This window comes from Elgaria multicarinata, chromosome 2 (genome assembly GCF_023053635.1).
Source record: "Elgaria multicarinata webbii isolate HBS135686 ecotype San Diego chromosome 2, rElgMul1.1.pri, whole genome shotgun sequence".
Taxonomy (NCBI): domain Eukaryota; kingdom Metazoa; phylum Chordata; class Lepidosauria; order Squamata; family Anguidae; genus Elgaria; species Elgaria multicarinata.
The window spans coordinates 9,027,596-9,529,372 of NC_086172.1; the positions used below are offsets into that span (position 1 = coordinate 9,027,596).

The 501,777-nt window shown below is 44.0% G+C and overlaps 6 protein-coding genes and 1 pseudogene across 6 annotated transcripts; 4 read left to right on the top strand and 3 right to left on the bottom strand.

Moving 5' to 3' along the window:
- Positions 1–7,182: 7,182 nt before the first annotated feature.
- SERTAD2 (SERTA domain containing 2) lies at positions 7,183–56,109 on the bottom strand. Its single transcript, XM_063115994.1, has 3 exons — positions 56,005–56,109; positions 9,275–14,999; positions 7,183–9,036 (listed from the first exon to the last, which is right to left on the bottom strand). The coding sequence occupies exons 1-2, from the start codon at positions 56,007–56,009 to the stop codon at positions 14,036–14,038; spliced, it is 969 nt and encodes a 322-aa protein (XP_062972064.1). The 5' UTR covers positions 56,010–56,109; the 3' UTR covers positions 7,183–9,036; positions 9,275–14,035.
- On the top strand, positions 40,486–40,605 carry LOC134393843 (5S ribosomal RNA; annotated as a pseudogene).
- Positions 56,110–109,610: 53,501 nt separating the features above from the next.
- Positions 109,611–461,054, top strand: ACTR2 (actin related protein 2). The gene is made up of 10 exons (XM_063115993.1): positions 109,611–109,614; positions 428,864–428,913; positions 436,166–436,276; positions 446,985–447,200; positions 450,494–450,566; positions 452,357–452,493; positions 454,065–454,214; positions 456,456–456,601; positions 456,957–457,089; positions 459,887–461,054. Exons 2-10 carry the CDS (start codon positions 428,866–428,868, stop codon positions 460,055–460,057), a joined length of 1,185 nt encoding a protein of 394 aa, XP_062972063.1. The 5' UTR covers positions 109,611–109,614; positions 428,864–428,865; the 3' UTR covers positions 460,058–461,054.
- SLC1A4 (solute carrier family 1 member 4) lies at positions 257,966–296,316 on the top strand. Its single transcript, XM_063115992.1, has 9 exons — positions 257,966–258,501; positions 270,439–270,481; positions 273,852–273,914; positions 274,690–274,749; positions 283,376–283,542; positions 289,843–290,076; positions 290,972–291,166; positions 292,044–292,178; positions 294,982–296,316. Exons 1-9 carry the CDS (start codon positions 257,966–257,968, stop codon positions 295,220–295,222), a joined length of 1,674 nt encoding a protein of 557 aa, XP_062972062.1. The 3' UTR covers positions 295,223–296,316.
- On the top strand, positions 316,270–340,013 carry CEP68 (centrosomal protein 68). The gene is made up of 8 exons (XM_063115990.1): positions 316,270–316,344; positions 318,547–318,677; positions 328,304–328,739; positions 329,375–330,829; positions 333,114–333,236; positions 335,859–335,955; positions 337,386–337,556; positions 339,611–340,013. Exons 4-7 carry the CDS (start codon positions 329,375–329,377, stop codon positions 337,547–337,549), a joined length of 1,839 nt encoding a protein of 612 aa, XP_062972060.1. The 5' UTR covers positions 316,270–316,344; positions 318,547–318,677; positions 328,304–328,739; the 3' UTR covers positions 337,550–337,556; positions 339,611–340,013.
- RAB1A (RAB1A, member RAS oncogene family) lies at positions 343,164–359,915 on the bottom strand. The gene is made up of 6 exons (XM_063115991.1): positions 359,712–359,915; positions 348,884–348,956; positions 347,292–347,387; positions 345,686–345,781; positions 344,798–344,929; positions 343,164–344,649 (listed from the first exon to the last, which is right to left on the bottom strand). The coding sequence occupies exons 1-6, from the start codon at positions 359,732–359,734 to the stop codon at positions 344,452–344,454; spliced, it is 618 nt and encodes a 205-aa protein (XP_062972061.1). The 5' UTR covers positions 359,735–359,915; the 3' UTR covers positions 343,164–344,451.
- Positions 384,999–428,574, bottom strand: LOC134392038 (N(4)-(Beta-N-acetylglucosaminyl)-L-asparaginase-like). The gene is made up of 12 exons (XM_063115996.1): positions 428,460–428,574; positions 423,304–423,442; positions 422,246–422,402; positions 416,773–416,818; positions 411,577–411,615; positions 410,500–410,588; positions 402,571–402,586; positions 396,741–396,808; positions 394,965–395,069; positions 393,731–393,808; positions 386,532–386,751; positions 384,999–385,060 (listed from the first exon to the last, which is right to left on the bottom strand). The coding sequence occupies exons 1-11, from the start codon at positions 428,569–428,571 to the stop codon at positions 386,746–386,748; spliced, it is 855 nt and encodes a 284-aa protein (XP_062972066.1). The 5' UTR covers positions 428,572–428,574; the 3' UTR covers positions 384,999–385,060; positions 386,532–386,745.
- Positions 461,055–501,777: the final 40,723 nt, after the last annotated feature.

The window sequence follows — 501,777 nt, forward strand, 5'->3', positions numbered from 1 at the left end:
CTTCACCTGCACATGGCAGGAAATGCTGACAAATCCCAACATATTTTAGAAGAGTCGGGTTATTTGAGGCTTATTTTTTAATGTAAAGACTGGGAAAAGGAGACTTACAGGTGGCTCATGGCAGCGTCAACATGAGCCACGAACATCCGTGAGCAGCCAGTCATGAGGGTGCTATAAATCACTCAAATACAGGAGCCCAGTGACTTGATGTCAAATTACTTTGATTGACTTGTACCCTACCCTGAGATGTTTTACATAGGGAGGAGGGTGGTCAGAAACATTCAAAGAATAATTTGCTGATCTTCCCCATCCCTTCTCAATGATATGAGCGGGGTAGGGGGGAGGTATGTAAGTTTTTCTCTGAATATCTGGATCTTTTATAGAAAATCCCACCAGAAGAAGGAACCCACTAGGGAGCATGGTGAACAATGATCAGACAAGAATGCAGAAGCTGCTAAGAAATTCCACTTACATGTCTCACACTCTCTCTCTCTCTGTTAAGATATCGGAAACCGATGATCTAACCAACTGTGGTCTGAAAGCATTCAGCCTCTTCCCACACTGAGCAACTCTGCCCTCCTGGCTCATGAAGAAGTGGAGGACATGTCACAATTACCTTAGCAACGTCGTAACCATGGACATTATTGCTGTTCAGTGGCACTAGTCTTGGCTTGGCCTTTCATCCATGTTGAGCCTTTCACTCTTACACATGTGTTTGCTTCCCATTCAAGCTAGATTTGCACATGTGCTTCCTTGGAATAGTCTACTTCAGAAATCAACATTCTAATTTAACCCAAAGACCCCCATCATTTAATTTTCATAACGCTAATGTATAACGTGAATATGGGTGTTGGAATTTTTCTTAAGGCCAACACAAGGGCTACAGCTGTGTGTGTTTCGTGATATAGAATTGGAAAGTGTACTTTTGGACCTATGGGGTGCAGGCCAGGCAGAGTTGTTTTGACAGTGGAACTGCAGCGCAACCCAAGGCATGCTGGTTTTTACTGGTCAAAAGAAAAAAGAGTTGTTTTTGGTTGTTTTAGACGCCTCAGAAAAGAACAATTGTGTGAAGGTGAAGGTGTAAACCTTTTGATAAAAGACTATTTGAATAATTTTATGTGAAGCTGTGCCCTCCCAGCCCCCTTCAAAACTATTATTTTTAAGGAAAATCTTGAAAAATGTTAGGACCGTCTTCTTTATCTGCCTTTCTGGCCTCTAGCCTTGCTCTTCCGCCTCCCTCTTTAGCTCTCTTTTGACTAGCTGGGCCTCCATGGCAGCCATTTTGTGACTAGCCACATCTAGTTTTGTGGTGGTGCCCAGAGCAGTTTCTCACATTCCCAAATGTGCCCACAGGTCCAAAACATTTTGGGTCCATGTTCTAATGTTCTAATCAGTGTGATGTTGTTGTGGCTGTAGTTTTCTGTGAGTTTGGGGGATGATTTGGAGGTGATGTTCCTATTAAATAATGCATTTTAGACTCATAGACCTTTCTTTCCAATTTGTTTGCTATAATTGGCATGACGTATATTTTGTAACAGTGGCTGACAATTGTTCATCCTTCTTAAAGAAACTTTAAAAAAATTAACAGGGTTTGCTATTATCATCATCATCATCATCATCATCATCATCTCTCTCTCTTGCTTGTGGTGGTTTTTCTAGATGAACATGATGGGCTTTGCCAAGTCATGCTGACTTTTACTGATTCAGAAATGTCCTGACTATTGAACATTTAAGTATGACTGCTTTCTAGATGTTGGCGTGCATGTATTTTGGTAGGCCTAACTTCTGGAGGTTTTCTGTAAAAAAAACAATGTCATGCTGGTGACTGATGTGACTAACAAATAATTGTAAGTTTTTCCTGTTGCCATAGTTCTTTAACTTCCATAGCCAGTGGTCTATATTTCTCTCTCTTTTCCTCTTCCTTTTCTGCAATATTTTTGTCATTAGGTATTGCAATTTCAATGAAGTAGGTGTGTTTTTCTCAGTTGTTTTTGACTGTTATGTCTGGTTGAAGTTGAAACAAGCTAAGAGGTGGTAGCCTTTAGTCCATTTTGTTCCATGGCTAACATTTGCAGGCTAATAGTTTATACTGTTTCTGAATGCTTGTTTGTTTGTTTGTTGTATACTTGTCAACTGCTTCATTTGTTCAGTGATAGCAGTATGCAGTAAGGTGATGGGGAAACAGTGTTAAATGTTAGGAAAGGTTAGACTATGGTAGAGAAAAGCCAGGAGCCACACTACTGCTTTATAGGAGTATTGAAGTGCACTGGCAACTGTTGGGGCCCATGACACATACCATATACTGCTTTCATACCACTTTCATAGTGTTATATCCTGCTTGGTGTAGATGTGTCACAGTCCCCAACAGTTGTCAGTGCACTTCAGTACCACTATAAAGCAGTAGTGTAGATCCTGCAGTGCAGTTCAATCAATCTATAAAGTAATAGTGTGGCTCCTGTCTTTTATATACCGCTTTCATAGTGGAATACCCTGCTTGGTGTAGCTGAGCACACAGTATAGCAAAAGCTTCAACGTACAGCAAAAGCTACAAAAGTAGGAATGAGTGAAGTTAATTTCAGATACATTGAATGTCTCACTTATACTTTATTCCAGTGATTTTAAAATTAAGATGTTACGTAGAACAGGTTTGTCTTAATTGTGTACTGTGAAATCAGACCTGTGACCAAGGCCATGTTTGGGTGGGCATGCCCCTTTGGGGGCTGGACATGTTGGTGAGCATGCCCCCTTGGGGGTTGGACATGTTGGTGGGCACCCCCTCATAGGGTGGCCATGTTGTCCTCCTTTTTGGTTTCCAAAATATGGTCACCCTAATTGCATATGAACCTTCTCATGTTTGTGGCTCAGCCCTTGTCACTGGGCTCTGACGTGTTTGCTTGCGGCGTTTTGTTAACCTCGCTTCTATTTTATTTATTTAAATGGACGTTTCCACCCCACCCCCTTTCTTTTCTTCTGTACCAGCCTTCTACAGCCTGGTGCCCTCCAGATGATCAAGGCCACAGCTAGACCTAAGGTTTATCCTGGGATCATCCAGGGTTCGCCCCTGCCTGAGCGCTGGATCCCCTGTGTGTCACCTAGGCCACAGCTAGACCTAAGTTTTATCCTGGGATCATCCAGGGTTCGCCCCTGCCTGAGCGCTGGATCCCTTGTGTGTCACCTAGGCCACAGCTAGACCTAAGGTTTATCCTGGGATCATCCAGGGTTCGCCCCTGCCTGAGCGCTGGATCCCCTGTGTGTCACCTAGATGAACAGGTTTGACCCCTGGACGATCCAAGGATAAACCTTGGGTCTAGCTATGGCCTTTGACGTCAGTTCTCATCAGCTCCAGTCAGCATGGCCAATGGTCACCAATGCTGGGCCTTGTAGTCCAAAACATCTGCAGGGCAACAGGTTGGACAAGGCTGCTCTATATTGTGGCAAAGAAGGAAAGTGATAGGTATGGATGCTGGTGAATCCAGGGGCTCAGGACCAGGAAGTAGTGATAGGGAAGTGTAGCTCTCAGGTCTCCCTCAACCTGGTGCACGCCCGATGTTTTGGACTTCAATTCCATCAGCCTTAGCTAGCATGGCCAGTGGTCAGGAATGCTGGGAGTTGTAGTCCGGATGGCCCAAGGTTGAAGAGAGCTGACTTGGATCATTCCTGCCTCTGATGCAATCACTGGATGTGAGGGGTAGACTCCAAGGGAAAAGAGGACAAAGTGCTATGCTCCGTGCCTACATCCCAAGGTAAGCCACTCCAGCTGGGGTTGATTGGAGTAGTAGTCCAACACATCAGGAGGGCAGCAGGCTTGGGAAGGTAAGATAATCAATTTAATACATAAGAAATGTATGCACAGACAGGAGCTGACAAGTTGCAGCCAACGTTACTACTTGGCAGTCAACTGTTTGAAGATGTGCAGCCAGTCACTCCGTAAGGACGTCTGTGGCTTCTAAAAACAATTTATTTATTTTATTTATTACATTTTTTTATACTGCTCAATAGTCGAAGCTCTCTGGGCGGTTCACAAAAATTAAAACCGTAATAAAACAACCAACAGGTTAAAAACACAAATACAAAATACAGTATAAAAAGCACAACCAGGATAAAACCACGCAGCAGAAATCAATGTAAGATTAAAATACAGAGTTAGAACAGTAAAATTTAAATTTAAGTTAAAATTAAGTGTTAAAATACTGAGAGAATAAAAGGTCTTCAGCTGGCGACGAAAAGAGTACAGTGTAGGCGCCAGGCGGACTTCTCTGGGGAGCTCGTTCCACAGCCGGGGTGCCACAGCGGAGAAAGCCCTCCTTCTAGTAGCCATCTGCCTCACTTCCTTCGGCAGGGGCTCACGGAGAAGGGCCCCTGTAGATGATCTTAAGGTCCGGGTAGGTATATATGGGAGGAGGCGTTCCTTCAAATAACCTGGCCCCAAACCATTTAGGGCTTTAAATGTCAATACCAGCACTTTGAATCGGGCCCAGACCTGGACAAGCCCCACTCTTCAACAAATCGACTTATATCTCAGTAAGACATGGTCAAAAACTTACATCAGTGAGTCCAATTCAGTCATGGAGTGAACTGCACATTTAGCTTGTCATAACTTGTACATTGTTCTGTTGGCTTGTTCTGTTCAAAAATCTTGCTCCTGAAATTCTGTGTGCCTCAGGCAGACACATTCTACATGTGTGTGTGTGTAGAGGGAAGGAAGGGGATGTGAACTGATATTTTTCTACTGCTTGTGAATGTAAGGCTGCAAACCTTTGATCACAACAGCTGCAAACCAGAGATTTGGCGTGTAAAGGGGGGGGGGGGAAGGACCACTCCTCGTGTTGCACGTGGATATATATTATGCACCGTGAGCTAAGCACCCTTCTGCATCAAGATCGAATTATCTGGATGCAGATGAAGTATCATGGCTCAAGGACTTGTGGGGAAAGTATTTCACTTTGCATGAGGACATCAATGCCCGTGCCAGAAAACCATGGCTGTTACACATGTGGTCTGGGTTTTCTTACATTCAGGGGCTTTGATCATTAAGGAAGTTCATGGAAGGAAAGTTTCTTGTCTCCTCCCCCTCCCACGCACCCCAGAAGTGTCTGTCTCAGAAGTTAGGGGTTCTCCTGAACAGTGTGGGAAAGAACACAGAGGAATGCTGAGGAGGGGGACATCATTCCAAATGTGATAGTTCTCTGCCTGCTTTTGGATGATTCCTCCTCCCCCCAAAAAACCCTGTGCCACATCCCAGATTGCTCCTCCAGCTGGCAGCCCAGTCCCACACACTTTACTGTCACAAAGGCTGCTCTGATGGGGAAGGGGCCACGGGAGCGAGTCCCTTGGCCGACCGCTTCTCCTGGTGTTACCTTTGATCTGTGACTGGAGAGAACAGAGATTCCCCTGAGCAGGGCTCTCTTGCAGGGAATCCCCTCTGTTACCTCCAATTGGATATAGATTCCTCCAGGGGTGGGGCTTGGAGACAAAGTCCCGCCCATTGGATGTATCCAGGAAGGCTGTGGGCCGGATAGGCAACCTCTGCGGGCCTGATTAGGCCAGTGGATCGAAGGTTGCCCTTCCCTGCTCTCTGGAATGTGTCCGTTGCAAGGGTGCCTGGAGACCTGAAATGTGTCTTACTAGTCATGGGGCATCAATGACTCCGGTGTAGTATGGTGGGTATGAGTGTGGGCTACCCCCAATCGGATTAATCCCAAGTTCAGGGTTTTCCCACAATCATGAACTCATGAGGTGCAGGCCACCAAATATGTTGGCTAATACTCACCCCACCTTTGTTACTAATTTTCTTCTTCTTAAAATCCCTCTTTGCTTCAGTCTCCACCTGCAATCTAGGGTCGATCACGTTGCCTGATCTTGCAGGGGTAATTCCAAGGATTACTCAGATAATGCAGGTAAAGTGCTTTGAAAACTTTAAAGTGCCTCCCTAAAGGCTTCTTAAGCTTGTGAGCAAAAGAATTGCAAGTTCACATCTGAACAAGTCCGAGAACAAACTTTGAGCCACCAGACCAACCTCCTCTAAACCAATAGACATGCTGGTGGGAATAACGGGCACTGCAGTCCCAACACATCTGGGGCAGCACCAGGCCAGGGAAGGCTGCTGAGATCCTTCGCTAGTAAATTGTTGATAATTCACAGGGATTAGGATCAGCCTTGGAGCATGTCTTCTTCTGAGCAAGCTTCTTGCACAAAGAAGGTTATCAAGTCAGCCAGCCTGGAAGGTTAGAAATTTATGAGCAAAGAGGGCGCAAATATAGAGATTTTTGCATCTTTTGCAGAAATCCTCTCTTCCAGATGTAACAGAATGATACAGAAATTCAACTTTTAAAAGGTATTTTCACCTCTAACAGTGCAATCCTATGCATGTGTGAAGGCTTGAGGCTCCTGAGACAAGCTATTAAAGTCAGGCCTTAGAGGCCTGGGGTTTTCCTTTTGGGAGGTGGCATCCCTGAGAGTAGTATCATTTCTCCACTTAAGATGATGCAGCGAGACAAACCCTTTCTGGAGGAGGGCTGGGGGCTGGTTTGTACTGCTTTATACAGACAGACACTCATACACACAACTACTTCATACATAACTAGACATGTTAGCTTTATAGTTAGGTTCAGAAATGACTTAATCCGGAAAGCTGTGGTCCTAGTCCTCATGGTAGCATGGGAGAGAGAGGCTTGAACATGCGGAAGTCCTGTCTACGCAAAGTATCAGCGGCCACCGATTTTGTGGTGGGAAGGGAAAGGATATGCACATTCTGATGCTGAGCCTAGCCACCACGCGCCTACACATGTACAAATAACGTGTTTACGTTTTTCTCTATTAGCTAAAACCTGCAAAATTGGGCAGGTGGCAGACTTTACAGGTTGTGCACGTAGGCTCTTACGAGAGGTGGCAGTTGGGGTTGGCCTAGCAAGCACAATCCTGCTCCCACCCTCTGCGTCTTCAGCCACCATGGCAATGTGGCATGAATATGTGCTATCTTTGGATACTGGAGCAGCTGTAACGACTCACTTCTCTGTCCCAGTTTGCAGAGAAAACGCCTTGGCTGATTCTTCCCCACACTGACACAATCCGCAAAGCTCAGCCTCCACTTCCACCCACCCCTTTCTCTTATCCTCACTTGTGACTCTTTGACTCCTACTTTGTGAAAATACTAGTTAAAAACTGAACACAGGACAGCTGTGCTTCTTTTTAAATTGTTTATTGTATAATATAAAACTACAAAAGTAAGACTGCTCATTTCCATGTAATTTGCCCAACTGTTTTTTTTTTATTATTATTATTACAGCCCATACCTACAAGTGAATACAGTAATCTGGTTTCAGATGTATATGTCTGTAATATTGCATAGAAAAGGCACAGCTCTAAGGTCTGTGGTTTGGGGGAGGAACACAGTAGGGGTGGAGGGGAGAGAAAATACAGCCTTTTTGACAGAAAAACACACCGTGTTTTAAAACCATGCACCCAACGTGTCCAGCCTATTTACACCTCCCACCCAACCCCAACTCCAGGATCTCTGCCTTTAGAGAGTCTAGTATGGATTACATTGTTAAGCATTTACAAGGGTTTCTTTAAAAAAAAATTTTTTTTTTAAATTTAAAACAAAATCCAAAATTTGCATTAGGATTATTTTTAGCATAACATTGAAAACAAAAGGCTATAAAATGAGTGAAAAATTCCAAATAAATGTTCAGCCATAATATTTAAAGCACTGAAACATTAATAAAAGCAAGTTCCTGCTTTGTGTGTGTGGTTGTTGTTTTTAAGAAAGAGACACAATTCATTCTAGAGCCAATTAACCATTTCTCCGGGGAATACATTTACATTTGCTCATTTTTGTTTGTTTTTCAACTGTAAACTTCAGATTCACAAAACAGGTTCTAGAAGATAGCAGGAAAAATCACATGGTACAATTTATTCTCAGACTGATCACTTTGAAAAGGTAGATCGTATTCTGTATCTCGCTGCAAATATGAGCCATTAAGGGCGATGTTTGTGGCAACAGATTTCTGTGCAAAGGTTCGTGCAATCGGCAGCGATGGCAAAAAATTCCACCACATTGAGTCCCTGGGATACAGAAGACTTATGTTGTGGAGAAGCATTCTGGGCAGGCACTTGCCTCTCCCTCCAGCACAGATTTTGACAGGGTTCACATGATCACCCAGGGCCGCTAAGCCACCGTGGCTTATGTTCTCTCTGTGATTGTGCAAACCCACCCAATTTGTTCTGTGGAAGGAAGAAACGTGGAATAAGTCTAAGAGCACTAATGCATTTCTGTTTCTCTGGATCAGGACACATCTATTCTACAAACTAATTAACTGTCAGGGCTTCCCCACAAAGAACCCTGAAAACCATAGCATAGCGAGTGTCCTGGTAACTGTTTTATCCCTAACAGAACTCCTTTCTTAAGAAGACCCTGATAGGGGCAGATCTCTGTTAACCCAGTCTACAGTATAGATGAAGTTGTTGTCTTTTGTCTTCTTGCTGATCAAGTGCTTTTAAAGAAGGTGGAAGTGGTGCTTTTTTTAGCTTCAAAACAGTACAACCACACTCCTAAAGCAGTTATGTGATTCAGCACTGTTTTATCCTGCCCTGAAGCATCTGTAAACTTTTGTCATTTTTGTCTGCATCTATAGATTTGCGTCAACAACCCCAAAATTTGGTCTACTGCTCCCCCACCCACCTTAGCAAATTCCTTTGAAAAGCAACAAAAAAGTGGAAGTAGATGCTCATTACTTGTAAATGTATAGTATATTTACACACTTAAATAGGTTTTGTTCAACATGAACTGCCATTTTGCCCACATGGGTTTCTTCCCTCCATTACTTATACAGAAGTCAACATAGTTGATTTCTGTAAGCCATGGAGCACCCAACAGTGCATTAGTGTCGTTGCGCATTATGTTATCCATACATGGGATAGACGAAGAATCCATCCTGTCATGGGTATCACCCTCTGCCCATCCCTGCTTATTGGCTCCTACATTGCTTAGTTTTGTTCTGAAACCTCCTGTGTAGACATCCTAGTAGAAGAGTGTGCCTGTGTGCATACAAGGGGGACTTTACATTTGCCAGGTCTGATCAGCGATAGGCTTCTTTCAATAGCATTCCACAAACAGCTGCTCCTTTGCTAGTTTTTAAAATGGTTCAAAGACTTTTAAAGGTCGTTTCGCAATGCTTCTAAACAAGTCTTTTTGAAGCAGGTTGTTACACTGCCTAAGCCATGAAAATAATAAAAAGCACACTTACTTGATTATGGTTCCTACACACACACACACACACACACTAACCCCCTAGCCATAAATAGTGGCGTTTCCAAGTTAAAACTTTAATCAGAAAAGGGAAATAAAGCTTAGCATTTGATGTGTGTCGTTTGTGCTGATGTGTACATCAGATTGTTTTATTGTAAAGCTTAAATGTGTGGTTTGAAAGCTGGCATGGAACCCACTTCCTCACCCTACAGCACCCTGCCCTGTAATAAACCAGGTTGCTAAGCACGGGCCCCGTCAGGTCTCCCTCTTGGGAAACAGGTGTCCAGCACTGCTTGCATGAATCCCTGGAGGGTGGGAGAAATATTAAAACACGTTTACCCTGTGAATATCCAGTTACATTGGCAACCCTATTCAGGTGCCTCTGGCTATACTGTCCTAGCACACCCATCCAGTTCAAGCTACCAGTGTGAAAATAGATTGGTTTAGGTCCCTGAGCCTGCAATTCTAGATACACTTACCTGGGAGGAAGTCTCTTTGAACTCAGTGGGACCTGAATAGACATGTACAGTGGCAAAGATGATATGACAAAAGCCTCATTGGAACAAAGGATGTGTTGATCAGAATAGGATCTACCCTTTTAAAAGTAACCAACAATACAAAACAGTTTAATTTTTATAACTAAGTTTATAAACTTTTTTTTTTTTTGCATAATTCTATCCAACCAGATCTACTCATAGTAGAGAAAAGCAGGAAGAGGGCTGGCGGGGGTGGGGAGGTGATCTTGTGAATGACATGTCTCCTGAATTCAACCCAGTTAAGGATCTCCAAACCTAACTTTCATCCCCCTCTTGTACGGATCAACACTCCTACAAGAGAATACATTCCTACCATACATTCTGTACATGTTACAATCCAGATGTTGTTAGCTTCACAATAAAATAAATATATTTACAAAAGGAAAATAAAAAGGAATAAATAACTTATGAAAAACAAAATGGAAAAAAAATCACTTCAAATTCAAAAAGCTCTTTTTAATTCTGCTCCCTTCTTGCAAAAAAATTCCCCCAGCATTTATGGATGTTGAGGGTCAGGGAGGGGAAAGGAGAAATCTTAACCCATTAAATTCTTCAAAAGTTGGGGTCATGCTAGAGAGAACAGAGAAGCTACCCTAGAGCAGAAGAATTTCATTTGATACTTTCAAGGTCTACAATCCAAAATATGAAGTCCTAGACATTTGGGTATAGAATTCTATAGGGCAGTTGCATTGCCTGCCACAGTTACCATCTAGTCCTAAGAAGATTGACTTCAGTTGCAAAGTTTCAGATGGATTTACTCTGCTTGGTAAGACTGGTGTTTGAAAAACAAACATACTGCTTTGCTCTAAAAATGACGTTCATTTGAACTCTTGCCCAACATATGGTTTTTGTTTAAATATTCATTTAACTAGTCCAAAGAAGAGGGCAGTTGTTTTTAAGTTAAGTGTAAAATCAGATTTTCATAATGGTAAAGCATGTTTTGCTTACATTATCCCCCCCCCCGCCCTTAACAATCCTTGTAAATTTATGGATTTTAGCCTGAACCTAAGATTGCACCAGCTAAGACATGTTTGCTGTGCTTGCATAATAGTGTGATGTAAACTCACACTGCAGGTAACTACACTCTACTTCAGAATCTGTACTCAAGGTTATATCTAGCCACTGGGCTGGTAGCACATCAGCATCTCCAGCTGATTTAGCAGAGGAGGATCTGTAAACTGGAACTGAGTTGTTTCTTTTGATTTCCCCCTTTCAAACCACTGGTTATGAGTACACCAAATTATGAGTACAGCTATGTGTGAGTCAGTAGACTAGTAACAATTTCTGTGGACCGGTAACTTTCATGCAGCTATTGACCAACCTAGACTGCACCACTACAAGATTTTTATATGATGGGCTATTTTATCATTATGATTTCTACGCTTCTAGTCAGGCACATGGTGCTTGCCAGAGTAATAAAGAACAGGCCCATGCCCAGAGAAGTTTACAATCTAAATTAGTTACAACTTGTTGTTAAGAGTTCAAAATGTTCCAGCATTTCTCCTTCCCTACAAGACTACCAATAAGGGCAAAAATGTGCTCACATAAGGACATGCAACTTCAATTATTTCACGACCACACTGTTATTTGAGTGACTTAGGGCATGTTTAGACAGAAAAGAAGTTCTATAACTCTCACTATTCCCCAGCTAGCCAAGCCAGCTGAGGAATTCTGGGAATTGTAGGACTTTTTTCCTGTCTAATCATGTATAGGATTGCACCCTTAGACTTTTCAAGATATTAAAAACTGACTGACAAATTAGGATTCAAATGGTAATTATGCAGGATCTGTTTTGCTTAGAGAAGCAAGTCTTTAATTGCAAAGTTGGTTTGTAGAGGAATGAGGAGCTGTTGTGTGCATTACACATAATACATTAAATGTATTTTAAATAAATAGATACGGCCTGTTCTAAAGTGCCAGTTTTATAAAACTGCCTTCTTAAAGGCAGACAAGACCCAATTTTTTTTTATCCATGACAAGAAGTGAGCAGAATTGACTGAATATTGCCAAATTACATAAAACATAATTTAAAATTTCTTAAATAAATATAAAAGTTATTCCTAAAGAAGCCATATGCTTATCAACAATATAGTTTGTAACCTGCACTCAATTAAGTACCATTTAAAATTAATATGCCATAGCGATTTGAGCAACAGGCATGATAACATTGCAAGTTTTCTTTAAAATAAATGTACATCACAATGAATACAGAGGGGAAAAATTGCAACAGGTGCAGTAATGAGAAGCCTTCAGTGGGAAGGAACATGCATAGAGAGAGTTGCAGTTGTCTATACATTGTAAAACAGGCCTTATAAAGTGTAAAGCAGGTAACACAGTTGATTCAAGAAACCAACCCTAGCGAAGATACCAAATGTTCATACTATCATCGGCTCCAGTTTCGACAGCAATGGATGTTTGAGTGAGTCCCATCCAGTGCCGATAAGAGATGATTTCACTGCAGTAATACTGAAGTTGCTTTTTTTCCAGCACTTGTCAATACAGTGAATAATAATAATAATAATAATTATAATAATAATAACAACAACAATAATGTTCCAAGAAAAGGGCAAGGGTAATCATAAGACTAATTCAAAGGAATATGGTAAATTAGCATTATACCATACGAGAGACAAGAGGGACATTTCCCCCCATTTTTCCTGAACGCATTTCCTTGAAAGGAAGCTCCATTTACTTCCAACTTTCATTGACATGCAACTTTCTTTCAAGTAAGCGTAGCTAATATGCAGCCAAGAAGAAAAGTCTTCTTTAGAACAAAACGAAACAAAACAAACAAAAATGAATGGCTACAGCCAAATTGTCGGTACATTTCCATTCAAACCCATTAACAACTTCATAAGTCATAGACGAGATGCAACTACAACAGGCACACAAGCCCAACACAGAGTTAAGTGCAACCCTGCAATGGTCTATTCAAAAGTAAGTCCTAATGCGTTCAATGGAACTTACTCTCAAATAAGTGGGTATAGGATTGCAGCCTTCAGGCCTCTTATTTCTATGGCTTGGTTTCTAAGTTTTCGCTCTGCAAACAGAAGGAGAGTTGCACTCACATGAAAGGTCTTTCCAAGGGCGCAACACTCCTGCAGTGAAAGAAGCAAAACGTGAAAGAAGCAAATATGCACAAGAGTGCTCAACTTTGTGTTGGATTGTGGCTGAAGTCTGTTTTTCAATTTAAAAAAATGGTTTCAGGATATTCCTTTAAGTATTGATCATTTTGGAGGTGGTGGTGAGAAGAAGGAAGGAGTTGAATCAGAAAAGAAGTTTCACAGCTATTTCCTGCCCACTGTTTGACATCAGTGTTGGAATATACATGGCTCTAAGGTTTTTGTTAATCACAGTAGTACACAGCAGGGAGTAAATATTTGTGAAACTTTTAAGGGAAGAGCCCTTGGCCTTTTCCTTCAAGCATGTGTGTCTGGATTTAGGGAGGCCAACTGCAGACTGGTTTGATCCAAATTTCTCTTTGCACCATTATACACATAAAAAACACACTACAAGTCTGTATAAAACTACAAGCAGTTCTTGTACATCAGAAGGTGTATGCAGGAACTGGGTGAGCAAATCCTACCAAAATAGCTATTTCCTTTTTGTGTGAGTATAAACAGCATTTTGTTTTTGTTTTTTTCCTTTTTCTTTTTTTAAGAAAAGACCCCCAATATCATAAATTGCAGAATCTGTACAAAAATATAAAATAAATTTGGATAGCAGTTTCTAAATGCAACATTTAAAGAGGAATAGTTAATACCTCTAAAAAGGCTGAATTGCTAAGTCAACCTAGACAGGGCTAAAATGCCAAAAGGTACTGCGATTATCTAAATAATATTTTAAACCTCTTGCAATAAAACTTATAGAAAAAATAGACAAATATGCACATGCAATTTACAGCTTTCCCCCAACATAATCCTTGTGCTTAGCTTTTACAATTCATTTTTGTCAAACATATTAATATTGTTTACAATATGCAATTTTTTTTTCCTATATCAGGATTTCAGGTCTCCCTTGATGAACCACTTTCAAAAATATATTAAAAGTGGTCATACATGGATGAAGGCACTCCAACTCTGCTTGAAGTAAAAACTAGTGTGACCCTTTAAAAAAAAACAAAAAAAACAGAGACAAGCAAAGACGCATGCAGAGTGTGTGTGTGTGTCTGGGTAGGTTTGTAAGGAGGGAGGTGGTTGTGAAAATACTACCAAGTGTTTATACTGGTACATTTAAAAAGTTGCTATATTTTTTAAGACCCAACGAGCACCTCCATTATATGATCCAGTTCTGTAAGGTCCATTTTGAAAGGCTGATTTGGGGTTACTGGCTGGGTGCTGTAGGGAGCCAGAGTTTTTAGGAGGTCATCTGCGGAGACAGGAGCCATTTTTGAGGCAGCTCCAGTAGAAGATGTGCAAGGGTCAAAATCATACATAGACGTATCAATGTCAGCAAAGAGAATATCATCCAAGGTCAAGTCTGTAAGAAAACCTGTAGATGTTGTGATCTCAAAATTACCAGGTAAAGAGTCCATTAATTTAGGTTCGTTTATTCTGCTCTCTGGTACTCCCTCAGGCTTCTGAATGCTGGATTCACTGGAGTTCTCCTTAGAGTTATCTGACGCCGTTGTTTCTGCTGTTGCTGCAGCTACTACTGCCTCAGTGGAGGTAGGTGTTGGACAGAGCTCCTCAATTTCGTCCAAGGCCGAGGAGAAACTGTCCTTTACTGGTTGGATAGTTGGAGGTGGTAGTTTTGTAGGACCATCTGGTGGGATAGTCTGGGAAGTGCAAAAAGTGTCCTCCTCAAGCAGAGAGGCAGGGGTGAGGCAAGACTCCAGGGGCGTAGTGCTCACGGAGTCTGTGGGGTGGGCTGGCGGAGAGGCCAGATGGCTAAAGGCAGGTTGAACCTCCCGAAAGTTGTCCCCAAAAGGATCCGTAGGCTGTGAAGTGGTGATGAACACAGGCCTCAAGCTACCTTCCTGTTTGAGTTCCTCCTGGATTCGCCTCAACATGTTGTTGATTAAAACTGTCTTTTGCAGGCTGGGCTCGGTTAATGGCCTGTGGTTATAAAGTTTCATAAGGGAAATGTTGAAGATAGTCTGGCGCTGTAAGGTGTAAGACACCTTAGATGGACCATCGGTAGGAGACACCACTTTGCCTTCCAGCCCATCTTCATTCTCATCAAACTTCCGCTTTCCTCCTTTCCCCAACATATATCTGAAAACAGAAGAAAAAGGGAAATTACCACTAATTAAACGCACACGTATGCACACACATCTCTCCTCCTAGTACAGAAAATGCACATGTGTATCTTATAGAAGTCAGTCCTCAGGAATGCCCAGAAACTATGCCTCAGCTTTTGCATTATAGCTGTGACCAAGTGTGAGGCATTTGACATTTCATGTAGTGCACGTTGAATGCTTTTCCTTCTTTTGAATTTGCACAAAACAGGCTCACTGACATATAAAAATAGCATATAATGAAGATCATGCTAGTTTCAAAGCCTGACATGTTGAGCATCAGATGCTGTCTTCACCTAAGGGCTTTGCAGGTGTTCACCTGCAGCACAGGTACAGTTAAAATAGGGACAGGATGTGTGAGAGAGCCAGTGTGGTGTAATGGTTAGAGTGCTGGACTGGGTTCTAGCTCCCACTCTCAGCCTAGCCTACTCCACATGGCTGTTGTGAGGGTAAAATGGACAGGAGGAAGGTCACCTAAGGTGCCTTGCCTTCTTTGGAAGAAAAATGGTAATATATAAATGTAATAATGTGGAATGGCCTGCCGGAGGAGACACGTCAACTTAACAGTCTATTAGCATTTAAGAAAGCTATTAAGACTGATCTCTTCCAGCAGGCCTGTCCAGTAGAATTTTAGGATGTTTTTAGAATGTTTTTAGGATGTTTAAACAATGTATATTATGTTTCAATTCAGTTTTATGTATTTTATATTTGCTGCTGTTCCAGGCCTCAATCAGAATGGAGAGGTGGGTAAGAAATAAATTTATTATTATTATTATTATTATTATTATTATTATTATTATTATTAATAATAATAATAATAATAAAATATGGAGAGAGAATCTAGCCTGCAGTCTGGTATCTCTAATCCTCGGGCTCTTATGCAAAATAAAGCTTAATGTACTGCTTCATAAACATTCCGCCCCCCCCCCCCCCGCCACCGGGACCTTAGTATAGAAAATGTGAACCCCGAGAGGGAACTAACTCTGATCAGACATCACTAAATATGCCATTAAGCAAATGCCTTGAAATATTAACAGCCAATCATGCCACCATCACTTTCTTTATTAAAGAGCAGCTATTGATAAAGGTGATGTAGTCGCTGGTTAATAACGGAAGAGTAGGCTCCTGTAACCTTAGGAAGTAGGAGGCAAATGTTTACTGGACAAATGAAGTGAGGTTAAGATCTCATTTTCAAAGGTGTATACGTATGTATATTTGAATCTGTGATTTTGTTTAATGCCACATGAGAGGAAGTAAGAGAGAAGGAAGTACCTGATCCAGACACACTGCAAAGGTTAAAAAGCCTTTAAGATTCACCGGTTAGCCTGTTTCCCTGTTCCTACCACCAAACATTAATGGGTGTTCATTTAAAGAGAACGAATTTTCTAGCTCTCACGGTTACAGAAAGAATGCTGGAACTGGTTTCTGCTAATCCAGTCTGGGATGACTGATATAATCTGTAATAATGGGGTGGGACTTCTCCATCTAGCACAGGCGCCTTCCTTATTTTGTGAAATCTACCTAGCGTTGACCCATGGTATTCTACGAGCCTATTTACTCTTCCGAAATTATGAGAAAACTGGCATAAATAGCCCCTAAAACAAATAGTGTAATAAAAATAAACCATGCTAATGTGCATAACTGAATCCTAGGGTAAAATGTGCATGTGCTGGTTGCAAATCCAGGGGTTTAATTACTTCCAAGAGTCTACAGATTCCCTGTATCCTTCGTATACATGGCTCAGAGCACAGATTAGCAAACCCCAGCCTACAAACATTGGCTGCTCTCTTTGTGGAATGCCAGGCCAAGGGTGCCTTGCCCACATTTCCTGTCACCCAGCTAATCAACCACAGCTTATTAGGAGTGGGGAAACAGCAAACTAGTTTAGGATTGCAGGAGGGGTGGAATTCAAGGTTGAAGCCTCCTCCACTGGCCCCTCCCAAGACATTTTGCTGCCTGAGAACAAGGGGGTGCCCCCTCCCATTCCATGAACAAAAGCCAACAAGACTGGTCAATAAATCTGTCTTCAACACTGATAACGGGACAGCATCCTCCACTGCCCGTGAAGGCAGCAGGCTAAGTTACACGCGGTAGGGCAGGCCAAGTGGCACACAGGTCTCTTCAACACCTCGCTGCCACCATCTCCCAGCAACCGCCTCCTGAGGTGACTGCTTCACTCTGCCTAATCTTAAGGCTGGCGCTGCTCCCAGGCAGTGACCAAGATCACTCTTTCCTACAGCAGCGAGGAAACAGCAATTTTGATTGGGATTGCTGGGGGGGGGGGACACAGGGAGGAAGGAGCTTTAAACCCCACCCCTCACCAATCTTAATCAAGACCTTTGTTCCTTCACTACTAATGATAATCAAGATCGCTGATGGGAGTGAGGTTAACGCCTTCTCCCACCCAGATGGTGGGGGCATTTCTCTGCTGTTATTAACAGCAAGGAAAGACCTACGTTGTTCAGAATCACGACAAAGGGGAGGGTTTACCCTTGCTTGCTTCCCAGCGTTCCCAAAGTAGAGATCGCTGTTTCCCAACTGCTAATAGCGGGGAAACAGCGATCTTGATCAGGAGGATCGCTGGGGGTGTAGGAAGAACAAGGTGCTGGAACCTCTTAATCCCTTATAGCAGCCTTCCTCAACCTGGGGTGCTCCAGATGTGTTGGACTGCACCTCCCAGAATGCCCCAGCCAGCCGAGCTGGCTGGGGCATTCTGGGAGTTGTAGTCCAACACATCTGGAGCGCCCCAGGTTGAGGAAGGCTGCCTGATAGAATCATTACCCATGGAATGGAATGGACATTTGTGATCTGTAGTGTATTCCCAGTCATTTCTCTGAAGCGGCTTGGAAATGAGGGAAAGCTGAGAATTGTTCAAGCAGAACCTCACTGCATTGTTAGAGTTTACAGATCATTGTTTATACAGATTCGGGCACTGGGCATGAAGTAGCCCTGGTCTTCTGAATCTATCTCCTGCTCCCACCCACCCCCATGCCCTGAGGGGAAAAAACAACCCAGCAAAGAAAGCTGGCTCTGAACATGTTGGGAGAGGTGTTTCTCCCTCCTGGTCTTCTGAATCTATTCAGGCAGAGACACCCTAACCTGCCAGTCCTGGAGAATCTCGGCTGCAGTCTGAAACAAGAACTTACTCATCTGTGTTTTTACCAGCACCAGGTTTCTAATACAGGAATGCTAACGCTTAACAACTTAATTGGCATACAATGGACATCATATAGGGTCACTTGCTCGACCACGGAACGGAACACTGAGCTGCTTCTTGCTCTAGAATACAGCTGCATACTTTATACGTGCAGGAATTTTTCTTAGGCTCCGACTATTGAAACAACTGCAGTGGCAAGAGCCCCCAGGCTGTAAGGTTTTTTAAAAGCTATCCAAGACCGCAGCGAATATGGTACAGCGTCCTTGGAACTGCAGCTGCAAAAGTTCTATTTGGAATTATTCCAAAGCAGAAAATACTTCTCTTTTCTGCTTTGGAATAACTCCAAAAGCATTCTCTCCGCTGTACACACACTTGTGTCAATTAGAATGGGAAGAACCATTTCAAAGCAAAACAAAAATCTAACCTGGTAAGGAATATAAGCTGAGCGGTAGGGGGAAAAGGTGTGAAAATGACACTTGAGCTCCAAAAAGTTGTTAGCATTGAATATGGTTCTTAACAGTTCCTTTAACATTTCTGGAAGTGGATGACACTGCTGGTTTTGCTCGCCTCACCTCCGCCTGCTCATCCGCCTGCCCACTCAACAGAGCATAAAACCAGGAGTGTAACAGCAAATTATTTAGGAAGAAGAAGGCAATGAGTAAAAGAGCTAAACGTCGACTTTGTAAACATAAGAAGCATAAGGACAAAATGAGCAGATGAAAAGCTGTGGAACTTTTAGACAAAGAACAACTCTGGATGCAAGTTGGACCTGCACAGATTAAGGAGCATACTTTGTGGTTTCATTCTGATGTTTCAGTTGTGCCCTAAAAGGTTCAAGATGGGGATCCCCCTCTCTCCCCTGCATATGGACTTGTTTCCTCTCCACTTTCTTTGACAAATCAAAGGGCATGTCTACACTATGCCTTATCCCAGGGATCGCCACATGACGCACAGGGGATCCCAGGGGCAGGGAGGGATGATCTCTCCATTTCCCCGGGATAACCGGCACCACTTGCATCCCGATTTTTCCTGCATTCTTAGGATTGTCCCAAGACCACGGGAAGTGTGGCCAGCTGTCCCAGTTTCATCCCGGCTCCTCGCGAGTAAATGTGAAGAACTGAGAACCGGGCCCAGAGCTCTTCAGGTGCTCCGAGCCCGTGGCAGGTGGGGAGGGGATCAGGATCGGGATCAAGTTTTTTGTTTTGTTTTTTACTTTGACATTTTTGCTGGAGCACTCGTGCGTTCCAGTTCTTCATGTTTTTGTTTTTTTTAAAAAAATGGCCGCCCTGACGGGCCTGATGCCCAGGACATCACACAGCCCATGTGGACTGAGGGGGAGGAACTCGTGAGCAGAATACTACAAGATCCTCCCCCCTCCCTCCCGGAACGCTGGGAGGTCTAGACATGCCCAGAGTGTAATACAAACGGACAGGATGTTGGCTGGCATAGAAACACCTCATTTATAGTTCTTGGGGTGTCGGTCATTTAACCTCCTGATTTTTTTTAGACATTTCCTTCTAACTTGGCTTGCTTGCATGACTCATCTGCTTTCACCCCCAACCCTACAACTACAGTGCAGCACCACAGATTTACAAGTGGGGGTCGTCTATGATTTTTCTAAAAAGCGAGCTGAAAACTCATTAAGATGTAGGCCTAAGGTTCAAAATGTTGCACTTTTGGGGGGATGCTTGAAAAACCTCATAGCCCCACTACAGGCAGACAACTTTGAATGAAGGTGTATGTGGACTGTGAATAACAGTGTGCATTTAACATGATTGTGCAAAAAGGCTCCTGGGCACTGCAACGGCAGGCTGGCCACACTCTATTGTTTTCAAGTAACCAAATTTTGATTTATATCGTGGAGCAGATCACAATGCCAACAAGATTTTTGTTGTTGTTGCTATGCCACAATGAAGTCTCTTGACCTCCAGCTGACGTTTCCTCCTCATCCATAGGACCCCACTTTTAGCCTGAAGCTGTTCTGCCACTGGCTTGCTCCAAAGTTTGCTTTTGTTTAGGGCTGGAAGTGGGGAGGAGGAAGGAAAATGTGTGAAGCTATCTTCCCTCTCACTTGATATTCTATGTTTTTTACGGGGAGGAAAGGGAGTGAGCACTGATAAGAGGATGGAAGTTTTCTATTAACCTCAAATTTAATATAACTGTTGTGGGGAGCTGAGGGGTCGCAGACCTGGACATTTGTAAAATATGGATGCTAGACTTTTTTTAAGTGGCTTAGTTAAATTATAAAAAATCATGTAAAAATTGCACAATTTTCTCTTTGTCTCCTCAATATATAAACATAACATGAATAACATGAATGCAAGAAATTTGTATTGCTTATTTATATAGGAATTTATATCGCACCCTTCTAATGCTTACACAACACACAGGGTGGCTTATAGCAAGTAAGGCCTATTAGGAAAATATAACAACGTTCAATAAAATCAACAATAAGGAAAACAAGCACGATTAGCAGATAACAAAGGAATAAGAAATTATCCACCTGGTAAAACAAACATCTGCCAAAATAAGGAAGTTTTTATCATCTGGTGGAATATGGTACAAGAGGGAGCAATTGCGTTTGACATGGCAAAGAATTCCATCATTTGGGTGTAACCACTGAGAAGGCCCTGTCTATTGTCCCCCTTAACTGAACCTTCAGCATAGTTGGGACATGAATAAAGTTCTCTCCACCAGATTAGTGCACGGGCAGGCTGGTACATGGGGAAGGCAGCCTAGCCCCAAGCTGTTAGTGACCACCAACACTTTGAATTGACCCTTGGAACAGATTGGTACCCAGCACAGTGGTTGCAGGGCAGATATGATACGATTCCATGAGCAAATGCCCACCAGCACTCTCCTGTAACATTCTGGACCAACTGAAGTTTCTGAAGACTCTTCAAAGGTAGCCCCACATAGAGTGTACTGTAATAGTTCAATCCTAAGGCAAGTGATCAGGCCTAACCTCATTAGAAAAGCATGCAATTTGCTGCACCAGCCTCAACTGGGAAAGACATCCCTAGCTACAACCTTCAGAGGTACAAAGCAGAGTGAAGGGTCAGCCCCAAACTGCAAAACAGATACTACAAGAGGTGCACTACACCAAAACAGGTTAAATTCCTGCTCCAGTGTCCATCTATTGCCCAACCAGGAGCACGCCTGGATTAAGTCTCAATTTATTGGGTCTCATCCATCTCATTACTGCCTCTATGCCTAGAGAGATGCCTCAACAGAACCTCAACAGCTCCGTTAGTGTTAGAAGGAAAGAAAAAGCCCTGCTCACATGTTTAACTGACTACGAGGGCTTAAACTGATCAGGGGTCTGGGGCTGCACGCTCTGGTCCTGCCCCCTACATTCCTGCGTATGCCAGTCCCCACACCGTAATTCCCTGACCTCCACATATTGAGCAGGGAGGTCTGAAGGGACATTCTACTCGTGTTTGAACATGAGTAGAACTTTCAGTGCAGTCACAGACTCTGCTTTAACCAGGTCCGTGATCGTGTGAAGAGTTCTACTTGCATTCAAGCAAACATTAATAGAATGCTCTTTCAGACCTTAACCCTTTCAGACCTTAACCCTCAACACAGCAAGGTTATCTTCATGGTGGGGGACTGCACATATGAAGACAAAGGGAACCAAGCCAGCGTGCCCAGTTTAATGCCAGAACAGAGCTCTAGAGTTGTGTGTCATCCTCAAATGGGTGATAATGCAATCCTCGAATGACCACTTCCAGTGTTTCCACTAGTGTTGGGGACAGAAATGACCCTGACGGGATGCCATGAACCAGTCACCAAGAGTATGAGCAAGAGTCCCAGAACACCCCCTTCAGAAAACCAACTCTAAGTGAAGGATTGTCTGCCACCATCATGAAACACTTCCTCTTAAACCTATCTAGACTGTCCTGAAGGATACAGTTGTTAATAGTATCAAATGCCACTGAAAGGTGCAGCTGGACCAACGATGGTGTCCTTGCCCTGCCTAGTTCCGATGCAGATAGTCAACTAAGGGAGCAGTCCTAAGAGGGCCCATAGAATACTGGGGATTTCCCCCCTTCGGGGTCAGAGACCTGCCCTCCTCCCTCGCCCCTCTCAGTTTGTGTGGAAAGAACCACTCTGGCTGGCCTCCAAAGTAGAAAAAGCAATCTTGGAGCAGGGGGATGCTTTGTGGACGGGGAGGGGAGAGGACGGGAGACGCCAGGATACGCACTATCCCGGGCCTCTTCCAGCTGCCCCAGCCCTAAATGGGCAAAAAAGATCACCTCCACCACACCTCCCGCCCTGTATTGAATGACTGGAAGCCTCCGAGTTCGACGGCACAAATAATGGGATTGTGTCTTAAGGCAACTAAAGTTATTTCAGTTTTAAAACAAGCCTGAAGCCAGATCAAAATGGGTCCAGAGATAAATCTGCTTCAACCAAGAACTCCTGGAGGCAAGGCGACGGCGCAATAAAACTCTTGTCTGGAAGCACCCTTAGGTTGTTGCAACAAAAAGCAACGAAGAGTCTCGTCATGGCTCATAAGACTCACAAATTTTTCATAGTATAAGCTCCATACACACACACACACACCCCGTAAGCAGTGGGGTCAGAGGTAAATGAAATGCAAAAAGTAGACTAAAACAATTACATCACAATTAAAGCTTAAATGTACAAAAAAAGAGAGCATTTACAGTGACCTTTGAGTCCTGGAAAATGACACATCCTTAAGTATTCTCTAATTAGGAGAAACAAAGAGCCTTGTGGTACCTTAAGACTAACAAATTTATTATGGCATACACTTCCGTGCGCTAGAATCCATTTCATCAGATGCAATTAGGAGACTACAGTTCAAACTATACTCCATTTGTTGTATTCTTCACACTGCTGTAATTAATGCACTGAATGGCAATAACTTTAAACTGTCAAATGAATTCTCTACGGTGAGGGAGAGGTGGGCACAGCCGATATCAAACACAGGAAGAGAAGTCACAGAGAAAACTAAGCCCGCAATCCTAACTATACGTATCAGGAAGTTAGTCTTATTGAATTCAGGAGGCTTACTGCAGGGTTAACATGGTTAGGTTGCAGCTACAAATCTTTCAGATCAGAGAAAATAGAAAAAGTCCAAATGGTGTCTGGAGTAATATTCTTTAGAGAAAAACTGGAAAATGCCATAGTTAACATTGTTAGGGAGCCTGTAGTTTTTTTTAAAAAAATCCAAGCTTCTTGGTTAGCTTCCAAGGTGGATGAAAATGTGGTGATTTAGTGCTGGCCCCTGGAAGTACCGTTCACCTCTTCCTTCCTAGTACCAAGAGCAAGGAAGGCTCTCTGCTCCCCTCCTTTCTCCCAGAAGCACACGGCTTCCTTTGGCTTTGTGTGTGTGTAGAGAAGAAAACACCAGGCAGGCAGACATCGAGGAAAACCAACAATTTTATAGGCTTTGAGGGCAGCTTTACAGGGAGATAAGAAAAAGATCTATCTGATGAAGATTTGCTTAATCATAGAATAGCAGAGTTGGAAGGGGCCTACAAGGCCATCAAGTCCAACCCCCTGCTCAATGCAGGAATCTACCCTAAAGCATCCCTGACAGATGCTTGTCCAGCTGCCTCTTGAAGGCCTCTAGTGTGGGAGAGCCCACAACCTCACCTGGTAACTGATTCCATTGTCGTACTGCTCTAACAGTCAGGAAGTTTTTCCTGATGTCCAGCTGGAATCTGGCTTCCTTTAACTTGTGCCCGTTATTGCGTTTCCTGCACTCTGGAAGGATCAAGAAGAGATCCTGACATTCAAGAGTGCATGGGTGGAAGGGAATTTGCAAATGCCTCTGATTTTTTAGGGTCTACTCAGCACCCCACCCACCCACCCACCCACCCTACACACACACATTCAGAAAGACCCTTTGATGCTCTATGTAGTATGCTTGGGGAGTTCTGGGGGAAGAAAAGAATGGGGAAATTGGCTTCGGCAAACTCCTTTCCACCAGTATGACACTGGATGTCACCCCCCTGATCTTTACATTTTGCCAGGCAGTATAGATTAATTCTTGGTCATTCCAAAAAAAAAAAAAAAAAGGTCTGCTCTATAAAGCAAAAGCAAAGTTCTATTAGTTATTAAAGCACACTGTCTGGACAGCAAATGCATAATACTTCCAACTCACACAACATGGTTGCTTTGCCTTCGTTTTTGAATGAACTAGTTTCTAAACGGAACAAGAAAAGTGCGTTACTCAGAAGTTGGTAGCGCAGTTCTTTTAGGAGTGAGCAAAAATATGGGGAATTCTGTTGTTGTGCTCGAAGTTCTGGTGAGTCAAGCCTTTCCCGTACACCAGGCTGTTTACTTTCAAATGTCAGTCACCCATCACTGATTGGAAAAAAAATTCATGCTCAGAATTGTCCCTTCCCTGCCCAAGCCACTATGGCCATTTCTACACCAGCCCGACGTAGTGGGAGGGAGGGGGCAGGATCTCACAAGATCCTGATCACAAGATCCTCCTTTTAGTCCACTTGTGGGCGCGACATCCCGGGAGGAAGGAGGGTGTTGTGCTCGCCATTTTTTTTAAAGGATCTGCGCACATGTGCACTCCAACAAAACGTGAGGGTTTTTTTTAAAAAAAAAAAAGCCCCGACTTCGCTCACCCCAATTCCACCCAGCCTGCTTCCTTCCTTCTACTGCTCCCCGCTACTCGCAGGGAGGAGGGAAAAAGCTGGGATGGGCGGCCACGCCTACCATGGTCTCGGGAAGACTTGGATTTTCCCAGGGATTATTTATCCCTGGGAAAACCCGCGCTCGTCCCCCCTGGGAGTCCGTGTGTGTCATTTGGATGCACAAGGACTTGGCCGTGACCAGCCCGTATTTTTGGGCTGGTGTAGAAACGGCCTGTGTCACTGTGAAGAAAGAACATAGCCGGATGTACACACACTCAAAAAGTGCTATGACATAAGTGTAACTACCATCAATTGTAATTCTGCATTTAGCTTACACAATTGGGTAGTGTTAAGATTCACCAGCCTGGACATACCCAGAAACACACGGAATTCTGGGGAGATCTTAATCAACACTCCTCTGTACCTTCCCCCCCGCAGAGGGCCATTTTGGGAAATGAATCAAAACATGCCCCAATGACACTTTAGCTGAAATATGCCTTCAAATCTTTTTTCAATGGCTGGAATCCAAGGCGTTACTTTAGGCATTCCCAAGCATTTGGGCCTGCTCAGTGGGATTTGGGGGATTTTCCCCACCCCTCTTTGAATTGCAGACACCCTCTTCCTCCCCACGCCATATTACAAACTTCTATTTGAGAAAAGCTCTCTTACCAAAGTCTGTTTTTGTTATTCCTTTTGTCATGTTGAAATATATGGGCAACATACATAAGCTGAGCAGACTTCTGCTCACACCATGGGACTTCCCCTTCCTTTCCTTCCCCTGAACAGGTGGAACAGAGTTAGATTTCACCCTATGGGTAGTATCCAAATGTGCCGTAGCACCAATGACATGGCGCTACCATAAATCAATGCAACTAGCGCTTGGTAGGAAAATGGGATAAAGTAGTGATTTACTGCCAAATTTCAGTGCTTTTTCCCCTTGTCCTAGCAAATGCTAGTTAAATGTTGTGCAAAAAAGGGATGAAAATTCAAAAGCGCAAAAGAGATGGAGAGGAAATAAGTATGTATAAATCTGGGGCTGGATCAAAAGGTAACCTTCTGCAAGTGGAAGGCATTTTCGATTCACGGAAGGTCTGTTTTGCATCTTGTGCTACCTGCAGTGGCAGGGTTGATGTGATTTGATTTGAATCGCTTCTATGAAGAACTTAATTTTAATTACTTAAATCACAGTTTAAATCACTAGTGAAGATTCCATTTAATCATCATTTTTATTAGAAGTACGTTATTGTTTAATTTAATCTTAATGCATATTCAGAGGTAGATTTCATTAGAAGGTAGGTACACACTGAGCAATTATTCTGAATTGTTTTCAGATTAATTTTCATCAAAAATGCAATGTTAATTTGGTCATTTTAGTACGAAAGCAGAAAGAAGTTGTGAATTCATTCAGAAGATGAACCAGCTCCAACTGTTCAATTAATCGTGATATTTTTGTCTTGATGTGCCAGAATCACCACCACCAAAGAGGCTTTTAAATTGCACTAATAAGATAGTTTATTCTTCTGGTTAGTTTTCTTCTTCAACAAACAATAGCATTAATAAAACACATACATGGATTTTTGAATGGTTAACTATTTCAGTTTTCAAATAAATATAAAGTTCTTTTTTTAAAATGTGGGCAATTTCAACCACAGCAGGTACAGAAAAAATTATTCCCCAGTGGGGTCTCTTTTATGGCCCTCTGCTGCCATGCTAGGTATTTTCCTTCTTCAGTGGAGGGTAGCTGCAGAAGTTAGGACTGCATGAATTTGTTCTGTTCACTTTTGGTTTCACTTTCTCTTCCCCGCCCCATCCCTTGCATTTATATCCAGGCTCCTTCTCCTTGTTCTAATCTACTCCATCATCCAAAATTCTCTGCTCATTGACCTTTTTCTATCTTTGCACTTAGGCCGTTTCTACACCTGCTTTTTTTCCAGGGATCGTCCCGGGATCATCCCTGTGCATCTAGGGCCTCATCTACACCAAGCAGGATATTCCACTATGAAAGTGGTAGAAAAGCGGTATATAAAAGGCAGGAGCCACCCTACTGCTTTATAGCGGTATTGAAGTGCCCTGTAGGATCTACACTACTGCTTTATAGTGGTACTGAAGTGCACTGACAACTGTTGGGGACTGTGACACATCTACACCAAGCAGGATATAACACTATGAAAGCAGTATATGGTCTGTGTCAATGGACCCCAACAGTTCTCAGTGCACTTCAGTGCTGCTATAAAGCAGTAGTGTGGCTCCTGCCTTTTATATACCACTTTCACACCACTTTTGTAGTGGAATATCCTGCTTGGTGTAGATGAGCCCCAAATGGGAATCCCGGGAGCAGGCAGGAACAATCCCTCCATTTTCCTGGGATAATCCTTAGGTGGTATAGAAAGGGCCTTAGAGAGAGGCAAGGCCGTGTGTGTGTGTGTGTGTGAGAGAGAGAGAGAGAAAGAGAGAGAACATTCACTTCTGCGCCCCACCTGTAGTGCATAATAGGACTGATCAGGTTATCTCCCATCTCCATAAACTGCTGTTAACATATTCATAGAATATAATTAGAAGACGTATAATTAGTATTCATGACCTACACTCTTTTTTTTACTAATTGTTTTAAGAAAATTTCAAATTGATTCTGCCCTAAGGCTGGTGATTTCTTCCCTTTTTCTTTTAATACCAAATAAAAGGAAGAACAGAGTTGCTGCAAGGAAAACAACAAAAATACCTGGAGTGGACCTTCTACAGAAGGAAAATGTGCGTTTTCTGGCCTTTTATGCCTTGGCATTGAAAAGAGACTTCTACGGCACTGAGTCCGAGTGCAATTGAAGCCCCATGTAGGTGTGGGCTCAAAGGACCAAGTGTATGCCTAAGGATAAAGAGTTGAAGAGTTGTGGGGCAGCCAAGAATTAGTTTTTGTGAAAAACTACTGGACAGGAGTTAAGAGGAGGGAGGAACTAAGGCTGGATTTAAAAAAAAATTGTAGAGGGAGGCTGTGTACAGTCAGGGCCAATGGTTGACATACCAGCTGGGGGGGGGGGGGCATTGACAAGTGTCGATGCCACTGGTGAGGAGGCAGAGTCACTGAGGACTCTGAGGGGGTCTATTGGAGATGTTTTGCCCATGAGACCTCAACAAATTTGGAGTCGGCACTGCGTATAGTATAGAGAAGAGAAATGTAGGTATGCAAGCCTGTAAGAAAGCTATCCCATCTGTTCTGTCAGCCCTACTCTTTGGGGAAGGGGGGGACCAGGTTACACTTACAAAAAGGAAAGCTGCTTTGCATATGCTCAGAGGTGCTGCTAGTGTAGTTCTTCTGGCCTGCAGAATAATTACTGCCTCCCAAGTCCAGTGTAACTGTGAAACTCTGAGAGTAAGCATGCCAGGGTAGCAGCTGCCCGGGCAACAGATCGTTGGCGTATAAAACAGAGCACATGCAGGCAAAGCAATCCGGTTTCAAGGGAACCCCATGTACATTGATTCCTGCACTGAGCAGGGGGTTGGACTTGATGGCCTTGCAGGCCCCTTCCAACTCTATGATTCTATGATCTAAGATGTCAGGCAATGTACATTCTTCTTGTTCAACCAACCACTGTTCCATTAAAAGTTGGGCCACAATGTACGATAGAACAACCAGGTTTGACTTTCCTGCACAATTACTTTCTAATGTACCAGTTTCTAGTCTCTACATTCTAAAAACAAAAACAAATACTCTGCGATGTACTTCCCATGTTACATGGGTGTGTCTCTAGAAAGCATTAAGTTGAGGAATCCTTGCCACTCGTGTTCCATATAGTTTATTTATTACATTTCTATACCGCCCAATAGCCGGAGTTCTCTGGGCGGTTCACAAAAATTAAAAACATTCAAAGTATAAAACAACAGTATAAAACCATACTATAAAATACAATATAAAAACTCAACCAGATAAAAACAGCAGCAATGCAAAATTACAAATTTAAAACACCAAGTTAAAATTTATTTATAGACTGTTAAAATGCTGGGAGAATAAAAAGGTCTTCACCTGGCGTCTAAAAGCATATAATGTTGGTGCCAAGTGAACCTCCTTAGGGAGCTCATTCCACAGCCGGGGTGCCACAGCAGAGAAGGCCCTCCCCCTGGTAGCCACCTGCCTCACTTCCTTTGGCAGGGGCTCGTAGAGAAGGACCCCTGAGGATGCCCTTAGGGTCCAGGCAGGTACATACGGGAGGAGGCGTTCCTTCAGATAGCCTGGCCCCAAGCCGTTTAGGACTTTAAATGTTAATACCAGCACTTTGAATCGGGCCCGGACCTGGACTGGCAGCCAGTGAAGCTGGAAAAGGACTGGCGTGATGTGGTCTCGTTGGCCAGTCCCTGTTAGTAAGTGTGCTGCCCTGTTTTGTACCAGTTGAAGTTTCTGGACCGTTTTCAAAGGCAGCCGCACGTATAACGCATTGCAGCAATCCAAACGAGAGGTTATCAGAGCCTGGATAACTGTAGCTAGGCTATCTCTGTCCAGATAACGGCGCAGCTGGTATATCAGCCTAAGCTGATAAAAGGTGCTCTTTGCCACTGAGTTCACCTGTGCCTGAAGTGACAGTTCTGGATCCAAGAGCACCCCCAAAGTTTAGAGCACCCCATACAGTTTACAGTATGTGACAATCCTACAGAGTCGACCGGAAGTCATTTACACAATACAGAATTATTTTTACACAATCTCTAGACTATTTTTTTTAAAAAAACACACACAAATACTTCATGATCCATTTCTTAGATGTAGATCTGCACATCTAAAAAAAGAATCTGTAGATTCTTTTTTTAAAAAGATTTTAGCAGCTCTAACCATTCCTGAGTATCAATTCGCCCTTACAAGTTGACTTAGGAGGAAGTTGGAGGTGGGTGGGGGGATCTTTAGGAGAGCTTGTGTTCCGCACATGGTTTGGAAGCAGCAACTGGCCCTGGCTATCGCCTGACATCCGGTACAGCACGAATTACAACACTTAAATAAAAATGACAGGAAAAACAATTATTTCACAAAACCCACAATCGAAATTCTATGCAGAAAATATAGCGTTTTCACATACCTAACTCAAAAACAACCGCCACGCAAAACACGCCGGACCGCAATCAAAATACAAAGCAGGTCTAGACAATGTGCAACCCACCAAGACTTACAGATGCCTTCCCCAACATGGTACATAGCAGGATGAGGGGATGCTGGAAATTGTAGTCCAAGGTATCTGGAGGGCACCAGGTTGGAAAAGGCTGGCCTATAGGAAGTCAATCCGTGCCCACGGACTTTTTATTATTTTCCTGGAACTGTAAAAAAAAATAGTAAGGCCTTGGCCTGTGTGAGAAGCACTTGGCAGGCCACAGTTCACAGCTGTTGTGTGGCAATTCTTGGTAGTGGTGGAACACATGTTATAACATGCTATATTATATGAGGCCCAGATAACTCACAAATAACCAAATCCTTCAAAAACTTTAAAGCCAGGACTCCAATCTCCCTAAACATTGAGGACACTTCTTCAGAACCTTCCTAGTGTGAGATGGGAAATATTTCCCCTCATCTCTCTTGGCCACCGTATGCCACCATCAAAAGTCAATTACATCACAAAGCTAGATGGGTCTCCTCAAAAGTAAGCCCCATTGAACTCAGTTGATCTTACTCCCAGGTGAGTATAGGATTGCAGCCTAACAATGTCGCCTCAAACGCCACTTGCCTCTGAATGTGCCAGGAAGTATTTCATACCACACAGGAATCTTCATAAACTGGATCTCACAACTGAGACCTAGGGCGTTACTAGACGAGGCTCTAGCGCGCGTTACCTTCCGCAGTCACGTTGAGGCTTCCAGATGACGTTCACGAGGATCCGCCGTTATCCCGCGGTGAAGCCTCTTTCTCCCGACTTTAAAAAAGTGAGTTTTAGGGCGCCTTTTCCTGCTGTCCCGCGGTAATTCGGAGTACGTGTGGGAGGATGTGAGGTCACTGCGGTCGGCACTGGTCAGGAAAAGGCGTGCTAAGGGGGAGTGGTCAGCGGCTTCGGTCAAGCCGCCTCCGCCATTTGCGCGCAGTCCGCCAGCTGGGGCAGCGCGGCGGAGCGGCTTTTTTTTTTTATTTCCCCAGTGACAGTTTGCGCAGGAACGGAGGAACGGAAAAGTGGCTGGTGACTCCTTGCGGTGGGCAGCTACCGTGGCCGCATAATGGCGGTGCTGTACGCTGCCTGTTAGTGTGGGTACCAGGCTGGCAGAGGGCAGAGCTGTTTGTGGGCTGCTGCCATGGCTACGGCCAGATGTGGGTTGGCTCCTTGGGATGGGGCACAGGGCACAGAGGCGGTCATCGCCGCCGACACCTCAGAGGCATGATGGGAGATGTAGGCACAGAGTGGCCATGCAGACGATTGACCTCGGGTCATATGACACCCGCCACGACCCCCATCAGGAAGTGAGCGCATCAATGTTGACCCTCAACAGCACCAGCAGCACTTCGGCTGGCACTGGCACTGCCGCCGCTGCCGCCGCCAGGGCCGGCGGCGGCATCGCTGACGGCTGCGCAAGTTTGCGGTCTTTCGGACGTGCGCAAACCGTGCAGCGAGCGAAAAAAAAAAGCCGCGGCAATCAGGCCGGTGTGGCTGCGCAACCGTTCTCGCGGCGGCAGCAGCACAACCGGCGCAAACTTCCGCCACAAATCGAAGGCAGGTGTGGAGCATGAGGCGTCACGGCTGAACGGGAAAAGCCGCTTTCACCGCTCCTCAACGACGGAACACCCGGTAGGTCTAGCAACGCCCCAAGTGATTCAAGCAGAATTCTTTGATCACTTTTTTTTTTTTTTTTTTTTGCTCTTGACCAAAAGCCATCTGAGGCTAGATTATGGCTTTAGGGATTATCCTGACAGCTAGAAGGCAGAGTACTTCCCCTTCTCCCTTTTTGACCGCCCCACAGCACCTCTGATTTGAAGGGTGCAAACCTGCATGCCAGCAAGTCTGATTGAAGGGGAATTCTTCGGGAGGTACGGGGGCTTGACAGATTTATGGGGCACAGAGAATGCCTAGCAATGCTACTCTATGACAGCCAGCTGGCTAGAGGACACTGGGAGGGTGGGTGAGTTGGAGATTAAATCCATCTGAATAAGTGGCAGCACAACATCCCATTTACACATCACTTTTAAAAGTTTGCAAACAAAAGGGCAGTAAGTAAACACTACTGTTCAATCAGAGAAAGGTAGAATAAACGTTGCCTGTTTCACGCACTATTAAAATTAATTTGCTGAAGCTTCTTTAAGCTAACAAACTATGTTGATTACACTAACGAAATAACAACAAACATATCTATATGTTTGATCACCAACGCTGCTAGTGCAAAGGCGCCTATAAATGTTGGAGTGATAATGCCCTACTAGTACATGGTCATGTGCTAAAAATATTTGATGTGTTGCAGCTTTGGGGGGATTTCTGCATTAGGTGTTCTGTGCAAAGTTTCATTCACAAGTCAGTTCTTAAGTAATAGGCAAATTTCCCTCCTAATGAAGATTTGTTCAGTTATATGCTTTCTTGCTGACTATCCCTGGGTGGGCAATTACTAATCCAGAAATGACTGAAAGGTGAGTCATGAGCCCATTATTTTGCCAGGGACTGTTGCCCTCAGAGGGCAAAGTAAGTAGAGAAAGAGCCACCTCCAGACTTTCATGCAGCAAACACAGTTGCTGAGTGTAATTTGTTGCCCACAGCAAATATATAAACGTACATGTACGTGTGTCTTAAAACAGTGTCTTAATCAAGATTCTTTGATGATGTACATAACTTCGTAAGACTGAGATTCAGGCCTGATTTTGGCTCTGAAACAGATGACCTTTATTGGGAGAAAAACGGGGGAACGCAACCCTGTTGAAACACTCAGGGCCTTGCTAGACCTGCCGGGATAAGCCGGCAGGGAGGCGGGGCGACGGCGTGCAAACTTTAACGCGCGCCGCCCAGCCTCCTAGACGGCCGACCCGCAGGGACGACGGAAGCCCTGCAGCGTCGGCCATGTTTTTTTTTTTTTAAAGGGGCCATGTGGGGCCCGAAGCCGCCGGAGAAGGTAAGGGTTTTTTTTTAATTTAATCCCCCCCATCCGCCCCCCCTCGCCGTCTCCTTCGTCGCCCTCCGCCCCCCCACCATCTCCTTTGTCGCCCTCCGCCCCCCCACCATCTCCTTCGTCGCCCTCCGCCCCCCCCACCATCTCCTTCGTCGCCCTCTGCCATCACCTCATCGTCTCCTTCGTCGCCCTCCGCCCCCCCCCAACATCTCCTTCGTCGCCCTCTGCCATCACCTCGCTGTCTCCTTCGTCGCCCTCTGCCATCTTCCCCCCCCCCCCCGGATCACCCACCTCCTGGCACGATGGGCACAGCGCATCGTGCCAGGTCCGTGGCTTTTCGCGGCTCCTCGCGAGTAAGCGAGGAGCCGCGAAAAGCCGCGGAACTCTCCACACTTTCCCCAGCTCCGGCCTGAGGCCGGAGCTGGGGAAAAGGCGCGCCATAAGCGACTTCGCTTATGGCGCGTTGGAGAAGGCCTCAGCGCGGCCTGTCTCCGGATTCCCCTGTGCGTCATCTGGACGCACAGCAGGGAAGCCGGGACAGAAGGCGCGCTAAGGCCTCGTCTAGTAACGCCCTCAGTGACTTTCAATAATCATGGTATTGTTCTGAGTAGGCTCTTTGAGGATCAGACTACACTCTACAATAATTGTGTAGTGTGTCACTGAGCCTATTTTTTTTTATAACTTTCAAGTTAGCGTGTGCAGCCCTGATTCAGGTTAAGACCAACGCGCACTAGGAGAAAAGGATTAAACATCCCTCGGTTTGCTTTCTATGTGCACTTACCCTAAAGTAAAAAAAGAAAAAAGAATAGTCTCAGCTATGCAATTAATCTAATGTGTAGTTTGACCCTGACTTGGGAATTGGAACAACTAAATTTCAGTGGTTCCATTACCACCTTTTACTGCTGATTTGAGGTGCTGCTGGTGCTGGGGGATTACAGCTTGACTCACTGGCATTTATCCTAATGAGTCCACAGGGTTTCATTCTGTCTTCCACACTATTCAGGATCTACAGAAACTGCTGGGTAAGGTCATCCGGAAGTATGAGGTGAGATGTCATCAGTCAGGGAATGACACCCAACTCTACTTCTCTTTTCCACATAATTCAAGTGCAGCACTGGACAAGCTAAACCAATACTTAGTAACAATAATGGAATGGATGAGGACCGAAACCCCAAAGCTCAGTCCAGGTAAGATGGAGATGCTATTGGTAGGTGGCCTCGGTTAGTGACCTTTCTCCTGTTTTAGACAAGGTTATATTCCCCTTGATGGAACAGGTTTATATTTGTAGTTTAAAGGCACATGTTGATTTATCTTTGTCATTGAAGGCATAGGCTGCTTCTATGGCACAGAACATCTTCTACCGGATCAGGTTGGTGCGTCAGCTGCATCCCTAACCTCAACAAAGATAGCTTTCCTCAGTTATCCATGCTCTTGTTAGGTCAAAGTTAGATTACTGTAATGCACTCAACGTGGGGCTGCCTTTGAAGTTTGAAGATAGTTCAGAGCTGCAGTTAGCAATCTAGCAGCCATGTTTTGCAATAACTGAGGCTTACATCACAACCCAATTATGTCAGTAACAACTGTGCTAGCTCCCAGTCCAATTTTGAGGTCAATTCAAATTGCTTTTTTTCACCTTGAAAGCCCTTCATGGCTTCGGACCCACAGTATTTGAAGTAGCACCTGTCCACACACATGCCTGCCTGTATGGTAAGAACTTTAGCAGAAGCCATTCTTTATGTTCCCCCATCATCAAGGAGATAGCAGGTGGCTACTGGGGAGAGGACCTTTTCTGATGGGGGTGCCCCAGTTTTGGAATCTTTTCAAGAGGTAGGCTTGCTTATCAGCAACAAGGATATCCTTTTAGCAGACATGTTGTTTCTTATATTTTAAAAATTTCTGTGGATTGTTTCATACTGCTGTCCTAGACTTGGTAATTTCTTTAATACTAATTTCTTTAATATAACAAGTATGTTATAATTGTATTATATTCTTGGATTGTGTAAACTGCTCACAGACTTTGATTGAAGAGTTGAGCAAAGCAATCTACAATAAACTAATAAATAAAATACATTTATCTTAATTACACTTGTATATGTTGTGGGATTGCATTGATATTAAAACCAGCGTATAAGCAGAAAACACAAACTTTTGACCCAAAAAGTGGTCACTTTTTGCAATTGTAAAGGATCAGAGGCTTAAGACCCACATCTCCCAGCATGTCCCACCAGTAAGGTTGGCTGGGACATGCTGAGAGTTTCTGTCTAAATATGCGGAGGATTGCACCATTAAAGGTGTTCAGGGGTTATTATCCTAAGGTAACTGATTATGTGAAACAGACCCTGAATTTGAACTGTGGGCAACATCTGTGTTTACAGTATTGTGTTTTCCTGTAGTATATGCATAAAATATAGACCTGTATATACAGTATGACTAGGAATATCAGTGCTGGTATTACATGCATTAGTTGTGATTGACATTTATTTATTTATTTATTTATTTATTTATCATACTTATACCCCGCTCCTCAGCCAAAAAAGGCTCTCAGAGCGGCTTACACTTAGGAAAAAAGACAGTCCCTGCCCTCAGGCTTACAATCTAATAAAGACATGACACACAAGGAAAAGGAGTCAAGGAGGGAGGGAGGGAGGGAGGAGAGAGAAAGAAAGAGAGAGAGAGAGAGAGAGTCCAGCAGGAGCAGGCCCCGATGTTACTTCTGCCTGCTCCTGTCCCCTCGGTCCTTCTTCCCCACAGGGCCAAGATGGCAGTTTGCCCTGTGGGGGGGGGGGGAAAGAGTCCAGCAGGAGCAGGCCCCGATGTTACTTCTGCCTGCTCCTGTCCCCTCGGTCCTTCTTCTTCCCCACAGGGCCAAGATGGCAGTTTGCCCTGTGGGGGGGGGGAAAGAGTCCAGCAGGAGCAGGCCCCGATGTTACTTCTGCCTGCTCCTGTCCCCTTGGTCCTTCTTCTTCCCCACAGGGCCGAGATGGCAGTTTGCCCTGTGGGGGGGGGGGGAAGAGTCCAGCAGGAGCAGGCCCCGATGTTACTTCTGCCTGCTCCTGTCCCCTCGGTCCTTCTTCTTCCCCACAGGGCCAAGATGGCAGTTTGCCCTGTGGGGGGGGGGGGGAGGAAGAGTCCAGCAGGAGCAGGCCCCGATGTTACTTCTGCCTGCTCCTGTCCCCTCGGTCCTTCTTCTTCCCCACAGGGCCAAGATGGCAGTTTGCCCTGTGGGGGGGGGGGAAGAGTCCAGCAGGAGCAGGCCCCGATGTTACTTCTGCCTGCTCCTGTCCCCTCGGTTCTTCTTCTTCCCCACAGGGCCAAGATGGCAGTTTGCCCTGTGGGGGGGGGGGGAAGAGTCCAGCAGGAGCAGGCCCCGATGTTACTTCTGCCTGCTCCTGTCCCCTCGGTCCTTCTTCCCCACAGGGCCAAGATGGCAGTTTGCCCTGTGGGGCGGGGGAAGAGTCCAGCAGGAGCAGGCCCCGATGTTACTTCTGCCTGCTCCTGTCCCCTTGGTCCTTCTTCTTCCCCACAGGGCCGAGATGGCAGTTTGCCCTGTGAGGGGGGGGGGGAAGAGTCCAGCAGGAGCAGGCCCTGATGTTACTTCTGCCTGCTCCTGTCCCCTCGGTCCTTCTTCTTCCCCACAGGGCCAAGATGGCAGTTTGCCCTGTGGGGGGGGGGGAAGAGTCCAGCAGGAGCAGGCCCCGATGTTACTTCTGCCTGCTCCTGTCCCCTCGGTTCTTCTTCTTCCCCACAGGGCCAAGATGGCAGTTTGCCCTGTGGGGGGGGGGGGGAGGAAGAGTCCAGCAGGAGCAGGCCCCGATGTTACTTCTGCCTGCTCCTGTCCCCTCGGTCCTTCTTCTTCCCCACAGGGCCAAGATGGCAGTTTGCCCTGTGGGGGGGGGGGGGAGGAAGAGTCCAGCAGGAGCAGGCCCCGATGTTACTTCTGCCTGCTCCTGTCCCCTCGGTCCTTCTTCTTCCCCACAGGGCCAAGATGGCAGTTTGCCCTGTGGGGGGGGGGAAGAGTCCAGCAGGAGCAGGCCCCGATGTTACTTCTGCCTGCTCCTGTCCCCTCGGTTCTTCTTCTTCCCCACAGGGCCAAGATGGCAGTTTGCCCTGTGGGGGGGGGGAAGAGTCCAGCAGGAGCAGGCCCCGATGTTACTTCTGCCTGCTCCTGTCCCCTCGGTCCTTCTTCCCCACAGGGCCAAGATGGCAGTTTGCCCTGTGGGGCGGGGGAAGAGTCCAGCAGGAGCAGGCCCCGATGTTACTTCTGCCTGCTCCTGTCCCCTTGGTCCTTCTTCTTCCCCACAGGGCCGAGATGGCAGTTTGCCCTGTGAGGGGGGGGGGAAGAGTCCAGCAGGAGCAGGCTCCGATGTTAATGATAATCCGACATCACTGGGATTACAAAAAAATCACATGTGTAAGCCTGGTATTGGAAAAGATGCAATGAAGTGGAAGGCGGGATTAAGGCTAGCCTCCAACCAAACATGACAGGGAGAGTGTGGTCCCTGCTGGTACTTTTAGACCTCTCAGCAGCTTTTGATACCATTGATAATGGTATCCTCCTGTAACACCTGAAGGGTTTGGGAATTGGGGCACTGTGCTTCAGTGGTTCCGGTCCTACCTCTCAGGCAGGTTCCAGATGGTGATGCTTGGGAACAGCTGTGCCTCAAAAAAGGAGCTGTTGTATGGCATACCACAAGGCGCCATCCTATCCTCAATGCTGTTTAACATCCACATGAAACCGCTGGGAGAGATCATCCGGAGGCATGGAGCGGGGTGCTATCAGTATGTTGATGACACCCAAATATATTTCTCTATGCCTTCAATAACCGCATCAGCTAAGGATAGTGTGTTTCCTCTGAATGAATGCTTGGAGGCAGTAATGAGCAGTAAAGCAAACTGAAGCTGAACCCAAAAAGACGGAGGTGCTTACTGTCAAGGGTTCTAATCTGGGTTTGGAGGTGTGTCGACCAGTTCTGGATGGGGTTACACTCCTGCTGAAAGACTGTGTTCGCAGCTTGGGGGGTGCTCCTGGATCCGTTGCCCCAAATGACAGCCCAGATAGATGTGACAACCAAGAGTGCCTACTATCAGCTTTGGCCGTTACGCCAGCTGCACCCTTTCCTAGAGTTGGAAGACTTAAAGATGGTAGTGCACACACTGGTAACCACGAGGCTCGACTTCTGTAATGTGCTGTACATAGGGCTACCATTGCATCTAGTTCAGAAACTTCAACTAGTTCAAAATATGGCAGCCAGGTTGGTCACCGGTACATCTATGGATGACCATATTACACCAATATTAAAATCACTCCACTGGCTGCCAATTAGTTTCCGGGTGAAGTACAAAGTGTTGGTCATTACCTTTAAAGCCCTACATGGTTTGGGTCCAGGCTACCTATAGGATCACCTTCCCCTGTACAATCTGCCCTGTACACTCAAGTCCTCTGGGGAGAATTTACTTCAGTTAGCCAAAACTAGGCTGACAACTGTTTTCTTCTGTCATTCCCAGACTGTGGAATAGTCTGCCAGAGGAAATGTGTTAACTTAACACTCTTTCCGAGTTTAAGACAGCTATAAAAACTGGTCTCTTCTAGCAGGCCTACCCAGATGAATTTTAAACCTAAGAACTTTAAGATGCCCTGATTGTTATTTTAATATTGTATTGATTTTATATGCTCTTTTAATTAGTTGTATGCATTTGATTTATATTGTATTGTTGTATGAATGTCGTTCCCCGCCTCGATCAAAAGGGAGAAGCAGGTGAGTAATAAATATATTATTATTATTATCATCATCATCATCAATAATAATAATAATAAATAATAATAATAATACAAATTAGGATTTCCCACTTTCAGGTATTTCCCACCCACTCAAATTCTATAAATAAATTCTATTTTAACTGTGCTTTTCCTTTTCTCAGCAAAGAAACTATATTATTTATTAAGAATTTGTTTTTGTTTTTTTGAATGACATCAAAATTGGCTCGTTTTCAGTTCTGGGAAATAACTAGGCAGCCAGAGAACAAAGGCTCGTTTAGTGTTCACTGGTCCTCACTGCAAAGATTTCAGTGCTGCCAAAAATTACACATTGGATAGATCTGCTGTTTTACATTTTAAGACAAACCCATTCCCACCCACCCCCCATTTACTTCAACGTGGATGATAAGTTGAGTCAGAGGTTAATCAAATTGAAGCTAGAATGTGCACAAATACATAGAGCAAGTTTCAATGGCTGAACTCCTGACTTCACTTACAGGATGCTCCTGACAGGGCTGCAGAGGAACTTCTGAAATATGTGTGTGCGCGCATGCATGCATGCATGCATGCAGGGTGAGAGGGAACTGGCGAAAATTGCATTCCCCCCTTCTGCTGGCAGGATTCTCCACTAGAACTCAGTCCCATGCATGAATGGACGGAGCCCTGCTTAGGATCCAAGCCAAAGCTCCTACGTTAAAAAGAAATAAATCGGTCCCTTAAATTTATGTGCCAAAATAAGTCTTGTTTGCTTGAAATTGCATCCCTAATTTAAAGAGATGGGAAACTGACACGCAGTAAATAAATTAATGATTTATGATAGTTCATCTAAAAATACTCTAGTGGGGCCTCAATACCCACATGACATATGTTTTGGGGCACCAGTAGAACTGCAAGTATGAGACTGCTACAGTGTCCAGGATCTAGAACTTAGCCTTCCCTCCCATGAATTGGTTCATGCCAAAGTATTTCAGAATATTCCTTCTGCTCCAATGCATTTCACATCACATGGTTTGCATCCTGATTCCAAGTTCAATGATGGGAGAAAGCCGGGGTATGAATGTACATAAATAAAAATAAATATAATAAAAATAAGAGACATAAATATACACAGTAAGCTTTTACTCTGAAATCTTTTTTTTTAAAAAAAACAACAACCCCTGTTAATCTTAAATTAGGTCAAGAGAAGTTTGACAGTTTTACTTGACCACGTAACAAAGTTTTGAGTTGTCTGGTGATAAAAGAACTTACTGCTAAAAGCCCACACTTCACAGCAGTTTCTAAAAAAAGCCAACTAAACCAGGAGTTCCAAGGTCTTAGTGGTAACATCCATGTTAATTGGGAAGAAAAGGGGAAGCCTTTCCTAACAAATAAGCCGCACAATTATATGGCAAGTCAATAGCGTAAGCCAGCTAACGTGCTCCGGTGATATTTTGAAACTGTAACCCGATACTACTGTTTCCATCCTCGTGCCTTGCCTGCACTCCCTTGTTGCACACTGTACTATTTGAGGCCCAGAGGGCAAAGCGAGCGCTAGCTGTTTATTAATGATCAGACGTTACACTGCAAGGCTGCAGAGGGTGGAGGAGGAGGAGGAGGAGGAGGAGGAGGAGGAGGAGGAAAAGGAAGAGGTGCACCAACACTCCCCACATAACTTTCTCCAGAGTTGAAAACCACAGACTATTGAAGCCCTAGCACAAGCAGTGCCACTGCTCCCAACTCTCTCCACCAACAAGATTTTACCATGCAACACACACATACACACACACACACACACACAGGAATAGTCCAAGCAGGCCTGTAACTCATGCAGCTGGCTGAGGTTTTGAAGAGACCATAAGCTTCTGTTAATTTGCAAGCCGTTTCTCACACTGTCCGTTTGCTAGTGGCCTACGGCCATACTACCCTGAACGCACCCCGATCTCGTCTGATCTCAGAAGCTAAGCAGGGTAAGGCCTGCTTAGTACTTGGATGGGAGACTGCCTGGGAATATTGGGTGCTCTAGGTATTTCCTCCCCCTGCACTGAGCAGGGGTTTGAACTTAATGGCCTTATAGGCCCCTTCCAACTCTGCTACTCTGCGATTCCATGGATCTTCTCTGGCCCCAAAGAAGAGGAGCTTGCTTAATGGTTTTGACAAATTGCGCTCCCCTGGCAGGGCTATGTCAAATAAAGCTGAGAGGCCCTTCACTAAATATATCCTTTAGAATACATTACAGCCTCATTAACTAATCCTCTGAAAGAGGACCAGGTCTCATACACTAAAGGACCCAACTGTTACTAAGAGTGTTTATAATATTAACAGAGTAGTGCAAAGCTCTCTTACACAAAGTGTGATCAGACCCCCCTCCCTTCGCTTCTTAAACTATTAGAAATTACGCTGAAGGAATTAAGACTAGTGGTCCCATAGGCTGATGGGGAAAATAAATGTTGAATACTTAGGCTGAAACCAAGAGCAAGCCATGCTATTAAACAGCGAATGCATTAAACGTTTCATCACTGAAAGCAGCAGAAGATTGTGTAGAAATGGAACACTGGCACAAGAAGCGATTATTTTGCATGAAAAACATGAACTGGGGCAGGGAATTGATTTCATATCATATCCATTGTTAGAGCTTCTCTTTATATGCGTTCTACCTTGCACACAAGCATAACCCCAACATCTTGAAACTGTGGCCTGAATACGAAAGTGACAGAAATGACCCTGCAATGGAAAAATAAAAGTAGAATTTCCCACCTTGCTGTTGCTCTTAAAGTGTACAGCATTCGGACTGCTGACCAACTGCCCTCCCAGTGTCTGAGCTGTAACCTTACACCTTGATCACTTTTTTTGGTCTAAAGTTTTGTTTACAGTGTCAATGAATAAATGTGTGTGTGCGTGTGTGTGCGTGTGGCTGCCCACAGAGAATCTACAAAGCCATTCTTCTAGGAAAAAAAGGAGGAAAGGAGAAGAGTTAGAGCTGTAATTGCAGCAGAGAAAGATATTTCCTCTCACCACCCCCTACCACCTCCACCCCTTTCGAAGGAAGTTGTTGGCTATACAAACCCAGCTGAATAGCAAGATTCTGTATGTCAGGTCAGGCTCTCCATGTGGTAGCGCAAAGGAAGAGGCCTGCCAAGCTCAAATCAAATCAGACCACACTGTTTACACAGAATTCAGACTTCTATGAAATCATGCAGTACATTTAATGGCAATGCCAGTATTTCTGAAGTGAAGGACTAGAATAAAATATTTATCTAAGTATCCCTTGACCAGATAGGCACACAAAATTATGTAAAACATATATACGATGAATAATTTCATGCTCTGGTAAACAAGTTTCTAAGATGCTCCACCACTTTCTGTCTTCCTGTTGCTAGAAATGCTGCCGCTTCGGCAATTTGGTCCTTCTAAGGCAAGGCTGGGTAGGGTGACCGTATGAAAAGGAGGACAGGGCTCCTGTATCTTTAACAGTTGTATTGAAAAGGAAATTTCAGCAGGTGTCATTTGCATATATGAGGAACCTGGTGAAATTTCCTCTTCATCATAACAGTTAAAGCTGCAGGTGCCCTGCCCTCTTTTAAATCTGGTCACTCTAGTATAGCTCCTGCACCTTTAACTGTGGTGATGAAGAGGGAATTTCACCAGGTTCTCCATATATACAAATGACCCCTGCTGAAATTCCCTTTTCTATGCAACTGTTAAAGATAGAGGAGCCCTGTCCTCTTTTTCATATGGTCACCCGAAGGCTGGGCAGCTTGTGTTCCTCCAACTGCCATTAGTCCTAGCTAGCAGAGCCAATGGTGAGGAATGATGGGAGTTGTTGGCCAAAATATCTGGAGGGCCAGAAATTGCCCACCTGTGCCTAAGGGATAAAGAATCCAAATGAAGCAATTCCTCTTTAAAGGGTCAATAGATAAAAGTATTTACTAAAATACTTCTTGTCCAATAGCTGGACAGATGACCATTACTGACCCTGCAGGTAGGGAAAAAAAGTAGCTATATACAATCAAGATCGCTTAATGGTGCAGGAAAAAAGTTAAAAGGGCACGAAGCACTCTTTTTAATTAAGAAAGAAATTAAACAGAATGAAGTAGTTCGACCACAAATTAAATGTAAAGTAGCTTGGAAAACTTGTGAGGTAGGCAGCACACTAACCAATCTACGTTGTTCTTCCGCTTTTAAAATTATATGCCTGCAAAACACAAGATGCTGGAAAGCGTCTTGGTCCTCCTCTGCAATGGGCTATTGTCCGAATAGAATCATTTTCGTTATTGACATGTGCATGTCATGGTTTGTTGATGTAGTTTGTGCATTTTCAAATATCTGAATTTTCAGGCTCCTCTGCAGATATCCATTTTACAGAAAAGTTAATAACAGTTTTGACTGCACAGTAGGGAGACTAGAACCCCCACCCACATCCCTCTGCGTTATAATGGATGGTCCCACTTACCCTATATTTATAATTACTTGGCTAGCGTCTTTATTTTCAACATGCTGTAAAGTTGTTTCCCTAAAGAGACCTTGTTTTTCCCCTCACATTGTAGACCTTCAATAAAATACACTTGGGGGTGGGGGGAAGCCACATTTGGACTGAAAGCTCAAAGCTCTGCTCAATCAACATATTAAAGCTTCAGGGGATGGGGTGGGAAAAGTTTGACCAAGATTGCAACGCAAACCAATTACTTACCCCAAAAAGTTCCACTAACAGATTTATGGGATTTACTTCTACGTAAATGCATTAGGGATCGGAGCACCAATTAACTATAATACCCAAAAGGTAACAGGATCCCCCTCCCCTAGGAACCAAGCTCAATTGTAGCAATCACAAGCTTTCGGTACATTTTATTGCTTAGACTAGCTTCTTGCTTCTGAATCCCATGAACAGATTTTAACATGGTCAAGGCTTTTTCTTATTGTTGTTGGGTTGGTCCTTGTCACTTTAGAAGCAGTTTTCAAGATTCCTTACCTTCAGCAACTAGCATTATTAAACAAATGCACTATTAAAAAAGAAAACCTGCCCTCTGAACCACCAACTTCGTAATAATCATTTATGTAGCATTTGGGGGGGGGGGGGGGAGGGTGTTCATGTGTATTATCTTCTTTCAGTCCTTACCACCACCTTGCACTGTTATGATCCCCCTGCTGCAGATGAGTGGCTTAGGAAAGGAGCGTGAAACCTAAGGCCATTTGACTGAGACCATGGCTAAGGCGAGAGGAACTTACTGTTTAATTTCTTAGGGCCCAACTAATGAGACTTTAAGGATCAATGAATGGATCTCCCACCTCTTTTAGTCCTTTTTTAAAGCAGCTGCAGGCCCTAAATGGACTGGAAACACACTGTTGGAGGAAGGAAATCCCCCATAGCTATTTGCTCCATTAAAGAAACATATGGGTACGTATAGGCAGAAAGTACTATACTTTAGGGAGTTTAGAAAAGGTTAAAAAGGGAAAGCACGTTCCATATCACCATAGTCCTGATCCATTTCAGCCTGTGGCTGTTTTTAAGAAGAAATTTTGAAGAGAGATGGGAGATCCACTCACAATCTCCAGTGCCTTGGCGGCTATGCTTCACCATCTATGCACAACCTTCATTTGATAAGCGATCATTCTGATTATTTAAAATGGGATGCTCGTTTGCGCCAGCAGGCTGGAATGAATTGTGGACTATCCATTGCAGAAACAAGGTTCAGTGTGCTTAAAACAAAGTTTGTTTTTAAACAAAAAAGTGGTAAAATTGCAAATTTATTTTGGTTTCAAAATGGAAAGAGAAAGTTCTATTAGCCTGGAAGTACCAGATCTGAATGTGCACATAGAACCTGATACAGAAAATCTGCCATGAACATTTGCTGAAAGAGGCAGACAAATGGACAACTGTGAGATTTTTCAACAAAGTATGTACTAGAGCGCTTTGAATTGTTTGAACTATTGTGCATCTGTAAACTTGCTTGAGCAGAATTCTGAAGTCTCCTATAGAGAAGTCTAGCTAGAGTCGAACTGTGACCGTTAGCCAATCCAATTCTAGAAAATACAAATAACTGGATGTTAAGGCATATTAGTTTCCATGATCAGTAGAATAGGCCTTTAAAGAATGGTTACTTGGTTGTATCAGTTTTAAGCCAGCAATTCCACCAATTGTCTTGCCTAGGTTGTCTCATCCTTAAATCTAACATCACAAGAATAATAGCGAATGGAAACAAATCAAGAGAGATTTCACACTACCTGCATCATACGGAATAACTACTGTGGTGTTAAACTTTTATAGTGCATCTTATGTTGTATTTTACAGTTTTAATGATTGTGAACCGCCCAGAGAGCTTTGGCTATTGGGCAGTATAAAAATGTAATAAATAAGTAAAATAAAAACAAAGTAAGCTGATATTTAAATGACGATTGCTCTCCATTTGACTAAGCTCATGTCCCCATGAAGAGGATTGCTGACGGCACTTGCAGGGGAGAATGGGCAAGTGGAAGAAGGGCGCTTTCCCCCTGATCCTTCCCCCGCAAATGCCCCTCAGCCCTTTTACCCCCATTTCCCCCCATCCAGGTTCTGAGGTGAGGGGAAAATGGGGTTGGGGGCGTTTGCAGGAAAGAACTGGTGGGCTCAGCATAGATTAAACACTCCTTCCTGGTTTCCCCTCTACAAACATTCCCCCCACACTGCTCCCACATTCAGATCATCTTGGCATGCATGATTTTGGGAGCAGGCATTGGCTGAATTAGTAGGTAGTTCCTCCCCAGTTTGCTCTCTCTCATCACAACTAAAGAAACACCTAATAAAATTTCAATTAACATTGGCTACCACTCTAGTTCTATACAGTTGAGGCCTAAAGCCGCTAGGTGTGGACTGTAGTCCATAAAAAGGGAGGGAGGGGAGGTTAGATCCTGCCTAGGCCAAAGTTGCTCTTTCTGTGGACCTGATCCCAGAGAACTAGGGAGGAAAGCAAGACAAAATTTGTTGCTCCCAGGCCCAATCTAAGGCCATAGCTAGACCTAAGGTTTATCGCTAGATCGTCCAGGGGTCAAACCTGTTCACCTAGGTGACACACAGGGGATCCAGTGCTCAGGCAGGGGTGAACCCTGGATGATCCCAGGATAAACCTTAGGTCTAGCTGTGGCCTAAGTCACCATTTGCCTTGTCTTCCCCACTCCATAGAAGAATTGGCTAGTTAGTTCAAATCATTTGGCTTCCAAAGCTCCCTTGCCCATAGGGTTCCCACTTTTCTCTCAGACCCTGTTTCTTCAGCAAGAGCACAGGACAAAGAAATTAAGCAGGTGACGCTTTTCCAGTCAGGAAAATAACACGATGAGTAAAATTCTGCCTTGCCCAATTGCAGGGCCAGAACAAAAGCGGTAGTTCCATTTGCTTGTCCACAGTTCACGTACCTTATGTTTTTGAGCCGTGTATAAGGTTGCCACTTTTTTGTGGCAGATCACCAATACATTTAAATGCTGAATACGAAGAAATAATGTACAAGTCATAATGGCAATCCTAGCCTTGCATGAAGCTTGTCCCCTAGGTTTCTTCAACTTCATGCCTCCATCAACCACGAAGTGGACTCTTAGGCCTTAGCTAGACCTAAGGTTTATCCCGGGATTGTCCCAGGGTCATCCCTGTTCATGTAAATGACACACAGGGGATCCCGGGAGCAGGCAGGGATCAACCCAGGACGATCCCGGGATAAACCTTAGGTCTAGCTAAGGCCTTAGTCTCTGAAAGCTTATACCATAATAAGCCTGTTAATCTTGTGGCACCCTGAAGACTCTTTGCTGTTTTGCTGCAGCAGACTAACATGGCTACCCCTCTGGAAGCTGTTTCCTCAGGCCTCTCATTTTCTTGCTACAACCTAATTGGTTCTGCTTCCTTCAGCCCACTGGCACCCAGCCAACATACTTCACTGCTCAGTCCTCTTATTTATCTCTCCACCCCTCCTCCTGCCAATAATATACAGCTTCTGCAGAAGCTTTTTCTACATCCACACTCCTTGCTGGCCCCGTCATTCATCTTCTCAGCCTATTGTTTCCTCAGGCCCTTGTCTCCTCCATCTACTCTTTGATCTGGCTTCTGTATCAGTCCAATGCTTCTGTATCTCAGCCCAAAGCTAACACTGCCTTTCCTTTATCCAACTTGTCTCAGAGTTCCCTTTCCCTTGGCTGTCCTGTTTCCTGGGCTTCTTCTTAGTCAGACTGTTTATTTAAATGTATGAAATTCTAGTTCTTTCCGAAGTGCCCTCTCACTTCACTCAGAGGACGCCACCTATGAATATTCCATGCTACCTGCTTCCATTCTGCATCATCATACTAGCCTGGCTAATAGAACTGGGGGCTCAGCTGCCACCACCACAATAATAATAATAAAAAACCCTTCACTAAACAGTGGCTCAGGAACCAAGTGAGAAGAGTGTCCAGCAGGTACAGAGCAAGCAGTGGATTGACAAGCAGAGACCTGATGCAAGGTAAAGTGGAATAAGCCAAGAACTAAACTGCATAGAGATGAAGGGGTTAAGGAGAAGATGGTGGAGGAAGGCCTGACACAATGAATCTGTTCAGATGAAAAGGCAGTTAATTAACTCATGAATTGCAGGGACACAAGCTGCTTCTGGTTTCCAGCAACAACCTGCATTCGAAGGTTGTTTTTGTGATGCTTAAACCCAGGCATTTGGGGTTGTTTGTGGGCTAAACAACCCCAGGTTAACTCCAAAACAAATCATAGGTTAACCTGGGGTTGTTTAGCCCACAAACGACCACAAATGCTGGAAACTGGAAGCGGCTCACATGTGGAGCACAGCCCCGCAATTTGTGCGTTGATTGCTGCTGAATGCTGCCATTACATCGGAACAGGGTCAGCGTCTAGGGAAAGCAGGGATAAGTCCTATGAGAAAACAATAAAGTTTTGAAGACTTGGGGAGTGGTGACTTAAAGAACCAAGGCTGGTAAAGGTGACAGGGCTGTTTGACATATTGTTTTCAATTAAGCAGTCAACCCTTTTACTGCCAGCTTCTGTTCTTGTTAGCCAAACAGCATGTTGAATTTGGACATGAAAAATCCATGTTAAGTCCCCAAACCGGTCACGGAATCAATGGAGATCTGTGGGCAAGCAGTGCTCTTGCAAGACTCAATTTCCTCTATGCAAAAACTGTTGCAATGTTGCCGCAAAGTTGAAAGGAGAATAAGAATAACATCATATTTTGTTTCATCCAACTATCTCATTGTGCAACGTATTTAAAATACTCTTCACATTGAATTTAACACAGAAGGATTACATACTGATTATCTGTTGAGTAAAACGTGGCTGAGAAGACATCACTGTACTGTTTAGGGAGGCGGTAATTATAAGAATAAAAGTCAGAACAGAAACTTTTCTAAACGGTCACCAGGAGAACAACAGGTTCTAAAGTACATGTCTCAGTCAAGACACAGGCAAATACTACCATCAAATTCTATGTTAGAGAGCAGCAACATGAGTGACTCACTTTCTTCTCTTCTTTTCTCTACCTGGTTTTTTTTTGCATATGAATCAACGTTTACTTTTACTGCATAGTTAAGGGGAGGAGGAGGAGGAAGAAACTAGAAGACAGTATCGTAAGGGTTCATCACACATATCATATTACATTCACACTTGGAGCAAGAGGGAACTACTTATGTTAAAAAATGTAAAATAAAAGCAAAAACTATTTTCTGGCTGAAGGATTTTGTGCAACAAATACTTTGGGTTTGGAGAAGGAAATCTACCACAAGTATCTTCTTCCGAAGCAGATGGAGAGGAGAGCACGATGCAGGCCTTGCTTTCACGTCACAGAAGAAGAAAAATGATTGCCCTTTTGGGAGAGTGAGTTATTAACGAAACTTTCTGATCCCTACACAAAGTGGTAGGTCGCTTTTCTGGGATAGGAGGTGACAGAAGTTCAAAATAACAACGACCTGCTAATAAGAACTTCAATACTGTAGATTGTTAACAAGCACAAAGACAGACAGCAGAGATTGTCCTGCACCATGAACACTGTCTATCTAATAAACAACGCAAGACTGTATATTCTGCTATAAGATATTCAACTGTCAAAGTTCCTTTGAGGTTGAGAATGCCGCCGCCATTCAAATCAATCAGTCAAATACTATAATAGTAAAATGTATCATGACAAGTTCTATTTTGTGTGGCTTTTTTAGAATCTGAGAGAGAAAATGAACTGCAAGAACAAAAACCCTAATCTTTTTTATAGGAGAAAACCTTAAGGTGGCACTGTACTGAGACATTTGGATTTAAGAACTTTGTTTCCCAGCTACCTGCACTTTATTAAGACAAAACTGCCCCAAGGCTTTTCAAAACTAGTCAGACCTGCTGACTGACTAGCTGTACAGTCTACTTAAAGTAGGCCTTCTTTCCACGCACGCGCACACGCCTCCAAACACATCCGCATAGTTTACCTGCCATCATGGGCGTTTCTTTTTATACTGCTGCTGACTTTATACTAGTTTTGAACAAGAGGCAAAAAAAAAAAAAAGATTTTAAATTTAATGGAACAGCCACCACCATTACTAGCTGGTGCAGAAGTCTACCTAAGAAAAGTAACAAAATATTTTATTTATAGCATTTCCCACCTCCATCTTCAGCCAAAAAGGCTACCAGAATAGCTTACAAAGGTTAATAATGAAATTAATTGTCCTGTTGCTTTCCAAAGCTTATTGGAACTTTTCAGCACAACTACCTTGCACTTCACATAAAGGCACAACTAACAGATTTTGTTGAATTCAGATAAAGCCTTGCTTACAGCAATTAATGAAAAGCTTAATCATAGCAACAGCAGCAGCAGCAACGTCATGCAATATAGTGTAATGGTATTCTATAACAGTTAGATGGAAAACAATTGTTTTAAAAAACTAAAGCACTGGATTTTGGTTGTATGGTTTAAAAGGGCATTTTATTTTGTTTCGAACAAGAATATCTAGTAAAATGCTCCTCACATAAATACCTCCTGCTATCAGAAACATTAGTTATTTCATATCACTTCATGTTCTCAAATGTATAACTTTTGGAACTGGAACACATTTTTCTCCAAACTTTGTTAGTTTGCATGTCCTGCAACACCACTCTAAGGCTGGAAGACCATCTGCACTTGCCTGGGAGTGGATCTTAGTTCTAAATAAACGTACATAGTATTGCACTGTAAATTAATGAGGCTGCATGACATTTACGGGAGTGTGTACCAGTTAGTCTACAGTAGCTGTCTTCTTTTTCTATTTCCCATATAACGAACCTTACTTAAAATGAAATTGAGGATATGGGATTCCTTCCTCATTTCATACAAACACAGAACCATAAATAGGTTTCCACAGACTGCACAGCAATTAACTTGCCAGGCAGAGTAATCTATAAGCTAAACTCTGCTGCTGCTGCTGCTGCTGCTGCTAACACCCTGCTCTTTCAACCACCCAGAAACATGAACACAAATAACCTCTCTCTTAGCTCTTTCCATATTTCAGCATTAACAACCTGGGCCCTCATTTAACAATCACGAGACATACAGAAACATAAGACCATGGAACCAGCATTCTCTGTACATCTGTACATCTACATTTATCAGCCCAGCTTTAAAGATGGCTTTGCATCATCTATTTGCTATCCTAGCTTCTGTGCTCAGTAGGATCACAGTGGACCACCCCACTGCCCCATGCAAAAGCAACTCCCCACGCCATCACAAGCATTCAAAGGTTGCTAATATACATCTCTTCCCAACAAGGCCTTTTCTGGCATCTGTGGACACTTCAATAAAATTCCCCAGCACTTGATTAACACTGCATTTCTTTTGTACCATCAATGTGACACAATAAAGGCAGAACCATATGATCAAAAATCAGCCCTGGTCATGTGTTCCTATACAATAAAACCGTCATTCAGGGTGTCAGATACATATATTTTTTTAATACATGGAAATATGTGTGGCAAAAAGAAAATGTTACATCACTATGTACTGAAAATGGATCTGGCTGTGTAACGGATGACTACTTTGTCACATGGTCAGCTATAAGAACTGAACACAACAAATAGCCATCTTGATTTTCAGTCATGTGACTTCAGTCAAGAGTTTTCTAAAAGAGTGAAGTCACAGGCTCCATAACCTTTAGTGAAGATATCCCAGTTTGACACTAGCCCTATTAGGAACCTGTGTAGATTAAACATGTGAGAAGGGAGAGTACATCAGTTTCACACACACCCTCCATTGCCACTTTCAGTGCTCTCTACATGAGGAGGGCGACTTTTTGAAGGGGCGCACCTCCTCTATCCATGGATTTTTAACATAGATTTTCCACTGTTCAAAACTGTGTGGAGGGCCTCTACAGATACAGTTACCCTCCACGTGTAGAGGGTGACCAAAATGGTGACAGAGGGAAGACAGGACTAGCAGACTCACCCTCCTCACATGTTTAGTCTACACAAAATCAATGCCTGAATAAATGCCATCATACAAACAAGAAACACACCCTGTAATATTCTTTGCTGCCCCCTTCTCCACAGTATCTCAATGCCAGTTGTAACTTTCACCGTGCTTAAACAAGGTTAATTCCCCATCCATGTTTGTTTCATGTGTTTGCCCTTAATCTTAGCTATTTCCAAATGGTGTGTCAGGGTAGGGTCTCTACAATTAGATATAAACAGGTTCTGGGTTCCTTTAAGAGTTCCAGGTGGGACAAAAATGTGATTCACTTCCAACTGCTGTGGAGCTGATGTCGCAGTCAATCTGCTCCAATAACCAGCCAAATTTCTCTATTCCACAGTTCTTAAAAGAGCTCCTAATTTGGATTGGGGTGGCAATCCTAGTGAAGTGAGAGCCTTTAAGGGTGGAGACAAATGATCCAACAGGGTAAAAAAGTTTGAAATCAGGGTTTGTGTGAACTTGCCCCACTGTCATCTCTAGTAAACGTATTGTTTCAGAAATGCCCATGGCCTGTTTGATCAGAGGCAGCAGTGGGACAAAAGAAATGCATACACATCTCACACGAAGTGAAACCTCTGCCAACCTGCTTTCAAATTTCTTTAAAAATACCATTGTCTGCCTGTAGCCAGAGGAGCAACAAGCTACTGGAAACACATATTGTGGGACAATTAAGTACAAACAACCTATGCTATTTAGGCTTCAAAATCATCCCTACTTCCCTAAGAGTGAGGCCCACTGTACGCTATTGGACTCACTTCTGAGTAGAGATGGGTAGGGTCACACTGTCAATATGCAAATCAAGGCTTGGAATCTATGTATGTATCAAAGAGGCCACATTTTATTAAGTTCCTTTGGGGACAAGTTTGCATGAAACAGATTTGGTCAAACAGTTGTCTGGGCAGAGCACCACAAAGATCCACAGTACCCACCAGAGTATATGCTAATCCCTTGCCACCTGCACTGCAAAAGTGGGGGGGGGGAACGGTAGATCAGGGCGAGCACTGTCCACACAAGGAAAGGAATGCCAGAATCTCACACCATATGTGGCTCGCACTCTGCACTTCCACCAAAGTGTCAAACTAAAAAACCAAATTCTGGGTGATTAGCCAGACAATCAGCTTTAAAATATATATATATATATATATATATATATATATATATTAGAAAAATCTGATTTTAGGAGGAGGATCCCTGTGTTTGTGCCTTGGACCTAGTGCCAACCTGTAGCCATTTAAACTGGACCTTGCTCTCTCTCACTCTCTCACTCTCTCTTTTTCCTTTAGTGCATTAAATGATCTTTGGACTCTGTAATCAGAGTCTGCTGTTTCTGGCACGGTTTCTTTTCTTTTCTCTCTCTCTCTCTCTCTCTCTTTCCCCCTCCCCTTCTTTTTGGCCAAGAAGCTGTTGCAACTGGAGCTGTCTCCATTTGTGTTATCTTTTTAGACAGAAACTGTATTTCCAAAGGAGACACTGAAGAGCCCTTATAAATGGGTCATAGGAAGAATGCCTACGTTTTAAAAATAATATAACCTTACTTCTGATATTCTGCACTCTCATATATAAATTATGTAGATGCAAAAAAAGAATTCTGAACAGCAAAATATTACTTTCCCAACTACTTTTTGAAATATGTGAATATAAAATTAAGTTTGGTACTGTTTTTCACACCAGTGATTCAAAACAATGGTGAAGAAAGCATACTAGTTGTCCAAAAAGTAATTCAACTGGCTACTATATGAGATAGCCTTCCCGGCCTGGTGCCCTGAAGATTGGCCATAACTCAGCATGGTTGGCTGGCTTATGCTGGGGGTTGTAGTCCAACACATCTAGAGGGTGAGAAGGCTGACCTAAGATGTACTGGAGGTGAAGCCAAACTTTTTGGTATGTTAGTCTTGGGTTTGGGGACATACTTCTTTGGGTATGTACGCCAACTTCAACAGTTATCCTTTAAAAAGATGGTTTAGAAAATCTGGCATCTGATGGTTTACATTATGTAGCTTTCAACACTACATGTTGTTAGTCCATATTTTGGGGGATCTAGGTTAAGCAAAACAGAAGCAAATTTACTTATAGAGCCCAGTCCTATTCATGCTTACTCTGCAGGAAGTTCTACCACTTTCAATGGGACTGGTTCTCAAGTAAGTGTCCATCAGACTGCAGCTTAAGGACATCAGCTTCTTATTTATTTATTTATTTATTTATTTATTTCATTTATATCCTGCTTTTTTTCCTTCAAGGAACCCAAGGTGGCGTACATAATCCTCCTCCTCTCCATGTTATCCTCACAACAACAACCCTGTGAGGTAGGTTGGGCTGAGAGTCTGTGACTGGCCCAAAGTCACCCAGTGGGTTTCCATGGCCAAGTGGGGACTAGAACCCAGACCTCCTGGCTCCCAGTCCAACACCTTAGCCACTACACCACACTAGCCTTAAGATAAGGTTTGCCTTTAAAAAAAAGTATTTGAACACATATCTACACTAGAACATGTTTTTGTGTCCATTTCAGCAGTTTCAAAGATATGCAGCATTAAACATAAGTGCATAAAGTACATTAATTTTCTTTTCACATGCAGTGCAAATTTTAACAAGCATGATTGTATTTTTTAAATGTTCAGTTTTGCTCTGAGATTTTTGTTATTGAGCTATATTAAGTAAGATAAGGCACCAAAAGGGAAAAAAAACCTCCTTGCAGCTGTTATGTTAGATCAGCCTTCCTCAACCTGGGGCGCTCCAGATGTGTTGGACTGCATCTCCCAGAACGCCCCAGCCTGGCTGGGGCATTCTGGGAGTTGTAGTTCAACACATCTGGAGCGCCCCAGGTTGAGGAAGGCCGTGTTAGATGCTACAATACTTGTCTGGACAATGGAAGTGTTCCCTAGGATACAAATTCGTGTACCTGCCTAGCACCACAAGCTGCTTATTTCTCTTCCATCTCCAATACACACTGCCACAAGGAATACTACCTCTTAAACTTAAAGAGAGAAGAAAATAGGACCACCATCTCCAGGTATTTTCATTGGAGTTACTTGAAAACAACAACAGCAACGCTGTATCAAGTCCTTAGTTTCAAATATATAACTATGTAGATAGTTATCATAGTTATCATATGCAATAAATAAATATCATGGTGGGGAGTAAAATATTTGTATTAATGATAGTCTGTATCTAATGGTGTCTGTCCACCAGTGGAACAATATCCTCACCCTACAGCAGCCTTCTATGCACCCTCCAAAATTTGTTTGGGGGCAAGGGGGGACTGAGGGACCTTCTGGAGCAATTTTTGGGAGGATATGATTTGCAGGGTGGGGGAGGAGAGAAAAAGTAAAGTCCCACAAAAGTAAGCCAAAGTCTGCTCATGTGACATTGGATGTACAAAGTTGCATGTGAATGCTGGTGAACGTTGAAAATTCATTCCTTGTCACCTCAACGAAAGGAAACCAGAAGCAATTAAAGAGACAGAACCATGCTACTGCCTCTAAGCACTGGAATGAGGCCTTCACTCCAAGCATTTATGAAAACTTCCCAGAAGCCTAAAGGGTCTCTTAATGGGCAGCATTCAGCTGGATTTTTGGGGAGTAAGTGGATAGATGATCCTGATTCAGAATTCGCAATACTGATCCATTAGTGAAAGGAAATATATGTGAAAGACGTGACCAATGAGAAACGTTGGAAACGAGAAAAACACATTTCATTTTGCTACTAACTTTCAAGTGGAGTTTCTGTCAAAGTCAGCTGTAAACCTCTTCTATCAAGAAAAGCAACCATGCATTCCAAAAGAATACCAAATGAAAAGAATTACAACATGTGTTTGAAACTAACTAACTAACTCCTCCCCAACCAGACATGGTAGAATCCAATTTGTCAATGACTGCAAGAAAAGTCAAGATCCATTTGAAGGTGTAGAATAAATCTTATACTCTGCAGTTTTCATTAAATATTATGTTTACAGCTCCTAATTTAAAAGGTTATTTTGCAGCTAGGGTAACTTTTAGGAAGACATTTTTTTTAAAAAAAAATGCAGAATGTCTCCAAGAAAAGACAAAATAACCACCCTTGCCAATCCATACTGAAACACGAAAGCATGGAATAATTTAGTTTGGAACATAGCCGCTTACAACCTGGCTGAAGGATTTTATATGCAGCACCTATAAAGTCTTCTACATATGATCCCCTCCTTGCTAGACCAATTCAGTGTGTCCTAGCCCACTGGACTATTATGCAGAGACACCCCCTTAATTGGGGTTTGCATGTTTGTTTTGAAAAAAAGACCCTCAAGAGTCATAGTTTAAGGTTCTGAAACACCCACGCTTTTGCTTTTTTCTCCCCGATCAGAAAGCAAAATTACAGGGTATAGTTTCCACGGCATCTTGGTCTCCAGCTCATACTGAAACTTATCAGAGCAAAAGCAAGTTGCACTGTAAACATGGCTCTGAGAAACTCCTAATGCGCCACACTAATACAGAGGAGCAAGAAAATGTGCATATAGGTACATTATGCCATAAGCAACAGGGAGACGAGCACACACACACACACCTGCTTAACGCCGCACTGGAGCCTCCGATCCGTCTGCACATTTGGACTCAACCGATTTGTAGGAAGAAAAGTAACTCAGCCCACCTCTTTTTACAGCACATCTCTCTTTGGAGGCGGGGGGGGGGGGGAGGTAGTTCTCCAGTGCGTTACAAGGGGAGCAAATCACGCCAGAGAAAATCGGCGCTTCCTCAGCCCCTGCCTCACCACGCCGTGGGGTCTTTCTGCTTTTAGCTCCTAACCAACAGATGGGGGGGTGTTATTAAACGACAGCCCCCGCGTTGTCTTGAGCGCACCTCTCCCATCGCCTCCCCTTACCCACGACGTACCCTGTGCTGACAGAGCCTTTCGCATTTCCCCAACCTTCTGGATCCTGATGCTGGACAGCAAAGACCCCCCCACCCCACACCCCCTGCGCGCGCACTCCTGTCCAAATCCTTCCTTTTTAGCAGCGAGTTCCAACTTACCCCATGCAGTTCCTCCTGAGAACTAAAGCATCAGGGTCTGCGGCGGCGGCGGCGGCGGCGGCTTCTGCACGCTCTTAATCTTCCACCACCCGCTCCATATGTCGCTCTTCTCGCCCAAGAGGGGGGCTGACGGTGGGATGGAGGAGGTGGAATGGGGTGGGGGGCGGGGAGGTGAATGCAGCTCGGGGAGGATTTAAGCCTCCGCTTGCCTCTGGCTGCGGCGATCACGAAGCATTATACAATGGAGGAGGAGGAGGAGGAAGGAGGGGGGAGGAGGAGGGAGGGAGGGAGGCAGGCAGGCACTGGAAGAGCAGCAGCCTGTGCTTCCAGCACTTGCCAGGCAAAGAGAGTGACGCGAGGAGAGGCTCCTGCAAGCTCCTTGCCCTTTGGCTCACGTTGGAAGCCCCGCCTATGTCCCTAGTCAGGCAGGCCGCCGCTCAGCCTCCCTCTCTTCCTCCTGCCGCCGCCGCCGCCACTCGCTCTGCACTCTCTCTCCCCCCCGCCCCATTCCAGCTCCCGCAGAAGGCCTGGGAGGCGAGCGACACATGCCCCCTTGCTGGGCCAGCCAATGGAAGGCGGAGCTGAGCTCTCCGCTATCACTTACATGTGCCTTTGTCCCAGGAGATCAGCTATGCTAATACAAATCTGCTGCTTGCTGCTGGAGAAGACAACACACACACACACACACACACACACACGGGGCGGAGGGGGGGGAGGGAGAGAAAAGGTGACAGCAGGCGCAGGCCACGGCGCGGTCACACACACACCTCGTCTCTAGTCCGAGGTGGGCTGCGGAATAAGGAGTATTTATTGTCATTAAAAGCCTAAAAATGATGGATGGACGCACTGGAGCCCGGATCCATAGTTGGGCAATAGCCGATTCCTACCCGCAGTTCGCCCCCCTCCCTCAAGCCCACCTGCGCGTGGGTGAGCTGTGAGGACCCACGGGGCGGGTGCACTCTGCACACGCCCATTGGCACCATTGTTACTTACACCCCCCCAAGGGGGGCCAGACCTAGCAGGCGCTCAAAATAGTCCCGGAGGCCGAGCCTGCTCCCGCTCGAGTCCGAACAAGTTGGGCAGGCTGCGGCCCGTTCTGGAGAGGCGGCTGGTGCCCTGCATGGAGCGGAGCCTATTGTTTGCCATGGGACCGGGGTGTTCCGAGCGAAGGGGGCCGCTTCACGCGGAGGCTAATTAGCCTGACCCGCATATAGGTCTATGAGTTCGAGCCTGCCTCGATCCTACCGGAGATGTGCAGGGAGGAACCTGGAACTGGAACCTTCTGCACGCGAAACGGGGGCCGCCTACATGCCCAAGCAGCGGCGACTCTCCGAACTGGAGGAGGCCACCGAGCCCGGCGACCCTCTCCAGTTCCGAGTTGAAAGGCAGGCGAGGAAACACGCAGAGCCACTCACCAGTGTACGTGCGTGTCCTTGGCATGCTACAGTTTCATGTGCACGCCTATGTTGTATACTTGCGGGTGTGTGTATGTGTTTGTGTGTGTGTGAGGGTGACCAAAAAATTAAAAAGAAGCAGTTGCTCTTTGGGCGCACGCACGCACGCACGCCCCCGCCCCACAACCACCAGCAGCCAGCCTGCAGAGCGGAGTAAACCACAACTATCAGAAGCATGCCAGCTATTCAACAACTTGAAACTGGTCAACAAGTCAAAGTGGAGCAGGACTGCGAGTTCTTGCAAACAGCAGCAGCAGGCGAGCTTCGCAGAAGGAACAACAGCTGGGGTCCTCCTGCAAGCGAGAGCAGTGATCAAGGGAAGTGGGAGGGGGGGGAGGAGGAGGAGGAGGAGGGGGAGCGTTGACTGGGCTGCTGGTGAAGGGGACTCGGGGAGCGCCTCCCTCTCTCCCTCCTCCCTGGCATCTGTGGGGGGAGGGAGGGCAGGCTTGTTTTCGCCGCTCAACTTCTGCCGGACTTTTCCCTCGCAGCCCCCCAGGACATGTACGTTCCTCATCCCCCCCGGGCCCCACCCCGCAGCCCAAATGTAGGTGAGCGAGCTGGAAGCTGCGTCCTAATCATTGCGTAACTCTCTCGGATATGGACCGGGAGGCGTTTGCGACGGGAGAGCAACGCTGCTCGCTCGCTCGCGCCAGTTCTGGACGTCCGGACTCAGCGTGGATCGGGCTTGTTCCGTGGGGGAGGGGGGCGCCAGACCCACGGCGCCCGCCGGCCCTCCCCACGCCTGCGATCGAGAAGTGCGCTCAAGCGTATTTCCTTCTCATCCAGCCGTCGACACCATCCTCAGCCAGGCAAAAGCTTCATGCACACACACACACACACGCAACTCCCCACCCCCCACGCCAACCCTGCTGCCTTTTCTGGTCTAGTTTTGAACTTTTCCGTCAGGCGGATTCCAGGGCTTCACTGCCAACCCAGACGCCACGAATCCACACAAAACCCATTATCTCTCTCCCCCCCCCCCCCCGCTCTCGTTATCAACCAACTCTGCCTACAATCAGAGCTAGTAATGAGCATAAATTCAAGTTATGTAGATGGTCGATGGACGCCCGGGCGGGGAGGAGGAGGTCCGTTTCTGCAAGATTTCATAGCTTTTTCCTCCTGTCCAAAAGGGATAATGGAACTGTTTGGGCAAGGGGGTGTTCTAATTCCGCCTTGCTGCAGCACTCCTGGCCAGGGCACTGTTCTAACTACGCACCCCAGACCTGTTCATTGCTGCTGTGGTTTCTTTCAACTCACCACCACCATCCATAATTTTAAAAATACTAGTAGTCGTGTTGGTTAATGGCCACTTGCCTTCTTTCTTCTCCTTGGACATTATCTGGGAAAGTAACACACGGTTTCCTCACCTCCATCACAAGTCACAAATATTTACTCAATACATACAAGAAAGAGTGAAGGAAGACTTATTATAAAATTACCTAAAAGTTAGGAAGTAGAACTTATTTTTAAATAGTATCATAAAAAAAAAAATCATTCATGCACCTTATAATATTGGCTGCAACCCCCAAATCATCTCAAATAATTTTGGCCTTCAGTTGTTAGCCAAACCAGCAGTACTTTGGGACAATAAAGCTTTAAGACCTACCATAAAGTTGATTATTAGTCATTAGTATCAAGACAGACTTGAGCATTACATTCCAAATCATCTGTAACGATTTGTAATCAATCAATCTTGTTGCAATTAAACTTGATTTTCAGAGAAAGCACAAAAGACATATCTGAAAAGTCAAAGTCAACTGAAAGCACTTCTTCCAACACCTCATGAACTGAATCCAGTTACAGCTTATTTGTAACTGTTTTAGGAGATCTACGTGGTCCGGAGTATGGTTACTTGAAAGAATATTTATTTTATTTAAAATATTTATATCCCGCCCTATATCACGAAGATCTCAGGGTGGCGTACAGATAAAAACATACAGTATAAAACAATAAATATACACAGTTAAAAACAAATTAAACCATGATCCAAGTTAAAACAATATATAATTTAAAAGCAATAGATACAGTTAATGTGCCAGTGAGTTTAACCATCAAAGGCTTTGTTAAAAAGCCATGTTTTTACTTGGCGTCGAAATGAAATCAATGTTGGTGCCAATCAGGCCTCCAAGGGGAGGGCACTCCACAGTCAGGGTGCAACCACAGAGAAAGACCTCTCCCTTGTCCCATCATAAGGTATATGATGCATTGATGGGATGCAGAGAAGGGCCCCTCCAACAGATCTAAGGTCTCGGGCAGGCATATATAATTCCAGGATGTTCTTAGTAAGAGAGCATAGAAGAACTTCATGCCTGCTGTAAATTTCTTTCAACTTCCTCATGGAAGCCTTTACAATCTATTGTTTACTTAGAAATAAGCCCCATTGAATTTCACAGGGCTGATTCCCAAGTATGTGTACATAGGAGTGTAGCTTGAAGTTGCAATCCTAAACCTACTTACTAGGGAATAAGTCCCATTGAGCTCAGTGGGATTTCTATGCTCAGGACTGAACTGTAAGGGACAAGGCTATTTCAATAGTGTATCACTTATTGTAATTAAAAAGTACACCAAGAAGCTCCTCCCGTTAATTATTCAACAATAACCTTGGATTTTTGAGTCTTCAGCAAATCCAAATACTTATACACTACCCATATTAGAGGGAAGACAAAATAATAGCCTAAGATTTTCTCTTGCTGCAAAATTTCGCAGACCAATTTTTGATAAATGGTTCATGAATCGAGTAGGTTAAATTTTAGACAAAAATTAATGCCAAGGTTACATAAGAGCTGGATCCTTTCTGTACAACAGGATACAGGAGTTTGGTTTATCTATCCGCTTGGAAAAAAGACAGGCCTCCTCTTGATTTTTTAAAAGTTAATTTTCTTTGCTGCAGTTAAAACTGAACATTCATAAAAGTGTATGCATTTCCAGGAATTTATTCTCTGTGTTGAGTATCAAGGCTTTTCTTTATATGGAATTTGGAGCAGAATTTAGATATTTTGGAGGGAGGTAGCAGATAGAATGAGCAGCCCTGGCTGAATTTAAGCAGACATCTAATGAGCTATAAGTTCCTTTAAAACACACACGCACACACACGTTAAGTCTGCATCACCAAATTTAGAAGTAAAGTGGCTGCCAGAAACCAGCATGAGAATGTCAGATGTAGCCTAAACTCCCACTCCCATTCTGTTCCATTACAAGTACAAGGCCAGTTTCAATGAGCTGATGAACACAACATACTTTTTTTTTTACAACTGAATGCATCTCTCTCTCTCTCTCTCTCTCTCTCTCTCTCTCTCTCTCTCTCTCTCTCTCTCTCTCTCAAAAAGTGTTATCTTAAATATATATATATATGAATGAACTATATAAACTTCTTTTAAGATTTATGGGCTCATCAAAACAGTTCACCAAGATTCATTCAACTACATCTTCATGGTTAAAAGCGTAATTTAAAAATAATAATCATGAGCCAGTGTGGTGTAGTGGCTAAAGTGTTGGACTGGGAGTCAGGAGATCCGGGTTCTAGTCCCCACCCGGCCATGGAAGCCCACTGGGTGACTTTGGGCCAGTCACAACCTCTCAGCCCAACCTCTACCTCACAGGGTTGTTGTTGTGAAGCTAAATTGGAGGAGGTATATGTACACTGCCTTGGGTTCCTTGGAGGAAAAAAGGCGGGATATAAATGCAATAATAAATAAATAAATAAATAAATTAAAAGAATCAAAGCAAGGTCCACAACCCTGTTCCACTGATGCAAACTTGTACTGTTGGCTCCACCTGCACCCCAGTTCACCCTTGCGGTGGTTGCTATTGGTCCATATGAATCTGTGAAAGGAGATGGTGGTGGTGGTGGTGGTGTGGCAGGGGAAAGCTTTTGCAACCACTTTAACTAGTTGCAGCAACCAGTAGGAGATGGCTTGCTATGCTGGAGCAGTGTTTCTGTGAGGTAGGTAATCAGGGGCTGCTCTTTCGCCTCTGGTATACCATGTGAAGCAATTTCACAATCAATAGGTGGAATTAACCAATCACATGCGTGTGTAACCTAAGAGTATCCATAGACAGTTTTGTACCCAGACCAGCAGTTTCACGGCACGGTGGTGAATAAGCACCTTCCTCGAAAACAACTGTGTTACTTCTAACTATGGGTGCTTCCAGATGCTTTTATCATGCAATTGCCCTCCCTAATTCACAGAATTTTATGGGGGAATCCAGTGTTGTTCTCACAGCTTCTGCCATCATTTTTTCTCCCCCCCCCCACAAAAAAATCTGTTGAGGAAAAGACAGAATAACTGTACAGTGTCGTTTGATCTGTAACACTACGAGCCTTCTATCAGGAAACTCAAAGCAAGCTCAAAGTTCAGAAGCATTAAAGCTACAAGCCTAACTTGTTGCCTGAAACTCCTAGTTTGCTGGGGAAATAATAGTAAACAAAATTATAATAATCCTTTAATTAATAATCCATTCTGTTAAAACATGCATCTATTTACTTGCTAATTTAGGCAAAATATTCAAACACTGAAATTCTATAGTAGAAAGTTGTAAAGTTATCAGAGAGGTTTAGACTCATCACAAAAGACCAAACCACAGCTAGATGATCTGGAATCCATGATGGGGATGAGCTTACCTTGTTCCATTGCTAAGAGTTTGTCCTAAAAATGTGATTGGAGGTTCACAGGAAGGAAAGAAGGTATGTTAGAGCAAGAAGTGTTAACCAACCCAAACTTTTTTCTCTTCCTAAAACATAAAATACTGTACATGTGTGGAAATACCATCTATTGGGGGAGAGAAGGCAAAAAAACAGCCTTGTAGAAAACAAAATCAGCACAATTAAGCTAAAAGTTGAATACATTGAAATCAAAGAGACTTCAATGTGCTTAACTTTGGCAGGCACATGCCCTTCAATAGAGGTCCATTTTGTTTTCTGACTACTTGAGGAGGTGTGTGTAAACTCCTTCTGAAATTCTCCATGGATTCTCCATCTCAAATGTCTCCATGGATTTCGGTGTTACCTTGCCCTCCATTGTTCTAATCAGGGCCGGGCAAAGCTGGTAGTAGGCCCGGGCCAGATGGGAAATGTAGGCCCCATTTCAAACTGCTCATTAAGTATTTTTAATCAGTTCTAAATACATATGAACTAGAACGATTTATTTTAAAAAAACAGGTAATGGCAAGCACTTTTATTCAAGTTGTACATAAGACATCACTTCTTCACATTTAGAAATGCTTTATGTACTTTTCGCAAATTCATCATCAACAACAGAAAAATCAAGGAACTTTGCCCAGAGGGACTCAGAGGAGCCTCCTCAAAATCGAAGGCCCATGCCAACTGGCCCCTCTGCCCAGCCCTGGTTCTAATTTTTATTTCTGAATTTTGTACAGTATACTGCACAGGCCCTGCTTGCTGAGCTTTCAGATCCTTTATTTCACTTAGAATCATAGAATCATAGAATAGCAGAGTTGGAAGGGGCCTACAAGGCCATCGAGTCCAACCCCCTGCTCAATGCAGGAATCCACCCTAAAGCATCCCTGACAGATGGTTGTCCAGCTGCCTCTTGAATGCCTCTAGTTTGGGAGAGCCCACAACCTCCCTAGGTAGCTGATTCCACTGTCGCACTGCTCTAACAGTCAGGAAGTTTTTCCTGATGTCCAGCCGGAATCTGGCTTCCTTTAACTTGAGCCCGTTATTCCGTGTCCTGCACTCTGGGAGAATCGAGAAGAGATCCTGGCCCTCCTCTGTGTGACAACCTTTTAAGTATTTGAAGAGTGCTATCATGTATCCCCTCAATCTTCTCTTCTCCAGGCTAAACATGCCCAGTTCTTTCAGTCTCTTGCATCTTTCCACCTCTCTACTGAGGAAAAGCTGCTTTGATGAGACTATGTAAGATTATACATTGATGCTTTCAGTGTGCAATAAAGAACTGCACAAAAAGAATCTTGATGCAATCATATATGACATTTTCTTAGTATGCCTTTGCGATGATGATGATGATATCAGTTAATAAATGCACTATTAAGGATACAGGGTCATCCTGCCTCCCCCCCCCACATCATTTCTGTGCAGTGAGTGCATATTTGTAACTCACAAAGTCCTGACTCATACATAACAGAAAATTATGGTCTTCCATTTGGAGGAGAAGCCTGCACAAGTCTCGGGCTCACATTCTCCCCATCCCTTCTCCTTTGCATATGCTCAGATATTTAAAAGGTTTCACTTTTGAACTAACCAAAGTTCCCTGTTACATGGGAACCATAGATTGTTCTAACTAGGGTTAGAAAAACCAGAACAGGATTGAACTGTAGTATGACGTCCTACTCGGTTTAGTCACCATAGTTAGAACTAACCACAGTTGCCTGAACTAAGATGTAATTGAGTACTGTGGTTAGTTCAAAAGTGAATACTTTTTAAAAATATATCCTCTCCTTGGCATCTGCAAAGGAGGACTGTGTGTGTGTTCACAATTCACTCTCTTAATGTGTGAGCTGGACCAATCTGTACAACTTTAGTTAAGATTCTGCTTTTGGTGTGGGGACAGTACATTTTCACAGCACTCAGCACTTTTCCCAGAAAGCATATACATTGCTATTCTGGTTGATATATTAAGTATTTGTTCCAGGTAAAACTTGACATTTTTGATACTGCTAATTGGTCCTGAGCCACACAATTTCCCCCTTCCCAATGCTGGCATCATTATTATTTTTTGCAGGGTGTGAATATTTCATTAAAAAAAAATGTAGATGCAGTGGACAGCTGTGCAGTTCCAGACCTGAGAACTGCACAGAAATGTTAAACACTGTTTATGTCGGAAAGGGATTTGCAGGAGAAAGTGTTTGTGGCATGATCATGCAAAAAAGACCCTATGGATATGATCCACTGAACTTTTCTGGCATAGGCACCACTTCACTGTACCACTTATAGTGGGGCTGCTTTTAAAGAGTGTTCGGAAACTTCAGCTGGTTCAAAGAGCTGCAGCCAGAATGTTGACCAGGGCTGGTTACAGGAGCACACAACTCCCCTGTTAGAACAGCTCCATTGGCTTCCAGTTTGTTTCCGGGCACAATTCGAAGCGCTGGTTGTCACCTATAAAGCCCTCTATGACTTGGGTCCAGGTTATCTGAAAGGCCGTATTCTCCCTTACAAGCCTGCCCATGCTTTAAGATCTTTAGCAGAAGCCCTTCTCTTAGTCCCACCACCATCACAGGCACGTCTAGTCCCAAAGCCTTCTTGGTGGCTGCTCCAGTGCTCTGCAACTCTCTTCCCAGGGAAGCTAGACTGGCTCCCTCCCTGATGTGTTTTAGGAGGCAGGCAAAAACCTTTTTGTTCCAGCAGACCTTTGGTGAATAATCTGGACCTCCATCTGTGCCAAGGACTTTTAATAATTGTCATGTTACATGTTTAAATGTTTTAATATTGGAACTTATTTAATATACTTTTAATTTTTGTATATTTGTATTTATAGGTTTAAATGTATACGTTTTAAATCTTGTAATGCCACCTTGAGGTCCGGCATTGGGCAAAAGGCGGAAAATAATAATAATAATAATAATAATAATAATAATAATAATAATGTCATATCATAATGTGGAACTATATCCTGCTGATGTCTCTAAGAAATGCTCTGTGCAATGTTGATTGAAATCCAGATGAAGTTGGCTGAATTGACATCTCATCCTTAAACGCAGTTAAGCATCACTTCTTCCCAACTGCACTTCAACACCTAGTTCATACATGCTTGTTTATCACTCTATGCATGAAAGAGCCATCACAACAGCTATCACTACAGATAGAACTTTATTATCACCCTGTGTCTTCTCAAAAAACACCCCCTCCATGCACAAGCCTTTTCAATATGTTTGTGAAATTCATCCATGAGGCATCAAGTCATATATAGGCCAGCCCAAAGTGTTTAAAGTTGGGAGCTTAAAGGCCCTATCAACATGCGGGTTGGTTGGCACGCCATGGGAGAGGCAAATGGACTAAATTTCACTGCTTTGATAAGTGTGTGTTCACTCATTCGGACACCCTGGTCAACAGTTGGAAGGCACTTTCTTTGCTGGCAGTCACTGCAGAAGGAAACCCTCTGCTGCCATTCAGCGACTGCTGTAGTATTTGTAGTCCAAGAAACCATGGCGTCAGCTGAAAAGGACAGCCTCCACAATAACGCAATATACAAGTTGACAGCCCTTTCATTTTTACAGACAGCTTATTTATAACTGCAAGGAAAGCCCAAGCGTTTGCTTTTATAGGGTGTTTAGGGTGTTGTTGTTTTTGAAGTATAAAAGAAACCCACCATTTGCTGGTGAAAAATATCATTTCCCTTGTATTTGGTGCAGGTACCCCCCAGAATGTAACACATCTTATTTGACTTTTTTTTTTTTTTTTTTGGCTAGTTCTTCCGCAGTAAGGGTGGCATTATCAGCAGGAAATGCATTTGTCTCAAATGTAAAAAGAAAAGAAAAAATCCTCTCCCATTATACCAAGCAAAGCTTCTCCTTTTCAATGAAGCAAAAGCAGCAGGGATATCTGTTTAAAACAAGCCTTCTGAAGTTGTAATCATGCTGTTCCACCCTCCACTGTGCCCCCCCTTCCAACTAGCAGTTGCTGAGTAGCTAAGGTGGTTCTAAATAAAGAACTGGAGTCAACAACAGGAAATAACTCCCACAGAAAAAGAGAGAGAGAGAGAGAGAGCGGAATACAAACTCTCACCAACTCTTGTACGCAGCTGACAACAGTCTTTTTGTTCCATGCACATGGCATTAAAAACCTTTGGTTTTCAGAGCATGCACTTGCCTGTTCATCAAAGCAATCAAACTTGTCTTTTGCACAGAGGCAACTAGTCCCGTCCCCCCCCCCCCGCACCCTGCCAAAGTGCTAGGGTTCAAGGTCCCACCTCTCAAGCTCCACCCACCCAGCCCCTCCCACAATTTTGCCCTTCTCAGCCCCCTCCCGAACTCCACTTCTACAGTCTAGTGTGGTTAAATACGTTTTCTTAAAATAGAGAAGCACTTCTTGTGGGTGGGGGTGAGTCTTATTTATTTATTTATTTAGTTATTTATTATTACATTTTTATACCGCCCAATAGCCGAAGCTCTCCGGGCGGTTCACAAAAATTAAAACCATAATAAAACAACCAACGGTCTAAAAACACAAATACAAAATATAGTATAAAAAGCACAACCAGGATAAAACCACGCAGCAGAAATTGATATAAGATTAAAATACAGAGTTAGAACAGTAAAATTTAAATTTAAGTTAAAATTAAGTGTTAAAATACTGAGAGAATAAAACGGTCTTCAGCTGGCGACGAAAGGAGTACAGTGTAGGCGCCAGGCGGACCTCTCTGGGGACCTCGTTCCACAGCGGGGGGGCCACAGTCTTATGCTTTTCTGTCCTAAGCATCGTTGAGAAGAGAATGGCCGGTGAAGAGGGAGGGCTTGGAGATGGGGCAGGTTGGATGGGCTTTGGGGTGTATAAGTTTTGCACAGCATCAAACTTTTTGAAAGAGACAGCTGCCACTGAAATGCAGGGTGGGGAAAGGGCGATCAAATTCCCCACCCAAGGCCAGTCTCACCCTCAGCTTCACAAATCCAACATGCAACAGCCATTAGGTCGTTCACAATTAGAAAACGTATTTTAAACAACAACAACACCCCACATCCATCCAGAAGTAATAACACTGGAAATACCCACTGATTAAATACAATGAATTTTTGTTTATTTTCTAAGTTTATTTTCTAAGTTTATTTGGTGGAACGGCCCCCTCCACAACTCAGCATAACTATGACAGAAGCGTTTACAGCTGTACAAAATTACCCAAAGGCCTCCCCCGCTCCACCAGGCCAAAAAGCCTGAGTTTAGTTAGAAAGAGGAAGTGATGAGCAGAACGTGGACGTTAACATGTAATGAAGAGACTATTCAACTACAGCAGCTCCCCCAAGCTGGTGTCGTCCCCCCCCAAGCTGATGTGTTGGACTGCAATACTGGCTGGGAATTATGGGAGTTGCAGTCCAACACATCTGGAGGGCACCAGGTTGGGGAAGGCAGACCTACAGGATGTCAGCCATCAGGACTCTCAAAAGGCAAATCCAGCAGTTAATTTGAGAGTCTGTCCAGGTGTCCAATTTCTCAGGAACTTTTGAGATCTGTTGTTAAAAGGAAGTGTCCTTTCACACAACTGGTTTTAAAGGGCACTTTTAAGTGCTTTGAGCTCTTTAATTCCTGGGCAAGTTCACAATGAGGGAGGGAGGAGAAAGTCTTGTTCCTTTTGTTTGAGCAAAATGGTTGCCATTACCCTTGTAGATCCACGATGCTCAGGCATTCCAACTCCTGTTTAACTGATTTGTAGATTATAACCTTAACACCTATTCAGGCAGACCCAAATGAGGCCAAGACGTTCAAGAATAATGAGCAGTGGAGATGGATGGCTCCAATGTCAGAGGAGCAGTAAATCCATTCCAAGTTTCAGTCAGAACAAGTCAGAATTCTGAAGGAGTTGTCCAAGGTGCTTGCAGAGTTCTGACTGAACCCCGGAGCAGATGTATTGCCCCACTGACATCGGAGCCACCAGCCTCCACTGTTCTCTGGTACACTATGTGGATGACCCGCCTGGAGATCTGTTTCCAGACCTAACTGCACCCTAGACATGCTGTGCAGCCAGTAATCAGCCTCCTGGCACACCCTACTGAATTGCCCAAAGTTACAAGCTGCTCTGAAGGAAAACCTGTTTAATCATCTCCTGCCAGGAGGATCCTCTTGATGCAAAAAGGTGCTGAGCTATTTCACCTTCCTGGGAAACTTAAGCAAAAGAAAGCAAGTTCACTCTACAGGTAGGAGAGATTCCTGTCTATCTCAGCTGACAGATGAGTTGTCCAGCAATGCCCCTGTGCAATGGGATGGAAAAAGCTTACAAAAATGAAGTCATGATCTCTTAGAACTCCAGACATCAATAGTGTCTTCACTAGCAGTGTGTTTTCAGAGCTCTGCTGATGTTCAGCAGAACAACTATCAGGGACAACTGTTTGGGCACAGGATATTTCAGTTTTAATTGTACTCTTTACATACTCCTAATGTACAAGAGCAGAACATTCTCAGAAACACAAACACTAGATTCTGTATCTTGAAAGTCACAGAAGTTCCTATTTGATATAAGAGTGTGTCCACTGATGTATGTAGGGCCCAACTGATCAGGTGACAAAAAATACATCGCCCAAGATTTAAGTTTAGAAGTAATTAGCTTCTAGATCTTACAGCTGTGAAGGAAAAATAATAAAATAATGGTCCTATGTATCCTTCATAACATTTTAACACACACACACACCCCTTCCATAATTTATGTTTTTGTAGGCTTGGATGCATTATGCCCCATCCATGAACATGATGAGGAAGCTGAAATGCAGAAAAGATGGTCCTAAAGCAACCCAAATTGCAGATAGGAAAGGACATTGGTGGACATTGTTTACTTGGACTTCCAAAAGGCTTTTGATAAAGTCCCCCACCAAAGACTCCTGAATTAAAGTAGTTAAAACACATAGAGATTGTGAAGAGCTCCAAAGGGATCTCTCCAAGCTGTGAGAATGAGCAACCAAATGGCAGATGCAGTTCAATGTAAGCAAGTGTAAGGTGATGCACGTTGGGACAAAAAACCCAACTTCAAGTATAACCTAATGGGATCTGAGCTGGAGGTGACTGAACAAGAAATAGATCTTGGGATTGTGGTGGACGGCTCAATGAAAATGTCAACACAGGGTGCAGCCGCTGTCAAGAAGGCAAACTCCATGTTAGGCATTATAAGAAAAGGAATTGAGAATAAAACTGCCAGTATCATACTGCCCTTATAGAAATCTATGGTGTGACCACACTTATTATTATTTATTTATTTTATTATTATTTATTATAGAGCTGGAAAAAGTGAGAAAAGGACAACTAAAATGATTAAGGGATCTCCCCTATGAGGGAAGGTTTCATCAACTGGGATTGTTCAGCTTGTAAAAAAGGAAGCGAAGGGGAGACGTGATAGAGGTGTACAAAATTATGCATGGTGTTGAGAATGTGGATAGGGAGACATTTTTCTCCCTCTCACAAAAAATTAGAACCTGATTGGTGGGAGATCCAGGACAAATAAAAGGAAGGACTTACTCACACAGCACATATTAAATTATGGAACTCACTACCACAGGATGTAGTGATGGCCACCCATTTGGATGGCTTTAAAAGGGGGTTGGATGAATTCCTGGAGGTGAAGGCTATCAATGGCTACTAGCCCTGATGGTTGTGTGCTGTCTCCAGTATTCGAGGCAGTAAGCCTGTGTGCACCAGTTGCTGGGGAACGTGGGTGGGAGGGTGCTGTTGCACCACATCCTGCTTGTTCAGGACTTCGCATAAGGCTTTTGATGCAACCTGCTTTTTCTGCACCAAGTCGTTCTGGCATCTGTACTCATAGAAAACTACAAAAATGATTCTTCCCTTCCCTTTCGAAAAAACCATCCTTAACATTGATAGAACGAAAGCTGATTTTAAGCCATCCTGAGAGAAGCCCGTCGGAGTGACTAAACTTGCACTTATGCACTTGGAAAATTTACAAAGGGGATCAAGTCAGTTTTATTTGGTAAACAGGAATTGGCTGCCAGGATAAGAGTAAAAAACAATGAAAACAAAACACAAACTTGGGAGTAAAAGTGGGTAGCTGTTCTAGCAAATCTCTCTGGAAAACTTTGGTTTACAAGCCAAATTCCTGATTCAGTCTTGGTCACAGTTGCAAAACACGGATACCTACCGCTATCAGTTGCTGTTAGGAGCTATATTGTTATAATGTAAAGCAGATTGTTAAAGCTATTGAGCAGCTCGCTCGCTCTCTTTAGCAAGTAAAAACTCTAGGAAGAGATGCAACAGCAATCCTTGCTTGCTAGTTACAGGCCTTGGCTGTGACATTTTCAAAAGGTAGCATGTACACACACACACACATACACACACAGAGAGAGAGAGAGAGAGAGAGAGAGAGAGAGAGAGAGAGAGAGAGAGAGAGAGAGAGAATACAAGTACCAGTGAATCCCCAGCGTTTACAAGCTCGCAGCTCATTAGCTGCAACTCTTACATTCGAAAAAGCACGGTGTTCCTGCCCACTTGCGCTGACACACACACACAAAGCCTTAACAACAGCCATGATTCACGATTGGCTCCAGTCATGCTCACAAGTGATGTGGCACATTCTCGGTGCCTCCGGTACTTGCGTAATTGAGCTTCATTTGCTCGGCCCCCAGCCTGCGTGGAGTGCCAAAAAGCAGCAGTGTCATCCGCCCACAGCTCCTCCTCCTACCTGCCTGGTGGATGATGCGCGCAGCACGACTCAGGATGAATAAGGGAGGAAATTAAGGATGACAAAAAGGTGCATTTGGTGATCAGAAAAAAAAAGAAGCTTTCTGACCTATCCTCTGAATCGAAAGGCGAAAAAAAGGAAAGAACGAGAGGCTTTTAAGCAAGGAAAAGGCTCTCTAATACGCACTGATGGTATCATAGAAAAGGGCTACTCGTTCCGAATGAATTATTTCTGTATATGTGATACAGCACAATCCTATGCATATTTACCCAGAATTAAGTCCCACTGAATGCAATGGAACTTACTACTAAGTACAATTGCAACCTTGGTCTTACAACCTTGGGATTTTGGGAGGGGAAATTAATCCAGAGATTTTTTGGATGGAACCTCTTACAGTAATCAAGTCCTGGAAGAAGGACCACTTATGGAACTAAGAGCGTCATCAGACGGGGGGAAATCACGTTTCCCTACCGTCGCTTTGCCTTCTGCTGCTGTCCCACAATAGGGATGAGCAGCTTATTTATTTATTTATTTATTTATTTATTTATTTATTACATTTTTATACCGCCCAATAGCCGAAGCTCTCTGGGCGGTTCACAAAAATTAAAACCATCATAAAACAACCAACAAGTTAAAAATACAAATACAAAATACAATATAAAAAGCACAACCAGGATAAAACCACGCAGCAAAATTGATATAAGGTTAAAATACAGAGTTAAAACAGTATAATTTAAATTTAAGTTAAAATTAAGTGTTAAAATACTGAGTGAATAAAAAGGTCTTCAGCTGGCGACGAAAGGAGTACAGAGTAGGCGCCAGGCGGACCTCTCTGGGGAAGAAAGAAGGAAGCAAGCAGTGACCACGTGGTCCATTCAGTGGGTGTATTATTATTATTATTATCATCATCATCATCATCATCATCATCATCATCATTTTTATACTGCCCAATAGCCAAAGCTCTCTGGGCGGTTCACAAAAAATTAAACCATGAAAAGCATAATAAAACAACCAACAGTCTAAAAACACAATTACAAAATACAATATAAAAAGCACATGCTGCTTCCCCTGCACACAGCAGGAAAGGACAGCAAGTTTCACTAGAGACCCCAAAACCAGATTTTCTCGGTCTTATTTTATGACGGAAAAAACCCCAGAAGGAGCGGGAGAGGCGGAAGGCGTCGTGAAAAGAAACCATAATGGCCAGTAATGAGCATGCTATAAAGCACTCGTCTGATGATGCTTTAAGTCACCCCTGACTGATACCGCCTCTTTCTAAAGCCTCCCAAGATGTCACTTGCAATGTCTCTTTCAACAAAGCTTGTGAAGACCTTAGGCCTGTTAATCTGTGCCTTTAAACAGCAAGGGATGGAGGAAGACTTTGTGCTCCCACCCACAAACATTCTCCTGTGCCTATAATCCAGTCCTCCGGAATCCTCTGCAGATAACTCTGGGGCAGTAACCCCTCACTTCCAACCAAGTGGGACATGGCAAGCAGCACGAATGGGCTTCTCAGGAAGAGCACCCAGAATGCGCAAGGGATTCTTAGGAAGACTGGAGACAGACTAACAAGGGCTTGTCTATACGGCTTGTTTATCCCGACCTAAATGCCAGACAAAAGAGCCGTGTTCTGCTGCCTCGTTCCTTTCCCTCTGCTGCCTTGTTCCCCCCCGCTCCCGTTTTGCTTGTTATATGAATCTGCGGAGCTCCGCATATAAAAGTTATAGCTCCTCTCCTCTCTCCTCTGTAGCATCATAACATTGTATATGCGATAATGTGCATGTGCGCATTTATATCTCACTATAAAAATAAATAAATTCAGGACATAAATTGGTGTTGCTGCTCTTTACCTACATTCAAATCAATGAAAATTCGGGTTTATATTTAATGAGGAGCAATCCCGTTGTCGTATAGACGGGGGCCAAGACAGACTAACAAGACCTCTCTCCTCTCCATATGTCCCACAAACACCCTGAATGACAGAACACTCTGCAAGATGTCAGTACAAACTTCTGGCCCTGGGCATTTGCCCAACCCTACCACCCTTGGCGCTGACCATATTCCCCTAAAACTGCTGCTGTTTAATAAGCTTTTGTCTGATAATCAGCCGAGGGTGTTAACTCCACAGGTATAAGTATGCAAGTTGGATATGTGCTAGCACAACATCAGCAAGCCAACAACCCCTGAGAACTGCACTTTTAGCGTGGGATAGTTATGCATGGACAATGCACACATCAGCTACGGGATCCACGCAGCAGACTGATGTGATCCCGGTATCGATCACCTGGACTGGGTTTTGAGCAGGGTCAGAATTTTAGCATCCAGCTCCATGTTTTAGATCCAAAGTACTTCACAGCCCTTCATCCTGACAGGTAGATATAATAGGAACCAAGGAGTGTGCAAGCAAACACATCCTCATGGCACACAGCTGTTCATGCTACTAGTCGGACGCTATTAGATGAGCATGACAAGCATGATATAATGCGTGGAAAAGCACTAGCTGAAGCATCCTAAGTATGCACTGTGGGCAAGTTTCTATCTGTATTCTGCCACTGCACCACGCAAGTACAGAAAATGACACTGCGTACAGAACCAGCATCCCGAGAATTTCAGCATTCATTATTAGTAACATACACGTTTCTAGCCTTCAAGGAAACGAAGGTAGGCTTGAAAATATTTGCGTGGTGCCTGCTGAAATCTGAGCAAGGTTTTCAGGGGACAAGAGGTCAGAAGGACCACAGTGGCCAGGCCCAGTAGAAGCCTTTGCTCCGTCCCAGGCTAGCAGAAGCAGAAATAAGAAAAAAATATATGCAAGTTTGCACATTTTATACAGGAAAGCCTTGGTGCAGAATTATTATTTTTGCCGTACAACATGTACATAGCCCGGGGTGTGAGGACTGGAAGCATTGAAAGGGTATATCCTGTTACTGAATAGAAGTGATTTAGGTATGTCCCAGGTTTATCCAGATTCAATAATGTATCACTTCTTCTACTCTTGCTGGATGTGAAATGGTGCTCACTTTTAATATTTGAAGTTTGTTGTCATTCCTACCCTTCCCTTTAAGACAAACTTGGCCGACTTCTTCAGTCTTACCTCATATGACATGCTTTCCAAACATGTTGTTACAATAAATGTGGTGCATTTGTCAATTTTGTCATGTCAAAGGGCCCAAGCCGGTAATTTGTGCTTGATGGCTTAAGCCTTGCACCTCACAAATGCAATTCTTTAGAATGGCGGTGGCATCTGTAAGCCAAGCAACCTTTTCTGGCCTTTGCACTTGGCAAAAAACTGAAAACAAGACGGATATTGGCATTAACTTTCTTCATGATGAAGACACATGGTTCTTCAAACCTATAAACTGCTGCAAAAAAGCCCAAACCACTGAAAACTTAGCTTTTATCCTCTTCTTGATACTTCCTGCAGTGGAAAAGGATAGTGCAAATGATGCCAACCAGGTGCCCTGCAGATATATTGAACTGCAAGTCCCATCATCCCCAGCTGGCTTGGGCACCCAGTTGGAGAAGCCTGAGATCTTCCAGGCCAAGAGGTGAGTCACGAACCATGGAGGAGCCTCTGATAAATTACAGAAGTGACAAAAGGGGGATGTTCATGTATTTATAACACCTATTCTCAGCCCGGGGACAAACGCCTCCCATTCCCAGCATTGCAAGTCAATGTCCTTCGTTTCTCTTTACCCTGCAAGTGCTTGCCCTGTGTTGGATTTTGAAATGAGATGTTGGTAAACTGAATATAGCAGTTTCTTAAGAGTATTTATTCTCACAGTGCATCTGACTGGACACGTCAGGTGTGACATGAGCCGCTATATCTATTAGCTAGAAAGGTACTTGAGGAAGGAATGGAAGGAAAGTGTGGTGTAGTGGCTAGAGTGTTGGACTGAGAGTTGGGAGATTCGAGTTCTAGTCCCCACCCAGCCATGGAAACCCACTGGGTGACTTTGGGCCAGTCACAGACTCTCAGCACAATCCACCTCACAGGGTTGTTGTTGTGAAGATAAAGTGGAGAGGAGGAGGAGAATTATGTACGCCACCTTGGGTTTCTTGCAGGGAAAAAAGGTGGGATATAAATGCAATAATAAATAAATAAAGGAAAGGGCTGTGCATTTTGTAGTCATGGGAGCACAAATTTACAATTTTACATATATTTGCACTATAAAATGCATCCGTCCAACCCTTACCTCATTTTTTTTTAAAAAAATCTGAGTAATGCAAGGGAGGCAGATGAGACCTGAAGAACTTTTGCACGTGTGTGTGTGTGTGTGTGTGTGTGTGTATGTGCACGCGCGCATGCACACCTAAATATAACAACATTTTAAAAAGGCACCACCAACATTTCTCAAAAAACATAAAACACAGGAATGTGTTTTACTAGGGACAGACTAAAAACAACAACAGATACTCTCCCGCAGTAAACAGGGACAACTGGAGGATATGAAACAGAAGTAAACATGGTGGAACCCCACAGTAGAAAACCAGGAACCACCAGCTAATGTAGGACATTAAATCGTACAATTATGAGGCAAGCAAAGCAGGAGTTCCAGCAGAGACCCCAATGCAAGAACCTCCTGGCACTTTTGTCCCAGCCAATAATATGGATCTCAACTCAAAAGATTCTTTTTGGAACTGGCAGGGGGCAAAAGAGGAGCAGAGGGGGGAGCAGAGGGTGTACAGACAGCCCCCTGCCCGGCCTGCCGTCCAGTGAGCTGTCTATTCTCGAGGTTTACTTTTCTGGAACAAGGGCGGGGGGAAATGAAAGCTTTTTCAACGGCAGGTAGGATGGAGCTGAGCAGCTCTGCCCTGCTTGGCCAGCCTGGGTTGCTGCTTCTCCAACAACTCAGGCACGAGCCCCTCCTTGTACAGCAACAGTTGAGGTGGCAGCTTTGGATCACTTCTTCTTTGGCCCTAGCTAGACCTAAGGTTTATCCCTGGATCGTCCAGGGGTCAAACCTGTTCACCTAGGTGACACACAAGGGATCCAGTGCTCAGGCAGGGGCGAACCCTGGATGATCCCAGGATAAACCTTAGGTCTAGCTGTGGCCTTTGTGAAACAAGCAAAGGGCTCACATCTAAAGCGACGGCAGGGGAGCTGGTGTGCAGAACACCTCAAGCCCCAGAACGTATTTCTACCTAATTTCAAGGGGAAATGGTTCCAAGTCATTGCATAGGATCACGGGGCTTCGCCAGGCACTGCCTTCATTCTCAAGAGAAAGAAAAGTACGGAGACCCCGTCAATCTCAAGACACCAAAAGGAAAAAAAAAAACACCAATCAATCCAATCCAATGGTTTTGTAACGTTCTTCTGGGATGGAGTAACCTTGACAACAAACATAAACTCTGCTGATTTAGTGTACTCTGAATACAAGTACTAAATGGACAGCTATAAGGAACCATGGGAGTATCAAAAAATTGGATCGCGCCGCACCTTGGACAATTCCTTTAAAGTTCTGACTGAAACCTAGAGAGGACTCACCACCTCACTGACATCAGAGAGACTGCCTCAAAAAGTGGTGGCCTCTCCTTCGTTAGAGGTGGTTAAGGAGAGGCTGAGCGGCCGCCTTTCAGACGTGCTGTGCAGGGAGTTTTTAAGGTAAGTAAGGGTTTGTTCCTCCGATACCCCATTTCTACCCTGAAGGGGTCTAGTCCCACAGTAGCTACAACACCTGCTTTTTCTGAACACGTAAATCAGTCCTGTGCTTGCACATATCATATTGTTCGTCTGTCACTCCATTAAAAAACAATGGACGGACGTTCTCTGTTTCAGAAGATATACTGAGGCATGGCAATTCAGCTTTTACAAAAAAAACAACCTAATGTCAATTTTCCTGCCTGACAACTGTTCCTAGTTACATGATTCAATGCACAGGTCAGGCGGTTTTGTCAAAGTGCAAAGAAACAGTACAGTTTCAATGCTAGTCGGGTGCCAGACCTCTTCCAACTAGCCATTAAGAGAGATTACACGTAGTGGCAACTTTGTGATGCACATTATAATACAACAAAGACTGAGTCAAACTCCATTTTAAAGTAACAGACCAAGCTCAACCAGAGGTTGAAAGGCAAGATTATTGTTTGATGTCTAGTTAACTATCCGACATTGAAATAAACAACACTGCAGTTCAAGAAACATGCTATGGCATAGTGAAAGGGATTAGAGCGAGGCCAGCCCAGATATTTTGCTTCCTGAATTGGAGCAGCAAATAGCACATAGTATCCAAGGCAGGCAGGGCTGGTGCTGCCATAGAGGCAGCTCAGGCAGCGGCCTAGAGCACAAAGGTAAGGGGGCGCTGAACGGTCACCCAGAAGCCGCTCTCCCACAGCGACTCTGAGAGGGCGGCTTCTGGGTGCGCCGTTCCAAAGCCGCCCACCCGCCCCACCACCCCAGTGTCCTGGCTTCGAAGCCAGGAGCGGCTTCCAGCTGGGCGCTGCCTTCGAAGCCAGGACGCTGGGGTGGGGGAGTGGGTGGGTGGCTTTGGAACGGCGCGCCCGGCCGGAAGCCACTTTGGGAGAGCAGCTTCCGGGTGCACCTTTTTGAAGCCGGCTGGCCGGACGCCTCCCCCACCCCAGCATCCTGGCTTCGCTTCGGCTGGGCAGGCGAGATGGCGCCCCGCGCCCAGGTAAGCTGGGGTGGGGGTGGGGACGCTGGGTGGGGTGGTCGCTGGGGGTGGGTGGGTGAAAGCAGCTCACCTGCCTAAGGCGCAAAATAGTCTGGCACCGGCCCTGAGGGCAGGTCAAACTATTTTGGCCCCTGAGGCAGAAAATCCCACAGCCACCTATTCATGCAAATGAGCTATGTAAGATTTGGAAACGAAAGTAAAAAACCATTCTGTATCTTAACCCTATTTTATCCAAGTAGTTAATGACATGAATAAGGCCACCAAAAAGAATCTCAGATGCTTGAGGTGGCAAACTAAGGAACATTTCAAACAGTCCAACCCATTTATCACCAAAAGAAATTCCATATCAAGGATGCAACATCAAAGCCAATCTGCTCAAAGCGGAGCACCACAAAATTATGAGAAGCTCAAATTGAACATAAAACGTTCAGAGAAAGCACAGCGGTGGCAGAGAACGTTTTGGCCTTGGACCAGGAAGATGTGGGTTCAGATTTATTCTCATTCATGTAGCTTACGGGTTGGCCTTCTGCCATGCTGCCTCTCAGCCCCACATATCTCACAGAGTTGTTGTGGCAGACAACAGCAATGGCACAAATACCCTGAACTCCTAGAAGGCAGGGTGGGACAAAAGTGTGATAGGCTTAAAAGAAAAAAGCATGGTATGTCCGGTTTCTCTTCCACAATGATAATGGTTACAAATAGCATGGGGAAAGCCTCAATGTACATTTTGCTTGTCAACTCTGGAAACAATGTCCATTTTTCTCTCCATGCAAGTGCTTTGTGCATTAGCATGAAGAACTTATGTATATGTACAGGGGGGAACAGAAGACCCGTAGCAGCCCAGGCTGTTGCTGTATGTCTGCCCCCCCTCCACCCCCTCAGAATCCAGCTGTGAAATCCAAACACTTGAACACCGATCCACACTTTTGAAAATTAGTTCTAATTAGCCAGCTCATTCATGAAAAATTTGCAAGTTGATTCTTCCCCCACCTCCCCAAAATTTACTGTTTACGAAATGGCTTACATGTCTAGATGATTAGATCACAATCCATTTGTGAGCAAACGGATGTAAAAGAGATTTTAACCTGCTAAATAAAGCCATCCTTTTCTTAATATAGAATGCAACTTCACTGAAATCTTGAATGAGGACTAGAAGGAACTTACTGAAATTTACAGACACAGAAGTGCAATCAAATGCTGCCACTTTTAAAACAGACAATATTTATCCAGCATCCATACTTACTATATTTTGTATGCATCATAGGTGACACAGGATGATAGGTGAACAGTAGCCATCATTATATTTATTGCTAGGGGACTTGAGTCAACGGAGTTCAATGGAGGGCAGGCAGAGAGAGGGAGCAGGACAACAAAGGCATTAGTACCCAGGAAAGTTTGTTAGTATTAAAATTAGGATAAACTAACTATTTTTGAGATACATGATTTCACTAAGTGCCTTCTCTCACAGACTACAGCAGTCTTCCTCAACCTAAAGCCCTCCAGATGTTTTGGAATACATTTGTGGCCGTGCTGGCTGGGGTTGATAGTAATTGAAGGCCAAAACATCTAGAAAGTTGGGGAAGGCTAGGCTAGAGCTGGCTTAGCTTTTTAGCTTACAGCAAGGGTGCAAAACCTCAGGTTTGGTGGCCAAATCTGCCTCCCAGGGTTCCCCAGACAGCCAAGTATCCATGTATAAGCTCCATCAGACAAGAGGTTTATTACACACCCGTTACTGGGCACGCACAGATTTTTGTGGGTCCCTCTCACGACGTTGTCTGCCTCCCACCCCTTCTAGCCTTCTTTGTGCCACAAGAAACACCCCAAGCCACAGCTAGACCTCAGGTTTATCCTGGGATCATCCAGGGTTCGCCCCTGCCTGAGCATTGGATCCCCTGTGTGTCACCTAGATGAACAGGTTTGACCCCTGGACGATCCAGGGATAAACCTTGGGTCTAGCTATGGCCCCAGTAAGTCCGACATACTTTTAAAGATGGAAGTTGCCGCTATCTCCTGCCGCAGGCCAGAGAAGCAGCACAATCAAAATGACTCACTGAATGGACCACGAGCACGTTGTTTACTTCCGCTTTCAAACGAGGAAGTAAGAAGGGACAAACGTGTGGGCGGAGAAGCGACGGTAAGCAAACCCAATTTCACACACCCCACCCCATGTGATGACGCTGTATATTTCTACAAGAATGACGAAGTTTCTAGGTGACAGCTGGTGTAGTAAGGTGGTGTAGACGTTGTGGTTTGTTGTTAGAGAAACCATCTTAGGCAAGCCTCAGGCTTCTAGGCTTCCTTCTACTCCTCTGATGCAGCTGCAAGGAGACTGGAAGAATTTCCTTCTGTTTTTGAATAACCAGAGTTTAGTGTTGCAGCCCTAAGCTGTGGTTGATCTTAAGAATGGTTGATCTTAAGAAGTCAACAAACTGGCTTCATAAACCAAGGTTTGATGTGGTCTTGTTTCAGGAAACCAGCCTTCCCCAAGCTGGTGCCCTCCAGATGGGTTAGACTGCAACCTCCATCTTCCTCAGCCAAAGGCTATGCTGCCTGGGTGTGATGGGAGTTGTAATTAGACCCATCTGGCAGGGAAGGCTGCCATAAGCCATAGTTAAGACTAATCACAGTTTGTCCAGGTTCAGACATGATCCATGATCAGTCAAAAACGTTCTGATCTCCTCCTCACAGGTGTGCCAGAGTAGAGGTGAAGAGCAGCATGTGATGCTAAGGGTCACCTAGGTTCTTCCTTATAATAATATGCCACAGTTACTTTATTGTTACATCCAAACACAGCCTGAGTGATGACACAGGAACTCCCAGGTTTGAATCTCGCCTCTGCCGTGATCTCATTGGATAACCTTAGGCAAGCCCCTGCCTTAGTCTCAGCATCCCACCTGCCTTCCCCAAGATATGCAGCATGAGAATAATAGTGGCCTGCATTACAAGGCTGTTGTAAGGATTACAGTCTTAGTATTTGTGCCGCCATATGCCTGGGCAAAGAGGAAAGTCTTAACCTGGTGCCGAAAGGATAGCGCCAACGCTGCTATCCTTTCGGCGCCAGGTTAAGACTTTCCTCTTTGCCCAGGCATATGGCGGCACATCATAATTACCCACATGTTTAGTTTTTAATCGGTTTTTAATGCTTTATGTGTGTATGTTCTGTGTTTTAGAGTTTTAAATTTTGTATACTTGTTTTTACCTCAATTTTAGAATTTCTGTAAACCGCCCAGAGAGCCCTGGCTATGGGAGCGGTATATAAGTGTAATAAATAAATAATAAATAAATATTTGTGAAACACTTTGAACACTCTAAAGCATTATGCATTCTATATAATATTATTAGAAGACAAATCAAATGAAGACAGACTGAAGGAACTGGGTATGTAAGGGGGAAACTAAAATGAGAAACACATAAAACATGTTTAATGATTCACCATTTATGGAACATAGTACAAAAGGCAACTAGTTGCAATTATAGTAGGAAGAGAGACTTTGGTCAAGTCATAGGAAGTAATTCCCAGCAAAGCCATTAAGCAATCAGCTTCTCTGGAAATTTTCAAGGCTGGTCCAGGAAGTATCAGAAACATTTTACATATGCGATATCAGCTTCAGGAAAGGTGAAAGGATTAGATCTCCAAGATGCTCTGAAATCTGCCTTTTGGTTAAGACTGTAGGAAAACATCAAAAAGTAACTTTTGAATAGATGTCTTAGAACAACTGCTGATTTACAGAATCAAAACCAAAACACTATAGCCCACTACAGCATATGGCAGGGCAGAGAGAAGCAAGCGAAAATGTAATCCCCAAATCCTCCAAAACTATGAAAATAAAGTCAAGAACATAAAGTCATGAATTACCTCTCTAGCTTGTATTCAATTCTAGCTCCGCTCGTGCACACACGTATCTCTTTACACACTGCAGGCACATTTTAATAGGATCCAGGCTAGAGTTTCTTGCCGCTAATAAGATGGCATAATTATGGGCATGCTTTTACACTAGTAAAACAAAGAAAAGGACCAACTGGGAGCCAAAATGTATTCACCCTCCTTACCTGATGGAAATGCATGTGTTATTTCTCTAAACAAAATCAAATGCCCAAAGAGCTTTGTTGAATGTACCACCATTAACAACTTTATGTATCCTGACTTTTAAAGTCGAGAAAGTCTGACTGTGGCCACAGCTAGACCTAAGGTTTATCCTGGGATCATCCAGGGTTCGCCCCTGCCTGAGCACTGGATCCCCTGTGTGTCACCTAGATGAACAGGTTTGACCCCTGGACGATCCAGGGATAAACCTTAGGTCTAGCTATGGCCTGGGTGTCATTTAAGCTGCCTGCTAGATTAAAATCACATAGCTAATGCTGTATTCCTCTACCGTCCCTCCTGCATCCATTTCTGCATCTGAGTTCTGTTCGCCAGCTTGCGATCTGATGAAACACCAAGGCCAGGAACAGCTGCCTGAATCTATGTCAAACTGCATCTGGCACCCATCTATCTTCCAACCGGCAATATTCACTTCTGAAATCATACCAAAGCAGCCACATAGATCCGCCCTTGAGCCACTGCAACACACCAGCCTTTGTCTCGTCATTAGACCTTCTTGAAGCAATTTATCTGTTGATTTGCCTTGTATTTTAGCAGAATAGCTTTACAAAGGAGAGGATGAATATAATTTTGGCAACCTATTTGGGGTGGGGAATAAAGTCTCCCTCCCACAAATGAAGTCCTGTCAAGTTCTCATAGGCTCTCATTAAATCCAGTTTTGGCTGAAGCAGAATGTTTAGGGGTTTTCCAATGGAGACATTCTGGTGCCTGCAACATTCAGACAGGGAGGAGAATTCTGCTGGACAATTCTCAAATTGTTGTCACGGCCATTAACTATGCTGTAGTAGAAATACCCAACAGGCCTGAAGGTTTGCTGTATACTGGCTCCAGAGGGATATAAAAAACTACTCCCGTTAATGAAACAAATAAATTACTAAATGCAAAATTCAGACGGTTAAGTCCAACATTTTAAAATCTACTCTCTATGCACACACTTCATTTAAAATTAAATACATTTGACATATATCATTCACATTCAGTAGACTGGATCTTCCCAAGGCACTTTCCATCTCCCCCAAGGGCACGCGAACAGCACAGTTAGACTCTGCATCTTGTTACTGTTTGCACACAAGGGCAGCGGTACATGAGTCAGTAGCATAACAAAGCATTTTGGGGAAGGAACACCAGTGCCCAGATGATGTCCTCGGTATTTGTGCAACTGGTCTAGTGTTCCTAGATTCACAAGGAATTGTGGTTTCTCTGTGTTAAGGTGTGCATTGTCTACCTGATCCGGATAGGAAATTTCACCAAATCAGTGTTTCTCAAATTTCTGATCACTGAGGCACTCTATTGTCTGAATTAAAATAGGTGGCACAGTTTATTCTTGCAGTGCAGAGGTTGTACTTTAAGAAAGTTAATGGTTAGAAGGAGCTCATCTTCCTGTGTTTTGGGTGCATGTCCCTGTTTGCATAGTGCACATTGAAAGGAGACAAGTCCAGAGCAGTGACTCAAGCAAAGACACGACAGGAAACTTTCCTTGGGGGAGCTGAATACGGCTGCCCCCCTGTACTGAGTAGAGATGTGAAAGCATGGGGAAAAAACCTGGAAAAATCCAGGGGGGGGGGGGGAGCTTAGTGGAAGCCTATGCATGTTCTACTCAGAAGTAAATCATATTGCGTTCAGTGAGGTTTATTTCCTGGGTTGCAGCCTGCACTGCCCAATGTAATGGGGTCCTGAGTGCCTGTTTACTCGAGAGCAAGCATCTCCCACCTCCACTGAGCCTGGTACATCAGGATCACTCCCTTTACCAGAACTAATCCCATTGAACTGCAGGGTTAATGCTTCCAAGTAAACTGGCTGGGATGTTTCCCCCCAACCCCTGCACAAGGAAGGATCATTCTGGAAAGATGTTGCTCAGATTCCAGAGAGAGAGAGAGAGAGAGAGAGAGAGAGAGGAGAGAGAGAGAGAGAGAGAGAGAGAGAGATGGGCAGGTTGGGAAAGGGGTGTCATTCACTCCCCCCTCCAAACACACACACACACACACACACACACACACACACACACCATAGTTCCCACCGCAAGAAGAAGGTAAAAATTGCACCTCCGGTAGTGTGGGCTAGTGGCGGGTGAATCAGCCACACTTGGGAGCTGCACTGGCTAATGCTTCCACCCTCCTCGAAAGGAGAACATTTCTCTTTCACTCTCTCTGGCTCGTTCTAAGCAGCTTGTCCATGAGGGTTTCTTGGCAAGCAGGTGGAGCGACAACAGTTGAAACTACAAGTGCCACAATTTCAACTGCAAATGGCAGAGGAGGAGGAAGTGCCGAAGGGGAAGGCAACCGAACACCCCTTTATTCTCACAGCCTGATAACCACTCCCCTCATAAAGCTCAGCACAAGGCTGTTGGTTTGACCGACAGACTCAGCAAGCTTTCATCAGCAGGACCGCCAGCAACAAAAGCAACATAGCGTGAGGGTAGCAATACATGGGGAGGGATGAACGATTTTATTGCACATGGAGAAAATAAACTGGACTTTCCCTGCTCCAAACTAAGATGGAAAAGGGAAGGGAAGAGGCGAGATGAGTGCAGGACAGTGACGATGTCATGTGATTTCTGTGTTGCAAAACCACAAACCAGGCATGACAACAGTGCGATAAAATGCTGGTGTGATGGAGCTCTACATCTACCTTTGGGTACATCACTGAATTCCTTAAGCATCTTTTACTCCAAGTAACCATTAAATAGAGAAATCCTCAATCAACATGACTGTTGTAAATCATCTCATATACTCACTATCTGTTTAAAGCTGCAATCCAATACATAGTTACTTAAAAGTAAAGCCCACTGAGTCAATGGATTAACTTCTAAGTAGGATCAGGCTGGAAACCTAGTCCTTGTTCCCCAAGGAATTGCCTGCATATTCAGGTTAATGTATTTGAATGATAAACCATCATAATTGCTGCTATTTCCAACGTTCACACAGCTCAGTCAGGACTGATAATACCCGATGGAGTGAGCACAGACTGCTGACTGACTGCTGAGGAGGGGGTGGATGGAAAACCGGGGGGGGGGGGGGAAAGGGGAATGGAATGAGGAGGCTGGAAACCGGAACAGGATTCCTCCACTCTACATTTTTTAAAAAGAAAAAATAATCCTCTCACGCAAGCACTTGCCCATAATGCATATCCTGCAAGTGGTTTCCTCACCCTTGTTTTGGACTACAACTCCCATAGAGCTTCAGTCCAACACATAGAATCACAAAATAGCAGAGTTGGAAGGGACCTACAAGGCCATCGAGTCCAACCCCCTGCTCAATGCAGGAATCCACCCTAAAGCATCCCTGACAGATGGTTGTCCAGCTGCATCTTGAATGCCCCTAGTGTGGGAGAGCCTACAACCTCCCTAGGTAACTGATTCCATTGTCGTACTGCTCTAACAGTCAGGAAGATTTTCCTGATGTCTAGCTGGAATCTGGCTTCCTTTAACTTGAGACCTTTATTCTGTGTCCTGCACTCTGGGAGGATCGAGAAGAGATACTGGCCCTCCTCTGTGTGACAATCTTTTAAGTATTTGAAGAGTGCTATCATGTCTCCCCTCAATCTTCTCTTCTCCAGGCTAAACATGCCCAGTTCTTTCATCTCGAGGACTCCAGGACTGGGGGCACTGCTATAGGCAAATTTGACGTTTGTGACACAATAAGCCAATGGAATATACATGGTTTTGGGCTGGTGCAAACACAGCATTCGGAAGACTTAACCATGGTTAAGATATTTGGACGTAGCACCAGGAATGCACATTCCCTTCTCCCACCCTCCCCTCTCTGAAGCAAATGCCCCCTTTCCCATGATTCTAACCATGGTTACAGAAATCATCATCATCCTGAAATTGCAGGCTGGCTCCTAATATCCTAACTGCAGTTAAGAGGCAGCCAGTGTTACATCTGTACTGGCCATGGATATGAACCATAGCCTAAGAACGGCCCTATATATTCTGATTGCTGAGGGAATGGAGCGTGATCCCTGGAGCAAACATATAAAGCGTGGTTGTAAAATGTGTGTGTGCAACATGTCTGGTGTTTTTATTAGTGTTGTACCCCGCCTCGATCCAGAGGGAGAGGCGGGTAACAAATAAATAAATAGATGATGATGATGATGATGATGATGATGATGATGATGATGTCTGGGAAATCTGAATGGCCCAGATTTCCCAACTGTGTGTACAATGGTGTTCATTTTACTTCCAGACTTTATATATTTGCTACAGAAAACACTTAATGTTTCAACACGAATGTTTCTTGAAACAGCTGTAATGGGTTTCACTGCCTTCCCTGACCCTGATTATAAGGGATCAGAAGGTACATGTGTACCTTTTGATGTAAAGTGAGAGGTGTTAAAATATTTTGATGTAAAATGGACACAACATTTTCATTCAATAGGTCTGTTCTTTCATTTGGGTATTTGTTCAGATGAGCAATACCTGAGCAGGGCTTGCAGGAAGTCGGTTAGCTATAAATCAGGACAGGAATGTGGTCTTTCCCTTTAGATGCAGCAACTAAAATTTGCCCAGTTCTCAGGTTAACAGGGCCCAAACATCAGAAGCAGCTCTCATACAGCAGTATGTTTAAAAACACAAACTCTTTCTCCAAGAAAGGAAACAGCTATTGGAAAAGGGGAGGTACATACCGTATTTCTTCGATTGTAAGATGCCATCAATTGGAAGACGCACACTAATTTCAGTACCAACAACAGAAAAAAAAACCCAAAGACACACCTGCGATTCTAAGATGCACTCCAGTTTTAGAGATGTTTATATGGGAGGAAAAAGTGTGTCTTAGAATCGAAGAAATAGGGTATTACCAGGAGAGGGTCTTCGTGCATTAAGGGCAGGCTAAGGTTCCTTTGCTTTGCTACCTGCAAAGCACAAATGCGAGTATGCAATGCAGAGAGGGTTTGGGATGGTAATTCACTATGCCAGTTGCATAGTTACAATATGGGCTGGCATAGTTACCCCTGTTTGGGGATTATGCTGGGGGAACAAGGGGGACTTACGATCCTTCCACTTCTTTTTCTCCCTACCGCGATGAGAGCCTTGACTGGGGAGACGTGATGGTGGTGGAGGTTTCTCCTGCTGCAACAGGGAGGCAGCCATCTGACAGCAGACTTCCCTCTTCAACCACAGAGGGAAGGCAGCCATGTGAGATGGTGGCTGGGTTTGGATGAGCGCGGGGCGAAAGAAGCCATAATTACCCATGATGCAGCAGGGTTTCCATGTCGTCCAAACTCAGGGCGTGGCAGGGATGGCTTTGTACCAACCCTACAACCCATGAAAGAGGTACAGACCAACCCATGAAAGAGGTACAGACCAGACCAGACCAGGAGTGCACAAGAATTGCACTGTAAGGGTTTAAAAACAAAACAAAAAACTATTCTAGTTCCATATATTACGACTTTCCTACAGTACCTACATTCCCTGAAACCTCTCCGACCTTCCAGTTCTTCTGATGTTGACCAACAATCTGACATATTTTATATGCAAGTGTGATGTCTGCCTCCTCATTTTGAAGGGGCTTCATCTGTCTCTCTCCTTGGAGAAAAATGCCGAGGGAATGGCTGGTCTGAGCCTTACTGCTCCATGGCACTATCCCAAGAGTGACAGGAATATGACCAGTCAGCCCAAAGGGAACAGTTCACCTAGAGAGCTAATGGGGGCCTTTCCTTGATGCCCAAATATATGAAATGCCCTTGGCGTGACTCTCCAATCTGAGCAATTAGTCACTAAAGTAGCCACACTGACTGCTGTGTCTCACCTCCAGGGCCTTGGACCACATTGCCTGCCCATGGCAAACTCTGATCCTTTGCCGACTGGCCCTGAAACTCCCCCAACAGCTTCTTTGGGGCCATGTTGCCTGCTTCTAGTCCTCTGGATTCTCCATTGCTGCTTCTTTATTTGACCTGCATCTATCATGCACCACAGTGTTGGACCACGAACCTGTTGGTCCACATTACACTTTCGCCATCCTTGCCCAAGGTCCCTGTTACTCAGCTCATAGACTAGTCTGCTTCCTTTCCTTCAGCTCAGGGCTTAGACCAGGATGAAATTTGTCCCTGAGGCGATATGCAAGGCGCTTTTTCCTCACCACAAACAACTGTAGTGAGTTCCCACATACTTTAGATGAAGAAGCAAGAGTTCCTGTCAAGGCTCATGCCAAGCTTGCATGAGCTTTGACAGGGCTTCCAGCATCCTAACTCTTGAGCTCCTGTCACATATCTCCTCTCGCTCCCAGGATCTCCGTGGAAATTCTGCCTTTGTCTTTGGTTTCTGCTAACGGCACATAAGCTGCCCACCCCTGCCCAGGCTCAGCTCAAAGGGGGGCGCGCCATTTGAGCCAATTTGGCTTTCTACCCACCCTAACAGAATCTGAACTGCTGGACCAAGCCTCTATCAAAGGAGGAAGAAGTCATCTAAAGGGGAAGGACTTAAGACCAAAAGAAAAAGAAAAAAGAAAAAATGCTTTTAAAAGCATTGTTCCAGGAAGCACGGAGAACAAGCAAAGGCTGAGTAGGAGATATGCAAAAGGGTAGGACAAACTGAACTGGTAAGAATCTGAAATACCACACACACACACACACACACACACACACACACACACCATGGAGTGTGTTGCTATGCACAATATGCAGACAAAAGTTAAAGCACCGTCTGTCACTTGACATGATATCTTTGGGCTCAACAGATGTTTCCTTTCTGTGTCTGATCGAATTACTTCAGCGCCTAGAAAAGGGGTGTGCTTCAATCTCTCTCTCTCTCTCTCTCTCTCCATTTGCAACACACTATTTTCAACCATGAAGCGTCACTTATGAAAGGTGGTTTGCACAGAAGAAAACCTGACCTGCACAATCCTTATGGCTGTTGCTGTCTAGAGTCAGCCATGCACGCTGTGGCCTGGGTTCCAGACCTCCAATGAAACAGAAAGGCTGGTGTGCAGAAGAAAAGGGCGCAACAAGCCGAAAACTCTTGCTATTGAAAACAAAAGCAGAAGAAGACAAGAAAGCTCCACATGGCAACACTAGTTCACATGTGTGTCTTAATTCAGTATAAAAACAACAGTGTAGCCAGATTTCAGCGATCCTGTAGAATAATAATAATCTGTAGAATTGGGATCTTATACATATGTCTGGAAGGTACATTCTGACTCTCTGTGTCTTTGAAATGCATAAATTCCTGCAAAGAGACACATTAACACATGCTGTTACGGAGTTTCTGCTTGTATACAGTTTAATACATTCCTTAAAAATCCAGGTATGTTTGATAACTTCCAAATGTTTCCCCTTTTATTTTGTTTAGATTTCCTGATGGATAAGACAAGCAGCTAGCCCTGTCAAGGTTAGAGATGTGAAGGCCCAACCCCCCTGACCCCAAATATTAAGGTAAAAATGGTTGTTGTTTTCCAGGCACACAGGGTGGTGGGGGAGGGAAACTCTTTCCTCTGTTTTTTACAATTCCCCCCTCCCCGTTTCTTCTTCTTCTTCCTCTTCCTCTTCCTCTTCCTCTTCCTCTTCCTCTTCCTCTTCTTCTTCTTCTTCTTCTTCTTCTTCTTCTTCTTCTTCTTCTTCGACTTTACATCTCTTATTCAGAGAGCTTCGGCTGATGGGCAGTATAAAAATGTGATAAATAAAATAAATAAAGACCGTAACCTAGCAGTGGCAAAATATTTGTTGTCCAGATTACAGAGAGCCATCCTCTCCCCCCAATGCAATGTCCACTATCCAATTAAGAGCATAATCAGAAAGTTACCTACAACAACCTACTATTTTGCTTTACACTCACTGGGCCTGTTTGAACGACACACTAACCCATGATAGGGGACTAGGCATGCACTGGTGTCATGTTGTGAACAACCTGTAGTGTGTGACTGATGCGCCTGACAGATGATCGGGTGAACAACCCCCAGTGCTTGGCTAATTTCTCCCCTCTTGCTCTATCTCCTAATCCTCCTGCATGCTCAGGCATGTATCCCAGCAGCCTGCACAGCAGAATATGCACCTCGCAATCTGCTATATCACTGGCCTCTCTACGTTTGGTCTGTATATTGGGGAAGGGGTGGTCTGCTGTCGCCCAAATGGAAGTGTCTCCTCCCCTTTGCCTCCCAAAAGACTGCTCATTAGCAGAAACTCCTGCAGTTAATTTAGTAAGAAGGAATCTATAGCATATTATTGTTTATAACATTAGGAGGAACGTTCATAGTAGAGTTTATATCCAGGGATGACCATAACCCACTGGTTTTCTCTGTTCCACCAGGTTTCTGTAAAGCCCCCAATGTCCAGGTTCTCCTTTGAAATTGTTCCCCATCCCTGAACTAAATTCTCTCTGTTTTAGATTGTGGCTAATTCACACAACACACTAACCCGCACTCAGTTTGTGAGTGTGGGTTGTTGTTGAACTGTGGGTTGCTTGTTCAATCGTGGGTTAGCGTATTGTCCAAACCCAGGACATTTTTCGCAGGGGGGCTTGATAACCATGCAGGGTGGCTTATTTTTTTTTCTAACAAGCCACCTTGAGAACCCACGGTTTGTACTTGTGATATTCAGGGTGAGAGTGCAAGCTGTGCCTTTGTTTTTAATTTAGGTAAAGCCACTTAATTTTTGGACACTCTGTACAGATAATAGGGCTGTGCATGGACCCCCCGATCCACTCCGCTCCTGATCCGCAATTTGCGGGTCCGCTCCGCTCCGCTCCGCTCCGAATCGGAGCTCCACAGTGGCGAGGGGCGGCGCCAGGTAAGGCCCCCCTCCCTCCTCCCCCTTACCTGCTTCCATCCCAGCCCACCACCGGCTTCACTAGAGGCCTACACTTCCAGGTTGAGCCACGGGATCTAGTGAAGCTGGCGACGGGCCGCGACGGACCCAGGTAAGTCCCCCCTCCCCCTTACCCCCTTACCTGGCTCTGTTGCCATCGCCGCACAGGCGGCAGCAGCAGGGCCAGGTAAACCCCCCTCCCTCCTCCCCCTTACCTGCGTTCGTCCGCGGTCCCGTGGCTGCTTCAACTGAGCCCGAGGACTCAAACAGGAAGACCCTGGTCTTCCTGTTTGAGTCCTCGGGCTCAGTTGAAGCAGCCGCGGGGCCGCCGCCGGATTCAGGTAAGACCCCCCCCTCCCTCTTGCCCCCTTACCTGGCTCTGCTGCTGTCACCGCATGGGCGGCGGCGGCAGCGGCAGGGCCAAGTAAACCCCCCTTACCTTTTTTGCAGAGCTCCGGATCAAGGCGAAGGATCCGCCTTCACCTCGATCCACTCTGCAACACTCCGCTGCTCCCCCCGATCCTCTTTGCCTCCGCCTTAGGGGGAGGCGAAGCACCCCGATCCGCTTCTGCTTCTCCGGTCTGAGGAGAAGTGGAGCACAGCCCTAATAGATAACTGTTGCTAATAAAAGCACGTGTTTGAATGTAATTAATGTGGGGGGGGGGAAGAAGGGACTCATATTTAAGTGGAACGTATTCACAGTGTAACTAATTGTAAGTATTACGTTTGAATTACAAATGCCAAACATAAAAAAGAAAGAAGAGTAAAGCAACACATGTGCTTATATTTACAGTAGCAGGATCAGATGGAAAGAAAGAGGTGCTGTTGAAACAGGAAGCTCTAGTCTTGTGCCACTTCCTACAGAGAAAGGCAGAGGGTAGGTAACCTGGTACCCTCAAGATGTTTTGGACTACAACTTCCATAACCCCTGACCATTAGCCATTTAGGCTGGGATTTATTGGAATTGTAGTTCAAAACATGTAGAGGGCACCAGGATACCTATCCCTGGAATAAAGGATGCATAACATGCTCTTATAGATCAATCCTTCACTTTGGGCATGGGCAACTTGTGGCCGGCCAAAAAAACTCTCATTAGTCTTAGCTTGCATACTCAATGATGAGGAATGATGCGAGTTGTAGGCCAAAACATTTATTACTTATTTATTAAAACATTTGTATCCTGCCCTATAACACTAGGATCTCAGGGTGGTGTACAGATAAAATTATACAACAATATAAAAACAAATTAAACCATTAATCAAGCTAAAACCAGTATAGAATATAAAAGCAGTAAAACCAATTAAAACAGTTAAAACGATGTGCAAGCTTGGTGACTTTAGCCATCAAATGCTTTGTGAAAAAGCCATTAATAAACTTGGCGCCGGAATAAAGGCAGTGTCGGCACCAGTCGGGTCTCCAAGGGGAAGGCATTCCACAGTTGGGGTGCCACAACTTCTCCCATGTCCCACCATAGCGTATGTCTTGTGTTGGTGGAACGCGAAGGAGGGCTCCTCCAACAGAGATCAAGTCTCTGGCAGGCATATATAGGGAGAGGCGCTCTCTCAAGTATCGAGATCCCAAGCCATTTAGGGCTGACTCCGACGACAAGGAGAAGTAGAGCTGAGTATCATCAACCTATTGATGACACCCAGCCCCAAAACCCCTACTGACCTCACCCAGCAGCTTCATATAGATGTTGAACAGCATGGGGGGTAGAATAGAACCCTCTGGCACCTCACAGCTTAATAGCCATGGGGTGGAACAAGAATCCCCAATATCACTCTCTGGAATCAGCCCTGCAAGTAGGAGCAGAACCACTGTAACACAGTGCCTCCTACTTCCATCTTGCAGAGCCGATCCAGTAAGATACCATGATCAATGGTATCAAAAGCAGTTGAGAGATCCAGGAAGATCAACAGGGTAGCACTCCCCCTGTCTTTCAACATCTGGAGATTCACAAGTTGCTTACCCCTCCTTTACTTACACACAAATGATATACAACATTTTTGCGTTTAAACAGAAGTTCTGTGTAACCTGAAAGTTTGCATGCTAAACATAAATGCCGCATGTATTGATTCAACAGAAATTAGTGGTGTTGATCATTTTTGATGATTCTCTGGGGTTGGCATAGAAATATTCAACTCAAGTTATACTTACCAACAAATCAGTTTTGTGCATTATCACTTTGGAGACTCAGTTTAAATGTTATTGGGCACCTTCCCCAACATGTTGTCCTCCATATGTTTGTTTGTTTGTTTGTTTATTTATTTATTACATTTTTATACCACCCAATAGCCAAAGCTCTCTGGGCAGTTCACAAATATGTTTTGGACTACAATTCCCAGAATTCCTGACCATAGGCTATACTGGCCAGGGAGGATGGGAGTTGAAGTCCCAAACATCTGGAGGGCACCAGGTAAGGAAAGGCTGGCATAGTGGTTAGAGTGTTGGACTAGAATCAGGAATTGCAAGCTGAAGTCCTTGCTCAGCCACCTTGGAGGAAGGACAGGATATAAATGAATATAAATATATATATATATATATATATATATATATATATATATATATTGACCAGTATAACCCCAGAGGGAATTTCCATGGTGTTCCTGGTACCTCTTCTCCCTCACCCTCTAACCATGGAAAGGGAGCTACCATCTCCCCTCATCCACCCTTACTTTGAATACATGAGTAGACCATAGATGTGAGCATTTATTTGCATGGGTATGCCAACTCTAATATGATATGAGCCAACACTGAGGGTTTGTCTGCATGAGTTGTTCTTCATGGGATCTGTCCACCCCTGATCATGCCATAAACAGCTGCCTCTCCTCTCCGAGAGTGTGTTCCTGTTTTTACTTCTAGCTCTTGTCGTCATGAAATAGTAACGGGTAGTAGCAGTCCTACAGGATCCCTCATGATGTCTCAACGTTTAACATCCCTGTGACTGACGCGCACACCTCCCTCAGGCTAAGCACCACCTCTTAAATACCTGAGGAGGAGGTAAAAAGAAAAATATAACCTTTCCCTTATAGCAGAGGGGAAAGGTAAGGAGATTTGGAAAAAGGCTTTTCTGTGAATATAGCAGGCTGAAGGTTTAATGTAATGTGTTTATTTATGAACTAATAGAGCAGGAGACACAGCCAAACTGACAAGTGGTTTTATGGTAGCAAAATAAAGAAAATGTTTATTGTCGTTTACAGGTCTTAGTTCCTTTGAATTATATTCCAGTCCTGCCTATTCTTAATAATTCTGGTAGTAACCAATCGAATAATAACAATCCTTAGTCCCCTATGATCTTATTTTCACTCAGTCCTCACACAACTCCTGACAAGAAACCACACCGCTAAACCCATCTACCCTCTAAACCCAATCACCAACCAAGCCCCTCAGACCACTCAGCTCCCCCATATATATAGACTCCTCCCGCGTTTCCACAGCATCACCAGCCACACCCACTCAGTCCAACATACCACACTCTCTAGACATACTCAACCAGACATACCTAAGGGAATAGAAATGTGGGTAACCCCACAATCCCCTTCCATAATGTCCCATTATGTTGCAAACCTCTCTCCACCACCACCTTCCTTCTTCTCCATTTTTAAAAAATGCATTATGTGGGGCATTAATGGGATACTGGTACTAAATCAGAACTAGCGCTACTTTACAGCCAAAAACAAAATATAGTGTGCGTGCGTGTGTTGTGAAAAGCTTGAAAAGTTCTTGCAAACATCTTGAAAAGCTCTTGCAAACATCATTAGAAGTTGCTGAACAAGAATGACTGGAAGGAACCACAAAAGGTAAGTGGGAGTGTCAGCAGACTCTCTCCTACCCCACCCCGGGTCTTTCACAATGCAATTGCCATTGGAATCCATGCCTTAAAAACCAAGCCCCAGATGTAATAAAATTCAAATGAACAACTTTTGTCTTCAGTGATGCTAAGATCTTTTACCAACCCTCCAGCACATCTAAGAATACACATGTTGTGTCTGTGAAGAATGTTGGAAACTTCTAGCGATTTCCCAAACACTTAGAAAAAACACGGTTAACAGCATTAAGTATAGATCAACTCAAGTTTGTCCACTTTCTGCTGAACAAAATAGCTGCAATGATTTCAGGTATTAACAAGTATTATACTTATGTTTGCACCTCCTCTTTTCCTACCACCTCAAGGCTACAAATGGTATTGAAAAACCTCTACAGGCATCCAAATTCAGTTATGAATATATTACATTGCGCTTCCAAACACCAGGCAGATTTTTGTATGAATTCCAATTTCCAGTATTACACTTCCCTAAAACAAAACAAAACAAAACACATGCTATTTCCTAAATACATTTGTAAATGGGTTCTGGAACTGGTTGAAAAAGCTGCATGGGCATGCAGTATGCAAATGAAAGAGCAAAACATCTTTATTCACTCCCTTATTATGTTTTCGTGATCTTGCTAGTGCTTGAATTAGGAAGAGAAAATGCAAAAGGCATCTCAAGAGTAGGGATATATTGGAGGAGGACAGCCCCTGGTCTCATCTCCTGTGCATGTCCTAGGCTCCTGCTTCTGCCACAATGCTTACCAGAGTACCATACATTCACAAGTCCTGGTAGGGGGCAATGGCAGGGGCCCCTGCATCACAACTTCCCCAAGCCCTATAAATCCTCTGAATAGCCACCAAAACATCTCCCTAAAATGAAACCAGGATCCTTCTCACACCATTTATTCACTTGATGCAAATTACAAAGAGTATCAGAAGCAAAGAACAGGAAATCACAGAAAGTGCAGCTGCCCTCAACTCATGACTAAGACCTGGGTTCTAGTCCCCACTGGGCCCTGAAGTTCATTGATTCTCAGCCTAACCTACCTCACAGGGCGGTTGTGAGAATAAAATGTAGAGGAAGATCATGCATGCTGCCTTGGGCTTTTTGTTTATATGTTATTTATTATATATAATAAATAACATATAAACACACCAATGTTCTTACTCGAAAGACTCATTTAAACCATATTGATACTCACCTCACCTCATCTACAAAGGAGAATAAGAAACTGCATCCAATAAATCCAGCACCTCTGGGAAAAATCAAGGATCTTCAAGATAAAGTTCTGTTTAATCTTTATATAATGAGGAGACAGGTGGGGTTGAAAGTACCATAGGGACATTCAGCAACATGTGAATGGCCCAAGATAGAAAGGATGTGACAAGCTGGAGTTTGTGTAAACAGAGGCTGGTGCTATATAAATAAATAAATAAATAAATAAATAAATAATAATAATAATAATAATAATCAGGACGGCAAGACTGAGGCCACTGCTAGAGCTAAGGTTTATCCTGGGTTCATCCAGGGTTCGCCCCTGCCTGAGCACTGGATCCCCTGTGTGTCACCTAGGCCACAGCTAGAGCTAAGGTTTATCCTGGGATCATCCAGGGTTCGCCCCTGCCTGAGCACTGGATCCCCTGTGTGTCACCTAGATGAACAGGTTTGACCCCTGGACGATCCAGGGATAAACCTTAGGTCTAGCTATGGCCTGAGACAACTTTCTGAAAGTTTGATTATGCAAAGCAGCCAAAGAGAATGAGCAGACAACAGATCCTGACCTTGACTATATCTATCTATCTATCTGATGGACTTAGGGTATTTCCAGGCTAAGCTTTTATCATGCAACCCCCCAACCTGCCTTGTTCACGCAATGTTATGTGGGGTCCAAACTTCTAACCCTTCTATGTTTTCTTGTGGCTTTTGGGGGGCTTTTTCTTTTGCCATAAAACAGCCACAAAGGAGGAAAAGGCAGAGGAGTTCTACAATGTGTTTTGATTGTTCGCACCAGGAGCAGAAGTACCAGAATCTCTGTAGAGATGGGTCCTTGCGGTAGGCCAAACTGAGCACCATTTACCCGAAAGCAAAAGGGCCACGATGCATACGAATACCTCCCTTCATTACGTACCTTCCACTGGTAGTTCATTTGCCCTGATGAAATTTGTAGCTCATTTGCATGCTTGCAAAGAGAAACTTGCTTGCAGAGTGTTGTGGCTGGCTGGCTTGAATGAAGCAATTATAGTGTTTAAATTATTTGCCGACAGCTGCTTTGCATCACGCAGACAGCCTACCGCCGCAAAGCTATGAGGGGCAATGCAATCTGCGGGCTCCCAAACCGGGGTGCATCTTAACCATGGTGATTTTTGTTTTCCATAATAATAATAATAATAATAATAATAATAATAATAATAATAATAATAATAATAATGATGTCCTGCCTGTACAAGGCATTGCACTGAGGTTCAGGTGGGAACAGAAAGGAAGAACGACCCTAACAATCACAAAGACGTACAGTTATCCCCTACGCAGTCAGACAAATAAGTTCCCGCCTAAGCAATGGTGATGTTTCACCCATTGACAACATCGCAGAAGCCTGTTTTAATCTTCCACAATATCCCAATGAGAGGGGAGAAGTGTGGGATAAAGTCCAGGGGCTTAATTCAGCGCTTAGACCGCCACCCTGACAAGGGGACATGGGAGGGGGGGCTCTAATGTGCTGGACGTTGGCAGGATTGGGACAAAACTTCACACATGGCCTCTCCCATCAAAACCTGTATGATACTAACAAAGGAACGAAAACACCATATGCACCAAAAAGAGGGTGGAGCAAATAAACCCTTGGAAGTTTGCAGAAATGCCCATAATCTCACACGCAGATGCTTCTCAGATAGAGGCACCCAACACACCCTCAAAACCCTCAATTGCACATCCCACCCACCCCCATAGACACTGCTGAAACAGACAATTTAAGGTGTTCCCAATTGCTCACACACACACCCCACCTGGTAGAACACTGCTGAAATAGCTGGTGTAAGCTGTTTCCATTACACAGAGAATGCCTGTGAAGAGCAGGGCAGCAGCAATCTGAACCGCTCTTGCCACACAGATCTGTTGGTGACCAAAATAACCCATGGTGCCTGACAAATGACACAATGACTCACAACGGGTTAAATAACCCATACTGCAGATCGCTGGTTATCAGAGCAGGTTATTTCCAGCAAATAAGCCACCATGGATTAAAAAAATTCCCAACGGATGGCACAATAACCCACGATGGGTTAATAACCCATTGTGGCTTATTTAACCTAGCGTAGGTTATCATGTCATCAGAACCCAGTCAAAGATTTAGGATTTATGTAATTTATTATACATTTTTATCCTGCTCAGAGCAGGATTCATGATCCTTCTCCACCCACCCACACTGTTTTATTCTCACAACAAGCCTATAGTTTAGATTAAGAAAGAGTTATGGCTCAGTGGGGCTTTGAAGCCGATCTCCGTGTGCCAGCCAACCCCATGGGAGGCTTCTGGGAGCACAATTTTTGCTTGAAAACAAGGTGGTTGCTTGCTGCATCCCATATTTTAAAGCAAAATCATCACCTTTTTTTGCTGCTGCTGCTGCTGCTGTGACACCAAATTTTTGCAGCAAATTCAGTGGTGCAGTTTGGATGAGAAGGGGCACATCACCATCATCATTATCATCATCATCATCATCATCATCATCATCATCATCGTCATTATTTACATTTATATACCGCCCCATGGCCGAAGCTCTCTGGGTGATTAAAACATTGAACATTAAAAACCGATATACAAAATTTAAAAAGCATAAAAACAGACAATATCCATTTAAAATCCATTTAAAACATAAAAAGCCAGGGGCCCCACATGCAGCCTTCATATTGCCCATCCCTGCTGTGAGAACTGCAACCAACAGTGGCTCAGGATAAATTATAAATTACCCCGATTTCTGCCCCATGGATAGAGATTTACTTCCATCTAAGATGGATAGAAAAAGACAATGGGGCACAGGGGACTCCAAGGATGGATTCTCACCAAGGTGGGATGAAGCCAGGATTGAAGTGGTATGATGATGGTGTAGGGCTTTTCACCAGCATAAAGTGAAAGCACACCCAACTCCACGCAGCCTGCTGCTGCTCTTCTTGACCCAGGAAATCCTGCCCATAGCCCTGCCACCAAGACTGGGGCACAGGATGCTGACTAGATGGAAGTTGGGGAAACCCTTAATTGATGGCATCGTTCTGCCCTATGCAGAATGCCCAAAATGGTAAATTTTAGGGCTGTGCATGGACCCCCAGATCTGCTTCGTGGCCTGATCCGAAAAATCCGGATCGGGCCCGATCCTCTTTGTGCTGCTCCGCCGGTCCCCTGCTCCGCTCCGTGGAGCGAGATCCAGCTTTGCTGCCGTCACCGCATGGGTGGCGGTGGCAGCAGTGCCAGGTAAGCCACTCCCCCACCCCCTTACCTGCGTCCGTCATCGTGGTTTCATTTGAGGCCCAGCTTGAAGTGGAGGAGAAGGCCGTGGCCTCTTCCGCTTGAAGCCGGGGCCTCAATTGAAGCCCGTGACGGATGCAAGTGAGGCTCCCTCCTCACTGCCCCCTTACCTGGCTCCGTCGCCACAGGGACTGCGCCGGCGGCGCCAGTTGAGTCCCACCACCCCCCTTACCTGCGTCCGGAGCTCCGGATTGAGGCGAGTCTCTTTGCTTCGATCCGCAGCCCCCCCGACTCTATTCGCCTCCACCTTTTCCGGAGGCGAATCAGGCTGCCTCGCTCCTGCTTCTCTGAACCGAAGAGAAGCAGAGCACAGCCCTAGTAAATTTGCTCTATCTAATACAGCCTTCCCCAACATGTGCCCTCCAGATATGTTGGACTGCAACTTACATTGTTCCCAACCAGGATCATTCCCAATGCACCTGGACATTTCCCAACACATTGGGGAAGGCTCGTCTACAGCAAACCAATATTAGGGGAGAGATCATAACTGCGTTTTTTTAAAAATGTCTACATCAGTTTCACAGAGCATATATTTTGTCCAGTGGACAGAGCATATAACCTGAAAAGAGCAGAAATGTCCTTTTATTTTTATTTTTTTATGTTTGTCAAAAGAAGTGGGAAACAAGACGTTCATATACGAAAGAAATAGAAGACTACCCATTGAGATGAGGTTAGCGTAGTCCACTAGTTTCCTATGGAGACCTGATTTGTCACACAGTGTTGGCTCCCCGTCACCTCCAGCTGCTTCTACAGATGTCAAAGCTCTTCCCTGAAAGCAGCTTTAGGCCAAGAAAGTGAGAATGGAGGAAACAAAGGTTCCAAAAACTGCTGTCCCTGATAATAATATAGGAAGGAGAAGTGATACAAGGAGAGTTGATACAAGGAGAGTTGATACAACTTGGACTTTCCAACAAGCACCAACAAGCATGTCTCCAACATGGTGACCATCGACACCTCTCTTGCTGTCTGATAAGCTCCCCACCATCACCGATTTGTATTTTATTTATGGAAGCAAGTTTTTTTCTGACTAGTCAATGCCACCATGGCAGCCGTTGTATGAATGGGCAAGACACCCACCCACGCATGGCAGCCATTTTGTGAGAGCATCTATAGCCCTCTCCCAAAATTCCAAATGTGTCCACTGGCCTAAAAAAGTTGGCGACTCCTGTATCACATCCCACTCCCTATGACTGCTGCGGATGGAGAGTGCTACTCCTCCACCCATATCCCCATCTCAACATGCTCAGGACCAGAACTGGCCTTAGAAGCACCACTGTAGTATGTAAGAAGGGCAATTTCTTATTCTCTAGCTTTGTTTTAACATACATTTTAGTTTTCCTGGCACCGAGCGTGCAAATTTGGGGAATCTGTTACTTTAGTCAGTCCAAAATTTTACAGATGTTAATCATGCAAATGCCAAGCACCTTGAATTTCATCCAGAATGAAACTGGTAGGTAGCCAAGGTCATATGTAGAAGCATAGTGTTACAAAGTAGGGATGGATGGGTCTCTTTTCCCCATTCTATCAATGTTGCGCAGTTTTTAAGTTAAATTCCATTCTGTTTCTGTAAAGCAGATAGTCATGAACTCTCCATGTATCAGGTTACTCAATAGTTTTTAATAATTTATAGTTATAGGAAGATAAGAAGAGCCCTTCTGAATTAGACCAACAGCCTATCTAGTCCATCAATCTAGTCGCACAGAGACCAACCAGATGCCTACGGGCAATCTCAAATTGGATATGAGTGCAATAGCACCCTCACACTCATGATCCCAGCAACTGGCATACAGAGGTATACCTCTGGCATACAGAAGCATCATTTCCGTGACTTTTGTCTAATCCCCTTTCAGTCCCAAAGCTGCTCATATTGGTGACCATCACTACATCTTGTGGCAGTGAGTTCCATAGTTTAACTATGCACTGTGTGAAGAAATGCTTCCTTTTGTCTGTCCTAAATCGCCCAGCATTCAGCTTCATGGGACGAACCCCATATTCTAGTATTATGAAAGAAAAAGAAAAAACTTCCATAGCATTCGCATATTTTATACACCTCTTATCATATCCTTCCCTTACTCATATGGTATTTCATACAAACTTTGTGCCACAACAAATGCATCTTTATATGCATATCTTTTCATCTTTTTTTCCATCCTGATCTCCTCACTCAACCTATTTTGACTTCCCCTTTGCTTATCTAGTTTGCTTCCCCCCATATCTCTCTCTCTCTCTCTCTTTTGCATCAGCTTTAACTTACTTGAATCATTTACGGTCCCCTTCCTCTTCCTTTCTGCTTGGCCAGCCAGGGCACCAGTTTTCTCTATGATTTTAACCCAATTGTTGCCAGTCTAACCTATGCACTGGAAATAGCTTTCCTTTACGTCAGTGACAACATTCGTACGTGCAAAAAATTAGTCTAACAACAATAAATTGTTATATACATATATAGTTTGACTGTAGAGATCAGAAAATTGCATCTTGGAATTCAAGGAAGGAAAGGAACCTCTCATGCAAGCACTGAGTCATTACTGACTCATTACTGACTCGCTGACGTTTTCTTGGCAGGCCTTATAGCGGGGTGGTTTGCCATTGCCTTCCCCGGCTGTTATTACCTTTCCCCCAGCTAACTGGGTCCTCATTTTACTGACCTCGGGAGGATGGAAGGCTGAGTTGACCCGAGCTGGCTGCCTGAAACCAGCTTCCGCTGGGATCGAACTCAGGCCGTGGGGAGAGTTTCAGGTGCAGAAACTGCTGCTTTACCACCCTACGCCACATGAGGCTCCCTTGGAATTCAAAGTGGTGCATAAACTTGCAGGATAGAACAGTCCAATCCATATAGTGCAAATTCATGAAGTTTGAAAAACATCCCTCATGCAACCCACAGCCCTTCAGCTAACCTGTCCACCCGATGGACAGCTAGATCAAGCCCTCAGGCAGCCTTGAGGACAATGGTCTCAGAATGCAGTCTTGCATTATGCTTAAAATAAGTGGCCATCCTATGCTGCCTTTGTAGGAAGGCATCAGGTCCATCTTATTTGGGCTGAGACATAGTCCTGGTTCATACGTTCTCTTTTTAATAAGGCATCATATGGCAAGACTCATCCCAATGGCTGGGGTGGTCCCTCAAAGTAGGGACAAGCCCTTGAGCCTTGAGGTCCTCTTTATAGCTCTCTCCCGTCACTTTCGGCAAGGAGACAACCGTCATTACTCACCTGACCCTCATGGCAGTACACGTGCCTTGATGCCTCTTGATGGACAGAACACAGAACCCGAACCTTGTTCTCTGTAGCAAAACCCAGCAAGGCAATGCACTGCTGTGACGAGTGAATGGCACTGGCAACAGCTCTTTCCCTGCCCAAGGTATGGGCAACAAAAAGGCTGGAAAGAGGATCTCGGCTGCCTGTAGCAGCTTTGGAGAGTGATGGCCACTACAGCTGCCAGAAAGCATCTTTCCACACCATGCTTTGTGAGGCCTAACGGGGAATGACGATCATCACATTCATGCCCAATTTGTGACTTGACACAGACATCAAGTTGGCCAGTGTTGGAAGTAGAATGCTAGATTGGATGGGTCTTGGTCTGATCTAGCAAGGTAATTCAGGTAGGTAGTCTTGAAACTGATGGGATTTTTGTTAATCCATTCTATTCATTCACTCTATCTGGAATGGCTTGTCACTTATGGAACGCGGCTAACCTATCAAATGGCTTACTTTTGCATTAAAGCACTAACTTGTTTAGATTGAGACTGTAGTGCAAACTCAAACATAAGGTTCCAATAACAAGTAAGTAAGAAAAAGTAGATTCTCTTTACAGTTGGAGTCCTGTGCTTGGAGAGTTTTCCAACTACATATGGACTACAACCATCAACAGCATCCGGAAGAATAATTGCAGGGCGGAGTGCACCAGCAGACATTTACGGCTGCTATGAGTGATTTAATTTTTTTTTCTTTTATGTGATGCTGCTGCTGCCGCCAGGAAATGGGTTGGGGTGAGGATGGGGAGACTGGTGAATGACAAGGCTATAGCCAGGAAACCCATTTGGCGAGAGCTGTGGAAAACAGGAGTAGAGTATGAAATAAGCATCAGGGCAGCACACATCACTAAAAGCTTTCCACTATCAGCGCTCACAACACTGGACAAACACCATGAATGATGCTACTAGAAAGCACGTTACAGATACAGAACACAAATTGGTTTAAGGCTTGAAATTGTAGAACTTGCGTATAAAGGAGACGCATTGTGGGCTTCTCCCAAGTGTCCTAGAGATCTTCTGACACTTGGGAGGGGTGCAGGAGGGGACCACTCCACTAAAGAACTTTTTCTAGGAAAAAACCAAGAAACTGAAGCCTCACCTCCAGAGTCCATGAAGTATAGTATTAAAAACTAAAAGCCTATCTTGTCCCCATATTTTCCTGTTAATCCAAATGTGACAATCAGTTCTCTCTTTTGTTCTGGAAGACTCCTGGGATAGAGATGGATGAATCTACTTCTAGGTAGTATCATTTTCACATGTTCTTTTAGCCATAATTCAGCTCCATTCTGTTCCTACCTTAATCTGTGATTTAAAAGGGGGGGGGAACCCATCAAAATAGTCTTGAAATACTAATTTCCCCTCAAAATGTTATTTAAATGTATATTTTTATATATCTGAACTGCTGGGAACTGTGTCCCGATATTGCAAAATCTGTTGGATAGCTATGTTCTGATCCTCACATCAGTCAGAGGGGTGCAGATCACTACATTTTGTACAAGAATTTGCAAAGATCAAATCCCTCAAACGTGCCTAGTCTGGGCAGCAGAGATCAAACACTTTTTGAGCTGGATGGGAAGGTGATTGAATAACTCAGAAATATGCACTCTAAGAAAGGCACCAAAAGCGCATTCTGTAGGCTACAGGGAAACTCAGCACTTCACCTCCAAAGGTTTGCACAGCCCTTAGACAACATTATACAAAAACATTTAAATGATTGTGTGAAGTGTTATGTTAGAGTAAAGGTCTTAGTCTGAAGGGCTACTTCAGGAAACATAGAACATGAAAAAAAGTCTCTAGATCACATTGATCATTTCAATTTGGACAGTGGTGGGACCAAGTAGCACATCAGCCTGTTCAGACATTAGCTTGCAGGCCAAGAAAAGGCAAGCTTGCGGCTGGCTGCTGTTTACACAGCAATCTGGTTTTTGTCTTAGATTATTTTTTGTGATCGGGAGTAGCAACTGACCTCTTCAAATTATAATAGCGACTCTCACAACACAAATCCAGGAAATGCACACGTTTCAATAAAGAAATGCACATAAAGGCCGCACATTTGGAATACTGTTACAAGACTTAATTGTTTCTCATTTGACTCCTTTTTGGAATTGTGGCTGTGGGCAGCATTCCAATAAAAGTAGCTGCTTGCAGTCTACAGATAAGAGTGTATTGCGTTCACTGCGTTCGGTCTGACTGAACAGGCATGCATGCTTTAACATGTCTGTACAACAACCCAACTACAAGGAAGGTGAAAATGTTTTCACAAGAATATAACATACCTTTTGACTGGTATCTAAACAAACTAAACTGAATTTGTTGCAAAGCAGTTTAGTAGGGAACTCACTCCAAATGTTTCCAGAGTGCAAAGTACTAGTTAAGGAAAGGGTTTTAAAACAAAGAAATACGTTTTATTTTACCAAGCTCTTTTACCAAAATTTGCCTAATACATAAAAGACATAGTTTTGAACCCTGGAAACTAGGATTAGTGTGACAGTTAATCTTTATTTCTCTGAGCAGTAGGAAGTTGTAGGGGCAGCTGCTGTTTCGTGAGGAAGAGTACTGAAGACTTATGGTATTTTCTGTGATCTATTTGCTTACAAATATATACATTAAGCATGGGGGGGTGAGGGCAAGCAGGGCTAGTTTGTAAAACAGCATAAATTCTCAACACACACGCAGATACACACACACAGCTCCTCCTTCAAGGCAGCTGCAAAACTCAGATTTGCTTCTCTTGCTAACTCCTACATGCTTATCCAGCCCCCTAGCTCGTAGGCTGTTATAGCCATAGCCAACATAGAAGAAACATATCTTCATCAAAAGCTATTGAGCAAGCTTCTTCATCTTGCTCTAGAATCATTCAACTGACCATCAACAAGTCAGCAAGCTAAACAAAACATGCTTATCTTCTCACTTAATACGCCACAAATAGCAGTTCCACGGCAATTCTCGATGTCATTATAATTATTTTTATGAGATTAACTTCTCTCTGATTTTTAATGCTGCTATTTCCTGAGCCATACCCATCGGCAGCGGTATCATATGCAGGAATACACCCAAATTCACAGTCAGGAAACGGAAACTGAGCTAGGAATGGAGTGCTCCGCAGCAAAATAAAAAACAAAACCCTTTTCATATTAGCACAGTGCACACCAGAGGTTTTCAAAAGCTTTGTCATAATAGGCCTTCTGAAAAGGGGAACACAGTTTGTATTTCTCTGACTAAGGTTGTCGTTAGAGAATGTGGATTAGCTACAACTTTACACCTTGCGGTATTATCAAGGTGGTCAGTGCATACTGAAGTGGGGACCTTATCTGTGCTACTTGTCATAAATATGGAAAGGAACAGCATGATTTTGCACAAACAGTAGTCTCAATTTTCTGAATGCAGGTACTTTTGTAGCCAAAAAGGTACCACCCATGAACAAGAGGAAGGTGTCAGCAGACTCAGAGGAATACCAAGATTGGTAGAAAGACAATTTGGGGGGGGGGGGTCCTTGGTGGGTGTGTTGGGAAATCCAAAACTAGGGTGACCATATGAAAAGGAGAACAGGGTTCGATGTTTCAAAATGCTTCAGGGGCCTTTGGTTTGAAAAGTATTATACAAATCAACTGAGACCTTGCAGTGTGGCAGGCTCCCTGTTCACACTGCAAGGTCTCACTTGCTTAGTTGATCTGTATAATACAGACCAAAGCCTCCTGAAGAAGTTTACATGGCATTTTGAAACAAGGCCTACAAATGCATTTTTAAAAAAGAAAGAATAAAAGTAGGTGGAGTCAGAAAGACAGATAGCTGAGCACTCTGGACAGGTCAGGTTGGAACCAATGCAAGGAACTAGGCCACAATGGCCCATGGCCTGACGCAAAGTTCCTAAAGAAAGGCCCCAGAGAAGCAGAACGTTTGTGAGAAAGTTTGGAGGTGGGCACATAGAAGCATTGGTGACTAGGATTGTCAAATGCAAGAAGGCGATAGAGCTCAGAAGCAGTCCCCAGTGTATTGAAAGGAAGCAGACAATGAGCTCTCACAGCTTCTCTCAATGCAATCAAAGCAAAAAAGATATGGGCAGTTAAAGGTCAGGATAGAGTTTGCATTGTTGCTCCTTGTTATTGCTATGGCTCCTTATAACGGTCCACTTCTTATTTTGATCTGATGACATTTTTTTACAGCTATATCTATATAAAGCCATTAAAAATAGTGCTGCAAAAACAGAGTTAAAACTGCAGTCCTAAGCAGGGTTGCTAGAAAGCAAGCCTTCAATTTTAAATTGATTGATTTTTCTTTTGGAGTTGTAAATCTGCAATGAACCCAAGCCGGTGGAGAGGGGGGACCTTCAGAGACTAGCCTGGATTTGGTTTGAAAATACCAAGTGGTACAAGTCTTGGGCTTCTCAGATCTTTAAAGTGAATACAAACAAAATATCTAGTTAGTACACAAACCCCAAAAAGGGCATGCTTTATCCATGTTGAGGCTGTGCTACAGGAGATCCCCCATCCACTAGGCTACTTGTTGATAATATTAGAAGTTTCATCTTTCTAAACAAAACCCTGGCCCGAAACCCCCCCCCCCCACAAAAACACACACAACCCCCCCCAAAACAAACAAACAAAACTTCCAGTTGCAATGTTCATAACCTATATTGAGAGGCCTTTCCCTCTGAAAAGGAGAACACTTGGTGACCCTAACTGGCACCAATTGTGGGGGGGCGACAGTGACCTTGTGTGGATCCACACTTCTGCTTATTTCGATTTTTTGAGCCTTTGTAACATTGTAACTTGTATCGCTACCTTGTATACTGTTGCTCAGTAGCGTTACTTACCTTTTCTTGTAACGTTGTTGCAGAGCACACTGTTCGTTGCCCCGTTGTCTGTGTTGTTTCTTCTTCTCGTTTCTGTGATCCTTGCAATTCCCAGACTGTCCTTTCTCTGCGCCTCCCACTTCCTTGTTTTTGTATTTTCCGTGCCTCTCTAGCTAACATTCCTTTATGCGCATGCTCTTAACTTCAAATCTTTGTGGCGGGAGTTCTTCAGAGAGAGTGGTTTGTGGATTGTCGGAGTTGTCTGTCTCGTGAGGAAAGTGTAGGGATGCCTGGTGAACGGAATGTGTTAAATCTTTCTCATTTTTTAAACATTATTTCCTTGGCATTACATGCAACCTACCTTGGGTAAAACCCTTTTTTAAAAAAAATTATTAAAGGATGCGCATATGCATGTAGCCAATTTCTAATTTAATTTATTTTAAAAAAAATTAAGGATGCGCATAGGCGCATAGTATAGTTCTAACAAAGAAACGGTTACTGAAGGCGCGTAGAGGAAGTTACATCAGACAGGAAGCCCGGTGAGGGATCATGCGACATTAGTTTCACAATGCGACACAGAAGTCATCGTAACAATGGAGCACATTGAAAGAAGCGTTACAACGAAAGGTAAAACGGTACAAAACCTTTCTGTATAACGTTATAAGGAACACATCATGTGATCACTGACGTCATCCAGAGCTATCTATAACGTTACAGCTACAGTAATGTAGATTCGGCCATTGTTCAAAACCAGGCTGTACCTGTTACGGTGCTTCAGTCAAAGAGGTGGATGTGGGAATGGTAGGAACTAAGGCAAAGGGGCAACATGTCCCGGAGAGGGAGGGAGAGATGTGCAGGTTACACCTCGCTGTGAGCATGCAATGTTGCATTCCCTAGGGATGTAGCACATAAGTATCTGCACTGGTATTGGTACTTCGAGTGGCTCTTGCTTTTTTATAGTTAAGTCATCAAGGCAGAAAATCCAAGATTTCCTGGGTTTAGTGTACTTGACTCTCTGTATCCACTGCTCCAGACCACTAGTTATTCCAAACTTATCAATGGGGCCTGGAACTGGAGCCAAGCTTCGGATATTATTCCCCCAAGCCTTAAAAATGAGGAGGAGGAGGAGGAGGAAGAGGAGGAGGAGAGATGGCTTCAAACTTGGATGAAACGAACTAACTGCATGTTATGATCACGACCTGAGTTTATCCTCATCTCTGGGATGTGGCCATTCCAGGGGCCCCCAGGGAAGGCCGTGTGCCTCCTATTCATGTCTCACACTATTCTTCAAAGAAACAGAGATCTTCAGTTTCTACAGCAGCCAGTCAATTTGGCTCCTCTCTTAGTCACTTAAAAACCACCCATTGCCAAAATAAATGCTTTACTATTAATAGATGAAAAGGCACTGCAGAATTTATTGGGAGAGCATACCCCATCTTGTCTGTTTGAAAAGGTTCAGACACCAAGCCGCATGCTTTCATGGCCATCAGCCACGCCACATTATGCTGAGACCTTGCTAGCTAAGGTGGGTCATACTAGACCAGCCCCTGGCAGAGGAACCTCCCAAGAGAAAGCCCAGGTGTCCTGCTGTGTTCTCTCTAAGCAAAGGGGACGGAATCAATGCTCCAGCACTATGAAAGGTGAGGTATGAATATTGATTTCTGAATATTAAAAGGTGTGCTAGTAACCTTTTAATAGAATGAGCAACTTATCCAGCTTTCATTTCAGACGATTTACATTTTTATTAGCTACAGAGGTCATTTTCATATTCTTGGCCAAACCAGTGGTATTAACATGGGCCACAACTTACATACGTAAACACAAGTCCCATTGCAGTCAATGATAGCTTCTTTTTGCTTTCTTACTTTATTCTGAGCACAGCGAGTAGAGCACTGTTGGCAGAAAGTATGTGTGGTGGTATTTCTGAAGTGCAGGTATTCAACATGATGCCCCCATAGTCACACTTGCAAGGAGAGTCCTATATTGCGGGTAGCTGCATTGATCCGTAACAACGAACAAGTTCCACGAGTCTTTTTCTGCACTATGAGTAGGGGAAAATCTACGCCTAGGTCTTTTGTAAAACTAATGGGTCTTAATTGCCCATTCAAGGCAAGGCCACCCCAAAATATCTTACACTGCATCAGGGAACAATATAATGTTACTGGGAAAATCCATCCTGCCCTCCCCTCCCCCAATGATTGTGAGGACTGCAGCTAAGCTCAGAGGGAACAGAGGATTCATGAGGGGTGTGGAGTGGCTGATGATATCAGTACCCCCTGCTAATAAAAAAGTGCCAGTGCTGCACCCCACTAGACCATTGGTGTGGGGTGATTTGACTATGGCCCTTTCTACACCTACCTTTTTCCACAGGGTCATCCTGGGGTCGTCACAGGGGATCCCAGGAGCAGTCAAGGATGATCCCTCCATTTTTGGTTATCCCGGTTTTACCCACGGTCCCAGGACAAACCAGGAGATTCATAGAAGAGGAAAACCGAGGGCTTAAAGGAACAAGGCAGCAGACAAGGATGTGAGTGGGGGACTGAACATGTCTCCTCCCTCTTTCTGCCAGTTCCCCCCTCTTCGTTTTAATTTTAAAAGCTCCATCTGCGGACCTCCGCAGATTCATATAGTTCAACATGAAAACGGTGGGAAGGAATGAGACAGCCAGAGCACGCGCTAGGTGGAAAGGCAGGAAATCAGCCGATCACTTTGTCCTGACCTCAAAGTTACGTCCACATGTCAAAATGCGATTTAACTCCCCCAAGGACACATAACTGTATTGCGGTGCAAACTCGGACACTGATCCAAAAGTCGTAGTAAATCACAACTACGAATATGTGCATTATCGCATTAAAAAACCAGCACTACAGCGAATGGACAGCTATATCATGTGTCCTAAAACGCGAATCTGTGCATTTATGGCGGGGTAAAGAAGACTTATAGACAACCCCTAGGTGTGGCCTCATGTCAATACATAGTTAGATAAGCTTTTACAACTGAACTAGAAGGGGACATCAGCCAACTTGGAATATAGTCAGCTTTGCAGAGTCCCAACCAACATGGGATGTGTATTTACAACTGAGAGATCCTGGCCCTTTCTACACCTAAGGATTATCCCAGGAAAATGGAGAAATTGGCCCTGCCTGCTTACGGGATTCCAGTGTGTGATTTGGGCCTTAGCTAGACCAGCCTTTATCCCGGGGCGAACCCCAGGATCATCCCTGTGTGTCCAGATGACGCACAGGGGATCCTGGGATCAGGGAGGGGTCATCCCTCCCTGGCCCCAGGATACAGCCCTACACTTTGGGCCCACTTTTTCCGGCTGAGCCTGGGACCACGGAAGGTGTGGCCTGTTGCTGCGGCTTGAGCCGGCTCCACGCAATTACTCGCACGGAGCCAGGAGCACTGTGCCAATCGGGGGTAGGGTGGGGGGAGCAGGGAAATGACATTTTTTTTAAAAAAAAACCTATCTCTGTGCACAAGTGTTCGTGTGCTCCTCTTCGTTTTAAAAAAGGTGAGTGCGACGCCTCTCTTCCTGAGGTCGTTGCGCGTTACGTGTAAACAGGGGTGACATCTCGTGTTAATTCCAACGCGAGGTCTCCCCTCCTCTGCCCTGGACTTTCAGGTAGGTCTAGCTAGACACTTGGATGCACAGTAGGGATGTGCTCCGCTCCGCTTAGAATTGGAGAATCAGAAGCGAATTGGCCTGCTCCGCCTTGCCCAGAGGTGGAGTAGAAGCAAACCGGGGACCCTTAGAAGCATGGCAAAGAGAAGCGGCAATAGGCGAAGCGCTTCTCTTTTCGCAGAGCGCTCCGCCCGCCATTTTGGATAATTTTGCCCATAGGATTGCATTGCGGAAAAGATATGGGGATAACTGTGTGTTTTTTAAAGCTATCTTTCTGAAATTTTGTGTGCTTAGGGAGTCATGGCTGGGGGTCATTTTGAGCCTACTCTCAGCACTCTGCGTGGTGTGGTTCGCTTGCTATAATTTCCTAAAAAATAGGGTAAAAAAGCGGGAGAGGTACCTTTTTGAAGTGCTGAGAGGCAGATTCAACTTCCAGTCATGATCACCTGAAGAAGCATCCTCCAATCCCAACGTTGGAGGAGGGGATAGGCAAAACGGGATACTTAGTAACTTGGGATACTGGGAAACCTCTCTTTCTTAGTCTGAACGGACTTTTCCCAGTGTTTTTTAAAACAGTAGCCCCACCAAATGCACAAACACAATCTGAAATCATATACTAAACAAATAAATAACAGTTAGGATACACAGCACTGCTACCCACCCTAACCTTGGTGAACAACTGAATAGATGTGGTGCAAGGGGATGAGCTCCCCTAGGGCATGTGGACGTGCCCAGTGCACACACACTCTCCTGCCCTTGGAGGGTCATCAGAGCCCTCCAAAGAGTAACCAGTGGAGACTAATGCCTATCATGAGTTGAAGTGACAGGTAGCTTCTTAAACACTGGTACTTACTTAGGGCCAGTCAAAAATTGGCATATTCCCCCTCCTCCTGGGCACATCCACTTTCCTCTTACTGGTAAAAGACAGACATAGGCTTTTTAAAAAAAATTCTTCTTGTTGTTTATTCAGCAACACTGCTGCTTTTAATTCCAGTGCCTAATTGCTGTTGATTGTTGTTGGCCTTTCAGTGACCTCATTCTGGTTGCTGACTTGGAGCTGAGCAGAAGCAGGGAAAAGCAGCTGGCCCAGCTCAAGGAGGAGCTAGAAAAGTAAGCCAGATTCCCAGGGAGCGAGCGAACAGGAGTTTGGCAGGGGGAGTTCGGCAGGGGAGGCCAAGGGGGAGGCCTCTAAAAAATAATAATAATAATAAAATAAATAAATAAATAAAATAAAAATAAAAAAGAGGTGGGGGAAAAAAGAAAAGCATAAAGAGAAAAAAAAACCCCACAAAACCACCACCAAACAAAAGCAAAAAAAACCCCAAAAGATTACTTTCCCTTAAGACATCCTCATATAGTTGTGTACCTTCAGAGAGGACACAACAAAGCAAAGGCAATTCTACTATAATCAAAAAGGAAAAAAACAAAAGCAGAAATCGACATTATGGATGGAAAGGAGTCCCTAGAGGTAGTGACCTGCAAAGGGTGTGCAATGTTCGTGTTTCTGCCTGAGCTCAACATGGCGTACACCTGCAACAAGTGCAAGCTGGTGGCACTTTTGGAAGAAAAAGTGAGAGGACTTGAGCAGCGAGTGTCCACCCTCCAAGGAATAAGAGAAGTCGAGGAGTTCTTAGACCGAACGGTGGAACTGCAACAGCAACAAGAAGCACATGAGATTGAAGAACAACAGCCAGCTGAAGCAGAAGTGGAGTATGCTGAGGGGAGGAAAGCCAATGAAGAGGAAACTCCCTGGAAAAGAGTGACAGTTAGAAGAGGAATTAGAGGGCGTTCTGCACTGGTGGAGCCATTGCAGTTAAGCAACCGCTTTCAGCTTCTGGAGAATGAGACTGAAGGACAGTTTGCAGAGGAAGAAGTACAGGAGGCACCATGCAACAGTGACCAAGAGACAGAAGGTAGGTCAACCAAGAAGAAGCGAAGAGTAGTCATTGTGGGAGACTCCCTGCTGCGTGGGATTGAAACCCAAGTATGTCGTGAAGACCCATGGACTCGCCAGGTGTGCTGTCTCCCTGGAGCACAGATTAGAGATGTGACTGAAGGGTTACCGAAGCTCATAAAGCCCACGGACACATACCCCTTTCTTCTCATCCATGTGGGAACAAATGATGTCGCCAAGCAGAGCTACAAAGAAATCATTTCAGACTTTGAAGTTCTGGGAAGGAAACTGAAGAACTTTGGGGCCCAGGTAGTTTTCTCATCCATCCTCCCGGTTCTTGGAAGAGGATTAGAAAGGGAAAGAAAAATACTCCGGATGAACGACTGGCTTCGAAAGTGGTGCCGTCGTGAGAGTTTTGGATTCTGGGACCACGGGCTACGCTACTTGGAACATGGACTGCTGGCAAGGGATGGGTTGCACCTCACAAGGGCTGGAAAGAATGAGTTTGGCCACAGCATGAAGAACTTCATCAGGAGGGCTTTAAACTGAATCTTGCGGGGGTGGGAGACGTAAATTTTGAGGCAACAATGGATGAAGGCCAATGCACCACAGTACAGAGAACAGCTCCAACAGAGTCCCAAAATAGTGTCTGCAACAAGGTAGGAACAAAGCCAGACTATAAAACACATGGTCTTCGATGTCTATATACTAATGCCCAGAGCATGGGAAACAAACAGAATGAACTTGAACTCTTATTACATGAAGGCAAATACGACTTGATAGGTATAACTGAAACTTGGTGGGATGACTCCCATGACTGGAATATAGCAATTGAAGGATATAACTTGTTCAAAAAGAACAGAAGAAATAGAAAGGGAGGTGGAGTTGCACTATATGTTAAAAATACCTATCCCTGCACAGAAATACAGGCGGATGAGATTGGGAGCCCCGTCGAGAGCGTCTGGATTAAAATAAATGGGGCTAGGAATAAAAAGAATATGATAATCGGAGTCTACTACCGACCACCCAATCAAGGAGAAGACGAGGACGAAACTTTTGAGAAACAAATTGCCAGTGTTTCAAGGAAGTGTGATGTAGTAGTGATGGGGGACTTCAATTACCCTGATATCTGTTGGGAGACCATTACTGCCAAAAGCGGCCCTTCCAAGAAATTCCTGACATGTATGGGTGATAACTTTCTCCTACAGAAAGTGGTGGAAGGAACTAGAGGGTCAGCAATCCTTGACTTGTTATTGACCAATAGGGATGACTTAGTGGATAAAGTGGCAGTTACGGGAACTCTGGGGGAAAGTGACCACGTCATACTTGAATTCTTGATTATGAAGGAGACAAAAGTCGAGCGTAGCCATACACGTACTCTGGATTTTAGGAAAGCTGATTTTAATAAACTCAGAACTATAATAAGTAAGGTCCCGTGGCAAGGGAGCCTAAAAAGAAAAGGAGTGCAGGATGGGTGGGAGTATCTAAAAAATGAAATTTTAAAGGCACAGTTACAAACAATTCCAACAAGGAGAAAAGATAGAAGACAACAGAGGAAACCAATGTGGCTCCACAAAAAGCTTATTGATGAACTGAAAACAAAAAGGGATACATATAGGAAGTGGAAGGAAGGCCAGGCTACAAAAGAAGAGTACAGACAAGTGGCGCAGAAGTGCCGAAATGGCGTCAGGAAGGCTAAAGCTGTGAATGAGCTGAGATTAGCGAGGGATGCTAAAAGCAATAAAAAGGCTTTCTTCAGATATGTGAGTAGTAAAAGACAGAGGAAAGAAATGGTGGTTCAACTGCTTAATGAGGATGGCAAATTGATAACAGACGACAAACAAAAGGCTGAAGTGCTCAATTCCTACTTTGCCTCGGTCTTCTCCCAAAAGCGGATCTATGACCCCCCTGGAAAAAGTGAAGCAGAAGTTGAGGGGGCAGGATTGCAGTTTGAGATTGATAAACAAATGGTCAAAGAACACCTAATTTCCTTGAATGAGTTCAAATCCCCAGGGCCCGATGAACTGCATCCAAGAGTAATGAAGGAGCTAGCGGAAGAACTCTCAGAACCTTTGTCTATTATCTTTGCAAAATCATGGAAGACGGGTGAGGTGCCAGACGACTGGAGGAGGGCTAACGTTGTCCCTATCTTCAAAAAGGGCAAAAAGGAGGAACCTGGGAACTACAGACCAGTCAGCCTGACATCCATCCCTGGGAAAATTCTGGAGCAGATTATAAAGAAGTCAATCTGTAAACACCTTGAAATCAATGCAGTGATTACTAGAAGCCAACATGGATTTGTCAGGAACAAATCCTGTCAGACTAATTTGATCTCATTTTTTGATAGGATAACCTCCCTTGTGGACTGTGGGAATGCTGTGGATGTCATATATCTTGACTTCAGCAAAGCTTTTGACAAAGTACCACATGGCATTCTGATTAACAAACTAGCTAAAAGTGGGCTAGATGGAACAACTATTAGGTGGATCCACAGTTGGCTACAGAATCGGACTCAAAGAGTACTTATCAATGGAACCTTCTCAAACTGGGGAGAGGCAACGAGTGGGGTGCCACAGGGCTCAGTCCTGGGCCCAGTGCTCTTCAACATTTTTATTAATGATTTGGACGAGGAGGTGCAGGGAACGCTGATCAAATTTGCAGATGACACCAAATTGGGTAGGATAGCTAATACCCTGGAAGACAGAAACAAACTTCAAAGTGATCTTGATAGGCTGGAGTGCTGGGCTGAAAACAACAGAATGAAATTTAATAGGGATAAATGCCAAGTTCCACATTTAGGGAATAGAAACCAAATGCACAGTTACAAGATGGGGGACACTTGGCTCAGCAATACTACAAATGAGAAAGATCTTGGAATTGTTGTAGATCACAAGCTGAATATGAGCCAACAGTGCGATATGGCTGCAAGAAAGGCAAATGCTATTTTGGGCTGCATTAATAGAAGTATAGCTTCCAAATCACGTGAGGTACTGGTTCCTCTCTATTCGGCCCTGGTTAGGCCTCATCTAGAGTATTGCGTCCAGTTCTGGGCTCCACAATTCAAGAAGGACGCAGACAAGCTGGAGCGTGTTCAGAAGAGGGCAACGAGGATGATCAGAGGTCTAGAAACAAAGCCCTATGAAGAGAGACTGAAAGAACTGGGCATGTTTAGCCTGGAGAAGAGAAGATTGAGGGGAGACATGATAGCACTCTTCAAATACTTAAAAGGTTGTCACACAGAGGAGGGCCAGGATCTCTTCTCGATTCTCCCAGAGTGCAGGACACGGAATAACGGGCTCAAGTTAAAGGAAGCCAGATTCCGGCTGGACATCAGGAAAGACTTCCTGACTGTTAGAGCAGTGCGACAGTGGAATCAGCTACCTAGGGAGGTTGTGGGCTCTCCCACACTAGAGGCATTCAAGAGGAAGCTGGACAACCATCTGTCAGGGATGCTTTAGGGTGGATTCCTGCATTGAGCAGGGGGTTGGACTCGATGGCCTTGTAGGCCCCTTCCAACTCTGCTATTCTATGATTCTATGATTCTATGATTCTATGATTCCACCCCTCCTTTGTTTTTTTATTTATTTATTCCATTTTATATTTACACCCCATAGCCCAAGCTCTCCTGGCTTTTCCTCTTCAGTGAAGTCAGGCAGGCTTTCATTGTGGTTCAACTCCTTATTGTTGTTGTTGTTGTTGTTGTTATTGCTATTAATATTAATTAGTACTGCTATTATTAATGTTACTATTATTGTTGTTGTTGTTGTTGTTTAATAATGGCTGTGATCACAGTGCAGTCAATCAACTCTGAAGCAAGGATCACAAAGCTTTACTCTTATCCTCCTAGACTCCTAGTTATGGGATGCAAAAGAAAAGGCATCTCTCTGTGCTGCTCCCACCTCACAGGGATGGTTTGCATTACTGGCTTTGAAACAATCCTTTGCTCACTTCCTTGTGCCCCCAGAAATGTCTGCTGCCTGCCTGCCTGCCTGCCTTCCCCCCGGGGTGCTGCAGTGGTGGGGCATCTGCTGGGACTGACTCCCCCATACTAGATCTATGGCATATCTCTGCCCGGCTCTCTGCCCGCCTGTCCTCCTCCTCTGTGACCGCCTCGCAGGGATGGTTTGTGTGTGTCTTGCTTTGTCTCAGGGGACAAGTCCTTCCTGCACTCACTTAGACTTTTTGAAGTTCCAAATCAATTTTTCAAGTGTGGAAGAAGATTCATATTTAGGGTTATCTACTCCCCAATTCATGGCATGTTGGGATTTCCTTTGAAATGGCCCCATTGAGCTGTCTGCAGCTTTAAATCCCTGAGATACTGGGGTGTCCGATTTTCAAAAATTCCCCAAAAATCAGGGGAGGCTTGGATTGGCTTGAGTCTTGGCATGCATGTGTATACTTAATTGAGGTGTCATGGTGCCTAACCTGAGGTTTCTAATGTGAAAATTGACGGAGATATCAAAAGGGGTGTGAATTGGGGTTAGGGGTGCTGCGTTAGAGGTTAAAGCCCCCCCCCAAATCAGGGGATGATGGAACCTGATCACACCAATAACAGGAAGGACGGAACAGGCAGCACGAGCCACATGCGGAAGTAAACAAATCGTTTTTAAAAGAAAAGAAAAAACTTCCTCTTTTGTCTTCTCCCTCATTTGTAGAGAACAGCATCAGTAACATAGTTGTAGTGCATTGACATTCCTCCACTTCCCCCTCTCACAAACAAGAACATAAAAAAGAGCCACTATTGTCATGTGTTGCTGTTATTGGGGGCGTTAAATGCGCTGAAGGCCTGCAGTCAGTCGCCAAAGCCACACCCTCCCCTCAGCAAACTGCAAGGGCTGCTTCTGTCTCCCTCAGCAGGGCCCTGCCCCTACAACTCCTACTGCAGAAAGGAAGTTTAAAAAAGCAAAACCAAAAACTGGCTTTCGCCAGCAGCTGTTGCTGCAGCTTAGCCCCTGTCACTCATAGAAAAAGGGAAAGGAGGGGAAATGTTGAAGAGACAGTAACTTCTTTTCTTTGGTGAGGTGAGATTCCCCCCTCCCCAGCCTTTGGCCTCAGATCTTTTATTCCAAATCGCCATGGAAATTACACAGGCTCACACTAAAGGCGGCTTCTCCTCCTCCTCCTCCTCCTCCTCCTCCTCCTCCTCCTCCCTTTATGCATTTATTATGACACACAATTTTGCCAGTTGTTGAGTTGAAGTAATTACAACAAATGTTTTATGATTTTTCAAGATGAGCTACAAGACTAAAAATATTTTTAAAAAACACATAAAGATGCATGTTGTTGTTCTTTTTAGTTGGTCAGAAAATAAGCTGGGCCCCATGTATATGACAACGGGATTGCTCCTCATGAAATATAAAGCTGAATTTTCGTTGATTCGAATGTAGGTAAAGAGCATCACACTGCCGCAGCAACACCGATTTATTTCCTGAATTTATTTATTTTTATACTGAGTTAACAATGCGCACATGCACATTATTGCATATATGAAGCTACGGAGGAGAGAGGAGTGAAGGCATACATTTTATATGCAGAGCTCCACAGATTCATACAACAGACAAACTGGGAGTGGGGGAGGAACGAGGCTACAGAGAGAAAGGAATGAGGATACAGAGAGAAAGGAACGAGGTTACAGAGATAAAGAAAATGAGGTTACAGAGAGAAAGGAACGAAGCAGCAGAACACGTCTCCTTCCTGTGGCTGCCCGTTTCCTCCTCTTTGTTTTTGTGAACCGCCCAGAGAGCTTCTGCTATTGGGCGGTATAGAAATTCAATAAATAAATAAAGTTTAAAAATGAATTTGTTTTAAGTAGCTTTCTCTGCGGAGCTCCACAGAATCAGAGAATTCAAACTAAAACTGGCACGAAGGAACGAGGCAGCTGATTGTTGGGAAATCGGAAATCGGCCAATCACGTTGTCCTACCCTAAAAGCTCCGCCCACATGTCAACATGCGATTTAACTCCCCCAAAGACACTTAACCATGCTGCGGTGCAGACTCGGATGTGATCTAAAAGTTGCCGTAAATCACAAATGCAAAGATACAAATTATCGCGTTAAAAAACCTGGCGCTATGGTAAATGGACGGCTGCGTCGTGTGTCCTAAAACGCAAATATGCGCATTTAAGTCGGGGTAAACAAGCTGTATAGATAAGCCCCTGCTTGACAGAGCTTTTGTGGGTAAGCAGCTATAGAAATTTACCTGGTTGTCAAATATCTTTTGAGTTACAAAAAGGCACCACAAGTCATATGCTACTGCTCTCAAAGTTTATCTACCTTTTATTCCGATTTCCTTGCCTCCTGGCCTTTCCCCAAGTGGCCTGTCCCTCACACACAGATAAATGTTAATATTTCCTGTGTCTGGATACTATACTCTGGACAAGCTGATGATATGCAATTGAAAACCTGCAAGTCTAGGATAGCAAACTTGAAAACTGACCACACTATCTTTCTTAAGAGCTGGACTAAGATCCTCGATTGTCCACTTCCTGGATAACACAGAGACTTCTGGTACAAAGAGACTTCTGCAGTTTGGAACTATAAAGCAAAATTTGATAAAGCAGCCCCCCCCCCCCACACACACACCAAACACCGGAAGAGAAGCAGTAGAGAAGGCTAATACTGAGGATACTTACACTTCCTCTGTCAAGGCAACCTTATGTTCTCTGCCTAGCATCTGTATCGGCCTCCCCCAATCTAGTGCCCTCCAGATGAGGTGGACTACAACTCCCGTAATAGCCAATAAAACAACATAATGATCACACAAAATTTATTTATTTATTTGTTTATTGCGTTTCTATACCGCCCAATAGCCACAGCTCTCTGGGCGGTTCACCAAAATTAATCTGGGCGGTTCACAACATTAAACACTTAAAACATAACAATGTCACACAGAAAACTGTAATGATGACAGCCCATAAGTCAACAGGTCAGATAAAGCAATCAGGTCAAAATAACAACAGCAAATAAAAGCAATAAAATTGTGGCAGCAGATAAAACAATTACAACACCACAGATCATTCAAAAGCAGACAAGCATAAAAAGGTCTCCAGAGGCCACTGAAAGGTCAGCAAGGAGGAGCTCAAACCTATTCCCCTGGGGACCTACACAGAAAGGACCCAAACTTTGTCCAATCTATAAGTTAAAGGAAGCCAGATTCCAGCTGGACATCAGGAAAAACTTCCTGATTGTTAGAGCAGTATGACAATGGAATCAGTTACCTAGGGAGGTTGTGGGCTCTCCCACACTAGAGGCCTTCAAGAGGCAGCTGGACAACCATCCGTCAGGGATGCTTTAGGGTGGATTCCTGCATTGAGCAGGGGGTTGGACTCGATGGCCTTGTAGACCTTCCAACTCTGCTATCCTATGATTCTATGATTCTATGAAATCCCAGCAATGACGATTAGGTCTCTCTGCAATGGGGTGCTGAGGTCCTGCTGATTCTATTGCTCCAATTCCATTCCACAGGCAAGACCCACTGCTTGCACAATGAAGATTTAGTGCGTCCAGGCGCAACTGAAGGAATGACAGGTCAGCGGACCTTCCATAAGGGAGCTCTGCCAACCTGCCCCAATCCAGAAATGAACATTTCTGCTTGTTTGGGTGTTTCCTCTAGGAAGTGTTAAATCTCCATTACACAAGCAATGGGTCCATTATTATGGAGGTTTATTTCTGGTATCCTTGAGCCACATCATATATTGCAAGCATACTTTTGAGAGGAAGCATGATTACTGTGGGGAACCATTCTCCCCCATGCCCCAATCCACACATTCGGTTTACTTGGCCTGGAAGTTGGGCATCAAAATATGAATATGCCACAGCTGGAGCCAGTCTTCTCATGGATGTCCTGTATTATGGGAAACAATATTTCCCTACTCATGTGAGTACTGTTGCTTCAGGGGAAACTAAGCAGCCGATTGAGTTGCAACATTTGGCAAGGTTTTTGCTGAGAGTTGCAGGTGATATGTGTGGAACCTAATGCTATTTACATTTGGAAACTAATAGGAACTGTTCCTTAAAAAGACTTTGTAACCAAGGTGTGGCTGTTGTTTGCAGTTACTTTGGAACACCTTGCTGAGATGTTGTATTTAGGAGTGGCCTTGATCCTCCTGTTCAGGAATGCTTTGACAACCTATTTTTCTGTAGCTGATCATGTATATGCTCCATAGTATCATTTTCTCTCATTGTGGATGTATTGTTCCATTTGATTATTTTGTATACTTCTTATCCTGCTTTCTTGTAAGCTATGTTGGGTTTTTGGGGGGGAGCTGCAAACGTGAATATGCAAGTAAGAAAGAGAGCATTTTACAGAGCACAAAGTGAACAGGTGTAGTTGTTCCACCCCAAGAATTTAAGCCATAAGAAAGACAGCCTGCATAGATACCCCCCAAAAAGTAAGGGCTTCGCAAGCGTGTCTCCAAATATATGTTTGTGAACATAAGCAAGAGTAGTTCATTCAACCCGTCAAGCATTTGTGAGCCTGCAATTTTAGGCAGGCGAGTAGATTACGTCTATACACAATTTTCTAGCTTGTTATCTTAACACCATATGTATGCTACAACTCAAAAGGTTATCTGAAGGCTGTAGATTGTTCAGCCTATCTAAATGAAAAGTGGAGACAACAAGGCTTAGTTGTAAGACAACAAGGGCCAGATTCTGCCACTTCTCCATGACCCACTTGAATGACCTCAATCCTGAACTTTGTTCTGCGCTACGGCAGTGTAAGTTACAGGATCATCGTGCTCCAAGAGAGAGAAAAGACACACATACTGGGGCAAACACTTTTTGTCTTGCATAAGAATAGCTAATACAAGTGTTAGGGTTATATTAATTGACATAATTATTTTCCTTTCCAATCAAAGGTTTTTTGTTTTTTTGGTGAACAGCAAACATGAGATGAATTTTCTCATTCTGAACCAGTTTGTGAAGTAATTGACATGAGCATGGATCACCAACAAACCCTTTGAAAAAGGCACCAGAAGATATAACATTATGGCCAGCAAACCAGGCGTCGGGTCTCAAGCCATACATGAGACCATTTTTTAAAAAATGAAATTGAGTGGCTAGATTGAAAAGGGAAATATTGGTCTTTACAAAAGTTTTAAAATAACAAACGTGCAGCAATCTATGTGTTTTGAATGACTTGTGGTATAAGAAATTCTGTCTGCAGCGAATAGTGCAGTATAGAAGATAATCCACTCAGGAATTCCTATTTCACTTCCCCCCCCCCCAACAGAAGTCAGTTCTGACGTAACCCTTCATTGCTAAATTCCAGGAGCGGTAGAAACATGCAACTAGTGTCAGCCTTACCATCCGGCAACTGTATGAACCCTCCAAGTCAGTGCTTTCAAAAGAACAGCATTTTCCCAGCAGCAAAATCTGGAAGGATTCTTAATTAATTTATTATATTATTTTTGTAACACAAGTACACCTTTCTTTTTTCAAGGAAATTAAAAGTTGTATCACATTAACATAATTAAAAATTACACTTGAAGGATCAGCGTAACCCATAAACACAGACAAAAGCATAAATCAGCATTTTCTCCCGTCACCCCCTCAGGAGGTAAGGAAGCACCGCCCACCAGCAAGGGATCCTAGTGATAGGGAATAGATGGCTGGCAAGCGTCTGCATGCGTCTGCATGCATATTTTCACAATAAGATGCAGTATTTTAATATCCTGCCTAGGGCGCCACAATATCTATGGCTAGCCATAACAGCTTTAATTCACAAATATCTCCACTACTGAGGGATCAAGAAGTTATTCTCTCATCCAAACAAAAGCACATAAACAACAAGGCATCCAAGGTTAAAGATCTGGTCATCCCATTTTCTGTTGGGTGACTGGGCGGTGGCAGTGAGAGGAGGAGAACCAGCTACAGACATATGTGTTCCTTAAGTGAAGAGTCATTCTTCTAAATGATTGGAGGTCAGATTCCCCCCCCCCCAAAAAATACATTAATTTGCCACTGAACTATGAGGCCTGAACTAACTCATGTCCATCCTTGAGAAAGCACGGATGCCAGAGTTATATTGGAACTTAATGCCTGAAAGTGAAAGTGTAACAAATTTTGTTGTTTACATTATTTAAAACGTGGTTGAGCTGAGGGGTGGTGGTGGTGGTTAAATAATCAGATTTTTAAAAATGGATCGTGTACGAATGTCTTGGTTTCACAGTAACACTCACTTCACTGTTAGCTATCATGAAGTTAACAAGCGACCTACAGCACTGATACCCAAAAACCCGTCACAGCGATTTCTCTCTTCATGGCATGGTTATAATTGCAGGTCAAATTGTGAACTTTAGGACTGCAAATATTGCTGGTGAGCGCTACAAAGGAACTATGAGGATCACTTAGCAGGTAAATCTTTTTCTTTTATAAATATATGGATCTGAACAAGCCCTACCTTTTATCCTCATTTTCAGTACCAGCAGTGTGCTAGGAACTGTACAGAAAACTAACATGATTCCAAAAGCGTATTTTAATAAATTGCAACTGTACTTAAGTCTGTGATTGTAAGCCCTCTTTCTTGGGAGAAGCTCCCTTTCAAATCAATGAGATTTACTTCCATATAAACATGTACAGTATAGGGATGGGCTATTTAAATCACTGCTGCTTTCTGGTTTCACAGTCCTACAAAAACTACAGTATTCCACTGTACAGAAGTATCCCCATCATCACACACAATAGAATGAACGCAGATATATATAGTCCAAGGGCACATATTATATAACCCTAAGAACTGTTTAAGAAGCCATTGACATTAAAAAGGCAATAACGGTATTAGCAGCTTTGACAACTTTTTATTTTATAATTAGTCCTTATTTTTCATTCTTTAAAGTTTGTTTTGACTCTCCCATGGTTACCAACACAACAGATTTCCAAACCATTTATTTTCAAATGTTGTTTGTTGACATTGGAATAGTGTTAGGGTCCTAAAGTAAGTGTACATTCGGTATACAAGCCCAACAACTGAAAAAAAAATCTCTATGACTGTCTCGTTAAAATGACTGGCTCACTATAAACTAGATGCTTATAAGTCTGAATAAAAATAATGGGGACATGATACATTTTCTCATTTTGTGTACCAGTTGCTAGCGTGGAATAAATGTGTACTCGGTAACATGTCAACATCAAGCCCACACAACTCTGCTTGTTTTACTAAGGAATTGAACTTCACTAGTAATGCACTGAAATTCTGCAAGGATAATAAAGATGTACTTATCCAATATCTTAATTTATACATTGCCTTTCTAGTCTACTGGGACAATATATTTGCAAAATTAATATTTCTAAACTTCTTCAGCAAGATAATTGCACTAGGACCCAGACTTATCTGCCCAACCCTTTTTGTTGTGTGCTTATCATACTACGAACCACATGTTCAATTAACATTAAATAAGCTGATATTGTCAAATACTGGAGGGCATTGTTGATCACTCATAATTAGACTATAATCAGTGCTGTGTATACTCTGTGCTTAAAAGAAAAGCCCATTTCTGCACCATGTTTAAAATTACACTGATTAAACAGAACTGCATATTTTTCTTCATTTTGCATTATTTATTCAGCAGCCAATGCTCATATGCCTCCTATCTTAACTTTACAGCCATTAGAGCAGAGGAACTTTTTTCTTTCTTTTTTTTAAATTAAAACTGAGTTTCCAAAGAAGCTGAATTAGGTTCCCAGTACTATATTGTATATGTTTTCCTGTGCTTGCGTGGAAATAATGGAATGCACACACTTCTGAGTGTAAAGCAATGTACAATGAAAAGCCTCTGGACAAACCCAGGAAGCTTTCTAACACATAATGACATAAGGACATTTTTAAAGCGTTATATCCTGCTTGGTGTAGATCGGCCCCAGGATTAGCAGCCATTGATAACCGTCTCTTCCATGAATTTGCCTAACCCCCTTTTAAAATCATCCAAATTGGTGGTCATCACTACATCTTGTGGTAGTGAGTTTAACTACGTGCTGTGTGAAGAAGTTCTCCCTTTTCTCTGTCCTGAATCTTCCACCATTCAGCTTCATGAGATGACCCCAGGTTGTAATATTATGAGAAAGGGAGAAAAAAGTGTCCCTATCCACGTTCTCCACACCACGTTCTCCACACCACCTTTCCCCCCACCCCCCAAGCTAAACAATCCTAGCTGTTGTAACTTTCCCTCATAGGGGAGTTGCTCCAGCCCCTTAAACAATTTAGTTTCCCTTTTCTGCACTTTTCCCACTCTAAATTTTTTATTTTGTTTTAGGTGTGGAGACCAGCACTGTATGCAGTATTCTAAGGGCCTTGCTAGACCTACTGCTGAATCTGGCGGTGAGGAGGGGCCCGTCAGCCCTGTCTACACCTGAGGCGTGATGGGGCTGAGGGAAGCCCTGTCACGTCCGCCATTTCCCCCCGTTAAAGCGGCTGCATGCGCAGGAGCGCACCAATGGCCAGGTAAATTTTTTTTTTTAAAAGGATCCCCCCTCCCCCCATGTCCCCACCTGCTGTTTGCCGCCACCGCCACCACCGATGTCCCAAGTCATTCTGTGCCACTGCCGCCACTGATGATGACGATGTCCCCAGCCGGCATTTCCTGCTGTCTGTCCCCCGGCCTGTGATGCCTGCAGGCCGGGAGACATGACAAAAGTAAGAAATGCCGGCTGGGGACATCGTCGTCATCGGCGGTGGCACAGAGCGACTTGGGACATCGGCGGCGGCCCAGAGCAGCTTGGGACATCGGCGGAGGTTGCAAACAGCAGGTGGGGACATGGGGGGGAGGGCGGATCAGAGGCCAGGGGAGGGGGGGAATCGGGGGAGGGGGGGAGGAAGCGCTGTGGCCCATCCGCCGCTTTTCCCAGCTACTCGCACGTAAGTGCGGTAGCCAGGAAAAGCGGCGGAACGGTCCACACACCCGCGGTTCTGGCCTCAGCCCGACCTAAGGCCGGGACCGCGAGAAAAACCGGGCTAAAAGGGGTTTCAATTACCCTGGGCCCAGGGAGGTTTCACCCCTGCCTGACCCCAGGATCTCCTGTGCATCATCTGTACGCACAGGGGAGAGCCCGGAGCGAGCACCGGGCTAAACCTCCGTCTAGCAAGGCCCTAAGTGCGGTTGCATCACAGATTTTTATAAGGACAGTATGATATTAGCATTCCAGTCTCAATTCCCTTCCTAATTATGCCTAACTTGGGAGTTTGCCTTCTTTACAGTAGCTGCACACGGGGCTGTCATTTTCATTGAGCTATCCACCACAACCCCAAAATTTCTTTCTTGCTCAGTCATGACTAGCTCAGATCCCATGAGGTTGGGATCTTTAGTCCCAAATTGCATCACTTTACAGTTGCCTACATTGAACTGCATTTGCCATTTAGATGCCCATTTTTCCACTTTGGAGCGAACCTTTTGGAGCTCCTCACAATGTCTTTTTGTTGTAACCATCTGAAATCATTAGACGTCATCAGCAAAGCCGGCCACTTCATTGGTCACTTCTAATTGCAGGGCATTTATGAACAAGTTGAAAAGCACGGGCCAAATACAGATCCACGTGGAACCCACTATTTACATCTCTCCATTGGGAGAATTTACATTTTATTCCTACTCTCTGTTTTCTGTTCTTTATCTAGTTACTGATCCATAAGAGGACCTTTCCCCTTATTCCATGACTGCTAAATGTGCTCAGGAGTCTTTGGTGGTCAAAAGCCTTTTGGAAGTCTAAATAAACAATGTCTACTTGTTTACTGACACTCTCAAAGAGCTCTAAAAGGTTAGTGAGACAGGACCCACCTCTGTGGAAGCATGTTGATTGCTAATTTTAGCAGGGCTTGTCCTTCTATATGCTTATTATTTTTTTCTTTAATAATGCTTTCAATCAATTTACCCAGACAAGGCAGTAAGCTAACCAGCCTGTAATTTCCCAGATCCCCCTGGATCCTTTTTTTAAAAATTGGTGTTACATTGGCCATCTTCCAGTCCTCTGGTTCAGAGGCTCATCTTAGAGACATATTGCATATTTTTGTTAGAAGATCAGCAATTTCATATTTGAGTTCTTTTAAGAACTCTAGGAAGGATAACATCTGGGGCTGATGATTTCTTTACTTTCAATTTGTCAATAATGTTGAGAGCTTAAAGTTGAGAAATTTATCACCAATATTTACCTCAGTTGCTCAGAATCCCTTCCTGAAAAACTCAGTTCAGGTACAGGTATCTGGCCAATATCTTTTGCAGTGAAGACCTAGAAGAATTCATTTAGGTTTCCTGTTTCTAATATATTTTTTAAAAAACTGTTTTTGCTGGCTTTGGTGTTGTTAGCAAAATGCTCCTCAAAATGTTTGTTGTTGTTGTTGCATCTCTTATTATCTGCTTGTATCATCTTTGTTAGGGTGACCATATGAAAAGGAGGACAGGGCTCCTGTATCTTTAACAGTTGAATTGAGAAGGGAATTTCGTCAGGTATCATTTGTATATATGGGGAACCTGGTGAAATTCCCTCTTTATCACAACAGTTAAAGTGCAGGAGCTATACTACAGTGACCAGATTTAAAAGAGGGCAGGGCACCTGCAGCTTTAAGTGTTGTGATGAAGAGGGAATTTCACCAGGTTCCCCATATATACAAATGACACCTGCTGAAATTCCCTTTTCAATACAACTGTTAAAGATACAGGAGCCCTGTCCTCCTTTTCATATGGTCACCCTATCTTTGTGCAAACTTGTGCTCCCTTTTATTTTACTCATTTGGGCAAGACTTCCATTTTCTTAACAAAGCCCTCTTTTCTCTAATAGTTTCCTTCACTCCGCTCGGTAGCCATGCTGGTGACCTCTTGGAATTGGTGCTACCTTTCTTACTCTGTGGTGTAAATTTTAGCTGAGCTTCTATTATTGTGGGGTGTTTTTTTGCGGGGGGGGGGGGGTTAGTAACCTCCAAGCATTAACCCTCTTGACTTCACAGTTCAGCTACCCTTTCACCAGTTCTCTCATTTTACAGAAGTTTCCTCTTTTGAAGTCAAATGTGACTATGTTGTCTACCACTTGTATCAGACAAAGAAAGTTCGCATTGACATGTTTGATAACAGTGCACTATACAATACAACATTTTCAAGTGTGGGGTGGTTGGCCTATTGTGCAACATAAAGGAGTGTTTTGGGAAGGGGGTCTGCAGTTGCTTGACCTTTCTAAATTAGTGGTACTACAGGCTTAAAAAAGTTATGTCTTGTTGTAGGGGCTGCAACAAGACATAACTAACCATGCCACCAAAACTCTAAACTAGTGGATTCATAAGCATTTTCATAATTTCATAAGCATTTTCATAATTTCGTAAGTATTTTTAATTACATAAGGAATGTAATTAACGGTAATTTATATTTCAGCAATTTCCCTGTGTGATGGGGGGGGAGTGTTCTTAGTAAACTATGACATGGTCCATTTTCTTATTTATTTATTTAAAGGTAAAATTTATTTATTTATTTATTTATTTATTACATTTATATACCGCCCCACAGCCGAAGCTCTCTGGGCGGTTCACAAAAGTTAAAAACAGTAAACATTAAAAAACTATACAAAATTTAAAAACCATCAGAAACATAAAAACAACAGTATCCATTTAAAAACAACAGTTCTGGGGTCCGTTAGAAAACAAACTTAGCATTGTTAAATGCTGTTAAAATGCCTGGGAGAAGAGAAAAGTCTTGACCTGGCGCCTGAAAGATAACAGTGTTGGCGCAAGGCGAGCCTCATCAGGGAGATCATTCCACAGTCGGGGGGCCACCACCAAAAAGGCCCACTCCCTTGTTGTCATCCTCCAAGCTTCCCTCGGAGTAGGCACTCTCCAAGATGTAGGAAGTTCGTGCTTAAATTACACTTCAGTTTTAATAGTTTCTATTGCTTTTAAAGTTGTAATTGTTTTGTGAGCACCCCCACCCCAGAAAACATGTGGCTATTTAAATATAATAATTTTATAAATAAAGCAACACAACTGGAATTCTCCCCAGAAATAGACCTACATGACCATATCACAGAGTTTTCCAGGGGCTGCACAGAAAGAAAGAAAGAAAGATGGCTGCCGTTTGGGAGCAGCCATTTTCTTTTTGTTCATTCAATACGGCTCCTGGAAACAATGTGATGTGGTCATGTAGGTCCACTTCCCCATTTCCTCAAAATGGGGAAAACATTGGCCCCATTTTGAAAGCACACACAGCGGGAGTCACACACTCAGAAAGGCAATTATTACCTTTTTCAAAACCTCTTTATGGTTTAATCTGGGTTTTTTAGCTGTGCATATTTACTGTTTTATACTATATGCTTTTATCTGTACGCCACCCAGAGATCTTATTGATATAGGGCAGGATATAAATGTTTTAAATAAATAAATAAAAGTTAAAGAAAATAAAGAAGAAAATGGTTTAAAAGCTGGCTGAGAATGCTGGGAGTTGTAGGACATTTTTTTCTGTCTAAATAGGTACAGGATTGTGTTCTTAATGTCTTTGTTATAACATGCAGTTATTTTTTAAATGCAAATTACATAAGTGTGTGTGTGTGTGTGTGTGTGTGTGTTGGGGGGGTGATAATTAGTATGATAAAAACAAGTATGGAAGAGAAATTTAACCCTTTCCCCCCTGCTGCTGTCCTGAGGAAAATCCCTCTTCTGGAGCTGGTATTTGCTTTGTGGGGGATTTCCACCGAATGCAAATAGCATTTTCCTCAGGACCAAAAAGTTGTGGAGGAAAGGTTAAATTTCTACTCCGGGCCTGGTCTGATCCTGTTAATTCCCCCACCCCACCCCCAGCTAGTGAAATGTGCATTTTTTAACATCATGTCTAGTTTGGCCCTTACTTCCAAGAAAACAAGCACAGGACTGCTGCGAAGAAGGCTATCAAAGACTATTTTTTAACCTAAGGCTGCAATCCTATGCACATTTACTTTGGAATAAGTCCCATTGACCTCAGTGGAGCATATTTCCAAACAAACATGCATAGGATTGTTCTGTAAGAGTGTCAGCATTCCAGTTATTAAAATTATTTAGCCATTCAGCAGAGCACAACAAGGATTACAGCTACCACCACCGCCACAGTAGGCCATCAACATTCAGTTTTGGTTATGAAATGTGAAAAGTAAAAAGGATAAAATCAATTTGTAATACATGTAAAGTTAATTGCTTGAACTTAGTAAGATATTAGGTTTATATACTTTACTGCCACTATCATTTTTGAAGCGCTACATATGAGGACAATTTGAAAGTAACAAAATTAAAACCTGAAAAGTACAATGAAACTGATTAGTTCATTAGTACCAAAAATTCAAAGTGCAGGATTTTAAACGCTATTCCTGCCTCTAGCAAAGCAAATCAAATAATACAGAATAGCAGAGATAGACTTCGAAAGAATTATTACATAGCTGAAACCGCTTTTTTTTAAAAAAAGCCAACATAACCCACATGCACTAAATACACACACACATCGTTATGATATACAATATTATCAGGAATTGGCCTATTATTTCTGTCATTAGCCAATCCATTTTTTAACCCCAGGTCCTCTAAAGCAAAGCCAAACATTATCAAAACCAATGATAGGCTTTCAACAGCTTGTCCAGCTGAAAATCTCTCAAGTTGTGCTGCTATCAGCCTTGCATGAACTGACGTCACACTGTTGTTTACAAAAGATGGGGCACTGCCAATTTCCACTGAACTGAAGACAGCAGTGTCCTGCCTCTCTTGGTTGCACAGAAGCAAAGAACAAGTTCCTTTTGTATGTGGTGTGCAAACGAAGTTCTTCGAGTGTCCATAGCAAAACTAGAGAATGGGCAGTTTTACACACATGCACACACACACACACACACACACACACAGAGAGAGAGAGAGAGAGAGAGAGAGAGAGAGAGGCAACATTCACAAAAAAACTATAATTTGAGATACATAACATGCAGATGTTAAATGTTTCAGACTTCTCTTTTTAAAAGCCTTAGAAACTCTTCCCCCCCCCCATCTAACCAACAGCAAAAAAAGTAGTAAGGTGAAAATATAAAATGCCAGTATTCTGGCCTCACAAATGTTTACAGGAATCCCTTTAAAATGTTTCGAATAGCTAAAGTTCCTTCCTCTTCTGAAGACCAGGAAATCCCCAAATTAGCAGTAGCAGGGCAGGCAGAATCTACAGAGAGAAGCTACTTGGTCGAATATATTGTTGGTCAAAGGGAAAAAGTCACAGTAAGAATTCCTACCTAGTTCTAAGTTTTAATAATCAATATAAAATTTAACAAATGTAATCAACCTCATTTCTCACATACCATACAGTGTTCTCTGAAGTAAGATAATTCTTCAGTTAAGCTTAGTAAAAATAAAATAAAAATGGGGTTTTATTTTCCCTAGTTTTAAAGGCTGGTTTTTCTACCATGTTGTCCTGATGGGAGATATTATGCATGTATGTTGAGTTGCATTGAAAGGCTGGTCTGGGCTCAGAGCAGATGATGCCTTCTCACAGACTTGAGGGAGGTAACATAGACGGTAACATTTTTTTAAAAATCCACTAAAGTCTCTGTTGAAACATTGGCAGAGTGGACTCTACCACTTCAGACTGTGGTGGTGTATTTGTGTGACTTCTTCATGTGGGAAACAAACTCCCTATAATTAAAAAATTACCACTTCAAAATAAAAGTTAGAGCCCATCCTGCCCCCTGCTCTGCTAGTTTTCTGAATGCAGAACATTTTTTAAAAAAGCAGGAATGCATACGCAACTGGAAGTTCTGAACTCCATTCTACCACCTCAAGCCTCTGTGCAATAGTATGGCGTACTAACATAGACCAAGTCTGAGTGATGTGGAATTGGAGAAGTGGCTGCAATTAGAAGAGGCTATTCTCACTGTAGGGAAATTCCATCGTGCACTTCATTTTTGTACAGTTATTAGACTATCAATACTGGATTAGGGTAGTGCTATGGTACAGATAAAAAGTGACACCTTTTTATACTCTATAGAAACGACCATCTGTAAACAGCCTAAATTATAACCTCTATCATTCATTTCAAATCCAAGGTATTCTATATCTGAAACAAGCAGGGCTTTTCTATACAAGGCATTTATTGTGAAGTCACCATTCCCTATTCATGCTTGTTTATGGGTTCATTAGACAATGTTGTGACCCTGCAATTTTGCTTCTGTGTCTAACCAACACTTCCTGCAAGGTTTTTTAGAGCGGGGAAAATGCAGTGAAAGCAAAAGAAAGCACAGTTTCTATTTGTGCTGTTTCACTATGCCACACTGCCACCTAGAGGTTATATAGTGGAAAAGCAGGAAAGAAAACATTTTTGTGTAGTGAAGTAGATACAGTGCATTAACACAAAGAAAAGCTCACAATTACAATGAAGAATATTTGGTTTATCTTCAACTTGAACAACTGATAGCCAGTTCAAAGAAGATGTTATCATGCACAAAAACACATTACCCTTCATTTCTCACTGCTGTGACGTCTCTCCTGAATAAAAATATATAACTGAATTCATAGGGGCCACTTAGTTCAGCTCTGCCACAAAATAAGTCTTCCTATTCACTGTCTCACCCAATGTCTTACCCAATGTCTTTCTCGTGCATGTATGCAGGCAAACAAGTACACACACACACACACACACACAAACATAAGAAGCTTTAAACTGAATCAGACTGTTGGTCCATGTAGCCAGTATTATTGACTCTGGACCAGTTCACTGACACAACAACCCACTGTGGGTTAAGGCTGCAATGCGTGTGGGGTGCATGCTGCCACCATTTTGCATATCAACCCCACTCGATTGTCATGCCGTGCAAACCTGCAAGGATTAAACAGACTTTACATAACTCTATCATAAACCTTTGTCTAATCCTCGCATAACCCACACTCGCTGAATTTGCACAACACGACAAGCCCTGAGTGGGGTTTAATATGCAAGATAGTACCCCCAGGCACTGCAGCTCATCATGGGTTAAATAACCCATGAGAAGCTGTGTTGTATGAACCAGGCCACTAATGGGCAGTGGCCCTCCATGCTTTCAGACAGGAGTTTTTCCAGACCTACCTGGAGTTGATGGGGATTTAACCTAGGGCCTTCTGCGTGCAAAGCATCAGCTCTACCACTGAGCTTCATCCTCCTCCCCTAAACATCATTCTAACCAATCCAAACTGGTCTATGGCAGACAAATATAATAAGTAGCTTCAGAACAGTGTCTTTGCTTTCTAATATTTTTCCAAATACTTCAAAGAATAGAACATTGAAAGATTTGCACACTACAGGTAGCCTTTAGAATTCATCTCAATAAACACCTGTTTCAAGCTCCATCACACCTACTTTTTTTCTGGTATGCACCAGCGATTTTGACCTCCATTTCTTTAGCGCAGCAAGTGCTGGCCCCTTTCATGATCATAGCTATACTGGGGGACTCTCCATTCACTTGTTTGCTCTCCTGTTATTGTGCCTACCCCATCCTGCCCCTTTTCCTTCCCCCTCCACTTCATTGGTTCTTGTCAGGTGATAGACGTGGAAGCCTCCCACCCACCCACCCCGCCACCTCACTCTGGTTTTGTCTAGCATTTTACCCGTTCAACGTTTAATTGGCTGGTCGCCATTTCTGCAGACAAGGAGACAAGAAGGGTGGGGTTGGAGTAGCAAAAGCCCATTCGACCAGCTCAGTTTGTTTGACACAGTGTGCTGGAGGAGTAGAACTGCCCCACCCTCCTCTTTTGTCAGCAAGCACACATTCAAAGCACACACGCGCCCCCAACAAAAGAAAAAACATGAGGACAGCAATATATGGGGATGGAGGGTGGTTTAATCCTGCATGGAGGAAATAAACCAGACTTTCCCCGCTCCAAAATAAGACAGAAAAGGGAGGGGAAGAGGCGAGATGAGTGCAGGACAGTGACAAAGTCATGTGAGTACCGCGTTGCAAAACCACAAATCAGGCATGAAGAGAGTGCGATAAAATGCTGGTATGATGGCGCTCATAAAGTTTTTAAACTTTATACCTTCCAGAAATTCTTTCCCATTTGAATCTTCTGCCAAGGATCCCATATAAACGATGGAACGTTCAGAGACCTGGTGTTCTTGGTTCATTTGGGCCATTGCTAGACCAGGGTTTAGCCTGGTGCGAGCCCCGGGCTCGCCCCTGTGCATCCAGATCATGCACAGGGGATCCCAGGCTCAGGCAGGTGTCAACCTTCCCTTGGCTTGGGGTAACCGGCACCGCTCAGCCCGAGACCGTGGGCGTGTAAACCAGTCTGCCACTTTTCCAGGCTACCGCAATTACTCGCGAGTAGCCAGGAAAAGTGGTGGACGGGGTGCAGTGCTCCGTGGGAGCGCTGGGCAAATCGGGGCAGGGGGAGAGATCGGGTGTGGGGAGATCGGGGGGGGGGAATTGGAGATTGCAGGGGGAAGCGGAGATCGGGGGAAGCGGAGATTGGGGAGGAATTGCGGCCAGGGAGGGGAAATCGGGGGGGGGGGGAGCTGGGAGGGAGCAGGAATTTGACGGTTTTCATACATCAGTAAATTTTGACAGCCCAGAATATAAACTTCGATCTTTGAAAGTCCTGCAAAGTTTCAGGTTGGCTCCAGTGAATAAGTGGGCTATATCTTTCTGAGTTTGCAGCATACATCTCTCTCTCTCTCTCTTACACACACACACACACACACACACACACACACACACACACAGAGTCTCTAATTTGGGCACAAAAATTCAGGCAGCTGGGTTACTCACCCTCTCCCCTAACCCATTTCTACCGCTTATCAAACATCCCAAACACATTTCCTCCTGTATCTGCGTGATTATCTGGTTAAAAACAAAGGTTGTGTACATTTTATGAACCTTATTGTGATTTGTCATGGATTTATTGTTTGTGAAATTGCGACAAAAATTGATGACGTAAAACCATTTAATCAAATTTCAACATCTGTTTGTTATATTATCTGTCCCTCTCTTCGTTGGTAATCGGACTAGAACTACTTTCTCAAGCTTCTGAAGGGTTGGTGATGGGATGGCTTCCTAAAACCGAGTTGGAAGATGCTTTTAATGAATACATGTGTACTACGGGTACAAACCTACATTAGCACCTTCTCCCATCCTGCCCCTGGCCTCAAGGTAGTCTCTCTTTTTAGCTTCATAACAACCCTGTGTAGTAATTTACAAGGCCACATAGTGTAATAGTACCCATGTCTCTCTTCCCCGCCCACCAAAACACCCTTTCTCTGAGTTCGAGTTCCCAACCTCAGAGAGGTGGCACTGTGGTTCCATGCTGGCTGTGAGGGATCGGGGAGGGGTCAGAGCTCCAATTCCCTGCTCTGAGGTTGGCGTGCTGTCTCCAACCTCAGATGAGGAAATCCGAAATATCCTATCACCCCTCAGATGCTGTATAGGGACCATAGGACTGGTTTCGGGTAGTAAGAGTTGTGTTCTTCCTCAGTTGCATTTTTGCAATAGAAGCCTGGGCCTGCATAATCTCCTCAGGAGCCAGAATTATCCTAGGTGTAGAAGAGTCTAGGACTGGTAACTGGGGACAATTCTCAGCCAACTTGGATTTATTTATTTCCCTCTAATCCAGGTTTTCTGCATTGGGTGAGCTTTAACAATCAATAGTTGAGTTTTTGGAAGAAGTCTGGTGCAGGATACTGTTCTCGCGTACATAAATGTAGGACCGGGAAATACATCTTTCTGAGACTCCAGGCAGTCAGAATATACCGTTTCGCATTCTCCCCTATCCACGTGTCTTGTTATTTTCTTGTATTACCTATACTAACTAGAATGTACGTTGTGTTGTTGTTTTTATAAAAATGGCTTTATTCAGCTTCATAGCATGCATTAACTAGTGATGCATTCTAAATCAAAAAGTCATAGTTTTGACAACACCCAGATTCTCTTGGCGAAGGAGGAAGTTAGGCTGAAGGAAGGGAATCATGTCAAGTCAATGCCGGAATACCTTCATTCCTATTGGATTATTCTGACTGACAAGCTAGAAAGACTGGAAATTTAATTAGTCCAAATTAATAGGTATGTTGAGTGAGTGATATTTAGACGAGATATGGCCTATGTATTTTCGCTGGAGCTACAGCTATTTTAAAAAGAACAGGTTACACTGCATGGCAATATCTGGACAGTCTTTCCACAGGAAAAATAGTTCCAATTTATAGCATTTTAATAACCCAGTCCTACAGTTCTCCAACATGGGTTAAAACATGAGTGTTTTATAAAGTGTTCAAGTTTCCTGAAAAGAGAAGTCTGAATATATGGAGGCTGGAATGAATGGAAGATAAGGAAAAAGAGCAGTGGAATAAGTCAGGCCTTTCTGCATTTACCTTTATTTGTAATCTTGTGGTAAATGCCCATATTGAACAATAAAATGTTATCTTGCAGTGTATACATGTTGGGAAGGGGTGTGTGCGGTGTATTTGGATTTGTTACTGTTCACTTTTACTTGGAAAAAATCAAAATAAATAAATAAATAAGAATGGATTAGTTAGAAGCAGACCCATAGTTCAGTAGGCTCAGGCACTGAGAGACAAGTTGTTTAGACTGTGGAACCAGGTATTACGGATTGGGAGGGGGGGAATAACTTTTCCTACTAGTGGACCTCTTCTTTACAAGGGACTGGATCCAAATTTAGGCTGGATCAATTGCACTGTCAGCAGTGGAATTCTCTTCCCCTCCTTCCCATGGCAGCATCCTGAAAATGCTATAGGGACAGTCAGGAGTGGATGCTGAATGTAGTGAACTGTGATGAGAGAGGAAAAGGGGATCCCCAAAAATCAGGCAGGGGGGTCTTCAACAAGCAGACCCCTGCCTCTCCCAGAAGTCAGATTCTGTATCCAGCCCAAGGATTCTCCACCCCACCCCGCAAAACACAAATTACTGATAGGCTGTCACCAGTTAGAATGAACCTCCTGACACCTCCTGGCCCATTATCTTTTTAAAACTTTACATTTTTGGATGCATAACAGAGGGCAAGCAAGGCAAGGCAAGCTTCTTCAGGCATCCCAACGTGGTGCCAATTTAGCAGGCTCTTTAGGAGGCACTGTTGAGCTACCATCAGCAGATAGGGCATGGGTGCAGAGCCTCTTTCAGCCGGAGGGACCGCATTCCACTGGAGGGCAGGGACAAAGGCAAAAGGAGTAGGGCCAAAATACCCCTCCCCCCACAAGCATATTTTATCCTAAAGCTCTTACTGCCTGTTAACTAAAGCCTTGGGAAAGCCATTTCAACCTTTCAGAATGGGGGGGGGGGGGACTGCACAAAAGGGATAAAACCACCAAGTGATTGGCAGTTGGAAGAAAGGACCAGGGGAAAGGGGCGGAATTTTCTCAGGAAGCCTGGAGGGCTAGAGTGGGATACTCAGAGAGTCAGATTTGTCCCCCAGGTTCTGTAACCCTAAAGTAGGGGTTTGTCACACCAGGTCAGTGTCGGGAATCACAAGGCCAAGTGGGACCTCATTGGCTCCTCCATGTCACTGGATCCTGCTGGGCAGAAAGATACCTGTTGGCCATTTGCAAGTGGGTGATGCAGATATGAGACCAGGGCCTTAGCTAGACCTACCTGATAATCCAGGATGGAGGCAGGAAGATCTCGCGTTGAGATTAACACGAGATCCCTCCTCCGTTTACACGTGAGGCGCGATGACCTCAGGAAGAGAGGCGTCGCGCCCGCCATTTTTTATTTTTAAAGGAGAAGCAGCGCATGAACGCTCATGTGCTTAAGGTAGGTCTTTTTTTTAATTTAACTTAATTTCCCCACTCCCCTCACCCTACCCCCAATGGGCGCAGCGCTCCTGAGTGCTCCGCCCCATGCGCGGCTCCCGGCTTCGTGCGGAGCTGGGTCAAACTGTAGCAACGGGCCACACGTTCCGCGGTCTCAGGCTCAGCCCTAGACCGCGAAAAAAGTGGGCCCAAAGTGGAAGGCTCTATCCCGGGGTAAGGGATCCCCTGTGCGTCATGTGGACACACAGGGACGATCCTGGGGTTCGCCGCGTGATAAAGCCTGGTCTAGCTAAGGCCCAGGAGTTCCTTTCCCGTGAAAGTGGTCCCAGTGTCATGTGGAATAAAGTATTTATGCTAGGGATGTGCATGGACCTCCCGCTCTGCCCCGCGGGCCGATCCGAAAATTTCGGATCGGCCCGCTCCGCTCCACGCCGCTCCGCCCATACTCCGCTCCTCTTCGCCGCGGAGCTCTGGCTCCGAATCGGAGCTCCGCAGTGGAGGGGAGTGGTGCCAGGTAAGGCCAGGAGAGGAGGGCGGGGGGGGTTACCGGGCCCTGCCGCCGTCGCCGCCCGTGCAGCAACGGCGGCAGAGCCCGGTAAGGGACCAAGGGGGAGGGGGGCCTTACCTGCCTCCGTGCGCGGTCCGTCGGCTTCTTCAATTGAGCCCGCGGTTCAGCCAGGAAGTCTGGGCCGCAAGTGCGGCCTAGACTTCCTGGTTGAACCGCGGGCTCAATTGAAGAAGCCGAGGGACCGCGGACGGAGGCAGGTAAGGGAGAGGAGGGGGGTTTACCGGGCCCTGCCATGTCACCGCATGGGTGACAGCGACAGTGGCAGGGCCCGGTAAACCCCACTTACCTTTCCGGCGGAGCTCCGGATCGAGGCGAAGGATCCGCCTTCACCTCGATCCTCTTCGCCACGCTCCGCCGGCCCCCCAATCTTCTTCGCCTCCGCCTTAAGGGGAGGCGAAGCACCCCGCTCCGCTTCTAATTCACCGGTCCGATTAGAAGTGGAGCACATCCCTAATTGATGCCTTACTGCTTGAGCTCCCAGAGCCAGGAGGGCAGTGATGAGGAAGAAGAAGCATGAAAGATGGGGAGAATTTCCTTTGGCCTCCGCTGTGTTTTTTGTATTTTGCCATTTTTTTGTATTTTATGTATGTATTTTATTGTATGTTGGGTTTTTTAATATTATTGTGATGATATTTTCTACTGTGCTGGTCTATGACCGAAATAAACAAACTCAACTCAACTCAGCTTTGGCCTCCATACAAAATATGCCTCCTTTTTAACTTCTGGTTGAGAAAATGAATCACATGGTAGTCGTAAATTCAGTACAGCAAGCTGGAAATGTGCAGCCTTGAAAAATTCACCAGAAGCCTTAAACAACAAGCCATAATTGTGTGCACAAAAAAGGGGCGACGGGGATACCTACGACAAAAAGGGGACATGCATTCCACATATATTTCTAGCCTTACCCGAAATGTGTCATTTCCCCCCTTCCTTTTTCGTAAGTTTTCAGAGGCTATAAAAAGGGGTGAAAGCATTTTCAGAACAGTCGCTCCCTGCTTCTTGCTCTCGGTAATCAAATCCATATTCTGGCAGTACTCTACTCTCCAGTAGCCGACATTTGGCACTGCAGAGTGATGGTCTCTGCAGCCGCAATCCACCGCTGCTTTGGCACCATTTCTTTCTTCAAGAAAGAAGCCCCTCCCCACTAGGAAAAATGATGTCACTGATTGGCTAGAGGACGACCAATTTAATAAACAAAATGGCACCAAGGGAGCAGCTGATCAGGGCTATGAACTGGGAGCAGGGTGCTTCCACAGAACATTTTGTGGATAAAAACGTTCACTAGTGAGCATTTAGTGCAGCCCTAATGTAAAAAATGAAACAATGTATATTAAGCAGCTTCAGTATGAGATCCCAAATCTGTGTGAGCTTTTGAGTAATTCTCTCTAGAGTTCCCTAGTAAAAGCTCGTGAAAGGGGTTTCCCAGTCCCCACAGCCAGAGCCATTTTAAAAGCTCGCCGACAGTTGGAAAGAAAATAAATTAAACTTCTCTGCAAGAAGCAGGGATGCAGGGGAGGAAAAAGTTCGGTGCAACTGAGGGAAAGACAAATGCCTTCTTGTGGTCCCAGCAAGCCACAAGGATGCAGAGAGAGGCCACCAAGTGAAGACCCCTAAGTCCCAGTGCAGTTGACTTTATTTAAATATGGGGCCTGCAACAAAATGTTGCAGTGTATGCTCACCTCCTGTTAGTATGGTGACCATATGAAAAGGACAGGGGGGGGGTGATTTTATGTAAATAGATTTATACTTTGTGTGATGTATTTTAATGTTTTTTATGGGGTATGCCCAGGTCCAGGCCTGATTCAAAGTGCTGGTACTAATACTCAAAGCCCTAAACAGTTTGGGGCCACGTTATTTGAAGGAACGCCTCCTCCCATATTTGCCTGCCCGGACCTTAAGATCATCCACAGGGGTCCTTCTCTGTGAGCCCCTGCCAAAGGAAGTGAGGCAGGTGGCTACTAGGAGGAGGGCTTTCTCTGCTGTTGCACCCCGGCTGTGGAATGAGCTCCCCAGAGAGATTTGACTGGCGCCTACACTGTATTCCTTCTGTTGCCAGCTGAAGAGCTCCCACACTAGAAGCCTTCAAGAGGCAGCTGGACAACCATCTGTCAGGGATGCTTTATGGTGGATTCCTGCATTGAGCAGGGGGTTGGACTCGATGGCCTTGTAGGTCCCTTCCAACTCTGCTATTCTATGATTCTATGATTCTATTTTCTCAGTATTTTAACACCTATTAACTTAAATTTAAACTTTGCTGTTTTAATTCCATATTTTAACCTATATCGATTTTTGCCGTGTGGTTTTATCCTGGTTGTGCTTTTTATATTGTATTTTGTATTTGTGTTTTTAGATTGTTGGTTGTTTTTATGCTCTTCATGATTTTAATTTTTGCGAACCGCCCAGAGAGCTTCAGCTATTGGGCAGTATAAAAATGTAATAAATGAATAAATAAAATAAATATGACACATCTACACCAAGCAGGATATTGCACTATGAAAGTGGTATGAAAGCGGTATATGGTATGTGTCTTATGGGCCCCAACAGTTGTCAGTGCACTTTAATACCGCTATAAAGCAGTAGTGTGGCTCCTGCCTCTTATATACCGCTTTCATAGTGGAATATCCTGCTTGGTTTAGATGAGCCCTGATTGCCCTCAGTTTAAGCACTCTGTTTGGCACTCTGCTGTCCCCCACTGCCCCGTGCCTGTCTTCACTTTTGTTTTTGCAGTATTTTTTTTATTGTTTCACAAGCATACATAACATTAAAAAATTACATAAAATACAAATATCCGGGGGGGGGGGGGGGGAACAGAGAGAAAAGCAAAGACAAGAATGAAAAAGAAGGGGGGAAAGGAAAAAGAACACAAAGGTTAAGGTGTATTTTCGTCTCTCTACACATCATGAATGCGGATTATATTCTCATTACTTATTTACATTTAACACAATAATAAAATTCTTTTCTTTCTTCTAACTTAACTATATCTCATACACTGAATCGACAAATACATCGTTTCTCTCTGTTTCTTGCAAAAATTCTATCAGAGGTTTCCATTCCAATATAAATTTGGCTGTTGATTTTTCTCTCATTATCGCTGTGAGTTTTGCCATCTCTGCCAACTCCAATATCTTCAATAAAACCACGCCAGTCTTCACTAAGAGAATCGGGTGCCCACAGCAGTTTCTCCAGCTGGGAAATAGTGGGTGCTTCCAGACAGAGGACTCTTAGTGCTAACAATCGAAAAGGTGTTGTGCAGCAATTTGGGCCGTAGCTAGACCTAAGGTTCATCTCTGGATCATCCAGGGGTCAAACCTGTTCACCTAGGTGACACACAGGGGATCCAGTGCTCAGGCAGGGGCGAACCCTGGATGATCCCAGGATAACCCTTAGGTCTAGCTGTGGCCTAGGTGACACACAGGGGATCCAGCGCTCAGGCAGGGACGAACCCTGGATGATCCCAGGATAACCCTTAGGTCTAGCTGTGGCCTAGGTGACACACAGGGGATCCAGCGCTCAGGCAGGGGCGAACCCTGGATGATCCCAGGATAACCCTTAGGTCTAGCTGTGGCCTAGGTGACACACAGGGGATCCAGCGCTCAGGCAGGGGCGAACCCTGGATGATCCCAGGATAAACCTTAGGTCTAGCTGTGGCCTTGGTCTTTCCTTCCTTAACTGATTTTTTTCTAGTAAGGAAAAGGATAGAAAAGGAGGTGGGAAAACCCGAGAGGTTTACAAGTTGAAGATGATGACGTCTGGATTCCCTGTGAACGAGACAGTGCGATTACACAATACTTCCGCATTCAAGGCTCTTACGAAGAAGCCAGACTGCCGGATGAGGGTCTATTTGCAAATCTTTGTTAGAGGATTGTACTTCAAGGAGTAGGCACAGCCCCATATACCACATTTCAAAGCCACCTAGAGTACTAATAATACCCCACTGTTCTTGTTTTGCACAGCTTTCCCACCCACCCCAGGATCTTAAAGCCACTACTAGAATATAAACAAATAGCCTGGGGAGAAGAGGCTCTTGCTGAAGGTGCTCACCTCAAGCACCCTCTCCTGGTTCCGAAATTGCCATATACCCATTCAATTCCGCTGTATATCTTCTCTATTAAAAACAAAAAGCTCTGCTCAGTACTTCAGCTCTTAAAATTAAGCTTAACCGATGCAGCCCTTGTCTTTTAATGAAATTATCATTTATTTCAAAGCCTATGACGAGCGCTTATCTCTTTATGGTGCCCCATGATGACTCATCATTCACTGGACTTCACTTTTGTGATGAATGAGGACCAATAACACGTGCTTTTTTACAGCTCTATTTAAACTAGCTCCACAGTTGAAACAAATCATTCCAACAGCAGTTCTGAATTATGCATGGCACCATTCAGAAGCCAAAGGCAGGATATTCTTCAGCATTCACAGGGCTTAAGATCTTCAGACGGAAATTACTCAAGCCATTGTAAGTTCTCATTATTGCCAAGTCAAAATTATACCAAGGGAGGGGAGAGGAACTGAAAGAGTCACAAGGACTGTAAATGGCCAGGGATCATTAAGATACTCAAATCTTTACAGGGTGGAGTGGGGGTCAAGAGATCCAACAGTATTCCTCACTTTTCATCAAGACGGAGGGCACATGGAAATCACCTCAATATTACTCAGATCAGGTTTCATTTCTCATCGCTTACAGTGCATTTGCTTTCAGTAGTGATCCGCACCTCACTTGCTCCTGAACCCAAGCCTCCATTTCCTCTTCCAGAAAATGTATGCATAGCCATCCGTTTTATATTAGGGTAGATGCCCGTGAGAATGCATTGCAGAATCTACTGTCTAAGCCCCATCACATCTAGGTCAAACACACGGCTCCCGTCGCTTCTCTGTCGTTGCTCCGACGTCACTCCCTGAAAACAGAAAGTAATTACCCCCATTCAGGAGAGAGCAGCAACCGGACTTTCTCTGGGTTTTTTTTGCGGCGCAACAAAGACCAGAAGGGGTGGAAGACGCGAGAGAGGCAGATGACATCATGTGAGTAATCCGTTAGCGCCCAGTAACGAGCGTGCAGTAAAACACTCGTCGGATGGAGCTTTCTATCACAGTGATTTTCAGGGCACCGTTTCTACACCAATTCAGTTGCCATAGAAGCCCTGTGCATTTGCCGGAGGACCCCTGCACATAGCAGACAATTCTGAAGCATATTTTATGATGCACTGTCAGTTCAAAGGGCATGCAAGTTAGGCCTTCCCATCAACCCCATGACCTGAACCTTAAAACACACACCCAAAGGTCCACCACAGCTGCACATTGTACAAGAAAGACTGGAATGGGGGGGGGGATATTGCAATTGAGCAGTATCCAATGTGACACTACCGTTCACGTAAATTATGTCATGCTAGTGCACTCTAATGCAACACCAATAATCATTGCTGGTGCAACGGGCTTTCCCAGTGATGTGCTGGAGGTTGTTCATGGTAGATCAATGTAATTTACAGTAGCGATTGTGTCACATTGGATACTGCCTGTAGTCTTTCGAAGGAGCTTTTCTACCACTGTTTCATTGACGAACCTCCTGGGAATCAAGGTTCCATCCACTGGAAAAACACCGTTCTAGATAGATGATGATGATGATGATTTTAAAGAAATGCTTTTCTCATCAACCCCTGCCCCTAAAATGTAAAAAGCAAAATGAAAGGGCTGTTTGCATCACTCTGGTGGCCCTGGCGTTTGCTCCACCATACCAGCTTCTGGAAACAGTTTGCGAAAGTGGGGAGTGTGAAACAGTGTGCTAAAGGACGTAAAATCACCATAGGTATGAACTAAGAGTTCGCTTTAGAGAAAGCCCATTTTTGCATCATTTTAATTTGAAAGAAACAATGAAAGGTCACTGCCATTCTTCCAAGGGAATGCATTATTTTTTTTCTGTTGGCAAAGGTTAACAAACGACTAAGGTATAATTAGGCAATACCTCACATAATCATAGGAAAGGTTAGTGAGTCTGAGTATGATGGTATGTTGTTATAACATTGTAGTCTGTGCATACTGTAAAATGTGCAGCCAACCCTTGGGATGTAACTCAAGGTCTCAAACCCAAACTAGGGCCTTAGCTAGACCTAAGGTTTATCCCAGGCTTGTCCCAGGGTCATCCCTGTTCATGTAAATGACACACAGGGGATCCCGGGAGCAGGCAGGGACGACCCCGGGACAATCCCAGGATAAACCTTAGGTCTAGCTAAGGCCTAATAAATGGCATTTCATAGAGAAGCCAGCCAGTGGGGTGAGGGTGGTCAGTTGCATATGATCATTTATGTAAGGCATGCTGGATTTACTCCCACCATTAGCAGGTTCAGGACAAGTTGAAATATAACTCAATCACTGTGAACAAGCCCACATTCTCCAGATCATGAGAATCTCCCATCGCCTCTGTTTTGCTAAGATCCAGTTTGTTTCTCCTCATCCACTGTTACTGGGCACTAGTTGAACACAGAAGCTTCACATAGATGTTAAGTAGCAACTTGGATGAAATACACAAAAGGCAGTGTAGAATGCCAGGTGTGTAATAAGCACCTGGGGAACCATGGCTAGTCAGCTGTAAAGAGGGTGGCCCTCAGGATTAGAAGCTCGCAGTTTTAAAATGAGAGCCTTGTCTCTCTTCTGTGTTTTTCTCTAGGCTGCCGATGCCAGAAGAAACTGCTGGCAGAGGATCCAGCACAGACACCAAGAACAGGAGAAACCATCCTCCAGCCAGAAGCCAAAGCACTGCAGTTGATGGGTCCCAATCTCTGGCAACCAGAAGGCACACCCAGGTCAAGACTGAGGAAAAGAGAGACGCTCCACTCTGGCATGGAGCTGTCTGCACCCAGACGTGCGGCTGATTCTATGGATACATGGAATCACATAGATGTACGGCACAGCTAAGCCTCTTTCTCGTAAGTGGACAAAAGTTATGTGAACAGACTGAAATCAGAGTGTCCTAGAATAATACAAACCTGGTGTCACTCTGGCCTGGTTCAGACAACACGCTAAACCATGCTGCTTAACCACAAAATGGTTAAGGGAATGCACTGCATTCCATTTTGCGGTTAAGCAGCATGGCTTAGCGTGTTGTCTGAACCAGGCCAGTGTTTTCTTCTAGAAACCAGGGTGGTGTTTAAACTCCCCTCATGTCAAATGATACTCCTATTCAGCAGGCAAAATCTGTGCTGCATCAGGAGCAATAAAAAGGCACTCGAAGAAGCTTCTCTGGATGGCCGGACTCCAGCTTCCTTGTTCAAAATTCCAGGGCGAAGAGAGGCCCAGAGGGGAGAGGCATGGAAAGAGAGGCAGCAGACGTAGCCAGGGATGTGAATATTCTGGTAGTATATAAAAAAATAAGCCTTTTAATTTTTATTTGTTGGTAGCTTCTCTCCTCCTGCCCATTATATTCCTTCCATCTCTCTCTTTCTCTCTCTCTCTCTCTCTCTCTCTCTCTCTCAGGCAATCACTGACAATGCAGATCACAGAACAGGAGGTGGAGTTGGGGGTGGGGGAAGGCGTGAATAAAGTTCTTAATGTGAATCTTTTGTTCTCTGTGCAGGAAAAAAACGATGGGTTCATAATATAAAATAGTATTTGTATTCACAGTGAAAACATAGAAATAAGTAAGCGTTGCAGTCAGAATAGTGCTTCATAAAAAGATTGACTTTAATCAAGCTAAATTACCACCTCATTTGAAACTGGGCTAATCTAGGGGAATTCTAGATGCAAGTACCACTTACTACTTCGTACATTGCCATTACATTCAATGGTAGATTGCGTTCCCCTTGCAGCTGAGCACACCTCCAAATCCGCCAACTCCAGAGCAGTCTGGGGGAGGAAAGGAAAGGAAACTCCCACTTATGCATGCAGAAGTCTGCTCATGTAACATTGGATTTAGCCCTGAAGCGGCACAGTCAAGGCTGGTCCAAGACATTTTGCTGGCACACACACTATCCCTCAAGTCAAGGTGCAGCACTCAAGGCTGGTCAAGTTATTTTGGCACCTGAAGCAGAAAACCCCAGGGGTACCTCTCCTCTTTCCTGGCAATGATCACAACGATGATGATGATGATGATGATGATGATGATGATGATAAAATAATTATAAATTAAGCAAAGAACAAATATAAATACATTGAATGTCTGAGTGGACGTCCCAAAAATAGCATTACAGAAGCAAGTAGGATGAAAAACCAAGCCTAGAGGTGGGCAAATTGTGGCCCTCCGTAATTCAACATCATGTAAGGCATATTAGTTGTCTCTTCACAGAGTTTTGTGCTCTTCTGTTTCCAAGAGGTAGTGGGCAGGAACCACAGATTCATTTTTTCTCACTTCGTTTCATACGTGGTTAGTTTGCCGTGGCAATTCCAAAGAAGGGGATGGGGGAAAAGTATAGTGGGGAGGAAGGGGAATTCTTCAGGATCCGTTAAGCCGCAATAAAAAGGTGTGATGGTGTATGCAGACTGCCCCTAGTCAGAGTGCAGAGCTCCATCTTCCCAAATCAAGTCAGAAGAATAAACACCCACCATCCCACAGAGTGGGCACGTGTGTGTAGCAGCAGAAGCATTATAGCTGAATTAGGACTCTGATTTTCAATTATGTATAATAGTACCACCCAGACACCCTAGAGGACTGTGAAATGTACAATGAAACAAATACTTGCCTCTAAGGATCTCACAGTCTACTTTTTGGAGACTGGAAATTCCTGAAACAGCTTCTGTTTCTGCTGACATTCTCATATATCAGTTACGAGCTCATGGGCTCCTTTTTCATATATAGCATGTGGCAAAATTCTGTTTTCAGACTTTTTTTTGTGGGGGAAGCAACAGGGTGCATAAATAGCAACTTGAATGGCTTGCACTTCCTTCTTTATTCACCTCTTGCAAAAACATGGGCCTTAGCTAGACCTAAGGTTTATCCCGGGATCGTCCCTGCCTGCTTCCGGGATCCCTGTGTGTCATTTAGATGCACAGGGATGACCCTGGGACGATCCCGGGATAAACCTTAGGTCTAGCTAAGGCCTTAATTTTTCAAAGTAACAAAACCAATTGTAAAAAATTTCCAGAGTGGTAACCATGGCTGCCTACCACGGCAAAACGCAGAATCTAGTGGCACCTTAAATACAAATTAATTTATTCTGGCAGAAGCTTTTGTGGACTAGTGACCACATCATCAGATGCAAGAAGTATCATCCTAAGATGCAGGCATGCATATATATGGTCGAGGAGAATTGTAATCTTTTAGGTCAGAGGGAGTGTACAGGCAGTGAGCTGGTTCACATGCAATGTTAAGCCATGGTTTAGTGCTATGTGAACAAGATGGGGGTTGTTCTTTGCAGTTGATTCCCTCAAAACCCCACAGCTTATTTATTTATTTATTGCACTTATAAATAAAGGGCTCTCTGGGCGGTTTACAGAAATTCTAAAATTAAGATAAAAACGAGTATACAAAATTTAAAATTCTAAAACACAGAACATATACACATAAAGCATTAAAAACCATTAAAAAACTAAACATGTGGGTGATTAAGATGTGCTGCCATATGCTTGGGCAAAGAGGAAAGTCTTAACCTGGCGCCGGAAAGATAGCAGGGTTGGTGCCAGGCGAGCCTCGTCAGGGAGATCATTCCATAGTCTGGGGGCCACCCCCGAAAAGGCCCTGCCCCTCGTTGCCACACTCTGAGCCTCTCTCGGAGTAGGCACTCGTAGGAGGACCTTAGATGTTGACTGCTGCAGGATGAGAATGGTAAATTTAGACGGAAGGAGGGCTTGCGGGTTATCTGGCAAGGAAAACCACAATGCCAGCTGCCATTCACCTCTTCAAGTTCGGCCACTGCCCTGTCTTCCCATGCTTACCCAGGATTTGCATCCCCCCCCCCCCACAGCAACGCCCGCTGACTGAACCTGAACTGAGGCCACCACTGACAGACTGAGAAACAACGTGGTGACCTTGGAGCAACAACAACAACAAAATCGCAGTAAAGCCACACCTTGAAAAAGCACAGTTTTGGAGGTAGAAGCCCAGTGTGGCTGTGAGTTGGCAGCTGCGTCATATAAACAATGCAGTACCACTGTGCATGAACCAAGACAAAGGGTGCTTCCAGGTCAGGCTTTTGGTCCAGATGAATGTGTCTTCCATAACCCTCCCATGATTTCCCATTGCTTCTTCCATCTTTTTTTGTAACCACAAAAAATGGGTTAAGGAAGAAAGATGGACTTGCTGCACAATGCTTTTTTGTACGGTAGTGGTAGAAGCCATTGCTCGAGAAGCGCCCAAAATCACAGATGGCTTTTCTGCAATATGTTTATAGAATCATAGAATAGTAGAGTTGGAAGGGGCCTATAAGGACATCGAGTCCAGCCCCTTGCTCAATGTAGGAATCCACCTTAAAGCATCCCTGTCAGATGGTTATGATCACGTTCCATGTTCCATGTCGTTCATGTTCCATAGTCCTGCCCCAATATGCCACCAAGGCTTACGGTAAACTACAGGATTGCTTATGCAGAACACTAAAGATGTGAAGGCTTGGGAGGGGACGACGACAACCAAAAGACAGGTGGGGAGACGGACTGTTTTTTTCCTCTTCAAATTTTCCCTGAAAAAACCATTTCCCCTCTCGCTCCCCACCCATTTGTTCAAGGATTCCCCCCCGCCGCCACCGCTGCTGCCGCCACCACCATGCCTTCACATCTCTACACAACACTCAGGTGCTGCTAAAGAACGCTAGAGAGAATATTTGCAAATCTCAAGCTATGCACAACACATCTGAGAAAGCTCAAGCCTGCACACAAATTGCATTAGAAGCTGAGCTTTGGTTTGCATGCAGTTTATGAAGAACAATATAGTCTCGAAGCCTTTGATTGTAAAAATACCAATTTAGTGTAACTTGAAACCTGTTTTTCACACCTTCTTTAATCTTCAGGGAACTCCCTGCACATCAACTTGTCTACCAAGGAACCCCTGAGTGTCTATCATAAAGCCCCTGTGCACAGCATTCTGGGGCACAGTATAGGGTGCACTCTCAGTTCACAAAGGCCAGGCATGTTAGGACTCAGAGTAGGCCCACGGGCATAGAATGTGCTGTTTCCTCTGAGGCAGGCCACTGAAAAGGAATCCTAGCTTGCCGTCTGCTGCTGTCATTCATGGAAGTTTGTTTGTAGCGTGGCCACTTAAAAATTGCCAAAAAGAAGGACCTGCGTCACCCCAAAAAGAGGATACAGATTTGCATATAAATTGCATATGCTGATTTATATGTGTAGATACAAATTTATAAATAATTCTTATAATTTATATAGAAATACAGTACATCTTGTTTTGGTGTATAAAATTGTGACCAGGGTGACCTGTATACTTGCTCTGCAGTCTGTTGTCCAGTCTGTTGCGTGGGCCGAAGCCTTAGGACCAAACTATAAATGATGCTAAATGAGTTTATTAGGAACCACAGCAATTTTTTCTTAACTTATAGCAGGCACAAGAGAAGACCCAATTTTCATCAGGACTAGGGTGGGGAGGTTTACCCTTCTTCCCCTGCATTAGTACCAACAAAAGGTCCCATCCACCCCATTTAGCTCCCATTGGTGTCAATGAAAATTGGGCCCTACCCACACTCATTATTCATCAAGAATAAATCTGGAATTGTTCCTAATTACACATTTAGCATCACGTTTAGCTTGGCTCTAAGTTCATGAATTATAAATCCTTACATCCTTTGTTTTACGTGATTATTATTTTTTACCTCAGAACTTTATCTTGAATAGGTTCATTTCTGATTAATTCAACAACCATTTTATATGCTTGTGCTGGACAGTCATGACAGCATACTTGAGTTTCCTCAAACTTGGGTTTCCTCAAATTTGGGTTTTATGTAACATCTAGGCATAAACATCTGCTCGATGGCTTACATATGATGGCAAATTCAATTAAAAACAACAGCTTAAGCTCTTGTATCAGAACAGGTGTTTTTTCTCTCCAGTTAAGAGGCATATCTAAATCAAATACCCCCACACAATTGCCGTAACTATTAGAAGTTTTGAAAATACTGTTTCAAACAAACACCCCACATCTCAGTTAATGACCACATTAGTTATATCTGTAGCAGCAGCCACATTTCTATATCCTTGAGCTTTTCTACATGAGGCAACTATTGTGTGCTAATTATTCCTTACTCACAGTTGTTTACGGGTTCTTTAGCTGATGATGAGATCCTCCAGTTTTGCTTCAGTTTTTTAAGGGCTTTTCTACATGAGGCATTTATCATTCTCTTATTATTACCCGCTCATGACTGTTTATGGGTTCTTTAGATGATGTCTGGACCCTCCAGTTTCACTTCTGTACCTAAAGTGCACTTTTAGTGAGGTTTTTTTTTAGAGCAGAAAAAAATCAGCATTTAATTGTTAAAACAAAAGAAACTGTTTTTTCTCTTGTGCATTTGCACTATTCCACTATATCTCAGTGCCACCTAAAGGTTATATAGTGGAAAAGCAGGAAAGGAAACCCTTCTCGTGTAATGCTGGGATCTCAATTCCGCAATGAAATTGAAAGTAGACTAACAGTAGATTAACAAGAGGCTGATGCTAGGGAAAGTGGAAGGCAAAAGGAAGAGGGGCCGACCAAGGGCAAGATGGGTGGATGATATTCTGGAGGTGACAGACTTGACCTTGGGGGAGCTAGGGGTGGCAACGGCCGACAGAAAGCTCTGGCGTGGGCTGGTCCATGAAGTCAAGAAGAGTCAGAAGCGACTGAACGAATAAACAGCAACAGACAAGTTCTAAGATCACTTTTCCATTTGTTTGCTTTTTCAGTGGGAAAATGGAGTATTATCTGTGAAAGTGAAAGAAAAAGCATTTTCCTACTTGTGTAATTGACATATTCTGCTATAGCACAGCACCACCTAAGATTATGTAGCAGGAAAAGCAGGAAAGGAAAAGCTCTTTGTGTAGAGGCTGGATCTCAATTCTGTGATGTAAACTGCAAGTAGATATAACAGTAGCAATTAAGTAGCTTTTCTTCATGAAAAGTAGCTTTTCTATGGGAGGCCGTGTATCTACTTTTGGTTTCGTTTAACATATACATGAAACCGTTGGGAGAGGTTATCCGGAGTTGTGGGGTGCGGTGCCACCAGTACGCTGATGACACCCAACTCTACTACTCCTTCCACCCAATTCCAAGGAAGCAGTTTCTGTGCTAAACCGCTGTTTGTTGGCAGTAAGGGATTGGATGAGGGCGAACAAATTGAAGCTTAATCCAGATAAGACAGAGGTGCTCCTGGTCAGTCAAAAGGCAGATCAGGGAAAAGGGATTCAGCTTGTGTTGGATGGGGTTACACTCCCCCTGGAGACGCAGGTCCGCAGCTTGGGTGTACTTCTGGATTCAGCCCTGAGCCTGGATGCCCAGGTTTCGGCGGTGGCCAGGAGTGCATTTGCACAGTTAAAGCTGGTGCGCCAGCTGCGCCCGTTCCTAGAGATGTCGGACCTGGCCACGGTGACACATGCCTTAGTTACATCCCGATTGGATTACTGTAACACGCTCTACGTGGGGCTGCCTTTGAAGAGTGTTCGGAAACTCCAGCTGGTTCAAAGAGCTGCAGCCAGAGTGTTGACCGGGGCTGGTTACAGGGAGCACACAACTCCCCTGTTAAAACAGCTCCACTGGCTTCCAGTCTGTTTCTGGGCACAATTCAAAGTGCTGGTTATGACCTATAAAGCTCTATATGGTTCGGGTTCAGGTTATTTGAAAGAACGTATTCTCCCTTATGAGCCTGCCCGTGCTTTGAGATCTTCTGGAGAGGCCCTTCTTTTAGACCCACCTTCTTCACAGGCACGCTTGGTGGGAACATGGGAGAGGGCCTTCTTGGTGGCTGCTCCGGTGCTCTGGAACTCTCTTCCCGGGGAAGCTAGGCTGGCTCCCTCCTTGATGGGCTTTCGGAAGCAGGCTAAAACTTTTTTGTTCAAGCAGGCCTTTGGAGAATAATCCGGCCCTCCATCTATGTTAATGTTTTATAATTTTGTTGTGTATTTTTAATTGTTTATGGTTTTGTTTCCCTCCCCCCCCCCCATGTATATTTTAAACTTTGTAAGGCCGCCTTGAGGCCCAGCATTGGGCAAAAGGCGGGATACAAATAAATAAATATAATAATAATAATAATAATAATAATAATGATGATGATGATGTTCCTGATCACCCTAAAACTAGTTGGGAACAGGTGGAGCTGCCCTGAAACAATTAAAGTTGTTTTCTACAGGTCAAACCCAGTAGAGAAGACTCTATAGAAAGGAGAAGGCAGAATGCCATTCCAGATTCTTTGCTCTGATGTGATCAGGCAGACGAGAAAACCTTTCTCAGCAGAGCCTTAACAGCAACAGGACACAGGCATTACTTGCCCCAGGCAAATATTACAGTCATCAGTGTGGCATCCAAAGTTGAATTCTAAAAGGGAGGTGTGCCTCAGGTATAAGGAAGGGAAAAATGACACACGTGAAGAGAAGCGAACAAGCAAGCTGAGAAGAATGTTCAGCTAGGCTAGAATGCAGGAGCTGAAAGGTAGTGCACACAGGTAAGTGAAGCACCCTGCATGCACGTTCAAGATGGCCTAGGACAGTGGTTCTCAACCTGGGGCACTCCAGATGTGTTGGACTGCATCTCCCAGAATGCCCCAGCCAGCAGCTGGCTGGGGCATTCTGGGAGTTGTAGTCCAACACATCTGGAGCGCCCCAGGTTGAGAAAGGCTGGCCTAGGAGGAGCGTGTAAACTGATGCCTCCCTAAACTCTACAGTACATACAGCAATTCTAATTGCCAGATAGTAAAGCAAAGAAAAAGACAGCGCAACAGTTACTACAGGAACCACAACTTTTTATATTCCTAAAAATGATGCAATCTCTGATGTCATTACAGCAACATCATTTTCTGTTGCAATTTGATAGTGCTGCTCTTCTTTAAAATCCTGTTACCTACCTATTTTATATGCACATATTTCACAGATATTTTCACCATGCAGGCCATAGGGGAAGGTATGAATGTCTGAAGAGAGGTCTAGTCTCCGTCCACCACCCCCAGAAGATCATTTAGAAGTTTCTTGATTATAATGGCAAGCCATGGAAAGTTGGCTTTTTAAAGCGTTATCATTACTACTGTTCCATTCTGAAGAGTTACGTGCTGCTGGGAGACATAGGCCCTTTCTACACCTAAGGATTATCCCAGGAAAATGGAGAGATCAACCCTGCCTGCCTCCCGGGATCCCCTGTGTGTCATTTGCATGCACAGGGATGATCCTGGGATGATCCCTGGGAAAAAAGCAGGTTTAGAAACAGCCATAGAGGTTTGGGCAGCACTAGGGAGAAGTAGCTTTATGATCTTAGTAAGCTTTCACTGCAGAGTCCAGACACCCCAGGCACTACTGAAGATAATGTGGAACTTATTTGTTTACTTTTAAAACCCTCTCCAACTTGTAGGGACTGTCTCTATTAGCAATCAAGCCTTTCTTAGCTCTACACTGGAGTCAGGGTCCTGCTCTTAAGGGTTTCCTCTAATCCACATCATTCACATTTAATAAGAGCAAACCACAACTTTTTTTAAAGCATCTATTTCTTAGCTTGGTAGACAAAGAGAAATTGTGTGGGGACGAGAAACTGGCAACACTTCTCCTCTTGCATTGAAAGCATGAAATAAAAGAGTACACACATCCACTACAAAAAAAAAACAGGCTGGAGTGTGCCACACCCCAACCAGCAATCCCTCCAAAATGTCAACATTAACTGCATTATTAATTTTCCAAGTTGGTGACCTTTACTGTTGCATGCATCACCAAATTGGTAATGTGAAGAGTTTCTCTCTTAACATAAGTACAAGTTTCTCAGATCTCATCAGAACCAAAGCTCACTCTAAACTAGGGATCTACACTACTGCTTTAAAGCGCTTTATAACAGTTTTGACAACTGTTGGGGCCCAGGACACACTGCATGTACAGGTTTCAAAACGTTTTCAAAGCGCTTTAAAGCACTTTAAAAGCAGTAGTGTAGATCCCTCACAGCAAGCCCCTTTGTAAGGTTGCTGATGGCAACTGGCAACCTTCATTTTCTATAATGTATGCATGCTAAACTGTTACAAGAAAGGCAGTTCCCCATTCCAACCCCCATACCTCAGATGACCATCTGAAGCCCACCTGGGATTGTAGCTGTTATAACACAGGACAAAACTCTTGCATGCTGCAACAGCAAAAATGGCACACAAGATGAAGCAATCTGAACAGAGTCCAATTTTGCATCCATGGTCAGAGACAAAGGTAGGTATGATTGGGCATCAGTCAAGGGCCCACATATGAGCCAGAGCCCACTGTCAAGAGCCTTTGGACCTGTTCCTCCCCTTCACCATTACAACCTGCTTGTTCACTTGCCTCACACCCTGGCCTGAAAAACAGTGGTGGTGAAAAGGAGGTTAAGTAGACACCATTGCGTATTAGCTCACTGGCTCTTTGGCTGGCAAACAAGCAAATGTTAGGAATGAGGAAAAAGAGGAATGATGAGGAGTAATAGCAGCTGGTGACAATGGTCGCTGGTGACAACAGCAGACTCACAGTTGCCCGAGGGCTTCCAAAAACCTGGAGCTGGCACTGTTTGCATCATGCTCCCATTCCATTTCCTGCGAACTGGACTGGGAAACAGAAATAGAGGAGGCTTTATGGAATTTAATGCTGGAAAAATTCCCATTTAAATCAGCATCTATTAACATGAAGGAACACGTGTTGAAGGTTCTTCAAAAAAGGTGTATGACCCCTGTTTGGTTAGCACATATCCACCAAGAATTGTCATGATTGTGCTGGAGGGGATACAAGGAACCATTATTATTATTATTATTTATTTATATAGCACCATCAATGTACATGGTGCTGTACAGAGTAAAACAGTAAATAGCAAGACTCTGCCGCATAGGCTTACAATCTAACCAGGGTCCACCCAGCATATGTGGTGTTCTTGTGTAAAGGTGGCAAAGTTTTGGACTGCAGTCTTTGGTGAAATTGATAAAATACTTGGAAAGCAATTCGAGAGAACATCAGAGCTGGCACTTTTAGGACTGGTTCTGGGAAGTAATAGAAATTGCTCCTTCAAGCCTTCGGCTGGATTTTTGTTGGCAGACGCTAGACTGGCCATTGCTTAATTTTGGAAGGACCTAAGAGGAGTTTCATTGGATGCTTGGTGGACTCAGATTTGGAAAATTGCCTTATCAGAAAAAATAACAAATAAGTTATGACTGACGAAAGAAAGTGGAAAACATGATACATTTTCTGTGAATTGGTATCAATTTATTATGTATGTTGGTAAATCAATAACACTGTAGCATATTGGTCTCTTTGGTTCATGTGAACAATGTAGTTGTATTTTTCTGCCTATGGGAAGGGAGTTCCAGAGCCTTAGAGCAGCCACTGAGAAGGCCCTCTCCCGCAAACCCATCAGACATGCCTGGGATGTTGGTGGGACTGAGAGAAAAGCCTCCCCAGAAGATCTCAGAGCACGGGCAGGCTCATATGGGAGAATACGGGCTTTCAGATAACCTGGACCCGAGCCATAAAGGGCTTTATAGGTGATAACCAGCACTTTGAACAGAGGAGTAAAGAAAGATTTTTCAAGAAAAGGAGAATTTATTTATTTATTTATTTATTTATTTATTTATTTATTACATTTCTATACCGCCCAATAGCCGAAGCTTTCAGAGCCTAAGCAGCAGCACACAGGCAAACACATATTACTCCAATTTGGGGTTGTTCACAAACCCTACCTAAAATCCACTCGTGACACCAGCAAGGGCGGACCAGCTAAAAATCTTTAGCTGACATGGCCCATGGGCAGGGGGTTGCCGTCCCAAGCAGCAGAAGGTGTCCAGATGGAGGACGGCCACCCGAGGCCCAGGCACCCCCGCCCCTGTCTGGCACCGTTGGAAGGCCTGCCAGTGCCACTTGCTCCCCCTGCTTTGGGTAGGCCTGCTTGGCTGCCCACTCCCACACCCCCACCCTCGATGAAGCCTAGGGTTAGAGTTAGGGTACCATTTTATTTATATTAGGGTGGCCATATGAAAAGGGGGCCAGGGCTCCTGTATCTTTAACAGTTGCATTGAAAAGGGGATTTCAGCAGGTGTCATTTGTATACATGGGGAACCTGGTGAAATTCCCTCTTCATCACATCAGTTAAAGCTGCAGGTGCCCTGCCCTCTTTTAAATCTGGTCACTCTAGTATAGCTCCTGCACCTTTAACTGCTGTGATGAAGGGGGAATTTCACCAGGTTCTCCATATATACAAATGACACCTGCTGAAATTAACTTTTCTATGCAAGTGTTAAAGATACAGGAGCCCTGTCCTCCTTTTCATATGGTCACCCTAATATATATAAGATTAGCTTAACAGGAAACAAACTGATCCTTTACAATTAACCGTAATGTATACAGCTAGGAAATGCAGCCAAAGAAACTTGAATGATACAAAAGAAAAGAAAAATCCAGCATTTTATTGATTTCCAAAACAACATTTTGGCCTTACCAAGCTCACAAGCTTTCTGTGTTATGTTCTCTATTGCAATGAGGTGTCTTTTTGAAAGTCATGGTTTCAGTTTATTTACAGGTCCCTATTTTTAACAGTTCCAAAGTGACACCCTATCGAATCCCTGAACCTGGTACTAAGGCAATGCTGACTTCCAAATGGCCATATAACAGCTATGTCCTCACCATATATTTCTTATGCTCTGAGGTGCTGGGAAGTTCATAGTTATGAAGTAGGACATAAGCTTGAAAACATTTGCAGAACTAACCCAGAATGTCTAAAAATGTAAAGCAGGGGGGAATCTGTTTTTCAAAAATTACCTTCCCCACAACATCAGATTTTTGATTCTATATTACACAGCAGAAAGTGCCAAACCCTAGTTCACAATTGTACATTTTATTTATAAGTGAAACTGCAAGCCATTTCAGAAGTGCAGAGTTAAAGGTTTCCAAGGAACAACATCCCTGATAAGGCATTGTGATCATCTAAAATTGGCAAAAGTAGGCCTGGTTTTAGGGAATGCCTAAGGGTACAATCCTATTCATGTTTAGACAGAGAAAAGTCCTACAACTTTTTTTCTGTCTAAACTAGGGTGACCATATGAAAAGGAGGACAGGGCTCCTATATCTTTAACAGTTGTATTGAAAAGGAAATTTCAGCAGGTGTCATTTGTATATATGGGAACCTGGTGAAATTTCCTCTTCATCACAACAGTTAAAGTTGCAGCTGCCCTGCCCTCTTTTAAATCTAGTCACTCTAGTATAGCTCCTGCATGGAGGCCAGGTTACCTGAAGGAGTGTCCCCTCCCATATTTACCTATCCAGGTGGGTAACTACGAAACAGGGAGACTTTTCAGTGGTAGCCCCCTTCTGTGGAATGCCTTCCTCAGAGAGGCTCACCTGGTAAGTGTGTCATCAGACAACAAGCATTTTATCACACACTCACTACTGCCCTCTTATGGATCTTCACACATCCTTTAGAGGACGTCTGCCTCCCACGTACCTCCTGCTCATTTCTCCGTTGCAAACCAGACCCCTTTTAATCCAACTGTTAACAGAAAAAATGGAATGTGCAGGAAAAGCAGCGCGATATAAATGGCACCTGAATGGGCCACGTGGTCATTGCTGCTTCCTCTTTCTCTCCCCATGTAAAGAGACTGTTGCTATTGTGGGACAGCAGCAGGAAGCCATAGCGACAGTAGGGAAATGCGAAAAACAACCTGTCTGATGACGCTCTAAATTATGGTCTTTCCTGTGCCTTTTTTCCCCTCCCCAGGCATTTTAGGAATTATTTTATAGTACTTTTAGATTTTTGCGATGTTTTACCTCTGTTGGTGGTTTTATTTTTGGCTTTATTATGTTCTGCTGCTGATTTTCTTTGACTTGTCTTATCATTGCTTTATTGTTGCGGCGTATTTTGCCTTTCCAATTTGTCCACTGCCCAGCAAAACTTTGGTTATTCAGCAGTTTAAAAATGGCATCAAACAAATCAATAATCTATCCATCCATGAGGGAGAGAATCATCAGCTACACATCTACCTGTTTCGTAACTGTTCCCTCTCATACAGCGCTGAACAACGGAACAAGGCTTTCAAAGTTAGCTTTCAAGTGCTTTTTCAGTGCTTCCAGACGAGGCTTTTATTGTGCAATCCCCCCCCCCCCCCACATTTCATCCATAGAAATTTACAGGAAATCTAGACATTATTGTCTTCAATTTGTAGTCCCCCCAAGTTTTCCCACTATCCTTCTATCTTTTTCCTACAAAAAATAAATTTAAAAAAATCCATTAATGAAGAAAATACGAAATCGCTGTATGAAGTCTTTTGTTTGGGTGTGCTGGGAGCCCTCCATTTGGAAGCACCCTGGTACTGTCTTGATGATGGCGCATTGGTGCGCAAGCCCTCAAAACCCTGCGGTTTCGCTCCTGTGGGGTTGCGCAATGTTATCCCCATGTGCAGGAGTGAGGAGTTTTCTATGGATCATCATGGGGGGGGGGGATCCACTGCGTGTCCCTTCCCGCTTGTCCTTCCTGGCCCTTCCCTCCTGTTTTCTGTTGTTTAAATTGTTTCAGCCTTCCCCAACCTGGTGGCCTCCAATCCCAGAGGAAGCTTGGGGGTGTTGATACACATTAAAAGAAGGAGCCCTAATGCACTGAGGGTAAATTTTGGAGAAGTGTGTGGAAAGGGAGACATTCTTCTCTTCGGGCAGCAGCACTTTTCAAAAGGGAGACTCTTCTCCCCACTCCGGAGGCAGTGCAGGGGTGTTCTGGTGGCCCTTCAGCTCATCAGCCCACCAGCCCACCTCCTCCCCTGTGCCCGGGCAGATGGCGACCAATCAGGGGTCGCCATTCACCCGGCCACACCTCCGCCATGACCCTGGAGTGCAGTGACAGGCAGCGATGCGCCATCCTCGCCGTGCTCAGGACAAAAAAGTCAGGTAAGTCCCTAACTTTTTTGTTTCGGAGATTCAGGGGGAAGCCCTGGGATGAGTGTGCGGCGGCTTCTGCATCATATAATCAACGCCTGGCCACCGTACACCCACCCCAGGGCTTTCATCATGTATAGACGGCTCCCCTGTCACCTGCGCTGAAACTACATTCTCAATAATAATCTTAGGTTTTCCAGGATCTTAAAATGCAAGACTTTTGTTTACTCCATCAACCATTTGGTAACATTATGAGCTGGAGAGCCCCTAAAGGCAACCTAGTCTCTATAATCATTGTTAATTACTAAAACATCCCCACCAGTGACACAAAGCATAGCAATGAACACCTAGTCATCCAAGTCAGCGGAAACATGATGAAACAAACAGGATCATCTCCCTTCATTCTGAGAGCTTCAAGAGTTGCAGGAGATTTAATTTACAAGATGCATGCACAAATGCAAATGCACTGCGGCAGGGTCAGCTCCGCTTAGCAAGGCAGGGTTGCCTTTCCTGGCAGTGTGTTCAAGGGATGAGCATTCTGTGGAGACGAGCAGGAACCTCAGGGCTATGGGCAGAACGGAGAATACTATAGCCCTATGCAGTGCAGGCATTCATCGGCTTGCACGAAGGGCTAATGTGTGTAGAGGGACATGGTCATCCATGTAAGCCTCACCCCCAGCATCCACACAAGTGTGGGGATGTGGTTAGACATGCCCACATTGACTGTGAAGTTCTGAAGAGGGCTCTGTACTGAACATATATAGAGCTCTTGCAATCGGAAACTCTAGCCCTATTGAGCCGTTTACAGAGGGGGTTAAAAGCAACCTGTCTCACACGCTCCTCCCTGTCACTCAAGGCATTCATCGCCCTCTATGCATGGAGGGCGACCGTCCGATGAGAAGAGCCTCTTCTATCCATGGAGGCCCTCCACAATGTTGACAACACAGATTTTCTAGCCTTCTCAATCACATGGAGAACCCCCAAATGTAGAGGAGGTTCTCTGCATTCCATGGGTAGAGGGGGATGAACATCACAAGAGCGAGAGAGGGGAGGAGGGACTGGAGTGCTCCCCCCCATGTGCTGATTTTAACCCCACCCCACTCTTCAAACAGCTGAATAAGGCTCCAGTTAAAGCAGGGTTCAGGACTGTGGTAACTCTAAACATGTTCAGCTGAACACCTTTACAGATCCCTTTCAGACCTTTGTGCTCAACGTGCAATGGTCTAACTGGATTTGGTGGGCACAGGGTGCATGGCTATTGTGCACATCCACACACCCCTACACAAATTAGCCCAACAGGTGAGCAGGCAAATGTCTGCAAAGGGCTTATCTTTCAGCAACATCAGATCAAAGTTCCTATCAAGCTTACTCAGACAACAGGTTACATATTTCCATTCCCATAGAAGTCGGTGATGAAGATCTTGACAGAGTGTACAAAGTTATGCATGGTGTGGAGAACGTGGATAGGGGGACATTTTTCTCCCACTCTCATAATACCCAGGGTAGAACCAAGGGTCATCCCATGAAGCTAATTGGTGGGAGATTCAGGACAGATAAAAGGAAGAACTTCTTCACACAGCACACAGTTAAACTATGGAATTTCCTACCAAAAGACATAGGGGACGTCTATACATGGGGCGCTGTGTTGTTTATATGATGCGGAAGCCACTGTGGAGCCATCCCAGGGCTTTCCCCTGAAGCTCTGAAATAAAAAAGAGCTTCATCCCACGGACCTGCTTCCCTCGAATTATCCCCTACAGCGCTAAGATGTCGCTGTTGTTGTTGTTGTTGTTACTACCGGGCGGCTAGATCCTCTGCATACCAGGAAATGGGTTTAAGGGGGGGAATGTAAAAAAATCATTAAAAATCAATGGATGACCCAACCCGATTCAAATTTGGTATGCTTAAAGTTCTCCTTAATATCTATTACTGTGCCAATTTTTGTGTCTTTATCTTTAAAGCTTATGCAGATGTAAGCATTTGTTTAATTTTTCTTCAAATCCTGCTCCTGCACCCCAGTGGCCGCTCGGAAAACAACAAATGATTTGCTCGAAAACTAGTAGCAAAATACGGCGAGGCTTTTGCCTTTGAAGCACAATTAAAGCAGGATGCATGGGAGTACTTCACAATAAAAGCAGATTATAAGGTGGAAAACTTCAGAGTCCTTTGCATGCAATTTGCAGTGATTGCACAGTATAATGCTGGTGTGATAAAGCTCAAAGTCAGGGACATACCCCAACTTTTTTTCTGTGGAGCGAGGCACAACTACAGTCTGTCGCTGCTCCGGAGTCATGGCGGCAGTGTGGTCAGGCAGACGGCAACCCCTGATTAGTCGCCATCTGCCTGGACGGGGGGAGAGGGTGGGCCAGTGAGCTGAATGTCCGCTGGAACGCCTCTGTGGTTCCTCCAGCGGGGGGGAGAGGAAACGCTTGGTGGGGAAAGCCAAGGTGAAAAAAAGGTTTAAAAAAACAGGGGGGACCTGCAGATGTGCAGCAGCACGGGGCTCCTCCAATGCAAACCCTGCACTCACTCCTCGACGTGGGGACAACCCCACAGGAGCTCAAGCACACAGCCCCATAGTGATAGCCACCTATCTGCATGGCTTTAAAAGAAAGTTAGACAAATTCCTGGAAAAGGCTATCATGGCAGTATGCCTTTGTACACCAATTGCTGGGGAACATGGGCAGGAGGGTGCTGCTGCACACATGTCCTGCTTGTGGATTTCCTGTGGGCAGTTGTGTGAACAGAATGGTAGACTAGATGGACCCTTGGTCTGATCCAGCAGGGGTCTTATGTTCATTTCATTGTAAACAACTGTCCTGTAGGAACGTTAAGTACAATTCCATTCCTTGCAGCATAATTTTGTTGTCGTCATTGTTTTAAATGAGTGCAGCCTAATTAAGAGCTCCTCACCAAGAAAAATCTAAACATAGGAAGAGAAACACAACTTACTGGGTTAGTTTATTTGTGGTGTAGGAAGGTTCTGCACAAATTTCTTCTAGTACTATAATCCATTTCCTTAACAGTCCTTAATTCTTACTATTAAGAGAGGATACTTAATACAAGACCAAATGGAATTAACAATCAAATCACTCCCTTATATCATGGGATTGCTTGAGATGTTTTAAGGTCTTGTTTCTGCAACTTGTGGTCAAACATATATTGCCACAGATTCAAAGTACAGTGGAGTTATGTTTGCACAATGGGGTTTTCTTGGCTGTTTATTTGAACTGCAGCCCCTGGGACCCCCTAAAAGCTGTTCTTGACTGTTCCGGGGTCATCCAGAACAGTGTGGCGTGAAGTGGGTTGCAGCTGGGAGGGAGGAACTGGCAGAAATCCTTATCCAAACAAAAATCTTTTCTTGGGGCTCCATCACACCAGTGTTTTATTGCACTCTCAACATGCCTGGTTTGCCATATTGCAACGTGGTACTCACATGACAACATGCCTGTCCTGCAGACACTCCACCTCTTCCCCTCCATTTTCTGAGTTTTCTTAGAGAGGGGAAAGTCTGGCTTATTTCCTCCACTTGGGATTAAAGTGATCGCCTGCCCCCATGTACTGTTGTCCTCATGCTTTGTCCTTTGTTGGGGCGTGTGCTTTGAAGGGAGGTCTTGCTGATGAAAGAGGAGGGCAGGGCAGTTCTCTTTTTCCAGTATGCCATGTCGAATGAATGGGCTTGTGCTGAGCTGGTTCAACCGACTTTCGCTGCGCAACCCCACCCCACCTATTGGAATTAACAAAAATGCTTACATCTTCATCATTTTTAAAGATAAAGAGCTGAAACTTGGCACTCTGATAGCTCTTAAGTAGGGCTTTTTGCATGCCTCGTCTGAAGCAAATCGGTTCATCCCTTGATTTTTTTAAAAAGTTTGAGGTTTTAAAATTATTATTTAAAAAAAACCCACTGCTGTCATTTTTAATGATAAAGAGATGAAACTTGGCACCATGATAGCTATTAAGTAGGGCTTTAGATATAAAAAGTTTGAAGCTGTTCGATACATCCCTTGATTTTTTAGGTGTTTTTTTTTAAATCTCCCCTCAAACCTTTCCCTCTGAAATACACACATGCCTCACTGATTCTGTGTTAATTCACCCCTGCACATTTGTGGAGGGAACTTTTATCCTTTACTTTGTGGATGCACAGCTCTCTATTTTTCAGTTTATAAAAATAGAGATCAGCTATTCATCCCCAAAGTAAAGGATAAAAGCTCCCTCCATTAATGCACAGGGGTGAACTAATACATAATCAGAGGTGTGTGTGTGTGTGCTTATGCCTAAAGCCCCACTTAAGAGCTCTGACAGTGCCAAGTTTCATCTCTTTATCTTTAAAAATGACAGCTTTTTTATTTTATTTTTTAAAAAAACCTTAAACTCGAAAAAAAATCCTAAAAATCAAGGGATGAACCAATCTGTTTCAAACTTGGCATGCCTAAAGTCTTACTTAAGAGCTATCATTGTACCAAGTGTCATCTCTTTATTTTTAAAAATGACAGCTGTAATTGCCATAGCCTATAATGAAGCGGTTATCCGAAAATGGAACAGATCAGGGTGGAGCAGACCTGCTCTGCACACCCGTACTAGATAATAAAGCCAGGGGGGAGGGGAAGGTGGCTGTCCATCAATGGCAAGAACCAATGAACTGGAGGAGGAAGGAGAAGTGGTGGTGGTGGTGCAGGTTGGAGTGGGAGAGCGAATGAGATGAAATAGTGCAACAACGCACACATGTGAAAGTGACCAGCGCTTGCTGCGCTAATGAAACTGAGGTCAAAACTGCAGGTGCATATCAGGGTAAAAAAGGAGGTGTGATGGAGCTCTTGATGTGCAAGGCTCTTTTTGATCCATCACATCAATTCGTATCTGATACTGAAAAGAAAAGTAACTGATCACAGTTACATATCCGTAATTAACCCTTTTCACAGTACCACACACTGAGTCGATGTTTTCACTGAGCTACCCATCATGACCCCAAGTCCTCTTTCCTGAGCTCATCAGTACATATATGAAATTAGGTTTTTTTGCTGCAACATGCATAATTTCATATTTACTGGATGTCATTTGGCAATGTATTGCCTAGTTTGCAGAGATCCTCTTGGAATGCTTTGCAATCCATTTTTGTTTTTATCACCCTGAACAATTTGGTGTCATACAAAATGAAATAGAGGTTTCTCATGAACCATCAAAACAGCAACATATTAATTAATTAATTCAATTGATCACTCACTACATGTTTCAACAACAGCTAACAGCAATTAAAAACAGTAAAATCCAAGCAATGCGATAAAAAAATATATGTTTGTACTTTAAAATCACAATTAGAGATCCATAACAGCGACAAATTCCAATAAAATATTGCTGAAGTCTGGAATAAAATTTGCAATTTTCTCCAAATACTTGCTGGAAGAACATGGTTGTAACTGACATCTTAAAAACAAAAACTGTGCAGTTGTGACAAAACTCTGTCAGTATGGAGTTCTATAAAGATGTTACTACCACCACCAACGCCCTGTACGTTGTGCTAGTCACCTGAACATAATGGTCTCAAACCAGAAGGCAATCCATTAACCTAATTACATAGGGAGATTAACATGGATCAAGGCCATGCAACTCATTCTTTTAAACCACCAAGAATAAGGGCTGATTTAAATAACTGAGCTAAATCAAATTTCCAGATTTTATATATTTTCTGAACAAGCATGCATACTAATTGGTTACTATCACATACCAGTTACTACCCAGTTCTGATTATATAGGGATCATTGTTGCGAGAAGGTAGATCTTCAGATGTTTTGGGCTAACTGCTAGGTTGTTTAGCCCAGAATAACCCAGGGGTTTGCATTTAGACATCACACTCAGCAAGATCCAATCATGGGTTGCTGAGTAAAAGCAGAAAAGGTAAGCACATTGCAGGCAGTGCACCCACTTGCTCCCACTCATGCACAGCAACTCATCAGTTTTTAAACTGATGGGTTGTCATTACATGAGAATCAGGTACTACATACTTTCTGCCCACTCCTGATGTAGCCTAGATGCTTTTTTCACTAAGTAGTTTATATCTACTTAGACCAGTTGTGAAATTAGGGATTTCTCTTTCTCTCTCTCTCTCTCTCTCTCTCTACACATGTAAAGTCACTAAACAAGATCACTTACTTGAATTCTACATATAAAAACTTTATAAAAGTAAGGACTAATCATTAACTGGGCAGATCAGTGCTTTGCCACGCTATGGAAAGCAAATGTCCTTTCTCTTTGTCTAACAGTCAATATATTCATAATTTGAATAATAAATATATGTGCCTGCTAAGTCACTTAAATAATGTGACCTCAAAAACTAACATATTTTTGTCCCAGACTAGTTCTTTAACATGGAAAAGCTGATTTTAACTCAATGTGTTTGATAGAAGATCAAGGCTACTATATTTAAGAGATTACTAGCATAGACGTTAGCATATTTGCTTGCTTTCAGAATCATTTCTAAGAAAACAATGTAACCCCCCCTGCAAAAATACAATTTAATTGTTTTAAAAATATATTGTTTATAAAATTATTGCCTTTTATACAGCCTGATCTGCCAGTCCTACCTTCCAGCATCAGTCCAATAGCTAAAAGTGGGACCACTACAACGCAGTGCCTCCATTCTCCAAAGAAGCCAGACTGCCTTGACGAATACCGTGGTCAAAAGGCATTGAAAGTAGCTGAGAGTTCCAGGCGACTCAACAGAATCGCATACCTCCATCTGTCTCCAGGCACGTCATTCTCCAGGGAATCCAAGACAGTTTTCAACCTGAAACCAGGCTGGAGCGAGATTATGAAACCAATCACTTTCATCCAAAAGTCCCCAAATTTTTACAGCCACCACATGCTAGGTCACTATGCCCAGGAATGGTATTTTTTTAAGATGGCTGATAATTATTCAGATCCAAGATATCCAATAATGTTTTTGTTTTTTCATGTGACTTTACAGCTTTTGTTTTCAAAGGGATGGGAACTACCCATTCCCAAAGTGCTCAGTTCACCTACCATGGATCAGCTCAGCCAGCTTACCCAGCTAACCAAAGCTGGACAACAATGAAGCAAACAACGTAAGGCATCAATAACTTAAATGTGTCCAAACGAAAGGGACTAGCAGACGTAAGTAAAGAACACTTCTGGCAAATGATCTATAACCAAAGAGGCATCGAAACTGGAGTACATGCATGCTATTTCACCAGCAAAGTGCAAAGCAAAACATGCCATTTTATTTTTATTTAAAACATTTCTTAGCTGCCTTTCAGGACAGAAGCCCTCCCAAGGTGGCTTACAACCATACATAAAACAGTATAAACATTAAAAGCAATAAAAGCATAAACAGTAAAATATCAGTTAAAAACAATAAAAGCTAACAGTAAAAACTAACAATAAAAACAACAAGGGCAGTAGCAACAAAACAGTATTCATGTATGTGCCATCAGCCCTCCAGTTGCTGAACTTACTAACAATTTTGGCCCAGATGTCAAAGGCCTCTTAGGGCTGGAGAAAGCTCCACCAAATAATACGGTGTGGACACATTGCAGATGGAGAAGTTAGATTTCTTTGCTGCCAACACTGCCACAGAATATACTACCTAGAAATGGACTCTAGCTTGTTTGGGGTTGGATTCGTTCCAAGCTTTTCACCAACATTGCTCAATGGGTCAGCCCAGCTGCTTCATGGACAGCAGTTCTCTGAAATATCGGGGAGATGCATGAACTTTTTACATGTGAGAAAAGGTGCCTGAGAGGTAGTGTGTTAATTACTTGAATTAGTTCTTTGTTCCAAAAATCAACAATGTGTTGGCCAAAATCTCCAAGGCAAACTGGAAACCATTCAAATCCATCAGCAAACAGAGGGCAAAAAGTCACAGCAACAGCCACCTTCATTGGGTTGTGATCTGTCCATGATAAACGAGTTATAACAACATCCCCGCCAACCAGAAAACAGAATTCAGTACAAAACACCAAATCCAATGCAAAACCTCGAACACATTTGGAGCCAATTTATGAGAAGTGCTTGGATGGCCACTTCCTTTTAAAAGATGGACACAGAAGTCATGGAAATTCCTAGGTATTTGGACCCATGATCCAAGATCCAAAATCATGAGTTTTACAAGAATAAAATAGTAATTGCAGTGCTGCTGTCAAACTTTCAAGCTTTAGAAACAATCATAATGTACACGATGCATTAAGGGGGCGGGAAAGATACAGCACAGTTGTACCAAAGGGATAGTGCCCTGGTTAAAATGGCACAAAGCCTGGTAAAAAGAAAAAGAAAGCATGTTTCGCACTGATGAACACCTAAGAGTAAACCTGTCACTTGTTCCTCTGAATGCTGTCGGTACTTCTCACAAGGGCTATGCAGGAAGATGTGGGCTATATCTGTACAGTGCACATATATGTTTGATGAATAACATATAGCTTTCCCCTCAGAATGATCACAGCGACTGAACTTATGTAGAGATCTTCAAGGTCTTCTTGGCTGCTTCCTACAGTGCAAAACCCATGCTTTCTGCCATGATTCCCCATAACATTCACATTAACTCCTTTTTAAAGAGGATCCCATGCTCCTGTTTTCTTCCTTCGTAATAATCTAAGCAATAGCTTCAGTGTTTCCAGATCTGAGATCACCTTTAGCCCAAACATACATTTGGGCTTCCACATATTGCATGGCAGTAATAACCCAACTTAGATCGGGCTGCAACTCAGTAGTGTTGCAGCCTGTATATTCAGGATCAATGGTACATTCCTTAAACAGAAATAACTGCTTATGTGAACATGGCCTAAATCGAGAGATGGGTAGGTAAAATTGGAGGTTCGTGGCATAATGTCCTAAGTATCATGGGAAAAGTAACAAGACAAAAAAGATTGACAATGGGCAAAAAACCAAAACAAAAACAAAGTGAAGACCTCTCCAATCTTTATATATATTCAATGAGACTCATTTCTGGTTAGGGCTACAAGTCCTAGAGATAGACAGATAGATAGATAGATATGGCCATTAACCACCTCACACCATTAGGCAGTTGTTGTTGTTATTATTATTATTTACATTTATATCCTGCCTTTTTTCCTCCAAGGAACCCAAGGCGGCGTACACAATCCTCCTCCTCTCCATGTTATCCTTACAACAACAACCCTGTGAGGTAGGTTGGGTTGAGAGTCCATGCCTAGCCCAAAGTCACCCAGTGGTTTTCCATGGCCAAGTGAGGACTAGAACCCGGATCTCCTGACTCCCAGTCCCGACACTGGCTAAGTTATCAGTTTCCAGTATTACAAAAGTGTAAAGGAGGTGGTGGACAGGAAGATTATTGTTAGTCAAGATAAGAAAGAGAGACAGAAGTAAAATGGGCGGGGAATCGAGGGGAGAATTATATTTGATCGTCACTTTTTAAACATTTGAGTCAATTTAACTTTTAGAACAGCTGGCAACGGCCTAGAATAAAACTACTATAATAATAACTACTAACATGTTAACAGAATGAGGCTTAATCTCCACCATTCAGTCTCTCACTGCCCCCCATCCCGCCCCATATTCCATGGTAAATTAAATGAACACTCCAAAACGAGACCACTATGCCTGTAAACAAACGTGGTTTAGAAAGCGCAACAGTATTTACGCTCTTGTACTCACCCTTTTCAGAAGAATTCAACAATCCAGGTTCATTCGAGAAGGGAGTAAAAGAAGGGAATGGAGTAAAACAAAAAATCAGGAGAGGGGGGAGGAACGGGGAGCGAGGGGAGGGGGTGACAAGTGCGAAAAAGAAGACAGACGAGGGGGGCTGACAAGGGGGGGGAGCAGGGGGGCGGATACGACGACAGGAGGGGGGCGATCCAGGCGGGTAGTGCAGAAAATCCAGGCGCCCCAGGTAGTCGAGGGGCTCCTGTTCTATCCCATCACTTCGCAGTTACTTCTGCCAAGGAAGGAGACTAGCTGGAAGGGAAGTTGGTCCTGCAGCGGCAAAGGAGGATGTGACACTGTAACAAGTACAACCAGCTAGCCATGTAGCGAGAGAGCGAGCGAGCAGGCAGGCAGGCAGGCGGCACCCGCAGGAGCAGCCCGTGCACGGGGGAGGGCTGAGGGGACAGAGGCGGGAGGAGGTCGTGCTCAGGCGGCGGCGGCGGCGGCGGCACTACTCGCACCGCCTGCCTGCACAAGGCATTTAAGGGGATGGATGGGCTGTGCAGGCAGTGACTCACAGACTTTGAGTTAGACGGTGGCAGCCCCGCCCCCGCTCTCCAGGGAGCCTATGCCCAAGCCAGCTGGCACTGAGTGACAGCCCTGCCCACCAGTGCCTGGGCAGCTCCTTGCCCACAGGCTGGAGTGGCCTGGCCCCTTTCGTTCAATCAATGAGTCTTCTGAGGACACTGCTGCGGAGCGTGGGGGCAGGGGGAGAGGGAGGGCTGGTTGGTGGGAGAAGCCAAGAAGGGAGGCGAGAGGTGGGGGGGGCGGGGGTGGAGAAGAACCAAGAGGAGGGAGACTCTTCCTCCCCCTCCCCACCTCCACTCCCGCTGTACAAATAGGCCAATCCGGTGTGGGTCCTTGTTTGAGAGGCAAGAAAAGGCTGGCCAATCCGAGGGAACAGCCAGGGAGGCTGAGAAGGGAGGGGCAGGCCTTTACGGTCCTCTGCTCCGCCCTCCCGAGGTGGTGTTGCAGTCCCCGGGCCAGAAGGCGGAGGCGCGGGCGAGGGTGGCTGCGCTGCTGGCAAGGCGGGGCGCGGACCGAGGGGATGCTGCGTTAGGGGTCTCGTGCCGGGCAGGCTTCCTTGCGCGCTCCTGTCAGGCCCCCTGGCCGCGTGGGCGCGATTTCTGAGTGAACCTGGACAGGGAGGGCGAAGCCTCCACCCACCCACCCAGAGCCAGGAGGTGCTCGCCCAGAGTGGGCTCCACGCGCACGGAAGGAGAGGCTGGGAGTCGCGCACAAGGAAGGCGGTCCCGGTTGTCCGTCTTTCTAGCTCTGCTTGAGGGTATCTTGACTGGTAGGAGCAGTGGAGGCGGGCAGCTGGTGCCTCCTATTTCATGAGGGCTGGGCGTCCGCTCTGGGTTTCCGTCAGGATTCTAAAGGAGCTCTCCAGAGTGCTGAATCCTATCCTCAAATTGGGTTCAGAACCTTCTCTGTCTGGTCCTGACTGAAACCCAGGACGAATTCGCAGCCCCACCGAAATAGGAGCCAGCAGCCTCCACTGGGTATGCTCAGAGGGATCACGTGTGTGGCCAGAATCTGGGAAGGGGAGATGCCACATTCGCGGTCTCCTCTCGCCCCTTGTATTTAGCATTAGTTATAGTCCAGAAGAATGATCATACAGAGAGAGAGAGAGAGGCTGACTGGTGCTCATAAGTGCAAACACAGATCATAATGGTCTCATAAACTCAAATGGTGGGAAACAGCTCCACACACCCTCCCAAATTATGCTAGGTTTAAAGGAAACTGGGGCAGGGTGGGGGATAAGTCATCTGCGTTAGCTATTCTGAGTATGTGTGCATCACATAATATTGACATTGCAGAATAGGGTTGTAATCTTCACTAAATGACTTGAAAAATTCCAGCAATGTCGTTGTGTAATCTGGTGGCAGTCTTGGGGCTTATTTGGACTGATTTATTTTTAATCATCTTCTTTGAATTAAGGTACATTGCCTGGGTGATCAAAGAAGGTTGCCTGCTTACAGCTACTGGTCCGTTTGTTGGTTGTTGTGTGCAAAAATGCGCACAGTCATTGATCAGACGTGCTGGCAATAAGGCTATATGGAAACCCTAGCTAACCAACCAGGTATTATGCACTAATTCATACCATCTCAACCTTGGTTTGGAATAGGCAGTCCTTACTCTCTGTCCAGTGTGATGGGTCCCTTTTCCACATTTAGACACAATTTCTAATCATTTTACTATTTGATATGGGAAATGCTAAATGTATTGCTTATTTAATTATTCTTTCACACCCTATATTGGCTCTTAGAGGCACTGGAGCAGTCTAGCAACATTGTGGAAGGTGCATATGTGTGTTTTCTTTGGGGAATGGAAGATGCACCTCTTTGGTGCTTGGGAGCATAGAGGAAAGGGTGGTTGGATCAGGCAAAATGAGTGATGGGTGCCTCGTTTCTCCAGAATTGGGGAATAGATCCTCGATGCAGGGTTCAATTTCCTTACTGTAAGTTTATTTTGTAACCCACCTTTCTACCCAAAAAATGGCACTAAAAGGCTATATTTCCATGCAGATTAATATTCTCATTCCTAGCAGATATAGTACTGATATATCCTAGCAAATATAGTCTAGGAAGTAACTAGCCACATATTTATTATTTATTATTATTTATTTAGAATATTTATATACCTCTCCCCATTGAAAAAATTTAGGCTATTGCCTCAGACCATTGATCCGATATGCTGTTTGTGGCACATCCTGAAAACATCTTTATTTCAGGAAGCCTTCCCCGATTAACCAGCAATGGTTTTATCAAAATTCTGTTCCTTTAAAAAAACACAAGCCAATTATTTTAACATGATACACTATTCTTTTATCCTATTTTGTGTTTTTATTGTTCACCTTTTTGGAATCTGTCTAGATGTGGAGTAGTATACAAATGGTGTAAATGAAATAATTAAATATTTTTTTCTTTATCTCTATAGTTAGTTCATGCAGTCTCACTTATGCCCTAAACACTGGTGTCACAACATAATGTCCATGCAGAACCTGGAATGTTCACTATTAGTATATGGACTGGTTGTAGAAGTAGGACTATCAACTCACTGAAGATTTTTTGCAGTCTAATCCTATGCATGGTTACCCAACATTCCAGTGAATTCCAGTGGGCTGTACTCCCAAGTAAGTGTGCATGACAGCCTTTGCTGTTTCTTCAATCAGTTAAATTTAAATAAATCTGCATGTCATCACATCCTCAGTGCAAGAGCCTTTTTGAGATATTGAAGGAAGCATAAGAACTTGAAATTTAATAAACAAAAGCTGCTACCCCATGTTATAAGGAAAGGCTATCTTTACTGTTTTCTTTTTTAAAATTTTGCACAAGAAACAAATTAGCTCACAAAATAACCAAGGCCACAGCTAGACCTAAGGTTTATCCCAGGATCATCCCGGGTTCGTCCCTCCCTGAGCGCTGGATGCCCTGTGTGGCACTTAAATGAACAGGTTTGACCCCAGGATAATCCTGGGATAAACCTTAGATCTAGCTACGGCCCAAGTGTGCTTAGTTCTCAGACTTCTAGAAATTTCCCTACACTAATTAAACAGCTAGAGCTTTAGTTGCCTAATAATCTGAATTTGCAGCATTCCTGTGTGAGTGAATTTTATTTCTCTTTCATGAAATAAATATGGACAGCCCTAAATGGCTGGAAAAGTTACCAAGAGCTACTATGAATGCAAAGTCTGAATATTACAGTGAAATTACAGATTTGGTAGAGAAAATAGTAATTACACTTGTGATTAAGTTAATGCATGAACCAATCCCCTCTGGGGAAAGAGGGTGACTTTCTAGTGATAAAGTGGATTACATGTCTAACTAGAACTCCAGTAGTGTTACTACACCTCTCTAACAGTTAAGTATCAGGCTGGAACTCCTTATTTTTGATCATTCATTTCTTCCACCCCACCACTGGGATCCTGCAAGAGGGAGGTGTATGCATTCAGAGTGGTGGGGGAGCTGAGGAAGGGTTGATCAACTTGATTTTCATTCAACAGAAGTGCACTAAGAGTATGGGAAGAAATAAGCCAGATTCCGGCTGGACATCAGGAAAAACTTCCTGGCCGTTAGAGCGGTACGACAATGGAACCAGTTACCTAGGGAGGTTGTGGGCTCTCCCACACTAGAGGCATTCAAGAGGCAGCTGGATAACCAACTGTCAGGGATGCTTTAAGGTGGATTCCTGCATTGAGCAGGGGATTGGACTTGATGGCCTTATAGGCCCCTTCCAACTCTACTATTCTGTGAATCTAATAAAGTGCCTCTATACATGCACAGAGTGATGTCCCTTCTGTCTGAATAATTACATCGAGCTTCTACACCTCAAGGAGTAGAGAGAAGGGCTTTTACAAGGAGAGGGTGTGATATGTTGTTTTCCTTTCATAGAGCCCTGGTTTTGTGGGAAATTAAGCACTAAGGACAAGATGAGCTCACTGAAGGATGGGAGAACGTAAGAGCCATGCTGGAAGGATCAAACCAAAGGTCCATCTGGTCCAGCATCCTGTTCACACAATTGCCAACCAGCTGCCTGTGTGTAACCTAAAAGTAGGACATGTGTGTGATAGCACCCTCCTGCTCATGCTTCCTAGCAACTAGTTACTGCCTCTGATACTGGGGGTATCATAGAGCCATCATGGACTAGTAGTGAGCCTTATCCTTCATGAATTTGTCTAATATTTTAAAGCTATTCAAATTGGTTGCTATTAGTGCCGAAAATTTCGACCATTCCATTTTTTGACATTTTGGGGCGGGGGGAATGAAAACTCATACGAAAGAGGCTGGAAGAGCTGAGAATTTTGGAGAATTTTCTCCTTGGGGAGGGGAACAGGTTTTCCACAGACCTTTTTCAATGTAACCAGTTGTTGAGGGCCCTTCTTTCTTCCTTTTTTTTTCAGGAGCCCAGGAGTACTTACTGGATGCTTTTTAGAGAGGGAGAGGTCACATGGTCTAAGAACTGCTGGGCTCCTCAAAATGCTGGAGGAAGGAGTTAGTTTAAAAAAACACACAACTAAAAAATAGGAAGAAGGGCCCTCAGCAACCAGCTACACTCAAAAAAGGTATGTGGAACCCTGTCCCCCTCCCCAAGGAGAAAATTGTCAGAATTTCCCCTCCTCCCTGCAAAACAATCCAGCAGTCCTGGTTCACACGTCATGCTGCACAACCTTTGAAGGAGTCAACCGTGGGTTGTGTGGTAAAGCAGAAGAGGCAGGCATGCTGCAGCCAGCACACCCACTCGTGCATGATAGCCCATCAGTTTAAAAACCAATGGGTTGTTGTTATGTGTGAAAAGCCTCAATAAGTGACAGCTATATTTTCAATTCCATTCCTAACTATGCTTAACATAAATTTTGACTTCTTCATAGCGATTTTATGATCGCAAGATGGTTGCCCTCATCTACACGTGGCGCGCGACATCATGGCCACCATTTTGTTTTGTTTTTTAAAGGAAAAGGAGCGTACGAGTGCTCGAACGCAAAGTAAGATTCTTTTTTTAAAAACAACAACAATCCTCCACCCATCCCACCCCGATGGGCCCAGAGCACCTGAGGAGCTCTGTGCCTGGTTCCCGGCTCCTCGCAGTTACTCGTGAGGAGCCGGGACAACCCGTGATGCCCGGTCACACTTTCTGTGGTCTAGGGTAGGGTGACCATATGAAAAGGAGGACAGGGCTCCTGTATCTTTAACAGTTGTATTGAAAAGGGAATTTCAGCAGCTATCATTTGTATATATGGAGAACCTGGTGAAATTTCCTCTTCATCATAACAGTTAAAGCTGCAGGAGCCCTGCCCTCTTTTAAACCTGGCCACTCTAGTATAGCTCCTATACCTTTAACTGTTGTGATGAAGAGGGAATTTCACCAGGTTCTTCATATATACAAATGACACCTGCTGAAATTCCCTTTTCTATGCAACTGTTAAAGATACAGGAGCCCTGTCCGCCTTTTCATATGGTCACCCTAGTGTAGGGATTATCCCGAGACTGCAGAAAAAGCAGTGGGAAAGGGTAGGGCGATATCCCGGGCCAAGGGAGGGATCATCTGGGATGCCCTGCGCGCCTGGTCTAGCCATGGCATATATCTAAGGCCTCCTTTAAAACCAGGCACTCCAATTCTCTCATCTTGGCTTGGAGGCTTCTAATATTAACATAGAAACACCTATATATGGTTTCCCTCGCCAGATGTTTCTAGATGGATACTTCTAGATGGATATTCGAGATTGATATTTCTAGATGGATATTAAATGGATACTGTTGTTTTTATACTGTTTTTATGTTTTTTACTTTTTTGTATACTTTTAATGTTTACTGTTTTTAATTGTTGTAAACCGCCCAGAGAGCTTCGGCTGTGGAGCGGTATATAAATGTAAATAAATAAATAAATAGAAAGGATTCACTAGTGTAAGGAGCAAAAAGATATTCACGAGAGAAAGAGAGAGGCACAAAAAGTGCTTGTCTGCTTTAAAAGGGAAAGGAGAAAAGAAGGGGAAGTTTAGAGCAAGCAGGGCTTCTTCTGCCAAAGCTGACCGGGGATGTGAGTTTGCACTGAGAGGGGGGAGAGGGCTCTCCCAGAGCCATTGTGGGAGTCCAGAAACAAGCCCTGCAACTGAGGACGTAGGAAGGGGTGGGGGAGGGAGGTGGTCTGCCTTAGACATAGAGGGCGGGGGGGGGGGAGCAGTTTGCCTGCCATGAAGAGAAAGTGGGCTGTCTGTCTCCAGGCCTGTGGCTTGGGAGGCCTGAGGGAAGGGAGCGCTAGGTGAATGTGCTTCAGAGCGAGCGCTGGCAATGGGGGGAGGGGGGAGGGGGGAGGGGTGTGCTGTTTTCCAGGGAGTGAGCCATTGGCAGGGCAGCAGCTCTTTACAGCCAGAGCTCCCCCGCTGCCTTCCCAGAGAAAGGGTGAATACAGACCCTTTCCTGGCTCGTGGCTTGTGGAACGATGTGGGATTTGCAATGGGCGTGCAGCAAATTGCTTCCTAATTATTGGCGTGTGCATGCTGGAAGCTGATTTTGAAATACTCCCCGGTTATTGTACATCTGTGCTATCTGATATAAGTTGGCGGATTGCATCTAAGCTTGGAACTCTTTTAAGTTCCCATTTTTTGTCTCTATCAATACTCAGACCCCCACCCACCCACCCACCGCCTTTCCCCTTTTAATGATAGCTAGACAAGGAATTTAGAGGTCTATATCTCTTGCTATCAGCCTGCATTACAGATCCAGTAACGGAACGGAAGCAAGACTAGAAACCGTAATAACAGAGATTGCCCAAGACAATTGGAAGCTGAAGGTGGCATCATGTGTATTCAAGTGCAATATCTAGTCTTTGGAGCATGAAGTCATGAATAAGTACCATTTGTTGATGATTTAGCCATAAGCAGTTATAACACTGCAAAATGTAGTACAGACCCCTTAGGGATAAATGAACAAATGAATATATAGGTATAAAAGAGTTTAAAAAGCCATTAATATAGCTAAAACATTTAGTTCCCTGGTGCAAACAAGAATCCTCAATATAATTGATAACAATGGGCTTAACTAATCCAGCTCTTAACTTCCAAGTGGCCATAAAAAAGGGCTTCTCAGTTAATAACATATTTTTCTTTGCCATTGGGTGGATGAACAACATTATTCTGTGTTCCAAATTACTGGTCTTAATGCATATGCTTTCCCACTGAACTCAGTGAAATTGTATACATGTATTTATTTTTTAAGATCCTGTGTACCAACTGCGGAAACTTTGTGGATAGATAAAAAGAGAGCACATTGGCAATATTTATTGGTATCTGGACTTCAAATCTATATACATTGTCCATTTCTCATCAATTGATTTCCTAATATATGCTGATCGTGAGATCCTCCTCCTCAGTCCACGCGTGGCATGTGACGTCCCAGGAGGAAGGAGGACATCTCAGCCGCCATTTTTTTAATTGACAATGAGCGCATGAGCGCTCCAACGATAAAGTTAGTGTTTTTTTAAAAAATAAATGATCCCTCTCCCCCTCCCACCCCCGATTACTCGTGTGGAGGTGGAACGAAACCGGGACAGCTTCCCACACCTCCTGCAGTATTGGGACATCCTGAGACTGCAGGAAAAACTGGGCTAAAAGCCGTCCGGTAATCCTGGGGAAATGGAGGGATCGTCCCTTCTTGCACCCGGGATCCCCTGTGCATCATGTGGACACACATGGGTGATCCTGGGGCGATTCCCGGGATAAACCTTCATCTAGACATGCCCTTGGTTTCTTTCTCTCTCACACACATGCACCCACCATCTCTTGCAGCATCAAATCATAACTGGTACAATTTGTATCAGTAAATGTGCCGTTACAAATATAACACTACCTAGCATTTCAGATACCCAGTGCTTTACAATGGATCTTAAGGGCTCATCTACACCAAGCAGGATATTCCACTATGAAAGCGGTATATAAAAGGCAGGGGCCACACTACTGCTGTCTTGAAGTGCACTGAGAACTGTTGGGGCCCATTGACACATACCATATACCGCTTTCATACCGCTTTCATAGTGTTCTATCGTGCTTGGTGTAGCTGTGTCATGGGCCCCAACAGTTGTCAGTGCACTTCAGTACCACTATAAAGCAGTAGTGTAGATCCTGCAGTGCATTTCAATGCCTCTATAAAGCAGTAGTGTGGCTCCTGACTTTTATATACCACTTTCATAATGGAATATCTTGCTTGGTGTAGATGAGCCCTAAGACTTACAATTACTCTTAAGTCACCCAAGTAATCTAGTGAAGTACAAGCATCTCAATCGTAGCCAGGAAATGTGATCTGCCTCTACTGAAAAGTATTGTGCTTCTGTTGGGTGTTATTAATGCTCAGAGCATGATGTTTGATTTGTGGTGACTGATTCACAGACTTCACCTGATGAACAAGCCTATGGAAACCTGCCTGTATACCAAAAACCAGATCTTGAGGTTGGTAGATGTTCCCCTATGTTCTTTGAAGCATTGCGTTTACAAACCATTGACAAACATCTTAGTTTGGACTCCTGAAGGCCAGATTATACTCTCCAAATGTTTGCCTCCTTTGTCTGTGCCCATGGCTGGCTCTGGAAGGCACCAAGCTCAGACATGATAGCCCTCTTCAAATACTTGAAAGGTTGTCACACAGAGGAGGGCCAGGATCTCTTCTCGATCCTCCCAGAGTGCAGGACATATTATAATGGGCTCATGCTAAAGGAAGCCAGATTCCGGGTGGACATCAGGAAAAACTTCCTGACTGTTAGAGCAGTACGACAATGGAACCAGTTACCTAGGGAGGTTGTGGGCTCTCCCACACTAGAGTCATTCAAGAGGCAGCTGGACAACCATCTGTCAGGGATGCTTTAGGGTGGATTCCTGCATTGAGCGGGGGGGGGGGGGTTTGGACTCGATGGCCTTGTAGGCCCCTTCCAACTCTGCTATTCTATGATTCTATGTTTGCTGGGGTTCAGCTATGCTGTCTGTGGCTGCATCAGATTCTAGAAATTGGAAAAAAGAAAAGAACAAACTAGAATTCTGTATATAATGCATAGGGTTAGGATTGAAGAGAGTTGTAAGAGTTCTGCATTAAACACACTCAAATCCTGTAAATGAGAAAACAGAAGAAAGTAAAAACAACGATATAGTCTCCTGGCACCTTAAGGACTAACAAGTTTATTGTGGGATAAGGTTTAATGGACCAGAGACCACTTAATCAGGAGCATAGAGTCTGCTCTTGACTGTGGAAGCTTATGCCCGATAGGCTGGACTAAAATCTCCCAACATGCCCCAATCTGGCACCTTCCAAATGTGTTGGACTGCCACATCTGGAGGGCATGAGGTTGGGGGAGGCTGTTTTAAGAAGTTGGAAGCCATTGTGGGTTAAAAGAAAACCCTCACCACATGACACACTAACTCACAGTGGGTTAAATAACCCAGAATGGTTTATTTAATCCATTGTGGGTTATCATGTCATCTGAACCCAGTCACTGTGTTGTATTTGATGCAACAGTTAACACGGCTACCTCTCTGGAAAAAGAAAAGCGACTTGAGAAAGATCAAGGCATTAACGGCAAGTTTTATCGCCCGGTCCTTAACAAATCTTGGGGTTTAAGCCTTAACAACAGATTGTAATCCAGCAATAGCCCTTGCACTCATTTTATAGCGAGCGACTGTGATTCTGGACAGCCTGTAAAGGAGCTGTGTGCGTGTATGGTGAGGGGGTGAGATGTTCTTTCCTTGCTCTTCACTCTGAGCAGCAGCAGCGTTTCAGAGCTGGCCACAATCCAACGAGGATGCATCATTTGCTCAGTGGGAAGAGAAAAGGAAAGGCATAGTCAGGGCATTTAGCAGCTGGGAGAGAGAGAAACCGTAAGCAGCACCCAGATGACAAGTAGCCTCACAGTTCTGCAGCTGTTTGTCTTTGCTAAATTTAAAGGACCAGCTATCAGGAAAAGCTGGCTGGGAAACATTTGGCATGAAATGGTAACATGTTTTGGGTTGTGCACCAACTTTCGCCTAGATAAAAGAGGTGCACTCAGAAGGAAGCAGCAACATTTTCTAGAGGCTGAGAGAGGCGCTGCCAACATTTGGGTTTCAAAAACAATCTGCAGCCAGGGAATGCGATCCAGCAGATGAGCAAGCCAGAAATGAGCGTCATCACATAGAGGGGGGTGGAATCGTGTTTCCTTACCGTCGCTTTTCCCCCACTTCTGTCCCATGATACTTCTTCTTTACACAGGGGAAGAAAGAAGAAGTAAACAATGACCATGTGGCTCATCCATTGAGTGTTATTATTGTACGGCTTTTCCTGCACACAGCAAGAAATGGCACATTTTGCTTCCAAAAATAATAATAAATTGATTTACCGAGGTCTTATTTGTGGCGGAAAGAAGGCGAGAAGGAGTGGGAAACGCATGGGAGGCAGCTGACGTCGTCAAAAGGACCCGTGAAAAAACATGAGTGGGCAATAACCAGCGTGCGATAAAACACTTGTTTGATGATGCTCAAAATGGAACCACTTTATAATGCAACCAAAGCTTCTGATAGTTCGTAATGATGTGCTATCAAAAGGTTTTGGTTTGCTTTCTAATTACCCATTTCTATCCATTTCACATTTATAGGAAAATATAAATATGAATGGGTTATGCTGTTGTGTTGTGCCCATTGGAGGAAAAGCCCACACCTCTAAGGTTACTGTATAACCTGTTTATTCTGTTTTGCACATTGCATGTATGTCACCTGGTTTCTGTATACAGGATGTCTGCCAGTTTGATGTGTAAACTGTTCCATTGAAAAGTGTTGAATCTGAGGTGACCTGAGGCCTGCAAATTGGATCAGCGATGATATTTATGAATTAACCGTAAAGCTGCGTTTGTTACTTTTAAAAAAATTGGGATGCAATTGCAAACACCTTTTGGGGTTACTTTTGTTTGCTCCTGATTTGCACGGAAAACAGACCCTGCAAACATAGAGCACAGTTAGCAGAGGATAAATCTCCAGATGTTTTGGACTTCCAACTCTCAGAAACCTCTGCCAGTAGTCAGAAATGCTGTGAGTTGAAGTCCACAACTTCTAGAGATCTACTTTCTGCCCACCCTTGGTTTAGATTTCAATAACTGAACCCAACAAAAGGTTGGAAAGTGCTCTTCCCTCTGCTCTGACAGATCTAAGGCCATAGCTAGACCTAAGGTTTATCCCTGGATCGTCCAGGGGTCAAACATGTTCATCTAGGTGACACATAGGGCATCCAGTGCTCAGGCAGGGACGGACCCTGGGTGATCCCAGGATAAACCTGAGGTCTAGCTGTGGCCTACGTGAACTGGGAATGATCATAGGGACCTACTTTAGCTGCTGTGGCACAACAAAGGTAGCACCCTGTCCTACACTGTCCTACATAAACCAGCATTCCCAAAACCTGGTGGCTTCCAGATGTTGGACTGCAACTCCCAGCACCCCCTGCTCCACACATCTGGAGAACAGGTTGGGAGAGGTTGCCATAAACTCTGCTTTCCATGGGGAGGGGCAGAAACTCTGGGCGGTTTGTGAACCGCCCAGAGAGCTTCGGCTATTGGGCAGTATAAAAATGTAATAAATAAATAAATAAATAAATACACAGATATACTACCGCTGTGTTTGGCTTCAGAGTCAAAGGGCTTCAGCTATGGGGCAGTATATAAATGTAATAATAATAATAATAATAATAATAATAATAATAATAATAATAATAATGTAATAATAATAATAATAATAATAATAGGTGTCATTTTAGAAGAAGGTGAAAGCGTTGATAGCTGTTGTTGCAGCAGTGTTTATAGTGGATGTTCTAGGGGCAAGGGTTCAGCCTCTGAAACTGTTTGAATGTCAGAACTCATTGCTGAACAAATGAAATAATAAATCGATATGAAAGGAGAGGCTGGTTCCTGAGCTTGCAGTTCTTATCCTCACCAGCGTTCAGAATTTGCCAGTCCATATAGATTTTGGATCTCTGGTGACTTCAGAGCATACGGCTTCCATGTGTGCTTTTGCCCAGCACCTTTCTAAGGAAAAGGATCAGTTTGAAAGACCTAGGCCTTAGCTAGACCTAAGATTTATCCGGGATCATCCCTGCCTGCTCCCGGGATCCCCTGTGTGTCATTTACATGAACAGGGATCACCCCGGGACGATCCTGGGATAAACCTTCTGTCTAGCTAAGGCCCTAGTAAATGCACTGGAAACAATCACTGAATGGCCCTTAAGTAGGGTGACCACATGAAAAGGAGGACAGGGCTCCTGTATCTTTAACAGTTGTATTGAAAAGGAAATTTCAGCAGGTGTCATTTGTATATATGGGGAATCTGGAGAAATTTTCTCTTCATCACAACAGTTAAAGCTGCAGGAGCCCTGCCCTCTTTTAAATCTGGGCACTCTAGTATAGCTCCTGCAGCTTTAACGGATGTGATGAAGAGGAAATTTCACCAGGTTCTCCATATATACAAATGACACCTGCTGAAATTCCCTTTTCTATGCAACTGTTAAAGATACAGGAGCCCTGTCCTCCTTTTCGTAGGGTCACCCTACCTTAAGTTTATATCATGGGAGGTACGCCTGTGTACATAGTTGCTGCAGACCATAGGTGGGAGGGTGCTGTTGCTCTCATGTCCTGCTTATGGGTTTCATGTGGGCAGCTGGTTGGCCACTGTGTGAACAGAGTGCAGGGCTAAATGAACCCTTAGTCTTATCCAGCATGGATGTTATTATGTGTTGGACTATAACTCCCATCATCCCCAGCCAGCTATGGCCATTGTAGTCCAACATCTCTAGAGAGGAGGAGGAGGAGGAGGAGGCTTTCTCCACTGTGGCACCCCGGCTGTGGAATGAGCTCCCCAGAGAGGTCCGCCTGTCGCCTACACTGTATTCCTTTCGTCGCCAGCTGAAGACCTTTTTATTCTCTCAGTATTAATTTTAACTTAAATTTAAATTTTACTGTTCTAACTCTGTATTTTACACTTATATCAATTTTTGCTGCGTGGTTTTACCTTGGTTGTGCTTTTTATACTGTATTTTGTATTTGTGTTTTTAAACTGTTGGTTGTTTTATTATAGTTTTAATTTTTGTGAACCGCTCAGAGAGCTTCAGCTGTTGGGTGGTATAAAAATGTAATAAATAAATAAATAAATAAATAAATAGAGACTACCAAGTTGGGGAAGGCTGCTCTATCAAAACATGGAATGTAGTGTCCATACTTTTGCGTCTGTAGTGGAGAGAAGCCCATTTCAGAGCTTGATTTTCTCACCAGAAAGAAGCCCAACATTATTTCTGCCCAGACTCTAAAAACCTGCAATTTAAAAGGTTTGTGTCTATTTTGCCTTTTGTAAGAATAAAACGAACTGACATTCTTCCACTTTTGCCATTTTTACGGGGTGGTGGTGGTGGTGGATGAGTGATTTGAATGCAAAGGAGTGGACTAAAGGATTAGTTGCAAGGGTGCTACTGGAGAAGGCATTTAGATTTAGATGAGAAGGTAATAAATCATGAGGATTGGAGCTGCCATATAATTCGGGCGAGAACAAGAGACAATGTAGCAGTCAAAGAGGAAGTGAAGGTACCAGAAGGGGAATATTTTTGTTGTCACGAAAACCACATTTTAACATAGTTATGACTCCAAGGAACTGCGGGGGGGGGGGGCTGGAAGGGGGGTGCGCGTGCAACTAGGCAAACCGATGCATTCTTCCTTTCCCGAGACCTGCAGCTGAATGTGATGAAAGGTGCGATCCAACACGCGTCTCCTCAAAGTAACCCGCCTCGAGTTCGATAGGGCTTACATCCAGATAAGTGGGTCTGGGTCTGGGTCTGCGACTTTCGAGCGCACCCAGACACGCGGTCTCGAGGAGAGAGGCGCGGAAAACGGTCGCCGGAGCGGAGTGGCGTTTCAGGGGCGATGGTCTCCTGTGCAATCGGGGTGAGGTGGGGGGGGGGGGATCGAGGACAGGATTTCCCCCGCGCCGCTGCAGGGGAAAAAGACGGTGGCTGATTTACGGGGCTGCCTCGAGCCGCGGCAGGGAGCGCCGGAGCGCGCTCTGGGGTTGGTGGAGGGCCTGTAAATAAAAGGCGAAGTGCTCTAATAGCGAGGGGCTGCGTCACGGTCAGGCCCCGCTCCGCCCTTCCAGAGGCGCGCTCGGCTCCGGCGGCGCGATGCTGCAGCAGCAGCGCCACGGGTAGCAATAGCGCCAGCCTGCGAGGCCCCGAAAAGCGAGGCCTGCCCCTTGGCCAGGCGCGGGAAGCAAGCCCAGGGGAGGGGATGGTGGCCACTCATTGATTCCCGCAATCCACCCCGCAGTAGAGGAGAGCGACAGTCCCAAAAGCCGGGACTTCAAAGTTTGAACCGCCCAGAGAGCTTCGGCTATTGGGAGGTATAAAAATGTAATAAATAAATAAATAAATCTCGTGGGCTGATTCGTCCCAGGCCTTACACAGCTCGGGACCACAATACCTGACGGAACGCCTCTCCCGACATGAACCTACCCGTACACTGCGCTCAACATCTAAGGTCCTCCTCCGAGTGCCTACTCCGAGGGAAGCTCAGAGGATGGCAACAAGGCAGAGGGCCTTCTCAGTGGTGGCCCCTCAATTGTGGAATGATCTTCCCGATGAGGCTCGCCTGGCACCAACATTATCTTTTCAGTGCCAGGTCAAGACTTTTCTCCCAGGCGGTTAACAACATATGCGGAGTTTTATAACTGACCCCAGAATAGTTGTTTTAAATGGATATTGTATTTATTTATTTATTTATTGCATTTCTATACCTCCCAATAGCCAGAGCTCTCTGGGCGGTTCACAAAAATTTAAACCATACAACGTATAAAACTATAATATAAAACACAATATTTATGCTTTTGATGGTTTAAATTTTTTGTATATTTGTTTTTAATGTTCACTGTTATTAACTTTTGTAAACTGCCCAGAGAGCTTCAGCTATGGGGTGGTATATAAATGTAATAAATAAATAAATCTTACATTTGACAGAGAAAGGGCTGTTTCACACCTGCATGCTTGTTCCTCGCTGGAGGATGAGTTGCGTGCGTGATCGAATGCAGGTAGAAAAACGTCCTCCTTCCCCATCATAGATCATCATCATATGAGGGAAAATCCTGTTTCCTTAATGTCTCTTCCTGGCCCTGGATTTTGTCTTTCGTTATTTCCTGTTTCTTCCGGGAGAGGAAAGAGGAAGTAAACAAAAACCACATGGCCCATTCAGGGGCTGTTTTTTCACATAGCTTTTCCTGCACACAGCAGGTTTGCAGCATATTCTGCTGTTTTGTTTTGTTTTAAATTGAATTAAGGGTGTCATCAGATGAGCGTTTTAACGCACGCTTGCTATTGCCCATTCATCATTTACCTCCTGCTTGTTTCTCTGTTGCAAAATAGACCCCTTTTAATCCAACTTTTTTTTTAATGGAACGTGCTGCGATCTCCTGCTCTGTGCAGGAAAAGTGGTGCGATAAAAAGACCCCCTGAATGGACCACATGGTCTTTGTTTACCGCCTCTTTCCTCTTCCGGGGGGGGGGGGGGAAGAGGAAGTAATGAAGGACAAAAGCGGGGGCAGAGAAGCAACAGTAAGGAAACACGGTTTTCCCCTGTGTAATGATGCTCTATGAGTAGTCTGTTTTGCAACGGAAAAACGAGTGGGAGGCGGACACCATCTAAAGGACACATGAACATCCGTAAGTGGGCAGTAGTGAGTGAGAAATAAAACCTAGCGTAGGCAGCCCGGCACCCTTCATATATTCCCCACTGCTTCGCAGGCTGCTGCTGTTTGGATCACAACTCCCATGAAGCTATTACTTTCCTTTGAGTTTGTTAGGGAAGAAATCCGTTCTGATGGGGCTAAAGTGGCTGACCTGGAGGTGCTTCCAGGTGAGGCCTTTATCACCCTACCTCATTCATGGAATGTTAGTGTGTAAACAGACAACAGCATCTTCCATTTGTAATCTTTCTTTGTTTTCCTACCATTTCTATCCTTTTTCTAACCAGAAAAATACACTGAGGAAAAAGCACAATGGCCCTTTAACGGATACCACCAGGAGCCTTACTGGACTGTAAGCACCCCTGGAAAAACTGAGGTCCTGCTCTCATGATGAGTATCGCTCTTGCTCTTATAGCTAGTGCAAAGGTTGCATACATCGTCCTTGATTTAATTATTACATGCCTATATCGCCCAATAGCTGAAGCTATAGGAAAGTGGGCAGGAGTTTGGCATCCAGATCAGGACAATTCATCCCTTTGGGAGGATCATGTACATGTTCCCTCAAAGTGGGGAGAGAGCAGAACTGGGCAACAAGCATGCTGGGGGGAAAGACTGCCATTTAAAGAGATCAAAGATTTATTTATTTATTTATTATTGCATTTATACCCCGCTTTTTTTCCTCCAAGGAACCCAAGGCAGCATACATAATCCTCCTCTTCTTCTCCATTTTATCCTCATCACAACAACCCTGTGAGGTAGGCTGGGCTGAGAGTCTGTGTCTGGCCCAAAGTCACCCAGTGGGTTTCCATGGCTGAGTGGGGTCTAGAACCCGGATCTCCCGACTCCCAGTCCAACACTTTAGCCACTACACCACACTGGCTCTCATTTTTTTATTGCCTTGCCATCATTCTTTTATTTCAACAAGGGATGTTTTACAATAGTACAAAGAGATTCTCAGGCTACAAACCCAATAGGTCTAGAGAGCAATGTTTATATACATACACACACAGGATCGCTGTAAATTAAGGCTTTGCGATCCATACACATGATTCTTTTTTGGGGGGGGAAGGGGGTCCTGACGTCATTCACAGGTGTCCAGCACATGGACAAGTGTGCAAGTCCTGCAGGGCCAGGTGAGGAGATGGGCGAGTCTTTGCAGGCCAGGCCACGGGCCAGGTGAATGGCTCCTAGAACTATCAATCAAAGGGTGTATTGTGCTGCTATCCCGTCTTACTCTCCTTGGCAGATTTTCGTAAGGAGTTTTTTTCAGAACCGGGTGGGGGAGGGATTTAATTTAAAAACCAAACACTGATATTGCTTCAAGCAACACATTTAAAGTAGTGTGTACTTAAGCCCCCAGGAGGATCAACCCACTGCTTGCAGGTTCCTTAAAGCACTATAATAGAAGCTGAGATGGAATGTATACCACCAATAAGGAACAGCACACACAAGGCCAGGAGGGAACCAGTGTGGTAAAGAAGCAGAGTTAAGAAAGCTCTAAAAAGCAAAATGGCTCCCTTTAATAGTGGAAGTCTTGCCCAAATGAGGGAAATAAACGGGGACACGAACTCTGGCAAAGGACAATAAGGAAGGAAAAAAGAAAGAAGCATATGGCTAAAAAAATTAAACCATCAAAAAAACACCTTTCAGATACCTCCTGTTGGCCATTGTCACTAAAGGAACGTTTGTCTAGCATACCTTGGAATTTTTCCTGGTAAGAATTTCCTCATCCCCTCTAGTACACACTGATCATCAGCAGAGGGGGCCCAAGAGTACAGCAGCTCCCGCGGCTGCTTCCCTGTACCAGAACCCCCCTTCCCCAACTGAGTTCTTTCAAGGGAGGGTCCTGCTCTGAATTCCATCTGATATAGAGGCTAGAAGTGCCCTGCTGGATCAACAAACCTAATCCACCATTCTGCTCCCCACTGTGGCCAACCAGATGCATATGGTGAGTTCATAAACCTGCGGTGGTCGTTTCCCCAGACACTGGCATTCAGAGTCACGCTTTCTGTGGTGGTAGGATATTGTCACCATGCTTAGTAGTGATTGACAGCCTTCTTCGTGAATTGGTCAAATCCTCCTTTAAAGCCAACCAAGTTGGTGGTCCTCAGTACATCTTGCAGTAGTGAATTCCATAGTAACAGAGTTAAGAGATTTTGCGTCGTCTCTTTAATGTGTGTGACATGTGAAAAAAAGTCTTCCTTTTATCTGTGCTGAATCTCCCACCATGCAGCATCATTGGATGGCCCCGGGTTCTAGTATTGTGAGAGACAGAGAAAAACATCTCTCTGTCCACTGTCTCTGTTCTGTGTATGGATTTAAAACACTTGATTTCACCATTTCCCCCCTATACTCTACGGGTGCAATCCTTTGCATGTTTAGACAGAAAAAGCCCTACAACTCCAGGGGCTGTAGGAGTTTTTTCTGTCTAAATGTGCATAGGATTGAACCCTAAGAGGTTCATCAGATGAGCATTTCATTGCATGCTTGCTACGCTTCCTGCTCCTTCTGTTCGTTTTTCCATCGCAAAATAGACCCCTTTTAATGTGACTTTTAAAAAAAACAACGGAAGGTGCTGCGATCTCCTGGTGTGTGCAGAAAAAGCAGAGACCAAAACGGCTCCTGAATGGGCCGTGTGGACTTTGTTTACTTCCTAAACAAAGGGGCAAAAGCAGGGGAAGAGAATCTGAAGGTAAGGAAACATGATCCCCTCCCCCTTGATGACGCTCTGAAGTTCCTAACTTAATAACTTTTCTTTGAGTTGCTACCACAAACCCAATGGAACTCAATCGCAGGAGTGTGTCCAGGCAAAACTTTTTTAGTGCCATCGCGCTGCCTCATTCATAGAATTTTACCTGAAGTGTGTCCAGTTGACGACGTTTTTTGAGTGGTGGCACTAGGATGCCTCCGTCTGGAAGCACCCCAACAGAACTCTGCACAGCCTCTGGCCTGTTCTCCTACCACAAGAGTGTCAGATCACCTTTGCTAACTAATCCCACCCACCCACCTTGCTAACATTGATTAAGGGCACAATCCTATGCATGTTTAGACAGAAAAACATTCTGCAACTTCCAGCATGCCCTAACAAGCATAGGATTGCGCCCGAAGCCATTGTTGGTTACCACTGTTCCTTTGTGCTGCTGCCTTTGATTTGTTGTTGTTTTATTGTATGGCTGGTTTTAACTGTGTGTGTGTGTGTGTGTGTGTGTGTTTGTGTGAGTGTGTGTGTGTGTGTTCATTTTGCCGTTTGTGTGACTGTTACTCATTTTGCTTTACAGTAGACCACTGTAGAATCTGTTTTGATGGCCTGCAGTATAGAAATACTTTGAAATAAAATAATAAATAAGTGCCATGCATCTTTCATTATTTTCTAGCACCATGCCTTTTGCATGTAAACTTGTGTGTGTGATTGTGTGTATTGTATCCAAATTCAAAAAGTAAAGCATGCTCCCATCTTCATATTGCAATCATATTGTAATGTCCATCTGCATTAAGATGAACTGCACCTTTTAAGAATTGCACACCGCACCCCCTTCTCCTGTGTCCATTTAATTTTATAAACGGTTTATTTTTACTTGGGTTTATTTTTACATGTGTGCCCTTCAGATGACATGAACCCCATATAAACTGTTAGATTGTGGTTATTCTTTCTAAGCATTCAGGATAGGGCGGATATAAACCTAAAATAATACAAGGGAGAATTCCAGCAGGTACAGATACCCTGACGCTGCAGCACTGTGATTGGGAAAGTTATACTTGGTAAAAAGAGGAAATGCCACACCAAAAAAAGAGAGTCAAGAAGACGACATGGATTTGCATAGCATTTGCATATGCTAATTTTCATGTATAGCTGCAAATTTGGAAATAATTGCTATAATTTAAACAGCAATACAATATGTCTTACCATATTGGGGAAGACTGTGACCAGGGGGCTGTCTTGAGATCGTTTTTGCCCCCGGATGGTTCCAAATCCTCAGAGCATCAGTTATATGATGCAGCCACAGATTCGAAACCACCGCGGGGCGAAGATGTGAAGATGCTTGTCTGAAAAGTTTGGGACTTCCCAACTGAGCCCTATGAGGAGAGACTGAAACAACTGGGCATGTTTAGCCTGGAGAAGCGAAGACTGAGAGGAGACCTGGGCGGATCCACACTTAACCTTTGGGACGCCCTGATGGCGATTTGGGGCGTCCTGAAATCGATGTTGAGAACCCTACCTTTTGCGTTTCAAAAAGAGGCGGCGGAGGAGGAGGAGGCCCTCGCGGGGACGGGATTCAGAGTTGCTGCGCCCGGCGCCTTCGCCGGGCAATCAGCTGCTGCCCCCGTACCCGCCGGCCACCTTCTGCTGGCGAAAGAGTCACCCGGGGCCCACCCGGGTCGGAGAGCATCGTGGAAGAAGCCCCCGCCAGCTTCCGCCCGGGTCATAGAGCTCGTTTCTTTTTGAAACGCAAAAGGTAGGGTTCTCAATATCGATTTCGGGACGCCCCAAATCGCCATCAGGGCGTCCCAAAGGTTAAGTGTGGATCCACCCATGATAGCACTCTTCAAATACTTGAAAGGTTGCCACACAGAGGAGGGCCAGGATCTCTTCTCGATCATCCCAGAGTGCAGGACACGGAATAACGGGCTCAAGTTACAGGAACCCAGAATCCGGCTGGACATCAGGAGAAACCTCCTGACTGTTAGAGCAGTACGACAATGGAATCAATTGCCTGGGGAGGTAGTGGGCTCTCCCACACTAGAGGCATTCAAGAAGCAGCTGGACAACCATCTGTCAGGGATGCTTTAGGGTGGATTCCTTCATTGAGCAGGGGGTTGGACTCGATGGCCTTATAGGCCCCTTCCAACTCTGCTATTCTATGATTCTATGACTTTTCCAGCTAGAGTGAGGTCAGCCCAGCTCTTCCGTCAGTCTGTCTTTGCTCGGAGCTACTCTGGGAGCTTTCCTGGGCAGAAGGTGATCTATTAGTCACCAGAAGCCGTGGGAGGGAGCTGGCCGGCAAGCTGAATGGCCACTGGAATCTTCTGTGCCCCACGCTGCCTCTGGCAAGGGGAGAAAGGTTTCCCTTTTAAGAGGAACATTTTGTGTTTTACAGAGGGCCAGGGGGAAAGCCAAGGAGGGACGGGGGTTGGCTGTAGACCCTGCACTCGCTCCTTGACATGGCGACTACCCAGCATAACTCCAGGGGAGCGAAAGTGCAGGGTTTTGGGGATGCAGCACCATCCAGACAGCCCCCAGGTGAGCTGTGTGCTATCCAGGTGCTGTTTATGGGGCAACATCAAGGCCCAGCTCTTCCTTTGGATGATCCTTTGTCTTTAAACAGGACTTGAACTGGACAGCCCTTCTAATAGAGGACTGTTCAAAGGGGCTCCAGCTCAGGGACTGTAGTGATGGGAGAGGCCGTAGTTCAATGGTATAGCCCTTGCTTTGCATGCAGAAGGTTAATTTCCTGCCATCTCCAGGTAGCCGTAAAAAGAATCCGCTTTCTTAAACCGTAGAGAGCTGTTGCCAGTCAGTGTCAACAATACTGGAGCACTGCAGTTCTTCAAGATACAATCACTCTGCCAGGGTGTGGCAATCCTAAACCAGACTGTGTGGAAAAAGCGGAATAGTAGCCCCAGAAGGGTTCAAATCAAGAATGGAGTAACCATTTCTTTTACTGTTCCAAAATTTGTAGCGTGCTTGAAGTCATTGTTGTGCTTTCCCTTACATTGGCCAAGTGAAGTAGGGCCCCAATATTCTCTTCTATTATAACTGAGGCATCGTGACTTGACTAAACCTAAGGCCAATAGTGATGGATCTGATGTCCAAGGGGGATTCCACACGTCGTACTGAGGCCGCTTCCATCCGCCCCCAGTGCGACCCCAAAGCGATCGTGTAGCTTGCCTGTAAAAGAGACGAGGAAGAGGCGTCCTTGCCGCCGCCGCCGCCACCCACCTCCCTCCTTGCCGGCCGGGACAGAGAGCTCAGCAGAAGAAGGCAGGGTGGAGAGGAGCTCTCCACCCCGCCTTCTTCTGCTGAGCTCTCTGTCCCGGCCGGCAAGGAGGGAGGTGGGTGGCGGCGGCAAGGACGCCTCTTCCTCGTCTCTTTTACAGGCAAGCTACACGATCGCTTTGGGGTCGCACTGGGGGCGGATGGAAGCGCCCTGAGTACGACGTGTGGAATCCCCCCAAGTATTGTGATCCAAGATCTCTCTATGTGCTATACGAGACGTCACATTTATTTTGACTCACCTAGAGATACTATGTTATAGGAAATTTTCCAAATGAAAGTTAATAAGTTGGGTTTTTTTACCTTATACATAGGTAAAATTGGAGCAATGCTTTCATATCCTTCAGTCCCGCTAGATCAGTGATGGGCAGGCAAACCTCAGGCTTGCAGAATTATCTTGTATCTAAAGATCCTGAGATCCACCAACGAGAGCCTGTTGCAACTTAAAGAATTCTGAGCCTAGGAATTTGTTTTGAGAACTGAATGGAGCTCACAGTCCTTACATACATTAAACCCACTCTTTGTTACCCCAAACATAATTTCAGCTGTATAATTTAGGGTGGGCGTAATCTTGTTGCTGCTGTTGTTAAACAATCGGGCATCAGCAGTCCTTTCTGATCTACTACAAATCACCCAGCCATCTACCAGCAGACCCAGATCTACCTTCTGCCCACCCCTGGACTATAAAATTACTTGGCTATAATCTATTATAAGGAAATTCTTCTGTTTGTTACTCAAAACGAAGGCGCTTGGAAGAAAGGCTCTATCACCTTGGTTACAGCTTGTCAAGAAAAGCCAAGACCAGCCAGTTCCAGATCTTTTCCTGGAATCAGGTTTGGCAGTAATGTATTCCTGATTCCAGGCCAGTGTGTGTAGTCTGATGGCCAAAGGCTGAATGTCCAGCTGAGGAAATAGACCCAAAAGCCCCCTGCTGACTGGCAGTGAGCTGAGGGAATGCCAGGAGTTGGGTCTGTAGCAAGAATAACATTTTGAGCCTGAAAGTAACAAGAACAAGTGGAGGACCAAAGAGAACGAAGCAGGGCTGGCCCAAGACATCTTCCTGCCTGAGGACAAAATGGCACTGCCCTCCCCCCACCCCACCCCCAAGCTCACATGCAGAAGCTGACTGGACTGTCAGATGACTCTGACTTCAACACTAGTAGCCTGAGGCAGCAGGCTAGCTTAGATTGCCCAGGACAAGTTGTGTGACATACACAACTCTACCCTCCAACAGATGGGAAGAGTGGAGAGTTCATAAGCAGCAGAGAGGCTGCCACTGCTGCCCCCTCCCCATTATTATTATTATTATTATTATTATTATTATTATTATTATTATTATCCCGCCTTTTGCCCAATACTGGGCCTCAAGGCGGCCTTACAAAATTTAAAACATAGGCATTTATAAACCTATGAATAGAAATATACAGGAGTTTAAAATATATTCCAATATTAAAACATCAAAACATTTAAAATACACGACAATTTTAAAAGACAGTAGCACAGATGGAGGCCCAGATTAATCGACAAAGGCCTGCCAGAACAAAAAAGTTTTTGCCTGCCTCAGAAAGCACATCAAGGAGGGAGCCAGTCTAGCTTCCCTGGGAAGAGAGTTCCAGAGCACTGGAGCAGCCACCGAGAAGGCCCTTTCCCACGTTCCCACTAGACGTGCCTGTGATGGTGGTGGGACTAAGAGAAGGGCTTCTACTAAAGATCTTAAAGCATGGGCACGCTTGTAAGGGAGAATGTGGTCTTTCAGATAACCTGGACCCAAGTCGTAGAGGGCTTTATAGGTGATAACCAGCACTTTGAATTGTGCCCGGAAACAGACTGGAAGCCAGTGGAGCTGTTTTAACAGGGGAGTTGTGTGCTCCCTGTAACCAGCCCCGGTCAACACTCTGGCTGCAGCTCTTTGAACCAGCTGAAGTTTCCAAACACTCTTCAAAGGCAGCCTCACGTAGAGCACGTTACAGTAATCCAATCGGGATGTAACTAAGGCATGTGTCACTGTGGTCAGGTTCGACATCTCTAGGAACGGGCGCAGCTGGCGCACCAGCTTTAACTGTGCAAATGCACTCCTGGCCACCGCTGAAACCTGGCCATCCAGGCTCAGGGTTGAATCCAGAAGTACACCATATCTGCCACCCGGTGGGGTTGTCACTCACTCTGCCTAATGGTAGGGGGCAGACTGGAAGAGCAAGAAAGCAGAGAGAGCTAGAATTCTTAAGCAGAGAAAGGCCTAAACTGCAAATCTGTTGATGACGCACCACTCAACTGCATTCTTGTACCTACCACAGTCAAGCAGAAGGAGTTTCCTACAAGCATATTCCTAGACCAGAAGTTGGAGGTTCGCCATAGGTCCAATTGGGAATTGGCATGTGCGCTAATCTTTCCCCTTGGTGTATCATTTGACATTCTTCAACCCTATTCCTCCTGTTTCCTTTTGTGTAGGGTTGTGTCTTCAGTGGGTGTTCTTTTTCCTTGACATTGCAGGTCTCTCTCTGTGTGTTTTAAATAATAGCTGGGGGTCACCGTCACGTTTTATTTATTTATTTATTTATTACATTTCTATGCCGCCCAATAGCCGGAGCTCTCTGGGCGGTTCACAAAATTTAAAACCATTCAAAGTATAAAACAACAGTGTAAAACCATAGTATAAAATACAATGTAAAAGCACAACCAGGATAAAATCAGTAGCAGTACAGAAATACAAATTTAAAGCAGCAAAGTTAAAATTAATTTATAGACTGTTAAAATACTGAGAGAATAAAATACAATTCCTTACACTAAGCTTCCTTACAAGTGCTTTAAATTAAGTCTGTCAGTCATTTATAGAAATCTTTATTGATTAGTCCACCAATTTTAAAAGATCATTGTATTTATCAATGGAATCCACTTGATTTCTCTTTACTTTAGAAAGACTGTGCTTTACGTTAAATAATAATAAAGGCAGATCATTCTTCTCCCTGAGATTCTGAGGTATATTGCTTCAGCAGATGGAGGCTCCATTCCTAACTAGGAGCTGCCTCACCGGAACAGACCAAAAGCTCTCACAGGTCAGCATCCTCCTGCTTCTGAGACCACAAGTTTTGTTCCCCACCGAAACTGCGATTCACCACTTGTGCTCTGTTCAGATTTGGGGTGTGTGTGTGTTTTTGGATTCCGGATTTTCAAATTCCCTTTTTCATTCTCTTTAATTTTCCCCTTCTCCATTTATTTTTTTGTTGTTGTCAGCCTTCTTTTCATTGCCTCCCCCCCCCGTGGAATTTCCCCACCCCCTCCCTCTCCTGCCCGCATGTCCCACCTCCCCCCCTGCAGCCTAGAGATTCCCCTCCACCCACATGCATAGGGTGATGTGGGGTGTTTCAGCTGATCCCACACAGGAGACCCCGATGCCTTCGGGAAGGAGGGAGTGCATTTCCTATGGATAGGGTGACCATATGACCGGACTTGCCCGGATTTGCCCGGGGTTTTGATGGCAAATCCGGGAGGGGGAGGGGAAATCCGGATTTTTTTCCAAAGAGCAGCTCTAATGGGAATTAACAAAAATGCTTATAACTCCGTCATTTTTTAAGATAAAGAGATAAAACAGATCCGTTCATCCATTGATTTTTTAGGAATTTTTTAAAAATTGAGGTTTTAAAATTATTATTTTTAAATCGTCATTTTTAAAGATAAAGAGATGAAACTTTGCACCATGAAAGGATTTAGGTAGAGCTTTAGCCACACCAAATTTGAAACAGATACGTTCATCCATTGGTTTTTTAGGATTTTTTTAAAAATTGAGGTTTTAAAATTATTATTTTTTAAACCGTATTTTTTTAAAGATAAAGAGCTGAAAGTTGGCACCATGATAGCTTTTAGGTAGAGCTTTAGCCATACCAAATTTGAAACATCTGGGGGCAGTAGCAAACCCTGTTAACAACAACAGCAGCTTGCAATGAGTGAAGATACAGCCAGAAAAGATATTTGAAGGAAGGGGAGAATGTAACACACAGAGTATAGCAAAAGCTTCAAAGTACAGCAAAACCTACAAAAGTAGGAGTGAGTGAAGTTAATTTCAGATATATTGAATCTCTCACTTGTTCTTTATTTCAGTGATTTTAACATTAAGATGTTATGTAGAACAGATTTGTCTTAAATGTGTGCTGTAAAATCAGACATGTGACCAAGGCTATGTTCGGGTGGGCACGCCCCCTTGGTGCTGGACACGCCCCCTTGGGGGAGACCATGTTGTCCTCCTTTTTGGTTTCCAAAATATGGTCACCCTACCTATGGAGGCCTCGGCCTCTTCCTCCAGGGAAGGAGCCAGTGTTCAGTTTGCAGTGCTCATGTGTTTCCCCACCACTTCTTCCATTTTTCTTTCCTTGTCTTCTGGAAGCACCCTTACACGAAGCTTTTTATTGTGCAAACCATCCTGCCTTATTCAATTCCTAGTCCTCCCATGTTTTCCCATCTGTTTGTTTGCTTTCATTACCAGAAAAAAAAACAACACCTGTTAAGGAAGAAAAGGTGGAATAGCTTCAGAGTGCCTTTTGACTGGTAGCACCATGAGACCCCCGATCTAGAATAGGAGTGGAGAATGTCTTTCAAACCAAGGGCAGGATTCTGTTTTGGAGAAGCTCTTTGCGGGGCGGGGGGGGGGGGAGATCACATTCCAGTGATGGGTGGGGCCAAAGTTTTTTGTTGTTTTTTAAATGCCTTAATATTTTAAATGCCTTAATATTAGGAGAAGCATTCCAAATGTTTAGAATGAGGGGAAAACTGCACAAAAGCCAGGGAACCACCACACGATCAGTGGTTGGGGGCAAGGGGCGGGGCAAGGGAGGGGGTGTGGCCACCTGAGGAATCCCGGAGGGCTGCTTTGGGACCCTCAGGGGCCTGAGCTTCCCCACTCCTAAACTAGAAGCACCCTTAGGTTGCACCGTGCTGAATGCTAAATCTTTTAGGAGATTCTGATGATACCGTGACACAACGCTGGGAAAATCCAGCATGCTACCGCCAGAGGCAGTAAGTCTGTGTGCACCAGTTGCTGGGGAACATGGGTGGGATGGTACTGTTACACCATGTCCTGCTTTGTCGGTCCCTGGTCAACACTTGGATGGCCACTGTGGGAACGGAGTGCTGGACTGGATAGATCCTTGGTCTGACCCAACAGGGCTCTTCTTATGTTCTAATTCATTTATGAATTCATTATAGTTTTTTTTCATTATGAATTGATTCAGTTCAATTTTAGAGGGCAGGAGCACCATCTCCGATGGATGTCAATTATGTTGATGAACTTCTCATTTTTTTCTCTTTTCATGTTTGGTTGTATAACACGAGCCCAACTAAAGATTGTCTTTAGTGCCTTTTGAACCTTTAGTTCAAAAGGTTCATGTTGTAATCATTAAGATTCTAGACAGGGATAACCTGGCTTCAGTTGTCCATGCTCTGATAACCTCCAAGTTAGATTACTGCAATGCGCTCTACGTAGGGCTGCCTTTGAAGACAGTTCGGAAGCTGCAGCTCCTGCAAAATGCAGCGGCCAGATTGATTTCGGGAACCAGAAGGTTCGACCATATAACACCTGCTCTGGTCTGCTTGCACTGGCTGCCTGTATGTTTCCGAGCCCAATTCAAGGTGCTGGTTTGACCTATAAAGCCTTACATGGCTTGGGACCACAATACCTGAAGGAACGCCTCTCCCAACGTGAATATACCTGGTCACTACGTTCAACATCTAAGGTCCTCCTCCAGGTGCCTACTCCGAGAGAGGCTCGGAGTATGGCAATGAGGGACAGGGCCTTTTCGGGGGTGGCCCCCAGACTATGGAATGATCTCCCTGATGAGGCTCGCCTGGCACCAACGCTGCTATCTTTCCGGCACCAGGTTAAGACTTTCCTCTTTGCCCAGGCATATGGTGGCACATCTTAATCACCCACATGTTTCGTTTTTAAACGGTTTTTAATGCTTTATGTGTGTATGTCCTGTGTTTTAGAATTTTAAATTTTATATACTCGTTTTTATCTTAATTTTAGAATTTCTGTAAACCGCCCAGAGAGCCCCGGCTATGGGAGCGGTATATAAGTGAAATAAATAAATAAATAAATAAATAAATAAATAAATACATTATTGACAATGTATCTGGCCAGAGGAGGGAACTCACTTGCTCTCTGTTGTTGCCGCTGCAGATGGCCAGAGGGAATGTCAAGAACTGCCGACCTCTGCCTCTTGCGGCACGCCTCTCTGGAAAGAACATTCCAGCTCTGGTTTGGCTCCACCCACCCAGGCTGGCCATTGGCTCCTTCCCTGGAGAAAATAGTATAAAGTGACTTTCTTCTCACACCTTCCTTGATCAACAAGGTCTACCAGAGCTCTGGTGTGTCCTGCGTTTCTGGTCTCGGTCTCCAGCCCTGTCTTCTGGTTTGCCCTCTGATCCTGACTGCTTGACTCCCAGCTTCTCTCCAGATTCCTAGAACTGGCGCATGAACTGTTTTCTGAATGGCTCCTCTTTTATTCCCCACTTGAAGGGCTGCCATTAACCCTGATCCTTCCCTCACTCACCCACCGCAAAAAAACCCACCCCTGCATCATCTGCTTCAGTCCTATGTTTTTATAGCTCAGTCAATATTTTGGTTGCTTCAAGCAACGCAGCTCTTGTAAATTTTGCCTCGAGTGATTGTGGGATGCGTATCCATGTCTAGTTAGCTGCAGAAGCATCCGCTAATGAAATGGCTTGTTGAGTGCTTTTAATTCAGAAGGGTTCTTTGGCAGCCTACTTGTAAGATGTTTATGTTCGCTGTTATCACAGCGTAGTCAACCGCTGAGACACAATAGCTACAAATACTATCGCACATGATTAATTCACTTTCTCTCCGCTGCAAAAGTGGCGAAAATAAACATCCTGAGCCTGATTGCCTACTATTGTCCAATGCATTCTCCAATGCATTGAGGAGCTCTTCACAAAACACATGTGAAATGCTAACTCATTCACGCCACAGGCGGCTTTGCGTATCTTCTTTGTTCAGCTACATCCAGGGACCACACGAGGATATAGAGGAGTGGAACAGGAAGTGGCTCCTATGTGCGTACACATACATACAGAAATGCACATCCCGCTGACTCTGTTGGAGATTGGATTCTGCAATAGTGTTGTCTGTCACCAAAGTTCTTTAGACCTGGGGAAAACAGACAAAGGCATCCATTCCCACTCCTGCCATTTCATCTAAAAATGCTTCTTTGGGTCTGTGGGTATTCCATACAATAAATAAATAAAAATTCTTCATTAAAAAAAGCTAAATTCTGGGAACCTCGGTAAATGAAGCAAATTATTTCCTTTTCTTGCATACCTTTCTTTTGCTTCTGATGGCTGTAGGACATAGGACAAGTAGCCATGCAGGGTGGAAGGCACAGATATTCGTTCTCCTGATGATGGTTCTGTTCAACACATGGAACCCCGGACTGACTTTTGAGATTTTACCTATGCACTTTAGCCTATCCTTGTTGTCCCTAGGTCTAGAAACTTGCACATGAGAGAGAGAGTTAACAAAACAAAATAAAATGGAGATTCTCAGGATTGCAGCCAGTACAAAATTCTGTGGCTTTTGAGATTTTGGCAAGCACAACTCAAGTACATTCACAGCCATAATGGCTAGAAACTTGTGATTATATACAAAAAAGAGAGAGAGAAAACTAAAGCAGAGATTCTCTGGATGCTGAATTCTGCATCCAATGCCAATCAGGGTCTTTATGGTTCATTGCTCATGGATCAACTAGATATTACAGTACTAGAATTGGTTCTGCTGCCAAATCCATATAAAATGGCATACTGTAAACACTAGTTCAGCTATTGCGTGGTATAGAAATATAATAAATGAAATGCAAATAAATAATTACCTTCTGTGAGTTTTTGTTTGTTTGCAATATGACAAATGTAGCTTTTTTCTTACTTTTTTAACAATGAGTTTCTCATTAGAAGATGAGTTTTAGTATCTAATTTCTTTACTTTTAGTTGCATTTTCAATATTATAATGTAAATGTATTTCCATTTACAAAATCAGCATGGTGGGGCGAAGCATGAACAGGCCATAGGAGAGAGCCGATAACTTCTGAACATCATTCCCCAGGCCACCCTTTTAAAATTGCTTTTCTCCCCATGGGACTCTTGGGTAGTAAAACCGACACATACCAGGAAGAAGAAAGAAAGATTCTTCAAATCGCTAGTACTGGAATATGGAATCACTGCGGTAATAGACCAAAATAATTTGAGCTACACAGGACTATTACTGATTTTATTTATTTATTTATTTATTGCATATATATATATATATATATATATATATATATATATATATATATCACCCTTCATAGCCAATCACGAAATGGTTTATAAATAAAGTAAGAATACAAGATACGTGCAACAATAAAAGAATACCATAAAAACTACAAAATCATCAGATCCAACCAGTGGTGAGATAAAACGCACCAAGGACTGTTCAGCAAACTGCTCCATAGTCTCATCAAAAAGACCCGAAGGCCTGGGTGAAGAGGAGCATCTTAAACAAAGGTTGAAACTGAGTTCATGAAGATGCCTGAAGATGAGGGATGTATGGCTTTTCATACTAGGAGAGGCGCTTCAAGAAGTACTTAAATCCCAAGCTGTTTAGGGCCTTACAATACAAATACAATATCTAATTGAGACATGATTTATTGGTATAGCCATGTGAGAGTCATAACTTCATCCCAGGTACCTGATTCCATCGAATTATCCCCTATAGCGCTAAGCTGTCGTTGTTGTTGTTAGCTAAATCACACCCAGGGCGGCAGTGCTCCTAAGATCCTTTGCATACCTGGAAAAGGGTTTGGGGGGGGGAATGTAAAAAAATCATTACAAATCAACGGATGACCCAATCCGATTCAAATTTGGTATGCTGAAAGCTCTCCTTAATATCTATTACTGTGCCAATTTTGATGTCTTTATCTTTAAAACTTACACAGATGTAAGCATTTGTTTAATTTGAAGCTTTAAAGTATCAAATCCTGCTCCTGCGCCCCCAGTGGCCGCTGGGAAAACAACAAATGATTCGCTCCTAAACAGGTAGCAAAATAGGGCGGGTCTTTTGGCTTTATAGCACAATTAAAGCAGCATGCATGGGAGTACTTCACAGTCCAAGCAGATTATAAGCTGGAAAACTTCAGAGTCCTTTGCACGCAATCCACAGTGATTGCACAGTGTAACGCTGGTGTGATAAAGCTCACAGGAGCCACAAATTGTATGGCTACAATGTGTGAACAGAATGCTGGACGAGATAGGTCTTTGGTCAAATTCTGCGTGATTCCTCTTCTGCTCTTCATGAAGATGGCTTGTTTCATGACATGCGACAGATGTCTTTCGCAAGATAAAAACCAAGGTCCCATCTGCTCACATCACCTCAAACAAAGCACTTTTCAGGGGAGCTAACTCACACAAACTCTCAAAAGCCTAATGCTGTGTCATGCCAAAGGGTGCATTATAGAGCCACTCAGATGGTGACGTCGTGTTGCTTAGCATCACTGCAGTTGTAGTAATGTGGAAGGAGAAGAGCAGCTTGCCACGAGTGTCTGAACTATTTGAGGCATTAGTGGGGTGTTTATTGTAAACAAGAGATGGCTACAATTGACTGTTCTGAGTAATGAATGAAGTTTATGTTTTCATTATTTCTTCTTCTTTTTTAATGAAATGCTGCAGGAACACCATTATCTCCTCTTTTACCACAAACCATAGGAGCTTTTGATCTATTGATGTAAAAGCAAACTCAGCTGGTTTAGAGGGGAAAGGCACAGCAGCACAAAGCAAAGACTGCTGCTTGAGGGGAGAGAAGTTATGCAATTCCCTTGGACTTGAGATTAGAAATGCTTCATTCCTCAAAACACGGCAAGGGTTCAAGGAGTTCTGGGATGTCTCTTCATTCAAGAAAAGCCCTGCAGTCTTACCAGGCTTTTTCTTACAGATTCTTTCCAGGTTTATGACAGGCTGCTTTAAACGGCAAACACATGATTTGGAATTGAAAACTTCCCCTCTCAGTAATACTCTAGTATGCTTAATGAAACAGCTCCATCTAGTGGCTTTATTTGAGTACAATGCTGGTTTTACACACTGCAACTATCCTATAATAATTATAATTATTGCTTTATCTCTGATCTTTTTAAAAGCAAGATTACAAGGCGAGGGTTGCATGGGAGACATACTGGAGGTTGACAACATTGTGTAAAGGACCAGAAAACTTCCGTGACTGGCCAATCACAAGTTGCAATAAATCACTCATGTGGAGAAACTCCTGGGCAGCGTGGGTGGACTGTGACCCTTGCTTATTGGGATACTATCAGAGGTTTGGCTTCATTTATTCATGCGATCAACGGGACTTGCTTCCAAATAATTGTGTGTATAAGATTGCAGAAAAGAGCCATCTCACACATGCATGTTTATCAATGGATGACTATAACATCAAGTGATGACTTGCATTTGGGAATGGGCCATCAGGAAGATAATGCTACAGATAAAAAACAAGGTTGTATCTGTTCACATCACCTCAAATAAAACACTTTTCAATGGAGCCAACTCATAGCTGCCAGTGAAGACATGCTCAATCCACCAATGCAGAGAAATCAAGTGATATACATGCATGTACGAACCGGACTTAAGACTTTTATTTAAATCATCCAGCCTCATCATTATGTTGTTAGTATACCTGTACATCTGGTCTGCAGATGGCTAGAAGGTTGCCCATTTTACCAAAATAAATAGGCTTCTAAAAATATTTTTCAGCCTATATAATCATTTTTGCAACATGAACAACCTCAAGCTCCTTTCTAGCAAAACTTATGGCTTAAAAGAAACAGATATTTCCAAATGCCCAAGTTACAAAATAAAATATTATGAGCATCAAATTGGGATGTTTAACACAGCTTTATAAACCCCCCCCCTTTCTTTTCTTTTTCACTTCCTTGTCCCCTTTTTTCACTGGACCAGAACAGTGCCTAACTGTTTAACTTGTGGTTAAGGATTATTTGTGTAGGGCACTTCTGTAGGTAAAGTGTCATGTATTTGGCAACCTGCCTGCAGAACACTGTGCAGGATCTCTGGTTACAAATTGCAGCTGTATAACATAACAGGAAATGTGGGGCTTGAAGTTATTCCACTGGAAAGATTAATTATTTGGAAAAAATAGCTATGCAGCAGCCTAATGTATTTCTGGAGCAAATGCAAGCGACACCATTTTAAATTCATGAGACAACAGAACCATTTTGGAAATCACACTTTAAAAGCAGCCTGCTTTTCTCTTCTGGGGTAACCTGCATTAGGTTAGTGTAATGTGCCTCTTCTTTATTACAATTCTCAGAACTCCATAGGAGGCAGAGGCTCTCAGCATCAGAGCTCAGCTTTGGCACAAGGGAAGAAGATGGTACCTCTGAGCATGGGCAGAGTGCCACTCCCCATGGGAGAACTACTGTTAGCTCCCATTCATCAAAGATTAGGGAACAGGGCTACCATTTCAGAAGATATGTCAAGGTGGCAGCTTAGATGCTAGCATTGCTTTTGTGACATTTTTATTGATGATGCTAATGGCTTGTTCTAAGACCTAGATGCTCTACCTGAGAAGAGATACAGTGTTGACTGCACTAGATATTGTGTTTTAGAACAAGGGTGGGCAACCTATGACCCTCGCCGGGCTGCATGCGGCCCTCAGCCTAAATTCATGGCCCATGGCCTCATTTCAAAAGCCCACTGCATGCAATCAGTTCAGACCAAGAGCAATCTCTCCTTTCTCCCTAGTTGCCCACTGCATAGGACAGAAAGAGAAAATGGGTAACCCACCTACTTTTGGCTCTGGCCCTGCCCACCGCTGATTTTAGCCTCACCCAACATGCAATCCTTGACAGATTAGCCATGAGGGAATGCAGCCCCCAACAAGAAAAGGGCTTCCAAACCCTGTTTTAGAATATATGGTGGGGAACTAGCTGGAGCAGACACACTCTACACACAAGAGATTTGACAGTTTAGCTGTCATGGTTCCCTGCCAGAGCATCCTAGGACTGTTAAATTGGTGAGAGCGCTGAGCCTTCTCTGTTAGAGGTCCATAGGCTTCATAAAACTACAGTTCCCAGGGTGCTGTTGTGAAAGGGAAAGACTGCTAAAGCAGTTTAACTCTGCGTTATACATATGTTCATAGATGACCAATAAATGGATTTGGGTTTTCATTCTCAAGATGCAACTTTTGGTCCCATAGATTGATCTGACAAGTTAACTTTCCTTAGTTCTCCCCTTCCCAGTATGTACCTACATGGGGGAGTAGCACAGGAATGCACCTGTGACCCAGGGGTATATGCACATCCTGAGCACTACAAAATAAGGGATCGTGTGAGCTGGCTGAATAAACATGACATTCTTCACGCTAAGGGAACAAACGTGAGCCCAGGATTATCTCCTGTGGCCCACCATCTGTAAAGCCTACATGACCGGTGACAGGGTGAGCAAGTGTTTAAACGTGTATGAATGTTCTGTTCTGGATGGGGTAGCACTCCCTCTGAAAGACCACGTCCACAGCTTGAGGGTACTCTTGGATCCAGGGCTCCCCCTGGATGGTCAGGCGGTGGTGGAGGTGGTGCTAACTAGGAGTGCTTTTGCCCAGTTTCAGCTGGTGTTGCCAGTCGTGTCCCTTCCTGAGGAATGCAGATCTGGTCACAGTGATCCATGCCTTCGTTGCCTCATGTTTCGATTGCTATAGTGTGCTTTGCGTGGTGCTGCCCTTGAAGACTGTCTGGAAACTTCCACCAGTGCAAAACGATCGTGTAGCTTGCCTGTAAAAGAGACGAGGAAGAGGCATCCTTGCCGCCGCCGCCGCCACCCACCTACCTCCTCGGCCGGCGAGGAGGTAGGTGGGCGGCGGCGGCGGCAAGGACGCCTCTTCCTCGTCTCTTTTACAGGCAAGCTACACGATCGTTTTCGGGGTGCACTGGGGGCGGATGGAAGCGCCCTGAGTACGACGTGTGGATGTGCCCTTGGTCTTTCAGATATTCTGGTCGCAAGCTGTTTAGGGCAATGTAGGTAAGAATCAGCACTTTGAAATGGGTTCAGAAACAAATTGGAATCCAGTGCAGCTGTTTTCAGATTGGTGTTATATGATCTTTAAAATGCATGCAGGTTCAACAAATTCCTGGAGGCGGCGGCAATTAATGGCTGTTAGTCCTGATGGCTCTTTGCAACTCTTAGTATCAAAGGCAGTATGACTAGAGGCCTTCAAGAGGCAGCTGGACAACCATCTGTCAGGGATGCCTTAGGGTGGATTCCTGCATTGAGCAGGGGGTTGGACTCGATGGCCTTGTAGGCCCCCTCCAACTCTGCTATTCTGTGATTCTATGTACACCAGTTGCTGGGGACATGGGTGGGAGGGTGCTGTTGCACTTATGTCCTGCTTGTTGGGCAGCTGGTTGGTCATTGTGTGAACAGAGTGCTGGACTAGATGGACCCTTGGTCTGATCCGGCCTCAGGGTTCTTCTTAGGTTCTTATGGTCTTACATCTGGCAGCCACATTTTGCACTGGTGGAAGTTTCCAGACAGTCTTCAAGGGCAGCACCACACAAAGCACACTATAGCAATCGAAACATCTAAAGGACACTAAGGAAGAGGTTAGCCTAGCCTTCTCAGGGAGGGAAGTACACAACTGGGGTGCTGCTACACAAAAGGCCCTGTCTCGAGTACCCACCAATCTTGCATCTTTAGGAGGTGGGACACCTAACAGGTCCTCAGATGAAGAACACAAGGAGGAGTTGGGGCACATCCAAATCCCAGTAAAGCTGCATGTGGAGATCTACAAGGGGAAGCATCTTCTCTACAGATGTCTGAGTCTAACATGTGGAGATCAGGAAACAGGGGTTTGACAGCAGCCCAGCTGCTCCTTGACTGGATGAGCACTGCTTCATATGGGTAACATATAGAGCTCCATCAGACGGGGGGAAATCCAGCTTCCCTACTGTTGCTTCTCCGACCCCACTTTCATTGCTTGATACTTCCTCTTTTGAAAGTGGAAGTAAACAACGTACAAGTGGCCCATTCAGTAGGCTGTTCTGATCATGCTGTTTTTCCTGCACACAGCAGGAGGTAGCGGCTACTTCCGTTTTAAAAAATATATCGGACTTTCTGGGTGTTTTTTGTGGGGCGAAGGAAGGCCAGAAGGAGCGAGAGGTGCACAGGAGGCAGACAACGTCATGAGAGGGACCCACAAAAATCCAGGAGTGCCCAACAATGAGCGTGCAATAAAACCCTCGTCTGATGGAGCTCATAGTGCACCCTCCCCACTGGGATCAGGCATGTACCTACCTTATTTATTTATTTATTTATTACATTTCTATACAGCCCAATAGCCAGAGCTCTCTGGGCAGTTCACCTTACTGGTCAGTGTTTGCTGAAGTCTTTTCTTTTCAGACAAGCATTTCCTGACTGATGATTAAATTTCAGCCACTTTTCATCCGCTTTTACTGCAATTTTTTTGGGATTTTTTTGGGTTGCTTTCTGCATTTTGTTTTAATTTGTTGTGCAGTGCTCTGATATCTCTTTAGGGAAAGTGGTTTAGGCTGGAGTGCTGGGCTGAAAACAACAGAATGAAATTTAATAGGGATAAATGCCAAGTTCTACATTTAGGAAATAGAAACCAAAGGCACAGTTTCAAGATGGGGGGATACTTGGCTCAGCAATACTACAAACGAGAAGGATCTTGGAATTGTTGTAGATCACAAGCTGAATATGAGCCAACAGTGTGATATGGCTGCAAGAAAGGCAAATGCTATTTTGGGCTGCATTAATAGAAGTATAGCTTCCAAATCACATGAGGTACTGGTTCCTCTCTATTCAGCCCTGGTTAGGCCTCATCTAGAGTATTGCGTCCAGTTCTGGGCACCACACTTCAAGAAGGATGCAGACAAGCTGGAGAGTATTCAGAGGAGGATGATCAGGGATCTGGAAACAAAGCCCTATGAAGAGAGTCTGAAAGAACTGGGCATGTTTAGCCTGGAGAAGAGAAGATGGAGGGGAGACATGATAGCCCTCTTCAAATACTTAAAAGGTTGTCACACAGAGGAGGGCCAGGATCTCTTCTCGATCCTCCCAGAGTGCAGGACACGGAATAACGGGCTCAAGTTACAGGAACCCAGAATCCGGCTGGACATCAGGAAAAACTTCCTGACTGTTAGAGCACTACAGCAATAGGACCAATGATCTAGGGTGGTCGTGGGCTCTCCCACACTAGAGGCCTTCAAGAGGCAGCTGGACAACCATCTGTCAGGGATGCTTTAGGGTGGATTATTATTATTATTATTATTATTATTATTATTATTTATTTATTTATATAGCACCATCAGGGGGTTGGACTCGATGGCCTTGTAGGCCCCTTCCAACTCTGCTATTCTATGATAAATAAACAAATGTGAAAGGGGCTGTAGAAACAAATTGAAGATTTTTTTCTTGACCCTGCTATACAAAGAAATGGCCCAGTTAGAGATGTTTTGTTTTGTCTTTTCAGAGGACCATGTACATTTCACATACATTCAGAGGCCCAGTACTGCCCAAAAGGCGGGATACAAATAAATATAATAATGATAATAATAATTTGATTTCACAGGACGGGGACCGAACCCCTCTTGCCCTGGTGACAAGAATCACCCAAAGCTGTGCAAAGAACTCCAGCCATCCTCTCTGCAATTCTCCTTGCATCCATTTTAGAGCAATTTAAGAGAAGAAGGCTGTTGCGGCTAAGTCAAAAACATGCTTGTGATCAGGATTTCTTTTGCGTTCACTCGTGCTCCCAAAGGGAATGTGGTTTGGATGAGGGAGGGGGGAGAGCTATTTTTAAACCAGCACAATATGCCACTTAATAAAACTTTTCCACCCAGAGAAGTCACTGAACTGAAGTCCGCTTCAGAAGCAAAACGTCCCCCCCGCCCCATGAATGCATTTGCTAGTGGGACTTGGCCTGAGGCTTTCTGCTGAAGAGCTGCCAGCCAGGGGTGTTCTTGAATTCCTGATCCTGCCAACAGGAAAGCCCCACTAGAGAGACAGACGGGATCCTCCTGTTTTTGTGTGGATTTTGGATGGGCTTTGGGGAAGATCAACAGCTGTGATATGCATCCATTTTCTCCGCTGTACATAACATGCATTAAAATCTACTGTGCAAAGAAAGAAAGAAAGAAAGAAAGAAAGAAAGAAAGAAAGAAAGGAGGTTGCCTTTCCTATTAGGAAAAACTTAACTGTTTTTGCCTTTCGAAAAAGTAATATTAAGCTTATACATTTTAAATGCTAATTTTCCTGCTTTGCTTCTTACCCGTAGAGACCTTAGTGGCCACGGTTCCTGTCCTTTAGGGCATGAAGGCAGGCTTCTTTCTATATGAACCAAGCCAGCCATCAAGAGCATTCTCAGCAGCTCCATGCGCTGGATTCCTTTCGCTATTGGGCGGTGGTGGTGGGGGTGCGTGTCGAGTGAGGTCTAAGAAGCTGCTGTTCCATCATATGACTAATAGGAATCTTGGAGGAATCTGTTTTGGGCTTTGAGCTTGACAAGCTTTGATTAGTTCAGTCCCCTGGACATTGGTCTGTTTTCTGCTGAGGAGCTTGACTCTGCAATGAGTCGAGCCAGTTAGCAGATTTTCAGTGGGTTTATATATATATATATATATATATATATATATATATATATATATATATAATATATGCGCAAATTACAGCTGAATTTTGTGCAAATTACTCAAATTACGGCCACAATTTGTGCAAATTATAGCTCGACAAAATACACAAAAGGTCCCTGGAGTCCAGGGAAAACCTGTTGCTCAGCCTGCAAATACAAACTGAGCCAGGCACACTGTAGAACTCTGTCGAGCCTCAAAAGGAGCAGATTTCCCAGCGATGGACATCTCTAATGACCAATGGCTAATAGCAGGGGGCAGAGTCCCAATCTGGTTCTCTGGGGTCCCCCAGATTGTCACACCCCCTTTCCCTGGCCCCACTCTCTTTCCTCCAACTACTGATCACTTGGTGATTTCCCGACTTTTGGGAATCCCCCCCCCCGCATTCTAAAATGTTGAAATGCCTCTCCTAAGGCTGAATTACGGGCAAAATATGCTGGCATTTTTGACCCTGCTCAGCACTGGAATATAGCCCCTGAGAGCTTCTCTGAAATGGAGTTTGGCCCTCAGGCTGAAGGAGATCACAAGATGCTGCAAGGGTCTATCTGGTCCATATGCTCTTCATGGAATTGTCTGGTGAAGTCATCTGGAGATTTGGCTTTGGTGTCAGCAGTGTGTTGTTGATAACCTGGTGGCAAGTCTTTTTTCATCAGTTCCTAGGGAGGCAGGGGAAACTGTGACATGGAAGAGGTCGAACAGGTCTGTGATATTACTCTGCAAAACTCAGATGCATTGTAATGTGAAAAGTCTTCAGAAGTCTTGTTTTCATTCCTTATTAACTCCTTGTTGTGCACCACATTCAAGGGCAGGCGATACTTAGAAAGATGTACATGCAACTTCACCCCCTTGATACCATTTCTCTGGATTGGAGTTGCACAGAGATTAAAGGTAAAAAATAAAAATAAAAATGGGGCTTCCTCTGGAACTTGATGCCTGAAATGATTGCTTCACATTGCTTTATAAGAAGGCAAACCTTGGATATGTTTTTACTCTTGGCCTACAGACGCAGTTCCTATGATGTCCAGACTAAATGCATGAGTCCAGAAAGAGAAAAAAGAATCTGACCAATATGTGGCACGCTTAATAACTAGAATGAGAATAATTCAGCTAGCTCCTCTCAGATTCTAGAAGAGGAACAGAGAACTTCTTTCAGCCCAAAGGCTGGATTCCATTTCAGATAAGTTCTCCGGGGTGGGGTGGGGTGGTGCATTCCAGTGGTGGGCGGTTCCAAAGACAAAAGGGGCAGTATCAACCCCCCAAATTCCAGCATATTTTCGTTTGAAGCTCTTACTTCCAGTATCTTGGTTAAGGAGAGGCATTTAATGGCAAAATAATGTACAAAAACCCAGGAGACCACCAAGCAATTAGTGGTTGTGAGAAAGAAGGTAGGGCCAGGGGAAGGGAATGTGGCTTTCTGGGGAACTCCAGAGGGCTTGATTTGGCCCACGGGCTTTCAGTTCTGCACCCCTGCTTTAGGAGGCATTCATGGTTATTAAGAAACAGTAACATGCTTTGGCCAAGGCCCTGAGCACTCATTCACAGTGCCAGTGGTGCATGTAAGGTAAGTTTTGGCTGTGGACTTAACGGTCTTTCAGAGGGCCGCTCTTTAGATGATAGGATGTATTACTTCACTTACTTCAGCAGGTAGCTAGCCAGCCCTGCTGTGTTTGGGCTCCTCCCTGCCCATTTGGCTTAGTGGGACTCTGGATCTCTTCCTGAAAGGCCTGACCCAACGGTACCACCGCAGTGATCAAGGTAGCCACACTCACAACCATGTTGTGGTTGTCCTTTATTGCCACCCCTCCACCATCACCAATGGCAGATGTGACTCAGATCTTCCACGTTTAACACTGAAGCCAAAAGCATACAGGTGTTCCGAAGGTCAGGTCTACCCCTTCTGCCTCTGTTAACAGGGTACGGTTCCAAGGCTACTAGGACACGGATTCTCAGGCTCTGCCAGAAAGCCTGATGTTGACTGCAACAGGGAAATTAACTTCTGTAATTCATGGTCCGTATCCAGGCTGCCAATTAGAGACAAAGGCTGGAAGTGCTACATGGTGGAACAGGTGGCATTTCTTGATGGCCTTTCCCAAAATATTACCGGAAAGAAAACATATTCTAATTATTTCTGGCTGCGATACGACGGACAACAGCTTTACAACTGCAGCTCTGGGAGTGATTGAAGCGAGCGTTGATCACCATCATTTCTTTCACTGAGCTTGCATAGAAGTTCTCAGGAATGAAGGAGAGTTTGGCAGCCACCACGCTTTTGCCTGGTGGTGCTACGTTCGTGATGGTGGCTGACATATACTCAAAGAAAGCAGTGAGCTAGACAGTCGAAGGGTGATGGGCTATTCATGCTTGCCCAAAGCTCTAAAAGTCCTCTGACTGAGCAAGGTGGACTAACATCCAGAAGTTGAGTACTGCACTAGCTTCGTAATTGACTCAGGAATGCAGCCGGCCATATTTCGCTCTGCTGCCTTCTCCATTTTGTGTTCCCCTCTATAGCTAAGATGTGCTGTCCCTGTCCCAGGGCAATGAATGCCCACCGGACCAGTGCAACATCTCACCCTCCCTGCCTTTTGTTTTAAAGCACAGGGCTCCTGCACCTTTAGTAGTTGTGCCTTTATTAGATAGTAAGTCCATGCAGTCTTTTCCAACATGGTGCCCTTCAGATGTTTTGGACTTCAACTTCCATTAGCCCCAGTCACCATGTCAGGAATGGGAGTTGCAATCCAAGAAGACTGGCCTATAGACAAGGCCATTGTTTCATGATGTACAGAGCCAAGTTGTTTTGGTGATTAATAATACAACATTATCACATATCGGCAAGTGTAGCCTATTGTGCAGACCCGAGAAACACTGTGCCTGCTAAAATGCCATCTTTTGAACAACTACTGAAAGGTGCAGGAGGTGGACCTCACTTCTTGCATCCAAAATACCCATCTATGGCAAAGCCTGACAATCCTGGGTGCCCTGCAAAGACCTCCTGGTTAGAAAGAACGGCTCTGCAGATGGCAATGCAATCCTGGTAGAGCCCAACAAGAGAAATACCGGTGTGTATAAAGCTCGTGCTGCGCAGGTGTTTTTGAAGGCAGCAACAAAATAGCTACCTAGCAGGGAGTATACACCCACACACCCCATTTGCAAATCAAATGAAAAAACAACAACTCCATTGACTATGATAGTCATTAAATTTAAAGGTAACCAAGAGTCTCGCGGCACCTTAAGACTAACAATTTATTATGGCATACACTTTAATGCTTTATTTAAATATGTTTTTTTCCCTGCTGTCTCTCATTAATGTCCACATGTTTATTTAATTATTTAAGGTGTTCATATACCATCCTTCAAAGGCATTTATTCCAGACCAGTTACAATCCAGTTTAAAACTGAAAACAAAAGAATATAAAAGAAAACAAAGAGAAATCAGTTCAAACTGCAGAATAGAAGTGACAAATCACACTTTCCTGACTAAGGCAGGATCTACACTTCTTCTTTAAAACGATTAACAGTAGTGACAACTGCTGGGGCCCAGGACGCACTCTGTATGCAGTTTTCAAAGTGCCATAACCTGCTTGGTGTAGATCTAGCCTAAAAAGCATTTTTGTTGGTGCTGCTGAAAAGTTTCGTTACAGTCCTAGCTATACATGTCTACTCAGAAGTAAGTCCCATTGAGTGTAGCGGAACTTACTCCTAGGATTGCAGCCTTAGGTTCCAGCAAAGTAACAGTACTTAATATGGAGAAAGAGATATATGGTGGCCTAAGCTACACCAAGCTGTGTATTGCATTATGAAAGCATTATGATAAAGCCAGACTGCTCACTTGAGGGAATGGTATTAAAGGCAAAACTGAAGTACTTTGGCCACATAATGAGAAGACAGGACACCCTGGAGAAGAGGCTGATGCTAGGGAAAGTGGAAGGCAAAAGGAAGAGGGGCCGACCAAGGGCAAGATGGATGGATGATATTCTGGAGGTGACAGACTTGACCTTGGGGGAGCTAAGGGTGGCAATGGCCGACAGAAAGCTCTGGCGTGGGCTGGTCCATGAAGTCACGAAGAGTCGGAAGCGACTGAACGAATAAACAACAACAAAATATAAAAGGCAGGAGCCACACCAAGCAGGATATAGCAGTATGAAAGTGGTATATGGTGGTATATGGTATGTGTCTTATGGACCCCAACAGTTGTCAGTGCACTTTAATACCGCTATAAAGCAGTAGTGTGGCTCCTGCCTTTTATATACCGCTTTCATACTGCTTTCATAGTGGAATATTTTGCTTGGTATAGATGAGGCCAGTTTCTCCTTCTTCCATCCACCCCAGCCAACAAATAAATATAGATGTAATCCCTGCCACAAAAGGCCTTCCAAAATAATAATTAAAGAAGGTTGTTCTTCCTAATGGTGTTCAAGCCCATATCCCAAGTCGCTTTAGGACATGTTGTAATTTGGCAGCTTGAGATCTGACATCATAGAGATTATCTAAAACTAATCTAAGATTGTGGGAGAACATATCCGTTTCAAGATTTGTAAAGAAACCTAGGGCCTTCCTAGATGGGGCTTTAGCCCGGTGTGAGCCCCGGGCTCACCCCTGTGCATCCAGATGACGCACAGGGTAACCCGGGCTCAGACAGGGGTGAACGCTCCCTGGGCCCGGGGTAACCGGCACCGCTTGAGGCTGAGCCCGATACCACAGGCATGTAGCCAGGTCCGCCACTTTTCTTGGCTACCGGATTTACTCCTGAGTAGCTGGGAAAAGCAGTGGACGGGCCGCAGCACTCCATAGGAGTGCTGCGGCCATCAGGGCTATGGTGGGGACATGGGGGGGGCGGGAAACAGAAGCCAGGGAGATTGGGGGGAATTGCGGCCCAGGGGACATTGGGGGGATTGGGGGGTGGGGGACATCGGGCGGGGGATCGGACATCGCAGGCGGGGGGTGGGCGGGGGGAAGGAGAACAGGGCAAGGGAGGTGGGCGGGGGATCAGACATCGTGGATGGGGGGCAGGCGGGGCGAAGGAGAACAGGGCCAGTGGGGGCGGGTGGGGGGGGCCGGGCGGGGGTAAGGAGAATGGGGCCGGGGGGGAGATCGTGGATGGAGGGGAAAGGAGAATTAAAAAAAGCCCTACTTACCTTTCCTGGCTCCTGCACTGCTGCCGCTTTAAAAATAAAAAAATGGCGGCTGCAATGGCTCTCCTCCAGAGCTCGTCGCGGCTCACGTGTGAATAAGGGCGAGATCTTCCATTATTCATAATGCAAGGTCTCCCCTCCTTTCCCCCCGGATTTTCCACCAGGTCTAGCAAGGCCCCTAATTTGGGACAAGTGGAATGTCATATAAAACAATAACATGCAAGTCTAGCTTGCAAAAACCTGCAACTTAGATTAATGGGGGGCGGGATGTAAACAAATGAGCTAGCATTGTGGAATCCTGCCTTAACTCACATTTGTTTGTTTTGTAAAAGTAAACAGGAAGCTAGTTAAAACAATTACCTACTTCTCCTTTCATTTCAGAACATAGACCCCATACTAAGTTTAGGATTTAGATGTTAAATTCTAAAGTTTAGAACAGAATCTCGCTCCCTGGCAAAGACAGACCTCTCCTTACCCAAAGAAGATGGCAGCTGACATGTTTAAGAACACGGTGAGCAGTGCTAATTGGTGTGACTCACTGTTATAGGCAGCTAATTACCTTTTTACAGTGCAGTAGTAGTGGTGGAGGAGCATAACAAAGATTGCTCAAATAGTAGGAGGAAAAGCATGAAAAACTGATATAGCTTTGTTTGCTGAATGATGTAGGCCATGAAAGCACACCTTTTCTAAGTAGTATAGCATTGTTTGGGGAATTCATGTCTCCCAGAGCATACTTACGTATGGGAAATATAAGATAAAGGGCATGTCTAGATGATGGGATATCCCAGGGATCCCGGGGGTAGGGAGGGATGATCCCTTCCTTGCCCCTAAATAACCGGGATGGCTTTAATTCTGATTTTTCCCACGGTCTCGGGAGGAGCCAGGAAGCAGGCCCAGAGCTCCTCAGGAACTCTGTGTCCATTGGGGCTTGGGGTGGGGGAAGCGGGAGGTGTGGTTTTTTTGTAATTACCTTTATCGCTGGAGCGCTCCTGCGCTCATTTTCGATTAAAAAAAGTGGCGGGTGCGACGTCCTCTTCCTCCCGGGACATCGCACGCCACATGTAGACTGAGGGGGAGATCCTCCCCCTCCATGCCCCTGGTGCAGACATGCCCAAAGTGTCTCTCCTCTCGTGCATGCACTTCAGTCATTACTGACTCCTAGAGGGATGCCTGCTTTCGCTGATGTTTTCTTGGCAGACTTGTAGCGGGGTGGTTTGCCGTTGCCTTCCCCAGTCGCTGTTACCTTTCCCCCAGCTAGCTGGGTACTCATTTTACCGACCTTGGAAGGATGGAAGGCTGAGTCGACCTGAGCCGGCTGCCTGAGAACCAGCTTCCGCTGGGATCAAACTCAGGCCGTGGGGAGAGTTTCGGCTGCAGTAACTGCTGCTTACCACCCTGCGCCACACAAGGCTCTACCTTGCAGTTAAAGTCCTCAGTAGCCCAAATTCAATGGCCTAAGAAACAAATGTATTACAAAATACATTTGCTGGTATATGCATAGTAACTAAATCATTAAGTAGTCATTGAAACAATGCAAGCTAGCATGCTCCATGCTATGCACGCAATCCAGCACAACTCTTCATAACAAACACACTTGGACAGCGTAGTTGGGTTTCTCTGTTCGGTTTTGCCAGTGCTGTCAGTGAGTTCGGTGCACAACTTAGAGACTTCTGGTTGTGTCATTGGGCATGTCTACACCACAAGGGTGTAGGGGGAAGATCGCGGACTTACTGGCCTCCACGATTCTCCCTGGGTGCCGAGACGGCCGTGCAACATCCAGGAAGGACGTTACGGCTGCCATTTAAAAACAAACAAACAAGGAGAGGAGCCTATGTGCGTCCCCCCCCCGCCAAAGGTAAGGGGAAAAAATAAAAACACCCACTCCCTCTCCCTTCCACCCCTGATGGGCACCTGACTTGCTCTGTGCCCCGTGTTATCGCCTCCTTGCATTTACTTGCGAGGAGGCGGGACGAAGCCGTGAAGGGCTCCCACACTTCCCACGGTCTCGGAATGATCCCGGGACCACAGGAAGGCTGAAAAGGACTGCCGATATCCCGGGGAAATGGAGGGATCCCCCCTCCCTGCTCCCGGGATCCCCTGTGCATCATGTGAATGCACAGGGATGATCCTGGGACAATCCCCGGGATATCGACTGGTGTAGACATGCCCACCCACAGTTCCTCCTCCCGCTTCTCGATTGAAAGCATGAAGCCCCAATCACTAGGAGAAGGCATTTGAGGGCTGTGCTCAAAGTCTAGCCCCACTTGTGACCGTCAGCAAAGCACGGCTCTCTTTCTATGAGCTTTTCTAGACAAGGGCTATTTAACTTGCTGTTTCTACTTCTGCTTTTGCTGCAGGATTAAGACTGATGCTTCTACGTGAAGCTATTTCCCTTTCCTGCCTTTCCATATTTTCCGCTACCTCTAGGGCCAGATCGACACCTTGTGTCAAATCATTACGAATGTGGAATAAAAAGCTGGAAATAACACTATGGAAGCGGTATAGGGAATATGCATCCTGTGCCCCAACAGTTATCAGTGCACTTCAATACTGCTATAAAGCAGTAGTGTAGCTCTAGCCTAGGTGGCGACCCTAGAAGGGGCTTGAGCTTTGTGATGTGATGCCAAAAAATTCCCTCCTCCAAGTGAAACTTGGAGGTTGCAAAATTGTCTAAAAGCTCCATCCGACGAGTATTTTATTGCACGCTCATTACTGGGCACTCACGGAGTTTGCTCAGGTCCCTCCCATGACGTCGTCTGCCTCCCGCCCCTTCTGGCCTTCCTCGAGTGACAAAAAGACCCACCCTCATTAAATCCGATGCTTTTTAAACTCGGAAGTTGCTGGTCTCTCCTGCTGTGTGCAGGAGAAGCAGCGCCATTTGAACAGCGGACTCAATGGGCCTCATGGTCATTGTGTACGTCCTCTTTTGAAAGAGGAAGTAACTTGAGGAAGGAAAACACGGGCGGAGAAGCGAGGTAGGGAGCGTGTCAAGCTCCGGTGTGATGGAGCTTTAAAGCACCTGTGAACAACTGTGAGGAGAAATGGCAAGCATGCAACAAAAGCCTGGTCTGGAAAAGCCCTGCAGTGTCTGCCTCTCTATCGACATCTCTCTCGGAAGACATGTCACCTTGATTCCCTTGTCATCGGTGCATTCACTTATTCGCTCATAAAGCAGTGTCACAAAGCATTCAATCACTTCCATTTTGCTGACACTCACTTTGGTAAGAATCCTTTCTACTTGAGACTACCCAGGTATTGCATCCGAGAAAAGATTCCATGTATCCCACGCACTGTGCCTGAGAAATGGTGGCACGACATTGCATCTGGCGAAAGCACAGAAGAATGGAAACATCCCAGACTTGTCAGCTCCAGAGGGTTTGCCAACTCATGAACCAGAAAATGTTGCGTATCTTTCCCCAGCCCCATCAACTCTGTAGCCCAACTTACTGCAGGGAATGCACTACGGCTGCTGCTGCTGCAATCCAAACATCAGTGTCAACTGTCCTTATGGGTATACGGCTCAATTAAGGAGCATCAAGAGCTTGCAGTTGCAACCATGTATTAGTTTCCCCACGAGTGCAAGGAGCAGGAATGAATGTGAGCCCCAGGGCTCCATCACACCAGCGTTTTATTGCACCCTTGTCATGCCTGTTTTGCTGTTTTGCAGCACGGTACTCACATGATGTCGTGCCTGTCCTGCAGTCACCCCTCCATTTACTGTGTTTTCCTAGAGCAGGGAAAGTCTGACTTATTTCCTCCACGTAGGATTGAAGTGCCCTTCCACCCCTGTGTATTGCCATCCTCGCCCTATGTTCTTTGTTGGGGGGGGTGTGCTTTGAAGGGAGGTCTTGCTGATGGAAGAGGACGGTGGGGCAGTTCTCCATCTCCTCCAGCATGCTGTGTCCAGGGCCGGCGCTACCATTAGGTCAACTAGGCAGCCGCCTAGGGCACAGACCTCAGAGGGGCGCCGCACTGCTCTTTAAGGGTCACCATTTTATACAAATTAGCTGTTTAAGAAAAAAACATAATAGAAGGAAAATATAATCGTTCAGAAACTCTTCTTGAATGGCTGAATCGAAATTGGCAAATTTTGGGGTGGTGGTAGTGGTGCACGAATGGGCTTGTGCTGACTCAGTTGAAAGACAAGAACCAATGAACTGGAGGGGGAAGGAGAAGGGGCAGGGTGGGGAGTGAGGAGTGGGAGAGCAAACAAGCAAACAAGCTACAGTGGCGATATCACAAACACACGTGAAAGGGACCATTAGTTTGACCTGCTAATGAAACAGAGGTGGAAATTGCGGAGGCAAACCAGGAAAAAAAAAAGAGTAGGTGTGACGGAGCCCCCAAATTAAGTCAAGCTCAAAGGATGCTGTGCTGGCATCAAATTGGAGCCACTGTAATAGGGATAGGGAGGCTCACAGTTTTGAACACCTTGACTTCCAATAATCACCCCATCTCTATACTCACAAATGGGGAATGTGCAACATTTTGTAACTGGAATACTAGGGTGACCACATGGAAAGGAGTACAGGGCTCCTGTATCTTTAACAGTTGCATTGAAAAGGGAATTTCAGCAGGTATCATTTGTATATATGGAGAAGCTGGTGAAATTCCCTCTTCATCACAGCAGTTCAAGCTGCAGGTGCCCTGCCCTCTTTTAAACCTGGTCACTCTAGTATAGCTCCTGCAGCTTTAACTGCTGTGATGAAGAGGGAATTTCACCAGGTTCTCCATATATACAAATGACACCTGCTGAAATTCCCTTTTCTATGCAACTGTTAAAGATACAGGAGCCCTGTCCTCCTTTTCATAGGGTCACCCTAGATACAGCCAATTAACAGCCGATTCTTTTCTGCTGTCAAGTTTTAGTTTTAGTTTTCTTGAAATTTCTTTTCATATTGATTTCTGTATTTATCATATGTCCAAAAATCAGTACAAATTGATTCAAAATATTAACAGATATCTTGCCTTACAAGTGAGACCTGAAATAAGGCTGAAATTATAGCAGCATTGACAAGAAGCTCCATCCGACGAGCGTTTTATTGCACGTTTGTTACTGGGTGCTCACAGATTTTTCACAGGTCCTTCCCATGACGTCGTCTCCCTCCCGCGTGCCTTCCGCCCCTTCTGGCCTTCCTTGCGCCACAAGAAAAACACGGAAAGTGTGAAATATTTTTTAAAACAGGAAGTTGCTGCTTTCTCCTGCTGTGTGCAGGAGAAGCAGCGTGATTACACGCCCAACTGAATGGGCCTCGTGCTCACTGTTTACTTCCTCTTTTGAAACAGGAAGTAACTAGAGCAATGTAAACAGGGGCGGAGAAGCAACGTGTGATGGAGCCCAAGATATGCCAATGAAGGACTGTCATAATTCTTACAGTAAGTTAGAAAAAACAACCATAGGATATTATTCAATCCTTTTTTGGCCTCTTGATTGCGGTTGGGCTCTTGTCAAAGCCGCAAAGAATTGGCTCAAATAAGACATAATTTGTTGAAGTCACGGGAGCTGACAAAAGATACTAGCCTTTATTGTAAAATTAAAAGCAATTGCGCATAATGTTATGCAAATTACTGTAAAAGCAATTACAGTATTTTAATTTGGCTTATTTAGCCACGTCCCTCCTCCCCTTCTGCCCATCTTTGTTGTGAATCTGCAATTGATGCTAGTGGAATTGGGGGCAATAAAATATTTGATGTTATTTGCGAGTGTGACTTTGAGTTGTATCCCATGGCATTGTTACCCTAGTAGCACAAAGCTTCTAGCACTTGTGGAAACCCCTGTTTCATTCTTGCGCAAGTGTCAGATTGAATACTCTGCTTGCACCAATATGTCCGTGGAGACCCCTCTTCGGGCCCGCCAGGTTCTTTGCCCTTCCTGATTTTTATTTTGTTTCTTAGAAAATATATATATATATATATATATATATATATATATATATATACATACATGGAGGCTGGCACACTGCAAAGTGAAGTGCTGCCCTCCAGTGCCATCTTTATTGGGGTTTAACAGAGTGGTTTTATCTCTTGTGGACAAATAGCTTTATCACACCAGGGTTACACTGTGCAATCACTGCGAATTGTGTACAAAGGACTCCGAAGTTTTCCAGTTTATAATCTGCTTTGACTGCTTTAATTGTGCTATAAAGCCAAAAGAATCGACCTATTTTGCTACCTGTTTAGGAGCGAATCATTTGTTGTTTTCCAAGCGGCCACTGGGGGTGCAGGAAGAGGATTTGATATGTTAAAGTACAAATTAAACAAATGCTTACATCTATGTAAGTTTTAAAGATAAAGACATCAAAATTGGCACAGTAATAGATGTAAAGGAGAGCTTTAAGCATACCAAATTTGAATTGGATTGGGTCATCCATTGATTTTTTTAATGATTTTTTACGTTTCCCCCCTTAAACCCTTTTCCTGGTATGCAAAGGATCTTAGGAGCGCTGCCGCCCGGGGTGTGATTTAGCTAGCAACAACAACGACAACAGCTTTACACTGTAAGGGATAATTTGAGGGAAACGGGTATGTGGGATGAAGCCTTAAGACCCAACCTCTGCCTTGTACTCAGGCTCTTGGACAAGTTACTTTTCTTTTAGTTCCACCCGTTGTTCTTCTTGGAAATGTGCTTTGCAAGCTGGCATGCCTACTGCGGTAGCTATTTTACGAATGGAGCAGGAAAGCCCTTCCCCTGTGGCAGGCATTTTGTGAGAGTGCCCATGACTCTCAAAATTTCAAATGTGCCTACCAACGTGAAAAGTGTAGGGACCCCTAGTTGTTCCACTAGTGCTTGTGCATTCTCTAGGGGAACAACAATACCTCTTGCACATTTTCTGTTATCCTAACATTGTGTACAACCTTGTGTCTGTAAACCATGTATCTGACAGCAGAATAATGTACACAAATAGAGCACAACTTGGCTTTGCAGGTTTCCATTGCACTGTTCTCATCCTCACAATCCACCATCACTGGCTTTAGAATCCAGATGAGAAAAGGCAGGCTAGTAACGTTTCCAGAGTACATTGAGATGTATGTACACAGTACGTCGTAGTGTAAAATAGAATAAAACTCTGCATTTGGGCAATCTAATTTCAGTGAAAAATGGAATAAAATCTGCACTTAGGCAATCTAAACTCAGTATCAAGAAAGACTAATTTCTACAAGTTATATGAATTATGCAAATTGAGTGACTTTGCATAATTTCTTTCTTTTGCACTGTTGGTCTTGCAATTTTGTAATGCTTTTCCTTAATTTCTCCTGGTCTTGCTAGTTATGGAAAGGTCAAGGTGTTATACAGAGTCCTGAAGCCCCCCACCTCTACCCCTCCCACTTTTATTTGTTTTATTACATTTCCTTCAATGAGCCCACATGGGTCTCCCAACCACCACCATTTTGTCCTCACAACAACCCTGTAAGGTAATTTGTTTATTTATTTATTGCATTTCTATACTGCCCAATAGCCAAAGCTCAATAGTTTAGGTGGAGAGATAGTGATTGGCCCAAGCTGATGCGGTGACTTGGGATTTGAACTTGTGTCTCTCTAGTCTTAAAGCTTCATCCCATGTACCTGCTTCCCTCGGATTATCTCTGTAGCGCTTAGCTTTCGCGGTTATTGTTGTTTTTGCTACCGGGCGACAGTGATCCTTTGCATACCAGGAGGTGAGTTTAAGGGGGGGAAATGTAAAAAAATCATAAAAAATCAATGGATGACCCAATTCAATTCAAATTTATTATGCTTAAAGCTCTCCCTAATATCTATTACTGTGCCAATTTTGGTGTCTTTATCTTTAAAGCTTATTCAGATGTAAGCGTTTCTTTAAAATCCTGCTCCTGCGCCCCAGCGGCGGCTTAGAAGATACGCTCAAAAATAGGGGCTAAATACGGCGAATCTTTTGACTTTATAGCACAATGAAGGCAGGGTGCATGGGAGTACTTCACAATCAAAGCAGATTATAAGGTGGAAAACTTCTGAGTCCTTTGCATGCAATTCGCAGTGATTGCACAGTATAACGCTGGTGTGATAAAGCTCTTAGTCAAACACTCTAACCGTTACATCACACTGGCTTTCTTTTTAACCTTGTTCGAGCAGTGCTCGCCCAGGGTAAGGGTTCCGTCAGCAGCCGTGGTGCATAGCAACTGTGATGCCACACTGGTGTGGATTTTGGGCCAGCCATCTTTCCTTGCTGAAGCCACTACCTGCCTGTCTATGACCAATAACTCTGTCCAGCTGAGTGTCTCTAAAGGGCATAGCTCTGCTTATTGTGCATTTGAGGAATGAGGCCCGTGGGTCTACTGCACGTGGCAGGGCCTTTTTGGTGGTGGCCCCCGAGCTGTGAAGCTCTTTCTTCTGGTAGAGATTCGGCTTATCATTTAAGTGCTAGTTAAAGACTTCATAGAATCATAGAATAGTAGAGTTGGAAGAGGCCTATAAGGCCATTGAGTCCAACCCCCCGCTCCATGCAGGAATACTTGCCTGAACAGGGAGTTATTTATTTGGGGTTTGGGGTATAGGCAATTGCTCTACTTGTTTTTGACTGATTGATGGTGTTGATGGTTTTATTGTTTGTTTGTTGTTGTTATTATTATGATTATTATTAATAATAATTCATTTGTACTTTTAGAGTCATGATTTTAATGTTGTTTGTGTGATATATATTGTGCTTTATATGGGTTGCTAGTTGTCGTGGGCTCTTTGTACAGAAGGATGAGATATAAATAATATAAATAAAATCGTACTTTACAGGAGCCCAAGGCAGCATTTAGAGAACGAGCAAACCATCTTTACCTGCTGGAACACCTTATGCAGAGAGCTTCAGCTATTGGGCGGTAAAGAAATGTAAATATTTATCATCAGGCTTCGGCCACATAGGGATGATGGGTGCAATGCTGTTGTAGCTCAGCAGAGTTTAAATTGGAGAAAGCATTGCTTTGTTGCACAGATAAGTAACAGGAGAATTTGGAGAGTTAAGGAGTCAGTGACTGCATAGATGCTCTCCCCTTGATATCTGGAACTTATTATATCTTGGAATTTCCTATGTTCTTAAAAAGCCATTAAACTTGGTTCCTGCATTATCTGCCTCTACATTACATATCACTTGTAATTAAGGTCTTTCAGCATCTGAGCCGGATCTCGTGAAACTACAGAGGCTGTTTCTCAGCTGGATCCCATGAACAACCGTTGGGCAGTCCGTTCAGAAATGACACCAAACAGTTTGATCAAGAATCATAACTGCTTAAGGAACTAAGTGGAGCGAACTGAAGCCAGTTTAAATTTCAGGCAATCAGCTGTGACTATCGCCCTCAGTGGGTATTGTTATCCAAAGCATTTCATAGTCATTAGGTAACCAAATGGCTAAGAGCTCTGGTACACAACACAATTAGTGTACATTCCTCATTCATAGTTGTTTATGGGTTCTTTAGATGACATTGTGACCTTTGGTTCCATTTTTAAAGAGCACTTTCACTTTTTTTTTTAGAGTGGGGAAATGGTTTTAATCCTCTGTAACTACTTTAGGTTTCATCACAGAATTGAGCTCTAAGCACTACACAAAGAGTGTTTCCTTTCCTGCTTTTCCACTACATAACCTCTAGGTGGCACTGTGGTATAGCAGAATAGTGCAATTACACAAATGGAAAAAGCATTTTCTTTCACTTTAACAATTAATACTTCATTTTCTTTGCCCTGAAAAAAGTTGTCCAGAAGTGGCACTGGCAATTCATGATGTCATCTAAAGAACCCATAAACATCAGTGAGTAGGGAATGTCGAGTGCGTAATAAATGTCTTGTGTAGAAAACCTCTATTATTTGTGAAAGTGAAAGAAAATGTATTTTTTAAATTTGTATAATTATGTTATATTGCTATAGCTCAGCATCACCTAGAAGTTTCATAGCAAAAAATCAAGAAAGGAAAAACTCTTTGTGTAGAGCTCGGATCAGAATTCTGTGACAAAACCAAAAATAGATGAACAGCCTCATGTAGAAAAGCTCACTATCAGCCTTCCCAGATCTGCTGTCTTCCAGATGTGTGTTGGAAGATCTATCTCCCAGAATCCCCCAGCCAGCACATCTGGAAGGCACCAGGTAGATCCTTTTTATATGATGTTACTTATCATATATATGGGCAGTCAAGCCCTCAGTGCAGGGAGCTATAGATTTTGTATGGTAGGGAACATACCCAGTTTTGTACACCTTAATTTTAAATCAGCCTTCCTCAACTGGAATTCTCAGGATGCTTTGGATCCCAACCCTCATCATCACTGGCCATTGCTCATGCTATCTGGGGCTGATGGGAATTGTAGTCTAGAACCTCTGGAGGGCACCAGGTTTGGGAAGGCTATTTTAAAGTTTGCAGAGGCATTTGATTGCAGCTATTTTAAAGTTTGCAGAGGCATCTGTATTCTTGGGGTACATTTGCAATTACTGTATGTTTTATTCAATTTAAGCTGCTTCTTTATTTTTTTATTTTTGTTTTAAAGATCTGAGTCGAAAGAAAGAAAGAAAGAAAGAAAGAGGTAACCTATTATCCGAGGACAATTTAGAAGAAAGAGTCCTGGTATTTCACATTTTCAAGAATCTTTTTCAGCTCTCGAAAGTTAGACTCTACCAAATTAGCAAAAAATTAGTGAGAATGTGTACACTTTATGCACAAAGCTTTAATACCTAGCTGTGATGGCTGTTGATAAATCAATAGAATACATGGCTTGTTATTCTCATTCTGGAGAGTAATATCTTCTCCGTCCATTAACAAGATTTGCAAACATAGAGCAGTCTAGAAGTTTATCAGTGCACTCAAAATGTATTTGGATAGTTTAACCTCTTTAAAGCACCATGGCTCCCATCCTATACTCACTCATCTGGGAGAAACCTCATTGAACTCAGCTGAGTTTACTTCTGAGTACACATGTGAAGGGCTGCACTATAAATCACCTCAGATAAAGGAAACCACTATGTATTCTGAAGAAAAGGAACAGGTTATTAAAACAAATGGCAGTATCCTATTCAGCACTACTGCTAATGTAAATGACATTGTGCTAGTGTAAACTACCTCTAGTGCAAGGGCCAATAGTACCTGCTGTTGTGATAGGTCACCCCATCATGCCAGAAAACCCTATTGGTGCTCTACTCATGGTAGTTTCTGCTAGTACAACGTCATTTATATTAATGGCTAGTGCTGAACAGGATATTGCCCAAAGCATTTTGCCTGCTAAGACAGTTTAGGAAGAAACCCTGGAATGAACTATGGTAAAAATGATCAAGGCACTTTGTGCAGAAAGTCCACCTCTCCTCAAGGAATGGATTTTGGGTTTTTAGTCCTTCCATTAGCACTAACAGTGTTTTTGCTTTTTACCTCTTAGCACTGCTATTAGCTTTACTTTGGTTTCAATCTGTAGCTTTATTATTATTATGTTCTTATATTTTATGGTTTTTAAGCTCTGTTTTGTGAAATGCCCAGAGTTCTTCAGCTATTTTGCATTGATAAGAGATAGGAGGGAGAGACTTCTGGATGTAATGAAATTTAAGCTTCTGCACTGGACTGCTTTCAACTTGCTGTACTGAATTGCTGCTGTTCTTTTAAAATGTTGGAAGAGATTTAATTGTCTTAAGCTTTGTTTTAAGTTTTATGTATTTTATATTTACTGTTGTTCCCCGCCTAGATAAAAATAGAGAGGTGGGTAAGAAATTATTATTATTATTATTATTATTATTATTATTATTATTATTATTATTATTTGTAAACCACCCAGAGAGCTTCGGCTATTGGGCGGTATAGAAATGCAATAAATAAATAAATAAATAAATATTGGACTCTTGTGTTCTGCTGGTTGTTTGTTCTTGGTTTATTTCATGCATTCTACTCAGAAGGAAGTCCCACTATTTCCAATGAGGCTTACTCCCAGGTATAGGACTGCAGCCTTAGACATTTTGTTTCATCATGCTTCTTTTAGCCTGTAGTCCTAAGCATAGTTGCCTTGAAGTAAGTTCCATTGAATACGAAGGGACGTACGTCTGGGTAAACATTCATAGGATTGCAGTGTTGTTGTTAGTCACCTTGAGCTTTTGAAACATGTTTTAAATAAATAAGAAATAAAAATACGGTGACCATATGAAAAGGAGGACAGGGTGTCTGTATCTTTAACAGTTGTATTGAAAAGGAACCTGGGGCTCTTCCACACGTCGTACTGAGGACGCTTCTAAGCGCCCCCAGTGCGACGTGAAAGCGATCGTGTACCTGGCCTTTGGAAGAGCCGAGGAAGAGGCATCCTTGCTGCCGCTACCGCTGCTGCCACCACCCACAGACCTCCTCGCCGCCTGGCGAGGAGAGCTCTGCTGAAGAAGACAGAGTGGAGAGCCGCTCTCCACCCCGCCTTCTTCAGCAGAGCTCTCCTCGCCGGCCGGTGAGGAGGTCTGTGGATGGCAGCGGCAAGGACGCCTCTTCCTCGGCTCTTCCAAAGGCCAGGTACACGATCGCTTTCACGTCGCACTGGGGGCGCTTAGAAGCGTCCTCAGTACGACGTGTGGAAGAGCCCCAGGTTCCTTTTCAATACAACTGTATAGAAAAGGGAATTTCAGCAGGTGTCATTTGTATATACGGGGAACCTGGTGAAATTCCCTCTTCATCACAACAGTTAAAGCTGCAGGAGCCCTGCCCTCTTTAAAATCTGGTCACTCTAGTATAGCTCCTGCACTTTAACTGTTGTGATGAAGAGGGAATTTCACCAGGTTCCTCATTTATACAAATAGCAATGCTGAAATTCCCTTTTCTATGCAACTGTTAAAGATACAGGAGCCCTGTCCTCCTTTTCATATGGTCACCCTAACTTAACTCTAACTTAACCCTATGAAGATTACTTTTTGGCTCCAAAACAGTCCACCCAAGGACATACACCCAAACAATTATTTTCATTAGTTCTTGCTTAATTATTTACCACCTCTTCTAAATACAGTATGCGCATTCCACGATGCCTCCCTGTGGCACTGGCTTGTCAAAGCACCATCAGAATTGCTGTAACAATTCCAGAACAATTTACAGACCTTTTCCTAGCTAGACCTATCAAGGTGCCTTTATCATGCAAGGTCTTTCTAGATGGCCAGTTTATAAATCAACACATTCACTGTCATCTGTTGCATTAGACCAAAACATTTCCCACAAGGAATTGCTTCTGTTTCAGGGATATCGCATTTCCCCAGAACTCAAATCGAGCAATAGCTCATTTCAGACATAACACTAAGCCATACTTTTACACTGCAGGAATTAACCTCGGGCTTGAATGCTCCACTTTCCTCTTTTCTCCTGTGGCAATGTCTTGCGGAGGAGAAGCTGTTGCTTCCACTTTTATATTGACCAGAGATCCTCATTACATACAAACTCAGGGAACTCTGTTTTGTTGTTGTTAATAACCCAGGATCATAAACCATGGTTTAAGTTCAGATGTAGCGAGGAACTCTAAGTAGTTTAAAAGTAGAACTGATCTCTTCATGTCCCCGAGAGGGGTGGAGAAGAGTATGTGAATCCAAGGCCCCATCTTGACGGTGGTGCTTTGGCGCTGTGAGGCGCCTGGCTCCCTCACTTGCGTTCCTTCCTGGCATCTGCATGGGAAGGAACGCAAGTGCGACTTTCCCTGCGGCGCTGAGGGGGAAAGGAATAAGGGGGCAGGAACGAGGCAGCCAGGGGCAGCCAGGAGGATGAGGAGAGGGACGCCGAGCATCCGAACCACCTCTCCTCCTTCTGACCTCCCTCTGGCTGCCCATTCCTTTGTCCCCTTTTTTAAATTTATTACACTTATATACTGCCCCCATAGCCAGAGCTCTCTGGGTGGTTTACAGAAATTCTAAAATTGAGATAAAAACAAGTACACAAAATTTAAAATTTTAAAACACAGAACATACACACATAAAGCATTAAAAACCGTTTAAAAAAATAAAAAACTAAACATGTGGGTGATTAAGATGTGCTGCCATATGCCTGGGCAAAGAGGAAAGTCTTAACCTGGCGCCAGAAAGATAGCAGCGTTGGCGCCAGGCGAGCCTCATCAGGGAGATCGTTCCATAGTCTGGGGGCCACCACTGAAAAGGCCCTGTCTCTCGTTGCCACACTCCGAGCCTCTCTCGGAGTAGGCACCCAGAGGAGGACCTTAGATGTTGAACGTAGTGACCGGGTATATTCACGTCGGGAGAGGTGTTCCATCAGGTATTATTGTCCCAAGCTGTGTAAGGCTTTATAGGTTTACAATTTTTAGTATCTGTATCTGTGCAGATATCTCCCTTCCCCCCATTTAAAAAAATGTATTATTTTCCACGGGGCACAGTGCTCTCCTGAGGTCCACCCCTTCCCTGTCCAGCCCATAGTGACCAATCAGGGGGTGCCATGGGCTGTGACAAGCCTCCGCTACCAAAAAAGTCAAAGTAAATGCCCAACTTTTTTCAGCGGAGTTTCTGGGGTTTGCCTCCGGATGGCTTCGCAATGGCAGTTGCATCATGAAGATGACATACCGCTACTGCGAAGCCACCCCGGGGCAAACTCGTCATGTAGACATGCCCAAGTCTTGCTGAGTATAATTTTTGTAGCACTAAACCATGATTTAGCATTACATGTGAAAAGGCACATTCCCCCACCCCCCATCCGTAAAAACATAGTTCTTTCCTCAGGTGGCAGGGCCATTGCAATCTGGAATGGATTGCTATCTGGAATGTGGATATGTGAGTGTCATAAGCACCTACTGGATAGTGCCTGTGACATCATGGATGACAGTGGCTGACACAACCCATTTAGCCATGCCTGCATCCTCATATGCAGAGAGGACTGCCATGGGAGCTGAAACAGAAATTAGTCTCAAGGTAAAATGTGGAGAACCACCCTGCTCCCATGATTCCATGCATTTGTGTTACACAAGAAACTACCTAGGCTAAGAGACCTACGATGCCATTCTCCTGTCATCAATGTACATGCAGACTCTGTGTTTTGTGCATGAGAGACCGATGAAAACCACATGGCAGAAAGACAAAGCAAGCTACCACCTCCCATTCTAACAATTAATGGGGGCAAAGGTCCAGAAGATTCAAGAATGCTTTGGCATCGCATAGCTGACTCTCGGGGCATTGTGGGAATGGTGCTGTGGGTATTGATATCGTATCACCAGTTGTATGCTTCCCGTATCACTCTGCCTGCACAGGTTCATAAATTCCACATGGAGAAATCCAAACCAGGAATAGAAAGGGATTTTTTAAAAAGGTGTTGTGCAGCTGTGGAATGAACATGACTGGGAGGTTTTGAATCATTAATCCTCCTTGAGTGCTATAGTCTGACAGAAGAGACATAATCCAAGCTCCTTGAACAAATCTCATGGAGTTTTGTTCTTAAAGAGAAAATGAATGAGGTTAAGCAGAGATTAGTGAGGCTACAGCAAACATCACGACTAAGCATAGTCACAATAATGTTTAGGTGGTGATTTAGAATATCATTTTTTTTAAAAATCAACTTGATTTTCCATGATGAACATCAACTTCAACAGCAATCTCAAAGGAACTCTCATTTACAGATCAACAGAACAGGTTGACTTTTGGCAAAATATTTGGTTCAGTAAATCTTTAAAGGACTCCATTCTGTTTGGGTCCAGAAATGTGCTTGTTTGTTTGTTTAATAGAAAAGTTCCTTAAGCAGCTCAAACACACTTAAATCAGACTGGTCCAGACTGGCTGAGTCCTCTCCAACATTTTTTTTTCTTTAAAGTTGCAAACTCGTTCTTATATGCTTAAATTCCTCTGGGACAATTGGTTTAAATAAGAATCTGAGGAGGAGATGAAAACAGAGGTAGGGACCGCCCAAGACATTTTGCTTCCTGAGGCGAAGGACAGGATGGCAGCGTTTCCTCTCATTTCCCTGCACAGACTCCAACTAGGCAAGCAATCGGGTCATATTCCAATAGGACCACATCTTCCACTGCACCTGAGGGCCACGTGGCCCACACAGCCCCGTTCTCTTACCACCATGGTGCTGCAGCCTCTCTTCTCCAGCATCCGCTGTTTAAGGCAGCCGCCTCAATCTGCCAAATGACAGGGCCCGCCTCGTATGGATGAATGCAGGTCCTTTCACTTAATTCTGAGGGAAGCTGGCAAAGGCTGCCCCGACTGCTCTTTTGGTCTTTCCAGATGAGCCATTACCTGGCCCCAAATATAGAATTTTACAGGGGGGGGGGGCAGGTTGAAATGTCATCATCTACTGGTTGTAATCTTCCTGTGCCTTTTCCCAGTGCTTCTGCTTGTTTCTTTTTCTTTTTTCTTATCAGAAAAAAAGACAGAATAGCTGCACAAAGTCTTTTGATCTGCAGTGCTAGGAGGCCTCCATCTGAAAATGTGGCTGAATGGATTATTCCAGTGCTGTGTGTCGCAGGGGACGAATTTCCTGGCACTGAAGAATTCGCTTTTTTATTAATTATTATTAAATGTAAAAAAGAAAGTTGTCCAAAAGATGCAGCCATGGCTGTGACCGCAGGGGAAGAGCAAACAGACATAGTATGTTTTCCAAAATACAAAACATCAGGTTGCATCCAATGGTTGCATGAGCAAAAGGCCACTCACACAACCAGTGATTCCCTCCTCCTTGCTGCACCTCCCTGCGCCACCACCCCAAAATCCCTGTCTGTAGTTTTGCCCCCCACCCCCCTGAATAGCATGGGATGTATCACTGCAGACTAGAGTGGGAAATTGGCCCAGATCAGGTTGGGGAGCCTTGTGCAAGTGAAGCCCCACTCACACAAGGTTTGTTCCTCTAGCCTCTTCTTGCCAAAGTTTTACTACATGACAGACCCCTTGACTGTTTAGGAGGTGGCCTTGTGCCTCCATAGAGGCTTTTCAGGGGCCACAGGAAAGAGGATGAGAAAGAAAAGATCATTTGTACATGGGCTCTTCCACTCCCACCGCCAACGGACACTGGGACAATTAAGAGAAGGTGAAAAGAGATAAAAATAGGCAGCATCTACAAACAGGAAACGTTCAAGTAAAGGCACAGTAGCCCTTCCCTGAAAACCCTCAGTAGTGCTTTGGGCCTGTCCACATTAGATGCGCTGAAGCTGAAATGGCATTACATTGCAATTTGGGGGTTGGATCCAGATTTAATTATACCTAGAGCAGATCATTGAAATCAATGGATCTTAAATTAAGAATGACTGACTTCAATCCCATTGATTTCAATGGGGCTACCCTACTTTAAGTATGACTGAATCTAGCTGGATCTTTGGAACACAACAAATGCTGGAATGTGACAACATGGCAACAACATCTTTCAGGATGCTCTGTAAAAGTGAGTGAAGAAAGAAGGCCAATTTAGGGTTGGATAGCAACTTTGGTCATGAAAATATTCTCTCCTACTTTACTGTAGTGCTACAAATCCTACACTCGCCTTGAACTATTTCCCTTGGTCGAGTCAAGCTGCAGCAGCAGCAGAAGCACAGGGTGCAAGTCTTGCTGGGATGTGTCATTTCAGACTGCAAGTGGGTTAACAGATGTTTCAATGCCTCCCTAAATTAAGCGAAAACAAAAGAAAGACCCACAGCTCTCTGAATATCAAGATTAGCACAAGAGGAGAAGAGCTATACATGTCTTGGACACTAGATGTCACTGTGTGTTTGTCAACAAGCTGTGACAAACAGCTCCTTGGTTGGCTTTTGGTCATGAAGGTGTGTTTTGCGGGTATAACAAAGTTTAGATCATGACTGCACAGGCCAGCCTGTATTCATTCCTGCAGCCTGACATGTTGCTTTTCAAAATGCAGATCTTTGTACCTGAGAAAAGTGGGTACAGCTTGAAGTCAGAGGTGCTCTCAGGTAAAGGGCAAACCAGCATCAGAGAGAGAGGCAGCTGTGAAGGGAGAGCAAAAGTTGCTGAATGTTCAGTGTCCTGTATCATTTCCTCTCTTCTTTGTAGAGTGGCCATTTATGCATCGCCAAAAAAAGAGGTCAAAAGAAGACACCAATTATATGCTAATTTATACGTGCAAATGCAAATTTAGAAGTCGTAACTATAATTTAAATGTAAATTTAGTGCATCTCACCATACTGGGGAGATTATAACCAGGAGCTTTTCTACACAATTCTCTGTATCTGCTTTCAATTATGTCACAGAATCGAGATCCGAGCACTACACAAAGAGTGTTGCATTTCCTGCTTTCCTGCTACATAACCTTTGGGTGGCACTGTGCCATAGCAGAATAGCACAAATACACAACTAGAAACTGCACTTTTTTTCCTGCCGTCAGAAATAATAACCCCTTTTGCCTGCTCTAAATGAACTCGATGAAAGTGCCGTTTACAAATAGTAGCAAAATCTGGAGGGTCATGATGTCGTCTAAAGAATATGTTCCAGATGTTTTCAACTATAGCTCCAGGTTAGGGTGACCATATGAAAAGGAGGACAGGGCTCCTGTATCTTTAACAGTTGCATAGAAAAGGAACTTTCAGCAGGTGTCATTTGTAGATATGGAGAACCTGGCGCAATTCTCTCTTCATCACAACCGTTAAAGCTGCAGGAGCTATACAAGAGCGACCAGATTTAAAAGAGGGCAGGGCACCTGCAGCTTGAACTGTGGTGATGAAGAGGAAATTTCCCCAGATTCCTAATATATACAAATGACACCTGCTGAAATTCCCTTTTCAAAACAACTGTTAAAGATACAGGAGCCCTGTCCTCCTTTTCATATGGTCAGCCTACTCCAGGTAGCATGACTGATGGTCACCAGGTACCAGATTGCCTACCTCTGCTAGAGGTGGGTCTGTAGTGTTGGATGAGATATGCAGCAGCCTGCAAACAGTTTGATCAACCGGCAATGAAATGCCAAAGAAGTATAGCCTGTCTGTGGCAACTCAATTAAAGCTTAAATGTATACAAAATAAGGATAGTGCGTATACATATATAAGTACGAGTATGTCCAAAACCTGGCTTAGCAGATATTTTGCATCTGTATCGGGAAAGCAAACTCAGTCCAGAGCGACTGAAGGGTCTGAAAGAGAATGAGGCTGTTTCTAGCAGGGGCCGCCTGGACTCTGCAAAGAACGTCCCCCCGTCTCCTCGTCACACACAAGAGACAATGGGCAATGGGCATTGCCTGCTGCTTCCACAAAGTTCTCAACAATGTGACCTGAATGCAAAGCAAGCCCTCAGCAGGAGCCATTTTCTCCCCTGAGGGTGAGCCAGGGAACAGCCCTGGCAACCTCACGGAAGTGAGTAAGAAGTTTGTTTCTTCAGCGGTCCTGAATGAAGAGGAAGATGACAGATAAGAGTCCCTCTGCCACCTGTAATGGAAGCGGTGTGACATACGAGCGAATGGGTTTTTTAGGAGCTGTTTCAATAACCTCAGAAGTGCAGCAAGGTAATTTTAGGCCCTGGACCTAAAGGTCTCACGGGGTGAGTCAACTAACACTTTTCTTTCCCTCCAACTGCCCACCCCTGCCCTGCTATTTCATGCTTTGCAACTGCTTCTACATTCCTAATATTAGGCTGACCATATGACAGGGTGACCATATGAAAAGGAGGACAGGGCTCCTCTTTAAAGTTGTATAGAAAAGGGAATTTCAGCAAGTGTCATTTGAATGCATGTAGCACATGGTGAAATTGTGTCATCATCCTAACAGTTAAAGCTGCAGGAGTCCTGCCCTCTTGACCAGATACAAAAGAGAGGAGGGCACCTGCAGCTTTAACTATTGCAATGAAGAGGGAATTTCACCAGATGCTGTATGCATACAAATGACACCTGCTGAAAATCCTTTTTCTCTACAACTGTTAAAGATACAGGAGCCCTCTGTATCTTCAACAGTTGTATTGAAAAGGGAATTTCAGCAGGTGTCATTTGTATATATGGGGAACCTGGTGAAATTTCCTCTGCATCACCCCAGTTAAAGCTCCAGGTGCCCTGCCCTCTTTTAAATCTGGTCACTCTATAGTATAGCTCCTGCAGCTTTAACTGGGGTGATGAAGAGGGAATTTCACCAGGGTTCTCCATGGATCCAGATAATCAGTCTCATCCAAGAGTGTTTGTAACTGGCCCGCAACCACCCGCTCAAGGACCTTGCCCAGGAATGGAACATTTGCCACCGGCCTATAGTTATTAAGATTTTCCGGGTCCAGGGAAGGTTTCTTTAGGAGTGGTCACACCACTACCTCTTTCAGGCAGCCCGGGACCACTCCCTCTCGTAAAGAGGCATTAATCACTTCCCTGGCCCAGCCGGCTGTTCCATCCCTACTAGTTTTTATTAACCAAGAGGGGCAAGGATCCAGTACAGAGGTGGTCACACGAACCAGTCCAAGCACCTTGTCCACAGGTGGATGGATTTGTGCAAGTGCAAATTTCTGCGAATTTGGAAACAGAAAAATCCAATTCCATTGTTGAGCGGATGACAGAGCAAATGATGGCTGACAATCCGTGAAATGCAGATGGAACAGATTTTACACAATTAATACATCCCTGGCTTAGTCATCTCTGCGACCTTCCAAACTTTACACACCATTCTTTCAACCTGGGGATAACATTACTCCTCCAGTTTCTGGTAACCAAAATTCTAGCAGAAATCAAGAGATTGTGAACCAGTGCTTTATAAATGGAATCTGTCTGTTCGTCCACATAACTGAGCAAGACTGTTACTGGGTCACAGGACAGAGAAACACATGTAATTATTGATATTGCATGTACAATTTTCCCCCCAAAAAATAATTAAAGGGCATTCCCACCAAATATGCATAAAATTGGCTTTGTCATTTCTACATTGCCAATGCCAGTCTTCACAGTTCCCATAAATATGAAGACCTGTGCAGCTATTCTGTCTTTACTTCCTTAACAGATTATTTTCTGATTAAAAAAAAAAAAGACTGAGCGCCGGTACCTCAAACAGATTCAAGCCCTGCTTTCTTGTGATAACTATTCAGGTGTTCATGACCATGTCTGTTATGCATTATGTTAGCCAAGCAAAATTTAAAAATAACACACACACACACACAGAGGGAATCATTGTGAGTTTTGTAAAATGGAATGAGATAGGGTGACCCTATGAAAAGCAGGGCAGGGCTCCTGTATCTTTAACAGTTGCATAGAAAAGGGAATTTCAGCAGGTGTCATTTGTATATATGGAGAATCTGGTGCAATTTCCTCTTCATCACAGCAGTTAAAGCTGCAGGTGCCCTGCCCTCTTTTAAATTTGGTCGCGCTAGTAAAGCTCCTGCAGCTTTAACTGTTGTGATGAAGAGGGAATTTCACCAGGTTCTCCATATATACAAATGACACCTGCAGAAATTCCCTTTTCTATGCAACTGTTAAAGATACAGTAGCCCCGTCCTCCTTTTCATAGGGTCACCCTATTATTGATGCTCTTTAGTCTCACAATTGTCTATTTGTCCAGTATTTCTGTTAATGGTTTGAACAACTGTCGGAGCTTAAGTAGGGTGACCATCTGAAAAGGAGGACAGGGCTCCTGTATCTTTAACAATTGCATAGAAAGGGGAATTTCAGCAGGTATACAAATATCTGGAGAACCTGGTGAAATTCCCTCTTCATCACAACAGTTAAAGGTGCAGGAGCTATACTAGCGTGACCAAATTTAAAAGAGGGCAGGGCACCTGCAGCTTTAACTGTGGTGATGAAGAGGGAATTTCACCAGGTTCTTCATATATACACATGACACCTGCAGAAATTCCCTTCTCAATACAACTGTTAAAGATACAGGAGCCCTGTCCTCCTTTTCAGATGGTCACCCTAAATGAGAAAGAAGTAGAGTTTTAGGCCTTAGCTAAACCAGGCGAAATCCTGGGGCGAACTCCGGGATCATCCCTGTGTGTCCACATGACGCACAGGGGATTCTGGGATCAGGGAGGCATGATCCCTCCCTTGCCCCGGGATCTCGCCTTCCCCTTTGGGCCCTCTTTTTCTGCGGTCCCGGGCTGAGCCCGAGACCGCAGAACGTTTGGCCTGTTGCCTTGGTTTGACCCGGCTCGCGTGATTCCTCGTGCGGAGCTGCACTCATTGGGGGTGGGGGGAGCGGGGAAATTAAGTTAAATTTAAAAAAAACACCTACCTTTAGCATACAAGCATTCGTGTGCTCTGTTTTCTTTTTAAAAAAATGGCGGGCGCAATGCCTCTCCTGCTGAGGTCGTTGCTACTCAAGTGTAAACAGAGGAGGGATCTCGTGTTGATCAGAGCATGAGATCTTCCCTCCTCCGTCATGGACTATGAGGTAAGTCTCGCTAAGGCCTTAGTGTAACACAGCCTTCCCCCATCCTGGTGCCCTCCAGATTTAGTAGATTACAACTCACGGAATCCCCAGCCATTATGGGAGTTGAAATCCAATACACATGAAGGGCGCCATGTTGGGGCAAGCTGGTGTAACATATCGACTCTAAACTCCACTTATTGGGAGAAGAGACACACTGGGAAATGACCATGTTCAGCAAAGTGAACTGCTGAACCCGATTAGACATAAACACCAAGAGAGGGGATAAGCCAGAGCCAGGGAAAGCACTGAGAGCAAGGATGGGGAGTTTACACTGGCTATGAAAAGAGAAAAGCATTAGGTGAAGAGTGTAAGAGCAGGCTTGACTGCCAAGTACACTGAGGCCTCCATCACAAGTGGAAGCTTTACATAGAGGATTGGCAAAGATCCGTTGGGGATACTTCAGGCATAGGGTAGGCCAGCCAGCCACTTATACATCATCCCCCCCCCCCCAAGAAATGTATCACTAGAAAAGGGTGCAGATTTGCATAGCATTTACATATGCTAATTTATATGTATAGATGCACATTTAGAAATTAAATTGAAATACAAGACATCTCACTGTCGTGAGGAAAGTGGTGATCAGAAGCCTTTCTACACAAGGCTTTTATTACACGCTCGTGATTAGTTTGGAGGTATTTCACATGACGTCGTCAACTTTCGGCGTCTCTCCTGGGCTTTGCAACCATTATCGCAGGGCGTTTTTTTCCCCCTTATGAAGAAAGTCTATTATTTAGAAATGGCGGAATGAGAGTCTCATGTAATTGCACAATTCCTCTATACAGTGCCATCTAGGAGTTGTATACTGAAATGCATGGAAAGGGAGAGAAAGAAAAACCCTGCGGAAAAAGCACATGTAAAAGAGCTGAACTTAATCTTACAAAGAATCTGGAAACAGAAACCTTGGTAGCAGCGTGTGATAAAAGCCTCATGTAGAAATGCCCCAGGTGACTTGTGCGTCTGTTTAGTCCACTGTTGAGGTGCAGCTCCAAGACCCCTGTTGCTCTCCCTTGAGATGGTTCTTGATCTTTAAACCAGACTTGAACTGAACCTGCCCTTCAAACAAAGGAGTGTTCTTTGGCAGCCTTTCCAATTGAAGGAAAGGAACCTCTCGTGCAAGCACTGAGTCATTACTGACTCTTGGAGGGACGCCAGCTTTCGCTGACATTTTCTTGGCAGGCCTTATAGCGGGGTGGTTTGCCGTTGCCTTCCCCGGCTGTTATTACCTTTCCCCCAGCTAACTGGGTACCCATTTTACCGACCTCGGGAGGATGGAAGGCTGAGTCGACCTGAGCCGGCTGCCTGAAACCAGCTTCCGCTGGGATCGAACTCAGGCCGTGGGGAGAGTTTCAGCTGCAGAAACTGCTGCTTTACCACTCTGTGCCACATGAGGCTCAATTTCCAATTGAGCATGCCTTCAAATAGAGGATTTTCCTCTATAAAATAGGGCACATGGCCATCCTACCTAGGCATGCCTTTTTGTCCTTTCCAACCATTGGATGCCACAGAAATCCCTGCCTGCCCTGTTTGCCACTCGAAATCCCTGCCTGCCCATTCGTGTTCTGGCACACAGCTTTGGGGCACAGCCTTGGAAAAACCAGGCAGACAACATCGGCTTCGCTGCCATCTGAGTACAGTAGAGGGATCCCTACAATAAAGACATGGAGGGGCACGGATGCTATGATACAGAGCGTCAGGAAAGCAGGGCAACCAATACAGCAAGAGGAGAGGGAGGGACGCCGGATCCTCCCTAGAATTAATAGAAATGTTTTCTGCAGCAAAAGCTTAGTTCTCAGAACTGAAAGGAAGGACTAAAACTCATGAACTGGAAACGGTCCATTAGTCATTTATTTACAGCATTTTTACCCCGTCCTTCAGCTGAAAAATGCTGCCGTTGCAGCTTGCAAAGATTAATATTAAGACAGTCCCTGACGCCGTATTTACCATCTAAAAGGCACAACACAACAGGAAAAGGAATTGGGAAGGAGAAGTGGGGCAGGGGCGGGGGCGGGGGGGGGGAGAGCAAATAAATCTTTGGCCAATGTTTTGGAGCGGATTGGCCTCCCCCTTGCTGTGATGTTGTTTCTTAGAGGCAGGAGGTGCACCCTTCCAGGGGCCCTTGGTTCTCTGGGTCCACATCAGGCTTCCAGAAGACAAAAGACAGGGTGGTGTTGGAGAACGCCAACCAGATTGTTGCTGAGCTGCTTCAGAAAATTATCCAACAGAACTAGAGCCGTTGTGACAATCTCCTTCATGAAATAGTGGGCTTCATCAAAGGCAAACCTCCACGTGGATCCGGCTGCTGTTGTTGTTTTGTTTGTGAGCATTGATGAAGCTACGTGAACAAATCGGGTTGCCAGGTCTCCTGAAGCTCAGACCCTACGCCTCAGGAGGCAGAGTGCCCAGGAGCAAGAAGAGCACCGTGGAACTTGGAGAGTAAAACTAAACACGCCGGGGGAGGGGAGGGAGAACAAAATTTTCTGGCACCTTGAAGCATTTATTATAGCATAAACTTTGGTGGACTTCAGTCCACTTCATCAGATGTAGGAAGTGTGATCCTAGGTTACACATATTCACACATGTTTGTTGGTGGGGGCTGGGTGTGTGTATAAACACTGGCGGTCAGCAGGAGATAAAATAAATGAAGTATAGACAGTGACAATTACGCTAAGGTGCGGTGCTGGCCATTCACAAACAAGCCAGCACAGGTAAACTAACTCATGTAGAGTGATAAAAAAACCATTATCCTGCTTCAAGCCACAGTTGATAGAAACAAACTTACTGATAAGCTATATCTAAGTGTTCCACTGTTTTCATACTGCACTCTCTATTTGAAATTCCTTTATTTGAGAATAACCACATTAAGGTCAGAGGCAGAGTGTCCTGAGAGGTGATTAATTTTCCTGTTTCCCAGTTCTGGACAATTTTGCATAGTCTATACCATGCCTGGATTGGAGTTTGCTTCTCACAGAGAAAGATATTGAGGTTGGAAAAACATGCTGGAAAAGGGATTGGGGAGAGGATGATTTAAGCATGTCAGTGGAGGAGAAAGCTGTGGATGTGTCCTGTGGCAAATAGCTCCTCCTTCTCCCCTCTTGGCTTCTGGCTCCTCTCCTTGGGATTTAACCCCTTCCCCTAGAGTTGCTGAGAAGGAGGAGGTTAAAGCCCTGACCCGTCAGGCCAGCCCCTTATATCTGACAACCCCAGATGTAGGATCAAATTTCAGTCCTGAGGATAGGCAGCTGGCCAATGCAACAGACTGCCAAGTTAAAGGTATTTCAATGTGAGAACAACTGTACAGCGTTCCACAAGAGATCCATAGGTGGGCAGGCAGACAGCACCAGTGTCAAAGCAGGCTGGTGTGTAGCAATGTCCATGTTCCAGGTGTCATTTCAAGAGAAGTATATGGCACTAAAACCAGTCTCTAATAATCTCAGGGGGATTTTGTAGGACGCTTCAGAAAGGAAACCAGCAATGAATGCCCTGACACAACACCTGCCGTTGACTCTTACCATATGAAGGCCTCTTCAAAGGTTTATTGAAGTCAATGCAAACACCAGAGTACAAAAAGAAAGGATAGCAATCTTTTCTACTCATATTGCAGCTGAGGCATGTTTGATACAAAATGTTGCAGGATGTACCTCCTATTTTGCCTTTCAGAGATATAAGGCTTTTCTACACAAGGCATTTATCATGAATTGGTCATTCACTACTGACGGTGTCATGACCTCTGCTTTTGTTTCTGCATCTAACCAGCCCTTTCACTTTTAGAGCAGGGAAATGTGGAATTTAGTGGTGAAAGTGAAAATGTGTGGTTTCCTCTTGTGTATTTGCGCTTTTCTGCTCTACCACAGTGCCACCTAGAGGTTATGTAGAGCAAAAGCTGGAAAGGAAACATTCCTCCTGCAGTGGTCAGATCTCAATTCTGCGATGAAGCCTTAAGTAGTGCAGCGGATTAACAGCTTCATGTAGAAAAGTTCATCATGTACTTTCTGATCTCAGTGTTCATTGTAACATAAGATGCAACATTAGACAGACCTCTTTCCCTATTTCTATATTTCTATGAACTTCTTCTCTATGCCAACAGCTTGAAAAACTAGCTATTTGCAACTTTTACATGGAGCTTCCAGTGGGCCCCAATTTTAGTCAAGTTTACATCTGGGCAGGATCTACACTACTGCTTATAACAGTTTATAAGGGTTATGACAACTGTTCAGGCCCAGGACACATTACATATACCGTTTTCATACTGTTTTAAAAGTGTTATATCCTGCTTGGTGTAGATCGGCCCCTATACAGCTTCAGCAACTCTGCAGTACCTGGTGGTCCCAGACAACCCTCTGGTTCCCAACCCACACTTGAAAGCAACATTAGGCCCAGAGCTTGCATCCAGGTTCATCCTGCTGGAGCACTGTTCCCCCACTCCAATAGGGGCCCCACTGACAAGAGCCCTTTACCACTGCAACTTGCCTGTTCACCTGCCTCTCACTCTGGTTCAGACATAGTTGATGGTGAGAAGGAACAGTCAATGCCACAGCCTACTTGCTCACTGGCTCTCTGCCTGGCAAGCAAGCAGATGATAGCAATGATAAGGAAAACTGCCCAGGGAGCTTCGGCTATTGGGCAGTATAAAAATGCAATAAATAAATGGAGGACGAGGAGCAGCAGCTGGTGGCAATGGCAGGGAAAAGGCAGACTCACTTGGAGGGGCATTAATGGCCTTTTGCCCAAGTGCCTCCCAAAACCTGGCTCTGGCTCTGAGTAGGCCTTTCCACCTGCAATCTTTCCATTCCAGGGACCAGCTCTCTCTCCATTTGTTCCCCACCAACATTCCCCCCCTCCCAATCCTAAATGCTATTGGGATGGGAATTGCCCGTCGGCGTAATTTCATACCTAGAAATCATGTTATTGTGAACCTGCCCTACAAACATCCTTCAGAACACTGGTTGACTCAGAAGCAATGTTAGGTTGACAGGAAAATGCTGGCTATGTTACAATAAACATGGTCCTCTACTTCATTTTGTTGCCCTTTGGAATGGCTTTTTCCTTGGTCAGCAGTCTATTAAACAATTCCATGGGTGTCAGCAGAAGAGAGTTTTCAAAGTTCAACTTAAATTCTACATGAGTTTCAGTGGTTTTTCTTCCAAAGGATGCTTCCAGGAGAGACTTTCATTGTGCAATCGCCCTGCCTCATGCACAAAATGTTACTGGACATCACCGTCTTCCATCTAGGTCCCTCCCATGGTTTCCCCCTGCTTCTTCCATCTTTTCTTTCTTTGTTTTTACAGTAAAACCCTCTGAAGAAAAGATGGAATAGCTACACACAGGCCGTAGCTAGACCTAAGGTTTATCCCAGGATCATCCCGGGTTCGTCCCTGCCTGAGCGCTGGATGCCCTGCGTGGCACTTAGATGAACAGGTTTGACCCCAGGACAATCCTGGGATAAACCTCAGGTCTAGCTATGACCACAGTGAGCTTCTCTATATCAGCAATTTAATGTATGCTCATAATTGGCCATGCATTGAAGATTGCAGGTCCCTTACATATGGCTCTGGTTCGAATATGAAAAAAGGGTTCCGCCCTTTATAAAGGGATCGGACATCATCTATGCTAAGCAGCTTCTTCTTCCAGACTCTTCCTTTGTTATCAGGGTTTATCAGGGGAGTGTGGGGAACAGCCATGTGTAAATAGTCCATGCCGTAGCAAAGAGATTCCATTTCCCAATGGATATGTCAGTCAAGCAGAGCAAGCGCCTCACAAATCGATAGTAATGAGGCATGTTTACAAGTGTCAAATGCACATTTACAAGTGTAAAAGCTGTACCAGACTTGGGGTTGACTTGGGTCAATGGGTTTCTACTTGTTTATTCCAACCACTCTGGAGCCTGGACAAAGTCCTGGCAGAGTTTTCTGGTTGATACTGGAGCACTTAATGGTCAACTGTTCAGATTTCATAGAAGAATGATGGTTTCAGTCTGCAGCAATCTGTCCCTTGTTTGCCCTTGGTTTGGATACAGTTGGAGCTTTCCACGTGGCCTTCCCCCCCACGCCCTTGAAGTGTGTTGATTGAACATCTTATCCATTTATAAAATCTGTTTTCTTACTATAGCTTACTATAAATGTCACTTTTATCCCATGCTGCTTTGCAAGCTCTCTGTCCAGTTTCATGGTCCATTTTAAAAATGGCTTTTGCTTGGGTACAAATGACAATTTACCCTAGAGCACCAGAGCAATGTTGGGCGGGATCCATTCTATTGCTTTATAATGGTAATGAAGTGTGCTGACAAATGTTGGGGACAATGACACAGGGCATGTCTACACCATGCCTTATCCCGGGGATTGCCCCGGGATCATCTCTGTGCATCCACATGATGCACAGAGGATCCTGGGGGCAGGGAGGGATGATCCCTCCATTTCCCTGGGATAACCGGGATGGCTTTTAGCCTGATTTTTCCAGTGGTCTCAGGATTGTCCTGAGACCGCAGAAGGTGTGGGCGGCCATCCCGTTTTCGTCCTGGCTCCTCGCGAGTAAACACAAGGAACCGGGCATGGGGCACGGAGCTCTTCAGGTGCTCAGTGCCCATTGGGGGTGGGAGGGGGGAGTGCAGTCAGTTGGTTGTTGTTTTTTTAAAAAAACACCCCACTTAATTTTCCATTGGAGCACTCGTGCACTCACCTTCATTTAAAAAATATGTTGGCTGCGACATCCCTCGTTCCTCCCACGATGTTGCACGCGCCATCTGTCCAAAGAGGAGGATCTTGCGAGCAGGATAATGCAAGATCCTCCTCCCTCCCTCCCGGAACGCCGGGAGGTGTAGACATGCCCACAGAAGTTCATCAGACGAGCGTTTTATTGCATGCTCACTACTGCCCATGTGCGCAGGTCCTTTAGACGATGTCATCTGCCTGCAGCACGCCTCCCACTCCTTCTGCTCATTTTTCCGTAGCAAAATAGACCGCCATTTAATCCATTTTATGTGGCATGATCTCCTGTTTTGTGCAGGAAAAGCAGCATGATAAAAATGGCCCCTGAATGGGCCATGTGGTCATTGTTTACTTCCTCTTTCCCCTCCAGGAAGAAAGAGGAAGTAATGAGGGACAAAAGCAGGGGCGGAGAAGCGACAGTAAGGAAATGTGATTCCCACCCATCCCTGTGTGATGACGCTCACATTCCATATATTGTTGTCAGTCCACTTTCATAGTGTTATATCCTGCTTGGTGTAGATCTAGCATGGGAGTGGTGAGAATCACGTTAGTCAACAAAACCAAATGCCCTTTCCCAAAAGAAATTTCCAGAGCAATATGGAATCCAAGCATGTAGAAGCGGCTCTCACATTGTTCCAATAAGGAATCTTTTGCCCATTTAGTATCCAGATTGCAAATAATTTCCCAGCTCAAACCAGTTTCGGAAGTTTTCTAGGATGTAGCAGATCAGAGTCTGGAGAAGTGTTAAAGGAGTCACAACGTTGGCTTTGTGTTGTCACTTCTCCATAGCCAATAGCCCCACACAACCTTCCTCTAGCTACCTGTGAGTTTTCTTCTCTGCTTTCACTTTAACTAAACCTTTCTACATTACTTTCCTCTTTGCATAACACTGCCCCTTCTTTCTGATTCCGGGGAGAAACTGTTTATTTTTTGTGGGTTTATTGTAGTTCAGTGTGATTGCTTAAAGCTCGTTCCTGTTTCATGAGAAACATCTCAGCTGACAGCCTAGACCCCTTGGCTATTTCCCCAAGTCATTAAAGCTTTCTGCATTTTTCCTGTCCTCTTCTGATTATTATTTTTTTAAAAAATGTTTGATCTTTTCATTTAGCACTTTCTAGTTCATCTAGAGCAGAGTTTTCCAAACTTTTCATGTTGGTGACATACTTTTTAGACATGCATCATTTCGCAACACAGTAATTCAGTTTTACTAGCAAACCGGAGGTTAAACTAACCCCTTATAAGAGATACGGACACATACATAAATTGTAATAACGAAATGTATGGGGACACAACATATCTCATGAAAACCTTTCATTTATATTTTTAAAAATATATGATTTGCAAGATAATAACATACATTTCCAAGACTTTTCATATTGAACCAATTTTGTCAAGCTGCGATCAAGTGGCAGTTGAGATGGTGTTCTATCAAAAAACTGGACCCATGGAATTTCTCGAATGCTTCACTTCAGGTGCAGCTGCGTCACCGGAAGTGACGCGGAATCAGCTGTTTCGACCCGATTATGCATACTGCGCATGTGCAGTACCTGTATGATGCCTCGACCATGGTGTGCATACACGGATACGCCGGAAGGGGAATATGCTAGTGCACCATACTAATCGGCACCTTTGCTGCGTAAAAATGCATGCAAGTTGGTCTTGCTTATTTCACATAGACTCAGAGGTTTCTCGTTACGTTCACGTGACACACCTACACACTGCAGCTGACACACTAACGTGTCGCGACACACAGTTTGGAAAACTCTGATCTAGAGGGATATCACATTATCACATTGTCTTTAATTTGGGCGCAATCCTATTGGAAGGTTGGCAGGCATCCTATGCAGAGTGGGAGAGGTGCAGAGATGATCTTTGCCTCCATGCTCCTTCTACTCTGCATTTTTGCTAGATGGGCATTTTGCCTGTCTAGCTGGGTCTCTGCAGAACGGAAGGGAAGGAGGCTGGGGAGGCTGGAGGATTCTTCATAAGACAGACTCCCAAGTGGCCTCCCCTCCCTGTCCAGAAGACCGCCCCCTTTCTCTCCTCTCCAAGGTCGTATTTGTGACCTCAGAGAGGCATCTTGCACAGTTCTTTCCAAGCCAGCTGTGAGAGGTAGGGGGATGGGAGTTCAGATTCCTGGGTTCAAGGTTGGAATGCTGGTACACCCCATTGTTTGCACCCATTTTAGCATATATATTTTTCTAATGAGGAAAGTCTGGTATATCCATGAATGGCGACATAAAACTCTCGTGTATTTGCACAATTCCGCTATACCACAGCACCAGACAGTGGTTGTATAGTGGAACATATAGAAAGGAAGAGAAAGAAAACCTCCAGAAAAAACATGCGTGAATAAATTGAACTTAATCCCACAAAGAATATGGAAGCAGAAGCCTCAGTAAAGTGGCAGGTTAAAAGCCTCATGTAAAAAAGCCCTAGTTCCGTTGCTTTTAAAAACAACATTTCATTCATTTTCACTTCTCCATTAATCTCTATTAAAGTTTTAAGTGCAACATAATGCAACAAAGAGCTGGAGCAGTTCTCTCAGGTGGTCAAGTCAGGAAGGTACCTAGAGCTGGCTGCTGGAAACTCAAAGTTCAGCTCAATTCTGTAAAACATAGAGCCAATCTACACTAGCATTTGAACTCTGCATTGTAATGTCTGGCACACATGTGGGGCACATGGTGCACTCCCCAGCGCTTTGACCTGTCACTATTTCTCCCACAATATTCCATTTTTCTCCAAACATGTATTACTTTCTTCAATGCTAGAAAGACGTGCGTATTTCAATCTAGCTTTATAATTCCTACTGGTATGAGTGGTTTTAAAGCACAAGCTTTCCTCCCCCAACACTTTTCCTCCTCCCATGATAGAAAGCACACGTTCTGTTCTTTTCCCTCTTTTGTTTCTTGTTCACAGTGATTTTCATGGGACTTGCAGACAGGAAATCCATTTATTATTATTTTTGGTGGCTATTTTTCATTGCACACCAAAACAGTTGCAAACAACCACACTATTCATTTTCAAACTATTGCTGCACAGCTGTGAAGTAGGGCTGTTCCGAACCCTGAATCCGAAGCGAGGTGGTTCGGGTGAAGGATGAGGCGGCCCGAAGCCAATTGGCTCTGAAGCTTCGGGCCGCCTTGGCGCTTAGGAGCCGCCCCCTCCCCCAGCCTACCCCAGGTAAGCGGGGAGAGTTTTCTGGGTGCCGGCTGCGCAGTCCAGCTGCACAGCCGACACCCAGAAAACTCCAAGTCGCCTCAGAGGCCCGAATTTCGCCTCAGCTTCAGGAACCCCTGAGGCAGCCTGAGGCGAATCGGAGCTGCTTCAGGGGCTCTGGATCGGCCTCCAAGGTGGATCGGGGGGTCCCTGCACAGCCCTGCTGTGAAGATGCACATGCAATTAATTTGATTTCTTTTTTGGTGGCTATTGCTTACTGCACATATACACAGCTATGCAGCTGTAAATAACAATACACTTTATTTTTGAACCTCCTTTCCTGCACAGTGGCAATGGAGCACATACAGTTAGCAGACTAAAAAAGAAAAGAAAAAAAGCCAACCGAACAGCAGCACGCGCTCCAATTTCTCCCGCAATTGTTTGTGCTGTATACATAAATGATAAATTTCCTTCAAACGCCTTCTACTTCTCCTGCAATTGCAACACTATGCATTTCATTACATTATACACATTATTCTTTCTTTTAATCCTGGTTGAAAAACAGGGGGTTTAAAAGGGTTTTTGTTTGTTTGTTGTTTACTCTAACATATCAGGAATGTAGAAACAGTTGTAAAGCACGAAATAGTGCTGTTGGGCGGGGGAAGTACTGTTAGTCATGAGTTTCAAAACTAAAGTAATACACAAAAGCATTTACAGGTGAGACCCTCATAAGACCATTAAGTCCAGGGTCTAAAATTCCCTAGCTGCCCCGTTGTCACCTTGTCTGCTGGTTCCAAGAAGAAATTGACCAGTGTTGACCCAGTCCCAAGTGGGGCCAGAAGTCTTTGTTTGACAGAGAGCCTAAGCCCTGGTGTGCGCTAGCATTGCCACAAATCTCTGTAAGACCACAGCTAGACCTAAGGTTTATCCTGGGATCATCCAGGGTTCGCCCCTGCCTGAGCACTGGATCCCCTGTGTGTCACCTAGGCCTCAGCTAGACCTAAGGTTTATCCTGGGATCATCCAGGGTTCACTCCTGCCTGAGCACTGGATCCCCTGTGTGTCACCTAGGCCACAGCTAGACCTAAGGTTTATCCTGGGATCATCCAGGGTTCACTCCTGCCTGAGCACTGGATCCCCCGTTTGTCTCCTAGGCCACAGCTAGACCTAAGGTTTATCCTGGGATCATCCAGGGTTCGCCCCTGCCTGAGCACTGGATCCCCTGTGTGTCACCTAGGCCACAGCTAGACCTAAGGTTTATCCTGGGATCATCCAGGGTTCACTCCTGCCTGAGCACTGGATCCCCCGTTTGTCTCCTAGGCCACAGCTAGACCTAAGGTTTATCCTGGGATCATCCAGGGTTCACTCCTGCCTGAGCACTGGATCCCCCGTTTGTCTCCTAGGCCACAGCTAGACCTAAGGTTTATCCTGGGATCATCCAGGGTTCGCCCCTGCCTGAGCACTGGATCTCCTGTGTGTCACCTAGGTGAACAGGTTTGACCCCTGGACGATCCAGGGATAAACCTTAGGTCTAGCTATGGCCTAAGTAAGACATTGTCTCATTTCCGTGTAACCTTATGAACCTCCTTCTGATGCTTTTTACTCCACAGTTTGCCAATACTGAAAAAGCTGAAATGTGTCAAGATTTTTTTTTAGAAAAAAAGCCAATTAATTTCTCCAAAGGTTTCTAATTTCTCCATTCCAGATCTTCCTTTCAGCTCTGACAGTTGTGTGATCATCTTTGGTGAAATGAGAGATGGAATGAAATGAGAACCCATCTGCCTTTGATAGAGCCTCCTTTTGTGGTTGTGAAGTTACTGTTTGGCTGCCACCCAGGACCCTTTCAGAAAAGTCTGATATAGCAGAAAGGCGGAGGTGAAAGAAAACAGGGCTTCTTGGAGTGCTTCCAGGTCACCCAATCTTTCCACCCATCTTCCTATCCCTAAAGAAGGATGTGGATTCTTCCCTTCAAATCTGTTTCCTTTGTCCACTTCACCCTATCCCATTTAAGGAGGGACTATTGCCATCTCATTACTTTCTTATACCTCCCAAACCTGAGCTTATCCACAGATCCTCAATAAACCCTGAGTCATCATCTCTCCCAAGTGTCCCGTTTAAAATTCAGCCGGTGAAGGTAGAATTGTTGTGTGGCCAAGGCCTTAACAACAGGCTTAAACCTTCCAGTTGCATTGGCTTGGCTTGGCTTAGCTGTGCTCCCTGCATTCTCAATTCATAGCAATGAAAGGCTTTTGTAGCACTGATGAATGGGTTATTTCTCTTGCAGCTCTGTGAAGGCTTTCAGCGTAGTCCAGCTACTCCTCTGCGTCCCTCTCTCTTATGCAACAGAAATTTCTCTGGTGTGTTAGAAATGTACCCTACGTCTCTCTTCTAGCCTAACACAACTGTCCTGATGCTTTAAAAACAAACATCAGAACAGCCATGCTAGCTCAGACCAAGGGTCCATCTAGTCCAGCACTGTGTTCACACAGTGACCAACCAGCTGCCCACAGGAAACACACAAGCAGGACATGTGTGCAACAACACTCTCCCACCCATGTTACCCCACAACTGGTGTACATAGGCATACTGCCTCTGGTATTGGAGGCAGCATAGAGCCAAGAGGGCTGGTAGCCAGCCTTATTCTCCATGAATTTGTCTAATCCCCTTTTAAAGCCATCAAATTGGTGGCCATCACTACATCTTCTGGCAGCAAATTCCCTTTTATCTGTCCTGAATCTCCCACCAATCAGCTTCATGGAATGCCCTGGGTTCCAGCATTATGAGAGAGGGAGAAAAATGTCTCCTTATCCACTTTCCCCACACCATGCATAATTTTGCACACCTTTATTATGTCTCCTTTTGCTTGACTTTTTTCTAAGCTAAACAATCTCAGCTATTGTAACCTTTCCTCATAGGGGAGTTGCTTCAACCTCTTGATCATTTTAGTTCATAGAATCATAGAATAGCAGAGTTGGAAGGGGCCTACAAAGCCATCGAGTCCAACCCCCTGCTCAATGCTGTTCTTTTCTGCACTTTTCCCAGGACTACAATATCGTTTTTTAGGTGCAGTGACCAGAACTATAGACAATATTCCAAGTGTGGTTGCATCAATGATTGGTACAAGGGGAGTATGATCTCGGCAGTTTTATTTTTTATTCCTCGTGTGGCGCAGAGTGGTAAAGCAGCAGTTTCTGCAGCTGAAACTCTCCCCACAGCCTGAGTTCAATCCCAGCAGAAGCTGGTTTCAGGCAGCCGGCTCGGGTTGACTCAGCCTTCCATCCTCCCGAGGTCGGTAAAATGAGTACCCAGTTAGCTGGGGGAAAGGTAATCACAGCCGGGGAAGGCAACGGCAAACCACCCCGCTATAAGGCCTGCCAAGAAAATGGCAGCGAAAGCTGGCATCCCTCCAAGAGTCAGGAATGACTCAGTGCTTGCATGAGAGGTTCCTTTCCTTTCCTTTCCCTAATTATGCCTAACATGGAATTTGCCTTTTTCACAGCTGCATACTGGGTTGACATTTTCATTTCAGTACGCCGCCCTGTGATCTTATTGATATAGGGTGAGATACAAATGTTTTAAATAAATAAATAAATAAATAAATAAATAAATAAATAAATTGATCTGTCCATAATTCCATTGGAAACTCAGATCTCATCAGCTTTTATGTGAATTTCGGATTTTTTTGCCCAACATGCATCCTATAGGTAATGAGGGCAGACTTTGCAGGAGAATCTTTTTACCACCTCGGCCACTTAAGTCTCTGCAAGTTTCTAGTTTAAGAACAACTCTTCAGGGTATGTTTTTCCTTCTCATTCACCAACTGACATTCATTCAGAAATTGGAAGTTTGGGCATGCATCAGACATCCCTAAAAGAAGCCTCACCCTCCTAAAGCTTTACTTCTGGAAAGTATATCAGGTCTTTAAAAAAAACCACACCTATTAGCTTAATTGCATGTGTCAGTATTGTCATGAACAGAGAGCCCATCCCGAACAACGTTTTGCTTAGTACTTTGCTGTCAACCACCAACTGTAACCTGTCAGCGTTTTACAGATGAAAATACAGACACTCCTTTGTCCTGGTAACACAGCTATTTTCACATCAAGGAGGGATGCCTGAGGCCCCATCCTAGCTATTATATATATTGCGCTAGGTTAACCTTCTCCAATCTGGGCCCTCCAGATGTGTTGGACTACTGCTCCCATTGACCATGCTGACTGGGGGCTGTTTGGAATTGCATTCCAAACATCTGGAGGGCACCAGGTTGAGGAGGCTGCTCAAGCTTCTCTACCTGTTTGTATTCAATTACCCCGCAGTACACTGTCCTGGACGTACTTAAAAGCAAATTGAGTATTTGTCCTTTTGTTTAAAAAACCAAATCAAAGGCATGTTAGAAAATCCATAAATGCCCTGCGTCTTTTCAGAAGTTCAAAATGGTAGGGTGACCATATGAGAAGGAGGACAGGGCTCCTGTATCTTTAACAGTTGCATAGAAAAGGGAATTTAAGCAGGTGTCCTTTGTATATCTGGAGAACCTGGTGAAATTCCCTCTTCATCACCACAGTTAAAGCTGCAGGAGCTATACTGGAGTGACCAGATTTAAAAGAGGGCAGGGCAACTGCATCTTTAACTGTGGTGATGAAGAGGGAATTTCATCAGGTTCTCCATATATTTTTATTTATTTATTTATTTATTTATTACATTTTTATACAAATATATACACCTGCTGAAATTTCCTTTTCAATGCAACTGTTAAGGATACAGGAGCCCTGTCCTCTTTTTCATATGGTCACCCTAAAAATGGGCCACATGAGCTGCAGCCCATGGAATGGCAGGCAGCTTGTTGCAGGGTGTTCATGCTTGTGTTGTCTTGTTAAAGAAGGAGGTGGCACTTTAGAACCAAAACCTGTAGGACAACTGGAGAAGACATGGGAGCATAGAGTCTTTGGATCTGGGTAGGCCTTACTCTGAGCCAGCTTCTATGAATGAACCGGGGGAGTTAAACAAGGATGTCTCCTGGGCAGGATCTACACTAATCGTTACACCGTTGTTTAAGTGCATTGTTGCGTCCTCCCTTGCTACGTTACAAAATGCAACTTGAGCCCAGTCAATCGAAATACCTTTTCTTCTATCGTTTTACCCGGGCACACTCTTCTTTAGAATGTTCTTCATTAGCTCTGAAGTAAACCTCCTTCTTCCGGTGACTCTGAGCTAGACCTGCCGGGATAAGCCGGCAGGGAGGCGGGGCGACGCATAGGGACAGGGAAGCCCTGCAGCATCTTAAAGGGGCCACGTGCGCCCCGAAAGATAAGCGGTTTTTTAAAAAAATTAAGCCTCTGTCCCCTCTTTCACCGCCCTCCCTCCCTCTCCCCCTCCCCCTTGTCGTGTTGTGCCAGCTCTCCCTCCCCTAGAAAAGCCCTCAAGTCCTAATCAGGAAGCAAAGACCATGGTCACGAGACATGACTTTGAAAGACAGCATCGAATACAACGAAAGGTTGGGGCACATTGTTAGTTTTAAAACGATTTTAACAGAAAGTGGAACAGTTTTAAAAGTCAGAAGAAACGTAACAACAACAGCATCACGTGACTGCTGACATCATCTCTGCCAACTTGTTACGTTTCATCTAGACAAGTGTAGACGGGCTCCAGGCCCCCTCCCTCTTCAACATCTATGTTAATGACCTAGTGGCACAGTTAGCTAGGGTGACCATATGAAAAGGAGGACAGGGCTCCTGTATCTTTAACAGTAATGTAGAAAAGGGAATTTCAGCAGGTGTCAACTGAAGAGGGTGAAATTCCCTCTTCATCACAACAGTTAAAGCTGCAGAAGCCCTGCCTACTTTTGTATCTGGTCACTCTCCTATAGCTAGTGTAGCTTTAACTGTTGTGATGAAAAGGGAATTTCACCCTCTTCAATTGACACCTGCTGAAATTCCCTTTTCTACATTAGTGTTAAAGATACAGGAGCCCTGTCATCCTTTTCATATGGTCACCCTACAGTTAGCCCAAGTAAACTCCCCTTCCCCAGTAATCATGAACAGAAAGATCTTTACTCTTATGTATGTAGACAACATAGCACTTATCTCTCTCGTGCGTTTGGGCCTGAAAAAGCTCTTAGGTACTCTCAGCTCTTATTGCAAATCTGAAAGCCTGGCAATAAACAATACTAAGGCAAAGATAATGGTCTTCAGCAGCCGCAGACCTGTACACAGATAGACTTTGGACCAACAGGTCATTGACCAGGTTCGAACATTTAGATATCTGGGCATTTTCTTTAGTGAGTCCCTCTCGTGGAAAGGGCACAGGGAGGCAGCGAAATTTAAAGCACAAAAAACTATAGGGGTTCTAATGAAGTTTTATTATAATAAAGGGGGACAGTTGATCGAACCTGCCCTAAAAATCTTTAACACCAAAGTAATAACACAGCTTCTATGAATGTCTGCCTTACATAGGGTGACCATATGAAAAGGTCAGGGCTCCTGTATCATTAACAGTTGTTTTGAAAAGGGAATTTCAGCAGGTGTCATTTGTATATATGAGGAACCTGGTGAAATTCCCTCTTCATCAAAACAGTTCAAGCTGCAGGTGCCCTGCCCTCTTTTAAATCTGGTCACTCTAGTATAGCTCTTGCTGCTTGAACTGGGGTGATGAAGGGGCTATTTCACCAGGTTCTCCATATCTACAAATGACCCCTGCTGAAATCCCCTTTTCTATGCAACTGTTAAAGATACAGGAGCCCTGTCTTCCTTTTCATATGGTCACCCTACCTTACAGGCATGTGCTCTTGAGATAGGAGACATCCACCCATTATGCAGAGATTAAGGCTTCAAGCCTCTGCAGCAGGGCTCTCCTTTTTTCACCTTGAGCACCCAATGCCAGCAATGGGTGGAGCCAAAGTTACATACGCCCCCCCCCCCCCATTCACACACATCCCCAAACTTTCCCTCCTTCTCTCTTGCACGTGCACATACAAACTCACATGAAGCTGCATTTAGGCTTGGGGGTGCTGTGAAGTTCAGCTGGAGCAAATGGGACATTTTTCCAAACTACTTGCAGCAAGAGTGGTAATTGTGGGTTTGGAGAGGGGAGTTACAGTGCATACTTACCTTTGAGTAAACCCCACTGAACAGAGACTTACTTCTTAAGTTAAATTCTATTAATTAAATGCATTAATAGAAGTATAGCTTCCAAATCACATGAGGTACTGGTTCCTCTCTATTCGGCCCTGGTTAGGCCTCATCTAGAGTATTGCGTCCAGTTCTGGGCTCCACAATTCAAGAAGGACGCAGACAAGCTGGAGTGTGTTCAGAGGAGGGCAACCAGGATGATCAGGGCTCTGGAAACAAAGCCCTATGAAGAGAGACTGAAAGAACTAGGCATGTTTAGCCTGGAGAAGAGAGGATTGAGGGGAGACATGATAGCACTCTTCAAATACTTAAAAGGTTGTCACACAGAGGAGGGCCAGGATCTCTTCTTGATCCTCCCAGAGTGCAGGACACGGAATAACGGGCTCAAGTTAAAGGAAGCCAGATTCCAGCTGGACATCAGGAAAAACTTCCTGTTAGAGCAGTACGACAATGGAATCAGTTACCTAGGGAGGTTGATGGGGAGGGGGTAAGAAAAGCAGATTCAGTCACTATTTTCTTAGTCACAAAGTTCAGCAGTGACAGTTGGTAGCAGGAGGGAGGGGGGCTCTCAGCTGGAGATGGACCCAGGCATGATGGAGAGGTTTCAGATTCTGCATTTGTGCCAGAGCAGAAGGGGAGGGATCCCTGCCCACCATCTGCATGCAGCCCCCAACCTACCTCCACATGCAGCCTTCAGGGCCAAAAAGATTGCCCACCCCTGGCCTAAGGCATAAACCACACACACACACAATTGTTGAACTTTGTTGCTGCGGCCTGCTGCTAGAGATAAACTTACATTGCCCATGTCACTTAGGTTACTCTGACACCTTTCTTCCTTCATGCTACCTCGTTTGAGTATACTGGGCTGTTGACATTTCACCATATTTCTGCCCAAACAGCTAAGGAGAAGATATTGCTTGTATGGTTAATTCTTCTTTTAACAGTAAGCTGTTAAAAACAGCAACACCCAAGCTATGCCTCCTGCGTATAACCTTTATTACTCCATTTTTTAAAAAGAAAAAAGAAACCCTAAATACGCTCCAGAAGAAACATTAAATATGCCCTTTCAGCAGCTGAAGGGGGAGAACAGAAAGAAAGCACACATACATCCAGTGGGTGGAGGGAGCAGCAGGCCTGCATCTCCTGGCCTGGCCCACTGGACCTGCCTCCAGAGTCCACCTTTGCAGATGTTATGTGCATAGGCTCCCCATGCAAGCAGGAATCCTGTGTGTTCAGAGTTCCTAACCATGTGGAGAACGTACTGTGTACACCTATGCAGGGCCGGACAAAGCTGGTAATAGGCCTGATGTAGGCCCCATTTCAAACTGCTCATTAAGTATTTTTTTAATCAGTTCTAAACACATATGAACTAGAACTATTTATAAAAAAAGGTAATGGCAAGCACTTTTATTCAAGATGTATATAAGACATCACTTCTTCACATTCAAAAATGCTTTACGTGCTTTCCTTTGGCCAAATTCATCAACAACAGAAAAATCAAGCAACTTTGCCTAGGGGGACTTGGAGTAGGCCCCCTCAAAATCGTGGGCCCATGCCAACTGGCCCCACTTGCCTCCCCCCCCTGTACCCAGCCCTGCACCTATGTGTAGGCTTCAGGGCCTGCCCTACTGTTAGGCACATTATATGTGCCTCAGCTGTGGTGGACACCGTCCCACTGCCAGTCAATTGCCAGTCTAGACAGCTTCTGTATGTTAAAAGGTGGGGGGTGGGGGCATCTGGCAGCAAAATGTGGCCAGCTCTGCTAAGCTTTCCTTCCAAAAGTGTTGAATGTGCAGACCCTGGGGAGTGAGGCCAGTAAGGTATGTGATACTGGAGCCAGGGCTTGGAGGTGGAGTGCTAAGCCATTAACTCAAGGGAGATTTATTTTGTACTGTGACCTGGGAGTAAACCCCATTGAACAAACTGTGTGCAACTTGCTTCTGGGTAAATGTGCCTAGCACCACACTTACTTGTCTGCCGATCAACAGCACTCCCCCATCCTAACAGCCTGCATGGACCTGCCTGCGCAACATGTTCTGCCCTCAGCAGTCAAAAGAGACTGGATGAGTGACAACAGAGACTGGCCATGGTATTATTATGGAATTGGGGGTCAGATTGGATGACCTTCTAGAGCACCTTCCAACTCTATGATTCTGTGGCTGCAAGATTAATGTTTGGGCCGGAGAGGGTTAAGGAAATCAATAGAACCACTAAGTTTATACATGATGTTTGCGTAATGATACGGTATCTGCTCAGCTATCTGGAACTATATTAAAGCAAGGCTGCATTTCTCAAAATACGTTTTGACAAGGTGTGGGAACTCGAACAGAATCAGGCAGCTGTGTGTCAGGTGGAGGGGTTTGGGGGCGGGGTGAAGATAGAGGGACAAGCGGGATTATGATAAAATAAGGGAGCAATCCTATGCACATTTAAACAGAAAAAACCCTATAACTCCAACCAGTTGCAGTTTTTTCTGTCTAAATATGCATAGGATTGCTCCCTAAATCAATTAACACAGAACGAGGGATATATAGGATTAATCATGGATACATATATGGCAGGATATTAGGCTTTAATTTTAATGAGGGCCATGAATTTTTACAGTACAACCTTAAGCATGTTTACTCAGAAGTAAATGCCCCTCCCCAGTTCAAACATTACTTTCTCCAAGCAAGCGTGTGCAGCATTGCAAACCTTATTTTCACAGATGTCACTGAATTTGGGGCCCATCTCATTCAGAATGGCAGCTCTATGTAGAACATTGCAGTTCTCAGAGCGGGGGCATCTTGGCAATGAGGCAGCAAGTCCAGAGCACAGTGGGAAAGCGGCCTGATTAGTTATGACCGTCCTGTTTTGAAAAATGAGGAACGTGATCTTTCAGAGAATGCACGTCACAGCCATCTCATTTTTTTGGCATAAGGTTTTTATCTGGTTGAGCTTTTATATTGTATTTTATATTATGGTTTTATACTGTTGTTTTATACTTTGAATGGTTTTAATTTTTGTGAACCGCCCAGAGAGCTCCAGCTATTGGGCAGCATAGAAATGAAATGAAATAAATAACGTTATAATTCTGCCAAAGCAAAACCAGCTTACCAAAGGCAATTCCATACCTTCTATCTACCACACCACCATCATCATCATCATCATCTATGCCAGCCTTCCTCAACCTGGGGCGCTCCAGGTGTGTTGGACTACAACTCCCAGAATTGTAGAGATTCTGGGAGATGCAGTCCAACACATCTGGAGCGCCCTAGGTTGAGGAAGGCTGATCTATGTGCTGGAGAGACTGTGGAATTGTGATGACAGCACATGTTTTTAGGAATGAATTCATCCCCCAAATATTAAACTCCCGTCAAGAGTGAGTCCCAGGCTTGGGTGTGTGTGGGTGTGCTTGCCAGTCTTGTAGCCCCACTATCTTACTCCCCCAGTGGGCTGAATCCCATCCACCCCTGCAACACTACGTAAGAACACAGGAAGTTGCCTTATACGGAGTCAGATCATGGGTCCAGCTAGCCCAGTATTGTTGACACAGACTAGTAGCAGTGGCTCTCCAGAGGGCTTGTCGATACGGCTTGTTTACCCTGACCTAAATGCGCATATTCACGTTTTAGGTTACATGACGCAGCCGTCCATTCGCCGCAGCGCGGGGTTTTAACTGCGATAATGCGTGTGTGCGCATTTACAACTCACTATAAAAAAACAAATTCAGGAAATAACTAGCTGCTGTTGCTGCAGCAGTGTGACGCTCTTTACCTACATTCGAATCAACGAAAATTCAGGTTTATATTTAACGAGGAGCAATCCCGTTGTCGTATAGATGGGGGCCCAGGCTCTTTCCTTGCTCCAGGTGGAGATGTCGGGATTGAATCAGGGCCCTTCCACATGCAAAGCAGGTGTCTCCTCTGCTGCTACCAGGAGGTAAAGAGCAAGTGGCGGCTGCGGCCACTGCTGATGGCCTGAGGAGGTGACTGAGCAGTTAGTTGCCACCGCCTCAGCGCCTGCGGTGGTTGGGACTGGTCCAGCCATGCTACCCAAAGGGAGCGGTTGGAAGCAAGAGCAACTCCCTGCAACTTTCTTGCCCAGGCGGGCAACTGAGCAGCGGAAGCGGCTGCAAAGAGGACGGGACAGCTGCTGCCTGCACTCACAGGCCTCTCTCCGGCCATAGCTAGACCCAAGGTTTATCCCTGGATTGTCCAGGGGTCAAACCTGTTCATCTAGGTGACACACAGGGGATCCAGTGCTCAGGCCGGGGCGAACCCTGGATGATCCCAGGATAAACCTTAGGTCTAGCTGTGGCCTAGGTGACACACAGGGGATCCAGTGCTCAGGCCGGGGCGAACCCTGGATGATCCCAGGATAAACCATAGGTCTAGCTGTGGCCTAGGTGACACACAGGGGATCCAGTGCTCAGGCAGGGGCGAACCCTGGATGATCCCAGGATAAACCATAGGTCTAGCTGTGGCCTAGGTGACACACAGGGGATCCAGTGCTCAGGCAGGGGCGAACCCTGGATGATCCCAGGATAAACCTTAGGTCTAGCTGTGGCCTAGGTGACACACAGGGGATCCAGTGCTCAGGCCGGGGCGAACCCTGGATGATCCCAGGATAAACCATAGGTCTAGCTGTGGCCTAGGTGACACACAGGGGATCCAGTGCTCAGGCAGGGGCGAACCCTGGATGATCCCAGGATAAACCTTAGGTCTAGCTGTGGCCTGTGTCTCCCGCCGGTGCGAGGGCGAGAGACCGGTCGTGATCCCAGTTGCCACACAACCCAAGGAGAAAGTGGACGCAGCAGCAGCTGCCGTTCCTGGCAGCTGCCTCTCGTGCCTGCCGATGACCGCCAGCGCCAGCCAACCGAGCGGCGGAGGGGGCCGCAAGGGGCATCCGCGGCCCCTCTTCCCTGCCCTCTCGAGGCGGTGCAGCGGTTGAGATTGGGCGCGGAGGAAGAGAACGGGGGCCCTTTGCCCCTGCCCTGGAGACTGCCCGAGCTGCCGGTGCAACTGCCCGGGGCACGGCCTTGTCTGTTGGCGGTGGCTGCAGCAGGCCCCGTCCTCCCTCCGGCGCTGCCCTGAGAAGCCGAGCGTCCCTGGGGCGTGGAGAAGGGCCGCTCTTTGCAGCGGCGGCCGCTGCTTCCCAAGGGAGCGGAGGAGCCCGATGCCCCACGCCGCCTAATGGCTGGCGGGGCCAGTAGCTCCTTGCCCCCAACCCCGGCCCGCTCAGTGGCCCAGCCAAGGCGCAACCATCGCCACTCCCTCTGGGCAACCCCGCTGGGCCCAATTCCCCCTGCCAGCCAGAGCGATGGGGCAGCTGAGTTGACCCCAGGCGGCTGCTTTGAACTTGACCTCAGGCGGCTGCTTTGCCTTGCCTCCTTCGGGTGGGGGTGCGAGGAGGTGGGGCTGCTGCAGTCTAACGCAGACTCCCTAGGCAGAAGGGAGCAACAGGGCTGGAAAGAGCAGCTGCTCCTCCGTGGCACCTTGTACGCGGCCAGCGCTCTGCAGTGATCTACGCGTCCCGACCTCGGCTGCGGCTGGCTCCGCTCACCATAGCCGCTGCTGCTGCTGCTGAGGGTGATGCAACCGAGCAACCCCTTGCGAGATGGGGGGAACCTCCAAAGAACTCCTCGCCCCCCTGAGCAGCAGCAGCAGCAACAGCGCAGCCAGCCTAGCGCGCACGCAGCAGCGATGCCGCGCGCGCAGAACTAAGCGCTCGAACGCTGAAGTTACACGATGGACTGCACCACGTCAGACCACGGATTAGGGGGGAACCACGTTTTAAAATTTCTCCTGTTAAAATATACCCTTCAAATATAGACTAAGCACAGCAAGGCGAGCGGTTCGGCAGGAATACTTCTCTATGATGGGTTTTTTTTTAATTGCGTATAGGTTTGTTTGTTTTTTTGATGTGAGGAAGGGAACGTGCAAAATGGGTTCCCCCCCCTCCACCTGAAATGGTACAGCCCATTGTGCCCCTCGGATCCCGCTTTATCCTGCTGCAGGCGTGCTCCCAATAAGCCTAAGATAGAGCATGACGTGCGCCGTCTGCCTTGCCTATCGCTGTCCGCCTTGTCACCATTTATGGGGGGGGGGGAAGGGAGGAGAATGGATGCACCTAAAATAAAACTTCAATGGCCCCTTCCCCCCTGTGCACGGGGCCAAGAGGAGAAAGCCTTTACGCCTCAGTGCCCTGCTCCCCAACGGCACATTAAAAGGCGCAGGGCAAACCGCTCGGCTCCTCCCTCTCAGCCCCCGCCCCGCTCGCTGCTCCTTTTCAGAGGCTCTGCTTTAAAACCCCTCACAGGCAACGCGCCGTTCCAAAGGGAAGGGGGTCGGCGCCTCGACTGCCGCTGTAGCCGTGGGGAGGGGGCGCTGATTGGAGGAGGCAGAAGCTGAGGCCAGCCCGGCTTTGCCTTGCATCATCCTGCTCTGGGCGGGCGGGCGACGCTGCTGCTGCTGCTGCTTCCCGGCGCGCCTCAGCGTTAGCCTGCTTGCTTGCTTGCCGTGCGTAAAAGGCGCTGTGCGCGCTGAGGGCGCGTAGCGGTTCGGGGCTTGCGGTCCTTCCTTTCTGCCCCCGAAGGACTCCCGGGTGGCGGCCTGGGCGTCATCCTTCCCCAAGACCCCACAAACGGTCCGGGCAGCGTCTCCTCGCTTGTCGCCAGCGCTTTCCTCGCGCCCGCCCGCGCCCGCCCGGCATGGAGAAGCCCAACGAAAGCCGGAATGGCTACCTGGAGCCCACGGTGGTGTCCGGCTTCGAAGGCGGAGACGACGGGGCCGAGCCACCCCGCCTCAAGCTCTTCCAGCTGCGGGGCTTCGGGCGCTTCCTGAAGAAAAACTGCATCGTGATCTTGACCGTGTCCGGGGTAGTGGCCGGCGTGGCGCTGGGCTCTCTGGCGAGGCACCTGCACCTCAGCCAGGCTCAGGTCTCCTACCTGGCCTTCCCAGGAGAGATGCTGCTGCGCATGCTCAAGATGATCATCCTGCCGCTGGTGGTGTGCAGCCTGGTCTCTGGCGCTGCCAGCCTGGACACGCGGTCGCTGGGCAAGCTGGGCGGCATCGCCATCTCCTACTTCTTGGTCACCACCCTGATGGCCTCGGCCCTCGCCATTGCCCTCGCCTTCATCATCAAACCCGGGGTTGGTGCGGGGGCGCTTAACAAGGATGAGCTGGGCTTGGACGAAGCCATGCCCGTCACGAAGGAGACCGTGGACTCCTTCCTGGACCTGGCGAGGTAAGGAGGTGGGCTGGGCTTTTTCTCTCCGTGAACCCTGGTCAGGAGGCTGAAGCAAATGAATAACTGCCAACCCTGTAGTGACACTCTTCTTCCACTGCCTGATTCAGAGCTCTGTGGAGCTTCAGGCATGCCTGATGCCTCTAGATCCTAGCCAGTTGTGTAGGTGAGAAAAAGCAGGCGCACGCACCAAATACTTGGCCATTGAACCTTAATACCCGAGGGTTTGTTAAAAGTTAGAAACCAACACATAGGCCACAGCTAGACCTAAGGTTTATCCTGGGATCATCCAGGGTTCGCCCCTGCCTGAGCACTGGATACCCTGTGTGTCACCTAGATGAACAGGTTTGACCCCTGGATGATCCAGAGATAAACCTTAGGTCTAGCTATGGCCATGGTCTTTATAATGCATGGTCTTTTGCAGCTGGTGAGCTAGGGTCTGTTATTGGCAAATTCTGAGTGACCATGAATGACTGAGATAATTGCTTAAAGATCGGTGAGCGTGTTTCTAGACATGTGGCCATTGCACAGTCAGAAGTCTCAAGTGACCAATACCATACAGGAACAAGCTCTTCAAGAAGTGTTACATAGTCAAAAATCCATTTAGACGAAAGAAGCATTTTGTTTTCATGATCACTCCAGAGAATGATGGAATTATTGGGCACCTTAAAGACTAACAGATGTATTGTGGCATAAAAAGTTTAATTGGAGCCCACTTCATCAGATGCAGTTGGCAGATAGCTATAAGCATACACAGATATAGAGAAAAATATGTAAACAGAGGGACCAGAAGGCCATGAAATTCACAAGGTATAGCCTGCAACATTTCTATGCAGAGCCCAAATATGTGATGATTCACATGTGAATGGTCACTCTATTTACCTTGTAACCGCTTCAAAACTCTTTGTAAGAACCTTACAGACTGTACTTTGTATATTTAATTTCCCCCCTCTATACCTCTGCGTGTGAATATGTGTGTACAAATGGATGGATAGATATAGAATAGCTGCTAACTGAGGATGACACTTCATTTATGTGACAAAATCCACTGGGCCCTTGAAAACATGCCACAATTAATCTGTTAGTTTTTAAGGGGGATATTTGCTGCAAAGGATTTTTAACTTACTTTTGCAAAATATGTTATGCTTATATGCTGCTCTTACATGGGTGTGCTCCTATCCAGGTTGCTGATGAGATCTAGACCTAATTAGTACTTTAATAGCTTGCTTAATATTCATTAATCACACTCAAATTGCGGAGACTATAATAGACTGCTTAGAGACTGCTTTGGGGATATTTATTTATTTATTGCATTGCTATACCACCCAATAGCCGATATGAACACCAATAGCGAATACTTTGGCCACGTGTACACAGGTGAATTTGTATCACTAGTAAACTCTGAGAAAAATGCAAAACATGTCTGAGAAAGTTGAGGGAACAGCTTACCTATTTCAACACAAATTATTTTGGTAACTATACCAGTGTTTTCATTGGGGCTCATTGTACTGTTCATTTAAAAAAAAAAAAAGAGAATAATGAAAATGTAAATAGGTTTTACAGTACATTGCACAAAGGGTAGTTTGAACTTATTCATTCAAAGATGTGTTGTACTTTTCTGCAAAGAAGGAAACTGTGCAGTCTTCGAAAACCTCTTTAAAAGGGTTTTTTAAAAGTCTTTAATTTAAAAAAGAAAAATGGTCATGAAATAGTGGGATATTAAGCAATATAACCTTTCATTGCCTTTAACTATCTATACACAGCTGTTCTGCTCCCATGGTTGAATGGTGCAGCAAGAGAGAACTCAGCCTTGAAGACATTTAAACCTTAGAAAAAGATAAGAGGAGCTGAGAAGCAATTATAGATTATCACAAGTGAATGATGTTGCATCATCCAGTGACCATGACAACAATCATGTATCATTTTACATAGCAGTCTCAAAAGCAACGAAAGCATGATTTGGAGGGAGTGCTGCTTTCCCTCAGGAACAGAATATTGTAGGTGTAATGTTGGGAATGTGCAACAGAAATGCTCCTTTGAGAAAAGGTTCCGGATCAGCTTTCTGCTGCTTTACATTTTCTGGAAAGGCCCTTCTGCTTTACAGGACTCCCGAAATGGTGCTTGACTGTGGAAGCAGAACAGCCTTTACTTTCTTAGCGCTCAAATGGAGGGGGAAAGACTTCAGTTTGCGTAAATTGACTATTGCCCATTTCACAAGACAAACAGACAGTGTCTGCTTGGAAAGAAGAAATACAAGTTTGGCTTTAAAATTAATTCTTATTCGGCTCTGTATTTCTGATGCCTATAATAATTTAGTGGCTAGCTGCATGTACGTTTTCTGAAGACATTCTAGTAAAAGGTGTTGGAGGAACACGGGGGCATTGGCAGTTACAATTGTTTCTTACGTTTAAAAACTGCCATGAATTGCATACATGGGGGCCAACAGTTGAGAGTTTTGACCAGTCCTCTGTACAAATGGGCATAGGCACAGGGCTAGCCAGGGCGGGGGGCACTTCAACAGTTTGGCAGTTACTGTCATTCTAGTTCCAAAGCAAGAAACTTAAAAAAGATGTTTGTCAACTTTCTACTTCGCATATTCTTTAGGATAAGCAAATTAGGCATATTTTTTTCTACTGAGTTCCTTTCATGGCTTATCTCTGTTGTGGCAGAACGGCCTACGAAAGGCGTTGTCTTTCAGGCTGAGAGCTGCAGCTGCTTCAGTCATGTTATTTCCTAACTGCTTTGGGGACAGACTAGACACACTATGAGAGAGGCAGGATTGGATCTCTCAGTGTCTTTGTGGGGTGGTACTAAAAGCGGGCTCGTGCTGCCTGCCTCATGTTCTGTTAGAACGCCTAGTTCCTATTTAAGGCAAAATGCTCTTTGTTGGAAATAAATCTAAACTCAAAAGTTACAGGCAGTGGTTTCAAACTCTGAGCTCAAGGAAAAGGTTGTCAGCTCTGGCTTTGCACAAAGCATTGCATGGTTAATTTAAGGCACCGTGTTCCCTGAACTTCCATAAGTATGCTTATGTTTCAAAGGGCTTTAGGTCCTTCAGGTTTAGTCATGGGCCCAATCAATAACCCTTATTTACATACTCAGTGAAGTGCCCAGGCCTATTAGTCACACTTCCATATATAGCTGCCTTCCCCAACCATGGAACCCACCAGATGTTTTTGACTACAGCACCCATCAACATCAACCAGCATGGCTGTTTTGGCTGAGTTTGATGGGAGTTGTAGTCTAACACATGGAGGGCACCAGGGTGGGGAAGGCTAATATACACTGTCTTACCTCTGATGGTACTTGGGGTGTTTTGCTTGCAACAAAGTCCAAAGTCCAGTCTGCTTATGTCAGTGCTCTTGTCTACTTGGCTATTAATGATATGATGAAACTATGGCAAGAACGGGCTCTTTCCCTCTTGTTTTAATTGTTTCTCTAAGAACTAAATTGATTGAAGCTGAGAACTAGACATTTTCATTGCCAGCTAGATATCTTTAGTAAAGGCAACTCCTTACCGGAAACAGTTCACAAAACACAATGCTCAATGTGTTGTCTGTGCACTGAAAAATTAAGAAATAAGAGCCATGCTGGATCAGAGCAAGGGTCTATCCAGTCCAGCACTTTGTTCACACAGTGGCCAACAAGCTGTTGACCAGAAACCCACAAGCAGGTGCAGCAGCACCTTACCGCCCATATTCCCCTAACAAATGTGTATATAGGTTTACTGCCTTGGATACTAGAGGATGCACATAGCCCTCAGGGCTAGTAGCTATTGATAGCCTTCTCCTCCAGGAAATTATCCAACCCCCTTTTAAAGCCATCGAAATTGGTGGCCATCACTACATCTTGTGGTAGTGAATCCCATAATTTAGCTATGCGCTGTGTGAAGAAGTCCTTCCTTTTATTTGATCTCCCACCAATCAGCTTCATTGGATTATCATTATCTGTTGCCCGGGGGTGGGGCAGGGAAACTGCTGTTACTTCACATATTTTGGTGTATTATTTGTTATTTTGGAAGAGAAGCGGCAGTGACGTGGGGCTGCTGTTTTCAGAGACAGTCATGCAACTCTTGTACCTCTAGTTCAGCCTACCCCAACCTGGTGCTCTCCAGGGCCACAGCTAGACCTAAGGTTTATCCTGGGATCATCCAGGGTTCACCCCTGCCTGAGCACTGGATCCCCTGTGTGGCACCTAGATGAACAGGTTTGACCCCTGGACAATCCAGGGATAAACCTTAGGTCTAGCTATGGCCCAAGTGTGTTGGACTATGCTGGGATGTGTAGCTCAAAACATCTAGAGAGTACCAGGTTAGGGAAGGTTGGTCTAGTTCCAGCTGGACAGTTTTGGAATTGCTTCTTGTGTCTGTGTCCCCGAGTTGTGAATTGGGGCATAGCGATTTATACTGACAAAGTCATGTCAAAGTTTAAGACTGTAACCCTAAACATGCTTGCTAAGGAGTAGACCCCATTGAACACAGTAGGACTTACGTCTGAATAAATAACCATGCATAGAACTGCACTGTTAAACATCATAACGAAATAGAATGTCTTTGGTGAGTTCTGCCTGTGCAGTCAGCGCAAATCAGGGTGGATTTGATTTAAATCAATTTGATTTAAATCACTACTCAGAAAGACTCAATTTAGTCATGTGACTCCCCCCCAAGTTCACTCTATTCATTGATTTTTTTTAAACTTAGCACTTAAGAGGTAAGCGGTTGATTCTGTGTACATAGATTTGCAAAGGAACAATGGGACTGTGATCTCTGCAGACAGTTTTGAGAACTGTAAAACCAAGCATCTGTGATAATCTAGATAGAAAAATTGCCCAATAATCTTACAGAAACCTCTGGAAGAGCATGGCATTCTGAATGGAATTCATTTACCAAAAAATTTAAACATTGCATGAATATACAGCGTCATGCTACATCATTAAAAACTAATCCTTATTTCATGATGAATAACCTTTGGACTATAATGTCTTAAATAGAAAACTATCTTTAGATAGATTTTCCTCAAAAAGCATTTTTTAAAATCAAAAAAATCCGATTTAAATAAAAAAAATCTGATTAAAATTTTTACAAATCTGATTTTTTTGATATTTTTTTTTAAAAAATCATTGATTTTTATCCACCTTGGTGCAAATAGACTTTTAGTACCATTTTACGATTTAACATTTTTTAACCCCTCCCAGCAAGTATTGTCCACTCAAAGTAGAAGGGGATGGTGTCTTTGAAAACATTAGTGCTAAGCTTTTGTAGGGGAAGGGAGGTTCATGGGCTTCAAGTCCCCCCCCCCAAGAAATCCTTAATTAACAAATACTATCAATTTTGAAAGAAGTTAGATCTTCAAGTAAAAATTTTATACAAACACACACACACTCAGGATTTGATGGAGACTTTGAAATTTTATACAAACACACACACATTCAGGATTTGATGGAGACTTTGAAATTGTATGACTCACATTCATATTTGCCAGAACTGCATTTGCTTGATCCAGAACAGTCAACAAATAGTTTGTGGCTTACTATGATATTTTCCCACCTAACCTATTAAGGTCAGTGGCTGACATGAGCTAAAACACAACTTGCTAAATGCTAGAGATCTACAGAGTTGCTGTGGTATAGCATTACATTGTTTTCAATAGCAATATGTAGCAACACTCTCTGACTTGGAGAATAATGTGGTGTGGGACCTCTGTGTGGACAGTTCATCAGTTCTAAACATGTTATGTGCAGCCCAGTGTCAGATTTACTCAAGCTGAACAAGGTGTCCGCACTTGTAGTTTAGTGCAGCTTTAGATACCTGGCAATTGAAATATGTGGAGTGCGGCTTGCATTTGTATGCATTGCAATCAGACACGGTTTGGTTTAGCAGCCAAAAAGCTAAGAATGCCTTGCTGTGAAGAGGTCACGTGCTATACTCCCTGGTTAACAAGTGACTTTTAATGAGAGGCATGTTTTTAATTGGACAGGGATTGAAGGGCCAGCAACTTTAGGTCAACTCACTGATTTAGTCCCAAAACCTGAGTCAAGGGCAAAAAAAACACTTTAATCCTCTCATTGTAGCATGAAAAGCAACAGAAGCTTTGACAGAATCCATCCCTATGTTATTATGCACCTTGATACAACAAAGTGTTGGCAAATAGCTGTGAAGCATAAATGGAGCTTTGCTGTTCAGAGTTCACGCAATGCTGAAGGAGGTTTGCTTGAAAGAACCTTATGTAGCAGATCCTTGAGATCTGGTATGATGTTGTGTGGGAGTGGATTGAGACTCCAGTTGACCATGCTTAAAATGTACTGTTCCTGTTTCACATAGGAGCAATGTGGTACATTGCAATTCCTGTCTCTCTTTCATCCAAAGTGGATGAAACGACACTGCAGAGCAGATATGGCTTTAAGATTAGGCATTGGGCAGGGTTCGACATGAGCAGTAATATAAATTACATTGCACTAACGTAGGTAAATTGCACTCTAGTGCAATGGGAATAATGTTAGCTGGTGCGACAGGTTTCCCCAGAACACTTGTTGCACCATCTATTGGTGTTACATGAGAGGTCCTTATGCTAGCACAATGTAATTTACATTAGCACTGTTTTCACCATGGATATCACACTTTATGTGTATTATGTGGTTTTATGAATGTTGATTTGGATACATACAGAAAAAAAGGCTAATAAGTGTCTTACATAGAAAGAAATAAGGTCAACCATGAATAGCACTTTGCTGATTTAACTTATTATTATATGTCTAGTTAGATTGCATGGAGGAAATATGCAAGTAGTCCCAATGATCTAATTGTACTTGTCTGGAATAAATCTGCAATATGCATTCATATGACATTTAAAAGAAAATGATACCTTTAAAGGTTTGAATGAATTCCCTTCATTTCCAGTGAAGCAGGGGTAAAGAAACAACAGAAAAACTGGAAGATACTGATAGGAGCAATTCTCTAGACAGTTGTGTACTTTAGCATATCCCAATGGCTGTGGGAAAGTTCATGCAGTGTGTATTGAAGAGCGAACTGGAGACTAGACAGCTTATCTGTGGTTTAGATAATGGCTCCTCCTTTTGTCATACCAAGTTTTCTGGTTCACTTTCTCTGGACTACAATAGACCCTGCAATTTTTTATTCCCACCACTGTTTAAAGATCTAATCTCAGATTTTCTTGCTGACCAACTGGAGCTGTTTGTTCTGTTGGTGTATTTTCTGTGTTGCGCCTGCTCTCAGTTGTGCGGTGTGCTCTGGATTATGTGGGCTGATCTGGAGGTGGGTTTGGTAGGGTGTATGTTTGTGAGATTCAGCTTTCCCCCTTTTTTTATTGTGAATATTGGCAAAATCTATCTACATATAAAATGCTTAGGTATGTTTCCGTAAAGGCTTCAGCTGATACAGGTTGCTAAGCGACAGTAACAACATGTAACGTCAGCTGATACAGGTTCCTAAGCCACTCGCCCGACTCCTCCGGGCTTTCCAAGGTAATCCTACCCACCTTTCTGCCTCTTTGCTCCCCCCCCCCACGAAGGGGGCAGCGCCACGGTCCGCAGCATGAGCGAGGCACGGCCAGGGCCCTTTGTGGCCGGGTAGGAGGCCGCTCGCCTCCTGCAAGCCGAGGCCCCGGCCTAATCTCATGCGAGCTGGGCGGGTGGCCCAAGGCTGACAGGAACCCCGGGGAGAGGGGAACACCTACTCCCCCTCCCCCGACCTCCCTGCCCCCCAGGTCTGCCAGACGGCGCTGTATCGGCGGCCTCCAAGCAGCCCGCGCCCCCTCGATGATGTTTAATTAATAAACTTTAAGATAGGCTACAACGGCATATGTTACGCTGGGTACAGCTAGTATAACAGAAAATACATTGTGAAAACGGGGAAAAACATACATTAAATATATAGGTTTATCAACAATTTCCATCATGTGTACTGTTCATTTAAAAAAAAGGGAGAGAGTTATACAAAGGTTTCAAGAAACACCAGTACTCAGGAGATAAGCGATTTTAAATTGTTATAAGAATTGCCTAAATGAAGGACTGGAATTAGTCCGAAATGCGTCAGCAATAATAAATGATTTCAGACACACAACTCCTGGTTCCACCCCTTGCCTTTGGCCTTTTTTTTTGCTCACTTGTTATCTGGGGTTTCCTTTCTCTTTCAGCTATTTAAGAAAAGCAGACCAGATATCCATGTATTTATCCACTTGCAAGTTATATAACACCCTTTCAAAAGTTGATAATGTTATTAAGTCCTCGATCCATTGCATTATGGCAGGTGTGAATTTGTCCTTCCAATGTGATAATATAAGTCTTTTGGCTGTCATAAGGGCTCTGAAGATCCATCTGCGCTGACCAGGTGTTAACTTCCAAGAAGCCGGTAGGTAATTTAGGAGGTCCCCCACATTGTTCCATATTATAGATCATTTCAATACAAAGTTCATCCTTATTATTGCCTCCTCCCAAAAAGGGGCAACTATGGTACATTGCCAAAACATATGAATTAAAGAAGCATTAGATGCATTACACCTCCAGCAGTTGTGCTTGTGAGATTCATCTTAATTCTGTAGCGAAGGGATTGACTGATAAGTAGCCTTTTTATCCCTTCCAATCTAAGGCCACAGCTAGACCTAAGGTTTATCCCAGGATCATCCCAGGTTCGTCCCTGCCTGAACACTGGATGCCCTGTGTGGCACTTAGATGAACAGGTTTGACCCCAGGACAATCCTGGGATAAACCTTAGGTCTAGCTACGGCCTAAGATTCTGTATGCTGCCTCCTTCATCTCACAACTCAAGGCAAACCAACAGGGGCTTTAACAGGAAGGCATATTTCGAAGAGGATTGATGACCATTCTGAGTTGTCTCTCTGTTGGATTTCATTTCTTCTCTCCCCTAGTCCTCCGTACTAGGCTGCACCATGATCCTCTGTGAGGAAGTCTTTGTACAGTGATGCTTCCTGCCATTATAGACATGTTCAAAGGGAATTTCTTAATGCTAACTGTCTCCCTGCTCAATATAACTTGGCTGCTGTATGACTCAGCTTTTGGTAGATTATGTGATTCTCTGGTGGCTGTTTTGTTGCATTCCCCCCGTCTTCTCAGGCATTTGGGAAGTGCCAGTACAGAGATCATAGAATAAAATAGTTGGAGAATTTGTTGTAGTCCATCGTCTAACCCCCCGCAGGAAATCCATAGTTAGAGCTTCACAACAGATGGCTTTGTATGAAGACCTCCAGTGATGGAGAACCCGCCACCTCTCTAGGTAATTGGTTAAATCGTTGAACATTCCTTACCATCAATAAGTTCCATTGAAATGTTCAGCTGAAAGCTACTCTCCTATAACTCAAGCCTGTTACATCTTGTACTGCCCTCTGGGACAGCAGAAAACAACCTATTGCCCTCTTCTGTTTGATAGCCCTTCAGGGATTCTGCACATCATTTGATGGCTAGGTGGATGAACCATACTTTATATGGCCATTTTGTTTTTCACATGCACACATGAACTTAAATCCCTAATGTGTATGTATACATGGTACACATAACTTATACTATTTATTTTAATTATTTCATTCTGGTTATACCCCACCCTCCATAAAAATCCCTAGGCCCTGAACAACAATGTTTAAACAACAAGAATAAAACAGCACTAAAATATAATAAACAAACACATAATAAAACTGATTAAACAGTCAACAGCGAGACTGATTGCAACTAACCACTTACAAATGCCTGGGAAAACAGATGGTTCTTAGTGTGATGCCAACATTTCAATAAAGTTGATTGCAGGAGTAGCACTTTGGGGAGGGTATTCTAAAGTCAGGTGCCACCACAGAGAAGGCCGTATCTCATGTCACCTCCACATTAGGCAACATTATGCTTCAGTTAATATAGAGTATAGCAAATTATCCAAAATATGAGCATTGCTATCATGGGAGTGTATAGGAGTTAATAAAATTGAGAGGATGAGTAAAAAAAAAAATCAATAACATTACTCTTCACTTGATCATTGGAATTGCACTTTATTAAGGAAATCTTTCACTGATTGGTCAAATGAGTTTTAATCCATTAAAACTGTACAAATTTGCACATGAATAAGATGAGAGTTCTGGAAGGGGAAAAGTATATTTTCTTGGGTTTAAAGCATGCATCTTCTAAGATGACACAATAAGTGTCATCTTAGAAGAGACAGTCTCTTCAGAGAGAGAAGGGGGGATGCTCCCTAAGTGGTGCTTGTCACTTGCCAGCCCACTGGGAAAGGTGGAATGGGAGTGTGTGTGTGTGTGTGTGAGAGAGAGAGAGAGGGTTGGGAGGGATGGGTTTACTGCTCTAAAACAGTTTACAACCGTTTTGACTACTGTTGGGGCCCATGACACACTCCATATATAGTTTTCAACCCATTTTCAAAGTGTTATATCCTGTTTGGTGTAGATCTGGCTGGTGACCACAAAGTGCCAAAGTGGTGGCACTTTGGCTCTGGCCCTGATCACTGCCAGTATGCAGCCCCTGAGAGATTATCTCCAAGGGAATGTGGCGCTCAACAACAACAAAAGATTCCCCATCGCTGGGCTAGGAGATGGTTAGAGAAAATGACTCCCTCACAGGGGCATGGTATGTATATGCGTTTTCTGTGAAAGGAAATGAAGGAAACAGTTTTCAGTTTTAGGAGAAAGACCTAGAAAGCTGAGTGTTGGGGCTTTGTTAATAGCATTTTACCTAGGGAGATCAGGCTTACCTTTGGGGCCAACCCTACTCACCCACTCTGAACCTGGCGGTCTGAGTTGGGGGTGACTAAGGAAGGCTCCCCTAACCCACAAGGGGCAGGTCCTGGGGAAGACGAATGGTGCAGCGCCTGCCCACGGGCCATGAATGGCTCACCCAACTAGAGGGACCTGTGAACAGGCCATGCTGGATGCCTGAAAGCCATGCTGAAAGCCATGCTTTCAACCCCCTTTGCAGATCGTTAAATAAATACGTGGCCCTGTTTAAACCCAGCTATTGTTGTCTGTCTCTTTATTTATCTACCTACGCACCACAAATACACTTATCATAAAATGTATACACACTGATGTTGCTTGTAGAAAATGCATAACATGTGGATGTCTTTCACGGCCTGATTGAGCATGAATGTCCATATGTTTGTGTGATGTCTGTATGTTTACTACGTGTGTGATGTCCATATGTAACTCTGGTCTTTCCTGCAACTCTGGTCTTTCCTGCAACAAGCAAGATTTGGGGAGTTTCCGTATGTAACTTTGGCTATTGGGCAATATAAAAATGTAATAAATAAATAAATAAATAAATAAAAATAACAGGAATTTCCGCCCCATGCATTCATGAGTGTGTATTTGTATTTATAAAATGAAGTAAGGAAAACAAATTTCTTTAGCATAACTCTGAAATTAGAACTATTTCCAAATCAAATTGCTCTCGTGCGGTTTACTCACATTTTTTCAACCATTGGTCATCTACCTTGGTAATCGGGATCCGTAGATTTCTGCAGCATTTTATTTATACTCAGGATTGCCTGTCTTTTATTATAATATGCAACTGTCTGTGAATCAATTAAGGTTCATATTCTGAGATGGAAACGAGGTTTATAGACCTCCTCTGAGTGGATCATATCATGTTTAGTTTTTTCTCTCTCTTTTCAAATGGATTTTAATGTAGGAAATGTCACATGACATTTGGAGAGAGTAGTCATTAATTCAACTAATTCATTAATAATGTTCTGCTATGGCATGTTCTGTAATGGCAAGCATGTCGGCTCAGGCCTAATAATATTGATGTAAAAACTGATTACATGGCATTGTGCCTTGTTAATGCCTTGTTAATGCTTTAATCCCGCTATAGCAATAATATTGTCCCAATGCAAAAATAAATAATTAAGTTTATAAGCTGATGTCAAATCCTAATCTTTGTTTTTTGTGTTTGGTTTCTTTTTCCCCCCTGCAGAAACTTATTTCCATCAAATCTCATTGTTGCAGCCTTTCGATCGGTAATGTCAATGCTCTTTTCTGCTCGCTTTGTTTGGACTGAGATTTCTGCAACATTTGTCAAAAAGATTTCTCACGGCCTATAAGGGGATTCAGTTGAGGATATACTTTTGCTAAAACATAATGGTGTATACCATGGGCTCATCTACACCAAGCAGGATATTCCACTATGAAAGCGGTATATAAAAGGCAGGAGCCACACTACTGCCTTATCGTGGTACTGAAGTGCACTGACAACTGTTGGGGCCCATTGACACATCTACACCAAGCAGGATATAGCACTATGAAAGTGGTATGAAAGTAGTATATGGTATGTGTCATGGGTCCCAACAGTTGTCAGTGCACTTCAATACCACTATAAAGCCATAGTGTGGCTCCTGCCTTTTATATACCGCTTTCATACCACTTTTATAGTGGAATATTTGCTTGATGTATTTGAGCCCCATGAGTGATGAAGGAAAGTGATAGCTTCCTTACTACTGTTTATGTACCAAAGACCACGGTACATAGGCCATAGTGTAGTTCTGATATATTGTACAGTTTCACTTAAGCAAGGCTTGGGGTGAGGGGGTTATGAGGAACACAGTGTGTGGGTTTGCACCATCATGGAGGGAAAATAAGCTAGTGTGGCTTATTTTCACTCCATGATCCTGCGAACTCTGTCATTGAATTTCAACATGCTGAAGACCGACTAATGGAAGAATTCCTTCCTGCTTGCTATGTGTCGTGTAGTCTCTTGACAACGAACTATACTCCACCCGTAGTGCAATAGTCTGACATTCTGAAGTTGGTATGAAGTATTGGGTGCCTGCTGAAGAATCTGTATTTTTCAAAATTATCTTTCTCCCTTTTCATGAGCTGGAATATCCCACCCACCCCACACGCCATCCCCGGAAGAACTACATAACATTTCTCCAAAACGTTCTTGCACCAAAGTCCCTTCAAATTTTGCCCACTGTATCCTGGTAGACTTTTTTGTGGCTGCAAGAAAGTAGCGGGTAGCATTAAACCACAAGAATAGTACTGCAAAATAAGAGTCTTTAAACTGGAATGGTAAGGTGTAAGTAAGCCTTGAAGCCTTGAACTTTGGGTTGAAGAAGTTGTTATTTCATATGCTTTGCACTGTTTGTCCTGAATCTCACATCAATGGCAAATCCTTGGCTTCACAATCTGATTAATTAGTTCTTAATACCAGTGATGCAGGTGCCATCTATTTACCCTGTTCCCATTGCTTCTACAGTTGAATTCCCCCCCAAAAAATTAATGTTCCAGATATAATTACACTATTTAGATATAGTATAATTATACTATATTCAGTCCCATGCTTCCTTGACTGGCAAAAAGAAGAAGAAGCTATAGTTTGATTAGCTAGGTTTTGTGCAGAATTTGAAATCCCTTCCTCTGTGAAAATGTTCCTGGACTCATCTACACCAAGCAGGATATTCCACTATGAAAGCGGCATGAAAGTGGTATATAAAAGGCAGGAGCCACACTACTGCTGTATAGCGGTATTGAAGTGCACTGACAACTGTTGGGGCCCATTGACACATACCATATACTGCTCTCATGGGCTGTAGCTAGACCTAAGGTTTATCCCAGGATCATCCCGGGTTCATCCCTGCCTGAGTGCTGGATGCCCTGTGTGGCACTTAGATGAACAGGTTTGACCACAGGACAATCCTGGGATAAACCTTAGGTCTAGCTACGCTCATGGTGTTACATCCTGGTTGATGTAGATGTCATGGACCTCAACAGTTGTCAGTGCACTTCAGTACCGCTATAAAGCAGTAGTGTGGCTCCTGCCTTTTATATACCGCTTTCATACTGCTTCCATAGTAGAATATCTTGCTTGGTGTAGATGAGCCCTTAGACGCACAGGGATGATCCCGGGACATAGACATGGTGTAGTCATGCCCCCATTTGCATTTGCTCCACTTTTTTGGATTTTCTAAAAACCATCTGATAAGAATCTGGAGTTTCTTCAAACTCTTCTTGTGTACACAGAGTTTGAAGAAATTCCAGTTTCTTATCAGATGAATTTTAGAAACACCCCCCCCCCCCCAAAAAAGGATGCTGTACTGCTTGGTTTAGCTCAGGTGCATTAACAAAAAAGTAAGGTGATGTGCGACCTTATAAGGTGCAATCCTTTGCACCTGTTAACTTACTCAAATAGGACTAAAACAGCCATGAGTGGAAACAGGTTCCACTGAGGGCACAGCTAGACCGAAGGTTTATCCTGGGATCATCCAGGGTTCGCCCCTGCCTGAGCGCTGGATTCCCTGTGTGTCACCTAGATGAACAGGTTTGACCCCTGGACGATCCAGGGATAAACCTTAGGTCTAGCTATGGCCTGAGTTACTTCTAGCAAAGTATGCTTAGGATTGCAAAATTATGGCTGCCATCTTGCATTTAGTCTACAGCCTAGCTGGCAAGTGAGCCCCAGAAGTGCAGCTGCTACGTTCCCTTTTTGGGTAAGGGAATACCTTGCACTCTATGACTGACCATGTCAGCTCCAGTCCTAAGGTGCTAAGGAGGGCTTTGTGGGAGAATCTTGTGCCAGCATTGCACAATTTGGACAGGGTAACCTTTTACTATCCCTTCTCTTGTTCCCAACTTACTGTGCTGCTGAGGAAGAGACTGCGCACTGTGGGCTCAAATGAATGACTGGGTGCCTCTTTTCTTCCTCCTCCCTGTCAAAATCCCCTTTATAAATGTGCTCTTAGACAGTACTTAATTAGTCATGTACAAGCAGCCTCACTGTTTTCCATAAGATGGCATTATTATTATTATTATTGTTTATTATTATTATTTACATTTCTATACCGCCCCATAGCCAAAGCTCTCTGGGTGGTTTGCAAAGATTAAAACATTAAACATTTAAAAAATCGATATACAAAATTAAAAACCGCAGAAGTATAAAAATAGTCAACATACAAAGATAATATACGTTTAAAAACAACTTTAAACTCAACATATGCTGATAAATGCCTGGAAGAAGAGAAAAGTCTTGAACTGGTGCTGAAAAGATAACAACGTTGGCGTCAGGGAGATCGTTCCATAATTGGGGGGCCACCACTGAAAAGGCCCTCTCCCTTGTTGCCATCCTCCGAATTTTCTAGAGTAGGCACCCAGAGGAGGACTTTAGGTGTTGTGTAGAGTAAGGGGCCTTAACTTGTAGAAAGTATAGCTTATTCTGACAAATGTATTATAGAAACAACATCTGATCTCTTTATAGCCTCAACAATGTGTGTAGTAGTTTTTAAGCTTACAAATTAGAAACTCCAGATGTTTACAGGCTATATAACAACAAACCTGTATACCTATCTAATGGTGTATCAGATATTAATCAAAATAAATCTTTTTCATTTACAGTATGCCACTGACTATAAAGCAATAGTAAGAAATATAACCAATGAAAATGGTACCATTGTAAAGGTAAGCAATGGTTTTGTGTTAAACTTATCCTTTATTTACAAACTGTAGTTAAACATTCTTTATGTCTTTACAATATGTGTAACCCGTTCATATTTCATGTTGCTCAGATTTGCATTTAATTAAGTTTAGTTATACTTGACATTTTTTGATATTAAAAATAAAACTTTACTGCATATTGTTATAGAAGATAGCCTAATTCTTTTTTTTTAAAAAAAAGCTTTATGGGCATAAATAAACTTCCGACTTTGAATTACAGTAAAAACTGTAATTTGTGGATTCTGCATGTGAAGAGCTTTCTAATGAAGTGTGTTTCGTGAGACTCTGTCAATAGGAGGCAGTAAAAAAGATCACTAACTCCCAATTCTGAATTATATATATAAGATTATCAATAAAGCATTCTTGCAACCTAATCCTATACGTGCTTACTCAGTAGTAATCCCACTCTGTTCATTGGGACTTACTCCCAGGTAAGTGTGCATAGGACTGCAGACTCAGGGAATGTTCAGAATGTACCACTGATAAAATAAATGCATGAGAACAACACTGGGGCATCCTCTAGGCTTTAATTTGTGGAAAGCATGGTTTATTCTTACAAATGTATTACAGCAACAAATCTGATCTTTTATGTTATTTGTATAGCTGAATCATGGGTGTGACATTTTGCCAGACAACATATAAGAAACCCCAGCTGAGTTTACACAAGTTGTATAATAAAGAATTTATCAATCTAATGGTATATGAAATGTTTAATCAAAATACTGTTTTTCATTAACAGTACATCACTGATTACAAAGCAGTAATAAATGCTAGCCTTGGGAATGCTACCATTGAAAAGGTAAGCAGTAGTTTTGTTCTAGTTGTATTTCTTTGCATACAAATGTTTGCTTTAGGATTAAAGCTTTGTTACATCTTCAAAAAACACTTCAAGAGTGTTTTTATTAAAGCACTCTTGGGGAATGTTGAGAAGTGCTGATGATAAAAAGAAAATCACAGGAGACAAGAACCTGGGCCTCCTCTCTTTAGTGGGCTGAAGTCCTTCTTGCAGTCTTGTGTCCTTTGGGCATTCGTCTGTCCATCCTTCACCACTTTCTATTGCTCCGTAGCAGAAGCGTGTGAGCTAAGACGTTTTAGGGAAGAGAACTTCCCACATAACAGCTGCTGTGACTAGGTAGGAATGGACACTTCTGCATGTGTTCACCCATAAATCTGTTCTGTCCCATTTCTGCTCTAATGAGTGAATTGACGTATCACATTGAAGATCACCCAAAACTATGTTACTCATGAAGGTTAGAATAGTTAAGACAAGTTGCTACGGCCCTTGGAGGGAATATTGGCTTGGATCATAAGGTAAGTTCAAGAAAGGAAAGTGTCTCCTTCCATCCTCTCTGTGGAGGGGGGATTGTCTTAAATCAGGCAAAGGCACTTTCCATTTTGGGGTGATCCCCCTTCTCTAGAGAGGTGAAGGCTCAGGAAAAAATCAGGAAAATTGGGAAAACTTAGGTCTTAGCTAGACCTAGCAGTCTAGCGGGACGGAGGGGTGAAGATCTCGCGATATTTGCGCTCGTGCACAAAATGTAAGTACTTTTTTTAAAAAATAATTGTTTTCCACACTCCCCCCACCCACCCCTGATGGGGTGCCCGGTGTACAGGTCCTGGCTCCTCGCGAGTAACCGCAAAGAACCGGGACAAACTGCGATGCCCACACACACATTCCGCAATCTCAGGCTCAGTCCAAGACCACAAAAAACCGGGCCTAAAGTGTAGGGCCAGATCCCGGGGGAGGGGAGGGACCATCCCTCCCTGATCTGGGATCTGCTGTGCGTCATGTGGATGCACAGGGACGATCCTGAGGATCACCCTGGGATTTCGTCCTGTCTAGCTAAGGCCCCAGATACATTTGGCGGGGGCGGGTAAGAGACACCAGTTTTCCAATTTTTTCAGAGGATTTTTTTTTTAATGGAAAAACTGTTTCCCCTCCTCCACATTTTTCTGTCTGTCCCCCCCACAAGTTTCCACATCTTTATTCTTCCATGTCAGCCTCCCCACTCCATTGTACTTTGTTCAAAATCTTTGGTGGGGGCAGGCAGGGGCACAGAGGGCTCCAGAGGGGTGGAGGGAGGAGAAAAGCGAAATGTTTTCTTACTTCCTTTCACTTAATTTAGGGTCCAAGCGAATGTATCTTAGAAGCTCTTCTCTATTGGCAGCTTGAATTAATGGCTCTAATAGTGCCAAGCGCAATAGCAAAGATCGGAATAGTCTGTGCCTATGTCTCCAAAGAGAAATAATGTGGTGAATTTGTGTGCAGCCTTGGATACAAACAAATGAATTTGGGTGCAGTTCTAGTAATTAACATTTGTTTGATTTGTTGGTTAGTTGGTTCTTAAGAGAGACACATTCTTAGTATTAACACACAGCCTTCAACCTCAGAAAGATGTATGAGCATGGAAAAATCATTTCTAATGTTCATATTAACCACGGAGTGTAAATGTTTAAAAGGATTAAACCTGCTCCACTGTTATTGGGATACTTTTGAAAATTAAGACGACCATTTTAAAATGCCCATGAATGCTGCTCCTTTTTCTTGGAAAGAGAGATCAATCAGTATGGAGTAAATTAATATCCTATATGTTAGAGTCAGAAGGTAGGACCGAATGCCATGTGCCCTAGGACAGGGTGGACAAGGTTGAGTCTTGTGGGGTGGGATCTTGGTTTTTTTTTTTTTTTTTACTAGAACTTTGTTATCTGCCATCTGGAACCTAGTGCAAAAGACATAGAATTAAAAAATTCTGAGCTCAGGAATTTGTCCTGTTTACCAGAATTGGATGCAGATCTATTCCTGGTTCCCCTAAACTTTCTTCATTACAGCCATATAATTTATGGCAGGGATGGGGTAGGGGAGTCATTTTGCTGCTGCTATTGTTAAGTAATTGGGAGTCAGAAATTGTTGCTGATATACTGCAAATCACCAGAGATCTACTTTCTGCCCACCCCTGCCCTAAGCCACTTTTGGTTTGAAAAACACTCCTTTGTGCCATACGGCATACTACTTTTGTGACTGAGGGAACCTGTCAAAGTATTTCGTAACAAGTGAGAACTGAAGCAGAAGAATGCGCTGTGACCCATACAATAGCTGCATTTGCACAGAATGCCTGCAAATCGTGGGTTCATTAACCTACAATGTGCCATGATGTGTGCAGCCACCATTTTGAATATGCAACCTCCAATCAAAGGTTGCTCTGTGATGTCCAAACCTGGACTCTGTGGGTTCATTATATGCTTAAACAACCCACACTTAAACTAACAACTTACTGTGGATTGTTTAACCCACAGTGAACCCACAATGGAGGGAGGAAGAGAAAGAAATGCCACTTAAAAGCAGGAATGGAGTGAATACCAAGCGGACTGTTCAACATTTCAGCTTTGGGCCTTTTGTAAAAACTCTGAGTTGCAAAGAGCAAAAACATTATGTACAGAGTTGAGTTTATCTTTGGAGCACACACACATATAGACTTTGAAACCACTTCCCTTTTTTTGTTTTCTCTCAAAAGATGTTAATGTGCCTTTTGGACACTTAACACGTGGATTCCTTCTCTCATTTTTACTCCTCTTAGTGCTTGGATATAATGGATCTCTGTGTACCCTAGAAACACAGCATGATATTTCTTAGACAGTCCTTGAAATCTGGCTGACTGTTGCTGCTTTTGAACAGTTTCCCTTTCTAGTACTTAAAAGGGTTTTGTTTTGTTTTGTTCTATTCTTTCAACTAGTTTGAAATTTTGGAGAATCTGAGCATCTCTAAAAGGTGAACAGTCAGCTCTGCCTTGGCATCTCTGAGAGCACAGAAAAGAATATATTTGAGATGGCAAATCTCGTCATGATCGCAAACATTACTATAGAACATTTCATGTTTCCATTTGATGGTCACCAATGTATTCTTAGACTTTAATCATTCTCTTTTAGTTAGGGTGTTTAATCTTTCCCTGTCTTGGAGTGAGATAACTAAACAGTAGGGCTGTGCATCTCATTGGTTCCGGATCCGAATTCTGAACCGAAGCAGGGCGATTCGGATCACTTCAGTCAGAATCCAACGTGGATCAGATGGATCTGAAGTGCTTTGGATCACTTCAGAGAACTTTGGACAATTCTGAAGCCTAGAGTGCCTGTCTGGGAAGTGTAACAATTTGCTGAAGGGCAGGAAGGGGGATTGGAGGAGTTGGGAGGGGGGAACAGAGCCTTGCCAAGTGACACCTCTAGGTGCCAATATAGGACTGAACTTCAGATCCAGAATTCCTAGTGTGTGCTGTGTGAGTGCAGCATACACATTATTGTGCACGAGCAAACAGTCCAATATATACTGTGGGCCAATGCACTAAACAAAATACACTTGTTTTCCCTTGTGTACATCAAATAAGCAGAAAAAGAATATGATCAGGCTAGGCTATATGCATTTTTCTAATGTTTGCTTCACCTTACCCTTTTACAAATGAGGAAAGGAGCTCCCAAAATGATCAGGAGTCTGGAATAACTCCTCTATAAGGAAAGGCTTCAATGTTCGGGCCATTTAATTTAGAAAAAGGGCCAGGTAATAGAGAGGTTTAACTTTTTCTTCCCTTAATAAGAGCCTGAGGACATCCAGTGAAGCTGAATAATAGTGGCAGATTCAGGACAGAAAAAAAGAAAGTACTAAGAGAGAGGGGTTATTTTGCACTTCAAAAAACCCTACACTAGCGATTAGGAATAGTGACCTCCTAATTGTCACGTTAAACACCTTCTGATTACGATCTCTAATCCCCTGTGTGGCTTAACTTTTTTTTATCTTTTGTTTTAGTTTTTTGAGAAAAGGAAACTTAATGCATGTCTAATACAAAAGCCACTGGGCCTAAATATCTGAAATTTGGCAGGTTCAGTCACCTCTATAAGGGCTGCCTATGTTCCCAAATTCTATGCACTTATGTGGAAGCACTTAAAAATTATGGCTCTTTGCGTTTGTAGGCCGCTGCTAGATGAGGTCTTAGCGTGGTGTGAGGCCTGGTCTTCCTCCTGTGCATCCAGATGACGCACAGGGGATTCTGCGGTCAGGCCGGGCTAAGACCTCCCTTAACCCAGGATAAGCGGATTCGCTTATGGCCCGGCTTTTCCGCAGCTCCGGCCTCAGGCCGGGGCTGTGGAAGGTCTAGTAGGGTCCGTGGCTTTTCCCGGCTGCTCACTTACTCACGAGTAGCCGGGAGAAGCCACGGACTGGGCACAGCGCTCATCGGAGCACTGTGCCCATCGGGCCGGGGGGGGGAATCACAGGGTGGGGAGATAGGGGCCGGGGGAAAGGCCGGACCTGGCAGGAGAGGGGGGAAAAGAAGGACGGGCATGGCGGATGGGGGGCGGGGGAAGAAGGACAGGCGAGCGATTGGGCATCGGGGACGGGGGGAAAGAAGGACGGGTGAGCAAGTGAACATCGGGGACGGGGGGAAAAGAAGGACGGGCGAGCGAGTGGGCATCGGGGACGGGGGGAAAGAAGGACGGGGCACAGGGCATGGCGAACGGGGGAAGGATGGGTGAGCGAGTGAGCAGGGGGGGCATCACACATCGTGGGGGGGGGAATCGGGAAATCATTTAAAAAACCCTTAATTTTTTTAAAAAAGTACTTACCTTTCCGGTGGTGTGCTCCTGCGCACATGGCCCTTTAAGGGGGGAAACAGCGGAGCACGCGACGGGGCTTTCCCTTGCCCCATCGCGTGTTGACGTGTGGAAAAGGCCGACGGCGCGCGCTAGCTGTAGCATGCCGTCGCCCCACCTCCCAGACAGATTTTCTGGTAGGTCTAGCAAGGCCCACAGATTTTCTTGATAAAAGCCCATTTTACCTGTGGTTCATTCAGCTCCATAGGGGCTACCATATCTCCACATTTCATGTATTTTTCATAAAAACTAAAAGATGTTATTGCCGTTTCCAGTGCAAGTCAATGGGAAAATGTCAAATCTGAATATTTTGGATTTCTGAATCTTGCTTCAGATCCAGAGTCTGAAGAGGGCTGCATCAGATCCAAATTGATCCAAAGTGGATCGGCCCCGAACCTGAAGTTCCGAAGTGGGTTGGGGGCTCCTGTGCACAGTCCTAATAAACAAAGATGTTAAAAAGAGCACTGCCATGTGGTGCTTCGGGGTGGTTGGGAATGGCCTGTTTAAAATGCTTGTGGTTTTCTCAAACACTACAAAATGCCAGGGTGCTTCCAAGTGAGGCTTTTATCATGCCATTGCTCTGCCTCTTTCACGGCATTTCATGGGGGAGCCCAGATGGCAGCATTTTCCACTTGTAACCCTCTCAAGTTTTCCCACAGTTTCTTCTGTCTCTTGCCTTAGAAAATCCAATAATAATAATAATAATAATAATAATAATAATAATAATAATAATGGCAGAATAACGTCACAATGCCAGCTAATTTTTTAGCACTAGGAGCCCTCTGCCTGGAAGCACCGTCAGCCTACCGTGCAGAGTCACATAAATGCAGTGGCTACATTGCTATTGTCGGCCACAAATTTCTCCTTTTGTGGTCGAGGATGAGGTGAGGGACCCTTCCTCCAAATTCTCCAAGAATTACAGAAAACTTGGAGGATGGAAGGATTTCTCACTTCCTGCAAGGTAGGAGAGACGGACCACTCCCCCAAGTCTCCCAAGGTCTGCCTTTCACATTATGCTTGGCGAGAAACACTCAGAGGCAGTGGCCTTAGCTAGACTTAAGGTTTATCCCAGGATCGTCCAGGGGTCGTCCCTGCCTGCTCCCGGGATCCCCTGTGTGTCATTTACATGAACAGGGATGACCCTGGGACAATCCCGGGATAAACTTTAGGTCTAGCTAAGGCCAGTAAGAGCCTCTCCAAAGACTGCCTTCACAGCATGGCACAAGATGAATGAATGCATCAGCTTTTCGCCTTGAATCCCAGAGGATTCTGGGCGGGGCATTCACCAGCCCTGTCACTTTCTGTTGGGCTGGGCTGGGGTGTCAGATGGGGCAAGGATCTCTCTTGCTGGGACAAAGTGAAAGGCCCCCTCCTCCCCTCCACAAGTCCTCTACATGGACTCGTCGAGGGAGGGGCGCTGGAGGTGACCACAAGTAATGGCTGGTACCAAGGCCAACCAATTTTGTAGACTCCTGCTCTTTTGCTAATATACCAAAGAGACAAATGCTTGGAGACAAGTAAAGCTCTTCAGGGTGGCCTTGTCATTTATTCACAAGCCTATTATATGAGAAGCTCAAACTTCTTTTGATCGTTTTACTTGCACCAGTTTGTTTAATTACATCTGAAACAAGAAGAATGTGCTGTTGTATGCTTTATAGAAAATGTCAATGAGGAATTGCTCTGTTTGGCGTTTCTTCTCTTTCAATACCATGAGGCTTCATTATTTCTATGACTTAAAAAGAACGCTTAGGCCCCATTCAGACAACACGCTAAACCACGCTGCTTAACCACAAAATGGTTAACGGGATGCGTTAAGGTTAATGCATTCCTTTAACCACTTTGGGGTTAAGCAGCATGGTTTAGCATGTTGTCTGAACGGCGCCATAGTGTGTTCAGTGGGGCTTACTTCTGCCTAAGTGTGCATGAGATTCCTGTACGAGCAGCTAGCAGTAGCCTGTAATAGTTGGTAATGGGGGGGGATCCATATAGTATAGTTATCAGTATAGTAGGAAGTGCATTCTTGGGGCAATTTCCATATGATGCTTAAGTCACATTTGGAAGTATAGCTTCCAAATCGCGTGAGGTACTGGTTCCTCTCTATTCGGCCCTGGTTAGACCTCATCTAGAGTATTGTGTCCAGTTCTGGGCTCCACAATTCAAGAAGGACGCAGACAAGCTGGAGCGTGTTCAGAGGAGGGTAACCAGGATGATCAGGGGTCTGGAAACAAAGCCGTATGAAGAGAGACTGAAAGAACTGGGCATGTTTAGCCTGGAGAAGAGAAGATTGAGGGGAGACATGAGAGCACTCTTTAAATACTTAAAAGGTTGTCACACAGAGAAGGGCCAGGATCTCTTCTCGATCCTCCCAGAGTGCAAGGCACGGAATAACGGGCTCAAGTTACAGGAAGCCAGATTCTGGCTGGATATCAGGAAAAACTTCCTGACTGTTAGAGCAGTATGACAATGGAACCAGTTACCTAGGGAGGTTGTGGGCTCTCCCACACTAGAGGCCTTCAAGATGCAGCTGGACAGCCATCTGTCAGGGATGCTTTAGGGTGGATTCCTGCATTGAGCAGGGGGTTGGACTCGATGGCCTTGTAGGCCCCTTCCATCTCTGCTACTCTATGATTCTATGATCAGCTTTAGCTTACATTGTTCTTTAATGTGAAGTTCTACAACATGCCTCTATTTTTTTATTGTACTTTCATACATGAATATCATTCACATGGGGCAGAAACACTGCAAGAGATGCTCAAAGGTTCATTAAAACCTTGTATGTGAAAAGAGTATTAATGTTTCATGCAGAAATATTGTATCTTGGCCATTTGCTTATTTTTGGTCATCATTTTTCTCCCTCACCCAATAATCTTATGAAAGGCTGAATCATCTCTATTTAATAGCACGTTTTATTCCTCCCTCTCTAAAACAACAACACAATTATACCACTATTAAAAAGCATGTCTGGTTTTTTATCCCTATTGCTAATCACCTCCTCTGACTTTGTATGTTTTGTTCAGACAACATTTGTACATTGAGCAACATGGGTGTGGGGGGGGATTTTGCCTGCTGCCCCCACCCATGTATTCATCCCAACATCTGCACTGAGTTTATATGTGTACAAATTATAGAGATGTATGGTTGAATCCACTGTTAGTCTAGTTTAAGTCTCATTCATTTCAATGGGTCTACTCTAACTAGGACTAACATTGGATACAGCTCTTAGGCTTTGTTCAGATATTATGTTGAATGTATGTGAGAGCAGAGCTAATACTCCCAATCTCCCATACAACCTTTCAGTCGAAATGCATAAGTTGTATGCTGTAGTCCTCTCTCACCCCAAAAAACTTACATAGAGGTAATTCGTAATTTAAGTAGTCTGAGGAAAGGAATTTCAAGATAAACTTGATGATATCAATGGCCATTTTGCACAAACAAGTCAATTAATGTGAACCTTCCCCTCTTCCAAAGAACAGAGACCAACTGAAATGTTCCAAGTGTACTTAATGAAGAGCATCACAGAAGTACTGACCATCTTTATTCTGGAGTCTTCTGAAAACCATCTTTTCTCTTGAAGCGTTTATATTTGTGTTCAGAGACAAGCTCTTTTGAGTTCTATCCTGGTGTTTTTACAATATTTTGCATGTTGTTTTTATCCATCCTGTAGCCTTGCCATAGTTAATATCATAAGAGAAAGGAAAGCAAAACCAACTTGAAGCTTCGTACAATTGGAGCTCAGTACTTGGTATTATGACTTATGTATGTGTTACAAGTCTGTATGTGTTGTTTTACAGTTCCCAGTTGGCACTGAGACTGAAGGAATGAATATTCTGGGCTTAGTTCTCTTTGCTCTGGTTTTGGGAGTAGCCTTGAAAAAGCTTGGCCCTGAAGGTGAAGAACTCATTCGTTTCTTTAATTCCTTCAATGAGGCAACCATGGTCATCGTGTCTTGGATTATGTGGTGAGTGTTCTTTATAACAAGCTTTGAATTGATGGGCCATCTAGAACACTTCTCCGTTATCTATTGCTGATCCCAGCCATCTCTTCAACCTTCTATTCTGATCTAGGAGAATTCCAAAATCTGCAAGATTTTTCCTGACAGAGGACAACTGCTAGCTGTCTCCCCAGTCACTGCTGGGCAAGTTTAGCCAGCTTTCCCTTTCCTTGCCTTTAGTCAAGTTTATAGCATGAACAAGCAATCAGGCACACGAGGGAATGATCCTTGGGTGATCAAAAGCATACAGTGAAATCCTATGTTCCACATTAAGGATTTCCCCGTTTATCCCGCTTTCAAAAAGTTCAAAGATAAGCTGAATTAAAAATTAACACGACATATCAGCAGCCACTAGATGGCGGTGTTTCATTGAACATACAGAGCATTGCCGAGAAGTTTTCAATTCCAGATCACGTGGTTGCAATCTAAAAGAGCCAATCATAAATCTGTGAAGACTCTGGAAGAAGAAAGACCGATATCGGTGCACAATTTTTGCCTAACGTACAGAAGCTCAGAGTTATAGGGGGTCATAAGATCTCCCCCTCTGTGGGCGGAGATGGAGGACTGCTGTGGAGGTAATACTTTGACCAGCAGTGTAAAGTTCCAGTGCTATAGTTGCTTCGCTGTTGCTACTCTAACAGTGGTGAGGGATTGCTATCCGAGGGGTGGATCAAGGGATGTCCCTTCATTCTTGAGACATATCCTTCTTTGTTCCTGGTATATGCTTTATTATTGGAATAATTGGAAGGGAAAGAGGGGGGAAATCAGCAGTAAAAAAAAGTGTGAAGAAGGAAAAAGCACCTTTGCCACTTCATACCCTGACCAGCATGAAACTGACAGGGCCTAGGAAGTTGCAGTTCCTCCACCATGGATTCCCCCCTTCCTCCCCTCCCCAACATAGACAAGGAGTGGTCTATAAATTAGGTGAGTGTAGTTCCTGTTGACATCAATAAGTAGGCCATGACCCATTTTCACATTTGTTTTTCTGAGGATTCTGAGTGCAACTAACTGACTCTGGATACAACCATATATGTGTTGATCTTTTCATTTTTCTGCTGGGGTAAAATCTAACTAAGTTATCCAAGATATCTTGGGAAGCTGCCATGGCATTACTTTGTCCTAAGCTGTTTTTTTATAATTTACAGGTGTTGGTAAATAGATTATTTTCTAGTGGAATACAGAGAGCTCAAAACGCATAGCTTATATGATAAGTACATATCTTTGTACCCATGGCTTTCTTTCCTGTGTGTGGTTCATTTGTGGTGTAAGCCCTCTGTAATTGCTCTAAGGCACCTAAAAAGGGAGCCCTATATTTAAAAAGAAGCCCAGAGATGCAACAGAGATTATTTTTTTTGCCTAACTACTTGTTAATAATTATGGTGATTGCACAATTGGAAGCAGAAACTTTCAATCATTAAAACCTTGTTTGTAAGTTCAGTAGCTGGAATTCCACGTGCATACCAGCTGTGTAGTTGTAATGACATTTTTTCGCTCCGTTCAAAGCTGCAAGCCTAAACATGTTTATTCAAAGGTTTCACTGCAAGCCTAAACATGTTTTTTCAAAGGTCCCACTGAATTCAATGGCATGCATGCCCTGGTAAGTTCTCTACTGAAGAGCTACCTGGCTGCTAGTCGCAGAACGATAGCAGGTGTGAAAATATCAGGGCATGGCTAGACGACTGTTTATCCCGGGGATCGCCCCAGGATCATCCCTGTGCGTCCACATGATGCACAGGGAATCCCCGGGGCAGGGAGGGATGATCCCTCCCTTGTGACGAGATAATGGGCACCACTTTTGTCCCTTTTTTCCTTCAGTCTTGGGATGATCCCAAGACCGCGGGACGTGTGGGCACCCATCTCGGTTTCATCCTGGCTCCTTGTAAGTAACCGGGGGTGGCGTGGGGAGCGGGAGGTTGTGATTTATTTATTTTTTAAAAAAAGAACTCACAGTTTGTGCTGGAGCGCTCATCTTGAATAAAATTTAAAAAAACAAAATGGCAGGCATGATGTCCTATGTCCTCTCAGGATGTCGCACGCCGCGTGTAGACTGGGGTGAGAATCTTGCGATCACCATATCGTGAGATCCTCCCTCCTCCAGGCCCTGGTCTAGCCATGGCCTCAGTTGCACATTAAACAACTGCTTAGAGAGGCAGAAATTCCCGAGGGAGTGACCAGCTGATTCAGGTTTCCCTCTGCCAATTTTGCATGGAGAGTTGGTTTCGGAGGGGAGTGTCCCGACTTCACCTATCCCTCAGTCCCCTTTTGAGATAGCATTGGCTCCAGAGACTGTTAAGATCCTGCTTCCTCTCTTCTCCCTTGTGCAGATGAGGTAGGACCTGAGTGTTTGGTACATAGGAAGCTGCCTTATACCAAGTCAATACAGTGGTCCATCTAGCCCATTACTGTCGACACTGACTGGCAGCAGCGGCTCTCCAGGGTTTCAGGCAGGAGATTTTTCAGCCCTCCTTGGAGACGCTGGAGATTGAACCTGGGACCTTCTGCATTCAAAGCCTGGGCTCTATCACTGAGCTTCAGCCCGTTCTCCCCTACTGCTTGGTCATCATCAATAATAATGTTAAAAGGTAGACTGGCACACGGGCAGGGATCCCAGATCTGTCGTGCGACACCTCTACAAACCAATGGTTCCTAGAAGCTGTAACAGTTCAATGGGTACACTTGCTCACCCCTTATTAAGCCACTGCCACTGTTTTCAGAGGGTTTGGTTGCAGGGCTCGTTCATATAATGGAAAAATCGTCAGTTTTCCTGGGTGAGAAGGAGACCGTGGGGGCAAGACTCCCCACAAAACCCTTAAATTCATAATTTTCTCTTGCTGTGGGGATGCCTACATCTTCTTATGGGTAGTGCTCCCCTTAGAAGGAAGCCTCCATTGAGATGCTATCATCAACCGTTACATTAGTGACTTTTTTCTAAAGCCCTTTTAATTGGCCACCTTTCATCTTATTGAATAAATCCATCTTATTCAAGCTAGGTAATAGCTGTGACATTTGCATTATGTGGAGAGCCTGCCTTGAGATATTTCAGATCTCTGATGCAGGTTGAAGGGTTAAATTGTTAAAAAAAAATTAAATTAAAAAAGAAAGCAGAGCTGGAAGGAGACAGGAAATTCATCCCCAAGCAGTGGAACAAATTCTATAAAATGTATGAACTTAGAAATCAGACCTTTATGTTAGTATGTGTCATTAGGGATTTGGATTAGAGCAATTTAAGGTTTTTACTTTAAAGAATAATTCACATGATATTGTACAAGCTGGTAGGTGATGGCTCTTTTGTCTCTGGTCCTTTGTTAAGCCAACACTCCAAGTTAATCAGTCACTATATAATCCTCCTCTTTGTAGATTATGGACATTCATCTTGACTTGACACTCAAATGAACAGAAATTTTCAGTACTGCCTTGTTAATTTTGTGGTATTTAGAATCTCCCTCTAAATCCTAATTAGTGATTTGTAGGAAAAGCACCCTGCCCTAGATTAAGGGGTCAAACAATTAAGTTAAGGATTTGGGATTTGAAATGATGACACTGTTTGATTGCATGGACAAATCATGCAATGATGCAAAATCATGCATGTTGAGCTTTTATATTGTATTTTATATTATGGTTGTATACTGTTGTTTTATACTTTGAATGGTTTTAATTTTTGTGAACCGCCCAGAGAGCTCCGGCTATTGGGCGGTATAGAAATGTAATAAATAAATAAATAAATAAATTTTTAGGATCATATGAAGCTGTCTTATACTCAGTCAGACTATGGGGGGATCTACACTACTGCTTTTAAAGCGCTTTAAAGCACTTTGAAAACTGTATATGCAGTGTGTCCTGGGCCCCAACAGTTGTCAAAACTGTTATAAAGTGCTTTAAAGCACTTTAAAGCAGTAGTGTAGATCCACCCTATCTTGAGCCCAGCTAGCTCACTATTGTCTGCAATCACTGGAAGCAGATCTCCAAGGCTTCGAAGAGGAGTCCTTTCCCTGCCTTACTTGTAAATGCCCAGGATTAAGTCTTGGACCCAGCCTTAGTCAATTTGTGCTGTTCCATTGGGTTGTATCCCTCATTAGTCTTACTTAGAGTCGACCCATCCAAATGAATGGGACCTAAATTAGACCAATGTTGGCTATAGCTCTTTGTCTCTGGCCTTGCCATGATATTTCCCAAACCACGCATTTGAATTTAGCTTGATGCTCCTCTGTTCAAACTCTATTTAAAGGTTTAATGAATGTTGAATATTTTCACACTCAAGTATTTATGGTTAGAATATTTTGTACAGCTTCTATCTTGAATGGTGGTATGTTTATACGCTACAGCAATGTTTCATGGTTGTATTTGATACTATTTTTAGCTTGAATGCTTAAGATCTTACACGATGAAGAAACCGACTAGGGCTTAATGTTGTACAGTCCTCTGTTTGCATAGATTTATGAGCCTGTGTTTTGTATTTATGACTGCATTACTGCCTTCATTATTTCAAAGAATCCAAGCTGCTCAATAGTATATATTTTGAGTTTTTGACCAAGCTCATATGCAATTATATACTGTAACTTTGTTAATGTCTGGTATTTATATCGTGTTATATATTAGAACTTATTGCGTTTGTACGAAATAACCAATCCCATGAAATGTGTGTGATTATGGTATATAAAAATTTCTCATATATAAAAAATCCGCATAAGTAAGCTGTTGACATAATATACCTGCTAATTGTTGGTTTATATGTGGTTTGGTGCGTGTGCGCTCTTGTTGGGGTTTGTTGTTCCAACCACTGCCTCCGATTATATTGTAATTTCAAACTCAGTTTTCAACACCACTATTCATGTTTTGTGCCTTAGCCAATAAATGATGGAAGGGGGCAGTGATAGCTTTGTTGTGGAGGCAGAAATACGTCTGTATTCACAACTTCATTTTTTCTTCTGTTGGAGCTGGAGGAGTGTTCCCTGGCAGGCTTGACATCACCTAGGGAAACACACCTTTGCGAAAAATAGTAAAGGGGAGGATTAGGAGTTGGCTTCTTTTCAAGACAAAGGTTTGTGAAATGGCAGGCAGTGCAGAAAGGGTCATCTCCTTTTATGGAAAACATAGTGCTCAAAATGCAAATCCTACTCAATTATTTTAAATCAAATGTTTATTTATTTATTTACATTTATATACCGCCCCACAGCCGAAGCTCTCTGGGCGGTTCACAAAAGCTGAAAACAGTAAACATTAAAAGTATACAAAATTTAAAAAACAGCAGAGACATAAAAACAACAGTATAAAAACAGCAGCAGCCATTTAAAACAACAATTCTGGGGTCCATTAAAAAACAAACTTAGCGTTCAATGCCTTTAAATGCCTGGGAGAAGAGGAAAGTCTTGACCTGGCGCCTGAAAGATAACAATGTTGGCGCCAGGCGAGCCTCATCGGGGAGATCATTCCACAGTCGGGGGGCCACCACTGAAAAGGCCCTCTCCCTTGTTGCCATCCTCCGAGCTTCACTCGGAGGAGGACCTTAGATGTTGTGTGTAGTGTCTACACCCCAGCTGTAGGAGTTCATGTCGGGAGAGGTGTTCCATCAGGCATTGTGGTCCCAAGCCACATAGGGCTTTATAGGTTAAAACCAGCACCTTGAATTGGGCTTGGAAACATATAGGCAGCCAATGCAAGTGGGCCAGAATCGGTGTTATATGCTCAGACCTCCCTGCACCAGCTATCAATCTGGCCGCCGCATTTTGCACAAGCTGCAGCTTCTGAACCGTCTTCAAAGGCTGCCCCATGTAGAGGGCATTGCAGTAATCTAATTTGGAGGTTATCCGAGTATGGACAACTGAAGCTAGGTTATCCATGTCCAGATAGGGGCGTAGCTGGGCCACCAACCGGAGTTGGTAGAAAGCACTCCATGCCACCGAGGCCACCTGAGCCTCAAGAGACAGAGATGGTTCTAGGAGAACCACCAAGTTACGAACCTGCTCCTTCAGGGGGAGTGCAACCCCATCCAGAACCGGTTGTACTTAATGTTTTTATATTATGTATTTTATATTATGGTTTTGTACTGTTGTTTTATACTTTGAATGGTTCTAATTTTTGTGAACCGCCCAGAATGCTCCGGCTATTGGGCGGTATAGAAATGTAATAAATAAATAAATAAATAAATGTTATTCAGTACTTGGTGTGCATAGCAAGGTGTTGCTTTCTTGACGTGCTTTGATTTAGTATTACATATGCGTCTTGAAAGACCTTGTTCCTTACTCATGTTTAACGCTAATTTCTATTCAGGTACGTACCTCTTGGCATAATGTTTCTTGTTGGAAGCAAGATCGTGGAAATGGATGATATAGTCCTGCTGGTGACAAGCCTCGGAAAATATATCTTTGCTTCAATTTTGGGCCATATTATCCACGGAGGGATCATTTTACCTCTTATTTATTTCTCAATCACACGCAACAATCCTTTTACTTTTATGTTAGGACTTATAACACCGTTTACTACAGCCTTTGCTACTTGTTCCAGGTTGGTTGATTTTTGCTTTTATTTCTAAAATGGGGAGTAACACTGTTCAGAGCAATAATTCTAGCTTAATAACCTCCTAAGACATTTTTGTGGCTTTCCTCGCAAAACAAAGGGCTCTTATGGGGTTTAATTTCACAGTTTTCAAAATGCGAGCCACCCTCAGAAGGGTGGGTGGTCCATGTCTATAATATCCCAATACAGCCTCCCCAAAGCTGGTGCCTTCCAGATGTTTTGGTCACCCATCAGTCCCAGCTAGCATGACCCATGGTCAGGGATATTGGGAGTTGTAGTCCTAAACATCTGGAGGAACACCAGATTGGGGAAGGCTGCTCTAATACGTGGCTGCCAGCAATTGATGGCTAGGATTTTAAGGCTGCAATCCTATAACTGCTTACCTGGGAATAAGCTCCATTGTGCTCACTGGGACATACTTTGGGCAGATTTATATAGAATTGTGCAGTAAATAACCAAAGAGCATTAGCACCCCAGCTGTAGGAGATGTGCAATTTGAGAGAACTGAGATGTCTTGCTGTCGGGCGTTGCAAGTTATGTGCTTTTTGCCACCAAGACAAATAATGAAATCCAGTCCACCCTAGATTCTTAGAAAACGTCTCTTTAAACTAGTCATAATATGGCAGTAAAACAGAAATAATAATTAAAAAATGTACCGGGGACCACCCTTCAATGTTTTTCATAAGATCTGGATGTATCTTTTGGAAATGAAAAACGTAGAACTCTCTTTAGTGCTCTAGTTTCCTGGAAACAGCATGTATCTGGAATGCTGCATGATATGTTTAGGCTGACAGACAGATCTGGCCATTAGGATTCTTGTTTTGGGTTCCAGAGGACATTGCCAGACCTGATGATGTTGGGTTTCTTTCCTGACCACATCTAGCTCTGCAACTCTTCCATCGATGATCAAATGCATTGAAGATAACAATGGTGTAGACAAAAGGATTAGTAGGTTTATTCTGCCTATTGGAGCGACTGTGAATATGGACGGAGCTGCTATTTTCCAGTGCATAGCTGCTGTCTTTATTGCTCAGCTAAACAACTTCAACCTCAACATTGGACAGATTTTTACCATTCTGTAAGTTGGAATTCAAACCAGATTATCCATGATAGCCAAGAGCAGTTATAACTTCACTTATCGCTATATAGGTGCTCTAGGAAAAATAACTGTTTGCCTTCTTTCAGCTTATCCTGTTGCACTTTGGTTAAACTACCATTTAGAAAAGTGTGCCCTTCAGAGAGATGCTGCACATATCTGTGCTTTTCTCTTTCTAAAGAGAAAATGGTATATTTGGTTATTGTGAATAAGTGTTTAAAGGGGCAGTGAGGTTTGGGAATGATATCACGGAACCTGTAAAGTAGCTTTCTCCCAACCTGGTTCCTTCCAGAAGCTTTGGATCTCAGCTCTCATCAGCCTCAGCCAGTATGGCCAATGGCCAGGAGTCCTGAGAGCTGCGGTCCAAAACATCTGGAGGGCACCAGGTTGAAAAAGGATGCTGTAAAAGAAAGCAGCAGCTACATATGCAATAAAGGTTGCAATGCTGCTGTACACACCGACCTGGGAGTAAGCCCCATTAAGAGAAGGGTCTTACTTCTGAGTAGCCCTGTATAGGATTGCAGTGTAAGCTAATAATACCTGTGATGCGTAATGATTCAGGTTTGCATTATATGGCTTAGAGAAAGATCTGTGCTTTTGAATTGTGCACGTGATGTGAATAGGGATCATGATGAACTTGATTAAGTCTTTTGCTGATGATGCATAACAGTGACTTGGATGTGCATTGCAGAACAGCATATTTGCTTTTTCAGTAAATTGTTTCAAACATAATGTCAGTATGTAGGAAAGAAAAAAAATATCCCTGACAATAAACGGATGGGTTCTGCATATCCCTAGGTTTTTTAAGACATATCTGCAATTTCAGCATGTTACTAACAATATTACTTCACGTTGACAGTGTCACTGCTACTGCATCCAGTGTGGGAGCTGCTGGAATCCCAGCTGGGGGGGTTCTAACTATAGCCATTATCTTGGAGGCCATTGGACTCCCCACCAATGATATCTCACTCATATTGGCCGTGGATTGGATTGTGTAAGTACCGGATATCTGCCCTACTATGTCTGTAGGTGGGAACACATAACCGTGGTGATATTGGAAGTGAGTGAGTGAATAGTTTATTTGTTTATAGCACAAAGACCATTACAAAATACAGAATTGCTCACATATAGCAACACACAATATTTGAAATATTCAGAATATACAAAGTACGATCCTTGCTCAACCAAGGGGTCAGTCAGAGGGTCACAGGGGTGCACCGTTTATCTAAAACACCCACCCTTGGCTATCGCGACGGGGACATACATGCCAAAGTCACAAGGTTAATTTCAGTAATTACCTTATAACCTAAATTATTTTTATTATTATTATTATTATTTTATATAGCACCATCAATGTACATGGTGCTGTACAGAGTAAAACAGTAAATAGCAAGACCCTGCCGCATAGGCTTACATTCTAATAAAATCATAATAAAACAATAAGGAGGGGAAGAGAATGCAAACAAGCACAGGGTAGGGTAAACAGGCACTGGGTAGGGTAAAACTAACAGTATAAAGTCAGAACAAAATCAAGTTTTAAAAGCTTTAGGAAAAAGAAAAGTTTTTAGCTGAGCTTTAAAAGCTGTGGTTGAACTTGTAGTTCTCAAATGTTCTGGAAGAGCGTTCCAGGCATAAGGGGCAGCAGAAAATACTAGCAGTCAATATCGGGCACTACCATGTAGGTGGAATTTCTGATGATAGCTTATAAAATACTGTTAAATCAGATGGTCCCCCTTACAATCTATGCAGACTTCGTTTAGAAAGTTATTTCTGATTTTTTTGCGCTGCTACCGCAAACTTTGCAACTTTAATTGTGATTACTTTGCTATGGTCCGCCAGCAGATCGCAGATAATGTCTCTAGTGTGCCAACCCGCTCTTGCTAACAATAGTTCCTTTAAAAAACGCTCCCTGATCTCTTTGTACAAAGGGCAACACAGGAGATAATGCGCTAGGTCTTTGATCTCCCCAGAGCCACAAAAACAGATCCGCTGGGCATAGGGGACTTTTTTATACTTGATATTGGAAGTGGTTAGTGGCATGTTTTTTTGATATGAGAAGAGCAGACATTTCAGAAGAAGAATAAAGTCAGCAAGTAGACAGCATGAAAAGAACGAGGAGTCCTTAAAAGGAAGGAACAGAATGCTGGAGAGAGGATGGCTGTCAGTGTCCTTAAGGTCAGTTCAAGGACCAGCCCCTTAATGAAGGCAGGACTAGATATGTTTAATTTCTTGTGTTTAAACACAGAATGTCCCCAATCATAAAGAGAAAGGTGGATGAGGGATCCAATGTTAAGAGCAAAAAGGGAATAGTTCAGTGACAGAGTACATACCTGGGTCAATCCTGGGCATCTCCATTTAAAAGATCAGGTAGGAAGTGATGGGGAAAATGTCTGCCTGGGACCCTGGAGAGACACTCAGCCAGAATGGGCAGTACTGGGCTAAATGGAGAAATAGTCTGACCAGGTATAAGGCATCTTCCTTGGTCCCTACGAGGGGAGTTGAACCTTCTCTCTGCCTATGGCCCACAGGCACTTATAGTGGCTACTGGTTCTGATAGCCACCATAAGCATCAGTGGCTGGAGCACCCCTTTTACATGTGCCGTCTTCAAGGGGAGAACTGTTGTGTCCCACACACGGTCACCTTTTCTGTTATACAGTGTAAGAGAAAAAAACAAACTCTTTGCTGTGTTTCCACACACACCCCTACAAGCAGTGGAAGAGATGCTGCCTATTGAGGCCCAGGTACTGAGCTAAACATGACAAAAATAATGTCCAGTTAAGAAGAAAGAATATCTCATTAGTATCCTTCTGTCCAATACAGATGTGGCAGCAGGTTGCTCAACCTGAACAATCTCAGTACCACTGCTTCCCCGCAAACATCAAAACCCTTCAAGGAGGATTCAGTGCTCAATGGGTTGCTTGAAGGGGTTTGCTGTGGAGGGTCCCCCAAATCGTTCCTGTGAGGGTCCGAAGGCCACTCCCCCGTGGATGACCCCCCAGGGGGCAGCCTTTGGTGCCCGCCCTCCAATGTCATGTTCATGTGGGCCGAGGAGGTGGGAATGTACCCATCTCACTGGCACACCCAGCGTGCTGCTGCTTCTGGCCTGTCTCTATCAATGAGCTCTGTATTCATATTGGCATTAGCCAGTATAGCTCATAGGGGTGTGTGTGCAAGCAGAATCAAGGGGGTAGTTAATTGAGGTGAGCTGTGCTTCTGACCCCAGTTCTGCTTGCAGAAATAGAACAGGGCCATTTGCTCTTATGAGTAGCCCTACTCAATTTCGCATGACATCCCTAGTCTGGAGTGTAAATGCTCTCTGTTAATTAAACCTATGGTGAGTGACAAAACATCTACACCAAGCAGATATTCCACTATGACAGTGGTATGAAAGCGGTATATAAAAGGCAGGAGCCACACCGCTGCTTTATAGTGGTATTGAAGTGCACTCACAACTGTTGGGGCCCATGACCACATACTGCTTTCACACCACTTTCATAGTGTTATATCCTCCTCGGGGTAGTTGTGTCACGGGCCCCACCAGTTGTCAGTGCACTTCAGTACCACTATAAAACAGTAGTGTAGATCCTGCAGTGCCCTTCTATATATAAAGCAGCTGTGTGGCTCCTGCCTTTTATATACCACTTTCATAGTGGAATATCTTGCTTGAGGTAGATGAGCCCCTAGTTTTAGGCTGACTGAGCAATGGCATCTTCAGTGACATTTCATGAACACCAGAGATCTCTTCTGTCTTATAAAACATGTTAAACCTGCTTGTCTGCTTTTCCTTATTGACTAGGGACCGGACCACCACAGTTGTGAATGTAGAAGGGGACGCCTTTGGAGCCGGCATCCTTCATTATCTGAATCAAAAAGAAGCTAAGGAGAAAGAGGCAGAAATAAATGAAGTCCACGTAGAAGCCATTCCAAACAGCAAGGCTGAAGGGGAGACCTCGCCTCTGGTAACGCACACGAATCCATCTATCCCCGCTCCATCAGCTAGTACTAAAGATCTAGAATCTAAAGAATCAGTTCTATGAATGAGAAGAAAGGGGGACGTTCTGTTGACATTGCATTTTGGAGACTATGTCTTTAACTTTGAAGAGACTCTGCAGCCATGTGGCATTGAGCAAATGTGTCCCTTTTCTATGCAGGGGGTATGGAACACAGTGGCATGCCCGCCACAGACTACTAAGTGTGTGTGTGTGTGTGTGTGTGTGTGGTGTGTTTCTCCCCACCTCACCCCTCCTTTGAGAATGGGAGACCTTTGTGGGGAGATAGTGATGTTTCATATTGATGCATGTGTACACAAATACGCAGCACACATGTACAGATATGAATGGAAGCCATTTTAGCAAAGCTTTTTCTTTTGTTGACCTAAAGTTAAAGGCCCACCTCACAGGGTAGGTTATGAACGTTAGAACGTGCTAGGCAAGGCCACTTTGTTAGGCTGAGTTATATGGGAAAAGAAATTGAGTTTCCTCCAGTTATTATATCAAGCTTGCTATGTTGTATTTTGAAAGACACCGTCTCCTGGAAGGGAAACTTCGTCTTGATTTCAGACCACAGATTGTGGGGCATAATAACCAACTTGTTCCCACTGCTATTCCTACTACTTGTAGTTGGAGAAATCAGAGAAGTGGAGCCCCTTGGAGAAGCAGAATGGAATTGAACCAATGTATGTCAGATATGTGTGGCTAATGGCAATTAGTCCTAACTATCCTAAAAAGTACTATTGTAATTTATATTTCTGTCTTCCCAACTCTTCCCTCAAGCCATTTAAAGCATCTGTATATGTTGAGGCATTTTAAAATAATGTTTTAAGTGGCCCAAATAAGAAATGGTAAGAAGCTGAATCAACACCCGTTACTGTGCAAAAACTGTCACAATGACATTTATGTGACAACCTCTAAGACTGTTTTCACACAAGACACTTAAATTGCCTTTGAGCCTCTCTCAGCTCTTTACGTTAACATCTGACTGTTGTTTATGCAGAGGAGATACATTTGTAATGTGAATGAGCCTTCTGGATGTTTGCGAAGTATTCATAACATGCTTCAAACCAATTGAAGAAGTGATTTAATCTTCCGGTGAAGCTACCCTAACTTTGATTTCTGCCTATTGCTGGTGCTGCAGGTTAATACCCCTTATAAATGGTACCCTAAGCCTTCAAGAATGCAGACCAAAGAATCGTCTTTTCTAGAAGAGCATGGCAACCCTGGTCAAATGCTTGATCTTTGCTTTAGAGCATGCATAGAAAAAGGAGGATTCCTTGCTTTCTAAAAGCCAATTATTTCTGGGAAGAGTGAGCTACACCTGTGCTGACCTTAGCATGAGATGCTTGTTGGCTGCAGTTTTCAACCGGGCAACTAAGGCTTGAGCAGGTTATCTTTGGATCTACTCAGTATTTGGAGATGTAATGACCAATACAGTTTTTTCTTCATATCTAATAGGCAAAGACATACTGCAGATTTGGGTAAAAAAAAATAAAAATGCGGGGCAGTAAGTTTAAAATCTCACAAAGCCTAAATTAAAAAAGACCATTTAAGCCAATGATTGAATAAGGCTTGGTAATAAGCAGTGAGCTTTATAAAAAAGGGAAAAAAGAGGGGGAGGAAGCCCCTTCCCACCACTGCTTTGTAGCAGATGTGTGTTGACCACCAAACAAGTAGCTCTGTCCTTTTACTATCCCTGCACAAGGAAAATGATTCTGATTAATTCCAAATCTGGAGCACGCGTCACCAATCCACTTCTGTATATTTTCAGTCCTTGAGAAACTATTACTTGCTCCCCCTAAACGTAGTGCAGTTCTGCAGAATGACATAACTTCTCCAATCAGGTTTCTCCTATATATACTAAAGCCCTAACAACATACTCCCAATCCAAGAGGTGGAAATGTACGTTTTGCTTGGCTAACGTCTGATACAGGAGCCAGAGCTGTATCAGACGCTAGTCAGGATGCATTAAGTGCTCCCTACCCTCTGTATGGAAGGGGTGGCTGGGTTCAGTCTTCCCACTTTACCCTGAACAGCAGCTGATCATCAGGGCTATAACACCATCCAATCAGGACTTTGGATTGTGCTTTGGAACCAGGCAAAGTTCACATCCTCCGACATGTATTTCTACACCCACCCACCCCAAACGTTCTCCTTTTTATGTGGACTATAGAATCGAAACCCCTGACATGTGAGCTGAAGCATGCTTACTCAGTGGGACTTTCTCCCTCTCTCCTTCCTCCTGCAGACCCCAGGAAAAGGAAAGGAACTTCTCGTGCAAGCACTGAGTCATTACTGACTCTTGGAGGGACGCCAGCTTTCGCTGACGTTTTCTTGGCAGGCCTTATAGCGGGGTGGTTTGCTGTTGCCTTCCCCAGCCGTTATTACCTTTCCCCCAGCTAACTGGGTACTCGTTTTACCGACTTCGGGAGGATGGAAGGCTGAGTCGACCCGAGCTGGCTGCCTGAAACCAGCTTCCGCTGGGATCGAACTCAGGCCGTGGGGAGAATTTCAGATGCAGAGGCTCTCATGCCCTCAAAACCTGCTCCATGGGGCCCCCTAACCCCCCAGAGTAGATTTTGAGGACATGCAGGAATCATTCCCCTCCTGGTTCTGTTGATGGAAGCAGTTACAACAGGAAAAACATAACTGGATTTTACCCATAGTGATATTTATTAGGTTGTAATAAGCCAAATCTTCTCTTGTATTATGCAGGGAATGCTACATAGAATTGTATTATGCGGAGAATGTTTTGAAGTGTTTTCGCTGGGTCCTATAGCAAAAAGTCTACATGCAGATTGAAAAAGACACTGCTGTAGTTTTAGCGGCCCAGCTAGTTAAGGCAGTTCTGTTTGTGCTGATACCAGCACAAATTGCCAGGTTCATTCTTGCAGACATGATACAGTTTGTAAATCTCATTGCTTTTCTGTTAGCTAATCATTAAGTCATACAACTGTGTCTATACCTTGTATAATTTGCTGAGAACGGGTAGGGGTACGTTCTCAGAGTCCGGGATTTTGGGGGCTGCCCAACTAGGCTATGGGCTTCTCCCCTTATGAAAGACAGATGTACAGACAGTAATTCAGAGGATTACACTGTAAGAAAGACAATACACATTTTGCTTGTTTCTGGCACCAGCTAGTTTGGAGTACATGTTTCAGGTTACACATTAAAATTGCATACGTGAGCTTGCAGGCTGCAAGGAACAATCAATCAAGTCAGAAAGCAATGATTAGCAAATAACCTCAATTGATTTAGCAAGAAAACTAAACCGTTCTAAAGTTAAGAGAAGCATCTTTCCTAATGGCTCCCAGTTAACCTTATCAATAACAAATTCTAAGCTCAGTGGTTCTCCAAGAAATATCTCAATTTCTCTATCAGTAATTTCACAGTAATAGCTTTTGAAAAAATAACTAGAATAACATGCAGCCAATTAAGTGCCAAATTAGACAGAATATCCATTATCAGATCGCCCAACATACATATTTTTAAACTTAAAAGCAGCTTTGGGGTTTTCCCTTCACTCCAAATTGGAACGAGTTGAGGAAGAGTTAATTTAATGCTTCCCCCTAGTACAATTTGCCCAATTTTAATTTTTTTCTTCCACTTACACACTATAGCTGCAGAGGGTATAGTAAGGTTATTTTGTTGACTTCTTTTACCTACATTTGATTGATATATTTTTATAGGACGGAAGAAGGAAGGGATAAGTTGGTATGTAACTGCTTTGCTTTGAAAGGTACAAGTACATAAGCTGCTTTATGGTATTCACTAACAAACACTGTTGTAGCACTAAAACTACTTGCAAGGGGGGGGAATATTAGTATTCTGAGTTATTGCAGATGTCCCCAGCGGCCAATCACGTAAGAGCAGCTACAATAGCATAAAACCTGCCCACCTCGCAAAATGCTTCCTTACCGTTCATATGTCCAGAGTGCTGAGAAGTAAGGAAACGGTATTAAAGCGGTTCAGGCTATCACTCAAGAGGGGATCAACACCCCTGGTGGGAATTGAAGTTGCCTAACATCATCATCATCATCATTATTATTATTATTATCCGTCTTTTGCCCAATACTGGGCCTCAAGGCGGTATTACAAAGTTTAAAACATACATTTTAAAACATAGGAAAAGAAATGAAAAAAAAAAGTTTAAAATACACAACACCCCCCAAAGGAGCCTGCCTCTTAAGCTCCCAGTCCCAAAAAGTTGTTGCAGCTGGGTGTGTGTGAGAGGGTGCTTTGCTGGGAGCCTGAGTCTGCTAGGAGGCAGTTGGAAGGTTCCACAGACTAGGCAAATAGAGTGTTAAGAGCTGGGGGGATTTTTGCCAGTGAAAGAGACTTTAATAGAGTGCTGTTGTGCTAAATATCTCAGATAGTAAAGCTGGGCTGATAGGGGTTTTTAGCCATTGCTGAGAAGATAAAAGCCTTCGGGGATGTTCTTGTCCTTAGAAAGACGACCTCTGTGTCTGACCTGGGAAAAGCTAATTGAGAACAGAAACTGGAGAGAAAAACATTTGTTTCTCAGCATCATCCTCAAATCAATTTTTCAATCAGAACCGGCTTGACTACTGAAAGTGAGCCTACGTGCTTTCTGTCCTTGTGTTGAAAAAGACTCTCTTCACCTGTTTCTTTCCCCCCACACTCACTGCCTCTAGCAACCCTTTTCTAATCGTGTGGGTCCTGCGCCTCTCAAGATGGCAAGCAGCAGGCAGCTGTGCAGGACAAGTATTTTTGGCAACGGGTAACTTCTATTTATCTACCACGCAGTCCCTGGATCAAATCCAAGGTTATCCTATCCCTGCTACCCCAACACTGTGTACATTGTGTGACACATGTCCTTTTGCACCTTGCCAACTACTAAATGCCGCTGCTTTTTACACATGAATGATACAAACGGTCTTCAGGTGCCCCATGAACCTTTAAATTAGTCCGTACCCATTAGGCACATAGAAAACTGCCCTCTACCTGCATTGGCTTGTCATTCGAAATTGCCTGCTTTGACAGGCCGCTGTTCTCTGGGTTAGCAGGCGACAGTGCCTTTTCCCATCGTCTGCAAGCTGGTCCTTTCTAATTGAACCCGGGGTCCTTCTGCTTGCCAAACACGTGCAGTGCCTGCCATTGGCTTCCTCTCCAGTTGTTTTCAACTGCATAAATATGGTTTGAATTACGCCAATAGCCTGGTTTATTCATACCCTTGTTTCAGAAATGGTAGAAAGCCGGCACTACACACTTGAAGTATTTGCAACATTCCAGTTCTTCTACTGCGAGTTTTCTGCACACCGCTACACTCATCGCTCTCCCGCCTTCGTCCTGCCCTCTGCATATTCTCCATTCCTTCTAATCAGCAAGGGTTTACATCAGCTGTCCCCAACCTGCAGCTCTCTAGATCTTCTGCAACCCTCAGCAGTGCCCATGTGAGAGTAATATTAGTCTTGTTTCTTGGCACTTCTGGGCAGTCTTTTGTAACTAGGGTGAAGGAGAATAGTTTTCCATGTGGTGCGTTGCATCTGTCGTGTGCTTCGTTTACTTGCTTTGGTGGAGCCATGTTGCTAGACCCTGTTCAGTCACAGAGCACTAATTCTGCCTTCCTTTGTTGGGTACTGAACTGATACAAGCATATCAACGCTGCAGAATGTGATATGACATATAATAAATACTGTCATTAACTATACAAATTCATTCTCCATGCACCTAGGAAGTTACAGAAAGGAACTTTTCTACAGGGAACATATTTCTAAAATAGCTTCTCTCCCCTCACCATATTTAAAAGCAATAATAAGCTGTATGCAGTTATCGGATATATTTTGTTTAAAAAAAGATGCACTGCAACACTTGGAAAATCAATATAACATTGTAATATGAATTTCTGAAGTGTTGTTGAATTCACATAGACCAGAACTCTAAGAGATGCTTTAGCAATTGAGCATGCCCAGTGGAATTTTTCACTCTTCTCTTCCCCCATAATTTGAATGGCACTTCACCTTATGACATGTCTCACGATTTTTCTTTGAAACTCCCTTCAGTTCCCAAAGGGGTATACGATGTGAGTGACATGGAGGGCTGCTGGTTGAGTAATGGAAACCCAAAACCCCATTGGGCGGGTGGAACCAGTTAGCCAGTGCTTTGGATCCTGGCCATAATGTGCACACTACCTTGAGTACTGTGTAGCAGTACTCTATATTTCAGTGTGCAAGTAAAGCAAGAAAACATTGCTTTAGCGTGTGGTTGCAATAGTAGTGCAATGGAAATTTCAGCATTGTTTTTTCTGATTTGCGGATCTCTTTTCTAGAGAGCTTCCTATTGGGAAGTGGAATAGCCGGTTCAAGGCAGAAGCCGCTTGCTGGAGAACACAGGAGTAAATAAAAGACGGAAGGCAAACTAGATTTATGAATGGGTATATATTACTCCATTCATATCATGTTTATTATTAAAATACTTGAAGGCATTTTAGGGGGATTTTGATCTAAAAGGTTTTAGATTTCAAAGGGTATTTTGGTAGATTCCAAAAGGAATGATTCTGTTGCCAATTGCCACGTGCTTCACTGTTTTGTGGCACAAAAGCTACCACTGATAATGTTATTGCAAGGACTTTTCATGTCTGGCCATCCCACTGAATTGCTGGGATATTCAGCAGTCCCCGTGCGAGCAAGATCATTTCAAAGTGATATAATTTCAGAGTGACTAAGCTGGTCCTGACAAGGAGAAAAATGGCTCTGCAGAAAAGTGGTCAGAGACTAGAAAGTGATCAGAAGGTTGAAATGCATGTTTTCTGACCACTTTTCCAGTCTCGTGAATCTGTATCATTCAGCTATAGTTTAATGACAGGTCTTTGTCAGGTTATAGTGGGGAAATGAAATGCCACACCTTATTACAGTGTTATGATAACTTCCATGTTTTGAGCGTCATCACATGGGTGAAATTGCATTTCGTTACCGTTGCTTCTCTGCACTTCCTGACTCTTCCCCGGAGGGGAAAGAGGAAGTAAACAAAGATCTCGTGGCCCATTCAGAGGCTGTTTCTATCACGCCGCTTTTCCTGCACACAGCAGGAGTTCACGGCACCTTCCGTTGTGGGTTTTTTTGGTATTTTTTAAAAGAAGTCGTATTAAAAGGGGTCTATTTTGCTACGGAAAAATGAGAGGAAGGAGCAGGAGGCGTGCGGGAGGCGGACGTCATCGTCTAAAGGATGCGTGCACATCCGTAAGTGGACAGTAGCGAGTGTGCGATAAAACGCTTGTCTGATGAACCTCTTTCTGTACTGATATCCATAAGTATAAGGCAGGTGGAATCTGAAGAGCTGCTGCTACTGTAAAAATGAACCACTGGTCAAAACAAGAATCTATATTTTGACCAACATAGACTGTATATGATAAGGAAGTCTATGCTTTGAGAAATCCATGAATCTAAACAAGAACTGAGACACCACTGCCTTATTGTATTGTATCTAAGGTGCTTTGATCTGCTCACCTCTGATCCGTTCTGTTCTTGGTCACTGCGTAGGTTCTCACTGTATTATAACTATGTACCACGGGAAGTAAAATCTCCTGTTCTAACAGTGACTTGGACCAGTATCCCAAGAGAAAGAGCACCAAACTACATGTGACTTTATTCATCAATTAGCAACTGTGTGTTTGGTGTATTTTTAAAAAGGTAAATGGGAACCACAGGAAGGGCCAATCCAGGTTTATGAGCATGGGGTGGGGAGGAACCCTCCACCACTGCAATGCTGATCCAGATCACCCTCCTCCACAGCTGCTATTTGCATTGAGAGGAAAGCTCCAATTGGCCTCAACTTGAGTTGTTAAATGTCCTCCTTTGCTGGCAAACTCATTTCTTCACTGATATCTCTGCCACCTTTTCTTTGAATTGACCATAGCTAGTGTTTATTTAGTGGGGCACAGGCAGAAAGCATCTATTTCTGTATAATTAGTGCAGTATAATTCTGCACTAATCTCATGTTTTTAATGAACATTTTTATATTGTGCCTCACCTATTCTGTTCTAGTAGGACTATAAAGGTATATCCCTACAAAGGAATAATTTTCAGATGCAGCACTGCAGACCAAAAGCCTATGTTGGCTGCATAGATAACCACTCCATTTTCTAAAGTAGTCTTTTCTTTCAGTGCGGAAGAAATGTTCTTAATATATATTTTGTCCATATGGCTCCATAAATTCCTGGTCACTATCAAGGACCAAATGTGTGTATGTGTGTAAAGATATTCTATGTAGATATGTGACTGTAGAGCTGTAGTTATGGTACTATTTGTGTATTTCATCTCAACATGAAGGAGACCACCAATCCCCAGCCTGTCATTGGCTGGAAAGGGCGATCCAGTGAATCATGTGAAGTTATGGCAGACAATGAATTCTCGCACTCCCAAACAATCGTATGTTTATTATTCATTGTTTTTATGAATCCAAAATAAAATTCCTTTAGACTGATTGCGTTATCATTTGTGTTTTTGGAAAAATAATATACATTATATCACATAAAGTTACTCTTGGGCCAAGGTAGCCAGTTCTGATCTCGTAAAAGAAGCCACTGCAGAAAACTTTGGAGAAGTGAGGGAGGGATCTAACTTCAGGAAAAAACCTTCCCAAGGTCAGATATCTGGGCTTTTCTACATGGGGCTTTTAATCTGCCACTTTACTGAGGCTTCTGCTTCTGGATTCTTTAAGGAATTAGGATCGGCTCCTATATATATATATATATATATATACATACATACACACACACACACACACACACACACACACACACACACACATATATATATATATATATATATATATATTTTGTGGGATTTTTTTTTCTTTCTCTGCCTTTCTAAATGTTCCTTTACATAATCACTAGGTGGCGCTGTGGTATAGAGTGATTGTGGAGATACATCAGGGTTACATCCCATCATTCAGGATATACCAGCCTTCCCTCATTAGGAAAAAAAAGGAGGGAACTCGCTAAAATGTTTGCAAAGCATGAGAGAGGCCCTGGGGGATGACATTGTCATGTAAAGTAGGGCTGTGCTCCGCTCCGTTTCACCTCTGCCAAAGGCGGATCTGAATCGTGTTGGGGGAGCTGTGGATTGAGGCGAAGCAGTTCGCCTCCATCCAGAGCTCCAAATGCAGGTAAGTGGGGGGGAGAGGGCGCACCTGGCGGCGGTGCAGTCTGTGTGGTGATGGCGGCAGAGCCAGGTAAGGGGGCATGGGGGAGGGGGGGCTTACCTGTGTCCATTGCGGTCCGGGGCAGGCTTCAACTGAGGCCCAGGCCTCAGTTGAAGCCTGCACCGGACCGCAACGGAAGCAGGTTAGTGGGGGGGAGGGGGGCTTACCTGGCTCCGCCGCCACTGCAGCAGTCCATGTGGCAGCAGCAGCAGAACCAGGTAAGGGGGAGGGGGCTTATTCAGCCCCCATTTTGTTCCCCCTTCCCTGCCTCCGCTGTCCGCCACGGAGGCAAGTAAGTAAGGAAGGGGGGCAAAATCTCAATCTGCCCCACCGGATCTCGCTCCGCAGAGCAGGGGAGGGTCGGACCGATCCAAAGCGGTTCAGGCCCGATCCAAAAGTTCCAGATCGGGCCACAAAGCAGTTCGGGGGTGTGTGTCTGTGCATAGCCCTAATGTAAAGCACCCACGAACTACTGTGAGTGAGGAACACGAGGGCACAATAAATGCCTAGGGTAGAAAAACTCTCTAACACTCAGAGGTGTCTAAAATTTAAACAATCCTATAGCCCCCTGGGACACTGATGAGGGACCACAGGATTGCTCTCTTACACACATGTACAAATTACAAAAGTGATGTAACTTGAAAGCGTGAACCCTCTTTCTCTGCCTTCCCACTTCAAAAGATTTTCACTCATGAGGGGAAACTATATAACTATGGATAAACGTTTTACCAGACTGGATTAACATTTTAGGGCCAGGTGAAATTGCTTCAGAGCCAGATCCAACTGGCAATCCCTACCTTCAACCAACGTATTTCTCGTATAGTGATGGAGATGTTTGAAAGAACTGCCTACAAAGGCAGTTGTGTCGTGTCATTAAAGATGAAGTCACAGAGTGTAAGAAGCCTTTAATACATATTGCACTAGTTAGGAACAGTTCAGAGGATGCCGTGAGTTTGCCTTTCTTCTCACCCTCTTCCTCCCAAAAGGTCTCTAACAAGGATTTGTAATGCTGTTTTGCTCTTTGAGCATTATCTTTGGTCTTCAAGACAGGCAGATGCCTTTTAAGACTGAGCTTTTCAAAAAGAGAGGCTGTACAGTGTAAGGAACAAATTGCTACGATTTATCTTAACGTTCGAGAGAGCACATTTCAAGGAGAAACTAAGAAAGGAGAATGAATGGGACAAGATACACTTATTGAATCCAGATTACTTCTAAATATTCTCACCGTGAGCCAGCACTGGGATCACAAATCCAATTCTTCAGGGCAGCCCCAGACGTTGCTATAAACCACTGTCTCTCTTCAGGTTTTTGGACATATCTCCATTTATGCTAGGCTAAAATATGGCTCTTTCTAGCAGGTATAACTAAGCCTTCAGTGTTTGTTGATAAATGGGCTGGAATACTTGGTTATGCGGTAGACTGAAGAGGTGACCACCACTTCTCTGAATTGGTTCCATTATTGGTTAGCACAAACATAATTTATCTCTTGAACTTCAGGATTGTATCCAACAGTATCCTTCTGTCAGCAGAAGAGACACTGCTGGTGGGTTGGCTTTTCCCTTTCCCCTGCATACCTTCTAGATCTGCTAAAGGAGCCATCTAAGGCACTCAGCCTGTTTTTGGGGACAGGATTCAGCACCCTGGACAGCTTCTTTAGAGTTCTGGCTGGTTCTGGCTGAAACCTAGAATGGATTCACAGCCCCACTGAAATCAGAGCCACCAGCATCCACTGCGGTTCAGGGAACCTCCAGAGGATATTTGGGAGGCATGTGGGGGTGAAGGAAGGAAAAGTTGAACGGGAAACCTTGATGCATAAACAGAAATCTACTTGCCTAAGTTTGCATTTAACTTCACGTACTTAAACACGTGCAGAGTGCCTTGTTTCCCGAGTGACCAAAACTAGGCTCTCCATCGTGGGTACCAGGGACAAAGCCTTCTATTTAAGGTACAACCCCAGAAACAGGAAATATGAAGAGCTGCTTCACACATTTCTAAGTTCTGCTGAAAAACTGCACATACAGCTAAAGATGTGTTTTGTAACCAAGTGCATCTTAGAGATACACTTGGCTGCAGCTCCGCCCTGTGAACATTCACTTGATAGCAAGCCCAGGATTGCTGCCATATAAGGTGTAAAAAAAAAAAAGGCCCTTGCACATCAATTAAAACAGTATAAATTAGACTGCAGGGAAAAGAGCAACCAGAGTTGCCTGTGGACAATGGGAATGGAATTGCTGTAATTTGCTGTTGAATCAATGAGGCAGAACGCTGAGAACAAGACGCGGACTGAAAAGGAACGTTCCGTCTCCTCTTTACTTGACCCTTCTCCTTGGCACTTCTTGAGGGGTAAAGAGAAAGCAAAGGGTCTGGTTATTATCCTGTTGAGACAACCTATTCCTCCCTTGATATATAAAAGCCCAGCATATTGTCCCACTGGGCTGGCTGCCTTGAGCTCTGATGACAACTGTTCCAGATGGTCCATGATCATTACAGCGGCCCAAACCTCTGCTGACGTGCCACCATGGAAGGACCAAAGGATCCGTTGTCTATTGCTGGGGTGCAGAACCTCTTTTTAGGCCACTTCAGAGAAGCTCACGGGGGGGGGTGGATTCCAGGGGTGGGCTGGGCCAAAAGAAACAAGGGCATGGCAACACCCCCTACCCCAATATCAGGATATTTTCGCTCTTGCTGCCAGTGTCTAAGCCTTCCGGGAGACATTTCAATTTTTTAGAATGGGGGGTAACTGCACAAAAGTCGAAAAACCATCAAAGAATTGTTGGTTGGGAAGAAGGGGGTGTGGCCATCTGAGGGACTGTGGAGTGACAGGTTGGGACCACAGGAGGGCTGCATTTGGCTCCTAGGCCTGAGGTGCTGCACCCTGGGTCCATTGCTCCTGCTGCGGTGAGGAATGGGAGAGAGCGCCAGCCAGGGCAATGGGATAATGGAACTGGGTGATGGAGATAAGCGAGGGGAAACTGAGAATTCTTCTCTTTGGTCAGCTTTGTTCTGAGCCAGAGACGAATTTCAGGGAGTGTAAAGCTTGCCTCTCCTTTAGAGGCAACTTTAATAAGACTTTGAAATTGATGCCTCTGTAGACTGCCTCAGAGGACTTCACCAGCAACTCTAGCCATAACACACTTTGTTGTTTATGAACTGTCTATTAGGGGTGTGTAGCGCGGGTCTGCTCCTCCCCGAAATTCAGGGCGGAGCTTCAATGAGGCGATTCCCCACCCTGATTTTCGGGGCGGCTCTGTCTCCCTGCACCGTCAGATTACCCGGCAGAAAACCGCTCCATTTTTGGAGAACCGCTTTATCGTCAATGGGAATTAACAAGAATGCTTACATCTCCATCATTTTTAAAGATAAAGAGATGAAACTTGGCACCCTGGTAGCTCTTAAGTAGGGCTTTAGCCATGCAAAGTTGGATGCAGATCCCTTCATCCCTTGATTGTTAGGATTTAGAAAAAAAATCCCCTCCAACCATTCCCCACCCCATACACCCACACTTCTGATGCACTCCATCTTCTCTCAAGAGAACTTGCAGAAGTTTCAGAAACTAGAAACATCCTACAAAAATTGAAGTCCCCTATCTCCATGTGTGGAACAAGAAGACACCCCCACTAACTCAATGACACACAAAGGGGAGTGTGGGGTAGTACTGCAAGAAGCAAATAAAAGCAGACAGACACACAGAGGGAAAAGAAAACCCAGCAAAGAAAGCTGGCTCTGAACATGTTGGGAGAGGGAGAGGTGCTTCTGCTAGAGGCTCCTGCTCCCACACCCCGTGCCCAGAGGCAGGCCACTGGCCCTGCGAGCAAGGGCAGAGGAGACTTCAAAATGCCCCCAGATAGGAAGGTGCTAGGGAAAGCTGATGGAACTTACCCATTTCCTCGATGTTCAGTCATCAGCTGCATTGTGAAAGAGCAGTACTACGGGCTCTTTTATAATTTGCAATCCCTCCCCCTAAGCAATGTGATTGGAAGGGGGAACAGGGAGGGGACTGTGGCTATTGGTTAGCCGTAGATGTCAATCTCAAAACTACTCATCCCTCAGCGTCTTCCTAATATGGCAGTGTTCAGTTAGCCATCCAACAACATGAAACGAGCCCTCGCATCGCCTAAAAAACCTTCAGATACCTACAGATCCATTTGGGGTTCTGAACAATCTTCTAACTGCACTGCGGGTTTGCGACGGATTTGAAACCGCCCCCTAACTGCACTGCAATTTTGAAGGTCCATTGGAGACCCATCGGATCCCTGGATTTTTGGTGCAGAGCGCACACCTCTACTGTGTACTACCGTATTTCTTCGATTCTAAGACGCCATCGATTCTAAGGCGCACCCCATTTTAGAGATGTTTATATGGGGGGAAAATATTCTGCCATGCATGGGGAGCGGATTGCAGGCAGGTAAGGGAAGAGATGTGGGTGGGAGCCAACCGGGGAGCACGTGCAAGGGCCCGGAGGCTTTACCAGCTGCCACCACTTCTTGCAGGGAGCGGGAGGGGGTCATTCGCGAGGCGCAGCTGCACGTCCTGCCCACACCCCGGTCCAGCAACTCACCTCCCGGGCGTCGCCTCCGTCTTTCCGGCCGGGCGCTGCTGCTGCTCCTCTGCTGCACAGAACCAGCAGCTGCAAGAAGCCGGCGGCGCCTGCCCGCCTCGCACAACCCTCCGCGAGCCCTGCAGCGCCCGCCCGTCCGCCCCGGCCCCATGCGCAAGGCAAGGCACGCGCCAGGCCCGACCCGAACGGAGCCACATAGCCATGCCCACTAGGCCCAACCGGGCCGGCTGTGCTCGTGGTGCGGTGGGCGGGGCCCCCCGCTTAGGGCTCGGAGCTCCGTTGGTGTGTGTGTGTGAGCCCGGTTAGCTCTGGGGAGCACCAATAGGCCCAGGGCAGCCGCGGATCGTCGCTGAGGCCCCCAATCAGGCCAAGCACATTCCCCAGCCTACATGGTGAGTGCAGAGCTGCTTAGGTGCTCAACAAGCCCTTGAGCCGCCTGGGCATCGAGAGCAGGGTGGAGGGATAACAGCGCACTTTGCAGGCGATTCTAAGACGCCATCGATTCTAAGACGCAGCCCGTTTTTAGAGATGTTTGTATTGGGAAAAAAGTGTGTCTTAGAATCGAAGAAATACGGTACTTATATAAGGTTGCAATGCTGCGCCTTCCTACCTGGGAGTATGTCCCAACGCAAACAGTAGAACTTATATCTGAATCAACATACATAGAATTGTGCTGTACGGTACAATTTTACAACACAGTTGTAAAAAGGCAAGCTGGGCTCTAATGCTTTGAAATTCAATATTTGCTTGCCCAGTTGCTATTTCAAAGAGTGCTTTAGCTGCGTAAGATCTTCTGAGGGCTTGTCCACTCTTGCCTTTCGCTATGAAAGGGCTTCCCTCTGCAGGAACACGAGCCGGTCTTTCTTAAAGGGACTTTCCCTCTTATTTCTATAGCTGTAGATCTATCATTAATCCTGAATAACATGCATAATGAATCAGCTGGCTCTATTTCCTAGCTACGTCTGACCATGCCTTATGTCTAGGTAGTTTGTTCTGACATATACAGACTGACAGAACCACCACCGTCACCTCTTTAATCTTCATTCCTTCCCAGGTAAATGTCCGTCTTCTCCATACAAATCTTTGTTTTCCACTAGTGAATTTGTATTTACAGCAGATTATCTCCCGTAGCCATGTTGGCTTGGCTGGAACATAGGAAAAGGAATGTTTCGGAGCAATACTGGGCATATTTGCTCAAACGTAAGCCCCACTGTGTTCAATGGGGCTTACTCCCAGGAAGTGTACACATTGCAGCTCTAGAAGATTATTTGGAGAGATAAGTATTGGTGGTGGTGGAGGGGGGAGAATATATGGGACTCCCAAAGAACCTAATTTGCCACCCAAAACAACTCAGGTTAGTTCTATAGACAAGTTGGTTTATTATTTAAGACTATCCATACAGCTAAAAGATTGGAGTAAGACTTCCATCTTGTGGTTAGACAGAGGAGGTGCGATTTTACTCTTCCCTCTCTAACAGCAAAACATTACATTGGCCTGGTTCAGACAACACACTAAACCAGAGCTTTCCAAACTTTTCATGTTGGTGACACACTTTTTAGACATTTATTTATTTATTTAGAATATTTATATACCGCTCCCCATTGAAAAATTTCAGAGCGGTGTACAAGGTAAAATGAAAATAAAAACAGAATAAAACAGTTAAAACAAAATTTAAAAGAAGCAAAAACAGAAATCCAAGGCTGCATGTTAAAGAAAGGCTTCTTGGAATAAAGATGTTTTCAGGAGGCGCAGAAACGAGTACAAGGTTGACACCTGCCTGACCTCCAGAGGCAGGGAATTCCACAGGAGGGGAGCCACCACGCTGAAGGCTCTTCCCCTGGTGGATTCCAATCGGAGGATGGATCTAGGTGGAACCACCAGGAGCAGGCCCTCGGATGACCTCAGTGACTGGGCAGGTTGGTAGGGGAGAAGGCGCTCTCTCAGGTATCCTGGTCCCAAGTTGTTTAGGGCTTTGTACACAAAGATATGCATCATTTCACGACACAGTAATTCAGTTTTACTAGCAAACCGGAGGTTAAACTAACCCCTTATAAGAGATACGGACACATACATAAATTGTAATAACGAAATGTATGGGGACACAACATATCTCATGAAACCCTTTCATTTATATTTTTAAAAATATATGATTTGTAAGATAATAACATACATTTCCAAGATTGTTGTCATTTATGAGTAACAATATGTAAATATGTGCAAGAATTAAATTTTTTTTGAATAACACCAATAACTACTTACCATTTTAATGAGATGTATGAGGTTGATGGGATGAACACAGCTTTTGAATATTTGGTGGAATATTAGATAAAGACACTCGCATTTCGTCATCAAGCATTTTTAAGCTTCTGCATTTCAGTGCCTTTAAGTTTGTCATTGTTGAAAAGGATACTTCACAAATGTATGTAGTACAAAACTGCAGAGGAATTTTTAATGCTTTTTTACCTATGTTTGGATGTATTTTTGAAACGCGATTCCAAAAGTTGTCTAAGGGCCTTGCTAGACCTACCTTAAAATCCGGGCATGTGGAGGGGCCAGACTACGCCAGAAGGAGCGCGGGTTGTCGCTCCTATCCATACGTCGACGCAACAGATTATAGGAAAGTCCCGTCGCGTCGGCCATTTTGTTTTATATCTTAAAGGGGCGATGTGCGCAGGAGCGCACCAACGATAAAGATAGTGCACCATACTAATTGGTGCCTTTGCTGCGTAAAAATGCATGCCAGTTGGTATTGCTTATTTCACATAGACTCAGAGGTTTCTCATTACATTCGTGCAACACACGTACACACTGCAGCCGACACACTAATGTGTCACAACACACAGTTTGGAAAGCTCTACGCTAAACCATGCTGCTTAACCACAAAATGGTTAATGGAATGTATTAAGGTTAATGCATTCCCTTAACCATTTTGTGGTTAAGCAGCATGGTTTAGCATGTTGTCTGAACCAGGCCATTGGCAAACATGTTTTCTAATTAATGGCAATAATGGAAGACGTTTGAAGTGGATAGTCAGTGGGCAGGAGGGTTTTCTTAAGCCTTCCCTATCCACTCATCCTGCCCTGCAACCCCCCCATCCCCACCCCAAAGCTTTTCTCACCAGTTGGGCTTAGACCTGGTGTCTGAGCCCACTGGAGAAAAAATGGCTGGTGTGGGCAGGAAGGATTGTGGGGGAGAATTGGGTTGCACCCAACAGCGTCATTCTGCTAGTGCAAACGATGTGGCGCTATTAGAAACAATATTCCAACCTATGCGCAAAGGGAGAATCCAACTGAAGTTCTGCTTGCACATTTTAAGATTACAAAATAGTCTGCTGGTGGATGTGCAATGGGGAAAGGCAGTGGAGGTCTGCTAGAGCAGCAATTAGTACGTTGGATGTAGGTCCCTGCATTTGAAGGGTTAGGCAAATTCTCTCCCCTGCTGATTCCAACCAGAAAATACATGTTCGGGTGGGTGGGTGGGGTGAACAATTGAGAAATTTATATTTATATTTATTTATTTATAGCTGAAGGTCTCTGGGCGGTTTACAAAAGTTAAAAACAGTAAACATTTAAAAAGTATACAAAATTTAAAACCATCAAAAACATAAGAACAACCGTATAAAAACAACAACATCCATTTAAAAACAACAGTTCTGGGGTCCGTTAAAAGACAAACTTAGCATTGTTAAATGCTGTTAAATGCCTGGGAGAAGAGAAAAGTCTTGACCTGGCGCCTGAAAGATAACAGTGACGGCGCCAGGTGAGCCTCATCGGGGAGATCATTCCACAGTCAGGGGGCCACCACCAAAAAGGCCCTCTCCCTTGTTGCCATCCTCCAAGCTTCCCTCAGAGTAGGCACTCGGAGGAGGACCTCAGATGTTGAGCACAGTGTACGGGTAGGTTCATGTTTGGAGAGGCGTTCCATCAGGTATTGTGGTCCCAAGCCATGTAGGGCTTTATAGGTTAAAACCAGCACCTTGAATTGGGCTCGGAAACGTATAGGCAGCTTTTTTCTAAAGCTTTTAAAACTTGATTTTGTTCGACTTTTATACTGTTAGTTTTACTCTACCCTGTGCCTGTTTGGTGCATTCTCTTCCCCTTCTTATTGTTTTATTATGATTTTATTAGAATGTAAGCCTATGCGGCAGGGTTTTGCTATTTTATTGTTTTACTCTGTACAGCACCATGTACACTGATGGTGCTATATAAATAAATAATAATAATGCAAGTGGGCCAGAATCGGTGTTATATGTTTGAACCTCCTTGTTCCAGTTATCAATCTGGCTGCTGCATTTTACACAAGCCGCAGCTTCCAAACCGTCTTCAAAGGCTGTCCCATGTAGAGGGAATTGCAGTAATCTAATTAGGAGGTTACCAGGTTACACAATAGCTCTGGACTGCTTTGCCCTGTGGCTAGATGAATAACTCCCTGCTCAGCTATCCTTGATCTTCAGCAGTCTAGCATTATTGCAACGATGACTTACAGAGCAGACTGCTGAGTTTTGAGGATCAATGAGTAAATGCTGCTGACCTAACTCCAACGTGAGGGGTAAAGGATGGTGTGGGGTGTTTGGAAGAGTTTGGGAGAATTGGGCTTAAGGGATGTGCAACCCATGGTATGCATCCTGAAACCCTGAATTCACTCCTTTATCCTGGATACTTTAAAGAAGCCTTCCCCAACCTGGTGCCCTCCAAATATGTTGGACTACAACCCCCACTACAACAGGGAATGATTAGAGTTGTAGTCCAACACATCTGGAGGGCACCAAGTTGGGGAAGCCTACTTTAAACTGTTCGGAGATCTGTCCCTTTCACAGTTTAAGGGCCCCATTAAGCCACTAAAGGAGGGGTGATTAATTGGTATTGGAGAAAGCACTTTCCCACTGATCCGAATTAATCCCCCACTTAGGACACTTTTAGCAGGGCGCTTCCAGATGGAGGGCTCCTCGCACTACCCACGGGCAGGCACAGTGCGGCTACTCTGTCTTTTCTTTCTGCATGGTTTATCTGGGTGGGTCCTTATGAGTTCAGATCACTGGCTACTCCCCCAAGCCATGGAGCCTTTGCCAACTGCTCACTCGTCCTGCTCTTTTGCCTTGAACATGAAACATCTCTGTGCCACAACAAGCACGCTTCTGACACTTGGCAATTCAGTTCACTGTAAAAGGGACGAGGGAAGAGTCTCCACATAGCTTTGGAGCAGCTGAACATTCTCTGAGTGTTCACACACACACACACACACACACACACACACACCCCAGCTCAAAGCTTGGCATTTTTCAGGCCTCTTGCTGTCTCTCCAGAGGGAAGACTTAACAATAGCAGCCACAAAAACAACAAAAGGTCTTGCGGCACCTGAACCATTAACAAAAGCTTTCAAGGACTGGAGTCCACTTCATCAGATAAATACACTTTGGGTTCATTATCTTGACTTTCCTGCTCCAGTTGTGTAAATGCCGGGGAGTGGTGGTGGAATTGAAATGCAATAAGTACAGTTAGTGACAGTTAGCTTTACAAGTGCCATTCCAAAAATGGTTTTGGGTGATACCACCGACATCATTAGCCAGTGAGATTCTACTTAGCCTGTTTTACTCTAGCTGTTCCTGAATATACCCGGTCACTACGTTCAACATCTAAGGTCCTCCTCCGGGTGCCTACTCCAAGAGAGGCTCGGAGTGTGGCAACAAGGGACAGGGCCTTTTCGGTGATGGCCCCCATTCTCTGGAACAATCTCCCTGAAGAGGCTCGCCTGGTGCCAACGCTGCTATCTTTCCGGCGCCAGGTTAAGACTTTCCTCTTTGCCCAGGCATATGGCAGCACATCTTAACCAACTTCATGTTTATTTGTAACGGTTTTTAATGCTTTATGTGTGTATGTTCTTCGTTTTAAATTTTAAAATTTTGTATACTTGTTTTTATCTTAATTTTAGAATTTCTGTAAACCGCCCAGAGAGCTCTGGCTATGGGGGTGGTATATAAGTGTAATAAATAAATAAATAAATAAATATAAAAATCATACTGATGATAGACTGATAATTAGTGAGTCTTTTTAGTGAACTTGTTATATGTATTTTCTTTTCGTCGCCCTTATTTAACTTTAATTTCAAAAGGGAAAAAACCAAAAACAACCGCCTGGATGTGTTTCATTAAAAATAAAATTAAAAATCTGGGTTTTTGTTAATTGCAATGATGAACCAATTAAGAGATGTAGTGTGATTTGAAAAAAACAATAATGAAACCATTGTCCACAGGGCTGGTGCTACCACAGAGGCCACTCAGGCGGCCGCCTAGAACGCCAAGCTAAGAGGGGCGCTGGGCACAGCGCAGCGCTCACATGCGTTGGCTGTGAGCCGGCCCGGCCCGAGGATTCAGCTGGGCCTGGGCGGGCAAGATGGTGCCCCGCACCTGTCCAGCCGAAGTGAAGCCAGAGACGCTGGGGTGGGGCGGCTCCACGTTCGGACTTCTGGAACGCACCCGGAAGAGAGAGAGAGAGAGAGAGAGAGAATGTATGGGTGAATGGGGTGCATGGGGCCTTTGAGTGAATGCATGTGTTCATGCGTGTGTTTGTTTGGAGTGAGTGATGCTGAGTGTGTGTGCGCACGTGCGAGTTGGAGGGGGGATGATTTGGAGGTGATATTCCTATTCAATAATGCATTTTAGACCCATAGACGTTCCTTTCCAATTTGTTTGCTATAATTGGCATGACGTATTTCTTGCACTTTAAAATAAATTTAGCAGTTTCAAGTTTTGTGCTTCTTATTTTTTCCAGGAAACATATGTTCTTAAAAATCAAAGTTGGCATTTTTGGGGGGTGGGGCGGGGTGAAAGTAGCTCACCTTGCCTAGGGCGCAAAATAGTCTGGCACGGGCCCTGGTTGTCCACAGTCAGCCCACAGGAAACGGTAGTGATAACAACACAGCCATTGAGACGTCGGGTTTTCCGTCTCTCTCCACGAAGCCGAAGGGGGCCGGGGACGAGGGTCGTCAAGCATGCCGCCGCCCCCCCTCCACCTCCACCATGCCTTTTGGTTTGCAGCGGGGCGGGGGCGTCCGGCCTCCTCTCTGGAGAAAGCAAAGCCCCGCTGCTGCTTCTCCCGCAAAGCGCAAAGCAAAACGCAGCCCCGCGTCGCCAGCGCCAGGCCAACATTCCAAGCAAGCGCAATAGCCGCCGCCGCCGCCGCCTCCTTCTTCCACCAAGCCGAGGCGGCTGGGGATTGGCTGAGACGGTCGATCCCGGCTGCTCTCGGCGTCTCCAATCCAGCCCCCTGGATGCCGATTGGTCGAAGCGGCGGCCCGGGCGGGGATGCGCGCGGCCTGAGTGGGCGAAGGGGCGAGTTATTGTTGCAGAGCGAGGCTGGAGGGGAGAAGAGCGCAGGCGGCGGCGGCGGCGGAGGGTAGGGTGGGGTGAGGTTTAGCCCCCCCCAGAAAGGACCTTTGATCGCGGCTTCAGGTAAAGACACGCTTCGGTGTTTTGCGAAAGGGGTCTGTGTGTTTCTCTTGGTCCGGATTTGCTGCCCAAGGCTTGGAAACCGTGCCTGTTTTGCCACGGCAGAATCGGGCCCAGCGCTGTCTGGGATCCCTCCCCCCTCCCCCACCCCGCGTGCTGGTGGCTCTCCCCACCCACTGGGGATCTTTTGTAGCGTGAAACGGCCAGCAGCGAGCGCCCTTTCCTTCACCCCGCACGAACTGGGAAAGCGAGCTCGTTCTCTTGACTTTGCGCGGGCGAGCGCGAGCCTTGCAAACTGTTGCGCGCGTAGCAGGCTGGCGACAGAGGCGGGCCTCCTCCGATTTAAAAAGAAATCTTCTCCCCGGGAAATCCTCCCGCGGTCTCGCATGCAGGAGCGTCGTGCTTCGCCTTTCGCTTCTCTTGCGATCTCTGCGTTTGAGATCGACCAAGGGCCGGAGTCATTGCATCGTGGCGTGGCCGCCTGTGCGCCCCAGGTCCTTCCAATTGGATAAATCCAGGCAGTTCACCGTCTGTAGGGATTAATCTCTTGGCCGAGGCGGGATCACTTGAATGGCAATCAAAGCTCACCAGCGACTTCAGGGAGCGTCGCGAAATGCCACTCGTCTGCTTTTATTTTGTTAGTTGCAACTAACGAAAGGAAGGACTCAAGAAGACACCTTAAACCACAGCTTTAACCACGGTGACTAAGGTAAAAAGTCTTATTCATCATGGTTAAAGCCATGGTTTAAGGTGTCTTCTGAACACGGCCTGGCTTTCTGGCTTAACCACCGTAGTTAAAGCCATGGTTTAAGGTGTCTTCTGAACACGGCCTGGCTTTCTGGCTTAACCACCGTGGTTAAAGCCATGGTTTAAGGTGTCTTCTGAACACGGCCTGGCTTTCTGGCTTAACCACCGTAGTTAAAGCCATGGTTTAAGGTGTCTTCTGAACACGGCCTGGCTTTCTAGCTTAACCACCGTGGTTAAAGCCATGGTTTAAGGTGTCTTCTGAACATGGCCTGGCTTTCTGGCTTAACCACTGTGGTTAAAGCCATGGTTTAAGGTGTCTTCTGAACAGGGGCCTATTTCTTGTCCGCTCTGTTTTGTTGTATATTATTTTGTTGCTTAATTTTGGTCATGGTTTAGTATGATGCCCTGGTATTTGTAATGACAAGGGGTAGTTTAAAAAGTTTTTAAATGAATAGGCCAGTAAGTGAAAGGTGGTGTGAGCCCTCCACCACCATTCATTGTTCAATGAATTTCAAGGCAGCTCTTAACTCAAGTATCTGGTGTGGATTGCGTGGTTTGGTTCTTGATTTCAGAGCCTGGTTGAAATTCTGTACCCCTGACTCTTCTAAAACAGTGGGACCGTAAAAAGCAGGGCCTCGTTGCATCAAAGCAGTGGCCTTTGTTGTCCAGAAGAGCTAATGCTGGAATTTCTTAAGAGGCACGCTTAAATTTAGACCCGGCAGTGTTTAGTAGATGTCCATAAAAGCAATTGGAAGAGAGCCAGCATTGCATGGAGCAGGCAAGCACAAGCAGTTGGTAAGGAAGACGTAACGTGCTGCCTCCCTCGGGTCTGGTTTTGTGTGTGTGAGAGAGAGACAGAGAGAGAGACACAGGGCTCATCTACACCAAACAGGATATTCCACTATGAAAGCGGTATATAAAAGGCAGGAGCCACACTACTGCTTTATAGTGGTAATGAAGTGCACTGACAACTGTTGGGGCCCATGACGCATCTACGTGAAGCAGAATATTGCACTATGAAAGTGGTATGAAAGCAGTATATGGGTATGTGTCAATGGGCCCTAACAGTTGTCAGTGCACTTCAATACCGCTATAAAACAGTAGTGTGGCTCCTGCCTCTTATATACCGCTTTCATGCCACTTTCATAGTGGTATATCTGCTTGGTGTAGATGAGCCCACAGAAAGAACTTATGGCTACCCAGAGTGTAGCTTCCTCTTTCGTAGAGTGCTCAGTGATGCTGAGCTTTAATTTTAATGACAAGTTGGCTTACTTGTGGGTAGTAACGCTGTAACTCCGCATACGTCTTGCCCCTCCATCCTGCTTGAGTTTGCCTGTTGCTACACTTGAGATAGAAGCGAGTGCAGTATTGGACTCTTTTTCTTATAACCAGGAGAGGCAAAACAATATATTTTAAGAAGGTCTATCTTACAGACACTTGGTTTTTGTTCACTTTCAGGTTGCCTTCAAGACCGAGAGGAAGATAATAGAAGAAAACACTGGAGGCCTTTCCCGCAGCAGACCACAACTAGAATCTCGGGGTCACTCAGTGACTTGCAGAAGATTCAGGACAGACAACACATAATTCATGTAAGGAATTTACTGGCTCCAAATGTTGTGATGACCCCCAAGTTGGGTGGCTTTAAAAAGGGGTATTAGACCAATTCATGGCGCACAAGGCCTGCCAGTGGCTGCTAATTCTGATGGCTTTATGGAACAACCTTAGGCCAGCAGGAATGGTGAACATGTGGCTCTCCAGATGTTAATAGATTTCACTTCCCAGCATCCTTCACCATTGACTATGCTGGCTAAGCCCACTGGGAGTTGCAGTCCAATAACGTTTGGAAGGCCACACGTTCCTCAGCACTGCTCTAGGTTCAGAGACAACATAGGGGGTGACTATGAAGGACGATAGTTGTACTCATGCCCTCCTTGTGGGTTTCTCAGAGGCAGCTGAGAAAATGGGACCATGGACATGATCAAGGGTGAGAAATCAGAAGCTTGGGGGCCAAGTCCAGTCCCTTGGTGTTCCCTTGAAGGACACACCAACTTCTTCCAACTTGTGGACAGCTTTGGGGATGCAGGTGTGGGGCCAAGATTGTGCAGCTCCACTCTCTTTCTCTCTACACTTGCATGGAGAGAAATAGTTGAAAAATGCTATAGAGTGCACAACTCATAATAATTTAACTCCTTAATGTACTACAATCAGTTCATTATACTCTGTTGGGATGGTGAAAGTGTACACCTGTTCCATGTCCTTGTGTTTCGTGTGTGAAAGTGCAGCGATTTCAAACAGAACTAGTGATTTGTGAGTGCTGGACCAGGGGCTGGCAGTTAATGAGTACTGGCTAGTTCAGTGTGAATGGGGCAAGCGGATTTTTATAGAGGTTCCCAAAGCAATTTGAGTTGTGATCTAGCAAAATTTGGTGGACTTTGCAGACATTAAAAAGGTGGTTTAGTGCTGTCCTAGTCCCAGTCCTGATTTAGTGATGTGGTTGGTGGAGGGGAGTGGATGCCTGTTGCAGCTCAAAAAAAATCAGACGAGGGAGGGGCTGTATCTCTGTAGTAGAGAATATGCTTTTGTGCAAAAAGACCCAAGTTAAATCCCTGTCTAGGCCTGGAAAATCTCCTGACTGAAACTGCAGAGCCACTGCCAGCCAGTGCCAATAATACTGGGCTAGGTGTACCACGGTTCTGACTTGGTATAAGGCAGCCTCGCCATGTTCGATATAAGAGATATATCTTCCTAAGGAAATGTGCACTGGAGATTGGCAGGGGGAGACGCCAGAAGTTAGATCAAAATGTCTGGTGGATTTTTGCAGAATGTGTGTTTTAAAGCAGCCATCTCCTACTTGGTACCCTTCAGATGTTTTAGACTACAAATCCCATCAGCTCCAGCCAATGTGGCCAGTGGTCAGGGATGACAGGAGCTTAAAATGTCTGGAGGGCACCAGTTTGGGGAAGGATGCTTTAAAGCAACATGAACATTTGGCCTTGGAACGGTACGGCATGGAAAACTCACCATGTTATGCATTTGAAAATAAATAAAATTAGTATATACGTGTAAACCGTTTAAAAAACAAGCACGGTTGATGGGGATACGGGGGAAGTTGTTCATTGATTGTTACCAACTATGTCCTTGCTTCTAGTAAGTTGACTCTTCTGATATACAGCCATGTTCCATACAGGGGTGTGTGGGTGTCAGTGGGGAATTCCAGTGACAAAATATTGTTGAATGCTGGGGGGAAACCCAGAGGTGTGCTATCCTTGGGATGTCTGGATCTCCCACAACGATGCAGGAACAGATGCTCTATTATTGTGTAATCATGCAACCATCTGGAATGACGCTTTGCGCACAGCCTATCTATATACACTATTTGGCCTAATTCTCATGTTACAGCCATGTGAATTTGTGATGTGGTTACAATCTTCATGACGTTTCTTTTTTGCATGGCGAGATGATCAGCCATCAACCGAAATAGCAGCAGCTTCTTCTTCTTCTTATTATTATATTTATTTGTATCCTGCCTTTTGCCCAATACTGGGCCTCAAGGCAGCCTTATAAAATTTAAAACATATACTTTTTAAAACCTAGGAAAAGAAATATACAAAAATTAAATATATTACAATATTAAAACATTAAACATTTAAAGTACACGACAAAATTATAAGTCATTAACATAGACGGAGGCCCAGCTTATTCTCCAAAGGCCTGTGAGAACAAAGAAGTTTTTGCCTGCTTCCGAAAGCCCATCAAGGAGGGAGCCAGCCTAGCTTCCCCGGGAAGAGAGTTCCCGAGCACTGGAGCAGCCACCGAGAAGGCCCTCTCCCAGGTTCCCACCAAGCGCGCCTATGAAGATGGTGGGACTGAAGGAAGGGCTTCACTAGAAGATTTCAAAACACAGGCAGGCTCATAAGGGAGAATACGGTCTTTCAAATAACCTGGACCTGAGCCATATAGGGCTTTATAGATCATAACCAGCACTTCAAATTGTGCCCGGAAACAGACTGGAAGCCAGTGGAGCTGTTTTAACAGGGGAGTTGTGTGCTGCCTGTAACCAGCCCCGGTCAACACTCTGGCTGCAGCTCTTTGAACCAGCTGGAGTTTCCGAACGCTGAGCAATGTACTAATTGTTCTAGCACTGTAAAGTTGATGAAGCATTTAATTTGCCTCTCTCGTGCTTCCTAGTACTGGGATTGCTTGGTAACTACACTGCTTGCTCATCGCTTAGCAATATCAACAAAGTTCTTAATGCGCAGTATTGTCACCTGGATAGAACTTCTTGGTTTCGAGATTCGTTGGCCACATTTAGTAACGTGCTGGGTGTTAGGAGCCTGGAAGAATTCAGCTCTTCATCAGAGCAACAGTTTGGGGAGGCACAGAACTATAACAAGGGCAGAATTAGGCGAGGCTGGATGATACAGGAGTGGACCAGAGGATGGCATCCCAAAAAGGCGGAATGGAATGTGGGAATGTGCTTGTTGTACTCCACCAACCGCACTCCCTCTCTATATTCGGAATAAGTTTGCTCACCGGTGTTGGCTGAATAAGGCCAAAGCGTTCCTGCTTTTAGTAGCGCCAGCCTAACTTCCCTCTCATTTTTATAACAGTGAAACTGCTCTTCCCATTACTCTCATGTCTGGACCGTCCACATGGCAAGACTCCAAATAGAAGGCAGTCATATTTGTTCCTTGTGGTGGGAAAAATCCAAAGCAACAGTAGCCCTAGTACTTTTAATGAAGATCAGCCTGGCCGGAAGTGCTTTTAAACGCCGGCTTATAGGTCTCCTTCTTGTTCTAGTCTTGAAATACTGATCTCTCTCCTCTTTCTTTTCCATCCACTCTCCTAAAGTATGTTTAGGGCGCAACCCTATGCATATTTAGGTTGCAATCTTAGTTTGTAAGTTTGATGGCAGCCCCCCCTCTTTTTTATTGATGTGAGCTGCTTTGGGAGACAGTAATTGTCTGAAAAGCAGATAAAAATGCAATAAATGAATTATATATATTCATGTATGTATATACACTACCTACCATTTAAAACTATTTTTAAAATATGGTAAGTGGTGTATAGATCTATTAAATAATTAAATACATAAGTTAGATCAGCTAAGACGTCACCAAGCAGTGAGAAGGATTAATATATACGGCCTTGGGAGATTGTCTTGCAGAAGGAAATCTTTGGGGATGTGTCATGCTCAGAGGTTTTAACTGTATTGAGGTTCCTCTCTGTGTTGGTGTCCCCCTGCCCTGCCCCCATGTTCCCTAAATTGAATTATTTGTGGAAGTGCCTAAAAACCAGAGACTTTCTCATTTCTTCTTCCCAAAAGAGAGCAGCAATGAGACAGGAGAGGGAGCGTGCTTCCTTCTCTGGAATGTGTTTTCAGACAAGGAGCAAATCATAGAATCATAGAATAGTAGAGTTGGAAGGGTCCTATAAGGTCATCAAGTCCAACCCCCTGCTCAATGCAGGAATCCACCCTAAAGCATCCCTGACAGATGGTTGTCCAGCTGCCTCTTGAAGGCCTCTAGTGTGGGAGAGCCCACAGCCTCCCTAGGGAACTGGTTCCATTGTCATACTGCTCTAACAGTCAGAAGTTTTTCCTGATGTCCAGCTGGAATCTGACTTACTGTAACTTGAGCCCATTATTCTGTGTCCTACACTCTGGGAGGATCGAGAAGAGGTCCTGGCCCTCCTCTGAATGTTCTTCCCTTTATCCCTTCATACTTGCCACCCAAACCTCTAAAGCAGGGGTGGGGGATCCTCAGGCCTGGGGACCAAATCCAGCCCTCCTGGTGTGCCAGTTAGCCCTCTGGGGCTCCCCAGATAACCATCTACCTTCTTCTGGGCCCCAGCCACTTTCCCCAAACCACTTTTGGGTAGTTTCCCGGCTTTTGTGCATTTTTCCCCAATTCTGAGAAGTTGAAATGCCTTTCCTAAGACTGAGTTATTGGCAGTCAGAACTTGAAGCTAAAAGATGCTGGTATTTTTTGCCTTGGGCTCTGCCCACTGCTGGAATATGGCCCCCAAGAGCGCCTCAAAAATGGAATTTAGCCCTCAGGCTGAAAGAGGTTCAACACCCCTGCTGTAAAGTTTGTAGCTGGTTAGAGATGTGAAGGCCTGGGGGGGGGAAATGGGAAAATTCGGGGGGGGAACGTTTTCCCCCCCCCATTTTTTTCTGAAGCATTTTTTGTTTTGTTTTCAGAAAAATTGAAAAAAAAATGGAGAAAAAATAGATTATAGCATAATGAATCAAATGTTTAAGACAATGTGTTCAGATATTTACTTCTCCAAATTATTTCTAAAAACTATGTACAGTATTAGATCATTAAAATTTCTGTGCACCGAGGGACGAGCAAGTCTCGGTTGCAAACTGAGACTACAACTCTCAAATGCAAGAGCAAGATGCACTTCCGCCTCTAGGGGGCAGCACTGCCACTGAAGCACAGACTGAAACTGGTAGGGATAGCTGCAGCTCAGAAAATGAGTCTGGTTAAATTTCATGCATATTCATTGAATCTTGTTCCCCCATTTTTCTCAGTTCTTTTCATGGGAATGGGGGCTTTATGTCTGCTTGACACTGTGTGGAGGACTAGCGGAGACAGAAATAATATTCTTTGTTACTAGTGTTGATGGTTTCCTCTGTTGTTGTTTTAAATTATTTTTTGCCTGCTCCTCATAAACTGGCAAAACCAAAGAGGTTCCTTACAGTTCAGGAGCTTGTAGCACCATTTATTATCAAAAGGTGTTTTTTTTTTTAAAAGTAAATTCAGTTTGTAATAATTATTTGAATACACTACTTTTAATATACCAAATGTAATAATTTTATGCCAAACCAACTTGGACATAATTACATTTTATGTTCCTAAAGTAACAAAGTGACTTTCAATCTGTAAAAAAGTGCTAATATTGCATTATTGCAATTTTTCCGAAAATTTCCGTTTTTTCTCCAAAAAACCCCGTGAAAAAAAGTGGTTCCTCCCTCCCTCCCCCCTTTTATGGCTTCAAAATTTTCAGAAATTTTACATCTCTATAGCTCAGTGGTTCTCAACCTGGGGCGCTCCAGATGTGTTGGACTGCATCTCCCAGAATGCCCCAGCCAGCAGAGCTGGCTGGGGCATTCTGGGAGTTGTAGTCCAACACATCTGGAGCGCCCCAGGTTGAGAAAGGCTGCAGGTGTTGTGGATCCGTGCAGTTAGTCCAGGAAGCCTTTCCACGCTCTGCCATGGCAGTAGCAGGAGTCCTGTGGTGCTGTGTGAGCCAGTCGTTATGGGCAAACTGGGAGTGGGTGAAGTGCTGATTAAATAGTTACGATGCACTCTGAACACTTCAATTCTTCCGCCACCAACCACTGGTCAAATAAAAGGGTGTTTTATTTACGTCAGATCTTCTTGTTGTGGATGCCTTCTTGGCTGACTTAGTACATTATTAGCAGAGATGACAAAGCTTCCAGAATTGTAGGACTTGACAGCGAGAGAGAGGGCCCTGTGCCCTGTTCCTTTGTACTGAGGCTGGATCCTCCTTGTTATATAAATATTCCTCACAGATTAGCTTGTGGCATGAAACCTTATTATATAGTGTCGATCCAGGCCTTCAAAAGCCAGTTCACCTGTGGTGAGGAAGAATGATCAATAAGCAGGGCCGTTACAGAACTTGCTCTTTTATTTTATGTTATACTTAGAATTTTGAAGGCCGGGGAGGGGCAGGGGGAATGTAGGGAAAAAGTGGGAGGGGGAGGATGGAAAAATTAAAAAATCATTCTCCCCACTTTTCCCCAAGGATTTTTGGAAAATTTGATAAAAGCAAACAAATATGGGGGGAAACTGGTAAAACTAAGAGGGAAACTGTTTTGGGATTTCATAGAATCATAGAATAGCAGAGTTGGAAGGGGCCTACAAGGTCATGGAGTCCAACCCCCTGCTCAATGCAGGAATCCGCCCTAAAGCATCCCTGACAGATGGTTGTCCAGCTGCCTCTTGGATGCCTCTAGTGTGGGAGAGCCCACAACCTCACCAGCAGTATGACAATGGAATCAGTTGCCTGGTGAGGTTGTGGGCTCTCCCACACTAGAGGCCTTCAAGAGGCAGCTGGACAACCATCTGTCAGGGATGCTTTAGGGTGGATTCCTGCATTGAGCAGGGGGTTGGACCCGATGGCCTTGTAGGCCCCTTCCAACTCTGCTATTCTATGATTCTATGAAATCCCAAAACAGTTTCCCTCTTAGTTTTACCATTTCTCCCCCCCCCCCATATTTTTCTGGTGTTTTCCCCTCCTTGGCCTCCATATTTCTAACAAATTACTAACTTGGGCATGGGTGGGCTATTAATTTTGGGATTTATTTGGAAGGCTGTGCTAAACCAGTTCATTTAAAACAATGCACTATTCAAGTAGTAACTATACATCAAAGAACTTACTTAACATACAATCATATCAGATCCAGTAACTGGATTTTTTTTTATTAAAAAAACCCCTTCCCGTATATATGGACATACAAAGCTCTTCCTGCATATATGAACTCAACAAAGTTAATAAGGTTAATGTTAACATTGTCATTGAAATAATTGTGTGAATGGAACTCCTTTTAAATTAAAGATGGACCTGAGTCACCAGCCTGAGAATGTATTCATTCATTTATGATTTTTGTAGCAAAATAATAATAACAAACCTCAGGGTGGCTCACACAAAGAAACAGGTTTAAGGACAACGGTGATAATACAAAAAAACTTGAGAACAATTAGGGAGCTGGCTGCAGTTGATCAGAATAGTTTGGTAAGTGTCCGTTTTTCAACTGCTGTGGCTTCTGGCTGGTTACGTGATTCAGCCGTGTGACAATTACGTAGCTGTCCCCATGCCGTGTGGTGGTTCATTTTTGGGGGGTGGGCGGGACCTCTTTTGGCCTGAGGGCTGAATTCAGTTTTGGAGAACCTCTCAGAAGGGTGGGGGTTGAAAGTGAAAGGAGTGGGGGCAGAAATACAACGAATACCAGCATACTTTAGTTTAGAGGTCTTACTGCCAATAATTAAATCTGAGGAGAGGCAATTCAAGCTTTTAGAAAATAGGAAAAAAATGCACAAAACTTGGGAAACTACCAAATGCTGGTTAGTGATCAGAGGGGAATGGGGGGGGGGCTTGGAAAAGGGGCGTGCCCAATAGGGGATCCCCAGAGAGTGAGATTGGGACCCCCGGCCTGGAGTTCTCTACCCCTCCGCTACGATCTGTGAATTATTAAGAACATAACATAAGAAGTCCCCTGATGCTGGATCAGACCAGGGGCCCATCTAGTCTAGCACTCTGTTCACACAGTGGCCAACCAGCCATCGGCCAAGGATGAACAAGCAGGACATGGTGCAACAGCACCCTCCCACCCATGTTCCCCAGAAAACTCGTGATGACTTGGGTGTGTGTTTGTGTGAAAGAGTGAGAAATTCCTCGGAACTTTTGTCCGTTTAAACAAGAGTTGCAGCCTCAGTTTAACAAACATGGGCTGGCAGTGTGTGCACGTTTTATAAAAGGAACTTGGATTATAAATATGGGATGGAAATGAAAGCTTCACTCACGTGAGATGAGTGATGTACACACAATAGATAAAGGCGAATGCGTTATGTAAAGTTTGAAGTGGTTTCTGTTTTGGTGGCAAGATGTCTGTTTGGTCGTTCCATTTTGAGTATCCGGCTCTCGTTTATCTCTCCTTCTCCGCATCCTTCCCTTTCCATTGGAGGCCTCTGCTGTCGGAAGCCGTTGCTTCAATGGAAGGGGAAACAAGCCTTTCCTGACATGGGCGAATACAATAGGCAGTGGCCGTGGGCAGGAAGGGAAGCTCTTCTGCTGAGGAAGCTCCAGCTGCTGCTGCCGGAAGTGAGGAGCAGATCTGAAGGCCACCCCCACACCCCCTTGCAAGGTGCTTGGCATCCAGAGGATGGCCTTCCGAAAGGTTCCTCTGAGAACATTTTGTTGGACACATTAGGTTGGAATGGTTTGTGCTGATTGTCTGTGGCTTTATCTGTGAGCAGGACCAGCGATTGTGCGTGGACCCTCCCCATGGATTTGTCCACAGAACAGTTCTGAGGTATATGGCCAACTTCTGCTGTACCTTTTACAAATGATTGTGCTCAAAGGGATCACTTACAGCTTCCTCATGTGAGCACCAAACATTTCTTCTGACTTAATTCCTATTTCAGGGGGTATTGATTCTACAAAATCCGTCTTCGGCATAGCCTAAGCCATTGTGGTATTATATAAGGACTGAAAAAAGAACCTGAAAAGTTATCTGTGTCCTCCGAGGACTGGGTGCTCTGACGTCCATAATTTAAGGGAACAGAATCCTAACCATGTACAGGAGGGTTGACACTAATTTATTTATTTATTTATTACATTCTATACCGCCCAATAGCCGGAGCTCTCTGTGCAGTTCACAATGACAGAAAAAAATTATGTGTGGGTAATGGTTGGTCACCCAAGGACTCAGGTAGTTAAGAGTGTATTAATTAGGAATGCAAGATCACGATTTGGGTTTCTTGGATGAACTTGGTGATATATAGCGTAGCATGCCTGGGCCTGTGAGAATGTCTTAGTCTCTGGGTCCAGTAGGAAGCCACAATAATAAATGCAGTATATTTATTGTGTCATTTATAATGCATTATTATACCAGAAGTCAAATATTCCCCCCATGGTCTATGGCTCTTCATTAAAGGCTACTTTTCTGTGTAACACAGGCCACAGCTAGACCTAAGGTTTATCCTGGGATCATCCAGGGTTCGCCTCTGCCTGAGCACTGGATCCCCTGTGTGTCACCTGGATGAACAGGTTTGACCCCTGGACGATCCAGGGATAAACCTTAGGTCTAGCTATGGCCACAGTCTCTTCAACAGATTATTGTGGCTCAACTTCAAAGATGTGTTGTCTTTTAAAATCTATCTTGGATCCTGATTTTTGGATGTTCAAATCTGCCTCTGTTCTGATCCAGGATTTAAACTCGTTTGACTTCTAAAGATTATTATACTTGCACCCTGGGATTAAATCCCATTGAAAACAGTATGACTGATGTACAAAATGAATATGCATTTGATCATGATACACCATCCAAGTGAACCAGCGTAGGGTTCGAAACATAGAGAGCAATCCTGTGCATGTTTCCTGAGATGTTCAGTCCGCATAGGATTGTAGCCTCAGTACTAGATATGTGGCGAATGATCGTTTCTGCTGTTATTCTTTTCCCCAGGTTACAAGATTTCATGTTTGGGGCCCTGAAGGAAAAGGAATTTGCCTCATAGATGGCCTTGGAAGTAGAAAAGTCTCCTTTTGATGCTTCATGAAGCGTGAAGGCCAAGTGTTGCGGGAGGTGGAATTACACAGAGCTCGAGGCTGACTTCCCTGCATCCGTCAGCCGTGTTTGCCAGCCCTTGGAAGTTGAGGATGAAGCCCTCTTGCTCATTGGAACCGAGGATCAAGAGCTCAGAGCTGTAGAGGAAGCTGGTCCCAGAGTTTCCGGCGTTGCCGAGAGGAGCCAGAAATATCATGACACGTCTTCAGTGCCTTCTAGCAGGTTTTGCGAGATAAAGTATGTGGAGAGAGCGCCGCTAGTCGGTAAGGCTGCTGAGGGTGGTGACGTACCTGATCATTTTAGCCGTACTGGTTCGCACCCTGAAGAGCAAAAGGTGAGAATATTTTAAGTGTCCATACTTCGGTACTACTGCCAAAATATTCTTGAAATAGATTCTTTCTCTTCGTAACATATATACACATAGTCAGGGTAGGAATGCAGGGAGGGGATGTTCTGGGGAAGGAACAGCGAGATTGAGCCGGTCTTACACAACATCACTAGGAGCAAGAGATGGAGCAAGTACTTCTAACTAAACATGCGTAGGATTGTGCAGCAAATCACAAAGGTCGGTGTAACTTTGCTATGACTTTGTCTACGCTGTACAGCTGAACACTCCGCAAGGCCTAATACTCATTAGGTGTGTTGCTCACTAGCTTTGGCACAAGGGTGTAAATCCACCTTCCCTGATCTAGTACACCCCGGATCTTTTGGACTGCCACTCCCATCAATGGCCGCCTTTTCCTGTTATTGGGGAAATGTGTTTCAAAAAATAAACATGTCTGAACAGTATGCAAGACACATCTACAGAAGTATCTAACCTTGTTTACTTAAGTCTATGTGAAGATGGCCTGAAGCATAAGTAAACTAAGCAAGCCTAATTTGAGTTGAACTAGTATGACTGTTGTTAACTGCTCTGAACAGAAAATACTTTTCCCGCCTACTTTCTCTTTTTTAAAATGGCTCCCACAGATGAACGCAGTCAAGTCCTCAAATTCTGCAGAGCTGCTTCAAGGTTTGCTGGAACTTCCTGGAGCCCTCCCAATGAAAGCTGGGGACTCTGCCTTTTACAGCCCTACTGCTGGATCCCGCCACAGCCTTGACGCTGGCTGCAGGAGCCAGACGGCCTTTGCCCCTTATTCCTCCACTCCGAAACGTTTCTCGTGTAAACGAGACCCTCGTTTTGATGCCTCAGTGCCCATGTTCCCTAGGACTGGCATTTCCTTGCCACCTCCAGAAGGCTCCGATTTTGAACGGCAGGAAAGGGCCCGATCCAAGAGCTTCTCAACTTCTGGGGCTGCTTCATCGCCTGAAGCATCTGCTCCGTGGTATCGGCACAATCTGCCTGACCCTGAAGAAACCCCCATGCTTGGCAGGCACAAGCCAGTGCCGATGGATTGCTCTTCCCCGGTGGGCCAAATAAGAAAGATGACATCCTTCCAGGCTGATTACTGGGCGTGTGCAATCCCGGATTCCCTACCGCCATCGCCAGACCGTCAGTCCCCGCATTGGAACCCGAACAAAGAATACGAGGACTTGCTTGATTACACCTACCCTTTAAGGCCAAAATACAAGCTCGCAAAGAACCCCAAAGACTCCACTGTCCATGATTCTGGGGTTGACCTTGACAGCTTTTCCATTTCCCCTGAGAGTACTTTGAAGTCTGTGAGTGTGCAAGACCAAGAACGTCCAGCTGTGCAGATCCAGAGCCCACAGAAGTTTTCGACTTCATTGCTGAAAAATCTAGAATGCTCAGCACCCGTTTCTCACTACCGACTTTCCCCTATTGGGAAAGTCTCCTTTGTAGATGCTGGTCCCTCCTCCGGCAGAATTGGCATCTCCAGAGAGATGGCACATGGGTTGTCTCCTTTGTGCACTAGTCCTGGTCCATCCAATTCAGCCAGCATAGATAAGAGAGACTGGAACATGAGGGGACATGACGGTCTTCGAAAGAGGGGTGCTGCTAGTAGCAACTTCATCCGCTCCACACAGGTGCTGCCCTTACAGACAGCATGTTCCAGTGATGAAGAATATCTCTCCTTACCTCCCAGACTCAAGGAGTTGGAGACATTGGCTCAGCAGTTGACTGATCTTTCACTGACCATAAGGAAACCTGAACATAGCCATGCTCATGGTGACTTGCCATGCATCAGTGTGAATGGACAGCAGCTTGAGGGCAATGGTGGTGGTGGTGATGAGAGCCAGTGGAAACTGCATTGTGGTTCTTGTCATACATGCAGTTTCCAAGAATACAGTGACGAAGGCCTTCTGAGCAATCAAGGCTGCAGGGACCAGGAAAGCATGCTGGGAGAGACTGCTTGCCCTGGTTTCCTCGAAGCAAGGTGCCTAGACTTCCTGGGGAGAGGAAGCCAACATGTTGAGCCAGAGAAGAACTGTTACAGAGACTCCCTTGCGCAGCGCATTAAGGTAAATGTTTAAAAAATCAAATCGGAATCTGAACAGCTTTTCATAAATGTACTTCATGGTACTTAACACTCCAGCACTCATGTGATAGAGGACTTGCTTTGCATGCTGAAGGTCTCCGGTTTGATCTCCAGGTAGGGCAAGGAAAGAATCCTGTCTGAAACTCTCGAGAGCCGCAGCTGCCAGTCAGTGTCGACAATATTGGGCTACATGGAATATGAATATGACTCAGTATAAGGCAGCTTCCTATGTTCCAGGAAGTTTCACCACATGTTTACTTGGAAGTAAGTCCCACTGGTTTTCAATGGGGCTTACTCCCAAGTAAGTGTTAATGGGATTGCAACCTCCATCCTTTTTGAAGGGTTGGCCTCAAATTTTGTCATCAGTGGGCTGAATCATGCAGAATGTGATGGTGTCCATGCTAGATGTCTATCCACCATAGTCTGTCATACTTGGATCGCCCAATGATATTCATAGTAGTTCATTTATTTGACTCAAGAGACCAATGCTATGGTCCCTGGGTGAGCATCCCCAGAATTAGAGGATTGCTCAGAAAAAACCCTTCAGAGGTCAGAGACAGCGCTTTGACCTTGGAAAGGGGAATTGGAGATCTGAATCCCTGCCCCTCTCACAGCCAGCGCAGAAAGAAATGTGGGCTGCCGTCCAAGGTTGGAAAAGCAACCTTGGAGGAGAAGAAAAGCGGGTGTTCTGGGGGAGGGCAGGAGACCAGAGAGGCCAGGATACAAGATCCTGAGCCTCCTTCACCCCTCTTTCCTCCTTCCAAAGCACTTTCGCTAGATGGGCTGAAAAGCCCATCTAGCAAAATCGGCATGTCTTTCAGATATCTCAGCTTGGTTGCTTCATCGTCGTTTGAAACTTAATATGGCAAAGACTGAATTGCTTGTTTTTCCTCCTAAACCTTCTCCTCATCTCTCATTCTCTCTTACTGTCAATGATGTTACACTTACTCCAGTCAAGGAAGCTCGTAGTCTTGGCTTTATATTTGACTCCTCGCTCTCCTTTATTCCTCATATTGAGGCAGTAGCTAAATCCTGTCGTTTTTTCCTGTATAATATTGCCAGGATTCGATCATTTCTGTCTGTCTCTTCTGCCAAGACGCTTGTTCATGCACTGGTTATTTCTCGGTTGGACTACTGCAACCTTCTTCTCTCTGGCCTTCCTTCTTCTCACATCAGTCCATTGGTTTCTGTTCACTACTCTGCTGCTAAGATCATTTTCTTGGCTCGCCGCTCTGACCATGTTACTCCACTTCTGAAATCTCTTCATTGGCTTCCAATTCACCTCAGAATCAAATATAAACTTCTCCTGTTGACCTACAAAGCTTTTCACAGTCTAGCTCCTTCCTATCTTTCCTCTCTCATCTCACACTATTGCCCCACTCGTGCTCTTCGCTCCTCTGATGCCATGTTTCTTACCTGCCCAAGGGTCTCTACTTCTCTTGCTCGGCTTCGTCCATTTTCTTCCGCTGCCCCTTACGCCTGGAACGCTCTTCCAGAACATTTGCGAACTACAAGTTCAATCGCAGTTTTTAAAGCTCAGCTAAAAACTTTTCTTTTTTCTAAAGCTTTTAAAACTTGATTTTGATCTGACTTTTATACTGTTAGTTTTACTCTACCCTGTGCTGCTATTTTATTGTTTTACTCTGTACAGCACCATGTACACTGATGGTGCTAAATAAATAAATTAATAATAATAATAATAATAATAATAATAATAATAATAATAATAATAGATGGGGAGGCGAAGAGTGCCTCTGCTGCTCCTTCCATCCTGCTGGCTTCAGCCAAGCAGGCATTAGAGTCTTGGAAGCCTCCAAATTTGGAGGCTTCTGAGCAGCGAGGGCTCAGTCCTATCGATCTATTCCCTTATTTAGTTTTGTTTATTACATTTATATCCCTCCTTTCCTTCAAGGTGGCATATGTGGTTCTTTTGCCCCGCCTCGATTCTATGGTTGGAGAATAGATTGTATTAGAGCTTGGATTAATTCTTCAGTCTAACACAATCACTTTATACAGTGTGGCGTGGGGTTCCTTCCTTTGAGCTGATGCATGGAATGCGGTGTTGCTTTCCATGCATCGTGTTAAATAGCTCTAGGAAATTCACGTTAAATAGCTCTGGGCAGTGTGCTCTCCTTCTGTATTGGCTGCAAACTGAAAAGCGAACACATATTGATGTTGGTCATAATCTGAGAACTGAGTTGATCAAGTCTAATGTTACCATTTCTCATATAGCTAACAGATGCCTTTGTTCTGATTCATCTAAGTAGATATTTTGCTGTCAACTAGAAGAGCTCATTTGTTGGCTTCACAAAGTAGCAGAAGTTACAGACAACTGGATTCCTCCCAAGCCAGACATTGAAAGTGTTAAAGCATCATTACAGAACTACCTGGTAATTATCTGGTCTTCCCCTAACCCCTTTAACTGGATTTGAGTAGCAGGGTTGGTCGGGTTTTTATATACCGCTCCCCATTAAAAAATTTCGTAGCGGTGCACAAGGTAAAATGAAAATAAAAACAGAATAAAACAGTTAAAATAAAATTTAAAAAGAAGCAAAAACAGTAATCCAAGGCTGCATGTTAAAGAAAGGCTTCTTGGAATAAAGATGTTTTCACGAGGCGCCGAAAGAAGTACAAGGCTGGCGCCTGCCTGACCTCCAGAGGCAGGGAATTCCACAGGAGGGGGGCCACCACGCTGAAGGCTCTTCCCCTGGTGGATTCCAATCGGAGGATGGATCTATGTGGAACCACCAGGAGCAGGCCCTCGGATGACCTCAGTGACCAGGCAGGTTGGTAAGGGAGAAGGCGCTCTCTCAGGTATCCTGGTCCCAAGTTTCTTCATCTATAATGGCAATCATATGCTGCTGGCATAACATAGGGGCCCACAAGCTGGAGATCTGTTGCTGAACTTTGGTTTGCCATCTTTGGTGGGAGTTGTGGGGGTGGGGATGGCGATACCACCTTTCTGTCCCTTAGGTATGTCTGGGAAGTTTGTATGTCTACTGAGTGTGGAATGTTGGACTGAGTGGGCGTGGCTGATGATGCTGTGAGAGAGGGGGAGGGAGGAGTATAAATAGGTTGGCTGAGGGGATTGTGGTAGTTGGAGTTTGGAGTGAGTTAAGGGAGTTAGGGTTTGTTTAGTCAAGAGAGTGTCCAGTGGTGTGGAGAGTGAATGGAGATAAGATTACTGCATCTATTAGAACTAGTGGATTAAGCAGGTTAACTAGCACTGAAAGTAACTAAGATCTGTTAAACAAAAATAAACATTTTATTTTGTTTTGTTACCTCAAACCACGTGTCTGCTTGGCTTTATCACCTGCTCTACAGTTGCTATCATAAACACCTTCTTTCAGTTTATTTCATACACAGCAGAACCTTTCCAGATTCTAGCCTTTACCCTCTCGTGTGAGGAAAAGGTTGTGTTTTACCCTACTCTCAGGTTGTTCAAGTATTAGTGCTTGGCTTGAGAAGGGTGTGCTAGGCAAGGCCTTCTGTATAAGGTCGGTGCCGTCGCAGTGGGGAATGGCATCGGTCGTGCTCTGGGCTGTGTCCCCTTCTACCCTGCCTGTTTTTGGCAGCCAGCTCAGTCCTTCTGTGCTCTAACATGAGTGGCTTTCATTATATGGGAGGACTGGTCTACTTGAATTCAAAGGGTTGGATCTACATTGGATCTGGGTTCATGCAACTGGATTGGTGGGAGTGGGCTTCCCTGCCCCCTGCTGCTCGCAACAAACCCTCCTGCCCCCTGAAAACACTGCAGAGGGTCATGGACCCGGCTGGCTGAATGGGGTGAGCTTTGGTGCAGGAGCGGAGGGAGGATCCTTGAAAATCAGGCAAAGGCACCATGAGCGGAAAAGAGGTCTTGAGCCCAACTTCAATTATGGTAGACCCACTAGCTTGCTCAAGGGCTTAAGCCCCATCCCCCAAGAGCAGCCTTCTCCAATGGGGTGCCACCCAGATGTGTAGGATTGCACAGCTGGAGGGCACTGCGTTGGGAAAAGCTGCCCAAGAGGATGCCCACTATGGTCTGTTGGCTCTGATGAAGGTCTCCTATAAAGTCCCTAGTGCGCATCAGTAGACCCAGAGGGTCTCTCTTGGGTTTCCTATCATCATAGAACAGCATCCTGATCTGGACTGTATATATTCTTCCAACATGCTCCTCCTCCTCCTCGGATAGTGCTGCTATTCTTGGAGTGTAAATGTTAGGAACAGAGGTGCAGATGTGCTACAACAATTTGAGTTGAACTTCCATCTAGAAGTCAGGCCATTTACTTTGTCTGAAAATGTAGGTTCTCTCAAAAAAGTGCACGCGCCGGACGTTGAGGCTCAGCATATGTGAAACAGTAGCAGAGGTCTGTGCTGCACTACTTGAACTTCTTTACTGGAGTGCAAGTAATTGTTCTGAGTGCAACGATTTTAGGATAATCACTCTGGCTACTAATTAGGGTGGGAATAATCTTTTTTTTTATAATGATTAAACTGTGCAGGGCAATCTTGAACTGATTTACTCAGGTTGTCTCTTGACTTCAAAGTGATTTGCTCCCAAATATAAGACTGCATAGGATTGCAACCGAAGTTGATGCTTTTTAAAAAAATTATTTTGATGCATATTACGTTGTAAGTAAAAATATTTTGTAAACTTTAAATTCATTGGGTGGCTGCCATTGTCATTCGAGTGGACTTTTCTCTTATAGTGACTTCTCTTCCCTCCTACACCTCCCCGAGGGCCTCCACAACTGGTCCCTACCTATTGTCCAGTGTAGATTTGGGGCGGGGGGGGGAATAATTTCCGCCAAGAGCATCCATTAGTTACCGATGGACACAGTTGGATTTCACTTGTTTTGCTGAGGCCATGTAGCCTCTTCTTGATAATGAATGATCAGATTGATGAGCTCACAGTTCGGTGGAGTAGATCATGTGATTGCAACCTAATCTAAGCAAGAATTCAACGGGACTCTGAATCTTCAAATGCTTTGCATGTTCCAGCTCCCAACATCAAGCGCGTTTCTTTACAGGAGTTCAAAAAGGATTTAGCTGGCCACCAAACGCTGTCTGAAGGTGTGTTACAGGATGGTGAAAGGCTCCTCCAGTGTATGGCATCAAATTCACCAGGTAAGGAGCAACGATTGCATATGTGAAGTGGAAGCAAAATGTGATGTTGGGGAAAGGACACACGGGTTGCAGGCTAGGAGTTTTAGCTCGCATGGTTTCAATGCTACTGGGCACGATCCAGCCAAAGTTAAGCACTTTTAAGTTGCATTAATTTCAATCCTCCAGGGGAGGTATGCTGAGGATCACAGCCTCAAGCACATAGTTATTGCTCATGTTGAAATTAGTGGGACTTTAAAATGCTTAACGTTTTTTCCTGCCATAAGGTCTCGAAAACTGGAAGGCAAAAAAAAAAAAAATTGGGTTTGAGGACTTTCTGCAAACACATTATTTTCAAAACCTAGTTAGAAGGGCTGACCACAAATTTTATAATCTTCAGGCAGAACGGTGCAGAATATGTCAGAAGATAAGCAAGCAGTCCAACACTACTGCATCCTTGGTTTACCAAGCGATACACAGGCCATAGCTAGACCTAAGGTTTCTCCCTGGATCATCCAGGGGTCAAACCTGTTCATCTAGGTGACACACAGGGGATCCAGTGCTCAGGCAGGGGCGAACCCTGGAGGATCCCAGGATAAACCTTAGGTCTAGCTGTGGCCACAGTCTTGTGGTGGATGGTGAATTAATCAGATTGATATCACTCCTTTCCACCAAGTAGCTCAAGGGACTTTATTTTTATTTATTTATATTTTTTATTTAAGGATTTTTATGCCGCCATTCAGCCAAAAAAGGCTCTCATGGCGGCTTACAAAAGTATTTCTTGACAGTCCCTGCCCACAGGCTTACAATCTAAAAGACATGACACAAAAGGAAAGGGGATTGGGAGGGAGGAGGAGGAGGGGGAAAAGGAAAGCAAATTCAGGCACTACAATCTTAGTTGGAAAGTTCAGCAGTTACAGGTGGCAGGAGGGAGGGGTGCTCTCAGCTGGAGGTGGACCCAGGCACGGTGGAGAGGTGCCTGGCTGCTGCTTCCTCCCTCACTGGTGGCCTCTGCAGAGACAGTTGGTAGCAGGAGGGAGGGGGCTCTCAGCTGGAGCTGGACCCAGGCATGGTGGAGAGGTGCCTGGCTGCTGCTTCCTCCCTCACTGGTGGCCTCTGCAGAGACAGTTGGTAGCAGGAGGGAGGGGGCTCTCAGCTGGAGCTGGACCCAGGCATGGTGGAGAGGTGCCTGGCTGCTGCTTCCTCCCTCACTGGTGGCCTCTGCAGAGACAGTTGGTAGCAGGAGGGAGGGGGCTCTGAGCTGGAGCTGGACCCAGGAACGGTGGAGAGGTGCCTGGTCACCTCTTCCTCCCTCACTGACTTCCTTTCTCCCCTCCCCCATTTTATCTTCCCAACAATCCTGTGCTGTAGGCTAGGCTGAGAGAGTGAGTGACTGGCTCCCCATGACGCTATGCCAGATCCGACTGGTGTTCACAGTAACCTTTGCTTGCTAGTTTTACAGGACACTCTTGGTTGGATTGCAAAGCAATCCATTGAGCTCGAAGCCCATGCTGCGCGCTTGTACGAGTCTGTTCTAGCTGCTATGGATACTCTCAGCGCTGGCTTGGTGAAGAATTGTGACGCTCAACCAACGGCCGCCCAGGCAGAGTCGTCTTAAGTAGTGGGTGAGCACAAGAGGGACATGGGGTGGGGGGCAGTACATGAAACAGAATTACACGCTTTTAACAAGTGAATGAGACAAGGGGCCTTCACTAGACTTACTCAGAAATTAAGCTCTTCCTTGGTGAAATCAAAGGGCATTTAGATGTTCCCATATTGCAAAGTAAGAGAGTCTCATCCATCACGGCTCAGATTGACTGAATCCAATGGAACCAGAGAAAAAAGCTTTAGTGGAAATTAGACAGGCCTGTAACTTTACTGGCTTTTTAAAAATAAATGAATAAACAAACATGTCTTTTAAGGTTGTGCAGTGGATAAAGTGGAAGTGATTGCTTCTATTCTGGCACTGCAAAATTCAAAAGGTCTAAGGAGGAGGATTACAGAAGATGTGTGTAACTTAGTGGTTCTACAGTGTGCAGGCTGGTGTAGGACTGATTTTAACATAGGGATACTTTGGGAATCAAATGATTGTGGGGTGGAAATATGGAATGACTTTCAATAGCCAGGCTACTGGCCTTGTTTAGTGTTATATCAATATATTATATATAGTACACTTAATAAAGCCTAGTAGTCTTGTTCCTTTTCCGCTTTTTTGTCTCTTGTGCATTGAATGTGGCACGGCCCTAGCCCCGCCCCCTCCCTCCCACCCACCCCTGTCCCCTTCCCTCTGCCCCCTGGCATCAACAGCCTTAATCATACAGCTACATCTGGGGCTCTCACCTTTGCCCCACACTGACTGGCTGAGCTGGGCTGCTGTCCATCAACCTGCTGGCAAAGGGGCTGACCTGCCTGTTTGCAGTAGAGGAAATTAATTACTGTTAAAGCTCAAGCACTGAACTTTTTCAAACTTTCCGCACGTCTACACTGCTCGTGCTTCCGTTTAAAACAAAAATGAGCAAAATTGGTCCGATAGATCTTTAGTAATAAGCTTTACAGTACCATATTCTTATATAGATTTGGATATATTGCTGCACCAGAGGGGCTCTCTGTTGCCACTTCACTTCTTCTAGCTTTTCTTTGCCGCTGTGCAGAGGCACAAAAGCCTAGAAATAACATGGGATAAACCTGTCCCTGTTTATAAGTAAATGCGCTCTATGTGGGGCTGCCCTTGAAGCTGCTCCGGAAGCTGGAGCTAGTGCAGAATGCTGCAGCTCGGCTGTTATCTGGAGCTGCCCCTTTCCAGCATGTAACTCCTCTGCTAAGGGAGCTGCACTGGCTGCCTATTCGCTACCGGGCCAGGTTGAAGGTTCTTGTACTTGTGTACAAAGCCTTAAACAACTTGGGACCAGGATACCTGAGAGAGCGCCTTCTCCCCTACCAACCTGCCCAGTCACTGAGGTCATCCGAGGGCCTGCTCCTGGTGGTTCCACCTAGATCCATCCTCCGATTGGAATCCACCAGGGGAAGAGCCTTCAGCGTGGTGGCCCCCCTCCTGTGGAACTCCCTGCCTCTGGAGGTCAGGCAGGCGCCAACCTTGTACTCCTTTTGGCGCCTCCTGAAAACATCTTTATTCCAGGAAGCTGTTCCTTAATATGCAGCCTTGAGTCTCCATTATCTGCTTCTTTTAAAATTTGTTTTAAGTGTTTTATTGTTTTTTATTTTCATTTTATCTTGTACACCGCTCCAGATTTTTTCAATGGAAAGCGGTATATAAATATTCTAAATAAATAAATAAATAAATAAGAGTGTGTGCCCCAAAGTGCCACTTGAAACAACACTCAACAGCATACCGTTTCAGATGAGGCAGTGATTCTCTCATCTAAGTAGGGGGCAGTAGCACATTGCTTGAAGAAGAATTAGGGGCAGGATCAAGTATCTACAGACAGACCGGTGTGAAGGACATTCTGGCTATTTCGGCAGGCCTTTAGTTATCGTTGTAATTCATAGGGCGTGGTCTACGTGTGCAAGGCGGGACAGCTTTGCTAAAGCGAAGTTGGGTCTGCTCAGTGTCTGGATGTGGAACTGCCTGGGTGGCCCACGCATACCACTTTCGCATTTCATAGCAGAAGAAAGACAGGATTACCAATGTAAACTTTTACGATTATTATTTTTATTTCAGATAATGCCTCCAGTCGAAGTGGAATTTGTCTTTAGCTGAATGAGAGAAGTGCTTCAGGAAAGAGTGTGAGGAGGCCATGCTAAACTGTTCTCTAAACCGAGGGCTGAATCAATGGGGCCTTTTTCTTCGACGCTGTGACCCGCTGGACTCCCATCAAGCCTAGACGTGACAGCAGCTGGCTTCACGGTGGCACCAGAGTCTTTGGAGAGCGCAGAGGCGGCAGTAGTGATGAGCGGCTTCTGACAGTCGGGATGTCTCTTGATTGATACTACTTATTTTATATTTCTTCAGGTGAACAGTTGCGAGTCTTCAATGCCTGCTTCCCCTGTCCCTTTCAAAAGGTTCTGCTAATGTTTTGTTAACGTGACATTTCTATGGAAGGCTACATTTCAAATAAAACAATTATTTTAACACCATATTTATTAGTGCAAGCACTGAAAATAAATGATTTCGGTACTTCTGACAGCTTCTTATGAGGTTAGGTAATGGCCTCATTCCATAGCTCAGCACTAGAGGAATGAGATTAGGCAAGCCTTGGGCTCATGCCCTCCCCCGTTCCCCTCCAATATGGCAGTAGGGAGGAGAGGACACAACAGGGAACTGTGGTTTGTCCAGACAAGCCTGGACTGTTTGAAGTTGGCTTGTTTGGACAAGCCATAGTTTGTACCTTTTTGGACATCAACGGCAGTTTAAAAAGTTTAAAATAGAGAGCACGTGCTTCTGAGCTTCTCATGGGTTTGCTGCAGCATGAGAAGAAAGGGTGTGGGAAGCATCCAGTTCAAATATTCATTCTGGTAGCACTAAATAAGGCCAGTAGCTTTGCCATTGGTCCTGATCAGCTTAGGCTCTCTTATAACCAAATACATACGAATTTTCATTCTTGAAATACATCCAAAAGGTGTGGATCATTACATTTCTCAGGCAAGTATCTTGGCTGAACAGAGGCTCCATATTCTTTTCGTTGTGGCAAGACAAGAGAGTGAGCTTGTAACAGAAAACCATGGTTTGGTGTTACAGCATGAGCAAGCTTGCACATTCCCTCTTCCCCTGTATGCACAAGGAGGAGATTAAAAGCTTCTGCTTTACCATAAACTAGTTTGCCATCAAACCCCGGTCTTGGATTTTGGACAAAGTATTAAGTGCCAAAATGATCTGTATGATGAAAGTAAAGCCACAATTACATGACCAAAAACTTGAAGCTAGACAGGTATTTAAAGTAAGGTGTTCTTTTAACAGGTTTTCCATTTGCCAACTGACTCTCTAGCAAGTCAAGTACTCTGTTACCTTAACTACTGTGAGGTTAGAGCAGGGCGAGGAAGGCGTTAGATCATGCTTTACAGGTAGATCTCTCCAGGTGATCTGCAATAGATCAGCATAAGCAGCTGGTGTTCAACAATAGCAACAATAAAAAGTCTGCAGTCCTATGCAAATTTATTTGCATGATACATGAGCAAATTGTATATATTAGCCTCAGTGTTGCCTAGCTATAAAAAAGAAACTTTATACTTTAAGAATACTGGCACAACTTGCTGGTTCATAATAATTGTTTTTTTTTAAAAAATCCCATCAGTCTCAATATTCCCTGCCCATAAGATATATCAGTTGGTTGCTTTTGATGCAGCTCTGCTGGCCTGTTTTAATTTTGTGTTCGAATCCTTGATCTGTAGCCAGATGTAGATTTGTACTTGCATATGCAGGTCATCCCAGTGTATGACTGGGCAATGGGCTCCACCCTCTGCGCCACCATTTTGTGTCTAGGTCTGCCCCCTTCCATTATTTTGCACTTGGCTATGGTTGCTTTCTAATTATGTAGCCTGCTACCCCCTGGGTTAGATGACTTACTCAAGAGCACCATGTTTCAGTAGCAATTTGAACCAAGTAAATGGTTACAGTGCCAGTGTTGAACTGTGTGTATTCGCTTTTTGCTCCAGAATAGTTCATGTAATTACTTTAAGGGGGACATAATACGAAGTAACTTATGACTTATAATCATGCATATTAAAGCTAGCCTGCTAGTGCTGCTTATGAGTATACCTCAAGAATAATTGAGTTACTCCCATTATGCTGGCAGGTTTAACCTGCACAGTATTGCCCTAAAGTAGTGGTAGGCAACATTTTCAGACTTGTGGCTTTTTTCTAAAGGTGCAGGCACATTTTCTTGCCCCCACCCCCACCCCAACTTCAGCCAGCAGCTTCTCTCTGTCCTTCTCATGCTTCATTAGGGCAGAGATGATTGCAGGAATAGGCAGAAGAAACGGAGGGTTGGGTGGGATTCCGGTCAAGGGATGAGGAAGGTGCAAGGAGGTCTGGCAGGCATTATCAAGGGGTCTTGGCGAGGGCCACGTTACTAATCACTGTCCCAAAGTGTAGATAAACACCTTGTTTGACGTTCTAAGCTTCTGCTATGGCCAAGAATCAAAACTAGTACACATTCTAACAAGGATGCAAAAACAGCGGTTCCTACTTTCTGTAGATTTTACAGTAATGACTAAACTTTGAAAGACTTGAACGCCTTTTATAGAAAGATGACTGAGAAATCTCACATAGTGACAAAGGATGCAATTGCCTATGTAAACAAATCTTACAAGATTTCAGGGCATAGTTGACAAAAAATGCCTGTGAACCAGAACTACTCTCCCAGTGCTGTTCCCAGATTTTAAAACCCCCAAAACAATCCTGCTCTAGAGCAAGAATTGTCATTATAGGTCAGGTAGAAGCTAGTATAGAAGTACAAATCCATACAAAGGAAGGGGGACAGGGATTCACTCACGTTACAGTAGAATTTTGACGTATCGGCCCATTTGTGTTCTATGAGTTTTCTGAACTTTAGAAAAGACTGCACATTACTTCCGTGGAACAGTTGTACGCAATGGATTCACCTTAGATATCCTTGAACAAGAGCTTCAGTACTTGCAGAATGACCAACATTCCCTGAAAGTCTTAGCTGTTCTAGCTGACTTTTTTCAACACAAGTTCTGATTGATCTCACAGTACATGTATAGCATGTTATGAATTGATCCAATAAGCACATGTCATTATGAAGTACACTTTATTGTGAAGGTCAAGAGCAAATTCAGATTTTCAATAATTTCAATCTTCTGACAAAAGTATGAAGACTTAACTTAAGGTATTTCAGTTGTGGATGCAAATTTTTCCCATGAGAGTGACAAAATTTTCCTATTAGTGTTTTACTAATACACTTGCCTCTTGACATATCTAAGTGGCCTATTTTGCAGACACACCTGAATGTTTTATTACAAAAAAGAGCCTTAATGGCAGTTTGAAACTGATCTCTCTTAGAGATTCTTTCATCAAATTGGTAATTTTAAAACCCAGATATCAGGCACTAATGGATTAGTTTATCTGTACAAAAGTTCTACATCTGGGCACTGTAGCAGTAAGGCTAAGCCACTGTTTCTGCTCAAACTCACATTTTGTATTTAAAAAGTCTCCTCCCTGCACAACATTACATTAGTATTCTGCTCAGTTATGTTATTACCACTTCCCACCACTTCAGCCTCCTTGTGCCTTTGTGCATAACAAAGCCAATCAATAAATTGCACTAAGTTTTATTAAAGTCAACAGTATTTGATTGTGAGAGAATGGAAGTAACATTATTTAGAAAAGACATAACATACCATCAGAGTTAACATCAACTTGTTAGTTTGAAGTCATTAATATGTTAGGAAAATACTGCTTTCCTCTTATGACAGAGCAAGAGACAGGCTATTTCTAAATGAGATCATTTAGAAACAGATCCAGACACACTTCGGATTGGGGAAGGGAGAGAAATATGGTACATTTAGAGTGATTATGATTCTATAAACAATGTTATCAGTTGTGTTCCAAGTACAGCATACATGCCAGAAACACCATGAGAACTTAGTCATTTAGACCATACTTGCTAGTTATTTGCTGGGCTGGTAGGGTATGGTCTAGGTAAAGGTTTTAAAGTGCCATTACTGCACATAAAAAGGTTCATTTGGGGCACAATGCAAGCCTTTCCCCTTAGCCATATAAGAATTAAGACAATACTTATCACCATACAGTTTGATATTACTTCCAATAAGTACAATATTTATTAAACATTTCTTCGGTTTGTTACATATTGTGCAACCAATTACAATATTCTGCAGCCACAAATTATATGCAGAGTATGAGGGGAAAAATCAACATCTGGGATCCAAAGCGCTATTACAGGATTGCAACTTCATTTTGAATGGCATCTCCCCTGCCCTTAAGAAATGCCCCTCCGTTTTAAGAGATTTGCTAGGGGGAAGTGCTGATCGAGAAAAGTCCAAACCTGCTACAGGTGCACAGAACTAGTTTGAGCAGTTCTTTGGATCCTGGCCAGAGTGTAATCTTTCCATTTAGATCTCTACAAGGAACTAGCAAATTAGATCTTACATATAACATATTACTGAACTTTATGCATGGAAAAGTGATAGACACAGTAGTGTTGTTGGATACAAAAATGGCTAAACTTCATCTTCAGAAGACTAAACCTGACATCTAAACGTGCCAATATGATCGGAACAAAAAAATATCCGAAGTTTAGCCAACCACAGGAAACAATCTGGTATAAGGAAAAGCAACGAGGATTACACGCATTTATAAACCAGCACACAAAAGGTTTAACACATTTCTGAAAATGAAGTTAGCTTTATTGAGTCGCGGGGGGGGGGGGGGTAATAAAAAAGTCAGTATTGACCATTTACAATCTCTGACCTTTGTGGAGACGATAAGAATCTGTTGTAGTGCAGCTACATACAGTACAATTCAGGCAATTTTTTTCAGTTGGGTTCAGATTTCAGATTCATTGTTGAGAAGGGAGGAGAGTTTTAGCAGCAACCTCCACTAGACTGCTTGACTGGAGTGCTCTGAATTTTAACATTGGATTTCTCTGCACCACCTGCTGTAGCTCCAGGACCCATTCGTTTTTTGATCTCAGCAGCCATGGTCATGAAAGACTGTTCTACATTTGTCGCGTTCTTCGCGCTAGTTTCCAAAAATGGAATCCCAAGGGAATCTGCAAATTCCTGCAGGGAAAATATATCACAGTTAGTTATGTTTAACCACTGTACATGAGCAATCACCACCATCCCTTTGATTAGGCACACTTTATATATCTTGAATAAACTATTACAGCTTTTTTAATTTTTAAACCTGTTAAGTCTGTTGACGTACCTTCGCTGTTGTATAGTCTACTACTTTCTTTGTGGTCAGGTCACACTTGTTCCCTACCAACAACTTGTTCACATTTTCACTGGCATAACGATCTATTTCTTGCAGCCACTGTTTTACGTTATTGAAAGACTCCTAGAATATAAAAGAAGAAGAATGTGTTAACTCTTGCCTTCAGTGGATCACTACAGTGCGTTCATTTTCTATCAGGGACTGCCAAGAGGTCTTGAAAAATTACAAGTCAGTTTAATGCAACACAAGCATTATCTTTCTAACTGGGAGATTAGATTGCTGTTTTAGACACATCTTCTAGTTCCAGCACTTGGTTCCAGATCCATAAGAGTAATGTAATGTTTAAAACAATTTAAGTGCTTGGCAGGCAGGCAGGCATGCTAGCAAGCAACCTTAAAAAACACACAAACAGCTTACTAGTCATTTTGCAGCTTACTGGTTATGCCAGGAGAATAAGAGCAGGAGGCTGTGGTAAAGACAACCCATTGATTTTAAAACTAATGGGCTGTCATGCATGAGAAGGCATGCTGTAGGCACTTCTCCTTTCATTGTACAAACCAGTCAGTTCCTTCGTAGGTTGTGGAGCACGACGTGCGAATCCAGACCACTGGATTGTTTAGGGGCTAAACAATCAAGTGGTTAACCCATAGTTTGTTGTTGGGTTCACGGCTGGGTTGTTTAGCCACCAAATAACTCGGCAGTCTGGGTTTGCACGCCATGTTGCACAACCTACAAAAGTTTTTATATCAATGGGTTGTCATCACATGCATACAAGGCCTGTATATACAAATTTACATTTCCTCACTGTGTGCTCATAAGTCAGAAGTAAGCTTTTAGAGAGATACTATTTCCTGAAATGCCAACCACACAATTGCTTACCTGATCCGTAACATCGTACACAACTATGATGCCATGCGCTCCTCTGTAGTAACTAGAAGTGATCGTTCGAAATCGCTCTTGCCCTGCTGTATCCCACTACAAAAAACAGGACAGCTTAGAAGACAACTTAAAAGATTGCATCTATTTATTCCATCTTGATAATGCAGGGCAGATTAAAAGAGTTCTGTAATATTAGAACTTGCTAAAATAAGGTATTCCATGAAGTGCCATGGACTACAAGGTAGAATCCTTACTCTAGAGAGTCAGTTGTAAAATACTGCCATATATTAAAGCAGACGTATCAATGAAAGGCTCAGGATTATATAGGCCCCTTTAAGGGTCATCAGGAGGTCCCAGCGAGAGGCCACCATCATCAGAGCACAGAGGCTCTGCTGAATCCCTCTACCAATGGAAGGAGGCTTTCCTTTCCCAAAGGGTCAATTCTGAACCCAAACCTGTAGCAGCGATGGACGAGAATTTGCTAGAAGACTAAAGTATGAGTTGAAGCCATTATTGGGCACCGAAGTACATAGGCATCTTGTATCCCCTCCCCCTCCAAAATCCAGCTTTTCCTCTTACCAAGCAGTGGAACTCTCAGTAATGCAGACCTGTCTATTCCAAAGCCAGGTCTATTTAGTATTTTATTTTATTTTTTGAATTTCTATACCGAAAATCTCTTGGTGGTTCAGCCTACGAGACGTTCGCTTCTGTCCAGGAACGCCATGAAACCCTGCAGCTTGTGCCATAAAGGGACTTGCATCAAAAGCTAGAAGTTTGGGGGCAAGTTGCAACACAATAAAAATCACTGATATAGGACAACCATTCAGTGGGCCATTACAGGCAAGTGTATAAGATGCCACATGCTAATTAGTTTTTATAGGGTTACGAAATACAGTAGCTTCTTACACAAGTAGTAGATCCATAACCACATTCCAGGCATAATGAAGGCTCACTTCCAATTTTTTTTGTTCTACTATAGTTCAACTTTGAGGATATAAAGTCTACACCTTACTAGATTTTTTCCCTTAGTTTGCTGCTCCTTAGTGCCACCTCAAGAGTGATATTTATTGCACTCAGTATTGTAAAGGCCTGTTGATTCTACCATTAGAGATATCTGACTGCATTTAGTATATTAAAATGTACCAGATTTCTCAGACTGGTAATTTGCCAAGTGTTCAATTTTGGCATATTGCTTTGTTTAATTAGAGGATAAGATTTGCTTCAACTGGAATAGCAGTCAATTGAAATAAAAACTCTTCCCTAGAAATAAGTGGGCTTGAGGTTTCCAACCATTTTTCTATGCCACCCACCTTACCACTGCATCAAATTCCATGGCCAGAAGGAATGTGAGTTTCCAGTCTGAAAGCTAACTCCTTAATTATATACCAATGGGAACTAATTTTTAGTCAAAGTCCTTGATTTCAAAACACCAGATTGTGTTTTAATTAAATATGCCATTCCCGACAACCATCTGGTTAACAGAAGTGAAGCACTTGGGCCATTTACACAGTTCCTGTATCTAATACTTAACAGACTTACAGCACTCCCATTTATTTAAGTTTCACGTTAGGACTAGGCAAGATTCATCAAGGCAGGTAATACTTACTATCTGAAGCTTGATTGTTTTTCCATCTAACTCTATAGTTCTGATTTTAAAGTCCACACCAATTGTGCTGATATAGCTTTCTGTGTAGGTATCATCCTAGGAAAAGAACACAACCTTTAGAATCAGCAACACTGCGTCTTATAGCATCAATGTAAAAAGGGACAACCTAAGCCGAGGAAAGCAAGCACCCTGCAAGAGAGACAGCTGAAATCACTGTGCCAGCCTGTACTCTAAGCTCATGTATATGCAAATAGTGATGCCATGGTATGACACCAAACTGGCAGGGCTTCAAAGTGGGCAGAACTGTCATAAAACACACATTTAGTGCAAAGTCCCACTCCTGAGTTTGCCCAGTTGTGTCATTGCACAGTGATTTATTATTGTATTGTTGTTGTCTCTTTCTCGCTCATGGTGGTTTTTCTAGACAGTCATGACGGGCATTGCCAAGTCATGCTGTCTTTTACAGATTCAGGAATTTCCTGACAATTGAGCATGTTTTAATTATGACTGCTTTCTGGATGGTGATATTATTAATTATTATTATTCTATACCACCCAATAAATGAAGCTCTCCAGGCAGTTTACAAGAATTCATAAAATAATAAATATAAAATACAGCATAAAAACTTAAATACACAAAATGTAAAACAATTTAGACAGCTAAGAACAGCGTCAATAAAATACTAGACCTGTTCAGTTGACTGGCATAAAAGCCCTATCCTATGCCACTAAATGTCATATGGCATGCTGGTCTGCTATTCAAAGTAAATCAATAAATAAATCACAGGGCATGACCAAGAGAGTTTCCTGGATTCCGCCTATTTATTCTCCGCCATTGTCCACTGCCAAATTCAGTGGAGGACAAAATAAGTAAGATACCAGCCACAATGCTCCCCCTACTTATGGGCTAAATGTAGTTTGAGCACTTCCATGCTGTGGGCAGATTTATGCATTGTCCGCAAATGCAATCCTTAGCACACTTACTCAAAGTCAGACCTGTGCACCTACATGCAAGGCACTATCAAATTAATTCTAAATGGGAGCAGGCTGTAAGAGTCCAGAATGACTACATTCAGTATTCTACAAGTTTTACAAATCACAGGATCATCTCTCTCCATGACCTACATTTATCATGTGGTAACTGCAAACATCACACAGAAGCATGTTTTTATAGCTATTGATTCAAGCCACCAAAGTAGGAAAACTTATCAAGTGAGGTCTTTCCACTTGACAGCTGCCAACTCCACTGATCAAGCAAACTGTCTCCACACAACTATATACCAAGCAGAGTTCAGCATTGCATCAGCTTTTATACATTTACATACATTAAGAACAAGGCATCAGTTTTGCTTGCTAGAAAAACATGTGCCAAGTAGTATGTTGTTAGCTTTGTAAAGACAAACTGAATGTCTTATTAGTGTGCCCACAAGAGTAGCACTCCTTTTCTTGCGACTGTAAATTGTGATGTACGGTTCTTTTCCTTTGATTATGAATAGTTAGCAGAAAAAAACATGAGGGAACCCAGAGTACCTGCATATCAGTTTTTAATAAGGTTAGTGACTAACAGAAAATTGAAAATAAATGACAACTTACTGCAAATCTAAGCAAAAGGCAAGATTTTCCGACCCCAGAGTCTCCAATCAGAAGCAGCTTGAATAAATAGTCACTGCAAAGAGAAAACCATAATTAAAACTATAGTATGATTCATTATATTGAAACTGTTAATTTATATCAGACATGTCATTTTATTCTATTTTTTATTAAATAAAAATAACAAATTGAGAAATTTCACCCTGTCAGAGTATGCCAGGATCTATACAAGTGATTCTTATAAATGAAGTACAAGTTTAAACCTAAATTCTATAGCTTCCTGGGAATTGCAGATTTGTGAATGTTCTGATAACTGTTACAGATCCTTGGGTTTTCACCTAACTGTCCATCTGGACAAATTATGAATGGGTGGTGATGTTCTTGGGGAACTATTGCTCCCCTCAATAGCGCTTGTGCTACCCTGTTCTGCAAGGCTCCATTTTGGCTCTTATGACCTGATTGAGGACATCCAAAGATTTGAAACAAGGTGTCTTTAATGGTGGATGTAATGAATTAGTGTTTAAGACCTGCAATGGACTGGATGGATAGCCAAAAAAAGAAAGAAAAAAGACACAATTCAGACAAGATGGAACAGTTGGTAGACAGCTCATCTGACCTCAGATGTGGTGTTACAAGGTTATTCTGGACACGGCTGCACTCCCCTTAAACGGACAAATCAGCAGCTTGAGGATGTTCTTACATTGATCTTGTCTCTTACTGTTCAAGTAGCATCTGTGACATGAAGCACCTCCTCCTAGCTAAGACTGGTATGGCAGCTGCAATCCCTCTGACATAAACACAGCTTGGCCACTGTTAGCCATGTTCTAATAACATCCAGATTAGTCTATTGCAAAGCACTATACATGGGGCTTCCTTTGGAGACAATCTGGAAATGTCACTTGGACAAGAATAAAATTCCTAGACTGTTGATAGGGACCGGGTAAACATAACATACTTTGCACTTCGTACACAAATTCACTGGTTTCCAGCCCATTTACATGTACAGTGCTGATTAAGCCCTATCTGGGCTTGGACCCTAGTATCCAATCAGTCTAATATCAAGATCATTCTCCAAAGACCCTTCTTTGCCTGCCCCTGCTGTCTGGGATTAGATAGGTGACATAAATTGGGGCACTTTAAAACACTCCCCCCTGGGGAGGTTCACCTGGTACCAAATTTAAAGAATTTTACACACTTTTCTATGTATTTAGTAATTTTTAATAAATACATTTATATGATATTTTCTCATTTTTGGTAAGGATTGAATTTTTTGCATCTTTTCTCTTTGTATAAATATTTTCCCCCAACAAGTAAAAGATTGGTAACATCATTTTATAAGCTTGGGTTATACATACTAGCACCCCACACCTATTTCACATTCACTTAATTATTATAATCCATTTTAAGTTTTAAGCAATCCTGTTACTGGAGATATATTTCAAGATCTTAAGTCTCCAAAATACCAGACAGTGCATTTTATCCTACTCATAATTATAGGCTCTCAAGAAAACCATATTGGAATATTCTGACTAAGTGAGAGACTCCTTTATATCATTTGCTGAACCCACAAAGACAAAAGATTTAAGGCAATATGTACCACCAAAAAAATAAAATAGAGGTTAAAATTGTGAATCATCAATCATTATTTGGGTGACTTTTCCTAGTCCTTTAGGAAATGGAGGTATCATTGTGAAGCGTGTTCCAGATCTTGCTGTTTATCCACATGTTTAGCTACTTATTCATCCCCAAGGACATATCACTGAGTTGTCATGTAAAGATAAATGAAGTAGATGCACATGTGTCTGATGATGCTTCAAATATAGCAAGTATCTATGAATAGGACACTTAGGAAATTTGTGATAGGAGAAATCAACCACGCCAAGCCTTTCAAACACCTATGCTTTAATACCTGCCATAGACTGTGTTACAAAGAAGCCAGTATACCTCGTCAGCAATTCTAGTTTCAGGTGACCATAAATCCCCTAGAGTAGATGAAAGTAAATTATGAACAGCAATTATGGAAAAGCTTTGTATATGCAACAAAATCCTAAACTCATTACTTGGACTAAGTTCTATTCAAACAAATAGGATTTACTTCCAATTAGTTTAGGATTAAAGTTCAAGAAGAGGAGGTAGAACGCGGAACCAATAAAAGATCCCGTTTATATTCTATGTCCTCTTTGTTGTTTGGTCCATAGGAATAGGAAATATACTGGACTTAAAACATTTTAGCATATCATATTCACTGAAATATATGGAATGAAATCCAATGAAGTTGTTCCATTGACAGAACTGCTTCTGTCAGAACTTGAGGAGGGAGGATTTCATCCCCCGCCTGAAACCACACCCAAAATCTGCTCTGGAGGACTGGTGACTCTCCACAGCAGATTTTCTGGGGCAGGGCTGCAGGGGTTGAGGAGAAGTCCACTCATGCAACATTGGATTCTGCCAATACATCATGGGCATCTAAACACAAAATAGTTGCCACTGCAACTTTTAAATAGTAGAGATATCTGTCCACATCAGGGTGGATTTAAATCATGATTTAAATCACTACTCAGAAAGACTCGATTTAATCATGTGACTCCCCCCCCCCAAAAAAGTGCACTCTATTCATTGAATTTTTGAAACTTAGCACTTAAGCGGTAAGGAGTTGATTCTGTGTACATAGATTTGCAAAGGAACAATGGGATTGTGATCTCTGCAGACGCAAATTCAGTTTTGAGAACTGTAAAACCAAGCATCTGTGATAATATCTTCTAGATAGAAAAATTGCCCAATAATCTTACAGAAACCTCTGGAAGAGCATGACATTGTGAATGGATGAATAGAATTCATTTACCCAAAAAATTAAACATTGCATGAATATACAGCTTCATGCTACATCATTAAAAACTAATCCTTATTTCATGATGAATAACCTTTGGACTATAATGTATCTTAAATAGAAAACTATCTTTAGATAGATTTTTCCTCAAAAAGCATTTTATTAAAAAAAATCCTATTTAAATAAAAAAATTCCAATTTTAATTTTAAAAAATCCTATTTTTAATTTTGTTTTAAAAAATCTTTTTTTTAAAAAAAAAAAAAAAAGAACATTGATTTTTATCCACCCTGGTCCACTTTAACAGCTTCTATGACGATATAATTTCAGGAATTATTTACCCTAAAGCTTTGAGCCAAATGCAAACACCTACTAGGGTGCCAAGGCTTTCCTAGAACAGTTTTGTTGTCTAGCACTTTAGGCTGCAGCCTGGCTAGCTTTACTTAATCTCAGTATCTTGACTGTCTGTATGCTAATTACTATTGTGGCTGTAATTAGGTTTTGTTTAGAATATAACATAAAGAAGGATCTTTAGAAACACCTAAAATGTTGATTCAGTTTGCACCAACAGCAATCCCTTGGTTGTTTAACCCAGGAATTGCCATGGCCGAGCAGGAGTGAGCATCCATACTGTCGCCCACATGTTCTTCACTTCCGCCCTGTTCCTAGATTGTTCGCATGATATCTGAAGCGGGAAACTCTGGGGTATTTAGGGGTTCATAGTTTCTCACTGGGTTAACTGTGGGTTGTTTAACCCCTAAATAACCCAGAGTTCCTGGGTTCAGACATAACGATAACAAGCTAAGAACATGGTGATCCTGGGTTGTTGATAGAAAACGGATGCATAGAAGGCAACATGCTTGCTCCTGCTTGGCCACAGAAATTCCTTGGTCATTATATTGATGGGCCTCTAAAGCAGTTGCAAGAACTCGAATGCATGACAACTTATATTGTAAGTCTATATAAAACCTGAAACGTTCAAGTTCAACAATCTAAGAGGGACTTGTCCACACTTTCACACAGAAAGCAACAGACTTAGTGAAGCTACATATGCACTGAATAAGGGAAACATGCACAGGATTGGGGTAAGCAAGAAGCTCCTTGTTTGAATTTTGTTGCTTAAAATATCATTTAACAATGTTATTGGCCAATAAACTGTTATAACAATAATTTCGCTTAAACCACATTCAAAATATTTTGAACTAAAACAATCCTGTCTCATTTATTACTAAATTTATATCTCACCCTACCTCGAAGGAGCTTAGGGTGGCATATATATGGTTCTGTTAACATGTAAGCATATTTGATGCTGCAGATACATTTCTTCAGATAGAAGGGATCTGATACTTGATGGTGTTTGATAATTAAAAATCTCCAAGGCAGGCTGAAAGAACTTCAACATGGGCAGCAGACAGATCAGTATGCAACTAATGTAATTCAGGTCTCTTCTACCAACAATATTAAAAATTAAACTTAAGAATGCACATTTTTCTGGAGCAATCATCACTGAATACAGGGGGGCTTACTTCCAAGTAAGGATTACATTGCATACGATTACGTTGCATGTTTGTTTGTTTGTCTTCCCATGTTTACCTCCATGTTCATCCTCCTCCCCCTTTTCCCTCTGTTGCCTCCATTATGTCAAATGTTAGATTGCAAAACTGCCTTGGGGGCACAGTTAATTCATTCTAACATGTCATGCACATTAAAGATGCTATTATAAAAATACATGCAAAGTACTTTCAGTTCAAAGACACTATTTTATCACATTAAGAATTCCCTACCATAAGGGTGAGGAGCCAAAGAACGGTACAATTAGTTTTACACGCCCTAACGGACTTTTGACCCTTGTATCTCTTGCACAACAGCTTCTCATTCTACACAGCAAGCCAGTTGAGAAACTAAAAGCACTTTAGGGAGACTGTGATGTAGCACAGGGGTGCCTAGTAGTTCACAAAAGTAAAACATAAAAATAAAATATCACTGACTCCCACAAGCCTTTGGGTATGCATAAAATAGCTTATTAAATCTCAGACATTAACACTACTCTAATTATAGTGACTGCATACATGGATTAATATGCTAGCTCACATGAGATGTAGCAATATTAGGAGATACCAGATTGAGACAGACATTTTCAGCAACTGAAGTTGCTTGCTGGTAGATATTAAATAAATAAATATAAATAAATAAAATTAATTGCTGACCTCCCTGTTTGGTATTTCAAAATTGTAATACACTTTATGCAAATTATTAATGTGGGGTCATTAAGAACAGCATTTTAGTGCGTTCTCAGCCTTTTAGCTTTTGCTTGCCCTCTAATGCAAAACAAATGAGTTTCCAAAATTTTCATGATCAGTAGTTCTAGCACCACTCTAATATCCCATAATAAATCAGTGAAATACTGCTTCAAGTGCACATTATAACTTCAGCCTATTAATGGCTGGAGCTCAAAGTTAAGTACTTTTACATTCCAGTAATAAGTGAAGCATTAAGCACCTGCTTAAATTTCTCGCAGTTTATTAATAAGATTTGAAAATTCTGAAGTGGGGGGAGGATTGTGGCCTTGGTCATTTGCTATCTTTAGCATTTATTTTATTTATCTTAAGTGTATTTAGGATGCCTTTAAGAAAAGCCTTGTATCGCTCACAATAAATATAAAAAAATTAACACAGAAAACACGTAAAATTCTGAACTAAAACTGCAGCATAACACACACCAAAATCCAGTCCAACCATAACAGTCAACAATTTAATATATAAAACAACAATTAAAAATTCAACCCAGCCATTTTAACTAAAAGCAGATTAAAATAGAAAGGAATGTGATACCCATTTAAAACCAATATGGAAGGAACCAAATGCACATCCTTGGGAAGGAGTTCCACAGACATGGAGCCACCTCTGAAAAAGCCCTAATTAATTAATCTTGACGGCAGGCCTGTGAGCAAGGCATCTGTGGCTGGCCTTAATGCTTGGGCAGGTTTATACAGGTGCAGGTGGTCCATCAAATAACCTGGCCCAAAACTATTTAGGTCATTCAAGTTAATCCCCAGTACTTTGAATTGGCTCTGGAACAAAATGGCAGCTAATGTAAATGTTTCAGAGTAGGTGTTCTATGCTCCAGTTCCTTGGTGTCCCACAAGCAACCAGGCAGCTGTGTTGCATGCTGGTTGAAGCTTCCAAAACATCTTTAAAAGAAAGCCTCACATAAAGCATATTACAGTAGCTTAGCCAGAATGGAACCAGGACATGTGTAACTATGGTAAGGTCCACTTTCTTCTGATAGGGTTGCTGCTCACAAATCAGCTGAAGCCGATAAAAAGGAACTACTAGCCATCAATGCCACTTGTGCTTCCCTCAACAGGGCCACAAGTTATGAACATACGGCAGTATCCAAAGGGGCTACTGCGCTTACGCAATTGACATGGTGTTTGCATAAGCAACTTTGAACACAACAGTGTAAGCTGGTGCAACCAGTTTCCCCAGAAAATTCGTCATGCCAGCTTATGTTATTAGCGTTATACTATTATTTATTTATTTATTTATTTATTTATTGCATTTCTATACTGCCCAATAGCTGAAGCTCTCTGGGCGGTTTACAAAATTACTAGAGGTTGCTTACGGTAGAGTTACACCAATTGCGTAAGTGGTGATGCTATTGGATATTGGCCTTGGTCTTTCGGAGGGGAGGTAACTCCACCCAGAACTGGATGGACATCTCCCTCTAGATCAGGTTTCCCCTCCTAAAGTACCTCCATCTTATCAGGATTAAATTTCAACTTGTTCATTGTCATCCATCCTAAAACTGTCTCCAAACACTTGTCCATGGGATGAGGAGATGACACTTCAACCAAAACCTCTGGATGATTTCTCCCAGCAGTTTCATGTAGACATTAGAAAGTATGCAGACCAAGACGGAACCCTGAGGCACCCCAAAAGCCAGTGGCCATATGGCAGAACAGTTGTCCCCCAGCACCACCTTCTTGGTCTGTCCCTACAGAAAGCACCACAGCCACTGAAGCACTATACCCACCAGTACTACTCTGGGTAGACAATCCAGAAGGATACTGTGAGTGATGGTGTCAAATGCTGCCAGGGTTTCAATCCCACTGTCCAATCCCCAGCATAAGGCATTCACCACCAGATTCCCATTGTTCCCACACTCACTCCCACCACTGCTTTTGCCTCCCACCATGCTCAGCAGCTAGGAAGCTGGCAAAACAGGAGATTTACCGCCCGGTTTGCCAACTTCCTGCGTCCTCATGGGTGAGGTGAGTAAGGCAGGAGACAGAAGTGGCAGTAGGGGTGCCGGAGGTGAGACAATGGGGACAGGAAGTGAGGTAGTGAGAGCAGAAGCATTGGGGGTGGGGAGAAATTAGAATAAGAAAGGAGAGGTGACCAGAGAAGGAAAGGGGCAGAAGAGCAAGGAAAGAGGAAACTCAGAAGGGGCCACTGAAAAATATATAAAAAATGCACCCACAACTCCAAAAAAAAGTAATATGCACCTGTAGTGCCTTTAGCCCCCCCCCCCCCCATATGTGCCTGCTGGCCTGAAAGCTTTGCCTACCCTTGCATTAGGGTGACCAAGGTTGCTTTAATCCCAAAAAACAGGCCAGAAACTAGATTGGAACAGATCTAAATAATCCATCTCGTCCAAGACTGCCTGGAGTTGGGAAGAGACTACTCTCTCAGGCATCTTGTTCAAGAATAGAACATTAGACACTGGACAACAGTTATTAAGGACCATAGACCCAAATGTAGGTGTACTGCCCTCACTAGTAATCAGCCCTCGTATCTTTTTGATCATGCTATTATTCAATTATCTTTCCCAAATTAATTCCTCATACTACAGCAAATAGTATGATAGTGGCTCTCCAGCTGTTTTGGCTTACTACTCCCATCAACCCTAGCAAACATAGCCAATGGCGAGGGATAATGGAAGTTGTAGGCCAAAACATTTGGAGTGCCAGAAGTTGCCCACCACAGCAAACTGGACCTTGATGCCATTGTATCTCCCAAATTGTCTTTGAAGCTGCACAATGAGTCAAAATTAGATGTTATCATTCCACCTAATGTTCTCCAAAATAAGTCAGTATCCCACGGAGTCAATGTAATTTGAGGAAAAAATTATAGTTAAAAGCCCCAAGAGAGATTTCTGTCAAATTATCCACTCCTCTACCAAACATCAGTACACTATTAAGGAAAGTCATCTCAAAACTCCTGCTCAATATTTCAGTTTAGAATATCCAGGATGTTTCCAGAATTTCCCCCTGCATATCAAAACAAACTACAGTTTTAACAAAAACATGATGTTAACGTGAAATGTAGCTACAACACCAGACAATTTCATTACATTTACTGTTTTAGGATGCTAGTAAAAACACATACAAACTTACTCTTAAGATCCTAGTGCCCACCCATAAAAAAGAAAACACATGATAAAATTAGATTTATTGTCCTAGAGCTTCACTGCTGTTCCTGTTGCCAGGAGACAGCGGAACAAGTTCGCCTATAGCAGACAGCACTGTTCTTAAGGGAAAGAATTCAAAGGGTGCAAGAGGCAAAAGAGTTACTTATCAGTTAAAAAAACCTTTTTAACAGCTAAAGATCAACATTCTTCATTCTTGGCTATTGCCTCTACAGTTTCAGTTTTCACTTCTTAGAAGTGTTTCTCTGCAATGCAGCAACATTGCAAAATCAACGTAAGCCCAGAAAGCGTTTTGTAAGAATCATGTGGTGAACACATGACCCTCAGTTAAGTGAAGGGTGGACATCCACATTAAGCAGTCAATAGCAATGGGTTGCAAAGTGAGAGTTAGAACAACTGTCAGAATGAGGCCAGGCTTCACTTTATCCCTTACAGCTTAATATTTTGGGAAACTAAATACGCTTTACTGAATTTTGATACATGACAGCAGGATTAATTGGGAAATAAGCTCATGTGTTCTGCATCAGAAGCCCCAAGGGTGAAACAAACTTTGTAAGGAAGGCCAATTGCTTCTCAGAGCAAAGGACAAAATATCATTAACTTTTCATGACGTGTCATAAAATCTTCTCATTCCCCATCTGTAACAACTGCTGTTTGTAACCCAAACTCCCACAGGAGATCACTAGAGACTTCCTTCATTTCTCTTTTCATTCGTCTTCAGGTTTAAGTTTCTCAGTACATTTTGAAGACAGCCAGCTCCCCATGAGTACTATAGCAGTGTAAGGTATCTGGCTAACATTGCAAGCTTTCAAGAAGGTAGTCCCTACTTTAAGTTTTGCCTTAGTAATGAATTCACTAGGTAGCCACTTTCTCAGGCCTTAGCTAGACCTAAGGTTTATCCCGGGATCGTCCCTGCCTGCTCCCGGGATCCTCTGTGTGTCATTTACATGAACGGGGATGACCCCGGGACGATCCCGGGATAAACCTTAGGTCTAGTTAAGGCCTCAGTGCCATTCCCCCTTCTATGCTGTGATAATATTGACCTCTCTTTTTCAGTTGCTGCCTTTAAGGCGGGCCTGGACAACATATGGCCTACGGACCAATAGTGGCTCCCTGTGGGAAGTTCAAATATCCATTCTTTGCAAGCTTGTCCCACACCTTCGTAAGAATAACTTAAGCCCACCAAAACTGGAAGTCTTTTTTTATTACAGTCCCACCTCTTTCTGAATTCAGAAGCACACAGTAAAGTTGACACTAGTTTTTCCAACATTTTACAGCCAGTCAAGCATTGCAGATTCCTTCACTAGTATGAATTGCTCAAATAGGGAAACCCCTGTATGTGGAAAGTGCCAAACAATAACTAGAAATAAGGTGGGTAGGGAAAACAAATGAGCCAGGAATAGATACTGAGGGAGAAACGGGATGAAAAAAGATGGATGGAAGCAGAGAAACTTGTAGGGGGGGACAAAACAGAGGGGCCTAATAGATGTAAGTAGCTAACCAAGAGGTGGGGGTGCAGACTTATGGTAGAGAGATAACATACACTGGAAAGAGGGGGGGAAAGGATGCTATGGAGTGCAAAGAAAATGGAAGAGTTGTTAACAGATAATGTCCAGAAAGACCTGTAGTTGCACAGAGTCTGCATGTATATGATATAGAAAACTGAAAGAGACGGTGAACAGAAAAGATTAAATAAAAATAAAGTTATAATTGAGGGCCAGGGGTGACAATGAGCCATTCACCATCTTTCAGCCTAACCTAACTGAAAGGAGAGTTGTGAAGATTAAAAGGAGGGAATCATGTAAATTGCCCTAACCTGCTTAGAGAAAAGATGGAATATTGGCCCCCCCAATGCAATTCCTGCATAATGATGCAGCTTTCTTCTATTTGTAAAAGTACCCCTCAAACGCATTTTGAATTCTGTACCCACTTACTATAAGGTTGAACCAGGAATACTCAAACACCTTGCTTAGCTCAAAAGTTTGAGCTGTACATCACTAATTCCAGGAACGAAGAACTCTCTTCTCTCTCACACACACACATACACACACACAGGTTCAGGCAAAACCCTACCTTTCAAAAGGTACACATCCACAAGACACCACCTGTACCACCACCACCCCATCACTTCTTGCTGATTTGTGCCCCTTTGTAAAACCCCTCTACCCCCTCACCGAACTTAATCCTCGTAACCACTTCTTCCAACTCCATCACATTTCAGTCTCGGCTCTGCCCCTTCTCCAGGAGCCCCTTCCCCTTCTCTCTCCCCCTCCACCCCCACCCCCCATTAAGACCAACCCCCAACCAGGCTCGTGGTCTACTCCTATCTAGCCACACCACTTCTCCCACCACCACCACCACCACCACCATCATCAAGGCCTCTCCCAGAGTCACTGGTGGGACCAACCCCTGGCCCCCAAACCCTTCACCCCACACGCCATCGTCGTCACCTTCCTCCTCCCCTCTCCTCGCCCCCGCAGCCCCATCGCGTCCTTGCCTCTCCCGCCGCCATTCTCTCCCCTCCACCCTCCCACAGATGAGGTGCGCTCCGTCGCCCTTCCCCGCCACATTACTCACTATTCGGGATTCATGCTGGACATGTCAACGGGGGCCCCGCGGCCTGTAGAGAACGAGCTCGCTCCGCGGAGCAGGCGGCGGTCAGACCCACCGGCGGCAGCTCCTTGGGGGTCGGGCTCCCTTATCCAACCAAGCAGTAGGAGAAGCCGACAGCGTCTCCCTTTCCACCGGGCTTAATTCCTCCCCTCTCAGGCGGCGGCGGCGGCGGCGGCGGCTACGGCGACAGCCTCCGCTCTGGCACCTAGAACCCAAAATGGCTGCCAGCCCCCAAACCAGGAAACAGAGACGCCTCCAGGAGAAGGCCGGGTCTTACATGATGGTCGGGAGATGGTGGGAACCTTCGCAAGGGATGCTGGGAAACCGAGTTCTTAGATGCCGCGGCAGCCTATGGACCGCCGCGAAGCTGAGTGGGCAAAAAAACTCCGTTTCCCGGCAACCTCTGCCCCGTGGTTTCACGCGTGCGCAGTCAGGGGCTTTTCTTTCCTGTTTCCCGGTTGACTCAATTTTGATATTCACGTAACGGATTGGCTGACAGGTTCAGCCGGCCGGGCAACGTCAGCAGGGAAACGTGGCAGCTCGGGCGAGCCGTTGACCTCACCGGCCTGGATGGAGAAAGGGCGGGGCTAATGTGGGGGGAGGCGGGGCTAATGTGGGCGGAGCGATGCCCCCCCCCCCGCCCCGCGGATTTGGAATTTGACCTGGGAGTTAAGACACAGGTTGAGTTGATTAGCGTGTCGTCCGAACTCAGCCACAGCATAAAAAGTCTCCTCTGGACTCAATCCCACATAGCAGCAGGGGAGGGGGGAGAAAAAACTTAATTTACAGAACGTAAATTAAGTTCTATTCATTTAAGTGAATGACAGGTTCAGCTGGCCTGGCAACGTGAGAGTGGTTTGTGGTAAAGGGAAAGTCACTTTGCACATCGTTAGAGTCTATCTTATTATGGCTTCTCGCTTTGTACGGCAACAAATCAGGCTTCTGCCCTTGTACAGCACACAAATAAGGGGCTTGGGGAGTTCCCACAAAAAGGAAAGTCTTCAAGGGGCCCCTGCTGCTGCTGCTCACTTGAAAAATGAGTTCACACAGGGCCGGTGCCAGACTGTTTTGCGCCCTAAGCAAGGTGAGCTGCTTGCACGCACACACACCCCAAATTGCGCGGAAGTCCAAACGTGTGCGCCGAACGGAGAGCTGGGACTGGCTCACTTCGATTTGGGACTGAGCCGTCTGGAATTCACCAGGACCTCCATGCGAATGCAACCCGCTATGCAGCCTGGCGTCCCGCTCCGCTCCGCACGTTTACTCAGAATAAGGCTTCCGAGTAAGGAGGCATAGGCGGATCGGGCCGCAATGGTGCCTCCCGGTGCAACGCTGTCTCAGATGCAAGTCCCGTTGATCCACGTGCACAGGATCGGGAAGCGGGAGAGTTTGCCTTGCGAGGAGTCCACAAGTCCCTAGCTTTCCTGGGGGAAGGGAGAGGGAGTCCCACTTGCCCGCCTGCCTGGACATCGCGGCCTGTTTGAGGAGAGAGGCAAGGCGACCCGGTGCCCTTTCCTCGGGAGTAAGGCAGAGGCTGGCTTGGGCCAGGGTCGAGCTTGCCACGTGCTTTTTCTTCTTCTTCTGGCAGCAGCCTCCTAGAGCGGCTCTGGGAGGGCGGCTTCCAGGAGGAAGTCTGAACGTGGAGCCGCCGCCCCACCCCAGCGTCCCGGGCTTCGCTTCGGCTGGGTGGTCGCGGAGCGCCATCTCGCCCGCCCAGGCCCAGATGAATCCTTGGGCCGGGCTGGGCCGGCTCACAGCCAACAACACGCATGAGTGCTGCACGGCGCCCCTCTTAGCTTGGCGCTCTAGGCGGCCGCCTGAGTGGCATCTATAGTAGCACCGTCCCTGAGTTCACGTCACTGACAACTTGGCAGGATAATTATACTGACTGCAAGTTATAGGCATTGAAATTAAGGCAACCATCCTGGACTGTCCATATGTTTACTAAACAATAGGTCATAAATGCACTGCATTACAACAAATACTACTTCACATATCTAGCCTCCTTGAGTACCATTTTTGGAGAAGTAATAATAAAATGGGCACTAACCATGTGCAAAATACCTTTCCCTTACCACCAATCACAGTCTTAAATTAATCAAATAAATTAATAAGAGTATTGCCCCCTTTGTAGTGGGCTTTCTGACAGGTTTAACCAGCCAAGATGGATAAGGGTCCAGCTTATAGAATTTACACAGCAACATACTGTGAGTAATTGTTGGGTTAACTCTGGGTTGTTTTTCCTCTAAGTAACTCAGAATTCTGGGTTTGGACATAATGCTAACAGCCCAGGAACGCACTGTTCTTGGGTTGTTAATTGGAAATGTCAGCGATGAGTGCACAGGAGGCAGTTTTTATGTGCAAATTATGTGACATGTTATACCCAATTCAACCTTAAATGTCTTAAATTGTTGTTTTTGAGAAATTCCAAAATATAAAACATTGTCTTTATTACTAATAGCACAATTAACATTTTGCATTAAAAATATATAAAGACTGCATATTATTTTTGCAGGCTTGACCTTATATTTTGCTTATTGTGTACAACAGATTGAGCTATGAAGTTACAAATTAAATAGTTTCATGTGGCAATTAGTTTGAAATTATGGGCCTTTTAAACGATTAAGAGAACAGTCCTGAAAAGCCTGTCTAGTGAAAAAGCAAAGAACGGAGAATGGGGAGGCAAATAATAATAATAACAACAACAATAACAGCAATAATCATTTATTACCCATCTCTCCATTTTGATCGAGGCAGGGAACAACAGTAAATATAAAATACATAAAACTGAATTAAGAACATAATATACATTGTTAAAACATCCTAAAACATTCTAGGATGTACTAAAACATCCTAAAATTCCCCTGGATAGGCCTGCCGGAAGAGATCAGTCTTGATAGCTTTCTTGAATGCTAATAGACTGTTAAGTTGATGAGTCTCCTTCGGCAGGCCATTCCAGTCTGTGAGCATCAGCTCCTCATACCCTGACGTCTGCAGCCTGGCATGCCATCAGAGTCTTAAAAGCCTCCAAGTTCAGGGGTTTCTGAGCAGTGGGGCATAATCAATAAGATTGCAGTCTGAGTTACTTGGAATTGCTGGCATTGTGCAGGACTTTTATTTATTTTATTTATTTATTACATTTTTATACCGCCCAATAGCCGAAGCTCTCTGGGCGGTTCACAAAAATTAAAACCATAATAAAACAACCAACAGGTTAACAGCACAAATACAAAATACAGTATGAAAAGCACAACCAGGATAAAACCACGCAGCAAAAATTTATATAAGATTAAAATACAGAGTTAGAACCGTAAAATTTAAATTTAAATTAAGTGTTAAAATACTGAGTGAATAAAAAGGTCTTCAGCTGGCGACGAAAGGAGTACAGTGTAGGCGCCAGGCGGACCTCTCTGGGGAGCTCATTCCACAACCGGGGTGCCACAGCGGAGAAAGCCCTCCTCCTAGTAGCCACCTGCCTCACTTCCTTTGGCAGGGGCTCACGGAGAAGGGCCCCTGTGGATGATCTTAAGGTCTGGGCAGGTACATATGGAAGGAGGCGTTCCTTCAAATAACCTGGCCCCAAACCATTTAGGGCTTTAAATGTCAATGCCAGCACTTTGAATCGGGCCCGGACCTGGACTGGCAGCCAACGAAGTTGTAAAAGGACTGGCGTAATGTGATCTTGCCGGCCAGTCCTTTTGGACTCTGATTTCGATCCTATCATATTAATATGTATGAAAGTTACATGAAACAAATGTGCTGCAGCTCTGCGCTATCAATGAACAGTGCAACAACAGTCATTTCCCCAAAAGCTTTAAGTCTATTACCTTTGAAAATAGCAGTAGCTAGCACATTCCTAGCTACTGTTCAGTAGTTGTCAATAAAAGCTTCTCTGAGAAATTCACAACAGATGATGTTGTCTCTTATAATCCCTTTCTGCTGAAACATTTCCAAGCACGCAACAATGCAGCAATGTGCTTGAGTGTTCAATATTCACATGTGTGATACTTAAAAACCTTCAGATTATTCCACATGACATCACGTCACTTTTAAAGATGGATAGATAGATCAGCAGTAGTTGTAATAGTCTTAGTAGAAAGAACATCAGGTTCAGCCTAAACTGGTTGAGACTCAGCCCTACTGAAGGCAATGAGATGCGAATTAGCTGCAAGTATGACAGAGGTGTCTCATTGGTTTTAATGGAATGTACAACCAATGCAATGCTATAGCCATTCAAACATAAGTCTTACTAAATGTAATGGCAGTTATCCCATATAAGGGTGCATACGATGGCAGCCTTCGTCCAAACTAGTGTTAGATGGCTTGGAGATTAGCATTTAAGTTTTAAAAACAACATCTTTTTCATCAGTAGATGATACTGTAGCTACTGACCTCGATAAATAGATCAGGTGCAAAGATAAATAGGCCAGGAGCAAACATATTGGTGAACTTGGCTTCATTCATTTAAGCATTGTGAGCTGACAAGTTGTGAGGGCCATGTCTACACGAAGGGTTTGCCCCGGGGTGGCTTCACAGTAGCGTCATGTCATCTACATGACGCAGCCGCCATTGCGAAGCCATCCGGGGGCAAACCCTGGAAACTCCGTTCCAAAAAAGTCGGGCACTTACCTGACTTTTTTTGGCAGCGGGGCCCAAGGCGCCCCAATTGGTCGCCATAGGTGGCCCCGTGCCTGTAAAAGTAAAGTAAAAATAAAAATGGGGTGGGTGGGAGAGGAACAAAGTCGTTCCTTCCCCCTCTAATTTTTTATTATTATCTGTATCTTCGCAGCTGCGCAGATACAGATAATAAAAAGAAAAAGAAATGGGGAGGAACAGGCAGCCAGAGGGAGCAGAGGTGGTTTGCCCTGAGTCTCTCCCCCCTTCTCCTCGCGTCCTCCTCTGGCTGCCTCGTTCCTTTCCCCCCCTTTTTAATTTTTATTATCTGTATCTGCGCAGCTGTGGAGATACAGATAATAAAAAAAATTAAAGGGGGGAGGAACAGCTCCATTTGTCTCCTCACCCCCGGTTTTTTTTTTAAAACTTTTGAAGCATGGAAAATGTTTGCACTTGCCTTCCTTCCCGTGCAGATGCCAGGAAGCAGCGCAAGTGCGGGCGCAAGGCGCTTCGCGGCGCCAAAGCACCACCGTAAAGCCGGGGGCCTGGTTTTACACAGGGATATTTTGAAGCTTTTGCAGAGAGCCCAGAGGATTAAAAATGCTACAGTTGTTTAATGTTGACGGAGTGAGGAACCTGTTAGATCTCAAGAGAACAATCGTCCCCTTATAAACTGAGCATGATCATAACTGGCAGTTTCTGACACGTCATATTAGAGTTCAGCCAAACACTCGAAGCTCTGACACAAGGATAAATGGCCAGGTACTGAGCAACAAAAGGCCAGAGAGAGAGATATAAAGACGCAAAGCGGTAGGGGGTGACATAGGGAAATAAAATTACAAATCCATGACCCTCAGCTCTGTTTTCTGTTTCTTGAGTATATAGCATTGCAAAGGGATGATACGGTCCTGCCCCTTTGCAAGGCAGTATGCGTGTGCATTCACCGCTTTGGGCATGCAGAGATTCCCCCCACCCACCACAGTACTGAAATCCCCTCCTATTTGGGGGTCTGCGTGCACAGGGGGTAGTTCCAGCAAGCAACTTTACTGTTGTCTTCAACTTTCTGTATATCAGAAAGCAATTACCATGTCATAAATATATTACCTGCAAGTTTTCATTTCTAAATTCTGCATCTCATTCATTTCCAGCGTTTAGGCACAATGAAAACCTAGACCCAATAAAAGCAGTTTTCTTCACTGAAGTTGACTCTTTGCTCCTTATATAAGTCAGTTATATAAATAACTAGATGCGAAAGGATAACTGGTGTTGTGAATGTAATTATAATGTTCAGGCAGTTCACATCATGCTGATGCTCTCATGTTAAGTCTCTAACGATATTCTAAAAGTGGTTGAGGAAGGGTTGTTGTTGACCAAAAGGTAAAAGCAGTCCTGTTCGAACAAAAGCGGTGTCCCAATGACAAAGGCAGTGCATAATTATCAACAGCCCATATTTCCACCGAGATGGCAAGCTGTGATTATATCCTAAAATGCCAATGTATTCTTATCCTCACCCACTTCGTAGGCAGAATTTGTTTTCTGCATAGAGTCTCTCCAGGCACCAGGTCACACAATTTTAATCTGGAAGACAGCCAACTGTTAGCTAATGGGTCACACCCAGCTCCCACCCACATTTCTCCAAATACATTCATCCAGTACCATGTGAGAGGTGGACCTCTGGCATAACTACAAAGTCTCTCTTCAGGTGTCCCCTTTGTGCTGGGACCGACATTTTCACACACTGCTTTTGACTTGGAATGTAACCTTCCCAGTGCCAAAGCTCATTTTGTGCTGGAAATGGTGCCTGCCAGATTTGAAATGGTACAGCCCCTTGCATGGCAGTACTGCTTCTCAAAGATTAGGGTTTTTTTCTGATATGTCAAGGTTGAAAAATAAGAGGGGGAACATCTGGCAGGTTTTTCAGCCTAAGGGGATGGATCTGCTTGGCCAAGCCACTTAAAGCTGCAATAACTCTGGCAAAGGCTAGCTACTCAAACCGAAGACATGTTAGCCATTCTGCTGATGTATCTGAGGTGTTGCGACAGCATTATCTGTCATGGGTTGTGTGTGGCATATCTGGCATTTTGCCAACATAGTGGGGCTTCTGACAAATCCTAAAGCCCTTCTGCTAACAGATATCTAGAATAAAATAGTAGTTAGCAAGCTATTAATAATGATTGCATACAATGCATTTGAAATGGCAAAATTACTGTGAAAAACATGTTTGAATACATAACAGTTATTTTATTTTTATTTATTTTATTTATTACATTTTTATACCGCCCAATAGCCGAAGCTCTCTTAAATTTCATCCTTTGCTTTTCCAAAATATCACAAACCAAACCCATTTCTGAAAAACAACGTATTTTTTACTCTCTTCTCCAGCACGTAGAATGACTGCATGTTTACCTTGTTTTTCCATCTTTGGAGGTATTAATTAACAAGTAATCATTTCCAAATCATCAAATTCTACCAAGTTATGCAGTCATTTCTTTGATGTAATATTAATTTTCAATAGATTATGTCTTTTTTTTTTTTTTGGCCAGTCTTCCAAAACAAAACATAACAAAGCCAGACTATAAAACACATGGTCTTCGATGTCTATATACTAATGCCCAGAGCATGGGAAACAAACAGAATGAACTTGAACTCTTATTACATGAAGGCAAATACGACTTGATAGGTATAACTGAAACTTGGTGGGATGACTCCCATGACTGGAATATAGCAATTGAAGGATATAACTTGTTCAAAAAGAACAGAAGAAATAGAAAGGGAGGTGGAGTTGCACTATATGTTAAAAATACCTATCCCTGCACAGAAATACAGGCGGATGAGATTGGGAGCCCCGTCGAGAGCGTCTGGATTAAAATAAATGGGGCTAGGAATAAAAAGAATATGATAATCGGAGTCTACTACCGACCACCCAATCAAGGAGAAGACGAGGACGAAACTTTTGAGAAACAAATTACCAGTGTTTCAAGGAAGTGTGATGTAGTAGTGATGGGGGACTTCAATTACCCTGATATCTGTTGGGAGACCATTACTGCCAAAAGCGGCCCTTCCAAGAAATTCCTGACATGTATGGGTGATAACTTTCTCCTACAGAAAGTGGTGGAAGGAACTAGAGGATCGGCAATCCTTGACTTGTTATTGACCAATAGGGATGACTTAGTGGATAAAGTGGCAGTTACGGGAACTCTGGGGGAAAGTGACCACGTCATACTTGAATTCTTGATTATGAAGGAGACAAAAGTCGAGCGTAGCCATACACGTACTCTGGATTTTAGGAAAGCTGATTTTAATAAACTCAGAACTATAATAAGTAAGGTCCCGTGGCAAGGGAGCCTAAAGAGAAAAGGAGTGCAGGATGGGTGGGAGTATCTAAAAAATGAAATTTTAAAGGCACAGTTACAAACAATTCCAACAAGGAGAAAAGATAGAAGACAACAGAGGAAACCAATGTGGCTCCACAAAAAGCTTATTGATGAACTGAAAACAAAAAGGGATACATATAGGAAGTGGAAGGAAGGCCAGGCTACAAAAGAAGAGTACAGACAAGTGGCGCAGAAGTGCCGAAATGGCGTCAGGAAGGCTAAAGCTGTGAATGAGCTGAGATTAGCGAGGGATGCTAAAAGCAATAAAAAGGCTTTCTTCAGATACGTGAGTAGTAAAAGACAGAGGAAAGAAATGGTGGTTCAACTGCTTAATGAGGATGGCAAATTGATAACAGATGACAAAGAAAAGGCTGAAGTGCTCAATTCCTACTTTGCCTCGGTCTTCTCCCAAAAGCGGGTCTATGACCCCCCTGGAAAAAGTGAAGCAGAAGTGGAGGGGGCAGGATTGCAGTTTGAGATTGATAAAAAAATGGTCAAAGAACACCTAATTTCCTTGAATGAGTTCAAATCTCCAGGGCCCGATGAACTGCATCCAAGAGTAATGAAGGAGCTAGCGGAATAACTCTCAGAACCTTTGTCTATTATCTTTGCAAAATCATGGAAGACGGGTGAGGTGCCGGATGACTGGAGGAGGGCTAACGTTGTCCCTATCTTCAAAAAGGGCAAAAAGGAGGAACCTGGGAACTACAGACCAGTCAGTCTGACATCCATCCCTGGGAAAATTCTGGAGCAGATTATAAAGAAGTCAATCTGTAAACACCTTGAAATCAATGCAGTGATTACTAGAAGCCAACATGGATTTATCAGGAACAAATCCTGTCAGACTAATTTGATCTCATTTTTTGATAGGATAACCTCCCTTGTGGACTGTGGGAATGCTGTGGACGTCATATATCTTGACTTCAGCAAAGCTTTTGACAAAGTACCACATGACATTCTGATTAACAAACTAGCTAAAAGTGGGCTAGATGGAACAACTATTAGGTGGATCCACAGTTGGCTACAGAATCGGACTCAAAGAGTACTTATCAATGGAACCTTCTCAAACTGGGGAGAGGCAACGAGTGGGGTGCCGCAGGGCTCAGTCCTGGGCCCATTGCTCTTCAACATTTTTATTAATGATTTGGACGAGGAGGTGCAGGGAACGCTGATCAAATTTGCAGATGACACAAAATTGGGTGGGATAGCTAATACCCTGGAAGACAGAAACAAACTTCAAAGTGATCTTGATAGGCTGGAGTGCTGGGCTGAAAACAACAGGATGAAATTTAATAGGGATAAATGCCAAGTTCTACATTTAGGGAATAGAAACCAAATGCACAGTTACAAGATGGGGGACACTTGGCTCAGCAATACTACAAACGAGAAAGATCTTGGAATTGTTGTAGATCACAAGCTGAATATGAGCCAACAGTGTGATATGGCTGCAAGAAAGGCAAATGCTATTTTGGGCTGCATTAATAGAAGTATAGCTTCCAAATCACGTGAGGTACTGGTTCCTCTCTATTCGGCCCTGGTTAGGCCTCATCTAGAGTATTGCGTCCAGTTCTGGGCTCCACAATTCAAGAAGGATGCAGACAAGCTGGAGCGTGTTCAGAAGAGGGCAACCAGGATGATCAGAGGTCTAGAAACAAAGCCCTATGAAGAGAGACTGAAAGGACTGGGCATGTTTAGCCTGGAGAAGAGAAGATTGAGGGGAGACATGATAGCAGTCTTCAAATACTTAAAAGGTTGTCACACAGAGGAGGGCCAGGATCTCTTCTCGATCCTCCCAGAGTGCAGGACACGGAATAACAGGCTCAAGTTAAAGGAAGCCAGATTCCGGCTGGACATCAGGAAAAACTTCCTGACTGTTAGAGCAGTGCGACAATGGAATCAGCTACCTAGGGAGGTTGTGGGCTCTCCCACACTAGAGGCATTCAAGAGGCAGCTGGACAACTATCTGTCAGGGATGCTTTAGGGTGGATTCCTGCATTGAGCAGGGGGTTGGACTCGATGGCCTTGTAGGCCCCTTCCAACTCTGCTATTCTATGATTCTATGATTCTATGAAACCATGGATAAGATTTTGCTCTTTGTCCTCCACATCTTCAACAGTTAACCTGGCGTAATGCATATATTTTGTTTAATCTCGATGATGTAAGGTACTAGGGAGCTCTTGAGCAGTTTTGGCTTAAGGTATCTTCCAGCATTGAAGAACACTGCAGCCCTACATCATCAATTTGAATATCTGCCTATCATGATGCAAAGGAGGAATAGAAATGTGAGTGAACTGAAGCAGTGAGGTAGGGTAAAAAAAAATGTGAAACTTTGTGTGTGAAAGAGAAATATATTTATATAGACAATCTGGCTGGTGAGATAGTTTTTGATAAGATGTTAATAGCTCTTTGTGATCTATGATCTTTGTGATCTTTGTGATCTTCCCTCGGAGTAGCCACTTGGAGGAGGACCTTAGATGTAGAGCGCAGTGAGAAGGTAGGTTCATGTCGGGAGAGGCGTTGCTTCAGGTATTATTAGATGATTACTCTTGAGAAATCCCCACCCTTTGTTCACAGACTTTTAAAGGGCATTATAATCAAATCTTGTGGTTTGCCTGTAACACAGTGGGGAAAGAGTTGCGAGAAGTAACAAATTCCTTCTTTTTCTCTGTAATAGAAGTGGCCCGAGTATTTTGTCGATGAAATCCAGGGCATACTTAGGTCCACTGATGTAGAAGTCAACTTGGTGGTTGTAGGCTTTGCCCAGAAGCTTTGGCACTACATCCAAGAGGAAGACCAGGTGCCTATGAATGCTGTGCTGGCTGCCCAGTACCACACCATGTGAGTATTGCCTACAATTTCTCCCTCCTGGGGACCAGCCAGTGGCCAGTCGATTCAGCACTTATTCTAGACTAAGACTGACTGACAGACTGATTCTGTGATGTAGCCTGTCAATCCAATCTTGATGGGACAGAAGGAGAAGGAGGAGGAGGGGGGGAGGGGGAGGAGGAGGAGAGGGCACATTTTTTCTGGTGACTTGTCCAAGAGCAAAAGGAAAATGTGAGAACTTCTCTGTGGTGACAGAAGTGGGGAAATGCTTCTGATTTTTCTCTTTGTTTCTTCTTTGTAGGAAATTGTCAAGATCTGAAAAGTTGTCCTGCAGTGCTATTGGCATCTTCTACAGCACTAGAAACACTGAAGTAGGAAATCAAAGATCTCATTGTGGTACTGATACATGTGAAGGGTGAGGACAAGGATGTGGCAGAGTTGAGGACCCTCTGTGTCCCTCAAAAGGCCTTTTAGCTTTCCCCAAATCAAAGGTCCCTTTTGCACTCTAGTTTCACCTCATGGGATGGTTCCTCAACCTCCAATGGGAACTAGAGGGCAGCCTTCTGGCAAAGGACACTTAGAGCATGCAGGACCTGCTGCATGAGATCACGAAGCACCTGAGCAGAGAAGAGTGAGTGGGCTGTTGGGGGATGAGGGAGGTGCATCTTCCCACAGCGCTCAGAATTTGCCCTTGCAAATGGCAGAGGGTGGCAGGGGATGGGGTGCTCCTGGTTGCTGGGCATTTCTTGGGCTTTAGGGTGATTTTCTCCTAATCAGACTGACATCTCTTGTGTATGGGATGGAATGGGCTCGAAGTTTCCCTCCAGCAACTTCCAATGCCCCACCCTTCCTATGTCAAGAATTTCTGGGCACGGAGAGGGTGTTATGTACCAGACTGTAAGCTGCCCTTGTCTTTTGTTCCTGCAGTTCTGGACAGCTTGCGCCCCTGCCGTCAGACCAAGGAGACCCTGTGGGAGGCCTCCGGTCTGCGAACTTCACCATTGTGAGGCCGAGAAGGCGGGAATACAGCCAGAAACACCTTGGTGAATCCAGGAGGGGCTAGAAATAGGAATATTGCTACTCTCTGAGCTTGCCCAAGATTTGATGGCTTGAGGAAAATTAATTTGGACTCACACTGATTAATAGAGACCTGCACTGGTGACAGGGAATTAGGAACTAGGATTGTTTTGAATTGTATTCGATAAAGTTTGTTGCCCATTCAAAACCTAAATGACTTCATTTCTCCTTATTCCTCTGGTTTGGGGATAAGTGCTAATGTGAAGGTTCTCATTTGCATGCTTTAACTTGTGCCATGTTGTAAAAAAATGATAAAACCTCTTAAACGATCACTCAATGAACAGTTAAAACTGGACAGAGCAGTTTTTAGTTGCAGATGTAGCTGATATAATTTAAAGGACATGAATCTTTTAGATCATATTTTTAACAAATGCACTTAACCAAGCAACCCTATGGAGGTCAGGTTGTGAATCCAATTCACTTTCATGTCCTGCAGTGCAAAAATGCAATTGGAACCAAAATCCAAGGGGTCAAGTGCCCAGGGGAGGCACCCTGAGATGGAGCAGCAAATGGTGCTCCCCACCCCAAGTCAGGTTGTATCATATCCCAAGGCCAGCCAAGTTATTAGAGTAATAAATTAAATAACTAACAATTTGCTGCCCCTTCATTATACTCAGAATCAGCTGCCCGAGACAGCTACAATTATGAAGCCATCATGAATCTTTTAAGTCTAAAAATCCCCAAACTGTTTTTAATGGGTCAACATGCCACCCTCCTGGGGGGGAAATGGCAAACCTCAACCAAAGTCTTCCTGGAGCAAGGAGGGAAGTAGTACGTAGGTCCATGCTAGAGCTGGAGCAAGGTGTGCTTGCTACTAGAGCAGCAAAGGGGGTGGACCTAAAAGCAGAGAGAGGAGATATGTCTGCGTTGAGATTACCCTGCAAGTGAAAAGCAGGGACTTCATCCTAATTAACTAAACCGATAGGAATCACAGAATTATTTTTTTAAGGCTGAAACAAAGTTTGGGCTTAATATGCCTATTTGTTTCTTTAATAAAATATCTTAGCCTGCCCCAGAGTAGCATGAAAAGGTCTTTAATGAAGCAGTAGAGGGTTTTTCTATATGAGATAATTTAAATACTGGATGCAGTGATATCTAAAAAAGCAGTGTTATTTCAGCAACAGAGACCAAACAGATTATGCTAAACAGTGAAAAAGCATGGACAACAAAATAGGCATCAGCAAGCCTCCCTGGGGAGAGCATCCCATAATATGGCCACACAGTAGCCATTGTCTATTGGTGGCGGGCACCTGGATAAGAGCCTTTGTCAAGGAACTTGATGTCCCAGTTCAGAAGACACCTTAAACCACAGCTTTAACCACCGTGAATGAGGCAAAAAGCCTTATTCACCATGGTTAAAGCTGTTGCTTAAGGTGTCATCTCAGCAGGGCCAGTGACAGCATTGTAACACCCAGTCCCAGTTAGCAGTTGACTGGCTATTTGCCACTTCCAAGATATCCTCAGAAGAAATCCCACATGCAATGCATTCCAGTATTCGGATCTGGAGGTGATCTGGGCCTGGATCATTAAGCGGAGGTGATCTCTGTCTGTGGAGGATCACAGCTGGCGCCCCAGCCTCAGCGGGAAGAAGGTGCTCCGTGCCATAGACTACAGATCAGACTACAGATGAGCTTCGTCAGGAGAAGGGCAAACTTGCCCAGGATGGGACCAAGACTGGCTCACAATCTTACTGTGCTGAACAGCACCGTGTTGACCACAACTAGCGATGTCCTAAAAACCTCATCCCCACCACCTTTATAGAATCATAGGATAGCAGAGTTGGAAGGGGCCTATGAGGCCATCGAGTCCAACCCCCTCGCTTCCCTTCCCCACTTTCAGCATTCAACTGGCCAAATTCTTACTCCTAACTGCCATTCCGCACTCCCCCTCCCATTTGCCTTAACATTCCACACTCCCCCTCCCACAACACGACCCCCCAAACCCCACCCCCTCCTCACATTCTGATTCCGCAGAAGCCAAAATTCCATGCCTGCCCTGAGGGCGCTCAGATGGCCCTTCCCTCAGCATTCCATGCCCACTGCCAGGTCCTGCACACCTGGAATTGAGAGGAAGGGTTTCCAAGCCAGCGTTTGCCCCTTCCAGGACTGCACGAGCCTCAGAGCCTCTCCTTTTAGGAAGGTCCTGGCTGAACTGGACCTGCCATGCTGAACACTGCCGGGAAGCCCAATATGACCTCTGACCCATGGTTTGGTGACCCTCCCATTGCTGCTGCCTGCCAGGGACTGAATCATCCCCGGAGGGATTAAGCCCCTCCTGCTGGCAAACCATAACAAACTTTATAATTTTTAGAATTGATTTATTTATTTATTACATTTTTATACTGCCCAATAGCCGAAGCTCCCTGGGCAGTTCACAAAAATATTAAAACCATTCCAAGTATAAAACAACAGTATAAAAACATGATATAAAATACAACATAAAAGCACAATCAGGAAAAAAGCGGCAGCAGTGCAGAAATACAAGTATAAAACAGCAAAGTTAAAATTAATTTATAGACTGTTAAAATACTGAAAAAATAAAAAGTTCTTCACCTGGTGTCTGAAAGAATATACTGTAGGTGCCAGGCGAGCCTCCTAGGGAGCTCATTCCACAGCCGGGGTGCCATAGCAGAGAAGGCCTTCCTCCTGGTAGCCACCTGCCTCACTTCCTTTGGCAGGGGCTGACGGAGAAGGACCCCTGAGGATGACCTTAGGGTCCAGGCAGGTACATACGGGAGGAGGCGTTCCTTCAGATAGCCTGGCCCCAAGCCGTTTAGGGCTTTAAATGTTCATACCAGCACTTTGAATTGGGCCCGGACCTGGACTGGCAGCCAGTGAAGCTGGAAAAGGACTAGCGTGATGTGGTCTTGTTGGCCAGTCCGTGTTAGTAAACGTGCTGCCCGGTTTTGTACCAATTGAAGTTTCCGGACTGTTTTCAAAGGCAGCCCCACGTATAACGCATTGCAGTAATCCAAAGGAGAGGTAATGAGAGCATGTACGCCACTTTGAGATCTTAATGATACAGGGCGGGATATAAATGTTTTAAATAAATAAAATAAACTGTAGCTAGGCTATCACCATCCAGATAAGGGCGCAGTTGGTATATCAGCCTAAGCTTATAAAAGGTGTTCTTTGGCACTGAGTTCACCTGTGCGTCAAGTGACAGTTCTGGATCCAAGAGCACCCCCAAACTACAAACCCGATCCTTTAGGGGGAGTGCAACCCCGCCCAGAACAGGGTGAACATCACCTAGCCAGACAGACGAACCACCCGCTAATAGTACCTCTGTCCTGTCTAGATTGAGTCTCAGTTTATTGGCCCTCATTCAGTCCATTACCATGCTCAGGCACTGATTCAGGACTGCCACTGCCTCACCTGGGTTTGATTAAAAGGAGAGGCAGAGCAGGGGGTCATCCGCACATTGATGATACCTCAACCCACATCTCCGGAAAACCTCTCCCAGCGGTTTCATGTAAATGTTAAACAGCATAGGGGATAAAATAGAGCCCTGGGGAACCCCATGGCCTAAATACCATGGCAGAGAGCAATAATCCCCCAGCACCACCACCTTCTGGAATCGGCTGTCCAGGTAGAACACAGTGCCTCAAACTCCCAGCCCAGCCCACCTATCCAGAAGGATACCAGGGTTGATGCTATCGAAAGCCGCTGAGAGGTCCAAAGGAATCAACTGTGTTGCACTCCCCCTGTCCCTCTCCCGGCAAAAGTCATCCCACAGGGTGACCAAGACAGTCTCCATTCCAAAGCCAGGCCTGAAGCCCAATGGAAAAGCATCTAGATAATCCATTTCATTCAAGCGTGCCTGGAGATGCTTGCCTTTGCTTCCTTTCCCCTTAAAGATGCCACATCTTTAAGACTGTCTTGTTTTTAATCTGTATACAATGCATTAATACATTTTAGAAACATTCTTATTATTATTAATAATAATGCTGATGATGTGGCATCTGGGATTTATTCTGCTTGGTGGGCAACATGTTGTGAAAACTGAAGAACGCTCAGCTTGGAAGATGGCACACATGTTCTCTCTCTCTGGGTCCCTGCCTAGAAGGCTAAATGTTTTTTTTCTTTTTTGTTCTCCTGGCCTGGCTCTTGTCCCTTTGACAATGGCTTGACATGCATAAATGTTGAAGGTGAAGCTTTTCTTGGTATGGAGATAAAGTGAGATAACATTTCCATGTCTTTGTTTTCTGTATGTGAGGAGCCGGGTCAGTCAAAGAGTTGGCAGCTTTGCCTACTGGTTGTGCCCCATGACCACCCTGTGCCCTGAGAAGGCCACCGTACATGTATTGGTTCGAAATGTGGCAGTTTCTGCTCTGCCGCCCAGTTCCGGGTGTGTTTACACGGTTGCCGGGTCGCTGAGGTTCCGATCCAGCCCACCCCATTCCGAAGTTTCCGTTGTTGCTCTTTGAATTTCTGGACGTCGTTGAAGGCAGAAGCATCGTTGCATCTCTCCTGCCAGCGCCCAGCTCAGCTCCACTTGCCTGTACCTGAGCGCCACCTCCGCCTCAGAGATGGCCGTCAAGACGAGTGAGTGTTGACCCCCTTCCCCTGGGAGCTAAAGAGGTTTGTTGGGAATTGGGCTCTGGGGCTGGTTGGCTGTCGGATCAGGGCACTCTGGGATGGGGGCCCATTGTGCCCACTTTGGGGTGGCCCAGGTGGGCACAACCCCTCTCTCCCCTTCCTCTCTGACCCGGGGGCATTTCTTCTCTCCTCTTCCTGCAGGAAAGGGAGCCGGGATGTCCCCTCAGCCTCCTGGACATCCTCGGAGAAGGAGATCCCCTGGCTTCGGTGAGGTAGGATATGCTGCTCCCAACCTCTGCTTTGCACGGCTTAAGTGCCACCGCCGTCTCCTTACATCAGCCCCCAAAGCCAGGGCCCCGTGGACAAGGAGCTTGCGGTCTCGGTCGGCCTTCCCCAACCTGGCACCCTTTGGCTGGGGGATATGGGCAGAGGAGGGGGAGAGGCAAGGGGCCCCGTGGAGCCAGTGCCATGCCTTGGGGGTGAAATGACGCCAGAGGGCTTGCGCTGGAAGCTCAAGGGCCGCTTCTAGGTAAGGACCACTCCCACAAACATGCCGCCCGTACCGATGTGGCAGTGAGTCCCTCAAGAGAATCAGATCTCTGGGGTGCAAGCAGTGAGGTTGGCCGTTGCCTTGCTGGGCTCCCTGTAGCCTGCTTCAAGGTGTACGGCTGTCCACTGCTGGAAGCAAGGTGCTGGGCCCGTGGGCCGACCCAGCAGGGCTCTTCCAGTCTTTCCACATTCTCAGGGCTTGTGCCTTTTTCTCCCTGCAGTGACCTGGAGCCAGAGGGATGTGGCGCTGAAGAGCCCACAGAGGTGAAGGAAGAGGGATCCCCTTCCACAGAAGTAAGCATACAGCAGGCCGGCCGCTTTGCCCAGGACCAGTCTCTACATTGGGCCCTCAGAACCGTCCGACTGGTGGGGCGGAAGACAGGTGGAACCCAGGGGTCACGGGAGGCAGAGCCAAAGGCCACAAGAGGCGGAGTCAAGGGGGCCAGTGGAGTGGAGCCGACTTGGAGTCCCCAAGAGTCAGCAGCCCACACCCACACCGGAAGAGACAACTGGCGCACAGAAGATGCAATGGGGCGGGGGGAGATCACACAGCCAGACCAAAGAGGACCCTTTGGACCCACAGTCTCCTCTTCCAGCCACAATCCCCATTCCGGGGAGAGTGACGGGACTGAGAAGGAAGGCCTGGGTGGCCCAAGGGGAAGGATGGGCGTCCCTTTGATGCTAACCCTGGTGCTGCTGGGGATGACGAAGAGACACACCCACAAACAAACCTAAAAACACACACAAGTCCCTGCCATACAGGAGCACACATGCAGACCCACACCTACAAACCCCAAATTGTATATACACGAAAGCATGCAAAACCCAGACCATACACAAACAGACACCAAACTCCCCAAATATGCACACACAAATACACTATACCACACAAAAGCACACGCACACAACCCCAATCATACACACACAGAGAATCCAAACCCCCAGATCATGCAGCCCTAATATTACAAACACAAAACCCAAACTATACACACACAAACACAACTATTCAACACACAAACACACGCAACTCACAAAGCATAAACATATATATAGAAACCCCAAAGTTTACACACACGTTTCTCTAGCTATACACTCCCCCAAATGTACACACACAAAGCCGTACACAATCTCCTTGGTGTTGGTGGTGATGATGAAGATACCCACACACCCACACAAGTCCCTGCCATACAGGAGCACACAAGCATACCCGCACACAAACCCCAAATTGTATATACACAAGAGCACATATACCCCAAACCATAAACACTCACACACAAATCTCAAACCATACACAAACCTGAAATCATACACACACACACAAAGCCCACATCACACACACAAACACACAACCTCCAAACCACACACATGGACGCACACGGAGACTCCACAGCATACATACACAAGGACACACACAGGCCACTGACTCTTGGGGACTCCAAGACGGCTCCACTCCGCTGGCCCCCTTGACTCCGCCTATTGTGCCCCCCCACACCCCTTTTCAAAGACAGACACCGAATCATAAGCACACAAAGATACAAACACCAAACCACATATGCACCAACAAAACCCAAACCATACACACCCACACCCACACCCGTACAAACCTCCAGACCATACACGAGATATACACAAGCACAAACCTTTGAGGTGTACTGTTTACCGTGGCAAAGAGATGAGCTGTGGTTCCCTGGCAGTGAGGGGACAGCAGGAGAAGGCCAGCCCTGGCCTCTTCTCCCCTGGCCCGGCCTCCCTGGAAGGGCTCTGGGGCATTTCAGCGAGGGGCCCTCCCCAGCCCTCCCTGGAGAGGCCCAGAAGGAGCTGCTGCAGGCGCATCAGGAGCTCCACCGCTCAGCTGCGGTGCTCAGCAGACGCTGCTACCCCCCTCCCTCCCTCCCTCCCCGCTGAGCCCCTGCTCCTGAAGGGGACTCCCACCCCGGGAGGAAATGCCAGAAACGGCCACCCCACACTCGCCCCCTGAGGAAGGGAAGGGAGGTCTGGGCCCCCCCCGGGAGCCCCCCTCTGCATCCGGAGGCGGAGGAGTCTCCCCAGGAAAGACGCCAAGGCCTCTGGCTGCAAGAGGCCTACCGGCCTTCTCCCTCCCCATGCTGAAGGCTCAAAGCCCAAGGGAACCTGGCCCTGGCCCTGGTGGGCCCAAACCATCCCTTCCTCTTGAACGCAGGACCTGACTCTGCCTCCAGGCGGACATCTGTCCTCCATGTCATCCACACCCATCGGCCTCTTCTCTCGTTCCTTCCTTCCCAGTGCGATGACACCCTGGCCGACATCAGCAGCATCGAGGACGAGGAGTGGGACCTTCCCCCCGATGCAGCCAGGTAGTCTGTCCTCCGCGGAAGGGCGCTTCAGGCGGTGGAGGGCTGGGAGCACCTTCCCCCAGAGGTTCGGGAATCCAGGGGCGGGAGGAGAACACTTTGGAGGGGACTTGGTTCACCCTCCCCATGCTGCAACTAGAGGCCACCCAGAGGAGCTGACTGAGCACAGCCCAAAGGGTGTCTGTCTTCACACACCGATTGGCCTACCTGTGGAACTCACTACCACAAGACAGGATGGCCATTACCTTTAAAAGGAAGGAGGCACATCCATGGTGGGACTGGGCAAGCTCCGCCCTTCTCCATACCAAGCAGGTGTCGGGACAAACCCAGGGGGTTGGGTGGCCATGGGATGTTGTCTTTGCTCCTTCCTTGGGGGCTTCCCAGTTCTCAGAAGCAGCCGGAAGGCCACCGTAGAAGACAGAGCGCTGGACTAGATGGATCTCAGGTCCCAATCATTCAGGCTCTTTGGAGCTCCTGAGGGTCATTTCCCGCCCAGCTTCGAAATCCAGGCCCCTCCCTCCCTCCCTGCCCCAAGTGCTCTGCCTTCCCCCAGGGCATACTTGGGTCCTCTGACGGAGACGCCACCTTGGCGTCCCTGGACTTTGCCCAGCAGCTGTGGCGCCACCTCCCTGAGCAAGAACAGGTGTCTCTGAACGCTCCGCTGGCTGCCCAGGTCTGCCTTCTTTTCCACCACGTGAGTATTGCACGCCAGCCCTCGAGGGGTGCTCCGTCCAGCACAGAAGCTGGGGCAGGCGTGACCAACGGAGACTCAGCCCCGGGCCCCGTCACTCGGATTCTCATTGGTTGGGGAAGAGGGCATCTCCATGGTGACAGAGGTGAGGAAACGATTCTGACATTCCTCTTTGTTCCTTCTTCGTAGGAGTCGGCTCAGGTCCGAAAGGCAGCCCTGCATTACTACCGGGTTCTTCTGCAGCACCAGGAACCTCATGAGGAGAGGAGGCGGAAGGTCACAGACCTCATAGGGGTGCTGATGCATGTGGAGGACGAGGATGAGGCCGTGGCAGAGGTGAGGACCCTCCGTGCCCCTCCAAAGGGCTTCTGGCTTCCCCACGGCAAACGTCCTCCGTGTTTTTGCGGCTATTCACCCATGGATGCCACTCCTGGGGATCTCAGCTCTTTAGTCTCTGTGCAGGAGCCCTTCCCTGCCTGGAGATCTCTTTCTCCCCTTGCTAGTATCTCATTGTCTGCTTCTGTTCCTTCGAAGGCAGCGAAGGACATCGCCCGGTGCCTGACGGAGGACCTGCAGTGGGACCTGCCCTGGCACGTTCTGGCGAGGGAAGCCTTCAGCCTGCAGGAGCTGCTGCACAAGATCTCGAAGCGACTGGTAAGAACCCTTCTCGGTCCCGCTCAGGCAAGGGCGGGGGGCGGGAAGGGGGGACGTCCTCTCAGAGGGCTCAGCGTTTCCGCTTCTCCGTGTCATCCTAGTTACGGTACCACACGCCGAGGTGGGTGCTGGAGAGCGAGGTGTACGACATCATGACCTACTTCCGCAGCAAGCAGGCTTCAGTGAGGAGGACGGCTGCCATGTTCCTGGGTAAGGAAGCACAACCTCTGGGTCTCCCTTCGTGGACAGCCCCAGGTCAAAGGGCGGCCTCTGGCCCAGCCTTGGAGGATGTGGGGCTCCCAGGAGAGGCCTGGCTCTTTCGGCGTTTGATGGAGCGCCTGATCTTGGCTGGGCAGGACCACCTGTGCAGTTTCCCCCAAGGCCCAGTGCAAAATGCGAGCCCCTGGAGGTGTTGCTCAGGCTGCCTCGGGGCTCCCAGGAATCAGAGGTGACTGGGTTCCCTCTGTGAGCGGATGGGATGCAGACCGTGGACGTGGACAGCTCAGGTCTCCTATGGCTCCCTCCGTGTCTCTCCAGGTCACCTGATGCACAAGGATGGCAGTGTCATCATTGAATGCGTCGTCAGCACCTATCATGCTTGTAAGTGAGGAGCTGCAGGTGTCACTTCTCCCGGGCAGAAATCTGTAGGGTGCTCAGCCCACGTTCCTCCCTTTCCTTCCACTTCCCTCCCTGGGCGGATGGCGGTGCGGAGGACTGCAGGGGACGGGTACTCCCGCTAGGTGGGCATTTTGTGGCACGTGGGTTGGTGTTCCCAGTAGGACTGCCACCTTTCAGGGCAGAAGGGGGGCCCAAGGTGTCCCTCCGGGCGCTTCCGAGGCCTGGCTGTGAGCTGCCTGGCTGTGAGCTGCCTGGCTTCACCAGGCCTGGCTGTGAGCTGCCTTTCTCGTGCGTCCCCGCAGCTGTCGACCTCCTGATCCGCGACAAGGACCCTACCGTTAGGAGAGTCGGCTACCGGACAGGGGACATCCTGCGGAAGAACTTCGCTCTCCACTCCCGTCATGGTCTGCGGGCCGCCATCCGGCACTTTGTTGCGGGCTGTAGGCAGATGAGGTACCTGCCAGAGTACGACGATCTCCCTGCCTGATGGAATGGTAATTGGAGCAGGATGGCTGAGGGCCTGGCGGGTTGCAGGAGCCCTCCCTCCGACGGGGTTTCTGGGCCCTTGCGGTGGCTGGATTCTGCTGGGCTCCACCAGTCCGGGGCTGCGCATCCATGAGGTGGTTCTATGAGGAGGCTGAAGCACCGAGGAACACGGAGCTTTTCCCAAGCGGATGCTGCCTTTGGGATGTTTCCTCTGGCGGAAGACAGACCGGAGGAGGCGGGGCGAAGGGCTGGAGTTTAAGGGAAGGTTGGATTCCCTTCCGGTCAGGATGCCATAGCGAGAGATGCTTAATTCTTGTGGACGTTTCGCGTGAGGAGTAGGCTGGGAATCCACAAACCCCCTAAAGATTGCTGTTGCTTCGCTTAGCGGCTGGGGAGACTCCTCCTCTCCCTGTCTTCTTGTCCCTGGGAAAGGCTGGCACAGCCCCAAATCTCTCCTCTGTGTGTGCTTTTCAGGAATGAGATCTCCTGGACTTCTGGCTCGGAACACCACCTGGGAGCCATGCCGCAGCCCCCCAGGGAAGTGACGTGAGGCCAAACAGAGAGGGGGAACCTGGCTCCACCCCCTGAGCCCATGCAGCCCCACCCCTAGTCTCAGGAGGCCCCTCCCCTGCACAAGTGACCTTCTCTGGGATCCTTTGCTGGGTCAGGAGGGGCTGTGGGGCCGCAAGGGAAGAGGAAGGAAGGTCATCTCCCCTCACCTCCATCTGCTGGGGGGTGGAGTGCCCCCTTTTTACTCCTGAACCCCTTTCCCCTGCTCCCAAACAGCCTCCGGGCCACCGCCCCTGCCCCCTTCCCCGCCAGGATGTGCTGCTCCTCCTCCCCTCCCTCTCCGGCAGCCAAACCCCGCGTCCCCCTTCGTTCCCTGCTGCCTTCCCCAGGCAGTGTCAGCCACAGAGCAGCCCCGGAAGCAGAGAGGCCCCTGGGAGCCCAAGAGGCTAGTGGGAGAAGCAGGAGGAGGAGAAGGAAGAGGAGGAGGAGGAGGTCAGGTACAGGGCAGGAGCCCTTGTTGAATGCAGATGGATTTATTAGGAATCCTTTTGGACTGTCTGTGCAAGCGGATCTCTGTCGGAAGTCCCCACGGGAGTAGCTCTCTGGCTCCCTGGTGTGGCCTTGAAGCTCCAAAGCAGACGTCCCCTACTCCCGTGGGGACTTCTACACGAGACGGGGTCGGTCAGGGAGCTCCTCCCACCCTGGCTCCGCCCTCCCCTTTCCACAAAGATTGGGAGGGGGGCTCTCCTCTGCTTCCTGCCCCCCCCCAAGCCCAACGGTCCCACCTGTCCTGGCCTGGTGGCAACTCAGAGACGTTCCTTTGCCTGCTACGGTGGGGGCCAGGGCCAGGCCCTCGCTGCGTTTTGTGCTCTCCCCCCGTCAGGAGGAGATGCACCGGGGAAGAGGATTCTCCCGGCTGCATCCAGGCCCCACCACCACCACCCAATCCCTGAGCGAACCGAGCTGGACGTGGCTTTGGCTGCCGGAGTGGGAAGTGGGGAGAAGTAGAGCCGATGAGACTGACGCCGTTTTCTGGTCCTGCAGGTGCCCCTTGTAAAGGTAAGGTGAGGGTTAATCGGACCTTGGGACAGGCATGGGTTTTAATGTATGAATTTTATGGTTTTTTATGGTTCTTAGGAGGGGAGATAAGAACCAGGCAGCTGCGTGAGGGGGAGAAGACCGGAGCCAGGCTGATTGTAACTGTCCTGTGTCCTTGAGTGATTAACCATCCCGGGCTGATGTGTGAAGAAACTCCACGCATCAAAGCTGAAGGGAGGGGGGAAGGAGTAAAAAGAATAGTATAAAGACCCCCCTGTGAAGGGAACGGGGAGTGTCGGCTGAGTGCGGTCTGGGTGACATATAACTTTGTAGTTTTAGTTTTTAGCTTGCTTGGTTTGGGTTCTTATACATTTATGCATGCTTTTATGGTTTTATTCTGCTAATCCCATGTATTCCTACCCTTTTCTAAATAAATGGTCTTAAACCTCATTTTGTGTGAGCTGTGAGTGTCTGAGCCTGGGGATCCATGCTAAATCCAGTCAAGAGCCAGCAGGTTGCTGGGCGCTCTTCCTTTACACCCCTTGCCCTGGAGCCTCCTGGAACATCGAGGGAAGGAGGGAGGAAGAAGAGGCGGTCTGGAAGATGGGGCCCAGGAAAGAAAAGGCGGTGCCGTTTGGCTCTGTTCTGCGTCTCCTCCCTCAGGCCCGTTTCCAGCCTGGCAGCCTCCGGCCGGCCCTTGGTGCAGTGTGGGAGGTTCTGGTCGCCAGTTTCCATCTGGGGCCGCGTAGGAATTTCCCCCCCTCCAAGACCCACGGAGAGGGTTTTCGCCTACGCCGCACTGGCCAGGGCCGGAGCCATCAGGAGTTGAGGCTGACGGGAAGCGTTTGGGGACCCACACCAATTCGTAGGGACCAGCACGGCCGAGAGCAGGAGCTAGGAACGGCTGATCATTGTGTAACCCTTTAAATTGTCATGAATAAACTTTGTTTCCCATTTCAAACCTGGACTGTTGCCTCATCTCCTCGTTGCTGGGTTCTGGATGCAAATCCCCTTAGGAAGCTTTTCATTTGCGTCTTTTAGCTGTCGTCCTGAACAGATAGAATTCAGTGGAAACGTTGAGAATGATTCCTAAACCATCACCAGAGAGTTACCTGGGCCCAGTGAGCAGCCCAGCAGCCATCTCCTGACCTGATCAGTCTCCAAAGAGCCCCAGGTGCAACGACTTCCAGCAGCCTCGTCTGGAGAGCAGTGATGAGAAGGGGGGCTTGAGCTGAGGCCTTGGAGCCCTCTGAGTCCTCATTGCCAACTTCAGAGAACAGGAGAGTAGGGCAGACAGAGAAGAGGTGTGAGCTTGTGTGCTTGTGTGTGTGTGCTTGTGTGTGTGTGTGTGTGTGCTTGTGTGTGTGTGTGCTTGTGTGTGTGTGTGTGTGTGTGTGAGAGAGAGAGAGAGAGAGAGAGAGAAACAAACCAGAGAGGTGAGGAAGGTCTCTCTAGAGGCCTCATCCTCTGGTCCAGCACCTGCAGCATGAATATGTAGACCTGATGCGCCTCCAAGCAGTCCATCCAGATGTGTTGCGAACCTTCACAGAGCGCTTTTGACAGACGCAGTGGGGGCTGGGGAAGCCGTTTTGTGGCTGGGGTGGAGAATCCAAACGGCAGCCCTCTGTTCGCTTGGGGCCCCATGCTTAGTGCGGTTCGCCTGCACAGCCTTCTCCATGTTGAGCAGGAGCACCACGAGAGCCCTTCCACTGGGTTCTCTCCAGCCATCTGTAGGCATTCTCCTTGGGTGCAGAATCACTGGCGGTAGCTATTTATTTATTGAGGTTTGGAGCAGAAGTTCCTTTGCATCTGTTTGGGCTCTCAGAGAGTACTTTGTCTTTTTGTAGCAGTAACAGTCAACTAAATTGGCGCTAGCAACAGGGCCTGTCCTCATCATTTGCCTCAGTGAGGCATCGTCCATGTTCCATCCCCAGCGGCCTCCAATGTGGCCTCCAATGGACAGAAAACGTCGGGTTTTTTCTGGAATCAGATCCACAAGAATGTGTTCCTGTGGGCACAAAGGCAAATTTCCATGGATTAGGCGGTAGAGAACATTCCAGTTCCTTATTCCTTTCCTCTCGAACACCCGAATATAGACACCAAAACCTGCTGCGGATGAATAAGCTACCACCCAGCACTAGTTCATTAGTGACATTTATTCTGGAGTGTTGAAAAAGGTAAAAACTCATCAGCTGAGCCTATTGGCTGATCTACAGCACAAATTCCACATTAATCCAATTCCTTCACACACAAAAAGGTGCTTCTCCATTTTCCCATCAGGATTCCCCTAGGAAGTTTAGGTTTCCCCTGATGTCAAAGTTTTCATTTGCATCTTTTAACTTGAAACAAATGAAAAACAATGTGGAAGATTTCTATGCTATGATTCAATAGTAATTAAAACAGGACAATCCAGTTTGGGTTGCAGATGTGTAGCAAAAATAGCTCGCTCCGTGGTGTACCAAGTCCAGTTCAGCACACAAGGAGGAGAGGAGAAGAAGTTTGGGTCAAACAGCGTTTATTCTGCAGAATAAAGAGGCACGGGCGCTAATTGCAGCAAAGCATGTGCCTACCTCACAAGGGCGGTAGCTAGGTTGGCTAACAGGAACTTTCTAGCTGAAAAGAAAGTACATGGAAATACAGTCTCTGTTCTTTTGGCAAGCATCTACTAAAAGAGATAGGTACTCACTGTTCTTCAAGAGAACATTCACTTGATTTCGGTTATCTAAGAATTTCTTGGCTTCTTAGACATTTCAATTTTGCAACATTTCGTTAGCAACTACCGTAGGTTACTCTGGTTCAGAGCTGGGCACTTCTCCAACGGATGTAGATGATACAATTTAAAAGGATATGAACCCTTTGGACTAGAGGGGCTTATGGGCATTTATTATAAAACATTCCTTGGTATTTCAGACTTCTTCTTTTTTTAAAAAAACAAATGCACTAACACAACAATCCTGTGGAGGCCAGGCCTCTTGCCAGGGCTTTCAAAAATGCAGTGGTAGCCAAAATCCAAGTGGTCAGATGCCCTTAATGCCCAAAGTAGGCTGAAGATAAAGCGCCTCCTCTACCCTGCAAGTAAAGGCTCATAGTAGCCCCAGGGCAGCTAAGTTCTTATAGACATAAAGAGAGCCGGTGTGGTCTGGCGGCTAAAGTGTTGGACTAGGAGTTGGGAGATCTGGGTTCTAATCCTCTCCCAACCATGGAAACCCACTGGGTGACTTTGGGCCAGTCACAAACTCTCAGCCCAACCTACCTCACAGGGTTGTTGTGGTGTGGATAAAATGGAGAGGAGGAGGATTATGTACACCCCCTTGGGTTGTTCATAAGGCGGGATTATTGCATTTATAAATGCAATAATAAATAAATTAAATAACAATTTGCTGCCCTTTCATGACACCCAAAATCAGCTGCCTGAGGCAGGCTGCTACCACAATGATGAACCCACCATGAATGTTTCAAGTAAAAACAACAACACCCACTTTTAAGTGGATCGACATGCCAGCCTCCTGGGGGGAAATGGTGAAACACAGCCAAGGTCTGCCTGAAGCAAGGCGGGAAGTGTTGGGAAGGTCCGTGCTAAAGCTGGAGCCAGGTATGCGCGTCCATAGAGAGGCCAAGCTGCTACGTGGATGTAGAGGCAGGGTGGGGAGGTGCGTGGATGTGGACCTCACCCCACAGCAGGGAAGCAGGAACCTATTCCTGCAAAAGGAGACGTTTTTAAAGCCATTTAGAATGTGCATCTGTTATTATCAAGAACATTCCCCCCCCCCCACTAAATGGACCAGCATAACCTACATGAAGTCTTGCCCAGGGTCGTTGTGGCCACTCCCAAGGGTGCTGTTGGAGGAGCATGGCAATTAGGGGGACAAACACCACACTGCCGCACTACTGTCTCCATCTATTGGTCTATTCCTGGCCACCACACATAACTACGTGCTAGCCCCTTCAACAGCACAATGTCAGGATGTGCTTCATGTAGCAACTTTAGTGCAGCAGACCGACTCCCTGGTGGTACCACTATCTGAGATCCCAATAACAGACATCCATCCTGGATACTCAAGGACTCTCTACACTGAGAGTAGGGTTGCAAATCTGTGCCTCCCCCAGCACTCCATCCAGTTGTGACCATTCTTCGTACTCTAAACAGAGGATCTTGGTCAATCTCCCATTTAAACTTTGCTGCCTCTATTAGAGATGTGAACATCAGTTCAATCAGTTCAATGGCGCCAGCCAAGAAAAGCCTCGGAGCGACGCAACGCGAGGCGCTGGGCGGCGCTGGGGGCTGCATTCCCAGAAGTGCAGCTTCCAGCCCCACCCATCACCTCATGTCGCACATCCGGGACCAATGGGAGGCGAGTGGCCGGGGGCTGTGTGCGGGAACTTCCAGCACGCGGCCTCCAGAACACACCCCAGCGCAGAAGAAGAAGAAGAAGAACGTAAGACTAAGGTGTGTGTGTCTCTGTGTGAAAGTGAGTGTATGGGTGAGGGTGCCTGGTTGTTTGAGTGTGTTTTAGAATGGGTGATCCTGTGTGTGCGTGTGTGTATTGGCAGTGTGTGTATTGATGTGATGATGTCTGAATGGGATGCCTGGTTGTTTGACTATGAATGGATGCATGTTTGCAGTGTGTGTTGGGGGGAGCTGTAGTTTGCTGCAATTTGTCGGGGATGATTTGGACGTGATATCCCTATTAAATAATGCATTTTGACCCATACACCTTCTTCCAATTTGTTTGATATAATTGGCATGATGTATATTTTGTAACAATGGCTGATAATTGTCTATCGTTCTTAAAAATCTTTTAAAAATTAACAGGGTTGCCATCATCATCATCATCATCATCATTATTATTTATTTCTCTTTTCTTGCTTGTGGTGGTTTTTCTAGATGAACATGATGGGCTTTGCCAAGTCATGCTGTCTTTTACTGATTCAGAAATTTCCTGACTATTGAACATGTTTCAATTATGACTGATTTCTGGATGTTGGCGTACATGTAGGTTTTCTCTAAAAAATGTATGATGTGATTCTGGTGGCTGATGTGACTAACTTAATAATTGTAACTTTTTCCTGTTGCCATGGTTCTTTAATTTACATAGCCAGTGGTGTTTCCTCTTCCTTTTCTGAAACATTTTTGTCATTAGGTATGAGGTGCTAACCTTTAGTCCATTTTGTTCCATGGCTAAAGTTTGCAGGGTAATAGTAGTTTATACTCTTTCTGAATGCTTGGTTGCTTGGTTGTTATATTAGATTTTTCTGTACTTGTACATTTTTCTGTACTTGTACTTGTACATTTTTGTGAACTGCCCAGAGAGCTTCGGCTATTGGGCAGAATAAAAATAAAATAAAATAAACTGCTTCATTTGTTCAGTGGTTGCAGTATGCTGAATCTGTGAGTATGGATATGAGAAAGGTGATGGGGAAAGAGTTTTAAATGTTAGGAAAGGATAGACTATGGTCATCCAGTGAAGGATTTGCAGTCTGCAAAGATTATTTGAGGGAACGGGAGACTGTATCACACAGAGTATAGCAGAGTATAGCTTCAAAGTACACAAAAGCTACAAAAGTAGAAATGAGTAAAGTTAATTTCAGATACATTGTTCTTTATTCCAGTGATTTTAACATTAAGATGTTATGTAGAACAGGTTTGACTTAATTGTGTGCTGTGAAATCAGACATGTGACCAAGGCCATGTTTGGATGGGCACGCCTCTTTGGGGGCTGGGCATGTTGGTGGGCATGCCCCCGTGGGGGCTGGAAATGTCCTCCTTTTTGTTTTCCAAAATATGGTCACCCTAGGTTAACCCTACAACAAGCCAAGCATTATGCATGGGTTGTTTCATTATTACATAACCCCCAATGGTTGGGTTCAGATGATAAGCAACACACACACCCAATTAAGCTTTGCATATTCAAAAATGGTGGTCAGCATGTGCCATGGCTCCTTAGGGTTAATTAACTCACAATGGGCTGTCATCTGAATTGGCCCTTTGTGTAGTCTTACTGCAAAGAAACTTGCATGCCTGGATCAAAAGGGCATGCAAGCCTCATAGGTGGGGCAGAGGCTTATATTATTGTATCATAGTGTAGGACTTGATAGTACTTCTGGTATGAACAAGTAGTATCTCTTTCTCTGTGTGTACTCATGTAGGCTGACCATATGAAAAGGAGCACAGGGTTCCTGTATCTTTAACAGTTGTATAGAAAAGGGAATTTCAGCAGGTGTCATTTGTATGCATGTAGCACCTGGGGAAATTCTCTCTCCATCACAATAATTAAAGCTACAGGAGCCCTGCCCACTTCACCAGGTACAAAGAAGGCCCAGAGCTCCTGCAGCTTTAGCTGTTGTGATGAAGAGGGAATTTCACCAGGTGCGGCATGCATACAAATGACACCTTCTGAAATTCCCTTTTCAATACAACTGTTGAAGATACAGGCGCCCTGTCCTCCTTTCCATATGGTCACTCTAACTCATGTATACATGTCCACTAGGACTGGATTGAGGTGCCAGTAACTTTTGCACCTGGCCTGCATATATGGGCCCTGCCCTCTGTCAATGCAAAAGAGAACTGACAGAATATTGTCTTATGTGGTTCTCATTTGGGTTGACATTTTCTAAAACTAAAAGCACAATTAATAACTTTTTAAAGGAGCTTTCCTCTTTATTGGAATTTGGCATAAACTTCCACACAACATGTGCATTCTTTAACATCCTAACTCCTTTGTAATGCACATGCTGCTCCAAAAAATACGACTTTAATAAGGCATTACTACAAGTCTACTGTACTTTGAGCTACAGAATGTTAGAAGTTTTTATCTCCTGTTGCAATTGACTGGTTCCAGTGTGGCACAATTATCAGTGCTAGTACTAAAGGTCAAAATCTGCTCTGGTTTGTGTAACTTCTGTGAAATCAGCAAGAAATAGAGCAGAATATGATATTCTCACAGTGCTGTACAGTAGTTATTGGTACACCACCAGTAATAAAATTCTGCATATTTCTTCTGTATGTATCCCAGTGTGGTTTACTTTTTCTTTTTTTTACTGGGCAAAGATGTTGTTGCCAAGTATCCCAGTCACATATATACCCTGACTATAGGTGTGTAACTGACCAAAACATCGAAGAATTAATCTTGGGGCTACAGAAGAGGTGCACCATGGGGATGTTGTGCTTTACACTTATATGACGGGGATATTAGCTATTTATCCACAGAGGATTGAATCAAAGAATGTCAGTTTTATTACAGAATATGTAAGATTGCCTAAACGTATGCTAGAATAGAGATGCTGATTAGATTAACCTAATTATGCTTGGATCAGCAACTAGGTAAAACCAGGAAATTGAGAAAGAATGAAGTGGAGAAGTTACCAAATAAGGAAACATGTAGGGCCCTAGCTTTTGGCAGGCAATGTTTGAGGCCTAATGCACTGAAGTAGTTCAAGGTGTATTAACATGGGATTAGGCAGTACGACTAGTAGAGAGGAGACATAACAAGGGAAAAATGGGAAAGTGAGAAAAAAGATTAAAATGCCAATATTTACTTATTCCAGAGAAGTAAGGATATAGTGCTCCATCACACCGATTTCCTCACCCGCTGGTTTGCCTCCGCATTTTCTTACCTTCGTTTCATAAGCGCAGCAAGCGCTCCTCCCTTTCACGATCATCACTGTACCGGTGAAATCTCTTTTCACTTAGGGTGACCCTATGAAAAGGAGGACAGGGCTCCTGTATCTTTAACAATTGTATAGAAAAGGGAATTTCAGCAGGTGTTATTTTGAATGCATGCAGCACCTGGTGAAATTCTCTCTTCATCACAATAGTTAAAGCTACAGAAGCCCTGCCCTCTTCACCAGAAACAAAAAGGCCGGGATTCCTGCAGCTTTAACTGTTGCGATGAAGAGGGAATTTCACCAGGTGCTGCATGCATACAAATGACACCTGCTGAAATTCCCTTTTCAATACAACTCTTAATGATACAGGTGGCCTGTCCTCCTTTCCATATGGTCGCCCTATTTTCACTTGTTTGCTCTCCTGCTGCTATTGCACCCACCCCACCCCTTCTCCTTCCTCCTCCAGTTCATTGGTTCTTGTCATTGATGGACATTGTGATCAGGTGGCAGCCTTCCCCCTTGCTCAATGGAGCTCCTATGGGAATTAACCAAAATGCTTATAGCACCCTCATTTTTACAGATAAAGAGATGAAACTTGGGACCGTGAAAGCTCTTAAGTAGAGCTTTAGGCATGCCAAGTTTGAATCAGATCGGTTTATTCCTTGATTTTTTAAAGGATTTTTTTTTAAAAAAAACCACACTAAATCATTCCTTCCCATAAACATACACATACCTCCGATTAAACAGAAGTAAGACCTCAGAAGTAAGCATAGGGTTGCAGAGTACTTCTTTCCAGCTTGCTGCTTTAGACTTAAAAAAAAAGCTTCTGAGTGACCACACTATTAAGAGTCAGTTCTATATGTGTTTACTCAGAAGCAAGTATCTCTGTTCAATGGGGTTTTTCTCAAAGGTAAGCATGCATTGGATGATCCAGAATTATTTTTATTATCAATATACAAAGGACTCAATACTGGATTGAAATGTTCTGCTTCTGGCTTTCCTGTTGACAGCTGGTTGGCTGCTGCGTGAACAGAATGTTGGACTGGATGAACCCTTGGTCTGATCCAACATCTGGGCTCTTCTTAGGCTCTTACTCAGATTTGTAGAATCAATGGAAACTGCCTTATATCGAGTCAGGCTTAGTCCTAGCAGCAGTTCTCCAGGGCTTCAGACAAGGAACTTTCACAGGAAGATGAAACTTAGAAAATGAAGGACTAAAAGGGGCATTGCTGAACGCAAGTGATACAGAAGAATGCTTCCCTCGATATGTTCAACGCTGTTAGCGTTGAACTGTCTACAATACTGCGCTCTTCGAAGCCTTCCACTTGTTCTCGTGATCCAATCCCTTCTCGCGTCTTTATAAATCTTATTCCCGCTATCCTCCCTTCCTTGCTTCATATTATTAATTTTTCTCTGTCCTCTGGTTCATTTCCTTCTGCTTTTAAACATGCTACAGTCTCTCCCATTCTCAAGAAACCTACTCTTGATAGGCTATCTCTGTCTAACCACCGACCTGTCTCTCTGTTGCCTTTTGTTTCAAAGATCCTGGAGCGTGTGGTCTACTCTCGCTGTCTTGACTTTCTTTCTAGTAACTCCGCTCTGGACCCTTTTCAATCTGGATTCCGTCCTTTGCATTCCACTGAAACAGCCCTTACTAAGATCACCAATGATCTTCTTACTGCCAAGTCTAAAGGCCTTTATTCCGTTCTTATTCTCCTTGATCTAACTGCAGCCTTTGACACGGTTGATCATGATCTTCTCTTAGATTCCCTTCATGACCTTGGACTTTGTGGCTCTGTCTATAACTGGTTTGCCTCCTATCTAGCGGGTCGCTCTTTCAGCGTGTTGGCTAATGGCAGCTCGTCTTCCTCCTTTCCCCTTTCAGTAGGGGTTCTGCAAGGCTCGGTGCTTGGCCCGTTGTTGTTTTCCTTATACATGCTGCCCTTGGGCAAGCTTATTCAATCTCATGGCCTCCAATATCATCTGTATGCCGATGATACACAATTATATCTCTCATCTCCGGAACTTTCTCCTGATGTTCACGATCGTATCTCGGCATGTCTTTTCAGATATCTCAGCTTGGCTACTTCATCGTCGTTTGAAACTTAATATGGCAAAGACTGAATTGCTTGTTTTTCCTCCTAAACCTTCCCCTCATCTTTCATTCTCTCTTACTGTCAACGATGTCATGCTTACTCCGGTCAAGGAAGCTCGTAGTCTTGGCTTTATATTTGATTCCTCGCTCTCCTTTATTCCTCATATTGAGGCAGTAGCTAAATCCTGTCGTTTTTTCCTGTATAATATTGCCAGGATTCGATCATTTCTGTCTGTCTCTTCTGCCAAGACGCTTGTTCATGCACTGGTTATTTCTCGGTTGGACTACTGCAACCTTCTTCTCACTGGCCTTCCTTCTTCTCACATCAGTCCGTTGGTCTCGGTCCACCACTCTGCCGCTAAGATCATCTTCTTGGCTCGCCGCTCTGATCATGTTACTCCACTTCTGAAATCTCTTCATTGGCTTCCAATTCACTTCAGAATCCAATATAAACTTCTTCTGTTGACCTTCAAAGCTTTTCACGGTCTAGCTCCTTCCTATCTCTCCTCTCTCATCTCACACTATTGCCCCGCTCATGCTCTTCGTTCCTCTGATGCCATGTTTCTCACCTGCCCAAGGGTCTCTACTTCCCTTGCTCGGCTTCGTCCATTTTCTTCTGCTGCCCCTTACGCCTGCTGCCCCTTCCAGAACATCTGAGATCCACAAGTTCAATCGCAGCTTTTAAAGCTCAGCTAAAAACTTTTCTTTTTCCTAAAGCTTTTAAAACCTGATGTTGTTTGGACTCTATACTGTTAGTTTTACCCTACCCAGTGCCTGTTTACCCTACCTAGTGCCTGTTTGCATTCTCTTCCCCTCCTTATTGCTTTACTATGATTTTATTAGAATGTAAGCCTATGCGGCAGGGTCTTGCTATTTACTGTTTTACTCTGTACAGCACCATGTACATTGATGGTGCTATATAAATAATAATAATAATAATAATAATAATAATAATAATAATAATTAGCATTCATGTACCACTTGTTCTACGGAGTTCTTTCCCTGTGACCAGATGCAGTACGGGAATGACACTGATGAAGCAGCTCCAACTTCTCCCTAATATCAGAAATCCATAGAGAGTAAAAAACCCCCAATGAATATTAGGAATCATTATGAATATCTAACAGGACATGCTTCAGTTATCTTTTGTAATCTGCTTTGGGAGAGGTTTGCATTATTTATTTATTTATTTAAACATTTATATCCCGCCCTATATCACCAAGATCTCGGAGCGGTGTACTGATAAAAATGTACAGTATAAAACAATAAATATGCACAGTTAAAAACACATTAAACCATGATCCAAGTTAAAACAATATATAATTTAAAAGCAGTAAAAGCCGTTAAAACAGTTAAACCATTAACGTATTTTGAATAAAAACAAAACAAATTAAGGCTTCTCCCAGGCTCTAGAGCTCTCCCAGCCAAGAGAGAGAAGGCGATCGCCATTGTTATTGTCTTTCCATTGGCAAACAAATATATTTTTATTCAGGCAGCCTTTTGGTAGATGAGCTGTCCTGTTTATTAAACTAGGTTTTTAGCTGGTGGGTGCTGGTTTTTTGTATTTAACTGATGTGTGTTAGACTGATGCGTTTTAACTGATGTGGTTGTTTTAGGGCACAGTTCTATGAACATAGTTGGCTGCCTCCGATCTCAGAAGCTGCTGAGTATCCAACACAAAGCAGCGCTCAGGAGTGGGAGGGAAGGAGGCTGAGGCGGCCATAGGAAATGTCATATGGCTGATCCCCCAATCCCATCATCTCCCCCAGACACCCTTTTTTTCCGTCTCTGCACTCCATGGACTTACTGAACATGGAGACATAGCCAGAATTGGGCTCGCTCGGAGGTGGAGTGAAGTGCAGTTTCTAGGCTCTAAGGTTGGAGCCCTGTTTCCGAACTCAGAGCCCAGAAACCGAATAATCCTATGACTCCCCCTATTCCACCCCAATGCTGTCTGGGGGACATAGGATTACTCCCTCCATTACGTAACATTTTATCTGAATTTTTAGTATTGTTAACCCCATAGAGGAAAGGCGGGATATAAAATAAATAAATATGTTCTGCCTTTAAGTAGACATAATCAAGATTTGCCCACTACATTACGCCATATTTAGAAGGAATGGATAGTGAATCGGATGGAAGTTCTATTGGAACATTATCATAGGCATTGATCTATCAAGAAAATGTAAGAATATACTTGTCAGTGCTGTACCTTCATATTCATTGCAATGATTCCAAGTTCAAACATAGTTTCTGTTCCTGTTCGCTGGAGGATATCCTGGACAACAGTCTGGCATGCATCCATAGGAGACAAGCCCTGGAAGATAAACATGAAGTCTAAAACAACTTTCTTTAACAACCCAGATCTATTCCATAGGACTGGATCCAGACTTAGTTGTACTTAATGTAAACCCAGTGAAATAAATGGAATTTAAGTTTTTCACCCTGTGCAGACGTCACGCCAAGCCACGGTATTAAGCATTTTGTGCTAAACATTATGGCTTAGCGTGTTGTGTGAACCATTCCTAACCATGGTGGCTGCATAATCACAGTTTAAATATACTCACTAACCATTTGCTGCAAAGGGGTTAGCAGCCTAACCATGGCTTAGCGTGTTGTCTGAACATGACAACATGAATTCTGCTGATTTGAATGGATCTGTTTTAACTGTTTCTACTAACTTTGGATCCAACCCCATGTTTCTAAGCAAGTTCTCCCTCCTCAGTGCTGCATGAACTGATAACAGACAAGTGTAAAAGTAGATGAACTTTGCCCTTTATTTTATCTGAGTATACATGAAATCATACAGTACAGCCATTCATAACTGGGATTATTCATCAGAGGGCAACATGAAGATTCAACCCTGCAAGAAATGCCACCTGGTCAAAGCTGCCTGTAGCATTCAGCAGGGTTACTTGCGAAACCCAAATCCTTTTCTCAAAATTGTACCGTAAACAATTATTGTGGACAATTATGCTGCTGATCAAAAGGCTGTCACCAGCCGTATTAAATTGATCGGGCTTGCTTAGCCCCCTGTTGATAGTTTTCAGGAAGGGGTGTCATAAGGATTCATAATAAAACAGCCTAGCAAGTATAGTGCATGGCATTTCCTAGATTCCTAAAAAAAAGCCTCCATTTCATGTCCCAAGATGGCTGGGCAAATGTTTTAATAGGGTTGGCATGCTTCAATCAGCCAATGGGCAGGATGTATCACTCCAGCTTAAGGTGTTGAAGCTGGGATTGGCCCCTTTTCTTAAACCCTTTGTCCTTCTCTCCCTCAGACAGACTAATTTTGACTACTGGTGTTTACAGTTTCTGCTTAACAGCTGGTCCTTGTCTACATATTTTCCTGTTATTTCAATCTTTTGTGTAACAGACTATTCACCCTGTTTCCTACAATTATGGCTTTTCCTTGGTATGTGGTCTCTCCACCTCACCTTCTATCAGGAGTGGGCAACCTGTGGCCATACAGATGTTTTGGCCTGCAACTCCAATCATCCCTCAGCATTGGCTATGCTGGCTAGAACTGATAGGAGCTGTACATCAAAACATCTGGAGGGCCGCAACTTGCCTGCCCCTACCTTCAATTATGTTCTTAACTGCCATCATTCCACCTCGAATACCCCTCTTACCTCACATTTTCTACTCTGCTTCAGGGGAAGGAAAGGAACCTCTCATGCAAGCACTGAGTCATTACTGACTTTTGGAGGGAGGCCAGCTTTCGCTGACGTTTTCTTGGTAGGCCTTATAGCGGGGTGGTTTGCCGTTGCCTTCCCCGGCCGTTATTCCCTTTCTCCCAGCTAACTGGGTACTCATTTTACCGACCTCGGGAGGATGGAAGGCTGAGTCGACCCGAGCCGGCTGCTTGAAACCAGCTTCCACTGGGATCGAACTCAGGCCGTGGAGAGAGTTTCAACTGCAGAAACTGCTGCTTTACCGCTCTGCACCACACGAGGCTCTTCAAGCTGATGACAAATTAGGAACATACCTGTTTCATTAGCAGGACTACATGAAAACAAGGGCAGAAGCACATAATCCTGTCTCCATCGCCAGTAGCTGATAAGGAAAAAGGGGAGAGATCTACTTATAAAACACTGTGAAGTCTTAACTTCTACCTCAACAAGAAATAAGAAAATAGAATTGCAATACATCAATACAAATAATAATAATAATAATAATAATAATAATAATAATAATAATTACATTTCTATACTGCCCAATAGTCAGGCTCTCTAGGTGGTCCACAACAATTCATAAAAATACAGAAAAACACAACATTATAAACATTGTAACACAGCATTCTTCATACATCACGCATTGGCATGGTTCACATGACATGACAGCCCACCATGGCTTAATTTACTCACGGGGGCTATCACATCAGATGGAAGCCTTCTCTGGATCAGGCCAACTCTGTTTTAGTACCTGATCACATCCCCTCACAAGGTCAACTACCTCAACTGTAATGAAGCATTGTTGCATTTACATCTTGCAAGAGGTACTCAGCATTTAAACCATGTAACTGATGGAAACTATTTTAGAATAAGTGGAGAGATGTGGCCCACCCTTTTAAAAAAAGCAATAGAGAACAGTATTTGGTTGCACTAAACAGATTGTCAAACATGCTAACAATTAGCTTTATCCCACGTACCTGTTTCCCTCGAATTATCCCCTACAGCATTTAGCTGTTGTTGCTAGCTAAATCACACCCCGGGCGGCAGCTTTCCTAAGATCCTTTGCATACCAAGAAATGGGTTTAAGGGGGGGAAATGTAAAAAATCATAAAAAATCAAAGGATGACCCAATCTGATTCAAATTTGGCATGCTTAAAGCTCTCCTTAATATCTATTACTGTGCCAATTTTTATGTCTTTATCTTTAAAACTTACACAGATGTAAGCATTTGTTTATTTTTTCTTTAAACATATCAAATCCTGCTCCTGCGCCCCCAGTGGCCGCTCGGAAAACAACAAATGATTCGCTCCAAAAGTAGTACCAAAATAGGTTGGGTCTTTTGCCTTTGAAGCACAATTAAAGCAGGATGCATGGGAGGACTTCACAATCAAAGCAGATTATAAACCGGAAAACTTCAGAGTACTTCACAATAAAAGCAGATTATAAGATGGAAAACTTCGGAGTCCTTTGCACGCAATTCGCAGTGATTTGCACAGTATAACGCTGGTGTGATAAAGCTCAATAACAGTAACAGTTATTGGGGATGGGTTCTATGTAGCCTTTGGATTGTATGTGAACCTCCCCCCACCCCCCATTCATTCTTACTAGCTCCCACTGAAGTACCAATTGAAGTACTCTACATCTAACTATCATGATTAAAATATTATAGCACAAGAATGGCAAGTGGGTGGTATGAGAATCTGTTTCTAACTAACTTGCAGAAACACAGCGCAGAGTTTTGAGGACATACACAGATACACATCCTGGAAGGCTTTAATTCATGTTGGCAAGTAACCCTTTGAAAACAATGCCACCCCCATTAGGCGAGACGTCAATGCTTCTAGCATATTTACACAGAAAGGATAGGGAATGTGCAAGCAATACCGGCAAACATATGGACAAATACTGAGTCATAGAGAAAAGTAAGAATGAACAAAGTGAGACTGTGTTGCTGGTGTGGTCTGCTAAAGCACCACGCTGTACCTCCTCTGTTAAATCTTTGGCTTTCACATGTTAATTTCTTTTTTATAGCCACCCACTAGTCCCAATCCAGAGAACAGGAGTAGTAGTAGAAGGTTGCACATATGCTGCACTGCACAGTTTTCCACAATGGGATGTGTTTAGTAATGCATTTGGTTACAGGTGGCTGTTCTGAACCAGTGCCTGGGCACGGTAATGGACTGGATGAGGGCTAATAAACTGAGACTCAATCCAGACAAGACGGAGGTACCGTTAGCGGGTGGTTCATCTGTCTGGCGAGGTGATGTTTGCCCTGTCCTGGACGGAGTTGCACTCTCCCTAAAGGATCGGGTCCGTAGTTTGGGGGTGCTCTTGGATCCAGAACTGTCACTTCAGGCACAGGTGAACTCAGTGGCAAAGAGCACCTTTTATCAGCTTAGGTTGATATATCAACTACACCCTTATCTGGACAGAGATAGCCTAGCTACAGTTATCCAGGCTCTGATAACCTCTCGTTTGGATTACTGCAATGCGTTATACGTGGGGCGGCCTTTGAAAACAGTCCAGAAACTTCAACTGGTACAAAACAGGGCAGCACGGTTACTAACAGGGACTGGCCGACGAGACCACATTACGCCAGTCCTTTTCCAGCTTCATTGGCTGCCAGTCCAGGTCTGGGCCCGATTCAAAGTACTGGTATTAACATTTAAAGCCCCAAACGGCTTGGGGCCAGGCTATCTGAAGGAACGCCTCTTCCCATATGACCTTAAGGTCATCTTCAGGGGTCCTTCTCTGCGAGTCCCTGCCAAAGGAAGTGAGGCAGGTGGCTACCAGGAGGAGGAGGAGGGCCTTCTCTGCTGTGGCACCCCGGCTGTGGAATGAGCTCCCTAAGGAGGTTTGCTTGGCACCTACATTATATGCCTTTAGACGCCAGGTGAAGACCTTTTTATTCTCCCAGCATTTTAACAGTCTATAAATAAATTTTAACTCAGTGTTTTAAATTTGTAATTTTGCATTGCTGCTGTTTTTATCTGGTTGAGCTTTTATATTGTATTTTATATTATGGTTTTATACTGTTGTTTTATACTTTGAATGTTTTTAATTTTTGTGAACCGCCCAGAGAGCTCCGGCTATTGGGCGGTATAGAAATGTAATAAATAAATAAATAAAATGCTTATTGTACTGCTGGAATGAACCGTACAGTCTGCATGTGGGTCACTTCCTCCCCAGATCACCCACAGGAAGATAACCATTTCTGCTGGTAAACTCTGCTTGCTGAATCAGGTTTTCTTTTAAAAATGAATGGTTCACACTGAAACATATATTGGGGTCTTGTAAACATACATTTTGAGGCCCCAAAATTTAAGATACTAGGATTTCAGCTTCTTTAGCTTATAATTGCTGGATAAAATAAAATGCAGCAAACGGCTTACATTGCATGTTTATAGCTACACCTTAGCCCAGTCTAGAGAACTGCAGGAGCAGCAGAGGAAAGACCACTTTGCAAAGATTTATTTATCTGTTTTATGTAACTATTATTTAAGTAATTTAATGGGCCTGATATAGCCCAATATAAGCTTAGGTTTTAAGTTTCATTGCTTTCAATAGGAAAGATTTTAACAGGTTCTTTACTTTCCTTTTGAAAGGAAGGGAATACTTTCTTCAACTTTATCCACCCTAAGAGAACCCAAAGCTCTCTTGAGTGAATGTTTATTTCAACGGCTTGAGAAAACCAGTTGCTAGACATCTCTGGTAAAAGCAACTTGGAAACAGGTGCAACGATTTTGCTTAGATGTCGCTGGAGTGATTGTAGAAAGGAACACGCTACCTAGCACAGGCATAACAGTGCCAACATTGATTTCATTTCGACGCCAAGTAAAAACATGGCTTTTTAACAAAGCCTTTGATGGTTAAACTCACTGGCACATTGTTTTAACTGTTTTAACTGTATCTATTGCTTTTAAATTATATATTGTTTTTACTTGGATCATGGTTTAATTTGTTTTTAACTGTGTATATTTATTGTTTTATACTGTATGTTTTTATCTGTACGCCGCCCTGAAATCTTGGTGATATAGGGTGGGATATAAATATTTTAAATAAATAAATAAATAAATAAATAAATAAATAGCAAGGTCAGAGCATGAGATCAGGGGCTTGTCTTGACAAAGGGTTTGCCCCGGGGTGGATTCGGAGTAACGGCAGGTCATCTACATGACGCAGCCGCCATTGCAAAGCCATCCAGGGGCAAACCCCAGAAACTCCACTGAAAAAAAGTCGGGCACTTACTCCGACTTTTTTGGTTGCGGAGGTGTGTCACAGCCGATGGCGTCCCCTGATTGGTCGCCATCGGCTGGACAGGGAAGGGGGCGGACCTCCTGGAGTTCAGGAGAGCCCCACGCGTCTCTGTAAATAAAACCAACAAATAACAATCTAGTATCTTTAGTGATTTTGTAACACTCCTTCTTTTTTATCCCTACTCTGTATTGTTTTATATAATGGTGTATCTTCTTGTTTTATATTGGTCTGTTGACTGTAAATAAAGAAATACAAAATAAAAATAAAAACAGTGGGGGAAGAGGAATGGGCCCCCGCGCATCCTGTAAATAATAAATAAATATTTTTTTTCAAAAAAATTTTTTTTATCCATGTCTGCAAAGCGTGGCGGCAACTCCACACTTGCGTTCCTTCCTGTGCAGATGCCAGGAAGGAGCACAAATGCGGGAGCCAGAGGCCTCGCAGCGCCAATGCGGTGCCGTTAGGATGGGGGCCCAGGAAAAGGGTGCATCGAAAAATACAAAGAAAAAGGCTGCAGGGTGGAGGGGAGAAGAGGAAAATGTGCTCCACTCCTTAATTCCCATTTTGATCATCCAATATGTTACGTTTTATCTACAGGCTACAATTATCCAACTACCTTTCGTCTCAGCTTGCATCCCAAGGCCCTTAGGAGCAGGCATGACACTAACCCATAGCATAAAGATTTCTGGGTGGCTTAGAATAAGAAAAACATAAAAACAATTTAGATTTTAAAAAAAATACCACAATAAAATCAAAAGGAATATAAAATAAAACAAGAAATAAAACTCACAACAATCCCAACAATCAGATCGGCACATATGGGAGAAGAGAGCTCCGGCTATTGGGCGATATAGAAATGTAATAAATAAATATAAATGGTCTTTCACGTAACTCGGTTACGAGCCATTTAGGGCTTTAAAGCAAAGATGCAGGACCTTTTCATCCCCGAGGGCTGCATTGGGTGTTGGCTGGGGGTGCTGGCAGCCACACAGGTGCACACACGCACTCACACACATCAGGGGTCCCAGGAGACAGGAGAGGCCTAAAGCCTCCACCCTGCCTCACTCCAGTGACCCCAATGCGATAGCTGCTTTACATGCCACTAGGCTGCATAAAAGTTGCCCCAGTGACCCTGACCCGATCACTGCTAGCAATTTAGGGCTATTTCAGGGTCGGAGGGAGGGAAGAGGCAGCCCCCCCTTGCCCCCTTAACTCCAATCCTGTTTTACTGCTATTAGTACTGCAGTGCTATAGATTTTTCGGCAGCACTGGGGGCTTGGGTAGCCACCCAACAGACCTTGAGGGCAGAGCCTGTGCAGCCTTGCTTTAAAGGTCTAAACCAGCACTTAGGCTTGGAAATGGACTGGATTCCACTGTAGTTGACAAAAGCATTTTTAATGGGAGCTCCACATCAAACACACTGCAGTAGCCTAAACAGGAACTTGCTAGAGCATGGGTGACTGTGGCCAGTCTATCTCCATCCAGGTAAGGGCCAGCTGGCATATCGGCTGAAGTTAATAAAAGGCGTTTTCTGCATCAGAGGTCGTTTGAGCCACTAATGAAAATGCTGGATTAATAAGGACCCCACCCTGCAAATCTGATTCTTTTAGGAGGAGTACAACTCTATCTAGAACAGGCTGAACCCTGTTCACTCAGGTGGATGAACCACCAACTCACAATACATTCATCTTTTCTGGATTGCGTCTCAGTTTGTTTACCCTCATCCTCACGTTCAAGCACTGGCTGAGGCTGACGTTTCTAATCTGTCTTTACAGGCGACCCCACGTAGAACTCGTTACAATAGTCCAGCCTCTATATATGCATCAATGTATTTAAAGATACACTCAAAGATACACAAGTCCTTTGATTATGACTTCTAATACATACCTGCTGCAGCCCCTATCTAGAAAGAAAGAAAGAAACATATTGCTTTAGAAGTAATAGTAAAATTATCTGTATTATTCTAACAATGAAGAAAATTTGTAGATAGGACTCCTCATAATTTTTTGTTTGCACATTAGGTCTTGTTATTTCAAAACATTGTATTTTCCTCCATCTCAGACAGAAGGAACTAAAAGAGTAAATCATGTGGAGATGAACACACGACACCCTTTCTGCGGACAAGGTGGCTGTTCTAAAGAAACAGGGTTAGTATCTTTCCCACACGGGATAATTCTCAACCATTTCTTGTTTTGGTATATCGCTCTATTTATATTTATGCAAATTGTTCCCAATGATTTCAAATATTCTTTCTTCTCAATATTTGTGTTTCTACCATCTTATATAAGAATATGGGAGTGCAAGGCTTATTACTATAGACCTACCGGACTATTTTGCTCATTTTCATTTTAAACTGAAGCTTGAGCAGTGAGGATGTGTAGAAGATTCTGAAACTTTGAAAAAGTTCAAAGCTTGTGCTTTATTATTATATTTATTTGTATCCCGCCTTTTGCCCAATGCTGGGCCTCAAGGCGGCCTTACAAAGTTTAAAACATACATTTTGGGTGGGGGGGATATAAATGTTTAAAATACACAACAGAATTATAAGACATTAACATAGATGGAGGGCCAGATTATTCTCCAAAGGCCTGCTGGAACAAAAAAGATTTTGCCTGCTTCCAAAAGCCCATCAAGGAGGGAGCCAGTCTAGCTTCCCTGGGAAGAGAGTTCCAGAGCACTGGAGCAGCCACCGAGAAGGCCCTCTCCCATGTTCCCACCAAGCGCGCCTGTGAAGATGGCAGGACTGAAAGAAAGGCTTCTCCAGAAGATCTTTAATCACGGGCAGGCTCATAAGGGAGAATACAGTCTTTCAAATAACCTGGACCCGAGCCATATAGGGCTTTATAGGTCATAACCGACTGTGGAATGATCTCCCCGATGAGGCTCGCCTGGCGCCAACATTGTTATCTTTTCGGCGCCAGGTCAAGACTTTTCTCTTCTCCCAGGCATTTTTAACAGCTTTTTAACAGCTTTTTAACAGCATTTAACAACGTTAAGTTTGTTTTTAATGGACCCCACAATTGTTGTTTTTAAATGGATACTGTTGTTTTTATACTGTTTTTATGTGTGTGTGTGTGTGTGTGTGTTTTTAAATTGTATACTTTTAATGTTTACTATTTTAAAATGTTGTAAACCGCCCAGAGAGCTTCGGCTGTGGGGCGGTATATAAATGTAATTAAATAAATAAATAAATAAATAAATAACCAGCACTTTGAATTGAGCCCGGAAACAGACTGGAAGCCAGTGGAGCTGTTTTAACAGGGGATTTGTAACCAGCCCCGGTCAACAATCTGGCTGCAGCTCTTTGAACCAACTGGAGTTTCCACACACTCTTCAAAGGCAGCTCCACGTAGAGCGCGTTACAGTAATCCAATCGGGATGTAACTAAGGCATATGTCACCGTAGCCAGGTCCGACATCTCTAGGAACGGGCGCAGCTGGCGCACCAGCTTTAACTGTGCAAATGCACTCCTGGCCACCGCCGAAAATGCAGGTTGCTTACCTGTAACTGTAGTTCTTCGAGTGGTCATCTATGCATTCACACATATGGGCTTTGCGCCTGCGCAGAGACCAGACCGGAACCTTCTCTAGCTGAGTGGAACGTTTTTGGCGGGAACCCCTCCCCCACGCTACCGCGCATGTCCATGGGGTTCCCGCCCTTACCTCAGTTTACAGGAGTCCGACGTTGTGCCCCCATAAACATGAGTGTAAATAAAATAAAGTACATTCCACAATAAAACAGTGTCATTTATAAGTCTCACACCACCAAGTGGGGATGGTGGGTGGGTTGTGTGAATGCATAGATGACCACTCGAAGAACTACAGTTACAGGTAAGCAACCTGCATTTCTTCTTCGTGGTCTCTATGCATCACACATATGGGCGAGTAGCAAGCTGACATACCTTTGGAGGTGGGTTGGTGCATCATCTGAAGATCTCTGAAAGCACTGTCCTCCCAAACGAGCAGTCCTGCCTCGCACGGGTGTCCAAACTGTAGTGCTTGACAAACGTGGATGGAGTAGACCACGTTGCGGCTCTACAGACTTCAGTCAGTGGAACACCTCTGGTGAAGGCCACCGACGTTGAAACAGCTCTGGTGGAATGAGCTGTCACAGGTTTCACTAACTCTAATTTAGCAATAGAGTAGGCCAATTCTATTGTCTCCACTATCCAACGTGACAGTCGTTGGCAGGAGACAGGGAGTCCCTTAGAAGGCTCACCATAACAAATAAACAGTTGCTTTGTTTTTCTAAATGTCTCTGTCCTGTCTTTATAAAAAGCAAGAGCCCTTCTTACATCGAGAGTATGCAAGGAAGACTCAAGAGGTGAAGTTGGATTAGGAAAGAAAGCAGGCAAAGTAATATGCTGGGACAGATGAAAAGTTGACACTACCTTAGGTAGGAAGGCTGGGTCTGTGCGTAGCACAACCTTGTCCTTATGAAAGATAGTGTATGGAACATCTATCCTAAGAGCTTTAAGCTCACTTGCACGTCTTGCCGATGTGATGGCTACTAAAAAGATTGTCTTTAAAGTTAGAAGCCTAAGGTCTGTCGAAGCCATGGGCTCGAAGGGTTTGCGTGTCAGAGCTTGCAGCACAACTGACAGGCTCCATGGCGGCACGATACTCTTCACAGTCGGTATCGTGTTCTTCAGCCCTCTCAAAAATTTCTTGGTTGTTGGATGGGTAAAAGGTGTAAAACCATCCATACCCCGGTGAAAAGATGTAATCGCAGCAAGGTGAACCCTGATGGATGCGAGCTTAAGTCCCTGCTGGAAAAGTGTCAATAAATAATTGAGGATGAAGGGCAAGTGGCAAGATTCTGGTGTTTGATCTTGTACTGAAGCAAAGTTCCGAAATCTTTGCCACTTTGCTGCATAAGTTTTCCTAGTGGAAGGCTTTAGTGCTGCCAATATAATGTGATCCACAGTCAAAGTTCTAGTTCCAGAGGAGGAGTGGTTGTTATCCTCCATGCAGTCATCTTGAGGGTCGACAGATCTGCGTGTCGAACCCTGCCCTGGTGTCGAGACAGTAGCTTCGGTGTCGACGGGAGCCTGATGTAAACCCCTCTCGATAGCCGAAGGGCGTGAGCGAACCACGTCTGACGAGGCCACCACGGAGTGATGAGGATGCAATTGGAGTTGTCCATCTGGATCTTGGCTATCACCCTTGTCAATAGAGGGAAGGGAGGAAACATGTACAGGAGATTTCCTCTCCAAGTCCTGGTGAAAGCGTCTCCTAAAGATTGCTCTCCTCTTCCTGCCCTGCTGCAATACTTGACACAAATTGCGTTGTCTTCGGTAGCGAAGACATCGACAACAGGACGGCCCCAGTACCGAAAAAGGCTTTCCCGCACTTCGACATCGAGCTCCCACTCGTGGTCGACATGGAAGGACCTGCTGAGAGAGTCCGCAATGACGTTTTCCTTGCCGGCTACATGGATCGCAGTCAGGTAAGTCCTTCTTTTTATGCACCAGTTCCATATCCTGAGTGCAGAACGGTTCAGAGGGTGTGATCTTGTTCCACCCTGCCTGTTGATGTATGCCACTACAGTAGTATTGTCTGTCGCGATCAAGACATTCTTGCCCTCGATCATCTGTGCAAATGCTTTTACTGCATTTTCTACTGCCAGGAGTTCGAGATGGTTGATGTGATGCTCCCTCTGTGATCGAGGCCAACGACCCTGAGAGGTTAAAGAGCTGCAATGGGCTCCCCATCCTTCTAAAGATGCATCCGTCGTGATCGTTACCGAAGGCGCCTGTTGTTGGAATGGAACGCCTTCGAGAAGAGTCGACATCGAGAACCACCATCTCAGGGATGCCCTCACTTGCTTCGGTATCGAAAGGTAAGTTCGTCGAGCATTGTGTCTGAGGTCGAAAGTCCTCAAAAACCAGGCCTGCAAGATCCTCATTCTGAGCCTTGCAAATCTGATGACCGCCGTAGTAGCTGCCATCAATCCTAACAGTCTCTGAATTGTCCATGCCGAAACCTTTCGGCGGCTCTCGGTATCGATGGCTAACTGCTGTAAGGTGTTCGCCCTGGTTGACGGTAAGTATGCCCTCCCGTCTCGAGAGGATAGGGTTACCCCTATGAAGTCCAATCTCTGCTGCGGAGTCAAAATGGACTTTTCGTGGTTGACCCACAGCCCCAACGAGTCCAACAGGTTGAGGGTGGTTAGTATATCCGACTGGAGCGCCTCGCTGCTGTCCGCTACGAGAAGCCAATCGTCCAGGTACGGATACACGTAAATGCCTTTCTGCCTTAGGTGAGCGCATACCACCGCCATAACCTTCGTGAAGACCCTCGGCGCCGTGGCCAATCCGAACGGAAGAACGGTGAACTGGTACTGGGACGCTCCGATCGAAAACCGAAGGTAAGCTTGATGCGACTTCCTGATGGAAATGTGGAAGTACGCATCCTTCAGATCCACCACTGCAAACCAAACTCCTTTCTGTAGAAGCTGCAGAATTGAAGTAACCGTTGTCATACGGAACTTCCTCGGGGTGATGAACTTGTTCAGCTGTCTTAAGTCCATGATCGGTCGAAGACCTCCATCTTTCTTCGGGACCGTGAAGTAACGAGAGAAAAATCCCTGATTGAGTTCCTCTGCAGGTACGGGAGAGATGGCTCCCTTCGATAGTAAGGTCTGTACCTCAAGCAGCAGAGGAGGGGATGGAGTCGTTGCTTTCACGCCGGAAAAAGGAGGGAGGGCATCGAGCTCGATGGCATAGCCCGAGTTGATGATAGTGAGCACCCAGGAGTCTGTTGTTATTAACTCCCATTGATGGTAATGGGGTGCTAGGCGGTTCGCAAAAGGGGGTGGATCTGGAGCCGAGGAGTCAAACCCGCTGCTTCTTAGAGAAGTCGGGCTGACGCTTTTCCTGTTGGAAACGGCTCTGATAAGGCCGCTTCCTTTGAAGTTGTTGCTGCTGCTGCCTTGGTTGCTGGTATTGGGGCCGTTGTTGTTGTGGAGGAGGTCTTATCCATCTCTTCTGTCGGTATTGAGTCTGTGGAGGAGGAGCAGTAAACCCCATCTTCTTGGCTGTTGTTCTCGCCTTGTAGATAGAGTCCAGCGTCTCGTCGGTCTTTGTATTAAATAGACCTTCGCCATCGAATGGCATGCTCTCTATCCTCCATTTCGTTTCTTGAGTAAGATTGGCTGATCTGAGCCAAGCGTGCCTCCTCAAAGAAATGGCCCCCATCATCGACTTTGAGTGGCAATCCACCTGATGTCGAGCGGTAGACAATTGCTGCCTTGCTATGGCTGTCGCTTCATTCTGGAATACTCTTGCGAGCTCCTTCTTATCCTCCGGAAGATGTTCGCATAGAGAACCCATCTTTTCCCAAAGGAAAATCTGATATCTCGCCATAGTTGCCTCGTACACCGATGCTCTGATGCCCAAAGATGAGGACGAGTAAACTCTCCTGCCAGTTTGGTCCAATTTCCTCCCCTCTCTGTCGACAGGTGCAGAATGAGTCTTTTGTGACTGTCCCTGTGCCGATTCCACTACAATGGAATTCGGCTTAGGATGTTGAAGCAAAAATTGTGCATCCTCTTCCTTAACTTTATAGAGTGTCTCCAATCTCTTTGATGTTGCCTGTGTCACTGCAGGGGTTTTCCATGACAGTTGAGCCGTTTGTTTCAAGGCTTGAGGAACAGGAATGGCCAAACGTTGGTTCGTTGTCGACTGAAAGACATCATAAATTGGGTCGACTACCGATTCATCTGTTTCCTGTATGTCAAGTCCCAATGCTCTGGACATCCTAAGCATATGGTCCGAAAAACGAACCATATCGTCCGAAGGAGAGGACGGGTCTGTATCATCGATTGCATCGTCAGGTGAAGGGGCAGCTGGAGCAACTGAATGTTCAGATTCAGAATCGGAAGGATAGTTATCCTCTGGCGAGGATAACGTCACCACTTGCAGACCATGTTGTTCGTCTTGCGGTAGCACAGTAGCGGATGCAGCAGATGGTATTGCTTGCTGTGCACGGTGTCGAGGCGTCGATACCGTCGACATTAACTGAGCGGATGGAGAAGGCAGAGGCAACTGGCAGACTCTTGTTGTTGGAGGAGGTTGTGCATAATAACCTTCCTGCTGGTAGTAACCTTGATCCCCTTGAAAATATTGTTGAGGACGGTATCTTTCCCAGTCATAATATCTAGGCTGGGAATCAGAGTACTGCGATGCTCTGTCCCAATCTGTTCTTGAGGTCCGTCTTGGGGAAGGCTGTACGAGTTCTTGCGGCCTCATAGGTTGCCGAGCGGACGTTACCGACACTGAATCCCGAATTTCACCCTCTGATAAACTTGGAGGACATGTCGGTATCATGGCCGTCGGTACTGACATAGATCTCGGTACCGAAGGTGACCTCGGTATCGAAGTGGTCGGTACGGCAGGAGGCGTGGAATGGCTCTTGGCCGATTCCCGATGTCGAGGTGACGGTACGGTGGATTTCTCCACATCCCTCTTTTTCTTCTTCTTCTTTTTCTTCTCCGGCTCAGAAGAAGATATCAGAGTTCTGGCTGTTTTAGGGATTGTCTTAGCCATAGAACTCGATAAAGACCGACCAGGCGTGAGGGGTATCTCAGCCCTATTTGCTCTGGTCTGCACTTCAGTGCTATGGTCTGACGGTTTCTCCGCAACAGTCTTTGTAACTGCCGTTTTACGGGCAACAGACTTATGAACCGCCGTTCTTTCCATCGAAGGGGCCTCTGTGGCCTTGAGAGCCTTCTCCCAAAGTACGGAGCGGAGTCGGTCTGCTCGGTGTTTTCTGGTTTGTTTGGTAAAAGACATACAATGGTGGCAGGTCTCTACCACATGTCCCTCTCCCAAACAGATAATGCACAAAGAATGGCCGTCAGACGGAGGGAGCTTAGCTCCACATTTGACGCACTTTCTAAATGGTGCTTTGATTGCCATAAAGGCCTCACACGACCGAAGTCGCTGAGGAGAAATCTAACTACAAAAAACTTTTTTTTTTTTTTTTTTTTTTATATAGATAAAGAGAGAAAAAAAAAGGGACGAAAAAGAAGAAAGCTGAAGAAAAGGTAAGCTAGAAAAGTATTTTAAACAGATCTACAGAGAAAACGCTAGAGGTAAAGTTATTCGGTCTAGGCACAACGGCGGACGACGAAGAACTGAGGTAAGGGCGGGAACCCCATGGACATGCGCGGTAGCGTGGGGGAGGGGTTCCCGCCAAAAACGTTCCACTCAGCTAGAGAAGGTTCTGGTCTGGTCTCTGCGCAGGCGCAAAGCCCATATGTGTGATGCATAGAGACCACGAAGAAGAACCTGGGTATCCCAGGTATTGCTCTTCCCAGACGTACACATTTGCAGTCACTTTTCATGACAATCTACATGCAAGTTTCCAACATGATGACTACCGCTGGCAATAGAGCAGAAGTTCTGTTACTGCTCAGGTTAGTATTTAGGAGTGTTATTCTTGACCAAAGCTTCTAGGATTCTTAGCTAATTTTTCTCAGATTTTATTGGATTTGCATTTTATAGTTTTATTTTTTAAGGCTGATGTTTAAATGTGCATTTATTCAGATGACTTTAGACAGAAGCCTAATAATGGTATTACATTAATATGTATTTAGGTGGAGAGTATGTGATTTATAAATAGGTTCTTTGCAGAAATCCAAAATTGTTACGAATTTACCTGTGCTATAGATTCAGCTGTCCAAATAATGATCTCTGTCTGATTTCTGTAAATTATGAAATCTAGGACATCTGTGTACTAGTAAATAAGTTTTTGCTTATTTCAAAAACTATGTTAATTTCTGCAATAAAATGCATGAGACATTTTGACATACCTCTTTATCAGCATACAAGCCACATCCCGGCAATGGGGAATCTCCCACTCTTCCTGGATATTTAAAAGGAGCTCCAGAGGTAGAAACACCTAGATTTTTTTGTTAAAGCAAGAAAAGATTAGAAATTATCCTGATTTGCTAACCTCTATTTTCAATAGTAGGAATGGTTACATGAGTTCAGGGGGGAATGTGAGTTAACTGAACATTTATCTCTTATTCAACCCACCCCCACATCGAATAATGAATTTCATGTACTTAGTTTACCTTGTTTTCAAAAAATAAATGACTCAGCTTTTCAGTTAATTAATTCTGTTGTATTCACCAACTGTGAATGTTACTCAGTGCTAGCAATGAATCAAGGTCTGATTTTTAAGGTTTTCGTGGCTGTAATGTAAATACTAACCCAGATGGCTGCTTTCTGATGCCAGCTTCCGTTTCTCTCTCCCCTCCAAAACAGCAAGCATATTAACTTCAGAGGGAAAAACAATTGGCACCAAGCTCGCTTTCTTTTCAGTGCCAAATAAAAACATTTCTTGTTGCATTTACTATTTTAATTGATTGATTTGTTGGTTTTCCAGCTGAATAGGTTTTTTTATGACCCTGTTCAGATGACACGCTAAGCCATGGTGGTTAAGCATTTTGAGCTAAACATTGTGGCTTAGCTTGTCTTGTGAACCATGATTTAGTGTGTCTGTGAACCATTCATAACCATGGTGGCTACAAAATCACAGTTTAAACACACTGACTAACCATGTGCTGCAAAAGGGTTAGCGGTCTAACCATGGCTTAGTGTGTCGTCTGAACCTCTGCCTCTTATTTTGTAATGTTATCATTATTATACTGTGCTTTTGTTTCTTTGTTTATAAAGTTATATTCACTGCTCTGGGATCCCTTGTGGATGAAGGGTGATTTATAAAAAATATAAATAAATGAATGAATAAACATGAAAAAAAACCTCTTCAACCCCTCCTACTTCAAATGATGAGAAGACCCACAGAGCCAACTAGTAGCAGTGGTATGTGATATAAGGCAGGCATGAAGTTGAACAGTTTTCAAGGCTACGTTGCTCTCTCTTACCAACAGTTATGTTTCCATAGATATCCAAGGCAATCAAACCTAGTGAAAAGACAAAAGTAATGGGGTTTAGTTATCAAGCAACACTAGAAATATTGCCCCAAAGAAATCTGTTAGTGTCTGAAATTGTATGAATTAAAATTTCCCTATAAGCAAACAATAGTGGGTGGTATCCAATTAAGTTATCCAACTTACAGAACTGCTTCAGTCACCAGACTAGGGAAAGGACAATTCCCTGTTACCCCTGCAATCTCCCACACCCTCAAATTTTGCTTTGGAGAGTTGAGACAAGCCTTTGGAACAGATTTGGAGAGGGGGCAGAGTGGGAAGAGAAAGTCAATTCATGCAAGTGGACTTCTGCTCATGTGATGTTGGATTTCACCCAGTTAACATGTTTCTGAAATTTCTTAGGAATTACAGTAAAATCCAGATGACACCATGGAGCACACAGTTAGACTAGAAAGGGCCGAAACCATGAGGTTGTCCTTGATCCTATCTCAAAACCAGCAGAACTATTAAAACCAATTTGTGTGCCTGCCCTTTATGCATTTTGTAAACACAACAAAGTTTTGTGTGATGGAGCTCTCTTTCTCTGCAGGATACATGATCTTTCCTTTTTCTTGCATGTTTGTGGTGAAACTGGTCTTGCAAATGATTGACTGGGTTCGGACAACATACTGCAGCTAGTTGTTAGTATTTAACCCATTATTTAACCCAGCTGCAACACCTGCAGGCGCCACGTTGCATATGCAATCCTGCTCAGGGGTTGTTGGGTTGTGGAACCCGGCGAGCATGGGTTATGTGAGGGTTAAATAACCCTCAAATAACTCAGATCACGGGTTATGCAAAGTTGTTTAACTCATGCATAATCCATACCCAGGGCTGCATATTCAAAATGGCAGCCAGACATGCCCCAGCCTTATTGTGGGTTAAATAACCAACGCTGGACTTTCGTGTTGTGAGAACAGCCCCTTTATGAGAGGAAATACGCAAATGGCTACGTATTTATAGAAGGTGGATTTTTTATCTATTAAAGTGCAACCCTATAGATGTCTACTCAGAAGTCCCTCTGAGTTCAATGAGGTAAACGGGCACGGGATTGCGCTGTTTCGGATTTTTATAAAAGAGGGAAACCTGTTTATAAACCTAAGGCTGGGTTGTATCCAGTGCTGGCCATCCACCAATGGACTCCCCCTTCCCCTCAAAGGCCTCTGCATACCTCCCAAATCTGCTCTGTTGGGTTGAGGGTCCCTCTGGAGCCACACAAGGGATGCACAGAGTTGAGTGAGGGGAATTCCTACTGCATGAACAGAAACCCCTCCTATGACATTGGATGTAGCCTGCTGTAATCATATACATGCAAGCTGGGGATGATGGGAGTTGTAGTATACCATTTGGAGGGCACTGGGTTGGAAACAGCTGATCTAGCTGCACTGCAGTTAACATGATATCTAAGTGGTTAGGTTAGAACTTCTCTCAGTGGCCCAAAGAAATTAATTAGTTGTTTCACGATTACCTAGCAGATGGTAGCACAAATAGTCAATATATTGCTTCATAAAACTAGAACACTAAACTGCCATCATGAATTATCTTTTCAATTAAAGAAAGCCAATACCAACAGATTAAATTTTGGAAACAGCAAGGGCACCTGATTTGTAGGCAGAAGCTTACACTGCTAATGTAATTAATATGTATTTCCTAGATGCTTTGAGGTAAATCTTTCCATTTGATTGCTCTCCCTCACAAGCATATTAACATTATCTCTATTCTGCTAAAGCATTTAAATGAAAACAGAAAAAATATCAGTGGCAAATAGCTTAATACAAACACTACAGTCAAGTGTTTCCTCCTTCAGCTTAATCTAAAGGCTAGTGGACTTCCTTGCCAATTAAAAATTCTCCCTGTATTGCTCCCAAACTGTGGAATGCATTCCCTCAAAAACTACAATGACCCACACTCTCTTGGCCAAGAGATTGCATCTTTTCAATTTAGATGCATCTTTTCATTTTAGCCTTTTAAAATGTATAGTTTAATGTTTCACTGTTTTTAATGTTGTTCTTTTTATTGTTTGACGTTTTTATTGTTTCACACTTCCTTGATGGCTTTATAGCAAATAACATGGAATATAAATGCTAATAATAAACAAACATGGAAGCTAAGTTACTGACTGGAACTGGGTGGTATGACCAGTACTGTACCATGTTCACTAAGCCCAAGTTTGTTTGTGGGTCCAATTTAAAGAGCTGGTGTTAACCTATAAAGCCCTTCATGGCTTGGGGCCACAGTATCTAAAGGATTGGTTCTTCCCATATGTTCCTGCCCATGCCTTAAGATCATCGCCTGAAGATTTGGTGGGTGGCTACTCATGAGTGGGTCCTTTCTGGGGTGACCCCCAAAATTGTTGAACGCCCTCCCTAAAGTGGTATACCTGTCATTTCCTTTGATGACTTTTTGGCACCAGGAAAATATCTTTTTATTCTCCTATATCTTTGAAAATAATATTTAACAGGTGTTGTTTTGATACGTTCAATGCTGCATTTTAAAACTCTCTCTTTTTTTGTATTTTAGCTGCTTGGATGGCTCCACAATTCAAGAAGGATGCAGAAAAGCTGGAGCGTGTTCAGAGGAGGGCAACCAGGGTGATCAGGGGTCTGGAAACAAAGCCCTATGAAGAGAGACTGAAAGAACTGGGCATGTTTAGCCTGGAGAAGAGAAGATTGAGGGGAGACATGATAGCACTCTTCAAATACTTAAAAGGTTGTCACACAGAGGAGGGCCAGGATCTCTTCTCGATCCTCCCAGAGTGCAGGACACGGAATAACGGGCTCAAGTTAAAGGAAGCCAGATTCCGGCTGGACATCTGGAAAAACTTCCTGACTGTTAGAGCAGTACAACAATGGAATCAGTTACCTAGGGAGGTTGTGGGCTCTCCCACACCAGAGGTATTCAAGTTGCAGCTGTCAGGGATGCTTTAGGGCGGATTCCTGCATTGAGCAGGGGGTTGGACTCGATGGCCTTGTAGGCTCCTTCCAACTCTGCTATTCTATGATTCTATTGGTGCTGCTTTTAAAACTTTTAACAAATTCTTTTATTGTGTTTTTATTGTATTTGTTTTGCTTATGTGTAGTGTCCTGAGCTTTGGCTACAGAGTGACTCAGAAACTAAAATAATAATAATAATAATAATAATAATAATAATAATAATAATAGACACTGGTTTGTTTATAGCAGTCCTAACAGAAATAGTTTACTAGAAGATTTCAAAGTTTCATCTGCATCCTGGTCATGAATGACTCAAAGAACAGAAAAACTAGAATTATGTACACAATCCCTCAAATTTAACAAGTTGTCTGCACATTGTATAAGACTGTCATACATATTGGGAGTAAGCCCCATTATCTTCAGCAGGAGCCGCTTCTGAGAAAAAATGCACAGGATCCATAGCTTCCATCAATGGAACAGGGAGTGGGGTGATTCCCCTCTTCTTTGCAGCCTCCTGCAAACACTTTCAAAATCTGCCCTGGAAGACTGAGGGACCCTCCAGTGACGATTTGGGGGTGCAGGGGAGGGGAGGAGAAAGCTCCATTGCACAGGATGTCTGTTTATTAAGTTTGGCAAGCCCTTCAAGCTGGTGTAATTTATATAATGCAATGGAAAAGTAGACTCCATTCACAACCCAGCTGAAGTGGATAGCTTACTTTAATAGTAAATGCCTAGCTCAAATTAGTAGCTTTGAACTAGGCAAGCTTAAAAGTATTTTGTCCCAACTTATTTACTGATTAAAACCATGGCTTGTTTTGAGTCAACAAGTCATGATATGAAACCACACAGTTTGAAATTGGTTTGTAAATCATAGATTGTGCTAACTGAGCTTTGCTGTTAAGGACTACTGACAAACCAATTTAGGGCCATTATTCCGCCTGAAGATGGGAATGAATTTATGACTCCAAATCCTGAAGAGATGGGAGTGGACGCTTGGTCTGTTGTACATCTGAAAGCTCAAACCATGGTTTGGATTCTTAACTATGGTTAGTTCAAGCCATGGTTTTGCATTGCGTCTTCACCCAGGAATAATACAATAAACAAAAATGTCCTGGTAAAGTGATTCTTTTACTTTTCCCTCAATATTCAATGCAAGTATATTGCCTCTTGTAATGGAGTCTGTAAGCACTGTCCATCACCAGAACGGGAGCAATTGCCAAGAGGTTTGCAGTTATTTTAAGGCTGAGTTGCAGCATTATGTCCCAGCCACCATTTCCTTTTAATGCTCATCTTCACTTCAGTTTTCTTTTGGCTTTTATTAAGACATACTACCCTCCTGTGGCCAAATGAAGGAACTAGAAGAGCAGTACTCGCAACTATATGCAGAGTAACTGGTTGAAACCTTAACATTTTTCAGAATGGATGTCCCAGTAGTGTACTAGGTAGTGGAATTCACACAAGCTGATTCCCAGGTTTCTGCAAGCTCCCAGGTAAAATATCTAGTGAGAACATACTACACATAATGCTTCTGGAGTCCTTAATAAACCGTTACCATTTAACCCCCGAGCACTGAAGAAAAAGTCAGGTGTGTTAATTAGAAATTATTCCAGTCTTCATGATCCCAGGGTTACTTATGTGGAAGTTCTCTGGATATTATATGGGTGATCTTAATGGGGATAAATTTAAACAAAAATCACTGAAAATTAACAGCTATTTTGCCTAGAATTAATATGTCAGGGGGAAAACCCTACTCCCGTGTATACTGTAATCTGAGAAATTCACATACCTATTTTTGGTGCAGCTTTCATCACATGTGCACTGTGTGTATAAGCAGTGAAAAAGGTGTGTGTGTTATATATATGGTAGTCTATATATGAAGGCTGCATGGTTTGCTACAACAAAATGCAGTCTGTATAGGAAACATCATGTTTGAAGCAGCCCAGATTGTCTTATTTCTGACATTTATGTCAACTTATTATTATTATTATTATTATTATTATTATTATTATTTATTTATTTATATAGCACCATCAATGTACTCAGATAATTTGTAAGTGTAACTAGTTAATACATAACCATTAACTCATCACAGCACTTTTTATCTCCATAATTCCTGGGGTGTACAAACAATTGTAAAATGTCACAGCAATGTCTTAACAATTGCAAAAAGAATTTAGAAAGACCCATGAAAGTGTTATTTTGATAAAAGATTATTTACCCAAAGTATCATGTTTCTTCAAGGTTTTTTCATTTTCTAGATACTCCTATAGAAAATGATAAGATTAGAATGAATTATCCTATCAAATACCACCTACTTGAAATAGTTTTTCTATACATCTGTTTAGTAATCAGAATCACATGCATATGTGTCAGTAATGTCCTGAAACTGTATGTCACACTGTTTCTTTCACAGGATGTTACTCTTAAGTAGTATGTGGCTTTTTAGCCTTGGGCCTAAACTAAGGATCCCAAATGAGAGCCTATGAAAGGTCACCACTTGACCAATGGCAGAGTTTTCGTATCACTTTAAGAAGCAGCACAACTTCCCAGCTAGGTTCATGTTGGATGGACTGAGGAAGCATTCACTTTGGATAGAAGGAATGGGGAAATAGCTCCACCTATTTTACTTTCCTTCTCTCCCATTTTTTATATTGTGTCTCTTAAAAGAAATAACCTGGTTTGAATGTGATATCTGAATCCAATCCATACTCCTAATTTCTTAGAATTCAATCCATGACTCTATCAGACACACAGGGTTGTATCCAATGGGTAGTATCCTATCGTGTCTGTGTGTTCATGGGAGCAGTCGCTTGCACAACGGGGCTTTCACACTTGTAAAAATAACCCAAAATGAGGGGATATACTCACTTCCAGAATGGGGCAGGTCAATGGAGTTTGCAGAAAGAAGGTCCGCTGACCTCTCTTGATCTGGAAACAAGCATTTCTAAGTGATTTCCGGGGTTATTTTTAGAAGTTCAAAAGCGCAATGGCGGAAATGGTCGCTCCTGCGAGCGCAGTGAAATCAGTGGAGGTGGAGCAGCCCTGCTGTATACTGCTCAGTGGGTTGTAACCAATGTGAGTTTAACGTAAGTTCCATTAATTTCAATGGGTTTACTCTAAGTAGGACGAACTTTGGCTACAACCCATGGAATTAAAGCCAGTGTTTTCATTTAAAAGAATGAACCAAGGCAAAAAATATATGACTTTTCAAGGGCTCAATCAGACATATTAATTCATGAATATTTAGGTGCTCAGAATATTTGTGAATCAAGTGTAAGATCATTAGGTTCATTGCATCTCAAGGTGGGATTTACTTCTCAGCCGAAAGGACGGCTAGCGGCTGACGGTGCTGGTGGTGAACGACGAATCCGATGTTCTAAAGATCAACACACCATAGGAACCTGGAATGTAACATCTATGAGCAGGGCAAATTGGATGTGGTTATTGGTGCGATGTCAAGATTAAATATAGATATATTGGGTGTCAGTGAACTGAAATGGACTGGAATGGGCCACTTCACATCAGATCACCACCAGATCTACTACTGTGGACAAGAGGATCACAGAAGAAATGGAGTAGCCTTCATAATTAATAATAAAGTGGCTAAAGCAGTGCTTGGATACAATCCAAAAAATGATAGAATGATCTCAGTTCGAATTCAGGGTAAGCCATTTAACATCACAGTGATTCAAATATATGCCCCAACCACAGATGCTGAAGAAGCAGAAGTAGATCAGTTCTATGAGGATCTGCAGCACCTACTGGATAATACACCAAAAAGAGATGTTATTTTCGTTACAGGAGACTGGAACGCTAAGGTGGGCAGTCAAATGACATCTGGAATTACAGGTAAGCATAGTCTAGGAGAACAAAATGAAGTGGGACATAGGCTGATAGAATTCTTCCAGGACAACTCACTGTGCATAACAAACACTCTCTTCCAACAACCTAAAAGACGGCTTTATACATGGACTTCACCAGATGGCCGACACCGAAATCAGATTGACTACATCCTTTGTAGCCAACGGTGGCGGACATCTATACAGACGGTAAAAACAAGACCTGGAGCTGACTGTAGTTCAGATCACGAACTTCTTATTGCACAATTTAGAATCAAACTAAAGAGAATAGGGAAGACCCACAGATCAGTTAGATATGAGCTCACTAATATTCCTAATGAATATGCAGTGGAAGTGAAGAACAGATTTAAGGGACTAGATTTAGTAGATAGGGTCCCGGAAGAACTATGGACAGAAGTTCGCAACATTGTCCAAGAGGCGGCAACAAAAAACGTCCCAAAGAAAAAGAAAACCATGAAGGCAAGATGGCTGTCTGCTGAGACACTGGAAGTAGCCCAAGAAAGAAGGAAAGCAAAAGGCAACAGTGATAGGGGGAGATATGCCCAATTAAATGCAAAATTCCAGAGGTTAGCCAGAAGAGATAAGGAATTATTTTTAAACAAGCAATGCGCGGAAGTGTAAGAAGACAATAGAATAGGAAGGACAAGAGACCTCTTCCAGAAAATTAGAAACATCGGAGGTAAATTCCAGGCAAAAATGGGTATGATCAAAAACAAAGATGGCAAGGACCTAACAGAAACAGAAGAGATCAAGAAAAGGTGGCAAGAATATACGGAAGATCTGTATAGAAAAGATAATAATATTGGGGATAGCTCAGACGGTGTGGTCAGTGAGTTAGAGCCAGACATCCTGAAGAGTGAGGTCGAATGGGCCTTAAGAAGCATTGCTAATAACAAGGCAGCAGGAGACGATGGTATCCCAGCTGAACTGTCTAAAATATTGCAAGATGATGCTGTCAAGTTGATGCATGCCATATGCCAGCAAATTTGGAAAACACGAGAATGGCCATCAGACTGGAAAAAATCAACTTATATCCCCATACCAAAAAGGGGAAACACTAAAGAATGTTCAAACTATCGGACAGTGGCACTTATTTCACATGCCAGCAAGGTAATGCTCAAGATCCTGCAAGGTAGACTCCAGCAATTCATGGAGTGAGAATTGCCAGATGTACAAGCTGGGTTTAGAAAAGGCAGAGGAACTAGAGACCAAATTGCCAATATCCGCTGGATAATGGAGAAAGCCAGGGAGTTCCAGAAAAACATCTATTTCTGTTTTATCGACTATTCTAAAGCCGTTGACTGTGTGGATCATAACAAACTGTGGCAAGTTCTTGGTGGTATGGGGATACCAAGTCATCTTGTCTGCCTCCTGAGGAATCTGTATAACGAACAAGTAGCAACGGTAAGAACAGACCACGGAACAACGGACTGGTTTAAGATTGGGAAAGGAGTACGGCAGGGTTGTATACTCTCACCTTACCTATTCAACTTGTATGCAGAACACATCATGCGACGTGCTGGGCTTGACGAATCCAAGGCTGGAGTTAAAATCGCAGGAAGAAACATTAACAATCTCAGATATGCAGACGACACCACTTTGATGGCTGAAAGCGAGGAGGAGCTGAGGAGCCTTATGACAAAGGTGAAAGAAGAAAGTGCAGAAGTTGGGTTGCAATTAAACCTCAACAAAACCAAGATTATGGCAACCAGCTTGATTGATAACTGGCAAATAGAGGGAGAAAACGTGGAGGCAGTGACAGACTTTGTATTTCTGGGCGCAAAGATTACTGCAGACGCTGACTGCAGCCAGGAAATCAGAAGACGTTTACTTCTTGGGAGGAGAGCAATGACAAATCTTGATAAAATAGTTAAGAGCAGAGACACCACACTGACAACAAAGGTCCGCGTAGTTAAAGCAATGGTATTCCTCGTAGTAACCTATGGCTGCGAGAGCTGGACCATAAGGAAAGCTGAGCAAAGGAAGATAGATGCTTTTGAACTGTGATGTTGGAGGAAAATTCTAAGAGTGCCTTGGACTGCAAGAAGATCAAAGCAGTCCATACTCCAGGAAATAAAGCCAGACTGCTCACTTGAGGAAATGGTATTAAAGGCAAAACTGAAGTACTTTGGCCACATAATGAGAAGACAGGATACCCTGGAGAAGAGGCTGATGCTAGGGAAAGTGGAAGGCAAAAGGAAGAGGGGCCGACCAAGGGCAAGATGGATGGATGATATTCTGGAGGTGACAGACTTGACCTTGGGGGAGCTAGGGGTGGCAACGGCCGACAGAAAGCTCTGGCGTGGGCTGGTCCATGAAGTCACGAAGAGTCGGAGACGACTGAACGAATAAACAACAACAAAAGTTATGTAACTGAGGCCATAGCTAGATGTAAGGTTTATCCCTGGATCATCAAGGGGTCAAACCTGTTCATCTAGGTGACACACAGGGGATCCAGTGCTCAGGCAGGGGCGAACCCTGGATGATCCCAGGATAAACCTTAGGTCTAGCTGTGGCCTGAGAGAGCACACATTTTAAACGTATCGGGAATGGTGACAAGCAATGGGACTTGAGGCTCAATGAATCTAGAGATTCTGTAACAAGCTCTCTGAGTTCACATGTCTCTTCCTCAATATTTATTTATTTAAAATATTTCTCGGCCACCTTTCTGAACAGGAGCCCTCCCAAGGCAACGTACAGCAATAGAACACATAATAAAAAGTGACGCTACATTAAAAACGGTAAAAACACAATAGCAACAGCAGCAAACCATATAAAAAACAGTGAACACCAGTCTAAAATAAAACTTACAACAGCCAACTGCAGTTACAACCTAATCTGATAAAACTATAGGACTCTATAGGGGAGGAAGAATTAGTAGTGAGACACTAAAAAACTGTATCACTCAAAATCAGTGCGCAATTCCGAAAATGTGAGTTTTATTCAGCGTCAGGAATAATATTTTTTTAATATATTATTTTAAGATTATTCCTTGTGAATACATGTCTTAATTGTATGGCAACCCTAAGCTTACTTGTCTGAAAATATATCACCAAAATCGATGGTATTTACTTCTGAGTAAACATAGCATCAGGCTTTTTATAAATGTTTTTGTATACTAACTTGACCCAGCCTTAGGGTTAGGAAGGACCCTTTTGCATGCAAGAGTGTGAGGGCAGAATTTCTTATTTTGGCAGGAGTTTGGATGATGATGCATGAAGTCACTCCAAGACTTGGAGCCTATACGAAGCTTTTATTGCACCCTTGTGATTGGTTACTCACAGAGGTTTGTGTCGTCAACTCCCAAGGCATCTGCCACAATTTTTGACTTTTATCCTGCTTTTAAAAAGACTGGAGATAATGTGGCAAGGTGTGTTAATCTGCTATATCACCTCCGCCATCTAGTAGTTGTATAATGACACATATAGACCTTGCTGACAAATGAATTCCTGGAATCAAAGTACGTGTCCACTGTGTAAAGGAGCAGATTTTAATCCCACAGAGAATCTGGAATGAAAGGCCCCGGTAAGTTGCAGGATAAAAGCCTGATATGATGGAAGCCTTGTTTTTAGGATTCTCCACATCCTTGACTGAACCCTAGAAGTACCAGTTCACCATACTCCAGTAAGTTAGGGATAGGAAATTGTATCCTGGTAAATGGTACCTATTTCAGAGGAGCAGAAGCTAAGGCTTTTTTGAATTGAATGCTTACCCTTTTAATTTTAGGACCATTTATACATGCATATACATGAAATATTTATTCCTGATTTATTCCTGATTTATTCCACATATATCAATGCATATCAATATTGGACCAGAGTAGAACATTACCTGATAAGCTTCAGTACTCTGCTTACTCATCATATTTCTATTCTCTTCCACAGTGAAGCCTTGGTCTTCTGCAAAAGCCACAGCACCATCCCCAACCAGAAAACTGTGTGGAGCCTCTTCCATGACCTTACGTGCTACGGCAAGTGGAGTTCCAATCCTTTATCAGCAGAAAGAATATAATTCAAAAAAAATTTTTCACAGTATCTTTTTAAGAATTAAGTGCTACGGTTAAATGTAATGATATAAATACAAAGAGCTAAACACAAGAAACTATTCGGATCACAGAAAAAAAATCCCTTTGCTTTAAAGAAACATAATGGAAGAAAATATATAGAGTGGTAGTATGTCTACACTAATTTAAACAAAGAAATACACAATATACAACTGGTGGCTGCATATCGCTCTTTAGAAGGGTGGATAAGGAGTCTGGAAACCCCCCTGAATAGGAAAGGAGTGAACAGACTTTGAATGCTTTCAGAAATGTCCAAGTTCAAACAAAGAAAGCTCACAGAAGAGGTAGTGCAGAGGCGAGCAACATGGTGCCTGTGGACATCAATGTGGCTCTGATCATATTCTGGCCTTCTGCAAGAAGATTAGGAAGCGTAGCTCAAATAATGGCGATTCAAATAATGGCATTGTGGACTATACGCCATATTCATGTGTATAGGAGAAGATTACAGAAAAAACCTCTTTGAATGAATTTTCCCATGTTCCTGTCATTTAAATCACGCAAAGTGATACTATATCACAACATACAGAGAAGAGAACATGGAGTATGATGGAAATATTGTAAAGAAAAGTCAAGTCAAGGCTGCAATCCTATGCAATTATTAGGAGTATCTAAATCCATTTAGTTCAACAGGCTAAGAAACATCTACCTTGGCATAGGCTTAGGCTACACATTGCCTGCTCCCAATTTAGGATTACATTGCATTAGCATAGATTTCCTAACAGAAGCAGGATACTGCTGTTACAATTTAAAACTTCAGGTGTGTTTTTTTTAAAAAAAAAACCCAGGGTGTATTCATTCACAATACATACTAAAGTACAATACTTACCCATGCAAAGCTGCTACAGCTCCAAAACGCCCAGCTTGTCCTTCCATTATGGCTGCATCACACTGGATTATACCATCTTTGTTTGGGTAGCCTCCTCGTCCTATTACAAATTTTCCTGTCTCTTCATTATTCTCAATATCTAGATACAAATTCAAAAAATAAGTTCTTTTTTTTTAAAAAAAAAAAAGTTTGGTATGAGTAAGATTTCACATTTGCATTTGAAAAATAGCATTCAAAGGCATCAAGTGTACAACTGAAATAATCATTAATATAGAATGAAACATGAATGTTTGAGTATGCCAAATGTTTGTATTATTAATTTGGAAAACACCATTTTTACTGCAGAACTAGTAGTTGAAAGGGCACTTGTCTTGAATTCACAGCAAATGCATATATTTTCATGACTTGGCAAATAGCCTACCATCCAACATTTGGCAGAGTAAAAAAGCTATTCTCTTACATTAAGTGCACAAGGAATTTCCTATATTACTGGGAGCAAGTCAAACAAAAGCGAGGTCTTCAAAATTAGTATTTCCTCAACCATGTAGAAACTTCATTTACATATTTAGAAAATATAAAACATATGGTCTTAAAATACAAAAAAGATGTCAGTGTTACTATCATTAGCTGTGTTTTCCCCTGCAAGTATACCTAAGAGGCCCCTTCACACCACACAACAGCCCTTCGTGGGTTAATTTACACATGAGGAGCTGTGGCATGTGTGGGCCTGCATTATGAATCTATGACCTCCAGCCAGGGGTTGCTGTGTTGTCCGAACCCTAAAGCAGGCTGGGTCCCTTCAAGGTTTGTTTAACCATTAAATAACGCCCACCGCCTGGGTTCAGATGACTCAACAAGCTACAGCAGCCCCTGGCTGGGGCTTGCATACTCCTAATGGTGGATGGCATGTGCCACAGTGCCCTGAGGGTTAACGCACAGGAGGTTGTCGTGTCATTGGAATCAGGTCAGTATGTACCACCCACCAGGGCCGGTGCCAGACTATTTTGTGCCGTAGGCAGGGTGAGCTACTTTCACACACACACACACAAAATGCCACTTTGATTTTTAAGAACATATGTTTCCTGGAAAAAATAAGAAGCACAAAACTTGAAACTGCTAAATTTATTTTAAAGTGCAAGAAATATGTCATGCCAATTATAGCAAACAAATTGGAAAGGAATGTCTATGTGTCTAAAATGCATTATTTAATAGGAATATCACCTCCAAATCATCCCCCCCAACTCACACGCACGCGCACACATACACACTCAGCATCACTCACTCCAAACAAACACACGCATGAACACATGCATTCACTCAAAGACCCCATGCCCCCCCATTCACCCATACATTCTCTCTCTCTCTCTTCCGGGCGCGTTCCGGAAGTCCAAACGTGGAGCCGCCCCACCCCCACCCCAGCGTCCCTGGCTTCACTTTGGCTGGGCGGGCGCCATCTCGCCCGCCCAGGCCCAGCTGAATCCTCGGCCGGCCCGGCTCACAGCCAATGCACGTGAGTGCTGCGCTGCGCCTGGTGCCCCTCTTAGCTTGGCGCTCTAGGCGGCCGCCTGAGTGGCCTCTATGGTAGCACCGGCCCTGTCACCCACTCAGAAGAGACAGCATTTGTCACAAGTGTTTTCTCCTTCCTCTGTAGCTGTTAGATTTGGAGTGTGTGTCACCTTTATCCCTTTGCTTTCTTTAGTCTGTCCAACTAGCAGGATAATATTGGTAGTTTCTTATGACACTTATATGTCACCATATTTAGCTAGAAATTAGCTACAGTCACACAGGAATAGCCTTACATTTACATTGAGAGAAACTGACGCAGAGGAGTCTCAAAACCCAACACTGGGGCAGATATCTCTCCCTGTGCATGCATTTATATTAAGCTACAAGTTTTACACCTTTTTAGATTAGAAATTGTATCTAATGTTAGTCCTACTTAAAGTAGCCTTATTGAAATGAATGGGACTTAAGTTAGACTAACATTGGATACAACCCCAGGTACTCACTGGCCGAGTTCGGACGACACGATAATAAACGGCGATGGTGGTGGTAATAGGAGGGATATTGAAATCAACCGTTGCTTATTGTGTCGTCAGAACCCAGCCACTGACTAGTTCCAACCTAAACCATGAGACTCACTTTATATTTTTGTTACTGAACATATCCATCTTTCTTCTGTCTCTCCACTCACCTCTTCTTTCTCATTTCCCACTTTTACCTTCCCTTTAAAGGTCTTTTAAAAAGTCTAAAGACAAAGGGAAGTGGTTGCAGTGAACATCTCAACCTAGAAGAAGAAAAGAATGGCCCTGAAAAGGCCATTAGATTCCAAATAGCCATAGGAATACAAAGGAGGCCTCTATGACCATGGAATTACTAAAGTGTTGCCCTTCCAATGAAATGTATAAAGATGGCTGTGTGAGATGGAGTTTAGGTTACATGGAGCATCTCCCCTACGAGGGAAGGTTACATCAACTGGGATGGTTTAGCTTGGAAAAAAGGAGACTAAGGGGAGACGTGATAGAGGTGTACAAAATTATGCATGGTGTGGAGAATGTGGATAGGAAGACATTTTTCTCCCTCTCTCAAAATACTAGAACCCAGGGTCATCCCATGAAGCTGAATGGTGGGAGATCCAGGACAAATAACTATTCTCAAATAATTTATTCTCCCAACATTTTAACAATCTATAAATACATTTTAACATGGTGTTTTAAATTTGTAATTTTGCATTGCTGCTGTTTTTATCTGGTTGAGCTTTTATATTGTATTTTATATTATGGTTTTAATATTGTTGTTTTATACTTTGAATGGTTTTAATTTTTGTGAACCGCCCAGAGAGCTCCGGCTATTGGGCGGTATAGAAATGTAATAAATAAATAAATAAATAAATAAATAAATAAAATAATTCACACTGCACATAGTTAAATTATGGAACTCACCACCACAAGATGTAGTGATGGCCACCAATCTGGATGGCTTTAAAAGGGGGTTGGATAAATTCCTGGAGGCAAAGGCTATCAATGGCTACTAGCCCTGACGGTTGTGTGCTATCTCCAGTATTCGAGGCAGTAAGCCTGTGTGCACCAGTTGCTGGGGAACATGGGTGGGAGGGTGCTGTTGCACCATGTCCTGCTTGTTCATCCCTGGCCGATGGCTGACTGGCCACTGTGTGAACAGAGTGCTGGACTAGATGGACCCTTGGTCTGATCCAGCATCAGGGCACTTCTGATGTTCTTAGGTTCCTGTGAAGAGGAAACCCAAGGTTTTATTAGGGACTGCGACTGTTGGAAAAGTGCCCTCTCTGAGGCAGAGTTGCTATGGTAGTTGCTAACGAAATGTTGCAAAATGTCTATGAGAAGCCATTCTTCGGATAAGCAAAATCAAGTAAATGTTCTCTTAAGGAACATTCAGTACCTATCTCTTTGTATTGATGCATGCCAAAAGAAAATGCAATGTATTCTCTTTTTCAGCTAGAAATTTCCTGTTGTTTGGTGCCTATGTATGTGACACCAGAGAAGACAGTGTATAAAACCTAGCTACCTCCCTTGCGAGGTAGGCACGTGCTTTGGGAGCAATTAGCTCCTTGTGTCTCTTATTCTGCAGAATAAACGTTGTTAGACCCATACTTCATCTCCTCTCCTCTTTGTGTGCTGTATTGGACTTGGTACACCAAAGAACGAGCTATTTTTGAAACACTACCTCCACTATTCAAGGCAGTAAGCATGTGTGCACCAGTTGCTGGGGAACATGGGCGGGAGGGTGCTTGTCCTGCTTGTTCATCCCTGGCCAGTGGCTGGTTGGCCACTGTGTGAACAGAGTGCTGGACTATATGGACCCTTGGTCTGATCCAGCATCAGGGCACTTCTGATGTTCTTAGGTTCCCGTGAAGAAGAAACCCAAGGTTTTATTAGGGACTGCGACTGTGGCTTACCTGTATAACTCAGGATTATTATTATTAGTATTATTTAGGGTGACCATATGAAAAGGAGGACAAGGCTCCTTTATCTTTAACAGTTGTGTGAGAAAGGGAATTTCAGCAGGTGTCATTTGTATATATTGAGAACCTGGTGAAATTCCCTCTTCATCACAACAGTTAAAGGTGCAGGAGCCATACTAGAGTGACCAGATTTAAAAGAGGGCAGTTAAACTGTTGTGATGAAGAGGGAATTTCACCAGGTTCCCCATAAATACAAATGACACCTGCTGAAATTTCCTTTTCTATGCAACTGTTAAAGATACAGGAGCCCTGTCCTCCTTTTCATATGATCACCCTAATTTCAGCAGGTGTCATTTTTAGGCATGCTGCACCTGGTGAAATTCCCGCTTCATCCCAACAGTTAAAGCTGCAGGAGCCCTGCCTGGTGTGACGAGATACCAAAAGAGGGCAGGGCTCCTCCAGCTTTAACTGTTGGGATAAAGAGGAAATTGACACCTGGTTAGGCCTCATCTAGAGTATTGCGTCCAGTTCTGGGCTCCACAATTCAAGAAGGACGCAGACAAGCTGGAGCGTGTTCAGAAGAGGGCAACGAGGATGATCAGAGGTCTAGAAACAAAGCCCTATGAAGAGAGACTGAAAGAACTGGGCATGTTTAGCCTGGAGAAGAGAGGATTGAGGGGAGACATGATAGCACTCTTCAAATACTTAAAAGGTTGTCACACAGAGGAGGGCCAGGATCTCTTCTCGATTCTCCCAGAGTGCAGGACACGGAATAACGGGCTCAAGTTAAAGGAAGCCAGATTCCGGCTGGACATCAGGAAAAACTTCCTGACTGTTAGAGCAGTGCGACAGTGGAATCAGCTACCTAGGGAGGTTGTGGGCTCTCCCACACTAGAGGCATTCAAGAGGCAGCTGGACAACCATCTGTCAGGGATGCTTTAGGGTGGATTCCTGCATTGAGCAGGAGGTTGGACTCGATGGCCTTGTAGGCCCCTTCCAACTCTGCTATTCGATGATTCTATGATTCTATGACCTCTTCATCACAACAGCTGCTGAAATCCCCCTTTCAATACAACTGTTAAAGATACAGGAGCCCTGTCCTCCTTTTCATATGGTCTATTATTATTATTATTATTATTATTATTATTATTATTATTATTATTATTATTATTATTATTATTATTATTATTATTATTATTATTTCTTCTACCATCACCTGCCATAGCCTCCTGGAGGCAGTCAGTCGCGGAGCCCCCCTGAAGCAGCAGCTGCTTCATCCGCCGCACGGCAGGGAAGGAAAAGGCCCAAGTGCCCGCAGCGGCTGCCATGGCAACGACCGAAAGGGCGGCGGCGGCGGCGGCGGCAGCAACCGCCTCGGCAAAGATGGAGGCCGGAAGACTCCAGGCTTTGATTGGATGGCCGTGGGCCTGTCAGTCACGGCGGGAGGCAAGAGCGGTAGCGGCGGGTCACGGAGGCGGATCCTGCCCGGGCGGGGCCGGTGCCTGCTTCCTTTCGCTTCCCTTCCGGGGCTGTGAGAGCAAAGAGAGGCCTGCCGGAGCCGGGGAGCGGCCCAGCCACCGTCATCCGCTCCAGTCATCCGCTCGGCCCTGCGAGGAAGGAACATGGATACGCTGGGCAGGAAAGTGGTCGTCTGCGACAACGGCACCGGGGTGAGGAGAGCGGGGCGAGCCGGGGTGCGGGAGGAGAGGCCGCCGCGGGCGCAAACGGGACCCTCCTCCCCCCCTTGTATCTACAGCGGAGTCCGTGGAGGGTCTGACACCCCCCCCCCCCGAGGGCGCGCGGAAGGGTCCCTTCTGGGGCTCTTTTAATGTGTGACGGTGGGAGCAAAGGTTCCCCTCACGCTTCCCCACCACCTCTCTTCCCTTCCAAAGGGTGCTGGGGCTTGTGCCCCCCCCCCCCTCGGTCTCTTCCTGGCCCCAAACAGATCCGGTGCGCGTGTTCCGCTTTTGCTCTTGTTCTGTCTGAGTGTAGACAAGGGGGCTGCGAAGGTTAGAGGGCGCACAAAACTCTCCCCTTTTCTCCCCCCCCCCTTCTTTCTACCATTTTGCATCTCCTGGCACCCCACGGACACACAGGCCTCAGCTAGAGCTAAGGTTTATCCTGAGATCATCCAGGGTTCGCCTCTACCTGAGTGCTGGATCCCCTGTGTGTCACCTAGGCCACAGCTAGACCTAAGGTTCATCCTGGGTTCATCCAGGGTTCGCCCCTGCCTGAGCACTGGATCCCCTGTGTGTCACCTAGGCCACATATAGAGCTAAGGTTTATCCTGGGATCATCCAGAGTTCGCCTCTACCTGAGCACTGGATCCCCTGTGTGTCACCTAGGCCACAGCTAGACCTAAGGTTTATCCTGGGATCATCCAGGGTTCGCCTCTACCTGAGTGCTGGATCCCCTGTGTGTCACCTAGGCCACAGCTAGACCTAAGGTTCATCCTGGGATCATCCAGGGTTCGCCTCTACCTGAGTGCTGGATCCCCTGTGTGTCACCTAGGCCACAGCTAGACCTAAGGTTCATCCTGGGTTCATCCAGGGTTCGCCCCTGCCTGAGCACTGGATCCCCTGTGTGTCACCTAGGCCACATATAGAGCTAAGGTTTATCCTGGGATCATCCAGAGTTCGCCTCTACCTGAGCACTGGATCCCCTGTGTGTCACCTAGGCCACAGCTAGACCTAAGGTTTATCCTGGGATCATCCAGGGTTCGCCTCTACCTGAGTGCTGGATCCCCTGTGTGTCACCTAGGCCACAGCTAGACCTAAGGTTCATCCTGGGATCATCCAGGGTTCGCCTCTACCTGAGTGCTGGATCCCCTGTGTGTCACCTAGGCCACAGCTAGACCTAAGGTTCATCCTGGGATCTTCCAGGGTTGGCCCCTGCCTGAGCACTGGATCCCCTGTGTGTCACCTAGGCCACAGCTAGACCTAAGGTTCATCCTGGGATCATCCAGGGTTCGCCCCTGCCTGAGCACTGGATCCCCTGTGTGTCACCTAGGCCACAGCTAGACCTAAGGTTCATCCTGGGATCATCCAGGGTTCGCCCCTGCCTGAGCACTGGATCCCCTGTGTGTCACCTAGGCCACAGCTAGACCTAAGGTTTATCCTGGGATCATCCAGGGTTCGCCTCTACCTGAGCACTGGATCCCCTGTGTGTCACCTAGGCCACATATAGAGCTAAGGTTTATCCTGGGATCATCCAGGGTTCGCCTCTACCTGAGTGCTGGATCCCCTGTGTGTCACCTAGGCCACAGCTAGACCTAAGGTTTATCCTGGGATCATCCAGGGTTCGCCCCTGCCTGAGCACTGGATCCCCTGTGTGTCACCTAGGTAAACAGGTTTGACCCCTGGATGATCCAGGGATAAACCTTAGGTCTAGCTATGGCCACAGTTAGTTCTGCCCCTCTTCTTCCACATCCATCCCATATTGGTTTTCGCTGTGTGCCACTTGTTGCTGGGTCTCCTTCCCTATCCTTTCAGAGGTTTGTGTGGGTGTGTGCACCGCCATTAGTCCCAGCTCGGCCCTGCATTGCTAGGAGTCAAACCTGTCCAGGTCATCTGGATTTCAGACCTTTTTATTGTATGTTTACTTCTGACTAACTGAGTGTTTCACAGTCAGTTACTCAAGCAAGACATCTTAGTGCTGGTTTCAGGTCTTTTCACTTGGAAGGCCTAAAGTCAGCAATAGTAATAATTGCACCCAAACACCTCTTTCTCCTAAAAAAATGCTTAGTAACAAATGGTCTGTAAGGGCGCAGTCCTACATAAGTTTAGGACGAAGAAAGTCCTACCACTCCCAGCATTTCCGAGACAGTATGGGGAGTGCTGGGCCCTACGTAAACAAACAAACAAAAAGAGACATGTCAAACTCAAGAGTCTGTATTTCAGCAAAATACTACAGTTGTGTTTTGTACACGCCTAAAGATCAGGAGCGAAGGAAGATAGATGCTTTTGAACTGTGGTGTTGGAAATTCTGAGAGTGCCTTGGACTGCAAGAAGATCAAAGCAGTCCATTCTCCAGGAAATAAAGCCAGACTGCTCACTTCAGGGAATGATATTAAAGGCAAAACTGAAGTACTTTGGCCACATAATGAGAAGACAGGATACCCTGGAGAAGAGGCTGATGCTAGGGAAAGTGGAAGGCAAAAGGAAGAGGGGCTGACCAAGGGCAAGATGGATGGATGATGTTCTGGACGTGACGGACTCGACCTTGGGGGAGCTAGGGGTGGAGACGGCTCTGGCATGGGCTGGTCCATGAAGTCACGAAGAGTCGGAAGTGACTGAACGAATAAACAACAAAAAGATCAGGAGGGGCTCTGAAAAGCAGTTGAATAGGTTTACTGTTGATAGTAATGGCAACATTTGTCACTACAGAAAGATAAGTTGTATTAGGCTTGGGGACAGAATATGTGAAGTTTCCTTTGCGTATACGCATTAGGCCCTATCAAAGTTGATACACACTGGGTTATTTTGTGCGTTTTAGAAACAAGAGACAATCTTGCGTCTATTTATTGCCCTGGAGAATGGCATATCAGGATTCATTCATTTTTAGAACATAAGGCAAAGTTTTGCCTTGGCGTTATTGCTGGCACTTTTTCTTAATGAAGAATCATATATTCTCAGTCTACAGCCTAAATTCTTACTACGTTTTATAAATTATGAACTCTAAAGTTGAGGGGTTGGGGAGTGACATCAAAGGCCACAACCTGGGTTTGGAGGTGTGTCAACCAGTTCTGGATGGGGCTACACTCCCCCTGAAAGACTGCATTCGCATCTTGGGGGTGCTTCTGGATCCGTTGCTCAAAATGACAGTCCAGATGGACGCGATGGCCAGGAGTGCCTAATATCAGCTTTGGATGATACACCAGCAGCACCCCTTCCTAGAGTTAGAAGACCTGGTAACTTCGAGGCTCGACTTCTGCAATGCGCTCTACATAGGGCTACCTTGGTGCCTAGTCCAGAAACTTCAACTAGTTCAAAATAGGGCAGCCAGGTTGGTCACTGGTACATTTAGGGGTGATCACATTACACCAGTTTTAAAATCTCTTCCCTGGCTGCCAATGAGTTTCCAGGTGAAGTATAAAGTGTTGGTTACCTTTAAAGCCCTACATGGTTTGGGTCCAGGCTACCTGTGGTATCGCCTTCTCCCGTACAATTCGCCCCGCACACTCAGGTCCTCTGGGAAGAATCTACTTCAGTCAGCAAAGACTAGGCTGACAACCATTACCCAGAGGACCTTCTCTTCTGCTGCTCCCAGACTGTGGAATAGCCTGCCGGAGGAGACTCAGTATTTTAGTGTTCAAGAAAGCTATCAAGACTGATCTCTTCCTAATGTAAATACCAGCTTCAGAGGAGGGATTTTCTTCTGAACTAGCTATGCTCTAACTGTTTGTATTTCCATTAGATGGTTCTGACCATTTTAGCTGCAGTTAGCAGTTTAGCCTTTAGCTGTTGACTCAGGTTTGGAAAAATCTATTTAAACCAATGGCAAGCCATGAGATATGTTATTTTAAAAAAATAGTATGCCCAAATCAGCTTTCAAAAATGTTGCAATGATTGAGTAGGCCTAATATATATGTAAAGGAAAAGCATTCCAATGACAGTTTATGCTCAATGAGGGATGGCTTGTGCCAGTTCATAAAGACTGTCTCTTCCATCATATTCTCTAAACATAAGCATCTTTTCCTCCCTGCTCAATGGATTTGAATTACTGACCATGAGTAGCTAGACAGTTTCATTTCCAATTGTGTGTGTGTATTGTTGTAATATTTTGCTTTTCTTACCTACAACATTTTTCAGCCATGGAAGTTGATAATTTTGCTGTAATTGCCATAATCAAAGAATTTCTGAGAAAGAAACTGTGCATTTGAGTAATGTTAGCTAACACCTCATGTTGTGTTTCCTTACTTAAAATATTCTCATATTGGCACAGTGGTCATTTGATATAACTATGGAGATTATGGTAGTCTGTGATTGAAAGTGACTGAAAGTGCTTGTCCACATCATATGTGATAAAAATACAATGTTAGCAACATCAGCAGGGATAGAATTGAGTATGTTCATTAGATATAATGACTTTTTAGGACAAATGATAAAATGCCACAGGCCTTGGTGTTGTCACTAAAGCCTTAATTCTTCCATCTGGGGATTCCACCATGAATGCCTTCCTTATCTGGGATTTATTAATAATGATAGTGTTTAACACTGCCCAGAAGACTAATTTTTGTACATAGAGACAGATATTTGTGGTTTACATTTGAAGGAATATTTATACATCACATTTTCTTAGCACTTGATGACTTAATAGGAAGTGAGAGAGCCAGTCAAAACCACATTATGTGAAGAAGAAACTATATATGGTAAAATATACATAAGATTACCTTGGAAGATTTTCCTAAAACAGTACCAAAAAGAAAAAGTTCTGTTAATATCTATATTTACAGTTGCAAACTTAGTTGGTTCAGTGCTAGTCTACTTTTTGAAGTGGCAAAATGATGCTTAAAATGTATTTGAAGAAGTTAGCAAGTACTGTGGTAGGCTGGAATAGCCATTGCACAGTAATGCATATTGATTTTGATAACACATTTCCCCCCAATTTTCATAAGTATTTTTAATAATTTACTCTGCCTTTTCACTAAAATATTCAAGGTGGCTTAATGTCAGACACGCCTCTTCAAAACCCTCCCCAGTTACTGATTTTGTTTTCTTGACTGTTTATATCTGAATTCTGTATATATTTAAGGTGGCTTACACTGTGTATCAAATAAGCAAATGACTGAAATTCATTTGACTACCTTTGCATATGTATAAAAGAGTAATCAAAGTTCTTCTTTCCTAGATGGGATGATGCAGTTAGGGAAAAACTTGATATTTAAAGGCTGGAGTCCCCAGGGGCCGGGAATTGGATCAAGCCCTATTGTTGTGATACGAATAGCTTGTTCCATTGGGAAAAAGTAAAGCGCAGCATTTGTGAACAATGTTGCAAGAAGGGCAAAACTTGCCCACAAGTACTGGATGCCCAGAAAGCACCAGCAGACACATTGACCTGATTTGAATGAAACAGCATGACTCATCACGGGTTATTTAACTTGTAATGAGCCATGGTGCCCATGGGTGCCATTTTATATATCCAAACTCCACTCAAGGGTTGTTGTGTCATGTGAACCCGATGGGCATACGTTACGCAAGGGTTAAACAATCCTCACATAACCCATGCTTGCTGGGTTTGCGTGACATAACAACCCTGAGCGGGTTGATTGCTGCTTGATTTGTGCAGTTCTCCCGTTGGCTCAGAGAGCAGCGAGCAAGGATCAGGCATGCAGGTGTTGCCAGCCTGACACATAGCTAGGAAGATTTCGAGGCAGCTAGCAGAGCAGTCAGGTTTTCTGCCGCTCTTGTCAAACAACTGTGTAGCCTTTTGGCACAAACCTCATGCTGGGCTCACACATCACAACAAGTCCAACCTCAGCAACAAGCCATGGGTTCTCGGAGTGGCTTGAGCATGCTTCGCAAACCATGCTGAAGCCACCATGACAAACCACTTTGAAACAAGGCTGACAACCCAGTATTGGTTGTCACGTGAAGCAGTATTTAAAAGACTTCAGCTTATATTACTGTTTTCAATCAACAACACTGTCCTCTTGCGCTGATTGCAAGAACATTTTCTTCAAACCATATAAATACTAAATTACCATAAACCAGTCACATCAAATTATATAAAAATACTAGCTGTATGATGAAAAAATGCCTGCATGATACTGCATACATGAAATTATTGATAAATACAGAAATCAGATAAAACAAAGTGTCATATTACTTGCTTTTACACCAATAATTTAGGAGATAGTAAAATGGAAGTATATATTAATTTATATACCATAATCATTTTACCAATATTCAATAAAAGGTTTCCACTCTTCCATAAATTTGGGATTCTTCTGCCTACTATCTCAGCTTTTGTCATTCTTTTCTGGAGTCTTATGCACATGAAAAGCTTTGCTGTTGTTTATTCATTCAGTCGCTTCCGACTCTTCGTGACTTCATGGACCAACCCACGCCAAAGCTTTCTGTCGGCCGTCGCCACCCTTAGCTCCCCCAAGGTCAAGTCTGTCACCTCCAGAATATCATCCATCCATCTTGCCCTTGGTTGTCCCCTCTTCCTTTTGCCTTCCACTTTCCCTAGCATCAGCATCTTCTCCAGGGTATCCTGTCTTCTCATTATGAGCCAAAGTACTTCAGTTTTGCCTTTAATACCATTCCCTCAAGTGAGCAGTCTGGCTTTATTTCCTGGAGTATGAACTGGTTTGATCTTCTTGCAGTCCAAGGTACTCTCAGAATTAAGCTACATTATCTTAAAAGATACATTTGGGGTGGGGGAATTCAGAAACTTTTTTAGTGACAGTTTTTGTATGCTTGTTTTGCCCTTTGTCTAGAATTATGGAATACTGACAGCCTGATACCCCATAGAATTCTGGAAACTTTGGAAAGCCCTACTGTTTAGATTTGGTCAATTTTGAAGAATATTCACTTCCAAAATGGTTGGAATTTGCTGATCTTGCTATAACTCTGAGGTTTTATATGGGCAGAAATGCAAAATCTGGAGAAATCTAAATGTGGTATAGTTTAGATGATGGTTTTGAATATATTTAACCAGGTGAAATGTATGTGTGTGTGTTGGTTAACTTTTCACAATCTCAGGTATTTCCTTCATTAAAAATTATAACTTTTTAAAGTGTTATGTGTTAAAAGGCTTATTTTCAAAAGTTTATCAAATGATTTGGAAATATATCCACCTGTGTTTAATACATTTTGTTTAAGATGTATGATAAAATATCAAAATAGCACTATTAAGCTACTATGATGTATATATGTACATCACCAAACTAACTCAAAGTTTTGTTTTTCTTTATAGTTTGTGAAATGTGGATATGCAGGATCCAATTTTCCAGAACACATCTTCCCAGCTTTGGTTGGAAGACCGATTATTCGCTCAACTGCTAAAGTGGGAAACATAGAAATCAAGGTAATACTTAAGGAGATCTCTCCATCGCATGGCATTTTAGAGTATTTCCTCTTCTACCCCTGTGCGAAATAACTGCTTCTGTTACATTATGGGATAATCAAGTAGTTTTGTCAGCCCATTCGCTCGCCTGCATGCAATTCCTTGTCACCTATGGTTACCGGGCAAGTGCTTAAATGCAAGGCTAGATTAGAGCAATAATAAATGGATATTCAGCCAATTTGTCTTCATGGGCAAAAATATACTGGTGGTGCTATTGATTGCGTAGGGTTTGAAATATTACAACAGTAAAAACAGCTGTTGTCCTCCAACCCTGAAGTGAGCATGCAGCAATACGGTGTAGTGGTTAGTGTGCTATATTAGGGTTGAGGAGACCCTGGCTCAAACCACTGCTCAGCCATCAAGCTCACTGGATGGCTTTGAGCCAGTTACCATTTGTCAGCCTAATCTTCCCCACAGGCTTATGAGAAGAAAAAAATACTTTACCTTGTGGCATTGTTCCAGTTATGGGCTCTGTGGTGGTGAGTCCTGTGTGAAATCTTTTGGATCCACACTGATATTAGCCTTTTCCACTGGTCTTCATGAGCCACAGTTCAAGCTTTGTTTCTATACATTGCTGTACAAATTATGCATATAGGAATTCATTCTATATTTAAAAGTAAGGGAACAACTAATGTGTCAGGAGTAATGGTGGTCTGCTCCTTCTTAACTGCACGATGATGGGAGAATTAGGTATGCTCTTATGAGCTTGGGGGGTGGTTCAGGTTGTGGGGAGGGTCCTGACATTGCTCAAACAAGTTTTAAGGCACAGGTAGTGAAGGTGTTCCATTTGGAGTGCATAGCTCAAACTACTGGGGTGTGGCAGGTTACTCTGACCAAATCAAGCACATAGGAAGGAGAGGGCAGCTAGCTAAAGGGTTAAAGTCATAATATGGGTGGATCTGCATAGATGGCCTGATTAAATAAAACAAAACAGTATAGAATTAAGGTCCAAACTACCCTCTTCACTGAGGCATGTAGCCACAGGAGACATGATGGAATTGGCGAGGTCAAGCAAGGGGGTCAAATCAGGGCCCCACATAGCCTTCTAAAACAGGACTCGAGTTATTTTTAGTAGTAAGGCCATTAGAAACAATTCTGGGTTCTCGTAATTTGCTGGGGAATTAATGGAATTGATTTCTAGCCAGCTTCATTCATCCTACATGAATGTAGCAGTGTCAGTTATTTGCTTTCTAGTGGAACAGTAAAAGAAGAATACAGTGGCAGAAATGTGCATGTCATAACAAATCTGTTCCATTTCCTTGCTTTTCACTGTCCAGGAGCATGTGAAGTCTTCCCGTCTGCTGCACCATTCTGTGTCTAGGTGCATTATTCATTCTCCTTTTCTGGCCACTTTAGAGCATCTCAGAAATGGAGTCTTTTTTTCTCCTCAATATGCCCAGACAGGTAATTGGGCTTGGAAGAAAAGAATGCAGCAAGCATGGTGGGGCAAGGATATTCAGCGTCCTTCTTCCAAACTATAAGAGTGGTTAGGTAGCACATTTTTAAAGCAATCTTGCCAGCACCTACATCTGTTAATACTGTCAGAGTTAAGCATTGTATTAGGATTGCCAGATCCACAAGGATTTTCTATAGTCAAATAGTGAAAATACTTAAGCAGATACTAGGCAGTGAAGAAATCATGGCAGCCCTTTCAACTCAATTTTGCTTTGTTACTGCTTAGGATTAATTTGAAAATAAATCTTAGCCACTCAATAGTTAATACAATTATTCATTTATATTTGTAGGCTCCACACTCTTTAAGGCTTGGGGCCAATGATGATCTTAAGAGTCCATGCTTATGAGTCTGAAAAAAGATTACAAATATAAGAAATATTAAAACCTTATTTCACCCAGCCTAGCCCAGCTCTGGCCACTAAATACCATCTTAAATATATTTCACAGTGTTTTTAGATGCCAAGGTTTGTGTGTTAGTGAAACCCCTAGTAAATTTGTGAACCACTGTTAGCAGCCTCTATGTGTGTATGATGTTTTTACTTGGCTAATGCTTGCCAAAACTGTGTGCTCTGGGAAATTAGGAGAAAGGGTCAAAACTAGCACCCTTGTTCTTGTGCCAGGAAGACTACAGAATCTCAGTGCCAGATCCTAGAGTACCAGTGTCCTAAATTCCTAGCAGCAAAATACAGATGGAAGAGGGGATGGTATGTTGTACTGGGTGCATGATGTGCTGAAGCATCAAAACATCAGGGGCAGCTTAGTTTTGGGGTCATTGTAAGTTCTTCATCCTTAAGTAGACACTTTCATAGAATAGCAGAGTTATTCTACAAGGCCATCGAGTCCAACCCCCCCTGCTCAATGCAGGAATCCACCCTAAAGCATCCCCGACAGATGCTTGTCCAGCTGCCTCTTGAAGGCCTCTAGTGTGGGAGAGCCCACAACCTCCCTAGGTAACTGATTCCATTGTCGTACTGCTCTAACAGTCAGGAAGTTTTTCCTGATGTCCAGCTGGAATCTGGCTTCCTTTCACTTGAGCCCGTTATTCTGTGTCCTGCACTCTGGGAGGATCGAGAAGAGATCCTGGCCCTCCTCTGTGTGACAACCTTTTAAGTATTTGAAGAGTGCTATCATGTCTCCCCTCAATCTTCTCTTCTCCAGGCTAAACATGCCCAGTTCTTTCAGTCTCTCTTCATAGGGCTTTGTTTCCAGACCCCGATTATCCTGGTTGCCCTCCTCCGAACACGCTCCAGCTTGTCTGCGTCCTTCTTGAATTGTGGAGCCCAGAACTGGATGCAATACTCTAGATGAGGCCTAACCAGGGCCGAGCAGAGAGGAACCAGTACCTCACGTGATTTGGAAGCTCTACTTCTATTAATGCAGCCCAAAATAGCATTTGCCTTTCTTGCAGCCATATCGCACTGTTGGCTCATATTCAGCTTGTGATCTACAACAATTCCAAGATCCTTCTCGTTTGCAGTATTGCTGATCCAAGTATCCCCCATCTTGTAACTGTGCATTTGGTTTCTATTTCCTAAATGTAGAACTTGGCATTTATCCCTATTAAATTTCATCCTGTTGTTTTCAGCCCAGCACTCCAGCCTATCAAGATCACTTTGAAGTTTGTTTCTGTCTTCCAGGGTATTAGCTATCCCACCCAATTTGGTGTCATCTGCAGATTTGATAAGCGTTCCTTGCACCTCCTCGTCCAAACCATTAATAAAAATGTTGAAGAGCACTGGGCCCAGGACTGAGCCCTGCAGTACCCCACTCGTTGCCTCTCCCCAGTTTGAGAAGGTTCCATTGATAAGTACTCTTATCAATTCTGTAGCCAACTGTGAATCCATCTAACCCACTTTTAGCTAGTTTGTTAATCAGAATATCATGGGGCACTTTGTCAAAAGCTTTGCTGAAGTCAAGATCTATGACGTCCACAGCATTCCCACGGTCCACAAGGGAGGTTACCTTATCAAAAAATGAGATCAAATTTGTCTGACAGGACTTGTTCTTGAGAAATCCATGTTGGCTTCTAGTGATCACCGCATTGATTTCAAGGTGTTTACAGATTGACTTCTTTATAATCTGCTCCAGAATTTTCCCAGGGATGGATGTCAGACTGACTGGTCTGAAGTTCCCAGGTTCCTCCTTTCTGCCCTTTTTGAAGATAGGGACAACGTTAGCTCTCCTCCAGTCGTTTGGCACCTCACCTGTCTTCCATGATTTTGCAAAGATAATAGACAAAGGTTCTGAGAGTTCTTCCGCTAGCTCCTTCATTACTCTAGGATGCAGTTCATCGGGCCCTGGAGATTTGAACTCATTCAAGGAAATTAGGTGTTCTTTGACCATTTGTTTATCAATCTCAAACTGCAATCCTGCCTCCTCAACTTCTGCTTCACTTTTTCCAGGGGGGTCATAGACCCGCTTTTGGGAGAAGACTGAGGTAAAGTAGGAATTGAGCACTTCAGCCTTTTCTTTGTCATCTGTTATCAATTTGCCATCCTCATTAAGCAGTTGAACCACCATTCTTTCCTCTGTCTTTTACTACTCACATATCTGAAGAAAGCCTTTTTATTGCTTTTAGCATCCCTTGCTAATCTCAGCTTATTCTGAGCTTTAGCCTTCCTGACGCCATTTCGGCACACCGACCCTCTCCACACAGCACTCAGGAGCACACGGCAAGCACACGACCTCTTTGAATTGGCAGCCTCCTGGATTTCCTTGAGGCTTCTCTTCTTCCCCTTTCCTTGGTCTCCTCTTCCCCTACACTCCCCCTGTCAAACTCCTGTTTGCTCTTCCTGTTCGCTCGCTCTCTGGAACTGGCTTACTTTTATAGCTTCTACTTGAGCTGGGCCAGCTGCTCTTCCCTGCTTCTGCTCAGCTCCAAGTCAGGAAACAGAATGTGCTATGTGCACATAGTAAATGTGCTATGTTTGTTTAAATTCTAAGGAATGGATACCCAGTCATCTTTTTATGTTATACAGCATTCGTTTTCTTTGTTGAAAGAGAAAGTGTTTTTTCTCCCAGGTCAGATACACATATCTCACTTCATTTCAAATTTTACTAGCCTATAAATAGGGAAAAAAATTAAGTAGCATGACCAGATTTCTAAACTGTTTTTTCTACATGTACTCGGCTACAATAACTTCCCAAAATATATTTACTGGAAGCTAGATGCTAATTCCAATAACATAGGGAAGAGTGAGTTTTAGATTGTAACCCAAGTAAATTAACACAAAGAATATCTGGTGTGTTAATATTACACAGAATTCAGAATTGTATTTGAATGAAATACAGAAATCGTGTACATGGGGGTGGGGTGCGAAGTGGTTACACATGTAAAAATATATTAAAATTTATAAAGGTAGCATTAATTCATACAAGAATATTGACCAAGAGCAGTATGTTAATCTATTCAAAGTCCACTAGTGGTTACCAGGAATATATGTGTGCACATTGTAGCAACCCTTATTTTGTCGTATGCCAGGGCAGAATTCTTCTATTTTTAGGGCAGTTCAGTGGATGTTGGATTCATGAAGGCTGTAACGTTGCTATTGTTTTTCTTGTTGCATATTTGAATTTTATTTTTTCACAACATGCTAAAACACAAAGTGGGCCTGTTCACATGATCAAAGTAAGCCACAATTACAATAAACGTATTTACATCGCAGTGTGTGCTGGGCATGGCTTGTGTCATCTGAACCTGGGCACCATGGCTTGTTCAAGAGGCAGTCCGTGGGTTATTGAAGTGTTGTTTACGCCACCAACAAGCCATGTTGCCTGGATTTGAATGACATGACAAGCCATGTCCGGGTGGTGATTATTCAGATCATGCCCTGACTTAAATAAGCCATTGGCACAGCTTGGCGTGGCATGGCTTGTTGGAGGGGGAAATAAGCTATAGAGGTTTATTTTGATTGTGTAAACCAGATCAATAGAAAACCTCCCCGTGTTTTGCCCTTGCTACTGAAAACCATCCCAGATGAAGCAATCTCAAAACGTTTAAAAGGATGTTGCTATACTTGTATCCCTAATAGAGACGTGAAGGCCCAGAAAAAAACAGGAAAAATTTGGAAAAAACCTAGGTTTTTTCCACTTTTCCCCGAAGCCTTTTTTGGGTTGTTTTTTTTTGAAAAATTGAAAAAAAAAATGAAGAAAGAACGGATTACGGGATGTTTTATTTTAGCATGATGAATAAAATGTTTAAGAGAAGGTGTTGAGATATTTACTTCTCCAAATGATTTCTAAAAACTGTACAGTATCAGATTATTACAATGTTTGTGCACCAAGGACAAGCAAGTCCTACGTTGTAAACTGAGACTACAACTCTCAAATGTAAGAGCAAGATGCATTTCTGCCTCTAGGGGGCACTTCCATGGAAGCAGAGACTGACCTAGCTATAGGTCAGAAAATGAGTCTGATTAAATTTCATGCATATTCATTGAATCTTGGTGTCCGTCTCTCCCCCCCCCCCCATTTTTCTCAGTTCTTTTTATGGGAATGGGGGCTTTATGTCTTGACACTGGAGGACTAGCGGAGACATAAATAATTTTCTTTGTTACTAATGTTGGTGGTTTCTTCAGTTGTTGTTTTTTAAAATTGTTTTTTGCCTGCTCCTCATAAACTGGCAGAACCAAAGAGGTTTCTTACAGTTCAGGAGCTTGTAGCTCCATTTGTTACAAAAAAAAAGTTTAAAAAAGCAAATTAAATTTGTAATAATTGTTTGAATACACTACTTTTAATATACCAAATGTAATAATTTTATGCCAAACCAACTTGGACATAATTACATTTTATGTTCCTAAAGTAACAAAGTGACTTTCAATCTGTAAAAAGTGCTAATATTGCATTATTGCAATTTTTCCGAAAATTTCCGTTTCCCCCCGAAAAAAACGGGGAAAAAACTGTTTTTTTCCATGGTTTCAAAATTTCCAACAATTTTACATCTCTAACATTCGTCAAGGTGTTTAGTAGCACTGACTTATCGTACTCTACTTCCTACTGATTTTAAAGACTTCACTAATAGCCCCATAATATACTATGTCCCTGTTTTAGTTCTCTCCCTCTTCTCTAACAAACCCCTGCTTCTCACCCAAGATTTTTTTAAAAAAAAATGTTAGCAGAATGCTGGCTTTAAGTATACTGAATTGTACAACCTGGATGTTTTTTTCTTGGTAGAGATGAGAGTGTATCGCTTTTCCCGGATGTCCAATTGAAATATAGCAAGGAATCTTTGAAGCTTATGTTTTTCCTCTGTGACATGAGGCATGATGGGCTTGTTATCTTAGATTAGGTGACAAATAGCAATTGGACATGCTGGTTCTTTTATCTTTTTTGCTTCTTTACCAAAATGTCTTTACGTTCTGAATCATAATGAACAACACCAAAATTATTGAATATACTTTCAGTGGTTGAAGCATAACTTAAATCGTCAATTTCTGAGCCGTAGAGGTTGACAAATACGTATTATAGGAGGGCAGTAGGTTAAGACTGTGTTTCAATAAGAAGTTGCTTTGGAAAATATTCTGCTTAGCAAACTTGCAGACACATGAGTATATCTGCATTACATTATCAGTGAAAACAACAACATCAGTCATTGTGTGCCTGGAAGTAAGTTCTTCTTGAAGCTGTTATTTTTGTTTGTTTGTTTAGTTTGTTACGGGTTGTTTTTTTTTAGAACAGTAAGCCTTCCTGTCACTTGTCCTGAAGTATGCTGAATTCAGAGCATTTCCACCTCTCCCTGCATCTGTTTTCCTGCTTTATTTCTGTTGTGTATACTTGAAATAATTTGAATAAAGATTTCACTTGGGCCTCTTCTGATTCTCTTGCTTCTGCCTTTTCCTCATCTTTCTTGACCTGTTGAAGTAGAATAACAAAAAGATGGTAAGTGAGGCGCCCCTGTACTGTCATTCACTCTTTTGCTTGATGGGACCTTGTAGCCTCTTTTTTCTTTCTTTTTTAGTGCTTTTTTTCTTGTCGTGTCCTCTATGTTTTGAATACATACCTATTTTAATTTTTCTCCATTGCTTTGTTTTCGTAGCTAGTACTTTCTTCAAATTCTTATACATATCTTCCAAATCATGCCACTACTCTTGCAGTTATCTGTAGATGTATGGCATCTATAGTTCTAAATGTCAGCATGAAATTAGTATCTATGGTAGAAACTACTTATTGAACCATAACAGATATGAGACATAGAACCGGTTTGCATGATCGCAGCAGCTGAAACAAGCCACTGTTGCGTGTTTCAGCCACCACATGTGCTGGCCGGATTTTCCCATACTTGTGTGGCTTCCCGTGTCATCTAAACCTAGGCAGTATGGCTGCTTTTGGGTAGGCAGCAACCCTCAAATAATGTAACAGCCCATGGGTTATTTGAGGGTTGCTGCCACCCTAAATAAGCCATGCTACTTGGGTTCGGATGGCACGGCAAGCTGCACTGGTGTGGGTAATTAGGGAAATCCGACTTGCATGCATGGGGGCTTGTTTCAGCTGCCACGATTGTGTAAACTGAAAATGCTCCCACTTGATATATTGACAAAGTCTTTTCTGTGGGCCAGTTCACATGATCGCTGCACCCTGATGTGTCTTATTTAAGCCACGGTGGGTTGCAGCATGTGCCAGCCTCCCTTTTGAATATTTAAGTTGCCGAGGTCAGTCACCATGGCTTATTGTGTGGTGTGAATCTGGTAAAGATGCTTACGTGAGGGTTAAACAACCATCGTGTAACCTTAAAAGGGCTCATGGATTAAGCGAGGGTTGTTTAACCCTCGCGTAAGCCATCCTCACCAGGTTTGCATGACATGATGAGTCACAGGGCCTGCCAGCCATGGCTTTAATATTCAAATTGTGGGCAGTGCACACCACAACTCATTGTGGCTTCAGTAAACCACAGTGGGCTGCAGTGATCATGTGAACCCAGTCTACGGGGAGTGTTAAAACAAGTAGGACTGGTTCACGCATACAAACTGGCCATTTATTTCTTCTATTCCTCTCACCACCCAATGTATGCAGTAGTTTATATCAATGTAGTAAATATTCACATAGTTCTCCATGCAGGATGGTCAGAAGTGATTACGTGGAAAGGAAAAAAGTAGCTGGATTACATGTGTGAACCTGGCCTTTGCATATTCTGTCTCATCATGTTGCAATGTGTTCAGTTTAAATTGAATATACAGTTCAGTGTAAGTTATACTTTATTTTTCTGAAATGCAGTTTTAAGCAGGTCATGCCTGAAGCATGCGCTAAACCTTATGTGGACTGAACACATTTTGACTGATTTTCCTTCACTTGATATTGTAGGCAATAATGTTTTAAATATAGCTCCATAGGATTGCATTTAAAACAATATTAAACATATTACTCAAGAGTGGGGTGAAATGATATCTTGGATCCAGTTTGGATCTCCTTAAATTTCAGGCAGTTTTGCTTCTGAATTTGCTAAATGAAAGTCGTTCAAAAGACTATTTAACTACAACTAATATGAAGCTGAAAACTATAGTAGTATGAATTGCCTTGGGCTACATGACTGAAAAAGCCGTAGACAATGAGGATATACCGTATTTCTTCGATTGTAAGACGCCATTGATTGTAAGACGCACACTAATTTCAGTACCACCAACAGAAAAAAAGCTTTGATTCTAACAATAATAATTGCACCCGCGATTCTAAGATGCAACCTGTTTTTAAAGATGTTTATATAGGAAAAAATGTGCATTTTAGAATCGAAGAAACATGGTAATATTAAAATTCTATTCTATTTTAAAAGAGGATTTAAAGAAAAGAACCAGTAGAAAATAAATTAGATTTTTAAAAATGTCTTTTCCAGTTGCATGAAACTTCCGTGTATGACGAAAGACTTTAGGTTTGCCACAGTGGCTGGGTTTGCACAATCCAGGAAGGAAAATAAGCCACTGTCACTTATTTCCCAACCCCATGCATGCTGGTCGCACACTGCCTAAGTATTCTGGTGAGGTTGCGTAGTGGGTGGGTTTTCAAACCACCCGGAACTCATGGCTTGTTCTAGGGTTCAGGGTCATTTTGCCACCCAACCTTGCTGGGTGGCAAACCTATATACATGGGCCAGGAAAATAAGCTACAGTGGCTTACTTTATTTTTCCCATTTTGTGAAACCTGCCCAGTGGCTCAAATCTTGTATTGTTTAGTAAGTGAAGATCAGCTGTTCCCTTTGTATTTGAATGTATTTTTATTTGATGAATAAGAGGCATTGCTGTTTGCATCTCTATTTTATTGGAAGCATTAACTTCAAATTTAATGTTGTTCCTTTTTAATATCTTGTTCGTTTTTAGTATGGTAATTAGGTTATTGATGAGATGGGATACAGATTAAAGGTAATCTTGTTTTATGACTGTTTTGCAAGAAAGACGTATAGGTGGTTGCATCGCTGACTTGCAGAGTAAAATATTTTGTGTAACTTCTAAATAGATCATAGGGTTATTTAATTATTTGACAGATGCCTATATAAATCAGAGCTTAAAGGTGTGTAGTTCTAATTTTTGTGAAGAAGAACAGGCTTGGAAAAAGTGGTACTTTTACCTTTCAGAAGTCAAGCTGCTGCAGTAGACTAATATTAAACATTCTTTTTTTAAAATGTGGAATTTGCGGTCCCTTATTTGCTTTTGCGGCTTATTCTCTATGCTTGTGCAGCACTTGTTATTCCCATTTAATAATGTGCACAGAAACATGAAACATGCATGGACAGTTTATTCTGCTAAGCCCACCTATTCTTCTTGTGTGCAATTCCACATCACATGACCTGTTCACATATTAATGTATGATAAAATCAATTTGGAGGTATTGTTAGGGAACTCTACATGCAAGCTAGAAGCTCTAATGTCCCAGAAGCTTCAGTAGTAGTTTGTGTATAATGCAACATGACTTTGAGGAGGGAAAATCTCCCAAATTTGTTCTTACTGGGCATTAATTCTGCATAAAGTTACCTGCATGAAAACTAAATCTGAATCCATGAAATGTATATGCACATAGCTGTTTGCAAAATTGTGGCTATTGTGTTTCTTCCATGTTTAAATGGTATACTTCCCAAGTGAATACATAAGTCTGTCTGCCCCACCTCCCAATATTGTCCCACTGTATCATAAGCATAAATTAGAACAGCAGTTTCTTTGTTGTGGATCTTTTTTAACCAATCAGATTGGTTCTGGAAAATGTTAATTTACAAATTTCTATTTGCAAATTGTAGGATCTTATGGTCGGTGATGAAGCAAGTGAACTGAGATCAATGTTGGAAGTTAATTACCCTATGGAGAATGGCATTGTCCGGAACTGGGACGATATGAAACATCTTTGGGATTATACCTTTGGACCAGAAAAACTTAACATTGATACAAAAAACTGTAAAATACTTCTTACGGAACCTCCTATGAATCCAACAAAGAACAGAGAAAAGATTGTGGAGGTAGGTACCTTTTTCAGGATGTGTCTCACTGTTTTCCTGATGGTAGCAGAAACTACTTTTTATTACTTATTTATTAACATTTATATACCAACTTATCTGGTAAAAAACCCATGAAGGCGGTGTACAACAGTTTAGAAAACAAAAAACATTAAAACAGTAAGAACATTAAAATGTTAAAGCTACATATTTTAAAGGCTAAATTGAAAAGGTGCATCTTCAAACCCTTTCAAACGGCCAAGAGACCGGGGTGGGTGGGGCTGCATCATTTTTGAGGGGAGTGAATTCCTTTGTTTGGGGGCAACACAGGAGAAAGCCCTTCCACATATTCCCAACAAATAGGCTTCTGCCGGTAATGGTGTCCTCAAAGGGCCTTTTTTTGACAGAAAGGCTGCAGCGCATTTCAGATTACTCAGCATAAAATAGTCTGGGTGGCATTGTTCTTCTGGAGAGTGTCAACCTGATACTTTATCCAAGAACATGCAAGCATCTGGATTCAGAAAGTTTTGAAATGGCAGGGTATTCCTAGTGGCATGTGATGTTTTTTCAGTGAAGTTATCCAACTCCCATTGGCTTATTCCTGCAAAGTGCTGATTACTTTAGACCTTGTTTAATCATGCAGGTATACCTAGGGTGACCATATGGGAAGGAGGACAGGGCTTCTGTATCTTTAATAGTTGTATTGAAAGGGGGACTTTAAGCAGGTGTCATTTGTAGGCATGTAGCACCTGGTGAAATTCCCTCTTCATCACAACAGTTAAAGTTGCAGAAGCTATACTAGAGTGATTGAATACAAAAGAGGGCAGGGCTCCTGCAGCTTTAACTGTCATGATGAAGTGGGAGTTTCACCAGGTGCTGCATGCGTACATATGACACCTGCTAAAATTCCCTTTTCAATACAACTGTTAAAGATACAGAAGCCCTGTCCTACTTTTCATGTGGTTGCCCTAGGTCTATCTGTTGATAACCAGATATATGTTCCAGTTAAGAGTGTTATTAACTTCGCCGTTCTGAGCACTTGTTAGATAGGCCCAATCAGTAGGCAAGTAGTCGGGAGGGGGGGGGAGGGAAAGGACCAAGTCTTGTAACTTTTGGTTATGCCACTATGCTAAGATGGGCACTAGAAAGAAAATTGTCAACCTTAATCAATAAAGGATTCACTCTGCAATGACAAAATTGACATAAGATGCATTGGTCAAGACACTCATTTTAAGACAATGTAAGTTTAGTATTTCCTATAATGTAAAACACATTATAAGATTGCATCAACAAATAAGACGTATTACAAAAATGAGCAGAAGGAATGAGTTGTTTTTTAAATAGAAGATCTAAAGATGGGAACTACGTAGAGAAATCTGATGGTGCTATAAAGGGGCTAATAGTAGTATTTATATGTCATGCTCTCTATATAAACTTGTATTCTGAAAGTTACTTCTAATTTAGCCCTATGTCAAAATAGCTTAAGTATCTCATACAATTTAACCGTTTTTCCACAGCAAAAATAAATAAACTGATGTGCTTTCTGTTGTATATTAACTGAGTCTAGCAACAGTCATTTTTAATCCAATTTCTTGTCCTCATTCTTTTAAGTAAAATGCATTTATTTTTCAAATGAATCAATTATCTCATGGAAGAAAGGACAACTACAAAAATAAATGTTAAGTATTATTTCTTGGCATAAACAATCACAATGCTTTCCACCTAGGAGTGGCCTTTGATAATGAAGCAAGATAATTAAATGTAAACTAGATATTATAAAGAGCTGCTATGTTTTTACTTTGGAGCATGCAGTAATTCAGACAATTGTACTTTCTCTTTGCACTTTCCCTTCCCACAAAGCGATGCTTCTCGTAGCAGTGCGTCACTTCCAGCCCCTGGCTGTCCTCTCATGACATTTCCAGTGAAGATCAGTCAGTTTTGACATGAGGGTGTTTATTTTAATAGAGGTTAATGGGGAAAATATTTCATATTGCCTGCAGGGTTAGTTTATTATCCAATATTCATCTCTAAAAATAGAACTTTTAATTTGGTGATTGTATATCCAGGAGCCTAAAATGTAAGAATCCATTTTAGTAACTAGAATATTCCTCTGAGTCATACTTTCAGAGCTAAAATTTACAAATTGCTTCTGCCCCACAGTAGCTGTTTTGTTTCTGGCATTAGACAACTTTAATGTAAAACTTTGATTATTTGATTATTTTACATAGACTTCCTGAGTTAAAAAGCAAAACTCTGAAATTCTTGTAGTCTGTTATGCTAGAAATTAACCAGTTATTCTGTTAAATAGAACAGCAGCCTTTTTAAAACACTTCTCTAGGTAACTGGAATTAAATCAGCTTGGCATCTTCTCAAAACTGTTTATTGGAAATAGTTAATGTTAGAGCATATTTCATTTAAACAGCTTCAGAACTTCCAGAGTTTGAGCCAAACTCATCAGTGGTGGAGTTAATCAGTGTTTCTTTGCTACTTGAACAAATTCTTTATTCCAAAATCAAATGTCAATACTGAAGCATTTATATATTTTAATCCCATCTTTTTACTAAAAATATTTTCCAGATGACTCACAACTTAATCCTGAAATGAAAACTATAAGTCATAAAAACTCTAACATTTGTCATAAAATCCTAACATTTCTCAAAAGCAGTATTTGTTTCTTCTAAAACTTTCTTCATTTATGTGAATGCGAACTCATACAACTATGCAAAAGAGACTCCAGAAAGCTATACAGCCCCATAGTTCAGAGCGTGTATGCTTGAGGCTTTCCTGATCCTTTTAAAAAATTGTATCTTGCCTTTTAAGGCAAAACGCTCACTCAGCATGGCTTGCAACATCGTAGATAAAAAATAATAACAAAACAATAGAAATATAATCAAGCAATAAGCCAATGACAAAAAAATAGAGTAAAAAACAAAGCAGAAGGAAAGTAACTAATAATGTCTGGTAATACAGTACAATTTTCAGTCTCCACTTAAAAGTAAGTAATGATGAGGCTAGCAAAGCCTGCGGAAGAAGGCGTTCTGCTCTATTTGCCTTCAAAGGCCTCGCTTGCTTGCATTGTAACATTTAAAATAAGCAGTGTAAATCCTCCTGCAAAATTGGATATTAATGCTAAGACATTATAGGTGGTACCTTCACACATTGCACTTTTAAGATAAAAATACTAACTTTTTTGAAAAAGGGGAGGGGAACTTGCAGGAATATCCTTGTGAACAAGTACGGAAAGCAAAGTCAGGAAACAGTGTTGTCATACACAGATCATAGCTATGAAACTTAGCGTAATACATTTTATTTTCCAGGTAATGTTTGAAACATACCAGTTTTCTGGGGTCTATGTAGCTATTCAAGCAGTACTCACTCTGTATGCACAAGGTAAGTGCAAACACTATTTTGAGTTACATGTACCATTAAAAAAAAAGCCTTATGTTTTTGGGACATGATCGGGAGACGATGAGCGCGCTGCCACTAATGTGCTCCTAAATTGTGCTTTCAATTAACAAGCTATCATAAACCTGTTTGTAGGTTGTTATCATGATGTCCGAACCCAGTCACTGGATTGTTTAGGGGTTATATAACCCAGAGTTAACTGAACACAAATTGTAGGTTAACTCTGGGCTGCTTAACCCTTAAACAACCTAGGATGTCCGGGAATGCAGCAGAGACATCTCTCCCTCTCTCCTCTGCCCCCCCCCTCAGCAATTTGTGGAGTAATCAAACGAGGAGAGCACGTTATATGTGAATTTGGTCAGTCCAAAAGGCTCCAAAGCTTTCTCAATTGGCTGCTTCATTTCCTGAGATTGCAGGAAGATGGCTTCACCTCTGTAGCCAAAGAGAATAAAATGTTTATCTGATGCTTATAGAACCACGTTGTTTGATGGAAGTTGTAAAAGTGGTCAGATTAACGCTATAATGACGAACTTGCATTATATTTGAAATTTTAAAGGATATGAAGAAAATAGCTATTGTCAGCAACATTTATTGCTACAATTTGGTTTATACTGGTTAATGCGTAGATGTTCTGTTCTGGATATATGAGCAGCAACATATATGCACTCACACACACACTCACACACAACTTAGCGTGTTAGGTAGTACTAACTCAGATTTAAGTGCTGGCTTGGAAACGGTTGGTGTCCATTTTCTTTATTACCAGCTGTGATGCTTTTGTTTCTTTTAAGAACAGAAACACAAACAAACCTGGATCAGGAAAGGACCCATAAAAGAAAGGAGGACTGTAATAGATGACACTAGGATTGAGCTGACATATTTATGGTGCTTACCTTAGGATTCTGCCAAAACCTCTCCCATAATAATGTGAATAGTAAGAATTATTTCTAAGGCTGCAGTATAGAAGACTTGAGGTGTTCTGGTAACTTGCTTTCTGTTTTGAGGAGGGAAAAATACACTGTGACAAGCTTATTCTTGATTTTGTATTTCATAAAAGATCTGGATTTTATACTCCTAACAATGATCCAGATGCTGCTGTGGTCTGTGACTCTGATATTAATTGAAGGCAGAACTGCAGCTTTTTATCCATTTGATCTCAAACTTACTGGCATAGGATGTTGTACAAGATAAATTATGGGACTGAAGAAATTTATGAAGTACGGGGACTTTATTGGCTATTAACAAAGCCAATGGTTTGGGAATGCAGCCCAGTTCTCAACTATCCCCAAATATTTAATTGCTAGAAGATGGAAATAATTGAACTTTATGGTATATCACTGGTTAAACCTTTTTTCTTACATATTTGTGTGGGACCAATTAAAAATAGATGGAAGGGTACAGTCAGAGCAAAGAGGAGGGAGCTTTTCATACATGCACCCCCCCCCCATGTTTCCTCATTCCAACTAATGGGATCTGAAGGAATCAGCCTTCTGTGCACATGATCACATTCTAGAATCAACTATTCAAGTAGGAGTGGAACCACTGAATTACAGTGCCCCAGTAACGAACCCAGGTAGGATAGTATGGTTGATGTTATCAGAAGCCTCCAAAAGAATTAGCAGGGTCACATGGCCACACTCCCCCCATCCTTCTCCCAGCATAGGTAATCGATCAGGGTGGCCAAGGCAGTTTTGGTTCCAAAACCAGGCCTGGAACCAGATTGAAAGAGACCCAGATTCAAATGTTCTCATGTCCTCTTTGCAATTCTTCTTCAGGTTTACTGACTGGTGTTGTTGTAGATTCTGGAGATGGTGTTACACACATCTGTCCAGTTTATGAAGGCTTCTCTCTTCCACATCTCACCAGGAGGCTAGATATTGCTGGTAGAGATATTACCAGATACCTCATCAAGGTAAGTTGGAGATATTAAATCTGAGAGGAAGGTATATTGGCCTTTCTTCTATTACTTGAGCTCTTTTTTTTAGTCATGCAATGGAATAGAATAGAAACTCAGCCAATGGGATATTTCTAATAAAAGATTAATATTGTCCCTAGAGCTGTTTTGTGAAAGAAAGGGGTATTAAACACCCTTCCCAAAATACCTGAAGGCAGGGGTTGAATTTACTTGCGTCACTTTCTCAATTGCAGCTCTCTCTGCAATTCCTGTTTGCTACCAAAATGCATTTTATAGCCCAAGGGGTTCATAGAAATGCCTGTACAACAATACAGTGTGTATTAAATACTCTGAACTTTGTTTAAGAAATAGAAATACTGTATGATTATACTGCAACACATTGTTTATGTTGGCTTAACAAAATAGACTTCCTATGTGAATTTCTTCCTGAAGGGCATTTACTTTTCACAGTATTCTAATATCAGTTTGAGCTTACATTTCTTTCAAGACTGACTAGTTTAGTGGGACCTCTTCAGACACTACAGTAAACATCTCCAATATTTTTGATCTACCTTAAAGCCTAAACACTGTCCCTTGATTTCAAGGAGACTCACTATGACTGATGAGAAGTCCTTGAGATAGGGTGGGTATCCTCTATAGTTCTGCTAGGAAATGCTAACATTACAAATATGCTTTGCCTTTGCAGCAAAATCTTAAGAATAACTTGACTTCTGCCTTTGTTTTTCTGCGCATTGTGAGGATAGTAACGTCTTCTCTGAATGTATATATGTTTTAATCACATTTCTGTCCTTAAACACATGAGGCAGTTTACTGCAATATTAAGAATATAATGCAAAGTGTAAATAAAAGATCACAATGCAAAATTATGTATTAGCTGTGGAGAATTGAAAAGAAATCACAGCTTCACTTAAAATGAAGGTGAATAAAGAGGTTTTAACAGCATGGCTAAAACAAAGCAGGAAGATTCCAAAATAAGATATTCCAATATTCCAAAATAGTGGTATCATTATAGATAAAAGCCCTTCCTTAAACACCGCTAGGTCCTGTCTCTTGAACAGAAGGCCTCTGGAAGATCTTAAGGATCAGGTTGATTTTATATGCGAGAAAACAGTCCTTGTTGTGACACACTTGACTCAATCCTATTAGGACTTTAAAGGCAATAAATATCTTAAAACTGGCCGGAAACATACTAGTGAGGGAAAGTAGGTTTTAATATTTTCTCTGCTTAATCAGCTGCCAGAATTCTGTGCAAGCTGTCTTCAAGAAGCCTAGATAGAGCACAATTCAGATCTGAACAACTTTAAATGACATCTGTGTGTTTCCTTCACACTTAATGAGAGGCTCTTATACATCTTGTACCTGATAATCCATACCTGAGTTTAAAATATAAAGTGAGTCCTCAGTCAAGCACACAAGATAAACGTTTGGATTACCGTCATAACAGATAAAATTTCTGCACTTAGCAATTAATCTGTCTTTTAGAAACCTGCATTCCTTAAAAAAGTCATGTACATAAGATAGTATAGTCGTTTTCAGATATGCCACTAATTCACTTATTTTAATACCAGCTGCTTTTACTACGAGGCTATGCCTTCAACCATTCTGCTGATTTTGAGACGGTTCGTATGATTAAAGAAAAGCTCTGCTATGTGGGCTACAACATTGAACAGGAGCAGAAACTGGCCTTGGAAACTACTGTTCTGGTTGAGTCCTACACGGTGAGTCTTCAAGTGTAACACTTTAGGCAGTAATTCAAATGTTTGAATGAAACCTATTACTAAGTATTGATCAAATTGGCTGCTATGGTTCAAATTCTGTTGTGTCAAAAGTGACTGTGCTCAATTAAATCTTACGTGACTTAATAGATGGTTTATCTGAAGATAGTGGGTAACTCTGTTACCGCTTGATATCTGCTTAACTATTGCTCTTTACACATGAACTACCACAGTTGTATAACTTGTGATTTGCCCTGGCATTTATCCTCTTTGCCACTTCTTGCTGCAAAATATTGTGTATTGCTTTTTGTTAGCTCTTGTAAAACACCTTGGGGCCCTTATCATCCCAAGGTGTGTAATAAAAAAAATTAAGTTAAAAGCCCCAAAAGAGGAGGAAGATAAAGGGTACTTATACAGCGGCCATAATGCTGCATTGCAGGAAGACACAGTCACTCTAGCAGCAAATTTTGCATCAGCTATGTTTTTTTGGCCAAATGTTAAAGGAAAAAGCCACAAACCACACACTAGGATAGCAATCAGTGTGACTTTAAGACCAGCCCAGATTCCTAGGAATGGAGCTGTGGTGGTGGGAAAGGACGGGGGTAGGGGGTGGGGGAAGCAGGGGTGTTGGCCGTAGATTTCTTTGTAATTCATTTCATTTAGCATATGCCACCCTGCAGTAAAGTTCTCAGGGCAGCTCTTGTTCAACCCCACCCACCCAATTGTGACAAAGTAGGCTACAGCTCTCTGAATCATTATATTATAGCATCAGTGAGCATTAATTCTGTTTATATAGATAGATTCCTGCTTTGCGTGGTATCAAAATTAAGCGGGTAGCCATGTTAGCCTGATTCAGCAAAAGCAACAGACTCCTGTGGCACCTTCAATACTAACACATTTATTATGGCAAAAGCTCTGTGGACTGGAGTCCACTTCCTCAGTTGCGTGAAGTGTTATGATGAATTACAGGTCTGTGTATATACACATAATTAAGGTGGGTGGGAGAATTGTAGTCAGTGAGTTTAGAAAATGCAGGAAGTACGGACAGTGATAATTACTTTATTAACAGTGGCCTTTCCTCCAAACAGTTGTTGGTTGATAACACACAGATCCTTGCATTGGTAAGCTGATTAACAGATGTAGTGCGATATAAAGAGAAAGAAAAAACCTTTGGCCCTGGTCAAGTTGCAGGAAATAGAGCTGAATCTCCTGATTAATTGTAGTTCAGCTGTTTCATGTTGCAATTTCCTCTTTAAAACAGCTACTCACTAGCAACAACAGAGATATAGACACAGGAATCGGACTTTGTTTATATCACTGTGGCAGATCCCAATGCCAGCTCTGTCCCATGTCTATTCCGGCAGCACTATTACAGGACCTAATAATGTTGTTCGTAACATCAAGAGTTCATACACCTGCCCTGTCTGTGTAAAATGCCCTTTTGCATTTTACACAGAACAAACAGGCTAGAATCTTTGCAAAATAATTAATAGACCCAAATCTGACATCAAAAATGGCAATATTAAAGAAACAACAACAGTGAGGGAACATTTCAACTTTTCAGGATGCTCTGTCACTCACCTTAAACAGGCCATTCATAAACAAAGGAATTTCAATTAATCAAGAGGTTCAACTCCTATCACTTTGTGGCTTAAACAGAGACAAATGTGTTGTTAACACACGTAGTGAGATAATCAGCTCACCAATGCAAGGATGTTTGTGTTATCACCGAACAACTGTTCTGTGAATGGCGAGTGAAGGTAACCATCACTGCCTGTACTTCTTGCATTTCATTTCCCCCTGACCTCAGTGTTTGCAATCATACCACCATCACCACCATCTGTATATATGCTTTAACTTGGCAGAACACTCTCTATATATGAGGAAGTGTCCAGTCCATGAAAGATTATGCCATTATAAATCTGTTAGTCTCTGTTTTTTTAAAAAATCAAAATTAAGATACTTGCATAGAAAAACGTGAAATACAGTATGTGTATGGTCCAAAGCACCCAGGTTATAAAAGAAAAGTCTGTCATTCTTAAGGGAGAGGCAGGATATGTAGGATATGAAAGCTATAACAGAAGCCAGAAAGAGAGACAAGCAGCAAAGTTTGAATATGGAAATTCCCCATCACATGCTTAAACCAGCCTTAGATTGCTGGAGAGTGGATTTTCCAGTGATAACAGGAATGTATCAGAATGGTACTTGTATTTTATAAGTAACTTTAGACATTCTATTACATAGCTCCCAGATGGAAGAATTATTAAAGTTGGTGGTGAACGGTTTGAGGCACCGGAAGCTCTGTTCCAGCCTCACTTGATCAATGTGGAAGGGGTTGGCGTTGCTGAGCTTCTGTTCAACACCATCCAGGCTGCTGATATTGACACTAGGTAGGAGCCACAAATCTACTGTTCTGAGTCTATGTAAAGATGGAAGACTGGATGGGAGGAGACACTTCCTGGTTTTTGTATCTGTACATGTGTTGAAGAACCGGGAGTCTTTGAAAAGACAAAGTTCAAGGATTTGAAAAAATGGCAATCAGTCATGCATGCAGTATTGACTATTGCGCAGAGAGAATACTAAATGTGGGAAGGGTATGGTTATTCTAGCCTTTGTTTAGGGTTTTATTATTGCATTTTAGCGGATTATGTTACCCTTTATGGGAGTAAAAGCATGTCTTTGTACACTGGAGTTGCTGCATACATGCTGGTTGTTTACATTACAAAGAGTGTGTTCGATCTTTAGGTCTGAGTTCTATAAGCACATTGTGTTATCTGGAGGTTCCACTATGTACCCTGGGCTGCCTTCACGACTGGAACGTGAACTTAAACAGCTTTACCTGGAACGGGTCCTAAAAGGTGATGTGGAAAAGCTTTCAGTAAGTACTCATCCTTCAAATGATTCTTTCTGGATTAAGTCGTATGCAGCAGTGTCACTAGAGGGAGCAAAGTGGTCAGCAATATAGTGGTACTGTCTGGATTAAATTTGTGAACTTTGAATAACCACTCTTGAATAGCAATTACTACAGTTGTTCCCTGCCTTGAGCTGTACTAGTTTTGATGTAAATATGTTGAAGATATATTGTGACCTGTTTGGAAGCGGCCGCTCTATTAGAACTGAGAAGAAGCTCAGGTTCCAAAACTTATTTTCTTAAAGCCCATAGATGCTCCCTTTGAAATGTCTATCTGTCCTTTAAAGCAATGCTTTTACCTACTAATACATTGACTGGTCGGAATAGAAGTTCTTCTTTATTTGGTGAACTGCCCAGAGAGCTTCTGCTATTGGGTGGTATAGAAACCTACTGAATAAAATGCAGTGATTATATTACGGTCTTCTATTTTAGAGAAAGCTCTTTGTTGTGTCAATTTATTAAATGTTTACATTTGTATCAACCTGTTCAAAAAATATGCAAGACTTCATTGTCTAAATGATGGTACATTGAGTTCAGGCTTGTGGGATCTACTCTGTGCTAGGACCCAAAAAGTCCACCAGCTGGCGCCAGGTGCAAAATAGTTGCTGAGGAGGGGTGGAACCATTATTTGCTTCAGTCTATGAGCCATAAACTCACACAATCGGCATTTAAAGGAGAAATCTGTATTTGAAATACTACACATGAGTAATTCTAACAATCTCATTTGGAGAGAGAAGGGATGTTCTTTTTTTAAAAATATGAGTGTATATGACCTACAACATCTTAAGAGACTTTCGCATAAGAGGAATGCCTCTGTGCATCATCTAAAACAAAGAAAAGACGATTTTTCAGAAACATTGCATGTACTTGTATGAAAATATAAGCAAATTGATCTACAATTGAAAATTGCTTTAATTGGGTTGCAGCTCTACTAAATCTTTTTGATGAAATCCAGTTGTCCATTGAAATCCAGTTGTGTCCATTGCTGACACAACAGCATCTACCAGAGCAACAGATCCCCCCACACACACACAGCCTGCAACCCACATGCCCCCAATTTGTTCTTAAGGGAGACGTTTATCCCCAAAAGAAGACCTTCATGTAATATAATTTAATATAATATAAACTTCCTTGAATATAGATCCTCGTGTGGCAAGCTGCAGTTACTGCAGCCGAAACTCTCCCCACGGCCTGAGTTCGATCCCAGCGGAAGCTGGTTCTCAGGCAGCTGGTTCAGGTCGACTCAGCCTTCCATCCTTCCGAGGTCGGTAAAATGAGTACCCAGCTAGCTGGGGGAAAGGTAGCCACGACTGGGGAAGGCAATGGCAAACCACCCCGCTGCAAAGTCTGCCAAGAAAATGTCAGCGAAAGCAGGCGTCCCTCTAGGAGTCAGTAATGACTCAAGTGCTTTGCACGAGAGGTTCCTTTCCTTCCCTTCCCTGAATACAATGGATTACAAATTAGAGGACTCAAAATAACCTATATACTAACATTGGGATATTCCAATACTCCAGTTCGTTGTGTGGCTTAATATCACACGTAATTAGATCCTCTGCCTTTCTCTCCTACTGTTAAGCAAATATACATACCACTGCCCACAACTACATAATTTTGTAATTGTTATTAGATTGCAGCATGAGGGGAAATGTCTTTCCACTTTTTGAGTTAAACATGCAAGGCATGCAATGTGTTCATCTTAGGTTCACTTTTATAAGGAGGCAAAGCAAACCCAATGCTGAAGTCAGATCAGAGTTCCAGTCTGTTCCATAGCACTTTATTTATTTATTTATTTATTACATTTCTATACCGCCCAATAGCCGGAGCTCTCTGGGCGGTTCACAAAAATTAAAAACATTCAAAGTATAAAACCATAAAATACAATATAAAAGCTCAACCAGATAAAAACAGCAGCAATGCAAAATTACAAATTTAAAACATCAAGTTAAAATTTATTTATAGACTGTTAAAATGCTGGGAGAATAAAAAGGTCTTCACCTGGTGTCTAAAGGCATATAATGTAGGTGCCAAGCGAACCTCCTTAGGGAGCTCATTCCACAGCCGGGGTGCCACAGCAGAGAAGGCCCTCCTCCTGGTAGCCACCTGCCTCACTTCCTTTGGCAGGGGCTCGCGGAGAAGGACCCCTGAGGGTCCAGGCAGGTACATACAGGAGGAGGCGTTCCTTCAGATAGCTTGGCCCCAATCCGTTTAGAGCTTTAAATGTTAACACCAGCACTTTGAATCGGGCCCAGACCTGGAGTGGCAGCCAATGAAGCTGGAAAAGGACTGGCGTGATGTGGTCTCGTCGGCCAGTCCCTGTTAGTAACCGTGCTGCCCTGTTTTGTACCAGTTGAAGTTTCCGGACTGTTTTCAAAGGCAGCCCCACGTATAACGCATTGCAGTAATCCAAATGAGAGGTTATCAGAGCATGGATAACTGTAGCTAGGCTATCTCTGTCCAGAAACAGGGATCTTCTGGAAATAAGGTATAAGATAACTTCATATTGATAGCTTACTGGTTCTTCTATTACCTGTTCTTATTTACAGTTAAATTTTTGGAATGTGACTGGCTAAGAGTTCGGAAAACATCAGAAAGTAAAACATGCTTAAAAATCTATTAGGAATATTCTATTAATATTCTGATAGTGCAGCCACTGCCCATCCACAAAAAAGAGGGTTGTTTAAATTTCAGTTCTGTGATTACTATACTTTTTGGCAATTTTGTCTCATAACATCTAGTCACGTTGTTCATTTTCTTTCCCTGTAAGAAATTTAAGATTCGCATTGAAGATCCTCCTCGTCGAAAGCACATGGTGTTCCTGGGTGGTGCGGTTCTAGCAGACATCATGAAGGACAAAGACAACTTCTGGATGACCAGACAAGAATACCTAGAGAAAGGGGGGCATGTGCTTGAGAAGCTTGGCGTGACTGTGCGATAAACTCAGAAGCTTATTCCCATCAAAGCTTTGATCCTCTCATTCCTTTATTGCCAATCTTTGAACTCATTCAGCTACACGACATGGAAAGGCCTGTTTCTGCCCTTTGACCCAAAGGCCAGGTTTTGTTCTGGTTCCTTTTTATTTGATAACGTGGCTATATTTGACTACTTAATTGGACCACTTCTCTGCAAACAAAACTTAGGGCAAGAGTGACCAGTCTACTGCCTTGTTCGTTCCCAGTAGGCAGTTGGGTAATTCCAGTAGCCTTTTTCTTCTTGCTTTATTGCTGTAATGCTGTCGGCTTTTGTCTGTAGCTCATCATGGATGGAATCGCATTGTTAGCATGAGAAAATCTTTGGACAGGAGCGCTTTACTATCATGTGGTTGGTTGTAGTAGTTTATCTTTGCATCCTTCTGCCTTCAGTGCTGTACTATTCAGTGTCTTTATATCTTTGCTTAGGAACTCGGAAATCCGGTCAAACTGCCAGCATATTTTTTTAATGCTATCCAAGGATATTTTGGGTTCCATAAACATAAGCCTTCTGAAATTAATCACCATGGAAATTGTCTTTGGATCTCTGAATCAAGTAGCAAAGTTGAGGGAAAACTTCTATATTGCTTTTCCTAAAAGAGCAGCAATTTGCATGGCTGCTGCTCCAAATTAATTATCTGGACCTTTTGGATTTTTCTCTCTCATGTGTATATTTCTAGCTTTATGAAGTGGCCGTAGATAGTCTTTTCTCATATGGAATGCATACAGTTAGTTTCTTCTTCCTATATTTTTCCTTTTGTTTTTGGTACCATATATTTTATTGCCATTGGGCTTAAAGGGTGGTGTTTTTTTTTTTTTAATGGGCAACATTAGAATGTCATCTGGGACTGGATTTCCCAGATATAATCTATTGAAAGTAATATGTTCAAAAAAGTCTGTGAACTTTAATTACTGGTACAACACTACAAAAACATTGAATTGTATTAAATTTTGAACACACAGTAACTCAGTGCCAAGTAATTATTGCAATTTATAAAATATAATTGTTAATGTTATTTAAAATCACCCAGATATTTATATGGAACTGTCAATAGGTTGTGAAGAATGACCTATAATTTGTAGCCATTTTTTTTTAAAAAAAAAATGGAATGTAGGCCTTGTGGTTAACTGGTAAATACTCAGTTTACCTGTCTAATCTTGACTCTAGGACAAAGAGAAATAAAACAAATATTTGAAATACTGTTTAATTAAAGACAAATGTGCCGTTGAAGAATGGTATGGTGGTTATCTTCCTTCATGGTGATATCCACAAGGAAGACCAGAAGAAAAAAACTGCTTTTCAGAGCATTCCTGCTAAATTTGTATTTTTTTTCTTTCACACATGTGCATACAAAGAGTACGCCTCTCAGAAAGATGGCTGGAACAGCTTCAGTTAGAATAATCAACAACTTTTCCAGATGCTAATTTCTGCTACGTACATTCTCCTTCCTTGTGCATTGTTGATAGGCTTATCATTCCTTCCCCTACTTTTTTTTAGCTAGTACTAAAAAGAATACCTATTAAAAACAAGCACAAATCTGCAAAAATGCTTTAATGTCACACACATGGGATCCAGTGAGTAGCATGGTACACTATAGCAGTGTTCACACAATCGTTGGGGCAAAAGAGCCCATTGTTGGTTCTTTCCCTGCTCCCGCATGACCATGTTTTACATAATGACCCACAGTGCAGTGCGGATTGCTGTGTCATCTGGCACAGCAGGGATAGCTTTGTACGAACTGCAGTAGGGGTTGTGGAGTGGGTCCGAAGCCATCCCCATCATGACAGGTTTGGACAACACGGTGACTCACGCTGCATTGTGGATAATTATGTAAAATGTGGTCGTACGACCAGCACGTGGAAGGGTGGGGAAAGAACCAACTATGGATTCTTTTGCCCCTGTGATTGTGCGACCCAGCCATTGGCCCCATTCAGACAACACGCTAAACCATGCTGCTTAACCACAAAATGGTTCCATTAACCATTAACCGTGTGGTCTTAACGGGGCCACTGAGTAATTTCTGATTGTTTCATCTCTTTCTGCTTTTTTAATTTCTGCTTACCTTGCAAGCTTTTACCCTACCATTTTCTCCTTATTTCTAGCAGGTGAAAATCCCAAAGAGGAGCGATGATGGCTCTATAGTCAAGGTAGTTTTCTACAAAGAGAAGCGCTAAATGAGGGGAAACTGAACTAGATAACCTGAAGTTAAATATGTTCCCTGAAATACATATGCTTTACAAAAGCTGCCTTTTAGAGAGTTGCTTGCAGAAAAGACTGACTCAGAACTCTCAGCCTTCTACTTCTGTGTGGGAGAACTTGCAGTGGCTTCTCTCAAAATCATAGAATCATAGAATAGCAGGGTTGGAAGGGGCCTACAAGGCCATCGAGTCCAACCCCCTGCTCAGTGCAAGAATCCACCCTAAAGCATCCCTGACATGTGGTTGTCCATCTGCCTCTTGAAGGCCTCTAGTGTGGGAGAGCCCACAACCTCTCTAGGTAATTGATTCCATTGTCATACTGCTCTAACAGTCAGGAAGTTTTTCCTGATGTCCAGCTGGAATCTGGCTTCCTTTAACTTGAGCCCGTTATTCCATGTCCTGCACTCTGGGAGGATCAAGAAGAGATCCTGGCCCTCCTCTGTGTGACAACCTTTTAAGTATTTGAAGAGTGCTATCATGTCTCCCCTCAATCTTCTCTTCTCCAGGCTAAACATGCCCAGTTCTTTCAGTCGCTCTTCATAGGGCTTTGTTTCCAGACCCCTGATCATCCTCGTTGCCCTCTGAACACGCTCCAGCTTGTCTGCGTCCTTCTTGAATTGTGGAGCCCAGAATTGGACACAATACTCTAGATGAGGCCTAATCAGGGCTGAATAGAGAGGAACCAGTACCTCACATGATTTGGAAGCTATACTTCTATTAATGCAGCCCAAAATAGCATTTGCCTTTTTGCAGCCATATCGCACTGTTGGCTCATATTCAGCTTGTGATCTACAACAATTCCTTCTCGTTTGTAGTATTGCTGAGCCAAGTATCCCCCATCTTGTAACAGTGCCTTTGGTTTCTATTTCCTAGATGTAGAACTTGGCTTGTTCTACAGCGCACCCTACATCTATAGGGTGTGCTGTTGAAACTCACAATAATACGCAGAGTTTAAAGTTAAGCTCACTCCAACATTAAAGTCAAGTTTCTTCAGAAGAGAGAAGGGCTGGCAGGCGTCTCGATTATCCATTAAACAGTGACCAAGTACAACTTTCACAGAATGGTTGCTAAGAAGAAACTGGGCAGCAGCTATTTTAAAAGCTTGGAAAGTTGAGAAAGCACTACCAAGAGAGAAATCCTCAACTTTCTTTTTTTAAAAAAATGCAGTGAAAAATCCTCTGTCCCAGGGACTCTTCAGAGAAGATGCCACATTTTTCACCATAAAGTTATGCCGATAAGTGAAGAACTGTGTTCAGAAATGGAAAATGTTAATAAATAAGACTTCTAGACGTGAGGGGCAGTGGAAGTAAATGAAGTTCTAAACTTTCAATAGTGAAATTGCGAAATCTGGCAGTTATTCGTCCACATAGACGGCTATGGGCATGGCTAGAAGGGGCGATATCCTGGGGATTATCCCTGTGTGTAGACGTGCCACGTGTAGACCGAGGGGGAGACCTCGTGTTAACCATATCGTGAGATCCTCTCCCCTCCGTCGCACTAGACCCGGTAGGTCTAGCCATGGCCAAAGTTTTCAAAATCTGAAAAACCTGTAATGTAGGGTGCAGGTAACCCTATCGAAATCAATGGTCTTTATTTTGGATTATGGCCACAGGAATTTGAAGGACAAGGAGTCCCAACCAGGGAAGGAGAAAGAGCGGATTTTTTTTTTTTTTTACAAAAACTGATTGTGTTTTTCCCCCAGGATCTGTTAAACATGAATGACAATAGGTGCATACAAGTTAACAGGTCCATCATATATGGCCGCTAAAGCATTTAGTACTCATTTTCACTCTTACCAAGATAACAAACAGTGTAAAATGACTGAGGCTAGAGATTGGAGCCACCAAGGTTCTTAGACTTTGCTACAAGCATATTTCCAAATTGAGCAAACTCCGTTTCTTTAGGTGGAGTGAATGCACTTTCTGAACAACAAAAGCCTGTTTTCCAGTTCAATGCATTTAAAATGGAAAGATCAAATCCTCAGTGTTTCTGAAGCAAAATAAGAATAGACACTTAGCTGATACTTTCAGTTGATTCATCTATTCTTGTTATATTATTATTATTTATATAGCACCATCAGTGTACATGGCTGATGGTGTACAGAGTACATGGCTGATCAACTGTACAGAGAAAAATAATAAAATATATGAAGAATTTACTGCGCTAGAGATGAAAGAAATTACTGGTAACCATACAGACCAAGGAAAATACCGTATTTCTTCGATTGTAAGACGCCATCAATTGTAAGACGCACACTAATTTCAGTACCACCAACAGAACCCCCCCCCAAGACACCCGCGATTCTAAGACACACCCCATTTTTAGAGATGTTTATATGGGGGGAAAAGTGCGTCTTAGAATTGAAGAAATAGGGTAGGTATGGCGGAGAATATAATGCAAGGCAATCTATGTGGCAGTAGGATAAATGCTCCAGAGGCTGAAAAACTATGAATAGAACAAAAATTAATACAAGCAAGGAACACTTAAGTTTTCTGATAAGAATAGAGAGAGGCAGTTTAAATAGACATTACTCAAGATGTACTGAGTACTGAAAACAACAGTTACAAGGTTGACTCTAAGATACCTTGATACTTTTTTATTTTAACTGAGAAGAAAAGCTTAGATTTTAATTTGGCATGGGAAATGTGATATTTCTTTTAGAAAATGAAGAAATTGGGCATTCAAGCTTGGATAGAACATTTGGTACTTCCAGTGTTCCTTTTTTCTGAAAATGAGTAGATCATGCATATACTCATAGGCAGTATAGCTCTTGCGTGCCAGCTGTTTGGGAGAAGCCAGTAGGCTTGTCTTGCATGGAAGCATCTAGAGGAAGCATCTTGCTGGCTGCTGTCACAAACAGAATAGTGGATTTGATGTGCCCTTGATCTGCTACATCAACAGTGTCATCCTATGCATATCTATTCAGAAGTTAGTCCTATTGAGTACAATGGATTCTTGTGGCCTGACCATGTTTAAGGTATAAATATTGAATACAAATATTTGTCAGCAAGATAGTAAAGGTTGGAGCAAATCAATTTTGTTTTAACTTATGGTAGGATGATGGCCACCATAATTATATTTTGCATTGACTTTTTCGAAGGTGTATATTTGATTTTAGTACATCCCACGCACCAGGGCTGGTATTAAAATATTCTTGATCTAAGCTAGCCTTCCCCAGCCCCATGCTGTCCAGATGTTTTCGATTTCATCTACTGTCCCACCCAACATAGCCAACGGTCAGGAATTCTGGGAATTGTAGTCCAAAACATCTGGAGGACACGAAGTTGGGAAAGGTTCGTCATCTGAGCCTTGAGGGAGCCCTAGTTCAAACGAAGTCTTCTCATATTTGGAAGGTCATAGGATAGAGAGCAACGATATCTCCCTACTTATAAAAAAACCCCAAACCAACCTAAGGCCATGGTTCATCAAAAGTTGAGATTAAGTCTCATTTCATTGCTGATAAATTGTGACTAACCTTTCCTGGATTGTGTCTCCTAGGCACATACAGGAGTAAACCCCGTTGAATTCAAGTGAACGTGCATAGCATCAGGGACTAAATAATTTTGCATATTACCAAAAGAGATACTGAAGTTCAGTTTTCAGACTGATAATATAAATGACCTTTCCATAATATAATATAAATAACCTTTTGTAGTAATATATATATATATATATATATATATATATATATATATATATATATATATAAATGAGAAAAGCAATCTTGTCTAACATCCTGGAAGAAAAATTCAGGAAACAAACTTTCACAGGAAATAGATGAACTATGAGCAGACACACAAAACTGAATTGCAGAACATATATGCCTTCAAGGGCAATTAAATGTAATACAGATAGAACAGAAAACCCACTCAATTTGCTGAAACAGAGGTTTTTGTAGGAGGGACACAATAAAGTTAATAAACTCCTTACTTCTAGGTAAGAAGGAAAAGATCAAACTATCAGTGAAATTTTTTAAAAAAGTTCCACTTAAAAGTGAGGATTGGAAAGAGTTCTTCATATATAATACACACAGATTTGGTTAGGGTGCTTAAAGATAGGATAGCCAGGAGTGATTTACATTAACGTTAACTTCAGGTGATTTCTCCCCCTTAAAAGTAGTTTATAAAGACACAAATCTACTGAAGTTAAACTCTATACTACCTTACAACAAAATAACTATACCTATGGGTTTGCACGTAACGACAAGCTAAAGCATGTCCCCAAAGCGGCTTGAAATTTAAAAATGCAAAATGGCAGCCCCTGCAGGGACATTCACGCATGGTGGCCTGCTGTTACATGCGAATCAGGTCTGTGAGTCTTTAGCTCATTCTGGTGTGCTCCATCAGGCTGAACCTGCTGCTGCACTTGTACATCTTTATGTTTAGACTTTTCCCTCAGTTTGATCTTGCCTTTCTTCTCCTCTGTCAGTTTTTCAACCGCTGCTTTCTTCCTTGCTCATTCATAAGCTGCTTGCCTGTTGGTCGGGGCAAAGATTTCATCACCTTAACCCCCTCGAGCGTTACACACAGCTTTATACCTCCCGGTATCAAAGCATGTAAAGAAAATATTACTTTAAAGAGGAACTAAGACTTCACAGTTCTTCCTTGAGCGGTTGACAGACCGGTAGGCTTCTGTGAGACTTTCAGTTAAACAGCTGATAAAAGAGTATAACTCATCCCTGTGTAAAGCAGTTGTACAGCAGCAGTTTATTCGGGGGAAGGAGCAGAGCAGAGCGTTTCATCCTTTGGGGGCACTTAATTGGTTCTGGTGGGCAGAGCAATTGTGCCCGGGAGGTGGGGGAGGAAGCCTCCAGGTGCATAGGAGCACCTTAAATGCAACTGGCTTGTGCCTTTGGCCTCTAGTTCAATTGTAAATAACTACAGTGTGGAGCGGTATTATAAGCCATTTAGTCAATGCTACACCAACCTCTCATGTCGTGGACTGAATATGTTACCCGTATTTTAGGACAGTAGATACCTGCAGGCGAATTTTCAGTTTTCCTATTTAAAGATTCTTCCAACACAAGGACATTCCCAATTCAGCAAAGGAAGCAGATGCAATATGAAGGCAGGAAGAGACAAATGTCTATCTCATTCATAGGGTGTAATGCCTTAGTGCGCATATGAAAATGCTCGCAGAAATTCTTGCCATGGAAATAGAGCTGATCCTTTGGCTTGGTCTGCATGTAACAATAAGCTATGATTCAATGTCAGGTGTGTGAGCCCCTGGGCTCATATGTTTCCTTTCTGCTGGCCTGGCCGTGAGGAAGAGACAAGCTTTTGCTTCAGTTTTCAACAAATGGTTGTTACTCGTTACGTTTGAATCAGGACAAAGTGGTTAGTCCTGATTCAGACATATGGTTTAGAGAAGCAGGCCAACCTGAAACTCTGGTTAATTTTCCTTGCTTTTGTCCCTAACCCATAGTAAACACAAACCACAGTTCTGTTTGAACAAAAATGAGTAACTGGGTAATTCAAACAAGTCAATGCCTCTGCTCTCTTCCTTAGAAGAGGAGCTGGCATGGTGGGGTGGGTGGCAGGATGTGTGTGAACCTCATTGCTAAAACAACGATTTAGCATTAAATCCAAATGCAAACTTTTATCTTGCCTCACATACTTTGATCAAGCATGTTCACATGGAGTAGACTTGTGGTAACATGCAGCAAGTATTAGGAGTAACGGCGCATGTGGAATAAAAGTGGGAAAGATTTTGACGAAGTATGTGGACTTTATAATGATCAGTACCTTCTATTTATTTATTTATTTTCAAAAAGGGACTCTGTGACAACATGAAGAACAAGATAAATACTGCGTGGAGGTCTCCCAGTACTGAGTTAATAAGGGCTCATGTTCCACAAAATCTAAGCTAGTCAGAGAAGCCAGACATTGGAGAACTGGTCTGGCTTAATGGCTAGGAAACTGAGTCATGAAGCAGGAAGTTCCTGGTTTGAATCATGCCCTTGAACTTACTAGATGGGCATACTCCCCCTCAGCTACCCTCTGCAATATGGAGTTAATAAGGGTTGTCAGGATTCCAAAAAGGTAATGTGCAAGAAACCAATTGGACACATTCAAAATTCAAATTGAAATTTTGTAAGTGTACTCATCAAGAATCAAGTTACAATAACATAACAACATAAATAAAATGTGTACCTCAGATCCCTCTAAAACATGGGTTCTCAACAAGGGGGGAATTCCCCCCTCGGGGGAGATTTTAGGGTTCCAGGGGGGGAATTGGGACTACTATTCAGCAAAGTATGATGTCCTGTAGATTATGTCTTCCTACACGTTATTAAAACGTCCCAGAAAAGTGTCATGTTGTCTGCAAAAGCCAGGCCTTTACTCTCTTTTCCCTCCCTCCCTCGCAATCCTAGAAGTTTCAAGCTTCCCATTTAAAGGGGCAAAGCAAAGCATGGGAGCTGAGAATGAAAGGGGCCATGCTTTGCGTTGCCCCTTGAAATGGGACTAACAGAAAAAAAAAGATTTTCAATATTATATGCATACTATTTGGAATGCACCTTTTGAGTTAGACTATCTTGGGAAGGGGGGAATTCTATTCTGAACAATGGTGAAAGGGGGAATGGAGCAAAAAAAGGTTGAGAACCACTGCTCTAAAATAAATGCTATTGCCATTGTTGCAAGCAGTTGAGAGAACAGGCCTTCCGAACCTGTCTATGAAACAAATTCTAGAGTGGTTTCCAGGACAGGAAAAGCTCTGTGTATGTATGTATTTCAAAGAAAACATTGAGCAGGTTCAAGCTTCTCCAATCCTTGCACACAGCCCTGTACCCACAGGTAAGGATCCTTTTAACTTCCCCTCATTTGCCAGCCTTCAGAAAGCTCTTATGTAGGGCTGAGTATATTGCAATGTCCTGGCTGAAACCTAGATTGGATGGCCCGTGTGTGCCTCATAGAATGATGAAACTTCTTCGCTTTACGCACAAGTAGCCCATGCATACAGAAAAGCCTCCAGATGTCATGGGAGGTAGGCGCAGGCCAAATTTGTTCCATGCACTGAGCATTGCCCACACCTGGTGTAATTAAATTTAAGAAATTTTATGTTTAAAAGATCATCAGTGTTGGCAAAAAATATTGAATAGAAATGCTTTGGATATATGGCAATGCTAACTTCCAAACACTATGCACCAGAAGGAAAAGATTCAAATCAACACTTCAAATCACACAAATTAGTCTGCTGACAGAAGCAAATTTGCTGTAGAATATCCAAATTTATTCATAATTCAGGAAAAGAACCAGTAACAACAACAAAAAAGAGCCAGTGGTTGAATAATATATTGCAATGCATAGGAAAAGCAGTGACTTTCCAGCTCTTGTAGCCTGGAGGCACAAAATACGGCAGATCATTTGAATGGAAATGTTAGTAACTGTAAAAAAAATCCAGACAATTTTACAGTGTCTGACTGCCATTTTTTTTATGCGTTCAAGCGTCACATGGAATACAGAAACTGCTTGATTTCTTTTCAAGTTTACCCACCGTTGTTAATTGGAATAAACAGCTTTTTAAAATTCCAGACATTAGTTTGAGGGAAGGGGGTTTAAACCTGGGTTTACTTCATGCAGTACCTTGCTTTTGTCAACACTTGGCTGAAGTTTCCTTTCAACATCTCAGGGATTTCTAAGCTCTGTGGCTTCCTTTAGGGAGAGGTTTTCACATTTTTCTGAAAGTGACACCACAGCACAAGAAACACACATTTTATAGTGATTTCTAAGGAAAATCAAGTTTTTTTCAGCAGCTGTGCTGGAAAATTCTATCTCTACATAGGAATTTTTTTAAATGACATCTTGCAGTGAGTTAAAACCATTAAAGATAAACTGCAAACCGCAGATATGTCCCCCAAATGCTCAAGTTAACTAATTTGACAGCCCATAACCTTTCTAAAACAAGCAGGTAGACTGCCTAATGTTTTCTGCAAGGAGATTCCAGGGTTTGGGCCCAGCTTCTAAGCCAGACTTCCCCCAACCTGGTGCCCTGCAGATGTTTTGGGTGGCAACCTCCATTGGCCCCATCTGACATGGCCAATGGTAAGGAATGCTGGGGGTTGTCCAAAACATCTGGAAGGCACCAGGTTGGGGAAGCCTGATCTAAGCCATTACTGTCCTGAGCAGCTTGACTGTCAAGACAGAATGGCAAGCAGCACCTTCTGACGTTACCTCAACCAGAGGGTGGGCCGTAAGAACCGCCCAGAGAGCTTCAGCTCTATTGGGAGGTATAGACATGCAATAAATAAGAAGAGGCCAACTTTTGAGAATGAGGCATGGTGGCTTTGAAGAGCTTGATGCCACATTCATGTTCAATGGGGTGTATTCCCAAATAAATGCAAATAGGATTGCAGACTTAACAGTTAAAACCAGCACTGTGAACTGGGCCCAGAAACAAATTTGTAATCAATGTAATTGGGGCAGGCACCCCTTCCATCACCTGATAGGGCAGAGATAGGGGACTGTGTGGCCATTAGTGAGGACTGATGGACATTGCAATCTACCAATATCTGGAGGGCCACAGTTTCCCCACCCTTCGATAGAGAATGCAACAAAGGAAACTTTTGAGTCATCTTCAAGAGCACCCCCATACAGAACACATGCCAGTTCATATATTATTGGGCCGGGCTATATGCTTCAAAATATTTGAGCACTTAGATATGGAATCAGCCATAGGCCAATCCAACCCAGAGTAAAGTATTTCACTTCCACATCATGCCGAAGCACGAAGGCCAGCCGTTAAAAACAGCTGTTCTAACAAACAACAGAATGAGAAAACTCAGGAATACCTGCCTGAAAGCACAACCTATTCATTATATAATGCAGGGGTGGGGAACCTGTGGCCATCCAGATATTGTTGGACTGCAACTCCCATTGTCCCTGTCCATTGGGCATCATGCCTTGTTCTGATGAGAGAGTCCAAGAACATCTGGTGTGCCATAGGTCCTCTATCAATATAAACGGTGCTCCTAAAGCAATCTAAAATGCTAACAAATATTAGTTATCTAACTAGAAGTACACCCAATGCGTATCTAAAGCAAGATGCATTAATCGCATTGGGAACTGCAGGTGAAAGGCATAATAAAGTTAAAGATACCTGAAACATTGTTTAAAGTAGCAAGGCCAATCTGAAAGCATTCAGTTGCATTCAGTTCAATCTCAGCATGCATTCTCCTTTTCAGCGCTGAATTGGGGATGCTTTAGCAACTTTGAAGCAGAAGCCAGCTGCACGTGATGCGCTAATATCCTGTGTGATGTCATCGGTCCCAAAGCACTTTTACGTGTGTGCATGTCTGCCTGTGTATATCTCCAGCATCAAGGATCAGCCTCATTAGCTGCGAAAGGCCACCTACTGACCTCTGACCACCCCATCACACTTGCAGCCATCACCACCTGTCTTCTCTCTCTCTCTCTCTCTCTCTCTCTCTCTCTCTCTCTCTCTCTCTCTCTCTCTCTCTCTCTCTCTCAGAAGTGGCAAAGGTGGGATTGGGCCCAACTCCAAAGATTGGTTGGGCCTCCCTCCCTCATCTGTACCCTGTGGTGGCGGCCCCTCCCTTTCCTCTTTCTCCCCCTTTGACAGACAGATGGCAGTGAGACCGGGGAACAGAAGGGAGAGTGGCCTTCAAGAGGCAGCTGGACAACCATCTATCAGGGATTCCTGCGTTGAACAGGGGATTGGACTCGATGGCCTTATAGGCCCCTTCCAACTCTACTATTCTATGAATGATGACTGCTCCTAGCTACCATTGCAGCATGAGTGTCCAGGCAGGTGGGCGAGCCATTCCCAATGGCAGGGAGGTGGGCAGCTGCAGGTCCTTTCTGCCTGCATTCAGATTTCTCCACACGAGGAGGGTGATCAAACCAAGACGGCTGCTAGAAGCCGCTACTGCCATTGCTGCCACCGCTGCCTACCCAGAAAGAGCGCAGCAGGTGAACAGGCGAGCAGGCTATGGGGGTCTAGGCACAGCACCCACTTGCTCTCCTGCTGTATCCCTCTGGGACGAGCAGCACAGGAGGGGGAGGAAGACGACGTTTTCTAAAAGCAGGTAAGAAGACAAACCTGCACCCCTGATCTTTGCAGAAAACTAGATGTCGCTCTCTAGGAGCAATTGTTTAGCAATGGATACAAAGAATGTGGATGTTTGCACCTCTGATATAAATATTTGTAAGATGGGGATACCACTCTTTGGGCTTAGTATTCACTTGCATAGATGTGCTGAACCTGAAATACACTAGTTTTTAATAGGGCCTTCCAATAATTACCTAGCTCACATCCCAAATCTGCTTTTCGTTTTTATTTTTTTTTAAAGTCAAGGCTTCTTTACATACGTTTGCATGTAAATGGTGGTTGGCCTCCCAGGAATGTCATTTAAATGCAAAGGCCTTTGTAATTAAGGCTGCAATCCTATAGCAACTCTTCTTGTGTTGCCTTTGAAGGAGTGAATTGGGCAAATTCCCTACATAGCTGGAGCTTGCACACCTCAAGATAAAGGATATACAGGGTTCCTTTCTTCTGACATTACCCAAGAAATGCGAGCTGAGGCCTAACTCACCCTTTGCATTAAACTGATCAATTACCCCAGTTTCTTCCAGTGTTCTAGTCAAAGGAACTGAGATAACTGACAACCACAAATCACTTAAAGATTATAAAATTAAAATTTGGGCAATATGGCTGTTCTGCATCTCAGTATATCCCCGAATCCGTTCATCACATTCCTGACTAAAGGACCATGTTCTACTTGCCTTATTTCATTCGAACAGTTGTCCCTGAAACATTGAGAACTGTACTGTAAAGTCGACAGCTTTTGTGAGGTGCTGACGTGCAAAATTCTCATCTTTGATGCGGCAGTTATCTGCCTTTTGCATATGTAATCGATTCTTCCACAAACTTCCTCACATGGTGGCATCTAGGATGCATCACAGTTCCTGCTGGGAAAGAGGGAGGCGTATATTTAGAAGAAGTGTTCACTGTGTGAAAATGGCAAGTCGAGATTTTTATTTTTATTTTTTGGTAGGTCAAGTATAGATGTGAGAAATGAGTGGTAGTCTCTTATGAATTTGTGCTTTGTGTTACTGGAAAAGGGGAGGCATGCTTTGAAGGAAATTACTTTTACCTCCCCTACATTTTAGCATTGTTGCTTCCAAGAATATGGATGGTCTGTTTTCTTCACACTGTAGACTCGTCTGGTAAAGTAATTATCTGCGAGGCAGACAGAGAGGAAAGAATCACATCTGCACAAGACAGGAATGACTGGGACAGTCAAGGAGGAATTGTGGAGGGAATCCCCACTAGAATCACAGCTGTCCACCATGCATAGAAACAGAGCTTGCCAAGAATATTCAAACTGATTTAGGGAGAAAAGCTGAGGAAACCATTTAGCCGCTGATGGGTTGGACTGGTTTCAAACTGCAAAAAAGAAAGGGATTCCAAACCGTGTGCTGTCCCTCCATTTCTCCTGTGTCACCTTAGCAGCAATGAATATGGGAGAATGAACAAAACCCATTTCCTTGCACAGAAGTGCCTGCAGCAGCTTTTTAAAAAATCACAAAAGGAAAAGTGTATAATTAAGGAGTATTCATCTGTTATTCTTTATTGTTTTAGATTTCTGTCGTAATTTCTAAATGCTGGCTAAGGATATTGCCATGAGGTTCAGGCAGTGATGTGGTTAGGCAATTTTAAATCCTGGACTTCAGATACAATCCTATGCATGATTAGATGAAAAAAGGCTTACAACTCCCAGCATGGCTGGTTGGAGAATACTGGGATTTGTTGTGGGACTTTTTTCTGTCTAAACATGCCCCCTTAATGATCTTATGGGGTCCTCTTTTAGGCGGCCATGTGGATGACGTAAGTTGTGAAGCAGACAACTAATATTTCTCTTCATCCCCCAGACACCATTCCATGCTTTACAACTGCTTCTACGTTCCTCATATGTTAGAACAATACAACAACAAAAACTGCTTGCCAGCCCTATAGATAGATAGATAGATTCTGAGGAAGTGCAGTTTTGCATTTCAGAGTTATTTAAAGTGGGGCTTGGTTCTGCTGCTGCTGATCCCATCACCTGCTGCTCACCTGGGGGGTGGTGGGGGTTCAACTGCAGGGTGCTGTCCTTTGGCCCTAAGCTCTGGTCTCTGCTGGTTTCACGTAGTGACAAAAAGGTCCTGCACCCTGTTCAGGATTCCAGGCACCCAAGCCCTTTTACAGGATTCTATCCCCCTTCCAGTTTTCCATCCAACCTGCTCCTCTTCCACCGTAGTCAATCAGCATTCTGTGCCCACCCCTGAACATGATCAAGCCTCAATTAACTGTTTTTGGGTGCCTCCCCTTTTGGGCTTCCCATGTGGCGTTACACCCCACAAGTCAGTTCTCAAATGTATGTCTGCAGTTTGTAAGTCTGTGGGTTTTAGAATGTTGGCCTGAGTGGGTGAAGTTAGAATGTCTGAGAAGAGAGGAGGAGTGGTATATAAGGGAAGGACTGAGGGGATTGTGGGGGACTTGTTAGGTACCCTCTGTGTTTAGGGTACTTAAGTTCTGGGAAATTTGAGGGTCAGTGTAGAGAGTGGTGTCTTTGGAGTGTGGTGTGCACGTAGTTGATGTATATTAATCAATACTGATAATAAAGAAAGTTCAAGATTGATTGTGTGAGAAAAAGGAAAGTGCGTATGTGAATGGGTGAAAGGATCGGATGAAAGGTTTCAAAAAGGGTTTTAAATGTTTTATTTTGAAACAAAGTTTGTGAACTTTTAAAATAAATTTTAATCATTTTGTTTTAACTACCACAAAAATCCCACGTGTCTGTTTGGCATTTATCATCTGAAGTTTACTCATTTAACACCCACTCTGACAATCATTCACCTCAGCACATATAACTCACAGTGTTTTATTTTTTATATTAAAATCCTTCTCCATTTTAAACCCCTTTCTCCACATAGTTTGGAGGAAGGTGGGTTTTGTCCCTTGTCTCAGGCGTATCAAGCAGTGGTACTTGGCTTGAGCAGGGAGTAGCCGCGGCCGGGTCTGGTGTTCAGAGCCTGTGTCGTGGCACCCCACCCTAAGATATGTTGTACTTCTGCAAACCCTGGGGTTCTCTCATGTCTGCTAATATCTCCCTTTGGTGCGTGGGTGGTACCATTTTCATTACATAAGGGTAGGGTTTGGCATTTGTATTTAAGAATGAAAGATGGCAATTCCATTTCAGACGTTCAAGAGATGCAAAGATAGCTCTTATCAAAGCATTTTCACATTATTATTGAAAACCTAAACAAATTAACAGCTTATTAAACAATAGTCCCTATAAAAATGTTCAGAAGGACTAAATTCTAATCCTGTAAACAACTGAAGTTACTCTATTTCCTTTTCTCTTGCACTTTTACCCTCTCCCCTGATGGCTTTTTAATTATTAATTAAAATTACATACAATAAAATAAAATAGACAAACTTTCACAAAACAAACCACAAATAAACAAAAAAGAAAAGGAAAGGAACAGTCAAGAAAAACGTATATCTTTAACAATTTGCTATATATAATTAGTCTTCCCTTAATATATATATATATATATATATATATATATATATATATATATATATATGAATAAAATTCAATATATGACCCCCTTTCATGCTCCCCTACCCCAGGGCTGTCTATCTTTCTAACTTATCCTGTCATCCAAAATGGATATGATTCTTTTGGAGGTTTATACCATTTCTTTTTAAAAAAAAACACATACTGTATTTCTTCGATTGTAAGACGCCATCGATTGTAAGACACACACTAATTTCAGTACCACCAACAGAAAAAACAACCCTAAGACACACTTGCGATTCTAAGACGCATCCCATTTTTAGAGATGTTTATATGGGGGGAAAAGTGTGTCTTAGAATTGAAGAAATAGGGTAGTCTATCAATGTCTTCCACTCATCTACAAAATCACTTCCCTTCCCTAAACCTTTTTTTATTCTTAGGCTACAAGTCAATTTATCATTAATAGCTATCTCCCAGACTTCCTTATACCATTCCTCTAATTCATAATTTTTTGCTATCATCCATTTCCTTGCTATTATTAACCTTGCTATTATTAACCTTATTATTTACCCTCTCTCCTGACTGCTTTGATGTTCTTCTGACCATCACATGCAGTTCACCTCCAACGATCAGACTAGGGTAGGGCATCATAGTAACATTACATTACTGCAAAGCACTCTACATGGGGCTGCCCTTGAGGAGGAAATGGAAGCTGCAGTTAGTGCAGAATGGAGTGGCTTGACCCTCAACATACATCAACATACAGAAATAACAGCAATACCATCAACATACAGAAACCATGTAACACCAGCTTTAAAGGAGCTGCACTAGTTGTCAAAATAGTGCTGGGTACAAGATGTTAGTAATGACGTTAAAAGCCATAAATGGCTTGGGACCTTGTTATTTGAGGGAGCTCCTTTCCCTGAATATACTTGCCTGAGAACTGAGATCTGCCAAGGGTGCTCTCCTCCTCTTCCCACTGTTGGGTGCTGTACATTAGGCAGAGACGCAAGAGAGGGCCTTCTTGGCTGTGAAATCCCAGTTATGGGACGCTCTCACCTCCAAGGCCTGGCTAGCACTGACATTGGCCAAGTTAAGAGGGTTATTTACCTCTTAAGCTATTTAAATAAATAGATAAATTAGAATGATGAGACTTAAATTGTGGAATATATTAAAGCTTCCACTAAAAGAACGGGTTTGCAGTTGTTCACATGAAACTGGAAATTAGTGTGGTGGACGACAGCAGTGATTTTCAAACTGTCCCCTTCATGGACTCCATTCTGCATCAGTTTGTCCCCACTGAGGACCTTCTACACATTGCAGGCATTTCTGGGATGGAAAAAGTGTTAGAGGACACACACTCATATGGCGCGCTAGCCAGGCCTATTGGGCGTTCTTGATGCCTCGTCTGTACTCAAAGTACACCCTAGAAAACACTCCCCCGGGGCTGTACATCGCAGGGGAAGTTCTGCAGCGGTGGGCCAGCCGTATTTTTCACATATGCTGCCTGCCATTATGGAGCTTCTCACTGAGAAAACCTGAATAGGTTTCTAAAGAGTTCCAGGATTCTGCAGAATGCCATTGGTAAACCATTGGACTAGAGTTCCCTCAGCTGCACCCTCAACAAATTGCATTCCCAAGATGAAAAAATGGTATAAACTCCATAACAATTCAGCTTAGAGAGCAATCCTATGCATGTTTAGACAGAAAAACACCCCACAACTCCCAGCATCCCCGAGCCAGCATGACCGGCTGGAGAATGCTGGGATTGCACCTTATAGAAGAGCCCTCTCAGGCGGTCTCCAGCTTGGGAATCCCACGATGCAGCCTACCTCCACTTGCTGCTTTGATAATCTCCTCAAGACACAAAGGGAAAAGGAGAAAATTCTGCATCGCCCTGGCAAGCATGAGCCTTCCTTAGGTAGTTTTGCCTTATGAACTCTGAGAACGATTGACGTAGGTAGATAAGAGGAACGTGCGTTCTGCTTGGCTCGGGCCCAAGCCAACAGATGTGTGTGAGGTAAAGTTATCCATGTGCGTAACCCTTGGGAAGACCGGGCACAACAACTACGAACCCGATCACTTCTAAAACGACTGCAACAAAAAATAATTGTCAAAACCAAGTTTTCACCGGTTCTCTCTCTTGCAGCACCGTCCCATGTGAGCCACTGCAATCGTAGCCTTTAACGTCTTTTCAAGAGGGATGACCTGCAGAAGCGAAACTGTTTCTGTATATACACATACATTCATAGCAACAGGCCAACAAACGGAAGGCCCATATGTTGAAAGACTAATCGCCTGTAATGAGAATTTGCTGCACTTGGGGGGCGGGGGGCGGGACAGATATGCAGCAGCTGTGGGTTACTCAAGCAGCAGCTAATTTAGCAACCATATTTCCCAGAACTACAAAACAATGAATAGCAGTATTGTTTAAGATTACCATTTGGGGCTTACATCCTCCCCTGACTGGACGCCGAGGGAGGAAGCCTTTATCTGTGCTTCTCGGGCAGAAGTGCATGATTCCTGGCTAGTCTATCACAGGCAGCCCCAGGGGAGCACAGAGGGACCGAGGTTGAAGGAAGGAAGTTGTGCAGGATAAACAAACAGAGAGAAAGAGAGAGAGAAAGAGAGAGAGACACTCAGGAAAGCACTTCAGATGGGCAAAACGGGGAACACAAAATTCTCTGGGGATCTATTTGAGTTCTAGCTACGTTATCCAGTTTTAGAAAGGAATAAAATAAATAAAAACTGAAGCAGGCGAGACTTGGTCTAAAAGTGTCTCCAAAGCGTGCTGGCCTCATGTTCTATATATTTAGAGTGCCATCTAAGCTAGTAGATTCATTGTTTTTAATATAAATAGAATGTTTTCAGGGCATGCAGGTCTAAGTTAAGCTTCGTTTATGGGGCTTAAGCAGTATTTCGAAGTTTTTAAAAAAGAAAAAAATGTGATTGAAACTGAAGGCCATTGAGAACGGGTGCAGTGCAATGAGAAGGCGTGTGAGCCGTGAGGCGTGTTCATTTTCACTTGCGCTATATATTTATTTATTTATTTATTGCATTTGTATACCGCCCCATCGCCGAAGTGCTCTGGGTGGTTCACATCTACTGACTAGGTTAATGGGAGGAGGTTTTGGGTCTACGTTAGAGCACCTGCTTTGCGTTCAGAAGGTCCCAGGTTTGATCCTTGGCATCTCCAAGTAGGGTGAGGAAAGAATCCTGCCTGAAACCCTAGAGAGTTGCTGCCAGTCAGTGTTGACAATACTGGGCTAGATGGACACGGTATCAGGCAGCTTCCTACGTATGTTCCTGTGGTTTGTCTAGTATAGGGATCTGAATGCCCACTCTGCTCCATTCTACGCAACCCTCCCCCCCCCCACATTTCAGATCTGCCTCCCTCAACCCAAGCTTCAAAGCACCAAGGTGGAAGTTAAGACTGGAGTGTGCACTCTACCAGACTGCATGACATCTGGTTGCCAGTGTTGCCCCTAAACTCTCAGCTGCCACTCCTAGCCAGTGCCAAGGGAGAATGCAATCCCAAGTGTTTTCCTTTCTGCTGTACGAGGCCCTGCTGCTAAGATGAAGACTTTTGAATAACAAAAAAAGAGATATTTGCATATACTAATTTATATATACAAATTCAAATTTTGTAATACATAGAATTTAAATAGAAATATAGTACATCTCACCATAGAGAGCCAGTGTGGTGTAGTGGCTAAAGTGTTCATGCATTGGTTATTTCTCGGTTGGACTACTGTAACCTTCTTCTCACTGGCCTTCCTTCTTCTCACATCAGTTCGTTGGTTTCTGTTCACCACTCTGCTGCTAAGATCATCTTCTTGGCTCGCCGCTCTGACCATGTTAAAGCAGAGCCTGTTTAGTTCTGTGGGGTGCAATCCCCTGCTTTGAAATAGAGGATGCCTTCAAAATGGAGAACAGTCCTCTGGCAGCCCTTCAAATAGAAGATTGTCCTTTGTAAAAGAGGGCACATGGCTATCTGCTGCCTTGCAATTGGATGCCTTGTTTAGGACCACAATAGGAAATGAGACTCCAGATTTCTTCCACCCATCATAGCCCAGACCTGGAGTGCATGAGCCCAAGCAAACCTCAACTGATCCTCACAGATAATAGGGGTGGACCTTTGTGGGCTGTGTAGTATACTGGGCTAATTTTCCTGTCCTTCCTGTGGAAATCTATAAATCTGCAGTATAAACTGCTGTTTGTTTACCATGAATGCCTGGGTTGAGCATTCTTCTTTTCTTTCTGTCATCTTTTTAAATATTAGAAACCTGGAGGCGGGAAGCGGGGCAGGAGCAATATCTGCGAAAATCTTAACCAGAACAGAACAAATCCCAGACAAGCACAGAAAAGCTGCAGGATTCTGACATTCACCACACAGTTTGGCAGCCTCAGAAACTCAGCTTTCCTTTTGTTTTGCAATATATGGTGTAATAGCTTCAGTGCCCTGAATAGTGCATTCCTGCCCCATGATTAGCAGATTTATAGTGGGGAAATATATGTAAATATGTTTATTTTGCTTAATTTCTAGAGCTGCAGAATTTGGCTTTTCTTGGTGAAGAATTTTCCCTGCCCTGCTTTTTTTTATATAAAAAAATGCAGCGTACATAGAGACATATGTGTGTGCGTGTTTTTAAATCGGGTGTTGATAGAAACATAACGTTATTTCCCAGTTTAACTCATTGTGAAATTGGCCAAGTACAAATAAGTCAAATGGCACGGTGCAGTTTTAGGTTGTCTTTCTGCAGCTTTTCACGTGCGTCATGGGGACAGGCGACTGACTGGCATCGCATCCAAATTTGTTACAGGCTTTGTACATGTAATCAAGAAAGCCCTGGCAGACAATTAAATGACTTCCAAGCAACTTTCTTTCTGATGTTAGCATTAAAATAAAACAAACAGAGAACAGGGAGTATTTTAAACCCATTTTACTTTCATTGTAATTAGGGACAGATTGTAAAAACAGTATCATTGCACATCCTGAAGTGGGGTTTTCTAGATGGCTTTATGCCTCAGCCCCGCTACATTCCTATAAATCTAGAGAAGTGGTTCTCAACCTTTTTTGCTCCATTCTCCCCTTTCACCATTGTTCAGAATAGAATTCCCCCCTTCCCAAGATAGTCTAACTAAAGGTGCATTCCTAATTATATGCATATAATATTGAAAATCTTTTATTTTTTCTATATTAGTACATATACATTTATTTGGATTATTTTTATAGTAGAGTTTTACAAATTTAATAGCAATAGAAAATGTTGATGCTTTTTATACTGTATTTTGTATTTGTGTTTTTAACCTGTTGGTTGTTTTAGGATGGTTTTAATTTTTGTGAACCGCCCAGAGAGCTTCGGCTATTGGGCGGTATAAAAATGAAATAAATAAATAAATAAATAAATAAATTGATAGATTTTAATTTAAAACTCGAATAAAATTAGCTTTTTTAATATTCAGAACTAATTACTTAACAGATTAAAGTTACTGACATGACACTTTTCTGGGATGTTTTTAATAACATGTGTAGGAAGACATAATCATAGAATCATAGAATAGCAGAGTTGGAAGGGGCCTACAAGGCCATCGAGTGCAGCCCCCTGCTCAATGCAGGAATCCACCCTAAAGCATCCCTGATCTACAGGACATCATCCTTTGCTGAATAGTGGTCTCAATCCCCTCCCCCGAACCCTAAAATTCCCCCAGGGGGGAATTCCCCCCTTGTTGAGAACCCATGATCTAGAGCAGCCTTCCTCAACCTGGGGCGCTCCAGATGTGTTGGACTGCATCTCCCAGAATGTAGTCCAACACATCTGGAGCGCCCCAGGTTGAGGAAGGCTGATCTAGAGCTTTATGACTGTGCAGCTGGGATAACGACAGATCCAGTGTGGTGCAGTGGAGAAGCTGATGAACATGATGAACAAGACAAATGTCCATTCCTGGGCAAGTCTCATTTTTTTTTCAGCGTAGTCTATCTCACAGCATTGATATAAGGAGAAAAATGGCATAAACCCAAATATGTTTCTCTAAGCTGGTTGAAAGAAGGACAAGATACAAGTAGCATAAATAAAAGAAAATAACTGACAGATTCCCACAGGGTAGCTGTAGCAACGAAGAGTTCTATCACATCTTGAAGACATACAAATATATTGTGGTGTAAGCTTTGGTAGGCCAGAGCCCATTCATTAAATGTGTGAAGTGTAATTCTCAGTTGGCAGGTATGTTCTGGCGAGTTCTGAAGCCTTGGAGCCAGCTCACTTCACCTCAGATCCGAACTGCTTCAGATCCCAAATTTTCCTAGTCATGCCTGCTAGTGTTGCCTCTAAGAGTTCCTAGTCTTGGGGTTCATCTACACCAAGCAGGATATTCCACTATGAAAGCGGTATATAAAAGGCAGGAGCCATTTGACTGCTTTATAGCGGCATTGAAGCGCACTGACAACTGTTGGGGCCCATTGAGACATACTATATACCGCTTCCATACCACTGTATCCTGCTTGATGTGGCTCCTGCCTTTTATGTACCACTTGCATAGTGCAATATCCTGCTTGGTGTAGATGAGGCCTTGGACTGTTTGCCTACCCAAGGCAAATGCACATCACTAGTTTTCTCTCTGTGCTCTGTAAGAGGCATATGTAATTTTGTGAAACAGATACTCAATATAGATAACTCAGCTAGAGGCTTTGGGACTACCTGCTGTGTACTTTTTATATATACAACACTTCCTCCATAGGATTATATAGAATTGTGTTTTTGGGTTTTTTTAGAACAGACCCCCCCTTTCAAGTACTATGTAAGCTACATTTGTTAGGTGACGTTTTACCCACAGTCCAATCCAATATATTCTTTTATTACATATAAGAATTAAAGCAGGCCTTATTTTATTATTTACTAGCTTATATATACGGCGTTGCTTGGCCCCCAAGATATGTCTGTGAGGTAATCATCTTAAACTAAATGGCCGGTGCTAGGCCTGTGAGTTAACTTTTAATCGAATTATATTTGCTTCTTCCCCCCTCCCCTCTCACCCTCACAACAACTCTGCAAGGTAGGCCTGGGTTGTAACTTTTAAATGAATTAAATTTGTTTCTTTTCTCTCTCACACACGCCTTTGACACATGGCCAGTGCCACCTTGAAGCCGCTGCCATGATTTTCCTTGTCCCCACAGAAAACAAAAAACTACAACTCCTGGCATGCCTTTCGCCACAGTGCTAGGGTGACCATATGAAAAGGAGGACTAGGCTCCTGTACCTTTAACAGTTGCATAGAAAAGGGAATTTCAGCAGGTGTCATTTGTATATATGGAGAACCTGGTGAAATGCCCTCTTCATCACCACAGTTAAAGCTGTAGGAGCTATACTAGAGTGACCAGATACAAAAGAGGCCCAGCATTGGGCAAAAGGCGGGATACAAATAAATATAATAATAATAATAGTAATAATAATCATAATAATTTTTTCCAGGAAACGTATGTTCTTAAAAATCAAAGTTGGCATTTTTTGGGGTGTGAGTGTGTGTGTGTGAAAGTAGCTCACCTTGCCTAGGGCACAAAATAGTCTGGCCCTGGCCCTGGTGTTAGTTATAAGTTGTAGCAGCCAGTTAATTTTTAACGCTTATCAATAAAAAAAAATGAAGGTTGATCCATTGGTTGCTCTGCGCATAACAGAACCAAAATAAATTCCACATTACTGAGAGCAGGAATGTTAAAGGAGAAAGGTTGGCTGTTGGTGATATGCATGCAGAACATGCTTGTTGTGATGTGGACTGCATAGCAAAAGGCAGATTATAGAATCGTCTTGACTTATTTTCACAGGCAGCTATTTTGCAGTCAGCCTACGGAGCAACCATGAATAGCAGACAAGACACAAATTACAACATTGACAAAAAAAAAAAAAAAGAATGCAGATCATGTGGTCCTTAAAAAGGCAGAGCAGATGTCTTGAGAGATGCATTGAAGGCAAACTCACAACTGATTCCCCTGCACATTTCCACTACATGGCTAAATGAAATGAATTGGAGGGGGGATGAGGAGGGACATTCTGGCAACCAGTTAATATTTGCGGTAAAAGGTTATTGTAGGTTTGAGCTACGGCACAATGCAGATACCATTCAAATCATAGTTTTGCAGCTATAGTTGAAAGAGGGATGGATCAAGCTGTGTGTGGAGGGACTGGAGAGACTATTCCCCAATGTAGGGTGACCATATGAAAAGGAGGACAGGGCTCCTGTATCTTTAACAGTTGTATTGAAAAGGGAATTTCAGCAGGTGTCATTTGTATATATGGAGAACCTGGTGAAATTTCCTCTTCATCACAGCAGTTAAAGCTGCAGGTGCCCTGCCCTCTTTTAAATCTGGTCACTCTAGTATAGCTCCTGCAGCTTTAACTGTGGTGATAAAGAGGCAATCTCACCAGGTTCCCCATATATACAAATGACACTTGCTGAAATTCTCTTGTCTATGCCACTGTTAAAGATACAGGAGCCCTGTCCTCCTTTTCATATGGTCACCCTACCCAATGCATAAGTCTGTATGATGGTGTGTGGGAATTGGTCAAACCTTACCAGGGAGGTAATTTAAAATATATTCATATTTTAAATAAATAACTTTTCTGAAGGGTGAGTGTGGATGGTTCAGGGAGAGGACCAAGGTTCTTTTTTCTGTCTGAACATATTCCAGTGATATGTCAGCCCTACTAAAAGTCTATTTTTACCTCCTTTTCCCTACCCAGTTTCCCCCCCCACTTTTGTGTTGTTGTTTTTGATTGTAAATGTGTGAGCAGGGACCATCTTGTTTAAGTGATTGTTTGTACGCCTCTCTGGAATCGTTTTTGGTTGAGGAGAGAGAAATAGTTACAATAAATAAATAAATGTTACTTAACTCTTCATCTTTCAGCTGCATTAGCTAGTCAAGTAGATACAGCAGTTCCCTTTCAGCTTTTAAAGCTGCATTTGTGGAAAATCCTCACAAGGGTGTCCTCACGCTGCCATTTATTTATTTAATGCCTGAATTTTGTGATGCCAAATGGGCCCTCAAAGTGGCTTACAATATAACTATAATAAAAACAGTCATAATGCAAAAGTTACAATATCCAATAAAAGGTAATGAAACAACCAGCAAACTTCCCTGACTGGTAGCAGGAACACCTGGAGCACTTCCAGATGAGACTTTTACCAGTCTGCCTTCTTCGTGGAATTTTATGATGTGTATGTGCCCAGATGGCATTGTCTCCCCCTTGAAGCCCTCCTGTATTTTCCCACTGTTTCTTTCATCTTTTCTCTTACTACAAAAAAAAATCCATTAAGGAAAAGAAAAGAAAAAAGACAGAAGAGCTGCACAATACCTTCTGATTGGTAGTGTTAGGAGCCCTCTGTCTGGAATCACCGCTGGCTCGCTTGGAAGAAGACACTGAAGATAGGGTGACCATATGAAAAGGAGGACAGGGCTCCTGTATCTTTAACAGTTGTATTGAAAAGGAAATTTCAGCAGGTGTCATCTGTATATATGGGGAACCTGGTGAAATTCCCTCTTCATCACAGTGAAAGCTGCAGGTGCCCTGCCCGCTTTTAAATCTGGTCACTCTAATATAGTTCCTGCACTTTAACTGTTGTGATGAAGATGGAATTTCACCAGGTGCTTCATGCAGACAAATGACACCGGCTGAAATTCCCTTTTCTATGCAACTGTTAAAGATACAGGAGTCCTGTCCTCCTTTTCATATGGGCACCCTACTGAAGGACATCTGCTCCCCCCACCCTGCCCCGTACCTCCCACCACTCACTGTTGAGGAAAACAGCACCTGGAAGCTGAGCAGTTGGCCATCAGCTTCCCACTGAGACTGAAAAATTCCGGCTACCAAGCATAAGCCTGCTAGCCTATTTCTGAAGTGGGGCTAGTTTCCCCGTGGCCATTGTGTTCTTATTTATTTATTTATTTATTACATTTTTATACCGCCCAATAGCCGAAGCTCTCTGGGCGGTTCACAAAAGTTAAAACCATAATAAAACAACCAACATGTTAAAAGCACATTTACAAAATACAGTATAAAAAGCACAACCAGGATAAAACCACGCAACAAAATTGATATAAGATTAAAATGCAGAGTTAAAACAGTAAAATTTAAATTTAAGTTAAAATTAAGTGTTAAAATACTGAGAGAATAAAAACGTCTTCAGCTTGTGACGAAAGCAGTACAGTGTAGGTGCCAGGCGGACCTCTCTGGGGAGCTCATTCCACAACCGGGGTGCCACAGCGGAGAAAGCCCTCCTTCTAGTAGCCACCTTCTTCCGGCCAACTTCTCACTTCTGTGGGCCACGCCTTCCAGCTGTCCCTTTAACTTTGCGACCTTCTATCTTGCTGGCAGTTCATGTTCAAGCATCCCCAACATAACAGGGGATGAAGATGGGTAGATGCTGCAGAGCACAACCCCCCACCAAGAACGTTTAAATCCTATTTGTGATGCCACTTGGAGTATCCTGACCCAGGCAGAGATTATGATAGAAATATCACTTCAAATTCCAGGGCCAGCCCAGGACATTTTGTTGCCTGAAGTGTCAGACAAAATGATGCCCCTCCTCAATGCTCATGCAGAAGCTGATTGTATTGGTGGCTGAATCTCCAGCTGTTCAATTTGTCTGTTTAGTTTCTGGACTGGCATTGGGATAGTATCTGAGGCAGCAGTCTGGTTTAGAGGGCCCAGGAAGGTTGTCTGGCATACACAACTGTCTTCCAACAGAGGGGAACAGCTGGAGAGTTCATGAAGAACAGCCTAAGTTCTGCCACCGCTGCTACCTGTCGGTTGCCTCACTCTGCCTAATGGTAGAGCCGGCAATGTCTAATTCAAACAAGAGGCAGCAACTTGTCAATAATTATTGAAAAAATTAGCACAAACAAATATCTTAGTAAGCAATAATTTCCTGGCGTATTTATGATAACTATAAAATCCTGAGATAATAAACACCAGAGAAGCATCTTGTATCTATATACCCCTTCTCTATCCATCATACTAACTGCCATAGAATACTGCTGTCACTCACAATCCAAGGGACCGCAGCTGGTATTCCTAAAATAGTAAGCTTATGGAAGATAACTTGTTTCTCTGGCCTCAGAAATTATTTCAGGCTAACAGGACAACAGTATTCAGGAAAAAAACTTCTCCAATGCCTGGATGCCCTTACAGGATCTATCACTGTGAAGGCGATATCTCTTGGCTATAAGTCTGGTTTTATTATTGTGAATCACTTTGGGGGGCACAGTGGTTGAACAGTGGTATATGAATATTGTAAAATAAAATAAATGATACAGCAAACAAACAAACAGAACTAGCCTGGAAACAAACACAGCCTTTCCAAATTAAGGTATTTTGCTCATCTTCTGAAGCTCTGATTAGGAGGGAGCTGGCCAGCTGGGCTTCCCCAGATAGGGAGTGCCAAAGATAGGATACCATTGTATGTATATGGCTTAGCTTGGCTTTGTCGTACCAGGTTTTGTCAAATTATGTTTGTTTTTGAACAGTCCCACCTGCACATATATCAGGTTGGATTCAGAATTTTCATTCAGTTGGTGGAAGCATCCGTGAACAGTGTTCCACTCAAAATACTCCTTCTGGCAGTGGTGGATTATTGGGTGGGAGAGGCAAATTTGGCTGATTTCCCCTCCCTCTGCAGCCCCGAGTGCTTTCCAACTCGCTGCAGCAGATGTTTAGAGGTCCTGGAGTGAGGGGGAATTGCTTCTCTTCTGTTCAGCCAGTGAAAAAGTTCTGCTGGATCAAAAGCTTCCTGCTAAGGAAGGAGCCCTTCTATCCACAGGAGGAATCCAATCCACTGTAGCTTCAGGCTGGATTTTCACAAAATTCGTCACTGCTCAGTGTCCTGCTTTATACAAATCTAGTAAATTAGAAGAGGATTATAACATTTTCTGGCTCAAACTCATTCATATGTACAATGAGAATTAATGGAGGTTAGCTTCAACTTAGAATCATAGAATAGCAGAGTTGGAAGGGGCCTACAAGGCCATCGAGTCCAACCCCGTGCTCAATGCAGGAATCCACCCTAAAGCATCCCTGACAGATGGTTGTCCAGCTGCCTCTTGAAGGCCTCTAGTGTGGGAGAGCCCACAACCTCCCTAAGTAACTGATTCCATTGTCGTACTGCTCTAACAGTCAGGAAGTTTTCCTGATGCCTAGCTGGAATCTGGCTTCCTTTAACTTGAGCCCGTTATTCCATGTCCTGCACTCTGGGAGGATCGAGAAGAAATCCTGGCCCTCCTCTGTGTGACAACCTTTTAAGTATTTGAAGAGTGCTATCATGTCCCCCCTCAGTCTTCTCTTCTCCAGGCTAAACGTGCCCAGTTCTTTCAGTCTCTCTTCAGGGGGCTTTGTTTCCAGACCCCTGATCACCCTGGTTGTCCTCCTCTGAAACTTATCCCTGCACACGGTATTAACTCAACACAGTAGTAGGCTCTTGGCTAAAGACTATGTGGTGCTTGTGGTTGTTTTGGTTCAGTAGCCAAAGAAACATTACCACACAGGTAACATTACATTACCACACAGGCCTACTACATTCTTAGTAGCCCTGTGTGGTAATGTAATTTTGTGAGGTGTTAGGGTTCTGGCTTCCCAGCTAGAAGCTTTGGCACAATAGCAGACCTTGATATCTTTTGTTTGTATACCACTTATATCAAGGTGCACTGGTAGTTTGCTAATGATTTCTCAGTGACACCAACGCTTTAGTCAAAACAATAATTTGACTGTTTGGTTTTTCCATCTTGATAATACTGAGCAAATAAGCAGTCCCCCCACGCCCAATGTCAGTAGCTATGTATTTGGCAGGCCTATCTACTTCTCTGCTTTTGGAAGACCAAACGTGGAGTACTTCAGCAGTACTGCCAAGAAGTCATTACTACAAGGGAAGACTATAATATCGCAATACATATGGATTATTTCAAAGTTTTTGTGGGGCCATATCTACACTAAGCAGGATATGACACTTTGAAAACAGTTTGAAAACTGTGTGTGGAGTGGGTCCTGGGCCCCAACAGTTCACAATACTGTTATAAGCCATTTTAAAGCAGTAGTGTAGATCCTGCCCCAGAGGTTTCAAGTTCTGATAGCTCCATGCACATTTACTTTTCTAAAATCTATTTTATTTTTTGCTCTCATTTGATTTAGCAAGGACATCTCTCTCAGTGCTTGGCAACTCTGGTGAAATTTGGCCTACGGTAGAATATTTCTCTGAAAGGAAAAAGCCCTGAGAGGTATGATTACCGTATTTCTTTGATTCTAAGACGCCATCGATTGTAAGACGCACACTAATTTCAGTACCACCAACAGAAAAAAAAGCTTTGATTCTAAGAATAATAATTGCACCCGTGATTCTAAGACGCACCCCATTTTTAGAGATGTTTATATGGGGAAAAAGTGTGTCTTAGAATCGAAGAAATATGGAAATAAATAAATAAATAGGAAGGAAGGAAGGAAGGAGTAGCAAAACTGTGTCAATGCCAGCTTCTTGAGATCTACTAGGAGAAAGAGTATCTGACAGCACTACCGTGCCACTCAGCATACCTACAATATTTTAAAATTACTAATTTGATTAGGCTAAAACGGAAATCTGTTTACTTTCACAAACAAAATACTTGATTTAAAATAAAGAAAACCCTGTTGGGCTCTCCCCTCCAACATGTTTAGGAGAATCTCATAATCACCGTTGTACCAACGTTGGGATGGATCCAGATTTTGTCATGCTTAGAGTAGACCCATTAGAATCAGTGGGACTTAAGTCAAACCACGACTTGTCCCTTTCAATTTCAATGTGTCTAATCGAATCATGATGATGAAGTCTATAGCAAACCCATGGGTTCAAGAGATAACTTCTGGCCTTCACTTTTATAGAAAAGACAAGTATGACCTGCAACAAGATTTTGAAATGCTTCCCATCTTTTAAGGGCTCCGGCCAGCCTGGAATGGTAGTCTTATAGTGCTGTTCAGGTGTCTTGGAGGGGAGGGGGAAAGGACATTTTTTTCTCCCCACCTTGGGGCCTTCCCCCTGCTGTGCTATATAGGGCTACTCAGGTTTGGGGCTGCGTGTGCGTGGGGTACGTGGGAGAGAAAGTTCTGTAGCAGAACAGCCTTTCCCAACCTGGTGTCTTCCAGATATTTTTTTAACTACAACTCCCATCATAACTGGCCATTAGTCCTGTTGGCTATGACTGATGTAAGTTGTAGTCAAAAACATCTGGAGGGCACCAGGTTGGGAAAGGCTGTTCTGCAGAGCGGGAAATGGAAAAGGTGTCTTTTTTTCCTTTGTTTCTTCCTGAAATACTTCTGTATAGTGAAGGGAGAGGAAGTATTGTTTTGTAAATTCCCAGCACACATCTTGCCAGACAATAAGATGAACTTCTCTATGCCCTCAACATTCCCCTTGAAGTCCTGGAAGGTCAAAGGGCCATTTTGGATTAAGTATTTTTTCTTTTAATTTACACACTTGTATACTTTTGCATACCTAGGGACTCCCCTGAGTATGTGGAAACCGCTGTCTTATTTTTTGGGTGGCTCAATTGGAACTTGGCCAGCCAAGTTCACTATTAGAGGGAATGATGGGGATTGAGGTCTTGTCTATTTTTTAAAATTGTGTTGTAGAGAGAGCCAAGAGAGTGCTCCACTGTGAAATTGAACATTCCCTGCAATGATATTTGCAGCTTGAAAATGGTAGAAGGGAAAGCAGATCATAACCTACGTTCTACAAAAGAGAGGCTGAGTGACTTGCCTCTGGTTCCACGTTGACATGTAAAACAGATCTAGTGGCCTTTAGAATCACAGTGACAGTGTCAGAAAACCAGCCGGGCCAGGGTCTGCCATAGCGTTCAGAGTTCATCCAGAGGCAAAGACTGACAAAATCAAATGAATGGTGGTGCCTTGATGTCCAGCAATGCAGGGTGCGGGAGGTCTAAACATTCTGAGAGATGCAAAGCTGGTGCACCAAAAATACACACATAGTTTCCACCCTTGAAACAATCTTTCTCCTGGTCAGAAGCCAAGCTTTTTAATATTTATCTTCACTTGTGCCATCAAAACAATGAAGAAATATAATGGCATGGAAGTAGAAATTTGTTTTATTTTGTAGTTCTCCAAATAAAGTGAATGGGAGGCCAGCTGATCGCATAACGTGCTTTGCCGTGCCGCCATTTTTCTCTTTAAAAGCTGGCCTGCTACGTTGCTGGCAAGAAAGGCTCCAGAAATTCAGAAGACCCAAAAGTGAGGTTTCATGGACATCTCAGGAGAACAAGACATTTGATTAACTAGTCAGGGACCCTGCTTTGAAGGGCACACAAATTTGCTGTGGATTGCCTGCTCACACACACGCTGAGGTCACCAGCACCTTTCCCATTGCCACAGGTAGTTAACTCATAAGTATAAAGGGGAGGGCTGTTTCAGTGGTTAAAACATTCAACAAAAGAAGGCAGTAGTGTAAATGATCCAATACATATAGAGTGCCCAAGGCACACAACTACATAACACACCTACAGCGATGGAAAGCAACAATTAACCATCAACCCCATTTATTTACAAATATATATAAAATATAAAATAAACTGATGGATAACACTTGCATGGTCATCTGTGGCAAACTAGTTGCCTAATAAACTGTGTGTGAAGAGTACTCCTAATACAACAATTCTTTTTTATAATTTGCATTTTTCCAGGCTACAAGCAGACCAGCTGTTTCATTTGGAGGTGTTTACCCCGTAATAATCTTTGAAGATGTTGACCATACAATAATTTACGGTTTTCAGTCAACTCGTTGTGGCGTTTGTTCCGACAAAGCTCTTAGCGAAAACAGGAAAACAAACTGCAGAGACCTGTCAATAAATAAAATCTACAACGCTGACAAGAATTAGAAAATAATAAATATGATAAGAACTAGAAAATAATAAATATAACCTCCCATTATAAATATATGTCTAGGTTCCATGCTGATGTCATAGCCAGCACTATAATGCGTCAAAAAAAATTGTGTTTAAATTGTGGCAAAAAACTGTGATTGTGTTCTATGTACATTATACATTGAAAAAATTATTATAAAAAAGAATTGTTGTATTAGGAGTACTCTTTCACACAGTTTATTAGGCAACTAGTTTGCCACAGATGACCGTGCAAGTGTTATGCATCAGTTTATTTTATATATATTTGTAAATAAATGGGGTTGATGGTTCAGTGGTTAAAACAGGCTGATATTGTGAATGGGTAAAACAGCACTACTGGGATATTGTGAATGGGTAAAACAGCACCACTGCAATAGTGTGAACCACCCAGAGAGCTTCAGCTATTGAGTGGTATAGAAATACAAAAAATAAATTGTTAATAGGTAAATCAGTGCTATGGTGAGATAAGTTATTGAACACCCTGCTTTCCGCAGCCTTTGTACTGGTGGAGGATGAATTACTAAGCAGTGCAACTGAGTATTCCACACTTCTTCTTATCAGACTCTATTCTCAAAAAGCACAACTGCGATATAGTGCATGGCTGAAACGGCACTACTGCGATATAGTGAATGGGATGATTAAAAGGGCTACTGAGATACTGTGAATGGAATGGTTAAAATAGTGCTACAGCAATATAGTGAAAGGTTGAAATGCCCTATATGGTTTGGGTCCAGGTTATCTGAAAGAACGTATTCTCCCTTATGAGCCTGCCCGTGCTTTGAGATCTTATGGAGAAGCTCTTCTTCCAGTCCCACCTTCTTCACAGGCACGCTTGGTGGGAACATGGGAGAGGGCCTTCTCGGTGGCTGTTCCCGTGCTTTGGAACTCTCTTCCTGGGGAAGCTAGGCTGGCTCCCTCCTTGATGGGCTTTCGGAAGCAGACTAAAACTTTTTTGTTCCAGCAGGCCTTTGGAGAATAAACTGGCCCTCCACCTATGTTAATGTCTTATAATTTTGTTCTGTATTTTAAATGTTTATGGTTTTGTTCCCCCCCCCCATGTATATTTTAAACTTTGTAAGGCCGCCTTGAGGCCCAGCATTGGGCAAAAGGCGGGATACAAATAATAATAATAATAATAATAATAATAATAATAATAATAATAATAATGACACTACTGTGAAGTAGTGCTAAACCGGAAAGGAAGCTTGCCTCCAAAAGTGCACTACTGCTAATGGGGAAAAAGAAGGAATGGCGTGTGTGTGTGTGGGGGGGGGAAGGAGACAGCCCCACCCCTTAGCCATGTCACAGAAACAAGGCACGCTGAAGATTTAACACGAGGGGATGGGGGCACACTGCAGCAGAACCACGCCGGAGCTGCATTTAAGGAAAACAACGCATCAAAATGAAAATGCGCCTTTCCCACAGGGAAGCTGTGAAGTTGTTGCAGATCAGCCACAGCGTTATCTGTCACAAATGACCCCCCACTGTGCTCTTGCTCTGCACTAAATCAGCCCTGTAGATTTGATTCGAGAGGCAACATCAACTTCTCCTTAAATATCACGGTGTATTGAAAGAATAACTAGCTAGTTGTTATTCTTGCTCCCGTCGTTACGTTTTGTCATGAAGTGTGTTCTCGCTTTTTACCATGAGGGAATGCGCACTCTCCCTTTCCTTTTCAACGCAGAACTTTTCCAGAAGTTTTTACATCTCTTGGATAGCAAAGCCTAAGGGTCTCTTTATGCGGGGAGTTCCTTAAAGTGGCATTCAAATTCAGCCAAAGAGCCACCTGCTTTCATGAGTCACACACCCATATTACTCTTGCATCTTCTCTTCTCTTCTCATCTTGATGAACTTGAATAACCTTGAACTGTGCTTTAGTTGAAGATCACAAAATGCAAGGATTTAGCATCCCCGAGCATTTGAGCTGGATAGGGTTTTCTCTTTCCTTTTGTTGAATGCCTGCTGAAAGTGACAAAGTCGGTCATCGCTCCAGACAAGGTTTTAAGGACTGCTAAGAAGTCTTAAAGCTGGGCTGGCAACACAGTGCCCACAGGCACCACTCTGCCTACGGAAACTTTTGTTTGCACCTGCAAAGAAAATTGTGGTTCATTTATTTATTAAAAAGCCCCCCCCCCCCCCCGCTCAAGGTAGCTGAAAGCACTGTTTCAGGCACTCACCATCTTTATTTCAAAATTCCTTTGAAAACACAAGTAGACTCAGAGAAATTCTGAAGAAGTAAAGCTGGAAGCCCAGTACCTCACTTTGAAGCAGTCCTGGATGCCCCCCGCCCAAATGGGGGGAGGTAAAGACCACCAGTGCTGCCTAGTAAGGGGAGAACCAGAGGGGAGGGGGCAATATTTGGCCAACCTGGCAAGAATGGGGGAGAAAGTGAGAACAGGGCTGAGGATTGAGAATAAAGTCGAGGGACCAGCACTCCCAAGATGTCCACCAACAGTCACTTTCATGGTTTCCAGTGGTTCATTCTTTAATAAAGGTGTGAATTTCTTCAGAAAGTTATTCACTGTTCCATACAGTTCTTTTAGCAAGGTCTAATGTTACTGCAAAACAAATTTTGCATGTCAGACAAATTCTGAGTTTAATTCTGCACAGTAGTTTCAAAACGTGTTTGAAGGACTAAAATAGAGTGTGATACAGGGGTAGGCAACCTGGAGCCCTCCAGATGTGTTTACTTCAACTGCCATCATCCCAGGCCATGCTAGTTAGAAATGATGGGATATATAGTTCCCAGCTGTTTTTTGTACATTGATGAAGGGTTACACATGATAGACAGGAACACCTCACGGCAGTCAAGGAAGTGGAATTAGAGTAGAGCAGGCTTTGGGTGATAATTTCCATCAGCCTCAATCAACATGGCCAATTGTCAGGGATGATGGGAGTTGAAGTCCAAAACATATGGAAGGCACCAGGTTGGGGAAGGCAAGAGTGGCTGGAATTACTGGAAGCAGAAGCTGTGAGAGGTACCAAGAAGAGGAAGACACCGGAGGCCATCCTCCAGAAAAGCCTCTGGCCAGATGGACAGCAGAAGGCAGCTGGCCACAAGCAGCAAGAGTAATTCAGAGGAGGCAACTTAGTGATTTCTTCTTAGCTGCATCCTGGTGATTGGGTCCTTGACCAGAAGGTAGACTCCAGGGAATGCTGAAGGAAGCCATCCAGTTAAAGGTAGTTCAGCTCAAGAAGCTGGGAGTCCACTATCAGACACAACTGGGAGACTTTCTTCAACCCTGTATTCCTTCACTGAGCTCCTGACCAGAGGGAAGGCTTCCAGCCTTTTCCTCCGAGTCATTCTGGGAAAGCTAACTCAGGTGGAGGGAGGAAGAAGAAAGTAACTGATTTTCTTTATTTTATTAGGGAAGCAGTTTTCTTCAAGGAACAGTACTTTTAAAAGCATATTTATAACATCAACCTGTCAATACAACTGAACATCCCAATAGGTACATAAGAGTTAAAGAAATATATATTTGCTTTAATGTTTAAATAAATCTCTCTGATTGCTCATGCCATGCCTACAGCCTATAACCCTGTTATTGTATGACTAATGGTGTGCTAAGGAGATACGGTTTTATTAGACATTTTATGGCGGTAGTAAATTTTTTGAAAAATAAAGGACCAAGGTATATTTATACTATGTTTTATGAGGGAGGATTGGTGAGCCAGATCTTCCGCATTTGGTGGCTTTGGTGGGATGTAATTCACTACCCTCCACCCCATACGATGGTAGAATTAAGTCACAATCCTCCTGCCAGTTGATCGGTACAGTTTAGACGCTCTCCGGGCTGCTCTGGCCGTGCCCCTGCTTCTCTGGCCATTTCCAGCCAGCCAGATCCATTCCTTCGCTGGGTTTTCATTTCCAAGGGACTCAATGTTCTGTGGCTATTGAGCTTGCTCAATCCTCAATCCACCCTAAAGCATCTGTCAGGGATGCTTTAGGGTGGATTCCTGCATTGAGCAGGGGGTTGGACTCGATGGCCTTGTAGGCCCCTTCCAACTCTGCTATTCTATGATTCTATAAGTTGATTTAGTTCCCTCGCTCCTCCCTTAAAAATTTCTTTCCCTAAAGATGGTTTACTGCTGCAAACTTTTGGGATCCCCCAAGCCTGCTGACACCGCCCTCTCGTGTGTGTATGTGTATGTGTGTGTGTGTGCATGTGCACACATGTATGCACCCTTTTGGCTAAATAATAATAATAATAATAATAATAATAATAATAATAATAATAATTTTGTTACCTGCCTCTTCCTCTGGATCGAGGCAGGGTACAACACAAATCCAAACACCATAAAATACATATAATTGATTAAAACATTTAAAATGAATACATTATTAAAAGCAGCACATTATTAAAAAGGCATCTTAAAATTCAACTGGGTAGGCCTGCCGGAAGAGTTCAGTCTTTACGGCTTTCTTAAATTCCGGAAGACTGTTAAGTTGACAAATCTCTCCTGGCAGGCCATTCCACAATCTGGGAGCGGCAGAAGAAAAGGTCCTCTGGGTAATAGTTGTCAGCCTTGTTTTTGTTGGCTGGAGTAAATTCTTCCCAGAGGACCTGAGTGTGCGGGGCGAATTGTATGGGAGAAGGTGATCTCGTAGGGCTTTAAAGGTAATAACCAACACTTTATACTTCGCCTGGAAACTAATTGGCAGCCAGTGAAGGGATTTTAGGCTGGTGTAGTGTGGTCACCCCATGTGACTGGCTGCCATATTTTGAACTAGTTGAAGTTTCCGGACTTGGCACAAAGGTAGCCCTATGTAGAGCACATTGCAGAAGTCGAACCTCAAACTTACCAGTGCACGCACTACCGTCTTTAGGTCTTCCAGCTCTAGGAAGGGGCGCAGGTTCAACACTCACCCTGAACTTCACAAATAGAAAGAATGGTGAGCAGAGGACTCTTGACAGGGAATTGCAGAATGGGAAGCTGCACCCCAGTAGAAATTGTATCGCCCACAGAGCCCTGATCTGACTCATTATAAGCATCACAAGGCATGACCTTTAGGGATTGGCTGAAAAAGCACAGTGTAAAATGGATAGTGAGCAAATGGCAAGAGGAAAATATATATCTGGAACATTTCGTTAGTTATCATGGTCTATATACAAAGTTCACAAGCATTAACTTAGTTCAGGATGAATTTCTATAGGAATATGAAGTATGAAAGCCAGTAACCCTTGAGCCGCAACATCCTCTGTCTTTAAAAGAGACACATAAATTATCTACACAGGAAAAGGACACCGTTATCTGATTTGGCAGGGAAAAGAGCCTCCTTGTCATACACACCACATCCTATGTTAGGCTTCTTCTGCACAGAGCACTTTCTATCAGAGGGTTCTTAAATATATCATCATCATCATCATCATCTCTTACACAACTTTCTTTAAAAAAAATACTCAAGACTTACAACAGAATTAAAACATACAAAAATTTTAAAAAGCTCAAATAATTATCCACTAAAATGTGACCACCCTATAAAATAACTAGAACATCCTTGACAACCATGAACAACTCGACAGAGAGGACAATCCCGTAGTCTCCAGATAGCATCCCAGGCATCATAGGATTGTTCAGGAAAACAACAACAATCCAGAGACGAAGCAACATCCTCTGTGTGTGTATGTGTGTGTTTAATGTTGGGAGCCTCTTTTTGGCTCCTCACAATCTCACAGGCCTTTGCTAGACCTACCTGATAATCTGGTGGTGAGGAGGGGAGAGCCCGCGACGCAACTATCGCGGGCTCTCAACGTAGTCTACACCTCAGGCGCGCCGAGGTCAAGAAAGGACCCCATCACGTCCGCCATTTTTTCCGTCTTAAAGGGGCCATGCACACGAACTCTCGTGTGCTCAGGTAAGTGTTTTTTTAAAAAAAATTATGGCTTTCCCCATTCCCCCCACCCTAGCCCTGATGGCCACAGTGTTCCTGAGGAGCTCTGTGCCTTGTCTGCCGCTTTTCCTGGCTACTTGCGAGTAATTGCGGTAGCCGGGGAAAGCGGCGGAACGGTCTACACGCTCGCGGACTTGGGCTCAGCCCGAGGCCGCAGGAAGTACCGGGCCAAAAGTGTTGCCCGTTACCCCGGGGCAAGGGAGGGTTGACCCCTGCCTGAGCCTGGGATCCCCTGTGTGTCATCTGGACGCACAGGGGCGATCCCGGGTATCAGCCTGGGCTAACCCGTCATCTAGCTAAGGCCAAAGTTCCTCCTCATAGAGGAAGCCACTGCAGAAACCTCTGCAGAAGCTTCCTCTATGAGGTCAAACTCTAGTCTTGTGGAGGGAGAAAACGGCATTCTTGAGCCATGCTAGTGGGCAGGGAGGGACCCTAAGCCACTTACCTAATGTCTAAATATCTCTCTCCCATTGCAGGCAACGGGAGAGACCGATCTTTCTTCCATCATGGATGGAAGACCAAAACAGTACACCACACCTCTCTCCTGACATCCTGACAGGGCATAGAAAGGGGTGGAGCCTCTGGTTTTGGTGGCTCCATTCTGAGAGCATAGGATTGCTCTCTGAATTGCCGAAAAGTTGGCCTTCCTGCTGGGAGTGGGGAGTGGCAGGGCAGAAGGCTTCCCTCCTTCCAGAAGTGCAGCATCTGAATAATGTCATGTGTGAAGATTAATCCCAGCCTTTTAGAATTACACCCACCTGCTTCCCTCCTCAATAAATTGGTCCTCATTCCCATAACAAGCAAATTTTTCCCAACGTCAGCAGGAATCAAATGGCTGCAGAGGTTACAATTAGGGGTGTGCACTTCGTACTGGAAAGATCTGATAACCGCAAACATCTGCAGAGCATTCGATCTACCAGAGCAGAGACTGGCCACTTCTAAACCCATAGAATAATTTCAGAGCGAAGACGCGCCCAATCAGAGCTTCTAACATCTCCAAAATTCTTTGACCATTTAGTGTGTGTCTCTGGTGTGTCTAATTGAAAACCTCCCAATAAGGAATATGGGGTGATGGAGTGGGGTGGTTTTGATAATTGATACTGACAGCTGTGGCTAACCAATTCGGAATTGCCAAAGTGCTGTCCGTGACTGTGTTCTCCTCCAATCACAGTGTTCTGGGAGGGATTGCCAATCATTTTCCCATGCTCGTTGGGGTTCTCGGTCTGGTGACGCTTGTTTTGGTCAGAGAGAGAGAGAGGGCAAAGATACGGTTTGTTTAGCATTTGTTGCAAATTGAATTATTTAGGAGGGAGAAAGAGAGAGAGAGAGAGAGAGAGAGAGGGAGGGAGGGACCTGTTTTTTTCATTTGGCTGTCTTTAATGCTTTGTTCGTTTGAGCTGTTCCACCCCCAGCGTGTGCACATCCAAATCTCTTAAGAAATCCTTTTAAAAAGTCTTTTCTTTGAATTGTTCCTTCAAATATTCTTTTAAGTCCATTCAAGGCAGCTGTGTGTGTGTGTCTGTTCTGTTCTTTAACTTAAAAATCAGAAAAAGAAGCCATTTCAGTTGAAATCCTTCAAGCCAGCCCACTGTCTGTGTGACTGCTGTTTGATTTACTTTCCCCATTAAAAAAAATCTTCTTGTACTTGTATATTTGGGTGTTTTAGGGGAAACACTGATTGCTGCTGCTGGTTGCTGCATGGGGAACACTGATTGCTGCTGCTGGTTCAGGCCATGGGGAGTGAGGGGGAGTGCAGGGCTAGTTGGTTGTGCATTTCTGCTTGGATTCGTAGAAGTCATCGACAGTGTGAAAGTGCTGTTGGGCTGGCATTGTGAGTAAGTAAGCGTCTCCACCTGAGTCAGGCAGGCTCTTTATTTCAGTTAAACTATTACTCCTATTGGCTGGCTGGGCTTCCAGTGCGGGTGGTGGTGGTGGTGGTCCTCATCATCATTGTTGTCCTCTTCCTCCTCCTACTCCAAGCAGGTAGCTCCAAGCAGCTTGGGAGTACTCCTAGATCCATCATTGTCACTGGAGGCCCAGGTAGACTCTGTGGCACAGAGTACTTGGGGTCAGCTTTGGCTGATCCACCAGCTACGGCCATTCCTGGATAGGGACAACCTAGCCACAGTAGTGCATGCACTGGTAACTTCCCGATTAGACTACTGCAATGCACTCTTCGTGGGGTTGCCCTTGAAGATGATGCGGAAGTTGCAGCTAGTGCAAAATGCAGCAGCTAGACTGCTGGCAGGTACATCTTATAGAGCCCACATAACATTGGTCTTAAAGGAACTGCACTGGCTGCCTATGCTTCTGGTCAGAATTCAAGGTACTGGTAATGACGTTTAAAGCCCTAAACGGCTTGGGACCTCGATACTTGAGAGAGTGCCTCTCCTTATATATGCTTGCCCGAGACCTTAGATCTGTTGGAGGAGCCCTTCTCCGCATCCCACCAATGCAACGTATACGCTATGTTGGGACAAGGGAGAGGGCTTTCTCTGTGGTGGCACCCCGACTGTGGAATGCCCTCCCCTCGGAGGCCCAACTGGCACCAACACTGATTTCATTTCGACGCCAAGTAAAAACATGGCTTTTTAACAAAGCCTTTGATTGTTAAACTCACTGGCACATTGTTTTAACTGTTTTAACTGCATCTATTGCTTTTAAATTATATATTGTTTTAACTTGGATCATGGTTTAATTTGTTTTTAACTGTGTATATTTATTGTTTTATACTGTATGTTTTTATCTGTACGCTGCCCTGAAATCTTAGTGATATAGGGCGGGATATAAATATTTTAAATAAATAAATAATAAATAAATAATTGTTGCCTTTACTTGACTCACTCCACTGTGCCCAACAGTGTGTGTGTGTGTGCCTCCTCGTCCTGCAAACCTCCTGTTCTCTCTGAGGATGGGCAAGCTGTGTGCTGCTGTTGTGACATTTATTCATTTATATATACTTATTTATTATTGTGCTAAGTGCTTATCCTGCTGCTTCATTTCCCTCTCTGTCACCATACAGATCAAGCCACGAGAAGTGCCCAAGAGAGGACATTTGAGTTTGGATTTTAAAAAATGTCCTATAAATCACTGCATGCAGGGATCTGCTCCAAGCTTGGCTTGCCAAAAGCCCTCTTTAAATGCTTTCACGGTGCCAATTTTCATGTGTTCATCTTTAAAACTGAGGGAGCTGTAAGCATGTCTGTTAATTTCCATTGACGATAATGTAGCGTTTACCCAGAAACAGAATGGTTCTTCAATGGGTAATTTGACGGGGCGGAGAGAGGGACCCGCTCCAGAAATCGGGGCAGAGAATCGCCTCAATGAAACTCTGCCTGAATTTCGGGGCAGAAAACGCCTGCTCTGCACACCTGCACAATGGATTTGTGTGTATGTGCGGGAAAGAGCAGATTATGTGCACTGTCCCCATTCCTGCCTTCCACGCACTCAGTTAAATATTTGCACGGACCATGTGCACAAACTACCCTATGAGCATATGGTTATTTCCCAACCTGCTGTGGGAGCCTGCATTCCCACTCCCACCCCCATACTCTTCATTATAATGTCTGCACAGGGCTTGCCAAATAACTGAAAGGATAAAAACAAACAAACCAAGATACAACAGCTCTAGAAATGAACCCATGTTTCAGTGTGAATCACAGCTAGTGCCATTTTAGTGTTCTGTGATTCATGCTGAAACGGTGCCATTTCTAGACCCATTGCGTTTTGGGGGTTGGATTGTACCCTTTCAGTTATCTGGAGGTAGCATATAACCATCAGGACTAGTAGCCATTGATAGTCTTCTTGTCCATAAATTTGTCCTTTTTAAATCCATCCAAATTGGTGGCCATCACTACATAGAATTCCATAGTCCCAATATACACTGTGTGAAGAAGCCCTTCCTTTTATTTGTCCTGAATCATCCACCAGTCCGCTTCATGGGATGTCCCTGGGTTGTAGTATTATGAGAGGAGAAAAATGCCTCCCCAGCCACTCTCTCCACATCACACACACACACAGACAGAGCACATGTGTGAAAGGCAGGGAACAGTGTGGTCAGATGCAAAAGAAGACAGGGCTCCTGCATCTTTTAAAGTGGTATGGATCAGGGAATCCCCGCAGGTGGGGCTTGTCAAGCCCTGTACAT

Bases quoted from the DNA above. Each gene is read 5' to 3' on its own strand.
- ACTR2 (XM_063115993.1), top strand. From the start codon at position 428,866: ATGGATACGCTGGGCAGGAAAGTGGTCGTCTGCGACAACGGCACCGGG. The intron at 428,914-436,165 runs GTGAGGAGAGCG...TTTTCTTTATAG, and splicing joins TCTGCGACAACGGCACCGGG to TTTGTGAAATGTGGATATGC. The intron at 452,494-454,064 runs GTAAGTTGGAGA...TTTTAATACCAG, and splicing joins TTACCAGATACCTCATCAAG to CTGCTTTTACTACGAGGCTA.
- CEP68 (XM_063115990.1), top strand. From the start codon at position 329,375: ATGAACGCAGTCAAGTCCTCAAATTCTGCAGAGCTGCTTCAAGGTTTG. The intron at 330,830-333,113 runs GTAAATGTTTAA...TCATCTAAGTAG, and splicing joins CCCTTGCGCAGCGCATTAAG to ATATTTTGCTGTCAACTAGA. The intron at 333,237-335,858 runs GTAATTATCTGG...GTTTCTTTACAG, and splicing joins CATCATTACAGAACTACCTG to GAGTTCAAAAAGGATTTAGC.
- RAB1A (XM_063115991.1), bottom strand. From the start codon at position 359,734: ATGTCCAGCATGAATCCCGAATA. The intron at 345,782-347,291 runs GTAAGTATTACC...TGTTTTTTGTAG, and splicing joins AAACAATCAAGCTTCAGATA to TGGGATACAGCAGGGCAAGA. The intron at 344,930-345,685 runs GTAAGCAATTGT...TTTATATTCTAG, and splicing joins TGTACGATGTTACGGATCAG to GAGTCTTTCAATAACGTAAA.
- LOC134392038 (XM_063115996.1), bottom strand. From the start codon at position 428,571: ATGGCAGCCGCTGCGGGCACTTGGGCCTTTTCCTTCCCTGCCGTGCGG. The intron at 422,403-423,303 runs GTAAGTATTGTA...CTGCTGATAAAG, and splicing joins GCTGTAGCAGCTTTGCATGG to GATTGGAACTCCACTTGCCG. The intron at 410,589-411,576 runs GTAAGAGAGAGC...AAAAAAATCTAG, and splicing joins CTATGGAAACATAACTGTTG to GTGTTTCTACCTCTGGAGCT.
- SLC1A4 (XM_063115992.1), top strand. From the start codon at position 257,966: ATGGAGAAGCCCAACGAAAGCCGGAATGGCTACCTGGAGCCCACGGTG. The intron at 273,915-274,689 runs GTAAGCAATGGT...TTTCATTAACAG, and splicing joins AAAATGGTACCATTGTAAAG to TACATCACTGATTACAAAGC. The intron at 290,077-290,971 runs GTTGGTTGATTT...GACCACATCTAG, and splicing joins GCCTTTGCTACTTGTTCCAG to CTCTGCAACTCTTCCATCGA.